Source organism: Somniosus microcephalus, chromosome 19 (assembly GCF_052327205.1).
Source record: "Somniosus microcephalus isolate GS21.2 chromosome 19, FLI_Smic_1.0, whole genome shotgun sequence".
Taxonomy (NCBI): domain Eukaryota; kingdom Metazoa; phylum Chordata; class Chondrichthyes; order Squaliformes; family Somniosidae; genus Somniosus; species Somniosus microcephalus.
Genome location: NC_141005.1, coordinates 39,157,762 through 39,726,233, shown reverse-complemented (window position 1 = coordinate 39,726,233; position 568,472 = coordinate 39,157,762). Strand labels below are relative to the sequence as shown.

The 568,472-nt window shown below is 44.6% G+C and overlaps 9 protein-coding genes and 2 long non-coding RNA genes across 18 annotated transcripts; 5 read left to right on the top strand and 6 right to left on the bottom strand.

Annotated features, from left to right (window-relative positions):
- Window positions 1-12,426: 12,426 nt before the first annotated feature.
- LOC147104365 (uncharacterized) lies at window positions 12,427-14,914 on the top strand (the record flags this gene model as incomplete). The annotated part of the gene is made up of 2 exons (XM_085962180.1): window positions 12,427-12,525; window positions 13,899-14,914. Coding segments are annotated over 2 exons (342 nt in total), but the record flags the coding sequence as incomplete, so codon positions are not given.
- A 37,552-nt stretch (window positions 14,915-52,466) lies between these two features.
- Window positions 52,467-62,394, top strand: LOC147104364 (diablo IAP-binding mitochondrial protein-like). Of its 3 annotated transcripts, none has more exons than XM_085961650.1 (6): window positions 52,468-52,573; window positions 52,768-52,870; window positions 58,018-58,146; window positions 58,928-59,038; window positions 60,018-60,114; window positions 62,062-62,394. In XM_085961650.1, the coding sequence occupies exons 1-6, from the start codon at window positions 52,524-52,526 to the stop codon at window positions 62,262-62,264; spliced, it is 693 nt and encodes a 230-aa protein (XP_085817776.1). In that variant the 5' UTR covers window positions 52,468-52,523; the 3' UTR covers window positions 62,265-62,394. The 3 variants fall into 3 exon arrangements, with proteins under 3 accessions (XP_085817778.1, XP_085817776.1, XP_085817777.1); XM_085961651.1 differs by having other exon boundaries at window positions 52,490-52,573; window positions 52,795-52,870; XM_085961652.1 differs by lacking the exon at window positions 58,928-59,038 and having other exon boundaries at window positions 52,467-52,573.
- An 8,063-nt stretch (window positions 62,395-70,457) lies between these two features.
- Window positions 70,458-76,569, bottom strand: LOC147104363 (N-acetyllactosaminide beta-1,3-N-acetylglucosaminyltransferase 4-like). The gene has a single exon (XM_085961649.1). The coding sequence runs from the start codon at window positions 76,519-76,521 to the stop codon at window positions 75,451-75,453; it is 1,071 nt and encodes a 356-aa protein (XP_085817775.1). The 5' UTR covers window positions 76,522-76,569; the 3' UTR covers window positions 70,458-75,450.
- A 14,894-nt stretch (window positions 76,570-91,463) lies between these two features.
- LOC147104362 (leucine-rich repeat-containing protein 43-like) lies at window positions 91,464-148,917 on the bottom strand. Its single transcript, XM_085961648.1, has 11 exons — window positions 147,752-148,917; window positions 124,878-124,988; window positions 124,556-124,695; window positions 120,848-121,086; window positions 113,913-114,103; window positions 111,097-111,229; window positions 103,505-103,644; window positions 102,776-102,844; window positions 101,670-101,975; window positions 94,470-94,575; window positions 91,464-91,694 (listed from the first exon to the last, which is right to left on the bottom strand). Exons 2-11 carry the CDS (start codon window positions 124,965-124,967, stop codon window positions 91,531-91,533), a joined length of 1,578 nt encoding a protein of 525 aa, XP_085817774.1. The 5' UTR covers window positions 124,968-124,988; window positions 147,752-148,917; the 3' UTR covers window positions 91,464-91,530.
- Window positions 148,918-220,457: 71,540 nt separating this feature from the next.
- Window positions 220,458-342,524, bottom strand: mlxip (MLX interacting protein). 5 transcript variants are annotated; one of them, XR_015072321.1, is made up of 18 exons: window positions 342,220-342,524; window positions 303,890-303,996; window positions 301,720-301,805; window positions 301,278-301,367; window positions 300,723-300,764; window positions 297,366-297,588; window positions 293,410-293,499; window positions 292,162-292,271; window positions 284,779-285,436; window positions 281,343-281,449; window positions 263,921-264,140; window positions 260,200-260,318; window positions 259,078-259,191; window positions 255,231-255,358; window positions 244,330-244,453; window positions 241,332-241,461; window positions 234,459-234,663; window positions 220,458-229,262 (listed from the first exon to the last, which is right to left on the bottom strand). XR_015072321.1 is itself a non-coding variant. In XM_085961639.1 (18 exons), the coding sequence occupies exons 1-18, from the start codon at window positions 342,522-342,524 to the stop codon at window positions 229,204-229,206; spliced, it is 2,811 nt and encodes a 936-aa protein (XP_085817765.1). In that variant the 3' UTR covers window positions 220,458-229,203. The 5 variants fall into 5 exon arrangements, 4 of the variants coding, with proteins under 4 accessions (XP_085817765.1, XP_085817769.1, XP_085817766.1 ...); XM_085961639.1 differs by having other exon boundaries at window positions 234,565-234,663; XM_085961643.1 differs by lacking the exon at window positions 342,220-342,524 and adding an exon at window positions 330,023-331,536 and having other exon boundaries at window positions 234,565-234,663.
- Window positions 342,525-342,745: 221 nt separating this feature from the next.
- Window positions 342,746-348,070, top strand: LOC147104360 (uncharacterized). The gene is made up of 2 exons (XR_015072323.1): window positions 342,746-342,824; window positions 343,338-348,070. It is a non-coding gene; the product is annotated as an uncharacterized LOC147104360 (long non-coding RNA).
- Window positions 347,146-378,694, bottom strand: bcl7a (BAF chromatin remodeling complex subunit BCL7A). 2 transcript variants are annotated; one of them, XM_085961646.1, is made up of 6 exons: window positions 378,401-378,694; window positions 364,570-364,651; window positions 364,154-364,247; window positions 360,331-360,492; window positions 352,967-353,091; window positions 347,146-352,093 (listed from the first exon to the last, which is right to left on the bottom strand). In XM_085961646.1, exons 1-6 carry the CDS (start codon window positions 378,490-378,492, stop codon window positions 352,019-352,021), a joined length of 630 nt encoding a protein of 209 aa, XP_085817772.1. In that variant the 5' UTR covers window positions 378,493-378,694; the 3' UTR covers window positions 347,146-352,018. The 2 variants fall into 2 exon arrangements, with proteins under 2 accessions (XP_085817772.1, XP_085817771.1); XM_085961645.1 differs by having other exon boundaries at window positions 364,154-364,250; window positions 378,401-378,685.
- LOC147104358 (uncharacterized) lies at window positions 378,680-388,580 on the top strand. The gene is made up of 3 exons (XR_015072322.1): window positions 378,680-378,825; window positions 385,933-386,022; window positions 388,383-388,580. It is a non-coding gene; the product is annotated as an uncharacterized LOC147104358 (long non-coding RNA).
- On the bottom strand, window positions 388,229-550,126 carry cfap251 (cilia and flagella associated protein 251). Its single transcript, XM_085961638.1, has 22 exons — window positions 549,958-550,126; window positions 532,838-533,359; window positions 529,428-529,673; window positions 504,753-504,893; window positions 503,758-503,867; window positions 502,053-502,161; window positions 497,792-497,872; window positions 496,691-496,768; window positions 490,775-490,819; window positions 489,787-490,001; window positions 486,450-486,644; window positions 470,973-471,223; window positions 469,559-469,710; window positions 467,602-467,763; window positions 466,594-466,778; window positions 464,805-464,919; window positions 463,805-463,968; window positions 455,756-455,846; window positions 440,881-441,024; window positions 439,591-439,819; window positions 429,169-429,270; window positions 388,229-388,511 (listed from the first exon to the last, which is right to left on the bottom strand). Exons 2-22 carry the CDS (start codon window positions 533,348-533,350, stop codon window positions 388,369-388,371), a joined length of 3,471 nt encoding a protein of 1,156 aa, XP_085817764.1. The 5' UTR covers window positions 533,351-533,359; window positions 549,958-550,126; the 3' UTR covers window positions 388,229-388,368.
- On the top strand, window positions 412,389-422,311 carry LOC147104357 (maestro heat-like repeat-containing protein family member 1). Its single transcript, XM_085962138.1, is given in 4 exon segments — window positions 412,389-416,511; window positions 416,755-417,301; window positions 418,556-418,559; window positions 421,752-422,311. Coding segments are annotated over 4 exon segments (4,923 nt in total). The 3' UTR covers window positions 422,001-422,311.
- A 3,117-nt stretch (window positions 550,127-553,243) lies between the features above and the next one.
- psmd9 (proteasome 26S subunit, non-ATPase 9) lies at window positions 553,244-567,962 on the bottom strand. The gene is made up of 6 exons (XM_085961644.1): window positions 567,756-567,962; window positions 565,158-565,260; window positions 564,249-564,442; window positions 559,805-559,906; window positions 555,823-555,911; window positions 553,244-554,166 (listed from the first exon to the last, which is right to left on the bottom strand). The coding sequence occupies exons 1-6, from the start codon at window positions 567,873-567,875 to the stop codon at window positions 554,139-554,141; spliced, it is 636 nt and encodes a 211-aa protein (XP_085817770.1). The 5' UTR covers window positions 567,876-567,962; the 3' UTR covers window positions 553,244-554,138.
- Between the last annotated feature and the right edge of the window lie 510 nt (window positions 567,963-568,472).

Below are 568,472 nucleotides of genomic sequence, written 5' to 3'. Positions count from 1 at the left end.
AGTACACGACAGTTTTATAGAAACAGTCCACTTGGCCCATTAAGACTATGCCAGGTTTTTTTTCTCCACTTAAGTTACCTAGACTAATTCCACTCTCCTGCTTCCTTCCCATAATCTTCAATGTTCCTCTTTTCAAGCAACGAATTCCCTTTTTAAAGTATTTATGGACTCGACAATAGTTTGTGGCAGAGAATTACGAATTCTAAATGCCCTCAAGAATTTTTTTTCTAACCTGCCTTTTAATTTTTTTTGTGAATTTCTTAAAATCTGTGCCCTCTTATTTCACCAACCAGTGGAAACAATACTTCACTGTTTACCTGATCATAATCTTGAAGACCACTATCTGGTCACCCCTTAACCTTCTGACCTCTAGTGATAAAAGTCCTAACTTCTTGAGTCTCTCCATTACTGTAACCCCTCATCCCCGGTAACATTCTAGTGAATCTACACAGCACCTTTCCATTGTTTTTATATCCTTCCTGTAATGTTTTCCATTTAAAATCTTACCATATAAAGTGTATTTTCTTTTCCTATTCTTACTTCCAAAATGTATTAACATTTCCTACATTTGAGCTGCATCTCCCACCTATCTTCCTGTTCTATGAGCCTATCTATCTCCTTCTGTAGTTTTTCACAATCATCACAATTCGCCATGGCCAATTTGGAGTCATCAGCAAATGTCATTGAGTTTTCAATTCCCTAGTCCAGACCGTTTATGTACATAGTGAAAGAGTAAGCCCAATACAAACCTCTCGTCACCTCTTTCCAGTCTGAGAAAGTAACTTTTACCCCTAACCTTTACTTTCTGCCCTCTAATCATCTCTCTATCCATGAAACCATATTCACTTGAATCCAAGTCATAGCCACATTCACTGCATTTCCTTTATCCTTTTTATTTGTTCTTGGGATGTGGGCAATACGGTATTTATTGCCCATTCCTAGTTGCCCTGAGGGGATAAAGAGTCAACCACATTAATTTGGGACTGGAGTTGCAAGGAGGCCAGAGGTGGCCGGTTCCCTTCCTTGAAGGAGAAACTTTAATGAATCCAGCTACTTTCACGGTCATTTTCTGGTGCCGGCCCGTAAATGACCAGAGTTACAAATTCAATTTCACAGCTTGCCACGGTTGGATTTGAATATTTAACCTCTGGGTTGTTAGTCCAGTACCATAACCACTAGGCTACCGTGTCCTGTTATTTCTTCAAAGAATTATACATGAGTTAATCCGGGCTAGTCAGACCATATTTCTAAACGTTTGGTTAAGCATAACCTGCCTTTAGAAAGCCGTGCTGACTGCTCCTGATTAACTTGTGTTTGTTCAAGTGCTTAATGATTTTTGCGGCATATATGGACTCTAGTAATTTAACAACAACTGAATTAACACTAACAGGCCCATAATTTTCTGGCTGATCACTTACACATTTAGAGGCTTTCCTGAATACTGCCAGGTCATACTATTAATATAGTGATGATCAAACAATAAAAGTAATAACTACTATTGTCTTCCAGCACAGCTTTCCTTTCCACAGAATTTTGGAAAATTGAAGTCTGAGCCCCTGCTATTTTTTTTCTCCCTAGCTTCACTGGGATACAAACCATTGAGTCCTGGTGATTTGTCTCCCTTAAGTAACTTATTTGTACCATTTCTCTTTGAATAATAATGAACAGTTCTACAATCCCAATATACACCACTTCTGTGAAAACCGAGTCAGAGCACTTATTTAGTGTCTCTGCCATTCTCTCACTCTCCACTGCAAGCTTGCCGCCCTCACTTTTTCGCAGCCCATTCTTGATTATTTCATCCTACTTGATGTCTTAATTTTTTTAATTGAGGTTTGGCACTTCAAAATTAAAATTAACTACATTTTGGGACTTATTTTTCCTCGCCACAAACTTTCTTTTAGATTATGGTGCAACTGTAATAACAATGATCACAACAACAATTTGCAATTAAACAGCGCCTTTAACATAGTAAATCATCCCAAAATTTGACATCGAGCCACTTTGGGAGATATTAGGACAGGTGACCAAAAGCTTGGTCAGAGGTAGGTTTTAAGGAGCGCCTTTAAAGGAGGAGAGAGGTGGAGAGGTTTAGGGAGAGAATTTCAGAGCTTAGGGCCTGTAAAAGTCAGATAGAATACTCAAGCCTAGTCTTTAATTACTAAATAGCCTTTATTTACAGAGACACACATTACAAACTGTACACCCCCAAGATCAGCTTGCAACCCTTCCCCAGCCTATTCACATATATAAGAGCAAGAGTCCCCAATTAATTTTCACCACCTGAATACAATTAACACCCAATTGCTAGACATCACTTTAATACAATTAACAGGGCCTAGGCTGCTGAAGGCACAGCCGCCATGATGGCGTGATTTAAAATTGGGGATGCACAAGAGGCCAGAATTGGAAGAGCGCAGAGCTCTCGGGTAGTTGTAGGGCTGGAGGAGGTTGGAGATAGGAAGGGGCATTGGTGGGTATGAGTTAGGATATGGGAAGCAGAGTTCTGGTTGAGCTCAAGTTTCGAGGGTGCAAGGTGGAAGGCCAGCCAGGGGAGCATTGGAACAGTCGAGTCTTGAGGGTTTCAGCAGCAGATGAGCTGAAACTGGCAATGTTACGGAGGTGGAAGTAGGCGGTCTTGGTGATGGAGAGGATATGGGGTTAGAAGCGCCACTCTGGGTCAAATAGGATGCCACGGCTGCAAACTGCCTGGTTCAGCCTCAGACAGTGGCCAGGGAGAGGGATGGAGTCGTTAGCTGGGGAACAGAGTTTGTGCCGAGGACCGAAGACCATGGCTTTGGTCTTCCCAATATTTAAGTGGACAAAATTTCTGCTCATTCAGTACTGGATGTCTGACAACCAGCATAACAAATCCGAAGCAGTGGAAAGAGGATGTGTCGTCGGCGTACACATAGAACCTGACGTGTTTTCAGATCGCTGAGTGGCAGCATGTAGATGAGCAATAGTAGAGGCCCAAGGATGGATTCTTGGGAAACTCCAGAGGTAACGGAGCAGGAAGAAAAGCCATTGCGGGTGATTTTCTGACTACGATTGGATAGCTAGGAATGGAGCCAGGCAAGAGCAGTCCCACCCAGCTGGATGACGGAGAAGAGGCGTTGGAGGAGGGTGGTGTCGTGAACCGTGTCAAAGGCTGCAGACCACTCGAAGGATGTGGAGGGATGGTTTACCACAGTCACATAGGATGTCATTCTTTGATAAGGGCTGTTTCAGTGCTGTGGCAGGGTGGAAACCTGATTGGAGGGGTTCAAACATGGAGTTGCGGGAAAGATGGTCACGAATTTGGGAAGTGACAAAATCACAACAGCTATTGGAGGGGGGGGAAACGATGCCAACAATTCACCGGTTATATCAAATTGCTCAACTCAATTTTTCTAGCGCAATGATGGGAGTTCAGGGTAATGAAAGATGGCTGTCACTAATGCTGTCATGTAATGTGAGCCTCACTGCACCACCAACAGGTGCAATACCACTGGAATGTTGTGGCCATGCACTTTTTAATGGAGATTTAATATAATGGTTATCCATCATCTTTTAATTCAAGCTACTCACTTTCCTGTTCTCTGATTTTAGTAGACTGAGGGGCTCCCTTAATTGTATTCTGGGATTGCAATAATTTTCCACTCCTGTGACACCTCCGCACTTTGATGAAAGATCTCCCAACCACTGATGCCTTCTCCCCAACTTAAATATACATGTAAGGCAAAATTTAAGTTTAAAGCTATGACTATTCAAGATTTATGTTTATTTGGCAAAATTAGAATTAGATGGAAATATTAGAAACCAGGCACATAACACCCAGTGTCAATGGAGACAAACGCTCATGGAACAGAATATTGTATATTATCCTTATCACCTTGCAAGAACAGTGGGAGGAGTTCAAAATGCATTTGGACGCTAAACTGGAAGATTTGGAGAGATAAGGTTTGTTTCCTTGGCCTTGGCTAACTTCTGTAGTATCTGTGTTGTAGAGATATTTTCTGATATTCTGGAAGAACACAAAAGCAAACTTAAGTTGTTTATTATTTCAGCAGCTTTCAAACAAATTATGGAGCTTGGTTTACTATATATTATGGGGGCGGGGGGATCTAGGTCTTCAGTACAAATTGCTAATCTCACTCCGAGCAGCTGTAAGGATGTCTGGTATGGGAAGTGAAAAATTCAGTAGTGCAGTTAGCTGAATCTTTGAGGTTGGGGCTAAGGTACATTGTTGGGATAGAATCTTGGCCAGAAGTGCTTCATACTGATACTGGATGGCTAACATAGAAAAGTTTTTATTTCCCCACTATGGCTGTCACTTGAACACACAAAAATGGAATATATACAGGATTGTATCCAGTATTCCTCAGCCATAATGCATTGCTTTTCCAAAGGAACAGAAGAAAACAATTTCAGCATTGAGATAAAGAGTAGATTGCCTTTCAAAAGCTAGGCTTTATTAACCTTAAAAAATCAGCAAGTACATGTTGAGCACCCAGTCTCAACCAAACTGTAGAAAACTGAATTTAAGATGGCCACCACAGGTCACATGGAATCAACTAACCAATAAGTTTACAGCATATATCTCAAGGCAGGAAAACAGGCAACCAATTACAATGCTTCTTATAAAACAAGAATAATCACCACATTCACCCCTCCTTTTAAAATATACTTCAACCTAGGTAGCCTTTACAGTTTACAATTAGTTATTTATGACTAGAGCAATACATGTATAATGCCTTCAACAATTTTAAAATTTTACTATTAAATTATTAATTATTTAAAAAGTCCATTTTTAATCGGTCGACCGGATATCTTGTTCGTGTCGACCTTCTTAGCCTTGGTGGAGTTCCTTGCCCTCCCACACCAGGAGACACAGAAATATCTTCTGCAGGGAGGCTATCAATATCCCGATTATCAACGGTTTCCCGATTGGAAGCCCCATTAGAAGGTAGACTGGGAGGGTCATGAACATCCATCGGGGGCAGACTAAGAGAATTATAAGTGTCTGCAATAGGATTGGAAATGTTCGTAGTATCTGTGACGACATCAACATTATCTGAATTATGGCTATTGTTATGTCCTCAGGAGAGGGCTGGCCACCACAAGGAGCTAAGTCTTTAACTGAAACCGTACTTTCTTTCCCATCTTGGAATCGAATGTAAGCATATTGGGAATTTGCCTCCAATAGCTCCACCTCCTCCACTAAAGGATCATACTTTGACAGTCTAACATGGCGTCGGAGCAGCACAGGTCCCTGCATAGTAAGCCATGAAGGTACCAAATATCCCGTAGTGGATCTCCGCGGATAGTTGAAGAGCCTTTCATGGGGGGTCACATTAGTAGCCGTTGAAAGCAATGATCTAATGGAATGCAGGGCATCAGGCAGTACCATTTCCCACTGTGTATTCTTAAGGTTCCGGGATGTCAAAGCCAACATAACTGCCTTCCAGATCACCCCATTGTATCGTTCGCACTGTCCATTACCCTGGGGATTATACGGGGTAGTTCTGCTAGTAGAAATTCCCCGACTCTGGAGGTATTCCTTCAACTGGGAAGACATAAAAGAACTTCCCTGATCCGAATGGATATACGCAGGCATCCCAAAGATGACAAAAAGTTGAGTCAGACATTTAATAACTGTAGCAGCTGATACATCTGCACAAGGAAAAGCAAAAGGGAACCTTGAAAACTCATCCACAACAGTAAATATATATCGATTCTGAGTCGTTGAAGGAAGAGGCCCCTTAAAATCAACGCTCAGGCGTTCAAAGGGAGAAGTAGCCTTTATAAGATGAGCTCGTTGAGGCTTAAAGAAATTCGGTTTACACCGGGCGCAGACAGAGCATAACGAAGTCATCCGCTTGACGTCTTCAACTGAAAAGGGCAAATTCTTACTGCGTACGAAGTGTATCATCCTCGTAACACCAGGATGGCACAAAGCATTATGAAGATTAATAGGCGTATCTCCGTGAAGCACAGAACAATAAGCCCTCGACAGCGCATCAGCGGCAACATTATCCTTCCCCGGACGATAGACTATATCGAAATGGTAGCATGCCAACTCGATCCTCCACCTCATTATTTTATCATTCTTAATCTTTCCGAAATGTTTGACATCAAACATGAAGGACACAGATTTTTGGTCAGTTACTAACGTAAAATGTCGCCCAGATAAATAATGTCTCCATTTACGCAGTGCTTCTACTATTGCGTACGCCTCTTTCTCTATTGATGAATGTCTCTGCTCACTATTGCTCAGAGTACGTGAGAAAAAGGCCACAGGTCTTCCATTTTGGTTCAGGGTAGCCCCAATTGCAAAATCGGAAGCGTCCGTCTCAATCACAAAGGGAACCTGCTCATCAATAGAATGCACAACTGCTCCAAGGATATCCTTTTTAAGATTATCAAAACACGTCCTGGCCTCCCATGATAGAGGATATGTCGTAACCCGAATAAGGGGCCGGATCTTCTACGAGAAGTTTGCAATCCAATTAGAATAATAAGAAAACAGTCCAACAACTCGTTGCAAGGCCTTAGAATTAGTAGGGCAAGGTAAATCAATCAGTGGTCGCAGCCATTCTGGATCTGGTTTAATCTTGTTTCCCGAGATAATATACCCCAGTAAATTTACCTCGGTCGAAAAGATACACTTCTCTTTATTGAAAGTTAAGCCAACTTTTTCCACAACTTGAAGGAATCTTTCTAGATTAAAATCGTGCTCCACCCTTGATTTGCCACACACCGTGATGTCATCTAAATATGAGAAGGTGTCAGAGAGAGAGTTATCACTTATAAAAGCATCCATTGCCCGTTGAAAACAGGCGACACCGTTAGTAACACCGAATGGTACTCGGCAAAACTGGTACAGCTTTCCGCCAGCTTCAAAGGCCGTATATGGTTTGTCCCTCTTAGCAATAGGAATCTGATGATAAGCACTCTTTAGGTCAATAGTGCTAAAAACCTTATATTGAGATACTTTATTGATAAGCTCATCAATCTTAGGCAGGGGGTACGCATCTAATTGAGTATACCTGTTAATAGTTTGAGAGTAGTCTATCACCATTCGCTTCTTATGTCTCTCATTAGTGGTGACAACTACCTGTGCCCGCCAGGGCGAAAAACTAGGTTCAATGATTCCTTCCGATAAAAGATGTTGAACTTCAGAATTAATAAATTCTTTATCCTGACTGCTATACCTTCTTGACTTGGTAGCAATTGGCTTACAGTCCGGCATCAAATTGGAAAAAAGTGATAATGGAGAAATGAATAAAGAAGTTAATCCACAAATAGACAAAGGTGGCTTGGTTCCTCCGAAAGAAAGACTGAGGGACTCATGTAATTGAAGCACATCATGACCAATCAAAATGTCTGCACAGAGATTAGGCAGAACGGATAGGCGTATATCAGTATACGTATTACCTAGGAGAATTAATTTCACAAGGCAACAACCAGCTACTTGTGAGGTGAGAGTCGTCTGAGCCATACACACCTGATAGGAAACAGGCAAAATTTTCAAACGCTTCTCCCTCACAAACTGAAGACTTATAAAGCTCTCAGTACTGCCTGTATCTATAAGGGCCTTCACTTCTAACCCATTAACTTGGGCCATAACTATAGCTTTGTTTAGGCCATGGGAAAAGGCGGCAGAAACTGATGCAATAAACGCCCTATCTAGAGGCTGAATGGTCGCAGAGGAGGCAACCGATTTGCAAACACGTGCGTAATGACCTCCCTTGCCGCATTTACTACACACAGCCTCCCGGGCAGGGCATTTCAGATGGGGGTGCCGGGCGTTCCCGCAAAAATAACACTTCTGAATCCTAGAGGCAACAGCTGCCGAAGTAGAAACTGTTTCGGAATCTGGTAAACCACTCCTATTAAATCCACGTAACTCCCTTTCATCCGGAACAGCCGAAACCACGGTCGCAGGCCGATCAAAAAGAGCATAAGAATCTGAACTTCTCTGAGCCAAATCCAATGTAGAGGCTTGCTCAAAAGCACTCTTAAGATCCAAGATCTTATTTTCTAATAACCGCTGATGAATTGATCTAGACAGTAATCCATTAATAAATGCATCCCGTACCGACTCTTCCCTATGTTCTTCTGCAGACACGGCCTTATAATTACAGTTAGCACCAAGGCGCCGGAGTGCTTGTAAATAAGCATCCAAGGATTCTCCCGCCTGCTGCCTACGGGCAGATAAAAGGTGACGTGCAAATACCTCATTTTTGGGTTTAACAAAATTTTTTCCAACGTAGCAATAGCCAATTCATAAGTTTCACAGTCCAAAATATACTTATACACATCTGGAGCAATGTAGTTGATTAGTATATCCAACTTATTTAGAGATTGCTGATCCAACACACCCAAAAAGTTTTTAAATGTACGATACCAATGTTTCCATTGATCATCCACTCCTGCAGAATTAGGGTCAGCATTAAATCGTTCCGGTCGAAGATATCGTTCCATTATAGCAAAAGGTTAATAAATTGAGATAAAGAGTAGATTGCCTTTCTAAAGCTAGGCTTTATTAACCTTAAAAAACCAGTAAGTACATGTTGAGCACCCAGTCTCAACCAAACTGTAGGAAACTGAATTTAAGATGGCCACCACAGGTCACATGGAATCAACTAACCAATAAGTTTACAGCATATATCTCAAGGCAGGAAAACAGGCAACCAATTACAATGCTTCTTATAAAACAAGAATAATCACCACAAGCATGAAGTATCCTGGGCTTCTCTCGTGCACCTCCTGGAGGCTCACTTACCTGGAGATAGGTCGACATATACCATTTACATCATAGAGCATAGCTTTATTTTGTAGGGACCACTGTGTGTTATTCTCTAATTGGGTAGAACCAGTGAAATGACAGGCGATAGCAGAGTTGGGGAACTGAACTGAGTTTCATAGCTGACTGTTCTGCTCCTCAGCTGAGGAGTTGGGCTTTTAACAGTTGTTAACCTGAAAGCTGAACACCCAGACTCCACTTGGCAGGTTCACGTGTGAACATCTTCATACGTCTGCCTGCATGACTAGAACCAATAAGTGTAAAGAATGGGAAGGCTCAAGAAGGATTGGACAGCTATTGCATCTTTGCATTTCAGCCAGAGGGAATGATGAGGCAGTTTGTTGACAAAACGCAACAGCAAAGCAACTAATCAATCCCAAACAAAAACAGAAAATGCAGGTCAGGCAATATCTGTGGAAAGAACAGAGGAGTTCGTGTTTTGGGTACAGACACTTAGTCAAATCACAATCCCAAAAGTTTTTTATTTGTCCCACCTAGGTGGAGTGGTTATAAATTGCAGTCCTCTTTCAACTTGGTCAAAGAAACCACCTGGCTCAATTAAACTTCTATATACACTTCTCACTTATGAGACTAGTTTAGCTCTCTATAAGGAATTCAATATTAAACTGGATATGTGTAATATTAGTTTTCACAGCCCCTGTAGAAAGTAAATTCAATGCCCTAAACAACAATTTATGTAGCATCTTTAATGTAGAAAAACATCCCAGTGCTTCACAGGCTAATCAAAAAAAGTGGATGTTGACCAAAGAAGGAGATAGTAGGATGGGTGACTAAAAGCTTGATCAAAAGTAGGTTTTAAGCAGGATCTTAAAAGGTGAAGAGAGAAGTGGAGGGATTCAGGAAGGGAATTAATTCCAAAGCACACGGCCTAGGCAGTGGAAGGCACATCTGCCAATGGTGGGGTGGTGGAAGGGGAAGAGGAGGAACTCGCAAAAGGTCAGAGTAAGAGGAATAGTAAATTTGGGGGGAGGATGTTTACATAGGACATATGGCACAGAAACAGGCCACTCGGCCCAACCAGTCTATGCTGGCGTTTATGCTCCACCCGCGCCTCCTCCCGTCTTTCCTCATCTAAATCTATCAGCAGAACCCTCTATTCCCTTCTTCCTCATCTGCTTGTCTAGCCTCCCCTTAAATGCATCTATACTATTCGCTTCAACCACTCCCTGTGGTAGTGAGTTCCACATTCTCATCACTCTTTGTAGGTCTGGAGTAAGTTGCAGATAGGGAGGGGAGGGTGTTTGTAGGACTGGAAGCTGTTGCAGAATGGGAGGGATGAGGCATGAATGATGCGAATTTTAAATTTGAAGTGAGGGACCCAGGGTCAATGTGGGTCAGCAAGGACATGAGTGATGGGTGAGCAGGACTTGGTACAGCAGAGTTTTGGATGAGCTGAAGTTTATGAGGGGTAAAGGATGGGAGGATGGCCAGGGGATTATTGGAGTACTCGAATCTGGAGATGGCAATGGCACAGATGAAGACAATTACAGCGGTGGAAGTAGGTGGAGAGGATTTGGGGGCGGAAGCTCAGCTGGGGTTGAATAGGACACCAAAGTTATGGAGAGTCTGGTTCTTCCCGAGACAATGTGCGGGGAGGTGGTGAAATCGATGGCAAGGGTATGAAATTTGTGGCGGGGCTGAAGATGATGGCTTTGGTCTTCCCAATGTTTAACAGGTGAATGCTGCAGCTTATCCCAGACTGCATGTGGATAAATAATCTTGATGCCACAGAGGGATTGAGAGGTAGAGCTGGGTGCCATCAGTGTATGTGTGGAAGCTATCCCTGTGTCTCTGAATGATATTGCCAAGAGGTGGCATGTAAATGAGGAAGAGTGGAGGGCGGGGGGGGGTGGGCCTGGAGGTAATGCTGCAGGGTTGGGGCGAGAAGTCATTGCTGCAGATACTCTGGATACAATTTGATAGCTGAGAGTGGAACCCTGCGACGGCAGTACCATTGAGCTGAACAAAGGGGGAGGAGGTGCAGGAGGAGGGTGGTGTGGTCAACTGTGTCAGAGGCTGTAGAGGAGGAGGGATAATGCACCATGGTTACAGTCACAGAAAATGTAATTTGTGACTTGGGTTCAGCTCGTTCTGGTGCTGCAGCAGGAACGGAAATCAGATTGGAAAAATTCAAACATGGAGTTGCGGAAAAGATGGACACGGATTTGAGAGGCGACAGATTAACTATTGTACAAAATGTATTTTTCTGGCTACATTCCTATTGGCTAGCCAACAGCTTTGGAAAAGGCGGAATGGAGTAGAGAATAAAAAAAATAACAGTGGGATATGAGCTATGTTGACATGGTTTATAGTAGAATACAAGACCTCTTTACATATCAGTCACCTTCACATGATTAGCAATGTTCGAAAGTGATATGACTCGTTCATGGAAAGGGACCATGTTTAGTAATTTCATAGATCTCTAGTGGTAGTTCATTTGCGTTTCCATAATCTGGACATTTCCCGTTTTCCCATCGTCTTGAATAGACTTTTTCATGCCGTAAAGCAGCATAACTTGTTTTTACTAAACAGCAAGAGAGCAGTAAAGCTCGAGTGGACTTTGTCTCCAGAGGAGCAATTACCGCTAATAGCTTTTCCTGATCAGCTCGTTAATGGCCTGTTTCCGTCTGAAGACAGCAGTGGACGAGGCAATGATTTGATAGTGGGGAATCCTGATTGGATTAGAGGCCCATTTGCTGCTGGTTGGCAGGGGATAATGTGCCTGCTGCCAGAGCAGTTTGATCCAGGATTGATGGAAGCAGTTCGTGCCTCACCTTTGTGTTCGCTTGTTTTTCAGGGTATTTTTTTTATACACGGATCACTGAGGGCGCCCGTGCCACACACACTGTGATCACTGGTCATCGATGAGGAAGTCATCGAACACGGGAAGTTAGTAGTTCGAAGTGTTTGGAACACATTAGAAGTTCACATAACGCATTTGTTATGCATTGCCAGTTAATTGCCCAAAATACAACCCAAAACAGTCACATCTGCGAACTTTACAACCCATGTAAACCGATTGCCAGAAAAAAAACATGTTTCAATTATTATTCGAGATAGCTGTGCAAATTCTTCAATATATTCTTTAATATAATGTGTAATCCACGTACTGCCTGAAGTAGTTTGACCATATTGTTTATTTTTCTGCGCAGTGTTGACAGCGCCGGTAGATACCAGGTACTGTCGTTAAGCCCAGGTCTATGTGGAACTGGGAGAGTTTTAGATTCTTAATGCACCACAAACGAATGAGTTAATTTAATAACATTAACATCTTAAGCCGGTATAAGTTATAGCACTTCCTTCGTTTCGATCATTGTTAATCTTGGGTTTCTATGCACAGATTTCCATTTGATTGTTTGATAAATCGGCCCTTGCAGCAGGGAGAAATTCTAGAGCGGTTTAAACAAAATGTAAATGTTCACTCTGTATTGGGGTATTTTTCCGGGCTGCTTCTGAAGAACTCAAGAGTGTATGTGACACGCAATCACTTTAATAGTTCCCCGGCCACACCTATTCCATTAGCTTTGCACAAACAACGCGGTGGACGTGAGCATCGTCATATGATGAGCAACAACACAAGATTTGTTTTCAGAACAGCACATCCTTAAAGCTGATTTGCACCATTTAAAAGTACAGTGTTGGTGCATAGTTGGAGCTTTACGTGTTGGGAGAAAATTTTAAACACAATTTCCTCAAGGCAGGCCCTGAAAAAGGTAAGCACTTCACAGAGTGAATACCTGGACTGATCTTCTGGGGAGGCAGAAACTCTAGACTCGTTGAAGAGGCAGCTGGATTTAGACTTTCATCTTTATTTTTCCAAGGATTTATAAGGTTTAACAGAAATTATTAATGTGGGTGTATTCACGTGTACTGCATTCAACTTATTTGAAGTTTTTCATAGTCAGAAGCAAGGGCACTGTGGAATCCACATAGAAATTGAGTCTCTGAAGCAGACATTTGTAATGAAACATTTTCGTACGGTCTACACCAGAGACAGGGAATGCAGCTATGTTAGGGATTTGACTGCGTGATTGCATTGCTGTCAGAATACATTTCAAAATAAGTGAGTATATGATGAACTAAAGCGGACTTCTCAATGTAGTTAACATCAGAAAACGATGATGTAGTGGACAAGATCTAATATTGCCAAAGTAATAATGAAACTGCATTCAAACAGTTTGGGACATGCTGTAAGTTGATACCTACGGGAACCTAAACTTGTCCAAATCTGCTGTATATGTACACCTAGTAATCGACCTGTTGCAGGTTTGCTTACAGGAAAATAGCCCAGTTCTATCAACATAGGGTTATTAAAGTGGCAAGTACAGTTTTTTTCAAAAAATTGTAATAGTTACAGCGATTCACAGGACAATGCCCTGAGAAAGGAAAACAATGTTTAATTTGTGTCTGCCCTTTCTAAATAGACTCCTCTGTTTGGTGGTTATTGTAGTTTTCATTTTATTTTCATTCCCCTTTCTCGTATTTATCTCGTTCACTTTTTTTGTAAATTGTAAGCAGCCAGTCTCCCCCTTCTCCTAGCCACGATACCGTCGGTGTGACTGCTATCTATCCGTACAAGGTATTGGCGAAAATCGATGTAAATAGGACATTGCAATCTCTCAACAATTCCGACTGATGGTACTGCATCATTGCTCTATATTGTCTTTTACAAAGCTCGAAACTCAGACTAAAACGTAAAGCTCAATTGAAAGCCAATCAATCTAATGTGAAGGAAGCATTTACAGTATTAAATATTTATGTTAAAAGATCCCCGCACCATTTTCAGGACAGTGACTTTATTAATGTACGCCAATGGAAGAAGTAAGCTTGTACAGTAAGTCGCCTTATCTAGTTTCGGTACTTAAATTAAAGCCGGTTTGAACGTGACTGTTATCTCATTAGTGCAAGTCGCATGTTTTGTTATAGCTTCAAAAAAACTTAGTCAGATCTGGGTTTTAATATACTGACACTATCGAATGATATAATCTGACTTTGCCTTCAGTGATAGCTAGGATAATATGCAATCGTCAGGTTACTTCACCTCGCACTCCACTTCTGACCTGTTTCCATGCTTGTTTCCGTACAGAGTTGCCGATTAAGCCTGGAAGAGTCGTGTGCTGGGGCCTGGTTTTCTGCAATTAGCCAACATTCATTTTCTCAAGGTCCAATTCCAACCATGGCTGGGAGAAAGGCGCTGGTGGAGCCGTTCGCTGTCCATTACCTGCGAGTGCTGAAAGAACTCCTCGCCTTCGTCCTTTTCAGTTACACGGTCTTACTGGGAGCGTTGGTGATAGCTGGGTGGACAACTTACTTACTGGTCGTTAAGTGATCTGCTTCTGGTCTATAAGACGGAAGAAATGCTTCCAATAAGATATATGCAACACTTTTAAGTAATGAGCTTAATGTCCAAGAAATAGAAGATTTTTTTGCACTATCCTAGATCACACGAAAACGTAATATAACCAGGTACAAGCATTGTATGTATTTAATTCTCCTTTTGGTAAGTTTATTGAAATAAGTTCATTTTGCTGTTGTATCAAGTATGTAGACGCTATATTGACACGAGGCATACAAAAAGAATAAAAGGAAATAACCAAAGCAAACACGCGGCTATGTAACGTGTATTTGTGGCATAGAATGATGTCTATTTGTACCTATTGTTAGACATTTCAAAACAAAACCCAAAGGCGAGCTGGCTTCAGTGATCGAACCCACGGCATTTTCTCAGATGAGTTTGTGATTTTGATAAGGAAAATGTGTCCAGGAAAAGAAAACTGTTGGTCGAGAAAATTAAAAAAGAGTAAATATGGATCAATGCATAAAATAACGCCAAGGCGGAAGTATGAGGAAAACTCTTAAAATGTCAAAATCCAGAAAAAAGGTTAAATGCGAAAGTGACGTCAGCAAGAGGCTAATAATTTAGAATAACAAGAAACGTTAAACACTAGATGGACGGTTAAGAACAAAAGATCATTTAACATTGTTCTCGTTAAACTTAAAAATAATCACTTAACCAAACTCGCTGCGGTCAGATTCATACACCTTTTGAGGACCAAATATATTTAAAAAACAGACTTACTGGCACGCAATTGTAGGCCTTAAATAATAAATCCAGCAAAACAGAACCGGGTTGAAAATTCATCTTTTAACGAAAAATAGGAGAATACCTTTTTTAAATGTCATTAATTACAGAAAGGAAAAATAAGCATTCTCCACTTTTTTTGTTGAATAATTTTGCCTACATATGTTATAGATACCGTGTACGAAGCTTTCCATTTTTTGCGATCAGACGTTGGTGTGGAGATCCATTTAATAATCTTCCTCTGCCAACTATGCTGAGTCATGGAGTGTTTTTAAAAACCTATCGAGTAAAAAAAGTAGTTTACAGATACTGTGCAATACAATTATTGATCCTCATTATACAGCATGCTAATGAATATATTGTTTATTTTATTGGTTACCATACTTTTCTTCCTTTTCCCAAAGTATTTTCCCTGTAAAGTGAAATTCTTTGGAAAGTTGTATAACAAACCCACAGACTTCACAGGACCTTCCACTCCCCAACTGTAACCGGACCACTTGCTTTCCAACTTTGTCGAGGCTGAAGGAAACATAACTGGCCAGGTTACAACTAACCTCGCTGATTTTTAAATGGTTATTTGTGTTCTGCAGTTGCCTTATGTTTGCAACGTTTAGGGATATTTTACTGTTGAGCACACAGCAGGATATGGAATGTTTATATAGCGCACGTATTAACATAAAAGCAGGTGGTATATAAAGATTAGTGGCTGTCGGCGAGCCTCACAGTTTGCTCTAGCTTCTGGTATTTGTAGGTATTTTGTTGTTTGCTACCCAGGTAGAGAAGGACTTGTTTGGTTCGTCCCTCTTTGTTGTATGTATTTTATTCCTTCCTCTCTTTAGGTTTGTGTTTTAAAACCCGTGCGTTTTCTCTGCTCTGCTTTGTGGGCGAGAGTGAGGTGGCGTGAGTCTATAAAGTGCCAATTGCTTGGCAATGGTCCAGCGACAGAGGTCAGATTTTGAAAAAATTCTTCTGCTTTAGCCTCGGGGGGTGACATCATTTTGCCAGCTGTTCCACAGCACTGCGGAAACCCATTGTTTAGGTAGAGAGGAAGGAAGGGTCTGTCTCCAGCTACTTCAGTGGGCTTTCAATAGGAATGAATCCAAAAGTTTCCCCAACATGCAAAGGGGATCGCTACGGCAAATACCAGGAGCAAAAATCCTAAATTGATGTATTTTTGCATTTTTAATGCATATGGAAATAAAGAATATGCAGCCCTAACCTGTCCAAACTATGACCCGTAGGCCACATACTGGCCCACAAAGACCAGGCAAATTCAACTTACACACATTTCTTACTTGATCGTTTATCCTGTTTGAATTTCATGGGCCCAGAGTTTTGGAAGAGGCTGTTCTTAGTGTCTGATAGCAAAATACTGCTGATGCTGGAAATCCGAAACAACAACAGAAAACGCTGGAAAAACTCAGCAGGCCATGGAACGTTGACTCTGTTTCTCTCTCCATGGATGCTGCCCTGGCCTGTTGAGTCTTTCCAGCATTTTCTGTTGTTCTTAATGTAGTTGCCTAACTGGTGGATTACATCTTAAATCAGAACACCCCCATGTATGCAAATTATTGGGAACATTGATGTAAACTTTACACCAGGTTCTATGACATTCCATGATATACACCTAAATGACCCACAAAGAAAAACAGCTTGGACAATGCTGGTGCAGCCCCACATGGTAGCTGGATTAAAAGTGTAAAATGCGAGTGAAACTTATAACTGGTCAGGGGTTTGTGATTTTTGTCCCAGAGGGACTGGGTAAGGGTGAATGCATCTTTTATTTGCAAGTAGTGGAAGAGATTGTGTTCCCTCAGCTGGTGGTTGGCTTGCTTTTAAACAATTTCAAACAATTCGCTGATGAGCGGAGAGGCTTCTCAGACCCTAAAATGCTATAAATTCAAGTTCTTGCTTGATGCTAGGGGATGTAAAAGGTGAGCGATGCCACTCGTACCTTGCGTGGAATGTGAAATTAGGTGGCGCACAAAAAGTTGACACATAGGAAGATTGCCAGTTTTAGGGAGGGTGACGGCCTCCATCTACAGAAGAGCACCTGCCTAGATCAATATCAAATGCATTTGTGTCTAAAAATAGTAGCAACAATTGAAAAGGTGAAACCTGTGGTGTTTGGGGAACTACAACCTTTTAGAATTTTTCTATTCCAGAGTAATCTGGAAATGTATTTGTGTATGAGTGAAGACAGTGTGGAGGATCATGACTGGGAATATTTGGGACAGAGTATGTGGCCTATTTCTCTTTAGTACACTGATGCTCTCCAGCAAGAATGGGAGGCGGCCAGGTAACCTTGTATGTCTTTAATTGATGCTACGGATTTAGATTTGTATCGGGTTTTTTCTTGCTCTTCACTATTCCCATCTCTACTTTCTTGCTTCATGGTTTTGGGATTAACCAGATGGACTGCAGTGTCTTTTCCACTTTTCTACTTATCCATGGTCCTGATTTCTTTAGGCCTGTTGTAGCTCCTCTCTACCCACCAAATAGTTACATTACCAAAAATATATTCAATTCCTTTTTAGGATTATTTTTCATAAATAAATAGGATCCCATTATAAATGAATTGCTTTGCATCAGCACCGTACTCTGAATTGCATCCGTGGCTGTTGCGTGTTGTTGTTGCTGCTGCACTAACCAGTTTGTAGGTTCAATTCAAATGAAGAGACATTCTTTGACACAGGATTACACAAAGTTAGCTGAAAGAAGTCATACTTTAGTGGCTTTAGCAATAGAACAAAGAGCACTAGAGCAAACCTATGTCTGGATTCTTCAGCTAAATGGTATTGATAGTGAGTCGACAACATCCATTGTGCATGATAATTGAAGTTGATATTAACATGCTTACAGTAAATAGCAACTCCGCATAAAAATCTATAGTGCCTCTTAAATACTGGCAGATGATTGTTACCAGTTTGACCTCTAAATGTCAGAACAAAAGATTATCTGTTTGTCTTTGTTCAGCAGGTTCTTAATAATTCAGATAGCTCTGTATAAAGTGTTTTAGTGCTATAGTATTCAATTGAAGTGGAAACTTCATCAATAAATATCGTCAAACAACAACTTGCATCTATGTTGCACCATTTGTAAGAATCCTCCTTTCTGGGCCCTGTATTATTCCTTTCTCAGCCGATTAGACAAGTCAAGGAAAGAATTAAATCACCTGCTTGTCCACGCCTGCTGCAGTCAACAATTTGTAAGAATCCCCCTTTTTGGGACCTCTATTATTCCAAATGATTCAATGTTGACCAAAATTGGCAGTGGGATTAAAACTTTATTTCTTGATTTTATTCAGTACAAGCAAAGATCAACATCCCTTATGGTGTCTTAAGCAGTGGTAACAAAGCATAATGCAGTGTCAGTCTGTTATGCCTTGGGTAAAAGCCGCGGTAGGAGTTGTCTGCACCCTCTGGCAAGGTCCTCTGGGTCCGCTATTCTCGCCTCTAGGTGTCCCTCACCTTCTGGCACCATCTATCGAGTCCACTATTCTCGCCTCTAGGTGTCCCTCACCTTCTGGCACCATCTATCGAGTCCACTATTCTCGCCTCTAGGTGTCAGGCCCCCAGTCTTTTACAATTAACCTTCCCTGAGATCTCCTTTTTATACCTTTTCTTTCCATTCAAACCAATGGAGTTTTACTGAACCAATTACTGACTTACACTTAACCACCTTCTTTCTTTCCATAGGGTCTCCCGTGTCACCTGACCATACCCAGGTTCATTCTTGTGTGGTTCCCACAGTAACTAAGCTATTTTAAAAACAAAGCATAAAGCATTCATTTTTTAAAGTTCTACGCAGGCCCTTCCTTACCTGTCTGGTTTCTGCTGCTGTACAGAGAGCAGGCCATCTGTGCTTTGTAATTTTCAAACTTCCATAGCTGCGTGATTTCCAAGGTGTCTTTTTTTTAAATTCGATTATGGGATGTGGACGTCGCTGGCAAGGCCAGCATTTATTGTCCATCCTTAATTGCCCTTGAGAAGGTGGTGGTGAGCCGCCTTCTTGAACCGCTGCATTCTGTGTGGTGAAGTTACTCCCACAGTGCTGTTGGGTAGGGAGTTTCAGGATTTTGATCCAGCGACGATGAAGGATCGGTAATATACTTCTAAGTCAGGATGGTGTGTGACTTGGAGGGGAACCTGGAGGTGGTGATGTTCCCATGCGTCTGCTGCCCTTGTCCTTCTAGGTGGAAGAGATCGTGGGTTTGGGAGGTGCTGCCGAAGAAGCCTTGGCGATTTGCTGCAGTGCATCTTGTAGATGGTGCACACTGCAGCCACGTTATGCTGGTGGTGGAGGGAGTGAATGTTTAAGGTGGTGGAAGGGGTGCCAATCAAGTGGGCTGCTTTGTCCTGGATGGTGTCGAGCTCTTGAGTGTTGTTGGAGCCGCACTCATCCAGGTAAGTGGAGAGTATTCCATCACACTCCTTACTTGTGCCTTGTAGATGGTGGAAAGGCTTTGGGAATTCAGGAGGTGAGACACTCGCCGCAGAATACCTAGCCTTTGACCTGCTCTTGTTGGCACAGTATTTATGTGGCTGGTCCAGTTATCTTCTGGTCAATGGTGACCCCCAGGATGTTGATGGGGATTCAGCGATGGTAATGCCGTTGAATGTCATGGGGTGGTAGTTAGGCTCTTGCTTGTTGGAGATAGTCAGTGCCTGGCACTTGTGTGGCACGAATGTTACCTGTCACTTATCAGCCCAAGCCTGAACGTCGTTCAGGTCTTGTTGCATACGGGCATGGACTGCTTCATTATCTGAGGAGTTGAGAATGGCACTGAACACTGTGCAGTCATCAGCGAACATCCCCATTTCTGAACTTATGTTGGAGGGGTCATTGATGAAGCAGCTGATGATAGTTGGTCCTAGGACACTGCCCTGAGAAACTCCTGCAGCGATGTCCTGGGGCTGTGATGATTGACCTTCAACCACCACAACCATCTTCCTTTGTGCTAGGTATGACTCCAGCCAGCGGAGAGCTTTCCCCATGATTCCCATTGACTTCAGTTTTACTAGGACTCCTTGATGCCGCACTCGGTCAAATGCTGCATTGATGTCAAGGGCAATCACTCTCACCTCACCTCTGGAATTCAGCTCCTTTGTCCATGTTTGGACCAAGGCTGTAATGAGGTCAGGAGCCGAGTGGTCTTGGCGGAACCCAAACTGAGCATCAGTGAGCAGGTAACAACAGACCATGCTGGAAACACTCAGCAGGCCAGGCAGCATCTGTGGAGAGAGAAACCGAGTTAATGTTTCAGGTCTGGGACCCTTCATCAGAACTGGAAAAAGTTGGAGATGTAACAGGTTTTAGGTGCAGAGGCAGGGAAAGCAGAGTTGGTGGGACGGGGGGCGGGGGGGGGGAGGAACTAAAGGGACAGTCTGTGCTGGGATTGAACTCAGGAGAGATAAAATGTTGCAAATGGGGATGGCAGAATCATCAACAGCTGCCGCCTGAAAAAATGGCGGGGGGGGTGGTGGTGGTGGTTTATAGTCTGGAATTGTTGAACTCAATGTTACAACCTTCTGGACTCAACATTTTCTCTCTCCTGAGTTCAATCCCAGCACAGACTGACCCGTTAGTTCCTTCCTCCCCATTCCCACCCCCTTTCCCTGTCTCTGCACCTGCTTAAAACCTGTTACATCTCCAACTTTTACCAGTTCTGACAAAGGGTCACAGACTCTCTTTCTCTCTCCACGGATGCTGCATTTTCTATTGTTATTTCAGATTTCCAGTATCCGCAGTACTTTGCTATTGTATCAGTGAGCAGGTTATTGGTGAGTAAGTGCTGCTTGATAGCACTGTTGATGACACCTTCCATCACTTTGCTGATGATTGGGAGTAGACTGATGGGGTGGTAATTGGCCGGATTGGATTTGTCCTGCTTTTTGTGGACAGGACATACCTGGGCAGTTTTCCACATTGTCAGATAGATGCCAGTGTTGTAGCTGTACTAGAACAGCTTGGCTAGAGGCGCAGCTAGTTCTAGAGCACAAGTCTTCAGCATGATAGCCGGGATGTTGTCGGGGCCCATAGCCTTTGCTGTATCCAGTGCGCGCAGCCATTTCTTGATATCACATGGAGTGAATCAAATTGGCTGAAGACTGGCTTCTGTGATGGTGAGGACCTCAGGAGTAGGCCGATATGGATCATCCACTCGACACTTCTGGCTGAAGATGGTTGCAAACGCTTAAGCCTTGTCTTTTGCACTCATGTGCTGGGCTCCACCATCATTGAGGATGGGGATATTCATGGAGCCTCCTCCTCCCGTTAGTTGTTTAATGGTCCACCACCATTCACGAGTGGAGGTGGCAGGACTGCAGAGCTTTGATCTGATCCGTTGATTGTGGGATCGCTTAGCTCTGTCTATAGCATGCTGCTTTTTAGCATGCATGTAGTCCTGTGTTGCAGCTTCCCCAGGTTGGCACCTCATTTTTAGGTACGCCTGGTGCTTTTCCTAGTATGCTCTTCTACACTCCTTATTGAACCATGGTTGGTCCCCTGGCTTGATGGTAATGGTAGAGTGAGGGATATGCTGGGCCATGAGTTTACAGATTGTGGTGGAATACAATTCTGCTGCTGCTGATGACCCACAGCGCCTCATGGATGCCCAGTTTTGAGCTGCTAGATCTGTTCTGAATCTATCCCATTTAGCACGGTGGTAGTGCCACACAACACGATGGAGGGTGTCCTCAGTGTGAAGACGGGACTTCGTCTCCACAATGACTGTGCGGTGGTCACTGCTACCAATACTGTCATGGACAGATGCATCTGCGACAGGTAGATTGGTGAGGACGCGGTCAAGTAGGTTTTTCCCCCGTGTTGGTTCACTCGCCACCTGTCGCAGGCCCAGACTGGCAGCTATATCCATCAGGACTCGGACAGCTCGGTCAGTAGTGGTGCTACCGAGCCACTCTTGGTGATGGGCATTGAAGTCCCCCACCCAGAGTACATTCTGTGCCCTTGCTACTCTCAGTGCTTCTTGCAAGTGGTGTTCAACATGGAGGATTACTGATTCATCAGCTGAGGGAGGGCGGTAGGTGGTAATCAGCAGGAGGTTTCCTTGCCTCTGCTTGACCTGAAGCCATGAGACTTCATGGGATCCGGAGTCAATGTTGAGGACTCCTAGGACCACTCTTTCCTGACTACAGTATACCACTGTGCCGCCACCTCTGGTGGGCCTGTCCTGCCGGTGATGGTGATGGAGGAGTTTGGGACATTGGCTGAAAGGTATGATTCTGTGAGTATGACTATGTCAGGCTGTTGCTTGACTAGTCTGTGGGACAGCCCTCCCAATTTTGGCACAAGTCCCCAGATGTTGGTGATGAGGACTTTGCAGTGTCGAGTGGGTTGGGTGGGACGTTGCCATGTCCATAGCCGGTGCCAAGGTCGATGCGGGGTGGTCCGTCCAGTTTCATTCATTGTGTTTCGTAGCAGTTTGTTACAACTGAGCGACTTGCTAGGCCATTTCAGAGGGCAGTTAAGAGTCAATCACATTGCTGTGGGTTTGGAGTCACATATTGACCAGACCAGGTAAGGACGGCAGATTTCCTTCCCAAAAGGACATTAATGAACTAGATGGGTTTTTACGACAATCCGATAGTTTCATGGTCACCATTACTGATACTAGCTTTTTATTCCAGATTTATTTAATTAACTGAATTTAAATTCCCCAGCTGCCGTGGTGGGATTTGACCTCACGTCTCTGGATCATTAGTCGAAGCCTCTGGATTACTAGCCTAGTGACATTACCACAATGCTACCATTCCCGACATGTATGCCAATGTACTACAACCCCATTACTGTTACATGCTGTCTTACAGCCTGTATGACACTAAATCTATGATGAGGCAGAACATACTTCAGCTCAAGATCAGCAGCGCTGAATCCATTCTGTTCAGCTCCCGTCAGAAACTTCTCACCTTAAGTCACCAATCTCACCTCCTTTCCCAGCAGTATGGTCAGCCTGAACCCAATGGTGCACAATCTTGGTTGACCCTCAGCTGTGAGCTTCAGATTTCAAATCACAGAATGCTAACTTCCAACTCCAGAACATTGCTCATTTAGATTCCTATTAAAGTTCCACATCTCTTAAAAAATAATCCATGCCTTCGTTACATCAAGGTTTGATTTCTGCAATACTCTTTCCAAGCAGCTCCCAAGCTCCACACCACATAAACTACAATTTATCCAGAACTTTGCGACTTGTATGTTATCCTACAAACATATCATCTGTGCCTTCACTGATCTCCCCAACTCCCAGTGGCATTGATTTCAAAATACCTACTTTTGTCTCCATAACCTGACTCCCAGCTGCCGTTGCAATATTTTCCACCCCATGTTCCAAATTGCACCCGCGACTTCCAACTCTAGCTTACTATGTATTCCTACCTCCTCCTGCTCCACCATCTGTGGCAGCCACCAATCCCCTGCATGCTGGAAATCTCTTTCTAAATCTCCCCACCTTTCTACCTCTCACTGCCTTCAAAACCTTCTCAGATAATTTCTTCAAATTTGCCTTTGTTCACCTCCCCTAGTTTTTCTCCTGCTCAATGTCTTTCAATCCTCGTGGGATGTTTCATTATGTGAATGGTGCTATAAATCCAAATTGTTGCAATCCAATAAATATAGTGTTTTTTGAGACTATATGTGTTAGGTATTTAAACTTTTTTTTATAATTTTGTTTTACTTTATGAATTCTTCCTTTTGTATCATCCTGATTTGTGCTGCTTTGGTTGAAGCTGAGTCTGTAGGAATGTCCACAGCCTCAACCTATCTGACACTAGCTAGCACTGAAACCCAGCTAATTATCCTTCTCTCCCACTGATTGTTTGAGGACCAGCAGAAATGAGAAATTCACTGCTTATGGAAAGCCAAGTATGAAATTCTGAGATTTGAAACTGTTTTCCAGTCCAAAGCAATGCATTAACATCATGCATCTGTAGAAGGTTTCCTTCATAAGCTCTCTTAGACAAACATATTGGCCTAGAAATTCAGTTGATAGAGCCAGCCGCTAGTGCCTTAGGAGGAGGAGAAGTGGGGCGCTAAGCGGCTAGCGCCTGGGCGCGGCGCGATCTGCGCCTCTCGCGAACTTCACTCAAGATTTAACGGCGGCGCAAAACCGCAGCGCCCGCTCAGCTGCGCGCGCAGATCATGACGTCATTTCATGGTGCAACGCCCTTGGTGCGCCCCGAACCGGAACTTCAGTGGCGCTGCCCTTCTTTGCGCCTAGCGACCCCAGCGACTGGTAGAGGGGAACAGTTACCAGTCGCTGAGGGGCACGGGGGGGGCGCTATTTAAAGGGGACTCCTCCTGCATTATAAGTGGCAGCCATTTTGTGCCAATCCTTCTGTGTGAGAGACAAAGACAGAGAGCTTTCTGCTTTGACTCAGCGCTCGCACAGGTACTTTAGACTTCAGGCCAGAGCTTTGCACTTGGATTTCACTTTCAGTGCCATAGCCTTGAGTCGCCACATATAATGGGGGCTGCAATGGGTGGAAACATTGGCTTTCTGCATTGCATTCAAAGGGATCAGAGACGCCGTGAGAGAGTGCCAGTCATGGCCAGACGGAGAAGGGCCAACAGGCATCGGCACAGGAGGCCTTACCCACCCAGGGTATACCGCCAGCAGTTCTCATATCTGAACATGTCTGAGGAGCAGTGTGTTTGGAGGCTGCGATTCAGAAGGGAGGTGGTCACGGAGATCTGCCACCTGCTTCGCACAGATCTGCAACCACAGCTGAGGAGCAGGACGTTTCTGTCAGTGGCAGTGAAGGTGATGGTGGCTCTCAACTTCTATGCCACCGGCTCCTTCCAATCCGCTACTGGGGACATTGCCAACATCTGCCAGTTCGCAGTACATTGCTGCATCCGCCAGGTGAACAATGCCCTTTTCAGAAGGAGACGTCAGTACATCTCCTTCCCCATGACCCTGGACAAGCGGCAAGAGCGTGCAATGGGATTTGGAAGAATAGCGGGCTTCCCCATGGTCCAGGGCGTAGAACTGATGAACCAGCAATGGTCAGGCCTTGCTTCAGGGCTGCAGTGTGCAGGGCATGGCAGCCAAACAAGTCGACCCTCTCCCTTTAAGAGCTGACTGGCGCCAGCGTGTCTGCCTTCATTCAGAAACTCGCCGCACCTGCGCTGCGCCCGCCCTCGGTGTTAGCGCCTCGGCACGCCAGCTTAGCGCCTTATGATAGTCATGCATCACCTGCTTTAGTGCAGTAGCAACCTCTTGTGGCGATGCAACTGAATATCAGCGAAGGTGGCGCTAAGTTGCGCCAGGCGCTAAATTTAGCAAACGCCCGGCTGTAGCGCCCCAAACGTGGCTATACTGAATTTCTAGGCCATTATATTTCAAAATGATGTCAAGACAAAATGGATTTCTCCAACATGTCTTCATACTGGAGTAAGGTGGAAAATCCATTAGCAACAAAATTAGAGAACCCCTGCAGTGTGTTCCTCTTGAGAAGCCAGCAGGGGAAATGGGAAAGAACAAAAGTGAACACATCCATTCATATCAAAATCCAGTGATTTCCCCTCCCAAAGGAGTGAGGTGAATGTCCATTACCCCAGTATGAAATGGGTATTGTGTGGCCCGCCAAAGCTGGAAAAATTAAGCAGCTTTGATCTTTACAGATGTCACCATAGTAACCCCATTCTAGAGGTATACAAAGGCATATGAAAGTAACTAAGTACGACAGCTTTCTCGCTCTCCCTCCCCTCAACAGTCTGCATAAGGTCAGTGGGGAGAAAATGACAGTCTCGATTACTGGGCAAAAATCAGGAGAAAGAAAGGGTTGTTCAGTGGAAAAGCCAAGTTTGACTGGCTGCATTATACTGCAGCTGCCCTTCTGTGACTCATTTGATTGGTATCTGATGTAAGTTTAGCGGTACTGCATTTATATGAAACTAGTGTTCAGTAGTACGGTGTTTCATAAGGATAATAGAATATGGAGCGAGATTACCATTGTGTTCAAATAAATAATCTGCTTTTGTTGATGTCTGTACTCTATCTCCATCTATTATTTGAACCTCCGTCTCGCCCCAACCCACTCACTGGCTACACTGCCCAATTGTGTTAACTCCACCAGGGAACTCTTTATTGAATTTTGTTTATGTGTGTGAGAGTGGGAGGAAAATTAAAATAAAAATGGTCTCATGCAAAGGATAATCTATTTACCGTACTGGCTAACTTTAGTTTTTTTAATCCAATGTTGCAATGAAGATCTGAAAAACTGCATCCTGTGCAACTATTGTTAATCCAGGTTGTTAGAAAGAACGAATTTGTATTGTTAGTTTTGTGGTTAGTTCTCTGCTGAGAAGTGATGATGTCATTAAGAACAGGGAAGTTCTTGTTGTAAGAACCAAACAGGAAGTCTACTGACGATGAGTTTGGCCATTGCTTTGTTAATCTTTAGTAAAGGTGCATTGTTGTTAAGATTTCTGTTTGAGAGAACAGAAATAGTGATTAAATACAACACGCAAGTTTATTTTACAAAATGGCAGTGGGCTGTGAGGTTCCTGGGATCTTATCAGTGCTTCTAGATTTCAAAAGTTAAAAAAATGTATGAGTCTATAAATTCTCAGTCACAGTCTAAGGATAAGGGGTAAGCCATTTAGGACAGAGATGAGGAGGAATTTCTTCACCCAGAGAGTGGTGAACCTGTGGAATTCTCTACCACAAAAGGCAGTTGAGGCCAATTCATTAAATATATTCAAGAAGGAGTTAGATATATTTCTTAAGGCTAAAGGGATCAAGGGATATGGGGAGAAAGCAGGGATAGGGTACTGAATTTGGATGATCAGCCATGATCTCATTAAATGGCGGAGCAGGCTCGAGGGGCCGAATGGCCTACTCCTGCACCTATCTTTTATGTTTCTATGTTTAGCAGTTGTTGCACTGGAGAATGCAGCAGCCATCTGTCATCTCTGCCACGGAGATGCGAGACTCTCCGCATCCCCAATGATTGAAGCCTGCAGAACGATTGAACACTTTCCACTTACCTCACATACTCACCTCTCCACACTTGCACCCATCACTTACCTTCACAGCGCACTTTTGCACCCCTCCGACCCCCGCAGATCCACTGCTCGCCTCGGTGACCCTGGCGGGGTTCACAGCCTTCGGGAAGCTCGCACTTGTGTGGGTAAAATGGGGATAATCCTCTTATCTGCCTGTTAACTACCTGTTAATAGGCAGTTAAGTGGCTGTAATCCCCTTCCCGCCTCCAAGGAGACGGGACCTGGCGCGGGTCGGCTACCCGCCTCCTGGCAAGATGGCATGGAGGCGGGTTGGGCACCCGCCCCCAGATTCTGACATTTTCCCGGCAGTCCCGCCTCCATACCCGCCTCCCCAGGGCTGGCAAGATCGCGCCCTGCTCCCTTATTGTTGAGATCGATTGCCATTTGGATAAGGCAATGTGGGGCCCTCATACGGCACTTGTGTAGTAACTATGCTTCAGTCCGTCATACTTACCGCTGGTTGTCAGGGCGGGACTGCCAGGATTTCTAAGGGCATACTGCCAGTCCTGCCTCCAAATTTGATGACACAATGGGGGGAGGGTGTGGGCAGAAGATGCGCTTACAACCCCACACCCCCACCATCTCAGAATTTTTCAGTGAAATCAGCAAGAGGCAGAAATGGGGTCAGCCCAAATTCCTGTCCCCTTTTTCCAGATCACGATATGCTGCACACAAAAACAAGCCAGAATTTCTAGGGTATGATCTCCAAATCTCAAGCAAAGCTTGTTTTTTAATTGAGCTCTGTAAATTTAGCTTAGCCAGCTACTTAACTTGCAAAGAGTGCTTTGGGTCCCAATGCTGATAATAAGGATCTTTATTTCTGGCTGTTCGTATCAGTGCAGTTTTATATTCTACCTCTGTGTGATAAGACCTATGCTTTTACAGTTTTTTGTGTAAATTTTAAATAAAAAAAAATTGCATATTGAATATTCTCAGTCCTTTTAGCCAAGATGTGTAGTTTCAAACAAGCCTGTTCATGTTGTGCACATCAAGGGACTCAATCTCTTGGGTTTCCAGTGCTTACTCACAGGTACTTTCAGATAGCATTATATTGGTATCAATTATCACATAATAAAGGATAGCCTTCACAGGTTAAGGGAGGAAGTTAATGATATAAGGTAAAAGCACATCAATATCTCCTTTAAAAATCAAATGGTTAAATTAATAATGATTAACTTTTGTATTTATTTTCCCTCTCTTGATTTCTAATCGTCTTTTTAATAAAGCTTTGTGTCTTGTATACGTTCATTCATCTATGTCACAACTGGAAAGCCATCATTCAATTTCCTTCTCTCTCATTGTTAAGTCTCTGTATTTTTCTCGCCTCTGTGTTTCTCTCCTTTCTAATTTTGAAGTATCGATATGAAGGCACAGAATTCTAATCGGGCCCAATGGTGAAAGGAGCAGATCTCCCGACAGAGGCTGGAATTTGGGGCAGAACTCGGTTCTACCAGGATTCTGTCCCAATTACACTGGCCAGTAAAATTCCGGGGTGAGTGGGGGAGGTGGAAAAGAGAAGGTCTTCCGCCCATTCCCCACATCAAGAGAGCATATCTGAGAGAATTCCTGAGCTACCCTGTGAAATCTGTTCATTACACTTTTGCTCGCTGAGAGCTGGCGAGAGTTATGGAGGCCCCAAGAAAGATTCTAGACCTTGCATAAACAAAAGTAATTGATCACATCTAAAAGCTCCCAAAAAAACCTCCCCCCTCCTCAGCTAAGCAGCTTTGGACTACTCCACTCTCTGTTGGCTTATCAGAGCAATTGTTCTCTTACATATAAGGGGCACCCACCACAACCATGCAAATTACCCGATCCCATCAATTTGCATTAATATGGTAACTTTAACATAAAAGGTCGGGTATGAGCTAGCAATTAACAAGTAACACCAAATTGTGGTAAATCACTTACTGGAGAATATGCGGGATACCCACCCCAGAAGGTAGAAAAACACCACATCACCAGACCAATTTGTGCAGGCTAAATCTACTTGTCCAGGTTTATTTATAGATCAAATTATTTGCAGAAGCAGATGTTAGGCAAGATACAATTCAGCACAAAAATCAAATTTATACTAATTCAAACTGAGTTGAATGCTTAAACAGATACCAAAGTTCTTACTGCTCCCCTCATCAAATCCATATAAAGACAGTCTTTGATGGTAAAAACATAAGGTTAGTCTCTTACAGATTCCTACAGCTCCAGCACAGAAAACAGAATACTGAAGAATGAAGACCACCGGAGAGCCCTGGATTACGAGGGCGTCTTTTCCTTGAAGATCAAGTACAATTCTGGAGGATGACACTATCAGTCTACTTTGATTAAATTAGCCAGCAATCAAAAATGGTACAAGGAAACTAATTCTAAATCACACTTTACAATGGATTCCTAATTGCTTAGCAATCATGGGGCACAGAACCATCTGCATCCAGCAGTTAATTAACAACTGGCAATGCATCATAGAAATGGCACCTGCCTGTCAAATTGTATACATTAACACTTTTTAAACCTGTTGTCCCGGGGACTATTTTATCAACTGCCTGCTTTCCATTTTTAATTTAGTGGAGAGAGAACAGCTTCCATTTTAGAAAAAATTACATAAAGACATTGATTCCCAATTTGTCACAATTATGTCTGTATCTGGTATTGTGTTGCACCTGATTCCTCCTCTGTATTTGTCCCTACTTAAACAAAGGGACTGGTGTTGAGAAATATAACACTATGAATACTAAAACTGTGTACACACATATACAGCACTGAGATCCAGTTCGTAACAGCAGATTTATTTGTATTTATTAATCAGTCTCTGTAGTCTAAGACACTATAATACAAGGATGGTTTTCTATTCCTCTACTTATTCTTTATGCTTATTACAATGATGTGACTACAGCTGTGTGAGTATCCTGCTATACACTGTGACAAGCCTGCTATTTCTAATTAAGGTAGCTGTGGTGTGCCAGAAACAATAGTAGCGATCCAGGTTTGTATTTAGTTTCTGAGACCCAGGCATAAAGAGGCAGGCCAGTTATTGTACCCTACCTCCTATGAAATTCCATGGGATATCCATCTTACCTGGAGGTACCTTTCAAACTGCACAGTAGTAACATATGGGCCATATAAAATGGTAACTACCCTCAGCTCTATCTGCAATCTCTACCTCCAAGATTTTAGTTGGCGTTACCACGCTCTCAATGTCTGGGCTCTGCAGGATTACAACTCAAGCACTCTGCTGCAAAAAGGTTTTCATCACAAGTAAATGATTTAATAAATTTTATATACATTTGACCGTAGTAAATTATTACAGTTTTCAGGGTCTCCATATATAAGAACATAATAATGCTATGCTCTGGTTTTACTTTATTATTTCGTTACTGTTATGAATACAATGCAAAGCAGCCTTGTATCTAGTTCCCTTTTACTGATTGCTGCTTTAATATTACCTTAGCTCTTACTCTTGTCCTGCACCTTTACTCTATTTACGCTATTCTTTACTAACATTCATGCATCTCTTCTGAAAAATTGTCATCTGTCCGTATATGTCATTATCAAAAAGGCAGTGGTGACACTCCTATCACTGGCAGCTCTAATTATTGGGCTTTTGGGCTGGCTGAATTTTTTCACTAGCTCACTTCTAAGACTACAATAATTGAAATAAATATTTGCATTTATACAGCACCTTATCACATCAAGACATCTCAAAGCACTTCATACTTTTGGAGTCCAGTGACGGTCATGCAGTAAAGTTTGTTACCTCGCAGAAAGCAATGAGATGCATGACCAGTTAATCTGTTTTTTCTTGGTATTGGTTGAGAGAGGAATGTTGGCCAAGGCACTTGGAGAGCTCCTTGCTGTTCTTTGAAAACTGCCCCATCTCCCTCACTGTTGCTACTGTCAAACCTACTCAACAGCAGCCTTGCTTCTGCCTTCATCTCCATCAGGCTACTCGGCCTCCCATCCCCAACATTCCACTACAATTCTAACGCTCGCAGCCTCAGATTTGATGGCTGCAGGCTTGAGCTGGTGCTTATTCATGACCAACCCGGTCATTCATCATCAGATTTGGCTCAACCACCTCAAGCAATATCATCTCTCCCTCTCAGCTGCCAGATCCTCCTACTATTCTAGAGGGCAAGGATAAAAGGATAGACCGAGTAATTACAGGCCAGTTAGCCTAACCTCAGTGGTGGGAAAATTATTGGAAAGAATTCTGCAGGACAGGATAAATCTTCATTTAGAAAGACACAGATTAATCAAGGATGGTCAGCATGGATTTGTTAAGGGAAGGTCGTGTCTGACAAACTTGATTGAATTTTTTTAGGAGGTAACAAGGAGGGTAGGTGAGGGTAGTGCGTTTGATGTAGTGTATATGGACTTTAGCAAGGCTTTTAATAAAGTTCCACATGGCAGACTGGTCATGAAGTTAAAAGCCCATGGGATCCAGGGCAAAGTGTCAAGTTGGATTCAAAACTGGCTCGGAGACAGGAAGCAGAGGGTAATGGTTGATGGGTGTTTTTGTGACTGGAAGTCTGTTTCCAGTGGGGTTCTGCAGGGCTTAGTACTAGGTCCCTTGCTTTTTGTGGTATATATCAATGATCTAGACTTGAATATAGGGGGTATGATTAAGAAGTTTGCAGATGATACTAAAATCGGCTGTGTGGTTGATACTGAAGAAGGAAGCTGTAGATTGCAGGAAGATATCAATAAATTGGTCAGGCGGGCAGAACAGTGGCAAATGGAATTCAATCCGGAGAAGCGTGAGGTAATGCATTTGGGGAGAGCTAACAAGGAAAGGGAATACACATTAAATGGTAGGACACTGAGTAGCGTAGAGGAACAAAGGGACCTTGGAGTGCATGTACACAGATCCCTGAATGTAGCAGGCCAGGTAGATAAGGTGGTTAAGAAGGCATACGGAATGCTTGCCTTTATTAGCTGTGGCACAGAATACAAGAGCAGGGGGGTTATGCTTCAACTGTATAAAACACTAGTTAGGCCTCAGCTAGAGTACTGCGTGCAGTTCTGGTCACCACATTACAGGAAAGAGAATCTTAGCTATGAGGAAAGACTGGATAGGCAGGGTCTGTTTTCCTTGGAACAGAGGAGGCTGAGGGGGGACTTTATTGAGGCGTATAAAATTATGAGGGACCTAGATAAAGTGGATAGAAAGGACCTATTTCCTTTAACAGAGGGGTCAAAAACCAGGGGGCACAGATTTAAAGTAATTGGGGGAAGGTTTTGAGGGGAAATTTCTTCACCCAGAGGGTTGTGGGGGTCTGGAACTCACTGCCTGAAAGGGTGGTAGAGGCAGGAACCCGAACCACATTTAAAAAGTACTTGGATGTGCACTTGGGATGCTCTAACCTGCAGGGCTACGGACCAAGAGCTGGGAAGTGGGATTAGGATGAATAGCTCTTTGTTGGCCGGCGTGGATGCTGTTGCGTCTGTGTATAATAAGACACAGACTGCAGGAGAAACGGTACAACAGGTGTTTACTCAACGTGGCTCACAGTGGAACTGAATGTACAGATTACTACTCACTGCTATATACAGGTGTGGTCACTGCCGGTACTACAGTATACATGAGCTGTAAAAAGTAGTTCCCCCCTTAAAGGTATATACATTACAATTCCTCCCCTTTTAGATTAACAGTACCATAACACTCATTTAACAATTAAATATCAAACTAATTACAATTAACACTTTTAACATGCAACATTAGCTGAAAATAGTCTATTTATATATTCAGTCTTTGGGGAGGCTTCCTGATCCTTTCTGGATAGCGCCTTTCCCGAGTGTCTTGTTCTTGGTGCGGAGGCGATTCTGGCCCCATGTCGTCGGTTGGTTCATCAGCTTCCGATGCTACTGTTTCTGGGGTAGATGCGACATGTACGTCGGGTTCATCACCAGGTACGTATGGGCGAGGCATGGGGTTGACTTGTTCCTGTGACTCTAGGATCTGGTCAGCATGGCATCTCACAATGCTCTCCCCAACGTCCACTGTGTACATTAGTGGGCCCTGCCATGTGCATATCGTTCCTGGCTGCCATTTTTCTGTTCGGTAGTCACGGGCCAAGACTGGTTGCCCTACATTGAAGCTCCTTGTTGGCTTCTCATGGATGTGCTGGAATTGCTTACTCTCAACATCTCTTCGTACGTTTGGTCTGAGCAAATCCAGGCGAGATCTTAACCTTTGGTTAAAGAACATCATGGCTGGGGCCTGGTTGGTGACTGCATATGCCGCATTCCGGTAGGCGAACAGGAAATTGTCCACCTTGTGCTGCAGCGGAATGTTGTCATTGTACATAGCCTTTATTGCCGCCTTAAAGGTTTGTACGAACCTCTCAGCCAATCCATTTGTGGCTGGATGATACGGGGCAGATGTGTAATGCCTTACCCCATTCTTTTTCAAGAACCTCCGGAACTCTTCGGACACAAACTGTGGTCCGTTGTCGGAGCAAATCTGTTCTGGCAAGCCATTCCTGGCAAAAAATGGTCCGTAGGACTGCAATAGTTTTCTCCGTGGTGGTGGAGGACATTTTGATGACCTCAGGCCATTTCGAGTGCGCATCCACGGCTATTAAAAACATTGAGTCCATGAATGGACCAGCAAAATCAATATGCACCCGTTGCCATGGAGCTGAGGGCCACTCCCATGGGTGTAGAGGGGCCTGTGGTGGTGCATTTTGGATTTTCTGGCATCCTGAGCAGCTCTTGGTCGGGTCCTCGATTTGTTTATCGATTCCCGGCCACCACACATAAGCCCTGGCTAGGCTTTTCATTTTTACCCCTCCCAGATGACCCTCATGAAGCTCATTGAGCACGCTATCCCTTAACTTGGGTGGAATTACCACTCGGGATCCACACATCAAGGTCCCCGGCACACTGACAGCTGTTCTCTCCTTGTCGAGAATGCTGGCAACAGTGAGTCGCCATGTGCTGGCCATCCCTTCACCGTCAAATCATATACCCGAGACAGTGTCGGGTCATTTCGGGTTTCCTTTTCGATACAAGCGTTAGTTACCGGTAGGTATTCAACTATAGTCGAATGGAATATTTCGACAGGATCCACTGCTGGTGCTTCCTCCGCAGTAGGCAGTGGCAGGCGTGATAGCCCATCAGCATTTCCATGCTGTTTCGTGCCCTTATATTCAATCTCATAATGGTGCGCCCCTAGAAAAAGTGACCATCTTTGTAGTCGTTGCGCAGTCATCACCGGAACGCCCTTCTTCAGATTAAAAATGGAGACAAGAGGTTGGTGATCAGTCAGCAAGGTGAATTTCTGCCCGTGCAGATAGTGATTGAACTTTTTCGCTCCCCACACTAGGTTGAGGGCCTCCCTGTCAATCTGGGCGTAGTTATGCTCGGCTGAGGTTAGTGATCGTGATGCAAAGGCTATTGGCCTCTCTGAGCTGTCCGAGAATTTGTGCGACAGCACCGCTCCAATGCCGTAGGGTGACGCATCACATGCCAACCGAATTGGTATTGCTGGGTTGTAATGGGCCAATACCTCTTTCGATGTGAGTAGTGTTTTGCTCTTCTGGAAAGCTCGTCTACATTCGTCACTCCACTTCCATGGCACCCCAGTTTGCAGTAGGGTGTTCAGTGGGTGTAGACAAATTTGTATTGTAGACAAATTTGGCAAGAACTTATGGTAGTAGTTTACCAGCCCGAGGAACGACCTCAGTTGTGACACATTTTCCGGTGCTGGAGCCTTGACTACTGCCTCAATCTTCTCTGGGGACTTATGTAACCCCTCTTTATCGATAACGTGGCCACAATACGAGATCTGTTTTCTAAAAAACTCGCATTTGGGGCGGTTAGCTTGGAGCCCATATTCCTGCAATCTAGTGAGCACCTGCTCCAGGTTGGCAAGGTGATCACTGTCATTTTTGCCCGTGACCAGGATGTCGTCCAAATAACACTGGGTCCCTGGGATCCCTTGCAGGACTTGTTCCATTGCCCTCTGCCAAATAGCCGGAGCTGATGCTACCCCGAATACCAGCCGGTTGTATTGGTAGAGACCTTTATGGGTGTTGATTGTGAGGTATTTTTTTGATGCTTCTTCTACCTCCATTTGCAGATACGCCTGGGCCAGATCAATCTTAGTGAAGCGTTTCCCTCCAGATAGCGAGGCGAAAATATCTTCAATCCGCAGAAGTGGATATTGTACAGTGTGAAGGACCGGGTTCACTGTAACCTTAAAGTCCCCAGGCGTACTGCTCAACGACTTTTTCATCACAGGGACGATGGGTGTAGCCCACTCGCTCCAGTCTACCTTGGACAGTACACCTGAACGTTCCAGACTCTCCAGCTCTGCTTCGACAGCTGGGCGGATCGCATAAGGTACCGGTCTGGCCTTAAAAAATTTTGGACTTGCGTTTTCTTCAATTTTAATTGTCGCTGTCATGCCTTTTAGTGTTCCGAGTCCTTGCTGGAACACTTCTTTCGCGTCAGTTAGGATCTTTGACAGTCGCCCAGGTATGACGTTGTCATCCTTTTTGTCAACCACAGTCAGTGCCTGTATGGAATGCCAATCCAGTTGTATTTTCCGGATCCATTCACGTCCCAGTAATGGTGGTCCTCCATCTTGCAATAAATACAGGTCTAGTTTTGGTGTTTCCTTACCGTTATATATAACGGTCACCCTTATTTTTCCTTTGGGTAGACTTTTTGCCCCGTGTACGTCTTCAAAATAATTTTTGTGTCGTTCAAGTGTATGTGTGAGAATAGCCACTCGTAGTCATAAGAACATAAGAACATAAGAAATAGGAGCAGGAGTAGGCCAATCAGCCCCTCAAGCCTGCTCCGCCATTCAATAAGATCATGGCTGATCTGATCCTAACCGCCAATCTACTATCACAGAACCATCTCCTGAATCTAACAGAATTAGACACACGAAATAGGAGCAGGATCAGGCTACACGGCCCCTGGGCCCGCTCCGCTACCCACAGGGCCATGTCCGATCCGAACCTAGACTCATGTCCAAATTCCTGCCCGCTCCCCGTAACCCTTAATTCCCTTTACTTCTAGGAAACTGTCTATTTCTGTTTTAAATTTATGTAATGATGTAGCTTCTACAGCTTTTTGGGGCAGCATATTCCATGGACCTACCACCCTCTGAATGAAGTAGTTCCTCCTCATCTCAGTTTTGAAAGAGCAGCCCCTTATTCTAAGACTATGCCCCCTAGTTCTAGTTTCACCCATCATCGGGAACATCCTCCCCGCATCCACCCGATCCAACCCCTTCACAATCTTATATGTTTCAATAAGATTGCCTCTCATTCTTCTGAACTCCAATGAGTAGAGTCCCAATCTACTCAACCTCTCCTCATATGTCCATCCCCTCATCCCCGGGATTAACCGAGTGAACCTTCTTTGTACTGACTCGAGAGCAAGTATGTCTTTTCTTAAGTATGGACACCAAAACTGTATGCAGTATTCCAGGTGTGGTCTCACCAATACCTTGTACAACTGAAGCAATACCTCCCTATTTTTATATTCTATCCCCCTAGCAATGAAAGCCAACATTCCATTGGCCTTCTTAATCACTTGCTGCACCTACATACTAACCTTTTGAGTTTCGTGCACCAGGACCCCCAGATCCCTTTGTACTTCAGTACTTTCCAGTTTCTTGCCATTAAGATAATAACTTGCTCTACGATTTTTCCTGCCAAAGTGCATAACCTCACACTTTCCAGTATTGTATTCCATCTGCCAAATCTCTGCCCACTTACTTAGCCTGTCTATGTCCCCTTGCAGGTTTTTTATGTCCTCCTCACTCATTACTTTCCCTCCCATCTTAGTATCATCTGCAAACTTTGATATGTTACACTCGGTCCCCTCCTCCAAATCGTTAATATAGATTGTAAAGAGTTAGGGACCCAGCACTGACCCCTGCGGAACACCACTAGTTACTGATTGCCAGTTTGAGAATGAACCATTTATCCCAACTCTCTGCCTTCTGTTAGATAGCCAATCCTCTATCCATGCCAGAATATTACCCCCAATCCCGTGATTTTTTATCTTAAGCAATAATCTTTTGTGTGGCATCTTGTCAAATGCCTTTTGGAAGTCTAAATACACTATGTCCACTGGTTCCCCTTCATCCACCCTATATGTTACTTCCTCAAAGAACTCCAGCAAATTTGTCAAACATGACTTCCCCTTCATAAAACCATGCTGACTTTGTCCTATTAAATTATGATTATCCAAATGTCCTGTTACTGTCTCCTTAATAATGGACTCCAAAATTTTACCTACCACAGATGTTAGGCTAACCGGTCTATAGTTTCCAGCCTTCTGTCTACTGCCCTTTTTAAATAAGGGTGCTACATTAGCAGTTTTCCAGTCTGCTGGGACCTTTGCTGAATCCAGGTAGTTTTGGAAAATTATTACTAATGCATGCACAATCCCTACCGCCACTTCCCTCAAGACCCTAGGATGTAAGCCATCAGGTCTAGGTGATTTATTCGCCTTGAGTCCCATTATTTTACCGAGTACCACTTCCTTAGTGATTTTGATCGTGTTTAGCTCCTCCCCACCTATAGCCCCCTGTTTGTCCAGTGTTAGGATATTCTTAGTGTCCTCTACTGTAAAGACTGATACAAAATATTCATTCAGTGTTTTTGCCATCTCCCTATTTCCCACCATTAATTTCCCGGTCTCATCCTCAAAGGGACCAACATTTACTTTAGCCACCCTTTTTCTTTTTATATAACTATAAAAACTCTTACTATCTGTTTTTATATTTTTTGCTAATTTACTTTCATAATCTATCTTCCCTTTCTTAATCAATCTTTTTGTTATTTTTTGCTGTCTTTTAAAGTTTTCCCAATCCTCTACCCTCCCACTAGATTTGGCTACCTTATATGCCCTTGTTTTTAGTCAAATACTATCCTTAATTTCTTTACTTAGCCACGGATGGCTGTCTTTTCTTTTACACCCTTTTCTTCTCAGTGGAATATATATTTTTTGGAAGTTGTAAAATAACTCCTTAAATGTACACCACTGATCATGTATCGTCTTACCCTTTAATCTATTTTCCCAATCCACTCTACTCAATTCCGCTCTCATACCTTCATAGTCTCCTTTATTCAAGCTTAGCACGCTTGTTTGAGATCCAACCTTCTCACCCTCTAATTGAATATGGAATTCAACCATGTTATGGTCACTCATTCCAAGGGGATCCTTTACTAGGACATTTTCAATTAATCCTGTCTCGTTACACAGGACCAGATCTAAGGTTGCTTGCCCCCTGGTCGGTTCAGTTACATACTGCTCAAGAAACCCATCCCTAATACACTCAATGAACTCATCCTCAAGGCAGCCCTGCCCAATTTGATTTGTCCAATTAATATGATAGTTAAAATCCCCCATAATTATAGATGTTCCCTTATTACAAGCCTCAACTATTTCCTGATTGATACTCCGTCCAACAGTGTTTCAACTGTTCGGAGGCCTATAGACTACACCCACTAGTCTTTTTTTCCCCTTATTATTCCTTATCTCCACCCAAACTGTTTCATTATCCTGATCTTTTGACCCAATATCATTTCTCTGTATTACAGTGATTCCTTCCTTTATTAACATAGCCACCCTACCTCCCCTTCCTTCCTGCCTGTCCTTCCTGATCGTTAAATAACCTGGTATGTTTAATTCCCAGGCATTGTCACCCTGCAGCCACGTTTCTGTAATGGCCACAAGATCATACCCATATGTAGTTATTTGTGCCATTAACTCGTCTATTTTGTTATGAATGTTATGTGCATTCAGATAGAGAACTTTCAAATATGTTTTGTGACACTTAGTTCCTGCTTTTGCCCTTTTTATTACTTTACCTTTTACTCCATACCTTCTGCCCCTTCCTGACACGCTCTGGTTTTTAATTTCCCCACTGCTACCTAAGTCTATGACCTTCTCTGTTGTCATTTTTATTATTTGCTCTCCAGGAACCTCCCCCCCACTAGTTAGTTTAAAGCCCTCTCTACAGCCCTAGTTATATGATCCGCCAGGACTCTAGTCCCAGCACTGGCCAAGTGAAGCCCGTCCCAATGGAACAGCTCCCTCCTGCCCCAGTACTGGTGTCAGTGTCCCAGGAAGCAAAACCCATTTCTCCCACACCAGTCTTTGAGCCACGCATTTAACTCTCTAATTTTATTTGTCCTAGCCAAATTCGCTTGTGGCTCAGGTAATAATCCAGAGATTATTAGCCTTGAGGTTCTGTTTTTTAATTTGACCCCTAGCTGCTTATACTCCTTTAACAGAACCGGCTTCCTAGTCCTATTTACGTCGTTTGTACCAACATGGACCACGACAACTGGATCCACCCCCTCCCACTGCAAGTTTCTTTCCAGCCCAGAGGAGATGTCCTTAACCCTGGCACTGGGTAGGCAACACAGCCTTCGGGACTCTCGCTCTCGGCTGCAGAGAACTCTATCTATCCCCCTAATAATACTATCCCCTACCACTACAACATTTCTATTTACTCCCCACTCTTGAATGGCCCCCTGTTCCATGGTGCTGTGGCCAGGTTGCTCATCCTCCCTGCAGTCCCTGCTCCTGTCCCCACAGGGAGTAAGAACCTCAAACTTGTTGGACAAGAGCAAGGGCTGCGGCTCCTCCAACACTACCTCCTGGATCGCCGTACCTGCCTCACTCATAGTCACACCGTCCTGTCCCTGACCATGGGCTACATCTGAATTAATTAACTTCATAGGTGTGACCACCTCCTGAAACACAGAGTCCAGGTACTTCTCCCCCTCCCTGATGTGTCGCAGTGTCTGAAGCTCAGACTCCAGCTCATCAACGTCGGTTTATGACTGTTAGGGCTGATCCTGTGTCCAATTCCATCTTTACCTGGACTCCTGCTATCTTGAGAGTGACCCAAATGGTTCGGTGATCCTCCATTGTGATCACATTATGTAATTTCAGACAACTCAGTTCCCTGCTTTCGGAGTCGTTATCACTCTTTTGTTCGTCTGAACTATTCTCCTTTGTTATGTATTGTGTGTTCTCCTCCCACCTGTGGTGGCGCTGTCACAGGAGATAAATGGTTGGGTGTTCTCTGTTAAGTTTTAGCTCTCTTTGTTCGGAACTTTCCAGAACTTCCTTTCCTTCCAATAAAGCACTTCATGTTTGAATCTCTGAGTTCTGAGTCCTATGTTGTGTCTAGGTAGAAAGGTACCGACACAACAAGTGGCAACGAGGAGCGGATGAATCTGCGTACGTTACGGGTGCAGTGAGTAAACAGAAAATTTAATTTGAAACGTGAGATGGCTACTATATTAGGAAACATCGGTGATTTTGATGAAAATGTGGAGCAATGGAGCGCATATACGGAACGTTTTGACTATTTTGTATTGGCGAATGCGGTGTCGTGAGTGTAATCGGGCTGAAGACTTTCAATTTACTTCGCAGCCTCGTGCAGCCAGATAAGCCAGGAACTAAAACATATAAGCAACTAGTGGAAATTCTTGGAGCACATTTTTCACCAAAACCTCTGGTTATTGCTGAGAGATTTAGATTTCACAAACGGAATCAAGAGGAGGGGGAATCAGTGACGATGTTTATTGCTGCTTTAAAAAGGTTGTCGGAACACTGCCAGTTCAAGGAGGTGCTGAATGACACCTTTAGAGACAGACTTGTGGGTGGTCTGCAAAATGCAGCCACACAGAAGTGCCTTCTTACTGAGGACAACCTTACTCTTGAAAAGGCCATTGAAGCTAGTGTCTCCATGGAGATGGCAGAAAAGGAGGCTCACCAGTTGAGTTCAACAGGGAGAGTTCACAAGGTGTCGTTTGAGCCTAAAGGTGCGCGGAACGGCACATGTTACCGTTGTGGGAAAACGGGCCATCACGCTAATGAGTGCTGGTGTACGGAGCTGGAATGCTGAAATTGTGGCAAAAAGGGTCACATTGAACGTGCCTGTAGAGGTAAAAAAAGAACAGACAGAGCTGGGAAGCATGGAAGCAAAATGTCTGTATTTGGACAAGAGAGGAAAAAGAGTGTTCATTCAGTGCAGTATGATGGAACAAGCAAAACAGAGGGGAGCGACACCTCTGAGGAGGAAGAGGTGCATATACTGACAGTTGCAGGTGGTTCAAATGGCTACTGGGTGTCACCACTGGTGGAGGGACAATCAGTGCGGATGGAGGTGGACACAGGCGCGGCTGTGTCCCTTGTTTCAGACACTGTCTACAACAAAATGCTAAAGCATCTTACCCTTCAGCCAACAAACATTGTGCTAAAGACGTATACCGGCGAACCTGTGGTCATGAGAGGCGTCATTGAGGTGACAGTTAAATTGAACGGACAGACTGCAAAACTGCCACTATATGTGGTAAAGGGAAATTACCCATCGCTACTGGGACGTGCGTGGCTAGAGAAAATCACGCTGGACTGGCCTGCAGTCCGCATGATGTCAAAAGGGGAGTCAGGTCTGACTGCAGTGTTAAACAAACATGCAGAACTCTTCAATGGGGAACTTGGGAGCATGAAAAAGATCAGCGTGAGACTGGACATTAAACCTGACAGCAAGCCGAAGTTTCACAAAGCCCGACCTGTACCCTATGCAATTAGGCCAAAAGTTGAGGCTAACTTGGAGGCCTTAGTCGAGAATGGAGTCCTGGAGCCTGTGAGCGTGAGCAAATGGGCCACACCCATTGTTCCTGTCCTGAAAAAGGATGGATCTGTTCGAATCTGTGGGGATTTTAAAGTGACTATTAACCCGGTGCTGTCTGTGGAACAGTACCCTCTTCCCCTCATTGATGATCTTTTTACGGGCCTGGCCGGAGGGCAAAAGTTCAGCAAAATAGACTTATGCCAGGCTTATCTACAAATGCATGTCAATGACAAATCAAAGGAGCTGCTGACAATTGTGACACACAAGGGGCTATACAGGTACTGCCGCCTTCTGTTTGGAATTACATCGGCCCCTGCTCTATTCCAAAGGGCAATGGATCAGATTTTGAGTGGACTGCCAGGAGTCCAGTGCTACCTGGACGACATCCTTGTCACTGGGACAAATGAGGAGGATCATCTTCTGAACTTGGATGCGACACTACAACGACTGAAAGAGTACGGACTCAGAGTTCGTAAAGACAAATGTGAATTCTTTCAGTCTTCAGTTGAGTACCTGGGGCATGTGATTGACGCTACTGGCCTGCATAAGGCGCCGCCAAAGGTCAAGGCGATCGTGGAGGCCCCAGCACCCCAGAATGTGAGCCAGTTACGTTCATTTCTGGGGCTACTTAACTACTATGGGAAGTTTATTCCAGACTTAGCAACATTGCTGAAGCCGTTACATCAGTTGCTATGTCAAGGCAAAACATGGAAATGGACTAAACTGTGCAACGAAGCTTTCGCCCAAGCAAAGAAAGCATTGCTGAATTCGGAGGTCCTGACACACTTTGACCCAAAGCTACCCGTGCAGCTAGCATGTGATGCATCACCATATGGTGTGGGAGCAGTCATATCCCACATCATGCCTTCGGGTGAAGAGAAACCTATCGCCTTCGCATCACGCACCTTGAACAAGGCCGAGAGTAACTATGCGCAGATCGAGCGCGAGGCCTTGGGAATCGTTTTTGGAATTCGAAAATTTCATCACTACCTGTTTGGGAGAAGGTTCACACTCCTGACGGACCACCGTCCATTGACTTCAATCTTCGGGCCCCACACCGGAGTTCCGTCTCTCGCTGCAAGCAGGATGCAAAGGTGGGCTTTACTGTTGTCAGGACACACATACGACATCAAATATCGCAAATCAGACTTGCACGGCAACGCAGACGGTCTCTCGAGGCTACCCTTGCCTGTTGCTCCCCCAGAGCCTCGTCAGATAGACATCTTCTACTTTAGACAAGTGGAGGGAGCACCTGTCACTGCAGTTCAGGTGCGAAGGTACACCCGCAACGATCCAGTCCTGTCTGAGGTAATGGACGATGTCATTCGAGGGAGAGCGATAGGAGATTCTCCTAGTTTGAAACCTTACGTTTCAATAAGAAATGAGCTCTCCATCCAGGCAGGTTGCCTTCTTTGGGGACGCCGTGTCATCATTCCACCACCTCTGAGGGAACCTATACTGCAACAACTTCATACAGGCCACAGTGGGATGGTTCGGCTGAAGGAAATGGCAAGAAGCTACTTCTGGTGGCCAGGTCTCGATGGGAATATTGAGGAGAAAGCCAAAACATGTTCCACATGTCAAAGGGTCCAGAATGTTCCACAGCTGGCAACCCTACACCCCTGGGATTGGCCTGCAGAAGTGTGGCAGCGAGTACATGTGGACTTCACCGGTCCTTTCGAAGGGAAGATGTTTATGGTGGTTGTGGACGCTCGTAGCAAGTGGCCGGAGGTCGCTGTGATGAGGTTTACCACGGCAGAGAAAACAATTGAGAAACTTGGTGAGATGTTCAGCTGTTATGGCTCACCAGAACAACTCATAAGTGACAACGGTCCACAATTTGTATCACAGGAGTTTGCAACCTTTCTGCATGTGAATGGTGTCCAACACATCAGGTCTGCGCCCTATCATCCCTCTACTAACGGCCAGGCAGAAAGGTTTGTGCAAACTTTTAAGCACGCCTTGAAGGCATCGCAAGGTCAGGGCTCAATCCACCAATGTCTAAACAGCTTCCTGTTGTCCTACAGGAACAAGCCGCATGCCACAACCAAAACTTCCCCCGCTTCGCTCATGATGAAGAGGCAGTTGCGGACAAGTTTTGACTTACTCAAACCTCCAAGGGCAGAGCAGGTTGTCCATCGTCAACAACAAGCTCAAGTTGAAAAGAGAGAGAAAAGAGCCAAGGAGAGACGGTTTCATCCGGGAGAGCACGTCCTAGCTCGAAACTACAACACTGGACCGAAATGGGTTCCTGCTACGGTGATCGCGCAGACGGGCCCTGTGTCTTACATGGTTGAGACTGCTGAGGACGTCGTCTGGAGAAGACACACAGATCAACTGTTGCTAGGAGCAGAGACAGCCACAGAGGCTCCAACGGCTGGTTGGCCTGAACTGTTTCCAGATGATACCGCAAACCAGCATCCTTTGCCACAGTGCTCTTCTCCAACACAGGAAGTCAAAGAGACTGTTCCACCTGTGCAAACTCCTGACTTTCAACTGACACAGGCACCTTCTCCATCCAGGCCTGTGTCAATGCCTACTGCTGTGGAAGCCAGCGATGACCGCCGGTATCCTGTCAGAGAGCGACGGCCTCCAAGACGCTTGGATCTGTAGGCTTAGTGACTTACCCACAAGACTGGGGCAGAATAAACCCCAGGGTAAAGTCAGGGTTTGAGGCAGTCTACCTCTACCCTAGGTTCGTTGAGTGCATTGAAAGTGAGGAATGATGTGGACCTTCCATTTAAGAGGGGAGGAAATGTTATGTATTGTGTGTTCTCCTCCCACCTGTGGTGGCGCTGTCACAGGAGATAAATGGTTGGGTGTTCTCTGTTAAGTTTTAGCTCTCTTTGTTCGGAACTTTCCAGAACTTCCTTTCCTTCCAATAAAGCACTTCATGTTTGAATCTCTGAGTTCTGAGTCCTAAGTTGTGTCTAGGTAGAAAGGTACCGACACAACATCCGTCATCTTATGTACCTTCTTGTACTTTCCTTTGGTAGGTTTCTTATTGCTGGTTTTCTTTCCCGACCTGCAGACTCGTGCTATGTGTCCTACTTTTCCACACTGTCTGCACACTTTGTCTTTGAACCAGCAATCATTCTGGTCGTGTGTTGTTCTGCCGCAGCGATAGCACTTCTCTGTTCCATATGACATTTCGTTTGTGCCATATTCTTGCGGTCTCTGTTGTATCTCTGCAGCGCCCCGTGCTGCTGCTTCATATGATACCGCAATGCTGAAAGCCTTTTTCAGCGTAAGGTCCTTTTCAGATAAAAGCCGTTTCTGGGTTCCTTCACTTTGAAGCCCACACACAAACTTGTCCCTTAAGGTATCTGCCAGTCCCGCTCCAAACTGGCAGTGTTTCGATAGTTTGCGCAGTTCTGTTAAATAATCAGCATTGCTTTCATCCTTATGCTGGTTCAGTTTGTGAAACTTGAATCTTTCTGCTATCAGCAGCGGTGTGGGGTTTAAATGTCCCTGTAGTATCGTTACTATGTCTTCAAAACTCTTTTCCATTGGCTTCGTTGGGGTTACTAGATTTCGTAATAAACCATACGTCTTTGCACCCATTAAATTTAACAATACCGACACTTTCTTGTCATCTGACACCTCATTTGCCTTGCAGTACACCTCTATTCGTTTGACATATGTAGTCCAATCTTCGACTTCATTGTCAAATGCGGTGATACTGCCACTCTTCGGCATTTTGGGTGTGGTTTAAAATGGCGTCTCCCAATGGCTTAAAATGGCGTCTCCCGCGCTTTCCTTCCTCCCCCCGCTGCTGCCAACGCTGCTCCCGGCGGTTCTTGTGGCAATGGCGGCACCCTGTAGGTTTCGCGCGTTTCTCCTGCGTTGCTGCCAACGCCGCTCTCGGCGGTCCTCATGGCAATGGCGGCACCTCGCGGGTTTCTGCACGTCTCTCTCTCCCTCTCTTCGACGCTGCTCGGCCCCTGAACACCGGCTGCGCCCTGTGCACTCTGCCCTCTCTCTCTCTCCCCCGTTGACGTTGCTCAGCCCTTTGCTGTGCCGCTCGGTCGGGCTCTAGCCCACCGCTGTCCGGGAAGGGTCTGCGCACTACCTGTTGCCAGCCCGTTTCGCTGGACCACCTCGACTGGAAAGCCAAGCCTGGCTCTCAACAGCCTCCCCCGCAATTCTCGAGTCTCTGCTGGATGACTGGGCGGTTGCCCGTGGTCGACGCCCGAGTCTCTGGCCTTGACCTCCAATCCACTGATCTCCAGGAACGAATCCCCGGGAGGTGATGCAGAGTTGCAGGTAGGTTCGAACTTGCCTTGTCGCCAATGTTGCGTCTGTGTATAATAAGACACAGACTGCAGGAGAAACGGTACAACAGGTGTTTACTCAATGTGGCTCACAGTGGAACTGACTGTACAGTTTACTACTCAGTGCTATATACAGGTGTGGTCACTGCCGGTACTACAGTATACATGAGCTGTAAAAAGTAGCTCCCCCTGTAGTGATCAATAGCATGTCATTCTATAGTGGACACTAGGTGGAGCCGTAGAGCTGTATATAGCTGTATGTATAAGACTACACTACCCAGATATATTAAGACTACATTACCCATGAGGCTAGGCTACCCACAAGGCAGCAGTCAAGATGGAAGCCTCTACAAGATGCTGTACAAGTCCACATGTGCTCAATAAAGTAACTAGCAAAAGCTAGCTGTGTTCATAATAAGAATGTCTATTTATTAATGAACATAACATGGTACCAGGGTGGTGAAGATCTGCTGAAAATTGTGAAAAGCGACATGGAGAATTTGAAGACACCAGAGCGTTTGAAACTCACAGAAAAAATCGACTACAATTGGCAGACTTTTAAACAGCAATTCGAACTCTACATTGCAGCCATCGGATTCGGTACGAAGCCAGACGCAAGGAAGATAGCGTTGCTGCTTACGGGTGCAGGCCCACAGGCGATAGAGGTATTTAGTACATTTGTATTTAATCCAGCGGAGAACAGAGACAAATTAGACGATGTGCTACAGAAATTTGATGCACATTGTTCTCCCAAAAAGAATGAGACGTATGAAAGGTACATCTTCCGTTCTCGGACACAGCAACAAAATGAGACTTTTGATAGCTTTATAACTGATCTGAAACTGAAAGCACAGACATGTAATTTCTCTGAGCTCAAAGCATCCATGATTCATGACCAGATTGTGTTTGGTATTCATGATAAAAAAGTCAGGGAATGTCTGTTGAGAGAAACCGAACGAAATTTGGAAAATGCGGTGAAAATATGCCAAGCCAGCGAGCTAGCTCGAAAGCATGCGCAGACTTTCAGTGAAATCAATAATGATGCGATTATAATGAGTGATAATGCTGCTGTCGGTGCTGTGTCCTATAAGGGGAAGAAACATGGGCAGAACAGAAATGAAAAGCAATCGGAGGATGAAATTTTTAATTGTAAATGCTGTGGTTACAAACACCAGTTAAGACAATGCCCAGCGTTTGGAAAAATGTGCACAAAGTGTAATGGAAAGAATCACTTTGCCAAACAATGCTTTTCAAAAGTACAAACTAAGAAAGGGCAACGAGTTAATGTAATTGAGGACACTGATTTAAGTGAGACATTTTTTGTAGGAATGGTGTCATGTGACAATATCAAAAAGGATACAGAAAATGTGCAGACCTCAGAAATGGACAATGCTGAACATAAAGTTAATGCAGTAAAAGAGGACAAATGGATGATCCCACTGCAGGTAAATGAAGCATTAGTTACCTTGAAACTAGACACTGGGGCAAAAACAAACTTAATCAGTATGAGTGACATTAACAATATGAAAGAAAAGCCCAAAATACAGAAAAAGTCAGTACTACTGAAGGACTATAATGGACAGAAAATAGATAGCTTAGGTGTATGCAGACTTAAAGTGACAGTCAAAGACAAAGTGCATCATCTCATGTTTTCTGTTGTGGCTGAAAGGCTTGATTCACTACTGGGTGACAAAGCTTGTGAGGACTTAGAACTGGTCAAAAGAGTCTACCGTATAAACTGTGCCATAAGCAGACCAGATGACTCGGTGGATTCTGTAGTGAATAATTTCCAGGATGTGTTCAAAGGATTTGGAGTTCTACCATTCACTTACAAGATCCAGCTAAAGCAGGATGCTCAGCCAGTGGTACATGCTCCACGAAGAGTTCCAGCACCCCTGTGTGACCGGCTCAAGAATGAACTGGACAGAATGACCACACTAGGAGTCATCAGGAAAGTCAAAGAGCCAACAGACTGGGTTAACTCCATGGTATGTGTAAAGAAAAAGAACAATGATCTTAGAATATGCATGGATCCAAAGGACTTAAATGCAAACATAAAACGTGAACACTACCAGATTCCCAAGCGAGAAGAAATCACCAGTGAAATGTCAGGTGCCAGATACTTCACAAAGCTCGATGCCTCACAAGGATTTTGGCAACTAAAACTGGATGAAGAGAGCACCAAATACTGTACCTTCAACACACCATTTGGCAGGTATTGTTTCCTCAGAATGCCTTTCGGGATAATATCTGCATCTGAAATCTTTCATAGAGCGATGGAACACATAATTGAAGGTCTGGAAGGAGTTCGGGTCTATGTTGATGACATCATCATCTGGGGCTCCACACTGAAAGAACACAATGAGAGACTGACTAAAGTGCTACAGAGCATACGCTGGAATGGACTGAAGCTCAACAAAGCAAAGTGTCAGTTTGGCGTCCAGGAAGTCACTTTCCTAGGAGATAATCTATCTGTTAAAGGAATAGAGCCAGATATGGAAAAAGTAAACGCCATACTCAAAATGCCCCGACCCACTGACAAAAAAGGAGTGCTACGCATCATGGGGATAATAAACTTCATTGGAAAGTTCATTCCTAACTTGTCAGCCAAGACAGCCTGTCTGCGAGACCTGCTACATAAAACAAATGAGTTCGCATGGACAGAAAGACATGAACAAGAGTGGATAAACCTCAAAACAGTGCTGACAACCACACCTGTACTCACCTTCTTTGACCCAACCAAAAGAATCAAAGTGTCAACGGATGCATCAAAAGATGGCCTAGGTGCGGTCTTGCTACAAGCAGAGGGTGAAGATTGGAAGCCTGTTGCCTATGCCTCCAGGTCTATGACTGATACTGAGTGTCGATACGCCCAGATTGAAAAGGAATGTCTAGGCTTGGTAGTTGGACTAGAAAAGTTTCATGGCTACATATATGGACTTCCCACCTTCACAGTTGAGACAGACCGCAGCCCTCTGGTTGCCATCATAAAAAAAAACCTGAATGAGATGTCTCCAAGGGTTCAACGACTCATGATGAAGCTGCAAAGATATGACTTTGAACTGATCTACACACCAGGCAAATACATAGTGTTAGCAGATGCACTATCCCGAGCACCCACAATGAGTCATGTGAGCTCTACTGAAGAAGACGTGGATGTTCATGTGAGTATGGTCACTGCTGCGCTGCCCGTGTCAGACACAAAATCAAAGCAAATAGCAGAAGAAACAGTAAAAGATACAGTGTTACAAACAGTAATAGAGAACATTCATCATGGTTGGCCAAAAGGTTCCTGTCCAAAATATTTTCACATAAGGTCAGAATTGAGTGTCGCAAGTGGACTATTACTAAAACAGAACAGAATAGTCATTCCACAGGCTCTACGTCAAGACATGCTCAAAAGGATTCATGAGGGACACCTCGGAATTGAAAAATGCAAAAGGAGAGCAAGAGACACTGTTTATTGGCCTGGCATAAATAAGGACATTGAGAACATGATAGGAAAATATGAGACATGTCAGAAACACCAAAACAAACAAGCAAAGGAACCAATGATAGTAGCTGACATACCAACAGCAGCATGGCAAAAGGTTGGTATGGACCTTTTTCATTTAAATGGTAAAGACTATCTAATAGTGATTGGCTACTATTCTAACTATCCTGAGATGGCGCTGCTCTCAAGCACCACAGCAAGCAGTGTCATAATGCATGTGAAATCCATATTCGCCAGACATGGAATTCCCAGGATTGCCGTTAGCGACAATGGTCCGTGCTTCAACTGTAAGGAGTGGCAACAGTTTGCAGCACATTATGACTTTCAGCACATCACATCCAGTCCTTTGTATGCTCAGTCAAATGGTAAGGCAGAGAAAGGTGTTCAAGTTCTCAAGCAGCTACTGAAGAAAGCGACAGAAAGCAAGTCTGATCCTTATCTCGTCCTGCTGAGCTACCGAGCCTCACCTTTAGACTGTGGTTCTTCACCTGCTGAACTACTAATGGGTCGCAAGTTGCGCACCACGCTACCATGCTGTGCAAAAGAACAGCAAAGTGAGGAACTGAGACAGAGATTTCAACTGTTAAAGCTGAAACAGAAATCATACTATGACAAGTCATCCAAAACTCTAAAACCATTGACAAAGGATGATGTTGTCAGGATTGAGGATCCAGATGCATGGAACAGGAAAGCTACAGTTCTTGAGGAAGTAGGACCAAGGTCATACACTGTGAGAACTGAGGAAGGACAGACTCTCAGGAGGAACCGCCGTTCTCTCCTAAAAACACAAGAGACTATTCAAGAGCAGATTGATGACAATGCCGCAACTGCATCTTGTCATTCACCGCCAGAACAATCTCATGAAGACACATCAGGCTTACCCGTGTTGAGAAGATCCACACGTGAAGTAAAAGAGCCTGATAGACTTAATCTTTGAGTACAATGTAAAGCTTTGAAAATGTGTTGACTGTTTTGAAAATGTTTATGTTTATAGAGCACTAACAAAAGTGTTACTGATATTATCTTTATTGTTTTCTTGAAAGTTGATTGATATTGATTTTGTTAAACCTCAAAGAAAGGGGGATGTAGTGATCAATAGCATGTCATTCTATAGTGGACACTAGGTGGAGCCGTAGAGCTGTATATAGCTATGTATAAGACTACACTACCCAGCTATATATTATATTAAGACTACATTACCCATGAGGCTAGGCTACCCACAAGGCAGCAGTCAAGATGGAAGCCTCTACAAGATGCTGTACAAGTCCACATGTGCTCAATAAAGTAACTAACAAAAGCTAGCTGTGTTCATAATAAGAATGTCTATTTATTAATGAACATAACACCCCCCTTAAAGGTATATACATTACAGACGCGATGGGCCAAAATGGCCTCCTTCCGTGCTGTAACTTTCTATGATTCTATTGCAAACTCCTGTGGCATGACACTCCACCCCTTCCGTCCTCATGCCAAGTGTGAGGAGCTCATGAATTTGTTCATCTTCAAATCTGAGACGATCTGCTCAGCTGCCTGTTTCCTTTTACCCCACTGAATAGCTTGCTTCAGGCCAGCCCCTTTGAACTCTCATCAGATTCATCTCCTTTATAAGACCCACCACTTGTTTCCTTAACCCCTCTTCTTACTCAACTCTTGATCATTGAACCTTTCCTTGGCCCACTTTTTGCTAACATCATCAATTTCTCGCTCTCCTCTGACATTGTCTCTTCCCTCTTCAAAACTATTGTTATTAAGACCCTCTTTAAAAAGTCCACCCTGATCTCCTCCATCCTCTCTAACTATTCCAAATTCCCCTTCTTTAAAATCTTGAACATGTCATTCAGTATGAAACCCACACCCTCCTCTCTGTGTTTGAATCTTTCAGTCTAGTTTTGATGCTGACCATAGCAATAAGACCTGGTAGGATGGGACTTTCATGCCACCTGAACACTGCTCACTTTGCACCCCAACACTTTTTCCATTAGGCATATTCTTAGGGAAATCTGGGCTTCCCTTTCTCTACCTCTCCTGAGAAAGAAATCAATCATTGTTATTAATATCTCTATAACCTTCATTCCCTTCCTCAACAGATATCGATGTGAGTTCCATTGTAAAGGTGCCAATTGACCCCAGTAACTACCTTCTCTGAGAATCCACGTCTGCTAAACTAAGAAAAATGTTTCTTTAATATTGCTTGATTATAACTAGCACAAAGGCTCATTCATAAAATGTGTTCTCCATATAGAATCAGTAGATAACTATAAATATTTAACACGTTGTACTTTCTTCTTAGGCAGTCCCTCGGAACCGAGGATGACTTGCTTCCACATTAAAAATGAGTTTGCAGGTGACTGATGAGTCCAATGCGGGACCTACAGTCTCTGTCACAGGTGGGGCAGAGCGTCTGAGCTCCCGGGCAACGATAGCAGTACGGCATTCCGGTCTGTCACTGTTGGGGTTGTCCATGAGGGTCCTGACATTCCAGGTCCTGAACTTCATTTTAAAAGGGTGGAAGATGCCTGTGCGTGAATTCTTTTAACGTGGGGTAGCCGTTGCACACCAGCTACCACACGGGCTTGACAGAGCAAGGTTTTGGGTCCAATGGCAAGGGGATCCAAGACGATTGGAGACCAGGCTCTGCTGCAACGGCCTAGCACACACACACAAACATATTCCTACTGTCCTCCTCCCTCCTTCTCGCAGGTCCTCTTTGCTTGGGTTTCGTAGGAAGTCTCAAAAAGCCACATTCAGGAAATAAATGCGTCTTCCAGTCCCATACTTATTGCCCAAATTAAGGCAAAGAAGTTGACAAAACATTATTACCTGTGTCCATTAGATACCAGGCAGGTAAAACATTCTGGAACGTACATGATGCAAGAACAGTGCAACAGCAATACACCAACAAATATGACTGGCAATGTTTATTGTGGGCAGAATGGCCATGTGTGCCTAAATAAGGATTTGACCCGGCGACTGGACATTTTTAAACTGATGAAAGTGATTGTCATTCCACAAGAGTACTTAACAGGCCTGAAGGCCCGATGAGATTTATTTTTTCTACAGACTGAAAGAGTGACATTGCTCAATGTGCAGCTTTGCCACACCGCTGTGCGCAGGCGCAGCTTCACTGGCACACACGGGGGGGGGTCACGCGCTCGTTCCTTAAGGCCAACGTCATGACGTGACGTGAAACTGCTGGATGGAATGTTGATACAATGGCTGCGGCGTTCTACAGGGCGATGTGTCGGTGCAGCCGGCTGTCGCGGTAATGGACATGAAATTGTTACTCCTTGATTCCATATTGTAACATGTCGCTCACGCGTCAGCGCAGAGTTTGCGGTGGACTTGCTCGGACATGTGAAACTGAAAGAAGTGGCACTGTGACGGTGTCGGTGAAACGCTCGGCTCTACCGCCCCACTACCGCGTTTAATGTATGTTTTTGTTCTGTCTTTTAAAAGGACCTTCTCCTTGGCTTTGTCCCACAGCAGGTGCCCCAGTAGAAGGTGGCAGAAAGTGGCGCTGGGGCTGGGAGCAACGCTGGCCGCTATTCCCATTTCACAGGTACAGGGTACAATTAATATAGTTGTTAAAATTGCGCGTTGAAAAATATTGTAGCTGAGAGAAGTAGTTCGTGCATGTGGTTAAGAGCTGTGAGTGCTGATGACTGATGTTGTGGAAGTTGAATATTTGAGAACAGTAATAGTTGGGCATCCAGCCTGATGGTGGCAATCCATATTTTTGTATAATTTTATTTTTGACTATAAAAATCAAAACCCTTTCACACATTTTAGGCCTGATTTGAGTGGCACCAGCAGATGATACAGTCCCATTCTGTTGATGACTTACTTAGTTACTGAAGGATATCGCTGTGACCTGAGTTAGCTGATACATAGTGAAAACTGATAACCAACGCCTGGGCTCTTCAAGTAACTTTGTTCAGCATTGCAATCCAAGGATGCAGTACACGAGTGGATCTTTTGCAGTGTTACAGACACAGATAGGAAAATGACAGGCAGGAAAGTACCATTTGATTCAGCAAACCTGCCCCACACAATGAAGCATCGTGATTAAACACCCTTTACCCACCAGCAACCGTGCATTCATGTACTTCATTGGCTGTAAAATGCTTTGGGATGCCCTGATGTCGTGAAAGGTGCTATATAACACAAGTTCATTCTTTAATCTCCTGGGAGAGGCAAACAAAAACAGATTAAAAACTCAAGGCCATGTAGGGAGAAAAAAATCTGGAAAATTCCTCTCTGACCCCCTTAGGCGATGAGGCGATCAAAACTAGTCCCAGAAAGTGCATTGACCATGATTGTATTGCCTGGTATTTCACCTACCTTTACAGCCATGATCTCTACCCCACCCAGGAACTGGTGCTGCTCTCTTTAAGGTATGGAATTAGTACTCTGCAAACGAGTTGAAAACTTCTTCCATTGTTTTACTATCCTCGGGGGGGGCAAGTAGAACCACCGAACATCTAACCCAGCCTTGCCCTTTCGTAACTTATACAAATGACCCCAGTTTTTCAATAGGAACACAATCTAGCCCTTTACTCTGTCAAATCACCCTAAAGTCTACATGTCTCTAAAGTGAAAAGAACCAGCTTTTTATCCCTATCTGAGTAACTAAGGTTGTTTAAGTTGGGAATCATTCTTGTGACCCTCTTCTGCACCTTCTCCAAAGCCTCTATATCCCACCATAGGAGGGGTCCAAAACTGGACTTGGTATTCTAAATGTGGTCTTGCCTAGGTCTTGTACAAGGACAAACTGATGTGCTTTATTTTATATTGAATAGTCCTGTTGATACAACCTAATGCCCTATTTGCTTTGGTTATGATTTCTCAGCATTGGTCATAAATATTTCAAAAATTATGAACTTTAATGCTAAGGTAAGTGAGGCAAGATATGTTGGTTCCTTCACGTATGTACCCCATTTTTATTTCTTGCCTTTATCAAAGTGCAGGATGCACAAGATGGCAGACAAGATGTACGGTTGGAGCTGTAGTTCTGCTGGTGAAGAATATGTAGCAGAGTTGTCCGGTCTTCCCCAATCTTCCCACTTCAAAGTCTTCCACTGCATCCACTTCTCTATGGGTGGCTATTTGCTCTCCACGTCCCCTCCTATCTTTGCCACTGGAGGAGAGTGGATGCCTGAAGTGAGTGGAGAAATAATGGTGTTGGGGAGCAGTGGAATTGGGCAATTTAAAATAAGTTAAAACTTGGGAAAATACTTCATAACTAATAAGATGTCTTTAGAGGCAAATATTGTATTTAAGCAACAACCATGATTTATTTCTCCATGTAAAGCATAGGTATCCAAACTGTGGTTCGTGGCCCACATATGTTTCCAAAACCCCCACCCCGGAAATCTGATCTTTGAAGCACAGGAAACTGAATCCTATTTATGTTTATTTCTTCTTTGGTTTGTCGTGTATGAATTTTGTGGGTCTGGAGGTTTGTAAAGGTGCTGTTGCCTCATTGGTGACTAAAACCTAAATCAGAACACCAAGCTCTGTTGGTATTGGCAACTTTAGATACATGCAGCCTAATGGGAAAAGCAGCTGCCAAATGTCTGTGGAGTGACCTCTGGCCAAGAGGCAGCATGGAGGCTCCCTGCTATTTTGAAGTCCAATTGTACTTTGGACCAGTATCCTAAGTCACCATGCTGCACTTGAGAAGATAAGTTTGATATTCTCTAAGTTTCTGATGATATCCACAGTACTTTGTAGCTTTAAGTTACTGTTGGATGGCAGAAAAGGAGGCTCGTGCTGCACAAGCTGGATGACATTTGAAGACTGGCAATGCAGTGAATGAGCAAAAGAGGAATCCAGCATTCTTCTGCACCTTGTTGTCCAGGTGCTTCACTCTGGCCTTGCGTAGGTCGGAGATGATTCAGGGCGTCTGATCACATTAAAAACACACAGGAAGTTGCTGCACAGAATGGAAACAACCTTGCCTTTTTTAATTTGACGTCCTGATTTATAAAGGGCATGATCTAATCACTGCCATCCATTGTTTATGCGCAGTAGCTTTCTCTCCTACTTACTGTCACTCTCTCCTTGCTTATCTTGCCACCTCATGTCTCTCTGGGAGAGGCAGGAATATTCTTTCATGAGCCATCCACAACAACTAGACCCAAGGCCCACCGTACCTGCTTTACTACAGATGTTTCACAGTTTGATGTTTCTTCCATTTCCAGCCCCCCCCCCCCCCCCCACACACACACACACACACACCTGTTTGTGGTCTTGAAGTATTTTATGCTAAGCTGTTGAAACAAAGCCATTCTGCTAGAGGTGGGCAGACTTTACACTGGTACCTGCTGAAACCAGCACCGCAACACCATGGCAACATCCGTGTGGGTGGCCTGCCATGTACACTTCCATTACTGTTTTCTTGTACTTGTGCTTGGATACGCTCTTTGTTCTTGAGCACCATAAAGAGAAAAATTGTGCTGTAACCGTGATTTTTTTCCCCTCTTTGCCATCCACCACAGCTTGTAGATTCCATTCCTTTCCTTTGTAGAATCCTACTCGCCACTATATGTTGACACAATGCCATCTCTGAACAAGGTCATGGGCTCACAGTGTCAGCTGTGGCTCAGTTGGGAGCACACTCGCCTCTAATTCAGAAGGTTGTGGGTTCAAGTCCCATTCCAGGGACTTGAGCAAATAAAGCTAGGCTGACACTCCAGTGCAGTGCTGAGGGAGAGCTGCACTGTCAGAGGTGCCGTCTTTTGAATGAGGCGTTAAACTGAGGCCCCGTCTGCGCGCTCAGGTGGACGTAAAAGATCCCATGGCAATATTTCGAAGAAGAGCAGGGAAGTTATCCCCGGTGTCCTGGTCAATATTTATCCCTCAATCAACATAACAAAAACAGATTATCTGGTCATTATCACATTGCTGTTTGTGGGACCTTGCTGTGTGCGAATTGGCTGCCACATTACAACAGTGACTCCACTTCAAAAGTACTTCATTGGCTGTAAAGCGCTTTGAGATGTCTGGTGGTTGTGAAAGGCGCTATATAAATGCAAGTCTGTCTTTCTTTTCATACACACAAACAGGTGCTACTCAGGCAGAAATTTGTTATCCGACATGAGCGTACCCCTTGGGTAATGTCAGTACACCGTTAAGAAGCAATATCTCACCGTGACTTTTTTAAGGGTTTTACCTAGTTAATCAACTTGGGAAAACTTTCCTACACAAATCCAATTTTGCTGTAAAGGATATTTACACTTGTTTGACTATTAAAGACACTTAGATGGGTTTTTTCCTAAGAAAAATTGCACCTATCTTCAAATGTTATCCAGAGCCACATTATGTATAATTCATCCACAGCGTAGCAACATGAATTTTACTGGCAGGATGCGTATACATTGGAATACTAACATTGTTTGTAGGGATTGAATATTTATTGTCCTTTTGCTCTTTTATTATAGTTAAATATTGATAAATGCATCATTGGTTTTCCAACAAATATAAATATACCTGCAGCATTGACTTTTTCTAATTTCCCCTATTTTTTAGTCATTGTTGGGGTAGGCACCTCTCATCTTTCCACACTTTTGACTATTTGCATGTTGTTTTATTGTCTATCCGTTGCCTCACTGATCTTTTATAATATCTAACAATTTCCTATAAAGTGGTTTGCAGGTTATTAAACCCATTGGCACGGATTTTCCGGTCAGTGGCGAAGGAACGGCACTCTCCCTTCGCTACGCTGACAGCTGCCCACAAAGTTTTTGCAGGCTTTTGAGCGGAGACTTGCTCTAATCCAGCGTCTGATCCAATGCAGTGCCCTCTACAGGGCATCTGTGGGCAAGACACAGTGAGGCTCTTCAACCAATCAGATTGAAGAATCTTCACTGAGACATGCAGAGTCTAAACCAGGAAGTATAAATTTAGATTTAAATCACGTACAGAAAGCAAATAAAGATTGTGAAAGACAGATGGAATTAAGAAAGTGAGAGAAAAGACGGTCAGAAAAAGTAAAAATTATTTTAATTTTTTTATTAAATCTCTAACACTAATTAACTTCTGAAGGGATGAGACGCCATACTTCTAAAAATTAAATGTTCAGGGCCAAATAGGTTGTTTGGCACTTATCACACCATTTAAAAATTCACTTACTCCTGAATGCACCAACCCTAACTTTTACCGCTGGCGTGTTTAGTGGGCAAGCACCCCAACTTCACGCCATAGCATGTTTTCCAGTGCCACGTCTATCGGTGAGATACTGTTCTAGCGCAGCCTGTGGAGGAGCAGGGTAACTCGGACCGCAACTCCTGGATTTCCACGTTTAACTGTGCATGTCCGGACTCCGGAAGTTGCTGTCCGATTTAGTCTATAATTTTGTGTTAATAATAATGTTGAGGCTATTAACTCTCTCTTTGTGATTGGAGAATCTGCTGTTTATCTCTTTTTTTCCTTTATTCTCTCTCACTTTTCAACCTTGCTAAAATGCTTGTTTACATTTAAATTTTCAGTTGCGATGAAGTGTCGACACCCAAAACAGTAGCTCGTTCTAATAATTTAATTGAATGGAAAAGGTATATTGAAATAATATGCTTGGATCTGTTCATTGTGTTCATTTGGTCTCGGTTATTAACTGTACTGTTTGTATTGTGTATCTATGGATGCTGCTTATTTCCCTTCCAGATGGAGATATCCATACCTAACCTTTGCATTTATTTTCTCCCACAGTCTCAATCAACATCTCTTACTCATGAAGGTTTAATCAAACGGGCCGTCTCATTGGTAACTGACGGTGCCAGTACCTTTCTGTCACAAACAACACTTGCACTAATTGATGCTTTGACAGAATATACTAAGGTATGTTGGAGCATAATTGCTTTTTGTTTGCTTAAATTTGATGATAGTTCTAAAGTTACAATTTATAAGTTTTTGTTGCCATCACCACACTGCTTCCTTCAGCTGCAGGGCCAGTTTTTGTGCCTGAAGTGAGAATGTGGCGCTTGCTACCACAGGGAGTGGTTGAAGCGAATAGTATAGATGCATTTAAGGGGAGGCTAGACAAGCACATGAGGGAGTTGGGAATAGAGGGTTATGCTGATGAGAGTTAGATTAGAAAAGACGGGAGGAGGCTCGAGTGGAGCATAAACCCCAGCATGGACTGGTTGGGCCGAATGGCCTGTTTCTGTGCTGTATATCCTATGTTTTGGGCCAAAAAATGGTGTTCTATCTGGGCACTTTTCATTCCTAGTGATGGTAAGCAAGTTGACCTCCCCGACCATGTCTACATATGTAGAATCATAGAATAGTACAGCACAGAAGGAGGCCATTCGGCCCATCGAGTCTGCAATGTGGTTGAAAAACATGCTGCATGTTACTTGAATTTTGTTATTTAATTTTTTCTAGTTTGTTTTAAATGAGTAAAGTTACTGTTTAGAGAATTATCAAAGACTGTAATCTTGTGTACTATTTAACTTTTTTTTGAAATTTGTAGAAACGTAAAGAATTCAAAATATGATGGCTCAATAGAGCTGTCCATTAGATTAAAATGCTAGATTAAGGAAACTGACTTTGTCTTTTATTTAATGTCTGCTTTCTAAAATAAATGCTGTCTTGTAATAAATATGTTGGTCTACTCCAGGCAGTCCACACTCTGATCGCACTTCAGCGGCAGTATACTGGCCTAGCTGGCAAGATAAGTGATAAAGAGGAAGATGCTATTTGGCAGGTCATAATTGAGGCTCGTGTAACGGTACATTTCAATGCTTGCTCTCAAATTATATATACTTTAAAGCTATAATGGGCAGAGAACATTTTCCTATTTCAAGCTTCCAATATCAGTAACTGGAACTCCCAAATCACACATACAACAGACTGCTGCAAAGTAAACCTTCCGCTGTTCTGCTACAGCACTGGCCTTTATCCCTAACGTCAGAACAGCATTCCCTACTTCGCCAGTCACTCCATTTCCCACGCTAGCCAGATTGAGTTTGCCAACATAGTTTCAAATTAAAGGCATTTTTGTGTTTGGAGTCCGCATGTGCAAGAAACAAAATTGAGACTGCCCAAACTAATTTCATATAGGGCCTGTATTGCCAGAAAAGAGGGGCCTTCACCCGTCGGGCAAAACTGGATTTAAATCCAGGTCCCAGAGGTAAAAGATGGTATGTTAACCCACTGCAGCACCTCCTGTAAATAAAGAAGGTTGGGAACATGCTGTAAATAAGCACTCAGATGAAATTGCAATGAAATACTGTTTATTATGAAACAACCTTTTCTAGTGCCAATTTTAAGAAGTCACAAGATTGCAAGAAAATTAGACGAGGAAGCCATTCTGCCCGTCCATCCAGACTGACCCTAAAGTACTCCCACTGTAGCATCGAATTGGTTCTTAAATGATTCTAGGTTTTTCACTTCCACTACTCTATTGGGGAGCCCATTCCATGTGTTGATCACTCCTTGTGTGAAGTAAAGCTTCCACATATTGACCCTAAATTTGTCTTTTACTAGTTTGAACCTCTGACCCTTTGTCGTACTCTTCCAGTTTAATTTAAAGTAATTTAATTAAAATTATTATAATTAAGTTTTTTTAAAAAAGCATTATTTTCCAAAGGGAGAGATGTATAAAATGATATTTTAAACAAGAAACATAACTGTTGAAAACCTTGTGTATTATTTCTAGGTAAGCTGTGAGTAATTTATAACTGTTATCTTTTGTAATGTAACTGCAGATGAAAACGAAGCAGGAAACATATATCAGTTTTGAGTCCAAGTGGATGACTGCAGTCAGCCTGTCTGAAATGGCAGCAGAGGCTGCATATCAAGCAGGTATTGTCTATATTGAAGTTACAAAAACATGGTTTAGTTGCATGCTATTTAGTTATGATACAAGAAAAATGCTTTTCAAATGGCGATCCAAATGTCATGAGAAAGGTATGAGTGTGCTGTCAACTGGAAGAGTTGTTTGTGCTCAGTACACAGGAGGGTTTCCCAGCAATACAAATAAGATCTTCTGAGATCAAAGAATGACGCATGTACCATTTAACATCTGATAAATGAGAAAATAATTGCAATTTTTATATGTTCTTATTTGCTAATGTGACTTGCAGAAACCAAAGGCTACTCTGTTAAATATGCAATATAAATACTTGGGCAGCATCATTTTAAATGTTTTTATGTATAGAAAATAATTTGTGAACAATTATGCTGAAGAATTTAAGTTTTGAAACATATTGCCCAGATCGGTAGCCCATTGATGACTCCTGGTCAGTAGAAATCTGACGATGTATGGAGCAACAGCAGCTACTTGCATTTATATAGCACCTTTTAACATAGCAAAACATCCCAAGGCACTTCACAGGACAGTCTATCGAACACAAATTTGACACCAAGCCATATAAAGAGCTATTCGGGCAGGTGACCAAATGCTTGATCAAAGAGGTAGCTTTTAAGGAGTCTTGAAGGAGATAGAGAAGCGGAGAGGTTTACGGAGGGAATTCCAGAACTTGGGGCCTAGGCAGCTGAAGGCATGGCCACCAATGGAGAGGCGATGGAAATTGGGGAAGCGCAACAGGCCCGACTTGGAGGGTGCAGAGGTCTCGGAGGGTTGTAGGGCTGGAATAGGTTACAGAAATAGGGAGAGTCGAGACCATTTTTAAATTTGAGACATTGCTGGACCAGGAGCCAATGTAGTTCAGCGAGTACAGGGGTGATTGAATCGGGAGCAAGAGCTAACTCTGTATGGAGAGGGAGTGCAGGATAGTATTCTATTTGCTCGTTTGATTTCCTCTGAAATGTGGAGTGCTGCTGTGCAGGCACTTATACTGTGATGTTCCAAGTTTTGGGGGAAATCACAGTGCCATTGTTTAAGTGATTGGTGATTTTGCCTCTCTGGGGAGAGGGTTGGTCTCATGCCAGTGAGAGAGCTTCATTACTGACCAGATGAGAGCTTGGGTACTGCTTTCTGGGGTTATGTGTTCGCTCCAGGTGTTATCTTGGAGCTGACAACACTGCTTCAGTATTGAGGAGCTTATTTGGTGTACATCGATGGCAGCATAAGTGTGGTGATTCCAGAGTTGATGGCACGCAACAAGTTTGGTGCCAATTTATGGTGTACCAGCACTGTAAACTCCAACATCAGAAGATGTTGTACCAGCGTGAAGTTTTCCATTTGTGACACCAACCTTCCTTATGATCTCTGAGTGAGATTATTTATTTAGTGCCAAAATATGGGGGAAATTTAAGTTGGGAACTCATGCCATGTAGGGATTGAGTTGAACATAAATATTTCCAATTCTTCTGTCTTCTTGAGACATCCAATACAGTGCTGAATTCTGGATGTCCATTAGAAAGTGTTTTTTGTAGGACCCTTGCAATCGCCAGAAAAGGTTTGCATTCGGTGTTTGCCCTATCAGACCCCAGAAGTGAAAAGACCAAATGCTGCCACATTTGATCAGATCATTTTGTCTCCTTCCCGTTCTCTTCCCCTCCCCCATTGTTAATTTTATTATCATAGGAACAGGATTAGGCCATTCAGCCCCTCGAGACTGTTTTCACCATTCAATTAGATCATGGCTGATCTGTATCTCAGCTCCATTTACCTGCCTCTGCTCTATATCCCTTGCCCAACAAAAATCTATTGATCTCAGTCTTGAAATTTTCAATTGACCCAGCAGCCACAGCCTTTTGTGTGAGAGTTTCCAGATTTTCACTGCCCTTTATGGACAAAGTGTTTCCTAAATGGCCGAGTTCTAATTTTAAGATTCTTTTCCCCAGGTGCAGATCCAGCCTCAATAACTGCGCACACACACATCCAGATGGCACAGAGTCAAGTGGAAGAGATGAAACAACTGGCCCTGAAAGCTGAGGCTAAATTGGCTCAAGTACAGGTAGAAGAAATTCATTTAAAAAGAATAGAAGAGGCTGCAAATCTGCCAGCAGAAGAAGAAATACCCGAACAGTATCTACGGGAAGACTAATCTGTAGAAATAAATGATTCACTGCATTTTAGAATCCGGGGAAATGTAGCAGTTTAGGCTTATGTGAACAGTTTTGCAAATGTTTGTAAATTGTACCAAACAATTTTGTAATAAACACTTATTAATTCTTTTTGTTGAGACCTTAAGAATTAACCATTTTAGGCCCTATAAAATATTCTCTATATAGAATTGCAAACAGCAATGATTCTAGCTGTGTCAGTGCTTTGACTTTTACAAAATTGATATTTATTTTATTGTATGGATGATCTGGACCATCCATCTTGTAGTATGGATGGGTAACCCACAGTGGGAATATGATCGTTATCATCTTTATTGACTGAAAGTTACCCTTTGTTCAGTATGGCCCCAAAATAATGTTCAAACAGCTCTTAAGCATGACTATCACTGAGTTAAACAGAAGGCTGATTGAGCTGGAACGATGAGAAACCCCATGTTTAGGTGAGACCCCTTTCTGATTTTTCATTCCAGCTCTCTTTAGTTTACTTACATTCCTATAATCTTCCCTTAAATATAAAAAAGCATACAACCAAATAAGGTGGTTTGTCCCAGCAAGCTTCTTCCCCAATGGACCAAGCATAACTTAATTTATAATATTACCCCAAGGCAACCAAGAACTGATTATTAAAAGCTCCACAACGATAAAGCCCCGCACTCCAAAAGGTAATGAAGTGAAATTTCAGGATATTATCCGAGCAGAACTCGCACTTTCAACTCTGACCAGTTCCATCCACAGATGGGTCTGTGGTTCCATCGGCATATGTGGCAAATATTCATAGAATATTTAACCAGCTATGTCTTATCCTTACACCCTTTAGATGGATATACATCAAGCTGCTTTTAAAGGAGCTGATTGGCAATAACTGCTTTTTAATGGGTCCACATCTCTGGGAGGGTGGGTGTGAGCCATCTGGTCTCACCTGAAGCTTTGTTCCGCCCCATAGTGTGTTCAAATACATTAGGTGATTTATTTCTGTATTTTTCTACTTGTGTAAAGCTTGACTAAACTGCTCAAAGGTTTTAAATTAAAGAGTGACACATTACCTCTTTGGTAGATACATACCCACTCCAGTATGGTGTCTAGTGAAAATAACTCAGCTTTTGCTCTGGGCATTTACAAATATTTGTTTTGTTTTATTGTTCAAAGTGACTATAGCACGAGATGGATTTTTCAAATCTATTTCCTTTCTACACCTTAGAAGCATTAAAAGGTAGTAGTGGGAGAAATGTTGGTTCTGTTTAGTGTAGCACTAATAATCATGTGAACCATCGAGATTGATTGTGAGATTCTGGAGGTTGCGGGGTGATTAGCAATCATGATGCAGTATGATCTCACTGCTTCTCGAGCACCTAACTGTCACCAAGTTGATATGTCAAAGAGTCGATCACTTTAGCTGTGGGATATGTAAATTTGTGAAACTGCCTGAATGACCAATGCGAAAATCCTTATTTTATCAAGGGGTAGATGGGAGAGAACAACCTCCTATTATGTAGTGCTTACAGCAGAAAGCTACTCTGGTATTCACTTTCACTGCAGTGGTAATGTTTCCAAATTAATACCATTGTTATGCTGACTCATCCAGGCATGAATGGACTTGAATACTCTGCAACTTAATTCTGCTATTGCTGAATGCTCATCACCAATGCCCTTTAACACGCAAAAAATGGACTTGTTACTTTTCACCAACAACAACTTTCATTTATAAAATACCTTTAATGTAGTAAAACATCCCAAGGAGCTTCACAGGACCGTTATTGTAGTGTATGTACCCGTCTACCTTTAAGAGAACTATTGTATGTAACCGTTCACCTTTAAGAGAACTATTTTAGGTGTGGCACTACTTTGTTTGGCTTCTGTATACGGTAATACCGACGGTGACCACACCAGTATATAAGTGTTGTGCCAGGAGTTATTGGGCAGATTCGCCCTGACCTTTGAATAGTAAAGTCCTGTTTTAAGTTACTCTTGGAGTCTGTGCATTAATTAACTAAACAACCCACAGACTTTACAGTGGCGACGAGTCCGATCGTACCCTGCGGCAACAATACGTCCGAAGCAGTTAACGAGCGTCGAGAAGAGGCAACCGCCCTCGTCGTTCTGCTGGGAGAAAACTCGAGGCTGCAGAGCTAGAAAGGAGGAAGAATTTAGAGACACAGACTTCCATCAGCAACAGGCACTGACTGTCCCTTCTGCCACGGTGAGGAGTGAGCCGATCAGCACGAGAAGCAAGGCGGCCACGGTGACTAAGTAAGGGAAAAGTAAAAAGAATAACCGGAGGATAAGGGCGGTGCACTCGACCACGGTCGAGGGGGAAAGGAGCCGGACAGAAGTCAGGCCCAGAGGCGCTGAGATGGGCAGCGTGGAGCAAGGAAGCCGCGGTACTAATAGGCTGGGGGATGCAACGGCGTCATGAGACAGCTAGACCGCGACCGGCGGGAAAAGCCGGGCAGCGACCGAAGCCACGAAGCGCTGCGACCGGGAGCGTAGGCGCGGGAAGAGATAAACGCAGCCGGGGAGGGAAGCACCGGACTGCGAGACGGCTGGGAGGCGTTTGGGAGCCGAGCGAGCGGGAGAGGCAGAGCCGACCAAGGGAGACTGCGCGAGAGCCAGTCCAGCGGCTGAAACTGTTCTCCGTCAACGGGGTGTGCTGAGAGAGCGGGAGAGAGACCGAGCCCGAGCAAGGGGAACTGAGCGAGAGCCAGCCCAGCGGCTGAACCTGTTCGCCGTCAACGGGGTGTACCCAGCGCCGGTTGCCCTGCCGAGAAAAGGGAAAGCCCTGAAGCCGACGCGCAGGCTGTGAACCTGAAAGCCAGCGGTCGTCGCCTGTGGGGGGAAAGTGTACCCTTCCCGCTAGGGAAGAAACGCGGGAAGCCGCCATTAGGCGGGGAAGAAGACAGAAGCGGGAAACCGCCATTGAAGTGGGCGGGGAGAGAAGATAAGCGCGGGAAACCGCCCTTTTCGCGGGAAAACCGCCATTATAGAAAAAAAAAAATAAGTTAAAGAAATAATTCGGGGTGTTATCAGAAAGAGAGGAAGATGCCTAAGCGTGGTAACATCAACGATTTTAATGCCGAGGTAGAAGACTGGGCCACGTACGTGGAACGCATCGAGATCTATTGTGAGGCCAATAAAATAGAAGAAGATGACAAAGCTATAACCTTGCTAAACTCGATGGGCGCGAAGACATACGGGCTCTTGAAGCATCTACTATCACCAGCTAAACTGGCGGATCAGACTTTCGATGATATTGTGGCTGTTCTGAAGGATCACTTGAACCCCACACCGTTGATGTTGGCGGAACGATTCAAATTCTATGCGAGAACGCAACGGAAAGACGAAAGCAACGCAGAATACTTGGTCGAACTGCGTAGACTAGCGAAATACTGCCAGTTTGGAGGGAATCTGACAGAGGCATCGCGAGACAAGTTCGTGTGCGGGTTGGCAAAGGAAGGAACGCAAAAGCGACTACTCGAAGCGAACGACCTTACACTTGACAGGGCTGTCCTTATTGCAGCATCGCACGAAGCCGCAGCGAAGGGAACTGCAGAAATGCAGCTAAAGACAGCAGCACTAAGTGTGGATCAAATTACCTCGACAACAACAAAATGCTATCGTTGTGGGAAGACAACACACAACCAGAACCAATGCTGGTTTAAGAACCAGGAATGTAGGAAATGTGGCAAACTGGGTCACATAGCTAAGGTATGCCGGTCAGGGAAGAAGACCAACAACCAAAGGACCAACAACCAAAGGAAGCCATCACAGGAAAAGTACAACAAGGTGCACAAGGTGGCTGAGAAGAGTTCAGACGAACAGAATTCAGACTCAGACCCAAACGGCCAGGAGCTGGGTAGTCTGAGAATTCACAATGTGAGTAAGGAAGCTGACCTACAAACTATCTGGGTCATGCTAAAAATAGCTGGAATCCAAGTGAAAATGGAGTTGGACACTGGATCAGCTCTATCAGTCATAAATCGAAGGGATTACCACCGGCTATTCTCACATATACCCTTAAGAGATACCAAGTTCGTATTGCAGACATACACGGGGCATAAAGTATACCCCATGGGAAAGATAAGAGTCAAAGTGAGAGATAGGGGTAAAGAACACCCAAGAATGAACTTATACGTACTACATGAGGGAGGACCACCACTTCTAGGATGGGAGTGGATCAAGAAAATAGACATGGAATGGCACTATCTAAAAGCCATAACAAGTGAGGACTCGGTGCAGACAATCAGCTCAGATTCTGAAACGGATGACGATAAGACCAACCCAAATATGAAAGACAAGGCTGAAATGGACTTGCCGACGAAGGTTGGAAAAATGAAGGCATGCATAAAGGCTTATGCTCCAGAGAAGAACAAAGTTTCAGAGCAGAACTCCACCGAACAACGACAACCTAGTTTGACAGAAAATTCTGAGCCTGTTCAAGTTACGGACATATCCATGACTGAAGAACACCGAGCTCGGACTCAAACTTATTTCAAATTACGACAACAATTAGAACAATTGAGTTACCGTCTCGTACAAGAGATGAAAACAATGAAAAAGTTCTATGACACCGAATGGGAGAATCTGGAAAGACAACAGAAGCAGCTAGCTCAAGCAGAGAGCGACCATAGAGCCATCGTGACCAATTACCGATCACATCTCCCTTATGCTGTTCAGGAGTTAGAATATTTGCAGGAAGAAGCAAATGAAGAGGAATCTTCAGGAAGCCAGGATTTTATTCCAGTTCTTCTCTACGACTCCTTACAAGCAGAGTGTGAGAAGTTGAAAGAACAGTATGAACAGGCCCAGGCTACAATTCTGGAAGGGGTTAACTCGGCAACCTCCGAAAAGCTAGTTTCAGTGGAAGCATATGAGCAACTGAAGGTTGAACATGAGCAAGAAGTCCAAAGGCTGCAGGAAATTCTTGATGCGCTCAAGGCCAAGACAGACTCATTGGTAGAAGTTCCATCCATAGATGAGAAATTAGAGGTGAAAGACATGGCAGAACATGAAAGACAAGATGTACAAGAACTCTCAAAAATATTAAAGGAAACCCAAGACAAATATGGGGCGGCAATGACCAAGATTCAACAACTTGAAGAACAGATTCAACTGGGAATCCGTTCAGTGGAAGAAAAGGGAACTGTAAGAAACACAGAGACTGTAAGAATGGCCTCTGAACATGAGCTAGAGAGCATCAAGGCGCAACTTCTCCAAACGCTGGAAGCCAAAGTACAAGAGGAAAAGGTGAAAGCATTGGAGGAAAAGGTGGATGAAATGGAGGAGACTCTGACCCACAGTGTTCCCGTGGAAGAGTTAACGGTCAGCCAACTCCTTCATATGCTGAAGGACAAGACGCTACAATGAGAACAATCTGAACACGAGCTTCAATCTTCAAAGGGAAGGAGTTCGGAGCTCTCAAAAGTTATGGAAATAGCTGAGGTTGCAACACAGATTTTACAGGGATGCCAAAAGTACGCTGAATCACGTCAATGTGAACAGCAGAATGTTGAAACAGCTGCTCCAGTAGAAGGATTGAATAGCCTGATCAATCAATCCCCGAGGGAAGGGGAAGTATTGAAATCACAAACGAGGTCATTAATGAAGGATTTGCAGGAAACCCAGGAAGAGCGGGATGAATATGAACGCATGAAGAAGTCTCTTCAGGAAAGATGTCTAGGGAGGGAACAACAGTCGGCTAACGTCCAGTTGCGTACGGAAGAAGTAGCAGGCCCTCTCGCTAGACTAGCTCAGGACGACACCGAATATTACCATGACCTGTTGAGTGACATGGAATATTACGATGACTTGGTCTGCCCAGCTTGTGATGAAAACTCCCAAAGTGCAGAAATCAGGATGAAGCACTTAAAGTCTAAGGAACATAGGGAGATGGTGGCGCTACAGCTGGCAGTCTCCAAGAAGCAGAAAAGAAAAAGATGAAGCAGAAGACGATAACCATCTAAATCATTATCACTTCTATCAGATCATGCACGTGGGCCCCACGAAGGGGGCCAAATCAGTTGGAAAGTAGGAAAAATTACCAAGGCAGTCCAGCTGTTTGTAAAAGTCAGCACTGCTGGTTCAGCAGGACGGAAGTTCAAGCTGTTAAGCCAAGGGAAAGACTATTGGATGAGTCACGCTAGAAATGTGAACCGGCTACACCACAGAGATGTTGTTCGGACCGAGTCAAGACCAGAGACTGAATCTGTGAACTGTTTCCCGCAGAGACTATATCTGTGAATTGTTTTACATGAAGTTGATTATATGTTATGTTTAATGGGGAATAAGTATGTTGTAAGCTAAAAAGGGAGGATTGTAGTGTATGTACCCGTCTACCTTTAAGAGAACTATTGTATGTAACCGTTCACCTTTAAGAGAACTATTTTAGGTGTGGCACTACTTTGTTTGGCTTCTGTATACGGTAATACCGACGGTGACCACACCAGTATATAAGTGTTGTGCCAGGAGTTATTGGGCAGATTCGCCCTGACCTTCGAATAGTAAAGTCCTGTTTTAAGTTACTCTTGGAGTCTGTGCATTAATTAACTAAACAACCCACAGACTTTACAGTTATCAAATAAAATTTCAGCCCGAGTCACATCATGAGATATTAGGACAGTTGAGGTTGGTTTTAAGGAGTGTCTTAAAGGAGGAGAGAGCCAGAGAGATTTAGGGAGGGAATTCCAGAGCTTAGGACCTCAGCAGCTGACGGCACAGCTGCAAATGGTGGAGCGATTAAAATGGGAGATGCGCAAAAGGCTAGAATTGGGAGGAGCGCAGAAATCTCGAGGGTTGATGGGCTGGAGAAGGTTATAGAGATAGGGAGGGGCAAGGCCTTGGAGGGATTTGAAAACAAGGCTGAGAATTTTAAAACTGAGGTGTTGTCGGACCGTGAGCCAATGCAGGACTGGAGCACGGGGGCGATGGGTGAACGGGACTTTTTAACTCCCCTGTTAGTGGTATGAATAATAAGTGCCAAATACATATGACCTACATTTGTATTTGTACTGTCGCCCAATATTACACCACTTACGACTCGCCTCTACTAAAATTAACACATGCAGGATTTTGGCCTCGATATTTTTTTAAAGATACTGGAGTATTCTTACCAAACCCTATACTGCTACTGCATATAGGCTAAAGTCTGCACTTCTACATCTGTTTATCTTTGTATTTCATATTGGTAGTGAGCTGTTAAATTCGCTTAAGTTTCAAGAGGACAGGACCTGATGGTTAGATGTTATTCCAAATCTTACCTGCTTAATGTTTCAGAAAGTTAATTGCTAGAAAATTGTCATCCATCAACATTGAAGAAGTGGTGCGGCTTGGTTGCAATACTTGCACACTGCATACAAAGATTTTACATTTGTACAGTGCAAAAACAGGCATTAAGTGTCAATCCCTGTGGTTGTGTAACTCTGAAAATCTCAGTCAGAAACTTTCATAGAAAATGTACTGATGCAGTTACTGCACAGAACACGGATATATAAATCTGTTAATAGTCGGCAAAAATAAGGGAGTGGAAAATGAATATAGCACGAGGCAATAATTTTGGTTATAACAACAGAAAATGCTGGAAAAACGCAGCAGGCCAGGCAACATCCGTGGAGAGAAAATAGAGTCAAACGTTTCGGGTCAAGCCCTTTGTCATGAATAATTTTGGTTAACTGTTGAAGAAAACGGGTATGTTTTCTGTTTGATTGCCCCTCTCTGAAGCACCTTGCGACGTTCCTCTACATTAAAGGCGCTGATATAACTGCAAGTTATTATTGGCTGTAAAGCGTCAAGAATCGCCATAGTGGATTCTGGTTGGCTAAAAGAACAATCACCAGAATTAACACACAACGTGGCAACTTCACGGGAAGGGGGAGTTATCTTATATTTGGTAAATTAACTCAACTCAAGAAAGGTCAAATGTAGCCACTGCGAAATAAGAAAAGCATCAAATAAATCGAGCAGCAGTCAACCAATTACTCAGAAGACAGGCATTAAATTATTTTGTCGGAAGCCTAGCTTTGAATTTGGACCTCAGGCATTGCATTAAAACAGGCTACACCGCCATCTAGAGAATGAGAAAACGCCCAGCACTTAAAACCGAGGCAAGCGGGAAGCGGTCTGTTTGTCTGTTCAAATTTGACTGCAGAAAAAAATAGTTTGAATACTTTTTTAAAAAACTTTTATTTATTTAAAACTACAAATCAGCAAAATCAACAATAGTAACATGCAACATGTAAGATCATTGTTCAAATACTGCCGAAACATGAATTGTTTAACACATAACTTCACTCGTCTCTTAAAATTCTGAAAGCAACGTTCAGATAAAGAGCTCGACGGATTGAGGAAGGGAATTTCGCTTGCAGATGAATTGTGGGTGAGTAATATACTGTTACGTACTTGGCAAGTAGAGGGCTTCCTAGAACCAGACCTAAAGACAAGTGGCTCCTGTTATAGTCAATGGAGCAAGAAGGACATACGACGGTCTGTCTCTGGAACACATCCCACCAACACAGTTCTGGAATGCAGTGGAGATGAGTTTTTTTTTCCGGTGGTATAACGAAAGATATTTAGTAGTACTAGCCACTCTCTCGGTATGACAGGAGTGTTATACGCTGTAACGCGCAAATGAATTCAGCCACACTATTTGCGAATTCCATCTGGTTAATATGATTCGGAAAGTTTTTCCACAAAAGGGATGAATGGCTAATATCTAATATGACATGAGAAGCGTGGTGACAACTTCAAATAGGCAGTGCTAATCAATCCATATCCAGTAATGCCAAAACAGCTAATGCAGTCACTGGGCGAATGATTTCATTTCTAATGGTAAGGTCTGTTACTTTAAGGCACATAAATAACCTTTTAAACAATTAAGATCTTTTAATCATTCCTTTGTTGAAATAACCTTGGCAATTTAAAAAAATGCTTGCGTTCACAGCACTACCCCTATTTTACAAATAGAAACACATTGCAAGGAAATCTGAAATAACAACAGAAAACGCTGGAAAAACTCAGCAGGCCAGGGCAGCATCCGTGGAGAGAGAAACAGTGTCAACGTTTCAGGTCGAAGACCCTTCGTCAGAACTGGAAAAAAGCAGGAAATGAAAAGCAGGTTTAGGGGCTGGGAAAAGGGGGAGGGGATGAAAAAACAAAAAGGGAAGGTCAGTGATAGGATAGAAAACAGGAGAGATTAAGAGACATTAAGAGATATTCAAGGCGAGAGGAGGTGGTAATAGGACAGGTTAAGGAACAAAGGATGGCTGTGGATGAAGTGTGAATTTGCGCTGGCAGAATGAAGGACAGCTGCCATATGGGAGGGAAGAAAAAAAGGGGCCAAACAAAAGTTGTGGATAAAAAAAATGTTAGGGGCTGAGGTTATGATCTGAAATTGTTGAACTCTATGTTGAGTCCAGAGGGCTGTAGAGTGCCTAATCAAAAGATGAGGTGCTGTTTCTCGAGCTTACGTTGAGCTTCCGTGGAACAATGCAAGAGGCCGAGGACAGTGAGGTCTGAGTGGGAATGGAGCGGTGAATTAAAGTGACAGGCCACCGGGAGCTTGGGGTCCCCCTTACGGACTGAACGGAGGTGTTCTGAAAAGCGGTCACCCAATCTGCATTTAGTCTCCCCAATGTAGAGGTGACCACATCGTGAGCAGTGAATACAGTATACTAAATTGCAAGAAGTACAAGTAAATCACTGTTTCACCTGGAAGGGGTGTTTGGGGCCCTGGACAGTGGGAAGAGGGACGGTATAAGGGCACGTGTTGCATCTCCTGCACTTGCACAGGAAGGTGCCGGGCAAAGGGGAAGGGGTGCTGGGGGTGATAGAAGAGTGGACTAGGGTGTCGCGGAGGGAGCGGTCCCTACGGAATGCTGAAAGGGGAGGTGAGGGGAAGATGCGTTTGGTGGTGGGATCACGCTGGAGGTGGCGGAAATGGCGGAGGATGATCCGTTGAATGTGGAGACTGGTGGGGTGAAAGGTGAGGTCAAGGGGAACTCTATCGTGGTTCTGGGAGGGAGGGGTAGGGGTGAGGGCAGAAGTGCAGGAGATAGAACAGACACGGTCGAGGGCCGTGTCAACCACAGTAGAGGGGAATCCTCGGTTGAGGAAAAAGGAAGACATGTCGGAAGCACTGGTATGGAAGGTGGCATCGTCGGAGCAGATGCGGTGGAGATGGAGAAACTGGGAGAATGGAATAGAGTCCTTACAGGAGGCGGGGTCGGAGGAAGTGTAGTCCAGGTAGCTGTGGGAGTCAGTGGGCTTGTAGTGAATGTTAGTCAATAACCTATCCCCAGAGATGGAGACGGAGAAGTCAAAGAAGGGAAGGGAAGAGTTGGAGATGGACCATGTGAAGGTGAGGGAAGGGTGGAAATTGGAAGCAAAGTGAATGAAATTTTCTAGTTCAGGGCGAGAGCAGGAAACGGCACCGATACAGTCATCAATGTACCGGAAAAAGAGGTGAGGGAGGGGACCCGAGTAGGACTGGAACAAAGAATGTTCCACATATCCCACAAAAAGGCAGGCATAGCCAGGACCCATGCGGGTACCCATAGCAACACCTTTTGATTTGGAGGAAATGAGTGGAGTCAAAGGAGAAGTTGTTCAATGTGAGAACAAGTTCAGCCAGGCGGAGGAGGGTGGTGGTGGATGGGGACTGGTTGGGCCTCTGTTCAAGGAAGAAGCGGAGCGCCCTCAGGCCATCCTGGTGTGGGATGGAGGTGCAGAGGGATTGTACGTCCATGGTGAAAAGAAGGCAGTTGGGGCCTGGAAACTGTTAAAGTGGCGGAGGGCGTCGGAAGAGTTGCAGATGTAGGGGAAGAGACTGGACAAGGGGAGAAAAAATAGAGTAGAGATAGGAAGAGATAAGTTCCGTGGGGCAAGAACAGGCTGAAATGATGGGTCTACCAGGGCAGTCCTGTTTGTGGATCTTGGGAAGGAGGTAGAAGCGGGCTGTGCGGGGTTGGGGAACTGAGGTTGGCGGCCATGGCGGGGGGGGGAGATCTCCAGAGGAGATGAGGTCAGTGACAGTCTTGGAAATGGTGGCTTGATGTTCAGTAGTGGGGTCATGGTCCAGGTGGAGGTAGGAGGAGGTGTCGGAGAGTTGGCGTTCAGCTTCCGCTAGTTAGAGGTCAGTTTGCCCAACAACAACAGCACCACCCTTGTCAGCAGGTTTAATGACAATGTCGGGGTTGGATCTAAGAGAATGGAGTGCTGCAAGTTCAGAGGGAGGTAGGTTGGAGTGAGTGAAGGGAGCAGAGAAATGGAGATGGCCAATGTCACGGCAGCAATTAGCAATGAAAAGATCTAGAGAGGGTAAGAGGCCAGAGGGAGGGGTCCAGGTAGAATGAGAATTCTGAAAGCGGGAGAAAGGGTCAGCCGTGCGGGGGAAAGACTCCTGGCCAAAGAAGTGGGCACGGAGGTGAAGGTGGCGGAAAAAGAGCTCAACATCCTGCCGAGCTCGAAATTCATTGAGGTGGGGGTGTAAGGGGATGAAGCTCAGGCCTTTGCTGAGGACTGATCGTTCGGGGTCAGAGAGGGTAAGGTCAGAAGGGATAGTGAAAACGTGGCAGGGGGTGAGATTGGGAGAAGGGGGGTCAGAGGAAAGTGAAGGGGAAGAAGGTTCCGGAGGGGCGTTGATGAAGCTTGCGATCCTTGACATCAGAAAGGAAGAAAAAAAGTTTTTTGTTGAAGCGTCGGATGAGTCGAAGGATGAAATGGAACTGTGGACCCGGACAGCTTTGAGATAGAGTGCGTCGGTGCTGCTGAAGAGAGAGGTCGAGAGCGTTCATGTGGCGCCGCATGGCGTTGAGCGTGGATCTCAAGATGTGGCGAGAGCAGTAGTTCGAGGAACAATGAATATCTTGGAGATATTTGTAATCCTGGGTGGATCCGAAACATGAAGGGTGGAAGTTTAGTTGGAATCCACGTGGAATAAGTTAGAACCGGAGACAGTTACTGAGGAAAGAGATGTGGCGTTTTCTGTTGTTGTTTTGGATTTCCAGCATTCACAGTATTTTGCTATCGCAAGGAAATGTGATATTCTTCATGTACAGTTTTATTAAATTATTCCTCTAACATGTAACCACCTCTCTGCTTTTCGTCTCCCTCTGTTTTTGTTTGTTGTCTACTGTTTCCTTCTTTCTCTTTGTGCACCTCATACACTTTTTCTCTCTGTCATCTATCTTTCTCCAACTCTTTCTCATTCTTTCTCTCCCTTTTTGTAAGTCTGGCCTGCTGTCTCCTCTGCTGAATGCCTATATGATTTTGATACATGGTTCTGTACTGCCTTTTTGTCTTAATTTTTGTGGTAAAGCCCAATGTAAACAGCAAGGTCGTGGCCGGGTGGGGATAGGCTGTAAGGTAGTTGGAAGAGAATGCAGAGGTAATCGAGAAACTAGGCATTGGGGTGAAAGCGGCGTTAATGAAATCTGCGTTGGTGATGAGATGAAATGGATGGAATCGACCCCTACTGGAAATGCGGTTATACAGACACCAGGTGAGGTAAGGATCAGACTCCACTCTCATCCTTCACAGTTGGACACCCTGCCAGGACTCATTGTCAAGTCTCACACATGAAGAATAGCCAAGGAAGGTACTGGAGGTTCACTGCAGCCTGTGGAAGTACACACCTGTGAGGGAGTCAATGCCTTCAGATGAAAATTGGCAGGAAAAAAAAGAGGAAAAAGTTGCAGAGAGAAAAATAGTAGAAGCCTGCTAAGCCAGTGTCTGCTGGTGCTCTAATGTTCTCTTCACCTGGGCAATACATAAGTAAAAAAGAACCCACCCCGTTCAAACAATTACTTTAAAGCAAATGGCAAATGCATTTGATCATTGAAAATCTGTTGAATTTTTTGTTCCTGTGTTTGACTGGAAAAGCAGCTAACAGAGTAGAAAGTACAGTACTAAACTTTAGAATGACAGACTGAGTTAGAGCAATTCCATTACCACAAAGTGCACAAAATATGGGAATCATGTCAATATTTGCCATTGTCTTTTTTTACCATAGTCTCCTCCGTGGCCTTGTGCTGCTCCTTGGCCTTATGCTGCTCCATATATGTTACCATCATCATTTTGTATAACACATTTTATAAAGGCATTTTATCGGTCCTCACTTTCTCAGCACCCTGCTCGCTCAGCACTGTTTTCAGAGGTTATATCAATGTGTTGGTGCTCTTCTCATCCTTTCTTAGCACATTTGAAATTTGTATCGTTCACTAGGCTCCACATAATCCACATCTCTGCTGGGTTCAGTTTGTGCACTACTATGAGATCTTTATATAAGCATGGATTGAACATGAATGCATTAGGTATACCAAGTGTCTTGAAGCCAATGTGTGAAATTGGAGTTATCCCCATTCGTAACAAACACATCCCAACAAACACGTCATCTATTGGGAAGAGGTCCACATCTGCTGCAGTCTGATACAGCTGTAATACAGTTCTCCTGGACATTACATAACCACCACCTCCAGCATAAGGAGGATATGGTTTATTTTCATACATGATGTCAGGGATAAAGTACTTCACTTTCTTATTCCTTTTTGGACTAGCATTGTAAATGATATGCCCAGCCAAAAGGTCATGATCTGGATGAAAATCTTTGAGATATTCAATCACATTTATTGTGTTCACAAAGACATCATCATCTCCCTTTAAGACAAATTTTGCTGAGAAGCAATCTGCAGTAAACCATCTGAGGAAATGAATCTCCTTTAAGGTCAAGTTGAAAAAACTGTCCTGGAAGTCCCATTGAAGGATGTCACCAAACTGTCTGTTCTCAATTGCCAACAACTGATGCAGTGGCTGACCATGGAACCTCTCTGTAACACCCAACAGAAACACTAGTTTGACTCCAACTCCATTAATAACTCCTTCTTTTCCCCACGTGTTTCGAATTGTGGCCCGTCTGTCTATGTTGGGAGCTGTCGACTTAATAACTAATAATAGAAACAATTCTTCAGTGCAACCCTTTGGTTTCAGCAAAGCTCGGAAAATCCTGCAGTGTTTATATTCCAAGAAGTTCTGGTATATCTTGGGTAGGTTTGAAGACTGATTGATGTATGCTTTATTTGGTAAACACGGAGTTGTCTCAGTTATATTATTACTTACTCGAGGGACCAAAGCAAGATGTTTTCTTTCATTATTCTTTTCAGTTGCTGTTATTCCAGTTTGCCATTTGAAAACTACCACAAAAACTGATGCGATCAAAGCAAAGCACAATGTTTTTCTTTTTCTCTTTGAAAACATTATGAACAGAGATAATACAGCACCTGTCTCTGTAAGGTATCAAAAGGACACAAAACATGTATGAGAATACTGTACTATTTTTTATATATCATCAATCTTCAAACTCTCTACATCTGCTTTCCCAGCCACCCTTAGTGGTTTAAAAGTTTTATACTAAGCAGGTTAATAAAATGAATTAAAACAGTTTAAAGTCACACAAATTCTTAATTGCATCCCCATAAAGACCCTACCTAATTTATGGATGTGTATCACTGTAATGTCTCAAACATCTACAAGTTTCTTGTTATTTTATTATATAAAAGCTTTGTCACAGCAATTTAAAAACAATAAATATTTAGTATGGTAGTGCATGCAGCTTGTTTTGGCAAACAGAATTACAGCAGCTCCCTTTAGCCATTGGAAAGTAAGTTACCTGCTCTAGTTCTTAGATTGATTACAGGTCCTGCATTTCCCAGTGTGCACACTGTGCCAGAGTCCAAAGACAGTCTGTTGATATTGAGATTCTGAGGTAATTTATTTTCCTATAGAATACTGAAGTAGTTTTACAAATAATTTAAATCTTGAAATGAATGAATTTATTTTTAAATGGAAATACTATTTCTGTGGTCAATCATCTAAAAATCAAATGTTAATGTAATTACAGATGTAGTGTTATGGCACAGGTGGGGGAGGGACTTGCAGGGAGAAACACTAGTCTGGTCATGTACTTCTCCTACTGAACAACTCAGAGCAACGTTGGTGGAGACACTGAGCAAATCATCTCCCTGCCCACTTGGCTGCATGTCTCAGGAAGGCAGGTGTAAAGGGGATCAGAAAATATTGGGAATAAGAGAGACATTTAATAACCTCACAAAAAGAAAATAACGATATTCAGTGTTCTTCTGCTGTAATGTGATGCAAAGCTTAGCCTTTGCTTTACATACTCATTGAGAGTGGGAATCAGATTTTGGAGAGCTAATTCAATTACCATAAACCTGTTCTGATTCAACAAAATGACAGGAACATGGCCGTGCTGGCCAAATGGAGAATAAGCCTGACTGGTGTTATTGCTGCTAATTTTGTACATGCTCCTGGACTAGTGAGCTGAGCTTGTTTTAACAATAGTCTTTATTTTCACTTCGAGCACTCCAGGCTCCAATTAGTACTGAGAAACACAACATCAGGTAGCGAGTTGCCAGCACTGTAACCGATTAACCAAAAAAACCTATACTGCAATTAATAATAACAGGAATTCTAGGAATTTGATATGGCATTACTTGGTTCATTAAAAAGCTGAAAGGATTTGTTATGTTCCAATAGCCCATGCAACAGTATGGTACAAGGTATTTGTTTAATATTTATAATTGTTTAGTATTGAAGGTAATTTTTCCTCAACATATTTGTAGTTGAATTCATTTTCCAGTGTCATTATAGATAAAAGGTTTGACATACACCCCAGAGTGCTTAGCAAATGTAAACATAATGGATGCGAGATCTTTTTCAACATTAAGAAGGTGCTTTGATGGCACTTATTTTTCTACCTGTGTTTGCATTAAAGCATTACTGTTCAGTACATTTCTAAATAGGTGAACTTTGATGGCGCAGTGAACATACAAAATTTCATCTATTCCCCACAGGAACGATTTAAAGCTGCAATCGTGTCTTCCTTTTTCCTATTTAAAAAAAAAAGTATTTTCTTCTCCCTTTCATTGACTTGAGTAAACAAGTGTTCTTGGTTTATTGAGCTGGTTGAGCACTTGACTCCAGGACAGAAGTTCCTGAGTTTGTGAATTCTGCCAATGCCCACTCAGCCTTTCATTGTTCCGAGATGAATGAAATCAATACCATGTCTAAGGACATGGTGAAAGCAGGAAACTGCTCACTGTGCTTACCACACTATTATAATATTCATCCCCAGACACACTTAGTTGTTCAGCAAGGAAACAGGGAACAGCAACAGTGTGCAATGAAGACTGACTTCTGAGGACATTTTCTCGGTCTTGTTTGCTGATCTGATTAAGTTCATAAGTGTGGCCCTGATTCAAAATCATTTCTAATAAAAGCATTTTTCACCCATTGTTGGGATTTTTGAAGATCTCCTGGAATCTACAGAAGTAGGGCAGTGGAAACATGTAATGGCAAAGCCTTTGGAAGGAGGACCCAGATTGACCCAGGGTATATGCTCCTGATCGCAAAGGGGCTGTAAAAGGCCTCAAGTAGAAATGAGCAGAAGTAATGTGCTTCCTACAGAGAGGGAGAGAAAAATACCTTAATAACTGGAGGTGGGGAAGAGAAGACTTTGTTACCTGGAAACAGATATTTGAGCGATAGAGCATAAACATTGTAAGTGATAAATTTCATAGTTTTGTAATTTATCAAGCAAGTATGAAGGTACATTTTCTGATTGGGGGTTAGTTGGGCAGACCACTACTAGAACCCACCCAACCATTAGTGTGCTGACCCTATCTGATTTTGTGGGGTCAGCTTCATTTATATGATGTGGCTGAGCTCTTGTCCCATATTGAGCCTGGAGTTGGAAGCTCATCAAAGGAGGGGAGGAGGGGCAAGTGGAGGTAGTGCATAAGATAAGGGTCATCTTCACAGAGCTTTGATCCATCTTTTTGACTGCTGGGGCAATGCAACAACAGCTAACTTTATGTCCCTGCCACCACCCTCAACTCCATGACTGTTGATATGCTGTCTGATAACTAGTGGTGAATGAGCCAGAGCTCCAGCTAAACATTGGCTGCTTGCTCAAGCTGAATCTGACAATGCACAATTTCAGTGGACTACTCAATCTTGAGCTGCATTTCAAACTCCACATCCAATCTATCACCAAGACTGCCTAATTCTACCTTTGGAACATTATCCTGCTCAATGTCAAATCTGTGAAGTGTGTTGGGACATTTTACTACATTTAAAGGTGCTTTAAGTGTAAGCTGTTGTTTTGACTGTGTGGCCCTCCATTTAATTGCACTGCATTAGTTCTTAGCAATACAAGCCAAGGCACACATTTTAAATATGCCTCTTAAATGGGTTTCCAAAAAGGCTTCCCTGCTGTCCAGATATATCAGTGTTAGGCCAGTAACGGTCCTCTCCCCACCCAACAACCTTCTTGCAACATCAAGTGAACAATTCCTCTGAAAATGTAGAATGCAGCACTGGTTGGTGTTGAGAGGGAAGGCATTAATGTATGGTTAAAATCCACATCCCAGGAGTGGGATCAATTCCTGCAGTTCAGTTATTTTTGACTGCTGGGTATAACGGAAGCCCTGTGTGCTGAGCTGCCAGTCCATGACTGTAACCATTACACTACTATACCCTCTATTACACTACCATATCCTTTATAAACCCATCATACCTGTTGTTCTGTTTCAATCCTCTGATGCTGTGATAGATAAATGGCAACTCTCCTTCCTGATTTCAGTGCTGATTCCCACTGTAGATTTAAACTGAATGTAGCTCAGCAGAACAGATGTTACTCACTTATAAGGCAACTCCCATTGTCCCCTCAAGTGTGCGTGCGCGCACCCACACACACTCTTAGTCCCATAGAGATATAAATTAATCATCTTATGCACAGAAGTATAGGGAAGGGCACAGATGTGTTTTTGCATCGGGAACATAGATAGAAAACCAGATTTAAATGGCACTGACATCCTGCATACTTGAGAAATTGGGCCAGGTATTTAATTTTTGGTGATATTTTCCTTCCTGTGGGATAAAAATCTAATTTCACACTGGAATTAAATTTCCCCACAGGGTGACAAAATACCTCCCTTTCCTCCACACTGTAAGGGAAAACATTGCTAGTGTAAGCACAGCTCAACATCACTACTGAATAATACACTTCCTTGTATATTTATGAATCATTGCTGTATCTACTTTTCAGCATTAATATCAAGTCCAGACCATGATATAAATGCAGATCAGACAGTAAACATTGTTTTGTTTAAACACAAGTAATCAGAATTAACTTATTTTCAAAAGTAAAAATAGATCTCTTAACTTAAATGTTAATATGTCCCAATATATTTTTTTCTAATGGTATATCAATGAATGATTAGAATAACTAAAAGTAATGAGTTTAAGTTTTGGGCTGAAAAATTATTCTTACATTTTAATTGATCCAACAGCCATTAAAGATAGAACAAAGGCTGCAATTAGGCATCTAGTCATCTCAAAAACCACCCACATCTATATTTGCAATTAGGTGTTTAATTTAACGGTGAATTAAATGAGTTAAACATTACCAAAGATGTGTTTAGGTCTTACCTGGTTAATGATTCAGCTTAACTAGGTTTCCAGAACTCTCACTGGAACCTGGTAATTATAAATGAAAATCCTTGAGGTAGGAGGTTCTGGTAGGCTTCACTGCTGTTTACTTGCATACTGCGTGTAAAAGGAGCTTTAACGTCAGTGCATTACAAGGACATGCACTAAGCACCCATTCCTCAGGGATCCTGAGAGTGTGTAACTATGGAGATCTGAGATAAAGATGCGTACACTGAAAATGTCTTGCTGAATTAATGGAGAGGAACAGACACCAGGGAATGGAACATTTTAATCTGGCTAATAATCCACACAAGTGATTGAGCGATTAATACATCATCTGGTTTTTGCATTTTCCATCAGCAATAATATGTTGATGTCAATGTACCAGCTGAAAATTAGCATTTTTGTGCATTTGTTCCTTTTACTGATATTTATTTCCAAAAAATAATTTTCTGAACATATTAAGGAGGTCACACACTCCTTGGAAAATAAGACGAGCAGGGGGATCTGGTGGTACAGATTCACAGTTCATTAAAAGTAACAACGCAGTTTAACAAGGGCATAAAAAAGCAAACAAAGCAAAAGAAATAGGAGCAGGAGTTGGCTATTTGAGCCTGCTCTGCCCATTCAATAAGATCATGGCTGATCTACCTCATTTCCACTTTCCTGCACTATCCCTATATCCCATGATTCCCTTAATATTCAAAAATCTATTGATCTCGGTCCTGAATATACTCAACGACTGAGCCTCCACAGCCCTCCTGGGGTAGAGAATTCCAAAGATTCACCACCCTCTGAGTGAATAAATTTCTCCTCATCTCAGTCCTAAATGGCCGACCGCTTATTCTGAGGCTGTGACCCCTAGTTCTAGACTCCCCAGCCACGAGAAACATCCTCCCTGCACCTACCCTGTCGAGTCCTGTAAACATTTTGTATGTTTCAATGAGATCACCTCTCATTCTTCTAAACTCTAGAGAATATAGGCCTAGTCTGCTCAATCCTCATAGGACAATCCCCCCATCCCAGGAACCAGTCTGGTGAACCTTCTTTGCACTCCCTCTATGGCAAGTATATCCTTCCTTAGGTAAGGAGACCAAAACTGTACACAATACTCCAGGTATGGTCTCACCGGGGCCCTATATAATTGCAGTTAGATGTCTTTATTCTTATACTCAAATCCTCTCATAATAAAGGCCAACATACCATTTTCTTTCCTAATCGCTTGCTGTACCTGCATGTTAACTTTCAGTGATTCTTGTACAAGGACACCTACATTTCCCAATCTCTCACCATTTAAAAAATACTCTGCTTTTCTATTTTTCCTACCAAAGTGAAAATCCAAATACATCACATCCACTGGTTCCCCCTTATCTATTCTGCTAGTTACAACCTCAAAAAACAGATTAGTCAAACATGATTTCCCTTTCATAAATCCGTGTTGACTCTGCCCAATCATCTTCTTATTTTCTAAGTGCCCTGTTACCACGTCCTTAATAATAGATACTAGCATTTTCCCTACTACTGATGTCGGGCTAACTGGTCTGTCGTTTGTCATTTTCTCTCTCCCTCCCTTCTTAAATAGTGGGGTTACATTGGCCACCTTCCAATCTGTGGGAATCGTTCTCGAATCTATGGAATTCTGGAAAATGACAACCAATGCATCCACTATCTCTTTAGCCTCCTCTTTCAAAACCCTAGGATGCAGGCCATCAGGTCCAGGAGGTTTATCGGTTTTCAGTCCCATTAATTTCTCCAGTACTATATTTTTACTAATACTAATTTCTTTCAGTTCCTCAATTGATGCACTGGGGTTGATGGATGGGCTTTGGAGCATTCACGATGCTGAGAGGGTCGTGGATTACACGTTTGATGAGTTGGTCACGCCGCAGGGTAGGGCTGCACAGACAGAAGGGAAATGGGTGACCATCAGGCAGAGCAGTAGAGGCAGGCAGGTAGTGCAGCGGACCCCTGTGGCCATCCCCCTTTCAAACAGGTATACCAATTTGGATACTGTTGAGGGGGATGACTTACCAGAGGAAGGCAGCAGCAGCCAACTTCTTGGCACCAGGAGTGCTTCTGCTGCTCAGGAAGGGAGGAAAAAGAGTGGGAGAGCAATAGTGGTAGGGGATTCTATCGTAAGGGGAACAGATAGGCATTTCTGTGGCCGTAGACGTGACTTCAGGATGGTTTGTTGCCTCCCTGGTGCCAGGGTCAAGGATGTCACTGAACGGCTGCAGGGCATTCTGAAGGGGGAGGGTGAACAGGCAGAGGTCGTGGTTCACATTGGGACCAACGACATAGGTAGGAAGAGGGATGAGGTCCTGCAGCAAGAATTTAGGGAGCTAGGTAGCAGATTAAAGAGTAGGACCTCAAAGGTTGTAATCTCTGGATTACTCCCGCTGCCACGTGCTAGTGAGTATAGGAATAGGAGGATAGAGCACGTGAATATGTGGCTAAAGAGTTGGTGCAGGAGGGAGGGCTTTAGTTTCCTGGAGCACTGGGCCTGCTTCTGGGGAAGGTGGGACTTGTACAAGTCAGACGGGTTGCACCTGAACCAGAGCAGGACAAATATCCTTGCGGGGAGGTTTGCTAGCACTGTTCGGGGGGGTTTAAACTAAAATGGCAGGGGGTTGGGGACCTGAGCAAGGAGACAGAGGAAAGGAAAACAGGGATAAAAGCAAAAGATAGGAAGCAGAAAAACAAAAGTGGCAGTCAGAGAAATCAACGGTTTAAATCAAACGTGGCCACAGTAAATAATAATTCTAATAGGTCTAAGAGCGTTAAAAAAACAAGCCTGAAGGCTTTGTGTCTTAATGCGAGGAGTATTTGTAATAAGGTGGATGAATTGGCTGCGCAAATAGAGGTAAACGAATATGATTTGGTTGGGATTACGGAAACATGGCTCAAGGATGGCCAAGACTGGGAACACAACATCCAGGGGTATTCCATATTCAGGAAAGATAGGCAAAAAGGAATGGGAGGTGGGGTAGCATTACTGGTTAAAGAAGGGATTAATACAATTGTAATGAAGGATATTAGCTCTGAAGATGTGGAATCTGTATGGGTAGAATTGAGAAATACTAAGGGGAAAAAAACATTAGTGGGAGTGGTATATAGACCTCCAAACAGTAAGGTGGAGGTTGGGGATGGCATTAAAAGGGAAATTAAAGAAGCGTGCAATAAGGGCACAGCAGCCATCATGGGTGACTTTAATCTACATATAGATTGGGCCAACCAAATTAGTAACAATACTGTAGAGGAGGAATTCCTGGAGTGTTTACGGGATGGTTTCCTGGACCAATATGTCGAGGAACCAACCAGAGATCAGGCCATCTTAGACTGGGTATTATGTAACGAGAAAGGATTAATTAGCAATCTTGTTGTACGAGGCCCCTTGGGTCGGAGCGATCATAATATGATCGAATTCTTCATTTAAGATGGAGAATGAAGTAGTTGACTCAGAGACAAGGGTCCTCAATTTAAATAAAGGAAACTACGATGGTCTGAGGAGCGAGTTGGGTAGGATTGATTGGGGAATGGCACTCAAAGGGTTGACGGTGGATAGGCAATGGCAAACATTCAAAGACCGAATGGATGAGCTACAGAAATTGTTCATCCCAGTTTGGCATAAAAATAAAACAAAAAAAGGTTACTCAACCGTGGCTAACAAGGGAAATTAGGGATAGCATAAGATCCAAGGAGAGGACATATAAATTGGCTAGAAAAAGCAATAATCCTGAGGATTGGGAGCAGTTTAGGAGTCAACAAAGGAGGACAAAGGGATTAATTAAGAAAGGGAAAATAGAATATGAGAGTAAGCTAACAGGGAACATAAAAACTGACTGTAAAAGCTTTTATAGATATGTGAAGAGAAAATGATTGGTGAAGTCAAGCGTAGGTCCCTTACAATCAGAATCAGGGGAATTTATAATGGGAAACAAGGAAATGGCAGACCAACTAAATACATACTTTGGTTCTGTCTTCACAAAGGAGGACACAAATAACCTCCCAGAGATGCCGGGGAACATAGGATCTGATGAAAGGGAGGAACTGAAAGAAATCAGTATTTGTAGGGAAATGGTGTTAGGAAAATTGATGGGACTGAAGGCCGATAAATCCCCAGGGCCTGATGGTCTACATCCCAGGGTACTTAAGGAAGTGGCCCTAGAGATAGTAGATGCATTGCTGGTCATCTTCCAGAACTCGATAGACTCTGGAACGGTACCCATGGATTGGAGGGTAGCTAATGTTACCCCACTATTCAAAAAAGGTGGTAGAGAAAAAGCAGGGAATTATAGACCGGTAAGCCTGACATCGGTAGTGGGGAAAATGCTGGAGTCCATTATAAAAGATGTAATAGCAGAGCACTTGGAAAGCAGTGACAGGATCGGACAAAGTCAACATGGATTTACAAAAGGTAAATCATGCTTGACTAATCTACTGGAATTTTTTGAGGATGTAACTGGTAAAATAGATAAGGGAGAACCAGTGGATGTGGTGTATTTGGACTTTCAGAAGGCTTTCGATAAGGTCCCACATAAGAGATTAGCGTGCAAAATTAAGGCACATGGGATTGGGGGCAAGGTATTGACTTGGATAGAGAACTGGTTGGCGGACAGAAAGCAAAGAGTTGGAATAAACGGGTCGTTTTCCGAGTGGCAGGCAGTGACTAGTGGGGTACCGCAAGGATCGGTCCTAGGACCCCAGCTGTTCACAATATATATTAATGATCTGGACGAGGGAATTGGATGTAATATCTCCAAATTAGCAGATGACACAAAGCTGGGTGGGAGGGTATGCTGTGAGGAGGATGTCGTGAAACTCCAGTACGATTTGGACAGGTTGGGTGATTGGGCAGAAACATGGCAAATGCACTATAATGTGGATAAATGTGAGGTTATCCACTTTGGTGGCAAAAACAGGAAGGCAGATTATTATTTGAATGGCAATAGATTGAGAGAAGGGGAAGTGCAAAGAGACCTGGGTGTTGTTGTGCACCAGTTGCTGAAGGTAAGCATGCAGGTGCAGCAGGCGGTTAAGAAGGCAAATGGTATGTTGGCCTTCGTAGCAAGAGGGTTCGAGTACAAGAACAAGGCTGTCTTGCTACAGTTGTACAGGGCCTTGGTGAGACCGCACCTTGAGTATTGTGTGCAGTTTTGGTCACCTTACCTGAGGAAGGACATTCTTGCCATGGAGGGAGTGCAGCGAAGATTCACCTGGCTGATACCTGGGATGGCAGGAATGACGTATGAGGAGAGATTGTGTCGATTGGGCTTATACTCACTGGAGTTTAGAAGATTGAGAGGGGATCTCATCGAAACCTATAAAGTTCTGTCAGGTCTGGACAGACTAGATGCAGGAAGGATGTTTCTGATGGCTGGGGAGTCCAGAACCAGGGGTCATAGTCTAAGGATAAGGGGTAAGCCATTTAGGACAGAGATGAGGAATTTCTTCACCCAGAGAGTGGGGAACCTGTGGAATTCTCTGCCACAGAGGGCAGTGGAGGCCAGTTCATTAAATATATTCAAGAAAGAGTTGGATATATTTCTTAAGGCTAAAGGGATCAAGGGATATGGGGAGAAGGCAGGGACAGGGTACTGAAATTGGATGATCAGCCATGATCTCATTGAATGGCGGAACAGGCTCGAAGGGCCGAATGGCCTACTCCTGCTCCTATCTTCTATGTTTCTATGATGCACTGGGATTCGTTTCTAGAGGAATGGAATTGGAAAGCAGAGAAGTTATGTTGAACTTATATAGAACCTTGGTTGGACCACACTTGGAGTACTGTGCACAGTACTGGTCTCCATATTACAAAAAGTATATAGAGGCACTGGAAAAAAGATTTACAAGAATGATACCAGAACTGAGAGGTTTTACCTATCGGGAAAGACTGAACAGGCTGGGCTCTTTTTTTCTAGAATAGAGAATGCTGAGGAGTGATCTAATAGAGGTCCTTAAAATTATGAAGGGGTTTGATAGGGTAGACATAGAGAAGATGTTTGCACTTGTGGGAGAATCTAGAACTAAAGGTCATAAATGTAAACTAAATCCAATAGGAAGTTCAGGATCTTTACCCAGATAGTGGTTAGAATGTGGAACTCACTGACACAAGGAGTAGTTGAGGCAAATAACAAATGCCTTTAAGGGGAAGCTAGATAAGCACGAGGGGAAAAAGGAATCGGATACACTGATAGGGTTAGATGAAGAGGAGGGGGAGGAGGCTCGTGTGGAGCATAAGCACCAGCATAGACCAGTTGAGCCGAATGGCCTGTTTCTGTGCTGTAAATGCTATGTGATATATATAACATGAGTTAAAGTAGAGAGGCATTGATTGATACATTCAGCATTTGTATTTGGTGAAAGGATATCTAATGCATAGTGCTATAAATATTATTGGCAGTGGTGTGGAATTGTTGACTTGTGTTATGTAACACTGTAATAGACAATAGACAGAGTTTGGGTTGATGCAGGTTACATTGACAAGTTAGTGCTGTTGAATTAAGTTGCCCCAATATTTTTTGCTAATGTGAGGACATTCTCCTCTGGTGCTTCGTGATCCAGAACCTTACCTGCAAATCTGTACAAGGCACTCTTTTCATCAGAAGACTCTGCCCTCTTCCAGCTCCCTCCCTCCTTTACCCCCTTTTTTTCCCCTCTGCTTTTATAGAGCAGTGTCACTGTTGTGTTTTGAGATTTGTGGTCATTTGGCCACAGAAGGGGTTTGCTGTAATTTATATAAAGATACTGAATACTAAGTCACATTAAGTTGTCAAGGGGCTAACTTCACTGAACAACAGTGCTGGGAGATGCGGATTAGAATGAAGACAAAGCATCTAACCAGATTGCTTAAGATAATGAAAGTTTCTTTATACATTCCATTGATCATCCACACTTCTTATTGTTGGGATGGTCCCATTGATTTGGGCACAGGAGATTGTTCATAGCGGGGTAGGGGGGCTGCACTACTGGCCAAACTGCTGTCTTCCTGTCCAGCAAGAAGCACACATACTGGTGATGTTGAATCCAAGACAATATCTAGAGCAGACCTGAAATTTGTAACAGCCACTTTTTAAGGAGAAAAATGGGGCAGGGATATCATTACCTCAAACAAAAGGACCATTCTGATTAAATGTCAATCAAGAGAAGACTAAAACCCCAATTTTCTGAGGCTCCCTTGATGTCACAGAGCCTCATTGGTGGCAGGCATGGGTCAGAAAAGAGCAAAGAGTCCGCACTACCAGCAGCTAAAACCCACATTTCTACATGCAAATTATGTGAAAAAATTGGAACGAGGCCAATAACCTCACAGCAGAGAGTATCATAATTGGAGAACCGTCTAATGTAAATGAAATGTGCTTAGATTGGAACAATTTAAATTTGCACTATGTTTTAATTCACTTTCTAATATAAATTGTTAGACACCTTTATTTTCAGAAGTATCTTGAAATATTTTGAAGTATTACATAAGCTCTAAATATATTACTGAGTCCCTGTTCAAACTTCCAAATTCCTAGAGAGATTGTTCACTTGGATGAAGGGCTCAGGTACAGGAAGCACACATTTTAAAAGGAAGCACGAATTTAAAATGAGGAAGTTAGGTGTATGAAGGAATATAAAACGGGTTTTTTTCAGCTAAACATTAATAGAATTGTTGAACAAGTTACCAGGGAAGGCTATTAGAGTGGACAGTGTTTGCAAGAAAATTAAATGCCTTTCTGGAGAGATGAGATTGAGGATATGATGAGAATCCAGATATGTGGGGTTCATCTATGAAAGTAGTTTGGTCTTTTTTGGAACAATTGCCTTTTCCTAAAAAAAAAACCATATATTCCAAAATGTGAAAATGTTACAAGTAGTACACATTTCTGAGTTTTGATAAAAATTGAGAATTTTAAATATTAAATCAAGGGTGTCAGCAGAAATTTTTGTGGCGCCTATTCCACCTTTCAGAAGAATCTCACCAGGTACGTTTGTGATCTGGACAGCTCCTATATGGATGAACCTGGATTTTTTTTTCTGTAGAAGCATAAATTGTTTTGGTTTCTGTAAATTGCAGTCTTGGAAGAAGAGGGCAGACTTTTTTAGTTGTGAAGAGAGGAAATGAAATGAAAATCTGGAGAGATGTATAATGGACAGCTCAATCAATATTGTGCATTTTACACCATCACCCGAAGTCAAAATTACCCCCGCCCCCACCCCCCCGCCCCCTCGAGTCCAGGTAGGTTTGTCCCGGAGTGAACTTAAGTTTGGCAAGATGTCAGATTTGACTGCCCAGACACAAAGGCTTACTGGGCTTGATGGTGGAGAGATTGCTGTCAGCTGTGTTTTATTAGTGAAGCAAACACAATTAAAAAAAAAAACAATATGGCATCCCCAGGGTACAGGGAGTCATCAACTGCTCGTGTCAATTTGTGCATCTGTACAGAATGATACTGCTTTCATAAACAGAAAGGGATATTATGGCGAATGCATCCGCAGTATTTTGCTTTTGTATAAGGGAACTCCCTTAATGTTCAAGCAGTATGAAAGGACAAATAATGACGCACGCATGCACAAGTTTATCGAAGGACTCGAGCAGGCACGATGCTTGAATTTTATGACAATTATGTGTCTTCCCCAGTAATTGACGGTGACAATAGACTTGGCTTGCCTCCTTGAGCTGTGGTTGTTGACACGACATAGAACCTCCTGTACCCTGGAGGAAACTATATAAACAAGGCTCATAGGGACATTTTAGAGCAGACACTTGTGATCTTCAAACAACTGTTCTGATGTTTGGACCACTCTGGTGGGGGGAGGTGGTTAGGACAAGGACTAGTGGCAGCTGCAGGAATTATTAGGGCCCATTTTTCACTCCAAGCTAAGTTCAGGCTTAGCTGTCAGCGCAAAGCTAGCTAATAGCACAGTGAGGTGACTGCCTGCAATTTTCTGTAGTCCGCTCAATTGATTAAATATTTATGGCTGCTTGTGCAGGGAGCTAGCAGATAGGGGATGTGCAAAATTCAGCCAGTAGGTCAGATATAAAGGAATGTGCACATTTAAAGGTAAGAGGCTGGATATGGGGACAAATATTGTTTCAGCTTTTATAAAACTTGAAGATCAATTTTAAATATTTTTCTCCCTTTTCCAAGGCTGGGGGAAGTGCTGAGGAAAAAATGAAGTGCAAGGCAACCCTTGGTGAATGCACAAAACAGACTCTCTGGGCAAGTGATAGAGTGGAACAACAATTCCTAAAATACTACTTCTTGAGTACCACTTGTCAAATTAGTTCCCCATGTACCGCTTGTGACTTCCTCTCATCATATATTGCTTCCCTTTCCATGGGGATGTATAAAGCCTATTTTCCCTTTAGGACTTGTTTACATTTATATTTCAGGGTGTTGAGTCATCTGCAGCAAACTTTCTCTCCAACATAACCACCGAGTCTCTCTTCACTTCTGCAAATTGAGCCTTTTTAAAATTTAGTCCCGGTGAGCTATTATTCTTAAGCTTGCTACTGCCCCATTTTTTAAAATGAATTCATTCTCGGGATGTGGGCATCGCTGGCAAGGCCAGCATTTATTGCCCAGCCCTAGTTGCTCTGAGAAGGTGGTGGTGAGCAATTTTCTGTTTGATACAACTTGGTAGGCCACTTCAGAAGGCAGTTAAGAGTCAACCATGTTGGTTTGTTCAGAGATTTGTAGAAAAATCAGCTCTTAAAGAGTTGAAAGTACTATTTACATACCAGTTCGATATCCTGGAGAGATGTATGTTGGACATCTTGGGGTGTTGAGGGTTAACAGTCAAACTTCTTTGTATCTTGGAACAACAGGCTTTCCAATATAAACAGGATGACTTTGAAGTGTCGTGAAAGGAATGCATAGCTTGTCTTCTGATGCGGAAAGTGTGAGTGTAAGGAAATACATGACAGTAATGACATCAGCCAGGAGTGAATAAAATGCAACTTTGGTTAATAAACATAGCAAGGGTAGGAGGAACCCATTAGCTATAGCATGGAAAGTTAACGGTTGATAAAGCCTATTCTTCAAAGATGTTAGTAACTGTTACGTCAGGAAGTTCTGTTTGGGGAAGTAGCTTTGGGGTAAACAACTATAAACGTTTCCATGAATAGTCTGTTTTCAAAGGATTTTGGAATAAATACGTCATGAAGCCTTATCTATGACATTTTTCTTTGATGTAGTCAAAGTATAAAGGAACATGGTTTTCAGCATTTCTTTGGAGGGCTCGAAAGATACAGAAACCAAAAACCCACTCTCTAGAGTTAGGCTGATCACCTGTACTGTGTATCAAATAAAGTCTGTTCCGTATACTACACTATGAAGTGTCTCGTGCTTACTCGAAACGTGTTGTTGTGAACCACAGAAGAGAGGAGGTTGAATGCTGACAATACCTTGAAATTATTTTCATGCCTGAAAGTTCGCTGCAAGCATAAGTTTTCCAGATTCCAAAGATAACTGGGCCAAGGCAAGCGAATTTCGCCCCTTAGTTCACATATTGGAGCTCAGATTTCCCGAGAGCCCAGCATTCGAGAATAGTCCTTTCCAGGACCTTCGATGAAGTCTTGTGTTTTTAACTATGACAAATGAAAACTTCCACTCGCTGATGTTTAAGTGGCTGAAAACACAAACCTTGAACCTCATAGAATAACTATGAATCTCAAAAGAATAAAGAAATGCAAAGGTAGATTTAAAGTAATGGCCATTATTTTTATTGTTGAATTTCACAATGTAAATAAATTCCAGCAGCCACACATTATCTAAAATTGTACCAACTGACTGGGGAGCTAGTTGAGTTTGCTTCCTGCTGCGCATCTGCCATTGTCAACCACTGCTGTATCTCTAACTTAAACTCGACAAAGAGATGCTTAGGCACAACTTCCTCGGAAACCCCTGAATCTTCTTTTCCTTTTCGTTTCTCTGAAAAAAAACCAGAAGATACAAACTGCACATCATGGATTTACAAAGCATAGTGACCCCAGACTGCAGTGCATGAGTGCTGCCAGCAGACAATCATTAGTTGTTTGTTTTTCTGGAATCATATCTCAATCATGTAAATCCCACTAGTTTGGGCATAATATTCCACTGTTAAGGGAATAGTTGTTATCCTACTTGTGACACACGTAAGGTTGCAGTTTCCAGTTTATGGGATTCTCTGTTGTGAGCACAAGTTAAGTGTTGGAAGAGAGTCAGAACTGTGACTGGGGACTATTGACTTTGCTGAAAAATTATAACACTTTGAAACTCAAATACACATTAACTTGTGACAGATTAATAATTTGTACTTCTTGTTGTAATGGATTAACTTCTCATGGCAAGAAATACAAGTATTGCAATTTTTTTTTTTTGCATTGCAACATTAGACCTTGATGTTGTTATCCGAGAGTTTATTCCTATCCAGTCTGTGCTCGCCACTCTTGTTTGTTTGAAGTTTTGACACTTCATTTATTTTCTTGCCAATATTTTCCCTCTTTTTATTGTTAAAAGTAACGAATGATAATCATGTTATGAGATAAGATGGATATGTATTTTAAATGAGTTAATACCTTCATTAGAATAGGGGAGAAATGTTGGAAGGAAAAGTGAGGAGAGGCAATGGCCCAGAAATTCGGGTCGGGGGCTTCCTGCGGGTGTAAGCCCCCGACCTGCACCCGCGGGTGTAAGCCCCCGACCTGCACTTGCCTTGCGCGCTGACCATTGAGCTGTAGGGCCCCGTGGAATTCCGATCCGGGGCCTGGCCCAGCTGCCGGCGCGCAGTGCTTGCGTGTCCCAGGGGCGCAGTTAGTTCGATGCAGCCCCTGGGATCACGTGGGCCATGGGCAGCCAATCGGAGGAGGGAAAAGCCCATTAAGTCTTGACAAGAAGACCTGTCAAGACTTATAAATACTACGGCCCCAAAATAGCAGTAAACCTTCAAATAATTTTTTTTTTTTTAAATCACACTTTAAATAAACTATTAAATAACTATTTTAAACAATAATTTAAATTTTTGAAAAAAATAATTTTATATTCTAACGGGGCTAAAAATAAACTTACCTTGCTTTAAAATATTTAAAAATAATAAACTTGTGGAAAAAATGTTTTAATTTTAATTAATTGACCATTTCTAAATTCTAAAGACTTACCCTCCCGGAGAAACCTGTAAAAAAAAAAACGTAAGTTTAAAGCACATGCGCAGACTCCCCCGCGCACGCGTTCGACCTCTGAACCCCTTCGTTCAGCGGAACGGAAGTGCCGGTTTCCCGCGCATGCGCAGTGCATGCAGGAAACCGGCACTTCCATCGGGCCCACGTGTGTGTATCCCATGCGTACTCACCCATGGCGACCCGAATTTCTGGGCCAATATAAATGAAATGGTACAATTTTAAAGGGGGTGCAGGAACAAAGAGACCTGGGGGGTCACATACACAAACCTTTGAAGGTGGCAGGACAAGGTGGTAAGGCTGTTAAAATAGCTTATGGGTCCCTTGGCTTTATAAATAAGAGGCATAGAGTACAAAAGCAAGGAAATTATGGTAAACTTTTATAAATCCCTGGTTGGCCTCAGTTAGAGCAGTGTGTCCAATTCTGGGCACCACACTTTAAGAAGGATGTCAAGGAGAGGGTGCAGAGAGGATTTACTCGATTGCTAGAATGGTACCAGGGATGAGGGACTTCAGTTATGTGGAGAGACTAGAGAAGCTGGGATTGTTCTCCTAAGAGCAGAACAGGTAAAGTGGAGATTTAATAGCAGTGTTCAAAATTATGAAGAGTTTTGGGAGAGTAAATAAGGAGAAACTGTTTATACTGGCAAGATGGTTGGTAACCAGAGGACACAGATTTAAGGTAATTGGCAAAAGAACCAGAGGGGAGATGAGAAATTTTTTACGCAGCGAGTTCTTATGATCTGGAATGCACTGCCTGAAAAGGTGGTGGAAGCAGCTTAAAAGTAAAAGTAACTTTTAAAATGGAATTGGATATATATTTAAAAGAGACATTTACAGGGCTATAGGGAAAGAGCAGGGGAGTGAGACTAATTGGATAGCTTTCAAAGAGCCGGCACAGACATGATGGAACGAATGGCCTCCTTCTGTGCTGTATGATATGATTCATCTGCCATGTTGGATGCTTAAAGTCCCGCTTTACGCCTGTAAAATGGGTGCAATGTGATCCGATTTCTAGGTCTAGAACTTTAAAAACTGTTTCTATAAAAATATTACTTTTTATAGCATATTGGTAGACCTCCCATGCGATTGCTCATTGCAGCACCGTCTCTGATGCTCTCTGTAGTCCAATTGGCAGCCTAATGCAACAGTGGTTAACCCATCACATGGTACAGAAGATTTACTGAAGCTGTATATCATGTGATTAACATGCGGTAAAAATATTACATGCCTTATTATTACTGAAAGATACAGGCTTCAAGGATGTAATATTTACCTACGACTTTAGAAAAATTGTTCAATATTTGTGTAATATTATACAATATACATTTTTTGCGCTTTTTTCCATGGTGGATAAGCAGCATTTGCTTACAATGCAAGTGCTTTATTTAGTAACATAATTACTGCAAAGTTATTGAATAACAGGCATTATTCCTAGGAAATAATATGGTCAGTATTCATTGTAGCTGATTAACCTCTGGATACAAAACATCAGACCAAGTGAAGCATAGTATTTTGGTACACGAGTTTCTAAGACCATTACTACACTTACTGTGGTCCTGTTTGTCTTTTGGTTTATTTTCCGGACTTGCCACAGTGCCTTTCTCAGCTTTTGAATTGTCATCTTTTCTCTTTGCATTTTTTCCTTTTCTAGGCTCCTAAGAAGAAATTATGGACAGATGCAGCTTTTTAAAAACCAAATTAGAACATTAATTTTAAGCCATTATAATTGCCACAGTGATTTTTCTATTTGTTGCCTACGGTGATCAACCTTAACAGTATGTTGTTAAAGCTGGTTCTTTCTACCAAAATTATGTTTCTGTCAAGGGTGAACTATGTCCGCCTCATAACACCTTTTTCTAGTTATGTTGGCAAAAAATAAAGCACGGGGAATTAGAGGTAACCTTGTGACATGGGTTGGCAATTGGTTGGGAGGTAGGGGATAGAGAGTAGGAATAAAGGGAATGTTCTCTGATTGGCGGGATGTGACAAGTAGTATTACTCAGGTATCTGTACTGGGGCCTCTGCTTTTCACCATTTTTATGAATGACAGATGAAGGAATAGAGAGTTGTACAGCCAAATTTGCAGAGGACACTAAATTAGGAGGCACAGTAAGTTAGATCACGTATCTCGACTCCATTTACCCTGCCTGTGATCTGTATTTTTTGATACTGTCAGTCATGTAGATGGGAGCAGGAGGTTACAAAGGGACATAGATTGATTAAGTAAGTGAGCAAAACTGTGGCAGATGGAGTTCAATGTGGGGAGGTGTAAGGCCATCCACTTCAGATCCAAGAAAGTCAAATCGGATTATTTTCTTACTGGCCAGAGACTAGGAGCTGTGGAAGAGCAAAGGGATTTGGGCGTCCAAGTACACAAATCAATAAAAGCTAGTGCACAGTTACAAGAAGTAATCAAAAGGGCTAATGCAATGTTGACCTTTATCTCACAGTGGCTGGAGTACAAAGGGGAAGAATTATTCTTCAGTTGTACAGACTCCATCTGGAGTACTGCGTTCAGTTTTGGAGCCCAAACCTCAGGAAAGACATATCGGCCAAGGAAGGGGTACAGCCCAGATTCACCAGAATTATGCCAGGGCTTAAAGGGTTAAATTTTGAGGACAAGGTTGTATAAACTTGGCTTGTACGCCCTTGAGTTTAGAAGGCTGAGGGGTGATCTAATTGATGTGTTTAAAACGATAAAGGGTAGATACCGAGGAACTATTTCCTCTGGTGGAGGAATCCAGAACATAGGGGCACAATCTTAAAATCAGAGCCTGGCCATTCAGAGGTGAAATCAGGAAGCACCTTTCCACACAAAGGGTAGTGGAAATCTGGAGCCCTCTCCTACGAAAGGCTTTGGATGCTGGGTCAATTGAAATTTTCCATACTGAGATTGACATTTTTATTAGGTAAGGGTATCAAAAGATACAGATCAAAGGAAGGGAAAAGAGGGTGGTCAGGAACAATGTGCGACCCTTGAATACTGCTGACGGTGATATTTTAAATGAAAATGAGGAAATAGCAGACATGTTTAATAATTACATTGTCAGTATTTACAGTAAAGGACGAGAATAGCATTCCAGACATCCTAAGGAAACTAATATTGGGACAGGGACTCACCAAAATTAACGTAAGCAAAATAACAGTAATGAAGAAAATAATGGCACCAAAGAGTGCCAAATCCCCAGGACCCTGGGTCAAACATCCATCTGAAACGTTTGCAACCATCTTCAGCCAGAAGTGCCAAGTGGATGATCCATATCGGCCTCCTCCCGAGAAGCCAGTCTTCAGCTAATTTGATTCACTCCACGTGATAGCAAGAAATGGCTGAGCGCACTGGGTACAGCAAAGGCTATGGGCCCCGATAACATCCCGACTATCGTGCTGAAGACTTGTGCTCCAAGACTAGCTGTGCCTCTAGCCAAGCTGTTCCAGTACAGCTACAACACTGGCATCTATCCTACAATGTGGAAAACTGCCCAGGTATGTCCTGTCCACAAAAAGCAGGACAAATCCAATCCGGCCAATTACCGCCCCGTCAGTCTACTGTCAATCATCAGCAAAGTGATGGAAGGTGTCATCGACAATGCTATCAAATGGCACTTACTCACCAATAACCTGCTCACTGATGCCCAGTTTGGGTTCCGCCAGGACCACTCCGCTCCAGACCTTATTGCAGCCTTGGTCCAAACATGGACAAAGGAGCTGAATTCCAGAGGTGATGTGAGAGTGACTGCCCGTGACATCAATGCAGCATTTGACCGAGTGTGGCATCAAGTCACGGGAATCAGGGGATGGGGGATCTCTCCACTGGCTAGAGTCATACCTAGCACAAAGGAAGATAGTTGTGGTGGTTGAAGGTCAATCATCACAGCCCCAGGACATCGCAGCAGGAGCTCCTCAGGGCAGTGTCCTAGGCCCAAACATCTTCAGCTGCTTCATCAATGACCTTCCCTCCATCATAAGGTCAAAAATGGAGATGTTCGCTGATGACTGCGCAATGTTCAATGTCATTCGCAACTCCTTAGATAATGAAGCAGTCCTTGCCTGCATGCAACAAGACCTGGACAACATTCAGGCTTGGGCTGATAAGTGGCAGGTAACATTCGCGCCACACAAGTGCCAGGCAATGACTATCTCCAACAAGCGAGAGTCTAACCACTGCCCCTTGACATTCAACGGCATTACCATCACCGAATCCCCCACCATCAACATCCTGGAGGTCACCATTGACCAGAAACTTAACTGGACCAGCCACATACGTAAATACTGTGGCAACAAGAGCAGGTCAGAGGCTAGGTATTCTGCGGTGAGTATCTCACCTCCTGACTCCCGAAAGCCTTTCCACCATCTACAAGGCACAAGTAAGGAGTGTGATGGAATACTCTCCACTTGCCCGGGTGAGTGCAGTTGCAACAACACTCAAGAAGCTCGACACCATCCAGGACAAAGCAGCCCGCTTGATTGGCACCCCATCCACCACCTTAAAGATTCACTCCCTCCACCACCGGCGTACCGTGGCTGCAGTGTGTACCATCTACAAGATGCACTGCAGAACTCGCCAAGGCTCCTTCGGCAGCACCTCCCAAACACGCAACCTCTACCACCTAGAAGGACAAGGGCAGCAAGCACATGGGAACACCACCACCTCCAAGTCTCACACCATCCTGACTTGGAAATATAATCGCTGTTCCTTCATTGTCGCTGGGTCAAAATCCTGAAACTCCCCCCCTAACAGCACTGTGGGAGTACCTTCACCTCATAGACTGCAGCGGTTCAAGATTACAGCTCACCACCACCTTCTCGAGGGCAATTAGGGATGGGCAATAAATGCTGGCCTTGCCAGCGACGCCCACATCCCATGAACGAATTTTAAAAAAAATGTTGCCTGACCTGCTGAGTATTTCCAACATTTTCTGTTATTATCCCAGGACCTGATGGAGTCCATCCCAGGGTTTTAAAGGAAGTAGGTGAGAATATTGCAGATGCCCTAACTATAATCTTCCAAAGTTCTCTTGATTTAGGAACTGTTCCGTTAGGTTGGAAAATTGCACATCACTCCGCTATTTAAGAAAGGTGAGCGAGGGAAACTGGGGAATTATAAACCAGTTAACCTAACATCTGTTGTTGGGAAATTACTAGAGTCTATAATTAAGGATGGAGTGACTGAACACCGTGAAATTTTTCAGCTGATCAGAGAGCCAGCATGGATTTTGTAAAGGGTAGGTCATGCCTGACTAACCTGATTGAATTTTTTGAAGAGGCGACTAAAGTAGTGGACAGGGGAATGTCTATGGATGTTATTTATATGGACTTCCAGAAGGCATTCGATAAACTCCCTTATAAAAAACTGTTAGCTAAAGTTGAAGCTAATGGAATTGAAGGCAAATTATTGACCTGGTTAGGAGATTGTCTGAGCAGCAGAAGAGTGTGCAGGGATAATGCGCAGTTACACTAATTGGCACAATGTGACCAATGGCATCACACACGCATCTGCATTGGGGCCTCAACTATTCACCATATTTACTGTATTAACAACTTAGATAATGGGATAGAGAGCCACTATTCAAGTTTGCCAGTGACACAAAGATAGGCAGTATTGTAGACCATGTAGATGGAAGCATAAAATTACGAAGATATTAATAGATTAAGTGAATGGGGAAAAACTGTGGCAAATGGATTTCAATATAGTCAAGTATGAGGTCATCCACTTTAGACCTAAAAAGGATAGATCAGAGTACTTTCTAAATGGTGAAAAGCTAGAAACAGTAGAGATCCAAAGTGACTTAGGGGTCCATGTACATAGATCGTTAAAATGTCATAGAAACATAGAAGATAGGACCAGGAGTAGGCCATTCGGCCCCTCGAGCCTGCTCCGCCATTCAATGCGATCATGGCTGATCATCCACATTCAGTACCCTGTCCCTGCTTTCTCTCCATATCCCTTGATCCCTTTAGCCTTAAGAAATATATCCAACTCCTTCTTGAATATATTTAATGAATTGGCCTCTACTGCCTTCTGTGGTAGAGAATTCCACAGGTTCACCACTCTCTGGGTGAAGAAATTCCTCCTCATTTCTGTCCTAAATGGCTTACCCCTTATCCTTAGACTGTGACCCCTGGTTCTGGACTCCCTGACCATCGGGAACATCCTTTCTGCATCTAGTCTGTCCAGTCCTGTCAGAATTTTATAAGTTTCAATGAGATCCCCTCTCTTCTAAACTCCAGTGAGTATAAGCCTAATCGACCCAATCTCTCCTCATATGTCATTCCTGCCATCCCAGGTATCAGTCTGGTGAATCTTCACTGCACTCTCTCCATGGCAAGAACATCCTTCCTCAGATAAGGCGACCAAAACTGCACACAATACTCAAGATGTGGTCTTACCAAGGCCCTGTACAACTGCAGCAAGACATCCTTGTTCCTGTACTCGAACCCTCTCGCTACGAAGGCCAACATACCATTTGCCTTCTTAACCGCCTGCTGCACCTGCATGCTTACCTTCAGCGACTGGTGCACAAGGACGCCCAGGTCTCGTTGCACTTCCCCTTCTCCCAATCTATTGCCATTCAGATAATAATCTGCCTTCCTGTTTTTGACACCAAAGTGGACAACCTCACATTTATCCACGTTATATTGCATCTGCCATGCTTCTGCCCAATCACCCAACCTGTCCAAATCATACTGGAGTTTCTTGGCATCCTCCTCACAGCACACACGCCCACCCAGCTTTGTGTCGTCTGCAAACTTGGAGATATTACATCTAGTTCCCTCGTCTAGATCATTAATATATATTGTGAATAGCTGCGGTACCCCACTAGTCACTGCCTGCCACTCGGAAAAAGACCGAGTGGCAGGCAGTGACTAGTGGGGTACCGCAGGTATGGACAGGTACAGAAAATAATCAAAAAGGCTAATGAAATCTGGCCTTTATATCTAGAGGACTGGAATACAAGGAGTTAGAAGTTATGCTACAGCTATACAAATCCCTAGTTAGACAATATCTGGAGTACTGTGTTCAGTTCTGGATACCTGGAGACCAAGGGTTAAATTACGAGGAGAGATTACACAAACTAGGGTTGTATTCCCTGGAATTTAGAAGGTTGAGATGATTTGAGGTGACGAAGTTTTCAAGCTATTAAGGGGAACTGGTAGGATAGATAGAGAGAAACTATTCCTGCTGGTTGGGGAGTCTAGGACTAGGGGACATAGCATAAAGGTTAGAGCCAGGCCTTTCGGGAGTGAAGTTAGGAAAGAACTTCTACACGCAAAGGGTGGTAGAAATTTGGAACTCTCTTCCGCAAACAGCAGTTGATGCTGGGCCAATTGTTAATATTAAAACTGAGATAGATTTTTGTTAACCAAAGGTATTAAGGGATATGGGTATATGGAGTTATGTCACTGATCAGCCATGATCTCACTGAATGGTGGAACAGTCTCGAGGGGCTAAATGGCCTCCTGTTCCTATGAGGGTAAATGGAGTTGAGGTACAGATCAGCCCTGATCTAATAGAATGACAGAACAGGCTCAAGCGGCTGAATGGCCTACTCCTGTTTCTGTGTACCTATGATTGAAACATTAACCTCTGTTAACGAGCACGAGCCTAGATCTTCTGCGGGTTGATTGCTGCTAGGCAGGACTTTTGCCCATCTGACTAAACTAGTGCTGACCCTGGTGAATTTTCAGGGCATGCCCTTATGGTATTTCCACCTACAATTGGAAGCCTCCCAGTGGGGCAGGAAATGTTGTGCTGCTATAGGATTTAAGTGCAGCTTAAAGAGGCAGGTGTCAACAGGAACAGTTTTTTTTTGTTGGTAAACAGGATTGAGAATTGTGGTGCACTGTCTGCGAGGTCTGCTTCAGATTGCTGAGCCTAGCAGTTTTCAGTGGATTGTTGCTGATTAAGTACACATCGGGAGGGAGATGGAGGGCAGAGGTCCTCTGAGATAATTGCACAGACACAGTGGAAGGAAGTGACCAGGGCAGTAAGTACCACCTCCAACACCCTGCATGGCAACTCAGTGCTGCAAGAAGTTTAATGATCTGATGAGGTCAGGTAAGGTAATGAGAGGGCAGCTACACCTTGGTGACTGGAATCCCGCCAGAAGCCCACGACACACATCAGATGACCCCAGCCTAGGGAAATGGGTCACGGTGGATTCGGAGACGTGGGCAGAAGTTCTGCCTTGCTGGAACATTGTCCCAAAATAGGGAATCAAGCCCATTTATTCTACAAACAGTGGAATGAATAAGCAAACCCATAGAATAAAGTGTCATGTCAATGAACTAATATTAATATTATGCTCATTAAACTTTAACAGACCTTGGAGTTAACCATCATACTATTATGCAACCATCATTATGCCACTCCATGTGCTGTATTTCTAATATCTTTGGTACAGCAGACAGAATGATGAAACCATATCTTGTAGTGATTCTCTAATCTACAGGACAATAAATTGACTTAATCATGCCGCATCAATTGTCTAAAGGCTAGCCGTTTAGCACAGTTCATTTATGAAAACCCCACCTCTTCCTCTACAGTTTAGCAAATGATCACAATTAAAGCACACTTCATAATAAATAATTCAGTACATTGAACAAAATAATTTTTTTATTCTTTTCTGTTAAAAGATTCATGTTAACTAATTCATCTAATATTGGGCTCACACTTTAAATTTTGTAGACATGGTTACAAGATTAATAAGCCATTTAGCTCTTATTTTAAATGTTCGTAGTTGTATATTACCTTGGCCTCTGGTATTGGCGATTCCACTTTTGGCTCAATTTTGGGAACTCCTAAATCACAAACCATTTCGAAGAAGTGATCTCCTTTTACAATGGAGTACAAATCTACATGGCAATTTCCGAGTATTTTCTGAATAGGTGGATTACTTCGAAGTGCAACAGCTAGCTTCTTTTTATCCTTGGCGCTGCCTTTGCCCTTTGTATCCTTGACGCTGCCTTTGCCCTTCGTATCCTTGGCGCTGCCTTTGCCCTTTGTATCCTTGGCACTGCCTTTGCCCTTCGTATCCTTGGCGCTGCCTTTACCTCCCTAATTCCTCCTCAAAAAAATATACATTTTAGCCAAATCAACATTTGCAAACACCAAAAAGCAACAGACATTTTTACATTGTTATTTAATGATTGGCCACTCTAGATTGGCATCCGGGCACGAAAACTGATGAACTAATACCGGGGAGTCTACGGCTGACACTACTGACCATATCCAAGGGGCTTCACCCAACTTGAAATAATGACCCTGAATTTGCGGTTGGAGGCATCTCGTGGGGAAATACCTCCAATCTGCAAAATAAAATGCCCGTGTACCTGGGGCCTCGGGACCCATGGAGACCCGCGGTCCTGGGCCTTCCCGGGTACCCACGGGAAGAGGCCCGCGTATCCCAGGGGCGCAGGCGGTTCGCAAGCACTCCTGGGATCAGGTGGGCCGGACCAACGAATGACAGAAGGGAATCCCCATTATGGGGATTCTGTATGTACACACCTCGTACGTGCCCGTAGGGGCTGCAAATTACGGTCCATTGAGTCCCCATAATTATGCAGCGTGGTATTATGGAGCAATATTTCCCCAACATTTAGGGGATTTTTAATTGAGAAAAAATATGAGCAAAGTGAGTAATAGGGAAATACTTTGCAACATAAGCATTTTACTCCAGATTAACCTTCCCCATTGAGCTACTTTCTTCCCTTTCTGTTTCTTGGCTCTCCCTGGGTCAACCTCGTCTGGTTGAAGGGATGGATGGCCTGCTCCAAGGCCAGTAACAGATATGAGTGAGCCCTCTAATTTTCTCTGCAGTGTATATTTGGCATAGTTTGCAAGTGCATTGTTACCACCTTTGCTTGATCTTTCATGGAAGCTTCTGGAATGTTGTTATCCTCCATCTCGATTGGCCATGAAAGGATCTATTGAAAGAAACAAGAGTTTAGTCTCAAAATAAAATGATCGCTTAACAAATGTACCATCAGAGGAGTTAGAACATACCAACAAGCAAACAATATTTCAAGAGAATAAAACTCAAGTTACAAAATCCTCAAGATAGCATTTCAAATCTTTTAATTTTATTTTAATAACTGCTCAGATTTTAATGATCTATAAAAGTATATTGTGTTCATAAGTATAGCTGATGCCTGAACGAGAGAATGCCACTCAGCCCCATTCGTAAGAAAGAAAATAGAAATTTTAAATGATCTTTGCTGTGAATGGAAAAATGATATTCTCCTAATACTCTTTCTATGTTTGAGCTTTCTACCTACAGTGTTTTTTTTAATAAGACATATAAGGGGCTAAACATCCTCAACCACAGTGGTGGATTCTGAGTGCAAGACTCCAGATCTGGGTCATCAGATATTCATCAGAACTAGAATTGAGTTTTTGATTCTGCTTCAGTGGTGTGCATTAAAAGATTCAGAATATCCAAGGCAACTTCAATCAGCAACGAAACCCGTGGAAAACTCAGGCCATTGATTGTTTGCAGAAACCGAAACAAACTGTTAAACAGGTAAAACAAATCCGATCAGTGAGCATAACAGAATTAGCCGCCAATAACCATAAACAAGGTCTACCTTTTCTTCGACTACAGTTACTGTCAGACCACCTTGCAGCAATTTCTTCAGTGCGTACAACTCTTTCACCAGGTACTCCTTGGTATAGTTATATATAATAGGATCTGCCCATGGTTTTTGAGGTGTCTTGTGAGTAATCACTGAAGGGCAAAATCAAATGTAAAAAGAGTTAAAATTTATTTTGTAGCTTATTTTCCTTTCCATGCAAACCTGTTGCCCATACCCTGGCATGTTTTTATGCCCCCTTTCTCTCCTGCCATTTCCTGAAAATCATGAGCATTATCGTGTTTAACTTGATAAGCGGTATAATGTCAGCCATGCTATATACACCACATGATAGGGATAGTAATTGACCTAATAACATGGAGTTTTATAAGGCAATAAAATACCACATTCCCGACTGTTTTACGCATATTAGTTTCTTATGAAAATATCCCTCTTCCAGTCATGTTCTGCAAACCCACAGATCAATATTTGACAACTATAATAGAAGATTTAGAAAAACTCAAGAGTAGAAAATAGTGTTGGGCATCAGAAATTGGCAGCCGATCCACATCGTTAAGGGTCAGTGAGGAAGGGAAAGTTACAAGCTGAAATATTAAAGCTTATCAACAGAAAATAATGGAGAACTAAAAATGGAGCAAATTTGAATAGAATCGATAAAATAGAGTCAAGAGATGGGATAGAAAGAAGTATGGACAAAATTAATCTCATGGTCTGAGCTGTACTGAGTTTTAGTAAAGTATGTGCCATATTGCTGGAATGTTTAGTTGGACTTGGTTTGGGATCCATTCATCTCTGTTAAAAACAAGAGCTACAGTGAAGCAAACAATAATATTGAATTTTATTTTACTGGGGATAAAACTGAATCTCTGTATTTTCTCTTCTATGTGTAGCTTAAGGCCCTGGTTCAGTTGTTACTCTGACAGCCTTTAAAAATGTAATGAACAGCTCAACTATGTATACACCTTTTGTACTTGACCTGTACTTATTGTAACCTTTATTAAACTGCGAGTGATTGTCTTTTGGGTTGTTGCAAGTTTAGGACCTTATCTACACCACAGAATCAACAGCAGCGGTACTTCTTTCTAGCCCATTCCTTGGCTCCATTTCATTTTATCCATTATGATATTCAAGCTCCAATCCTGAAATTTGATAATCTCTCATCATATCCATGGTTGTCCTGCAGCAAAATCCTCCATCTTTTTAAAAAAAATATCTGCCCATTTACATGGGCTGAAAATCCATGGGCCTTTGATTCCCGGTGTGAGTGCCGAGATGGGCCTGTCGGGAAGCTCCACTCCTGACCCCACAAGGGTGTCACCCCAAACAAAGCCCTGTGGAAGTTGAAGACCAGGTCCCAGTGCAAATGGGTCCCAACCCATCTCCCAGGCCGTTCACTGTACTCCCACCAGACGTATGGCAGGAGTGCGCTGGAAGGCCAGGCAGAAATTCAGTGCCGTTCCGGTGGCCCAGCACATTGGCACTACAATGTACTGGCCATGCTAGTAGGAATTGGGTTTACAGCTACACTGAGTTCCAGTACAATGGTGGGTAGATTTTCAACTTGTCACTTGGGCGTAAAAAAAAGGGGTCGTCAACAATTGTAGAAACTGCCCAATTTGTAATCAGTGAAAATGAAAATTGGGTGGTTTCTATAATGGGCAGCGATCTGCAATGGCAGTGCTACCAAGGGGCAGCAAGTTGAAAATCTACCCTGATGTCTTCTAGTCATGATGTACTCAATAGCTCCTTTTCTACATCATAGCTACTTTATCTCTGCCTCAGCACGGTGCCTAAGAATAGCTTCCAGCCAGTTATGTACTTAACTAATGTATGTGACGGTCTTTCGAACTCCAGCAATTACCAGGAACATAATGATCCCCAAGTCTTTATCAACTCTAATCTGCGCATTATGCAAATACTGTAATTGAGAGAGATCTCACAGGAAAGATGTGAAATTCTGTAAGCAAGTAGCTCTGGGCTGGATTTATACACCTCCTAGGGTTTGACTAAAGATCAAAATTGGCAGAAACCTAAGATCATTTAGCTCCCATCCTAATCAGATAGTGCCTGTTATAGAGGGAACAAAGAGAGGGAAAGAGGGAAGAAAAATATTAAAAGGGGACAAGAGCAGAAGAAAGCTGCCTGAAGATCAATGAGATGTTTACTTAAAGGCAAAGCAACAGTTAGCAAGGCCAGAGCCCCACAAAAGCTTTCCTGTGGGGCTGTGTTTACCTTTCAAATATCTACCAACTAACAGTTGGCACAAGGGTTAAACCTAAGTAACTGCATCTGTAAGGCCTAACTGATATAGAATCTCAAATACCAGAGATTAGATAAAAACAAGCCCAATCGACATAGTATACTTGGATTTTCAAAATGATTTGACAAGGTGCCACACAATAGACTAATTTATAAGGTAGGGTCCTGTGGGATTTGATAAGGAATTGGTTCCATTCTCAGAGACAGTGTTGTTATTAATGGTTGTGGGTCTGTGGGGAGAATGGTGTTAGGACCGTTCTCTTCACCATCTATATTAATGATCTGGATGATGGCATTGGAGGAACTGTTGGGAAGTTTGTGGATGACACTAAGATTTGTACTGGTGTTAGAACATTGGATGAGAAAAAATACCACAATGCGATCGTGATGTGAAGGTGGAATGAGCCTGCATCCAACAGATGGCATGTAATGTACATAAATGTACTGTTTTGCATGTGGGTAGGGCTAACGCCAAGCATGTATGTACCAAGCAGGGCTCTGAACTAAAGTCTGTTGAGCAGAAAGAGACCTTGGTGTTTGAGTCTCAAAGTTCACAATCAGTCCCGCAAGGCTATAGTAAAGGCTGATAAAATATTGGGATTTATTAACAAAAAGCAAAATACTGCAAATGCTGGAAGTCTGAAAACATCCTTGGTGTCGACCTGCTTTTCTTCTTCCACCAGACTCCTGGGCCACTGCAGCCTGCTCCGCCTTGCTGGCCTTTCATGCTTCCCATTCTACCTAACCCCTTTAGCTATTCACACACTCTCTGGGCTGGATTTTCCCTGCGGAGGCGGGATGGCGGTGGGAGAGCTGGTTGGCGGTTTCCGGTCCCGCTCCTGTCTGCAGCCGCAGACAGGAGCGGGACTGGAAGGGACCACGGCCACATTGATTTTGACAGTTGTGTTGTCAGTGTTCTGCAGCATTGAGGTGATACAAACACTGACGAGCACTGCACAAAGGTGCACGTCTGCACCCAGGCTCAACCATGACTCCCTCCATATGCTTATGGAGGGAGTAACAGCACGCAGGGAGATTCTCTACCTTTCCCATGGGTGGAAGAGACCTCCCCAGATCATCAACGCTGTCTGGTTGCACATTGCACAGGAGGACACAAGCAGGGATGTTGTCAGGAGTGCCTGGTTGCAGTGGCGCCAACCTTTCAATGATCTCAGTAGATCACGAAGTGTTACTGCAAAGCCACACTCAGACTCACCTTGCTGTGCCACTCATCGCATCCCCATCACTCTGCCTTCCCTCCCCTACTCCTGCACATCTTTACTCACACCAACTTACCTTGCACCTCCACCCATCCCTCTCTATCTACATTATCACTTCCCCATCTCATTAGCCACCCCTCACACTCACCCTCATCCAACTGCAAGCATATCAACTAACAACACACAAGGGTAGGCACTTGAGAGGTTTAGCAAATGTCCATGTGAAGTTTCTGGTAATGAGTTGTCAGACTGTGCTGCCTTCCTTTAGGAATTTATGTTAGTTTTCCAGTTAATTCAGGGGTTTGAGTAATTTGGGTCGATTTCCATTGTGTGCCACCACCTAGTGGATATTTGGTACCTAGCAAGTGCAGTAAAGCGCAGTAAAGTAAACTACTGTATATCACAGACCTGCAGCCACACATGGTCTGGGAAGTTATTTTCTTGCTATGCTCTGGCCTTGGACACTATGGGCTAGAAATTCAGTAGGCTTTGCGCCCAGTTTTCGCCCAAAGAGGGCTTTTGCGCCACTTGCTGAGCTTTCGCCGATATTCAGCGCTGCAGTAATGGCGGCGTTAGCCAGTAGCGCTGCGCCGCCACCGATGACATCATCGGTGTGCGCAGTGCCCCGCTACCGGCCCGACCGCCATATTGAGTTGCGGCCGCCTCTTCCGCAGCGGCCGCAAACAGCGATCAGAAAACGGGGCCGTCCTGTAGCGTTAGTGGGGCGAGTTAAGGCGGAGGTGCGGTCGGCCGCTTTTTCGGCGGCCGCCTGCCCGCACCTCCTTCCCCGGCCTCCTCCACCCCCCGCCCCCGCGGCATTGCCGGCTGTTTTCCGGGAGCCCGGCACTTCTCCGTGGTGCCGGGCTCATTTGCCGGCACTAGCGAGCGGCGATCTCGCTGTTGCAGGCACCTCCCCCTTAAGAGAGGGAGGAAGGCCTGCAGTACCGCAGCCTGCCGCTCCGCAGCGGGTGGCGCTGCGGCACCTAGCGTGCCGATATTCAGTTTCAGCGCCCCAAGCGGGGGCGCCGAAACCCTTGAATAGCGGCCGCCTTCGAGTTGGGGCGCTGAAACTGAATTTCCGGCGGGCGCAAGTGGCTTGGAATGGCTTGGACATTAAAGGGATGCTTTATGGTGCTGGTGTGGGATGGTGTCAGCCTGGTGCATCATGTGGCATCCAAGGTTTACAGCGTCAAGTGAAGTAAATCTGGCCATGGTGATGCCATTGCTGGCCTCCCGGGCAGCATTGTTGTCAGGGGCTGATGTCCTGTGCAGCATCAGGTGATGGTGGAGAAGGTTGGTGTTGGTGTGCCTGGTGATGTTGGTGTTGGGGCTGCTCATGGAAAGATTCAGAGGACCAAGATGTGATTTTTTTCAAGGGCACTGATGTTGCTGGAATAGCTGACAGCTGCAGGTGAGATGACAGAAGCGATCTGTCAATGGTGCGAGAGGTTGTTCCAATGAGGTGGCACTGGATATACAGTTGGCTCTAAACACTTGCAAGGTAAAGAAACCTCTATATGTCTTAGAAATGTAGTAACCAACAGTTTCTGAGCTCTGAAACTGAACAGCTGCAACATGGCATCCTTTATACCACTTCTGCAGCTGTCAGCTTATCAGATACATCAGAGCAGACTCCATTCACACCAGGGTGAGCTGGCGAGTTCCCTGAGCAGCGGGTAACCCATGGGGAGTACATAAAATTGCAAGGTAGGCTCAAAATACCATTGAATTGGCTGTTAACAAGCCATTTCATTATATAAATTGTCTCCCCCGCCGCTTGGTGTCGGGTCAGTTCTCCGCTGACAGACTCGACACCTGGGAGACTCGTGGAGGCAGGTTGACAGCAGGTTTCCTACCCACTGTCAATCTTTGCTATTTTGACAGCGAACCCGCCTCCAAACCCGCCCTCTGAGCATCGGCAAAATCCAGCCCTCCTATGTTTTTTATTCTCTCATTATGTCTCCTTTCATGTCCTGCTAATATCACTTCTGCCATTTAACCATCAGCTGTTCTCCACCCAAGCACTTTGCAGTCATTCCATTTCTTTTCTTGTGTATGTTTTTTTTTCCCTTCCTCCTTTTCCTTATTTTGTTCCTTTTTAATTATTTTGTTCCTCTGTAATATCATTCAGTACTTAGTAAGGGTCTTAAGACTTGAACCACGACTTCTGTTTCTCCAGGGATGCTGTCTAATCTGATGTATATTTCCAGCTTTTCTGTTTTTGTACTAGTATGTGTTGCTCGGACAATCCCATATAAAACAAAAAGAACCATAATGTCCTGGTACAAGACCTTGGTTAGGCCTCATCCAGAATACTGCATCCAGTTTTGATCCCCTCACACGATAATGGGGCTCTGGAAAAGGTTCTGAGGAGGGCCATTAGAATGATACCAAGCTTAAAAGCCCTTAGTTTCGTACATTACAACAGTGATTGCACTTCAAAAGTACTTCATTGGCTGTAAAGTGTTTTGGGCTGTCCGGGGTTGTGAAAGTCGCTATATAAATGCAAGTATTTCAAGTCTTTAGTTTAGTTATCATAGAGCAGAGTCTTTTTACTCTAAAAAATCTAAAGTCTAGACTGTGTGTGTGTGTGTGTGTGTGTGTGTGTGTGTGGATAGACTCGTTGAGTTAGATAGAGTAGGAAGACCAGGGCACGTGCGCATGTTACATAAGCATAGAGCGAGGTCAGAGGGTTCTTTTTTTCCACAGAGGGTCAGTGTCCTCTGGAACCAGGTGCCAGCTCTTGCCATGGTTGCAGATTCACTTCAAATGTTCAAAAGAAAGCTGGCGAGTTCTTGGCTGAGGCCGATATCGCTGTGTACAAAAGGTGGTGGCATGTTGGGTGAGATGCCTCATGGACGCTGTGCTCTTCTGGATGTCATTTTAATTATGTTCAGGGTTCGGAGAGGAATATCCCAGAATTCCTTTATCCCTAAAAATGTGGGTTTTTTTGCTTCTCCCAGGAGCTTACGTGGCTACTGGTAGGTAGGTGCCTTGGTGGTCATGATGCTTAATTGCAAGAACCACAGTATAGGACCGGCTCAATGCACCAACTAGCCTTCTCCGCCATTTTCATATGTTCGTATTTCAGTGAAAGAAGACCACCATCAACTCTTCTGGATTGGATTGTAACTCAATAACACCCTTAACCTGTGCTCAGTGGTAGCATTCTTGCCTCTGAGTCTAAAGGTAAAGCCCCACTCAAGTCTTGAGCCTATAATCTGGGCTGACACTGCAGTGCAGTAATAAGGGAGTGTTGTAGTGTCGGAGGTGCAGTCTTTTGGATGAGACGTCAAACCGAAGCTGTCTGCCCCCTCAGGCAGATGTAAAAAGTTCCCACCGCACTATTTGAAGAACAACACGGGAGCTCTCCTGGTGTCTTGGACTTTATTTATTCCTCAACCAACACCACCAGAAAGAGACTAACGGGTCACATCTCATTGTGGGGCCTTTGCTGTGTGCAAATTGGCAGCTGTGTTTCTCTACCTTACAAGTGACTACAATTTAAAAGTACTTCATTGGCTGTGAAGCACTTTTGGGACATCCTGAGGTTGTGAAAAGTGCTATATGAATCCAAGATCTTTCTTTATTTTCTTACACAAAACATGCAAATCTTTTGAAGTGCCTTTATGACAATTTATCATGTTTGGTAAACCTTTTTTGTTGCTTGCAGCATATGATGAAATTACAGAAGTCACATCCAAGTGCCTCATTTCACCATTTGCATGTGATGCAACTAGACACTATATTTAAGTTGTGGTCTGGAAGGAGGTACGTAAACAGAAACTTGTGCTTTGCTGACCCTTATTTAATTTTGTTTCCACAATCCTAACCCAAGATCTGTGCATTTGTAGATAAGTGGAGATTCAGTGGCAGCTTGTGAGAGCCTCAAACATTTATAACAAGTCAAAAAAAAGTTCCGCAGCTTTGTAGCAGAGAGTGACAGCAATGTGCCTATTGTAATAAAAATGATGCTCAGCAACGGCCTTTCAAAGTCAGTAACCCCTAAATAACTTTAAGGAAGACATAATTAAATAGGATGACTGCAAAGCTTATATTAAATGTTTCAGGAACTTATATATAGTAAATTGACTAGATTCATTTTACCACAGTAAATTTGCTCATTTCCACCGAGCAGAAGATCAGCGGAGTCACAACCGACAACCGAGCTTGCTTGTGGTGAAGGTGTGTCATTTTTACTTGGCAGGGCACTAGAGGGTTTTGCACTTTGGGTGACTACCTATGGACAAAAGTTTTTTAAAAAGTTAATGTTAATTAAAACATTAAAGGGAGAGGCTGACCATCAAGACCTATTTTAAAAATCAATTACAAAAAATTACAATTATCATTTCAAATATTTTTGTTTGTGTCATAATTCTTTCGGGCTGCCTTTTAAAAGGGATACATACTTATGTGGAGACTCCCTCTTGAAAATTACTTAATACTTAAGCATGGCTTAATTGCAAAATAGAAAGCTGTTGCCTATTAAAGCATTTTTAAACCATCATTTAGTCACAGTTTTAAAGACTATTTAATTTTGTTTCCACAATTTTAATCAAGATCTTTTTATTTTGAAGGTAAGTGGAGATTCAATGGCAGCTTGTGGGAGCTTCATTAGTTTCTCATACCCTGTTCCTGTCTCCATCAAAGTGTTTTGCAAACCTTCTTTTGTTTGAGGAGGAAGAGCTCTGCATCATTTCCATTACAATCGCATCACACATCAATGGCATGATGAGGTGAATCAATAATATTAGTGGAATTTTGTCATGTGTAGAAAAGTTTGACAAACACTTTAATGAAGGAAGTGCTCCTTTTCTATATATCTGTTTTGGCACATTTTCCCCTTTTTAACAAGGCCCACTACAGATTTGAGCAGTACCAAGAGACTGCTGCATGGTAAGAGGTGCCGTCTTTCAGATGAGACATTAAACCAAGGCCCCTTTCTATCTGTTCAGGTGGGTGTAAAAGTATTCCATGGCACCATTCAAAGAAGAGCAGTGAGTTCTCCTGGTGCCCTGGCCAACATTCCTCTTCCAACCAAGACCACCTGATCATTCACCCATTCACATTTGCTGTTCGTGGGACCTGCTGTGTTCAAAATGGCTACCTACAAAACAGTGCCTACACTTCAAAGAGTAAACCATTGATTGTAAGGTCCTTTGGGATGTCATGAGCATGTGATAAAGCACTATATAAATGCAAGTTCTTTCTTTTTAACCTCTCTGCTGTAAATCTTCCTCTTGTTGAGATAGCACGCTGTGAGCTAAACTGCTTTACAGAGTGAGATAAAATTAATACCCTGATTTTACAGTTAATATGTATTAATTGCACTACATGGCTAACTGAGCCATGCAAGTCTCAGGTTCAAACCATGTTCTTTGCTGAGTTAGTGATTCCAGCTGGGCCAGGAGTGGATGTACGACAACTGACCTCAGTATCCCTAGAGTAAGAAGGAGAGGAATAAGCGAGAGTCCCAGCTTCTCTTCGCCATCCCATAACAGCAACAGGAAAATGCAGGTGCATGGTTCTTGGGTGAGGAGTATGCCAGGTATTGCTGTGATGCCCCAAAGTCAACTACCACGCCAACATTCACCTTCCAAGCTCACATTGGTGTGAGAGGGCTAGTATTGTCTGTGGATCCATGAGTCACCATCTTCAAATGAGCATGGGATAAAATTTAAGAGGGGAAATTAGGGTTCGTCAAGGATGATTTCTCAGCTTTGCTTTATAAGCAGTGGCTATTTCCATATAATGTAGCTCCACACATTGGCTCTGAATCCATCCAATGTCAGCTTGGCTCAGAGGTAGCTCTCTGCTGAGTCAGAAGGTCATGAGTTCAAGCCCCACTCCAGAGACTTGAACACACAATCTAGGCTTACACTTCAGTACAGTACTGAGGCAGCGCTGCATTGTCAGAGGTGCCATCGTTCAGATGAGATGTTAAACTGAGGCCTTATCTGCCTGTTCATGTGGACGTAAAAGATCCTATGGCACTATTTGAAGAAGAGATGGGGAGCACTCCTGGTGTCATGGCAAACACTTATACATCAACTGGCCATTTATCTCATTGTTACTTGTGGGTACTTTGCTGTTTGAAAATTGGTTACCAGTCTGCCTACACTTCAAAATTCATTCATTGGCTGTGAAGCGCATTGGGATCTCCCAAAAATCTGAAAGCTGCTACTTAAATGCAGGTTGTTTCCTTCTTTCTTTCCCTCCATCCATCTGTGTGATTGTACAGGAAAGTAAACAACAAACGTGAACAGAGACGACTCATTTGCACCATTTCGCTTGTACCTTAGGTGAACCTTTCTCCTTTATTCTTGGGGAAAAAAAACTATTTTGGGGTTTTAGTTTTAGTAAGAGTTCTGTTCGTTACAATCCCTATTAACATAGCCAATGTGAAGAAAATAATAATCTCTCACTGCAACCAGTCAAGTAGTCAAGCGATTTCCAGTTTTTATACATACCATGTAGATTTTCACAAATTGGCTGCCACATTTCCCTACATTACAACAGTGACTACACCTCAAAAGCATTTAATTGGCTGTGAAGTATTTTGTGATGTCCTAAGGTTGTGAAAGGTCTTATATAATTGCAAGTTCTTTCTTTCTTTCTATTTGTGATTGCATTCCTAGAACAACTGTATTGCTAATTCATGGGAGTGTATGTGTGAACCTTGCCAAGTACAGCAACTGACTGCATCCTAAATCTGACCAGGGTAACATTGGAACAGTTCTTACTGTAATGTATAGTTCCTTGTTCTCAGTTTTGTATGAGACCATTACACCTACACAGTTAATAGTGACAATGGCTGGTAACCAAACCGTCGTTCAGGGAACACCTCATCTAGAATTTTAAGAATAACAAATGAAGATTGAAAGAGATATTTGATACCCCAGAAACAGCAGACTGCCACTCACCGGCTTGTCGTCTTTGGATGATTCACTCGACCTCTTGTAGCTATTGGCATCTTCAAGGAACTCATAGGTCACAAAGTAATTGGTCTTGACAATTGGAAAATCTGGTAACTCCTCCAGAGGGTCGATGGGGTTGGGAATACCCGTAACTTTTCCTATATCTATTGTTACGTGAGTGCTACTAACAACAAGCTCTAGCGTAATACATAAAAAAAGAAGTGAAATAGGATGTACGGATCCAGTTTAGAGACACTTTGTCCTGCTTTATTACATGAACAATAAACAAAAACAAACTGTTAACTAATTTTAATTAGTTTTTCCTAATTCATTCAACATTTAACTAAAATAAAAACAATAAATGCCAGAAATATGAGTATCTGAAGGAAAAAGGTAGATTGATAGTGAATGTAATTGTATTAGAATTTGATCCAAACATTACACAAAGTGTTCATTTGTCTTTTTCAGATGCTAATTGAGCACCTGTGCATTTCAACAACTTACATTTCTGTCTTTAACGCAGGAAAATGTCTCGAGATGCTTTCTAGCAGTTTCTGGTTTTTATATTTTTCTTTTAACCATCACATTTATTTAATTTGTGTGACCATGGCATCCCAATAGTCCCTGTGACCCGGTTATGAATGCAGTGTTCAGATACTGATTTGACAGATTTGTTACTTACAGTAAGCTTCTTCTTTTTCAGTCTCTCCAGAGGACAGCTGCTGAAAAAGCCTTTTAGGCCACCGAATGCCCTCATTGTGGAACTAATGTTAGTATGAGCCCGCTCGCATCTGTGCAGATACCTTGTCTCACTCTGTATCTGACGTTTGTATAATACACCTTACTCTGCATATGACATTCTGTTATACATAGATACATAGAAGATAGGAGCAGGAGTAGGCCATTCGGCCCTTCGTGCCTGCTCCGCCATTTAATGAGATCATGGCTGATCCTTTAATTCAGTATCCCGTCCCCGCCTTCTCTCCGTAACCCTTAACCCCTTTTGCCCGTAGAAATATATCTAATTCCCTCTTAAATATATTTAATGAGCTGGCATACACTGCCCTCTGTGGCAATGAGTTCCACAGGTTCACCACTCTCTGAGTGAAGAAATTCCCCCTCATCTCTGTCCTAAATGGTTTAGCCCTTATCCTTAAATTATGTCCTCTAGTTCTGTTCTCACCCGCCAAGGGAAACATTCCTTCTGCATCCAGTCTGTCTAGACCTGTCAGAATTTTATACACTTCTATGAGGTCCCCTCTCAATCTTCTAAACTCCAGTGTGTACATCCCTAAACTACATAGTCTCTCCTCATAGGTCATTCCCGCCATTCCTGGTATCAGCCTGGTGAATCGCCGCTGCACCCCCTCCATGGCAAGAACATCCTTCCTCAGATGAGGCGACCAAAACTGTACACAGTACTCGAGGTGTGGTCTCACCAGTGCCCTGTACAGCTGCAGCAAGGTATCCCTGTTCCTGTATTCTAACCCTTTTGCTATGAAGGCCAGCATACCGTTTGCCTTCTTGACCGCCTGTTGCACCTGCATGCTCGCCTTCAGTGACTGGTGTACAAGAACACCCAGGTCTCTCTGTACTTCCCCCTCTCCCAATCTATTGCCATTTAAATAATAATTTGCCCTCCCGTTCCTGCACCCAAGGTGGATAACTTCGCACTTGTCCACATTATAGTGCATCTGCCATTTATCCGCCCAATCGCCCAGTCTGTCCAAATCGCTCTGGAGCTTCCTGGTCTCTTCCTCTGAGCCCACCCCCCCTCCTAGTTTAGTGTCGTCTGCAAATTTGGAAATGCTGCATCCGACTCCCTGATCCAGGTCATTAATGTAAATTGTGAACAGCTGGGGGCCCAGGACAGATCCCTGTGGTACCCCACTTGTTACTGCCTGCCATTCAGAAAATGAGCCGTTTATTCCAACTCTCTGTTTTCTATCTGACAGCCAGTTCCCTATCCACGCCAAAACTTTCCCCTTTATCCCATGAGCCTCAATTTTCCATGCTAATCTTTTATGTGGGACCTTATCGAAGGCCTTTTGGAAGTCCAGGTACACCACATCTACTGGCTCTCCCCCATCTATTCTACCAGTTACTCCCTCAAAAAATTCCAATAGATTAGTCAAGCACGATTTACCCTTTGTAAATCCATGTTGACTCTGTCCTATCCTGTCCCCATTTGCTAAGTGCTCCGCTATTTCATCCTTAATGATGGACTCCAGCATTTTGCCCACAACTGATGTAAGGCTTACAGGTCTGTAATTACCTGCTTTTTCCCTACCCCCCTTTTTGAATAGTGGGGTAACGTTAGCTACCCTCCAATCCATCGGCACTGTTCCCGAGTCTAATGAATTCTGAAAAATCATCCTTAGTGCATCCGCTATCTCTAGGGCCACCTCCTTCAGTACCCTAGGATGCATGTTATCAGGCCCTGGGGATTTGTCCACCTTCAATCCCTTTAGCTTCCTTAACACCATATCCTTAGAGATATTGATTTGCGTCAGTTCCTCCTTTGCCAATGTCCCTATTTTTCCCGATATCCCAGGGAGGTTTTTTGTGTCTTCCTTCGTAAAGACTGACCCAAAGTATGCATTTAGTTGATCTGCCATTTCCTTATTTCCCATTATATATTCCCCCGTATCTGACTGCAATGGACCAACTTTGGTTTTCACCAGTCTTTTCCTTTTGATATACTTATAAAAGCTTTTGGAGTTAGTTTTTATATTTTCCGCCAGCTTGTTTTCGTAAGCTATTTTGCCCCTCTTGATTATGCCCTTTGCCCTCCTTTGCTCTATCTTAAACTGTTCCCAATCTTCCGCTCTGGCGCTTTTTTTGGCTATTTTATACGCCCTATCTTTGGATTTTATGCTGTCTCTAATTTCCCCTGTTATCCACGGTTGAGTCACCTTTTTAGATTTCCTTTTATGCCAGATTGGTATAAACAATTTTTGCAATTTTGTCATTCTATCTTTAAATGTTTGCCATTGTTTATCTACCTCCAGTCCTCCCAGGAACGTTGTCCAATCAGACCTACTCAGTTCCCGTCTCATGGCATCATAATTCCCCTTGTTTAAATTCAGGACCTTAGTCTCTGAGTCAATTTCTTCGCTCTCCATTTCGAGTGAGAAATCGATCATGTTATGATCGCTCTGACCCAAGGGTCCCCGTACAACAAGATTACTGATTAGTCCCTTCTCATTGCACAGTACCCAGTCCAATATAGCCTGTTCCCGAGTTGGTTCCTCGACATATTGATCCAGATAACCATCCCTCAAACACTCAAGGAATTCCTCCTCCTCATTATTTTTACTGATTAGGCTAGTCCAATCTATATGTAAGTTAAAGTCACCTATGATGACAGCTGTGCTCTTATTGCACGCTTCTCTAATTTCCCTCGTGATGCCCTCCCTAACCTCTATTTTACTATTTGGAGGCCTATATACCACTCCTATTAATGTTTTTCGCCCCTCGCTATTTCTTAGCTCCACCCATATAGATTCTGTATTAACTTTGTTTTGCTCGTCAATTAACACCTTAAATGAAAAGTTTAAATAAAGAATCCATCCCAGGTCTTTGCACTTGGCTAAGATGTGTCACCTCTGCCAGCAGTGGAGTCTATAGCCCCGATTTTAATCTAACCCACCCAGCGGAAATGACAATAACTTGCATTTATATAGCACCTTTAATGTAGTAAAACATTGCGAGGCACTTCACAGGAGTGTTACCAAACAAAATTTGACAGGGCGAGTTCGAGTCAGAATCCCGTTTTGCACTCCGACTGATTTTACACTCCGACTGATTTTACACTCCATTGACCATTCCCGCCCGGCTGTTGATTCGGATTCCTGCAGACTATAAATTTAAATATTTAAATCAATGGGTTAAACTGTGCAGTGAAAGTGATCCCAGTAAAAATCAATTCATTTTTCTGGGCTGTAAAGCTTTGTGCATATTAATTTTAAATGTGGATGATAATGTAAATTCAAAAAATATAGTCAATTAAAATGTTAAGCAGCAGAAACTTGGTTTCAAGTCAACTGGTGGAATGCAGTGTTTGCTGAGATAGGAAGGCTGTTAGACATGAAAAGAGTTTCACAATTAACAGGTGATAAGGTCCTGCTTACTTAAACACTTACCATTTCGAGAAGTCACACAACACCAGGTTATAGTCCAACAGCTTTATTTGACATCACAAGCTTTCAGAGCGCTGCTCCTTCGTCAGGTGAAGTGAAGAGATGCATAAAGGCACAGCATATATAGTCAGAGAACACTGCCAGATGATTACAGGTAATCTTCCTAACTGCCCTTTATCACACCGCGGCAGAGAGATAATCACAGCAATCAAAGGTGTGAATGGTGTCCAAACAGGTCAGTCAGGAAAACATTACATCAAAGAACAATGAGGTGGGGTCACAAGGGGTCAAATGTTGCAGATGCTGGGGTCTGTATGACAAACAAAAAACAAAATTTTTTTTGCTGGCAATCACAGTGGGTCCGGCCGCATCTGTGTAGAGAGAACAAGCCAATGACGACTCGAGTCTGGATGACTCTATGTCAGGTGGGGTTACATGTAGCATGACATGAACCCAAGATCCCAGTTGAGGCCGTCCTCATGAGTGTGGAACTTGGCTATCAGTTTCTGCTCGACGATTTTGCGTTGTGTGTCTCGAAGGCCGCTTTGGAGAATGCTTACCCGAAGATTGGAGGCTGAATGTCCTTGACTGCTGAAGTGTTCCCCGACTGGGAGGGAACACTCCTGCCTGGCGATTGTTGTGCGGTGTCCGAGGTAGACAACGTTGGCCGAGTCACATGAGTATGTACCATGTACCTGGTGGGTGGTGTCCTCACGTGTGATGATGGTGTCTGTGTTGATGACCTGGCATGTCTTGCAGAGGTTGCCGTGGCAGGGTTGTGTGGTGTCGTGGTCGCTGTTCTCCTGAAAGCTGGGTAATTTGCTGCGAACGATGGTCTGTTTGAGGTTAGGCGGCTGTTTGAAGGAGAGTAGTGGAGGCATGGGGATGGCCTTAGCGAGGTGTTCGTCATCACTGATGACATGTTGAAGGCTGCAAAGAACATGGCGTAGTTTCTCTGCTCCGGGGAAGTACTGGACGACGAAGGGTACTCTGTTGGTTGTGTCCCGTGTTTGTCTTCTGAGGAGGTCTATGCGATTTTTCGCTATGGCCCATTGGAACTGTCGATCGACGAGTCGAGCGTCATATCCCGTTCTTACAAGGGCGTCTTTCAGCGTCTGTAGGTGTCCATCGCGTTCCTCCTCGTCTGAGCAGATCCTGTGTATTCGCAGGGCTTGTCCATAGGGGATGGCTTCTTTAACGTGGTTAGGGTGGAAGCTGGAGAAGTGGAGCATCCTGAGGTTGTCCGTGGGCTTGCGGTAGAGTGAAGTGCTGAGGTGTCCATCTTTGATGGAGATTCGTGTGTCCAAGAATGAAACCGATTCTGAGGAGTAGTCCATGGTGAGTTTGATGGTGGGATGGAACTTGTTGATGTTATCGTGTAGTCTTTTCAGTGATTCTTCGCTGTGGGTCCATAGGAAGAAAACGTCATCGATGTATCTGGTGTATAGCGTTGGTTGGAGGTCCTGTGCAGCGAAGAAGTCTTGCTCGAACTTGTGCATGAAGATGTTGGCGTATTGGGGTGCAAATTTGGTCCCCATGGCTGTTCCGTGTGTTTGGGTAAAGAACTGGTTGTCAAAGGTGAAGACATTGTGGTCAAGGATGAAGCGGATGAGTTGTAGGATGGCGTCTGGAGATTGGCTGTTGTTGGTGTTGAGTACTGAGGCTGTCGCAGCGATGCAGTCATCGTGGGGGATACTGGTGTAGAGTGCCGAGACGTGCCTGGTTCAACTGGTCCGTGGGTGCCGAGTTTCTGTAAGAAGTCTGTAGTGTTGCGACAGAAGCTGGGCGTTCCCTGTATGATGGGTTTCAGGATGCCCTTGACGTATCCAGAGAGGTTCTCGCACAGGGTTCCGTTGCCTGATACGATATGACGTCCGGGTGTGTTGGCTTTGTGTATCTTTGGGAGGCAGTAGAAGTCTCCCACGCGGGGAGTATGTGGGATGAGAGCACGTAGGATGCTTTGAAGGTCTGGATCAAAGGTCTTGATCAGTCTGTTGAGTTGGCGGGTGTGTTCTTTGGTCGGATCTGCGAGTAACTGTCTGTAGTGTTCCTGGTTGTCGGTATGCTTCTTTGCAATAGTCCACTCTGTTCTGTATGACAATGGCTCCTCCTTTGTCTACTGGTTTGATGACGATGTTGCCTCCCAGTCGGGGAACACTTCAGCAGTCAAGGACATTCAGCCTCCGATCTTCGGGTAAGCATTCTCCAAGGCGGCCTTCGAGACACACGACAACGCAAAATCGTCGAGCAGAAACTGATAGCCAAGTTCCACACTCATGAGGACGGCCTCAACCGGGATCTTGGGTTCATGTCATGCTACATGTAACCCCACCTGACAGTCATCCAGACTCGAGTCGTCATTGGCTTGTTCTCTCTACACAGATGTGGCCGGACCTGCTGTGATTTCCAGCAAAAAAATTTTTTTTCTTTTGTTTGTTTTTCATACAGACCCCAGCATCTGTAACATTTGACCCCTTGTGACCCCCACCTCATTGTTCTTTGATGTAATGTTTTCCTGACTGACCTGTTTGGACACCATTCACACCTCTGATTGCTGTGATTATCTCTCTGCCGAGGTGTGATAAAGGGCAGTTAGAAAGATTACCTGTAATCATCTGGCAGTGTTCTCTGACTATATAAGCTGTGCCTTTATGCATCTCTTCACTTCACCTGACGAAGGAGCAGCGCCCCAAAAGCTTGTGATTTCAAATAAAGCTGTTGGACTATAACCTAGTGTTGTGTGACTTCTCACATTTGTCCACCCCAGTCCAACACCGGCATCTCCACATCATGACTTACCATTGCGTTTAGAGAAGTCCTTAAAATGGTGCCATTCAGTTGGGGATATCAACACATCATCCAGCGAAGAAAGGGTCTGCAGAGCATCGATTACAAAGCCACGGTAATTGGGAAGAAAGGCCAGTGGATTGCCCAGGAGAATAAGGTTCTTCAGCTTTGACAGTAAAGAAAGATGGGCCACAATGTCCCGCAAATTTGCAAAATCATTAAAACTCAAATCAAGGGATATTAGATTGGGCCTATTTTACAAATGAAGAAGAAAAAATGATTTTATTATTGAAACATGCTGAAAACACACTTTGATTTCTGCTTTTCAAATTTTGTAGTTCATGAATACTAGGGTGCAGAGTAAACAAGCCTAACACAAATCCTAACAGACAAAACCTTAAACTTTATCAGTGAGCTTTCAAATTATTTCCCGCAGTTCAGATTCAAATAGACTAATGCCAGTACCTCTGTCCATTCAAAGAGAGTTCAGTAATTTGTATTGCAATAGGAAATTCTAGAAGTTTCCCTGTAAAACTAATTGCACCATTAAGAAATCATCAGGTACGGCGGTTTTATAAACTAGTTGTACTGTACAGTTTGTGTTAATATAAAGGTTTTCGGCTTCACATTAATGATAACTCCAGAACTAGCCACGCCTCTAGCCAAGCTGCTCCAGTACAGCTACAACACTGGCATCTATCCGACAGCGTGGAAAACTGCCCAGGTATGTTCTGTCCACAAAAAGCAGGACAAATTCAATCCGGACAATTACCGTCCCATCAGTCTACTCTCAATCATCAGCAAAGTAATGGAAGGTGTCATCGACAGTGCTATCAAGTGGCACGTATTCACTAATAACCTGCTCACTGATGCCCAATTTGGGTTCCGCCAGGACCACTCGGTTCCCGACCTCATTACAGCCTTGGTCCAAACATGGACAAAAGAGCTGAATTCCAGAGGTGAGGTGAGAGTGACTGCCCTTGACATGAAGGCAGCTTTTGACCGAGTGTGGCATCAAGGAGCCCTAGTAAAACTGAAGTCAATGGGAATCGGGGGGGAAAACTCTCCACTGGCTGGAGTTATACCAAGCACAAAGGAAGATGGTTGTGGTGGTTGGCGGTCAATCATCACAGCCCCAGGACATCGCTGCAGGAGCTCCTCAGGGCAGTGTCCTAGGCCCAAACATCTTCAGCTGCTTCATCAATGACCTTCCCTCCAACATAAGGTCAAAAATGGGGATGTTCGCTGATGACTGCACAGTGTTTAGTGCCATTTGCAACTGTTCAGATAATGAAGTAGTCCATGCCCGCATGCAACAAGACCTGGACGACATTCAGGCTTGGGCTGACAAGTGGCAGGTAACATTCGCGCTACAGAAGTGCCAGGCAATGACTATCTCCAACAAGCGAGAGTCTAACCACTGCCCCTTGACATTCAGAAGCATTACCATTGCCAAATCTCCCACCATCAATATCCTGGGGGTCACCATTGACCAGAAACTTAACTAGACCAACCACATAAATACTGTGGCAACAAGAGCAGTGTCTCACCTCCTGACTCCCCAAAGCCTTTCCACCATCTACAAGGCACAAGTCAGGAGTGTGATGGAATACTCTCCACTCGCCTGGATGAGTGCAGCTCCAACAACACTCAGGAAGCGCAACACCATCCAGGTCAAAGCAGACCGATTGATTGGCACCCCATCCACCACCTTAAAGATTCACTCCCTCCACCACCGGCGTACCGTGGCTGCAGTGTGGACCATCTGCAAGATACACTGCAGCAACTCACCAAGGCTCTTTCGACAGCACCTCCCAAACCCGCGACCTCTACCACCTAGAAGGACAAGGGCAGCAGGTGCATGGGAACACCACCACCTCCAAGTTCTCCTCCAAGTCACACACCATCCTGACTTGGAAGTATATTGCCGATCCTTCATCGTCGCTGGGTCAAAATCCTGGGACTCCTCCCCCCTAACAGCACTGTGGCAGTATCTTCACCACATGGACTGCAGCGATTCAAGAAGGTGGCTCACCACCACCTTCTCAAGGGCAATAAATACTGGCCTTGCCAGCGACGCCCAGATCCCATAAATGAATTTTTAAAAAATAACTGTCTAGTGTAACTCAATGTGGAGTCACCCATCTGAGTTATTGTTTCAGGGTCAATTGACACCTTTAAAAGGAAGCTTGTTGGATATCTGTTGAGAAAGAAAACTGAGGGTTATAGAGATATTAGTAGTACTCATTGATTTTTTCCCCCTAAAATCCTGGAACTGCCTCCCTAACAGCACCGTGGGAGTACCTTCACCACACCGACTGCAGCGGTTCAAGAAGGTGGTTCACCACCATCTTCTCCAGGGCAATTAGGGATGGGCAATAAATGCTGGCCTTGCCAGCGATGCCCAGATCCCATGAACGAATAAAAAAAGTGCTAATCAAGAGAAACAGGGCAGTAACAGTATAAATCAAGACTGCCTCACAGCACTCTAGATTGGCACCAGATTGTTGCTGATATCAATAGGATAACAACAACCAGGAAAACTGAATGGTGCAGTGGCCTTTCACCTCTAGGATCTGTTCAAATCCAGCCCAGACTGATGGGATTGAAATCTCCTTTGTGTGATGTCTGTAAGGGTCTATGTGAAATGAGTTTGTGGAGTCTCAATCCAGATCCTAGCAGGCATCGGCCTAAAGCACAAAGCTGTCCTCAATTTGGCATTCATTGGTAATCTCACTTGGAAATGGCTGATACAGAAAATGGGGGAAAAAGTGTTACACCAGTGAAGTGGGGGTTGAAACCCATTGTTGGGGCAGAGTGGAAGATAATGACAACCTAATCCTGTCAAATGATTGGACATTTTAGAAGCTTCTGTTTCTGAATAAGGAGATGCACGTGAACACAAAATGTTCTCGATTAATTCACTCACAATTAAACATGACGCATTGCCACCAAAGTTGCTGATTCTATGAAAATGTAGCAGCAGAGGTCACAATAGTAGCATGCACTAAATTATAATGCACAGAATAACTTAAAATTAACTAGATAATTGATTGCATACTCTCAATTTTGTTTCATATTTAGCGGTTTATGATTCTTTCGTTATTAGTAATGTTTGGATAGTAGAAAAAACCCATTTGCAAGCTGTTTGAAATATACTTTAACTTATCAGCTGTAGTTTCAGTTAGAAAAAATCTTTGGGTGTGCTAATGGTTGGACGTTAATGAGTACAGTAGCTCGGGAACTTAACACAATTACTCCCGGTGCTAACTGAGTAATCATACATGTGCAATCCATGAAAACAGCCAACACGTTAAATAGGAGTAGGCAGTTTACCCAGGAGACCGATGTAGCTATGGTTTAAATGCAGTAGCTGAAGTCAGAAGGTACACATGACACATAACAGAGACATTCAGATTATATTAGGTACTCAGCACCCATCACAATTTAAAGCATAGTACCAGCACATAAAAAATGTATTGTGTTTGAAATGAGTACATTGACGGTATTACAGCAACATCCTAGTTAATCACAGTGCTCTCCAATTTATTGAGCTGTTTCATTGTTACATTTATGGTCTATCTAGGGGCTGGTGCTGGTCCTATGCTTTGCATGAATCATTTACATATTTTTGTTGGATAAGGTATATTTTGTGTAAGCGTTCAATCATATTTAATACATTTATCATAAATTAAACAGTAGCACAGTTAGTGTATTTACCAGAACTCTGCTGAGAGGTATCTGTACTCAGAGTTCAGGGAAAGCTTGTTGTATGACAGCCCCAGGTGCTGCAACTGAGGGGGTGGGCTGAAGCACAGGTCTTTCAAAGAGGAAATCTCATTGGAGCAGAGCTCAAGAACCTGCAACAGGGCCACACAAACAAAATCAGTATTTCAAACTTTGATCTTGCTGCATGTTGAACTTCACTTTCCACAGGTGGTGCAACACAATATTTCATATAACTACTGTTGATAATAGAAAAAGAAAACACCACACACAAAATACATAGAGATTTGAGAATGTTCCCACACTCCTCTTTTACCTTTAGCTTTCTCGGAAGGTTGGTTGAGTTTACTGTAGTGATTCTATTGACACTTAATGTAAGCTCCTCCAGATTGTGAAATTTCAACATGTCCTCATCAATCTTGCAGACCTACAGAAGAGAAATACAAACTAAAAGTATAATTGAATATTGATTCATGATTATCAGGGCTGGGTTGGGGAGGCTATTTTAAAAAAATTATTATTTGCATTCTTACATTTAGCAGCCTGACAGCTTCTGCATTTACAACCAAGCTTGCTGTAAACAATCTAACCCAACCTGGCTTTGGCCAATATTCAGCCTGAGTTGAAACTATTCCACAGGGGTGAGTTATACAAGGCAAGATCTACCTGGCTGTTCCTGTTTGGGCATGTGGGATATGCAACCATTACATCCAATCCAATCCCAAGTCAAAATGGACTCTTTACATCACATTATGTTGCAGCAGTTGCACCCGCAACAAGCAGTACTGCAGGACCAGACTGAAAGATGTTGTGCCGATTTGCATAAGGCATCAGAGGGGGAGGGGTGTGCAAGCAGGGGTATAGGCAGCAAATGATCAATCAGCACATTGGCAGAATTGGCCAGACTTTACAAAGTGGCTAGACATTTTTCCTCGGGAGGGGAGAGGTAGATGAGCCCTTTAAGCTGCTGCAGGCACCCGAATCCTGTAGCAGCTAGTGCCATAGTATGCAGACGACGCTTGCGTCTGCGCACACTTGGAGGTCGAACTCCAAACCATCGTTAACACCTTCACCGAAGCATACGAGAGCATGAGCCTTACACTAAACATCCATAAGACAAAGGTCTTCTACTAACCTGCCCCCGCCACACAGTACTGCCCCCCGATTATCAAAATCCATGACGAGGCCTTGGACAACATGGACCACTTTCCATACCTCGGGAGCCTACTGTCAACAAGGGCAGACGTCGATGACAAAGTCCAACACTGCCTTCAGTGTGCCAGTGCAGCCTTCGGTCACCTGAGGAAGAGTGTGTTTGAAGACCAGGACCTCAAATCCGGCACCAAGCTCATGGTCTACAGAGCAGTAGTAATACCTGCCCTCCTGTATGCCTCAGAGACATGGACCATGTACAGCAGGCACCTCAAAGCACTGGAGAGGTACCACCAACGCTGCCTCCACAAGGTCCTGCAAATCCATTGGCAGGATAGGCGCACCAACGTCAGTGTTCTCACTCAGGCCAAAATCCCCAGCATCGAAGCTTTGACCACGCTCGATCAGCTCCGATGGACGGGTCACATCGTCCGCATGCCCGATACGAGACTCACAAAACAAGCGCTCTACTCGGAGCTCCGACATGGCAAGAGAGCCCCAGGTGGGCAGAGGAAACGCTTCAAGGACATCCTCAAAGCCTCCTTGAAAAAGTGCAACATCCCCTCCGACACCTGGGAATCCCTGGCCCAAGACCGTAAAAAGTGGAGGAGAAGCATCCGGAAAGGCGCCGAATACCTCGAGTCTCTTCGCCGGGAACAAGCGGAAGCCAAGCGTAAACAGCGGAAGGAACGCACATCAACCCAGGCACCCCACCCACCGCCCCCCCTTCAACCACCGTCTGCCCCACCTGTGACAGAGACTGTAGGTCCCGCAATGGACTCATCAGTCACCTGAGAACTCATTTTTAATGTGGAAGCAAGTCGTCTTTGGTTCCGAGGGACTGCCTAAGGAGGAGGAGCAAGCTCCTCCAACACAGGCAGAGATACTGCTGGCAGCTTGCTGAAAATCTTTAAGTTAGGCTGATCCATGGAAATTCGCCAAGGTCAGTGGCACGATTGTCAGGTAGGTGGAATTCTCATCCCGTCACACTTAATCATGGCATAGCCACTGATGAGGAAATTATATGCATGTAATTCTTAAAACGGATTCTTTCTCGAAAGGTCTTGTACACATAATGATTAATCTCTTCAGTTTGAGCTTTTCCTGAATTCCCTGATAAATTTCCAAATTAATTTCCTCCCCCCCCTAATTTATCAGATGTCCAGACTCTGAGGGCTCGATTTTCCCAGCCCCGAGGAGGAGGGTTTGGAGGTGTGCGAGTTGTTAAAATCGCCAAAGCTGGCGGGCGGGCCCGTTCCCGCCTCCATGCAATTTTCCCAAGTGCGTGTTGATGTAAAAAGACTACCGAGCACTTGGTTTGAGTATAAAACAAGGCTTTAATCAACTGTTTCAAAACCATGAGATTTCTAGTTACATCACTAGTTCCTGGTTACAGAAACATCCCGAGCAAGCTGGGCCCACGCCCGAGTATTTATACTCCTTGGATGGCGCCACTAGCTGTCCGCCCAGTGTTACTTCATGAGACATGATAAGATTCATGACATCCTTCCCGCCTGAAAGTTTTGGAAGTCCGACGACTCCCTTCTAGTGGATTAGGCGGACCACGAACAGGCGCAGTCTTTTAGATCTTCGCTTGTGGCTGGAAGGCACGTCTCCTCGGACTGTGTCTTGGTCCCTGGGTCACTTGGTCTGTACGGGTAGATCGACGGGGCCTGTGTCGCCTTGATCGACCTACGGAAGACTGGGGAGATCATGACTCCGGGTGCGGGTCCCCATAGGCTCAGAGCTGGCATCATCTTGGTTGGTAGCCGGGGATTGACCGGCGTCCTGGCTTCGGGTGGCCATCCCATGGGAAGCGCTTGGCTCCCCGAGTTGATCCGGTGGAGTAGCCGGCAGATCCCTTGATGTTCCAGGTAGGGCGGCATCCTCAAAGGAGCGCAGAGTGTCGGCATCATTGTCATGGGTTCCTCTACCAGTTGGGTCCGTGGGACTGGTTGGACAGGGAGCCAGATCTCGGAGTGAAACGGTGGACTCCCGGCCATCAGGGTACCGCACATGCGCGTAAGTGGGATTAACGTCCATTAGTTCCACCTCGTCGACGTGGGGATCGTTTTTGGAAGATCGGACGAATCTTCGGAGCAGCACGGGGCCAGGAGCTGCCAACCATGATGGCAGGGATGTCCCATGAGTGGAGCGACGCTGGAACCTGAAGAATCGTGAGGAGTGACATTGGTGGGTGTAGAACGAAGAGACCTGATGGAATGCAATGCGTCAGGGAGCATAGTTTCCCACTGCTGGTCTGGTAGGTTGCGTGACCTCCGTGCAAGACGAACAGCGTTCCAAATGATAGCGTTGTATCTCTCAACCTGTCCGTTACCAATGGGATGATACGGTGTCATTTTACTTGTGGCGATTCCCCGTTGGGAAAGATAACTTTCGAGTTCGCTTGACATGAAGGAGGGACCCCGATCAGCGTGGATGAAATTGGCCGTACCGCAAAGGGAAAAGACTTGATCGAGGCATTTGATCACTGTGGAAGTAATCACTGGACAGGGGAAAGCAAAGGGAAAGCGTGAATATTCGTCCACCATAGTAAGCAAGTAGGTGTTTCGCGTTGAGGAAGGCAATGGCCCTTTAAAGTCAATGCTGAGTCGCTGCATAGCGTGTATGAGCGAGCCATCCGATGGATGGAAGAATTGCGGTTTTAATTCCGCACAGATTCTACAGGTGGAGCAAGTTCTTTTCACATCTTCCGTAGAAAATGGGAGATTTTTAGATCGCACAAAGTGCAACATACGGGTAACGCCAGGATGGCATATGTCAGTATGAAGATCCGCAAGAGTCGAAGTTGACATAGATGAGCAGAATGCACGCGTGAGGGTATCCGGGGCCACATTCTCTTTGCCGGGTCGATAATATATGGTGTAGCCAAAGCCGGCCAATTCCATCCTCCAGAGTTGTATTTTGTTATCCTTGATCTTAGCGCGTTTCCGGTTATCCAGCATAAAGGCCATGGAGTGCTGATCGGTTATAAGCGTGAAATGGCGACAAGCGAGAAAATGACTCCATTTATGTACTGCTTCGATGATGGCCGTAGCCTCCTTCTCGACAGGAGGATAATGGAGCTCGCTACCCTGCAAAGTTCTGGACAGAAATGCAACGGGTCGACCACCTTGATTCAAGGTAGCCGAGATCGCCACATCCGATGCATCGCACTCGATCACGAAAGGGAGATTTTCATCGATGGAACGAAGCGTGGCTTTTTCCAGTTGTCGCTTGAGGAGGTTGAAAGCTGAAATAGCCGTTGCCTCCAATGGAAATGACTTTGCGTGAAGCAGGGGCCGGATCTTGTCGGAGAAGTGGGGTATCCATTTCGCATAATAGGCAAACATGCCGAGTGCCCGACGAAGAGAGCGGAGATTCATAAGGGGAGGGAGCTCCTGAAGCGGACGAAGTCGCTCCGGATCCAGTTTGATGACACCGTTGCCCACCCAGTAGCCAAGGATGTTGACTGATGGTACTGATTTCACAGATTTGGACTCATTTAAGGTTAAGTTGCGATGACGGAGAACGTCAACAAATTTCTGGAGGATGGCATCATGTTCCTTCTGGTCATGACTAGCAATGGTGATATTATCCAGATATGGAAAAGTGTCCGTTAAGTTCTCCTGTTTGACTAGGCTATCCATTGCCCATTGAAAGACGGCCACCCCATTGGTGACCCCAAATGGAAGGCGACAAAACTGATAAAGCCGACCATTGGCCTCAAAGGCCGTATACTTTTTGTCAGAGTCCTTTAACGGTACTTGATGGTATGCGCTCTTCAAATCAAAAGTTGAAAATACCTTGTAGTTGGCAAGGTTATTGACCATGGCATCGATGCGTGGTAGTGGGTAGGCATCCAGGTCAGTATACTGGTTAATAGTTTGCGAGTAATCAATGCAAAGACGTTTCTTGTGTTGCTTCAGAGGATTTTTAACAACAACGACTTGAGCCCGCCAGGAAGATGAACATGGCTCAATGATACCGTCAGCTAGAAGGAAAGAGATTTCTGCATCGATAAAGGATCGATCATCTTGGCTGAAACATCGTGATTTAGTGACTATGGGCTTACATCAGGGGGAAAGAGTGGCAAACAAGGAGGGCTCGTTGAGCGAAGCCGCCGAAAGCGCACAAAACGGTACATTGGAAATAGTAAGCTCCGGCTTTGACCCTCCAAACTCGAAAGTGAGTCTTTTGTGTTGTTTCTGGAAATCCTGTCCCAGGAGCACATAACTGCATAGGTTTTTGAGCACCCCGAGCCGGGTGGAAAAATAAGTGTGGCCATTGAGAATAAGGTTGACAAGACAAAAGCCGGAAGAATTGGTGGTCAGTGTCATCTGAGCCATTGCAATTTCCCTGTCAGAGGGGTAAATACGCAGTTTTAACTTACTGACAGCCCGCTCACTAATGAAGCTGTCAGAGCTGCATGAGTCGATTAGTGCACTTAAAATGTGTCCATTTACCGAAACCTTCATGGCTGCATGGGACAGACTTTGGGGAAAAACAGCTGTGATGGGAGGAGGGGCAGTTTTACCTTTGACAGCTGTAACCTTAGTAGTGGTTCTTGGGGGAGGAGCAGTTTTATAAATAGTAGCTGCAAAACTAACAGGGGCTCTCGACCGGTATACCTTAGAAAAGTGGCCTTTCTTACTGCAATGATTGCAGGTTGCATTACGAGTAGGACAAAATTTCCTATAGTGGAATGCACCTCCACATAAGAAACACTTCCTTCCAGATTGCCAAGATGCCATTAGGGCAGGGTCATCATCAGTGAAGGCTTCTAGGGTAGGGTTGTCATCCGCTAGGTTAGAGTCATCATCAGTGAGGGCTTCCGCCCGAGACCTATCGAAGAAGTCATTAAAAGTGATAGCAGCAGCCCAAGCACATGGTAAAAGATAGGTATCTGCATTCCTCTTTGCTAAGTCCAGGGAACATGCCTGGTCATAGGCAGCCTGTAACTCGAGGGTTTTATTCTCCCACAGACGCTGGTGTATGAAGGGCGATGTAATTCCGTTAATAAAAGAATCACGAATTAGCTCCTTCTGGTACTGCTCAGCTGTGACAGCTTTAAGATTACAATCCTTGCTGAGCCTGCGAAACTTTTGAAGGAATTCGTCAAGTGATTCCCGGGGTTGTTGTCGAGTAGTGGCCAGTAGATGCCGAGCAAAAATTTTGTTTGGGGCCTTAACATATAGTCGCTGTAATATTAGGATAGCGGAGTCATAGTCTACACAGCCTTCGATATAGTCAAACACATGAGGTGATACATAATTGGCAAGTATCTCTAATTTATCAGGAACATTCTCACCACGCACCCTGAGGAAGTTGCTGAAGGTACAATAGCAGTGTTTCCATACCTTAGCAGGTGAATTCGGGTCCAGGTCAAGAATAGTTTGTCCATGATGGATTGATTACTACGTTGGAGTTCCCTTCTACAGTTGAAGTTGTAGTGGGCTGTTCCCGAAATTACTCAGAGCGTGGAGCCGATACACAGTTGATTAAATTGATGTAAAAAGACTACTGAGCACTTGGATTGAGTATAAAACAAGGTTTTAATCAACTGTTTCACAACCATGAGATTTCTAGTTACATCACTAGTTCCTGGTTACAGAAACATCCTGAGCAAGCTGGGCCCACGCCTGAGTATTTATACTCCTTGGACGGCGCTACCAGCTGGCTGCCCAGTGTTTCTTCATGAGTCATGATAAGATTCATGACACATGTTTTCTGATCTGCTTTCCATCCTGCCTCCAAGAGGCGGGATAGGCCCTTAAGACCCTTAATTGCCTCTATAATCCCATTTTGAGAGGCCTTTCCGATTTTAACACATTTCCCCCATCCCTCACGCCTCCTCTGGAACACGCCAGGTAATGCTGGCGGCCTCACTAGTGGATTGCTTGTGAACAGCTGCAGCTCCACCATTACAAAGGAGTTTTCACCGATGATCATTTGCAGGTGGCAGAACTTTGTTGTTTCAGGTCTGGGGGAACTTTTAGCAGGCATAGTCAGTGTTGTGGAAGTTTGGAACCTGACACCCATCTCCAGTGTGACCTCCTGGGAAACCCCTCTCCCCACCTTGACTAAGCGCTTCCTCAACTGAGGCATATACCAGAAGCATGGCGACCATTTAATTCCTTTCCTCCTGGACATCAGATTCGGATGAAGACCAGCTGCGGCAGCAGCAGAACCATGAGCAACAGCAGCACCAACAGCAGGAACATCAACAGGAGTGCCAAGCTGCTAGTCACCCACCTGAAGATGCACAGGCCAGAAGGGGCCAGAGTGCCACCATATTGCTGCCCGGGATGCAAGGGACGCACTCATCCTGGCCAGATTTTTTTAGCCTGCACAATCAAACACTTTAGTCTCGCTCCTTCTTACCAGATTATCGACAATGGAGAAGAACCTGTGGAATCCTATCACTCTGACCACCATTCTGATAATCGCAAGGCACCCTAAGCCCTCAATGTGAAAGTCTCATTTGCGAAATGACACAGGCCACAACTTCAACAGTTTGCCATCAAAACACTTTATAATACAATCACAATGATGGCTGGTCCAAAAACAAAACAACACAGCACCCAAGTGACTACCCTTGTGACTACTTGTGCTTTATCTTCCTCTTACGCGTGCTCCTACATGGTGCTTCCCCTGTGGCTTCAGCAGATGTGGAGACCCCTTGCTCGCTCTCTTGCTGCTCCTGTCTCGATGCCTTTGGCAGGCATCCTCTGGGGTGGCGAACCTGTGCGGGCTCGCCAACACTCTGTTGCTCCTACGGCTGTGCAGGGGCTGAGATGCCCATCTCATTTGGGTGAGGACTCTGGTGGGGCTCTGACCGATGGCTTTGCTGTGGCATGGTCGTATGAGCACTTGGAGAGGAGCCCCCACTTCCTTGTTGTCTGCCACCAACATCACTCTCATGGGTCAGCCCCACTTCAGAGGTAGCAAGTGACTTGACAACACCTTGCTGCACTGCAGGGGGGCCATGAGGACCCATTTCTGCACTGGAAGTCCTACTCCATATGACTTGCATGAAGGTCTGCTTCATTTGCCCAATAGCTGACCATCACTCCTCAAGAGATGTCATTTTATCCTGAACAATGATCATGTTTTCAATACCCTTGCGTCTAAGCTCCTCCATGGACCATGGAAGGAGTGAGTGTAGTGAATGCATAGCATAGATGCTTAGAAGGATACAAAGGACCCTCCCTGTGTGTTGTAAGTAGTTGTTATCATGGCATCACAGTGATAGGAAGTGTGTGGGCTGCATGGTCGAATAGTTAAGTGAATGTGACCATAGAGAGAGGGAATGGGTAAGGGTGCAGGGATGTAAGTGTCAAGTGGCATGTGGAGGAAGAGGTTGGCAAAGCAGAGTGCTGGTGAGGAGAGGCGATGGGGATCAGATTGAGGGTGATGGGAAAGTCTGATGTGCCAAATAACTGCCCGAATCCGAAGTTAAAACTTAAGACTGAAGCCTTTTATTAAATAAGAATCATGGCAGAGTTAACAGAGTCCATCATCGACCGAGCCCTTGGTAGAACATACCAGAAGAGGGGTGGGGCCAGGGAGGAGCATTAGTGGTTCCCCCTAGTGGAACATTCCAGACATTACAAGTGCAAGTACAAATATCAGAACACAGTTATTTCATCACATTCACCCCCTGCCATAGATTCAGTCTGTCAGGTGGTCTGATAATCCTCTGGGAATGACGTAACTCTTGCTGAGGCTCCTCCCGGAGTACTAACTCCGGTTCATTCGAATTCCCAGAATCATCAGTATTTTCCACACTGAGGGTTTGTGTCTCTGAAGGTCCAATACCACGATTGAAAACTCTACTCTCAGAGTCGAACTCTTTTCGAGCTCCAGCAGGTGCAAGATCTTTAATAGAGACCGTATCCTCTCGCCCATCCGAATATTGAATATACGCATACTGGGGATTAGCATGGAGGAGTTGTACTTCCTCCACCAGTGGATCAGTCTTGTGGCCTCTCACATGTCTGCGCAACAACACAGGGCCCGTGGTCGTCAACCATGTGGGTACCGATACTCCATTAGTAGCTTTCCTTGGAAAACTAAACATCCTTTCATGAGGGGTGGCATTCGTCGCTGTACACAAAAGAGACCTTATGGAATGCAGCACGTCTGGCAGGACATCCTGCCAGCGAGAGGTCGGCAGGCCTCGTGACTTCAGAGACAGTACGGTAGCCTTCCACACTGTCGCATTTTCTTTCTCGACCTGCCCATTACCACGAGGGTTATAGCTGGTAGTTCTACTCATTGCAATCCCCTTCGATAGCAAAAACTGTCGCAATTCTTCGCTCATAAAGGAAGAACCCCTATCACTATGTATATAGTTAGGCATGCCGAACAAGGAAAACAGTTGGCAGAGGCATTTAATTACAACGGCACTAGTCACATCTGGACAGGGGATAACAAAAGGGAACCGAGAATACTCGTCTATAATATTAAGAAAATAGACATTACGGTCGCTCGATGGAAGGGGACCTTTAAAATCGAGACTCAAACGCTCAAATGGTCGAGTTGCTTTAATAAGATGAGCTGGCTCGGACGGCTTATAGAAGCGGGGTTTGCATTCAGCACAAACATGACAGGTTCTGGTCATTGTCCGGACCTCCTCAATAGAGTAGGGTAGATTGTGGGACTTAACGAAGTGGTTCATTCTGGTCACCCCAGGGTGGCAGAGTGCGTCGTGGAGACTTTGAAGCTTATCTGTACCTAGACTAGCACATACTCCTCGTGACAAAGCATCCGATGGCTCATTAAATACTCCAGGCCTGTACTGAATATCATAGTCATATGTTGACAGTTCTATTCGCCATCTTAAAATCTTATCATTTTTGATCTTGCCTCTCTACTTAGTGTTGAACATAAAGGCCACAGATCGCTGGTCAGTAATGAGCGTAAAACGTTGGCCAGCGAGATAATGTCTCCAATACCTGACTGCTTCAATAATTGCCTGTGCCTCCTTTTCCACTGAAGAATGTCGAACTTCTGGTCCTTGCAATGTACGAGAGAAGAAGGCTACTGGTCTACCAGCTTGGTTAAGAGTTGCTGCCAACGCAAAATCAGATGCATCACTTTCCACTTGAAATGGGATCTTCTATTCCACGGCACATACCACTGCCTTCTCAATGTCCCGTTTGATATTAAGGAAAGCCTCCTGAGCTTCCGCCGATAGCGGAAAAAACATCGACTTAATAAGAGGTCAGACTTTATCTGAGTAGCTAGCCACCCACTGGGCATAGTACGAGAAGAATCCCAGACACCTTCTTAAGGCTTTTACAGTGTGAGGTAAAGGTAATTCCTTAAGTGGGCGTAATTTTTCAGGGTCTGGCCTGATTACCCCATTCTCCACAACGCAACCAAGAATACACAAACGTGTAGTATTGAAGGTACACTTGTTTTCGTTGTAGGTCAGGTTTAACCTCTTTGCAGTCTCTAGGAACTTCGTGAGATTTTGATCATGCTCCCGTTGGTCACGCCCACAGATGGTAACATTGTCCAGGTATGGGAATGTTGCTTCCAACGCGTATTCATCCACCATACGATCCATCTCCCATTGGAAGACGGATACCCCATTCGTCACTCCAAAGGGCACCCAAAGGAATTGGAACAGGCGCCCATTAGCTTCGAAGGCCGTATAAGGTCGGTCTTCTATTTTGATGGGGAGTTGATGGTAGGCAGACTTTAAATCAATGGTGGAGAACACGCGGTACTGAGCTATCTGGTTCACCATCTCAGAAATACAAGGCAAAGGATGGGCGTCTAATTGGGTATACAAGTTTATAGTCTGGCTATAATCGACCACAAGTCTTTTCTTCTCATTAGTTTTAACCACCACCACCTGGGCACGCCACGGGCTACCACTGTGTTCGATGATTCCCTCCCGTTGAAGCCTTTCCACTTCCTCTTTTATAAATGTTTTATCTTCTGAACTATACCGTCGACTCTTAGTCGCTATAGGTCTACAATTAGGAGCAAGGTTCGCAACCAAAGAAGGCGGGCTTACGTTTAAAGTAGAAAGGCCGCAGACTGTGAGCGGAGGCTGGGATCCACCATACTTAAGGGTAACGCTCTCATGCTGACACTGGAAGTCCAAGCCTAATATTAAGTTCACACACAACTGAGGTAATATGAGGAGTTTAAAATCCTTATACTCCGTATCCTTAACGGTCAATGTGACTTTACAATATCCAGTTACCTCCGACGTAGGGGTTTTGGACGCCATCACAATTTCACTTCCAGTAGGATACACCTTCAATGAACAGGAGTTAACAAGGTTGGGGTGTATAAAACTTTCAGTACTGCCACAGTCTATCAAACACCCAGTAGGACGACCATTAATCTTAATGTCCATCATAGATTTTGACAAGGAACACGGTATGGTCTGGTCAACCGTAGCCGAGGCTAGAGTAAAACGATAGGCGGCAGCAGAGAAGACATCGGGTACAGGATTACCCTTACACACTTTACTAAAATGTCCCCGTTTCTTACATTTAAAACAGGTAGCCTCTCTGGCTGGGCAACTTTGCCTGGGGTGTTTAGATTGGCCACAAAAATAACACTTAGACCCATGGGGCACAGCCGCAACAATAGGATTAAGTGGGGGCTCCATTGGTGTTATGGATGCCTCCATACTCGGAACACACGAGGCTGAGAGAGATGCATGGGCTGATGCATACACTTCTGAATTCTTCTGGGCTACATCTAATGATCGAGCAGCAGCGACAACCATTTTTAAAACTAACGAGTCGTCTCGAGGAGTCTCTGTCTAATATAATTAGATCGGAGGCCAGATATGAAAGAATCGCGGATGGCTTCTTCCTGATACACTATGGCAGAGACAGCCTTGTAGTTGCAACCTTTAGCCAAAGCCTTAAGGTCCTGCAGGAAATCGTCCAGAGATTCCTCGGGTAATTGCCTGCGAGTAGACAGGAGATACCTGGCGTATACTTCGTTAACCGACTTAAGGTACTGGGCTTTAAGAGCTGCGAGGGCCTCTTCATATGTAGTAATATCTTCAATTATAGAGTAAGTTTGATGACTTACCAAGTTGGTTAGAAGACCCAACTTGTTAACCGTCGGATCGGTCGATGATGCGATGAAGTGTTCAAAACATCGGAGCCAATGCATAAATTTCTTCGACACATCTGCCGAATGGGGATCGATAGCCAGACGCTCTGGTTTCAAAAATCGATCCATCTTCCAAAAGTTGTTATTTAATAAAATTGATGTGCCAAATAACTGCCCGAATCCGAAGTTAAAGCTTAAGACTGAAGCCTTTTATTAAATAAGAATCATGGCAGAGTTAACAGAGTCCATCATCGACCGAGCCCTTGGTAGAACATACCAGAAGAGGGGCGGGGCCAGGGAGGAGCATTAGTGGTTCCCCCTAGTGGAACATTCCAGACATTACAAGTGCAAGTACAAATATCAGAACACAGTTATTTCATCACATTGGAGGAAGAGGTTGGCAAAGCAGGGTGCTGGTGAGGAGAGGCGATGGGGATCAGATTGAGGGTGATGGGAAAGTCATACTCACTTTTCCTGTGCGGAGAAGGTCATGAAACCTCTTCCTGTATTGCAGCCAGGTTCTGCGGCTCAGCGAAATGGAGTTGACCTCCTGGGCCACTTGTAGCCACACAGCTTTTGCCCGCTGGGGTGGCTTTTTTCTCCCTCAGAAAGGGAACAGCACCTCTTTATTACAGCTGGCTCCATACACCAGAGCTTGGAGGGAGGGCTCATCAAACCGAGGAGCACATTTTTGCTTGATCGTTGACATTTTCCACAATTCAACTCCTTCATATAAATTGCAGAGCCTTTGCAGTCTCCAGAAGAACCAAGGCTGCTTGCAGGTCTTAAATCCAACAGCATTGATGACATAATCGGAGGCGACTTTCTGTATGAAAAGACTAATTGGGCCAGTGGTTCCCACATGCAGGAAATCAATTGACCAATTAGGGGAAAATCGCACTTTTTCAACACTTCACTTAGGAGTCGGGGTCCTGACACGATTTCCACCTGACACGCCCCAGCCCGCCCACACTGACAAAATCCAGCCCGAAGTCTAACTGGACTTGGTTGTATACGTCTCTTTCAGCTACACATTGAGGTAGTGCCTGGTCTGGTATCTACTCTTTTCTTTTTCCTGCTCTCCAATAAACCATCAAAAAAAGTCACACGTGATAATTTTAATAATTGTTTGTAATTAGCATCTTTGCTAATTATATGATGGCTGACTGCCAATTTCCCAGTTCTCCTACTGCAATTCCTGATCTGTCTCTGGTCTGTCCACTTTTGAATCTAAGCTGTATTGTGCTCATTCTCAGGTTCACAATGTCTCCAGTGCTAGCTCAGTCTAATTCAGAGCTCGTGATTTTAGACCACAAGGATTCAAATCACCCACATGCCAGTGCAGGATCTTGTTTAAAATAGCCATGTTTAAAACAAAGTTAAGTTGGCAAGAAGATGAATGTCTCTGTGGGGAAAGAGTGAGAAGAATGCCTTATGTCACTGTGACAACTGTAAAAACTATTTAACAATCACTTTAGAGATTACCAATGCACATCAACAATAGTCACATTTTTCTGCATTAAATGAGCGAAAATCCCCACATTTTTTGCCTTAATTCTTTATTGTATAAGTGATAGAATTCTGGGTGTACCAGGGAAAGGGGACCTCCAGTGTTCAGCAACAGTGATGTCATCAAGCAGGGTAAGCAGCCAATCACATTGAAGAATTCTCACAGACAGCAAACCAGGAAGTAAAAAGCACTGATTATCCTTCACTTTGTAATCATTTTATAGAGAGCAAAATAAAGATTGGGACATCCATATGGGATTAAGATAGAAGCTGAAATATCATAAACAAACTTTAAAAAAAGTAATTTTTATTACTTTAAAAATCTATGGGAATTTGCATCATAATGGAGAAATTTGACATTCCACAAATATAAAATTTGTTTCTCAGGGCCACAGAGGTTGTTTGACAGTAATTATGAGTTAATATACCATTAAAAATCCAGTTACGCCTCATTCAACAAGGCTTCACCTTTTTGGGGTTTTTTACAGTGAGATTAGAGCGTAAAAAGTGGAAGTTCACGTCAATTCATGTGATTTGTAAGATTTCCATCTGCGAGAATTTCAACAGCGCACTCTGCGGAGGAGCGGGGAATCACTGACAGCAACATCTGGATTTCCGCGTTTACCCTGCACATGTGCAGATGCCAGAAGTTGCTGTCAGTTTCATAGAGTAATAATGGTGAGCACTGAGTTTCGCCATCATTACAACCGCAAATTCTGGGCCAAAAATTTGGTGTCCATCAGTACTTTTATCATAAGCCTATTTTTAGGGCTGTTTTTAGTTGTCAGGTTTTTTGAAGTTGTTGTTTAGGTAGTTTTCCAGATTAACCTGTATGTTAACACCTTGTTCCGTCAGAGAGACAAGTACAAGGCTTCATGGCAGCACCCTCGCTCCATGCACTGGCATCTGCTGGACTAGGTCATCATCCGAGCGAGGGACCGGAGCTGATGACTGCTGGACCGACCACTGCCTAATTCGCTCTGTCATCTTCATCAATGTAGCCCCAAAACAGCAGTGGCAACAGAAACAATGCCGCAGGAAAATCAACGCTGGAGCACTCAAAGACCCCGCTAAGAAGGCCCTATTCAGCCTGCGCCTCACAAACAACCTTACGACTCCCAGTGATGCAGAGTCACAGACTGCCCACAGCGACTGGTCTGCACTCAAGGCCTCCATAATCAGCACCTGTGAAGAGACGCTCAGTCACTCAACCAGGAAACACCAAGACTGGTTCGATGAGAATGACCAGGAGATCCAGGAGCTAATAAGTCACAAGCACAAGGCATTCCTGATCTGGAAACAGCAACAGAACTCGAGAGCAAGAAAGCAGCTCTACAGACACCTGAAGGCCGAGGTCCAACAACAAACTCGTGACCTAAAGAACAGATGGTGGGTGAAAGCGCAGGAGATCCAGCAGCTAGCCGACAACCACGACGTGCATGAATTCTTTAACACAGTCAAGACCATCTACGGCCCAAGCACCCAAGGTCCTACCCCACTGCGGGTCAAGAACGGAAAGGTACTCATCAAGGACAGAGAGGCAGTCAGTGCCTGCTGGAAGGAGCACTTCGAAGATCTCCTTAACCAAGACTCTGTCTTCGACGCGAGTGTCCTCAACTCCATCCTGCAGCATGCTACCCGCCACCATCTCAGCACAACCCCAGCCCGGTAGGAGGTTGAAAAGGCCATCCGACAACTGAAGAACAACAAGGCCTCAGGAGCAGATGGAATCCCCGCCGAGGCACTAAAGCATGGCGGAGAAGCACTGCTGGCATGAATTCATGAACTCATTTCTCTTATCTGGAAGGAGAGCATGCCAGGGGATCTCAGAGATGCCGTAATTGTGCCCATCTTCAAGAAAGGTGACAAGTCCGATTGCGGTAATTACAGAAAGTTTCCCTGCTGTCTGCCACAGGGAAAGTCATCGCAAGAATCCTCCTCAATCGCCTTCTCCCAGTGGCTGAAGAGCTCCTCCCAGAGTCGCAATGCGGATTCCGCCCACTAAGGGGCACAATGGACATGATCTTCACTGCACGTCAATTACAAGAGAAATGCAGGGAACAGCACCAACCGCTGTACATGGCCTTCTTTGATATCACAAAGGCCTTCGACACGGTCAACCGTGAGGGATTATGGAGTGTCCTCCTCAAATTTGGCTGCCCTCAAATGTTTGTCACCATCTTCCGTCTGCTTCACGACGACATGCAAGCCGTGATCCTGACCAACGGTTCCACCACAGACCCAATTCACGTACGAACTGGGGCCAAGCAGGGCTGTGTCATCGCACCAACGCTCTTCTCGATCTTCCTTGCTGCAATGCTCCATCTCACCCTCAGTAAGCTCCCTGCTGGAGTGGAGCTAATTTACAGAACAAACGGGAAACTGTTCAACCTCCGTCGCCTCCAGTCCAGATCCAAGGTCGTCCCATCCTCTGTCGTTGAATTACAGTATACAGACGACGCTTGCATCTGCGCTCACTCAGAGGTCGAACTCCAAACCATCGTCAACACCTTCACCGAAGCGTACGAGAGCATGGGCCTTACACTAAACATCCATAAGACAAAGGTCCTCTACCAGCCTGCCCCAACACACAGTACTGCCCCCCGATTATCAAAATCCATGACAAGGCCATGGACAACGTGGACCACTTTCCATACCTCGGGAGCCTACTGTCAACAAGGGCAGACGTCGACGACGAAGTCCAACTCCGCCTTCAGTGTGCCAGTGCAGCCTTCGGTCACCTGAGGAAGAGAGTGTTTGAAGACCAGGACCTCAAGCCCAGCACTAAGCTCATGGTCTACAGAGCAGCAGTGATACCCGCCCTGCTGTATGCCTCAGAGACATGGACCATGTACAGCAGGCACCTCAAAGCACTGGAGAGGTACCACCAACGCTGCCTCCGCAAGATCCTGCAAATTCATTGGCAGGATAGGCACACCAACATCAGTGTCCTCGTTCAGGCCAACATCCCCAGCATCGAAGCTTTGACCACGCTCGATCAGCTCCGATGGACGGGTCACATCGTCCGCATGCCTGATACGCGACTCACAAAACAAGCGCTCTACTCGGAGCTCCGGCACGGCAAGAGAGCCCCAGGTGGGCAGAGGAAACGCTTCAAGGACACTCTCAAACCCTCCTTGAAAAAGCGCAACATCCCCACCGACACCTGGGAATCCCTGGCCCAAGACCGCCCAAAGTGGAGGAGAAGCATCCGAGAAGGCGCCGAACACCTCGAGTCTCTTCACCGGGAGCAAGCGGAAGCCAAGCGCAAGTCAACCCAAGCACCCCACCCACCCGCCCCTTTAACCACCGTCTGCCCCACCTGTGACAGAGACTGTAGGTCCTGCATTGGACTCATCAGTCACCTGAGAACTCATTTTTAGTGTGGAAGCAAGTCATCCTCGGTTCCGAGGGACTGTCTAAGAAGAGAAGAAGTAAAAGAAATCTGGGAAAAGACCACGCTCTTCCACTGAAAACAATAGGAATACAATAACATGTAGATCAACCTAGAAAACTAAACATTCTTCACCCCTCAATTCACATGGATACTCTTCTCCCTCTCCCCATTCATTTCACAATAACTCTCTACTTCCATCTCCCAGTTTATGCTGCCATTCTTTTCCAACACCCACCCCCAGTTCATCTGTCATTCATCTCCCCTTTTCCCCTCTCCACCCCGCCCCGCCACACCCTCCCCCTCAGATCATGCTGGTGCTCTCCTCTCCTCTCCCTTAAGTTCATACTGGCACTAGTTCTCCTCTCCTTTCCCTTTACCTCTCAGTTCATGCTTCCCTTTATTCCCCTTGTTCTCACCTTTCACCCCACCAGCCTTCACATTCAACGGATCATCCTCCGCCACTTCTAGCATGATCCCACCACCAAACACATCTTCCCCTCCCCTTTCAGCATTCCAAAGGGACCTCTCCCTCCGCATCACCCTGGTCCACTCCTCAATCACCCCCAACACCCCCTCCCCTTCCCACGGCACCTTCCCGTGCAAGCACAGGAGGGGCAACACCTGTGCTTTTACTTCCCCCTTCCCACTGTCCGGGCCCCCAAACATTCCTTCCAGGTGAAACAGCGATTAATTCTCTGCTCCACTCCCACTCTGACCTCTCTGTCCTCGGCCTCTTACACCGTTCCAATGAAGCTCAACATAAGCTCGAGGAACAGCACCTCATCTTTCTATTAGGCACTTTACAGCCTTCTGGACTCAACATCGCGTTCAACAATTTCAGACCATAACCTCTGCCCCTATTTTTTCACATGGCAGCCGTTGATGATTCTGCCATTTACACCTCTTCTAGACTCATCTTTTGTTTCTTTACTTGTCCCATTACCATCTCCTTTTGCTTTGTACTATCATACCTTTTGTCATTTAATCTCTCTTGCCTTCCACCCTATCACATAACTTCTGTTTTGTTCTTTCCTCCCCTCCCCCTTTCCCTGCCCCTGCACTTGCTTAAAACCTGTTACTTCTCTAACTTTTCCAGTTCTGATGAAAGGTCATCGACCTGAAACGTTAACTCTGTTTCTCTCTCCACAGATGCTGCCTGACCTGCTGAGTATTTCCAGCATTTTCAGTTTTTATCTTAGATTTCTAGCATGCGCAGTATTTTGCTATTGTATTAGTGAATTTCAGGATTTGATCCCCACACGACAATGAAGGAAAGACAATATATGTCCAAGTCAGGATGTGTGAGAGTTGGAGGGGAACTTGGAGGTGATGGTGTTGCCACGATATTCAAGTAAATAGTATTACAGATGGAAAAGGAAATTACTATTGGAAAAAAATCTACAGAAACATTTAAAAATTTGAATAAGCAAAGCAGCTATCTTATAGAATGTTAAAGTTCTGGAGTCTGAGCTTCAGACACTGCGACAGATCAGGGAGGGGGAGAAGTACCTGGACTCTGTGTATCAGGAGGTGGTCACACCTATGAAGTTAATTAATTCAGATGTAGCCCATGGTCAGGGACAGGACGGTATGACTACGAGTGAGGCAGGTACGGGGATCCAGGAGGTAGAGCTGGAGGAGCCGCAGCCCTTGCTCTTGTCCAGCTGGTTCAAGGTTCTTACTCCCTGTGGGGACGGGAGCAGGGACTGCAGGGAGGATGAGCAACCTGGCCACAGCACCGTGGAACGGGGGGGCCATTCAAGAGGGGGGAGTAACTAGAAATGTTGTAGTGGTAGGGGATAGTATTATTAGGGGGATAGATAGAGTTCTATGCAGCCGAGAGCGAGAGTCCCGAAGGCTGTGTTGCCTAGCCGGTGCCAGGGTTGAGGACATCTCCTCTGGGCTGGAAAGAAACTTGCAGTGGGAGGGGGTGGATCCAGTTGTCGTGGTCCATGTTGGTACAAACGAAGTAGATAGGACTAGGAAGCCGGTTCTGTTAAAGGAGTATGAGCAGCTAGGGGTCAAATTAAAAAACAGAACCTCAAGGGTAATAATCTCTGGATTATTACCTGAGCCACGAGCGAATTTGGCTAGGACAAATAAAATTAGAGAGTTAAATGCGTGGCTCAAAGACTGGTGTGGGAGAAATGAGTTTTGCTTCCTGGGACACTGGCACCAGTACTGGGGCAGGAGGGAGCTGTTCCGTTGGGACGGGCTTCACTTGGCCAGTGCTGGGACTAGAGTCCTGGCGGATCATATAACTAGGGCTGTAGAGAGGGCTTTAAACTAACTAGTGAGGGGGGAGGCTCCTAGAGAGCAAATAATAAAAATGACAACAGAGAAGGTCATAGACTTAGGTAGCAGTGGGGAAATTAAAAACCAGAGCGTGTCAGGAAGGGGCAGAAGGTATGGAGTAAAAGGTAAAGTAATAAAAAGGGCAAAAGCAGGAACTAAGTGTCACAAAACATATTTGAAAGTTCTCTATCTGAATGCACGTAGCATTCGTAACAAAATAGACGAGTTAATGGCACAAATAACTACATATGGGTATGATCTTGTGGCCATTACAGAAACATGGCTGCAGGGTGACAATGCCTGGGAATTAAACATACCAGGTTATTTAACGATCAGGAAGGACAGGCAAGAAGGAAGGGGAGGTGGGGTGGCTATGTTAATAAAGGAAGGAATCACTGTAATACAGAGAAATGATATTAGCTCAAAAGATCAGGATAATGAAACAGTTTGGGTGGAGGTAAGGAATAATAAGGGGAAAAAAGCACTAGTGGGTGTAGTCTATAGGCCTCCGAACAGTTGCAACTATGTTGGACGGAGTACCAATCAGGAAATAGTTGAGGCTTGTAATAAGGGAACATCTATAATTATGGGGGATTTTAACTATCATTAATTGGACAAATCAAATTGGGCAGGGCTGCCTTGAGGATGAGTTCATTGAGTGTATTAGGGATGGGTTTCTTGAGCAGTATGTAACTGAACCGACCAGGGGGCAAGCAACCTTAGATCTGGTCCTGTGTAATGAGACAGGATTAATTAAAAATGTCCTAGTAAAGGATCCCCTTGGAATGAGTGACCATAACATGGTTGAATTCCATATTCAATTAGAGGGTGAGAAGGTTGGATCTCAAACAAGCATGCTAAGCTTGAATAAAGGAGACTATGAAGGTATGAGAGCGGAATTGAGTAGAGTGGATTGGGAAAATAGATTAAAGGGTAAGACGATACATGATCAGTGGTGTACATTTAAGGAGTTATTTTACAACTTCCAAAAAATATATATTCCACCGAGAAGAAAAGGATGTAAAAGAAAAGACAGCCATCCGTGGCTAAGTAAAAAAATTAAGGATAGTATTCGACTAAAAACAAGGGCATATAAGGTAGCCAAATCTAGTGGGAGGATAGAGGATTGGGAAAACTTTAAAAGACAGCAAAACATAACAAAAAGATTGATTAAGAAAGGGAAGATAGATTATGAAAGTAAATTAGCAAAAAATATAAAAACAGATAGTAAGAGTTTTTATAGTTATATAAAAAGAAAAAGGGTGGCTAAAGTAAATGTTGGTCCCTTAGAGGATGAGACCGGGAAATTAATGGTGGGAAATATGGAGGTGGCAAAAACACTGAATGAATATTTTGTATCAGTCTTTACAGTAGAGGACACTAAGAATATCCCAACACTGGACAAACAGGGGACTACAGGGGGGGGGAGGAGCTAAACACGATCAAAATCACTAAGGAAGTGGTACTTGGTAAAATAATGGGACTCAAGGTGGATAAATCACCTGGACCTGATGGCTTACATCCTAGGGTCTTGAGGGAAGTGGCGGTAGGGATTGTGGATGCATTGGTAATAATTTTCCAAAACTCCCTGGACTCGGCAAAGGTCCCGGCAGACTGGAAAACTGCTAATGTAACACCCTTATTTAAAAAGGGCAGTAGACAGAAGGCTGGAAACTATAGACCGGTTAGCCTAACATCTGTGGTAGGTAAAATTTTGGAGTCCATTATTAAGGAGACAGTAACAGGACATTTGGATAATCATAATTTAATAGGACAAAGTCAGCATGGTTTTATGAAGGGGAAGTCATGTTTGACAAATTTGCTGGAGTTCTTTGAGGAAGTAACATATAGGGTGGATAAAGGGGAACCAGTGGACGTAGTGTATTTAGACTTCCAAAAGGCATTTGACAAGGTGCCACACAACAGATTATTGCTTAAGATAAAAAATCACGGGATTGGGGGTAATATTCTGGCATGGATAGAGGATTGGCTATCTAACAGAAGGCAGAGAGTTGGGATAAATGGTTCATTCTCAGAATGGCAATCAGTAACTAGTGGTGTTCCGCAGGGGTCGGTGCTGGGTCCCCAACTCTTTACAATCTATATTAACGATTTGGAGGAGGGGACCGAGTGTAACATATCAAAGTTTGCAGATGATACTAAGATGGGAGGGAAAGTAGTGAGTGAGGAGGACATAAAAAACCTGCAAGGGGACATAGACAGGCTAAGTAAGTGGGCAGAGATTTGGCAGATGGAATACAATACTGGAAAGTGAGGTTATGCACTTTGGCAGGAAAAATCGTAGAGCAAGCTATTATCTTAATGGCAAGAAACTGAAAAGTACTGAAGTACAAAGGGATCTGGGGGTCCTGGTTCACGAAACTCAAAAGGTTAGTATGCAGGTGCAGCAAGTGATTAAGAAGGCCAATGGAATGTTGGCTTTCATTGCTAGGGGGATAGAATATAAAAATAGGGAGGTATTGCTTCAGTTGTACAAGGTATTGGTGAGACCGCACCTGGAATACTGCGTACAGTTTTGGTGTCCATACTTAGAAAGGACATACTTGCTCTCGAGTCAGTACAAAGAAGGTTCACTCGGTTAATCCCGGGGATGAGGGGATGGACATATGAGGAGAGGTTGAGTAGATTGGGACTCTACTCATTGGAGTTCAGAAGAATGAGAGGCGATCTTATTGAAACATATAAGATTGTGAAGGGGTTGGATCGGGTGGATGCGGGGAGGATGTTCCCGATGATGGGTGAAACTAGAACTAGGGGGCATAGTCTTAGAATAAGGGGCTGCTCTTTCAAAACTGAGATGAGGAGGAACTACTTCACTCAGAGGGTGGTAGGTCCATGGAATATGCTGCCCCAAAAAGCTGTAGAAGCTACATCATTACATAAATTTAAAACAGAAATAGACAGTTTCCTAGAAGTAAAGGGAATTAAGGGTTACGGGGAGCCGGCAGGAATTTGGACATGAGTCTAGGTTCGGATCGGACATGGCCCTGTGGGTAGCGGAGCGGGCCCAGGGGCCGTGTAGCCTGATCCTGCTCCTATTTCGTGTGTCTAATTCTGTTAGATTCAGATGGTTCTGTGATAGTAGATTGGCGGTTAGGATCAGATCAGCCATGATCTTATTAAATGGCGGAGCAGGCTCGAGGGGCTGATTGGCCTACTCCTGCTCCTATTTCTTATGTTCTTATGTTTGTGCACATTGAAGTGTGCCACCAGCAGTTAAGGCTAGTATCAAATACAAAAGCAAAATATTGCAGATGCCGGAAATCTGAAATAGTATGAAGATGATAATTTAACAGTACTGAATTCTAACAATTCTCACTAGTTACGATTCTCTCACAGAAAGGTAATCTCATTGGTTAGAAACCAATGGAGAAGTGGGAACATTACTGAAGGCCCTGAAAAAGCCCACACTGAAAGAAAAGCATAGATGTCAAAAGCTGTGGAAGTTATGAAGAATTACCATACTGTTCCACACACGTTAGGCAACATCAACTAACAGTGATGCCTCATACAGAGTGGTGGCTTTGATCATGATAATTGGATATTCTCATTCGTTGAAATGCCCTGCACTTTCTATAGCTACAGTGATTACCATCATCTGGTGTCTTCTCTGGAGTAGTGACTGCAGTGGAATGTTAATTACATCTTGAACTATTTATTAAAGGTAAAGCAAACATTCCCAGTCCTCTTTTCCTACAACAACAAAATAACTTGCTCACCTGTTTACCAACAATTCTTAAGGATTTTAAATGGGAACAAAGGAAGTGTTGCTTCACAAGGGATGGTGAAGTGATTGCCAGCTCCCTCAGATGCTGGGTCTCTGGGCTCAAGTCTTCTGTTTTCCAAGGTGACTGCTCGCAAGTTAGGTATTCTTTCAAGGCCTCAATCTCTTCCTCATTTATGTCTTTATCCTTTTCCTTTTCATTCTCTCCATGATATTTCAGTAATTTGAAATGTTTGGCCCCCTTTGTTGAATACTCTGATCTGTTCTATAAATGAAAAACAAGCAAAGATCTGTAATGTGGTGTTTCCTATGTTGACCTTTATGTCATTGTTACAATGAATGTTTAGGATGTTATACATTTGTAAGGACATGGAACTGAGTTGGTATGTATTAAAAAGTAGATAGACCTTTCAGACATTTAATTAATAAATTTAATCTTTATCAGCAGTATGATTAAAATCTCTTGAGACTTTCCCTTCTTTGCTATAACAGTGATCCTAATGTAGATATAACGTGCGTTTTTTTAGTTTAGCACCATTGATAAAATGAAAATAATTTATGATGATAAAGCACACAACAAAATACAAATACTACTGTCTCATGAAATCTTCATAACTCTGTTTCTCTCTCCACAGATGCTGCCTGACCTGCTGAGTATTTCCAGCATTTTCTGGATTATGAAATCTTGTGAGATTACCCTTTTAAGGTGATTACTGCAGATGTTGCTTGTCTGAGTGGGGAGAATTCACATGACTGGCTAGAGTTTAAAGACAGTTTCAGATATCTCATCATCTATTGTGAAAGTTGTCAGGTCTGCAACCCATCTCTCTATCCATGTGGTCATGTTCCTCTTAATTCTATGTGCTATTATCTTTGCCATAAATCTGTGTTACCTTGTCAAAGGCTTTTTGAAAATCCATATAAACCACCACCTCTGCATTTCATTTATCTAGCATCCATTATTTCACATCTGTCAATATCTCAAACTGTTTTGTATCACAAGTTTAAATACATATGCTTTATTTTCATCCACTGAGGATAAAACTAACAAGATCGGTTATTTTAAATGACACATTCATACTGTGCTGAGAATAATCGAATCGTACTTTAGCTGTAATCAAAGCCTGTGAAGAAATGACTGTATCTAAGAAAATCTGTTAGGAATTTTCATTTCTTTTAGTTAAATTTCAGACCAGTTTTTCCAGAGGCCCAGTCATAGTTTCATCATCTGTTCTTTTGCCCGAGAACTTTCAACTGAGTTTTCAAACCCTTTGACTGGAATAGGCTGTTCGTTCCTTACCCAGCTCCCAGTACCACAAGGAAAGTCATTCAGGCACATAGTCTTCATCTGTTGCTGGAAAGCTGTGAAAGCAGAAACACCGGCCATTTCGAAACATTCAAGAAGGCTAACAACATATGTAGTTTGATCACCCAGGTGCTGCTGATACACCATGCATTGTCCATTTGATCTCAAGTATATGGCTCCAGGTATGGTTGATACACATACATGTAAATATATATAGTTCCGAGAGATGTTTGAAAAAAAAAAAATCCCTAATTTAAGGTTTTGTTTTCCCAATGTACAGTAAGCCACATTGTTTACGAATGTAGTTTAGTGACAGTCCATTTACGGAGCTTGATATCGGAGTTGCTAGGATAGAAGTGAATGGATGTCATTTAAATGTTCCATTTCCCTGTCCTAGCTCTGCGATCATATATTTGATAGTTTTCCCATCAATGTGAACAGCTTTAATTATAACGGCTGTAATTAAAAGCAAAAGAAACTTTTAGGGATAATACCCAGCAGGAGGTTGAATTGTTCATGAAAAATCCAACTATATTTAAGTGTTGTAGTGATCTGGATTTTATATAGGGATAACAGGCCAGAGCATTTGAGAAATATTAGTGCTAAATCATTTTATGGCCATTTAATCTACCGTGGGCACCGTAAATGCTCATTCATATCTAACACCTTCAGTTAGTCACAAATGGATTACCACAGAAAAGTAAATAATTAGCAATTAAATCAAATAATTAAGAAGCAGCACAAAAAACATTGTTACTATTTTGCATCATTTTCTAAGCACTAACCATGGTGTCATTAAAGAGCATTTGAAATAGGATCTAACACAGCTCCCTCTGTACTGGACCTTTGGGGTCTGAGCACAGAGGAGGCCATTTGACCCATCATGTCTATGCCATCTTTTTGCTAGAGCTTTTGCTAATCTAAAGTTAATCCCACTGCCTTGCTCCTCCCATAGCCCTGTAGCTTCCTCGTCTACAAATATTTATCCAATCTTCCCTTAAAAGTTTCTCCTAACCTTTCTCCTTACTCTGACAATTATAATTGATGGCCCCTCATAACTGACTCTTCAGGTAAAGGGAATAGTTTTCCCTTATTGACTCCATCAAAACCCTTCATAATTTTAAATACCTCTAAAAAAAAAAAACTGTTCTTACCCTTCTCTGCTCCAGTGGAGATAGTTCTAGTACCTCAATTTTCTTCTCATTACTTGAGTTTCTCACCTTTAGCATCAACCTGCTGAATCTATGTTCTACACTCTCTGTGGCTTTAATGTCCTTTCCATAATGGGCCACCTAAAACTGCACACACTGCTTTAACTGTGGCCTAACCAATGCTTTGTGTAATTCATCATTACTTCTTTATTCTTGTACTCGTGCCACTATTTATAAAACTCAAAATTCTATTTGCCTCTTTTATCACTTTATAAAAACACTAGCAGGGGAGCCCCGCATTGCAGGGCAACTTTGGGCCGGGTGGATGTGTGGGCCGGGAGCCTGGGACTGGATTTGGGCTGTCAGCAGTTGGAGAAGCCTAGGCCCGTTTTGCACTGTTTTTTAACCTAAACATTTCTAGCTTTTAATACCTTCAAAGATGAAAGCTAAAATACTTATAAAACATTTTTGGTAAATCTTATTATTTTTAAAAAAAGAAACTGACCTAGATTACCAAAGTTTTTAGCTGCCCTGGCTGCTGTATAATGGCTGACAGATCCCTGAGATGAAAACGATTAGTCCCGCCCACACACACACCGATTGGTCAACCATCAGGTGACTGAACTGTAGGATTGGTCAATCATGACGGCACAGGATTGGTCGACCTTGACGTCAGTCAATGCTAATGAGTGGATAATGAGTGGAATTTTGAAGGTTTTTTGTATAATGTGCGAACAATTTTTGTCCGACCAAAAAGTAAATACACCTACAAGAGTCTCCTAATGATGAGCTTTCTTTTGATATAACACATGTGTAGGTACACTCTATAACTTTTGATTGTATAGCCGGTCAGACAGACAGACATACTGTTTTATATATATATAGATAGATAAGAACATAAGAAATAGGAGCGGGAGTAGGCCATTTGGCCCTTCGAGCCTGCTCCGCCATTCATTAAGATCATAGCTGATCTTCTACCTCATCACCACTTTCCTGCACTATCCCCATATCCCTTGATTCCTTTAATATTCAAAAATCTATCGATCTCTGTCTTGAATATACTCAACGATCGAGCCTCCACAGCCGTCTGGGGTAGAGAATTCTAAAGATTCTTCACCCTCAGTGAAGAAATTTCTCCTCATCTCAGTCCTCAATGGCCGACCCCTTATTCTGAGACTGTGGCCCCTGGTTCTAGACTCCCCAGCCAGGGGAAACATCCTCCCTGCATCTACCCTGTCAAGTCCTGTAAGAATTTTGTATGTTTCAATGAGATCACCTCTCATTCTTCTAAACTCTAGAGAATATAGGTCTAGTCTGCTCAATCTCTCCTCATAGGACAATCCCCCCCCATCCCAGGAACCAGTCTGGTGAACCTTCGTTGCACTCCCTCTATGGCAAGTATATCCTTCCTTAGGTAAGGAGACCAAAACTGTACACAATACTCCAGGAATGGTCTCATCAGGGCCCTATATAATTGCAGTAAGACGTCTTTACTCTTATACTCAAATCCTCTTGTAATAAAGGCCAACATATCATTTGCTTTCCTAATTGCATTCTGTACCTGCACGTTAATGTGGTGTATGTAACCGTTCCACCTTTAAGAGAACTATTTTAAGAGTGGCACTACTTTATCTTGGCTGCTGTATACTGTAATACCGGTGGTGACCACACCGGTATATAAGTGCTGTGTAATGATTTATTGGGCAGTTCCGCCCTGACCTTCGACTAGTAAAGACCTGTTAAAAGTTACTCTTGTGGTCTGTGTAGTAATTCTCATTATAACACACAGACTTAACAGTGGCGACGAGTACGATCTTACCCTGCGGCAGAGATACATCCAAGGCAGTTTAACGGGCGTCGAGAGGAGGCATCCGCCCTCATCATTCTGCTGAGAGAAGACTCGGGTCTGCAGAGCAAAGGAAGAATTCTGACACGAAGCCTTCCATCAGCAACAGGCAGTGATCATCCCTTCTATCACGGTGGTGGGTAAGCCGATCAGCGACGAGCAGCAAGTCGGCCACGGTGGCTGTGAAGTAGGGGAGGGAAAAACAGAGGATATAAGGGCGGAGAACTCGACCACGGCCGGGGAAAAGAGCTGGACAGAAGTCGGGGCCAGAGGCGCTGAGACTGGGGCAGCGTAAGGCACGGGAGCCGCGGTGAATGCAAACGCAGCCGGTGCGAAAGACCGGGCTGCAAGCGGGCTGGGAGACGCAACAGCGTCGAGAGAGAGCTCGACCGCGACCGGTGAAAAAGGCCGGGCAGCTACCGAGGCCGCGAGGCGCAGCGACCGGGTCAGCGTAAGGCGCGGGAGAAAATTAAAAAAAAAACCGCGGAGAACTCAGCCGCAGCCGGGGGAAAGGACCGGACTGCAAGAGGGGCTGGGAGGCACGATTTGAAAACCGCTGGGGAGGGCGAACGCAGCAATTCAGCAATCGCCATTACAGCCAGTGGGGGAGAAAGGCAAAACGCGGGAAGCCGCCATTTTCGTAGGCGGGGGAAGAAGACAAGCGCGGGAAACCGCCATTTTGAAAAAAAAATAAAAGATAAATTTCTTTGTGTTTCTCAAGAAGGTTGCGAAGATGCCTAAGCGTGGTAACATCAACGATTTCGATCCCGATGTTGAAGATTGGGCCACGTGTGTAGAACGCATAGAGATATATTGTAAGGCAAATAAAATATCAGATGAAGATAAAGCACTAACCTTACTAAACTCAATGGGTGCGAAGACATACGGGCTATTGAAGCATCTTCTATCACCAGCTAAACCGGCGGATCAGACTTTCGCTAATATTGTTGCTGTCCTGAAGAATCATTTGAACCCCACACCGCTGATGTTAGCGGAACGATTTAAATTTTATGCGAGAACGCAACTGAAAGAGGAAAGCAACGCGGAGTATTTAATTGAACTGCGTAAGCTAGCGAAATACTGCCAGTTTGGGGAAAGCCTGACAGAGGCACTGAGAGACAAATTCGTGTGTGGATTGTTGAAAGAAGGAACACAAAAGCGGCTGCTTGAAGAGAATGATCTTACACTTGATAAGGCTGTCTCTATTGCAGCATCGCATGAAGCCGCAGCGAGAGGCACTGCGGAAATGCAGTTGAAGGCAGCGGTACTCAGCGTAGATCAAATGGCTTCGGGTACAACGAAATGTTATCGTTGTGGGAAGGCAACACACGATCAGAACCAATGCTGGTTTAAAAACCAGGAATGTAGGAAATGTGGCAAGCTTGGTCACATAGCTAAAGTATGCCGGTCAGGAAAGAAGACCAGCAACAAAAAGTCACCGCAGGAAAAGTGCAGAAAGGTACATAAGGTGGCTGAGAAAAGAAGGATGAACAGAATTCGGATTCAGACTCCAACAGCAAGGAACTGGGTAGTCTGAGAATTCACAATGTGAGTAAGGAAGCTGACCGACAAACTATCTGGGTCACACTGCAGATAGCAGGAGTCCAAATGAAGATGGAATTGGACACCGGATCGGCGTTGACGGTCATGAATAAGCAAGATTACAAAAGGTTATTCAAACATATTCCCCTACGGGATACGAAGATAGTATTGCAGACATACACGGGGCAAAGAGTATACCCCATCGGAAAGATAAAAGTCAAGGTGGTACACAAGGGCAAAGAACGCCAAGGAATGGACTTATATGTACTACCTGAGGGAGGTCCACCACTTCTGGGATGGGAGTGGATCAGGAAAATAAATATGGACTGGCACTCCCTAAACGCAATAACGGTAGATTCCGGGAAAAAAGATGTCAAACCTGAACGATTGTCCAGAATATTGGATGAGGCTAAAGAGGTGTTCCAACAGGGACTGGGAACACAGAGGAATTAAGGCAAAAATCAAGATTGCAGAACATGCAAACCCAAAATTTTTCAAAGCCAGACCGGTACCTTATGCGATACAACCTGCTATGGAAGCTGAGCTGGAAGGGCTAGAACGTTCAGGAGTACTGTCTAAGGTGGACTGGAGTGAGTGGGCCACGCCCATTGTTCCCGTCATGAAGCGTTCATCGAGTAACAAGCCAGGGGAACCGGGGAAGGTCCGCATCTGTGGAGATTTCAAGATCACAGTTAATCCGGTGCTTCACACGGTGCAATATCCGCTTCCGCGGATTGAGGATATCTTTGCTTCATTGTCTGGTGGGAAACGCTTCACCAAGATAGACCTGGCGCAAGCGTACTTACAGATGGAAGTTGAGGAAGAGTCACGCCAGTATCTCACAATCAACACGCACAGAGGCTTGTATCGATATAATAGACTGGTTTTTGGAGTGGCTTCGGCTCCAGCAATTTGGCAGAGGGCCATGGAGTAGGTATTACAGGGAATTCCAAGCACTCAATGTTACTTGGACGATATCCTGATTACAGGAGATGACGATGAGGAACACCTTGCAAATTTGAAACTGGTGCTCACCAGGTTGAAGGAATATGGCCTTCGAGTTAATCGCCAGAAATGGGAGTTCTTTCAGAAACGGATCTCGTACTGTGGTCATGTCATTGACCAGGAGGGGCTGCACAAGTCACCTGACAAGATCGAAGCTGTTGTGAAGGCTCCCGCTCCGGAAAATGTATCCCAGTTGAGGTCGTTCCTAGGGTTGATTAACTATTACCATAAATTTCTGCCAAATCTATCCACGGTGCTGCACCCGCTGAATGCTCTTTTGCAGAAAGAAGTACCATGGAAGTGGAGCGAGGACTGTAAGAAGGCCTTTCGCAAAAGCAAGGCATTCATCACCTCAGAGGAAGTGTTGGCTCACTTCAACCCAACACTACCTATTCGTTTAGCTTGTGATGCTTCTCCTTATGGTATTGGAGCAGTACTCTCACACAAGTGGCCAAATGGCTCGGAAAGGCCAGTCGCATTTGCATCCAGATCATTGACCTCCGCTGAGCGCAACTATGCTCAGATAGATAGGGAGGCTCTCAGCCTGGTGTGGGGAGTAAAGAAGTTTAATCATTACCTGCAGGGCCAGAAGTTTACACTGCTGACAGACCACCAGCCGTTGGTATCCATATTCAACCCTAAAAAGGGTGTTTCCATTATGACAGCGCAAAGGCTACAGAGGTGGTCCCTTTTCCTAGGGGCACACCAATATGACATAGAATACAAAGGATCAAAACAGCATGGGAATGCTGACGGGTTATCGCGCCTACCGTTGCCAACGGTAGAAGAGGCGCCTACAGTGGACCCAGTGGAGATGTTCCACTCAACCATAGTGGAATGTCTACCAGTAACAAATTCTACGATCGAAAAGGAAACAAGAAATGACCCGACTCTCTCACGAGTCTACGATTTAACGGTGAAGGGATGGCCAGCACATGGCGAACCACTGTTGCCAGCATTCTCACAAAGAAGAGAACAGCTGTCAGTGTGCCGAGGAACTTTGATGTGTGGATCCAGAGTGGTGATTCCACCCAAACTCCAGCATAAAGTGCTAAAGGAGCTTCACGAGAGGCATCTGGGTGGAGTGAAAATGAAGAACCTAGCCAGAGCGTTTGTGTGGTGGCCAGGTATCGATGGAGACATCGAAGAAATGACCAAGAGCTGTCTAGGATGCCAGAAGGTCCAAAACGCCCCACCACAAGCTCCTCTACATCCATGGGAGTGGCCCTCATCTCCATGGCAAAGGGTACATATCGACTTTGCTGGTCCATTTATGGACTCAATGTTCTTAATCGCGGTGGATGCACACTCCAAGTGGCCGGAGGTAATAAAGATGTCCTCCACCACCACGAAAAAAACCATCACAGTATTAAGGACCATATTTGCCAGGAACGGGCTGCCGGAACAGATCTGTTCTGATAATGGACCGCAATTTGTGTCCGAAGAATTCAGGAAGTTCTTAAAAAACAATGGGGTTAAACACTACACGTCTGCCCCATACCATCCCGCCACCAATGGATTAGCTGAAAGGTTTGTACAGACCTTCAAGAAGGCCATAAAGGCCATGGGTAAGGAAGACATAAATCTACAACATAAGGTAGATAACTTCTTGTTGGCGTACAGGAATGCAACACATGCGGTTACAAACCAAACTCCCGCCATGATGTTTTTCAATAGAAGACTAAGATGCCGGCTGGATTTGATCAAGCCAAACATCAGAAGGGACGTAGAGAACCGGCAATTTCAAGGCATGAATGAAAGGCCAACTAGAACCTTCCAGATAGGTCAACAAGTTTTGGCCCGGGACTACCGTACCGAGAAATGGCAGCCTGGAACTATTTGCACACGACTAGGACCGCTGATGTATACCGTGGACATTGGTGAAAGCATAATAAGGCGCCATGTTGACCAGATCATAGAGTCATCCGAAAAGGGACAACCTACTCCACAACTCTATACGCCTAATGATGAAGCAGAGATACCCATAGGATCTACCTCCGATCCGGTGATACTGGAATCAGATGAACCCGACACTGGCATTCAAGCCGAATTGACCTTGCCAACAGAACCTACTACACCACCGAAAACTACTACACCACCGAGGCGTTATCCGGACCGAGTCAGGAAGCCTCCAGAGAGACTGAATCTGTGAACTGTTGTACATGAAGTTGTGTATATATGTTATGATGTTATGTTAATGGGGAATATATATACTGTTAAGCTAAAAAGGGAGGATTGCGGTGTATGTAACCGTTCCACCTTTAAGAGAACTATTTTAAGAGTGGCACTACTTTATCTTGGCTGCTGTATACTGTAATACCGGTGGTGACCACACCGGTATATAAGTGCTGTGTAATGATTTATTGGGCAATTCCGCCCTGACCTTCGACTAGTAAAGACCTGTTAAAAGTTACTCTTGTGGTCTGTGTAGTAATTCTCATTATAACACACAGACTTAACAGTTAACTTTCAGTGTTTCTTGTACAAGGACACCCAGGTCCCTCTGAACACCAACGTTTCCCAATCTCTCACCATTTAAAAAATACTCTGCTTTTCTATTTTTCCTACCAAAGTGGATAACTTCACATTTCTCCACATTATATTCCATTTGCCATGTTCTTGCCCTTAGCCTGTCTATATCCCCTTGAAGCTTCCTTGCATCCTCCTCACAACTTACATTCCCACTCAGCTTTGTATCAGCAGCAAATTTGGATATATTACATTTGGTCCCCTCATCCAAATCATTGATGTAAATTGTGAATAGCTGAGGCCCAAGCACTGATCTTTGCGGTACCCCACTAATTACAGCCTGCCAACCCGAAAATAACCCATTTATTCCTACACTCTTGTCTGTCCGTCAACCAATCCACAATCCATGCTAGTATATTACCCCCAATCCCATGAGCCCTAATTTTGTTTAATAACCTCTTGTGTGGCACCTTATCAAATGCCTTCTGATAATCCAAATACACCACATCCATTGGTTCCCCCTTATCTATTCTGCTAGTTGCTACCTCAAAAAATAACAGATTTGTCAAACACGATTTCCCTTTCATAAATCCGTGTTGACTCTGCCCAATCCTATTATTATTTTCTAAGTGCCCAGTTACCACATCCTTAATAATAGATTCCATCATTTTCCCTACTACTGATGTCAGGCTAACTGGTCTGTAGTTCCCCGTTTTCTCTCTCCCTCCTTTCTTAAATAGTGGTGTTACATTTGCCACTTTCTAATCCGCAGGAACAGTTCTAGAATCTATGGAATTTTGGAAAATGACAACCAATGCATCCACTATCTCTATAACCACCTCTTTCAAAACCCTAGGATGCAGGCCACCAGGTCCAGGAGATTTATCGGCTTTTAGTCCCATTCATTTCTCCAGTGCTATTTTTTTACAAATAATAATTTCTTTCAGTTCCTCATTCTCGCTAGAGCCTTGGTTCTCCACTATTTCTGGGAAGTTTTTTGCGTCTTCTTCCATGAAGACAGACACAAAGGGCTGGATTTTGTCAATGGGGACGCGTTGGGGGAGAGACTGCTGGTTGTCGGGTTTCAGTCCCGCCCCCAATGACATCTGGCCAACCCACGCTATTTTCCCTTGATTGACCTTGTTAAGCTTGCCCTGCGGGCTTAGCCGGCCAATTAAGGGAAAGCCAGTGACAGAGGACGTCAGCGTATGACGTTTCATCTGATGAACTGTGTGGAGTTTGCACATTCTCCCCGTGTTTGCGTGGGTTTCCTCCGGGTGCTCCGGTTTCCTCCCACAGTCCAAAGGTGTGCAGGTTAGGTTGATTGGCTATGATAAATTGACCCTTAGTGTTAGGGGGATTAAAATATGTGTGGGGTTACGGAGATAGGGTGGGATATGTGTTGGTGTAGGGGTTACGGGGATCGGGTGGGATATGTGTCGGTGCAGGCTCGATGGGCCGAAATGGCCTCTATCTGCACTGTGGGGTTTCTGTGATTCTGTGAATTGTCAGCGTTTGACAGCTTTGAGAAGCTGTCAAACACTGACACTCAATTCTAAGGTGAGCCCTTGTACTGAAGACACGTACGACGACGACCAAACCTCTTTCCTTAGCAGAAAGCAGATGGCTGCTGCATCTGAGAATGCAGCAGCCATTCTGTCATCTCTGCCGTTGAGATGAGGCACATCTGGACCCCCAAGGGTTGAAGCCTGCAGGAAGAAGCAAAGGTAAGTAAACTTTTTCTAACACTTTATACTCACCGCTCATACTTACCTCTCCACACTTGCACCCATCACTCACCTCCACAGCGGACTTTTCGATCCCTCTCACCCCCGCAGACCCACTGCTCGCCTCGCTGACCCTGGCGAGGTTCGCAGCCGTCGGGAAACCCGCACTTGTGTGGGTAAAATGGGGAAAAGACTCTTAACTGCCTGTTAACTACCTGTTAACAGACAGTTAATTGGCTGTAATCCCCTTCCCGCCTCGAGGAGACGGGTCCCTGCGCGAATCGGGGACCCGCCTCCTGGGAAGATGGCACGGAGGGGAGTTGGGAGCGGGTTCGGTACCCGCTCCCAGTTTCTGCCATTTTCCCGGTAGTCCCGCCTCCCCAAGGCTGGCAAAATTCCCCCCAAAGTATTTGTTTAATTTCCCTGCCATTTCCTTATTCCCCATTATAATTTCTCCTGTCTCAACCTGTAAGGGATCCACATATACTTTTGCTAATCTTTTCCTTTTTACATACCTATAGAAGCTTTTACAGTCTGTTTGTATGTCTCTCACTAGTTTACTCTCCTATTCTATTTTCCCTTTCTTTATCAATTTCTTGGTCCTCCATTGCTGAATTCTAAAATCCTCCCAATCCTCAGGCTTACTACTCTTTTTTGGCAACTTTATATGCCTCTTCCTTTGATCTAATACTATCTTTAACTTCTCTTGTTAGCCACGGTTGGACCAATTTTCCTGTGGGGTTTTTGTGCCTTAAAGGAATGTATATTTGTTATAAATTATGTATTAATTCCACCTGCACACGCACATTTAGGGAATTACATATTGGAACTCCTATGTCTGTCTGTTCATTCAACGTCTTTCCATTGAGTGTATACTCCCAGTCCTTGGTTTTTTCTCCCAAAGTTTATTACCTCACCCTTATCCATATTAAATTGTACCTGCCACCAATCAGCTCATTCCACTAACCTGCCTGTATCTTCATTATTGTGTTTTCCAGCGCTCCTCACTGTTTGCCAAACCTCCTACTTTTGTGTCATCGGCAAAATTGAGATCGTGTTCCCTATAACCATGTCCAATTCTTCTATATATTTGCCGAGAAGAAAAGTGGATCCAGCACAGACTACCGGATACACCATTTCCAATCTTTTTCCAGTCGGAGCAACACCTATTTATCCTAACTCTTTAGCCCCGATTTTAACATGGAGCGGGATTTGGGCGGGCGGTGGGGCGAGCACCAAACCTCCTGGCCTTCAGTGTTGGGCCTGGACGATTTTAATGCCTAATCTGCATGCCACCGGCCATCTGGCTGGTGGGAAGGAGCAGAAGTTCGGGTGGCAGGAGGTTGCCGGCTGGCAACAAAGGAAGTCTCAATGGCAAAAAGGAACTCCTGCACCTCCTGGTCCCACAATGAAAGTAAAAAAACGTACTTGTGTGGCGGAACCACCAGAGGATTACGGACAATTGTATATAATTCCTTTTACAGCAATGTAGTACAGCTGGGGGCTGCACCTTTAATGTATCTGTTAACTGTACTAGGGCTTCTTTCCTGTACTCCGCGTGATGACGTCATGCCGTCCGTCACGTGATCTCTCAACGGCGGGAAGAACGTGATGATGTCATGATGTCAGAGCTCGGAACCTTCTAGCAGTAGAGCTTGGAACCTTCTAGCAGTTTCCAGAGAGGCTTTCAAGCAGACCAGACCTATTTGCATTGTATCCTACAGTTTCCTGTACAGCTTCGTTTGTTCATTAAATTTTATTGGTTTTGATTTTCTGAGTCGATCTCAATTCTTCGGCTAGGAACCCCAGTTCCTACATTGGTGACCCCGATTTCTTCGAACAATTTTCATTGAAGTTACATCTTGGACACGAACGCCGTCACCCTCAAACTGCCGCAATTTTGGGAGCAACAACCAGCCGCGTGGTTTTTCCAGGCGGAAGCCCAATTTGCAATCCGGGGAGTAGCAGCGGATTCGACCCGTTATTATTACGTGGTCTCCGCCCTCGACAGTGCCATGGCCTCGTGGGTCGTCAGCCTCCTCGAGAGTCCACCGAACGATGGCAAGTACGAAGCTTTAAAAGCACGTTTACTGCAGATTTTCGGTCTGTCCAAGTCGGAGCGCGCTCACAGACTTATCTCCATGCCCGGCCTCGGGGACTCAAATCCTCAGAGCTCATGAGCCAAATGCTCACGCTTTTGGGCTCGGAATCGCAATGTTTTCTGTTCCGCGAGCTGTTTCTCTGTCAACTACCAGAGCCAGTACAGACGGCCTTGGCCAATTCCGCGATCACGGATTGTGCTGAACTCGCCGCGGAAGCGGATAAAATATTCACCGTCTCACAACAATCTTATGCAGCCACGAGGCGCCCATCCCCCACAAGAGCGAATCAGACGACTTCTCCTGCAGGCTGGCGTGCATACCACGCTCGTTTCGGCGTAAAGGCCAGAAATTGCCGTCCGCCCTGCAGTTTCTCACCAAAAAAAAAACCTACCTCAAACCAGCGGTTTCTGAGAAGATCAATAAGGTCTAAGGGTTGCGATGGCCGTTGGCCATTGGGTCTGCAGGGAAACTCCTATACATTACAGATTCTCTGTCAGGGCGACGTTTTCTCTCTGATACTGGCTCCCAGTGCAGTATCCTACCAGCGTCGAAGCTAGATCTTCAATCCGGCGGTCAAGCTCCCCCCCTCGAGGCAGCCAATGGTGCGGCCATTCGCACGTTCGGAAAGCGTAGGGTCCAGTTGAGTTTTGGCGGCCAACGTTTTGTTTGGGAGTTCATCACGGCGAAAGTCTCACAGGCCATCCTGGAGGCAGATTTCTTCTGCGCAAACGGGTTTCTCGTCGACGTCCGACACTGCCGGCTAATCAGTGCCTCCACTTTTCACTCGGTCCCCTGCCACCGAAGCACCGCGATGTCTTGGTCAGTTGCCTGTGCAGTCCCATCTCCAAATGAGTTCTCTCGTCTTCTCAGTGAGCTCCCTGAGCTCAGCAGGCCCACATTTTCTTCTTCAGTCGCGAGGCACGGTGTGGCGCACCACATTACCATGACAGGATCCCCCGTTTATGCAAGAGCTCGAAGGCTGGAACCCGGTAAACTCGCGACCGCCAAGGCGGTGTTCCATACAATGGAATGCCTGGGTATTATTCGACGTTTGAATAGTCCTTGGTCCTCGCCATTACACATTGTTCCTAAGCCAGGCGGCGGATGGCGACCATGCGGTGACTACAGACGCCTGAATGAGGCTACCACACCGGATCGGTACCCAATTCCTCACATTCAGGATTTTTCGGCCCATCTGGCAGGGAATTCCATCTTTTCCAAAGTAGACCTCATCCGAGGCTATCATAAAGTGCCCGTGCATCCTCAGGACGTCCCCAAAACTGCCGTCATCACACCTTTCGGGCTCTGAGTTCCTTCGTATGCCATTTGGGCTGAAGAATGCAGCACAAGCCTTCCAACGTCTCATGGATTCCGTGTTGCGCGATCTGCCGTTCATCTTCGTCTACCTAGATGACATCCTTATTGCCAGTAACAGCACGAAAGAACACATTACGCACTTGCGTACCCTTTTTTCTCGTCTCCGCCAACATGGCCTTATCATCAACCCGGCCAAGTGCCAGTTTGGGTTGCACAGCATTGATTTCCTGGGACACAGAATCACCTCAGAAGGCGCCGTCCCGCTGGCCACGAAGGTGGAAGCAGTCACCTCGTTCCCTCTTCCTCAGACCGTCAGGGCCCTCCAGGAATTTCTGGGAATGGTCAATTTTTATCATCGGTTCGTCCCCAAGGCGGCATTGTTGATGCAACCTTTGTACGAGACCCTCAGGAGGTAAATCGCGCAAAGACCTGATCGATTGGAAACCCCAGATGGACCAGGCTTTCCTCGACACTAAGAACGCTTTGGCTGCTGCGACCATGTTGGCACATTCCCTTCCGGGTGCAACCATTGCCCTTACCACCGACGCATCTGATTATGCCATCGGTACAGGAGCAGTGGGTCGACGGCACATGGCAACCACTAGCTTTCTTCAGCCGCCAATTGCGGAAGAACGAACGCAAGTATAGTACTTTTGATAGGGAGTTGTTGGCATTGTTTCTGGCCATCCGCCATTTTCGCTTCCTACTGGAAGGACGCCCATTCACGGCTTTTGTAGACCACAAGCTACTTACTTTTGCAATGGCCAAGACAGCGGAACCATGGTCAGCACGGCAACAACGTCATCTTATGTACATATCTGAATTTACAACCGACATACAACATGTCTCGGGCAAAGACAACCTGGTGGCGGATTGTTTCTCCCGCGCCCAGCTCCACGCAGTACACCTGGGAGTCGACTATGTTGGTTTGGCAAAAGAACAGAAGGCAGACCCTGAAGTGCAGGCATACCGGACCGCACCTTCCAGCTTACAAGTGGCTGATGTCAGTTTCCAGGCCGCAGGGACCACACTCCTGTGTGACATCTCGATGGGCGTCCCACGTCCAATCGTTCCAGTCGAATGGCGCAGGAGAATTTTCGACACTATCCACGGGTTGTCACACCCTGGCATGAGAGCGTCACAACGACTCATGGCAAAGAAATTCGTCTGGAAGGGCATGCATCTCGACGTCCATGACTGGACCAATACCTGCGTGAGTTGCCAGAAGTCCAAGATATGACGCCATGTTAAGGCCCCAGTCGCCACTTTTCCAGTTCCGGAGCGTCGATTCGACCATGTGCATGTGGACCTGGTTGGTCCTCACCGTGGTAGACCGCACCACCAGGTGGCCAGAGGCAATTCCTTTGGTTGCCACCACAGCGGCAGACGTCTCCAGAGCCTTCATCTCGTTGTGGGTAGCTCGGTTCGGGGTACCGGCTGACATCTCCTCCGACCGGGGGCCTCAATTTACCTCTGAGCTTTGGAATGCCGTAGCTCAAGGTTTGGGCACCAAGCTTCATCGTACCACCGCCTACCATCCACAGGCAAACGGTCTGTGTGAAAGATTCCACAGGTCCCTTAAAGCCGCACTGCGTGCTAGTCTCCGTGGGCCTAGTTGGGTGGACAGGCTCCCTTGGGTGCCGCTAGGTCTTCGCACGGCGCCTAAGGACGACCTGCATTCTTCTTCAGCAGAGCTGGTTTACGGCCAACCACTCAGAGTGCCTGGCGATTTTCTTCCTCCTCACACGGAACCCTGGTCCCCAGCTCAGCAGCTCGTCAGCCACCAGGAAGCAGCTAGGAATTTCATCCCAGTGCCTACGTCGCATCATGACCTGCAGCGCTCCCGTGTCCCGGTGGCTCTTAAGAGCGCAGAATACGTGTTCATTCGGCAGGATGCTCGCAAAAACCCGCTCAAACCACCTTACACAGGTCCGTTCCGCGTCATCTCGTCAGGTGACAAGTCCTTCACAGTCGACGTCGGCGGTAAGCCTGACCACATCTCCATCGACCAGTTGAAACCGGTGCATCTGGATCTGAGCAAACTAGTCATCACCGCTCAGCCACCTCGTCGTGGTCGTCCACCGTCGACTGCCGGTCCAGTACAGCCACAGTCATCCGCCGAGTCGCCAGTGCCCGCCTCACCGGGTCGACCACAACCGGCCTCTTCTTCTCCTCCGCCTGCGGCGTCATCCCAACCACAGCCAACAGCCAGTTCGTCTTCTAGCGCTCCGTTCCAGCTGCCGGGGTATCGCAGTCGGTCGGACAGACTCATCGGACCCCCTTCTCGCCTTACCTTCTCTGTTAAAAGCAATTCTGGGGGGGGCGCATGTGGCGGAACCACCAGAGGATTATGGACAATTGTATACAATTCCTTTTACAGCAATGTAGTACAGCTGGGGGCTGCACCTTTAATGTAGCTGTTAATTGTACTAGGGCTTCTTTCCTGCACTCCGCGTGATGACGTCATGCCGTCCATCACGTGATCTCTCAATGGCGGGAGGAACGTGATGACGTCATGACATCAGAGCTCGGAACCTTCCAGCAGCAGAGCTCGGAACCTTCTAGCAGTTGAGCTCGGAACCTGCTAGCAGTTTCCAGAGAGGCTTTCCAGCAGACCAGACCTATTTGCATTGTATCTTACAGTTTCCTGTACAGCTTCGTTTGTTCATTAAATTTTATTGTTTTTGATTTTCTGAGTCGATCTCAATTCTTCGGCTAGGAACCCCAGTTCCTACACTTGTTTGGTTCTCTTCTGGTCCCGGATCCTCTTCCCGCTGTCTTCACCTGGCAGGAAAGTCGCAATGGCTTTCCCGCTCAGGCCACAGTTAAAGTTGCCATCGACCCCCGATGATGTACAGGAAACTTTGTGATATCCGGCACCGACCCGATCTATCAAAACTGCCGGACATACAAAGTTAATGTTGAAGCATACGGAGGTTTTCATCTCCGTATCTGACAACAAACACTTGCTTAGCAACAGCTTCTAAAGAGTCGGCTGCAGCTGCAAGCATCTCTAGCTGAAGCTGTTGCTATAGCTACAGACCTTGCAGTGCCTGACTGGGAAAAAAAAAAAGAACGAGAACTAAAAAAACGTATAGAAAACGGCTCCTGATTTTTGCCGTTAGATCAAGTATTCCGGACATACAACCTCTGGATAAACCAAAGTTTCCTGTAATCGGACCAAGTATTGTGACACAAGAAGTTTAAACATTAATAACTGTCTCTAGGGTGAGATACTTCAGACCACCTGGCACCTGTTGTACCCCTGCAAGAAGTCAACAGTCCCGGTTTTAACCTGGGGCGAGAGTGTGGCATGCGGGGGCCAGGGCGGGACGGAAGCACCCATGACAACGCCAGTATGAGGCCGGGGCCATTTTAACCCCTGGGCCTCACTTCAATGAGAAAAATAGGATTCCTGCCCGAAGTCGGCAGCGATGACGTGGAGGACGGCAAGCAGGAGTAGGATGTCGGGTGGTTGGAGGTCGATGCTGGGGACCCGAAGAAATGGTCCCCAAATTAAGTTGTTGGAGGTGGGGCGGTCTAATGAGAATTGCAGTTGGTGGATGGGCGGAAGCCCAGGCAGGGAAGGCCCAAGGGGAAGAACACTCTTGGCCCACAAGGAAACCTTTAAAAAAAAAATTAAATCACTTACCCCAGCCTCTTCTGGCCTTGGATCCTTTCTGCCGCCAGCTTTCCCTGGCAGCTCCAACATTGGGTGTCGCTGCCTCAATTCTCAGCTAAAATTGTGCAGGGTCTGAATGACGTCAATGGACCCCAACATTTCAATATTCACAAGGCCCCAGCCTGTCTGCAGCAGGCGGCCTCGACACTCCTGAAAACCTAGGAGCTAAAATAGCAGCAAGTGCAAACATGGTGGGAACGCAGTGGGTATTGCCTGATCGCCATTTTAGCCTCCCCCCCCCCACCCCACTCGCACTGTTCCCGCCAAGCGGGTAGCGTTAAAATCATGGCCAATGCCTCAAGAAGAGGAGAAAATGAGTGACTTCCCACACCAATTGGAAAGAGGAAAGACTCTTCATTACCCAATTGGATGATGCTTAACTGTCTGTCAAACAGCCTTTTTCCCAGTTCCAATATTTTTTATAGCTAATAAACAGAATTGCTCAAAGAAAATGAAAAATGCCCCAAAGATTTTCTCCCGGGTTGTTCGCAGCAGTGCCCTGGAGATTAATCTTCAATTCCTGAAGACTCCAGCCCAATCCTGGAGCGTTGGCAACACTAGGCCTAACCAATGATTTATAAAGATTCCACACAATAAGTTGCCCAGTTTCTTGGATGATAGGATGAAGGAAAGACTGCTCAGCCAATGCAGGTCACTCTGTCATTCAGAGCCGTGTTCCGAACGCTCTTACACCTAAACTCACTTGTGTTGTGACATAACCCATTAGCTCTCATGTTGAACACCAGAGGGCGAAGCTGTTACCACTCGTGTATTTCAGATCACAAGGTCAGGATTTACTCTTCACTGTTAATTTTAGTTTTGTCATTTTATATTAGTGCCCCCCCCTTCTGTGTACAACTTTGTAGATAGTACCAACATTAAAAACAATTTTGTTCTTCAAAATAATTGAAGAAAGAGCTTGAATTTACATAGGCAAACACACCAGCAAATTTTCACTCAGCAAGGTCCCACAAACGAGTAAGTGACCAGATAATCTATTTTTGGTGGTGTTGTTGGTTGAGGGATAAATATTGGCCAGGAGACTGGGAGAACTCCCCGATCTTCTTCGATTACTGCCATGGGACCTTTTACATCTGCCCAAGAAGTCACAGGGAGCCTTGGTTTAACATCTCATCTGAAAGACAGTGCAGCATTCCCTCAGTACTTTGGCGGGGCAGAAGTATGGCGTTGGCTGCCGGTATACAGCCCACAAGATTTTCCTTCCCATTGAGTGTATAATAGGCGGCCAACCCCATACTGCCAGTTTCCCACCCTTGTCGAAGTGAAAGTTACCTCTTTATCCCAATATTCTGCCTTGAAACTCCCAACCACTTTCCTATCCGTGCTTTGAGGTTGCCCCTAATTATATGCACCTCAGTTTTAGCTAACAATGCTGAACCTTGTCAAATGTATACAATCATGGCAAATCAGAAACCTGTCCTGTTTAATATCACAGGAATGTCTGTGTTATGTATTTTTGGTCGATATAAACGACTGTCCATTTTAAATGTGAACATTTTAAATGGTGGGGATTGTATATCATTTCCTTCAGTAACAACTAAATAGCACAAACGAATAAAATAATTTCTCACAGATCATGTGGATACATCCTGATAAGTCCACATCCATATCAATATCATAAATTATTTTATATCACAAATGGAAAGATTCTCATCCATTGAAGATAAAACCAACAAATCCAGTTACTTTAGATCACACATTCATAATGTGCTGAGAATAATCTAATTATGGTTTAACTGTAATCAAAATATTTGAAGAAATTACAGTATGTATGTAAGAAAATCTGTTAGGAATTTTAAATTTCAGACCAGTTTTTTTTTAATAAAAGAGGCCCAGTAATAGTTTCATCATCTGTTCTTCTGCCTGGGACTCATTCAGTTGTGTTTTCAAACCCTTTGACTGGAATAGGCTGTTTGTTCCTTACCCAGCTCCCGGTACCACAAGGAAAGTCATTCAGGCACATAGTCTTCATCTGTTGCTGGAAAGCTGTGAAAGCAGAAACACCGGCCATTTTGAAACATTCAAGAAGTTTAACAACATATGTAGTTATATATGTAGCTACGTATGTAGTTTGATCCCCCAGGTGCTGATATCATGCAGTGTCCATTTGATCTCAAGTATATGGCTCCAGGTACTGTATATATATATAAGATAGATATATTAGGTAGATAGCTTGGAAACTTAACAGAAAAAAAGGCAATCCCTAAAGCAAGGTTTAGTTCCTCCAACGTACAGGGAGCCACAGAATTCACAAATGATCTTTAGTGAAACTCAAGTGTTTGTAGTTTGACATCATAGTTGCTAGGAGCTTAATTTCCAGTTGCTGAGCAACAGTGATTCTAAAATCGAGAGGTATGGATATAATTTAAAGGAACATTGCTCCTTTTCTGTCCTGACTTTACTATCATACTTATTTATTATAACATCTTTTCCCCAGATACAACCAAGACAATCTTTTGTGAGCTCAACCTGTGGTGAATCTTGTACCTGAGAATATCATTTTCCAGCTTTTGCTATTGTTTCTGTCATGTCGCTGGGATTGCAGCAGTGTGCACCGGGGGCACCCCCCACCATTGCTCTACTTCTTTATCTTCATCCTGCTTCTCAGACGTATGTGAGGGTTTTTTTTTTTTTAAAGAGAGATACCAGACCAGACATGCGTTTTAAATCTGGCTGATTTATCTCCGATTAGATATGAAAGCTTGATGTAAGACATTGAACTCAGCATCATCACATGCATTGAATTGTGTTTTCTGCATCGACTGTATTTTGTCCTGCCATAAATGGGCAATATTTAAAGTGAGGGTGGTTGTGATAATGTGAATCTTAACAAAATGACCACTTGCCAAAAACAGAGTGGTTGTGTTGAGCCCACTCATCCTGTGGAATACAACGACACTTTCCTTTCAGTCACTGAAGGTAGAGTCATAGAGTTATACAGCACAGAAAGAGACCCTTCGGCCCATCGTGTCTGCGCCGTCCATCAAGCCCTGTCCAATCTAATCCCATTTTCCAGCATTTGGTCCATAGCCTTGTATGCAATGGCATTTCAAGTGCTCATCCAAATGCTTCTTGAATGTTGAGGGTTCCTGCCTCTACCACCCTTTCAGGCAGTGAGTTCCAGACTCCAACCACCCTCTGGGTGAAAAAGTTCCTCCTCAAATCCCCTCTAAACCTCCTGCCCCTTACCTTGAATCTATGCCCCCTTGTTATTGACCCCCCTACTAAGGGGAAAAGTTCCTCTTTATCTACCCTATCTATGCCCCTCATCATTTTGTACACCTCAATCAGGTCCCCCCTCAGCCTTCTTTGCTCCAAGGAAAACAACCCCAGCCTGTTTAGTCTTCATAGCTGAGGCGCTCCATCCCAGGTAACATCCTGGTGAATCTTCTCTGCACCCTCTCCAAAGCAATCACATCCTTCCTATAGTGAGGCGACCAGAACTGCACACAGTACTCCAGCTGTGGCCTTACCAGCGTTTTGTACAGCTCCATCATAACCTCCCTGCTCTTATATTCTATGCCTCGGCTAATGAAGGCAAGTATCCCATATGCCTTTTTAACCACTCTTTATCTACCTGTTCCGCTGCCTTCAGGGATCTATGTACATGTACACCAAGGTCCCTCTGAGCTTCCTAGGGCCCTACCACTCATTGTGTATTCCCTTGCCTTATTTGTCCGTCCAAAATGCATCACCTCGCACTTTTCAGGGTTAAATTCCATTTGCCACTTTTCCGCCCATCTGACCAACCCGTTTATATCGTCCTGTAGCCTGAGGCTTTCCTCCTCGCAATTTACCACCCCACCAATTTTCGTGTCATCTGCGAACTTACTGATCATATCTTTTACATTCTCATCCAAATCATTTATGTAGATCACAAACAGCAAGGGACCCAGCACCGATCCCTGAGGTACCCCACTGGACACAGGCTTCCAGTCACAAAAGCAACCTTCGACCATCACCCTCTGCCTCCTGCCACTCAGCCAGTTTAGGATCCAACGTGCCAAGGCACCCTGGATCCCATGGGCTCTTACCTTCTTGACCAGTCTCCTATGCGGGACTTTGTCAAAAGCCTTACTGAAGTCCATGTATACCACATCCACAGCATTTCCCTCATCCACACACCTTGTCACCCCCTCGAAAAATTCAATCAGATTGGTCAGACATGATTTACCCTTGACAAAGCCATGCTGACTATCCCCGATTAATCCTTGCCTCTCCAAGTGGAGACTAATTTTGTCCCTCAGAATTTTTTCCAATAATTTCCCTACCACAGATGTTAGGCTCACTGGCCTGTAATTCCCTGGCCTGTAATTCCCTGGTTTATCCCTGCTACCCTTCTTGAATAATGGTACTACATTAGCTGTTCTCCAGTCCTCTGGTACATCCCCTGTGGCCAGAGAGGTTCTGAAAATTTGTGTCAGAGCCCCTGCAATCTCCTCCTTTGCCTCACACAGCAGCCTGGGATACATCTCGTCCGGGCCTGGGGATTTATCCACTTTTTGGCCTGCTAAAACCGCTAGTACCTCCTCCCTCTTGATGCTAATATGTTCAAGTACATCACAGTCCCCTTGCCCGATTTCTATGTCTACATCGTCTTCCTCCATAGTGAACACAGATGCAAAAAATTCATTTAAAACCCCGCCTACATCATCTGGCTCTACACACAGATTGCCACTTTGGTCCCTAATGGGCCCTACCCTTTCCCTGGTTATCCTCTTGCCCTTAATATACTTATAAAACATCTTAGGATTTTCCTTTATTTTGCTCGCCAGTGTTATTTCATGGCCCCTCCTCGCTCTCCTAATTTCTTTTTTAAGTATGCCCCTGCACTTTTTATACTCCTCTAGGGCTTCCTCCGTCTTTAGTCTTTTGTAACTGCCAAAAGCCCCCCTTTTTTCCCTAATGCATTTTTGTATATCCCTTGTCATCCAGGGTTCCCTTTGCTTGTTGGTACCACCCTTGACCTTTACAGGAACATGTTGGCGTTGTACTCTCTCTATTTCCCTTCTGAAAGTCTCCCACTGCTTTGATGTGGATTTTCCTATAAGTAGCTGCTCCCAGTCCACTTTGGCCAGATCCTGCCTTATCATATTAAAATCAGCCTTCCCCCAATTTAGAACCCTTATTTCCGGGCCGTCTTTGTCTTTTTCCATGACCACCTTAAATCTCACCGAATTATGGTCACTGCCGCCAAAATGCTCTCCTACTGACACTTCCACCACTTGCCCGGCTACATTCCCTAGAATTAGGTCCAGTACCGCCCCCTCTCTTGTAGGACTTTCTACACGCTGGCTCAAAAAGCTCTCCTGGATGCACTTTAAGAATTCTGCACCCTCTAAGCCTTTCACACTCTGACTATCCCAATTAATATTGGGGAAGTTGAAATCCCCCACTATTATTACCCTATTATTTTCGCACTTCTCTGAGATTTGCCTACATATCTGTTCCTCTGTCTCCCCCTGACTGTTTGGGGGCCTATAGTACACTCCCAGCAAAGTGCTTGCCCCCTTTTTGTTTTTAAGTTCTACCCATATGGCCTCATTAGAGGAACCCGCTAATATATCATCCCTCCTTACAGCAGTAATTGACTCCTTAATTAATATTGCAACACCCCCTCCCCTTTTACACCCCCCTCTGTCTCGCCTGAAGATTCTATACCCCGGAATATTGAGCTGCCAGTCCTGACCCTCCCTCAACCATGTCTCCGTGATAGCAACAATATCGTACTCCCATGTGTTCAACAACAACTTCAGGTCATCTACCTTATTTGCAAGACTCCTTGCATTAAAATAAATGCCTTCCAGCCTTGCCATATTCCCTTTTGCCTTCACATATTTGCTCTGCCTTCCCAGCTGACTTGTTTTTTCCTCCGTATTTGGCTGTAATTCACCCCCTACTATAGCTCCACTCTGTATCCCATCCCCCTGCCAAGTTAGTTTAAACCCCCCCCAACAGTGCTAGCAAACCTCCCCGCAAGGATATTGGTCCCCCTCTGGTTCAGGTGTAAACCGTCCGACTTGTACAAGTCCCACCTTTCCCAGAAGCAGACCCAGTGATCCAGGAAACTAAAGCCCTCCCTCCTGCACCAACTCTTTAGCCACGCATTCATCTGTTCTATCTTCCTATTCCCATACTCACTGGCACGTGGCACCGGGAGTAATCCAGAGATTACAACCTTTGAGGTCCTGCTCTTTAATCTTCTACCTAGCTCCCTAAATTCTTGCTGCAGGACCTCATCCCTCTTTTTACCTATGTCGTTGGTACCAATGTGGACCACGACCTCTGGCTGTTCGCCCTCCCCCTCCAGAATGCCCTGCAGCCGCTCAGTGACATCCTTGACCCTGGCACCAGGGAGGCAACAAACCATCCTGGATTCACGTCTACGGCCACAGAAACGCCTATCTGTTCCCCTTACTATAGAATCCCCTACCACTATTGCTCTCCCACTCTTTTTCCTCCCTTCCTGGGCAGCAGGAGCACCCCCAGTGCCAGGAAGTTGGCTGCTGCTGCCTTCCTCTGGTAAGTCATCCCCCTCAACAGTATCCAAAGCGGTATACCTGGTTGAAAGGGGGATGGTGGTTCTTGGGTGACACAGCTCCGTCTTTACCCTTGCTTCTAGATTTCATTTGTAACCTACTTTCTTGTATTCCACCATCCCTGCAGTTCTCTGGGTCCATTCTGATCAATTTTCTCATGGGAGAGGTCATTTGGATCAGGCAGTTCAACATGCAGTTATTGTAGACACATGGCTTTTCAAAGGAGGGAGGGCTTTAGTTTCCTGGATCACTGGGTCTGCTTCTGGAGAAGGTGGGACCTGTACAAGTCAGACGGGTTGCACCTGAACCGGAACGGGACCAACATCCTTGCGGGGAGGTTTGCTAGTGCTGTTCGGGGGGGCTGGTTTAAACTAACTTGGCAGGGGGATGGGATACGGAGTGGAGCTATAGTAGGGGGTGATGCACAGCCAAATATAGAGGAAAAAACAAGTCAGCCTGGAAGGCAGAGCAAATATGTAATGGCACAAGGGAGTATGGCAAGACTGGATGGCATTTATTTTAATGCAAGGAGTCCTGCGAATAAGGCAGATGAATTGAAGGTGTTGATGAACACTTGGGAGTATGATATTGTTGCTATCAGAGAGACATGGTTGAGGGAGGGGCAGGACTGGCAGCTCAATATTCCGGGGTATAGAATCTTCAGGCGAGATAGAGGGGGGTGTAAAAGAGGAGGGGGTGTCGCAATATTAATCAAGGAGTCAATTACTGCTGTAAGGAGGGATGATATCTTAGCAGGTTCCTCTAATGAGGCCATATGGGTAGAACTTAAAAACAAAAAGTGGGCAAGCACTTTGCTGGGAGTGTACTATAGGCCCCCAAACAGTCAGGGGGAGTTAGAGGAACAGATATGTAGGCAAATCTCAGAGAAGTGTAGAAATAATAGGGTAATAATAGTAGGGGATTTCAATTTCCCCAATATTAACTGGGATAGTCAGAGTGTGAAAGGCTTAGAGGGTGAGAAATTCTTAAAGTGCATCCAGGAGAGCTTTTTGAGCTAGCATGTAGAAAGTCCTACAAGAGAGGGGGCAGTACTGGACCTAATTCTAGGGAATGTAGCCGGGCAAGTGGTAGAAGTATCAGTAGGAGAGCATTTTGGTGACAGTGACCATAATTCGGTGAGATTTAAGGTAGTCATGGAAAAGGACAAAGATGGACCGGAAATAAAGGTTCTAAATTGGGGGAAGGCCGATTTTAATATGATAAGGCAGGATCTGGCCAAAATGGACTGGGATCAGCTACTTGTAGGAAAATCCACATCAAAGCAGTGGGAGTCTTTCAGAAAGGAAATAGAGAGAGTACAACTCAAACATGTTCCCGTAAAGGTCAAGGGTGGGACCAACAAGCCCAGGGAACCCTGGATGTCAAGGGATATATAAGAATGGATTAGGAAAGAAAGGGAGGCTTTTGGCAGATACAAAGGACTAAAAACAGTGGAAGCCCTAGAGGAGTATAGAAAGTGCAGGGGGGTACTTAAAAAAGAAATTAGGAGAGCGAAGCGGGGCATGAAAAAACACTGGCGGGCAAAATAAAGGAAAAATCCAAGGTGTTTTATAAGTATATTAAGGGCAAGAGGATAACCAGGGAAAGAGTAGGGCCCATTAGGGACCAAAGTGGCAATCTGTGTGTAGAGCCGGAAGATGTGGGTGAGGTTTTAAATGAATATTTTGCATGTGTTCACTATGGAGAAGGACGATGTAGGCATAGAAATCAGGCAGGGGGATTGTGATATAGTTGAACAAATTAGTATTGAGAGGGAGGAGGTACTAGCGGTTTTAGCGGGCTTAAAAGTGGATAAATCCCCAGGCCCAGACGAGATGTATCCCAGGCTGCTGTGTGAGGCAAGGGAGGAGATTGCAGGGGCTCTGACACAAATTTTCAGATCCTCTCTGGCCACAGGGGAGGTGCCAGAGGACTGGAGGACAGCTAACGGAATACCATTATTCAAGAAGGGTAGTAGGGATAAACCAGGGAATTACAGGCCAGTGAGCCTAACATCAGTGGTAGGGAAATTATTGGAAAAAATTCTGAGGGACAGAATTAGTCTCCACTTGGAGAGGCAAGGATTAATCAAGGATAGTCAGCATGGCTTTGTCAGGGGGAGATCATGTCTAACCAATTTGATTGAATTTTTCAAGGGGGTGACTAGGTGCGTGGATGAAGGTAGTGCAGTTGATGTAGCCTACATGGACTTCAGTAAGGCTTTTGACAAAGTCCCGCATGGGAGATTTGTCAAGAAGGTAAGAGCCCATGGGATCCAGGGCAATTTGGCACATTGGATCCAAAATTGACTTAGTGGCAAGAGGCAGAGGGTGATGGTCGAAGGTTGTTTTTGTGACTGGAAGCCTGTGTCCAGTGGTGTACTGCAGGGATCAGTGCTGGGTCCTTTGCTGTTTGTAGTGTACATTAATGATTTATATATGAATGTAGGAGGTATGATCAGTAAGTTCGCAGATGACACGAAAATTGGTGGAGTGGTAAATAGCGAGGAGGGAAGCCTTAGGCTACAGGACAATATAGACGGGTTGGTCAAATGGGCAGAACAGTGGCAAATGGAATTTAACCCTGAGAAGTGTGAGGTGATGCATTTTGGGAGGACTAACAAGGCAAGGGAATACACAATGAATGGTAGGACTCTAGGAAGGACAGAGGATCAGAGGGACCTTGGTGTGCATGTACATAGATCCGTGAAGGCAGCAGGACAGGTAGATAAGGTGGTTAAAAAGGCATATGGGATACTTGCCTTCATTAGCCGAGGCATAGAATATAAGAGCAGGGAGGTTATGATGGAGCTGTACAAGGCGCTAGTTAGGCCACAGCTGAAATACTGTGTGCAGTTCTGGTCGCCACACTATAGGAAGGATGTGATTGCATTGGAGAGGGTGCAGAGGAGATTCACCAGGATGCTACCTGAGCTGGAGCGCTTCAGCTATGAAGAGAGACTGGACAGGCTGGGGTTGTTTTCCTTAGAACAGAGAAGGCTGAGGGGGGACCTGATTGAGGTGTACAAAATTATGAGGGGCATAGATAGGGCAGATAGAAAGGAGCTTTTCCCCTTCATAGAGGAGTCAATAACCAGGGGGCATAGTTTCAAGGTAAGGGGCAGGAGGTTTAGAGGTGATTTGAGGAAAAACCTTTCCAACCAGAGTAGTTGGAATCTGGAACTCACTGCCTGAAAGGGTGGTAGAGGCAGGAACCCTCACAACATTCAAGAAGCATTTAGATGAGCACTTGAAACGCCACAGCATACCAGGCTACAGACCAAGTGCTGGAAAATGGGATTAGAATAGAGCGGGCTTGATGGCCGGCGTGGACACGATGGGCCAAAGGGCCTCTTTCTGTGCTGTATAACTCTATTCACAATGGCCCCATCCCATCCCAACAAACTATCTCATCAAAAACATCAGGCTCATGCTCCCCAACAAGGAAGTCACATCTCTGCTTTACGAATCATGATTCCTGTGAAATCTGACTCGTGGACAAAGGTGAGGCATTTTATTTTGTGCTACTTAACTGAGAAAATTTCCATGATTGCATTTATCGAATTTTTTTAATTCATTCTTAGGATGTGGGCAGCACTGCCAAAACCACATTACTTAGTATAATGTCCAATTCTAGGTGCCGGGCTGCCTGCTCAGAGACTGTGGGCTGGATTTTGTCAGTGTGGGCGGGCTGGGGCGTGTCAGGTGGAAATCATAGAAACATAGAAGATAGGAGCAGGAGTAGGCCATTCGGCCCCTCTAGCCTGCTCCGCCATTCAATGCGATCATGGCTGATCATCCAAGTTCAGTACCCGGTCCCTGCTTTCTCCCCATACCCCTTGATCCCTTTAGCCTTAAGAAATATATCCAACTCCTTCTTGAATATATTTAATGAATTGGCCTCTGCTGCCTTCTGTGGTAGAGAATTCCACAGGTTCACCACTCTCTGGGTGAAGAAATTCCTCCTCATTTCTGTCCTAAAAGGCCTACCCCTTATCCTTAGACTGTGACCCCTGGTTCTGGATTCCCTGACCATCAGGAACATCCTCCCTGCATCTAGTCTGTCCAGTCCTGCCAGAATTTTATAAGTTTCAATGAGATCCCCTCTCATTCTTCTAAACTCCAGTGAGTACAAGCCCAATCGTCCCAATCTCTCCTCATATGTCATTCCTGCCATCCCAGGTATCAGCCTGGTGAATCTTCGCTGAACTCCTTCCATGGCAAGAATATCCTTCCTCAGATAAGGCGACCAAAACTGCACACAATACTCAAGATGTGGTCTCACCAAGGCCCTGTACAACTGCAGCAAGACATCCTCGTTCCTGTACTCAAACCCTCTTGCTACGAAGGCCAACATACCATTTGCCTTCTTAACCGCCTGCTGCACCTGCATGCTTACCTTCAGTGACTGGTGCACAAGGACACCCGGTCTCGTTGCACTTCCCCTTCTCCCAATCTATTGCCATTCAGATAATAATCTGCCTTCCTGTTTTTGACACCAAAGTGGATAACCTCGCATTTATCCACGTTATATTGCATCTGCCATGCTTCTGCCCAATCACCCAACCTGTCCAAATCATCCTGTAGTTTCTCGGCACCCTCCTCACAGCACACACGCCCACCCAGCTTTGTGTCGTCTGCAAATTTTGAGATATTACATCTAGTTCCCTTGTCTAGACCATTAATATATATTGTGAATAGCTGGGGTCCTAGGACCGATCCCTGCGGTACCCCACTAGTCACTGCTCGCCACTTGGAAAAAGACCTGTTTATTCCAACTCTTTGCTTTCTATCTGCCAACCAGTTCTCTATCCAAGTCAATACCTAGCCCTCAATCCCATGTGCCTTAACTTTACACGTGTCAGGACCCCGACTCCTAATTGAAGTATGGAAAAAGTGGGATTTTCCCCTAATTGGGCAATTGAATTCCTGCGTGTGGGAACACCTGGCCCAATTAGTCTTTTCATACAGAAAGTCGCCTCCGATGACGTCACCAATGCTGCTGAATTTAAGCCCTGCAAGCAGCCTTGCTTCCTCTGGAGACGGCAAAGGTTCTGCAAATTGTATGAATGTGTTTATTTCCCGACAATGTCCACGATCAAGCAAAAATGTGCACCTCGGTTTGATGAGCCCTCCCTCCAAGCTCTGGTGCACGGAGCCAGCTGTAATAAGGAGGTGCTGTTCCATTCCTCAGGGAGAAAAAAGCCACCCCAGCAGACTAAAGCTGTGTGGCTGCAAGTGGCCCAGGAGGTCAACTCCATTTTGCTGAGCCGCAGAACCTGGCTGCAATGCAGGAAGAGGTTTCATGATCTTCTCCGCACAGGAAAAGTGAGTATGACTTTCCCATCACCCTCAAGCTGACCCCCATCGCCTCTCCTCACCAGCACTCTGCTTTGCCAACCTCTTCTTCCACATCCCACTTGACACTTACATCCCTGCACCCTTACCCATTCCCTCTCTCTCAAAGGTCATATTCACTTAACTATTCGATCATGCAGCCCTCACACTCCCTATCACTGTGATGCCATGAGAACAACAACTTTCAACACACAGGGAGGGTCCTTTGTATCCTTCTAAGCATCTATGCTATGGATTATCTACACTCACTGCTTCATTCTCACTCAAACTCCACTTGTGTCCCTCATTGCAGGAAAAGAGAGCCCACAATAAGAGGGAAAGAGCCATGACAGGAGGAGGGCCACCCTCAGTAGCCCAGCTCACCGCCTGGGAGGAGGCAGCCCTGGAAATTGCCAGGATTGAGGAGGATTCCCAAGTGGGGCCGGACAGATGGGCACATCGCAGCAAGCTGGTGACAGAATAGTTTGGCATCTCATTGACATTGCATGAGTCACTGATAATGAATCTGATGCTCTAACAGATTGACTTATGATCATCTGCACAATTCAATGTGTATATAACTTTGGCCTCACATCTCTAACTCTTTCCTTTGCTCCCCCACAGGACCATCAAAAGCCCCCATCCCCACTGTCCAGGAGAAACAACCTGAGCTTCCAGACTCCTCAGAGGTTGCAGCTTCCTCTGAGGGTGCAACATCAGCAGAATTCAGCGCACCCAGCACCAGCGCAGACACTCACACATCAGTGGGACCTTCGCAAGATAGAGTAGTGTTGGCACCTGGTGTATCACAGCTCACAAGTGAGCATCAGCAGATGGTGGAGACAGGAACAGCAGTGGAGAATCTTAGTCGGAGGGCGCAGGACTCTGCCAGCTCGGCTCCGCTGCATGTCGACCCTGTGCCTCCGGGTCCATCCAGAACGAGAGCGGTGCTGGAACTCCAGGAACAGGTGCAGGAGTCTCTGGCAGGTTTTGTCTCCAGGGTCGCTGCGAGTGTCGAGCGAATGGAGGAGTCCATCGCGAACATGAGCAGCGCCTTTGTGGAGGCATTGGCGCATGAACGCATCACCACGGAAAGGATGGCAACCTCCGTGGAAAGGATGGCTACGGTAGAGGAGAGGATGGCTATGGCCATGGAGGAGCTAAGTCACCAGAGTGTAGAAAATATGGTCATTGTTCAGAATAGACTGGCATCTCTTGAGGAGCGATGGTCAGCTACTGAGCATAGAAACCAGACCTTCATGGAAGTCCTCTGGAGTAGGGCTACCAGTGCAGAAACGGGTCCTCATGGCCTCCCCTGAAGTGCAGCAAGGTGCTGTCAAGCCACTTGCTAGCTCTGAAGTGGGGCTGACCCATGAGAGGGATGTTGGTGGCAGACAACAAGGAAGTGGGGGCTCCTCTCCAAGTGCTCAAACGATCATGCCACTGCAAAGCCCTTGGTCAGAGCCCCACCAGAGTCCTCACCCAACTGAGATGGGCGTCTCATCCCCTGCACAGCCACAGGAGCAGCAGACTGTTGCCGAGCCCTCACAGGTTCGCAACCCCAGAGGACGGCCGCCAAAGCTGTTGAGACAGGAGCAGCAAGAAAGTGAGCAAGGGGCCTCCACATCTGCTGAAGCCACAGGGGAAGCACCACGTAGGAGCACACGTAAGAGGAAGATAATGCACAAGTAGTCACAAGGGTAGTCACTTGGGTGTTACGTTGTGTTCATTTTTGAAATGCCACCAGTTGCTTGTAGTGATAAAAAATTCTGATGGCAAACTGTTGAAGTTGTGGCCTGTGTCATTTCGCAAATGGGACTTCCACATTGAGGGCTTAGAGCGACTTGCAATTGTCAGTATGGTGGTCAGAGTGATAGGAATCCGCAGGTTCTTGTCCATTGTCGATGCTCTGGTAAGAAGGTGCGAGGCAAAAGTGTTTGATTGCACAGGCTAAGCAAATGTGACCAACATGAGTGCGTCCCTTGCATCAATATGGTCGCGCACTGGTGACTTCTGACCTGTGCATCTTCAGGTGGGTGACCAGCAGCTTGGCGCTCCTGTTGATGCTCCTGCTGTTGGTGCTGCTGTTGCTCATGGTTCTGCTGCTGCCGCGGCTGGTCTTCATCTGAATCTGATGTCCAGGAGGAAAGGAATTAAATGGTCACCATGCTTCTGATATATGCTTCAGTTGAGGAAGCGCTTAGTCAAGGTGGGGAGAGGGGTTTCCCAGGAGGTCACACTGGAGATGGGTGTCAGGCTCCAAACTTCCACAACACTGACTATGCCTGCTAAAAGTTCCCCCAGACCTGAAACAACAAAGTTCTGCCACCTGCAAATGATCATTAGTGAAAACTCCTTTGTAATGGTGGAGCTGCAGCTGTTCATAAGCAATCCACTTGTGAGGCCGCCAGCATTACCTGGCATGTTCCAGAGGAGGCGTGAGGGATGGGGGGAATGACTAAAAATCGGAAAGGCCTCTCAAAATGGGATTATAGAGGCTATTAAGTGGTTGTTAAGGGCCTTAAGGGCCTATCCCGCCTCTTGGAGGCGGGATGGAAAGCGGGTCAGAAAACACGCTTTTGGGAAAATTGCTCGAAGGCGGGATCGGGCCCGCCCGCCATTTTTGGTGATTTTAACAACTCACACGCCTTCAATCCCGCCTCCTCGGGCCTGGCAAAATCAAGCCCTGTATGTGTGCTAGGCCACTTCAGAGCGCATTAAGATTCAACCATGTCTTGTGGGTCTGGAGTCTCATGTAGGCCAGATCAGGTAGGGGGTGGTAGGTTCCCTTCCCTGAAGGACAGTGGTGAACCAGTTGGACTTTTAGAACAATCGGCAGGTTTCATGGTTATTTGTTTCTGGTACCAGCGCACAAACGATCAGATTTATTGAATTAAATTTCACAGCTTACCATGTTGAAATTCGATCCTCTGGATTACTTCTTCTTAGGCAGTCCCTCGGAACCGAGGATGACTTGCTTTCACATTAAAAATGAGTTCTCAGGTGACTGATGAGTCCAATGCAGGACCGACAGTCTCTGTCACAGGTGGGGCAGACGGTGGTTGAAGGGGTGGGTGGGTGGGGTGCTTGGGTTGACGTGGGCTCCTTCTGCTCCTTGCGCTTGGCTTCTGCTTGCTCTCGGCGAAGAGACTCGCGGTGTTCAGCACCTTCCCGTATGCTTCTCCTCCACTTTGTGCGGTCTTGGGCCAGGGATTCACAGGTGTTGGTGGGGATGTTGCACTTTTTCCAAGGAGGCTTTGGAGGGTGTCCTTGAAGCGTTTTCTCTGCCCACCTGTGGCTCTCTTGCCGTGTCGGAGCTCCAAGTAGAGTGCTTGTTTTGGGAGTCTTGTATCGGGCATGCGGACGATGTGACCCGTCCATCGGAGATGATCGAGCGTGGTCAAAGCTTCGATGCTGAGGATGTTGGCCTGAGCAAGAACACCGACGTTGGTGCGCCTATCCTGTCAATGGATTTGCAGGATCTTGCAGAGGCAGCGTTGGTGGTACCTCTCCAGTGCTTTGAGGTGCCTGCTGTACATGGTCCATTTCTCTGAGGCATGAGGCACAAATGATCAGATTTATTGAATTCAATTTCACAGCTTGCCATGTTGAAATTCGATTCTCTGGGTTACTAGTCCAGTACCAATACCCACCATATGCTTATTATGTCTGATCACATGACTTAAACACAATGTCAACAGTAAATCAAGCGAAAAAAAGTTTCAGAGAAATTGCTGGAAAACTTAAAAATATAGAACCTTGGTTTGACCACACTTGGACTACTGTGCACAGTTCTGTTCTCCATACTACAAAAAGGATGTTGAAGCAATGGAGAAAGTGCAGAAAATATTTACAAGGATGTTAGCAGAACTGAGTGGATGCAACTATCAGGAATGATTGAGCAGGCTAAGAGGAGGCCAGAGGTCTTTTACATTATGAAGGGATTTGATCGGGTTGATGTTTCCTGTTTCCACTTATGGGTAACTCCAGAACAAGGGGGCATAAATATAAGATAGCCGCGAACAGATCAAATAAAGAAATTAGGAGGAATTTCTTTACACTGAGAGTGATGAAAATGTGGGACTCACTGCCACATGGAGTGGTTGCAGCAGATAGCATTGATGCAATTAAGGAGATGCTTGATGCATACATGAGGGAAAATCGTACAGAGGGATGCAGGGGAGGGTGGGAAGAAGTGATTAGAGTGGGAGGAGTCTCCTGTGGAATATAAACATCTGCATAGACCAGATGGGTTGAATAGCCTGTTTCTGTGTTGTAGATTCTATGTAATTAAAAAAAAATACATGCTTCACTGGGTTTCCTCCTTTAAGCCACTCCTTAAAACCTACCTCTTTGACCAAGCTTTTGGTCATCTGCCCTAATATCTCCTTATGCGTGTGACTCGGTGTCAAATTTTGTTTGCGATAACACTCCTCTGAAACCCCTTGGGATGTTTTACTATGTTAAAGGCACTATATAAATGCAAGTTGTTGCTGGGGAAAATTAATGAAATAAAGGAGCTGGTGTAAAAGACCAAAAGGGGAGATGGAGAGTAACGCACAGCATATATAACAGGTCAGCAAATCATCCAAAAACTGAGCAGAGGGCAATGGGAGCATTAGCAGTGGCGGCTGTTCAGAACCATCAGTGCTTGAAGAACCTGCAGGACGGGAAGAGAGGGTCACGGGAGGAGAGTGTGGGGCAGCCAATCAGCCAGTGGAGTTAGGTAAGAGGCCGCGGATCAAACTGGGTGGGCAGCTGTAGACCACAGCTGGCTAGAGGGCAACGAGAGCCAGTCCTCAATGAGTTGAAGGAGGGAAGCAGACCACGCCCGGACCTGGAGCTTCTGCAGTCAGTACAGACAGCTGTGGGTGTGTGATTATTTTCAGCGGGGGATGAAGGGATGAGTCAGCTTCAGGCAGGAGAGCCTTTAAGCACGCAATGTGGTTGCAGTACATTAGTGCATAGATCACTGAACGGCTGGAGAGAACTTTAATTTACAGTTTGTAAAAATGTTACTAAGGAGCAATTTTCCTTTTAGAATGAGTTTTAGACGTTCTGGAGATCAGAATTAAGTTCAATTAAGTTGGCGCTCTGATGATTGTCAGTTCAACTAATAGACGAGAAAGGGTATCCTGTAGCTGGTGTCTGGAGCTGGAGAGTACTTTACAAATTATTTCATTTTTTGAGATAGCTCCACCGACTAGAGACAGAATTAAGATTTGGAACACCTACCAATACAATCACTTCTTCTGTGTGGGATGCCAGGCTGGGTGAGTGTGTGACCAGCAAGTTGTGACACCGTCAACATTGAAAACTTCCATCACAGTTCCATCTACAGGCGTAACTACTACTGTAAGCAATATAATGATTTGTCCATGGGGCAAGGTGACCATTAAAGCCTTCAAAGAAATATGCACCCCACATACTGAATTTAATGTAAAATAGATACTCTCAGTGCAAACTTGGATCCTAGCGTTCATTTCAGCACAACTACAAACAGCAGAGGCATTGGTCAGAATTGACAAAAAACCATGGCTTCCACTAGTATAAGTGACTAAAGCCATCCCACAGGTTTTGTGCTGTGATGTAAAGGTGGTCGAAGGTTGCAGGAGTGGGGAAGAGCAAGACGATAGCGGGGTTTGTGAAAGAAGATCTGAAAAGCGATGCACTGAGCCACCAATGGAGGTCAGTGGGTATGGAAGAAATGGGAGTGAAAGCAGATAAATCTGGTGATGACCTGGATATGGGGTTTAGAGCTTAGTAGATACCAAGATCACACGCCATTGGACTCAGCCTGAGCAAGTAGCTGGGAAATGGGATTAAAAATGACACCTGAGGTGATAAGTTTCTGCTGGCATCCCAAACAGGATGGTTTCATTCTTGTTCATTTTAAGCTGGAGAAAGTTTGTGCTTCATCCATGACTTGATGTCAAACAGGCAGATAATAGTGACAGTCATAGAGTCGAGGCTGCCGTCGAGGGAGTCATGGGCACACATCTGGAAACGGACCACATGTTTGGAACAGATGCATTGACTACATTAGAATAGATGGAAATGAAACAACGATTGAGCTGTACCAAGGTGTTGGATCACAGAAGACATTTGTGGCATGCAAATAATGGAAATGTAGGGGGCCAAAGATGAAGCCTAAGGCATTCTGGGGATGATTGTATAAGTGCAGAAAGTGAAAGAAATAAACTGCAGAGGCACCCAAGCATAGAGACTCGGGGCTGGATTTTGTCAATGGAGGCGGAACTGCTGCTTGTCGTGTCAATGTCCCGCCTCCATCCTCGCCTGACCATTCAGAGGGATTTTCCCCTGGTTGAGCTTGTTAAGCCCGCCCGGCGGGCTCAGCAGGCCAATTAGGGAAGAAGTCACTGACAGCACGTCTGACGTTGACGTGATCTCTGTCAAGACTTCTTGAAAGAAGAAATTACAGCGTTTGGCAGCTCTATGAAGCTGTCAAACACTGACACTCTCTTGAGTTTGATTCGTTTTTGTGGTGAGGACTGAAAAAACATTGTAAAAAAGTAAATTTCAGATGTCTGATGGATCGGCGGGTCCATCAGCCATTACCTGAAATTGACAAGGTGGATGTCCGCTCTCCCGATCCAGCATGGCTAAAGGCTACAGAAGTAAAAAAAGGTAAGTGAACACTTTTTTAAACTTATCACTCAACTTGCATAATTACCACTCCACACTTGCACCCGTCACTCACCGCTACATTTTACTTTCAGGTGCCTCTGACCGCCGCAGACCTCCTCCACGTCTTCTCCGACCCAGCGGGGTTCTGAGAGGTCGGGAAGCCTTCACCTGTGAAGGTAAAATGGCACTAATCCCTTTTTCTGCCTGTTAACTACCTGTTAACAGGCAGTTAAAAGGATTAAAAGCCTTTCCCGCCTCCAGGACACAGGACCCGAAGCTGCACATCTTCCTGCCTCCTGGCAAAAGGGCACGGAGGCGGGATGGGGGTGGGTCTGCCACCCACCCCCAATTTCTCCGATTTTGTGTGCTGTCCCGCCTCCATGCCCGCCTCCTCGGGGCTTGGAAAATCGAGCCCTTAATTTTGGATGTAAAGAAATTCATGAGCTCCACATTCCCGGTATCAAATATGAAAATGGATCAAATTGGGAGTGAGCAGAAGAAAACAGTCAATGAAGAGGAGTTGGGGGGTTGACCCTGGTCTTGGTGTGAACTTGCAATAACAAGAGGATTTGGCTATAGAGAGGGAGGGCCAAGTTGTTTGAGGTGGTCAAGTTAGATCAGGTGGTGGATGACCAGGTCATTGCACCAGATGCACTGAAGCATCATTCTCTTTGAAGTTGCAGAGTTGGTTGTTGTATCAGTGGGGGACTGAGCAGGACCTAGAGAGGATGAGAGTCAAAAGGAGATGCAAGGCAGACTAATCAGTTTAAAGGCACTGCATAGCTGTTAAATGCCACAATTTTTTCATTAATGGGGCAACAAGGAGGCTGAATGAAGGAAGCTGTGAATTCACTCTTCATTTTTTTTGTACAAGCACCACTCAATGGCTCTGATGATTTATGCATGATCAAAGAAAGAAAAGGCAAAGAACATTAATGGATTGACAGGTTTCTTAATGATGGAGACAGGAAAGCCAGGAAAATCACACCTAGATAAGAGTTCCCATTCCGTTAACACAAATCCATGAACTCAAGCAATGGGAAATGCATGTTTTACAGAACAAGGCAGTGTTCTGCTTTGCATAGACCAATGATGGGTAGCACTGGGCAAGGCCCAATACCACCAAAACATCAAGCACCCAGGAAATGAAAGACAGCATTAATAAAACAAAACAGGCAGCCTGGCCAAACTAAAGTCAACATCAAGTTATTTTCAACTTGAGGCAGATAATCCACTCAATTCCTTGCATGCCCACTGGAGGACACAAATAACCTCCCAGAGATGTCGGGGAACATAGGGTCTAATGAAAGGGAGGAACTGATAGAAATCAGTATTTGTAGGGAAATGGTGTTAGGGAAATTGATGGGATTGAGGGCCGATAATTCCCCAGGGCCTGATAATCTACATCCTAGGGTACTTAAGGAAGTGGCCCTAGAAATAGTAGATGCATTGCTGGTCATCTTCCAAAATTTGATAGACTCTGGAACAGTACCCATGGATTGGTGGGTAGCTAATGTTACCCCACTGTTCAAAAGGGGTGGTAAAGAGAAAACGGGGAATTACAGACTGGTAAGCCTGACATCGGTAGTGGGGAAAATGCTAGAGTCCATTATAAAGGATAGCAGAGCACTTGGAAAAAAGCGACCAGATCGGACCCCTCTACCGTGGTTGACACTGCCCTCGACCGTGTCAGTTCTATCTCCCGCACTTCTGCCCTCACCCCTGCCCCTCCCTCCTGGAACCACGATAGGGTTCCCCTTGTCCTCACCTTTCACACCACCAGCCTCCACATTCAACGGATCATCCTCCGGCATTTCCGCTACCTCCAAAGTGATCCCACCACCAAACGTATCTTCCCCTCCCCTCCCCTTTCAGCATTCCACAGGGACCGCTCCCTCCGAGACACCCTAGTCCACTCCTCTATCACCCCAAACAGCCCTTCCCCTTCGCCTGGCACCTTCCCGTGCAAGCGCAGGAGATGTAACACCTGCCCCTATACCTCCCCCCTTCCCAGGGCCCCAAACACCCCTTCCAGGTGAAACAGCGATTTACTTGTACTTCTCGCAATCTAGTATACTGTATTCGCTGCTCACGATGCGGTCTCCTCTACATTGGGGAGACCAAACGCAGATTGGGTGACCGCTTTGCGGAACACCTCCGTTCAGTCCGTAAGGGTGACCCCGAGCTTCCGGTCGCCTGTCATTTTAATTCACCGCTCCACTCCCACTCAGACCTCACCGTCCTTGGCCTCTTGTATTGTTCCACGGAAGCTCAACGTAAACTCGAGGAACAGCACCTCATCTTCCGATTAGGCACTCTGCAGCCTTCCAGACTCAATATCGAGTTCAACAATTTCAAATCACAACCTTGGCACCTATTACATTTTTTCTTGTAATTTGTTCACTCCTTTCCCCCCCCACTTTCCTTTTGTTTCTCTCTCACACCTGGCAGCTATCTCTTGCCCTGCCAGTACACTTTACACCTAATCTCAGCCTATTACCATCTCGTCTAGCTTCGTATACCTTTTATTGTCTCTTTTACTTCTTTTGTCTCTTTCACTTCTTTTGTCGGATCGCAGCCCTGCCTTCGATCTATTTTCTTTTCTTTCCAGTTTTGAAGAAGGGTTCAACCCGAAACGTCAACTCAAATTTCTCTCCACGGATGTTGCCTGACCTGCTGAGTTTTTCCAGCATTTTCTGTTGTTATTTTGGACAAAGTCAACATGGATTTACAAAAGGTAAATCATGCTTGACTAATCTACTGGAATGTTTTGAGGATGTAACTGGTAAAATAGATAAGAGAGAACCAGTAGATGTGGTGTATTTGGATTTTCAAAAGGCTTTCAATAAGATCCCGCATAAGAGATTAGCGTGTAAAATTAAGGCACATGGGATTGGGGGCAAGGTATTGACTTAGATAGAGAACTGGTTGGCAGACAGGAAGCAAAGAGTTGGAATAAACGGCTCTTTTTCCGAGTGGCCGGCAGTGACTAGTGGGGTACTGCAGGGATCGGTCCTTGGACCCCAGCTATTCACAATATATATTAATGATCTGGACGAGGGAACTAGATGTAATATCACCAAGTTTGCAGACGACACAAAGCTGGGTGGGCATGTGTGCTGTGAGGAGGATGCCGAGAAACTCCAGTATGATTTGGACAGGTTGGGTGATTGGGCAGAAGCATGGCAGATGCAATATAACGTGGATAAATGCGAGGTTATCCACTTTGGTGTCAAAAACAGGAAGGCAGATTATTATCTGAATGGCAATAGATTGGGAGAAGGGGAAGTGCAACGAGACCTGGACGTCCTTGTGCACCAGTCGCTGAAAGTAAGCATACAGGTGCAGCAGGTGGTTAAGGCGGCAAATGGTATGTTGGCCTTCGTAGCGAGAGGGTTTGAGTACAGGAACAAGGATGTCTTGCTGCAGTTGTACAGGGCCTTGGTGAGACCACATCTTGAGTATTGTGTGCAGTTTTGGTCGCCTTATCTGAGGAAGGATGTTCTTGCCATGGAAGGAGTGCAGCGAAGATTCACCAGGCTGATACCTGGGATGGCAGGAATGATGTATGAGGAGAGATTGGGTTGATTGGGCTTGTACTCGCTGGAGTTTAGAAGAATGAGGGGATCTCATCAAAACTTATAAAATTCTAACAGGACTAGACAGACTAGATGCTGGAAGGATGTTCCTGATGGTCGGGGAGTCCAGAACCAGGAGTCACAGTCTAAGGATAAGGGGTAAGCCATTTAGGACAGAGATGAGGAGGAATTTCTTCACCCAGAGAGTGGTGAACCTGTGGAATTCTCTGCCAAAGAAGGCAGTAGAGGCCAATTCATTAAATATATTCAAGAAGGAGTTGGATATATTTCTTAAGGCTAAAGGGATCAAGGGATATGGAGAGAAGGCAGGAACAGGGTACTGAATTTGGATGATCAGCCATGATCTCATTGAATGGCGGAGCAGGCTCGAGGGGCCGAATGGCCTACTCCTGCTCCTATCTTCTATGTTTCTATGTGCCGAAAGCTTCCAGTGAATCAGTGGACATCGCATTGTCATATTCGATAATCACCTGGGTGCATTGTAAACTTAGGCAAGTAGTTGGAGAGATCCTGCCTAGTGATGCTTTGAACACTAGACTTGCATTTGGTTGACTTAGCCAAGGTGATTATAAGTTAATATCAATCTTTTCCACAAATTAGAAATCTCCACTTAGATAGACCATAGTTGGAATGCTGAGTGACGATGCAGCTTTCTCCAGTGACCAACCACAAGGCTGATTGGCATATTTGACTCATTAAACTGTAAAGGAAAAATGGAATATTGTTTTTCTTTAAAAAAAAATGTTAATATACTCCCCATTCGAGGGAGGTGGGGAACGTCTGGAATTGGGAGTAAATAACTTTGCTATGTAAATACTACAAAAATCTAAATACATTCTAATGTTACATTCTGATGTTACACCTTTAAATGATATTGGTCTTGATATATGGATAATATAAATCAATTTCTGAACAATTAGTAAAGCTAAACAGATTATATTTTTGTAGAAACTAAGACTACTTTTCTCAGTTAACTGAAGGGAGGTTTTTGAAAAAAAATGCAAGAAAATAAAGACACTTGGGGCTTGATTTTAACTCAGCCATCAGGCGGGCTTTGAGGCGTGTGGGGGGTTAAAATCGCAAAACCTGAGGGTCGGGACCCCCCCCCCCGGCCTGGTTCCCGACACCTAGCCATTTTAACCCAGGTGTGTCTGATGGTCCCGAATCAGTCCCGCCTGCAACAGGCGGGACTGGTCTTTAGGGCCCTTAAACAGCACTCATTGGCCTTTATAATCCCATTTTAACAAGCCCTTGCCTGTTTAACCCTTTTACCACGTAAAACACGCCTGGTGGGGCTCACACCTGTGAAACCTGGCGTGAGCACTATTGGCTTGCTGACTATCAGCTGCAGGTCAACCATTAAAGAGGAGATTTGATCAGCCATCATTTGCAGGTGGCAGGACTTTGTTGTTTCAGGCCTGGGGCAACTTTTACCAGGCTTAACCACACCTGTGGAAGGTTGTAGCCTCACACACTTCTCCAGTGTGACCTCCTGCGAAACCCCACTCGCCAGCCTCACTCAGCGCTTCCTCAACTGAAGCATCTACCAGAAGCATGGGAGGCCTTTTTTTCCTTCCCTTCTTGGCATTAGAGGACCTCCAGCCCCATTCGTGAAATGACACACGCCACAACTGCAGAAGTTGCCATCAGAATTTTTATGCAAAACAAACAACTGATGGCATTTTTACAGAATACACAACATTTCACCCAAGTGACTACCCTTGTGACTATTTGTGCTTTATTTTCCTCTTACGCGTGCTCCTACGTAGTGGTTCCCTTGCTCACTTTCCTGCTGCTTCTGTCTCGACATGTTTGGCGGGCGTCCTCTGGGGTGGCGAGCCTGTGAGGGCTCGTCAGCAGTCTGCTGCTCCTGCGGCTCTGCAGGAGTTGAGACGTCTATCTCAGTTGGGTGTGGACTCCGGCGGGGCTCTGACCGAGGGCTCTGCAGTGGCATGGAAGTGTGAGCGCTTGGAGAGGAGCCCCCACTTCCTTCAGGTCTGCCACCAACCTCCCTCTCATGGGTCAGGTCCCCCTCAGTGCCTGCAAGTGGCTTGAGAGCACCTTGCTGCACATCAGGGGGGCCATGGGGACCCATATCTGCAATGGCAGTCCTACTCAGAAGGACTTTCATGAAGGTCTGGTTTCTCTGTTCAATAGATGCCCATCGCTCCTCAAGAGATGTCATTCTATTCTGAACACTCACCATGTTTTCCATACCCTGGCGACTAACCTCCTCCATGGCCGTAGCCCTCCTCTCCTCTACCGTAGCCAGCCTTACCATGGAGGCAGCAATCATTTCTACGTAGGTAGCCATCCTTTCCATGTTGATGCGTTCATGTGCCAATGACTCCACAAAGGCTCTGCTCATGTTCGCTATGGACTCCTCCATTCGCTCCACACTCGCAGCGACCCTAGAAACAAAACCTGCCAGATACTCCTGCATCTGTGCATAGAGTTCCATCACCTCTGATCTTATGGATGAACCCAGAGGCAGAGGGTCGACATGCAGCTGAGCCGAACTGGCAGAGTCCTGCGCTCTCAGACTAGGACTCTCCACTGCTGTCCCTGTCTCCACAATCTGCTGATGCTCACTTGTGAGCTGTGATACACCAGGTGACAACTCTATGTCCCGAAGGTCCCACCGAGGTGTGAGTGTCTGCGCTGGTGCTGGGTGCACTTATTTCTGCTGACGCTGCGCCCTCAGAGGTTGCAGATTCCTCTGAGGAGTCTGCCATCTCAGGCTCTTCCTCCTGCACACTGGGGACAGGGGCTCTCGATGGTCCTGTGGGGGAGTCAAGGAAAAAGTTACAGATGTGATGCCAAGGTTACATGAACATTGCATATGATCATAAGTCCATATGATGTAGCTTCAGAATCATTATCAGCGACTCATGCAATGCCAATGAGAGAGATGGAAAACTATTCTGTCACCAGCTTGCAGGGATGCACCTGTCTCTCCTTCCCTAACTTCCGCATCTATGTCAGCCCCGACAATCTCCAGGACGCCTTCCTCCCAGGGGGTGAGCTGGGCTAATGAGGGTGGCCCTACTCCTGTCCTGGCTCGCTCTCTCCTGTTGTGAGCTCTCTTTTCCTGCAATGAGGGAAACAAGTGCAGGTTGAGTGAGAATGAAGGAGTGAGTGCAGAGATTGCATAGCATAGATACTTAGAAGGAGACAAAGATGGAGTGAGGTTGCAAGACCAAGGGCCCTCCCTGTGTGTTGTCAGTTGTGTTCAAAGCATCAGAGTGAGAGGGAGTGTGAGGGCTGCATGGTGGCATAGTTATGTGAATGTGAGCATAGAGAGAGAGGGAATGGGTAAGGGTGCATGGATGTGAGTGTCTAGTGGGATGTGGAGGAAGAGATTGCTAAAGCTGAGTGATGGTGAGGAAAGGCAATGGGGATCAGATTGAGGGTGATGGAAACTTCATACAGTACTTACTTTTCCAGTGCGATGAAGGTCATGGAATCTTTTCCTGCACTGCATCCAGGTGCACCATGTGAGCCCCAAGGAGCTGACTTCACCAGCCACCTGTAGCCACACAGCCTTGGTCTGACTGGGAGGCCTCTTCCTCCCTGAAGGAGGGAACAGGACCTCCCTGTGGGCCCTAGCATCATCCAGCAATGCCTGGAGTGAAGCCTCATCAAATTTGGGGGCAGCTCTTGCCCTCCCGCTGGCCATTGCTCCTGCACCATCTCAATGGTGAAGTTTGGAAGCCTGAAGAAGCAAGGCTTGCTGTGGGCCCTAAAAGCAGCAGCAATGATGACATCATATTCTGCGACTTTCTGACTGGAAATACTCAATTGCCAAGGCTTCCCACATGTTGGAAATCAATTGGCCAATTGAGTTAAAATTGCATCAATCTCACAGACCCAGTTAGATTCGTGTGGGAAACACCAAATTCGGGGAACCTGACAATTCCCCGCACCGGAGTTTAAATCAACCCCTTGATCTCTGCCCTGGGTTGAGTTAACCAATCTCAATCAAGGTGATAGTAGGTACACTATAGTTGGTCTCAGCACCACTAAGTTAGGTAACAGTCAGTAAATGGATGCCAGTGAACCCACTCCTAATCATTACCCAGTAAACCTTACTGGAAGTGAGCTTGTGACTTGCATTTATATAGCACCTTTTACTATTTCACAACGGCCCAAAGCGCTTTACAACCAATGAAATACTTTTGAAATGTAGTCACTATTGTAATGTAGGAAACTAAGCAGCTAATTTGTGCGCAACAAGCTCCCACGAACAGCAATGAAATAAATGAGCTGATCATCTGTTTTAGGCGTTGGGTGAATGATAAATGTTGGCCAGGGCACTAAGAACTCCCCTGCTCCTCTTGAAATACTGCTGTGGGATCTTTTATGTCCACCTGAGAGGGCAGACGGGCCTTCATTTAAGGTCAAGGCTCACACATAAATAATGACCACCCGAATGAAGGACTGGATGGTGTCTAGGGAATCATCTCAGCCTCGAGTCAACACCTTCAGGGTAGCCTGGGAGCAAAATTGATAAAACAAACACTGACAAATCTAACTAATTCTTGAGTAGCTGACCTCACGCAATCAAATGAATTTTATTACAGGAAAGACGTAAAAAGTTGAACTCCACAGGTGACTCGGCCATTTTAGCTAATGAGCAACAGAGCCAGACAGATGAGCAATATTGCAGGCCTGATCCAAATCTATGCCAAGTTGATCTCAGCAGGTGGTAGGTGTTCTCTAGTTGGCCTTTGGATCCTCAGTTGGGGAGAAGAAATCATCTCCTGGTCATTATCCAAGAGCTCCTGCCTGAAGTACCTTTGTGATAGGATGTGACTAGTCGTGTCCCCCAGGGATCTGTACTGGGCCTCAGCTTTTCACTATATATTTATATAAATGACTTGGATGAAGAAATAGAAAGCTGTATATCTAAGTTTGCTGACAACACTAAGTTAGGTGGCACAGTAATTAGTGTGGGTGGGAGCAGAAAGTTCCAAAAGGACATTAGATTAAGTGAGTGGGCAAAACTGTGACAAATGGAGTTCAAAGTAGGAAAGTATGAGGACCTAAGAAAGATAGATCAGAGTATTTTCCAAATGGCGAGAAGCTAGAAACTATGGATGAGCAGAGAAATTTAGGGATCCAAGTACAGAAGTCACTAAAAGCTAGTGGACAGGTACAAAAAATAATGAAAAAGGCTAACAGAATGTTGGCCTTTATCTTAAGGGGGCTAGAATATAAAGTTATGTTACAGCTGTCCCCTATCTGGTGAAATGCATTTAGTTCTGGGCACTGCATAGAACAGGAAGAATATATTGGCCTTGGAGGGGGTGCAGTGCAGATTCACCAGAATGATACCGGGGCTAAAAGGATTAAATTATGAGGACAGCTTGGACAGACTAGGCTTATAATCCCTTGAATATAGAATATTAAGGAGTGATCTAATTGAGGTGTTTAAGATGATTAAAGGATTTGATTGGGTAGAGAGAGAGAGAGAAACTATTTCTTCTGGTGGGAGAGTCCAGAACAAGGAGGCACAACCTTAAAATTAAAGCTAGGCCAGTTAGGGGTGATGTCAGGATGCTCTTCTTCAAAGGATAGTGGAAATCTGGAACTCTCTCCCCCAAAAAGCTGTTGAGCCGAGGTCAATTGAAAATTTCAAAACGGAGATGGATAGATTTTTGTTGGGCAAGGGTATTAAGGGTTACAGAACCAAGGCAGGTAGATGGAGTTAAGATACAAATTAGCCATGATCTAACTGATTGGCGGAACGGACTCGAGGAACTGAATGGCCTAATCCTCTTCCTATGTTCCTTTCCTATGCAGGAAACTTTCGTTTAAGTGGCACCTAAATATCCGGAATTCTCTATTAACCGGCAAAATTCACACTCCGAAAACACCTCAACAACCGGAAATGTTGCCAAGTCCAAGTCCGAGTCCGAGTCCGAGTCTCCCGCGGTGGCCGAGTCAGTCAGTGGGGGTAATTCTCCAAACTGCCACTACTCGGCTTCTTGGCACTGTCAGAAGTCCGAACACCTCAATAACAGGAGTCTGACTCTTTGTTTGTTAAAAATAGCCTCGGTAGATAACCCTCTCTGTCATCCGGAAATTTTAATCAACCAGCACCATCCCGGTCCTGTCGGTGCTGGATACCAGAGAGTTTGAGAGAGAACAGGATGGAGCTTGACAGTGATCACCCACATGGGAAGAGGGGCACACTAAAAGCATGCTCACATTTACTCTCAAGGCTTGAACATGAATGACTGCCTCTCGGGTGAGATAATGCTGGCCACCTGGCACCTGTTGGACTGTAACACCATCAGCAGTCAGTGGGTTGCAACTCTTCCTGGGTGGTAGTGCATTGGCAGCCTGGTTTACAGTCTTCCCTACTTGAAAATTGGGCAGAGTGTAAAACGGGTGGGGCTGTGGATGCACTCTCACCCATTTTACACTACCGCCTTAGTTAAATTTCACTCTATGTCTTGAGAAAAGGAGGAGAAAATGAGAGAGAAAATTAGCTATATTTCAGAATCAAAATTTGTTCTTAAATGTACACAGTTAATCACCGTCAGAAGGTGGAGTTTGAATGAGTGACATCATATCAGATCAAGGTCAATGTATCTGGTGATTGATTCCATTTTCAATCATCAAAAATTCCAATAAATGATTCAAAGATATAAATATGGATGTTGTGCTGCTGTCAGACATTCGAAAAGAAATCTACTGAAGAAGGGTTCAGGTCTGCAATCACTGATTAAAGCCAATATTTCACAATGAACTTCACAGCAGGTAAAAAAAACTCTTCAAAACTTAATTTAATATTATTTTAGTTACATTTAATGTTTAATGCTATAAGTTATTTGTAATATTTCATTTCTTTAACACATATTTCAGGTGTCATTCCAGGGATCAGAGAACTCTGCTTTATTTTACTGTTTAATGCAGTTCATTGCGTTTCACTGCCCTTGATGAAACATTCGTGCAGAGTGGCCAACCTGCTAGAACCTCAGACACAACTCTTACAACCCTATGTGAGTATATTTTAAGGTGTCATCCTGTCCGAGTACGTTTCTTGTATATTTTTTCTAATAATTTTCTATGAGACTTAAAACCAGCAATATGAGGCCAACAAATTGTTGATCTGTGGTTATTTTAAATGACATTTCTAATACAGAGCAACTGCAGACTGAATGTCCTTCTAACATTATTGTAATAATGTCACTTTTTGTAAAAGGCCATTGTTCCTTATTTCTGTATTATTTTCACTTAAAACTGTTTAGTTTCTACCAGTAATGCAGAATAGACATTACCATCAATGAGAATAGATATTGAATTCATTCACTGATAAGCTACATGCATACATATGCTACACCAACACATATGAGTTAGGCATAAATGTATTTCCAACATGCATTTTATTAGTTTACACTGTCTTGTTTGGGATCAATATTTACATTTATAACATTTTATGAAGTGTATAGATTAACTACCACTTTTCAGTCTATTGTTGTGTGTCCCAAGTTTAATGTTACTTTTGAATAATTAATTGTGTTAAATTCTGCCAACTTATTTTAATAGTGAACTATTCTTTGTTCTCTCCATTTTATGTAGATAAAGTATCAAGGATTCACTTCCAAAATTTTGGTTTTAATGGACCGAACATTGACCGTTGAAGGTATTCCAAAATTAATTGACATGGAATCAATGGATAAAACTGAGTGTCTCCAACAGTTCTACAAAGCCTTCCAAGGTTTTACATTGCACCTTTCCAAGATGCATACAAACAGTCTTCAAAGTCTGAAGAGACACCTGAAATTTCATGAACGCCAGATGAACGCAATTACCACCGAGTTCGCGAATGAATTGAATGTGGGTACAAGAACTCCTGTTGCATACCCAGTCTCCATCCCAAGTAAACTAATAGAATCGGATTTTGATAAGAAGCAATCTGGCTACAAAGTACTTGCGCTGTATGTAAAGTGGTTAGATGCATTGAAGGAACAGTTTTGTTCGTAAGACGTTGAATGGCATATTTTGATTTGAAGATCAGATTTTTAAACTTATTTTATATTTATAGCTGATCTCTCACGGAGTTGCTCAAGTAAGTTGGAAGATTTGCCGTTTTATGAGCAGGAGCGATGTACCATGTATTATGCTGTTGCTGAAGTGCAACCATGTTTAAACTAGCCTGACTTTGTAAGGCCTTAAAGTCCAATTGCTGTAAATAGGCACCTCATGAGGTCATTTAGAGACTAATTTCAGTTGATGTGGAGAATGTGTTACTTGGTAGCTGCTTGTAAATCCCAACCCCAGGTCAGAATATGCTCATTGATACTGTTCAGTTGTAATTTGTTGTTGTTTTAAGTCAACTAAGTACACAGATGTGGTCAGAATTTGAGCTTATGTTGGTATTTCAATCATACCTTGAGAAAAATTGAGTGTGATGTGTGGGGACCTACACATAATGACGATATATTCAATTCTGCCAACTGTATGACAGACACACTAAACACAAGGCTATTTTCACTCACACGACACGCAATCATTTTATTTACATATATATTTATATATATCTACACACATACATATTTATTTATTTATGTTTTATTCCTGCTGCTCCATTACTGCCCAGCAGTGGGCAATGGGGGTCACGAGGTGAACTATTCCATGTCCATTTTCCCCTCCATCTTCAGATGGAGAACCTCAAGCCTATTGACCTAGCCCAGAACTGACAAAATGCTGCATTGTGAGGCAAAGGAAATGTATTTATTGTACTTCTGCTACTCAATTTACTGGGCTCCATCAACAATTACTTTACATATGCCCGTAACTTATATATTAAAAATTGGTTTGTAGATAAAATGTCTATTAAAATCTTATTAAAACATATTTATTAAATATTTATTTGTTATGACATGTATCACAGCACCTCAATTGTCAGACTTTAATTTTACAGATTATCTTTGTTGAATTCTACGCTCTTAACAATTGCAAATATCAACATTTGTGGTTGTTACCACATATATGTTCAGTTTTGAAGATTGAACCCAATTGTTTGTCATATTTTCAAGCGATGTGGTCAGAATTTGAGCTTATGTTGGTATTTCAGTCATACCTTGAGAAAAATTGAGAGTGGTGTGTGGTGATCTACACTTAATTACGATATATTCAATTCTGCCAACTATATGTTTTATTTGAAAAAATCTAACCTCAAAAGTATCTATTTTTGCACTGAAACATTTTCTTAATAAAAATCTAATACATTTTCAATATGACTATGGGTCCTATTTTACATTGTTTACATTGCAGCTAAATGGCAACTGGAAAATAAATTCTACTTTAGACACTGGCTGATTTCTGTGTAGTGTGATGTGCAGTTGGCAAACCCAATTCAACAGATGGGCCGATCGTTTCTCTCAACATTAAAGCGTTCATACCAAGTTCAATAAATCCCAACAGCCCCAATAGTGGAAGAGTACCTACTTGAGATGGGTTCACGCCTCCTTTCGTCAGTACCTTCAAGTGTAGGACCAGATCCCTGAGGTATACTAATGTTTTTACATTGATGCACATCGGAATGGTTTTGCCCACCTGTGAGAGTGCCAGTTTAGTCATTTGCGACACTGGTGAGAAACTCAAATTAAAAAATACCTAGAAGGACTCTCAGCACTATTGAGTCCTTCTCTTGCTCCCTTTCTTTCCCCAAGCTTGCTCTTCCTTTTTTCTGTGAATTCAACTTATCCCCTTACACGTAACAACTCCTATAGTTGTTTTCGTACTGTGCTGGCGGTTTCTGTGCTCCAGTTTCCGGTAAAGGTTCTCGTATGCGAAGTGGATAAGTTTGTAAGTACAAATACGCCAGTTCAAAGCAAAGCTTTAGAATAAAAGTTTGCGTGTAATGGAACACTGAAATGTGATTAACCACAGATAAGCAGTTTCCTTTCTGTTGAGCCTTTTCTTGTAGTTGCACTGGTGCCGTTGAATAATGGGGATTGCTTTTAGTTTTAAAAACTTAATAAATTAAATCTTTTCTTAATATTTTCATTTGATACAGTGCTTGGATCTAATGTTACCTTATTTATCATTTAAATTCTTCAGATTTACTATTTCTACATTTGTATTTAAAACTTCAAATCCTACTGATGTGAGTCTACATTCGGCCTCATTTAAAATGTCGACATACCATTGGTTTCATTTATTTACTTGGAAGTAAGTCTAAGCAGTACTTGCCTGGCAATTGAAATTGGGATGGCTGGCGGAGCTCTTGCTAGCGGTGAGTGACATGGTGTATCCTGCAATTGGGGCACAAACCAATAACCCCTACCCCTGAAACAAACAGGTAGACAAAACATTTATGGTATATTTCACAATCAGAGTGAAGCACTAGAGCTGACAAAGCACCCTTTCTCCTATAACTTACCACAAAACCCTTCACAACTAAGACCCGATAACCACCTGATGAACAGGAAGCTCCTGGTTGCAATTTCAGATTTACAAGCTCAAATGCAGTTGGTGGAATCCTACCTCAGCATCAGTATAACTTCTCCAAATATGCTAGCCAGGTCACACACCTATAACCATGGAGTCCTGAGACTAGCATAGTGGCGTAAGAAGCACAGTCCTCACAAATAAGGCATTAAGACATTCATCGGAGGGACATTTTTGCAGGGAGAGGGAAAGTTATGTGACAAAAAATCAAGTGTCAGATTATCTGATGGATCCTTTGTTAGCCATAATACATGTCAACGTTAAGGTCGGTTATTGCTAGCTGCTTTCGGAAAGCTGAATACAACCAGCACACACCTCTTCTGATCTCTGCCATGCCAATGTAACCCAAATTTCCTTTGTGCCGTTCGCATGCACATTTTGGCTGCTGCTCTGAACCCAAGCCCATTACTTCTATCAACCTTATTTTTCTCTTGGCCCCTCTCTTCTGTCTCCTCTTGCTGTTGCCCAGTCTTGCCACATTTCATTTCTCCTGTCTTGGGTATATTGACACCTCCGCTCTTCCCCCCCCCCCCCCACCCCCAACCGCCTTTCCTAGCCCCGACCCAACACTCTACCTATCTTTCGGATGAGACTTTAAACCAAGGCCCCGTCTGCCCTCTCAGGTGGATGTAAAAGATCCTATGGCACTATTTAGAAGAGGAGCAGGGGCATTATCCCCGCTGCCCTGGCCAATATTTATCCCTCAATCAACATCACTAAAAAGAAAAGATGATCTTCTCATTATCACATTGCTGTTTGTGGGCAAATTGGCTGCCGCGTTTCCTACATTACAACAGTGACTACACTTCAAAAGTACTTCATTGGCTGTAAACGCTTTGGGACGTCCCAAGGTCATGAATGGTGCTGTATAAATGCAAGTCTTTCTTCTAAGCCATACTGATCAGAATGACCCAGATTCATTTTGGAGTTCGCTGATTTCAGCTAGGATGGCAGTAGGGTGCAACAATTGGCCAACTCCATTACCAGAGCCAATTGCTTTTCCTCACTGGAAAGTGCAAATTCATGGATTTTGGGTGGAAAAAATATTGGCCCAAGTAATGATACCGTCTAAAAGTGTAGCCTCCTGATAGACACTGCATAAGCTCGTGAAGAATGGCCACATGAGTCTGGTGTTGGATAGCTGCCAGCACTCGTAGAACCATATTTTTATTTATTTATTTATTTTTTATTCATTGATGGGATGCGGGCGTCGCTGGCTAGGCCTGCATTTAGTGCCCATCCCTAATTGCCCTTGAGAAGATGGTGGCGAGCCACCTTCTTGAACCGCTGCAGTCCATATGGTGTAGGTACACCCACAATGCTGTTAGGAAGGGAGTTCCAGGATTTTGGCCCAGCGACAGTGAAGGAACGGCGATACAGGTCCAAGTCAGGATGGTGTGTGGCTTGGAGGGGAACTTGTAGGTGGTGATGTTCCCATGCGTCTGCTGCCCTTGTCCTTCTAAGTGGTAGAGGTCGCGGGTTTGGAAGGTGCTGTTGAAGGAGCTTTGGCGAGTTGCTGCAGTGCATCTTGTAGATGGTACACACTGCAGCCACAGTGCGCCAGTGGTGGAGGGAGTGAATGTTGAAGGTGGTGGATGGAGTGCCAATCAAGCGGGCTGCTTTATCCTGAATGGTGTCGAGCTTCTTGAGTGTTGTTGGAGCTGCACTCATCCAGGCAAGTGGAGAGTATTCCATCACACTCCTGACTTGTGCCTTGTAGATGGTGGAAAGGCTTTGGGGAATCAGGTGGTGAGACACTCACCGCAGAATTCCCAGCCTCTGGCCTACTCTTGTAGCCACAGTATTTATATGGCTGGTCCAGTTCAGTTTCTGATCAACATACATGGCAACAGTCAGCGTTTCTAAGCTGACAATCAGCCTTTCAACCCATGTGTCATCTTGCTAGTGTTCCACAAGGATAGTCACATTGTTTCCCCTGAGATTGGAGGATGTCAGCATCAAATCGATCAGATTGGTTGGAGGGCAGAACTGGAGTTTCTCAGATCATCCTGGGATTTTCAATCTTTTCTTTGTTAGGGTGCCTTCTGTAAAGTTTGACACACAGAGAATTCCTCATCATAATTTCCAAAGGACGGCGTCAGCTACCCAAAGGAAAATACAGAAAATATTTTTTGTTCGCATACAACAGAAATAACATGCCAGTAAGTGAACAAATATGAAAAATGCTGAATCCTCAAGAACTTAGTTGGAAAATCAATGCTGTATTCCAGCAAAATTTTGAGTACAAGCAAAAAATGGAAGAAAAAAAATATTACACATCAAATATATGAAACCTTATGCTTATCCAGGATCGCTTTCCAGCAACAGTGATCCATTGGAAAATGTCAGAATCAGTCTCCTGCCCCTTTCCCATACCCCATACTTTTCCCCAGATGCACTAGACCAATTCGAAGTGAACAGATTTAATCTTTTAGTTCTCTATGCCCATTTTAGATTTAAATGCAACGTCTTGAAAACCCTCAATGGTTGCCACCTCACTAAACCACAGCTTTGTCTGGTCTGTTTCCTTCTAGCAACAAAACATACATTTTCTTGCCACCAACAAAACTAGTCTTACAATTTGCCCTATTCCCTACAAGGCAGGTCATAATGATATCAAATCTTTACTGTTTCCTGGAGAAACAATCACCTCACATTTAAGTTACTGACTTTAAATCATTGGCAAAACAAATGGATAACATCCACTCAGTTTTCTTTTCCCTCACAATACACCTATGGTGAGCAATTCATTCCCATTCCATCACTTGGAGTTATGCACTATATTCACATTCTCTAGTTGGAAGGGAAGCTGGCATGTGCCACAGGAAACCTCTTAGAAGGTGCATGGTTACCTCTATTGTCCACATTGAACTTACTCTCAGGAAAAAAGTCCATGTTATCATAGAGGTGCTAGAAATTAGTTTACACAATATAGGACAGTACAGGAAAAGACTATAGTCCATCTGGTCACCACTCAATTGGCTACCCCTCAAATATACATAGTTCAATCAAAACCACGCACCCTCCCTATTTTAAGCATGAACCCATATTCCTGGATTCTAGATTTTGTGGCAACCGTATGTATTTCCTTGAAGTTCAATTAGCCAAGGCATAGAATATAAGAGCAGGGAGGTTATGATGGAGCTGTACAAACACTAGTTAGGCCACAGCTGGAATATTGTGTGCAGTTCTGGTCGCCACACTATAGGAGGGATGTGATTGCATTGGAGAGGGTGCAGAGGAGATTCACCAGGATGTTAGCTGGGCTGGAGCGATTCAGCTATGAAGAGAGACTGGACAGGCTGGGGTTGTTTTCCTTAGAGCAGAGAAGGCTGAGGGGGCACCTGATTGAGGTGTACAAAATTATGAGGGGCATAGATAGGGCAGATATAAAGGAACTTTTCCCCTTAGTAGAGGGGTCAATAACCAGGGGGCACAGTTTCAAGGTAAGGGGCAGGAGGTTTAGAGGGAATTTGAGGTAAAACTTTTTCACCCAGAGGGTAGTTGGAATCTAGAACTCACTGCCTGAAAGGGTGGTAGAGGCAGGAATCCTCACAACATTCAATAAACATTTAGATGAGCACTTGAAACGTCATAGCATAGAAGGCTACAGACCAAGTGCTGGAAAATGGGATTAGAATAGACAGGGCTTGATGGCTGGCGTGGACACGATGGGCTAAAGGGCCTCTTTCTGTGCTGTATAACTCTATGACTCTATGTACCTGTTCCCTTAAGATTTTTGAATACTTAATATCTTCCCTAAGCCATCTCTTTTCCAGAGTAAACAATTCCCGGCGCTTCAATTACTTCTCATAGCTTAGATACCTTAAGTTATCAGTTTGAAACAAAAATTTTAAAGGGTATAGGAAAAAGGCAAATGAATGAAACTAAGTAGATAGCTCATTGAGAAAGCCAGCACAAGTCTGATGGGCTGAATGGCCACCTTCTCTACTGTAATATTTGGCGATTTTATGTTGTAACTAGCCACGTGTCTGAGGGCAAGGCCAGGTTATTCAATTCAAATGCAAGCATCGTGTGGGATTTACTTGTTTGGTAGTTCTTTGAGTTTAAAAGACACATATTAAATTCCCGCATCTTCAGTATTTTGCTCCTAAATTTTGTTTGTCCCAGTCATTTTTTGAAAATAATTTCTCAGCATGTCTTAGATAGTCCATCTGAAGCAGAGAGAGATAGGTCATGGAGACTCCCTGGATGGTCAACAACAAACTGCTATATAAAGGTCAATATTCAAGGAACTTGTGTCCAATTCAGTTTACACTGCAGTGTAGTACAGCAGACGCAACTGGTATTGTTCTATCTTCCAAGATATGTTGATAAATCAGCTCCGATGGACGGGCCACATCGTTCACATGCCTGATACGAGACTCCCAAAACAAGTGCTCTACTTGGAGCTCCGATATGGCAAGAGAGCCCCAGGTCAGTAATTACAGGCCAGTCAGCCTAACCTCGGTGGTGGGAAAATTATTGGAAAGTATTCTGAAGGACAGGATAAATCTTCATTTAGAAAGACACAGATTAATCAAGGATAGTCAGCACGGATTTGTTAAGGGAAGGTCGTGGCTGACAAACTTGATTGAATTTTTTGAGGAGGTAACAAGGAGGGTAGATGAGGGTAGTGCATTTGATGTAGTGTATATGGACTTTAGCAAGGCTTTTGATAAGGTTCCACATGGCAGACTGGTCACGACGTTAAAAGCCCATGGGATCCAGGCAAAGTGTCTAGTTGGATTCAAAACTGGCTCGGAGACAGGAAGCAGAGGGTAATGGTTGATGGGTGTTTTTGTGACTGGAAGGCTGTTTCCAGTGGGGTTCCGCAGGGCTCAGTACTAGGTCCCTTGCTTTTTGTGGTATATATCAACAATCTTGACTTGAATATAGGGGGTATGATTAAGAAGTTTGCAGAGGATACTAAAATCGGCTGTGTGGTTGATACTGAAGAAGGGAGCTGTAGACTGCAGGAAGACATCAATAAATTGGTCAGGTAGGTAGAACCGTGGCAAATGGAATTCAATCCAGAGAAGTGTGAGGTAATGCATTTGGGGAGGGCTAACAAGGAAAGGGAATAAACTTTAAATGGTAGGACACTGAGTAGTGTAGAGGCACAACAGGACCTTGGAGTGCATGTCCACAGATCCCCGAAGGTAGCAGGCCAAGTAGATAAGGTGGTTAAGAAGGCATGCGGAATGCTTGCCTTTATTAGCCGTGGCATAGAATACAAGAGCAGGGGGGTTAATCTTCAACTGTATAAAACACTAGTTAGGCCTCAGCTAGAGTACTGCGCGCAGTTCTGGTCACATTACAGGAAAGATGTGATTGCACTAGAGAGGGTACAGAGGAGATTTATAAGGATGTTGCAGGGAGTAGAGAATCTTAGCTATGAGGAAAGACTGGATAGGCTGGGTCTGTTTTCCTTGGAACAGAGGAGGCTGAGGATAGACCTTATTGAGGTGTATAAAATGATGAGGGGCATAGATAAAGTGGATAGAAATGACCTATTTCCCTTAGCAGAGGGGTCAAAAACCAGGGGGCACAGATTTAAAGTAATTGGGGGAAGGTTTAGAGGGGACTTGAGGGGACATTTCTTCACCCAGAGAGTTGTGGGGGTCTGGAACTCACTGCCTGAAAAGGTGGTAGAAGCAGGAACCCTAACCACATTTAAAAAGTACTTGGATGTGCATTTGGGATGCTCTAACCTGCAGGGCTACGGACCAAGAGCTGGGAAGTGGAATTGGCTGGCTAGCTCTTTGTTGGCCAGTGTGGACACGATGGGCCGAAATGGCCTCCATCCGTGCTGTAACTTTCTATGATTCTAGGTGGGCAGAGGAAACGCTTCAAGGACACCCTCAAAGCCTCCTTGAAAAAGTGCAACATCCCCACTGACACCTGGGAATCCCTGGCCCAAGACCGCACAAAGTGGAGGAGAAGCATCCGGGAAGGCGCCGAACACCTTGAGTCTCTTCACCAGGAGCAAGCGGAAGCCAAGCGCAAACAGCGGAAGGTGCACACGTCAACCCAAGCACCTCACCCACCCACCCCTTCAACCACTGTCTGCCCCACCTGTGACAGAGACAGTAGGTCCCGCATTGGACTCATCAGTCACCTGAGAACTCATTTTTAGTGTGGAAGCAAGTCATCCTCGGTTCCGAGGGGCTGCCTAAGAAGAAGATGATGATCTTCCAAGAAGGGATAGATAAGCCTGTAACTACAATTAATATAGTCTATTAATCCACTTATCCATTTATGAGTTAATAAATCTATTTAAAGTCTATGACCTCACCTGACCTATTTATTTTACAACTTTCGAAGTCAAGGAGAATCACATGACAGCATGTGATAACACTAGTAGTCAAAATACAGTAGAGAGAGTTTTATGTTTGATTTCTGAGTTCGCTGCAAATCCCCTGGATTTTGGCGGTAAAGGCACATTGTGGGTCATTGGGAGTGAACAAGTGCTCAAATGGAGTGCCAGACTATGGTAGGACACAACATGTTTTGGGGGGGGGGGGGGGGGCGGTGGAGACAGGGAAGAAGCAGCTGCCAAACCTACCCCCTTCTATAAGTACATCTATTACTGACCGAACAAAAAGTCACTCTCTTCAAGGCATTTTGGGGGCTTGGGGACATTAATGTAAAAGAGCTCAAATGGTAATTATTTTAATAAATTAATTTGTAACCCTGTCCTTTTTGGTTCTAGGACTTCGAAATAAAAACTATGTGGATTGTTTCAATAAACAGTGTTTGCCTTCTTTTAATCAGTTGCTGCCAACCTCACATCCTTTTCCTCCCTTCATTTGCACATTACTGTTATCATCACCACACATCTTAGAGTGCTTGATGAACCCACAAGTAGAAAGCATAGAGCCAGTATAGATGCCACTTCCACTTGTGAATGTGCTAATTTTACAAAATGATTTCCAAGGGCTGATTTCTACAGGCTGATGCCCCAGGCATGGAACGGTCTCACAGGGAGCACTGACCAGGAAACCTGCAGACACGCACTGCCAGATACATTTAAATGAATGGACATAAAATCAGGCCACGATTCCCTGGCCACTGCTCACTACAAGCGCCAGGCCGTGGGATCTGCTCTCCTCTGTACGCCATGCAAGGCAAGATCCATCAAAGGTTCAATGACAAAAGGTTGCCTGGTATGAGTTGCACCTCATTGAGAGGGCTCAGACTTAAAAAAAAAATTCTTGTAGTTTTATTCTGCCTATCCCTCGATGAGTGCTACCCCCAATATATCTCTTTCCATAACCTGCTTCCATGGCCTGCCAGTGCAACACTAGCATGCATGAGTTGGCTCAGGTTGACTCACTGTGCACTTCTCTCCTTTCAAGTGGGGAAAGTACCTAGTCTCCACTCAGCACCACGTGGGAAATGGTGACACAACCCATATTCTACTTCTCTGCAGCATGTCAGTATCACTGACATTTTAAACTGCAATATTACATGGCAAACCCAGTGCTTACATGGCTGACTTGATATCCCGACTGCATAATTTTCTAACAGACCTTCCGCTAATTCAAATTGGCAAGGGTAGCCTTGAGGACAAGTTCATAGAATGTATTCGGGATGGTTTCTTAGAACAATACGTTGTGCAACCAACCAGGGAGCAGGCTATTTTAGGAGGCAGGATTAATTAATTATCTCATTGTAAAGGATCCTCTAGGGAAGAGTGATCATAGCATGATTGAATTTCAAATTCAGTTTAAGGGTGAGAAACATGTGTCTGAAACTAGTGTCCCAAACTTAAATAAAGGCAATTACAAAGGACAGAGTTGGCTAAAGTGGACTGGGAAAATAGATTAAAAGGATAAGACAGTAGATTAGTAGTGGCAGACATTTAAGGAGATATTTCATAACTCTCAGCAAAGGTTTATTCCAGTGAGAAAGAAAGACTATGAGAAGGATGAATCATCTGTGGCTAACTAAGGAAGTTAAGGATGGTATCAAATTAAAGGAAAAGGCATAGGTCAGAGGATTGGGAATTTTTTTAGAAACCAGCAAAGGATGACTAAAAAAAATAAGAGGGAGAAGATAATGAGAGTAAACTAGCAAAAAATATTAAAACAGACAGTAAGAGCTTCTACAGGTATATAAAAAGGAAGAAAGTAGCTAAAGTAAACATTGGTCCCTGAGAAGATGAGACTGGGGAATTACTAACGGGAAACAGGGAAATGGCAGAGACTTTGAACAAATATTTTGTATCGGTCTTCACGGTAGACTAAAAGCATCCAATAATAATTGATAATCAAGGGGCTATAGGGAGGTAGGAAGTTAAAACAATCACCATCACTAGAGAAAAAGTACTAGGCAAACTAATGGGACTAAAGGCTGACAAGTCCCCTGGACCTGCATTCTAGGGCTTTAAAAGAAGTGGCTGCAGAGATAGTGGCTGCGTTGGTTGTAAGCTACCAAAATTCCCTGGATTCTGGAGAGGTCCCAGCGGATTGGAAAACCGCAAATGTAACTCCCCTATTCAAGAAAGGAGGGAGACAGAAAGCAGGAAACTATAGGCCAGTTAGCCTAACATCTGTCATTGGGAAAATGCTGGAATCCATTTTTAAGGAAGTAATAGCAGGACATTTAGAAAATCATAATAAAACCATGTTGACTCTGTTTGATTGTATGAAAAGGAAATCATGTTTGACAAATTTACTAGAGTTCTTTGAGGATGTAACGAACAGGGTGGATAAAGGGGAACCAGTAGATGTAGAGTATTTGAATTTCCAGAAGGCATTCGATAAGGTGCCGCATAAAAGGTTACTGCACAAGAGATCATGGCGTTGGGGGTAATATATTAGATTGGACAGAGGATTGGCTAACTAACAGAAAACAGAGAGTTGGAATAAATGGGTCATTTTCAGGTTGGCAAACTGTAACTAGTGGGGTGCCACAGGGATCAGTGCTGGGGCCTCAACAATTTAGAATCTATATTAATGACTTGGATGATGGGACCGAGTGTATGGTTGTCAAATTTGCTGACGATACAAAGATAGGTGGGGAAGCAAGTTGGGGAAGCAAGTTGTGAGGAGTACACAGAGTCTACAAAGGGATATAGATAGGTTAAGTGAGTGGGCAAAAATTTGGCAATTGGAGTAAAATGTGGGAAAATATGAAGTTATCCACTTTGGTAGGAAGAATAAAAAAGCCAATTATTATTTAAATGGAGACTACAGAATGCTGCAAAGGGATCTGGGTGTCCTCGTACATGAAACACAAAAAGTTAGCATGCAGGTACAGCAAGTAATTAGGAAGGCAAATGGAATATTGGCCTTTATTGCAAGGGGGATGGAGGATAAAAGTAGGGAAGTCTTGCTACAACTGTACAGGGCATTGGCGAGACCACACCTGGAGTGCTGCGTACAGTTTTGGTCTCCTTATTTAAGGAAGGATATACTTGCATTGGAGGCAGTTCAGAGAAGGTTCACTAGGCTGATTCCTGAGTTGAAGGGGTTGTCTTATGAGGAAAGGTTGAGCAGGTTGGGCCTATACTCATTGGAGTTTAGAAGAATGAGAGCTGATCCTATTGAAACATAAGATTCTGAGAGGGCATGACAGGGTTAATGCAGGGAGGATGTTTCCCCTCATAAGGGAATCTAGAACTAGGGGGCATAGTTTCAGATTAAGGGGGTCGCCCATTTAAAACAGAGATGAGGATGAATTTTTTCTCTGAGAGGGTCATGAATCTTTGGAATCCTCTACCCCAGAGAGCTGTGGAGGCTGGGTCACTGAATATATTCAAGGTGGAGATAGACAGATTTTTGAAAAACAGGGGAATCAAGGGTTATGGGGAGCGGGCAGGAAAGTGGAGTTGAGGTCAAGATCAAGATCAGATCAGCAATGATCTTATTGAATGGCGGAGCAGGCTCGAGGGGCCAAATGACCTACTCCTGCTCCTATTTCTTATGTTTCATTGTGGTGGCAATAGTATTACCAAGCCATCTGGCCTACTTGGTATTTATAGGATCAAGCTTTAGTAGTACCAGCTCTTTGGATGGCTTTTTGTCTGTCTAGCTAACCTAGTCAGGTTGTCATCCAATGCTTGTTTTTGACCCAAGGACCTGTATCTAAAAAGCCAGAGCTGTAACAACACAGTCTGCACAATAAAGTGTAGAGAGTAGGTATCTCAACAGTTATCAGGGCAGCCTATGATGCCAAATGTCCTCTTTGCAATCCATCATACTGGTAGCCATATGATGTTGTCCTGCTACAGATGTTTTCTCGTCAATTGACGATTTAGCCAAGTTTTCCTCAAATAACCAGCTTGGTATTAATTGAACTAGTGAATGACAATAGCCAATCAAGCTAGCCTATTTAAAGACAATACATTTTATGGAATTTTTGTAACCTGTGATTTCCCTTTCATTGAAAATTCAAGAAAATTCCAAAACGTAATTTTATCATCAGAGTCATATACAAAAAAATCAAGTTCAAACCCAGTATTCATGGGAAAGGCTGAGACCTTCAAGTAAAGCTTTTATAAAGGCATTTAAGGTCATAAAAATAATCCAATGGATACATTTAATCATGTTATTGTAAAATATGTATTTTTAAAATTTTATTTAAAACCTGATTTTGAACACAAGAAATTTCAATTACGGAGACAAAAATGGCAGATTATTTTTTTCAAAAAGCATTTTGAGAGATTTGTGGGGAAAAGTTAGATATGAACACTCTACAGAAGACTAACTGATGTGACAGGCAAGATGCAACTTCTGGACTCACCATTTAACATTAAAACATCCAACACAACTTGACTTAGTGTCATCATAGCACTGTAGACATTTTAATTTGGAATTTATCCATAGGAAACACTGACATTTTGATGGAATATGTGACACATATAATGAAATTAACTTATTTTACACATATAAAGGCCACTCATTTACTGTTCTCACTGACCCCCAAAGTACAGGTGAAAATCCCCAAATACCATTTAAAAGAAAAATCACATTTGACTTTATATCAATGGTCTTGATATTATCCTCCATGTGGCGTAAACACTCCCATTACTATAAAAGAGCTCATTTTCTGACTGTGAGCAATACTACAGGATTCCTGCTGGTGATAACTTGTAACCACAAGATGAGATGATACTGCATCTTTAATGTAATGGTTTCTGTTGTTGGTGCTTATCATTGTACAGAAATTCATCAGAATTTGTGTTATCTACATGTCTGTTTCTTGGAAAATTGAAGTTTTGATCAAAGAAGTATGAAGCAGTGGAAAGAAGGAGTAATGTTACAGCATGTTAGGTTACTGATGTGCTATGGAATTCTAGCACATGGGGTCTCCCCCACTAATTTTTAAAAATGGCAAGTTTCTAATCTCAGACAGAATAATTAGGAAGGGACTAGAGGTCTGGAGTTTCCCCCGAGACATGGAAAATCAAGTAGTAAGTCATAGAATCATACAGCACAGGAGGCCATTCGGACCATTGTACTTGTGCAGCTCTTTGAAAGAGCTATCCAATTAGTCCCATTCCCCTGCTCTTTCCCCATAGCTCGGCAAATTTTTCCTTTTCAAGTATATATTCAATTCCCTTTTGAAAGTTACTAATGAACCTGCTCCCACCACCCTTCCAGGTAGTGCATTCTAGATCATAACTCGTGTAAAAGAAATTCTCATCTCCCCTCTGGTTCTTTTGCCAATGATCTTAAATCTATGTCCTCTGGTTACTGACCCTCCTGCCAGTTTCTCCTTATTTACTCTATCAAACCCCTCATAATTTTGAGCACCTCTCTTAAATCTCCCTTCGAAAACAGCCCCAGCCACATAACTGAAGTCCTGCATCCCTAGTACCATTCTATTAAATCCTTGTACCCTCTCCAAGGACTTGACATCCTTCCTAAAGTGTGGCTCCCAGAATTAGACACAATGGGGGTGATTTTCATTCAGAAGTCGGGAAGGAGGCGGGACTACAACTTTCGGAGTTGTAGACCTGCCTCCATCGAGATGCGGCCAATCCACGCGATTTTAACTTGGTTGACCTTGTTGAGCCCGCCCAGCGGGCTCAGCAGGCCAATTAAGGGCCACCCGGCAACAGGTGACGTCACAGACTGAAATTTCATCTGTCAAGACGTTTTGACAGATGAAATATCAGTGTTTCACAGCTGTTTGAAGCTGTCAAACATTGAGTCTTACTTCTAACCCGAGTCCTTCTACACAGACTCAGTTAGAAATCTCACCGGCACAGAAAGCTGCAGGCTGTCACTTTTGACAGTTTGCAGTCATTCTGCTTTCTGTGCCGGTTAGATGATGGACTCCCGAAACCTAGAGGGAGGAAGGCTGAAAAGGTAAGTACAGGTAATTTAAACTTCTTTAGACACGCCAAACATACTTACCTCTGCACTCATGCACCCATCACTCACCTGAACACCGACATCTCGACCCCCTCCAAGTCCTTCAACCCAACGGCCCGACGACTCTAACGTGGCGTGGTTTGGAGCCATCGGAAATCCCACACTTCAAGCTTAAAAATAGGGATTAGGCTAAAAACTGCCTGTTAACAGGCAGTTAAATGGCACTAATCCCTTCCCGCCTCAGGTAGGCGGGTTCCAGTGTGGGGCGGGTACCCGCCTCCTTTTGAAACTTGCATGGAGGCGGGTTGGTGTTGGGACCCCCGAATTCGGGACTTTAACCCCCCGCACGCCTCCAATCCCAACTTCACGGGTCAATGAAAATCAACCCCAATACTCCAGCTGAGGCCTAACCAGTGATTTATAAAAGGTTTATCACAAGTTCCTTGCTTTTGTACTCTATGCCTCCTATTTATAAAACCAAAGATCCTGTATGCCTTTTTAAACAGCTTGTCTTGTCACTTTCATAGGTTTGTGTATGTGAACCCCTATGCCTCTCTCTTCCTGCACCCCCTTTAAAATTGTATCATTTCGTTTGTACTGCCTCTCCTAATTTTTCCTTCCAAAATGCATCAACACACTTCTCTGCATTAAATATCATCTGCCAATGGTCTTCCCATTTTACCAGCCTGTCTCTGTCCTCCTGAAGTCTGCTACTATCCTCGTCACTGTTTACTACATTTCCAAGTTTGGAAACCGTGACTGAAAACATAACCATGGGAAAAGGGCAGGGGAATGGTACTAAGTGTATAGCTCTTTCCGAGAGCTAGCACAGGTGCAATGGGCTGAATGGCCACATGTGCTGCAAAATTTTATACTTCATGCGCGAGTCCCAACTTCTCGTACCTTCAAAAATTCATGCCATGAGACTAGATAAGATTTCGGTAACACGGCTTGGAAACAAACAGCATATCCTGTTCAATAATGGCTTTTAGGTACTAACCTATCTGATCCCTCCATAAGATCCCATTTCAGACTTCAAAAGTATCAGGAGATTCTACTTAAATGAATTTATTATAGAAACAAATGAATAATTGTAAAAATTAATAGAACATTTTTATTTGAGTAGACAAAATAAGATCCCAACTCTAAGAGCAAAAATAATCATTTGTAGATATAATTTAAATGTTTCCCTTCCTTATCAGAAATAACAACCCGTCAGTTCTTTCAAGTTGCCGCTTGTTGCTTTTGTAACATGTGTAGAGTGTTTTTCAACTACCCTTGTTGACCAGGAAAATTCTAAAAAAGATGTTTTCTCACCAGGTCTCTCTCTCTGGTGAGACCTCTCTCTCTTTTGCACAGTAATTTACCGAGTGGTTCGACCCACTCACCCCTTAGGTTCTGTACACTGGACTTTGAGGCAGGAACTACAATACAGAGAATACTCTGCAGACCAAGTTTAATGAAACGAAGTGAAATTTTATTGCATAAAGGAAAAATTGAATGTAAGCCAATAAAGGTACATGGGAGGGAAAAACAAATCATAATATAGTACTAACCAATATATCCACAGGCATATTATACTTTACACGGTTCACCATGAAATAGGGAAACACATGGAACATCAAGGGACAACTCATTGTTAATTATCCCCTAAAATGCCCACCCCCTAAACCTAGCTAGATTAGATTATGAGGGGCCAGAAACATGCTCACCAGTCCCAGTTAAAAAACAGAGGTTTTGAAGTCTGCGTTTTGGTCCTCTCAGGCATCCTGTCTTCACGTGGTCAGCGGAATGCAGCGGGCTGTGACACACTCTTTTCTCCCTCGAGGTGATGGACTCGGACAGACTGGATGTTAGCAGGCCTGGACGTCGGCGTGGAGAGAGACCAACTGTTTGACCATTTTCATATAGGTTTCTTCTTGGAGGGTCGCCGTCTTTTCGTCTCGTCAAATGGCCCGGGGTTTGTCGCTGATCTCCCGATAGCTACCCCGGGTCTGGGCGCTGACTCGATCTTCCCTCTCGAACCTCTCTCTCCAACCTCCCTCTCGAACATCCAACTCGATCATCTCCCGATAGCTACCCCGGGTCTCCAGTTATACTTCTCAGATGCCCTTATCTCCCGCCATATCAAGGTTAGTCTTTGTTTAACTTTTGGTGGGCTTGTAGCACAGAGGGGTAGTCATTGTGTTTAAAGTACTTTCGGGATGGCCGGTAACTGCCATCTCTGGTCTGGAATGACCTTGTATTGTCTTTAATGGGTCTTGATGTTCCCCTTTGGATAAACATTTTGATGGCCTTTATCTACAGGCCTATCTGATTGGATCTGCATCCAATCCATATGTATGGGGTTCTGTCTGGTTTCACATTCTCCAAAATTGCATTCCAGAACTTACTGTGGGCTGAATCCACAAAAGCTGTCTGTGGACTGCAGGAACCATTTTAAAATGTCCCAAAAAGCTGGTCACGGGGTCTGGTGTGCCCCTTTTTCTGGGTTTCTTTTAAAACAGTCTTTAAAATTAAGGCCTTTTCTGCCAATAGACCCTTATAGGACAATGTTCAATTTTGCGAATCCTACACTAAGCATAATGAGTTTTAAATAGACAACCAATAAATCAAAAAAAATCCTCTCTACAACCTACCCCTGCCTCCCCCCCACCCCCACAGTGACCTGTGGCAAGCAATCACTGGGTGGCGGATGCAAAGGAGCGGAAGCAGCTGGTTTCTTCATTCTCACTGCTGTCTTCCATGGCAGTGGTGTTTGGCCTTTGGACAAAAACATCCTTGAGAATGAAAAGGAAACTTTCTTTTTGAGCCATGAATGGAGGCAGAGTACTAACTTCACCTTGGCTGAGCTTTGTCATACCCACAATTGCATGGATGCATTGTTGAACTTAGAAAATAAAAAAAAAAATCTTGCAATTGTAGCTTTGACTTTTCCTCAACAGGTTCCTGCATAGTGTCATTTTGATTATCAGTTAAAAAGATTCTGTGTCTATTTCTTCAGTGACTCCATTCTGAAATTAATCACCAAGCTAAATTGGAAATCCAACTGAAATACAACATTGTGTTCATGGTGAAAAAAGAGTTTCCATAAGCAGCCTCAGCCTCCTTATACTTGCTGTGTCCAAGATAGGGGCCTACACGTTAACCCTAGACACACTGATTGTTGCATCAACCACTGGAGATCATTCATGGAGGCATGCCCACCTTCCCCTTACACTCTTGAAATTTAAGAAATACCATGGTATCAGACAAATGTGTCGAGGCTAAAACCAAAATTTATTTACAGGTTGAATAATACATAGCAGCAAGACACAGCAAGGTACTGAGTACAGTACTTAAAAATAAATAAAATTTCCCCTTTCAGAACAGAGTTTGATAGGGAAAGGGCTTTTGAATGAGCTTTTCCTAGTATTTCATGAAGTAATGTTGCACATTAAGGGCATGCATTACTAATACACAAGATCGAATCTCCAGCCAGAACTAAAGCCGAGTAACCTAAGTTGTGATTTTCAGGTTAGGCTTTTCTTTGAAGTCAACAATCAGAGGAAAGCACACAACAGATCGCAAAACTTGTAAGTAAGATGTTAGTGTCTGGAAGTTGCCATCGTCCCCCAAAGATTTCCAATAATGGTTCAGCAATAGTGGGATTAAATTTGTCTATTCCACTGTATATCAATCTATGCAAGTTAACATTTCAGTCTGCCCCAGCCACCAAACAATATTTCTGAATTAAAAAACCCCTCCAAGACAGACAATTTCCACTGAATATGCAGATAGGTCTGGCCAGTTATGAGTACTGGCCATTAATGCCACAGAAACAGTGGGGTGCCCTTAAAGATACAGGAGGCTTAAGATATTTTTTACAACGGATTAATCTTGTCCATCCAGAATCAAACAACAGAAAATACAGAAATCTCTCTACCTCTTGCTGTAAATCATGAATGAACAGCTCCTTGGCCAAGCATTCAATTTTTCTTCTACCGTGTTCCATTGGTCTTGGTAGTTCAAGGGGAGTCAGTCAATCTTCTCTGGAAAGTTGTTCATAAATACTGGCAAACAAAGGAATCCTAGGACTGTTTCTGTACTAGAAATAAGTTTTATCAAAAAGTTTATTGGAGACTAGTGCATAAAGATTGAAGCGTTTTTTGAAGTCCCTTGTATGTGCTGAAGTGAACGTGCAATTCATTGCTACTTACAGTTAAAAAATAATTAGCACCAGCAGGCTACAGGGATCGATGGCTTGCCTGCTGGTGTTCCAAACGATTTTTCCAACACGTTTTGTGTTCACTATGGAACCAAAATTCCTCTGAAAATGTGGGAGAATGCCTCAATTTCTCAACTATTAATGAAGTAACAAAATTGCAGGAACGTACAGTTGAGTATTAATTATGCACAAAAAAGGCACCCTCCCTTTTTGGGGATGAGGAGGAAATTCCACACCCCAGGTGAAATACAACTTAATTACAATCATCACCGGTCCACTTGTTATGTTATACACTACAAATTGTATTGCTTAACTGTGGTGTATGTGCCTTTAAGAGCCCCTGTGTACTGTAATGCCGGTAGTGGCCACTCGGGCTATGTAAGCCTGTATAGTGTCTTGTATCTTTTAGTTCACCTCCAGACTTTGTTCAGTAAACACCTGTTAAACCAACTCCTGCATTCCGTGTCTCCATTAACACACGGATACAACAGTGGCGACGAATTGGAAACGGACTTCCCTGCAATTCGGCAGCACCTCAAGGAGATCGATTCCTCAGACGAAGGTCGAAGAAAAAAAAGAAAAAAACTGTGGTTTCACCAGCTAGCCGGGCTGGTGGCAGGTACTGCAATAATCCTTCCTGTGCGGCGGGCTGGGGCTCGATCGGCTGGCTCTGCAGCGGGGCCGAGCAGCGGAGGCAAACAGAGACGGAGGGTGGAGCACTCGGGAGACGGCCAGCGCTGCAAAGCAGGTCGGCGTTCGGACCAAGCAGAGGGAGGGAAAAGTCCGAGAGTCCGGTGGGAACGAGTCTCCAACTATTAAAAATATCAGTATAAATAAAAACCGCGGAGAACAGCGTTGTCAGCAGCGGCAGTGGCGGGAAAGCGCGGGAGGCGCCATTTTTTCTCGGCAGGGAAGAAAGCGCGGGAGGCGCCATTTTTTTTTCAGGTTGCCTAAAACTGGCAATATTACTGCTTTCGATAGTGATGTAGAGGATTGGACCACATATGTGGAAAGAGTGGAGGTATATTGCACAGCGAATGAAATAGAGGATGATAAAAAGGCATCGGTACTTCTAAATCTAATGGGCGCAAGGACATACGGGCTGTTATGAAACTTAATCACTCCAGCCAAACCGATGGACAAGAATTTTAAGGAGATTGTTGATACCCTACAGGAGCACTTAAACCCAACACCGCTGCTGATAGCGGAACGATTCAAATTTTTCAGGAGGAATCAGCACAAGAATGAAAGTAACGCTGATTACCTCACCGAATTAAGGAAGCTGTCAAAGCACTGCCAATTCGGGGCAGGACTGGCAGATAATCTTCGAGACAAATTCGTCTGCGGTCTCCTAGGTGAAGGAACACAGAAAAGACTACTTTCTGAGAAAGATTTAACACTGGACAAGGCTTTCAGTGTGGCTGTATCATACGAAGCAGCAGCAAAAGGAGCTGCAGAGATACAGCAAAAGCCACAGGACTTTGGCACCCATGAAATGACACAGGGTTGAGAGAGATGTTATCGCTGCGGCAGATCCACCCATGACCAGAGGGACTGCTGGTTCAAGGACAAAGCATGCAGGCAATGCGGAAAGACGGGACCCATTGCACGTGTATGCCGATCTGGAAACAAAAAATCCACTGACAGAAAAAAAATCAATAAGGAAAAGTCCAGAAAGGTACAAATGATGACGGACAGTAGCTCCGAAGACCAGAAGAGCGATAGCGACTCCGGAAACAAGAGACTAAGCTGTCTCAAATTACATAATGTAATTGCCAAAGAAGATTACCAGACCATTTCGGTTACCCTCACGATAGCGGGGTCCCCAGTTAAAATGGAGCTAGATACAGGATCAGCTCTGACCGTCATAAGTCGACGGGATTACGAGCGGCTATTAACGCATATACCTTTGAAAGACACATCCATTATCTTGAAGACATATACGGGGCAGAAAGTATACCCCAGAGGGAAAATAAGGGTGCCTGTTGTATACAACGGCAAGGAAATACAGAAGTTGTATTTATACGTTCTGCAAGATGGTGGTCCACCGCTGTTGGGACGTAAATGGATCAGGAAGATACGTTTAGACTGGCGCTCCATTCAGACACCGACGGTGACCAGTAAGAAAAAAAATGATGATGACGTCATACCTGAACGATTAAGAGACATCTTGGCCAACGCCAAAGAAGTGTTTCAACAGGAACTAGGAACCTTGAAAGGCGTCACCGCCTCAATAAAAGTGGAAGATGCGGCAATTCCCAAGTTTTTTAAGGCAAGGCCGGTGCCATACGCAATTCGTCCAGCAGTCGAGGCAGAGCTGGAGAATTTGGAAAAGGCAGGCGTGTTATCCAAGATAGATTGGAGCGAGTGGGCAACACCCATCATCCCGGTCATGAAGAAAACGTTGAATAATGATAAATCTGAAGAACAGAGAAAAATTCGCATCTGTGGGGGCTTCAAGGTGACTGTAAACCCGGTCCTTCACACGGTACAGTATCCACTTCCAAGGATAGAAGATATTTTTGCCTCACTATCCGGAGGGAAACGTTTCACCAAAATTGACTTGGCACAGGCATATCTACAGATGGAGGTTGAGGAGGCCTCTAAAAACGATCTCACGATAAACACACACAAAGGCCTGTACCAGAACAATCGACTGGTTTTCGGAGTAGCATCAGCTCCAGCTATCTGGCAAAGAGCTATGGAACAAGTCCTGCAAGGGATTCCGGGGACTCAATGCTACCTAGACGACATCCTTGTAACAGGAGAAAACGACAACGAGCACCTTGCCAATTTGGAGCAGGTGCTCACTAGGCTGAGAGAACGGGGCCTATGAGCAAATCGCCCCAAGTGTGAATTTTTCCAGAAACAAATATCATATTGTGGCCACATAATTAACGAAGAAGGGTTGCATAAGTCACCTGAAAAAATTGAAGCGGTCATAAAAGCCCCAGCACCTGAAAATGTCTCACAATTAAGGTCGTTCCTGGGATTGATAAATTACTATCATAAATTTTTACCGAACTTATCAACTGTCCTGCACCCTGTTAACGCACTGCTACAAACGGGAGTAATTTGGAAATGGAGCGAAGACTGTAAACGTGCCTTCCATAAATGCAAAGGCTTGATCACGTCCAAGGAAGTTTTGGCTCATTACAACCCATCACTGCCAATCAGACTGGCGTGCGATGCATCCCCTTACGGCTTAGGAGCGGTATTATCGCATAGATTCCCTGATGGCTCGGAGCGGCCGATAGCTTTTGCGTCACGCTCATTGAACTCAGCTGAGCGTAACTATGCCCAGATCGACAGGGAAGCACTCAGCCTGGTATGGGGAAGTGAAGAAATTCAACCATTACCTACACGGACAAAAATTTACCTTGTTGACTGACCATCAACTCCTCGTCTCCATAATCAACCCTAAAAAGGGCGTTCCCATTATGACAGCGCAAGGCTACAGAGGTGGTCCCTTTTCCTAGGGGCACACCAATATGACATAGAATACAAAGGATCAAAACAGCATGGAAATGCTGACGGTTTATCGCGTCTACCGTTGCCAACGGTAGAAGAGGCACCTACAGTGGACCCAGTGGAGATGTTCCACTCAACCATAGTGGAATGTCTACCAGTAACAAATTCTACCATTGAAAAGGAAACGAGAAATGACCCGACTCTCTCACGAGTCTACGATTTAACGGTGAAGGGATGGTCAGCACATGGCGAACCACTGTTGCCAGCATTCTCGCAAAGAAGAGAACAACTGTCAGTGTGCCGAGGAACCTTGATGTGTGGATCCAGAGTGGTGATTCCACCCAAACTCCAGGATAAAGTGCTAAAGGAGCTTCACGAGGGGCATCGGGGTGGAGTGAAAATGAAGAACCTAGCCAGAGCGTTTGTGGTGGCCAGGTATCGATGGAGACATCGAAGAAATGACCAAGGGCCGTTTAGGATGCCAGAAGGTCCAAAACGCCCCACCACAAGCCCCTCTACATCCATGGGAGTGGCCCTCATCTCCCTGGCAAAGGGTACACATCGACTTTGCTGGTCCATTTATGGACTCAATGTTCTTAATCGCGGTTGATGCACACTCCAAGTGGCCGGAGGTAATAAAGATGTCCTCCACCACCACGGAAAAAACCATCACAGTATTAAGGACCATATTTGCCAGGAATGGGCTGCCTGAACAGATCTGTTCTGATAATGGACCGCAATTTGTGTCCGAAGAATTCAGGAAGTTCTTAAAAAACAATGGGGTTAAACACTACACGTCCGCCCCATACCATCCCGCCACCAATGGATTGGCTGAAAGGTTTGTCCAGACCTTCAAGAAGGCCATAAAGGCCATGGGTAATGAAGACATAAATCTACAGCATAAGGTAGATAACTTCTTGTTTGCATACAGGAATGCAACACAGGAATGCAACACATGTGGTTACAAACCAAACTCCCGCCATGATGTTTTTCAATAGAAGACTAAGATGCCGGCTGGATTTGATCAAGCCAAACATCAGAAGGGACGTAGAGAACCGGCAATTTCAAGGCATGAATGAAAGGCCAACTAGAACCTTCCAGATAGGTCAACAAGTTTTGGCCCGGGACTACCGTACCGATAAATGGCAGCCTGGAACTATTTGCACACGACTAGGACCGCTGATGTATACCGTGGACATTGGAGAAAGCATAATAAGGCGCCATGCTGACCAGATCATAGAGTCATCCGAAAAGGGACAACCTACACCACAACTCTATACATCTAACGATGAAGTAGAGATACCCATAGTATCTACCTCCGATCCAGTGATACTGGAACCAGATGAACCCGACACTGGCATTCAAGCCGAATCGACCTTGCCAAAAGAACCTACTACACCACCGAAAACTACTACACCACCGAGGCGTTATCCGGACCGAGTCAGGAAGCCTCCAGAGAGACTGACTTATAATTGATTAACTGCAGCAAATGTGTAGATTATTGTTCTTGTACACATGTTAATAACAATTACTTAAAATATTATGTACTGGTTGTCTAAAAGGGGAGGAATTGTGGTGTATGTGCCTTTAAGAGCCCCTGTGTACTGTAATGCCGGTAGTGGCCACTCGGGCTATATAAGCCTGTATAGTGTCTTGTATCTTTTAGTTCACCTCCAGACTTTGTTCAGTAAACACCTGTTAAACCAACTCCTGCATTCCGTGTCTCCATTAACACACGGATACAACATTAACCAAATAGTCTTGGGTAGCATCCATGAAGAATGTGGATAATGGACGCTTGTTTATTCAGAAATAAATTCATGCTGTTATGAAATGCACAAGTTATCTCTCATCATATTGCATTACATCATTAGCCAGATGAATCTGTAGTAATTCAACTAATGAAACTGGATTGATAAACTTAGAAATACAAAACAGATGAATAAGAGCTTTATTGGGACGACTGAAAATTTAACATTGCTTGCCATTTGTTGTTCAATACAGCTTTTGCATTTTCAATATTCTCTTGCATCAAAATAAGATCAAAAACATATAATAGAACTGCGTATTTTTTTGATCAGCACCACACGTTTTTGGTTTATTAAAGATGCAGCTACAAAAAGGAGAAAAATCTGCAATTCACACTTAAAATACAAACGATTCTGCTGAAACAGGCACTGTTTGTTAAAATACAATTAACTATAAAATGCACTTTGCAAACATACAGTACCCACTCAGTATCAATTTCACATGATCGTTTAGCAAGTATTCAGTTGAAGTATTATATGCAATGTTGATCAATTGGAAAATTATTTATTTAGGGATGGGCAATAAATGCTGGCTTTGCCAGCGACGCCCACATCCCAGGAAAGAATATTGAAAAAAGTTGGAAAATAATTACACTAAAAAATTATAGTTGAAGTTTAATTCAGGTTATAGGAAGAGGTATGCTGTCCTTGTTTAACAAGTGTGATAGTATGCAAGACTGCTCTATGGATGTAAACCATTATTACAATTAAAATCACACTGCACATTTAAGTCATTAAAAACATACAAAAACCAAACCAAAAACTAATATTTCAGCTAACCAGCAAATGCTATTAAGAGGACTAATTCACTGATGTAAATTAAGCTGCATTGTGAAAAAGTTGTGAAAAAGTACAAACACCTCAGGCCTACCTCCTAACAGCGACTGCAGAATCTTGACATTAACTCCAAATATTAACATTTTCTTCTGCTCCAAGGGAATTAATCTGTTTTGAAAATGACCACAGAAGCAAATGGACAATAAAATACAGAGCGCACATATCCAAGCAAAAGTCTCTTAAGTATTTCAGAAAAAAAGTGTTAAGCCAAATTGAGCAAGATTGTTAAAAGTGGCAAAGCAGACCACACAGAATGAAAACAGGTCATGTTTCCTCATTATCTACAGTATTTTAAATATTTGACATTTTAGACTTTTGTAGTAAGTCAGGTACTTTAGTCACATGGGTCCGAATTCAGATTTGCTTCCTATTTAGTAATTATCACGACGCAATCTTTTTTTAAGAAAACATGTTTTAAATTTATTGCTGCCAATAAAGAAATTGCATTTATCTAGTGCCTTTCACAATCTCAGGATGTGTCAAAGCGTTTCAGTCAATGATGCACTTCTAAAAGATAGTCACTGTTGTAATGTAGAGAAATGCAAAGAAGACTGTTCACTGGAACATGTACAAGTGCAGAAAATGAACCTTCCCTGTAAATTCCAATGTTCTGATCATTATTTTCCCCAGAAATAGTGACCATGGGTGAGGGAGCACATTACAGGCTTGGTAATTTAATGGAACGTATCAGGAATTCCTGCTATTTTCCAGAATTTCATTTTCATTTTCTTATAAAAATGTAATTCCCTCCCAAAGAATACATCCAATTATGTCATACAAGTCATCTCTATGAAACTTGAAAAATATCCTTGATAGAGATTACAATCGTTATAATTAAGTCTCACTCTCAAATATGACACCATTTTTCAAGTTTTAGGCAGACTTGGACTTGAGATGAAAGTTTTTGAGAAGAATTGGCAATGGAGGAGCTATTTGAGATCAGAAGAAACTGTGAGGCAAAGAATGTCAAGAGATGAAAAGCTAAGAATGGAACCTTCAAAAGCAAGAGATGGTCACTTTGTTGAACTTGCAAGAGACTCGAAGAAACTGTGCCTTTAAAGAATCAAAAAAAAGATTCTCATTGGCCCATTCAAGGTGGCGTGGTTGAGATTAAGGGTGATTCAGCCACTGCACTGCAAGAGGAATGGGAGTAGTGTGCAATGGGGATTTAACATGTAAATTAACAGAAGTTCAACGAGTGACTTTAGCAGCAAAAGTGGGTAGAGTTTAACAACAAGGAGGAGGTAGATGATACAGAGAAGAAACTGAGTGGGCAAGAGAACCCTCAAGCTGATGGGGGGAAAAGTCTGAGGATGAGTCATTAACTACAACGCAGATAGAGTGATTTGACAGAAAATTAAACAGCCAAAGACAGTGTTAATGGAACACCAAATGGTGGAACACCTGATGTTAGCTGTTCAGAAATGCAGAGTGCGAGACTTTCAAGAGATCCAAGGCTATGACAAACGAATCACCAAAGTTCAAGAGCAGTTTCAGAGGTGTGGAATTTAGGCAAAAAATATCAAAATAATTTAATCTGGGACATTCTAGTCTATTTGGTGTGGCTACTCACTGGATATACTTTATTAAGTTATCTAAGATTCCCAGATAGCTTAATAGTCAACGGAAGCTTCCATAACTTTAGAAGATCAAATCAAATCAACTTTTATTGTCATTGTTAATGCACAAGTGCAGTACAACGAAATGTAGGCTTGCGGCTCCCGAGAGTGTACATTTGGATTAAGACATTTAAACATTCAACATACATTTGGCTTGTAGTATATTAACATAAATATGACCATAATAAAGTGCATTGGCAGATGTGCAGGCTTTAGAGTTTATTTGTGGAGTTCAGTAGGATGACAGCCCTGGGAAAGAAGCTGTTCCTAAATCTGGTCGTACGGGTGTGAATGCATCTGTAGCGTCTCCCAGATGGTAGGAGGGCGAACAGACTGTGGCTGGGGTGGGTAGGGTCTTTGATGATGGACCGTGACCTCCGTAGACAGCGTTTCTGGTATATGTGCTCTATGGTCGGTAGCCGGGTGCTGGTAATGCGTTGGGCAGTTTTGACTACCCGCTGCAGGGATTTCCGGTCATAGTAGCTACAGCTGCCATACCATACTGTGATACAGTTTGTCAGGATGCTCTCTATAGTGCAGCGGTAAAAGTTAGAGAGGATCAGGGGTCACAGATTACATCCCTTCAGCCTCCTTAAGAAATATAGGCGCTGCTGGGCCTTCTTCACCAGAGAGGAGGTGTTGAGGGACCAGGAGAGGTCTTCCGTGATGTGGACTCCGAGGAACTTAAAGCTGCCCACCCTTTCCACCACAGCCCCATTGATGTGGATGGGGGTGTGACTTCCACCTTTGGACTTCCTGAAGTCCACAATGATTTCTTTTGTTTTCTTGGTGTTAAGGGCCAGGTTGTTTTGCTGGAGCAAAGTCTTGAGAACAGTAGTTTTATAAACAATTCCCAGAGATTATTCTTCAAACATTATACAGACGTGTTTAAACATTGCCCCAACACTGCAACCTGCCCTCCTTTGTATAAATTGGGGCCCAAGAGTCAACCACATAATGTAGGACTAGTGTCAAGTATAGGTCACACTGGGTTGGGGTGAGGAACCTAATGAACCAGTTCGGTTTTAACGATAATCTAGCAATTTGCATGGTCACTTTTCTAGTGTTATTCAAATTCATAACATGGTGAAATTTGAATTAATTATCTCTGGTTGCTAGTCCACTGACATACCCATGTAACAAAAGATTTAGAATTAAAAAAAATACAATCAATAGTAATACTTGAAATAATATCCAATACCTTAATGAAACTAAAAACATGCAAATAGATTCCCATAGGCCATGCAACACTAGCATAGAGCACACCAAGAATAGGAAGAACAAGCGTGCACTTATATAGTGGCTTTCATGTCCGCGAGATATCCCAAACATCTATTATTTTTGTAAGCATACGAGGTAGCCAATTTGTGCACAGCAAGCTCCCACACAATGACATAAATAACAAGTTAATCTGCTTCTAGATGTGTTTATTGAAGGATAAATGTTGGCCAGGACACCAGGATAACTCCCCTACTCTTTGAATAGTGCCATGGGTTCTTTTACATCTAGCTGAACAGGCGGACAGGGCCTTGGTTTAATGTCTCCTCTGAAAAACAGCATCTCAGACAATGCAGCGCTCCCTCAGTACTGCACTTAAGTATCAGCCTAGGTTATGTGCTCTAATCCCGGATTGGGGCGTGAACTCGGGACCTTCTGATTTAGAGGTGAGCATGCTACCACCAGGCTAAACTGACACCATCACTAGGTGATTACCAAAAAGTTATCTGACTATGAATACTCAAATATGGATATGTGTGGATGACTTGGAGAAAGGAGAATTAGTTATGGCGATCATTGTTCCTGTTGTCTTCAGATCAAATCTTCCAGATTTAGGAGTAAACTTTTAAAATAGAGGTATAAAGGAGGCTTGGTATAAAGGACACACAAACAGGTGGAAAACAATTTCTACTCAAACATAAAAATGAAAGATAACAGTTCCAAAAATTATTTCCTAGCAGCCATCACAATATTGCCTTTGCTCAACATGACCTTACTGTAACAAGACTGAGAACTGAGTCTCACCATGAATAATGTATATTTTGTCTCCTGATGCAGTAGAGAATATCACAAAGTAGGAGCCCACTCTCTTTTGTCTCTTTGTTCTTGTGTTTAGATCTGGATCAAGCCGGAGATGGGGTATAAACCCAGTGTGCAGAAGGAATGGAGTTCATAAATGTCAGAGCAGAGTAGAAAGTCCTGCATTATGATAAGTGTCCTTTAGAATTTTGCAGTTATTACCAAGTCTTTTGTTAACTTGCAAATAACTCAAAAGGTGTTGAAATATATTAGAGTGCACATTCCCCTACTGATCCTGTGGCAGGAGTTTCAGATGCTACATTGACAAAGATGTCACTCTCTCTGCTAAGGTTCCATTCCTGCCAAGAAGAATCAACAGTAAAAAAAACCTCTACTACATCAGAAGGCAAGACCCCATTCTTTACTCAGAGTGGTGAGAATATGGAACTCAGTAGCACATGGCGTGGTTGAGGCGAATAGCATAGATGCATTTAAGGGGAAGCTAGATAAGTAGATGATGGAGAAAGGAATAGAAGGATATATTGATAGGGTGCGATGAAGTAAGGTGGGAGGTGGCGTGTGTGGAGCATAAACACCGGCATAGACCTGTTGGGCCGAATGGTCTGCTTCTGTGCTGTAAAATTCTATGTTACTCCATGACTGAAACCATGAGCAGTGTTGCACTTACTCTACTACTGCACAGCTCCAAGGAGCACATCCTACTATTAGTGCAAGTGAACACAATCATTTTATTCTAAAAATTGAAACTGCAAAAGTGATGGAGAAAGAGTAGACGACACATGTCCACCACCTTTTTACATTATAGGAACAGTTTGGACGAGGTAGTTCAAGTACTTTACAGTAGCAAACGGACAGTTCAATGTCATGTCAAAAAGATGCAAGTGGTCAGTGAAATTACTGGAACAATGCAATTAAACAATTTCTTAGCAAGGTGGTAGGTAGATACCCACTGCAGCAAGGTTTACAGACGGTGGGTGTCAACACACAGGAATCATTAAATTTTATTATCTTCCAGTCAGCTACATGTGTACAGAGATAACCATAAAAGTGTTTGTGGGGAAACCCAATCTGATGCAGCTTTTTCAGTTACCTCAAAAGTAAAATAAGAGTGTTGCGTTACCTTGAAACTAACCTGGCAGTAAAGAAACCCCAATTTTATATTAAGTGCATTAACATTAAAAAAATAACCAAGTCTCAACTATCCAATTACATTTTGCAGTTACTGACATTAGATGTCTCCATATCATTCCTCATTCACAAATATACCATAAGCTTCTCACCAGGGGGATTATTTAGTGGAAAAAATTACTATGTCCCAATATCCTTAGCACTGATGTGCCGAAAGAACTCTGCATCGTTTCGAGAAATCTTTTAAGAAATTTAATACTCAAACAGGACAACTGTCAAAGCTCTAATAAACAAACAAAACTCACCAGGAAGTGACAGCAGGCAAACAGAACAGAACAGTATCCATTACCAGCAGGCAAACCGAACAGTATCCATTACCAGCAGGCAAACCGAACAGTATCCATTACCAGCAGGCAAACCGAACAGTATCCATTACCAGCAGGCAAACAGAACAGTATCCATTACCAGCAGGCAAACCGAACAGTATCCATTACCAGCAGGCAAACCGAACAGGATCCATTACCATCAGTGCCAAAAGCTGCATACAGTCCCCAGATTTCCTTAATCCCAGCCACTCAGGGAAACTCACTTCTATTACTTATCAAAGCATTTCATATCAATACAGTCTAATTCAAACCCCTCCCTGTGGGGTGTGGGGAGAGAAGGAAGTTAGGGGAAAGGTTCCATTTTTCTCTCGTAGTGAAACAACTCCTCGCTGGAAATAACTATCTCGCATCCATCATTAACAAAAGATCGATAGGTTTGTGCATTTCAATCTTTGAACATCTCTACTTACCTAAATAGCCAGACAATGAACACGTTCTTTCTTTGAGTGTCACCCTCATGTCAGAGGTTTAGGCAGCCATTTGTAGGATCCTGCATCAATGTTAACCAAAACTCTTCCTCTTGATCTTTTTTGGCCTTGCATTTCTCCCAACATGATTATCTTTCCCAGGCAGTCTCTTGCCCCTCTATATGTTCAAAATATTGGGGTTCCCTTTCTTCATCTTGGCGAACATTGTTTTCAGTTCTCAGCTTTCCAAACGCCCATTCACAATTTAATTTTGACGTCAATTTCATTTCCTCGCTAGGTCTACAAGGCTTGCAGTGTTTTCTGTGTTTATTGCAGACATTAGCAAACTTATCCCAAAGCTTTGTTTTCATATAAGTTTTCTGCTGACCTTTGCTCAAGGTGCTAAGTAATGTTAGTGTACAGTTAGAGTGGTAGTAAGAGACCTGTAGTACCTCAATCAAACATCTGCTCTTCATACGTGAGCCCAGTGAGTTATTTAGTCGTGAGCATCATCACACGCAAGCTCACTCCTGTACTCGCCGGATGTCAATACATATAGGGAGGAACTTTCAAGTTCCACGGGGGCGTAAAACAGAAGGTAGTGGATCAGCCACTGGCTATACACCCTGCCCAATTTTCCATTCCTTCGACTTCAATGGAAAAGAAAATCGGGCAGGGTTTAGAACAGGTGGCTGGTCTGCTACCCCTGGTTTCATGCCCCGAAGTCGAAAGTCCCGTCCTTACATCACTGGAAACCTCGATCTAATTTTCCCCTTGCTAACCCAGAGAAGCGAAGGTCTTATTTCTGCACCAGATTAAACCAGTTAATTTAGCAGGAACAAACCAGAAACCCTTCCTAATCTGTATGGTTCTGTGGTACATCGCAGTGCATGTATCCACTTATTCATCAGGGCAAGCTCTGCCAATTTGTGCAATTTGACTTGCCTTAAGTTTTGGCTCAGAGTCGAGGCATACCCCAATCTGGTTCAAGCTTGAGCCAGTGGTGACCTGTATATTATGTTAATTTACCTTTACATCACAGCGCCAGGGACCCGGGTTCGAATCCGGCCTCGGGCGACTGTCTGTGTGGAGTTTGCACATTCTCCCCGTGTTTGCGTGGGTTTACTCCGGGTGCTCCGGTTTCCTCCCACAGTCCAAAGATGTGCAGGTTAGGTTGATTGGCTATGATAAATTGACCCTTAGTGTTAGGGGGATTAAATACGTGGGGTTACGGGGATAGGGTGGGATATGTGTTGGTGTAGGGGTTATGGGGATCGGGTGGTATATGTGTCGGTGCAGGCTCGATGGGCCGAAATGGCCTCTATCTGTACTGTGGGGTTTCTGTGATTTCTGTGATTCTGTGATTATATAGAAGCTCTCACTTCTGCAGTCATGTTACAGCCAATGAAATAATTTTTCAAAATACTGAAATTATAGAAAAGTCAAAACAACTGTATTTCATACAAATAGGTTCATTAATCAAAATAGTTTCAAATATTACGATCAAGAACCTGTACATTTAATGATCCTGGGCTGCATTTAAAACTTTAAAAGAGAACAAAGGGCACTTTTTACAGATTGTGTACAATATAGTTAGAGAAAGAGGCATACTAAATATACAGTAATAGCATTACATTTCTAAGCACTTCAAGTTCATGCAAATAAAGTACAAATAAAATAGTTACAACAGATAATGACATCAGGATTATAATCCATGTGACCAACACTTGTAACAATAGCAAATTAAAATTACACCAGTATATTATCAGATTTCTGACATGCTGTGACCAAGACAACAAATAAGGACATCGCCTGCACAGTCTATTTGGGACGGATGTCTGAAGGAACTCAACTTGGACAGAAGCAGCAAAGCAGATGTTATGTCCATTAATGCTACAAGTGACTCTGCCATGTAAGTGTTCCTCACTTTTATAATCTAAACTCAGCATGGGTACCTCACATAAAGGAACTTCCTGACACAAAGGAAGTTATTGAGTGTTCTTTAAAAGATTTATTTTAAAAAATACATTCAATGAATGGTAATCATAAAGTTGTTGCATAGTAGGTTGCAATTGAGAGCAGCAGTTTGATGGATTCAACTTGCATTCCCATCCATCAGTCAAGTTCCTTCTGCAAAGGTTTGAGGGTGCCAATTATTGCTTAATTTAGTCATAACTGAGTGAACCGAAGACCACATATTCCAAAGTCTTGCTCACTCAGTATGGTAAAAGATCATGGGATATTCAAAATGCCATGTATTTTTAAAAAAAAGTACACTTGTGGAGAAATACCAGTCAAGATTTATATAAAAAAAATTCTACACTTGGATTTTATACCATATCATTTCATTATCTCCCCCATGATCTGTCAGTTTTGGTTATTACCATGACTTTTCAACTAGAGAACAATGGGTTTGATTCCCAGGACCAACATTCTCTATGATCTGCCTACTGCAGTCAGACTAAATTCCTCTCCCCACCCCCAGTTCTCTGTTGTGCGACCAGAAATGCCTTGCAGTTCCTGGAAAATAGAAAAAGAAAATTTCATTTAATTCATCCAGCAAGCAATTGTTTGCCTTATTGTTTTTCCTTTGGGGGAGAAAAGAAATGCAGAAAATGGCACAAGAGCCATTAATGCACCTATGACATCCAGAAAAACAAAAACTTCTAAATTTATAACTGAGGTAGTATATTTCCGATCACTGTATTTGAAACTAACTAGAACAGAGGAAATAATTTGAATTTGAATTTGTGAAAGTCACACCAATATTTACATGAACACATGAATATAGATAAGTGTGAGGTGCTACATTTTGGTAAGAAGAATAAGGAGGTCACATACTGCTTGGGTAATACGAGTCTAAATGGGGTAGAGGAGCAAAGGTATCTAGGGGTACAGATACACAAATCACTAAAAGTAGCAACACAGGTTAATAGAGCCAATAAAAAAAGCAAACAAAGCATTGGTGTTCATTTCTAGAGAGACAGAATTTAAAAGCAGAGAAGATAATGTTAAACTTGTTTAGAAACTTGGTTAGACCTCATTTAGAATACTGTGCACAATTCTGGTCACCATATTATAAAAAGGATATAGAGGCACCAGAGAAGGTGCAAAAAAGATTCACAAGGATGTTGCCAGAACTGGGGATTTACTTATCAGGAAAGGCTGAACAAGCTGGGGCTCTTTCCTCTAGAAAAGAGAAGGCTGAGGGGTGACCTAATAGAGGTCTTTAAAATTATGAAAGGGTTTGATAGAGTGGACAGAGAAGATGCTTCCACTTGTGGGGGAGATCAAAACTAGAGGTCATAAATATAAGATAGTTACCAGTACATCGAATGGGGAATTCAGGAGAAACTTACTTACCCAAAGAGTGGTAGGAATATGGAACTCACTACCACAAGGAGTAGTTGAAATAAATAGCATAGATGCATTTAAAGCACGTGAGGCAGAAAGGAATAGAAGGATATGCTGATAAGGTTAGATGAAAAGGGTAGGGAGGAGGCTTGTGTGGAACATAAACGCCGGCATAGACCAGTTAGCCCAAATGGCTTGTTTCTATGCTGTAGATTCTATCGAACACTGTAACTTCGATTTATAAAAGTGTTGTACAGAAGCAAAACAGAATACAAGTACTGTCAAATCAAGAGGACACCTAATTAACCACCATGAACAATGGACGATCTTTCAAATGTTACATTTCTGAGCTTGGACAGTTTTTCACATAAGTACGAGAATGGCTGGAATTCATCATAAACAGCAAGGCATTCTGTTTATCAAGGCCACTCCTTTCCTCATAGAATCTTAATAAATATTAAAATTACTTTTATAAGTTACTTGTTGGAAATTTCACTTTTACTTGTTTTAACTAAACTATTGGACAGTAATGAATACTTGTGCCTCTGAAGAGTCACCATCAATTTAAGTAGTTTGCTACTGGCTAGTTAGCTGAGTGTTGTAGACTAGTGTGAATTTTCTAAATGCTGTCATTCCATGTAGTCTTCTTACACTGATCAAAGCTTTAAATGTTTTTATGCGTCCTTGAAGCCCATGGGGCTTAAAGAGGCGCTGGGTGCATTGATACGAAATTGGCGAAGGGACAGAATGCAGAGAGAAATGGTGAATGGTTGTTTTTCAGACTGGAAGGAAGTTTGCAGTGGTGTCCCCCAGTGGTCGGTGTCGATATATATTAATGACCTGGACTTGGGTATACAGGGCATAATTTCGAAGTTTGCAGATGACACGAAACTCGGAAATGTAGTAAACAGCGGGAGGGTAATAACAGACTTCAGGAGGACATAGACAGACTGGTGAAATAGGCAGACACATGACAGATGAAATTTAACGCAGCTAAGTGTGTAGTGATTAATTTTGGTAGGAAGAATGAGGAGAGGCAAGGAGAGAGAGAGACCTGGGGGTGTACCTACACAAATCTTTGAAGGTGGCAGGACAAGTTGAGAAGGCTGTTAAAAAGGCATATGGGATCCATGGCTTTATAACAGAAGCATGGAGTACAAAAGCAAGGAAGTTATGCTAAGCCTTTATAAAACACTAGTTAGGCTCCAGCTGGACTATTGTGTCCAATCCTAGGTACCACACTTTGGGAAGGATGTCAAGGAGAGAGTGCACAGGAGATTTACTAGAATGGTACCAGGGATGAAAGACTATAGTTATGTGGAGAGACTAGAAAAACTAGGGTTGCTCTCCTTAGGGTTGATCTCTGCGCTCCTTCAACTCTGACCTCTTGCGAATCCCCTATTTTAATCGCTCCACCATTGGTGGCTATGCTTTCAACTGCCTAACCCCTAAACTCTGGAATTCCCTCCCTAAACCTCTTCGCCTCTCTCCTCCTTTAAGACGCTCCTTAAAACCTACTACTGTCACCTGTCCTAATATCTCCTTACGTGGCTCGGTGTCAAATTTTGTTTTATAATGTTCCTGTGAAGCGCCTTGTGGCGTTTTACTACATTAAAGGCGCCATATAAATGCAAGTTGCTGTTGTTGTTATTGTAGAGCAGAGAAGGTTAAGGGGAAATATGATAGCAGTGTTCAAAATCATGAAGGGTTTTGACAGAGTAAATAAGGAGAAACTGTTTCCAGTGGCAGAAGGGTCGGTAACCAGAGAACACAGAATTAAGATAATTGGCAAAAGAACCAGAGGCAACATGAGGAAAAACCATTTTATGCAGCGAATTGTTGTGATCGGGAATGCACTGCCTGAAAGGGCGGTGGAAGCAGATTCAATAATAACTTTCAAAAGGGAATTGGATAAATACTTGAAGGGGAAAAAAATTGCAGGGCTCTGGGGAAAGAGCGGGGGAGTGGGACTAATTGTACATCTCTTTCAAAGCGCCAGCACAGGCACAATGGGCTGAATAGCCTCCTTCTATGCACTACCCATCATTTCATGGCCAAATTTAACATTCCCACCTCCCCATAAGGTACTAGGTCATCCCTGCCCCCATTTTTCATGCAGTATGATTTTTGCCATTCCCATTTGCAACATTTTATCTTTCCTGCCTCTTACAAAAGTACAGGATGTTCTTTCTATTTCTTCCTCCCCTCCTAACCACCACCCCCCATCTCTGCACCTGCTTAATATCAGTTACATCTCCAGCTTTTTCCAGTTTTGATGAAGGGTCCCAGACCTGAAACGTTAACTCTGTTTCTCTCTCCATGGATGCTGCCTGGCCTGCTGAGTATTTCCAGCATTTTCTGTTGTTATTTCAGATTTCCAGCATCCGCAGTATTTTGCAATTATATTAGGTACTAGGTCATGCTGGGGTACAGTTCCACAGGCGCCGTTAACCCTTTGGCACCTTCTCCAAGTGTCTATTCTTCATGTATGAGCCGAGGCACTGAGTACTGGCAGACCAGTCCACCATGGTGCCATCAGAACCAAGCATAATCTTGATCCTCACTCAACATTCACACTTTCCAGGAGTAGGCACTGGATAGTGATCAGCGACAGGAACTTTGGGTGATTTTTCCTGTCCCTAACCCATGATTATTAAAGCCCACTGCAGCAAACCTACTATTGCCTTGGCTGATATTAACGACCTCAGTAACACAAAGGACCTTCCTAGTCTGTAGGGCTCAGTACCACAACAAATGCATTTACCCAACAAGCCATCAGAGGAGTGCACTGAGAAACTTTTTAAAGCATGAACGTTGTATGAATAACCCACTGCCTTCTGTAAATTTATGTAGACTTAATCAGATGACCACCAAAATGAAAAGGTCAAAAGTAAGAGTCAGCTTCTATTTTATTTAATAAAATATAAATGAAGCTTTAATACATAATGGTTCTAAATAGAAAAATGTGTAGATAGGACTGGAACCCTAAAACAATTATGTACACCAATCAGGTCTCAGATGTTGCACAAACTGCATACAGAGTCTAGTTTAAACATGTGACCATTGCTTGGTTTTCCATTGCCCAATACAACCACAACACAATTAATGTTTTCTGCCACATCATTACAAAACATAATTTATTATTCTTCAAAAGGGCGAGATTTTTTCTTTCGGCAACATTTCAAATGATCCAATAAATGTACTTTGCTTTTCCCTTCCAATGAACACAAGGAAGGTGAATCCATGCACTGATCTGAGACAAATGAGCACCTTTTGTCTAGTAACACATTATCGGGTTAACATTATTCATACCTGTGCACTGGCGAAATTGAAGAGAGGATTAATGCAAAAACACCTGCCTTTGCATCAGTTAAGTATTTTCTTTGGTTCTTAACATACAATCTGCACTTTTTTCAAAAAGCTTACCGGGGGGGAAAGCAAATCAAGAGGGTAGTATTGAGGCATTGGAGTTTCAAAAAAGGAGTTAAACAAACATTGTTGCAAGTATCCAAAAACGTATTTCCTTTGAGGTGACTTCCCTTAAATACGTCACACTTTGATTTTAATAGTAATTTACAAAAACCTACACAGACTGTTTGTATAACTGAGGCTTTCATAAGCCACAGACAACAATGTTTTATTGCTGTCCATAGGACTTGCAGCTTATGTATACCTGAGCTTAACTTTTTTCTTGATCATCAGAGCAATGCACTGAAAAGGGATGTTGAATTACTAATGGATAAACCTTCTGATTTCTCTTTGAGGATGCGTCCCTCTCCGCACATTATTAAAAGTACAAGTGAAATCAACTGTGAGGAAATGTAGCATTTTGGGGTTGAAATTATAACTAAAATATTTATACTCAAAACTTTGGATGTAATCAAAAATTTTGGAACAAATAAAATACCTTGAGTAAATAATAAATGCTTACGCTTAAACAATCTTCACAAAAAATACTAAAATGAGTTGGCACACATCATTAGCATTATCTCTTCTCTCTCTTCCCTTTCCCTGGGTTATAGATGACACAGACTGAAGTTGTGCACTACAGTGATGCTGCCTGTTAAGAGCAGAAAAAAGGCAAACTATTGCTTGTGCCAAAAGGAGCTGTAATGCATCACATCAGAAATATAGCATGCACACATTGATATTTACAGGTGCTATTGGTTTTCCCTAATTTTGGAATTTATCTTTTGGGGTTAATTATTGGGTTTAACCTTAAAATCAGAAGGCTTATTGAAGGACAAGCATTTAAGACCCAGCAGTTCACTTTAGGTTGCCCAACTATCTAGATCACAGCTTTCAGATTTGTTTAAAGTGCAAAAGTCACAGAGAGGAAGAGAGGGGGAAAAAAAAGCATACTCATGCTTTTCCACCAGAAGGGCAATCTCCAACCATGAGACTCTCGCATTTCACAGGAAATGCCACTGCCACAGAAGTTGACGCTATGATTCCCCACTGCTCTTACTGATTCGGTTTACAGCTTGCGTTGCTTGCTCAGGCATCAGTGACGGATCAGACAAAATGGACGTGGTAGTACTAAGTTGACGAAGTGTGTTCAGTACCACTAAAACAAACAAAAAGAAAATTGAATTCGATTTTTGATTTATCAAACGTGTAACAATCAATCAATCATTCAGTTGGATATGAAAATATTGATTCAATTTAAGATTTCCTATGCTGCATGAGAAGAGATTATAGATTGCCCAAAAACAAATGTAGACAGGGATGAAAAGTGGAGAAAACCACTCATTTTCTGACAACATTCTCCATTAGATGAATTGCTGCGTCGCTTCGGAGGTGTACAACCTACTGGGGCAGCTAACAGTAGTCATGTTTCTACTAACACCAATGTGCGTTTAAACGGGAAAGTAAAACATGCTAAATTGAATCACCGAAGCTTCCATAGTGTGCCATCTTATTGGAAATTGAAGTTCTAAATTTGTCATTATGGTTTTGTGATTGACATGTCAGCGTTTCCCATCCTGCTCATATACCACCAAAACTACAGTGGTGCATCAGTTAAGAGGGCAGCTCACAAATTTTTTTTATTTTTTACTCTGACTCCTACCTATATTTCAAAAGAATCAAACCAAAAAGTCTCAACTTCTCAAACATTTATCAGACTAATTTTTCTATCAGCCCACAAAAACAAAATTTGAATACTGTTGGAGCCTTTACAATATTTGCTTAGTTTATTCCTCCCACTACCTTGTGCCTTTGTAAAGATTTCCCTATAGCTGTGTCAGACCATCCCCACAGCCTACGTAATAGTTAGGATATACCATATCAATCTAGTAGGCTGAACAGCTTCAATAATTCCAAAGGAACTTTCAGAAATTATGTTTAATATAAAACTATACATCACCAGGTGTACAAGATTATGACGGGTTTGGATAGGCTAGACGGGGTAAGGCTGTTCCCACTAGTTGATGGTACAAGGACTAGGGGACACAGATTTAAGGTTTTGGGCAAGAGATACAGGGGTGATGTGAGGACAAACTTTTACACAGCGAGTGGTGAGGACCTGGAATTTGCTGCCGACGGAAGTGATGGAAGCGGAGACACTCAAAATTTTCAAGGGGAGACTGGATAGGCACTTGAGGGAAATAAACTTGCAGGTCTACGTGGGTAGAGCGGGGGAATGGGACTGACTGGATTGCTCGACAGAGAGCCGGCGTGAACTCAATGGGCCGAATGGTCTCCTTCTGTGCCGTTATGACTATGACCAGCGGCGAGAGTGGGTCCAGGAGAGGAGCGGCGAACATAAAAGCAGCTAGCTGGGAGCGGGAGTGGACAGATCTGTGGGGGGAGGGGGGGGAAATCAAAGTGTGACATCACAGGAAAGCAGGTAAGTGATTGGTTGGTGAGTATTTCTCTTTTTCTCTTGTATTCTTTTTCTCTAAACTAGGGCATTGGTTTAAATTAAGAGCTGTGATTATAGATTAAAAACTATACTTAGATAATTGAGTGATATTTCAAAACTTAGCTAAATAAAATACAATAAAGATGGCAGGGCAAGTGATGTGTTGCAGCTGTGGCATGTGGGAGCTGGTGGACACCAGTGTGAAAAATAGTAAAAAGACAGCATTAAAGGCTTTTTATCTGAATGCACACATCATTTGTAACAAGATAGATGAATTGACAGCACAAATAGATATAAATGGGTATGATCTGCTAGCCATTACAGAGACTTGGTTGCAAGGTGACCAAAACTGGGAACTGAATATTATGGGGTATTTAACATTTTGGAAGGGTAGGCAGAAAGGAAAAGGAGGTGGGGTAGCTCTGTTAATAAAGGATGAGATCAGTACAGTAGTGAGAAATGATATTGGCTCGGAAGATCAAGATGGAGAATCAGTTTGGGTGGAGATAAGAAATAGTAAGAGAAAAAAGGGGGAGTACTCTATAGGCCCCCGAACAGTAGTTACACAGTAGGACAAAGAATAAATCAAGGAATAATGGGGCTTGTAAGAAAGGTACTGCAATAATTATGTGCGATTTTAATCTTCATATAGATTGGACAAATCAAATTGGCAAAGGTAGCCTTGAGGATGAGTTCATAGAGTGTATTTGGGATGGTTTTTTAGAATACATTGTGGAACCAACCAGGGAGCAGGCTATTTTAGATCTGGTAATGTGTAATGAGGCAGGATTCATTAATGATCTCATAGTAAAGGGTCCTCTAGGGAAGAGTAATCATAGCATGACAGAATTTCACATTCAGTTTGAGGGTGAGAAACTTGGGTCTGAAACTGGTGTCTTAAACGTAAATAAAGGCAATTAAAAAGGTATGAAGACAGAGTTGGCTAAAGTGAAGTGGGAAAATAGGTTAAAGGGTAAGACGGTAGATTAAGCAGTGGCAGACATTTAAGGAGATATTTCATAACTCTCAGCAAAGGTATATTCCAGTGAGAAGGAAAGACTCTACGAGAAGGATGAACCAACTGTGGCTAACTAAGGAAGTTAAGGATGGTATTAAATTGAAAGAAAAGGCATACAATGTTGCGAAGATTATTGGTAGACCAGAGGATTGGGAAATTTTTAGAAACCAGCAAAGGATGACTAAAAAAATAAAGAGGGAGAAGATAGATTGAGAGAGTAAACTAGCAGGAAATATTAAAAAAGACAGTAAGAGCTTCTACAGGTATATAAAAAGGAAGAGAGTAGCTAAAGTAAATGCTGGTCCTTTAGAGGATGGGAAACAGGTAAATGGCAGAGACTTTGAACAAATATGTTGTATCTGTCTTCACGTTAAAAGGCACTAAAAGCATCCCAATAATAGTAGATAATCATGGGACTATAGGGAGGGAGGAACTTAAAACAATCACCATCACTAGAGAAAAAGTACTATGTAAACTAATGGGACTAAAGGCTGACAAGTCCCCTGGACCTGATGGCCTGCATCCTAGGGTCTTAAAAGAAGTGACTGCAGAGATAGTGGATGCATTGGTTGCAATCTACCAAAATTCCCTGGATTCTGGAATGGTCCCAGCGGATTGGAAAACCGCAAATGTAATGCCCCAATTCAAGAAAGGAGGGAGACAGAAAGCAGGAAACTATTGGCCAGTTAGCCTAACATCTGTCATTGGGAAAATGCTGGATTCCATTATTAAGGAAGTAGTAGCAGTACATTTAGAAAATCATAATACAATCAAGCAGAATCAACATGGTTTTATGAAAGGCAAGTCGTGATTGACAAATTTATAAGAGTTCTTTGAGGATGCAACGAGCAGGGTGGATCAAGGGGAACCAGTAGATGTAGTGTATTTGGATTTCAAGACGGCATTCGATAAGATGCCACATAAAAGGTTACTGCACAAGATAAGAGCTCACGATGTTGGGGGTAATATATTAGATTGAATAAAGGATTGGCTAACTAACAGAAAAGAGAGAGTCGGGATAAATGGGTCATTTTCAGGATGGCAAACTGTAACTAGTGGGGTGCCACAGGGATCAGTGCTGGGGCCTCAACTATTTACAATCTATATTAATGACTTGGATGAAGGGACCGAGTGTACTGTTGCCAAATTTGCTGATGATACAAAGATAGGAGGACACAAAGAGTCTGCAAAGGGATATAGATAGGTTAAGTGAGTGGGCAAAAATTTGGCAGATGGGAGTATAATGTGGGAAAATGTGAGGCTATCCACTTTGGTAGGAAGAATAAAAAAGCAAAATATTATTTAAATGGAGAGAGATTACAGAATGCTGCGGTACAGAGGGATCTGGGTGTCCTTGTACATGAAATACAAAAGGTTAGCATGCAGGTACAGCAAGTAATTAGGAAGGCAAATGGAATATTGGCTTTTATTCTTTTATTGCAAGGGGGTGGAATATAAAAGTAGGGAAGTCTTGTTACAACTGTACACGGCGTTGGTGAGACCACACCTGGAGTACTGCGTACAGTTTTTGTCTCCTTATTTAAGGAAGGATATACTTGCATTGGAGGCAGTTCAGAGAAGGTTCACTAGGCTGATTCCTGAGTTGAAGGGGTTGTCTTACGAGGCAAGGTTGAGCAGGTTGGGCCTATACTCATTGGAGTTTAGAAGAATGAGATGTGATCTTATTGAAACATATAAGATTCTGAGGGGACTTGACGGGGTAGATGCTGAGAGGATGTTTCCCCTCGTGGGGGAATCTAGAACTAGGGGGCATAGTTTCAGAATAAGGGGTCGCCAATTTAAAAGGGAGATGAGGAGGAACTTCTTCTCTCAGAGGGTCATGAATCTTTGGAATTCTCTACCTCAGAGAGCTGTGGAGGCGGAGTCATTGAATATATTCAAGGCGGAGATAGACAGATTTTTGAAAAACAGGGGAGTCAAGGGTTATGGGGAATGGGCAGGAAAGTAGAGTTGAGGCCAAGATCAGATCAGCAATGATCTCATTAAATGGCGGAGCAGGCTCGAGGGGCCTGGCTCCTATTTCTCCTATTCCTGGCTCCTATTTCTTATGTTCTTACTAATTAATATTCATTTTGATATATAATACAAACACAGATTATTTGATTTCTTACCTAAAACTACTCAATACTTCTTGAAACCTGGATTTTTCTTCAAATTCAAAGCTAATCTCTTGTGCTGAACCTTATCAAATGCCTTCTGGAAATCCATACAGACAACAGCCATGTCCACCATGTTAATGACTGCCTCAAAAAATTCAACTAGATTATCAGACATGACCTACCCGTCCCAAACTCATGCTGACTCTTTGATCAGCTCATACTTGTTCAACTACTCAGTTGTTCTGTCCCTGATGATAGATTCCAGCAACTTCCCCACAACAGACATTAAACTGACAGTTCTGTAGTTACCTGGTTTTTCCCTCCCTCCTGTCTTAAATAATGGAATTTTCCAATTCAAAAGGCACAATTCCCAAATCTAGAAAGCTTTGAAAAATTATGACTAACACATCTGCAATTTCCCCACCTATTCTTTGTTAATACTCTAGGGTGGAAACCATCAGGTCCTGAATATTTGTCTATCTTATTTGTCCCATTATTTTCTCAATGTTCTTCCCTTACGGTGAAAAAGTATTCATTTAACAAGTTTGCCATTTCTTTATTATCCATTATAGTATCACCTGCATCTGTCTTTAATGGGCCCACATTCCCCCCACAACACAATATATTTATAAAAACTTTTATTGGTAACTTTCATATCTCTTGCATGTTTTTGTTCATATTCCCTTTCTGCTCCGCTTATTACTTTCTTTGTATCACTTGTTTTTTTTTTTAATGGCTCTCCCAGTCTGCTGGATTTCCACCTTCCCATGCATTTGTACAAGTCTTTTTTCTTTTAGTTTAATACTGTCTTTTGCCTTGTCTGTTGACCATAGTTGCTTAAATGCACAAGTGGAGATTTTGCCTTTTGGGGGCATGTACTGCTTTTGTATTGTATCAAAAACCTCCTTGAACCGAATATTAAATTCAGACATATTATGGTCACTATTCACAAGATGTTTCCTTACGGTCAGATTGTTAACTAATCCTGGTTCGTTACTCATCACTATATCTAGTATGGCCTTATCCCTCGTCCGTTCTAAAACATATTGCTGCAGGAAACTGTCCTGAATACATTTTAGAAATTCATTGCCTTTTCTACTTGAGCTATTCTGCTTCTCCCAGTCTATGAAAATTAAAATCTCCCATTATAACCACGTTGTTTCTGCGACATGCTTCCCTGATTTCCATATTTATACAACCCCCATCACTACTGACAGGAGGTCTGTAGACAACTCCCACCAGAGTCTCGCATCCTTTACTGTCCCTTAGTTCTACCCATACCGTTTCCATTGCCAGGTCACTCTTACTGATGTCCTTTCTTTCCACTACTGTATGTCCTTTTTCAATATCACTAGTCCTCCTTACACAATTTTCCTATCCTTTCCCTATTCTTATTTGGGTAACAGCCCCCACCCAGCCTATATGTCCTGATGGTGTATTTCCTACATTTTTGTTGATGCGTTGTACACATTGCTGTAGACAATTTAATGTTTTTATTTTCCATCATTCCTGCTATATTTTTAACAGGTATTTTATTGTTACTTCCGATAACCTTTTCTGTTCCCAAAGTATTTAGAATGGCCCGTAATTTCCGATAGGAGGCTTCCTGCGTGCGGATAACTCCTATCGGGAAAAAATCTACGCCCTTACATGAGGGTTCCCGACGTGCGGCCATTTCCGATCCTGGGTCTCTCCACAGTCGAAATGTGCAGGGCCCAGGTTTCTCAGGGGCGCATGCGGTTCGCAAGCGTCCCTGGGATCACGTGGGCCAGGCGAGCCAATGGGAGAAGGGAATCCCCCTTCATACTTTTGACAGATAGACCTGTCAAAAGTACGAATGGGGGTCACTGAAAAAAGACATCAAAACATTAAATAAATTTTTTTTTTTTTAAATCACTTTAAAATGAGTTAAAATTACATTAAATTAAATATTCTAAACAAAAATTAAATTTTTTGAAAAAAATTGGAAGTTTTTTTTTTACAGGGCTAAAAGTAAACGTATTTTTTTTAAAAGTATTTAAAAATTATAAATGAGTGAAATTAAAAAAACACTTTTTTAAAGTTTCCGATGTCCCTACGGATGTGTACACAGCACGTACACACCCGTAGGGATCGGAAAATACGGGCCATTACCTTTATCTCTTTTTGTGCTCTGACCAGGAAGAATTAAAACTATCTGAAATTAAGAGGTGGTTTACTTCAATTGTATTTATCTCTCACTGTTGACTTACTTGGTCGAAGAACTGGTAGAGAACAATGTTGATCCAACCAGGACAGTGTTGTCTTGCATAAATCATCTAGACTTGTGGTCGTAACCATGGCATTGAAAGATTCAAACAAAGGTTTTATGATTACGCTAAACTGATTATCGAGTCAAGGATAGTCAAATGTATTTGGTTATAAAACACAGTGAAAACCATAACATCATTCAAGAAATTAAATATTACTATATAGTAGTATTCTGAAGATTCTTGTATTCAGCCACACATAATAGCAAATTGTAAATACTACATTTAAAACCAACAGGGTACAAATTTTGGGGGATTTTGATCATTGAGTGTTAGTCACAACCATCAATAGCCCTTCTTAAAAAAAAGTTATTTTATTTTTGTTCAAACGCTGAATGCTGATAGCATCAGGGTGGTGTAAGCCAAGTTGGATAACTTACTATGCCCAAGAGCATGAGGAGACTGAAATAGCTTCAGATTGTTTTTAACCTGGAATGGCCCTCCCATACATCATTATAGGAAATATGTGGGCCATGACCTCTTGCACACAAGAATGATGGCATCATAGACATCTTGTGTACCAGCTCTCAAGGTTAAAATATGGAATGATTAATCAAGAACTACTCAGAGTTGCTTATTGCCTCCTCAAACCCATCTAGCTATTCAGTAAAAGCTCATTAGAAAAAAAAAACCAGCCACGTTGTATGATAAATACAGTTATCAGATGGTTAGGAAAGTACTTGGCGGATGAACGTAACGGCCCAGAAATTTGGGTCCGCACGGGTGAGTACGCGCTGGGTACTCACGCGTAGGCCCAATGAAAGTGCCGGTTTCGTGCATGCACTGCGCATGTGCGGGAAACCGAAACTTCCATTCCCTTAAAAGAGGTTCACAGGTCGAACGCATGCACCGGAGGGGCAGCGCGTACGCCTGGAACTTCCGTTTTTTTCCAGGTTTTTCCGGGAGGGTAAGTCTCCAGCAGCTACGCTTATAAAAAGCAGTCGCAAGGCCTGCTTTTAACACGTGGTGAATTAAGTAAAATTAAAACATTTTTTCCACAGGTTTATTATTTTTAAATACAGGAAACTTTCTGGTATCCGGCACGGACGGGACTGACGTGGTGCCGGTTCATCAAAAATTCCGGATAACCGAACGCTATCGTAAAAGATAGCTGAGAGCTCCGTATAAAGCAACAAACCCTGTTGCTTAGCAACAGCTTCAGAACAATGTCCACAAGTTGCAAGCGTCTCTGTAGCTTAGCAACAGCTGCAGCCACACCCTTGCCTTCCTCCATTTGTTGCTGTGCAAGTAATAAAAGTTACCTGAACCGACTCCTGAATTTTGCCGATTAACTGACATTTCTGGTTATTTAGGTGCCGATAAATCGAAAGTTTCCTGTACTTTAAAGAAAGGCAAATTTATTTTTAGCCCCGTTAGAAACGTAATTAATTTTTTCAAAAATTTAAATTATTGTTTAAAATAGTTATTTAATGTAATTTATAGTTATTTTAAAAATGTGATTTAAAAAAAAATTATTTGAAGTTTTAGTGATGTTTTGGGCTGAATTGTATTCATAGATTTGACAGGTCTTCCTGTCAAATCTATGAACACTGATTCCCTGCTACCATTGGCTCTCCATGGCCCACGTGATCCCAGGGGACGCTTCGAACTAACTGCGCCCCTGGGATATGCAAGCACTGCGCGCCGGCAGTTGGAGCAGACCCAGGATCGGAATCCCACGCGGGCCCACAGCACAACAGCCGGTGCGCTAGCTAAGTGCAGGTCGGAGGCTTGCACCCGCGGGAAGCCTCCGACCAAAATTTCTGGGCCAATGTTTTAATATGATCTTCCATGTTGTGTGACAGGACACCCTATCAGATTGTTAAAGTATTTAGTGCATTAACACAATACTAAAGATAGCAAAAGTGTAAATTCAATGTAACATTCATTTTCCACTAAAGTAAATATTAATTCTAAGTTAATTGTTGGACTTTAAAAAAAAAAATAAGTTCCTCAATGGCTAATGACTAAATACATTAGAGATCAGCCAGAGTTCCCACCCCTGATCACTGTTCACAGTCAATTACCAAGTCAGCATTTCCTATCTATGTTCACATGAAGAATGTCCATTTGAACAATGCCCCACAGTTACCACCTTCAGTAGCAAAAAGGAAAAAACATGAGAAATTGGGAAGAAAGAAAAATCAAATGTATATGGGGGGTGGGGTGAGAGTTTCAGCTTTGGGCGCAATCTGGGCGTAAATGGCGCTCAAAATTGCTCTAGTTTTCCCAAAGTGAAGTTATGGTTTAAGTTGCTGCTCAAGCTCATTTGCATAATCACAACCGTACAATCTTCCATGAGCTAGGGCAATCGGACCAGCATTTTAGAAGGTCATTGTTTATTTTTTTCCCTTGCATTAAAAAATATTGCTCGATGTATTTAAGAGTGGTAACCTGGTGCATTTTTATTAATACAACCGAAATTGGGTATATTACAAAAAATAAGCATTTTTAATAAGTATCTAGTCCACCATCCGTGAGTAACCCGATTTAAAAAAAACCTGAAAATGACACTATACAGAACCATTTACTAGTTTCATTGATGTACACTAGTCAGTTTCTTAGTAAATTAACTTTTTTAAATATTTAAACGATTTAAAAAGGTGCCTGCTAGTGCCTTTGCACCTAAAAGAAAACTTAATTTGAAGAGCCTCCTCTTAGGGCCACAAACATGTGCAGTTGGCAGAGACTTGCCATGCTCGTTTATTTGATGAGGGTGTGGCTAGTTGTGTGGGTGGGGCCAGCTTCCAGCAGGAAGCTTTTTTTAAACCAGCTTAAATTTTTTTTGTTGCAGAAACTCGATTTGCGCCGGATGTAACTTGCGCTTGAAATTCTCGATCTTTTACGCTGGTTTGGTTGATTTTGGGCAAATTACGCTTTTGTGAAAAGTCTACCCCATGGAACCCAACATTATCCAGCTTTGCTGCATTAAAAAGGATACAATCCAGAACTTCCAGTTCTGAAGTGTTCTCGATTTGACGTACTCATCGAACATTTCCCGCATATGATCAAATCGTTGCCGTGTTATTGGGACACCAGTGGCAGGAAGCTGCTGTTGGCAGGTACTGAAATTTGGAAGCAAAACGTTACAAGTTGCTACTAATTATTAGGTCAAATAATTTGATGAGCACAACCAACTTCTAGAACAAAACCAAGTACAATACAATTTAACTACCCTATGACTCAGTAAGTTTATCCAGTGAGTAACTGAGTCATACAAACCAGCAAAGTCCCAGGCTCGATCTCCAGTCTGTGCAGAGTTGGCCAGGATGGAGTAAGGGTGAGATACTAGGGGCTGGATTTTGATACTGGGGCGGGCTGGGGTCGTGTAATCCGCATTTCGTGTTAGCCACCAGATTCTAAATCGATGTGGGAAAATGATGCAAATTTAACTTAATGGGCCAATTGAGTTCCAACGTGTGGGAACCCATGGCCAATGAGTTTTTCCAGTCTGAAAGTCGCCTCCGATGACATCATCATTGCTGCTGCATTTAAGGTCTGCAACAAGCCTTGCTTCTTCTGCAGGCTGCCAACCTTTTGGCCTTTGCAGTGAGAGGCACCTGCAGGAAGAATGGCCAGCCAGAGGCCTAGGTCTGCACCCCGCTTCGATGACGTTACCCTGCAGGCTTTAGTTGAGGGAGCAAGAGCACATAAAAAGGTGCTCTTCCCTTCTTCAGGGAGGAAGAAGCCTCCCCAGCAAACCAAGGCTGTGTGGATCCAGGTGGCTGAGGAGGTCAACTCATTGTCAGTAACCCACAGAACCTGGCTTCAGTGCAGGAAGAGATTTCATGACCTTCTGCATACTGGAAAAGTGAGTATGAATTTCCCATCACCCTCAATCTGATCTCCACTGCCTCTCCTTACCAACACTCAGCTTTAGCAATCTCTTCCTCCACATCCCACTTGACACGGACATCTATGCACCCTTACCCATTCCCTCTCTCTCTATGGTCATATTCACCTAACTATTCGACTTTGCAGCCCTCACGCTCCCCATCACGGTGATGCTATGAAAACAACTGACAACACACAGGGAGGGCCCTTGGTCTTGCCACCTCACTCCATCTTTGTCTCCTTCTAAGCATCTATGCTATGGATTCTCTACACTCACTCCTTCATTCTCACTCAACCTCCACTTGTCTCCCTCATTGCAGGAAAAGAGAGCTCACAATGAGAGAGAAAGAGCGAGAAGAGGAGAGTCACCCTCAGTAGCCCACCTCACCCCCTGGGAGGATGTGGTCCTGGAGATCGTGGGAGTGGAGGAAGATGCGCAAGTGGGGGACGGACAGACGGGTGCATCACAGCAAGCTGGTGACAGAATAGTTTTCCATCTCTCTCATTGACATTGCATGAGTCGCTGATAATGATTCTGAAGCTCTAACCGATGGACTTATGATCATCTGCAATATGCAATGTGCATGTAACCTTGGCCTCACATCTCTGACTCTTTCCTTTACTCCCCCACAGGACCATCGCAAGCACCCGTCCCCACTAGCCAGGAGGAAGAGCCTGAGCCTCAAGACTCCTCAGAGGAAGCTGCAACAGAGCATCGGACCTGTGAAGGGGCAGTGACCGGCGGCAGTTAAAAGCGGCGGCAGATTCAAATCGGCGGCAGTTGCGAGGTGAGGCCCGATCAGAGCATCGGACCTGTGAAGGGGCAGTGACCGGCGGCAGTTAAAAGCGGCGGCAGATTCAAATCGGCAGCAGTTGCGAGGTGAGGCCCGATCAGAGCATCGGACCTGTGAAGGGGCAGTGACCGGCGGCAGTTAAAAGCGGCGGCAGATTCAAATCGGCGGCAGTTGCGAGGTGAGGCACACCAAATCAACAGCAGAGGAGAGAGGTAAAAAGTAATCAGAGTGTGACGTCACCAGGGAGCAGGTAAGTGATTGGTTGGTGAGTATTTCTCTTTTTTAAACTTTAACTCTGTAGTTTATAGTTACTAGGGTCTTTTCTGGTGTAGCAGGGACTGTTGGTAGACTATACAAGCGCCTTAGAGATATTTTTAATTGGTGGTAGTAAATTAATTTAAATTAAGTAAAGGGAAGGTCATGCCAGGTGAGCCCAGCCCCGTGATATGCTCCTCTTGCTCTATGTGGGAATTCAGGGACCCCGGTGCCCCTGATGACCACGTGTGCCAGAGATGCATCCATCTGCAGCTACTAGCAGACCGCATTGAGGCGCTGGAGCTGCGGGTGGATGGGTTGTTGAGCATTCACGATGCTGAGAGGGTCGTGGATAGCACGTTTAGTGAGTTGGTCACACCGCAGGGAAGGGCTGCACAGGAAGACAGGAAATGGGTGACCACCAGGCGGAGCAATAGAAGCAGGCAGGTAGTGCAGGAGACCCCTGTGACCATTCCCCTCTCAAACAAGTATACCGCTTTGGATACTGTTAGGGGGGATGACTCACCAGGGGAAGACAGCAGCAGCCAACTTCCTGGCACTGGGGGTGCTCCTGCTGCCCAGGAAGGGGGGAAAAAGAGTGGGAGAGCAATAGTGGTAGGGGATTCTATAGTAAGGGGAACAGATAGGCGTTTCTGTGGCCGTAGACGTGAATCCAGGATGGTTTGTTGCCTCCCTGGTGCCAGGGTCAAGGATATCACTGAGCGGCTGCAGGGCATTCTGGAGGGGGAGGGTGAACACCCAGAGGTCGTGGTCCACATTGGTACCAACGACAGAGGTAAAAAGAGGGATGAGGTCCTGCAGCAAGAATTTAAGGAGCTAGGTGAAGGATTAAAGAGCAGGACCTCAAAGGTTGTAATCTCTGGATTACTCCCCGTGCCACGTGCTAGTGGGTATAGGAATAGGAAGATAGAACAGATGAATGCGTGGCTAAAGGGATGGTGCAGGGGGGAGGGCTTTAGTTTCCTGGATCACTGGGTCTGCTTCTGGGAAAGGTGGGACTTGTACAAGTCGGACGGTTTACACCTGAACCAGAGGGGAACCAATATCCTTGCGGGGAGGTTTGCTAGCACTGCTGGGGGGGGTTTAAACTAACTTGGCAGGGGGATGGGGTACAGAGTGGAGCTATAGTAGGGGGTGATTTACAGCCAAATACAGAGGAAAAAACAAGTCAGCTGGGAAGGCAGAGCAAATATGTAAAGGCAAAAGGGAATATGGCAGGGCTGGAAGGCATTTATTTTAATGCAAGGAGTCTTGCAAATAAGGTGGATGAACTGAAGTTGTTGTTGAACACATGGGAGTACGATATTGTTGCTATCACGGAGACATGGTTGAGGGAGGGTCAGGACTGGCAGCTCAATATTCCGGGGTATAGAATCTTCAGGCGAGACAGAGGGGGGTGTAAAAGGGGAGGGGGTGTTGCAATATTAATTAAGGAGTCAATTACTGCTGTAAGGAGGGACGATATATTAGCGGGTTCCTCTAATGAGGCCATATGGGTAGAACTTAAAAACAAAAAGGGGGCAAGCACTTTGCTGGGAGTGTACTATAGGCCCCCAAACAGTCAGGGGGAGATAGAGGAACAGATATGTAGGCAAATCTCAGAGAAGTGCGAAAATAATAGGGTAATAATAATGGGGGATTTCAACTTCCCCAATATTAATTGGGATAGTCAGAGTGTGAAAGGCTTAGAGGGTGCAGAATTCTTAAAGTGCATCCAGGAGAGCTTTTTGAGCCAACATGTAGAAAGTCCTACAAGAGAGGGGGCGGTACTGGACCTAATTCTGGGGAATGTAGCCGGGCAAGTGGTGGAAGTATCAGTAGGAGAGCATTTTGGCGACAGTGACCATAATTCGGTGAGATTTAAGGTGGTCATGGAAAAAGACAAAGACGGCCCGGAAATAAGGGTTCTAAATTGGGGGAAGGCCGATTTTAATATGATAAGGCAGGATCTGGCCAAAGTGGACTGGGAGCAGCTACTTATAGGAAAATCCACATCAAAACAGTGGGAGACTTTCAGAAGGGAAATAGAGAGAGTACAGCGCCAACATGTTCCTGTAAAGGTCAAGGGTGGGACCAACAAGCAAAGGGAACCTTGGATGACAAGGGATATACAAAAATGCATTAGAAATAAAAGGGGGGCTTTTGGCAGTTACAAAAGACTAAAGACGAAAGAAGCCCTAGAGGAGTATAAAAAGTGCAGGGGCATACTTAAAAAAGAAATTAGGAGGGCGAGGAGGGGCCATGAAATAACACTGGCGAGCAAAATAAAGGAAAATCCTAAGATGTTTTATAAGTATATTAAGGGCAAGAGGATAACCAGGGAAAGGGTAGGGCCCATTAGGGACCAAAGTGGCAATCTGTGTGTAGAGCCAGATGATGTAGGCGGGGTTTTAAATGAATTTTTTGCATCTGTGTTCACTATGGAGAAAGACGATGCAGACATAGAAATCGGGCAAGGGGACTGTGACATACTTGAACATATTAGCATCGAGAGGGAGGAGGTGCTAGCGGTTTTAGCAGGCCAAAAAGTGGATAAATCCCCAGGCCCGGACGAGATGTATCCCAGGCTGCTGTGGGAGGCAAAGGAGGAGATTGCAGGGGCTCTGACACAAATTTTCAGAACCTCTCTGGCCACAGGGGATGTACCAGAGGACTGGAGAACAGCTAATGTAGTACCATTATACAAGAAGGGTAGCAGGGATAAACCAGGGAATTACAGGCCAGTGAGCCTAACATCTGTGGTAGGGAAATTATTGGAAAAAATTCTGAGGGACAAAATTAGTCTCCACTTGGAGAGGCAAGGATTAATCGGGGATAGTCAGCATGGCTTTGTCAAGGGTAAATCATGTCTGACAAATCTGATTGAATTTTTCGAGGGGGTGACTAGGGGGGTGGATGAGGGAAATGCTGTGGATGTGGTTTACATGGACTTCAGTAAAGCTTTTGACAAAGTCCCGCATAGGAGACTGGTCAAGAAGGTAAGAGCCCATGGGATCCAGGGTGCCTTGGCGCGTTGGATCCTAAACTGGCTGAGTGGCAGGAGGCAGAGGGTGATGGTCGAAGGTTGCTTTTGTGACTGGAAGCCTGTGTCCAGTGGGGTACCTCAGGGATCGGTGCTGGGTCCCTTGTTGTTTGTGATCTACATAAATGATTTGGATGAGAATGTAAAAGGTATGATCAGCAAGTTCGCAGATGACACGAAAATTGGTGGGGTGGTCAATTGCGAGGAGGAAAGCCTTAGGCTACAGGACGATATAAACGGGTTGGTCAGATGGGCGGAAAAGTGGCAAATGGAATTTAACCCTGAAAAGTGCGAGGTGATGCATTTTGGACGGACAAATAAGGCAAGGGAATACACAATGAGTGGTAGGACCCTAGGAAGTACAGAGGGACCTTGGTGTACATGTACATAGATCCCTGAAGGCAGCGGAACAGGTAGATAAGGTGGTTAAAAAGGCATATGGGATACTTATATTCTATGCCTCGGCTAATGAAGGCAAGAGCAGGGAGGTTATGATGGAGCTGTACAAAACGCTGGTGAGGCCACAGCTGGAGTACTGTGTGCAGTTCTGGTCGCCTCACTATAGGAAGGATGTGATTGCTTTGGAGAGGGTGCAGAGAAGATTCACCAGGATGTTACCTGGGATGGAGCGCCTCAGCTATGAAGAAAGACTAAACAGGCTGGGGTTGTTTTCCTTGGAGCAAAGAAGGCTGAGGGGGGACCTGATTGAGGTATACAAAATGATGAGGGGCATAGATAGGGTAGACAAAGAGGAACTTTTCCCCTTAGTAGGGGGGTCAATAACAAGGGGGCATAGATTCAGGGTAAGGGGCAGGAGATTTAGAGGGGATTTGAGGAGGAACTTTTTCACCCAGAGGGTGGTTGGAATGTGGAACTCAATGCCCAAAAGGGTGGTAGAGGCAGGAACCCTCACAACATTCAAGAAGCATTTGGATGAGCACTTGGAATGCCATTGCATACAAGGCTATGGACCAAATGCTGGAAAATGGGATTAGACTGGACAGGGATGGATGGGCGGCGCAGACACGATGGGCCGAAGGGCCTCTTTCTCTGCTGTAAAACTCTATGACTATGACTTCTGAGGGCGCAGCGTCAGCAGAATTCACCACACCCATCACCAGCGCAGACACTCACACCTCGGTGGGACCTTCGGGACATAGAGTAGTGTTGTCACCTGGTGTATCACAGCTCACAAGTGAGCATCAGCAGATTGTGGAGACAGGGACAGCAGTGGAGAGTCTTAGTCGGAGGGCGCAGGACTCTACCAGCTTGGCTCAGCTGCACGTCGACCCTCTGCCTCTGGGTCCATCCATAAGATCAGCGGTGCTGGAACTCCAGGAACAGATGCAGGAGTCTCTGGCAGGTTTTGTCTCCAGGGTCGCTGCGAGTGTGGAGCGAATGGAGGAGTCCATTGCGAACATAAGCAGAGCCTTTGTGGAGTCATTGGCACATGAACGCATCACCATGGAAAGGATGGCAACCTCCATGGAGGTGATAAGTCGCCAGAGTGCAGAAAACATGGTGAGTGTTCTGAATAGAATGACATCTCTGGAGGAGCGATGGGCATCTATTTGAACAGAGAAACCAGATCTTCATGGAAGTCCTTCTGAGTAGGACTGCCAGTGCAGATACGGGTCCCCATGGCCCACCTGATGCAAGGTGCTCTCAAGCCACTTGCAAGCGCTGAGGAGGACCTGACCCATGAGAGGGAAGTTGGTGGCAGACATCAAGGAAGTGGGGGCTCCTCTCCAAGTGCTCACACTTCCATGCCAGTGCAGAGCCCTCGGTCAGAGCCCCACCAGAGTCCACACTCAACCGAGATCGGCGTCTCAACCCCTGCACAGCCGCAGGAGCAGCAGACTGTTGGTGAACCCTCACAGGCTCGCAACCCCAGAGGACGCCCGCCAAAGGCGTCGAGACAGGAGCAGCAAGAAAGTGAGCAAGGGGCCTCCACATCTGCTGAAGACACAGGGGAAGCACCACGTCGGAGCACGCGTAAGAGAAAGATACTGCACAAATAGGCACAAGGGTAGTCACTTGGGTGAAATTTGATGTTTTATGTTAAAAAGCCATCAGGTGATTCCTGTAAATAAAAAATGGCTACTGCTGTAGTTGTGGCATGTGTCATTTCGCAAATGGGACTTCCACATTGAGGGCTTAGGATTACTTGCAATTGTCAGTATGGTGGTCAAATTGCTAGGAATCCGCTGGTTCTTGGCCATTGTCGATGCTTAGGTAAGAAGCTGCGAGGCAAAAGTGCTCGAGTGGCTAGGCTAAGCAAATCTGGCCAAGATGAGTGCGTTCCTTGCATCCCGGGCAGCAATGTTCTCAAGTACTGCTGCCGCTGGTTGATGGGCCTCTGCAAGGTGTGCGTTTTTGCTCTCCTCCTCCTCATCCTCATCTGAGGAGGATATGTGAGGAGCCACTTGGTCCTCAGGAATCTGCAAGCCACGACGCTGTGCCATGTTGTGAAGTGCACAGCAAACCACGACGATTCAGGAGACCCTGACTGCAGGGCTCCACCTGATCTATCCAGGCATCTTAAGCGCATCTTCAGCAAACCGATGGTTTGCTCGATTATGGATCTGGTGGAAATGTGGCTGTAGTTGTAGCTTCAGCCTCAGCTTCGTTGGATGGGCTCCTCAACAGCATCATTAGCCACGTCTTCAGGAGATAGCCCTCGTCTCCAAGTAGCCATCCGTTAAGTTGGTCTGGCAGACTGAATAGCGGAGGCACACTAGACTGGCACAGTATGAAGGAGTCATGGCAACTACCAGGGTACTTGGCACAAACATGCAAAATTTCCTTCTTGTGGTCACACACCAGCTGAACGCTAAGGGAGTGGAAGCTCTTGCAGTTGACAAAAATACCTGGATTGCGATGGGGTGCCTTAAGGGCCACATGTGTGCAGTCAACAACGCCCTGCACCCTTGGAAAGCCTGCCAGATTAGCTAATCCAACCGCACGCGCAGTGGCACTTGCTTGATCCTTGGTGAAATGGATGTGATTGTGCGCGATGGCAAAGAGGGCATCAGTTACCTGCGTGATGCAAGTTTGTGCGGCCGCCTGGGAGATGCCGCTGATGTCTGCAGCTGAACCCTGGAATGAGCCTGAGGCAAAAAAGTCGAGTGCGGTGGTGACTTTGATGGCCACTGGTAAGGGTTGTCCACCTGGTCCTCTGGGCTCCAGGTCTTGTTGCAGCATTGCGCAGATGTCACCCACTACCTCTCGCGAAAGTCGGAGCCGCCTTTGGCACTGCTGCTCAGACATGTTGAGGTAGCTGACCCTGTGTCTGTAGACCCTGTTTGGGGGGTATCTCCTGCACCGACAGGCTTCCATGTGCTGGCCCCTTCTGGCCTGCGCAGCTTCAGGTGGGCGAGCAGCAGCTTGGCGATCCTGTTGTTGGTGCTGCTGCTGTTCATGGTTCTGCTGGTGTGCGGCTGGTCTTCGTCCTCATCTAATGTCCAGAAGGGAAGGAAATAAATGGCTCCCATGCTTCTGGTATATGCCTCAGTTGAGGAAGCGCTCAGTCAAGGTGGCGATAGGGGTTTCCCAGGAGGTCACACTGGAGATGGGTGTCAGGCTCCAAACTTCCACAGCTGTGGTTATGCCTTCTAAAAGTTCCCCCAGACCTGAGACAACAAAGTCTTGCCACCTGCAAATGATGGCTGATCAAATCTCCTATTTAATGGTTGAGCTGCAACTGATAGTCAGCAATCCAATTGTGCTACTGCCAGGTTTCACCGTCGTGTTTCAGAACAGGCATGCTTCACGTGGGAAAAGGGTTAAAATCGCAAAGGCCTTTCAAAATGGCATTATAGAGGCAATTTAGTGCTTGTTAAGGGCTTTAATGGCCTATCCCGCCCGGAGACGGGACCATTAGACACGATTTAATGAAAATTGCTTGGAGGCGGGGTCAGGCCCGCCCACCAGTTTTTGCAATTTTAACCCCCCCACACGCCTCCAATCCCGCCTCAACAGCCCCATGAAAATCAAGTCCTAGGTCTTCACCTCTGGGTTATGAATCGGCAAAATTAGCCTGGGATCCACTTCCTACTTATTATCCAATGCCTCCTTTTAGAAGTGCATCTGTACACATCAGATGAGGACTGGGCTTGATTGCCGACAGTCACTTAGATGAGGTACCAGGAGTCAACAGATTCAGGAGAAGACAGGACAGAAAACTGACAACTACCAGTACACAGAACATGCATCAGTGAGGTTAGGCTAGTTGTACACAATGGGAACTGCTGCTTCCTGCACTGTACAAGAACACATGTACAGCAGAGCTTATAGTTTCAAAGAAAGCTTAGTGTACGGAGACAATGTAATTTGGCCAATATGGTCAAATGCATCTCAGGAGGTCAGCCTTAAATCAGCTCAAGCTTAACAACATAAATTGAATACAAACAAAGAATATTGATACTGCAAACTTTTTCTATTGCGGAGGTCAACAGCATATTAATACTATCCGATAGATTTATAAAGTATACTAGACACACCAAAAATATGTTAAAGTAGGTACTACAAAAATATTGTAAGAGGCAACAGCAATTAGAGGAATCCTGCAATCCATCATCTAAACCAGGGGTTCTCAACCTTTTTTGCTTCTGAGGCCTCCCTCCAGTGTTATAAAAATTCCACGAACCCCCTGTAAAACAACACAACTAATTTTTCTGTATAAAAATTCTCTCAGTGCCACTCCGACTCACCATGTTGCTGCTGCTACTGCTATCCCAGAACTGTAGAAAATCACCTGACCCCCCAGTCTCCCTCTTCTCCCCATAACCCCTGCCTCCCTCACCGACAGTTCCCAACACATCAACCAGTCCCGGTTCTCTGCTTGATTGTCAGTCAAACAGCCTTTTTCCCCTATCTCCAATATTTTTATTAACTAATAAACAAAGGTGCACAATGAAAATGAAAAAAAAAAAATCACAAGTTTGTTAAGGCCAGTTATGATTTTTCTCCCAAATTGCTGGCAGCAGTGTCCAGATTAATGTTTTATTCCTGGTGACACCAGGACAATCCTGGAAGGTTGAAATCCTAACTGGAGGGCCACACTGGGTGTGAACAATCAGGTCTGCCTGTGATGCCCTCTATGGTAGAGCAAGATTGCTAACACAAGGTATAGGCTCGTAGGTGAAGAATGAATGAGGTTAGACACCAAAGGGCAGCCAGTACCCTTGTAACTATACTACAGGGTGAGTCAACACTCTTGCTAAAATCTATTGGCTAACACGGAGTTTCCGATATTACGCAGAATAAGTTAAGATTGCAGTTGGACGCTTTTGGTTGCAAGTCTAGAGTCGAATCGGTTGGGCACGCAGGTGGTTCCGGCGGCGCTCTGCCAGTTCCACTGCAACTGTTCGGCCAGCAGGCCAGTCTGCCTGTAAATACAGCGGGACCTGGCGAGGAGACGGAGAGCTCCAGCTGGGGGATCTGCACTCAGCGACTGCCATCTCTCTCCCTTCTCAGCGAGCGGGGGCCTGGGCCCAGCAGCAGCTGCTGCCGTCATCGCAGAGACGTTTGGGAGGGAGGACTAGAGGTTAGTGTTGGGGACAGAGCCGCCAGTTTGCTCAGCTGGATATGACCTTTGCGCAACAGTGTATTTTTCTTTTTTTTTAAAGAAAATCCTGGAGGTTATTTATGGCGGACTCCTGAAACCCTCTCGCGGACCCCCGAAACCCTCTCGCGGACCCCCAGTTGAGAACCCCTGATGTAAACTACATTTTAACCCGACACTTGAAATAAAGCAGTTGGGGAACTGGCATAAAGCTCTGTCATATTATAACCATTTTCGGTGTGTTAGTAATTGCAAAAAAAATTAAAACTTTATTCAAAGCCATAGTATAGAATTGCACAAGGACAATGTTGGAATTTGTTTTAAACATCCAGCAAAATATGTTTACCCACTTGATTGATGCATTAAGCTCCTCAATTTCTTCCCTGAGACGTTTTGCTTCATCCTGCATCTGTGTCCTCTCCTGCTGTAGTTTTGCTATGTATTCCACAGTTTTCTGCAGTGTGGCTGCGTTGCTAATCTACAGAAAGGATTTTAAAGCATCTGGTTAAAATACAAGCTAGATTACCAGTCTTGAGAACTATCTGTAGGTTATAATTGTTTTTTTATCCGATCAGAATCTCCTTTTTCCTCAAGTCTTCTCCCCCTTCCCGTTTCATTTTCTCAGTTTAACATATTTCCCTGAGCTCTCCCCATTTGATTGCATTTCCTTTGTTTCGACATCATTACTCTTTATCTTTATCCTGATATCAACGGTTTTGTTCATTCGCCAACAGATTCTGTCCCATAATCACTTGGTTTCTTGATCACTTTCCAGTTACATTTCCATACTGGGTGAGGTGAAAGACATTGCCTGTGGACCAAATCCAGCCTGCAGTTCCTTTCTTCTGTATGCATATGGAGCAGATCAAACTCCCAGACTTCATGGGTTAGAAAAGACCCTTCCCAATTTGTACAGCTAGACCTAGGAGGGAACAGCATTTTTGCACTAATCAGGAAGCAGTTTCCAGGCCCCGAGACATTTAAAGAGGCTGAAAGGGCTTCCACCTTCAGAACTGTGGGTAAACAAAAAAAAGCAGCAAGGAGTAGGTGTTGATAGGCCAGATCATAACATAAGAACATAAGAAATAGGAGCAGGAGTAGGCCAATCGGCCCCTCGAGCCTGCTTCGCCATTCAATAAGATCATGGCTGATCTGATCCTAACCGCCAATCCACTAACACAGAACCATCTCCTGAATCTAACAGAATTAGACACACGAAATAGGAGCAGGATCAGGCTACACGGCCCCTGGGCCCGCTCCGCTACCCACAGGGCCATGACCGATCCGAACCTAGACTCATGTCCAAATTCCTGCCCGCCCCCCGTAACCCTTAATTCCCTTTACTTCTAGGAAACTGTCTATTTCTGTTTTAAATTTATGTAATGATGTAGCTTCTACAGCTTTTTGGGGCAGCATATTCCATGGGCCTACCACCCTTTGAGTGAAGTAGTTCCTCCTCATCTCAGTTTTGAAAGAGCAGCCCCTTATTCTAAGACTATGCCCCCTAGTTCTAGTTTCACCCATCATCAGGAACATCTTCCCCGCATCCACCCGGTCCAACCCCTTCACAATCTTATATGTTTCAATAAGATCGCCTCTCATTCTTCTGAACTCCAATGAGTAGAGTCCCAATCTACTCAACCTCTCCTCATATGTCCATCCCCTCATCCCCGGGATTAACCGAGTGAACCTTCTTTGTACTGACTCGAGAGCAAGTATGTCCTTTCTTAAGTATGGACACCAAAACTGTACGCAGTATTCCAGGTGCGGCCTCACCAATACCTTGTACAACTGAAGCAATACCTCCCTATTTTTTATATTCTATCCCCCTAGCAATGAAAGCCAACATTCCATTGGCCTTCTTAATCACTTGCTGCACCTGCATACTAACCTTTTGAGTTTCGTGCACCAGGACCCCCAGATCCCTTTGTACTTCAGTACTTTCCAGTTTCTTGCCATTAAGATAATAACTTGCTCTACGATTTTTCCTGCCAAAGTGCATAACCTCACACTTTCCAGTATTGTATTCCATCTGCCAAATCTCTGCCCACTGCCTGTCGATGTCCCCTTGCAGGTTTTTTATGTCCTCCTCACTCACTACTTTCCCTCCCATCTTAGTATCATCTGCAAACTTTGATATGTTACACTCGGTCCCCTCCTCCAAATCGTTAATATAGATTGTAAAGAGTTGGGGACCCAGCACTGACCCCTGCGGAACACCACTAGTTACTGATTGCCAGTCTGAGAATGAACCATTTATCCCAACTCTCTGCCTTCTGTTAGATAGCCAATCCTCTATCCATGCCAGAATATTACCCCCAATCCCGTGATTTTTTATCTTAAGCAATAATCTTTTGTGTGGCACCTTGTCAAATGCCTTTTGGAAATCTAAATACACTACGTCCACTGGTTCCCCTTTATCCACCCTATATGTTACTTCCTCAAAGAACGCCAGCAAATTTGTCAAACATGACTTCCCCTTCATAAAACCATGCTGACTTTGTCCTATTAAATTATGATTATCCAAATGTCCTGTTACTGTCTCCTTAATAATGGACTCCAAAATTTTACCTACCACAGATGTTAGGCTAACCGGTCTATAGTTTCCAGCCTTCTGTCTACTGCCCTTTTTAAATAAGGGTGTTACATTAGCAGTTTTCCAGTCTGTCGGGACCTTTGCCGAGTCCAGGGAGTTTTGGAAAATGATTACCAATGCATCCACAATCCCTACCGCCACTTCCCTCAAGACCCTAGGATGTAAGCCATCAGGTCCAGGTGATTTATCCGCCTTGAGTCCCATTATTTTACCAAGTACCACTTCCTTAGTGATTTTGATCCTGTTTAGCTCCTCCCCCCCTTTAGCCCCCTGTTTGTCCAGTGTTGGGATATTCTTAGTGTCTTCTACTGTAAAGACTGATACAAAATATTCATTCAGTGTTTTTGCCATCTCCATATTTCCCACCATTAATTTCCCGGTCTCATCCTCTAAGGGACCAACATTTACTTTAGCCACCCTTTTTTTTTTATATAACTATAAAAACTCTTACTATCTGTCTTTATATTTTTTGCTAATTTACTTTCATAATCTATCTTCCCTTTCTTAATCAATCTTTTTGTTATGTTTTGCTGTCTTTTAAAGTTTTCCCAATCCTCTATCCTCCCACTAGATTTGGCTACCTTATATGCCCTTGTTTTTAGTCGAATACTATCCTTAATTTCTTTACTTAGCCACGGATGGCTGTCTTTTCTTTTACACCCTTTTCTTCTCAGTGGAATATATATTTTTTGGAAGTTGTAAAATAACTCCTTAAATGTACACCACTGATCATGTATCGTCTTACCCTTTAATCTATTTTCCCAATCCACTCTACTCAATTCTGCTCTCATACCTTCAGTCTCCTTTATTCAAGCTTAGCACGCTTGTTTGAGATGCAACCTTCTCACCCTCTAATTGAATATGGAATTCAACCATGTTATGGTCACTTATTCCAAGGGGATCCTTTACTAGGACATTTTTAATTAATCCTGTCTCGTTACACAGGACCAGATCTAAGGTTGCTTGCCCCCTGGTCGGTTCAGTTACATACTGCTCAAGAAACCCATCCCTAATACACTCAATGAACTCATCCTCAAGGCAGCCCTGCCCAATTTGATTTGTCTAATTAATATGATAGTTAAAATCCCCCATAATTATAGATGTTCCCTTATTACAAGCCTCAACTATTTCCTGATTGATACTCCGTCCAACAGAGTTGCCACTGGAAGACCAAAGTAGTAAGTGGGATAGTGTGTCTTGGGATGAGTGGGTAGACTTTTACTGCATAGCCGGGCTTGGAGTTTCTTTTTTCATACAAACAGTTGGATTCTTGGAAATGAGGGGGAAGGAGCTGGGATTCCTAGCGTGGAAGGGAGAAAAGGAGGAGAGTTCAACGCCTGGGACTCTTATATGGGGACTCAATGATTGTGCCATGTGGATCTGGCACCCTGCTCCAAAAAAGGTTGTACACCTCTGCCATAATCCAAAAACAGGATCAACAGGCAGAAATTTGCAGATTCTGTGTGACTGTAATAGTTACAATCCAGATTTAATCAGTTACTGAAACATTTACTATACACAAACCGGCTTTCAAACCATCATGTCTTATCTATAAACAGGCACCTGATGAAGTGTGGTATGAAATTAGTCAATCAACCTACCGGTTTTACATTAGACTGGGATTTTAAAGTGGTCAGATTGTGAAGAGTGTCAAAACCCATTCTGATGTTAAATCGCCTCTTCTGTTCTGCTGAAATATGGGTCATTCGCCGACTCTGTTGTAAAATGTAAAAAAAGATTATTTACTACAACCATATTATAATACCTAATGGTCATTAGGCAAAAAATAAACAGCTAGGGTTCTACTCCAGATCACTAGACCTACGTACTGCACACATATGGACATTGTAGGACAGGATCGGGCTCACCTGTGATGTCCTAAAACTTGGCAAGAAAAGAGGAGTAAAAAGGTTCTAGTAACATAATACATCAATTTGAGAACACAGTACAATGGAGTAGTAGGATGGAATTTCTTATCCTTTCAGATTCTAACTTTTGTGAATAATTCCAAGTTTTTGCCTTCACTACCCAGAAACCTATGTGGACATCTGTCCTGAACTTAACTCTTAAGTTTATATGTATGTCTCCTTGCTCTACCATCACAATGTAACTTTATAATCTGGACTTTCCAACAAATATTCAGGCAGGCACAGGAAAAGGACAATCCTGCCCTGCTAGAACTCTGTCCACTTTGTGCCCGGTACATTTTCTGGTGTGTAGGACCATTAATTTGGGACTTTTAGTCTTGTATACCATTTCTCACTGTTCAGGCATGCAAAACATCCAATGTAAGAGAGGAGGGGGCAAGAGTAAAATCAGTGACAATCAGAAATTTGCTGTATTTTTAAATAGTTTACTTCTAATAGTGCACCAATATGACAGAAATAAGTTCATATAAACCCTTCTGTGGGTACAAACAAGTTCATTTCAATTAAGTAACAATTAAATTCCAATGCAAGTATGCAGATGATTTCCCAAACATGAGTTTTCCAAAATAGTACTGCACTTGTGCACAGACGGTGAGCAGAGGCCACGTACACTCATACAGGGAGAAGGATAAAGCAGCAGTTGTAATACATTGCTCTCGTGCACCTCCTAGTAACCCATTTACAGAGCAGCTTCATAGAGGTTTGGAGGCAGCTCTGTAAACTATCCCCCAAACTAAGTTAAAGAGGAGAGACTTTTGACTGAGGCGAAAGAAAAAAAAGAAAATCTGTTGTTACCTTAAATGCCACTGGTTGCTCTGGTTTAGTTTTTGTAGAATTGTTTATGGGAGACTGTGGGCTTGGGATTCTCTCCGAAGTTGCTGGCGATCCTTGACCTGAATTCTGTCGTGCCCGGCCTGAAGAAAAATAAATTAAAACTAACTGTGTGTATATTCATTTGATTTATTTTGACAAATTACTCAAGTTAACATATTAAGCACTATGCCCTTAAAGAGGTGAGGTGAGAGTGACTGCCCTTGACATCAAGGCAGCATTTGATCGAGTGTGGCATCAAGGAGCCCTAGCAAAACTGAAGTCAATGGGAATCAAGGGGAAAACTCTCCATTGGTTGGAATCATACCTAGCACAAAGGAAGTTGGCTGTGGTTGTTGGAGGTCATTCATCTCAATCACATGACATCACTGCAGGAGTTCCTCAGGGCAGTGTCCTAGGCCCAACCATCTTCAGCTGTTTCATCAATGACCTTCCCTCCATCATAAAGTCAGAAGTGGGGATGTTCGCTGATGATTGCACACTGTTCAGCACCATTCGAGACTCGTCAGATACTGATGCAGTTCGTGTCCATATGCAGCAAGACCCGGACAACATTCAGACTTGGGCTGACAAGTGGCAAGTAACATTCGCACCACACAAGTGCCAGGCAATGGCCATCTCCAACAAGCGAGACTCTAACCATCTCCCCTTGACATTCAATGGCATTACCATCACTGAATCCCCCACTATCAATATCCTGGGGGTTACCACTGATCAGAAACTGAACTGGACCAGCCATATAAATACTGTGGCTACAAGAGCAGGCCAGAGGCTGGGAATTCTGCGGCGAGTGTCTCACCTCCTGACTCCCCAAAGCCTTTCCACCATCTACAAGGCACAAGTCAGGAGTGTGATGGAATACTCTCCACTTGCCTGGATGAGTGCAGCTCCAACAACACTCAAGAAGCTCGACACCATTCAGGATAAAGCAGCCCGCTTGATTGGCACTCCATCCACCACCTTCAACATTCACTCCCTCCACCACCGGCGCACTGTGGCTGCAGTGTGTACCATCTACAAGATGCACTGCAGCAACTCGCCAAAGCTCCTTTAACAGCACTTTCCAAACCCGCGACCTCTACCACTTAGGACAAGGGCAGCAGACGCATGGGAACATCACCACCTACAAGTTACCCTCCAAGCCACACACCATCCTGACTTGGACCTGTATCGCCGTTCCTTCACTGTCGCTGGGCCAAAATCCTGGAACTCCCTTCCTAACAGCATTGTGGGTGTACCTACACCATATGGACTGCAGCGGTTCAAGGCGGCGGCTCACCACCATCTTCTCAAGGGCAATTAGGGATGGGTACTCAATGCAGGCCTAGCCAGCGACGCCCACATCCCATCAATGAATAAAAAAATATATATACATCAGTTAATGAGAACATACAACAGTAATAATTGCTCAGCTAGCAATACATTCTAAGTGCTAGGATAAAATAAATAATTCAAGAAAGGGAACACATTACTAAGGCTCTAACATAAGATGGGCTTGAATTTGCTTCCCATGGGCAGATACCTCCGACCGGCAAAAACTCTATGAACTTACCTTCTGCCTCGGGATCCACGGAGACTCGTGCTCCTGGGCCTCAATGCATAGACATGTGTAGAGGCCTACAGATCCCAGGGGCGCAGGCGGTTCGCAAGCGCCCCTGGGATCACGTGGGCCGGCCCAACCAATGACAGAAGGGGGCTCCCCATTCATTCTCATGGAGGTTCCACATATACGGAATACCCATAAGTATGAATGGGAATACCCAAAAAAATATCTCTACACTTCAAATACATTTAAAAAAAATCACATTTTAAATTAAAATGGCATTTAATTCAATATTTAAAACAAAAAATTAATTTTGAAAAATAAATTTACATGTTTTAAAGGGGCTAAAAATAAACTTACCTTATTTCACAGGTTTTTAAATGTATAAATTATTGAAAATATTTTATTTTTCTGTTTTTCAAAACTCTTACGCTGGTAAAAGCAGCTTTTACCGGGCGTAAGAATTTCATGGGCATTCGCTGGGCAGAAGTTCGCCCGCGGATGCCTTTCTCCTGGGAATGCGGAGGAGCTGTCAAGAGAATTCTTGACAAATCGCAAGTTCTGGGTTTTAGCGCATGCCTGACGGCACTTATGAGGCCCTTACGGACGCATGCGCACCCATAGGGGTCGCAAATTACGGGCTATTAACTTATGGCCGAATGTAGCCAATAATAAGTGTAAATATTTTAAGACGGTGTTTGTATGACACAGGACGCTCCTATAGCTGGAAGCGCATGCTTGGATTTATTTGCAGCAGCTTCTTGCAAACTGCATAACTCCTTGAAAGGAAGGAGAGAACCTGCATTTATATAGTACCTTTCATAACCTCAGGACGCCCCAAAACGCTCAACAACCAAAGCATTTTTCGAAGTGTAGTCACTGTGGTAAAGCAGGGAAAAGCAGCAGCCAATTTGCACACAGCAAGCTCCCACAAACAGCAATGAGACAAATAACTTAATAATCTCTTTTATTGATGTTGGTTGAGGGATAAATATTGGACGAGACACTGGGGAGAGTGCCCCTGCTCATCTTTGAATGGTGCCATGGGATCTTTAATGTCCATCTGAGGGGGCCAATGGGGCTTTGGTTTAACTTCTCAACCGCGATGATGGCACCTCCAACAATGCGGCACTCCCTCAGCACTGGACTGAAGTATCACACTAGATTATTTGCTCGAGCCTCTGAAGTTGGACTTGAACCCATGACCAGCCGAGGTGAGAATGTGCTACCACTGAGCCACAGTTAACATTAGAAAAAACATCCTTTATGCACATTAACAATAGTTACAATTTGGGGGTAATCAGCTCTTAGTCTCAGCAGCCATATTAAAAATATAACCATATATCATCTTATTTCCCCCACTCTCTCCCCCCCGCCAAACCAGGTGGCAATTCATGTTGCAGTAGGGCTCCGTGAAAGCCAGCACCCCTTACATACATTGCATAAAGGCAACTTTTCATGCACAAGACTAAAACCATGTCAGGAGGCTACTTTGCCATAGGGATGGGAAAGTGGGGATGGATTGCAGCCATGCCTGATCTTGTCTTCAATCAAAATTCACAAATGTGCCTCATTGTGGATGTCCATGCATTGTAATCTGGAACAGGAACCCTGGTAATATGACAAGTGAGGGATTTCTCCCCCCCACACCACCGTCCCCATGGACATTGAGACTAATTGTAGCATCCCCACTGAGATCTGCTAACTCAACCTGGCCAGGGTTCAAACTTGGGAACCTCTTGGTCTGTAATGCTTATTATCACACTGGGCAATTGATTTAGTCAGTCAGTGAGTTATGAGTGCTCGCAATCAGCTTGGTTTAATATAGATCATAGATGAATATAGGAGTGTGCATGATTGGAAAAAAAAAACCCAGATGGACAACAAATGGTCTTCTCTAGTCCTGAAAATTGTATAGGGAAAAGTAAACAGACCATTAGAAAAAAATACATGGAGACTGCAAAATTCTATTGGGGGTAAACATTCATCTGTGATGTTCAATGTATAAATGTAGAATGAAATATTCCCTAAAATTTTGCTGACTGACCAACATTTTCTGTAAATGCCTAATCTCTCTTCAGAATAAATCACAGAAATAACTGAAAAATTCAAAACCCAATTTAACTTCAGATGGCCGCTTACTTGTTGGTGTGGGTGACGGTGCCTGCTTGCTTGAGGTTGAAGGTGTGATCTGTTCAGCTTTGGGCTGTAACCGGACTGTACTCTGGACTGCATTTGAAGCAAACAACTGCGTTATGGCTGACTTAGCAGGTTGTGAGGGTTGCCGTGATGTACTCATCACTCCTGGCTGTTGCGCTGGGCCAACTAAAATACTGCCATGGAAATCTGTGCGACCTGTGGCCTAGAAGAAAAGATATTAAACAATGTTAAATTTTAACATATATATTGGTGAATTTCAATAATATTCCCATAAAATCTGAAAACTTGAAACAGGCCAAGTTAAAGCCAAATGTTCTGTAAAGCAGATGTCTGATCTGTATCCATAACGACCAGACAGGCTGACACTAAAACAAGCCTCTGGCCAAGTGTTAAAAATATCCTATTGCAATTTTTAAATTGGTCATAAATATTGACAAGTTATACACATAGTCCAAATACTACTACGACCACTACCTAATCGATAGTTCTTCTGGATTAAATGATTAGCATCCATCAGTAAATCTTGCACTACAGGATACATCTTTCTGTTTTGATGTATAAAAACAGAGCGACATGGTCCCATGTCAATTAGCACATCTTTGCCCTTTGATTGGAGCTTGTTTTTAAACTAAAAAAGGAAAACCTTCACAAAAGGTACTTGTGCCTTCATTAAGTGTGGGACAGAAACAGGAGGAAAGCCGGTAAGTATTACAAAGTACAGAAACAGGCCATTTGGCCCAATAAAGCCATGCCAGTGTTCAAACATATTTATTCAAAAAAAATGTAAATGTTTATTTTTGAAATTTAGGGTCAATATTCTAATAATAAAGCTAGTTCTGGCATTTCAGTGATTAGTGTCTATTTTGGCATCATGGCATGTAAGCTGGCAACTTACAAAACTGTCCATCCCAGCAGGATAGTTATTTCTCTTGCACTAGAACACTTCCATTTTAACATAAATCCAAAAGATATGAGAATTCTTGTTGTCCATAGAGACGCGGGGCAGGGTGGAACCTTGGGCAAGAGGAAGCAGCAGAGGAACATAAAACAGTAGGCCAATCAGCCCCTCAAGTCTATTTTGTCATTCAATTAGATCATGGCTAATCTGTATCTCAACTTCATTTACCCACCCTTGATTTATCCCTTGATAGCCTGAATGGTTGGTCTCAGTCTTAGTAAGAAAGAAGTTCATGAGTTCCTCTTACTTGTTAGAGGTGAAGGTGGAGGGGGCAGGGGCGAGGGATTTAAGGAGATGGTTCTTAGTGGAGAAAAGAAGCTTTTCTCTACAGGATGCTCTTGGCATAGTGGGCAATTTTGTCAAAGTGTGAGTCACAATAGTGCTTATTGTGGTCCAGCCAGATCTGGAGTTACGTGGCTAAACAAGATGTACACCAGGTACATTCAAGTGTTTGCCCCTTGGACTTGAGGGGGCAGTCAGAGGCCATACAGGGGAGGGGTGGTGGGGGGGGGGGGGGGGGGGGGGAGTGGCGGGCGGGGGGAAAAGAGTTGGGGAGGACCAGAATGTACAAAGTTTTTCTGAACAGGGCATCAAAAGGTGGAGGTGAAGAAATGGTGGAGCAAAATGATGGTTGCAGAAGAAATGTGATGAATGGAGGGCCAAAGGCTAGGCAGTTAGGAGTATGAAAGTGCAGTTGGAAGTGACTGGGAAACAGTTTTTTTCCAGGGGTGAATACATAAGCAAGTGGGGTTGCAAGGGAATAGAGGTATGTGGATGACGAAGGATATAAGAAAGTGGTTAGAGATAGCTGTGTCTGTGATAGAGACCATGGGAGTAGAGAGGCTACAGGAGATGGCAAAGTTGAAGGGGTGGCTATGACTATTTAGGGAAATTTACAGGGAGAAGTTTAGGGATGATAGTGAATTCTGAGGAAGGAGGGCAAGAGAAGCCGAGATGGAGACTGAAATCACTGGGATGAGGAGTTACTCAGTGCAGAGGCTTAGGGAGGAAAGGAGGGAGAATGTCTTGGGGAGAAACTCAGGGTGGGGTAGACAACGAGGATTTTAAAGGATTACAATTACCATAAAGTAGAATATTTTTCTTTAGCTTCGAACACTTTTCTGTTCAGCAGCTTTTTTCAAATAATATTCAAGAACAAGAGCTTTATTACAGTGAGGCTACATGTGTGTGATTTCACACTTCTTGTAGTTTTGATAATGGCCTGGATTTGAAAGGGCCTATGACCTCATATGCACAGCGTACGTGGTTGTAAGTGCCCTGCAAGTTCCAGGTTTCCGTGTGCGAAACCCGGAACTGGCGATCTGTGAAATTTCAGCTTGTCAGATTGTCCGCATGCACAGGAAATGGACATTCGCTGGCGGAGAGCTGGGCTATTTGCCCAACTGCTGCCCAGCGAATGCTCATGAAACTCTTACGCCTGGTACAAGTAGACGTAGGGCCTTCTTTTACCAGCGCAAGGGTTTAAATAAATATCAAAATACATTTTTTAAAATCATTTAAACATTAAAAAATCTTTAAAATTAGTTTAGGTTATTTTTGGCCCCTTTAAACATTTTAAAATTTATTTTTCAAAAAATAAAATTTTTGTTTTACATGTTTAATTAAATTGTGGTGATTTATTTTTATTTAGGTTGTGTGAAAGTGTTTTTTATGTCATTTCTATTAAGCTTATGGGGATTTTGTATGTAAATGGAAGCCCCACAAGCATAATGGGGATCCCCCTTTGTGATTGGTTGGGCCGGCCCACATGATCCCAGGGACGTTTGCGAACCGCCTGCGCCCCTGGGATACATGAGCCTTTACACAGGGGTACGCTTGCAGGCCCAGGACTGCAAGAGTCTGAAGATACAGAAGCACCAAGTAGGTGCGTACTTTTCTTGCGGATCGCAGGCATTCGCCCGCGGGATGCCTCCGACCACAATTTCAGGTCCAATGTCTTTTATAAACTAGAAAGTATATTAAGCTTGGAGCGGGGGGGGGGGGGGGGCGGGGGGCGGGGGAAAGGTGTGAAGAAAAGACAAAGGCGAAAAACGAGAAAGAGAGAGAAAAATATTAAGATAACAGAGGCAGATAAGAGAGAAGTCATATTCTTCTGCTTACCATGTGGAGCACCATGGGTACTCGACTAACATTAAATCATGTCTGCATGCACTTCCATTTTAACACCCGTTATTCTTTCTTGCTCCAGAGGTGCTACTATAACCTCTCAGCCTATTACAACAAACATAGCTAAACGTCATATAATTTCCTCCAACTAACCATGAACAAGCCCATAGGAGATTCACCAGCAATATATTAAAATCCTTGACTTTGTAATGCTTCAACACCCCCAGTGATTTGAAATTAATGGGCAATTGTTACAAATTCCAAGTCTGCTGTCGATACCTTCAGTGGCATCAGTCACTCCTTGAAGCAGTCTGAGCATCCAACTTTTATGGAAATTGACTCACATTATCATATATCTACTTGCACAATAGTGTAACTTGGGTATGTGACAGTATCATTCTTGTGATCTAGACGGGATAGCTTATATCTTTCGCATATGCATTTATTCCAATCGACCCAATGGAGGCCTGAGTTACCACAAGGTAAGTTGAGGCTTGACACAAATCAGTAAGCTGCTTTATTCCACAGTAAGGTGAAGATACAGAAGTTGCAATCAGTTTCACTTCATTCCATCATCACAACTTCATGTAATAATTTACAAATACACTGCCACCCCAGCTTAGTGGGTGGTCTTGCCTGACCTTGAGCTAATTTCCTAACTCCTTTCTTGCCTCCTCGGAGTACTTTATAATGTGACTAACCCCAGCCATCACAGCACTCCTTTGCTTTTTTTTTTTTAAAAAAAAAGCCTCATTCCACCGTCAGTTTTTAGTGAAAGTGACTACCCTCCCCTCCAACCCAACCAGAACAGAATCCACCAGTCTAACTTGATAATGATATTATAGCAAAATACTGCGGATGCTGGAAACCTCTGTCTCTGGTGAATGAGTTCTGCTGCACAGGACTCGGATGAGGGCCTCGACATCCTGGCCATAAATACGCAAGCCTTGAGCATGCACACTGAGCTGATGGGTGCAATGGCAAGGGTGCCCGAAAGCATGATGCACTGGCTAGGAGCGTGGAGGAGTCCGCCACTAGCACAGCTGTCATCTGTGTGCAAACCCTTGAACCCATCCTTGCCTCGTTGCAGAGGATGGTTGAATTGCAGGGAGACCCAGAGCCCATGCCGCGTGTAATGGATGAGGTGGCAGGATCTATTGCAGCACAGGCTGACGCAACGCAACGGCTTAGTGCTGCAATCGAGTCATTGGTTGGTGCCATCCAGTCTCAGACCGCTCTCATGCCATCTCAGATTGATGTCTCACAAGCACCGACTGCTGCCATCCTCGCTGGGTCGCCCACAGTCCACAGGGGATCCGACTGTATCGCAGCCGTGCTCGAGCAGAGTGCTCTGGGTGCTGAGGTTCTGCCCCGTGGGAGTGGCAGTGTGTCGGTCGAGCAGGAAGGTGCTGTCCTCTCTCAGGGTGACAGCATTCCTGCTCCCACCACTGCCACTTCCCCACTACACTTGCCACGGCCTGCAACACAGCCAGCCCAGACTGCTGCCGCCCATGCAGAGTTGGTGCAGTCTGCAGCCGGGCCCTCCAGGCCCAGAGCTGGTCAAGGGCGTCCTTCAAGGCCATCTCCAGTCTCTGGATCCAACATTCAGCAGCCTTCCACCAGCCTTGCTGCAGCCACATTACGGAGGAGCAGTAGGGTGGGAAGGGGGGGGGAAGTGTGCAGGGGATGGAGAATAATAAAGGGGGGGAATGTTTGTAGGAAAGTTTGATGTTCATCTTAATATATTTGTTTACTGTTTTGACGCTTATCTCGATGTTGTGAGAATGAGTTTTGTTAGTTTATGAATTGTTGGGTTTGTTTCTAATTGTTTGTCCTGAATAAATAAGACAGAGTTTGTAATATAAATAAAAATGTTTATTGTTACTTTACATCATTGCTGATTTGACTCACTGGAGCTTTGCCCGGCAATAGGGGCTGCGGGATGCTTGTGATGATGTGCTTCTTCATCCCAGAAGCCATCTTCTCTGTAATTCATTAGAAGCAGTGTCTTATCAGCCGTTCACGGATGGCCCTTGCAGTGGCATCATAGTGCGCCTCACTCCCATGCTGATCCACCTCTTCATCCTCCTCCTCCTCTCCCTCTTCCACCTCTTGAGGTGGTGCACCAATCCCTGGTGGCAATGGTTGGGCCCTCAGAATTGCGAGGTTGTGAAGCATGCAGCACACAAGGAAAAGCGAGGCTCGCTCGGGAGATTACTGCAGGGCTCCTCCAAAGTGGTCAAGACACCGGAACCGTTGTTTCAAGACGCCGATCGTCTGCTCAATGAGGTTCCTGGTGGCGCTATGGCTCTCATTGTATTGCAGCTCAGCGAGAGTGTTGGGGTTACGGAGCGGTGTCATCAGCCAGGTGCAGAGTGGATAACTCTTATCCCCAAGGAGCCAGGTTGACGCGGTGGTTGGAAGAGGTCTGGGACACCAATCTAGCGCAGGATAAAAGCATCATGGCTGCTGCCAGGATAGTGGGCATTGACGGTGAGTATGAGCTGTCTGTGGTCACAGACAAACTGTACATTAGAAGAGTCGAAGCCCTAGCGGTTTTGGAACACCTCTGCATTATCATGAGGTGCCTGCAATGCCACATACGTGCAGTCAATGGCGCCCTGAACCATGGGGAAGCCTGCTATCCTAGCAAAGCCACATGCGCGTTCACGCTGTTTGTCCCGGGTCATGGGGAAAGACATATACTGCCTTCTCCTTTTGTACAGAGCATTTGTCACCTCCTGGATACAACAATGGACAGCAAACTGCGAGATATTTGCTATGTCCCCAGTTAAAGCCTGGAAGGAGCCACTAGCATAGAAATTCAGAGCCACCGTCACCTTCACTGCCACCGACAGAGACGTCCTGGTCCTGAGCTCAGGCTGCAGATCTGGTTACAGGAGGTGGCAGAGCTCAGTGACCACTTCCTTGCTGAAGCGCAGCCTTCGGAAACACTGCTCCTCAGACAAATGGATATAGAAGAATTGCTCCCGGAATACCCTGGGAGGGGAAGGTCTCCTGTGCAGAGGCCTGTTGGCCCCCCTCCCTCTGGCCACGTGTGCCACTCTCTCTCTCTCCGAAGGTGAAGCTGGAGGACAACGCCCCGAGTTAGTACAGCCCCCATAAAAGCTTCTAAATATGGTAAATATGAAGCTCGGATAAATAGGAACTTCAAAAGTGGTGCTGAGTTCCAAAACTCCTTAGGACAGCGTTAAATCTCTCCAGATGTGTCTCTCCCTCTCAACCTGCATTCACCAAAAATTTTGCCGACAAGAAAAAGCAGAAAGCGCACACTTTTAAATAGCGCTCCCCCCAGCCCCTTCCCGACTTGAAAACATTCCCCTCTTCCGGTCGTTCCTAGCGCCTGGCGCTAAGGCAGGGGGCGCAAACCAATTTCCGGTTCGGGGCGCTACACGCTTGCATGACGTCATGATCTGCGGGCGGAGGAGATTGTGGCGGTAGTGTTTAGCGCCACCGTAAAACAACAGTTCAATTTCACGAGCGGTACTAAAATCGCCACGCTTGGTCGCTAAGTTGCTAGTGCTCCCCGGAGACGCTAACGGGAGGCGCTAACCAATCGAATTTTCCCCCCACTATATCTGAATGCGCGAAGCATTCGCAACAAAATAGATGAATTAATAGTGCAGATAGAAATTAACAATCTTCTAATAGCCATAACGGAGACGTGGTTGCAAAGTGGCCACGGTTGGGAACTCAATGTTCCAGCATACATAACTTTTAGAAGAGATAGGCAAAATGGAAAAGGAGGAGGGGTAGCCCTGATAATAAAGGATGGGATAAAGACAGTAGAGAGAAAGGATCTTAGCTCTGAAAATCAAGAAATACAATCGGTTTGGGTGGAGCTAAGAAACAGCAAGGGGCAGAAAACATTGGTAGGAGTTGTTTATAGGCCCCCAAACAGTAGTTGTAATGTAGGGCAGAGTATAAATCAAGAAATGAGAGGCGCATGTAACAAGGGTAATACAGTAATCATGGGGGACTTTAATCTACATAGAGACTGGGCAAACCCAATTTGCAGTAATAGTGTGGAGGACGAATTCATGGAATGAATGCAAGATAGTTATCCAAATCAATATGTTGAGGAACCAACTAGGGAACAGGCTATTTTAGATCTCGTATTTGTTGTGTCCGTGTGTTAATGGAGACACGGAATGCAGGAGTTGGTTTAACAGGTGTTTACTGAACAAAGCCTGGAGGTGAACTAAAAGATACAAGACACTATACAGGCTTATATAGCCCGAGTGGCCACTACCGGCATTACAGTACACAGGGGCTCTTAAAGGCACATACACCACAGTATTGTGTAATGAGAAAGGGTTAATTAATAACCTTGTAGTAAAGAGACCTTTATGGAAGAGTGACCATAATATGATAGAATTTTATATTGAGTTTGAAAGTGATTTAGTTAAATCTAAAACTAGGGTCTTGAATCTAAACAAATAAAACTACGTAGGTATTTCCACCTCCATAACATTGCCCATCTCCACCCTTGCCTCAGCTCATCCGCTGCTGAAACCCTCATCCAGGACTTTGTTACCTCTAGACTTGACTATTCCAATGCATTCCTGGCTGGCCTCCCATATTCTACCCTACGTAAACTTGAGGTCATCCAAAACTCTGCTGCCGATGTCCTAACTCGCACCAAGTCCTGTTCACCCATCACCCCTGTGCTCACTGACCTACATTGGCTCCCGGTTAAGCAACACTCGATTTCAAAATTCTCATCCTTGTTTTCAAATCCGTCCATGGCCTCGCCCCTTCCTATCTCTGCAATCTCCTTCAGCAACCCCCCCCACCAAAGAGATAGCTGCGCTCCTCTAATTCTGCCCTCTTGAGCATCCCTGATTATAATCGCTCAACCATTGGTGGCCCTGCCTTCTGTTGCCTAGGTCCTAAGCGCTGGAATTCCCTGCCTAAACCTCTCTTTCCTCCTTGACCAAGCTTTTTGTCACCTGCCCTAATTTCTCCTTATGTGACTCGGTGTCAACGTTTTTTTTGTCTTCTAATACTCCGGTGCAGCGCCTTGGGACGTTTAATGTTAAAGGCGCTATATAAATACAAGTTGTTGTTGTTGTTGTATGAGGGGTGAGTTGGCTAAGGTAGATTGGGAAACTACATTAAAAGGTATGACAGTAGATAAGCAAATGGCTAGCATTTAAAGAATACATAATTTACAACAAATATACATTCCTTTAAGGTACAAAAACCCCACAGGAAAAGTAGTCCAACCGTGGCTAACAAGAAGTTAAAGATAGTATTAGAACAAAGGAAGCGGCTTATACTGTAATGTTGCCAAAAGAGTAGTAAGCCTGAGGATTGGGAGGATTTTATAATTCAGCAAAGGAGGACCAAGACATTGATAAAGGGAAAATAGAATGAGAGTAAACTAGCGAGAGACATAAAAACAGACTGTAAAAGCTTCTATAGCTATGTAAAAAGGAAAAGATTAGCGAAAGTAAATGTGGGTCCCTTACAGGCTGAGACAGGAGAAATTATAATGGTGAATAAGGAAATGGCTGATAAATTAAATAAATACTTTGTGTCTGCCTTCACAGAAGAAGACGCAAAAAACTTCCCAGAAATAGTGGAGAACCAAGGGTCTAGCGAGAATGAAGAACGGAAAGAAATTAGTATTAGTAAAAAAATAGTACTGGAGAAATGATTGGGACTGAAAGCCAATAACTCTCCTGGACTTGATGGCCTACATACTAGAGTTTTGAAAGAGATGGCTATAGAGATAGTGAATGCATTGGTTGTCATTTTCCAAAATTCCATAGATTCTAGAACGGTTCCCGCAGATTGGAAGGTAACAGATGTAACCCCACTATTTAAGAAAGGAGAGAAAACGAGGAACTACAGACCAGTTGGCCTGACATCAGTAGTAGGGAAAATGCTAGAATCTATTATTAAGCACGTGGTAACAGGGCACTTAGAAAATAATAATAGGATTGGGCAGAGTCAACATGGATTTATGAAAGGGAAATCGTGTTTGACAAATCTGTTGGGAGTTTTTATTGAGGTTGTAACTAGCAGCATAGATAAGGGGGATCCAGTGGATGTGGTGTATTTGGATTTTCAGAAGGCATTTGATAAGGTGCCACACAAGAGGTTACAGGAAACTTGGTTTATCCAGAGATTAACTGTCCGAAATGCTTGAGCCACCGGCAAAAATCAGGAGCCGTTTCGTTAGGTTTTTTTTCTTTTCGTTGCTTTTTTTTTTCCACCAGTCAGGCTCTGCAAGGTCTCGCTGAAACTGTTGCTAAGCTACAGAGACGCTTGCAAGGTACGGCCGACTGTTTAGAAGCTGTTGCAAGCAACAGGGTTTGTTGCCAGATACGGAGCTCAAAATCTCCGTATGTTTCAACATTAGCGCTGGTTTGTCCGGTAGTTTTGGTCCTGGATAGCACAAAGTTTCCTGTATTAAACAAAATTAGGGCTCATGGGATTGGGGCTAATATACTAGCATGGGCTGAGGATTGGTTAACGGACAGAAAACAGAGTAGGAATAAACGGGTCATTTTCAGGTTGGCAGGCTGTAACTAGTGGGGTGCCGCAAGGATCAGTGCTTGGGCCTCAGCTATTCACAATCTATATCAATGATTTGGATGAGGGGACCAAAAGTAATATATCCAAGTTTGCTAATGATACAAAGCTGGATGGGAATGTAAGTTGTGAGGAGGATGCAAGGAGGCTTCATGGGGATATAGACAGGCTAAGTGAGTGGGCAAGAACATGGCAAATGGAATATAATGTGGAGAAATGTGAAGTTATCCACTTTGGTAGGAAAAATAGAAAAGCAGAGTATTTTTAAAATGGAGAGAGATTGGGAAATGTTGGTGTCAGCTGCACTGTGATCAGCTAATTCAGTACAATCAGGAATCAAACTTGTGATCTTCTGGCCTATATGGATCAGTTATATGTTGCCTTCAGCAAGGATAACTGCATCAAGGGACCTGGGTGCTCTTGTACACGAATCACTGAAAGTTAACATGCAGGTACAGCAAGCAATTAGGAAAGCAAATGGTATGTTGGCCTTTATTACAAGAGGATTTGAGTATAAGAGTAAAGACGTCTTACTGCAATTATATAGGGCCCTGGTGAGACCACACCTGGAGTATTGTGTACAGTTTTGGTCTCCTTACCTAAGGAAGGATATACTTGCCATAGAGGGAGTGCAACGAAGGTTCACCAGACTGGTTCCTGGGATGGGGGGATTGTCCAGAGGAGAGATTGAGTAGACTAGGCCTATATTCTCTAGAGTTTAGAAGAATGAGAGGTGATCGCATTGAAACATACAACATTCTTACAGGGCTTGACAGGGTAGATGCAAGGAAGTTGTTTCCCCTGACTGGGGAGTCTAAAACCAGGGGTCACAGTCTCAGAATAAGGGGTCAGCCATTTAGGACTGAGATGAGGAGAAATTTCTTCACTCAGAGGACTGTGGAGGCTCAGTCGTTGAGTATATTCAAGACAGAGATCGATAGATTTTTAAATATTAAGGGAATCAAGGGATATTGGGGATAGTGCAGGAAATTGGAGATAAGGTACAAGATCAACATGATCTCATTGAATGGTGGAGCAGGCTCGAAGGGCCAAATGGCCTACGTAGTCCTGCCCCTATTTCTTATGTTTTTACAAACCATTTCCTCTGAGAAAGGCTAGGGGACATTTATTAAGCTATTTTTAACAAATCATGTGGTTCATTTGGTTTCATTAGAAACTGAAAGTCTGCAAATTCCCCCACCTACTTGCACACAAACAACCACTGCTAAAGGGGTCAGTTTTTACGGTATTTTAGCCTTGGATTTCAGGGAAAGCATTACGGTTACAACCTCCTCAAGGTGTTTTGGGAAATCTCCCCATAACTTATTTAAAATCTTGTCATTTCAAACATATATGAAACCACATGTTTCAAAGTAGATACAATTACCAACTGTTACACAATAGCTTTTGTTTGATATGCATATGTAGCTGCGATGATCCCACCTATGTGGTGAAAGATCAGCTAATGTAGTAAAACTGTTCGCAAGGTTCATTTTAAGGTAACCATATTTCAGGAAACTGACAAATGTTAGTTTTGTTAGTAACAGATTGGAGTGGAATGGAAACATTTATTAATGCTATCTCAAAAGGCATTACTACAAAATACTTCAAAAAAATCACTAATCTTTCACCAACTAAAAAAAATATTTCTAACACTTGAACAACATCTGGATATTGTTTCTAGATTTAAAATTTTTTCCTGGCAAGTATATCCATTGTATTCAAAATAGTTTTAACATAACCAAGCATTGAAATCCTAGTGAACGATGATGCAATAGAACTCATCAACCCAACCTGTCATAGAGTCATAGTCATAGAGTTATACAGCACAGAAAGAGGCCCTTCAGCCCATCGTGTCCGCGCCGGCCATCAAGCCGTCTATTCTAATCCCATTTTCCAGCACTTGGTCTGTAGCCTTGTATGTTATGGCGTTTCAAGTGCTCATCTAAATGCTTCTTGAATGTTGTGAGGGTTCCTGCCTCTACCACCCTTTCAGGCAGTGAGTTCCAGATTCCAACCACCCTCTGGGTGAAAAAGATTTTCCTCAAATCCCCTCTAAACCTCCTGCCCTTTACCTTGAAACTATGCCCCCTGATTATTGACCCCTCTACTAAGGGGAAAAGTTCCTTTCTATCTACCCTATCTATGCCCCTCATAATTTTGTACACCTCAATCAGGTCCCCCCTCAACCTTCTCTGCTCTAAGGAAAATAACCCCAGCCTGTCCAGTCTCTCTTCATAGCTGAAGTGTTCCAGCCCAGGTAACATCCTGGTGAATCTCCTCTGCACCCTCTCCAATGCAATCACATCCTTCCTATAGTGTGGCGACCAGAACTGCACACAGTATTCCAGCTGTGGCCTAACTAGCATCATAGCGCATTGATGTCCTTTTGTAAATTTCACCGAGAATGTGAGAAGCCTGCAATTCTAGAGACAACAGTCCACCAGAAACAAAATCACGCTTCTTTACGTCCTTGTATTTTAACAAGTTAAAAGCTCTAATCAGCCTAGATGATGGTTGAAGAATAAGAGGCAATATAAACTAAATGGTACAATTTTAAAGGGGGTGCAGGAATAGAGAGACCTGGGGGTGTACGTACATAAATTTCTGAAGGTGGTAGGACAAGTTGAGAAGGCTGTTAAAAAAAGCATATGGGATCTTTGGCTTTATATATAGAGGCATAGAGTACAAAAGCAAGGAAGTTATGCTAAACCTTTATAAAATACTGGTTAGGCCCCAGCTGTACCGTGTCCAATTCTGAGCACTACACTTTAGGAAGGATGTCAAGGCCTTAGTGAGGGTGCAGAGGAGATTTACTAGAATGGTACCAGGGATGAGGAACTGCCGTTACGTGGAGAGACTGGAGAAACTGGGTTCTCCTTAGATCAGAGAAGGTTAAGGGGAGATTTATTAGAGTTGTTCAAAATCATGAAGGGTTTTGATAGAGTAAATAGAGGCAAGCAACAAACACATTGTAGGGTATTTGTTTTTACTCTCTTAACTCTTTCGGGTCGAGGCAAGATCAACCATGATAAGAAGCACGATGGGCCAAATGGCTGTATGATTCTACAAAATAAGGAGAAACTGTTTCGAGTGGCAGGTGGTCACTAACCAGAGGACACAGACTGAAGGTAATTGGCAAAAGAACAAGAGGCAAGATGAAAAGAAAATTAAAAAAAAAAATACTTTACCTACCTAATGTGCCATTGATGATAATCTCACAAAAGGCCTCAAAATTGTTAGTATGGGAACTGGTGTCGTTGGGCTGTTCTTCTGTGATTGAATTCACTGGAGAAAGCTTTACTGTTCATCTAACCACACATCTAGGCCGCTATTTTGCCGGCACTCAGAGGGCGGGTTTGGAGGCGGGTCAGGAGTTAAATCCAAAATGATTGACGGCGGGTTGCGAACCCGCCTCCATGCAACTTTCCAAAGTGTCAGGTCTGCGACTCCTGATCAGACCAGACACCAAGCGGCGGGAGAGGCACTTAAGGCTCGTTAACTACCTGTTTAATGCTATTTTGAGAGGGTTTTTCAATTTTGCCACATTTTCACCATGTTCCATGGTGTTCGACAAATACGCCAGCTGATTGTGTCGGGTTTTCCAACAAGCTGAATAGTTCACAGCTGCAGCTGCAGCATAAAAGCTAACCTGCCACATCAGTTCAATTTCAAACACCAGAACTGTGATTTCAGGATTTGGAAGACATTTTGCAGGTGTATGGAGGTTGTAAGTGTGTGTTGTGAGATCTGTATGCACTGTGACCTCCTTGGAATAACCTCTTTCCACATTGACTGAGCTCTTATAACATTTCATCCTCAAGTGACATATATACCAGCAGAATGGGAACCATTTATACTCTCTCATCCTGGTCCTCAGATTCAGGGGACGAGCAGCCGCAGCAGCAGCAGAACCAGGCACACCAGCAGCACAGACAACAAGAGCGCCAACCTTCTCCTGAGCCACCTGATGCTGTACAGGGCAGAGGCCGTCAGCGCAGGGCTGCACCGCACCGCAGGAGATACCCCTAACACAGGGTTTACAGGCCGAGGATGAGCTTCCTCAACATGACCGAGCAGCAGTGCCAGAGGAGGCTGAGACTTTTGCGAGAGGTAGTTGCAGACATCTACATAATTCTGCGCCAAGACCTGCAGCCCAGAGGAGCGGGTGGACACTCCTTACCAGTGGCTGTCAAAAGTCACCACCGCCCTCAGCTTCTTTGCGTCCGGGTCCTTCCAGGGATCAGCAGCATCTCCCAGTCGGCCGTACACAGTTGCACAATGCAGGTCAACGATGCCCTGTTTGGCAAGTCGGCCAATTACATCCACTTCTCCACGGATGATGGAAGTGTAACCGCGCGGGCGGTTGGGTTTGCCAATATGGCAGGCTTCCAAAGCGTGCAGGGCGTCATCGACTGCCCACGTGGTCATCAGGGCACCCCATCACAACCCAGCTATATTTGTGAACTGCAAGGGCTTCCACTCCCTTAATGTGTAGCTGGTGTGTAACCATAGGAAGAACATTATGCATGTGTGCGCAAAGTTCTCTGGCAGCTGCCATGACTCGTACGTCCTGCGGCAGTCCACTGTGTCTCAGCTCTTCAATCCGCCAACCCAACTTTCCGGATTGCTACTTGAAGACAAGGGCTATCCTCTGGAGAGGTGGCTAATGACACCGATGAGGAAGCCATCAAACGAAGCTGAGGAGCGGTACAATGAGAGCCACATTTCCACCAGAAGCATCATAGAGCAAACCATAGGCTTGCTCAAAATGCGCTTCAGATGCCTGCACAGATCTGATGTAGCCCTACAGTACACACCAGCCAGGGTGTCCAGAATCATCGTGGTCTGCTGTGTCCTGCACAACATCGCACTGCAGCGTGGCTTACCGCTGCCTGAGGAACAAGTGGCACAGTGCACAACCTCCTCACAGGAGGAGGAGGAAGAGCCAAATGAGGCTGCAGATGAGGGACACCTGGTGGAGGCGGCTGTCCCAGTGCTACCATCTTGCAAGTTCATTGCTGGCTGTGAGGCAAGGGATGGACTAATCCATGCCAGATTTGCGTAACTTTACGCAGCACTTACATGTGGTTGGCACATGCACATGAGGGTTGGCAGGACCTCCATTCCACACCATACAGCATCTGTACAATGAACTGTGCATTCCTATCACTCTCCCCACCATCACTGCAGATGAAAGGTGCCCTCACCCCTCACTGTGCCACTTCCTATTCTGAGCACACATAGGGCAATGCATTAAATCACTGACATTGCATTACTTTAATACAATAGAAATAAAGATCACAAATGTAAATTGGTATAACATGAAAACACCCAAGTGACTACCCGTGTGACTATTTGTGTTTTAGCTTTCTCTTACACATACTTCTACGTGGTGCTTCCCCTGTGGCTTCAGCAGATGTAGAGGCAGCGTGCTCACTTCTCTGCTGTGCCTGCTTAGATGCCTTTGGCGGTCGTCCTCTGGGTTTGGGAGCCTTGGAGGGCTCCGTCAAAGTCTGCTCCTCCTGCGGCTGTGCAGGGGCAGAGACGGCCATCTCTGTTGAGTGAGGCATCTGGGGCTCCAGCAGTGGCATGGGAGTCCGAGTGCTTGGAGAGGAGCCCCCCACTTCCTTGTTTGCGACCGCCACCATCCCTCTCATGGGTCACTCGCATTTCACTGCTAGCAAGTAGCTGGGAAGCACCTTGCTGCACATGAGTGGGACCATGTGGAGCCGTCTCTGTAATGACAGTCCTCATAGCGGGGACGTCCATGTACCTCTGGCACCTCTCCAGAATAGATGCCCATCTGTCCTCCATAGCTGACCATCTATCTAGAAGAGTCACCATGTTGGTTTGTGTCTGGCGATTTGTCCTCCATGGAGATTGCCATCCTTTCCATGGCGGCACCTACATTCGCCAATGCGTGCACCATGGCAATGCTCATGTTTGACATGGGCTCCTCCATTCTCTCTACACTCGCAGTTACCATGGTTGCAAACCCAGTCAGAGCCTCCTGCACTTGTTCCTGGAGTTCCAGCACCGCTCTCTTTCTGGATGGCCCCAGAGGCACAGCGTCTACATGCAGCTGAGCAGAGCTAGGAGCGTCCTGCTACCTCCGACAAGGACTCTGCACTGCTGTCGCTCTCCACCATCTGGTCCTGCTCACTTGTGAGCTGTGATACACCAGGTGACAACACTACTCTATGTCACGAAGGCCCCGCCAAGGCATGTGTCTCTCTGCGCTGGTGCTGGCTGCGCTCATTTCTGCTGACGCTGCTCCCTCAGAGGCTGGAGGTTCCTCCGAGGAGTCCTCCAGCTCTTCCTCCTAGACAGTGGGGAGGGGGGCTCGCGATAGTCCTGTGGGGGAGTAAAGGCATGCGATATGTAGTTTGCAGACACATCCCATTGTGCAGATGATCAGAACTCAATTTCTATGAACATCAGATCCCATATGAGTCACTCATGAATGGAAAATCAGAGGGTTGGAAATCAATTCTGTCACCAGCTGCGCCCGTCTCTCCATCCCCCACTTCCAGCTCTTCTGCACCTCCAACGATCTCCAGAGCTGCCTCCTCAGCGTTCGTTAGATGCGCCATGGATGGTGGGTCACCTCCTGTCCTCCCCCTCTTTTAGTGGGCTCTCTTTTCTTGCAATGAGGGACACAAGTGGAGTTTCAGAGAGATTGATGGAATAAGTATAAAAAATGGATAACATAGATGCTTAGAGGGAGACAATGATGGAGTGAGGTGCCAATGCCAAGATCCCTCCCTGTGCATTGTTAGTTGTTGTCATTGCATAACAGTGAGAGCGAGTGTGAGGGGTGCATAGTAAGATGTTGAAGTGATTCTGTATATAGAGAGAGGGGGGATGGGTGAGGGTGCAAAGGATTTTAGGGTGAGTTGGGATGTGCAGGAGTAGGTTGCCAATGCAGAGTGATGGGAATGAGAAGAGATGGGAAGCAGATTGAAGGTAAGTGTGATGTTATACTCACTTTTGCTGAGCGCAGATGATCATTAAACCTTTTCCTACACTGAATCCAGGTGCGTGTACAGACCGACCTTGCACTGACCTCCTCAGCAATTTGAGGCCAGGCTGCCTTTGTGTGCTGAGGAGGCCTCCCCCTTCCATCTAAAGGGAAGAGGACCTCCTTGTGTCCTCTTACTCCCTCCACAAGAGTATGGCGTGAGTCCTCATCGAAGCGGGGAGCAGCCTTTATTCCATTGTGCTGCCATGCCTACAGCAACCAGCATTTGGGTGCAAAAAAAAAAAGTCATGATCAAAGGGGACATGGCCCCCTTAAATATAGAGGCTCCCAGCGAGTCATCAAGCACGATCACCCAACCCGCACCCATCGACTAGGCCGCGTCCTTAATGAGGGCAATCAGGGGAAAATCATTATTGCAGGGCGGCTGCAACCGGCAGCGGGACCGGAACCCGCAAAACAATGGAGCTGCCACCATCCCGCCTCCGGGCGAAAAATCCAGCCCCTAGTATGGGTTGATACAGCGTGAAGCTCCCTCTACTGACCTGGAATTGTTTGATGGGCAACTATTCACCTTCATCGGCGCAAATATATATATATTTTTTTTATAAAGTGCTTGGACAAAAGTAAATTAAGCCTATGGTAAAAGCAGTTTATAGAATCAGGTCACTAATTATTTTTCTATATATATTCAACAGATCCAACTTAACTTTTTCAAAGCTCTTAATCTCAGAGAATGCAACAAATCTTGCCCTAAACAAAGGACGGCTTACCGTGGCAATGGCAGCTGGTGTGATAACAACACTGGGCTGAGTAACCGCACAAGCCAGTACTCCTTCAGGTTTTAAAGGAGTAGAGGTTACAAGAACAGCACTGGAGCCTGCAAAAGGAAACAAGATTTAGCATTATGCCTATGTTATGCAACATCTAGAAGAGCTTCAGTCAACACTCTGAGCACTACTACTATTTTTGCACCATTATTATAAAAATTTTAAAGAGGACGACTTGTAAACTCTTTGTAGGGCATTTGTTTTTACTCTCTTAACTCTAGGGTAATCTGCGGTGAGATTAACCAAGGTGTTAAACTTTTCTAAGCTTACATTTTCATTGTGTTGCTGCTCAGTCAAATACTAAAACATTTCCATCGGACTGTTAAGACTTTTATCAAAATACCAGAAAATGCAGAAAAGTACTCAAAATGTGATTTAGTACTCAAGTTAATTGAAGTCTGCAAAAATGTAAAGATATTTTATTGTAATACTCCACATAAATTTTGCAGGTCATAAACAGTACACTCTAGATTGAAAGGAAGAATGTTGTGGGTGTTATAATGAAGTGAGTTTTATAGAAAGTAAATCAGAAAATGGATTTGAGGGGTTAGGAAACACAAATATTCGTAGCTCACAAGGAGACGGTGTATACTAGCATTTATACTAAATGCTGAATTCTTTATGTTGGGTGCTCAAACAGGCTGAACAATCTTTACAGAAATATTTTTGGTTCTGTTTTCCTAGAATCCATTGAATATTTAAAATAAAAGCAATTTTTTCCATGTCTATGCACTGCACGTTAGAAGAGTGTTCCTTTAGGTACATAGCCGATGAAGGGACTAAAGACTATAATCAAAATAAACCCTTTAAAAAAGTCCTTGTAATTACTGTCTGGAATTTGTACAAAGATAAAGAATACAACTCATGCATCAACTTTTTTGATATATTTCCAAAATATCATATCCGCTGATGTGCATCAGATTACATGTACCAGACGGAGTTTCATTATGATAGTCGTTTCTGAAAAGGATAAAGTGAAACTCAACTGTGGAGAAGAGGAATTCATGAACAAAAAACTCACGTACCACCCCTCTGTGTGGTCATGTTACAACTACACCACAATGACCTCAATTTTTAACTTGCTCTCAATTAAAATTCATTATGCCATAGGTATAAACTAAAATAAACTGATAATATATAGGGAGCGCATAAGTAACAAGCCTCAACTAAATGGCAGGCTCACATTATTGCACAAATATATTATCCAGCCATCAGTTAGTCATATCCTGGTATAAAACACTGGTTAGGCCTCAGCTGGAATAGTGTGTCCAATTCTGGGCACCACACTTTAGGAAGGATGTCAAGTCCTTGGAGAGGGTGCAGAGGAGGTTTACTGGAATGGTACCAGGGATGCAGGACTTCAGTTATGTGGAGAAACAGGAGAAGCTGGGGTTGTTCTCCACAGAGCAGAGAAGGTGAAAGGGAGATTTGATAAAGGTGTTCAAAATGATGAGGGGTTTTGATAGGGTACATAGGGAGATACTGTTTCCACTGGCATGCAGGTCCTTAACTAGAAGACACAGATTTATGGAAATTGCCAAAAGAACCAGAGGGGAGATGAGAATTTTTTTTACACGAGTTATGATGATCTCGAATGCGCTGGTTGAAAGGGCGGAGGAAGCAGATACAATAGTAACTTTCAAAAGGAAATTGGATAAATACCTGAAAAGGAAAAAATTGCAGAGCTATGGGGAAAGAGCAGTGGAGTGGGAGTACAGGTAGACTATCCTTTATCCGAAAACCTTGGGACCAGCCGTGTTTCGGTTTTCGGAGAATTTCGGATTTCGGAAGGTGGGTCGGCAGGGGTCCGCGGGGGGTCGTGCGCACGACCCCCCGCCGGCCCCGACCCCCGCCGACCCCCCCGCGGACCCCCGCTGGCCCCGACCCCCCCGCGGACCCCCACCCCCGCCGACCCCCCCGCCGACTTACGGTCGGGGTCGGCGGGGGGGGGGGTTGTGTGCACGACTTGCGCTGACGCTCAGCGTAAGTCGGCGGGGGTCGGGGTCGGCGGGGGGGGGGTCGTGTGCACGACTTACGCTGGACTTACACTGACCGAAAAAACCTTCGGTTTTTAGAGGTTTTCGGTTTTCGGAAGTCCGGATAAAGGGTAGTCTACCTGTAATTGGAAAGCTCTTTCAAAGAGCTGGCACAGGTACGATGGACCAAATGGCCTCTTTCTGTATGCTGTACCATTCCATTTCACTTAAGAATATAATTTTGTCAGTACACCCAAAGCATGATAGTACCAAATAACAATAGTATAGTAAAACCCAGGCCATATAACATGAAAACTGTCACTAATAAATTCAATAGGAAGTATATAAACTACAAAAAAAATATTTGTGGGGGGGGGAAATTAGCATAACTCCTTTACTTCACTTGGGCACAGAATCTATTAAAAAAAAATCCAAAAGTAAAAATCCTGATATTCACTGCCTTGATGAACAAACTGAAGAACCCTTTGGCTGCGATTTTGCAAATGGATGCGGCTTGGGAGCGGGTCAGCTGGTTTCCGGGTTCCAGTCCGGCCAATGGACATGATTTTACGTCGATTGGCCTTAAGCCCCGCCCTGCGGGCTTGCCGGCCAATTAAGACGAAGCCGGTCAGATGACATCATTTGATGACGTGTCATCTGCCGGTTTTCTTAGAGACCACGCACAATTTTTCTTTGACAGCTCATTTCTCAGTGTTTGACAGCACTGAGATGCTGCAAACACAATGACTATTCACAGGTGAGCTCTTGCACCCAGGCTCTCCAGTGACTCCCTCCTTAGGCTAGAACAGATGGCAGCTGCAGGTGAAGTTACAGAAGTGATCTGTCACTGGTGAGAGAGGTTCTCCCAATGAGGTGGGACTAGACAGCCAATTCAAAACTTGTTACCTACAGAAAAGTGTAAAATTAAAAATGATTTTCCAAACATTTCCTTACCTCTGAAACTCACCAGTGCACCATTGGATCCTTCACACTACTTCTGCAGCTGTCAATGTAGAAACATTACAGCAGACTCACAACACGCCACACTTACCTGGCGTGGTATCCGGACGTCGGGGAACCCGAGGCAGAAGTGGCAAAATTGAAAAAGAGCCTGTTAACAAGTATCAAGTACCTGTTAACAGCCAGGCAAGTGGCTATAATCCTCTTCCTGCTGCTAGGTGTCAGGTCCATGCACAAATCGGGGACCCGACACTTGGGAAGATTGACTGGGGGTGGGCTGACAGTGGGCTGCTTGCCCGCTGTCAATCTTTCCCATTTTGACAGCGGTCCCACCTCCAATCCCACACTCGGAGGACCGGCAAAATTCCGGCCGTTACCTTACATAAAGTACAAATTGTATAATTACAAAGTAGATATCAAATCCAAGATCAAAGTTTCCTTACCTGTTGCCAAAAATTGTGCTAAGAAGGCATTTGGTGAAGGAGCAAGTGCTATTTGAACTAGGTCTGACTTTAATTGAGTCACAAACTTCTGCTGCTGCCTACTTCCAAGCCCTGCAGGAGGGCCAGCTTTTGGTACAGCAAAAGGTGTCGGACTTTTTGGTGGCTGCATAGTAAAATTACAAGGCACTCCTTGTTGTTTTGTGGCAAGATGAAGATTCTGGTTTTGGGTGAATGTAGTAGCAGCAGGAATTTGTGTAAACGTAGATGAGGCAGTATGAGTAATCGCTGGTGGTGGTGGTGGTGAAGGTGAAGCAGAAAAAGTAAACTTCTGATCCCCTGGCCTTACAAATGACGGGGTATTCAGAGACATGCTGGGAGGCACTTCAGACTTGACTGTTTCTTGCTGCTGGGTTTGGGGAGTCGGAGATGACGGCACACCAGGTGAATATAGTGGTAAAAATGTCTGCTGGTTGCCAAGTGCTGTCTGTGGACGAAACTCTTGATTCTGGACAAAAGCTGTGAATTTTGAATTACTCTCGTCATTGCTGGTATCAACACGATCTATCACTGAAGGAGGACCAGGAGATGGAATTAATTCCTCCTCAATGTTAATTGACGAGATCGTACCAGTTAGATTGCTAGCCGGCAGGATGGCTTCCTTTAAAAAAAACATAATTATACAATAAATGACAAAACATCTTGATCTAGAGTAGGTGCTCATCTGAATATGAATTGAATTATTTCAACTATGTAATCCAATTCAGACAAGGCATTCTTCCACTTCAAAAATTGGCAGAAGTAAAATTGGATAGAGAACATAGTTCTTACAAATGTAGAAATTGCCATCAGCAAGGTTATATGAACCTTTAATGTGTTCGCACTCGTCTCCATTATTCTAAATGGAGACACCAGCTTGGTTCAGTCTGTCTGCCTAAAAATAAAATATCTAGAATAATTATTTTCTCTTCCCTCTATTACAACACACCGCTTGCAAGCTACGATAGCAAAATACTGCAGATGTTGGAAATCCGAAATAACAACAGAATATGCTGGAAAAACTCAGCAAGTCAGGCAACATCCGTGGAGAGAAATTTGAGTTGACGTTTCGGGTTTGACCCTTCTTCAAAACTGGAGAGAAAAGGAACTAGATCGAAGGCAGGGCTGCGATCGGACAAAAGAATAAAAGAACCAAAAGAAGTAAAAGAGATTAGAAGCTAGACGAGATGGTAATAGGCTGTGATTGGGTGTAAAGTGTACTGGCAGGGCAAAAGATAGCTGCCAGGTGTGAGAGAGAAACAAAAGGAAAGGGGGGGTGGGAAAGGAAAGGAGTGGAAAAATATAAGTGAAAATGAAATAGGGGCCGATGTTATGATCTGAAATTGTTGAACTCGATATTGAGACCGGAAGGCTGCAGACTGCCTAATCGGAAGATGAGGTGCTGTTCCTCGAGTTTACGTTGAGCTTCCGTGGAACAGTACAAGAGGCCAAGGACGGTGAGGTCCGAGTGGGAATGGAGCGGTGAATTGAAATGACAGGCGACCGGAAGCTCGGGGTCACCCTTACGGACTGAACGGAGGTGTTCCGCAAAGCGGTCACCCAATCTGCGTTTGGTCTCCCCAATGTAGAGGAGACCGCATCGTGAGCAGCGAATACAGTATACTAGATTGCGAGAAGTACAAGTAAATCGCTGTTTCACCTGGAAGGGGTGTTTGGGGCCCTGGACAGTGGGGAGGGGGGAGGTATAGGGGCAGGTGTTACATCTCCTCCGCTTGCACGGGAAGGTGCCAGGCGAAGGGGAAGGGCTGTTTGGGGTGATAGAGGAGTGGACTAGGGTGTCTCGGAGAGAGCGGTCCCTGCGGAATGCTGAAAGGGGAGGGGAGGGGAAGATACGTTTGGTGGTGGGATCACTTTGGAGGTAGCGGAAATGCCGGAGGATGATCCGTTGAATGTGGAGGCTGGTGGGGTGAAAGGTGAGGACAAGGGGAACCCTATCGTGGTTCCGGGAGGGAGGGGCAGGGTGAGGGCAGAGGTGCGGGAGATAGAACTGACACGGTCGAGGGCAGTGTCAACCACGGTAGAGGGGAATCCTCGGTTGCGGAAAAAGGAAGACATGTCTGAAGCACTGGTGTGGAAGGTGGCATCGTCGGAGCAGATACGGCGGAGGCGGAGAAACTGGGAGAATGGAATAGAGTCCTTACAGGAAGCGGGGTGGGAGGAAGTGTAGTCCAGGTAGCTGTGGGAGTCAGTGGGCTTGTAGTAAATATTGGTCGATAACCTATCCCCAGAGATGGAGACGGAGAAGTCGAGGAAGGGAAGGGAAGAGTCAGAGATGGACCATGTGAAGGTGAGGAAAGGGTGGAAATTGGAGGCAAAGTGAATGAAATTGTCAAGTTCGGGGCGAGAGCAGGAAACGGCACCGATACAGTCATCAATGTATCGGAAAAAGAGGTGAGGGAGGGGACCCGAGTAGGACTGGAACAAAGATTGTTCCACATAGCCCACGAAAAGGCAGGCATAGCTAGGACCCATGCGGGTACCCATGGCAACACCTTTGATTTGGAGGAAATGAGTGGAGTTAAAGGAGAAGTTGTTCAATGTGAGAACAAGTTCAGCCAGGCGGAGGAGGGTCGTGGTGGGTGGGGACTGGTCGGGCCTCTGTTCGAGGAAGAAGCGGAGTGCCCTCAGGCCATCCGGGTGGGGGATGGAGGTGTAGAGGGATTGTACGTCCATGGTGAAAAGGAAGCGGTTGGGGCCAGGAAACTGGAAACTGTTAAAGTGGCGGAGGGCGTCCGAAGAGTCGCGGATGTAGGTGGGAAGAGACTGGACAAGGGGAGAAAAGATAGAGTCAAGATAGGAAGAGATAAGTTCCGTAGGGCAAGAACAGGCTGAAACGATGGGTCTACCAGGGCAGTCCTGTTTGTGGATCTTGGGAAGGAGGTAGAAGCGGGCTGTGCGGGGTTGGGGAACTATGAGGTTGGTGGCAGCGGGGGGGAAGATCTCCAGAGGAGATGAGGTCAGTGACAGTCTTGGAAACGGTGGTTTGATGTTCGGTAGTGGGGTCATGGTCCAGGTGGAGGTAGGAGCAGGTGTCGGAGAGTTGGCGTTCAGCTTCCGCTAGGTAGAGGTCAGTACGCCAAACAACAACAGCACCACCCTTGTCAGCGGGTTTAATGACGTCAGGGTTGGATCTAAGAGAATGGAGTGCTGCAAGTTCAGAGGGAGGTAGGTTGGAGTGAGTGAGGGGAGCAGAGAAATGGAGACGGCCGATGTCACGGCGGCAGTTAGCGATGAAAAGATCTAGAGAGGGTAAGAGGCCAGGGGGGGGGGGTCCAGGTAGAATGGGAATTCTGCAAGCGGGAGAAAGGGTCAGTTGTGCGGGGGGAGGACTCCTGGCCAAAGAAGTGGGCACGGAGACGAAGGCGGCGGAAAAAGAGCTCAGCATCGTGCCGAGCTTGCAAGCTAGCTAGGTAATGGGTTATAAAGAGGGAGCATTACAGACTGGTCAGGGAAGTCTGCCAGGAAAAAACTTAAAAATAGCCAGCAGAGGTCAATAAAATTAACCAGTCCAAGGTCCATTACTCTCAGATCAGGATCATACTTTTCCTGTGGACAGGACAGCTTTCCTTCTATTTTTGCTTTAAATCTTCAATAATGTTCCTGAGTATTTTCTAGTATATATAAACATCATATTAATCAAGTGGCTAAGCTATTTTGCTAAATGAATACAGAATTACAGTCCATTAAGTATGTCTGAAACCCATCTATCAGTGATATTATTTGAATGTCCTATGTAACCCCTAGCACCATTTTAGATTTTAAAACTACAATGCAACTATTTTATTCATAAGAATAAAACAACCGAGTTCAAAACCTTGCTGATGCAATGCTTCGATGCTTTCCTTCCTGCTCCTCAGACCCCCCCTGTAAAATACAGGAATCCCCAGTAATATGAGAAGAGGTGGGGCCTACTCAGATACAATCAGAAGCTTTAAATTGCCACAGCATGTTCTGCCTCTGGGTGGTGCTGTAATTAACTACCAACTGATTCCAGCCACCTAGCACTGGGAGCAAATGTATATAACTAATATTACTCTTTCTGTAAAGTATCACCAAGTGACTGAATCAGGTACTAAAATAATGTACAGAATATATTTAATTAAAGCTCTAACTAATGGCAACACCTGTTATTAGAAAGATTTAAGCAGCAAATTAGTACTGCTGTAAATGATTTTCTGTTACTGTCCAGGACTAAAGAAGACATTGGTATTAAAGTTTATAGGGCCTTGCCTTAGATATTCTCTCAAAGTTCTCATATTTAGGTATTGCCATACTGCCCAATAAATGACAATACAATAGAATAACCAGGGATCAAACAATAGCAGCCCGGCAGTCTGAATTGGATATTCGAGTCTTTCACATGTGTGCACCTTCAATGTTTTGAAGGTGGAACACTTGGTAAGTTGAAACCACATACTGTTAAACTGTTTATTTCACAGCAAGTGAACATACATAGCAAATAGTTATGATCAGACTCACTTAGTTCAACTTGTCTACTCATAATAGAGTAATGAACATGCCATGCTTTCCCCAGCTTACTGACGATCAAAATAACTCCTAATTAACCTCCTTTATTCTCCTTCTGAACCTGGTCCAAGCTTCATGTTGCAGTTTTGTTTTAAAGCCCTGACCAACTTCACAACTGTTGCTGGACCCGACTGACTGCCTGTGTCCCTGTCCCTGCTGATCATTTTCCTCTTCACAGCCAGAAAAGAGAGACTTTCCAACACAAAGATGCTGATCAAATTACTGAGACAGGCTAACAAATTGATTATTTATAGACTATGGGGAAAACACAACCTATTTTCTCAAGACCTTTAAAAAAAAATGTTTGAAAACATTTTGTACAACCTAACATTTAAAAATTAAAATTTCCCCCCTCTCCAATTCTTTGTGGGGGAAAATGGTAAAACAAACTGAAATATGACAGCCAAACTTTGGAAAAGAAAAGAGGAAAATGGAGAGAACAAAACTGATTTAAATCTGATGTACTTCTATTAACAGTTTTTAAAAAAAAATTAATTTCTTCTACAAAGATGCAAAGGCCAATCAGGCAAGGTCTCCTGGATGGAAAGAGCCTGTTCAGATAACATTTGCTGTGCATCCATCTTCATTCAGTTCTCATTACACAGAATGGGAACTGGTATCTCTCCCAGATCTGGATGCCAATCAAACCATCCCAAATGCAACTTTAAAAATGTTTGGTGCCAGCTGGTGAAGGATACCAATCCCAACTCAAAATGAGAGCCAGATAAACACAAACTTACCACATAAGTTATGTGTCTGTGTAATTTCAATTTAGGAAGCCTAACAAGGTATGCATCTTTGTGATAAAAGGTAAATAAAAACAGTACTAAAGAGCAAGAGGAGGAAAGAAAAGTAGAAATAATAATTTCAAAAAAATCATGGAAGCGAATAAAACAAAACTGTAAAACGCTATATAGCCACTCAAAATATATTCACCTCTTCAAAAATTGCTGTTGTGCTGGGCGATAGGAATTTGCCTTTTTTATAGCCCACACTATACAGTCTAAACTGCCTTTCTGAATTTATTTACCAACAAAATGATGCACAGAAGTAAAACTTTGGCAACATACTACAGCCTACTTCAATTTGAATTATGTTAGTTGAAATTCTCCCAACCCTCCCAAGCAACAATCGACTTTGAAACTTGCAGCGCAAAAAAAACTGGGCTGACTGTTTAAAAGCCAGAAGAGAGAGAGAGAGTCCATGCTCCTCCGGTTTCTTCTGGCAAGCTGCACGTTGGCCCTGAATTTGCCTCTCCGGGTACCCGTATCCCGGGGCACATGTGGTTCGCAAGTGCCCCTGGGATCCCGTGGGCCGGCCCAACCAATGACAGAAGGGAATCCCCATTCATGCTTATGGGGATTCTGTATGTAGGGAAACCCCATAAGTATGAATGGAAATACCCCCCAAAATACCTCTACACTTCAAATAAATAAATTTTAAAAATCACATTTAAAATGGCATTTAATTAAATATTTAAAACAAAAATTTAATTTTTTGAAAAAGACACATGTTTTAAATGGGCTAAAAATAAACTGACCTTATGTCACAGGCTTTAAATGTATAAATTATTGATAACATTTTATTTTTCTGTTTTTTTAAAACTCTTATGCTGGTAAAGGCGGGCCTTGCCAGGCGTAAGAATTTCACGGACATTCGTCGGGTCCGCCCGCGGATGCCTTTTTCCCGGGCATTGATGCAGCTCATGCCTAAACCCGGAACTTGTGCGGCCCTTGTGGGCGCGCGCGCACCTCGTACGCACCCATAGAGGCCACAAATTATGGCCCATTAAAAATAGCATTGTGCATCTCTGGAACAACTGCATGAAATTTCCTTCATTGGAAGTTATTTATGGATAGCTGCAACACAAATAGTCTAGTTTCTGTTGGATTATTTCATGTGGAGTCCAACTGAAATATATTATTATTGGTTACTTCATATCCATGTCTGACAGGGGTTTTTTGTGTCAATTTAATTGGAATTTAGAATTTAATTTTTAACTGTTTGTCAGATGTTAAAAAACAAACAGTAAAGTTAAATGTGCTAACACCACCAAGAAAAGAGAGAAATCCCAGCCTGATTCTGTTTGTTAAACAATCTTCAAAGTATAGAAACAATGTATAAAGTCAGGCCTTGCAGCTATTCATTGCAACTTTACAGACAAGACTGGATAGAGTCCATAAGCAGCACGTACCTACATATCACCTGAAACTGTGGAGAGACTCTTTTTTTGTACGTGCTGTGAGCGGTTGATGGTGCTATAGAACACCTTGCCCAAGTTTTTAAATTTGGGTATCATTTTGTTAGTAAATAAATCCAGTATAAAATGGTGTAATATTTTCTGCTGTCCAAATTGTTGAGACGTAATGGACATCCTACAGTAAATAATTTTCCACAATAAATGTCAATTGTTACAATAGGGCTACGGTAACAGCGTGGTATAAAGTAAAAGTTGCAGATTTCAATTTATAAAGGCTGCAGCCTGCTTGTGAAAAGGATCAACCCGCTTGCATGGGAAGAGGTGCTAAACAAAGCCGAAGCTGTAGCATGCAACTTTGCACAGTCTGTGGAGCACAGAAGTTGGACATTTACCACCTATTATGCAGACCCATTTTTCCATCCCAAGATTCCCTTTTCACTAGCCTAAAAAATTACATTGAAAATGCAGCTCAGTACCACCACTACTTTCATTTTGAAAAGCTGCTCTGGTAGTTTGTAGACGTACATGGGGAGAAGGCGAAAAAGAGAAAGCAAAAGCTTCAATATTACACCTCTGTTAGGATCAAACAAACATCTTACCTGTGTTGGTGAGCTGCTGGTGCCTAGAGAAGTGACAGAAGGGACAGAAGGAGCGGGAGGTGAGAAGAGGCTGCCAGACAAAGACTGGAAGCGGGCTGTCGGAAACAATTCTGAAATTAAACAAGTTCATTTTTAGTACCATTCATTTCCTGCAATGTCCCGTGCTTGAAAGATTGAACTGTAGACATTTTTCCATACAAATAGTTTAGGTGCAATGTGGCTATAGATAACAGTTATACAAATCTTGCACTATGCTAGGAAAAACCTGCAGCCATGAAAACCTCTCCAATTAGACAGTGTATATCTTCATTGAGAAGGAAGGAGAGAAGAAACTTGAAAAACAAATTCTTCAACAAGAGCTTGCAATTTAGGGAGCCAGCACTTTCAGCTAAAGAAAATTGTTGAAAGCAAATAAAACAAAATAAAAGAAAGATAGGTAAAAGCAACAATAAACAAAAAGCTGTGGAGTATCAGCTGGGCAGGATTAAGAACACAAGAAATAAGAGCAGGAGCAGGCCATACGGCCCCTCGAGCCTGCTCCGCCATTCATTAAGATCATGGCTGATCATCGACCTCAACTCCACTTTCCTGCCCAATCTCCATATCCCCCGATTCCTCTAGAGTCCAGAAATCTATCGCTCTCAGCCTTGAATATACTCAAAGACTCAGCATGCACAGCCCTCTGGGGCAGAGAATGCCAAAGATTCACAACCCTCAGTGAAGAAATTCCTCCTCATCTCAGTCTTAAATGGCCTACCCCTTATCCTGAGACTATGTCCTCTAGTTCTAGACACTCCAGCCAGGGGAAACAACCTCTCAGCATCCACTCTGTCAATCCCCCTCAGAATCTTAGATGTTTCAATGAGATCACTTCTCATTCTTCTAAACTCCAGAGAATATTTAGTATTAGGTCTAAAGTATCTGGACAGTTTGTAACCCCATTACTGAAGCTAAGACAGTAAGGCAAAATCCAATCTGTTTTTCAAAGTGGGAAAAATGTACAGCTCACAAAATTGAAATATCAACAAACAGTATTGTAACAAGAAGCCAATGTACTGCAGCAAGCTCTGGTATATAAAGGCGTGAAAATGATCAACAAGACACCATGCAAGTGGCGATGTTTCTCCATTAATACCATTTTTTCCATCATCATGAATATATTCAGCACAAATAAGTGAATTTCCATTTACTTAACTCAGTACATAAACCTACCACTTTTTAAATTCAAAATACTTGTGCAAATCTTACCTTGGAAAGGTTCAAATGTGTCCATGAAGTCCAGATTGGGTTGTAGAGGGATCAATCCAGGCTGAATCATATCTGCATTTCCTGCATGTGCTGTTGGAAGCATTAAAAGAGTTTCAAGTATACAGTACTTAGAGCACACCTTTTGCTAATTGACACTATTTCCATATTAAATATTTAGCATTAAGGGCCTGTTTTCCCAATATTAAGTTTGTACAACTTGGGTGAGGATGTATCATAAAAGGTAATTACTCACTATAAGAACATAAGAAACAGGAGCAGGAGTAGGTCATTTGGCCCCTCGAGCCTGCGCCGCCATTCAATGAGATCATGGCTGATCTGATCTTGGTCTCAACTCCACTTTCCTGCCCGCTCCCCATACCCCTTGACTCCCTTATCGTTCAAAAATCTGTCTATCTCCACCTTAAATATATTCAATGACTCCGCCTCCACAGCTCTCTGGGGTAGAGAATTCCAAAGATTCACGACCCTCAGAGAAGAAATTCCTCCTCATCTCCATTTAAAATGGGTGACACCTTATCCTGAAACTATGCCCCCTAGTTCTAGATTCCCCCCATGAGGGGAAACATCCTCTCTGCATCTACCCTGTCAAGTCCCCTCAGAATCGTATACGTTTCAATAAGATCACCTCTCATTCTTCTAAACTCCCAATGAGTACAGGCCCAACCTGCTCAACCTTTCTTCAGAAGACAACCCCTTCATTTCAGGAATCAACCTAGTGAACCTTCTCTGAACTGCCTCCAATGCAAGTATATCCCTCCTTAAATAAGGAGGCAAAAACTGTACGCAGTACTCCAGGTGTGGTCTCACCAACGCCCTGTACAGTTGCAGCAAGACTTCCCTACTTTTATACTCCATCCCCCTTGCAATAAAGGCCAACATTCCATTTGCCTTCCTAATTCCTTGCTGCACCTGCATGCTAACTTTGTGTTTCACGTACGAGGACCCCCAGATCCCTCTGTACCGCAGCATTCTGTAGTCTCTCTCCATTTAAATAATAATTTGCTTTTTTATTTTTCCTACCAAAGTGGATAGCCTCACATTTTCCCACATTATACTCTATCTGCCAAATTTTTGCCAACTCACTTAACCTATCTATATATCCCTTTGCAGATTCTGTGTGTCCTTTTCATAACTTGCTTTGCCCCATCTTTGTATCAGCAGCAAATTTGGCTACATTACACTCAGTCCCTTCATCCAAGTCATTAATATAGTTTATAAACAGCTGAGGCCCCAGCATTGGCACCCCACTAGTTACAACCTGAAAATGACCCATTTATCCCAACTCTCTGTTTCCTGTTAGTTAGCCAATCCTCTATCCAGTCTAATATATTACCCCCAGCCCCGTGAGCTCTTATCTTGTGTAGTAACCTTTTATGCGGCACCTTATCGAATGCCTTCTGAAAATCCAAATACACTACATTTACTGGTTCCCCTTTATCCACCTGCTTGTTACATCCTCAAAGAACTCCAGCAAATTTGTCAAACATGATTTACCTTTCATAAAACCATGCTGACTCTGCTTGACTGTATTATGATTTTCTAAATGTCCTGCTACTACAGGAAACCTTTTTTTAATCCGGCACCGATGGGACCGGCGTGGTGCCGGTTGATCAAAAAGTCCGGATTACAGAGATATATACTTACCAAGGTACGAGAGCCCCGTACACGGCCACAGGTGCAGGAGCCCGGGTTACATGGCCACAGATCCAGGAGTCCCGGTTACACGGCCACTAATATAGTAAAACTTACCTGAACCTATTCCTGAATTTTGCCGGTTGAGAGAGATAGTTAGGTGCCAGTTAAAAGAGAATTTCCTGTACTTCCTTAATAATGGACTCCAGCATTTTCCGAATGACAGATGTTAGGCTAACTGGTCTATAGTTTCCTGCTTTCTGTCTCCCTCCTTTCTCGAATAGGGGTGTTACATTTGCGATTTTCCAATCCGCTGGGAGCTCTCCAGAATCTAGAGAATTTTGGTAGATTACAACCAATGCATCCACTATCTCTGCAGCCACTTCAAGACCCTAGGATGCAGGCCATCAGGTCCAGGGGACTTGTCCACCTTTAGTCCCATAAATTTGCCTAGTACTTTTTCTCTAGTGATAGAGATAATGTTTGAAGTTCCTCCCTCCCTATAGCCCCTTGATTATCTATTATTATTGGGATACTTTTAGTGTCTTCTACCATGAAAACCGATACAAAATATTTGTTCAAAGTCTCTGCCATTTCCTTGTTTACCATTATTAATTCCCGAGTCTCATCCTCTAAGGAACCAATGTTTACTTTAGTTACTCTCTTTCTTTTTATATACCTGTAGAAGCTCTTACTGTCAGTTTTTATATTTCTTGCTAGTTTACTCTCATAATCTATCTTCTCTCTCTCTCTATTATTTCTTTAGTTGTCCTTTGCTGGTTGCTAAAAAATTTCCTAATCCTCTGGCCTACCACTAATCTTCGCATCATTGTATGCCTTGGTTTTCAATTTGATACCATCCTTAACTTCCTTAGTGAGCCATGGATGGTTCATTCTTCTCTTAGATTATTTTTCTCACTGGAATATATCTTTGCTGAGAGTTTTGAAATAGCTCCTTAAATGTCTGCCACTGCTTATCTACTGTCTTACCCTTTAATCTATTTTCCCAGTCCACTTTAGCCAACTCTGTCTTCATACCTTTGTAATTGCCTTTATTTAAGTTCAGGACATTAGTCTGAGACCAAGTTTCTCACCCTCAAACTGAATTTGAAATTCTAACATGCTATGATCACTCTTCCCTGGAGGATCCTTTACTATGAGATCATTAATTAATCATCTTTCATTATACATTACCAGATCTAAAATAGCCTGCTCCCTGGTTGGTTCCACAATGTATTGTTCGAAGAAACCATCCTGAATATACTCTATGAACTCTTCTCCTCAAGCCTACTTTTGCCAATTTGATTTGTCCAATCTATATGAAGATTAAAATCGCCCATGATTATTGCCATGCCTTTCTTACAAGCCTCCATTATTTCTTGATTTATACTCTGTCCTACAGTGTAGCTACTGTTAGGGGGCCTGTAGACTACTCCCACCAGTGACTTCTTTCCCTTATTATTTCTTATCTCCACCCAAACTGATTCTACATCTTGATCTTCTGAGCCAATATAATTTCTCACCACTGCACTGATCTCATCCTTTATTAACAGAGCTACCGCACCTCCTTTTCCTTTCTGCCTATCCTTCCGAAATGTCAAGTACCCCTGAACATTCAGTTCCCAGTCTTGGTCACCTTGCAACCACGTCTCTGTAATGGCTATCAGACCATAGCCATTTATTTCTATTTGCGCACAATACACAAAGTCCATGTGAGTTTCCTTCAACATTCATTGTCATTTTAACATGCAAGATGTTGAAGCTGGGAGATGATTTACTCTCTACTTGCTCTTCCCCCCACTCCATCCCCAAACACTGGTCTACTGTCATCCCGGTTCTGACATTGGTGGCAAGTACTGATGAGCAGTCTGATCTTGCAATTGAACTTCCTTTCAGCTTGTGCTTACTCGGTCTAGGTGTGCCAAAAACCAAGACACATGTCCCAGAGTACACTCCCAGTGCTTGTGAAACTTGTCACCATGCACATGAAAGTAAGAGGAAAACACACACAATTACCGTCAGCAGATTATCATCTACTATTGGACACAACTGCCAGTTTCTTTCAATGGAAGTTTGCATAGAAAGTACAGGAACAGTAATGATCAAAAACAATTTTGATTAATCTAAAACAAATAAAACTTCCCACAGATTGCAAATAAACAGATGCATTTCACACAATTATTACAGGACATTTTAAACAAAAAAAAATGCGACAGTTGAGCAGATACATCAAAACTTTTATAAAACATAACACTTGAAAATGTTTGCAATGTAACAACGTGTGCCTTGAAATTGTCACTAACCAATCTCTCTCGGGTTGGGCCAGGCAACTGGATGATGAGAGGACAAAGTTGAAAACAGCGTGTCAGAGAATTCAGACATTAACATGTCCATATCCAAGAGCTGGTCCTCCTCCATAGGAACCGGTGTATCACTTCCTTTTCTCTTGGCGCGCCATACTGCCAAGTCATCATCTTGAAATGAAATACAGCAGGCTTCGGGACAGCCATCATCAAACCCAGAAAGCTGTACATCGTTACCCAATGTGATAGAAAGAATAATTAGTGTGACTAGAATACAAGCAACTTCTATCAACTGCTTTATGATTTATGGGACCATTCTTTCAACCAGGACACGGTTGATCAAATGCTTTACAGTTAGCAAATGTTAAATATCCGGTGAGGAAATAACCGGTGAAATTCACACTTTCTTTTTGTTGTTAAGAAACCAAGAGCATTCCCAGTGGTAACTTACAAATTCGAAACTTGTATTTTAAAAAAGTTCTTCCCCACTCCCCCCCACGAAAAAACACCCTTCAGCTGATAAGCGGAAGAAAAGCTGAGCGGAGATTGCCGCAGACATCACTAAGACTAGCCTTAGTTGGCCTACCAAGAAGCATGTGTGAACAATGTGGGAAAGATCCCCTCTGGCCACCTGTCCAAAATCAGAAAACATGGGAAGCTAAAAAAATGTTTGTCAAAACCAGAACACTATGTATAAATGAATTAAGCAGCCTTGCATGGTTCTGTATATTTTCTAATATTAAAAGGTATAATAATCATTAGAAATACATTTATGCAGCTATTACATTATTTAATGTGTTTTAAAAACTGCAAAAGTGCTCAAGCACGAACCACGTCTCAAGATAATCACAAGTTCAAATCCGAAGCCTAATGATCATTCAAGCTCATCTCCATTTGTTGGGATCAAACTTCATTAGTTCTTGACTGGCCTCAGAGCATCGTGCTAGAATACTCCAATAACTAATCAGTAAGGGTAAGATGCCCAGAGCATCTTGCACAGGGTTTATAGTGGCTCCTGCAGGATGACATGGGGGATGAAAAATAAAAAGTTATTTTCCATTAGTCTTGAAGACAGGTTACAAATACTTTGTTAGGAGTTTGTGGCCTTGTAGTTCAGTTTAGAAGTGGTCTTAAAAATACTTCAAAACTGATTTAACTATTTATGAAATGCAGCACAAAATAATTAGTCCAATTTTAGTGGGTGGGGGACAGGGATTGGTTATATTTTACCGCTACAACAGAAGCAGCAGAAGTATTATTTTAATGAGGTACATCAGAGGCAAACAGGTAGATGAAGGGAGCTGATCAGACACATTGCAGAACTGGAGAGAAAGCTACAGTAGTAGGATTTTTTCCACAGCAAATTAAATTAAAATAAAGATTCAAATGCTTCCTCCCATTACTGTGGCCCTGAGACAGCTCAGGGTACAGATAATACAATCCATATCGGAAACCACATCAGAATGCTGGAATTTAAAAAGATAAAAATAAATGGATGTTTCTAAAGCAGAAATACTCAAAGGTTTTTTTTAAACAAGACTCTGAATTAAGTTTAGAAAGTAATTCAATTTCATATCCAGCAGATGGCAGTGTTTATCTTTTACTGTCCAATACTGCAGCCAGCTTTTAAGAAACAGCCTAAACAATTTGCATAACACCTTTAATGTAGTAAAACTTCATAACAGGGTTTTATTGGGGGGGTGGGGGGTTAAAAGATATAGGATTCAGGCACTAAGCAGGAAGTGGAGGAGCAGTAAATCAACAAAGTTGAGAGCAAAGAGGCAAATCTTAAGGAGGCTTTTGAAGGCAAGGAGGATTCTAGCAAGGCATAGGGGTTTAGAAAGAAAGAATTCTAAACAACAGGGCCATAATGGCTAAATGCCAGGCAAACAAAGGTAGAATGGGGAGTTGATGGGGAGAAAAAACACACAACGGTCCAGGTTCAGAAAAACAATGAAATGCAGACAGTTGGTAGGGTGCAATTTGGCCATGGATAGAGGTAAGTTAACATGCAGGTACAGCAAGCAATTAGGAAAGCAAATGGTATGTTGGCCTTTATTACAAGAGGATGAGTACAAGAGTAAAGACGTCTTACTGCCATTATATAGGGCCCTGGCGAGACCACACCTGGAGTATTGTGTAGAGTTTTGGTCTCCTTACCTAAGGAAGGATATACTTGCCATAGAGGGAGTGCAACGAAGGTTCACTAGGCTGGTTCCTGGGATGGGGGGATTGTCCTATGAGGACAGATTGAGTAGACTAGGCCTATATTCTCTAGCGTTTATAAGAATGAGAGGTGATCTCACTGGAACATACAAAATTCTTACAGGGCTTGACAGGGTAGATGCAGAGAGGATGTTTCCCCTGGCTGGGGAGTCTAGAATCAGGGGTCACAGTCTCAGAATAAGGGGGGACAGTCTCAGAATACGGAGTCGGCCATTTAGGACTGAGATGAGGAGAAATTTCTTCACTCAGAGGGTGGTGAATCTTTGGAATTCTCTACCCCAGAGGGCTGTGGAGGCTCAGTCGTTGAATATATTCAAGACAGAGATCGATAGATTTTTGGATATTAAGGGAATCAAGGGATATGGGGATAGGGCAGGAAAGTGGAGTTGAGGTAGAAGATCAGCCATGATCTTACTGAATGGCGGAGCAGGCTCGAGGGGCCGGTTGGCCTACTCCTGCTCCTTTTTCTTACGTTCTTATATACTTGTGGACGAGGACTATGAAATCAATGTGTTGGCAGGATGAGGAGCCAGAAATGGTCTGCAAGGAGGTGGGCAATTTAGCCCTCTTGGCAAAGAAGCAGTGCTTGTCCTTACAGCTCAGCCAAGTTCAAGAACTTGCTGAGTAAGGAGTCTTAGACCCCCTAGCAAGCCATGCTGCAGCACATGGGCACAGCGTGTACCCATCACAAGCTTGTGCTAACATGCAAATCTCAGGGCATGAACAAGCATATCTGATATCACCTTTTACAGGACCTGTTAAAAAGTATATATAGAAGAATCTGTACTGAATATTAACAATAATCACACTTACACAATGCAAATGTGAAAGTAATTAAAATCACTCACCCCATAACCTATGTCCAAAGGCAATCATTATAGTTACCTTCAACTCGAGGACAAAATTATACTAGAAGCTTAAGTTAAATATTGCATGTGTAATCTACGAGTGTTGTTCAGAAATATTCTACACTTCCAACAGAACATATGGCGATTTGTTGCAATCACCCCCTTTGAACAAAGTCCATGCTTGGTATCAGATCACACTGTTGACATTTCAAGCACAAACAGGTGACATATTTAAAAAGAGCTCATCTTCAGTGAATGAGCTTGTTTTTCATTTTAAACTTACTTTAATCAAACTTGAAAGGTCTTCATCTTTGTGCTTTTGCAACTGGAAAATAAAAAAAACCAGCTAGAAACATATCAAAGAAAGAACACTGAAATGTTCATTGCAGAAAGCTCCAAGAAATTATCCTTCCATTCGAATAGTAAATTGACTTTTCAATTCTTTTAAAATGTGTCAGAAGAACTCAAACATATTTTCAGGGCACAAAATGCTATGCAACTTAGAAACAGCAGAATCATAGAATGATTACAGCACGTAAGGCGGCCATTCGGCCCATCGAGCCCGTGCCAACTCTCAGCTAGTACCACTCCCCTGCCCTTTCCTCGTAGCCCTGCAATTTTTTTCCCCCCCTTCAGAAAATTATCCAACTCCATCAAGTTGGTTAATCACGATTTGCCTTTAACAAATCCATGCTGGCTTTCCTTAATTAATCCACCCCTATCCAAGTGACTGTTGATTTTGTCCCGGATTACTGTTTCTAAAAGCTTCCCCACTACCGAGGTTAAACAGACTGGCTAATCTCATCTAATATTAAACACCAGAATTTAAACAACATACCCTTTTTTTGAAGTAAGTGCGCCATTTGTGATACTCTCTTATTACTATCTCAATTCTTCTTTTCCAGAATTTCCCTTCTGTTACAGCTGCCTGAGAAAAGAACAGGATTCATTCAAAATCTCACAACTCTGTACAACATTTAATAACTTGTACAACAAACCCCAAATAATCACATTAAAATGATTATAAAAACTATGTACATCCTGCTCACTAGAAAATGAAAATTTACATTTTTCTTCTCAGTCACGGGGGTAAGTGGAAATCGTGCTGATGCCGAGAACAGAAGAAAAATAACAGAAAAGTTGTGCCAGGAAGCACAGAAAGGAAGAAAGAAATTGTATGCACAAACTGGAACATTTGAGTATTTCAAGAGCTAAGAAACTTCCTATAATTTATCAGTCTCTACATCACCCAGTTATATGGGACTTTCACATCTACTTACTTCAGGTCTTCGCGGTTCATCAAACTCAATAGTTCCATCTAGTGGAGTAACAAAATGACAAACTGGGTTGTCGCGTTTTTCTACATCTGAGAGAAAACAAAATCTTGTTACATAATCTTATTTGCTTAACATTTTACAACATTAGCAATTCAAAAAAAAAAATATCAGTCTTTCCCACAGTTGCCAAAGTTAGCTGGGGAGGGGCAGGGAAGAGAGAGGAAAAAATGGTCAGACTTTCTGCTCCCAAACAATATCCAGCAACCTCTGCTGGAAGTGCACATGTGGGCTTCAGTGAGGACAGTATCAGGCTCAAACATCATGGTTGCCACAGTCAAATAGCCCGCTTACATTGTCAAAACATAAATAAACTATTTGGGCACAAGTGGCATCAAGGAATCAATGCTTTCAATGGGAGAGGTGCAAGGGGACCACACAAATAATCAGAGATGGACAGGAATACATTGTGTAAACTAAATTATATGGGATGAGAGTTTAGAAGATATGCTGAAAGCAACCTACATAGAACTTCATGCAAAAAGGCTATCTGTGTTGTGATTTTAGTTGAAATGTTTGTGAACTTTTAGTCAGTAGTTTTCTATTGGCATCCCCGTACAACTTTCCACTCTGCCCAAGGGTCTGGGGATCCTAGTTTGAAAACTAATGACCTAGGCTCGTGAAAAGAATGGCCTTGTAGGTGAAATATCAGCGAGCTGCTTGTGCTCGTGGAATTGTATTCCCAACTTAAGTCACAGTCTTCAGGAGAAGAGATAATGGGGAAGCAAACCGAGGAGAAAGAAGCTGTGGAACCTCAGGAATAGAAACTATTTACAGGAAACTTTCGTTTAAACGGAGGTTAAATATCCGGAATGCTCTATCCACCGGCAAATTTCAGGAGTCGGTTCAGATAACTTTTTTTTAAACTTTTAGTTGCTTTTTTTTTACTTTTAGTTGCTTTTTTTCTCCATTTGTGGCTCTGCGAGCGTCTAGCTGAAGCTGTTGCTTAGCTACAGAGACGCTTGCAAGCTGCGCCGACTGTTTTGAAGCTGTTGCTAAGCAACAGGGTTTGTTGCTTCAGACGGAGCTCTGAGCTCCGTATGTTTTAACATTAGCGCTCGTTTCTCCAGCAGTGTTGATCGACCGGCACCAGCTCGGTCCCATCAGTGCCGGATACCAGAAAGTTTCCTGTACTCTACTGGATGGTATTGGCAGACGTATACTTAGGAAGCGCCTGATATAAGCCATATCATCTGACAGGGGTAATACCAGGCACTGCTCGACAAAAAAAGTGAATAGTCAACTTAAGCATTTTTGTACAGCAATAGCAGAGGCAGGAGAGCAAGTCTTCTTGATTGAAATAGTGTATGCATTTATGGTACATGCAATTGTGCTGGGAAGTGGAGCTGGGGAGACGAGGAATCAACTTTGAAAATAATTTGATAACCTGTATTGTTCTTATGTGCTTATTTTAAAGTAGTCATAAGCAAAGAGTGGCAACAGAGCCCTCCCTCCGCCAGGATGTGACACCAAGAAGCTGTGGATATCCATTTCTCTCTTACGGATTCTCTACATACATGCACTAGAGATTATTATATGTACATGTTGATGAACAAAAATTAAAAATCAGATTGTTTCTAGTACTGTTTCCCAAAAATACTACTACATTTACTAACTAATAACTGCTAGTTCTTTATTCTGATGTTGGGTTTAGGAGTCCGCAAAATAGCAAAAGCAATTGAGGAGCGCCATCAATCATTAAAAAATATATATTTTTGGGGGACTCTAAAAAAAAAAAGTCAAACCTGTAAGGATCACAATTTTCAAACGGTCAAATTAATCTGTTCTTGGTTATGTCCAACATTGAAAAACTTGCTCAGACACGAGAACATTTCATAGCGATCATCCTGGTTGGCAATAAAAAGAAATTTGACTTCCAATTCCCAGTCAGGTAAGCAGTCAGCAAGAAACTGACTTGATGGGGCACCTGACTTGACTTTGTATTCAAGGAGGTTGGAGAAGAAGGGAGATGGAGTACCCTTGATAAGATACCAACATTAGGTGATGACATGAACTAATACTGGAAACATCGGAATCACAGTGTACTTCATAAAAAACTACAAAACATAAACATTTGGGTGAGAAAAAAAACAAGAGGTAAAGACATTTTACTTACACTGCATGTACCATGCCCTCCAGATAGCGTTGTTCAGTCGAATCTTGTCTCTCCATAGGAGTTTTAATCCTTTAAAATTTTTCCATTTAGGGGAAACCAATTTTCCGCTAGAAACAAATGTATTGAGTATCAATATATTACTGTTTCAACAGATTAAATAACTCAAGGGGTTAGTAATATTTGAAGTGCATAAACTACAATAATTCTTGTGTAAAACAGCAAGTTATCTGACTACAAACTAGAGTGTTTGCTTGGAGATGCAGGTGTTAATTTGGGCTCAGAGACTTGCCGACCATTGATATTTTTAAAGAGTTAGGATCCACCAAGCAACACAAAAATCAAAGGATCTGTTCAAAAGCAACAAAAAGGAATGCAGATGGACATGAAAGGCAGCACATATGATATAAAGTTTGCTCACGGAAAGGAAGTGTGGAGGGCACACTTGACAGGGAGGGCTGGAGTAGGAACGACTAAATACGAAGGAGAGTCAGAAGTGTGAAAGAGAGTACAGCATTGAAGACATACATGAAGGCCAGGTTAATAACAACAATTTGTATTTATATAGTGCCGTTAACATAGCAAAACGTCCCAATGTGCTTCACAGGAGTATTGTTTGACAAAAAATGACAATGAGTCATATAAAGAGAAATTAGGGCAGATGACCAAAAGCTTGGTCAAAGAGGTAGGTTTTAAGAAGCGTCTTAAAGGAAGAAAGAGGTGTAGTGAGGCGGAGAGGTTTAGGCCAGGAATTCCAGAGCTTGGGGCCTAGACAACAGAAGGCATGGCCACCAATGGTTGAGCGAGTATAATCAGGGATGCTCAAGAGGGCAGAATTAGAGGCGTGCAGATATCCTGGGGGGGGGGGGGGGGGGGGTTGTGGGGCTGGAGGAGTCATAACGGCACAGAAGGAGGCCATTCGGCCCAGCGAGTCGATGTCGGCTCGCTGTAGAGCGATCCAGTCAGTCCCATTCCCCTGCTCTATCCCCGTAGCCCTGCAAGTTTATTTCCCCTCAAGTGCCTATCCAGTCTCCCCTTGAAAACATTGAGTGTCTCCGTTTCCACCACTTCCGTCGGCAGCGAGTTCCAGGTCATCGTTGCGCAAAAAAGTTTTTCCTCACATCCCCCTTGTATCTCTTGCCCAAAACCTTAAATCTGTGTCCCTTAGTCCTTGTACCATCAACTAGTGGGAACAGCCTTTCCCCGTCTAGCCTATCCAAACCAGTCATAATCTTGTACACCTCTATCAAATCACCCCTCAACCTCCTTTGCGCTAATGAAAACAAATCCAGCTTCTCCAACCTGTCCTTGTAGCTAAGATCTCCTCATCCCTGGAACCATTCTGGTAAATCTCCTCTGCACCCTCTCAAGGGCCTTCACATCCTTCCTAAAGTGTGGTGACCAGAACTGGACGCAATACTCCAGTTGTGGCCTAACCAGCGCTTTATAAAAGGTTCAGCATAACTTCTCTACTTTTGTACACAATACCTCTATTTATGAAGCCCAAAATTCCATTTGCTTTGCTAACCACTCTCTCAATATGTCCCGCCTCCTTCAGGGAGCTATGCACATTAACTCCCAGGTCCCTCTGTCCCTGCACACTCTTTACAACTGTGTCATTAAGTGTAATTGCCTCTCCCTGTTCCTTCTGCCAAAATGTATCACCTCACACTTCTCTATTAAATTCCATCTGCCACTTGTCTGCCCATGCTGCTAGCCTTTATATGTCCTGTTGCAGTCGATTGGTATCATCATCACTGTTTGCCATACCCCCAAATTTGGTGTCATCGGCAAATTTAGAAATTCTACTCTATTCCAATATCCAGGTCATTTATATACATCACAAAAAGCACTGACCCTTGGGGAACACCACCGTCTACCATCCTCCAGTCTGAAAAACAGCCATTTACCACAACTCGCTGTTTTCTGTCCTTAAGCCAGTTCCTTATCCAAGCTGCCACTGACCCACCTATTCCATGAGCCTCAATTCTGTTAACCAGCCTTCTATGTGGTACTTTGTCAAACGCCTTCCGAAAATCCATGTAGACAACATCCATTGCATTCCCTTCATCGATCCTCCCCGTTACTTCATCAAAAAATTCAATTAGAATAGTCAAACATGATCTGCCTTTTACAAATCCGTGTTGGCTCTCCTTAATTAAGTTTAAACCTCTCCAAGTGCCCGTTAATTTTTTCCTTGATTATTGTTTCTAAAACTTTACCCACCACTGATGTTAAACTGACCAACCTGTAGTTACTAGGATTGTCCTTACACCCTTTCTTGAACAATGGTGTCACATTTGCTACTTTCCAATATTCAGGCACCTCCCCCTCATTTAGGGAAGATTGGAAAATGATGGCAAGCCCTTCCACTATCTCCTCCCTCAATTCCCTTAGCAACCTGGGATGCAAGCCAACTGGACCAGGAGACTTGTACACTCCAAGCATACCCAGCCTTTCTGGTACATCCTGTTTATCAATTTTCACCCCTTCCATTGCTTCTACCTTTTCCACTTCTGCCGATATTTTGTCAGTATCCACCTCCTTAGTAAACACCGATACAAAGTACAGTACTCATTGAGTATTCTAGCCTTGCCCTGTGCCTCCAAGCATATATCACCTTCTTCATCTCTAATAGGCCCCACCCCGCCTCTTACTACATGCTTACTGTTTATATGCCGGTAGAAGATTTTTGTGTTCCCTTTTATGTTAACCGCCATTCTACTCTCATATTCTCTCTTTGCCAATCTTATTTTCATCTTCACTTCCCCTCTCAACTTACTGTATTTAGTTTGGTTCCCCCTTGAAGAATTCACCTGACATGCATCATACACCCTCTTTTTTTGTTTTATCATCCAAATTACAGATTACAGAGATAGGGAGGGGCGAGGCCATGGAGGGATTTGAAAACAAGGATGAGAATTTTGAAATTGAAGTGTTGCTTAACCGGGAGCCAGTGTAGGTCAGCGAGCACAGGGGTGATGGGTGAACGGGACTTGGTGCGAGTTAGGACACGGGCAGCCGAGTTTTGGAGGATCTCAAGTTTACGTAGGGTAGAATGTGGGAGGCCAGCCAGGAGTGCGTTGGAATAGTCAAATCTAGAGGTAACAAAGGCATGGATGAGGGTTTCAGCAGCGGATGAGCTGAGGCAAGGGCACAGATGAGCGATGTTATGGAGGTGGAAATAAGCGGTCTTAGTTAGGCCGCGGTTATGTAGTCAGAAGCTCATTTCCGGGTCAAATATGACACCAAGCTTGCAGCAGTGTGGTTCAGCCTCAGACAGACATTAGGGAGAGGAATAGAGTCAGTGGCTAGGGAACAGTTTGTGGTAGGGACTGAAAATAATGGTTTCGGTCTTCCCAATATTTAATTGTAGAAAATTTTTGCTCATCCAGAACTGGATGTCGGACAAGCAGGCTGGCAATTTAGAGACTGTGTAGGGGTCGGGTGAAGTGGTGATGAGGTAGAGCTGGGTGTCGTGAGCGTACATGTGGAAACTGACGCTGTGTTTTCCGATGATGTCGCTGAGGGGCAGCATGTAGATGAGAAATAGGAGGGGCCAAGGATAGATCCTTGGGGGACACCAGAGGTAACAATGTGGGAGCGGGAAGAGAAGTCGTTGCAGGTGATTCTCTGGCTACGATTAGATAGAGAAGAATGGAACCAGGCAAGTGCAGTCCCACTCAGCTGGATGACAGTGGAGAGGCGTTGAAGAAGGATGGAGTGGTCAACCGTGTCAAAGGCTGCAGACAAGTCAAGAAGGACGAGGAGGGATAGTTTACCTATGTCACATTCACAAAGGATGTCCTTTGTGACTTTGATGAGAGCCGTTTCGGTACTGTGGCAAGGGCGGAAACCTGATTAGAGGGATTCAAACATGGAATTGTGGGAAAGATGGGCATGGATTTGGGAGGTGACAACACGTTCAAGGACTTGAGAGGAAAGGGAAGTTGGAGGTGGGGCGGTAGTTTGCAAGGACGGAGGGGGTCAGTGGTTGGTTTTTTGAGAGGGGTGATGATGGCAGATCTGAGGGAGAGGGGGACAGTACCCGAGGAGAGAGAACCATTAACAATGTCAGCTAACATGGGAGCCAGAAAAGGAAGTTGGGTGATCAGCAGTTTGGTGGGAATAGGGTCAAGGGAAGCAGGATGTGGGTCTCATGGACAAGGTGAGCACGGAGAAGGCGCTAACTGCGCAAAACAACTAGTGCCCGGGTGCAGCACCGCTAACGCCTCCCACGAAATTCAGCGTGAGGTTAGCGGCGACGGTAGCCCCCCGTGGCGCTGCACCTCCAGCGAAAATGGCATCACCATGCACAGCGCCCTGCTCGCACCCCGGCCGCAAACTTCGGTTGTGCCCCCTGACTTACCGCCAGACGCCATGTCTGACAGGGTCAGGGGGGCCTATGTACAGTGATAATTAAAGGGGAGGTGCCGGGCGGCCATTGTTTTGCTGCCCCCTCTGCCGTCCCCTGCCCACTCTGCTATCTCCCCACGGGGTGCCAGCCACGATCAATCAGCCCAGCACTCTTTTGCCAGCACCCCGATCCCTAGTGGCCCAGCTGGGCCCCGGGTCATGCTGCGCTAGGCCCCTCCCCTTTAATAAGTGGAGGAAGGCCTGCAGTACCGCAGCGCGACGTGCCGGCGATATTCCCTGGGAGCGCCCCAAGAGGCAGGGGGAGCGCTTCCAGTAGTGCCCCGCCTCCTCCTTGGGGCGCTACCACTCAATTTCGGCCGCGGAGGTGCTAATTTTTTTGGGGCGCTGCGGCGAAGTTAGTGCCCCAAAGGGGGTGCGACCAAATTTTTGCTCCTTGGGATTTCGTAAGTACAGGTGTAAGACAGTTGGGGGGGGTGGGGGGAAAGAGTTTTTTTCCAGGGGTGGACACTGAAGGAAGTAGGGTTGGGGGGGGGGGGGGGGCGGATGGATGTGGGTGGAGAGCGATACGAGGAAATGGTCAGAGATGGCCTTATCTGTGATAGACACAATAGGAGTAACGAGGCCATGAGAGATGGCAAGGTCGAGTGGGTGGCCGTGAATATAGGATGGGGAGTTTACATGTAGGCAGAGATTAAGGGAGGATAGGAGGCTAGTGAACTCCGAGGAGAGAGTATAATGAATTGAGATTCAATAACAGCCATGTTGGAGGGGAGTAGAATATTGAAAGTGCGCATGAGGTGACTTCAGGGAGACACAACGGCCAGGTATATTGAGGGTACATGTGGGGGTGTGGGGCAGGTCGGAGGGGATCTGGTATGGAATGTGTATGTGCATGAGGTCACGAGGCTGAAGGGAGCGTTGGCATGAAGGTAATGCAATGTTCCGCTTTATTTTCCATCACAATACATCAGAGATGCAAGATTCAGCACGCTGTCTCTTAGGCTTTTATTTAAATAAGCATTAGCTGTATACCAGGGGAAAAGAAAATCACACTTAAAAACCAATAAACATTTTGAGTGATACTCTTAATTCATCCCTCAAATTTCTATCATAGTCACCACCAGTACACCAAACTGATTTCATCGTCTCAGCAGACACAAAAATAATTTGGAAGTATGAAATCTGTATTTTAACCTGCACTGCCAGCTGTTTCCACAGTTTAATTGAACGCAACCCGAAGAACTTTGCATGTCTGCAAATACTCTTTCACTAAATCCTAGTGACAATACTGCTCTGAGATGACTGGAGTGTCCAGGGAACTGCAGCTTGCTGCTGTTTCATTAGATCAATACAAATGGCTCCCAGCAATGGGGCTGGTGTGTGCGACCCAACACTCACACTTTTGGTGTGATATTCTGAATACAGTTTTACATTGAAGGCGTGCCCCATCATAATCCTGCAGTCTTGCTCGCACTCCAATACAAGAAACCCAATCTCCTGAGACCCAGAAGCGCTAAGGGCCCAATTTAGCATGACATGTGGAAGCTTCAGGATGACTAAGTGATAGCAATATTGGAGATGGATTCAATCTAGTCAGAAGTGGAATTTAAGGAATTAATGGAAAATACGCTAATGGGATTGTAAATTGATTTAGCAGTGAGAAGCAGACGGTGATGAAAAATAGAAAAGGCTGTGTTTGTGGGGGCAGTAACTGGTGCAGTTCAATGGAGGTCTATTTGAGCCATTGCTATTCATACAACTCAAATGATTTGCAAGACAATATTTATTGGAATATTAAATTTGCTGATGAAACCAAGCTGTGTGATCAGGTGATAAACGTGCAGAGTGATTAGAACCACTTAAGCAGATGGACTAGAACATTACCAGTGATGCCAAGTCCCAATGATGCCAAGTTATAGTTACGAAGATAGACATTTTTCCACGATAGCTCAAAGTTGTCCAATCCATTAGCCAGATTGTGTACTTTAACATTTTTGTGCATTTGTTGGTTAAAAAAAGCAAGACGAAAAGCAGAGTCTGCAAATGTTTTTTGATTGTTGTGCATGTTTTACTTCCTCAGTTACTGCTTATTGGTTATCTGCTAAAATGGTGTATAACACGGGTGAAAACCCTAGCAACATTGTATGGAGAGCAGAACAGTCATCATGATCACCAATTGGAAACACCACTCCAGGCCAGCAGAAGGAAGCAAAGCCCAACAAACAAAGTTATTAAGGGCATGGTTAGAAAAATGCCCTAATATGGAGGGTGCTTAGATTGTGGAATTCACTGCTACAAACCATTGTTGAAGCAAAACCCACAAGTTCTTTTAAAAGGGAATTAGATAGTTGCTCCAAAGAGGAACATGGATACGGGCAGTCTGGAGGAGGGCAGGATTAGACTAACTGGCTGGTGTGGGAAACAACGCCAATGCATGCTTTAAGGGCCCAGCAGCCTGTTTTTGTGCTGTAACATTCTGAGTGTCTGATAGACACAAGATCAAGCAGTGCTGCCTGGTTGAACATGCCAGATACTAATTAAGGAAACAACACTCGATTTATTCTAGAAAACTCCCATTTCAAGCACAAACTTTTGCCTCATCACCAAATACCTTAGAATAGTTAAATGATGGGGTACGGTAGTGCAGTGGTTATGTTACTGGACTAGTAATCCAGAAAACCCACTAATCCCCCAATTCCTCTCCCTTTTATTTTCCTCTGACCCTATCTCTCCAAATATCATTCCTTAACAGGTTTTGACCTGCCCTCTGACCGTCACCCTTTTGATCTTGAACAATTTGTCCTCAGCAATGGCCTTAATTGCAACTTCCTATGTTTTTTATTCGTTCCTGGGATGTGGGCGTCGCTGGCAAGACCAGCATTTATTGCCCTTGAGAAGGTGATAGTGAGACGTCGTCTTGAACCGCTGAAGTCCGTGTGGTGAAGGTACTCCCACAGTGCTGTTAGGAAGGGAGTTCCTTGATTTTGACCCAGTGACCATGAAGGAACAGCAAAATATTTCCAAGTTAGGGTGGTGTGTGGCTTGGAGAGGAACTTGGAGGTGGTGGTGTTCTCATGCACCTGCTGCCTATGTCCTTCTAGGTGGTAGAGGTCGCAGGTTTGGGAGTTGAAGTAGCCTTGGCGAGTTGCTTCAGTGCATCTTGTAGATAGTACACACTGCAGCCACGGTGCGCCGGTGGTGGAGGGAGTGAATGTTTAAGGTGGTGGATGTGGTGCCAATAAGCAGGTTGCTTTGTCCTGGATGGTGTCAAACTTCTTGAGTGTTATTGGTGCTGCACTCATCCAGGCAAGTGGAGAGTATTCCAGCACACTCCTTACTTGTGCCTTGTAGGTGGTGGAAAGGCTTTGGGGAGTCAGGAGGTGAGTTGCTCACTGCAGAATACCCAGCCTCTTGAGCTGCTCTTGTAGCCACAGTATTTATGTGGCTGATCCAGTTAAATTTCTGGTCAATGGTAACCCCCCCGGATGTTGATGGTGGGGGATTCGGTGATGGTAATGCCATTAAATGTCAAGGAGCGATGGTTAGACTCTCTCTTGTTGGAGATAGTATGTACCCACCGCAACAATTCCAAACACAACAAAATGTTGAGCTCTCCTTCCACTGCCTCCTTAGCTCTTTGGCCAGGAGGTTTCCCCTCCCCTGTGAATCTGACACCCTTCTCCTATTTCCAACCTTCTTGATCCCTCTGAAATCTTCTCTCTGGCCTCTTGCCTTCTCAGTTTTTACACCAAGAACTGCCACCGTGACACTGGCCATCCAAGTTTCTCTACTCACGTTACCCATTCAACCTATCTCTCTGAACTTGCAACTCTGTTTATCTTGATGTCAAACCTATTGACAAAAGGATTATTATCATATGACTGAAGGACCGCTGCCTGTTTTAAGCTGAGCGCGCACTAGCTGGCAGCTCCTCCCATCTTGCTTGTGGACTATGGTTATACTACCGAACACCAACTCGTCAATATTTTTGTTTTCATTTATTCTTGGCGGATGGACAACGCTAGCAAGGCAGCATTTATTGCCCATCTCTAATTGCCCCACTTTGTAACCTTGTACACATGGGCAATTTGCCATTTTTCTGCAGAGTTTAGATTTTAATGGTAACAGAATTATATTTTAGTTTACAATGTTCTCGTTTTGTGAACGCTTTCCATTTCAGAGACTCGGTTTGAGTGACTTGCCGACTTACATTGGCCCCCGGTTAAGGAGCTCGATTTTAAAATTCTTATCCTTGTTTTCAAATACCTCCATGGCCTCGCCCCTCCCTATCTCTAATCTCAAGCCCTACAACCCACCAAGATCTCTGTGCTCCGCCAATTCGGACCTCGTGAACGTCCCCGATTTTAATTGCTCCACCACTGGTGGCCGTGCCTTCAGCTGCCATGGCCTTAAGCTCGGGAATTCCTTCCGTAAACCTCTCCACCTCTATTTCCTCGTTTAAGACACTCTTTAAAACCTACCTCTTTGACCAAGCTTTTGGTCATCTTCCCTAATAGCTCCTGTGAAGCACCTCGGGGCATTTCACTACGTTAAAGACACAGTATAAATACAAGTTGTTGTTGCTGAATCCAATTGAATGGATTTCATCAGAGCAAAAAAATTCAATTGGCCTGACTTAATCTTAGATTTTTTTTCTGTTTCAGAAGCTAGCAATATCTGGGCATACTCTTTCTCAGCGGATAACAAGGTTATTAGTTCCACCACCAACCATGCTGGTTTTGTTTTAAATGACCCATCATAAATTAACTGGGTCATTCATGGCATGATCAAGAGAGTGGGAGCCAATAGAGAGAGAGGAAAAACAAGTAGAAGTTTTTTTTTTAATTGAAAAGTCATGAATAGAAGTTAGTCTATGCATGGAAAAAATGAAATTATAGGCCAGAAAAAGAATGGAGGGAAAGAAAAGGGTTTGCAGAATTCAAGTCTTTAACATCTGTCTTGAATTTTAAAACAAAATTTAGTTCTACAGAATTACTCCTGACACTTGAGTGGCTCTATTACTGTAATTCATATTTGTTTCAATTTCACAATCCACAAGCCCAAAACCTTGCACCGCTGGCTGTCCTCGGGGGACGGCCATTTAGCTGGTCCTGTCAGAAGCCCCAGGGCCAAAACACTTCCAATGTCAAATTGATGGCTGTACATGTACATTTGGAAAGTCAGTGGCAGAAACATTTACAATGAAGGACTTCCAAAAGAAAATTCTTCATCTCCACACTAGTTTAGCATCTGCTATTTAGAAATCAGTCAAAAATATCAAGTATAAACTAGAAAATGAGAAGTGTTGCCAAACAAACACTGTTTCTATATATTGCACAGAATAGAAGGTTATTCAATAACTCAACCAATTACTGTGAATTTACCTGCAACAGTGTTCCTTCCCACCACGGATACATTATTTAAGAGGTGTACAGAAAGCACATTTACAAGCAGCCAGCAAGTTTATTGAACACAGAGACACGCAACATTTAGCTAGGAGCAACATAATCTTTTCAGGTAACAAGAGTAAGCAACACCAAAATAGTTTGACATTTCATCACATCAAGCTGTGTTACAGCTATTGACTGCTTTACAGATGGTGTTTACTAAAAACAGCCAACATTGCTTCCCCTCTCAACTCAGAAATGGGTTGAGATTCAGTATGAACTGCATGTCTGGCAGTGCGAATACCAGTATCAGTTGTTTTGCACTCCCAATGGGAAGCGACAGGAAATTCTAAACTACATAGCTAGGCTCAATTTAGACTACACCAGCGCCGCCACATAAACAGATGACTTGCAGACCAAAACAGAAAAGAGAAATTAAATTGGCCAGTAAAAAGCCATAAATAAGATTAGTTTACACTGTACATGAAGTGGTTTATTATGAACATTTACATGCCTCTACAGTCAACTCTAGACATCAACAAAAACGTAACTTGAAACCTACTCGACTAGTGCCAGGCCACAGCAAGAGCGTTCCCTGTGGGTCCTATTTAAACTCAATTACCTCTCTTCTCTCTTGCATTCCATTATTTAAACTATTCAAATTCTCCATTCTTTACTTTACTGTCTCATCTTTACTTTTGTTTAATAAAGTCCTTTTTATAACTCAAATTTTTCATTCCAGTTTGCACATGTAACCTGGATAAAATCCCGCAAGAATGTCTTCATTTTTCCCATCACTTCTTTTTCCTCTCTTCGTTGTTTCTTTTTCATTGGTGTTTACTTTTCTACACTTCATTTTTTCCCAATTTCCTCTTGTTCAATCTTTTGTCATTCGTTTCTCCAACTCTATTTTGCTATTGTTTTTGTACCCCTTTCTACCCAGACTTCTATTTCTTTTGATACCCTCAAACATCGTGTATTTTGCGAGAATGTGGACAGTAGCAATACACAGTAGGAAGGAATGGAGAGATGTGCCAACATTACCTAATGTGAAAGACTTTACAGAGTCCCTTCAGAGTAGCAAGTACCAGCTCAATAGCAGCATTGAATAATGGAGGAAAAAGGTAGTGGTTAAAACTGGATACTGTTTTAGTCAGAAAGCATCTGGCCAAGGACTACTGGCTCACAAGAAAAAGGAAAAAATAGGTATGACTACGACCATGCTCACAACTGCAGCCACATCAAACCTACTTTGTCCTCTTCTTCTTCTCCTTTGGACTTAACTCAAAAGAAATTAAATCAACTCAGTCCTGAGAATGTTTCAGCTCTAAACATGGTTTTCACAATTTTAGTTCACGGGAGAGGGGAGGGGAAGAGTGAAGAGAGTGGATTTTGTTTTGCATCAAATGGTATTCACGGAAAATGCTCTGCCCCAAGCTTGCATGCTAGGACATGTGTGGGAAAATAAGAGAAGCTATGCTGCAGCCACTATTATCACAAACACGGCAGCTGCTTCTACTCTTATTACAGTGATGGCTGTAAGGATGAATTTTGTTTGTAAGAAAATTTAAGCTTTCCCATCTGCTAGTTGTTATTTCTTACTGGCTCAATCTGCATCAAACGTATAAAAACAGACATGTTTTCAAGCAGCTGAAGGTTTCGCTTGCCATGGCGGGAATATTTTCAATAGTTTCCAACAGCAAGTCTCAACAACCTGGTTTCTATCTGCCTGGAGCGGTTTGTGTGATTAAAAGTTTTTCAGCAGCAAACACACCCATGTTTCACACGATCCATGCTTGCCTACTGACCAATCTCTTAATCTCTCTCTGTATTCGCTGCTCACGATGCGGTCTGCTGTCTCCTCTACAATGGGGAAAACAAACGCAGATTGGGTGATCGCTTTGTGGAACACCTCCACTTATTCCTGTACTGTAGCCAAATTTGCTGATGATACAAAGATAGGTGGAAAGCAAGTTGTGAGGAGGACACAAAGGGCAGGATTTTCATTGAGCCGTGGAGGCAGGATTGGAGACGTGTGGGGGGTTAAAATCCCGAAATAGGGGGGCACGAACCCATCCCGCCCCCAACCTGCCTCCATGCCAGTTTCAAAGGACCCGCCTCCCCGAGGCAGGAAGGGGATTAGTGCCAATTAACTGCCTGTTAACAGGTAGTTAACAGGCAGTTTTTAGCCTAATCCCTATTTTCATAGCTGAAGTGTGGGATTCCCGACGGCTCCAAACTACGCCAAGTTAGCAAGGCGGGCCGTTGGGCTGATGGGGTCGAGATGTCCGGTGTTCAGGTGAGTGATGGGTGCATGAGTGCAGAGGTAAGTGTGTTTGGTGCGTTTAAAGAAGTTTTACATACCTTTACAGCCTTCCTTCCATCAGGTCTCGGGAGTCCCTCAGCTCAACGGCACAGAAAGCAGAATGGCCGCGATCTGTCAAAAATTGCAGCATTCAGCTTTCTGTTCCAGGGAGATCTCTAAATCATCCTGAGAGGAAGGAATTTAACTGGAGTACAGATTGTCAGTGTTTGACAGCTTCAAACAGCTGTGAAACACTGATATTTCATTTATCAAAAGGTCTTGACAGATGAAATGTCAATCTGTGACATCACCTGTTGCCGGGTGGCCCTTAATTGGCCTGCTGAGCAGGCTCAACAAGGTCGATCAAATCAAAATTGCGTGGGTTGGCTAGAACTTGATGGGGGCGGGACTACAACCCTGAAAGTTGTAGTCCCGCCTCCTCAATGAAAATCCAGCCCAAAGAGTCTGCAAAGGGATATAGAGAGGTTAAGTGAGTTGGCAAAAATTTGGCAGATGGAGTATAATGTGGGGAAATGTGAGGTTATCCAGTTTGGTAGGAAGAATTTAAAAAAAAAATTTTAAATGGAGCGAGACTACAGAATGCTGCGGTACAGAGTGATCTGGGGGTCCTCGTACGTGAAACACAAAGTTAGCATACAGGTACAGCAAGTAATTAGGAAGGCAAATGGAATGTTGGCCCTTATTGCAAGGGGGATGGAATATAAAAGTAGGGAAGTTTTGCTACAACTGTACCAGGGTGCTGGTGAGACTACATCTGGAGTACTGCGTACAGTTTTGGTCTCCTTATTTAAAAGGAGGGATATACTTGCATTGGAGGCAGTTAAGAGAAAGTTCACTAGGCTGATTCCTGAGATGAAGGGGTTGACTCATGAAGAAAGGTTGAGCAGGTTAGACTATACTCATTGGCGTTTAGAAGAATGAGAGGTGATCTTATTGAAACATGCAAGATTCTGAGGGGGCTTGACAGGGTAGATGCAGGGAGGATGTTTCCCCTCGTGGGGGAATCTAGAACTAGGGGGCATAGTTTCAGAATAAGGGGTCGCCCATTTAAAACTGAGATGAGGAGGAATTTCTTCTGAGGATCTTGAATCTTTGGAATTCTCTACCCCAGAGAGCTCTGGAGGTGGAGTCATTGAACATATTCAAGGCAAATATAGACAAATATTTGAGCTACAGGGGAGTCCAGGGATTTGGGGAGCGAGCGGGAAAGTGGAGTTGAGGCCAAGATCAGATCAGCCATGATCTTATTGAATGGCGGAGCAGGCTCAAGGGGCTGAACGGCCTACTCCTGCTCCTATTTCTTATGTTCCCCACTCCCACCTCTCTGTCTTCGGCCTCCTACACTGTTCCAATGAAGCTCAACGTAAGCTCGAGGAACACATCATCTTTCGATTAGGCACTTTACAGCCTTTTGGACTCAACATCGAGTTCAACAATTTCAGACCATAACCTCGGCCCCCATTTTGTAAGATGGCAGCTGTTGATTCTGCTATTCTCATTTACACCTCTTCTAGACCCATCTTTTGTTCCTTTACTTGTCCCATTACCACCTTCTTGTGCCTTGCACCATCATCCCTTGTCTTTTAATCACTCCTTGAACCCCATCATAGACCTTCCCTTTTGTTCTTTCCTCCCCTCTTTCCCTGCCTCTGTACGTCTTAAAACCTGTTCTATCTCTAACTTTTACCAGTTCTGACGAAAGGTCATCGACCTGGAACGTGAACTCGGTTTCTTTCTCTCTCCACAGATGCTGCCTGACCTGCTGAGTATTTCCAGCATTTTCTGGTTTTATTTCAGATTTCCAGAATCCGCAGCATTTTGTTTTTAGACCAATCTCTTGTTTCTCTGCATTCATCTCAAAGGGATACAAGCAAACTGCTTGCACAACATTAAATACTAAAGGGTTACTTCGAGTCCAACTCAGGAATTTGCTTTTAGCTTTAGCATCTTCAGCCGAAATTTGTATTTCAGTGTAGGGTTTTCAAATGTGTGTGTGGAAGTTCCCTTACAAATTATGACACACTCCATCCCAATTTCCAGAAAATAGTTTCAGTTACTCAAAAGGAAGAGTGTGCTATTCTTGCAGAAAACATTGGCTGAAACCTTCATGCATAGCTTTGTAACCTCCAGCCTTGAATACGCCAGTGTTTTCCTGGTCCACTTTCCATCATTCCCCCTCCGTAAGCTTCAGCTCACGTCTTTCTATTCCCTTTTCTCTCCTGTATTCGCCTAGTTTCCTTTTGAAAGCATCCAAGCTATTTGCCTCAACCAGTTCCTGTGGTAGCAAGTTCCACATTCTAACCACTCTCTGAGTAAAGAAATTTCTCCTACTTCCCTATTGTATTGATTAGTAACTATCTTGTATTTATGGCCCCTAGTTTTGGATTCTCCCACAAGTGGAAACATTCTCTCCACGTATACCTTGTACAATCCATTAAAAATCTCTCGGGTCTCCTCCAAGTCTTCTCTTTTCTAAAGAAAAAAGCTCAACCTGTTCAATCTTTCCCGATAGCTGTAGTCTCTCAGTTCTGGTACCATCCTTGTAAATCTTTTTTGCACGTTCTCCAGTGCTTCTATGTCCTTTTTATAGTATGGAGACCATAATTTTGCACAGTACTCCAAGTCTGGCCTGACCAGGGTCCTAAACTAGTTTAACATAACTTCACTTCTTTTAAATTCTGTATCCCTAGAAATAAATCCCAGTGCTTTGAGAGCATTTTTAAAAATCGCTTTGCTGACTGCGATGCTGCTTTTAATGATTTGTTCACCTGTATCACTAGGCTGGACTGTCAGGTGGGCAGAAAAGTGGCAAATAGAATTTAATCTGGAGAAGTGCGAGGTAATGCATTTGGGAGAGCTAACAAGGCAAGGGAATCTTCTCCTTCTTAGGCAGTCCCTCGGAACCGAGGATGCCGAATCTACAGTCTCCGTCACAGGTGGGGCAGATGGTGATTGAAGGGGCGGGTGGGTGGGGTGTTTGGGTTGACGTGCGCTCCTTCCGTTGCTTGCGCTTGGCTTCCGCTTGCCCCCGGCGAAGAGACTCGAGGTGTTCGGCGCTTTCCCGGATGCTTCTCCTCCACTTTGTCCGATCTTGGGCCAGGGATTCCCAGGTGTCGGTGGGGATGTTGCACTTTTTCAAGGAGGCTTTGAGGGTATCCTTGAAGCGTTTCCTCTGCCCACCTGGGGCTCTCTTGCCGTGTCGGAGCGCCAAGTAGAGCGCTTGTTTTGGGAGTCTCGTATCGGGCATGCGGACGGTGTGGCCCATCCATCGGAGCTGATCGAGTGTGATCAAAGCTTCAATACTGGGGACGTTGGCCTGAGCGAGAACACGGACGTTGGTGCGCCTATCCTGCCGATGGATTTGCAGGACCTTGTGGAGGCAGCATTGGTGGTACCTCTCCAGTGTGTTGAGGTGCCTGGTGTACATGGTCCATGTCTCGGAGGCATACAGCAGAGCGGGTATCACTGCTGCTCTGTAGACCATCAGCTTAGTGCCGGGTTTGAGGTCCTGGTCTTCAAACATTCTCTTCCTCAGGCGACCGAAGGCTGCACTGGCACACTGAAGGCAGTGTTGGACTTCGTCATCGATGTCTGCCCTTGTTGACAGTAGGCTCCCAAGGTATGGAAAGTGGTCCACATTGTCCAAGGCCTTGTCATGGATTTTGATAATCGGGGGGCAGTACTGTGTGGCGGGGGCAGGTTGGTAGAGGACCTTTGTCTTAGATGTTTAGTGTAAGGCTTATGCTCTCGTACGCTTTGGTGAAGGTGCTGACGATGGTTTGGAGTTCGACCTCCGAGTGAGCTCAGACGCAAGCGTCGTCTGCATACTGTAATTCGACAACATTGCATCTGGGCTGGAGGCGACGGAGGTTGAACAGTTTCCTGTTTGTTCTGTAAATTAGCTCCACTCCAGCGGGGAGCTTATTGAGGGCGAGATGGAGCATTGCAGCAGGGAAGATCGAGAAGAGCGTTGGTGCGATGACGCAGCCTTGCTTGATCCCAGTCCATACTTGAATTGGGCCTGTGGTGGAACCGTTGGTCAGGATCACAGCTTGCATGTTGTCGTGAAGCAAGCGGAGGATGGTGACAAACGTTTGAGGGCAGCCGAATTTGAGGAGGACACTCCATAATCCCTCATGGTTGACAGTGTCGAAGGCCTTTGTGAGATCAAAGGCAGCCATGTAGAGCGGTTGGTGCTGTTCCCTGCATTTCTCTTGTAATTGACGCATGGTGAAGATCATGTCCATTGTCCCCCAATACACAATAAATGGATAGTGGAACAGAGGGACCTTGGAGTGCATGTCCACAGATCCCTGAAGGTAGCAGGATAGGTAGATAAGCTGGTTAAGGAGATATACGGATATTTTCTTTATTAGCCGAGGCACAGAATATAAGAGCAGGGAGGTTATGCTTGAACTATATAAAACACTAGGGAAGATCGAGAAGAGCTAGAGTACTGCATACAGTTCTGGTCACCACATTACAGGAAAGATGTGATTGCACCAGAGAGGGTACAGAGGAGATTTACAAGGATGTTGCCAGGACTGGAGAATTTTAGCTAGGAGGGAAGATTGGATAGGCTGAGGCTGTTTTCTTTGGAACAGAGGAGGTGGAGGGAAGATTTAAATGAGGTGTATAAAATTATGAGGGACCTAGATAGAGCGAATAGGAAGGACCCATTAACCTTAGTAGAAAGGCCAAAAACCAGGGGGGAATAGATTTAAAGTAATTGATAGAAGGATTAGAGGGGAGTTGAGGAGGACTTTTTTCACCCAGAGGGTGGTGGGGGGGGGGGGGGGGGGTCTGGAACTCACTGCCTGAAAGATAAAAGGAACCCATATCACATTTAAAAAGTTCTTGGATATGCACTTGAAGTGCTGTAACCTACAGGGCTACAGGCCAAAAGTTGGAAAGTGGGATCAGGCTGGATAGCTTTCGGCCGGCACAGACACGATGGGCCAAATGGCCTCCTTCTGTGCTGTAAATTTCTATGAGATCCCTTTGCTCATCTACCCCATTCAGTTTCTTATTTTCTAAGGTGCAGGTGATGTTTCTATTTTTCCTACCAAAGTGCATCACCTCACATTTATCTATGTTAAAGTTCATTTGCCACTTAACTTCCTACTCTGTTTTCTCATGTCTTCTTGTAATATGTTGCATTTTCCCCTCAGTGTTAGCTTGACTGCACCACCTCTCCCACCCCCACCCCAGTTTGGCATCATCTGCACATTTTGATATGGAGTTACTTGATCCCAAGTCCTTGGTAAAAATAGCCATTTCATTTTGATATTTTCTAGAACAGCTTGCAAATGGCAAGTTGGCTAGCGCCCAGTTTCTGAGTGAAGGTGAAAAGTTAGTTTTACATCGATATCAGTGGAAGAGGAACAAATTTCCATGAAGAATAGTTCCTAGAATAGCCTGTTCAACAAAGCAATACAGTCACCACCACTTAAAGGGGGAGAAATTGAGCCACGCCCCCTTTGGGGCGCTAACTTCGCCGGGGGGGCGGGGGGCTACTTTTAGTGCTCCGGAAAAATTAGCACCCCCCCCCCGCAGCCGAAATTGAGTGGTAGCGCCCCAAGAGGGAAGCGGGGCGCGATTGGAAGCGCCGCGGTATTGCAGGCCTTCTTCCCCTTCTTGGAGGGGCCTTGCGCAGCACGACCCAGGGCCCAGCCAGGCCCCCGGGGATCAGAGTGCCGGCAAAAGAGCCCGGCACCGAGAGAAGCGCCTGACTCATGGAGCGGAGGCGGCACTCCGCCAAGGGGGGGGGGGGGGAATCAGGAGGCCGGGGATGGGAGCGGAGGCGGCCAGCAACAAAAATGGCCGCCTGGCACCACGCCTTTAAATAGCGCCGCCCCGGCCGCAGGTAGGCCCCCCTGACTCTGTTGGACATAGCGTCCGGCGGTAAGTCAGGGGGCGCTACCGAAGATCGCGGCCGGGGCACTGCGATGACATCATCGCCGACAGCGCAGCGGGACGCTAGCGGTTAGCGCCGCCACTAACCTCCCGCTGAATATCACGGGAGGTGTTGGCGGTGCCGCGCCCGGGTGCTAGTTGCTTTGCGCCCCATTAACGCCCTCTTAAGGCGCTAATGGGAGGCGCAAAGCAACAAATTTCCCCCCCAAAATGTGTAAAAAGGGCAGTCACTTACACCGGCCAAAATGCGATAACCAATTGCATTAACGTCAATTTCAAAGTTGCCAGTTAAAGTGTCTTATGTGCTCCGTTTATTTTGAGCCAGAGCAGCTGTGCTTACTCATTCACACCTCGTTAAGGAGCACTGAATGCAGGAACAAACATAAATCTGTAAAAAAACATAAATCCGTAAAAAAAAGTAACCAATACCTCATTCATGTTCAATTATCTTTTGTATACTTAATTGCTTCTAATCCCCTCTAAATGTGGGGTTGCAGTTTGTACTAAGCACTGATTGCAGTTTGGTCAGTGTGGAGCTGGAAATAACTGGGGAAAAGGTCACACACATAGGCGGAACATTCTTGTTATGTAGTAATAGCGCTACCACATTATACCAGCCATCCCGTATAGCAGCAAAACCACATTCACATGAGCACACCCACTATAATTGGTGCAGGCTGTAATACTCCGAATCACAAATTGGCTATCGCGTTTCCTATATTACAAGTGACTACACTTGTGCTTAATGTAAAGTGCTTTGGGAGATCCAGAGATTGTGAAAGGCACTATATAAATGTAAATTCTCTCTTTTAGGCATCAGAATTGTTAAGAAACTACATTTTGTGCATGGAAGAACACTTGTTTTGATAAGGGACTGTGTTTTTGTAAAGTGGAGATAAACTTTAGCATGTGAAAAGTTTATTCTAAAAAGGTGAAGACAAAAAAAAAAATTGGGCCTGAATTTGCTGGAACAGCACATCGTTATTTGGTCTTTTCAGCTCCCCGTTCATATCGACTTATATTTACAGCATAATTTGCTGGAACATCGATCCATCTATGGCGTGGCGAGGTCGATGGCGAATCAAGGACCTCATGGATGGCGATCGACTTACCCCACAGACCAACTACATGGTGCTATAATAGCTGGGAACAGACGCCATAAGACAAACTGAGGTATAGCACTGGAAGGTAAGTGAGCTGGAACTTCTGAAATCAACTTTAATAAATTAATTAGTTATAAAAATCCTTTTAAAAAGCTGTAAGAAGTAATCTCAAGTGGCTGCATATGCCCGTTGTGAGTGCTTCACTGATGCTCCGAGTTTACATGCAGAATCAATCCTCAATTGGGCATTGCAGACAATTAGCAGATGTAGCGAGTGATAACCCTTCCTGTTGATAAAAGGTGATGGGTTCCTCAAATGGAGCCTTCAGCAGCATTTGGGTCCCATTTATAACCCTCTACACCTTGGGGAAGCCAGCAATCCTGTGGAAGTTGATGGATCTGGCTCTTGGCTGTGCAGAGGACACATTGGCCCCGATTTTCGGCTTGTGTGGGGAATGGTCGGATTTCCCCGAATGTGGGGTTTCTGACACACAAAAAAGTGTCAGTCAGCTCCACGCAATTTTCCCTCAAGTGGTCAATTAATTCCCAGCATGTGGGAAGCCTTGCTAATTGTCCAATTCGAGTCAGAAATCCCCACACTATGATGTCATCATTCGTGGTGCTTTCAAAGTGTCCAGCAAGCTTCTCCACCTCTGCAGGCTTCTCAACCACTCTTGCACAATGGCAGAGGAGCCTGCACCAGCTGCTGCCAGCGGCAGAGGCCGAGCTGCCTTCAAATTCGACGAGGCTTCACTGCAGGCATTATTGGATGGGGTTAGGGCCCACAGGGAGGTCTTCTTCCCTAGGTCAGGGAGGAAGAGGCCTCCCACTGAGACCAATGCTGCATGGATGCAGATGTCAGCAGATGCCAACTCGCTGGGAGTCACCAGAAGAACCTTGGCATTACATCTCTAACTCCTTCCTTTACTCCCCCACAGTACCATCCAGAGCCCCCGTCCTCACAGTGGAGGAAGAGGCTGTGCAGCCAGACTCCTCAGAGGAAGCTCCAACCTCTGAGGGCGCAGCGTCAGCAGAAGTAAGCGCACCCAGCACCAGCGCAGACACTCACACCTCGGGGGGACCTTCGGGACATGAGTAGTGTTGTCACCTGGTGTTTCACATCTCACAAGTGAGCCTCAGCAGATTCTGGAGACAGGGGCAGCAGTGGAGAGTCCTTGTCGGAGGGCGCAGGACTGTGCCAGCTCAGCTCAGCTGTGCTGCATGACGACCCTCTGCCTCTGTGTCCATCCGCAAGAGAAGAGGTGATGGATCTCCATGCACAGATGCAGGGGTCTCTGGCAGGTTTTGTCTCCAGGGTCGCTGCGAGTGTGGAGCGAATGGAGGAGTCCATAGCAACCATGAGCAGAGCCTTTGTGGAGTCATTGGTGCATGAACGCAGCACCATGGAAAGGTTGGTGGAAAGGTTGGCAACCTCCATGGAGGAGATAACTCGCCAGCATACGGAAAACATGGTGAGTGCTCAAAAGAGAATGACATCTCGAGGAGCGTTGGCCATCTGTTGAACAGAGAAACCAGATCTTCATGGAAGTCCTCGAGTAGGACTGCCAGTGCAGAAACGGGTCCCACTGGCCCCCTAAAGCGCAGCAAGGTGCTCTCAAGCCACTTTCAAGCGCTGGCCCCTTCTGGCTTGTGCAGGTAAGTGAGCAGCAGCCTGGTGCTCCTGGTAATCATCCTGCTGTTCCTGGTTCTGCTGCTGTCACCTCTGCTGTTGGAGATCCTCTAATGCCAGGAAGGGAAGGTGCCAAAGGCCTCCCATGCTTCTAGCAGATGCCTCGGTTGAGGAGGTCCTGAGTTAGGGTGGTGAGAGGGGCTTCCCAGGAGCTCACACTGAAGAAGTGTGTGAGGCTCCAACCTTCTGCAGCTGTTCCTAAGGCTTCAAATAGTTCCCCCAAGCCTTGATCAACAAGGTCCTGCAGCCTGCAAATGCTGCCTCTTTAAATATCTTCAGCCCTCAGCGACCTGCTGCTGCAAGCCAGCTGTTTTCACGCCAGCTCTCATCGGCGGGGTTCCCCGCAGGTGGGTTTCAGGTGGGGAAAGCCCCAAAGTCGCAACGGCACGGGAAAATCGTCCTTAACAAGGTGATCATTGGTGATTAGTGCTCCGACGAGCAGTCCCGCCAGCGGCGGGCGGGACTGAAGCAGGGCGCGTGGAAACGGCGGTCCGAAAGTCGGACAGGGCGGGGAATCAGGCGGGGGGGGGGGGGGGTCCCCGACCCGCTTTTTCTGCGATTTTCGGACCACGGCCGCATGAAAAGCTGCCCGACAGCTGCCCGAAAATCGGGGCCATTGTATTTAATAAAGTCGGATGCCACGCAGAAGATAGCATCTGTCACCTGTTGAATGCAGGTCCTGACAGCTCCTTGGCTGATTTTAAAGACTCCAGTGCCTAACTGCAAGGAATCAATGCCATAGAAATTTAGGGACGTGGTCACCTTCATTACCACTGACAAGGCCCTGCAGGAGGTGGATCTCAGATTTAGGTCTTCATGGAGCATCTCACATAGGTGGCCAATTGCTTCCTTGCTGAAGTGCAGTCTGCGCACGCAGAGCCCCTCTGACAGTGCCTTCAATGATATCCGTTCCCTGTACACCCTCTGTGGGGGGTTGTAGCTGAATTGGTACAGTCTCTGTCTACGGTGCCTTAAGCGATGCAGGTGCTCCCTCTGCTCCTCCTCTAGGTTGTCCATAATAATTAGAAATAGTGGAATGCCCAGTGGATAGGCCATTACAATGCTTTCAACTTCCTTACACATAGAAATAGGTAAGGGCCCTGAAAGTAATTGCCTTCAGACACTAACAGGATTCTGAATGGCTTAGCTGGCAAGAATAACCTGCTACAAATGAGAGATTTAGGGAAAAAAACTCTTACAACAATTTCCAGACTGCTGGGGTGAGGCTCCACAGCTTTAATGGTCCCTTTGTTATCCTCCCAGGCTCGAGTCACGTGTTGGCCATAAATCACATTATTACCAGGTCACCTATGCCTATACGTTTCAATCTAGCTGGCTGCGTTGTGAATAGGCGTAAATCCAGGAAATTGGCGATCACCATTGACTGCACTGGAGGGTTGAGCGGCGAGAGCAGACATCTGGCAGCATTGGCAAGGCTAACGGCAGAGCGGGGTAAATGTGCCAGTGAACTATGGTGCGACGCAACTCACGGCGTAACTCAATTACTCCATTATTTCCTGGAACTTTTACGTATTAACAATTGCACACACAGTTAATAAGTCATTATGATGATGCATGTTTGCAGCAATTTATGTTTATGAGTACGTAACTGAGAGTGAATGTTCCACATATTGTGTGAACTTACAGTTTCTTTACGCAAATTTCAAAGTTTATAGGAGTACATGTATTCCACATCAGTACTGTCCAAACTTCTTGTCTTAATATACCATGCTGTATGAGTATATGGAACCCCATATAAAACAATTCCAATATAAAACACCAAATTCAAGGAATCCTTCACAATATAAAACTTTTAATCATAAGAAAACGGATTTAAAAATGTAGAAGCATTTTACATCAATTCTACCAGCGGGCTCAGCAGGCCAATTAAGGGCCACCCGACAACAGGCGACGTCACAGACTGCAATTTCATCTGTCAAGAGTTCTTGACAGATGAAGTATCAGTGTTTCACAGCTGTTTGAAGCTGCCAAACACTGACAGTCTGAGTTCTAACATGAGTCCTTCTGCACAGACTCAGTTAGAGCTCTCAGCAGCACTCAAAGCTGAAGGCTGTCACTTTTCACAGATCGCAGCCATTCAGCTTTACGTGTCGGCTGAGTGATGCGCTCCCGACGCCTACAGGAAGAAAGGCTGTTGAGGTAAGTACAGGTAAGTAAAAGTTCTTTACACACTTTAGACACACCAAACACACTTACCTTTGCACTCATGCACCCATCACTCACCTGAACACCGACATCGCGACCCCTCCAACTCCTTCAACCCGACAGCCCGCCTGCTCTAACCTGGCGTTGTTTGGAGCCATCGGGAATCCCACACGACACCCCTCAAAATAGGGATTAGGCTAAAAACTGCCTGTTAACAGGCAGTTAATTGGCACTAATCCCTTCCCGCCTGGGGTCGGCGGGTCCCAGTGCGGGGCGGGTACCCGCCGCCTCTGAAACTTGCGTGGAGCGGGGTTTTGGGCGGGATGGTGTCGGGACCCCCGAATTCAGGATTTCCCCCCCCCCCCCCCACACCTGAAACCCCGCCTGACGGCTCCAGGAAAATCGACCCCATCCTCTCAGCATCTACCCTGTCAAGCCCCCTCAGAATCTTATGATCACCTCTCATTCTTCTAAACTCCAATGAGTATAAGCCCAACCTGCTCAACTTTTCCTCATAGGACAACCCCTTTATTCTGCCCTTGCAGCGCATTCCTATGCAGAGCTAGACAGGTAGCTAACAACTTGATATCTTCCCATAAAAATCACAAGGCTTGACTTTTCTTGTAAACTTTACTGAAAGATTCTTATTGTGAAACTGAAATACAATACAGAAATGGAAGCACACATTAGTATACAAGCACATAACTGATATGCATACACAAATTTAGGTACGCCTGAGCAACACAGTACATTTGGCATGTAACTTACCAAAACATGTGGAAACACAGCTTACTGTGAATATACATTTAGCAAACTGAAAGGCATTCTCTTTAAATTAGCCCTGTACATAGTGCATCAAAATACAGCTACAAGTTAACCAGCTAGACAGAGAGCGAGCACTTCACGGCTAGCTGTGTAAGTTTGCTTACAAAGGTTACAAACTAAACATTTTCTGCAAAATATAGTGTACACTAATCATCTATAACATTCTCAAGTACTTACAGACAAATAGTGTCCAAGGCTGGAGCGTGACAAGAATATAACTTCCCAGACCATGTGTGGCTGCAGGTCTGTGATATACAGTAGTTTACTTTACTGCAGTTGCTAGGTACCAAATATCCACTAGGTGGCGGCACACAATGGAAATCGACCCAAATTACTCAAACCCCTGAATTAACTGGAAAACTAAACAAATTCCTAAAGAAAGGCAGCACACCCTTCAACTCAGGATTCAATCTAGTGAACCTTCTCTGAACTGCCTCCAATGCAAGTATATCCCTCCTTAACTACCTTTAGACTTGACTATTCCAACGCACTACCGGCTGGCCTCCCACATTCTACACTGCGTAAACTTGAGATCATCCAAAACTCGGCTGCCCATGTCTTAACTTGCACCAAGTCCTGTTGACCCATCACCCCTGTGCTCACTGAACTACACTGGCTCCAGGTTAAGCAACGCCTTGATTTCAAAATTCTCATCTTTGTTTTAAAACCCTCCATGGCCTCGGCCCTCTCTACCTCTGTAATCTCCTTCAGCCCCACAACCCCCCTCCACTGCCCCGAGATAGCTGCGCTCCTCAAATTCTGCCCCCTTGAGCATCCCTGATTATAATCGCTCAACCATCAGTGGCCGTGCTTTCAGCTGCCTAGGCCCTAAGCTCTGGAACGCCCTCCCTAAACCTCCCCGCCTCTCTCTCCTCCTTTAAGAAGCTCCTTAAAACCTACCTCTTTGACCAAGCCCTAATTTCTTATGTGGCTTGGTGTCAATTTTTTGTCTTATAACACTCCTGTGAAGCACCTTGGGACGTTTTACTACGTTAAAGTGCCCCGTTACCACTTTTCTTTTTAAACAATGATTTCCAGCATTTTCCCGATGACTGATGTCAGGCTAACTGGCCTGTAGTTCTTGGTTTTCTCTCTCCCTCCTTTCTTGAATAGTGGAGTTACATTTGCTACCTTCCAAACCGCTGGGACCGTTCTAGAATCTAGGGAATTTTTGAAGTTCACAACCAATGCAGCCACCTCTTTTAGAACCCTAGGATGTAGGCCATCAGGTCCAGGGGATTTGTCGGCTTTTAGTCCCATTAGTTTCTCAAGTACTTTTTCTCTACTGATATTAATTACTTTAAAATTCCTCAATCTCATCAGCCCCTTGGTTTCCCACTATTTTTGGTATGCTTTGTGTCTCTTCTACAGTGAAGACAGATACAAAATATTTGTTTAAAGTCTCTGCCATTTCCTTATTCCTCATTATAATTTCTCCTATCTCAGCCTCTAAGGGACCAATGTTTACTTTTGCTGCTCTCTTCCTTTTTACATACTTGTAGAAGCTGTTACAATCTGTTTTTATATTTCCTGCTAGTTTACGCTCTTTCTATTTTCTCCCCTTTTAATCAAATTTTTGGTCATCCTTTGCTGGTTTCCCAATCCTCAGGCTTACTGCTATTCTTCGCAACATAAGAAGGGAGGCCTCAGGATAGAGTTTAGAGGTAGTAAACAAGAAGTATTTTAAAAGGAGAGGCAAGAGGGGTAGAACCTCAAAAGGGCCAGATTCAAATATGCAGAATGCAAAATCAACAGTCCAGATGATAACCAGTAAATATAACTGGCCAGTGACAACAACTTACAATGCACCCTCATCAATAATAGGCCAGTATGAGCTTTAAAAAAAAACCTAGAAACACTTGAGTGTAAGGAACAGCAAGTAATTGTTTTCATATTCAGTAGCTGAGCATTTCTTTTTAGTAACTGCATTTCTCACAAGCTTTATGGTCGACTTAATTTCTCATGACATCATCTACTTTATACAAGTGGAGCAAAGACACCAAGATCTATTTAGCAAACATTTTTTACGTAAGTACGGTGACATTTGGTGTGTATGATGCAACTTTATGGTTTTTGTCTCATTAGTCATCTTTGTAATAACAGCCCCATGAGTCATACAAGATCATATTCCAACAGACACAAGATCCAGGCAATCCTTATGGTACAATAATAATGAAATCTACTTAGAAAAGCATCTATTGTATGCACAGTCTGCCAGACAATGTCTTGAAATAATGTTCTAACAGTCTTCACGATTTAAGCAGATTCTCCACTTCCCTTAACACATGTTCCTTTAACACATTAGAACATGCATTTAAGTATTCTGCAAGTGCTCTCAGGTACTCACTATACATCCTGGTAGCCAGCTCACAAACATTATTGACAGAATAAGCACAAACAGCTGTCCACTTTTTAACTTGCTGTGTCCCGCAAGACCCGAGGGAAGGAGGGAGGTTGGGAAAAGATATTCCTACTTCTCATCTACGTGCTGCTCTCAGCAAATGGGGTCATTTTCCACATGTATACTAAGGAGTAAGCACACCCAGGTTTAGCTTAACTTCAGTTCCAGCTGCCTGTCTGACATTGATTTGTACAGAAGCCAGAAGTTTCTTCACTGGCAAGACCAAAGCCACACCGTTCAGCTCTAACCAGTAACTCCATACCTTCGCCCCTGATTCCATTCCATTTTCTGGCAGTCTGCTCAGATGGAAGCTAATGGTACACAGCCTCTGTATCCTGTTCAACCCTGAGCGGAGCAGAGCTTCAAATGCCATAACCAGCCCACAGTGAAGACTGCCTACTGCTACCTTTGAAATATTGCACACCTTCATCACTCCAGGTTTGATTTCAACAAATTCCATACAGTGGTCCCCAGCACCACCTGACACAAACTAACTTACCCAGCACTCCACGACCCACATCTTTCCCTGTACTAGGTCGAGCTCACCCACCACTTGTATTGCCAGTCCCAACTAACTCCCTTTCCCCTAGTGTATGGAATTTCAAATCTTGCTCTTTGTTTACAAGTCCCTCAGCTACCATGCACCCTGCAACCTTCAATGTGATGACATCCCAGCTGGCTACTTTCCAACTCTGGTCAACTATATCAGTCTTCCCCACCAGAAGTTCGGAGCCCTCAGCCATCATGTCCTTGTATTCTGGAATTCCTTTTCTAAACCCTTTCAACTTGCAACATTTTGCCCCATATTCAAAAGCTTTTAGTTACTTCCACTGTCTCGAATAAAGCGCTTTGGGATGTCCCGAGGTCCAGAAAGGAGCTATGTAAATGCAAGTTCTTTCTTCCTTTATGCCAGAAAAGGCTTTCCTCTTCCTTATTAACACTGCAGAAATCTCTCAGGAATATTTGAGCTGATCTGTAAGGTTACTTTTTTTTTTTTTAAAGCTATTTAATTTGGCAGATTACTTCCAAGAATGCAAATAAATTAGGAGCAGAGGAGATAAATGGAAATTAGTGAAAAGTAAATTTAGAACAGACTGTTATGCACCCCAGCCTTGGATATTAAGGCCAGAGTAACCCTACATTCATCCAAATCACGTAAATAACTCTCAGACTATCCCAATTACAAATCAATAAATAGCTGTATCAACCAAAATGAGTAGAGAGGCTGGACAGAACTTCACGTCCCCATCTCCTAAATGATTGAAGTAAACATTATGGCCATGTTTCCTTTTTGTAACAGAAGTAGTGAATGTATTTTTTTTTTTTTTTACATAGCCAAGCTTCAAAGCTTGTTCTATCATTTCCTGTAGCAGTCACTTACACCAGTTGTTACAACACCAGCACCATACAAGCATTTGACCGAGTGTGGCATCAAGGAGCCCTGGTAAAACTGAAGTCAATGGGAATCGGGGGGGGGGGGGGGGGGGGGGGAAGAAACGCTCCACTGGCTGGAGTCATACCTAGCACAAAGAAAGATGGTTGTGGTGGTTGAAGGTCAATCATCACAGCTACAGGACATCCTCAGGGCAGTGTCCTAGGCCCAACCATCTTCAGCTGCTTCATCAATTGCCTTCCCTCCAACATAAGGTCAGAAATGGGGATGTTCGCTGATGACTGCACAGTGTTCAGCGCCATTCACAACTCCTCAGATAATGAATCAGTCCATGCCCGCATGCAACAAGACCTGGACGACGTTCAGGCTTGGGCTGATAAGTGGCAGGTAACATTCGCGCCACAGAAGTGCCAGGCAATGACCATCTTCAACAAACGAGAGTCTAACCACCTCCACTTGACATTCAACGGTATTACAATTACCGAATCTCCCACCATCATCCTGGGGGTCACCATTGACCAGAAACTTAACTGGACCAGCCACATAAATACTGTGGCAACAAGAGCAGGTCAGAGGCTAGGTATTCTGCGGCGAGTGTTTCACTTCCTGACTCCCCAAAGCCTTTCCACCATCTACAAGGCACAAGTCAGGAGTGTGATGGAATAATCTCCACTTAGCTGGATGAGTGCAGCTCCAACAACACTCAAGAAGCTCGACACCATCCAGGACAAAGCAGCCTGCTTGATTGGCACCCCATCCACCACCTTAAACATTCACTCCCTCCACCACCAGCGTACCGTGGCTGCAGTGTGTACCATCTACAAGATGCACTGCAGCAACTCACCACGGCTTCTTCGGCAGCACTTCCCAAACCCGCGACCTCTTCCACCTACAAGGACAAGGGCAGCAGGTGCATGGGAACACCACCACCTCCAAGTTCCCCTCCAAGTCACACACCATCCTGACTGAGAAGTATATCACCAATCTTTCATAGTCGCTGGATCAAAATCCTGGAACTCTCTCTCTAATAGCACTGTGGGAGTACCTTCACTACATGGACTGCAGCGGTTCAAGACGGTGGCTCACCACCACCTTCTCAAGGGCAATTAGGGATGGGCAATAAATGCTGGCCTTGCCAGCGACGCCCAGATCCCATAAACAAATTTTAAAAAAAACAAATATTATGGCAGATACATCTACTTAAATATGGTTTTCTTTCTGTTTCAGATGCAAACCATCAGTAGGCTCAAGTTTCATAATATGTCCCCAAAAGGTTAATAACCGAGATGCAATCACTGCAAATTTTTACACTGATACAGTGAATTAACATGATTTAAAAACATCAGTTAATACCAAAGCTTTGCAAGCTTCATATGTTGAGCAAGCACGGTCCTACACAGCTTGTCTGAGCATACTGACACTCATTAGAAATCGGCTGAACAAAATATCAGACATTACACCACTGATGAAAACAGCTTTATAAAAGCCTAGAACTTCGGATTTGAACTCCAATTGTTCACTCTTCACACCTTTTTTTGCAACTATTTGTCTTCCGTGTCAGCAGTTGGTAGCACACTCGCCTCTGAGCCAGAAGGTTGTGGATTCAAGTTCCACTCCAGAGACTTGAGCACATAATCTAAGTTGACACTTCAGTGCAGTGCTGAGGGAGTGCTGAACTGTCGGAGGTGCCGTCTTCCAGAGATGTTAAACCGAGGCCCCGTCTGCCCTCGCAGGTGGCTGTAAAAGATCCCGAGAGCAAGGGAGTTATCCCCAGTGTCCTGGCCAATATTTATCCCTCAAATCAATATCACAAAAACAGATTATCTGGTCATTATCACATTGCTGTGTGTGTGCAAATTGGCTGCCGCATTTCCTACATTACAACAGTGACTACACTTCAAATGGTACCTCACTGGCTGTAAAGTGCTTTGGGACGTCCTGAGGTCGTGAAAGGTGCTATATAAATGCAAATCTTTTTCTTTTTTCAATACTTTTTACTAACATCATAAAGTACCATCCTCACAAGTCTTTTCATATGTTCATAATAAATTCTAAATCTTATGCTTATCAGAAATGTTTCAAGGCCGGGACAGTATTTTAGCACTCAGCTGTGCCCTGTGCCAAAACAATCCGTGCTAAGGGAAAATCATAAGAACATAAGATGTAGGAGCAGGAGTAGGTCATTCGGCCCCTCGAGCCTGCTCCGCCATTCAATAAGATCATGGCTGATCTGATCTTGGCCTCAACTCCACTTCCCTGCCCGCTCCCATAACCCTTGACTCCCTTATCGTTCAAAAATCTGTCTATCTCCACCTTAAATATATTCAATGACCCCGCCTCCACAGCTCTCTGGGGAAGAGAATTCCAAAGATTCATAACCCTCAGAAGAAATTCCTCCCCATTTCCGATTTAAGTGGGTGCCCCCTTATTCTGAAATGATGCCCCTAGTTCTAGATTCCCCCACTAGGGGAAACATCCTCTCTGCATCTACCGTCAAACCCTTCAGAATCTTATATGTTTCAATGAGATCCCCTCTCATTCTTCTCCGGATTAATGAGGTGTATGCTTATTCATGCTGGGACAGAACCCAAAGAAACACAGATTCAGTTCCACCACAGCTTTAGCATCTACCTGTGCAGGTGGACACGGAAGATCTCATGGTGCTATTGGACGAAGAGCAATGTCCTAGTTAACATTTATCCTTCAACTAAAACCATCACCAAACCAGATGAACTGGTCATTTACCGCACTGCTGTTTATGGGACTTTGCTGATGCAAGCTGGTTGTCACGTTTGCCAGCATAACAATATGGATAATACTTCAAAATTAATTTACTAGCTGTGAAGCTTTTTGGGGTGTATGGAGGATGTGAAAGATGCTGTGCAAGTACGTTCTTTCTTTTATACGCTGCCTATTAACAAACCTGCAGTAATGAATATATGTACAGAGCCTTGGTGAGACCACATCTTGAGTATTGTGTGCAGTTTTGGTCACCTTATCTGAGGAAGGATGTTCTTGCCATGGAAGGAGTGCAGCGAAGATTCACCAGGCTGATACCTGGGATGGCAGGAATGACGTATGAGGAGAGATTGGGTCGATTGGGCTTGTACTCGCTGGAGTTTAGAAGAATGAGAGGGGATCTCATCGAAACTTATAAAATTCTAACAGGACTAGACAGACTAGATGCTGGAAGGATGTTCCCGATGGTCGGGGAGTCCAGAACCAGGGGTCACAGTCTAAGGATAAGGGGTAAGCCATTTAGGACAGAGATGAGGAGGAATTTCTTCACCTAGAGAGTGGTGAACCTGTGGAATTCTCTACCAAAGAAGGCAGCAGAGGCCAATTCATTAAATATATTCAAGAAGGAGTTGGATATATTTCTTAAGGCTAAAGGGATCAAGGGATATGGGGAGAAAGCAGGAACAGGATACTGAATTTGGATGATCAGCCATGATCTCATTGAATGGCGGAGCAGGCTTGAGGGGCCGAATGGCCTACTCCTGCTCCTATCTTCTATGTTTCTATTTACAATCCAGTAGGCCCTCTGCAGTTGGATGTGGAGCACGTTCCAATTTTCTATTGGCCCTTGCAATGCAGACTAATCCACTAGTATGGACTACCATTTCCTTATCCTTATTTCTCAATTCACACTATGGCAGCCTCAATTCACCTAGTGATAGTGGCTACACTTTTTTTTTTTAAAGTAATTAATTATATGGAAAAATCTTTGGGATGTCTTTGAAAAATGTAAAATAATTCTTTTCTTTAAAAATCCACAAATGTAAGCATAATGTATGGTTTGAAATAACATGAAGGCTTAATGTAATTTTACATAGGATTCCATATACGGCCCAGAAACAGGCCATTCGGCCCAACCAGTCCCTGCCGGCGTTTATACTCCACTCGAGCCTCCTCCGTCTTTCCTCATCTAAATCTATCAGCAGAACCCTCTATTCCCTTTTCCCTCATGTGCTTGTCTAGCCTCCACTTAAATGCATCTATACTATTCACTTCAACCACTCCCTGTGGTAGCGAGTTCCACATTCTCACCACTCTTTGGGTAAAGAAGTTTCTTCTGAATTCCCTATTGGATTTCTTGGTGACTATCTTATGTTGATGACCTCTAGTTATGCTCTTCCCCACAAGTGGAAACATTCTCTCTCTATCCACTCTATCAACATTTTTCATAATTTTATAGACCTCTATTAAGTCACCTTCTCTTTTCCAAGAGAGTAAAGAGACCCAGCCTGTTCATCCTTTCCCGATATGTATACCCTCGCATTTCTGGTATCATCCTTGTAAATCTTCTCTGCACCCTCTCCAGTGCCTCTATATCCTTTTTATAATATGGCAACCAGAACTGTACGCAGTACTCCAAGTGTGGTCTAACCAAGGTTCGATACAGGTTTAGCAAAATTTCCACTTTTCAATTCTGTACCTCTAGAAATAAACCCTAGTGCTTGGTTTGCTTTTTTTATGGCCTTGCTAACCTGTGTTTCAGCTTTTAGTGATTTGTGTATTTATACTCCTAGATCCCTTTGTTCCTCTACCCCACCTAGTCTCGCATCCTCTAAGTAATAAGTCTTCCTACCAAAATGTAATACCTCACATTTATCTGTGTTGAACTTCATTTGCCAATTATATGCCCATTCTACAAGTTTATTAATATCCTCCTGTAATTTGTTGCAGTCCTCCTCAGTATTGACTATCCCACCCCCAATTTGGTATCATCCACAAATTTAGAAATTGTGTTTTTGATTCCAAAGTCTAAATCGTTAATATAAATTGTGAACAACAGTGGTCCCAGCACTGGTCCTTGTGGAACACCACTACCCACCTTCTGCCACTGTGAATAGCTACCCTTTACCCCTACTCTCTGCTTTCTGTCCTGAAGCCAGCCAGCAATCCATTCTGCTACTTGTCCCCTGACTCCACATTCTCTGACCTTGTTCATCAGTCTATTATGGGGAACCTTATCGAAGGCCTTTTCAAAATCCAGATAAATTACACCTACTGCATTACCATGGTCTACTCTCTCTGTTACCTCTTCAAAAAATTCAATAAGGCTGGTCATGCAAGACTTACCCTTTTGAAATCCATGCTGACTATTCATCATATTATTTTTGGTTTCTAGATGTTCTATTTTCTCCTTTAGTAGGGATTCCATTATTTTAAGTAACAACATGGTGGTTCCCAACTAAAATGCAGTCTGACCATAAAAGTATAATCATCAGTGGAAAAAAAACAAGGTTTAGGTGGCCAATTTTCTAGTATCAGTCAAAAGTTAGTTGTTCTGTAAAGCAGCACTTTGCTCCAAACATTTTTGAAGCCAAGATTTTAAAATAAAAAGTTGGTGCCAAGGTACACACTGAATCTCATTAGGTAACTCGAAGTCACAAGGGGCCTGCAATAACTGGATAAAAATCAGCACGCATCAGCAAATATTTAGGCACATTCGCTGTCAAAACAACAAGTAAATTGGGGCCATCAAATTTCAGCACACAGCCAAACAAGTTGTGTCTGATGCCTACATTAGCCCTGAAGAAACAGTTTTCCAATACCACTTTGTTTAAATGTTTCTTTCCTTCTATATAATTTAATTTGCCCTCATGATTGAAGTCTCCTCTCATGTAAAGTCTCCTCTCATGTCAATTCCTTATCGAATAAGGAGGCTCTGAACTCCCCCCCACCTCCTCCCCCCAGCCAATGCCACCTTGGGGCTGGCCAAATAGGAGATGTGCAGGAATGGCTTTGGGTGACTAGCCCTTCAATTTTTACACAACATGGGGACGATGACCAGCGTCCAATTGACAGAGTCGAGATCAAGAGCACACTCTGTGGGGGAAAGAAATGACAGACCAGACCCCATGTTCCATCATTCCATAACACAGTACATCAGAGCTTCAATGTGCTACTTCAACTGTTTTTAATTTCAATTTTTTCTATTACTCTGGTTCTCCATTTCTGTTTCGTCATTAGCTGTTTTGCTATTTCCATGAGTTTATGTAACAACGCTCCTGCCTCTATTTACTTTACAGTGGAATCTGAAAGCACTACATTTATAAAAAGTTTTGAAACTTTCCCTCCTGAGCCAAATCACAAGCTAAGAATCAAACCACAATCCAAAATCAACAAAAAAATACAGCTGACAAAAATACACCTACTAAATTGACAGAAAAAGGAAGTGGTCCTGTTCCTAGTTAAAGTATACAGCAGTCAGCATTCTGGTTTTGAAGGTTACTTCCATTTCCCAACATTGAAGCAGAAACACTTATAACAAACAACTTAATCCAAAAGCAACCGAGCCCAAGATGAAGTGGAGGCAGAAAAAATTGTAGGCAAGCCCATTCAAAAAGAACTGAACCAAGAGGGCTTAAATAAAACCTGGGGTAAGGAGTGGACACACAAGAGAAAAGACCGAGATATCAAGCCTTCAATCTCAGAGAGAAATCTTGTTTGGTTTGAGAAAGGTTAATGGCACAAATTTTTAAGTAAAACACCCCAATGGCTCAATTGTGCAAAGCCAACATATCGCTTTGCCACACAGACCAGAAGGCCCCAGGTTCTGTTTTGAGTGTACTGATTTAGCTGATGTTAGTTAGGGTGACAACTGGGGTTCTAAAATTGGCCTCAGCGTCCCTGGGACTAGGGAATTTCAGCTAATGCCCCGCTTCTGATCTCTATTCAGTGACTCTTGCATGTGTAGATGTTAGGAGAGGGCAGGATCTAGCTCATCTGTAAAGTCCCACCTTCATTTCTTTCAATATTCACTATCTAGGCTGCCAAGAAGAATGGCCACCTGGTAAGGTACAACAATTGTCACCTATGGAAACGTAACCTAACGAATGTCCTGCGGGAAAGGAGAGAAAACAGAAAAGGGTAATCAGACAATTACTAAGTGAAACCCATAGTGAAGATATTCAGCTGGGTACCTCGAACCCTCATCAAATCAAGCAAGGTTTCTGCTTTGGACTTTTCAGTTCTTTCGATTATCTATTTTTGTCAAATGTACACATAATTTTCACTACAAAAATACTGCAGTTTTCACACAATGGGCAATCATCCCTCACCTGTATTTGAAACTTCTTATATATGCATACACTTGGTTTCAGGTCCAGTTTCTTTCTTACTGAACAATGCACATTGTAAACAAACTGATCATATTTTTGTAATAATGTTTGCTGGCACACACTGTGCATGTTATTCTTGTTCAACATTTACAGTTTTCTTTTTAAATGTATAATTTATGTATATATACATCGACCCAGTTGGTTCAAAGGGGCTCAGTCTTGTGATATACACACACATCAGTTATATATACTGAGTTATTAATATCAATGGCAGTATCGTTCAAGATAACTGCACAATCGTTCAAGATAACTGCACAATCAACAAGGTCACCCTGGATAACCAATGAGGAGACCAGCAGGGTGGGTTGTTGGGCGAGGCAGGGTATCGGATTCGTTGCGATCATGAATGGTAGTGCTCCTGTAGGTAGCCTTTCTAGAAGTCAGTATCAGAGTCATCTCTCTTTCTTGCCTACGCCTTATATTACGTTTGTCTTATTTTATTGAGACACCCAGGTGAAGGCCCAAGTCTGATAATACAGGGCACCATCAAGCATGGAAAAAGTACAAGAGAAGTAATTACGAAGTGCTGATAAAGTAATGCCAAACTTAGGCTTTAAAATCCTAAAGGTTGTAAAAGGAGGGGGAAAAAAAGCTAGGCTCAAAACAGAATCAGGAATTAGGACGGGTCTGGTCTTATTTTCCAAATGATAGATGGTGGGTATTGGCTGCAAATGGCATTTTCGTTTATTTGGATATTTAAAATAGTTTGCATTAACCACAAATTACCTTTTGTCACACAGCCCACATTTTAACAAATTTGTATCAGTCTAATACTAAACACCCCCACTTACCTGATGTAGCCATTAAAGTGTACAATTTCTCTTATCCACAAGTCAAATATGTTTGGCCTTAGCTGTTACATAGCCTTTTGCTGTCATACACTTTTGCTTTCATTGCCTAATCCTAATACTGATTTGCTTCAGTGAGCTGTGAGACAAAAGGTCATCTTAACCTCTTCCTCACATAGAAACTTCACATCTTTTGAGTACGAGCAAGTGTAATTTTTCATCAGCCTAGCATTGAACCACTTAACATGCAGAGATGTTCAGCAATTTTTATTCCAGGGATACTAAATTTATTCCACTCACTACTGGTACCAAACCTTTCCTTACAGAATGTTTCTTCCTCCTTCTCGAAACTGATTTTAGAAATTCTATGAAACAAAGTATTGGATTGCCTTACAACGTAAAATATACAGGCACTACAACATTCATTAGTAAAATAAGTCACAGTAACAGCCTGTAGAGTCATGCAGCACAATATGTGACTTTGTCACTGTCCATCATCGCACACCCACTAGTGAACAAAAAATATCCGTACTTTGCAGAACCTCAACTGATGTTAGTTGAGTTTGTCTGTGTGGAGTTTGCACATTCTCCCCGTGTTTGCGTGGGTTTCCTCCGGGTGCTCCAGTTTCCTCCCACAGTCCAAAGATGTGCGGGTTAGGATGATTTGGCTATGATAAATTGACCCTTAGTGTTAGGGGGATTAAATACGCGGGGATAGGGTGGGATATGTGTTGGTGTTGGTGTAGGGGTTACAGGGATCGGGTGGGATATGTGTCGGTGCAGGCTCAATGGGCCGAAATGGCCTCTATCTGCACTGTGGGGTTTCTGTGATTCTGTGAATGTTAATTGAGGCTGAAATTTTAACTTGGGCTCTATAAAAGCAAATTCTATTTTCTGTTGCCGTCACCACATTAAAATGCTTGTGGTTTTTGCCTCCATTAAGGAAAAAGCTCCATCAAGTGTCCTTGCAATATTCCATAGCCAACAGAATAGTTTGAGTTTGTTCCAACATAGTATATCTCTCTCATGTAGCCTTTCTTGTCTATCTTACTGATACTGCTGCAGTTAGTATCCAGATAAGCAACGCCTCGATTTTAAAATTCTCATCCTTGTTTTCAAATCCTCCGCGGCCTCACCCCACCCTATCTCTGTAACTTCCTCCAGCCCTCCCCCCATATATCTGCGTTCCTCTAATTCTGGCCTCTTGAGCATCTCTGATTTTAAACCGTTCAACCAATGGTGGCCGTGACTTCATATGCCTAGGCCCTAAGCTCTGGAATTCCCTCCCTAAACCTCTCTTTCCTCCTTTAAGATTCTCCTTAAAACCTACCTCTTTGACCAAGCATCTGCCCTAATTTCTCCTTATATGGCTCGGTGTCAAATGTTGTTTTACGGTACTCCTGTGAATCACCTTGGGACGTTTTACTACATTAAAAGGCGCTATATAAATGCAAGTTTTTGTTGTTGTAGTATTTCCAGGAGCACTAAACCGTGGAAATCCGCACCACCCCCGTCACCCCTCCTACAATCTTCAGGCTTTTAAACCCCAAGCTTGTATCATTGATTATTCACTTTTCCAAATTTGCCTCACTAATTGTTGCTATTCAATCCTGGAAAAGCCCTGGACTTTGGTGTTTACTTTGACTTCTCAATTAAAAATGTCAAAATTGGAAGACATCAATAACTCTAGCTTCACTCCTACAATTTCTAAGATAATCTCAACCAGTCAGTGCTGCATACTGCATTGTAACACACAGAGAACTACATGTTATCTGATATAATAAATTTAACAGTGCAAGGTATAGATTTAAACAGTAAAATTCTCAGAAGGCTTAGTTGAAAGGAAATCAAATAAAACTTTTTTAAAGTGATTGAGAAATCTCAGAAGAATTTACATCCAAATATCCAGTTCCAAATCCCTAGTCTTAGCACTTCCTTGTGGTCAGATTTTTATTTAAAAAATAGGATAGGAGGGCAAATCTTGTGGCTCACTTAGCAGCTGCCTTAGGAGTTGCACACCAGACCCAACTATTATGTTGGCTATGGAATATTGCAGAGACACTTGAAGGAGTTTTTCCTTAAGTGGGGCAAAAACCTCAAGATGACAGCAACCGGAAATTGGATCCCCCTTTATAGAGCCCAAGTACAAATTTCAGTTTCAACTAATATTCAAACTCGAGTTACTTCGCCAGCTGTTTCAAAGAGCTCGCACAGGCACGATGGGCCGAATGGCTTCCTTCTGTGATTCTATAAAACCTGTATACAAAAGGCAAACTTTGCATGGTAATTTTAAGTGACAGAATACTGTCAGTGCATTAGTTATACTTCCAAGTAATGTTTTAAACGTAGGGGCAATGAAGTCTCGAACAAGACCTGTAACTTCTCTGCTTTAACATTCGCCCATCAACACAGAAGAGTTCATGTGATGTCTTTTGGAAAAAAAATCAGTTTCAGAATTACAAGTTCAGCCACATTAAAACTATGATTGTTTTTTTAAATAGAATTTCCCTCTCCTCCCCACTCATCAACTTGAAATAAACCCGATTCAAAGCCTCCAGTGAGATCAGGGAGAGATCGGGCGGTGAGAAAGCCATCCTGCAGCTTTATTTTTGTGTTAATTCAGCTTGATCGGGCCTAGGAAAAGGAACGGGCTCAGGAAAAGGAACGGGCTCTCGCCAAAGCGTCTAAAAATAGCTTGTGACGCCCAAACCTCCGTGGGTGTTGAAAGAAAAACAAAAGACGAGCATCGAGTTTCTTGCGCCCCTTCCCCCCACACTCGGAAAACAAAGGAAGGCTCTAAAATTACACTTCTTCCGTGCGGCCTCTGCTCACCTGTACGCCAGGGTCATGCACTCGAACAGCTTGGTGAGGGAGGCGTCGATGGAAAGATGGGACGTGCTGTACGGTCCGAAGCAGTAGGTCTGACATGTCTGCTTGTTGACGGTGTCGAAATCGTAGCCTTTCTTGGGAGGGTGCTCGCGGTGCGGAGACGACACCATGAAATGCCCGCTGTGGATGATCTGAAGCTCGTCCGACTTCTTCAGATTGGGTTCGTCGGCGTCCGAGTCGTCGTCGGGCTCCTGCTTAATAATTACCGGAGCCCTGGCCGAGCGCAGCAAGAACACGTCCTTGGCCATCTTATTGATCGAATTCGATACCGCTGCTGTGAAACGAGCTGAACAGACGGCGACTTTCTTCCCGCAGCCACATTCCCTCCTTTCATTCGGCAATTCGCCGCTGACTAAAAGGGCCGTGGCGTCAAGAGTCGGGAGGAGGGGGAGAGGCAGGGCCAGCCCGGCCCAATCACAGGCCGGGCTTCCTTAAAGGCGCATGGCAACTGGCAGGCAGCCGCTCGGAATTGGTCGGATCAATGACAACGCCCACTCGCGGCGATTGCAGCAACAGGGAGTACTGGAGCAGGCCTACAATTTACCATTGTGAGGAAATCCTTTTTTTAAAGATCGTTGGTGAGGTAGCAAAAAAAAATCTACCTCACTCTGTACATTGAGTATATTCAAGGTTGAGATCGATAGATTTTTGGACTCTTAAGAGAATCAAAGGTTATGGGGTTGGGACAGGAAAGTGGAGTTGAGGTCGAAGATCAGTCAGGATCTTACTGAATAGCAGAACAGGCTCGTGGGGCCGGATGGCCTACTCCGGCTCCTATTTTTATTTGTACGATAGAAAGTAGGGAGTCATTTTGAGATTTGACTTTTTTTGTACTTCCAAATGTAAAAACTATTTAATTAATCCCTTAATCCGTGAAGATCAAGATTAGAGGCATAGATTTTTTTGCGAGGAATTTAAAATACGTATTATCAGGAGTTAACAGATTATAGAGAATCAACAATAAAAAAACATTGAGACTGTTTAAAACCGCTCTAATCAGATATGCTTTGAATCTTGAGCTATAGATCAAGTAACAGGACATCCAAATCTTTTTTTGACAGCACCTGGCAAACCCACGACCTCTACCACCTAGGTGGTCAAGGGCAGTAGGCGCATGGTAACACCACCACCTCCAAGTCACACAATATCCAGACTTGGAAATATATCGTGGTTGCTTCCTCGTTCGTTGCTGCTTCATCGTCGCTAGGTCAAAATCCTGGAACTCCCTAACAGCACTGTGGGAGTACCTTCACCACAGACTGCAGCGGTTCAAGAAGGCAGCTCACCACCACCTTCTCGAGGGCAATTAGGGATGGGCAATGAATGCTGGCCTTGCCTGCAATTCCCAGATCCCATGAACGAATAAAAAAATTAAAAAGCATAAATGTATTTCCTGCCGTCACTCTTATCTAGGCTCTCATTTGAAGATTAGCCATTTAGGGAAGGTACAGGAGAGCAACTGTGGACGAGTACACCAGCTCAAGTCAACAACTTCAGTAGAGGGAGAAAGTAGAAAAATAATTGTACATGTACAAATGTGAGAAAGAAACTTCCATATGCATAATTATTTGCAATTTAAATGCAACTTGTTGATTTGTTCATGTGGTGTTAAAGTATTGATGATTTAGAAAGGTACTTAAAATATAATTTTAGTAAATGAGTAAAAGCACTTCCCTGCCAATATTAAGATGGTGTGTCATCAAGCAATTAACTAGCTGGATTGTGCAATTGTGTCTTATAAAGTAACTTACTTTGGTCAAGGCAATATATGTTATATCCTCCCTGCTTCTTCCACAGAAGCTGATTAACATTTGTAGATTCTACTGTACATTTTTCTGCTATCTTTCATTAAGCAGATATTTTTTGCGAGTGGCACTTTCTTTTGAAGATCTACCACCTCTCATATGTACACATTAAGGGAAAAAATTACAGGGCTATGGGGAACAAGGTTAGCTTTCTTAGAGCCAGCACAGGCACGATGGGCTGAATGGCCTCCTCTTATGCTATATTTAATGATTCTATATTGAAATCATTTTTTAACACCAGCTGTACTAGAATTGTTACATCTTGATACTACAGCATTTTTGAGCTACATTAGATACATCGGGGTCGATTTTGTCTAACCTGTCGGGAAGGCGGCGGGACTTCCCCTTTCGGGTTTCTGACCCGCCTACTTCGACGTTCGGCCAATCTGCGCGACTTTCCCTTGATTGACCTCGTTAAGCCCGCCCAGCGGGTTCAGCAGGCCAATTAAGGGCCACCTGGCAACAGGTGACGTCACAGACTGCAATTTCATCTGTCAAGATTTCTGACAGATGAAATATCAGTGTTTCACAGCTGTTTGAAGCTGTGAAACACTGACAGTCTGATTTCTAAGCCGAGTCCTTCTACGCAGACTCAGTTAGAAATCTCAGCAGCACTAAAAGCTGCAGGCTGTCACTTTTGACAGATCGCAGCCATTCAGCTTTAAGTTCCGGCTGACTGATGCGCTCCCGACGCCTACAGGAAGAAAGGCTGTTAGGTAAGTAAAGGTAAGTAAAAGTTCTTTACACACTTTAGACACACCAAACACACTTACCTTTACACTCATGCACCCATCACTCACCTGAGCGCCGACATCGCGACCCCTTCAACTCATTCAACCCGACGTTCCAACCTGGCGTGGTTTGGAGCCGTCGGGAAACCCACACGAAACCCCTCAAAATGGGGAATTAGGCTAAAAACTGCCTGTTAACAGGTAGTTCATTGGCACTAATCCCTTCCCGCCTGGTTTCGACAGGTCCCAGTGCAGGGCGGGTACCCGCCGCCCCTGAAACATACGTGGGGCAGGGTTTTGGGCGGGACCCCCAAAGTCGGGATTTTCCCCCCCACGCGCCTGAAACTCCGCCTGACGGCTCCCTGAAAATCTAGCCCTTCACGTGAGTATTGGCTTGGAAGATAAATTGACAAATTGCAAGCCTATGCTATATAACTATTGCTGCACATCTTACTTTTCCACTCAGTATATTTACCATCCTGTGCCCCTAAAATGTGTATGTTTCTATTTGAAGTCTGGTCAGTTAAATTTCAAGAAATGGGATTGTCATGTTGGTATCAAAATTAGAGCTTTTGCTTTATTTGGGTTCAAGTCAATATTACCCAATCACACCTCCTCCAATAAAATTAGGTCTTGGGTCTTCTGCTTCGCCGCCCCATAGCTCAGTTTGTAAATACGCAACCGAGTGTGGAATTGAGCTATGCAGATCATCGAGGTTCTATACTTGATCTTTTGTTTGTGCTGAATTATCTGATGTCAGCATGTGTATAAAAGAAAAATCAGCCCGGGTCTGGCTGCTCAGCATCATTAAGTAAGCCTTGCTGCAAAATGGGTTTATGTAGATACCAGCTCAGGAGAGTATGCTCCTAACAGTCTCAGAGCCATACCCCAGCATGAGACAAAGATGGAACAAAGTTGGAAGGAAGAGCAGGAAATAGTATCCAGCCTTACAACCTCACACTGAATTTCAGACAGAAGTAGAGTTGATATCTTTGCCATCACCAATTATCCAACAATACTTGCAATTAAGTACACTGATACAAGTTAAAACAGCAATCCTAGCTGATGTTATCCATCCATATAATCTCAATTAGGTTTAATACATTTTAAGGAAATAAAAGGAAGATTCAACAAAATCTGTGTTGAATAATGTCCTACTTACCAGAAAAACTTAAAGGAAAGTTTAAGTTTCCTCGATCAAAAATATATACATTTGGACATCAGGCACCTTCAGCTCTAGGGTCAACTGCTATTTTAAAAATGTTATGCAAAATTTTAAACCGATAACTGCATTGATGGGAATAGGTTATATAAACAACTAGTTGGGGGGCCCGGCGTTGCCAAGGCTTTTTTGTAAAACGGCAGTTTGAAGGATTAGGCCCCGCCCACCCCGTAGGATTGGTCAACCATCAAGTCAATCAACGCTAATGAGCGGATTCCCCATAGGATTGGTCAACATTTTGTGTATACTGTCCGAACAACTTTTGTCTGACCAAAAAGTAAATACGCCTGTGACACTCCCCTAATCATAAGCTTTCTTTTGATATAACATGTGCAGGTACGCTCTATAACTTTTGGGTGTATAGCAGACATACACACAGACAGACGGACGGATCGTTTTATCTATCTATATATATACTAGCTGGGGAGCCCTGCGTTGCGAGGGCAATTTTGGGGCGCTTGGTCTCCCTGCCCCTATGACTGAATAGCAATACTACACAAAGTACAATCTTCATTTTAAGAATGATTAGTACTTTTAAAGGAAACAAATGGATCTGGTTTCATTTTTATATTCCACATACTCTGCATATCAGTGCATTGAAAATAGTAATTAGGATCCATCCAAGATTGAAAGAGGAGTTGAGTACAGGGTTCTTCCCCCATGCCACGCCCCGACCTAGTTAAGTCAAGGCATGTAGCTGCCTTGAAAGTGCACTCTGCCTAATTTTATTATCTTATTTCCAGACTCTCATGTAATCTAAATAGCAGCACTGTGCATCCATTTAAATGATTATCTCCAAATTTAAGACGTTTTCCCAGAATGAAGCGTCCGTTTTGAAAACAGAATCTGATTATATAAAATGCAAGGTAACAAATCTTATGTAAATGCTGAAATCATTTAATTTTTGGATGCATCTGGAGAAAAATGTTAGCAGGTAGAAATGTGTGGATCTTGCTATTAATTTATGATCAATTAATAACCATTAAAGAATGCCATGTGTTCCTGTAAACAGTTTAATTTGGGGTCAGGTTTCAGATCATCTGCATTTATAACCTTTCATTATAATCAGGAAATAAAATGACAATAGATAACTGAATAAAAACACAACCTGTGTTATACAATATTTTATTCATGAAAACAGAGCCATTGTACATGGTACAAACCATACTTAGGAGAATAAATAAGAAGAAAAAAACATACTGCTGTACAACACGTTGCATTTCAGTTGGAAAGTGTTAAGTTTTTTCATGATAGCTTCGGTTTCTAGAAATCATAATAGGTTGATAAAAGATGGGTAATCTGATCAGATAAATGTATTCATGTTGACACCTGGACAGTATTCGCATAGCTTTCTGTAGTTAATTGAGTGTAGCTTAGCATGGATTCCAAGTCCTAAAATTACAAGAGTGTGAGCTGCCGTGTTCATTTATTAGTAAATAAGCGCCAGCACTTCTACAAAAAATTTGGAATGTAGTTCAATTTCTTTCAACATAAAAATAAAGTTAAAACACTCATTCTGGCCATAGCAATATTACAGTCCAGCAATATAACAGCTTAGAGTTTACACATCCAAGATGGGATTCGTTTTAAAGCATTCCTCAGATGGAGGGAGGAACTAAAATGTAACAGAAGCTCCAACATTACTTTTTTTTTTTTTTTTTTAAGTATACAAGAGGAAAACTTGCACTACCCCCTGGTTTCTTTTAAATAAAATTACATCAAATTTTCTTGCTACAGCCGTGATGCTGGTTTCATGATAGAATGAAAACCGTTTTATCTACTTTTCTTTTGCCAGAAGCTTTCCTGAACATACAACTGTACAAGTTTCAAATGGAAAAACAGACAATACCCAAATTACATTGTACAGAAATTCTATTAGCAGAAGCCAAATTTAGTTATGGAAAGGTAAGACTACATCCGACTTTATAAAAAAAAATTCACACCACACCTACAAAGTTCATTAGTGTTGCTAATAGCTTTAAAAAATTATACTGTTGAGCCCCTTCATGACACGAGGTATACAACTTTAGCTTTCACTGCAGCAGTCTTGAAACTGACATACCTACATAAAAGTCACTCAATTTTTTTTATTTGGGTTATTATACACCTCACCACATTTAGTAAATCCACCTTTAAAACTTTAACTGCTTTTTGGTTTATGTATCCATCATGTACAAAACCAAAACAAAATGTGAAGAGTTAAAACAGCAGTAATACTGTGGAACCTAGTTAAGAGTTTTGTCGGTCCCCAGTAGTTTATAACAAGGTCCCAAAGTAAACCGGAATGGAACCACAATTAGTTACTTGAAGGAAAGCAGGATGTTAACTTTATATCTATCTAGAGTTACTTTTGAAAGTCCTGCAAGGAAAAACAAAAAATTGTTCCCTTTAGAGTTTTCATAATAAATGGAACATTCCCTATGGACTTCGTACCTAAAACCTGCTGAAGTAAAAAAAAAACTAAGTACAAACTTGTGACTCAAATATCTATGTCAATTATTATACAGGAATTTTCAAACAGTATTAAGAAGCACCCTGTTTCTCCCGTCACTATTCAATATTATTCTATTTGGGGATTTGCAAGTCTTTTGATATTTGGTTCAGTTGTACCAACTGCAAATTGATCCTACTCTACTCAGCCAGTTGCCAATGAAAAAACACAGCCATAGCACATAGGCTTATTTGTATATAAGCAACAGTAGAACAGGTTCAATTTGGTTTAGGAGACAACTCGGCTTCAGCAAGTCCCCATTATAAAAGGAATCCTTCAACCTTATATGAAACTAATGCAGTTAAAAAGTGGCCAAGTATTGGCACTTAGAGCATTTTACTAAAATGCTGCACATGAAAAACTCAAATTGTAAATTAATTGGAACACATTTTGAGACCACTTTATACAACGGCTTGGGTCTCTACTCACTGGATACATTTTTTGCCAGCACTATTTTCAACTTTAAACTTTTGAGCATGTGATCATAAATGAAACCAGATATACTATTCAGTTCCTGAGTCACTCCAACCTAGTATAGCGCACAAACTAGTTCTACTACCATGACAAATAGTATTCCTGCACACACAATGCTGACATTCCACCTCTACAGTTCCTGTAACACACATAAGCTAGCGACAGATTCAAAACCAACTCCCTCACCCTCCAAAAAAAGTATAAAACAAAAGCCAAAAAAGTCATTCACCAGACCAGACATACTTGTTAACCGACAGGTATGGGACAAACAGTTGAGAAATTCAGCTTGCACCCAAAGTAAGAGCGAGGCCAGTCTGTGCCAGCCTGAGGCCCAAGCTAAATTCAGTTTTGAGCTTCACTTAAATGCTGCTGGTGAGCTACAAGCACCAAATGGATGCCCTGCTGTGGCCTGTTCTTTGGGAAGGGTGGGAAATTAGCCAGCTCCTAGGCTGGTAGGTTGAGTATGGGGAGGGATGGGGCCTCAAATGTGCCAGCAGCAGCGGGCTGGAGTTTTGTGGGCCCAAAAAATAAAAACTCAAAACATTTCCTGGGCCTTTTTTCAGTAGCCTCGAGCAGTTCATTTAAGGATGGGGTGCTCAAAGCCTGGTACAACTAGGCAGACCATACACGTTGCAATCTCCACCCATTTGTACCTGAATTCTGCACTCGGGGGCCTTACAACCAACGTAGGACCCTGATTTGCATATCGGGGCTGAATGCCAGTTTCAGGCAGGCGACTTGTACGAACTAATATGGCACCACCCAGTGCAATTCAGGTGCGGCAGATCACGATGCAAAATTTGGAGGTCTAATGCCAATTTTACGCTGAATAAACAGGTAGCTAAGAGTTGAATTTCTCCCCCAAAATGCCTTCAGATTCAGTAATCAAATTCTATAAATGGCCTGAGTTATAGAAATTCAAACATTTATAATGGCAATGCTATATACTGTTGGAGCTTAATTTTTATATAAAGGTATCAGGTATTCGATTCACTTTAAACAAAATTATAAAGTCATTCAAAAGACAACATTTAAGATGGAAAAACTCAGGCATGTCGATGTGCGCAAGAGTGATAACCTTGAGCAAAACAATCGCCAGAATCTTACGCATCTCATTTTTAGTAAATAAGCACTTATTACATATGAAGAATGCAATTGCAATACAGTGCAGGTATATACACATTTACTTTATTTCCTTGAATACAACCGTGGTCCTGAACAACTTTGATGTTCAATTCCATAAATTAATGCTGGAACCATGGGTCTCAAAAAATAACATTTCAAGTCTCAAATAAATACAAGCAAGTGATGCTTTTACCAGTTTTATCAGTTATTTAATCCAAAGAAGCAACACACACACACCTTCACAGGGAAATGTAACCATCAACATTTTAAATTATTAAATAGTACAGGTTTTCATTCAAATGAGAATGAATGAGGTATGGAAGGCTACCAATATTTCGGAATTGGAATTTAAGTGCATCTGGTGGCGATATTAAAACATTACCCCGTTATAAAATAAAACAAGCACGAGTCCCAGAAGAGGATCTCACAGTTCATACGTGAATCCACATTTTTAGTGCCACAGCTTTCAAAGCCTTATACTGTATAGGGGTTTCAAGGGTTTAATCCACAGAAGCCTTGGGATTTCACTTGTATTGTACTACATAAAGTGATGTCATAAGAAATTGTCCCACTTGTAAATGATTGTGGAAGTTTTTTTAAATTTAGAAAAAGTAACATTTAAGTTTATATAATTCCCACATCACATTAGTTCAAAAATTTTCTTCAGCATTGAAGCAGAAATTCAGTGACAATATCTAACATGGGATGTTAGCTTGCATTAGCTGACAAAACAGAAACTTGATGTACGGGAATATTTCAACTATTAATTTTTTTGGAAGATGAGAACTTCTAAGGTACAGTATTTACATTTTCTTCCATTTCTATTGGTCTCCCCACAAAACACGGCATCCACAACAAAGACTGTCCTGCTCTCAGGCCTGCATAAGTATCACTAAAATCTGCTGCAAACTCTAAGAGGAACTACCTCATCTTCCCTACACAGCAGCACAGATTCAGTTGGGTACTCTTGGAAATCACAGACACAAACTTGGATCTCCACTTAATGGCTCACCAGGTCAGTGCTCCAAAGCAATGTGACAGTCGATTAAATATTTTTAAATCTTGTGCTTTATACTATTCACTACTTAAAATTTTCATTTTACATTCAGATGTTTGATTGGCCCACAAGATCATCTATAGATATCATTTATGTAGAAATTTATTTTTTAACAACCCATAGAAATCTATTGTATCTAGAAATCCATACTATGTTCACACCTTAGTAAATGAATAGAACAATCTATATACATGGTTGTATTCAAGGAAATAGATCTCTGCATTATAGATACTTGTAGGGTGTTTTTAAGTTACAAAGCTAAATGTGAAAAGGACCAAATAGTTCAGACTTTGTTACACTGGTTAACATGATCACGAACAGAATCTTACTACTTTCAAGGCATTATGCAAACATAGGGCACTTTCTGTAAGATAGTGGTCATTTTTTAAAAAAAAGAGGCACAAAAATGGAATTAAATGGCATGAATAATGGATTTCACACGTATGCTAATTCTGACCTGTACCATCATTAAATATTTTACAACATAAATAAAAGAAATGAAAATACAGCAGCAAAAACATGTGATCTTGACAAGTTTTATAAACTACCAGTGCGTAAACCCTCCTGAGTCCATTTCTTCCACCCCCCCACCCAACTTTAACAGTGAAAGTAATTTAAATATATAAATCACTAGAATGTGTATTTCACAGGAGAAATTAGTCAGCGTCATATCTGTCCAGTCTTCCCAAATTTTCTTGGATTATGACCCAACATTCGTTCGTGGTCAGTGGTTCCTCCATGTTCAGTAATATGTGAAAGTTTCCAGAAAGTTGGTCTGAAATGAGGCCTGTTGATGTACCTTTACGTGGAAAGTGACCCCAGAGTTTTCTGGACAGCCTAACTCTCCTCAACACTCTGCTGAGAGGTCTCTGTTCTGATCTTTTTTGGAAGTGGCTCCCCATCTTCAGATTCCTAGAAAAAAGAATTAAGTTTGACCATCAAACTAACATTCTCCTCCCTAGGATGTTATTACTAAGGTTCATGGTAGCATTTTATGAAAGAAAAGTTGTGCAAAGTTCAGTCACGAACAAAAAAACACTTTTATAAAGTTCACACATGGACAAGGACCACCTTCTTCTACTCCGAAAAAGAAGTGTGGTACAAAATTGATTTGCAAGGAAACTTTGGTGAAAAGCACTGTACATTATATTTTCATTGGAATTCATAATAAATATCCATCCAATGCTTTAACTTTAAAAAAGGTAATGAGTGCAGAACACTCCATGTGCAATTGTTCAGTGAAGTTCATCAGACAAAAGAGCATATATCCCAGCCAATGCTATGTCTAGGCATAGCTTGACCAGAGAGAGATTAAAGAGAATAAAGGAAACAATCTGACCATATTTATATGGTCATGAATATAAACTCTAGCCTAGTCATGAAATGATTATCAGGAGTCAAGTATTGTTTAAGTAATTTAACCACAACAGACTTCATTAGGCATGAGTATACTTCCCACTTTCATAAGACTGCTTACTCATGGACCCCAACTGGTTTTCAGTTCACAGCTTAAGCTATTTTATGTCAAAGTAAATAGAAGTTGAAGCATCTGTGAATCAATCAACTGCTCAGAAATGCTTTTCATGACATACTGCTTTGTCTCACTTCCTTAAAAGTGCATTCTCAAACTCTATACAAGTAATAATTTTTTTAATTTAATATTCAAAAAGCTACCTCTTCCAGCTTAACATCTTGGATAATTTATCTTTTCGAAAAGGAATTCTGCACTGTGTATAACAAATGCGTTTGGAATCTGTTGCACTGTTACGGTTTTCTAATTTGTACCTGAGTATCTTTGGTAGTCTCTGTGTTCTCTTTCACTCCTGAAGGTTGCACATCTGATTTCTCTAAATCAGTCGGAGATGATTCTGGAGGAGTTTGTGAATTTGGCTCTGCTGGTGGCGATGTGTCTACAATTAAAAAAAAGGAGCAAATGCAAGATTTATCAGGTTCTCTTCCTTTTACACATGTAACACTATGACTAGGATTTCACATCAGAGGATTGGTGTCCTTAAAAGATAGACAATATCTTAAGATACACAGATTGTGTAAAGATGGTAAATGATCAATAATCTGACAAAGGCAAGCTGCTAGAAACATGGCATAAGAGAACAATGAACACTCAGCTGAGACCCTCTAGAGGAAAACCAACCAAGGATTTTTTCCTGGAAATTTGATACTTCAACCAAATGTTTATCAATAAAATGCATAAGCTGTCTTCAATGATGTCGTTTTGGGTCACATTACTGGGCACAGAATCTGGGAGATTTTCAGGTTAATAGTTTTACTTCTTTAGCAGAAGCAGCTTAAAGATCTTTTCAAAATACATTTTACAAACTTTAAACTGTTAAAACAAGTTCTAATTCTATCATTCTGCAAACAAGACGTAAAGATTATTGGCACACCAGACCTGTGAGGTCAATGCACTGCACCACAGTTTGGCAGTCACATGGTCACATCCATGATTTCACAAATTTCCATTCTTAGCCATTTGGGGCAAAACAATACACATCGCCTAATGCCTCACTCATGCACTTCCTAGCAAGGGGTTACAAAGCAGCACCAGCAGATAGATGGGCAGCCAGCAGGTTGCCTGCCCTCCCAGCTGTTAAGTGACATATGAATGACCTAAAAAGAGATGGGTTTATAAAAGTTGAAATAAAAATTCTCTACACATTCCAGTGGAATATTTTGGCAAAATTGTTTTAAAGCATGGAAAAATATTGCTGCCAAGTCATTTTTATATGCAGGTGTAAAATATAAAATTCCCAAATTTACTTATTGAATATCTCTCAAATGGATGCACACTCTTCCCCCTTCCTCCAATAAAATAAGCCAATTCTATAGCTTTCAATTTTAAAAACACTAAGTTATTGTTCTTTTGGTCTATATATGTTGACCTTTTCAATTCAGCATGAATATATTCACATTCAGATAACTGTAACCAATCCACAACAAGAACTCCTTATCAAATGTGATAAATCTGAAACTATTTCTAATGCTTTTCAAAAAGTCAGCATTTATAAATGCAATACTAGTTTCTAACATGGTCATTTTCAATGCAGTTCAGAATCGAGTTTGATAAGGGGAGTCACATTGCCCTTGGGGAAAGAATTTGAAGATGCACAGTTCTATAAACACAAATTGAATACTTTTTTTTTTTTAAATTTAAAAATGTATTCAATATAAATTTCAAAAAAATTGAACTTCCAACAGCTGAATGGTCTCTCCCCACCCCCCCAACACAACAGAAACCTGGAATATATGAACTGTACAAATATTAACATTTTGTTTTTGAGAAATAATTGTTTTGATTGTCTGATGTGCATTGAAAACAATTAAACTGGAGAGAGTAGATGGAAAATTAAAATGAGTTCAGCCTAGTTACTTTTACATTTTAATGCAATATCTCAATTATAGATTTAACATCAGGAAATGCTGTGACTGTGCAGCTTTTAAGTTATTGAGGTAAGTCAGTAACTAGTTAAAAGCATATATGCTGTCAAAAGGAACCTAGGTGTTAATCAGAAACCAGTTTAGGTTTGTGAAATTCTAAAATTAAGGTTACAAATTAATACTCCAGACTGACTGCTAAAACATAAATCCACAATTTCTAGTGACATGGAAAGATCATAAAAGCTTTAACTATACACTTTATACACAAATAGCTTGTGCCATCTTAATGGGCATCTTGCAGATTAGTACCTTTAAATTATAGTCTAACCACTTTACAGTTCATCAATAGGTTACTCAACTAATTGTGTTTTTCATATCAATTATGGGGCGTAGGATTAATTGGATAGCTCTAACAAAGAGCCAACACAGGCACGATGGGCCAAATGGCCTCCGGTGCTGTATCATTCTATAATTATTAATACAAGTCTTGAGTACCAGAGACTTCAATCAAGTCTTAAGGAAAACGAACAGATTTTTAAAATAAAAGCATAAAAGGAAATGGGGTTTGTAATTCTTCAGGGGAGGGGAAGCAATTAATGCAATGTCAGGACTTTCTGCATAAACTGGAAAACCATGGGGCTTTTATAGATCAGTACCATACGAAATGCTGCAGCACAAATACACTAGTAAGCCAATTATCTTATGAGTAACTGTAAAGAAAGGGATTTGTCTATGTAATAGTCAAAATACTCCAAAAAGTAATTATTGTGAAGCACTTGGAGATGTTTCAATAAGCAACAAGGAAAGTGTTTAACTGTAAAATACGTAACTAGAGATGGACAATAAATACAGCATTGTCCATATCCCAAGAACAAGCTAAACATGTTCTAAATATAAAATTCATCCATATAAAAATTTCCACTCAATATTTGTCTTACTGTTACTTATAAACTGACAAAAATAGATAAAGCCTTGCTGCAATAGCTGAAATGTGAAGTCTAATGAGCCTGGTGCACCCTTTTAATTTTCTTTTTTTTAAATTTAAATTTAATATTTTAAGATTCATTATTAACTGTGAATCAAATTAAATCAATATAGTTACACTGACCAGACTTTAAAGAGCTATTAAATGAGAAAGTATTCCTACAATGCTACAAACCTGTGGCTGCCTTTACATTTTTTTCTAGACCTGCCAGTAATGCATACTTAGTAAAGTATTTAGTTTTCTCTTTTGGAAAAAAGCACCGCTGGTAAGATTACTGAATTATAAATTGATAAGATCATAAAGGGTCATGCTGATATAAGCACACATCTTTGAACATTAAAAATATATTTTAAGGATTTGCTCATAGATTACCATTTCCTTATTTGTTCCCTAATGTAATCAATGTAATATTTATGCATAAAGCTTATGTTGCAATGGAAACAAATTTTGGGTTTTGTATTGCTAGATACATTTTTGAAGGTTAATAAGCTGGACAGTCTCATTTTTGCTGCAAATTCAATGGGCCATTTACACAAGAATTTATGTAGAAATAGAAGTCTTTCCACGGTTGCCCGCATTTGAGGGGGGGGGGGGGGGGGAATGCATAGTAATTTTCACCAAATGGTACAGGTAGAAAAACACAGCTTGTACTGTACAGGGTGCAGGTGACAAAATTGGAAATGAACTGGAAAATGCTTCACCGGGTTAATGTACCCATTAGTAATTAAATTTGATTCATGGATCTCTATACAAAATGTCAAATATTAAATATAGAGCACGGTTATCATGTTTGTGGGTAAATTGAATCCAAAAATATGAATAACTTGATCCAAGCACAAAATATGAATTAGACATTAAGGGTCCAAACATATATATAATTTTATAGTTAATACATAATTTTAAGAAAATCAGATTTTAACTTAGCTATGGACCACCCACAAGACATTTGGTGAAGAACTATTTAAAATCACTAAGCCCCCTCCCCTGAAAGTCAGCGAATTTATCCAGCAAGTAGCTGAACCATATAGGCCAGGATGGACTTGGTTTGATCCTTGCTCTGTTAGCCAGTTTCAGCAGGCCTGCAGTTAGCACTAGAGTTAGTTTCAGCACCCCTGGGTTAAAGAGAGGAAAATCAGTCTGGGTTCCCACTTCTGATCATTACCAGTTACCCCTGGTGAAAGTAAACATGTGTCGGCATTGGACAGAGACAGGATGGGCTGAAGCTGCAATGCTCCTCCATAGTCAAATAGCCTGCGGACACTTACTAGCCAAGTTCATATGTGAATAATGAACACTTGGATGAGGTAGCAAAGGGCATCTGATATCATTGTAACTGAACTCCAGCAAGGAGACAATGCCTGCAGGAGAGGCAGGAAGAGGAGAAGATTGGCATTGGAAAATAAATTATTGAAATGTAGTTCATTCAAAAGAGCACTGTAGATTAAAAAATAAAATCAGATTACTACCACTTGATCTTAGTTATGGTTGAATTTTGAGAAATGTAAATATGAAGAGTATTTAGAATTAAGTATTTGGGGGCATACTTAAACTGAACACATTGCTGAATTGTTGGAAAGTCACCAAATTGAAATTAGAGCAATTAGTCTCAAATAATCCCAGAATACATGCTAATATTTTTATTAAGCTTTTTAATGTTAACCTTATAAAAGGCAGCTTGTAGCTTTAATGTGGGACTTGCATTCAGAGGGAGCAAGTTTAAAATCAAATTCCAATCAATCATTCAAATATTTGCTACTGCTAAAGTTGCGTTTTCCCCAATTCTCAGCTATGCAGTTAGATAGCCTTGTGGTTAAAAAAAAAACACAAGCACACATACATGTATACACATACACAGAAACCTATCCCGCCCCACAAAGCACACCTCTTATTGGTAGACATGGAGGAGCTTCCATGGTGCCTCTGAAGAAGTCTGCTACCCAGACGGTCCCGTCCTCCCAGATGAAGGACAGCTTGGAGGCAGGAAGGCATAGAAAAGGAGATTTCAAATTAAAACAATTACAGGAAAAGTTATTTGTTTAGCTATCTAGTTTAAATTAACACACGTGTTTCCCTTGGTTACTTGGCTCGAAGAATTCAAATTGAAATTTCATTGAAAAAAATTAAAATGTAAGCCATTTAAAAAACTGTGCAGCTTCCCCACCATCCTTGTGTCACAAATTTTCTGCCAATCAGGAGACAAAGCAGGCAAGCTGTTCATGACCCATGACCAGAAGGGACTTCCCAATTTTTTAAACCAGTGTAGTAACTAACCAAAGTCTACCTATGTGTGTTTCCATTGATTTTTTATTAAACAGCCATTAGTAAGTACCTCAAATAGCTCAAATTCATTGCAGAAGCAAGATTTTCAGCCTGTGGTCCCATTCCCCATACTCCCAAAAAGCAAAGTAAACCCATCAAGACTGGTAATTAATCCAAGCATATATTGAACTAGATAGAAACTGTTGAATTTAAGCCAATTCGCAAATGTATTTTTATGTAGTGCACAAGCTCACGAATGCAATGTAAGAAAGTATAAACAACGGAATAAATACCCTTTTATTCCCTTCCACCTTGCCTGTTAGCAGTATAGCATTGCGAGAGGTGGATACCAAAGTGCCAAATTTTGTGGGAGTAAAGAAGGGATAACTGTAAAGGGTACTGTAGCCCCAGGTTACTTATATAAATATTAATTATTTTCAGCTAAACAGTGGGACTGAAAGTACTAAATCAGGAGAGCAGCATAAAAGTCTAATGCAAGGTTGAATAGTTGAAAAGAAGAATGATCACCTGCAAGGCCACGTGATATTCTGAGACTGAGGTTTGGACCTTTCCAGAGAGGTCACTTTGCAAACTCCATGTACTGCCAATTAGAGAGTAGACTGATGACCTCCCCAGAGAACAGGTCACATGGATTCCTTTTGTGTATTATCAATTCAAAATCCATCCTGATCGCCTCCTAGAGATCACTCCACTGACAAGACAGGAAATGAACTGTACAAAAGGGACATAAAAAGATCTCCAGCAGCAGTAATAATAAAAGCTTCTGAAGAGGATAAACAGAGGAAAGGTTTTCTTTACCCAGGCCTTTGATCGCAACAGTTTCTACAAATGCATTTTACTTGTTGCTCGTTATACACTTGATCCCTAGTAAGAGCTGAATTACGAATTGATAAAGTTGCTCCATAATCATTTATCTTCCACTGTGGACACCACACATAAGCAACACAGCAGAAAGGCCACGAGCACATGCCCTGACACCTGCTGTGTAAAAAAAAAAAAAAAGTACTACCTATGAACTCTACAGTACACATTACAGAAAATAATGGATATCCAGCAGTGATAACAATGCTATCTGGTCATCTTAGGCCTCAGATGAACTACCCGAAACAATCCTTGAAACTACTACCTGGCAATTTTTCATAGGAATCCATTACTCTCTCTAGAGTTTTGGTACTCAATTTTAAGTCAAAACAAAAAACTTCTTTAAAACCATCTTTTAAAGTTCCAATAAACCGGTCTACAAGACTCCAGGTTCAATGCCCATTTGTTTGAAGTTAACTAATCACAGCTGGGCAGCAACAGGCCACAGCAATTGGTTTCAGCACCCCTGTGGTAGGGAGCCAGAAATTTAAAAAAATTACCAGGCAGGGTTCCTACTAATGACTGCTATGAAGTGAAGTGACTTCTGCTGGAAAATGCACGTAGATAATAGGTGGGCTTGGTGGTGATGTCTCACTACCCAGACTTGGTGGTGATGTCTCACTACCCAGACTTTCACAAAGAATGACCACTTGGGTGGGATACTGAAGGGTTGCAGATTCCTGTGGAACTACAAGCAATAGAACCACAATAGTCAGCATTTTCAGTAGAGAAAAGTTACAATTTTGAGGGTGCAAACTATTTTATAAATGTCTTTTAGATAAAAGTTTGACATTTACGAAAACTACACTAAACTTTAAAAAACTGTTTATACAGGTGCATTGCATATTACAGGCACCATTAGACTACAGCATAATGCTGAGGTACCAATGAATTATTCAAATATTTTGGGTGGATAATTTTAAGATATGATCCTCCATATTGTTCAAATGAAACAAATTGTATTAAAATCTTGCAACTACATAATTTTAAGTGTTGTCAAACAGTTTACATGGATCCAAAAAAAACCTGAAAGTGAAACAAAAAAGTAACCATAAGAAACATCTGTAAAATCCAGTGTAAAGTAAAAACTACTGTAAAAATCCAGTGTAAAGTCATATCCCTATTACCGATCATCTGTTTAACAACACCGTGTATATCTCTTGTATTCACATGGAGACAATGTTCATATTTTTGAGTATTTGCCTTATGGAGGATTATCCCACTAGCTTTATTTTCCCAAAAGCACATCCCCACATTCTAAGCTTACTTGTCATCTCTTCCCTATCCTCAGTAATTTTCTGTGGGACGTACTTTTGTCACCTTTCCATTCTGATAAAATCTCCCTCCAAGAAAAATCTGTAAAATGCAATACAGTCCACTCTTTCTTTCATCAATATATTTTAAAAAATCAGATGATAAATGTCATGCTCACAATGTTTACATTTTCATAAATATAATAATTTGTTTTTCCACCCAAGCATCAATGGGTTCAATCAGCAAGCTGGTTGTGGCAGTCTCTTCCACTCCCATGATAAAATATCATGAATATGTGTGCAACAACTGGATTTTGAGCCTAGGACTCTTCAAAGTCCTGATTTCCTATCTATAAATCTGTTTGAAGCCTTACCCTCAGAGCTGGGTTGTTCTTTGGGCTGAACTTCCTCAGTCCTAGTCTCAGTGCCCTCTGCTTGGGTTACTAAGTTCTGCTCTGGTGCAGGACTTGGGTTGCTGCTGTTCTCCTGCTTCATTGGAGAGGCATCTGCTATGGAACTCTGATTACTGTTCTCATCTAATTTACAAACACCAAAAACATTCAATTAGACAAGATTAATTTTACATAATTGACAAAATGCTGCAGGAATGAAAGGGGGGGGTGGGGAAGAGCACTTCCAGGTGAACACAGCTTTGGACTTTAAAAAAAAAATAAAAGCAACAGATTTTTCAAACTATTGTTGAAGTGTAAGTGATTGAAATCCATTAATGTAATTTTGCTGAAAGCCCATAGTCAGAACTTAGAGATTCCCGACAAAATCTTGCTAGTTACTTGCTGCATTTAAAGATCTTTTTACATTTTATTTTGTTAGTGCGTGACCAACACCATCAATAACTTGTGTGCTGCTCGCCCATATTTGTCTTTTTATAATCTTTGCATTGCAAAAGGTCAGCTCTCCATGCTCTAAATCAGCCTTCAAAGGGCCTACAGGAGTATGGAAGGAAAAGATACATGATCCCTCCTCTTCTAATTTTTTTTTTGGTTAGTTGGGAGGACTGGGAAAAGGTGCTGAGCTGGCACAGTGAGCCACATGTGCTTGTAATATCCAATTTTAAGTCATAATGCAAACATACTAATTGGCTGAACTGACTCAGGACATTCAAATGATCAATGAAATGACCATAATTCTGATAGCATATAAAAAACAAAAAAGTTGTGAAGGTCAGTAACTTTATATTTTCTAGTATCATAAACTGCCCAAGGCTTGCGCACCGGAAGCAATAGTGTTGGAGTAAATGTGTCTAAATTTTGATTAGAAGCTACTTGTGTCTGTAATAATCTATGCTTAGTATTCCACTACACTGTTCCTTTGGCATGCCATGTTAAGCAATTAATGTGTGGCGTATAAATCAAAAACATCCCAACATAAATTCATTCATAAATACTCCCCCTCCATAGACCATCCCTGGTTCCTGAAGGCTCCAAACTGGAATATTTGTAGCTGTGCAATGATGTGGGCTGTAAATGGTCACAGCACAGTGAAGAAGACGTTTGTGTCTTTATTATTCTCTTTTTTACCTACTATGGCTGATCTTTCTCGGTCACTAGATATCCCTTCAACTATATTTTTTGTTTCAATGTTCAACAATCTTTCAACTCTGCCCTTTTCCCATTTCTGTCTCCACGATTGTGTGCGTCTTAGGTTAACTCAACATTAGCACATATTACTAATGATAAAGTAACAGCTATTTTGCCCCTATGCCGTTAAAGATTTTATATATGGGGGGGGGTGAGTGAGGAGCAAATTATAAAGGAATCACATAAAATGTATCATAATAGTAAAGTATTTCTGATACTCAGTAAAAACATGAAACATATTTTGATAAAGTCTGCAACTCAGTCCATAACTTATTAGCTGCGGAGATCAGAGTCAAGCTCAACACTGTCATGCAGATAATAATTAAACTCCATGATCTACAGCATAGGAATTATACCCATGGAGTTTGCCAGATGATCTATGCTGATAGCATTCTCCATCCACCCAATCCCCACAAAAAGACTAAAAGTCATATAGAACCATTATCTCATGAATCACATTGTAGTACAGTAGTATCTTTGTTAGCAGTTCTTTCACAAAGATTATAAAGAATTGGAAATTAAGCAAGAGACAGTTTCGTTTTAGCAGGAAAGAAATGTGCAAAGGAATAAGAACTGCATCATAAATTTTAAGAAAATGATGAACAGAGGGAAAGACAAGAGATATGAAGAGAGTTTGTAGAAAAGACAGCTTACTAGGAATCTACTTGTAACAAGAAACAGTAAGAGCTGATTGTGAATTAATAAAATGGACAAAGATCAGAAGAGAAATGAGAGAAGTATGTGTTACATCATCTATGGTGTGGAGATGCCGGAGTTGGACTGGGGTGGACAAATGTAAGAAGTCACACAACACCAGGTTATAGTCCAACAGCTTTATTTGAAATCACAAGCTTTCGGAGCGCTGCTCCTTCTTCAGGTGAAGTGGAGAAATGCCACCTGAAGAAGGAGCAGCGCTCCGAAAGCTTGTGATTTCAAATAAAGCTGTTGGACTATAACCTGGTGTTGTGTGACTTCTTACATTACATCACCTAATAAGTCTAACATATGCAGATCTCCTGCAATATTCCTCACTACAAGTCAGAGAATATGGTAGAACTTTGAGAGAGATGTGCTGAGACAGTAGAGAAAAGTGAAACATTTGAGTGGTTCTTGGAAAATTTGAGCCAATAGGAAAAGCAGTGTTTTTCTGTGCACTAGATTGAAGTATGACAAGCTCTATTTACAAGGCTTAATAACTTAATTACCAATCTCCCGTGGCAATGCTGACAGGTAGTCTGGGGTCTGAAGCAGTTGTGACGTTTAGTTGCTAAGATGAATCGTGTTTAACCTGGCTTGTCTGTTTAGGCCACCGCTCAGGTATTCCTTATGAGCAAGTTGTCTAAATGAGCACACTCAAGGTGAACTCTTGAAGTTTCGTGGGCTGAACCAACCGTATAAAATCTCAAGTGTCCTGTTTAATCTCGAGCTACAATTCAACCCCACATCTTAGCCATCACAGACAACCTGTATTAACAGTCTGCCCTTACATAACCCAAAATGCCATAATTACCGTCGGGCTCAATTCTCAAACTCAGTCCTTGCCTGCCTCCACAGCTCCACCCTACATAAATTCCAACTCATGGAAATCTCGGCTGTAAGCGTTCTATCCTGTACCAAGTTCCGCTTACCTATCACCACAGTTCTTCCTGTCCTTCAATGGCTCCCCATTCCCCAAGCCACTGAATTCAAAATTCTTATCTTTGTTTACAAATCTCCCTGACATTGCATCACCCTATCTCCACTGTTACAATTATGGCTTTCCCTGCACCACCTTCAGTGGCAAAGCCTTCAGCCATCTAGGCCCAACACTCTGAACTCCCTAGCTAAACCCCTCTGCCTTGCTACCTCTGGGCTAAGGCGGTGGAGCAAAGACGGAGGGGCGGAAGAGAGTGCGACAAAGTGAGGGCGTAAGAGTCAGACAGATAAAGCAGGGGAGAGGGGGGAAAAGAGACGAGCAAGAGAGAATGAGACCTGTCTCTACCACAACTATCACATGAATTAAAAATAGTATTAAAAGCACAAACGTCAACATTCTAATGACCATTTTTTTTTTTTTTTTTTAAAAAGATGCCTTCTTCTCACTTATAAAGAGTTCTTTCACATGCATAAAAGATTAGGATTTTTTGAGATTCAAAATTGGGTTGTAACAGAAGACAGGTGACTTTTTTTGCCCAGCAAGATTATCCTAGCTAGCAGGACAAACTACTAAATGGCTAGAGATGCCATCCAGTGCCAATCTAAAGCAGAAACAAGCTTTCTTAAATGTAAAGTTACAAAGTAACTCAAATATCTTTAGTATTTTAAGTAAGGTGCGAACAACTGTTTTGTTTAGGAACGGTTCTAAACCTAAAAAGGAAGAGATTCTTTTAACTACATGAACCACCAAAATTTATAACTGAACACTGTATGTGCTCAATTCAGTTCAGTACTTAATATTCTAACAGATCACAATAGCTAGATAGTGCACCTTAATAATAAGGCCGTAACCAGCTAAATAAAAATCTTAGAAAATTAATTAGAAGTAACAGCTGAAACAAAATATGCCATTATGAAAATCATCTACAATCTACCAAAAACACACAAGAAATTCATAAAACACCTTGAATATCCATCATGCCTGGTGAGGAGCTGTTTTCTGGAGTCGTCACTTCAGAGCCACACTTGTCATCTTTCCCCTTTTTTTTATTCTTGTTCTTCTGGACCAAACAAAATAAATATGCTGAGAATCGCATCTAAATTGCATATCATTTCTGCAAGTTAAACCTTGCTTATGGTGTACACTTGTCCACAAACCTTCCTACTGCCATGATTTTTGTGCAATACTTTTTATACCAACATTTATGATGGAAATTCCATATATAAACATTTACAGTATAATGCAAAAAAAGCTATGAAAAATATGGCAACAATTTAACATGTGAAAACTTTACTTGTCGGTGGGTTTAAAAGCCAATTTTGGGGGGTTTTGATGCTCCCTTACACCCCAATACACCTGACTACAGAACAGCAACTTACATCATCAACTTTAGGTTCCGTTACAGGTACCCATTTGTAGATCCTGAGCGATGTATCACCAACAGTTACCCATTTTTTCTCCCTGTGTTTCAGCAAATGAACAGTTAAAACGCAAAAAGGGACACATTTTCACTTGTATTGTTTTACAGTACTTTATATTTTAATTGCTATGTGCATAAACAATTACAGCAATTCAATCTGGGTTATCTTTTGCGCCACTAAAAAATCTAAAATGTGTTCTGATGGTGTTGCACACAAGTGTTGATACAGAAGAGGGATAGGGTTAACCACATTCCTAGACCGCTACACCACACCCATTGACAGAGTGTCCAGTTATTGATCTTTACCACTTGATTTCTTTGGATGTGTATAGACACAGACACACATATTTTTAAAGTAAATTTTACCCAGTGAATTAAACAGTGCAAAAAAAATTGGGAAGCTTTATAAAGCTAAGCTTATCAGGGCTGAGCAACTTATGTACTGAAGCATTTGAGATAAGAATCGGTGTCCCTTTACCCTACCTAAGTCTTTATGTCCCCGCAGTCATACGAGCAACAGATTTGTTCCCAATAACCTGTAGTTCATTCCCAGTAAAATAGTCACATTTAATTCAAGCGCTAGTTTAGATAAAAGTATCAGGGATGGGGAGAACAGGGAAGAAAGGCAACGAGAGGGTGATGGAGAGCACCCTACACTGTATACTGTACTGTCCCATTCACCCACTCTGCGGGAATATTGGTAGCAATTCAGTTTGGATGAAACATCCCATCTGACCAGCTTCCCCCACCCCAGAACTTATCCCAATGTCGTAGGAATCTAAAACTCTCCCCTTCTACACAATCTCTCTAGCAACAAGCTGACATATTTAATCTGTCTGACTACCTGGCCAGTGCATGGCATGGATAAGGATCCTGAGATTACTACCCTCAAGTTCTTGCACATCATTATAGATCCGAACTGTTCAGATTCCGTCTGCAAGACCTCCATCCTACCACACTGGCTCCTAGGTAACCAGTGACCCTGGTTGGATTGCCTCCCTTTCCAAAAGTATTCCCACCTGCTCCGCTATGTCCATTACCCAGACAGTAGGGAGGCAACACGCAAATCAGGACACCTAGTGATGGCCGCAAATCAGTTTGTCTGTCCCCCAAATTTTGTAATTCCCCACTACCAACATGGCCCTATTTTCATAGATTGAGTCCCTTTTCCCACTTTCTCAGTGCCCTGGTTTTAATCACGAATATCATCCCCATTGTATCCCATCCTTATCACGAGTGTCAAGAACTCGTTATCTATTGGTTCACATCCACAGGGCTTTCCTGCTCTGGTTCCTCCAGTCTCCTTTTGATCATCTTGCAAACAGTCACCCCCTTCCCCCTCTGATTCCCTTTGCCTGTGGAGTGATCACTTCTGGAACACATCTGCCAGAAATAATTCTTCCCTGCATATAAGGAATGTGGCAGGCTGGTCCTCAAGGTCATCATAGCTCTGCTCGAACAACACAATCCTTTGACATTATTATGTACATATATTCCTGGATACCTTGTAGATCAAGGACACCCAACAGCATGCATTTTGCATTCATCACAAGTCTACCTCCTGATCTTGCTATTTCTATACTCCCAGTTACTGTGCTATTCACAAGTACCAACTCCAAAACTTTTTTTTTTTTTAAACTTATGTACTGGTCCACGTATCATAGATTTGGGCACACTGATTTTTAGCACTAAACTGTCAGTCGCACACAGCTGAAATACCCTCTAGCTTGCAAAGACAGACTCCTAATCCACCCGTACCTTCAACTTTCAGCGACTTCTGTAACTACTACTGAATTAACCTGCAAATTGAGTAACAGGAGTGTTAGGAAGAAATCCCAGCATATATCCACTCATCAATCCTATAAAGTAAAGCACATGCTTCTTGTAATTGCAATACAATACACTTATGCTATTTCTGTAATGCTTAAAGTTCCTATTTGTGAACTCTCTTGTTCAGGAGGTCTGCTCTATCCATCTCCCAGCTCTTGGTGGTGCTGTTCTCAAGAGCTGAACACGCCTCTTGCCTAACCAAATCTCCGACACTTTTCCCTGCACCCAACCGAAGAGTCGCTGCACTGCACATTCTTGCCGCTTCTGCCCCAAGCAAAGTCAGATGCAGAGATTAGAGCTACAACCCAGGAAGTAGCTTTAACTTCTTTAAAGTGCTTACTGTGCTATTACTATAATAACAAAATAGCAGTAAGTGCTTTGAAGAGTTCAACACCTCTTCCCAGACCTTTGCCTGGAATGTGGTTTTCTGGGAGCAGGACAGGGTGTCCACAAACACCTTGCCTGGCACCGAACCAGGAGTATATCTTAGTTGCTTGAAGCGCATTCTGCACTTATACTGCATTTGCCAACACATACACATCAAACACAGTATAAGCATACCTATAAGCAACTGAGACCTGGGAAAATGGTTTTCAACTTGTCAAAAATTTCAAGATGGGAGGATTGGAGGAAGGATTACATGTCTGTTCTCCTGCACCTACACCCTCAAAAATACTTTCAAACTGCAACAAAAGTTCAAAATCACTCAATATATTTTTGAAAATTCTTTCTTCTGCTATCTTGCTTTCTCTACTAAACTGAATGGTTACTACTGGAAATAAGGTTGGAACAGAATAAAGACAATTAAAATTTACAAGAAAATGATCAAACATATGTAACAGTATTTTCTGTTATGTTTTTGTGTTTATTTCGCCTTGGATATTTTGCTCACATTCAGCGCCTATAAACGAGCCTTTGTCTTCTATGAATCAGTGTACCATTATACAACAAGTATTTATACAGCGTCTTTAACATAGTAAAACATCCCAAGGCACTTCACAGGAGCGTTATAAAACAAAATTTGACACCGAGCCACATGAGGTGGTATTAGGACAGATGACCAAAAGCTTGGGCAAAGAGGTAGGTTTTAAGGAGCGTTTTAAAGGACGAAAGAGGGGTAGAGAAGCGGAGAAGTTTAGGGCCTTGGCAGCTGAAGGCACAGCCACCAATGGTTGAGCGATTAAAATCAGGGATGCTCCAGGGGCCAGAATTAGAGGAGCGCAGATATCTCAGGGGGTTGTGGGGCTGGAGGAGATTCCAGAGATAGGGAGGGGCAAAGCTATGGAGGGATTTGAAAACAAGAATGAGAATTTCAAAATCGAGGTGTTGTTTAATCGGGAGTCAATGTAGGTTAGCGCGCACAGTGGGGATGGGTGAACGGGACAAAGTTGGTTAGGACTCAATTTAGCCAGAACAGCTGAGTAAGAACAAAAGGAATCTCTTACTGAAAGAGCCGAAACTAGATAATCCAACAGAAAATCAAGCTGTTTTAGTATTCAGTTGAATCCTTTCTGGCTTTATAAAATGAAGTTGACAAAAAGGGAAAAATTATGTTCGAGATCCAAGCTAAACTGGGAAATGCCAATACAGCTCTGGAAATAGTTAACTGAAGTGGCTCTGAGATTGATGTTATGGGTACATTTACACAAGTAGTTTTGCTACACAGCAACACCACAGTTATCATGTAAATACAGTCTGAATGCAGAGTCACCACCCAGACCGAGACGAGGAGGAATTTCTTCACTCAGAGGGTTGTGATTTTATTGAATTCTCTGCCCTAGACGGTTGTGGATGCTGAGTCTTTGAGTATATTCAAGGCTCTGAGGCATACAGCAGGGCGGGTATCACTGCTGCTCTGTAGACCATGAGCTTGGTGCCGGGTTTGAGGTCCTGGTCTTCAAACACTCTCTTCCTCAGGCGACAGAAGGCTGCACTGGCACACTGAAGGCGGTGTTGGACTTAGTCATCGACGTCTGCCCTTGTTGACAGTAGGCTCCCGAGGTATGGAAAGTGGTCCACGTTGTCCAAGGCCTTGTCGTGGATTTTGATAATCGGGGGGGCAGGTTGATAGAGGACCTTTGTCTTACAGATGTTTAGTGTAAGGCCCGTGCTCTCGTACACTTCGGTGAAGGTGTTGACAATGGTTTGGAGTTCGGCCTCAGTGAGCGCAGACGCAAGCGTCGTCTGCATACTGTAATTCAACGAGAGGATGGGACGACCTTGGATCTGGACTGGAGGTGATGGAGGTTGAGCAGTTTCCCGGTGTATTCTGTAAATTAGCTCCATTCCAGCGGGGAGCTTACTGAGGGCGAGATGGAGCATTGCAGCAAGGAAGATCGAGAAGGCCCTGCTGTATGCCTCAGAGACATGGACCATGTACAGCAGGCACCTCAAAGCACTGGAGAGGTACCACAAACGCTGCCTCCGCAAGATCCTGCAAATTCATTGGCAGGATAGGCGCACAAACGTCCGTGTTCTCGCTCAGGCCAACATCCCCAGCATCGAAGCTTTGACCACGCTCGATCAGCTCCGATGGATGGGTCACATTGTCCGCATGCCAGATACGAGACTCCCAAAACAAGCGCTCTACTCGGAGCTCCGGCACGGTAAGAGAGTCCCAGGTGGGCAGAAGAAATGCTTCAAGGACACACTCAAAGCTTCCTTGAAAAAGTGCAACATCCCCACCGACACCTGGGAATCCCTGGCCCAAGACTGCACAAAGTGCAGGAGAAGCATCCGGGAAGGCGCAGAACACTGAGTCTCTTCGCCGGGAGCAAGCGGAAGCCAAGCGCAGGCAGCACAAGCACCCCACCCACCTGCCCTTCAACCACTGTCTGCCCCACCTGTGACAGAGACTGTAGGTCCCGCATTGGACTCATCAGTCACCTGAGAACTCATTTTTAATGCGGAAGCAAGTCATCCTCGGTTCCGAGGGACTGCCTAAGAAGATGAGTCAAGGCTGAGCTGGATAGATTTTTGGACTCTAGGGGAATCAAGGGATATGGAGATCAGGCTGGAAAGGAGTTGAGGTTGATGATCAGCCATGGCATGAGCTTATTGAATGGCAGAGCAGGCTCGAGGAGCTGTATGGCCTACTCCTGCTCCTATTTCTTATGTTCTGATATCAGAACAAAAAGTGAAGCTCTGTGCAGGAGGAAGTTTTCATCTCATTGCAGTCTGTTCAGGCCTCGACACCGATTTACACTCCACAGGTTTAGCATCACACCAATGCCAAAATTGTGGCATTGCACTACAAGTGATAATGTGGCTGTAACAGATCTACCTGGCTTACAGGTTTATTAGTCCCAACCTGCTCAGCCATTTCCTGGAGGGGACAATGTACCATTGAAAGGATTTTGATCCACCAATGGATCAAGAATGAATAACCATTATTATGATTCAAGCAGTCTCCACTCATTTTATATGCTCAGTGTCAACCACTGCTACCACAAGCATGTGGCACACTTCCTACAAAACATGATCTTACACAAGTTACCTTCATCCAAGCTGTAGCACAGCAAGAGGAAAAAAAGTGGTATTTATATAGTGCTTTTCATGACTCAAGGACAGTCCAAAGCACTTCACAGCCAATGAAGTTTCAAGCCCTGACTTATTCCCAGGGCAATGTCAAGCTATATGTCTGATAACCAAGGCCCCCTGTTGAGACAGCCATTATAGCTAGTGGCCCTGGAGAAGCTTGGTACAACAGTACTGTAAATCTGGGAAGATCAGAGCCTCAGTGATCAATATTCATTACTTCTATCACCTGGGTAAATTGAGTCTTCTTGCAATTGCTAAAACTCCCATTCTACCCGTCTGATACCCATCTATAAATTTCCTCACGCATAATTGACAACACAAGAGAAAAAAGAAACTCAAAGGCATCATATTTACATCGTTATGAGCCAGGAAAGAGTATGTTACAAATGGTCAACCTGCTTTCAGTCAGAACAGTAATCAAATTCTAAAATCTGAGGACAGCATGCATGTAACAAAGGAGAAAAAAAGTTTTGGGATAGCACCTACCCATCCGCTCAAAATAAATTAATCTCCTACTTCAATCCGATGTTTCTTTATTTCAGGAGGACTGATATAATGCCCGAAGGACTGAAAGGTGGAGTCACAACCAAGTAACTAGCTTCTGTGCAAGGAGAACTGAAGATTACATAATACAGCACAGATTGGGGGAGACTAGCATCAGACGGAACTGTAATGCCACACAAAGTGGAATAGCCTGCCAGATCTCTTGGAACTGAACCCCAGCACAAGCCAGTGCATTTAGGAGGGGGACGAAAAATATCTGTCTGCCACGCTGCATTACATTCTACATCATACTTGACTATAGGAACTAAATTATTTTCCATTTGCAGATAAAGCTTTGGCGCCTCTGAAAATTCAGCCTCCTGATGATAAAGTAGATTTCTTAACTACCAAACATCAATATAGCACCACAATCAAATAAATTCGGGCTAATACCAGCATCCAACCTTTTTTCTCTTCCCCCGCCCCCAAAAAATGCATTAATAGGTTAATTAAAATCATCCTATGCAATTATATTGGCTTGAGTACAGAAGGAGCTCTTGAAGACATTTTAAATCCTACACTAGTTGTCATTGTTGAGAAAACAAGGCAAAGGGCCAAAACCTCCAATGCAGGACATAACTTAATGAAGAGAGTAAAAGAGAAGGCAAAGTAAATCAGGAGGCAGTGACTTGGTGACACCATCCCTGGGTTTTAAAAGTCCAAAAGAATTTAGGAGGGAGAAAAGACTCCTCTTCTTTCATATGGTAGTAGCAAAGCAAATCAAATGTGCTTCCGGTAACAGGCTGCCTGCAAATTTCCTGAGGGCAGTGCGCAATGATGTGCTCCAGGGTCTGATTAGGAGTTCCACAGTCACATGATGGAGATGCTTTAATCTTCCATCTATGGAGAAGGTGGCAGCATCTACCATGACCGGTTAAGGTGGTTGATGGTTGTCAATTATTTGCGAGGAAGGTTTGATATTTCAGGTTGTACTGTGGGGTCCGCTATAAGGAATCCATTCCGTATGTCGTAGCTCTTCCAAGCATTTCGCCATCGGTCAGCAAGGCTGAAGGGAGATAACTGAAGGCCTTTGGCAACGGTCCAAAATGGCCTTCTAGTTTTGCGACGGGTTGGTGGTAGGTTGTTCAAGTTGGCCTGGATTTGCAGGTCTTTGCTGGGGTAGCGGTTGTATTCTCTGGAGACTGAATATTCGCGGCGTAGGTGTGACGGTGCGATGTTTGCAAGCACAGGCAGCCAAGGTGTTGGTGTTCAACACAAGTGGATGTATCACAGGTTTTGACCTAATCGCTTTCAATAACCATCCCAAATATGGCCTGGTGTGCCATGTCAAACAAGGCACTGAACTCGAGCATACCAGTATTGCTGGAGTTTTCAATATGCGGAGGAGAGCTAAAAATCTCCAATGTCTACAAACCACCACTCGTACAATGGCCTGACCCACCACTCATCCTAGTCAACATCCATCCATTCATCTTGGACTTTAACAGCCACCACACAATGTGGGGCTATGCAGGCGTCAACTATAACGGAGAAGCAATTACACAGTGGGCTTCACTAGAGAATAAATTCCTCCTTTTGACGCCAAAGATCGAGGTACGTTTCATTCGTCAAGGTGGCAGAGAATATATAACCCAGACCTATGTTTCCTCTCTAAAGACAGCAAAGGAAACCCAATCATCACCTCCAGAACCGATCTTGACGACTTCCCCAACAGTCAACACAGGCCCTCAATCATCAATGCTGGCATTGAAATTCCTGTCATTACATCAACCACGATGGAACTTCAAAAAAGCAGACTGGGAAACCTTCCAAAGGTCAGTTGGCTCCAACATCAGGTAGGTTCCACCAACGCCTTCAACAGATTTATAGGAATTATTAAAGCTGCCGCAAAACGCAGAATGCCACGGGGATTTAGAAAGACATATATTCCTTGTTGGACGGAAGTGTGGCTGTCTACCAAGAGTATTCGCTGAACAAAAACCCAGCCACAGCAATGCTGGAGCCCTTGAACTCGAATGGACGTGAAAGGTAGAGGAGCCTTGAGGAGAAGACTAACTTCACTCACTCCAGCAGGAAAGCATGGGCCCTGCTCAGCTTGGCAGGGCAAGCCCCGCCTATAAACACAGGGCAACCATCAGAGCGGACGCCATTGCATCCCACTTGATACAAACATCAAAGTGGACAAAGACAGGTGAAACGGCAGCTTTCGACAAATTTGATGGCGGCACCACGATCGTCGACTACGTCTGATCCATTCACCTTGGACGAACTAAACACAACCCTGTCGACAACCAAATCTGGAGAAAAGACTGAGGGAAGGAGTTCCACTGTTTGAGATCCTGGGAAAGAATAAGAGTAGGAAAGCATGCAATGAGAGGAAAGTTCAGCACAGCATTGACCACAGTAGTATCACCGAGTAAAGGAAATGGGAAAGTTTCACTTGAGATCAGAGGAGATAGAGGTCAAGAATGTTGCTAGGCAGAGGAATAAGTTGGAGCCAGAGATGAAGAAACTGTCTCAAGATTAGAGAGAAACTAGATTTTCACTGATCCACTGAAGAGCATTAAAGAGATCACGTTGTAGTGATTGCATTGAGAAATTGCGGTTAAGTGCATTCAGGATGTGCAATCTGAAGAAAGTTAATAAATGTAGAATAGAATTACCGACAAGATGGATAGGGACAGATGAGTATAAGTCAGTGATTTGAAGAAGGAACACAATGGGTCAAAGGACAGCGTGGTAGGAACCCCGGCATTAATGGAAGAAAAGTCAGAGTATAGCTTAGAAAGACCAATTTAAAAGGAAAATAGAAAGAGTATAGTTTTGTTGGGAAGCCATATGAAGGTAACTTGCTTTTGAGTACATGGTATCAAATGCTGTCAAAGGCTTAGAAGATGTTCAAAGCAATAACAAATGATTCACCATGCTCAAGAGGCATTCCAGATGTGCATGACAACAAGATTGCAAACTGATAGTCATGAAGTAAGGGTTGAGACTTTATTTTGGATGATCACTCGAGAAACCACCATTTCACAAGGCTATCCATGACCCGAGATTAAAAGCAATCTCGTTACTTTGCCTGATCATTTCTTAAGGTGACCATTAAGACTTTGGGCTTTTTGGTCACAATGACTACCCAGTCAAATATCTAAACAAAAAGGAGCATATATAAAACAAACATCAGCAATTACAGCTAATACAGAATCAGCCCTTGCCCTGGTTTTGTGAATTTCATCAAGTTTCATTAACTATGCTGCAAATTTCCACCCATCTGCACCTTTACATGGTCCAGCTCTGACTCGTCCCTTCTTGGACTGCTGCATCTCTGGCGATGTGCTTTCCAGAGGCATCTAGTACAAGTCCACTCCAAAAACTACATGGATTATACTTCTTACCACCCTACTTCCTGTCAGGCCTCAATTCCACTCTCCCAGTTTATCCATCCATCTCACATACACATTCGCTCCGATGACTCCACCTTCCACACCAGAACTTCTGAAATTTCCTTTCACCTCAGCCATGGTGAATAGTGCATTCTATCACCTCCATCCTACTTTCCATGCTTCTGCATTCTTCCTCATTTCCCCCTCACAATAATAGGGTCCCCTTTGTCCTCACTTTTCATCTTCCGCCATTTCCGACACCCAAGGTGATTTTACCACCAAATACATCTTCCTTTCCACTCCACTCTGCTTTCAGAAGGGATCCCCACCACTAGCTGCCATTCCCTGACACATTCTCATGCATGTCTTGTTAACCTTGACAGGATATGCCATAATCACCTGCATAAATTTATTAATTTTAATGTAATTTAATATATTCTACATTTTCAAACTTAAATTAATTGACAGCATAAGCAGGCTCTCCCCACAAGTAAACATATACATCACAAGTGAACAATTACTGGAACAGCATCAGAATGGTTCAGTTTTCTGTTACGCTACCAATTTCAGGACTCTTCAGATCAATTTAACTGTATAGAAATGGGAAAGTGATTTGGAAAGGCTGGAGGAACATCTGGAAGTATGCTCATATGCTTTGATGGTTTGTATCAGATTGAAATTTAATGGGAAGTAACTCAAAAGATGACATTTTGGAGGTGTGGAAATGAGGGGTCGGAGTGGTTAATATGTTCTGGCATTCCCCAATACTCAAAACTGTTTTGGAAGGAAGTCATAGAAACCAGAGAACAAAATTACCAAAAGGCAAAAGGTGGAATACCTCATAAATTGTACTGCTCAGGAGCAAGAAATTAAACCCAAGGTTAACACAAATCAAAAGTAATCTACAAATACTCACCCTTGTATTCAATTACTCAAATGGACATTTTCTTGCATGGTCAGACAAATGGGGTACTATTTTACTCAGTAAAAGTTGCAACCCTGTCTAAAACCGTTCCTAATTCACATAATTGGAAACCCTGAAGATAGCGAAATTGGAATGATCTGCTTACCTAAACCAAAAAAAAGGTAATATCCACAAAAATTGTGCCTAATGTGGAAGGTAGTGGAGCAGAGCATCAATACATGAGTCTTAAGTAAATGTTTAAGTATAGATGGCAATGGTAGGGTGAATTGCTTTACTTGAATAATGGAAAGGAGCGGAATGTAAAATAGGGTAAAGCAGGTTACATCTGTCGCAGTAATGAATTAAAAAATGTCAAGCTGCTTAATATTAAAAAAAACAAGTGGGTGTTAGATATCCTTGGTTTTCAGAGCTGAATATTGAAAAAGATGAGTCGCACATAGAGAGTCAAGACCAAGTTCAGTGTTCAGGTGAAGTGGGGTTAGAGGGGAGGGAATAATTTAACCAGAGTCTGCAGGCATAAATTAGTCCCCATTTTAAAGTCATACAAGCTATCCTTATTTTATATTAATTATACTCAAACACCAAAATTTAAAGCAATTTGGCAAGCAGAGAAGTAGAGTTGGTTGTAGGAGTTGCTCAGTAGTACAGGTTGAGGAGCGAGGAAATTCAAAACTGAAGTGCTACAGCACTGCCACTGGCAGAAGGGTGTCAATACAGCATGACTCATTTACACGAGCACTTTTCATTACAAATGTGGAAGTAGTAATCTGTAATGAAAAAGTTGACAAAAGTGTGACAAGTAAGCTAGCTTTAGGGGACAGGAAGTGCATGCAAATGCAAGATTTTACTATATTATAAATAGCATTGGCATATTGATATCCAAGTTTAAAAACTGAAAATATAACTTACAAAGATATCCTACAATTGTCGCTAAAGTGGGAAGCGTATGGAGCCCAACGTGCTATAGGCAACATTACCTGCCACTCAAAACAAATCATCAGTTGCAAGTGGAATGCACATCACTGGCCAAAAATCCATTCATAAGATTTTGAGATAGGTGGAACGACATAACATAGCACTTCCAAAAAAGGGTTTTTAGTAACTAACCAACATGGTGGTTACATAATTAGATTGTAAAAAAAATACCATGCATGGTTGCAGTTTGAACCAGGGAACGTGGAGAGGGCAGGAATGGGACAACATGCTATTTAATTGGAGCGGTTACAGAATATGGGAGCTCATTCCATTTTAAAATCCAGGCAATTCTGCTGGTGCCCGTTTGGATTCACATCCAAGTTGCACAATAATTTTACATGCTAAGCAGAAGTGAGCTCCCACAATGGCTTAATGTATTGTCCAGTATGGTACTGAACCACAGAGACCTGAAACATTCCAGGTTCAATCCCTGGTTTGTGCTATTATCTGATCTCAGCCAGGGCAGTAGCAAGTACTATTGCTGGTCCCTCTGCCCCAATCCACAGGAGGGAAAAAAAACCTTTTCCCATTCCTGTTTGCTATTCAGTGACCCACTACTGAAAACAGCCTGTGCGACGCTATACAGGATAGAATTGAGCTTGGCGGTGATGTCTTTCATCCATGATCAGCCTATCAACACACTGTTTAGTTTCACATACAAACAATGACAAAATACTGCAGAGTAGCTTGAGTAAAATCTTTTCAGAGCAGGAAGAGGGAAGAAAACATGAACAAACTTCTCTTCATATGAATAATGACACCATAATGAATTGGATCATAGCAATCTTTAACACCATGATAAAACTACACTTAGTGTCAACCGTAGCTGAGTTGGTAGCACTCTCTCCTCTGAGTCAGCAGGTTGTGGGTTCAAATCCCACTCCAGAGACTTGAACACAAAAATCTAGGCTGACACTCCAGCTCAGTACTGAGGGAGTGCTGCACTGTCGGAGGTGCCGTCTTTCAGATGAGACATTAAACTGAGGCCCCATCTGCTCGCTCAGGTGACGGAAAAGAACCCATGGCACTATTTTGAAGCCATGATGTGGAGATGCCGGTGTTGGACTGGGGTGGACAAATGTAAGAAGTCACACAACACCAGGTTATAGTCCAACAGCTTTATTTGAAATCACAAGCTTTCGGAACACTGCTCCTTCGTCAGGTGAAGTGACCTGACGAAGGAGCAGCGCTCCGAAAGCTTGTGATTTCAAATAAAGCTGTTGGACTATAACCTGGTGTTGTGTGACTTCTTACTATTCTGAAGAGCAGCAGGGGAGTGCTCCCAGTGTCCGGGCCAGTATTTATCCCTCAATCAACATCACTAAAATGCAGATTATCTGGTCATTATCATATTGCTGTTTGTGGGAGCTTGCTGTGTGCAAATTGGCTGCCACATTTCCTAATTACAGCCCATGACTACAGTCAAAAGCACTTCATTGGCTATAAAGCGCTTTGGGGCATCCCGAGGTCGTGAAAGGTTCGTTCTATATAAATGCAAGTCTTTTTTCTTACACCCAGCTCTTCCTCTCCTGGAATTAAAACATCTACAGTATTTAAAATAAAATCCTAACCGTCAACAACGCAATGTACATAATGTCTCTAACGTCAAGAGAGGGATTTACAAACTGTGATTCTAATCAGCGGCAAAAATTAAATCTGGGTAAGAGGTCACATCAGGACACAAAGATAGCAGCAATGTGAACAGAACACGTGGATTTTGGTTACAATGTTTACAAGTAACTGAAAATAATGCGACGCGGCGTTATTGTTTGTACTCAACAGATTGCGAAGTGCTTACAACATTAAAATTTGTAATACCCTGTGCCAAATTTTAACTTTGCTGAAAATTAAATAGAAATAATATGCAGAACAAAAAGTCATACACGAAAAACATTTTTATTCATGCGTTTAATTCGTGATTAAAAATGTATATTTCTCAATTAATGCAAATATTTGTATTGTCCAGATTATACAAGTTAAAATTGGCAGTGTAAAAATATATATTTTTCTCATTACTAGATTTGCTAAATATATTTAGTTTTGCATTCGTCCGATTGTGACCTAGCTCCAGTTGCCATCCCCCCCACTTCCTCCTTTCCTGCCCTCGCCCTCTAATAAAGTGCGATCCAAAGCGCTAAATTTAAAAACCCCTCAACAACAATAATTAAAATAATTTTTAAAAAAGGGACTCTAGAGCGCCCTGCCTCGAGTAAAGTGTCGAGCGGCGGAGCCGAGCGGGGCTCGCCAGCCGGCACAAAGGACGCTCAGCGCCCGCAGCCGCCAGCCGGCACCGACTCGCACACAAAGCAACGGTCGAAGCTTCCTTCATGTGACTGCAGCGAAATGGATTCTGGGTTCAGCCCTCATTGCAATCGCTGTGGGCTTTTATTAAAAAAAACATTTTTTGAAAATTAAAATAAATCTCAAAGGAACCCGCCGTCCGGGCTCCCCGCACGCCGAAAGCGCCGGGAACGGGGCTGGAATTTCGCCCTTTAAATCTGGATTCCGCTCCGACCCAAGTCATCTTCACAACTCCCTCCCCCCTCTCTCCTGCTCCACTGATACATAAAGACCGAGGGAAAAGCCGGCCTTTTAGATCTATTTTTTTGTTGTGGTTTTCTTTTCCCCCTTACCATTTCCGTACTTTTTCGATAGCTGCCATAACCCGTTTGATGTCATCCTTCGCCCTGCTCCTGGTCTCGGCCCGCACCGACCTGCCAGACATGCTGAATTGTTGAGAGCAGAAAGCCCGAGAAGCGGTGGCACAAAGCGACTGAACAAAACCTCTGCCCGCCCGAGCCCCGCAGCGCGCCTGCGCACCCGCCCGAGCCCCGCAGCGCGCCTGCGCACCAACCAGCGTCCGCTCGCGCGCGCGCACACTGCCCTCTTTGTCAGCGGTGGAGGAAGGCGAGCCCCGTGAACAAAGGCAGCACTTATCGCGAGATCCCGGCCCCACACTCCTTGGCCAAACATTTGCTACATGACAAAAAAAAACTTTTGGAAAAACTTTTTCTTCCCACTCTTCCGACTACACAGCACGTGTTTCTCTTCTCGACACGTCAGTATTTCAAATTATTCTTTGTAGTTTTTTTTAAATGTACCCATAGCGTTATTCACGTAATGCTAAGTGCAGACCAATCGAAGCAGTGGGATTTCCGGAGAGAAAAAAACAGCGACTTATGTTGCAAACTCATTTAAAGTTATGGAACTAGGATTTTTTTTAAATAATGAGACACTATTTAAGCGATTAGAGTTCTGAAAATTTACTGGACGCGATCCTTACTGACGCTGCCGGAGATTGCAGGGGCAGTTGGAGGGCATCTGATTTGCACAGGTTGCACCTGTCTGCCCCTCGCAACCATAAAAACTCGCACCCAACAAGACTCCAGCCATGGAGTATAAGGAAGCCCTTCTTGCTGTCTATATTATTTGCCTGGTCTGCGCGAGGTCCAATTACACCCATCTGGCACAATATGGTTTTAAGTCGGTTCACGGACTCCCAAGCCGCCTGCCTTTTCTGCGGCCTGGAGGAGTCCATGTTCCACGTATATATAGAATGTGAGAGGTTGCAGCCCCTCTTCCATTATTTGAAGGGGCTGCTCCTCGATTTTTGGCTGCACTTCAGTCCTACGCTCCTGATCTTTGGTCACGCGGTGCGGAGGGGAGTGGGCAAATCGGAGGAGCTCCTCGTTGGACTGCTCCTGGGCTTGGCCAAAGTTGCCATTAACTGGTCCAGGCAGCGGGCGGTCGAGGGAGTCATTTGGCCCGATTGCCTGCCTCTCTTCCGCGGCCATGCTTGCGCCCGGGTGGCCCTGGAGATGGAGCACGCGATGTCCGTCCGCCCGCTCAAGACATTGCACGACCGGTGGGCGCCGCGGGTACTGGAGTGCATAATCACACCAGCCACTACAATTTTAATTTAATTTGTTAAGTTTTATTTAGAGTTATTTTAGTTACAGTCTATTTGTTTATGTACCTATCAAAAGAGTACACCCATCTGGCCACCGCCGGGACTGGAATGCATCATCACGCCCGGGAATACAATGTGGTAATTTAATTTGTTAAGTTTAATTTATTGTTTTAACCAGAAGAGTACACCCATCTCGCAGCCAGTACACCTCATCTCACTGGCCATTCCTGTTAGATCCGTGTGTTAATGGAGACACGGAATGCAAGAGTTGATTTAACAAGTGTTTACTGAACAAAGTCTGGAGGTGAACTAACAACACAAGACGCTACACAGGCTTATATACCCGAGTGGTCACTACTGGTACTACAGTATACAAGGGCTTCAAAAACATAGTTCCTCTTAAGGTACATACACTACAATTCCAACCTTCAGCACGGCAATGAGTTCCGAATTATTATCCCTATATAGCGAGTCTCCGCTTTGGCCCCACACCCTGGCGACATTTGCCAGGTAAGTGTAATGATCAGTAACATGTCATTCTAGAATGGTACACTAGGTGGAGTTGTATGTTTAGTAGAGGCCTACCCACAAGGCAGTAGTCAAGATGGATGCCTGTATACTAGTCCACATGGCTGAATAAATGTCTAGCACAAGCTAGCTGTTCATAATGAAAACGTCTGTTTATTTATGAACATAACATGGTACCAGGATTGGTAATATCTGCTGAATATTGTGAAACACGACATGGAGAATTTGAAGCCACCGAAGGGTTTGAAACTCACAGGGAATGTCGACTGCAACTGGCGGACTTTCAAACAACAATTCGAACTTTACATAAGAACATAAGTAGGAGCAGGAGTAGGCCATACGGCCCCTCGGGCCTGCTCCGCCATTCAATAGGATCATGGCTGATCCGAATCTAGACTCACGTCCAGTTCCCTGCTCTCTCCCCGTAACCCCTAATTCCCTTATCTGCTAGGAAACATTGCTGCCATCGGGTTCGGTACGAAGCCAGACGCAAAGAAAATAGCGTTACTGCTCACGGTTGCAGGCCCGCAGGCGATAGAGGTATTTAATACGTTTGTATTTGATCAAGAGGAGGACAGAGAAAAAATGGACGATGTGCTAAAGAAGTTTGATACACATAGGTCTCGTTCTTTTTGGGAGAACAATGAGAGGTACGTGTTCCGTTCACGGACACAGCAGCAAAATGAGACTTTTGATAGCTTTGTGACCGATCTGAAACTGCAAGCACAGACATGTAATTTCTCTGAACTGAAATCATCCATGATTCGTGACCAGATTGTGTTTGGTATTCATGATAAAAAGGTCAGGGAACGTTTGTTGAGAGAAACTGAACTAACATTGGAGGATGCTGTGAAAATATGCCATGCCAGTGAGCTAGCTCAACAGCACGCAAAGACTTTCAGTGAAATTAATAATAATGCGACTGTAGTGAATGACAGTGCTGCTGTCGGTGCTGTGTCCTACGAGGGGAAGAAACTTGGGCAGAACAGAAATGCAAAGCAATCGGAGGATGGAACTTTTAATTGTAAATGCTGTGGTTACCAGCACCAGTCAAGGCAATGCCCAGCGTTTGGGAAAATGTGCACAAAATGTAATGGAAAGAATCACTTTGCCAAACAATGCTTTTCAAAAGTAAAAACAAAGAAAAGGCAACAAGTCAATGTGATTGAGGACACTGATTTAAGTAAGACATTTTTTGTAAGAATGTGTCATGTGACAATATAGAAAAGGATACAGAAAATGTGCAGCCCTCAGGAATGGACAATGCTGAACATAAAGTTAATGCAGTAAAAGAGGACAAATGGATGATGCCACTACAGGTAAATGGAGCATTAGTTACATTGAAACTAGACACTGGGGCAAAAGCAAACTTAATCAGTATGAGTGACATTAAAAATATGAAAGAAAAGCCCAAAATACAGAAAAAGTCAGTACTACTGAAGAACTATAATGGACAGAAAATAGATAGCTTAGGTGTATGCAAACTTAAAGTGACAGTCAAAGCCAAAGTGCATCATCTCGTGTTTTCTGTTGTGGCTGAAGGACTTGATTCACTATTAGGTGACAAAGCTTGTGAGGACTTAGAACTGGTCAAGAGAGTCTACCGTATAAACTGTGCCATAAGCAGACCAGATGACTCGGTGGATTCTGTAGTGAGTAATTTCCAGGATGTGTTCAAAGGATTTGGAGTTCTACCATTCACTTACAAGATCCAGCTAAAGGAGGATGCTCAGCTAGTGGTACATGCTCCACGGAGTGTTCCAGCACCCCTGCGTGACCAGCTCAAGAAAGAACTGGACAGAATGACCACACTAGGAGTCATCAGGAAAGTCGAAGAGCCAACAGACTGGGTTGACTCCATGGTATGTGTAAAGAAAAAGAACAATGATCTAAGAGTATGCATGGATCCAAAGGACTTAAATGCAAACATAAAACGTGAACACTACCAGATTCCCAAGCGAGAAGAAATCACCAGTGAAATGTCAGGTGCCAGATACTTCACAAAGCTCGATGCCTCACAAGGATTTTGGCAACTAAAACTGGATGAAGAGAGCACCAAATACTGTACCTTCAACACACCATTTGGCAGGTATTGTTTCCTCAGAATGCCTTTCAGGATAATATCTGCATCTGAAATCTTTCATAGAGTGATGGAACACATAATTGAAGGTCTGGAAGGAGTTCAGGTCTATGTTGATGACATCATCATCTGGGGCTCCACACTGAAAGAACACAATGAGAGACTGACTAAAGTGCTACAGAGCATACGCCGGAATGGACTGAAGCTCAACAAAGCCAAGTGTCAGTTTGGCGTCCAGGAAGTCACTTTCCTAGGAGATAATCTATCTGGTAAACGAATAGAGACAGATATGGAAAAAGTAAACGCCATACTCAAAATGCCCCGACCCACTGACAAAAAAGGAGTGCTACGCATCATGGGGATGATAAACTTCATTGGAAAGTTCATTCCTAACTTGTCAGCCAAGACAGCCTGTCTGCGAGACCTGCTACATAAAACAAATGAGTTCGCATAAACAGAAAGACATGAACAAGAGTGGATGAACCTCAAAACAGTGCTGACAACCACACCTGTACTCACCTTCTTTGACCCAACAAAGAGAATCAAAGTCAAATCAAATCAAATCAACTTTTGTCATTGTTAGTGCACAAGTGCAGTACAACGAAATGTAGGCTTGCGGCTCCCGAGAGTGTACATTTGGATTAAGACATTTAAACATTCAACATACATTTGGCTTGTAGTATATTAACATAAATATGACCATAATAAAGTGCATTGGCAGATGTGCAGGCTTTAGAGTTTATTTGTGGAGTTCAGTAGGATGACAGCCCTGGGAAAGAAGCTGTTCCTAAATCTGGTCGTACGGGTGCGAATGCATCTGTAGCATCTCCCAGATGGTAGGAGGGCGAACAGACTGTGGCTGGGGTGGGTAGGGTCTTTGATGATGGACCGTGACCTCCGTAGACAGCGTTTCTGGTATATGTGCTCTATGGTCGGTAGCCGGGTGCCGGTAATGCGTTGGGCAGTTTTGACTACCCGCTGCAGGGCTTTCCGGTCATAGTAGCTACAGCTGCCATACCATACTGTGATACAGTTTGTCAGGATGCTCTCTATAGTGCAGCGGTAAAAGTTAGAGAGGATCAGGGGTGACAGATTACATCCCTTCAGCCTCCTTAAGAAATGGATGCATCAAAAGATGGCCTAGGCGCGGTCTTGCTACAAGCAGAGGGTGAAGATTGGAAGCCTGTTGCCTATGCCTCCAGGTCTATGACTGACTCTGAGTGTCGATACGCCCAGATTGAAAAGGAATGTCTAGGCTTGGTAGTTGTACTAGAAAAGTTCCATGGCTACATATATGGACTTCCCACCTTCACAGTTGAGACAGACCACAGCCCTCTGGTTGCCATCATAAAAAAAAACCTGAATGTGATGTCTCCAAGGATTCAACGACTCATGATGAAGCTGCAAAGATATGACTTTGAACTGATCTACACACCAGGCAAACACACAGTGTTAGCAGATGCACTATCCCGAGCACCCACAATGAGTCATGTGAGCTCTACTGAGGAAGACGTGGATGTTCATGCGAGTATGGTCACTGCTGCGCTGCCCGTGTCAGACACAAAATCAAAGCAAATAGCAGAAGAAACAGTAAAAGATACAGTGTTACAAACAGTAATAGAGAACATTCATCATGGTTGGCCAAAAGGTTCCTGTCCAAAGTACTATCACATCAGGTCAGAGCTAAGTGTCGCAAGTGGACTATTACTAAAACAGAACAGAATAGTCATTCCACAGGCTCTACATCAAGACATGCTCAAAAGGATTCATGAGAGACACCTCGGAATTGAAAAATGCAAAAGGAGAGCAAGAGACACTGTTTATTGGCCTGGCATAAATAAGGACATTGAGAACATGATAGGCATATGTGAGACATGTCAGAAACACCAAAACAAACAAGCAAAGAAACCAATGATAGTAGCTGACTTACCAACAGCACCATGGCAAAAGGTTGGTATGGACCGCTTTCATTTGAATGGTAAAGACTATCTAATAGTGATTGACTACTATTCTAACTATCCTGAGATGGCGCTGCTCTCAAGCACATCAGCAAGCAGAGTCATAATGCATGTTAAATCCATCTTCGCCAGACATGGAATTCCCAGGATTGCCGTTAGCGACAATGGTCCGTGCTTCAACTGTAAGGAGTGGCAACAGTTTGCAGCACATTATGACTTTCAACACATCACATCCAGTCCTCTGTATGCTCAGTCGAATGGTAAGGCAGAGAAAGGTGTTCAAGTTCTCAAACAGCTACTGAAGAAAGCAACAGAAAGCAAGTCTGATCCTTATCTCGCCCTGCTGAGCTACCGAGCCTCCCCTTTAGACTGTGGTTCTTCACCTGCTGAACTCCTAATGGGTCGTAAGTTGCGCACCACGCTACCCTGCTGTGCAAAAGAAAAGCAGAGTAAGGAACTGAGACAAAGACTTCAACTGTTAAAGCTGAAACAGAAATCACACTATGACAAGTCATCCAAAACTCTGAAACCATTGACAAGGGATGATGTTGTCAGGATTGAGGATCCAGATGCATGGAACAGGAAAGCTACAGTTCTTGAGGAAGTAGGACCAAGGTCATACACTGTTAGAACTGAGGAAGGACAGATTCTCAGGAGGAACCGCCGTTCCCTCCTGAAAATACAAGAAACTATCCAAGAGCAAATCGATGACAATGCCACAACTGAATCTTGTCACTCACCACCAGAACAATCTAACACAAACACACATACAGGCTCTCATGAAAACACATCAGACTTACCTGTGCTGAGAAGATCCACACGTGAAGTAAAACAGCCTGATAGACTTAATCTGAGTACAAAGAAAACTATAATAAAAGAATGAAAAGCTTAGAGTTCATAAAGTAAAGCTTTGAAAATGTGTTGACTGTTGTGAAGATGTTTATGTCGTTATGATTGATTGATATTGATTTTGTTTAACCTCTAAGGAAGGGGGATGTAATGATCAGTAACATGTCATTCTAGAATGGTACACTAGGTGGAGCTGTATGTTTAGTAGAGGCCTACCCATAAGGCAGTAGTCAAGATGGATGCCTGTATACTAGTCCACATGGCTGAATAAATGTCTAGCACAAGCTAGCTGTTCATAATGAAAACGTCTATTTATTTATGAACATAACAGGGTAGGCTGAGGTTTCAAAATCCTGCAAATGGCAGAGAGCACAAACAGGCCCCTACCTCTTCCCAATGGATTCCGCAGAACCTCTAAGGAAATTTGGGGCCTACAATTTTTCCAGAAACCAGTAACTCATTAAAAAAAATCTCCAAAGTGCACCTGCGTTTTCCTCTTTGAGGTTTGACAGGAATATTTTGGGAATAGGAAAAAATTGAAATATCTCTTAGCACGTAGAAAGCCAGAGTCGTAATACTTTTCCATTCAATGAGACCCATTCAATCTGTGAATAGATTCATAATCAGAGGACCAAACACTTCTACAAGTCCAAGTGCTCCCCTGGACATGACAATTTCAAAGCTTTGAGCACTGAGACACAGCAAAAAAAACTATACATCTCCCTACTCTGGAAAATGCATTTAAACCATTGAAGATAGCTCTCCAATCTGTATGGTTTTACCCCTCAATTCTATAAGCTAATAACCCAACTGTTGACTTTTGTCTTTGGGTCAACCCAGGTATGAGAATGGAGAGTAGTACCAACAACAAGGAAGCCACATGATTTCAACTTTATGTCAGGCAAAGAAGGATCCATTATCAAGTCAAAGGTAGAGTTTAATAAATGTGAACCAGGAATTTGAACAAAATAGTGGTCAAAGGTCTGTGGAAAGTAGTATCCACCTCAATTCATAGGTTTCATGAAAGCTAGTTTGCAACTGTTTATAAAAAAGATAAAACTGTGATCCAAAATCTCTCCCCAATTTGGGAATATCCCACAGGATATTTAATGGTATTAGCATTCAATAAGCATTTCCTACTTTATTTTGCTTTTGATGCTGCCCATGAATTAGTTTACAGGCTAGAAGTACTCAGGCTGGAAACACAGATAATGGAAATCTAAGTTTATGTTATACAAGCATAAAGTTTGTGACTGTGTTCTTTCATCAGTGAATGGGTATATCTAACCTTAAATTAAACATTTAAAAATCAGAAATGATGCACATACAATTTAAATTAGTTAGTTAATGCAAATATTGGCCCGGATTAAGATGTTTAAAATTATCAAAAAATTAAATTTTTATTGAGGTTGGTGCAATGAAGGGACTTATGAATAAAATTGAAATTTAGTACATTTATATTTATTAGAATTATGTACATTGTATAATTATTTGGGGATTCCATTGCATATCATTAGGGAATTCCCTTCGTAAATGATTGCAATGGAATCCTCCTTTGTGATCGGAGAACCGGGCCCAAGTGATCCCAGGGACACTTCCAAACTGCCTGCATCCCTGGGCCTTTATGCTGCCATATGCTTGGAAGCCCGAGGCTGGAACTTTACGCAGCCTGGGCGCCTGGAGGTAGGTTTGTAAAGGTTTTGCGGGTCAGGGGGCATACTCTGGAGGCAAGCCTCCGACCGCAATTTCTAGTCCCATATTGTACCACCTAGTGGTGTGACAGGTAATCATTACAAGTCAGTATGGTCATTCAATATTAGCATTCACAGTACAGTAATTAGTGATGTGACAGGTAATAGTTACAGGTATTTATTGACATTGGAACTCCCATGGCTGGTTTCAATGGAGTGCGTGACCTAAATAAGAATTTTAATATATTACAAATAGATATATTCAGAGACCATACAACTCCAATGTAAATAAATTACTCCCAATAAATTAAAGTCTAATAAAAGACTGTTATAGCTTACTCATCATTGTATCCTTCATCATTATAGTTAACCAAATCAAATTTAAAAACTGTTACCTGACTGAATAAAAAAGTCAGTTGAGATTTTTCACACATATCACATAATTAAGAATGGCATAAATTGTTAATTTTCTGACAGTAGTAGCTATTCTGCTTTGGACATGGTATAAACACAGAATGCTTCTGAGGAAGAAGCACATAGTGTTGCCTGTTCATTGTCCAGCCGCAGTATGGGGACTACTTTGAGGCTCCAAACAAACAATCATCATTCACAGATCAAGTTCATACTTTACCTCTACATTTCACAACTGCTGTATTTTTCTTGTAGGTCTTTTACATATTCCCTATATTGTTACCCGCTCATTCTTAAAAGATTCAGTCCTTTGCATTACTTACTGCTTGCTGTCCACGCACTATATTTTTATGAATAAGTACTATTTTTTAAAACCACATTTCATCAATCTTCTGTAAATGCAATGGTTGAAAAGATGTAACATAACTTCCAAAAATGCAATTTTATAGATTGCTAAACATTTAAACTTAGAAATTACACTGTGAAACATTATCATCTGAACATTTAATGCTTTACCATCAATTCCTTTGTCTGTTATTTTAAAAAACCACATTAACCAGTTTATAATAAATGGGCTAATATTTCCACTGAAACAGTAGATGATGGAATTCAATAGGAACACATGAAACAGCCATATGATAATAATAGTGTAATTTCCAGGCTATATAGTGAATAAAAGTCTTAATCAGAAGATAAACTGTCATAAAGGCAAGAAAAGCATACTCAAGGATTTATATGTTTTTTCAGGACAAGCCAATATACATGGTAAAGTAAAAAATGTCAAATTAATGCCATTCTAGAGTATTCCTTTATTTAACCTTCTCTGGAGGTACTGATGAAATGAGTACCAATAGTACAATTTTAATTATTTTGTCCTTCATTTGGATCCATTTCACCACATATTATAATTCTAATCATTCTATGCCTTCTCAACATCCTATGTAGATCATCTCACCTCAGATATCTCAACTCAAATGAAATTACAAAGGCCCAAGTACTTTACACACCTATAAGAATAGTCATCACAAACAGAATCATTTCTTATATTTTTAATTTTAAAATAAAGTATCAAAACAGTCCACTCTGGACAATTAGCAATTGTGTATATTTATGAGGGCTAAAATCGATGAAGAAATACAAATTATTTGAAAGAAAATATACATTAATCTTTTATTTATGTTGATGCAGCTTCAGGAATAGTCATCTCTTCGACACAAGGGGATTCCGATAAATTGCGGGGGAACCCCAATATTTCATTTACAAACAGTTCACTTGTAATCTCCTGGGGAAGATGCTGTTCAAGCAATGCTGATGCATCTGTCAAACCCAAAACAAAAGAAGCAAAATGAATTTTACAATTAAACAGGACATCATTTTTCTTTACAATTCTTTCTCTTGCTTTAAATTTTTAGTTTGTGATTTTCTGAATAAAGTTTGTAGATTCACCTACAAATTACAGAAATAAACATTCAATAGTATATAGTACACTACTAGCTCAAAGATGTAACATCATAAAACAGAATATAAGTATTCCAATAACAACAACAACTTGTATTTATATAGTACCTTTAAATTAGTAAAACATCCCAAGGCGCCGCACAGGAGTATTGTAAGACACAAAATTTGACACTCAGCCACATAAGGAGAAATTAGGGCAGGTGACCAAAAGCTTGGTCAAAGAGGTAGGTTTTAAGGAGCGTCTTAAAAGGAGGAAAGAGAGGTAGTGAGGCAGAGAGGTTTAGGCAGGGAATTCCAGAGCTTAGGGCCTAGGCAACAGAAGGCACGGACACCAAAGGGCAGAATTAGAGGAACGCAGATATCTTGGGGGGTTGTGGGGCTGAAGGAGATTACAGAGATAGGAAGGGGCAAAACCATGGAGGAATTTGAAAACAAGGATGAGAATTTTGAAATCAAGGCGCTGCTTAACCGGGAGCCAATGTAGGTCAGCAAGCACAGGGGAGATGGGCGAATGGGACTTGGTGCGAGTTAGGACAGGGGCAGCCGAGTTTTGGAGGACCTTAAGTTTACGTAGGCCAGCCAGGAGTGCGTTGGAATAGTCAAGTCTAGAGGTAACAAAGGCATGGATGAGGGTTTCAGCAGCGGATGAGCTGAGGCAAGGGCAGAGATGGGTGATGTTACGGAGGTGTAAGTAGGCGGTCTTTGTTATGCTGCGGCTATGTGGTCGGAAGCTCATTTCAGGTCAAATATGACACCAAGGTTGCGAACAGTGTGGTTCAGCCTCAGATAGATGTTAGGGAGAGGGATGGAGTCAGTGGCTAGGGAATGGAGTTTCTGGCAGGGACCGAAAACAATTACTTCGGTCTTCTCAATATTTAATTGGAGAAAATTTTTGCTCATCCAGAACTATATGTCAGACAAGCAGCCTGCCAATTTAGACACCGTGGAGGGTCGAGAGAAGAGGTAGTGAGGTAGAGCTGGGTATCGTCAGCGTATATGTGGAAACTGACACTGTGTTTCCGGATGATGTCGCCAAGAGGCAACATGTAGATGAGAAATAGGAGGGGGGCAAGGATAGATCCTTGGGGGACGCCAGAGGTAATGATGCGGGACCGGAAAGAGAAGCCGTTGCAGGTGATTCTCTGGCTACAATTAGATAGATAAGAATGGAACCAGGCAAGTGCAGTCCCACCCAGCTGGATGACGGTGGAGAGGCGTTGAAGAAGGATGGATTGGTCAACTGTGTCAAAGGCTGCAGACAAGTCAAGAAGGACGAGGAAGGATAGTTTACCTTTGTCACAGTCACAAAGGATGTCATTTGTGACTTTGATGAGAGTCGTTTCGGTACTGTGGCAAGGACGGAAACCTGATTGGAGGGATTCAAACATGGAATTGCGGGGAAAATGGGCACGGATTTGGGAGGCGACAACACGTTCAAGGACTTTGGCGAGGAAAGGGAGGTTGGAGAGGGGGCAATAGTTTGAAAAGACGTTGGGATCAAGGTTTGGTTTTTTGAGGAGAGGGGTGATGAAGGCAGATTTGAGGGAGAGGGGGACAGTACCTGAGGAGAGAGAACCATTAACAATATCAGCTAACATGGGAGCCAGAAAAGGAAGTTGGGTGGTCAGCAGTTTGGTAGGAATAGGGTCGAGGGAGCAGGAGGTGGGTCTCATGGATAAAATGAGCGCAGAGAGGTCATGAGGGGAGATCAGAGAGAAACTGGAGAAAGATGTGAGTTCAGGGCGAGGGTAGGGGGTAACCTTAGAGGAAGCTTGGCCCAGTGGGCTCGGGGAAGGAAGGGAAATGGCAAAGGCAGCTGAGTGGATGGTCTCAATCTTAGAGACAAAGAAGTTCATGAGCTCCTCACACTTGTTATCAGAGTTGAGGGTGGAGGAGACAGGGGAGAGGAGTTTAAGAAGACAGTTAGCAATAGAGAATAGGAGCCAGGGTTTATCTTTGCATTCCAGAATGATTCTGGAATAACATTCCAATACCCCTGCATCTCTCCTTCCAAGAAACACAATAAACAAATCAAAATAAACAAATCAAAAGCAAAACTGTAGTAACCTGGGAGGTTATGAGTAACCTGATCCACCAGGTGGTGCTGTGGCAATTGCTCTCCTGAGTTAAGTCTGATCTGTACTGGTTGTACTCTTTGTTTTTGCTGCCTCATAGCAGAAGCTTTTATGTGCAAGTGTTGATTAAACCATGTTAAGGAGTTAACCTGTGTCTGTCTCCATCTATGGCCACCTCAAGATACCACATATGGCGACGAGAATAAAGGACGGAAGAGTTTTGGAGTATTCGGAAGAGGTGCTCGGGTTGGTTAGCAAACTAGTCGGAAAAGCACGAGGCTAGGCCGCGGGAGTCGAAACGGAGTTTGATTTTTTGGCTGAAGTGACCGGACTCCAAGGATGGCAGGAACAGTAGGCTCCGTGGCACCTTTTGACAGCAAGTCGCAGTCTTGGGAGGAGTACTGTAAAATACTGGGCCATTTCTTTATGGCAAACGAGGTGGACAGTGCGGAAAAGAAAAGGGCCATTTTACTGAGTTGTGTGGGAGCGCAAACCTATACACGGATGAGGAATCTGATGAGCCCGGAGCGGCCAGGAGAAAAATCTTTTGACGAGTTGGTGAGTCTACTAAAGAATCATTTCAATCCGAAACCTAGTGAAATAGTACAGAGATGGAAATTCAATTCGAGGATTAGGAGGCCAGAAGAAAGCGTTACTGAGTATGTGGAGGAGCTTCGGAAGCTCGCACAGGACCGTAATTTTGGAAATGCGCTCACAGTCATGTTAAGGGACAGACTAGTATGCGGAGTTAATGACGACAGTGTGATGAAATATTTCCATTCATCACTGCCTGTGACTGAGATCGGTTTCAGTGTCATTTCCCTTCCCCCAGACCTCATTGTATTGTGTACTGGAATGTGCTGTATTGTATACTGGAATGTGCTGGAATGTGCTGTGTGTAGGGCCCCGCCCATACCTGGCCCAGTTTGTAAGCTAGCTTCAGTCTAGCCCCAATCTCCAGAAGGACGACATCTCTCTCGCTTACGTGTTTCGTTCTAAGTTAATAAAAGCCTTGTTTTGTTCTGCTACCTTCGAGTCTCGGAATTATTGAGGCACATCAATTTTATTAACTTAATTTTTCAACACTATGGATCAACTCCTGAAACCCGAACGTTTGGATTTGCATCAGCACGCTTCGGACACTGGTTTGAGTGTATGGAATTCTTCCTGGACAATTCCGCAGCCGTCAAAGACGCTACGGATGCTGCAAGGATGAGACTCGGAATTGGGTAAGCCACCGGGTTTACCCCCTCATCCAAGACGCCGAGACGTACCTGGCTGCCTGCGACATCTTAAAGGTGCATTACCAGCAGCCTACGAATGAGGTGTATGCTAGGCACCTGCTCGCCACCCGCGCACAGCGACCTGGGGAATCGGTGGAGGAGTTCCTAAGCACACTGAAAATGCTTGGCAAAGACTGCAAGTGCCGAGATGTAAAAGCCGCGGTGTACACTGACGAGCTTGTTCGCGATGCCTTCATCACAGGCCTCAGCTCCACTTACATCCGGCAAAGACTGCTGGAAAAAATGGGGTTGGACCTGAAACAGGCTGCGGACACCGCGCGATCCCTGGATGTGGCCCAGAGAAACTCGGACGCCTACTCTTCAGCCCGCGCCGTCCACGCCGCCACGTGTGCACCGAGGGCGCCGCCATCTTGGAAGGCATCTTCCCCGCCCGACAGCCCGACACCGGCTGGGCCCCGCTCTCCCCCCAGAAGCCCTACGACAGCCGCGACGCGTCAGGGACCCAACTGCTACTTCTGCGGGCAGCCAAAGCACACCAGAAACCTGTGCCCGGCGAAAGGCACCACCTGCTTTAAGTGCGGTAAGAAGGGGCACTTCGGGAAGGTGTGCAGAGGGAACCCCGCCGGAAAACCCGCCACCGCCGCGTGTGCGCCGTGGGAGCGGCCATCTTGGACGCCATCTTGCCCGACCTCGTGGGGTCCGCCATCTTGTGAGCAGACAGTGTGGACGCCATCTTGTATCGATCAGGGCCCTACAGTGGCATCGGTCACAGTGGACCAGACCAGGCCGCACCCGCTATCCAGATCAATGGTGGACATCGAGGTAAACGGGTGCCGGGTTAAATGCTTAATTGACAGTGGAAGCACGGAGAGCTTTATCCACCCAGAACTGGCACAACAACTCTCCCTAAAGGTGGTCCCTACTCAGGGTACCATCTCTATGGCTGACAAAACCCAGACATCGACCATTCTGGGTTACTGCACGGTACAATTGTGCGTTAACGGAACTGTATATGATCATTTTAAAGTATTAATCATGAAGAACCTATGTGCGAGCGTGATCTTGGGCCTGGATTTCCAGTGCAACCACCAAAGCATCACGCTCAAGTACGGTGGGTCCCAGCCGCCCCTCAGAGTGTGCGGTCTGGCTACCCTGAACGTAAAGCCGCCTTCGCTATTCGCGAACCTTACCCCTAACTGCCGGCCAATAGCGACCAAAAGCAGGAGGTACAGCTGGGAGGACAGGCGGTTTATCGCGACCGAGGTAGACAGGCTCCTGAAAGAGCGCATTATTGAATGCAGCAACAGCCCGTGGCGCGCCCAAGTGGTAGTGGTAAGGGGTAGCGAGAAGAAACGGATGGTGATCGACTATAGTCAAATGATCAACAGGTACACCCTACTAGACGCCTACCCGCTACCCCGCATATCAGAAATGGTGAACCAAATCGCCCAATACCGGGTGTTCTCCACCATCGACCTCAAGTCAGCGTACCACCAGCTCCCTATCAGACCAGAGGACCACCCGTACACCGCCTTCGAGGCGAACGGACGCCTTTACCAATTCCTCAGAGTCCCCTTTGGGGTGACGAATGGGGTCTCGGTCTTCCAGAGGGAGATGGACCGCATGGTCGATGACCACCACTTGCAGGCAACCTTCCCCTACCTCGACAACGTCACCATCTGCGGTCACAACCAGCAGGATCACGACTCGAACCTCGAGAGGTTCCTGAAAACCGCACAAAAACTCAACCTCACATACAACGAGGACAAGTGCGTTTACAACACCACGCGCCTCTGCATACTAGGCAGCGTGGTGGAGAATGGGGAAATCGGACCAGACCCCGACCGATTGCGCCCCCTACGGGAGCTGCCCCTGCCCAACACTCCCAAAGCCCTGAAAAGATGCCTGGGGTTATTTTCTTATTATTCCCAATGGGTCCCCAACTACTCCGACAAAGCCCGCCCCCTCTTGAAGGCATCCTCTTTCCCGCTCTCTGCTGAGGCCCACGCCGCCTTCAAAAGCATTAAGCAGGATATTGAGCGGGCCACGCTACAGGCAGTGGACGAGAACACTCCATTTCAAGTGGAAAGTGATGCGTCTGACTTCGCCTTGGCGGCCACCCTCAACCAGGCGGGGCGGCCCGTAGCTTTCTTCTCGAGGACCCTCCAAGGGCCCGAGATCAGACACTCCTCCGTGGAAAAGGAGGCCCAAGCCATCGTGGAGGCAGTGCGCCACTGGCGCCACTACCTAGCCGGCAAACGCTTCACCCTACTTACCGACCAGCGGTCGGTAGCGTTTATGTTCAATAATAAACAGAGGGGGAAGATTAAAAATGATAAGATTCTTAGGTGGCGGATCGAGCTCTCCACCTTCGAGTACGACATCATTTACCGGCCAGGGGCCCTTAACGAATCCCCTGACGCCCTCTCACGAGGGATGTGTGCCAGCGCCACCGGGGATCGGCTACAGACCCTCCACAACGACCTCTGCCACCCAGGGGTCACGCGGCTGTTCCACTTCATAAAGTCCCGTAACTTACCTTACTCGATTGAGGAAGTTCGGTCCCTGACCAGGAACTGCCGCACTTGCGCTGAGTGCAAGCCTCGGTTCTACCGCCCAGATAGAGCCCACTTAATCAAAGCTACACGGCCCTTTGAGCGGCTCAGCTTAGATTTCAAGGGCCCCCTCCCGTCCGTCGACCGCAATGTTTACTTCCTGAACGTTGTGGACGAATACTCCCGGTTCCCATTCGCCTTCCCCTGCCCAGACATGACCAGCGCCACGGTCATTAAATGCCTCAACAGCCTGTTCTGCCTGTTCGGTATGCCGAGCTACATCCATACGGATAGGGGGGCGTCCTTCATGAGTGAAGAGCTACGCCAGTACATGCTGTCCAGGGGGATCGCCACGAGCCGTACCACCAGCTACAACCCCCGGGGTAACGGCCAAGTGGAGCGAGAGAACAGGACAGTATGGAAAGCAGTCACTCTAGCTCTAAGGACCAAGGGCCTCCCTATCTCCCGCTGGCAGGAAGTCCTCTCGGATGTGCTCCATTCGATACGGTCGCTATTGTGTACGGCCACTAATACCACGCCTCATGAACGAATGTTTGTCTTTCCCCGGAAATCCACCTCAGGCGTATCCATGCCGTCATGGCTCTCCACCCCAGGTCCGGTACTCGTGCGAAGGCATGTGAGGGGCCACAAGACGGACCCTCTCGTGGAGCCAGTACACCTACTCCACGCCAACCCCCAATACACATATGTCCGGCACGCCGACGGAAGGGAGGACACCGTGTCCATAAAAGACGTCGCCCCAGCCGGCATCGACAACAACCACGGCAATAGCGGCAACGACGATCACAGCAACTCTTACCCACCCACTACTCTTTCATCACCCCCGGAAGAACACCGACCAACGGCACCCCCACCAACTACCCCTTCAACAACCCTAGCAGCACCCCCGGCAGAGACCCAGGAGGCTACCGGGGACACCCAGCCGACACCCGCGGCACCGCAACAGCCACGTCGGTCGCAGAGGACTATCAAACCCCCGAACAGACTAAATCTATAGAAGGGGTGAATGTGATGAAATATTTCCATTCATCACTGCCTGTGACTGAGATCGGCTTCAGTGTCATTTCCCTTCCCCCAGACCTCATTGTATTGTGTACTGGAATGTGCTGTATTGTATACTGGAATGTGCTGGAATGTGCTGTGTGTAGGGCTCCGCCCATACCTGGCCCCGTTTGTAAGCTAGCTTCAGTCTAGCCCCAATCTCCAGAAGGACGACATCTCTCTCGCTTACGTGTTTCGTTCTAAGTTAATAAAAGCCTTGTTTTGTTCTGCTACCTTCGAGTCTCGAAATTATTGAGGCACATCAATCAGTATACAGCAAAGGTTGCTGTCAGAAGAAGGATTAACGTTTGAGACGGCACTTAAAAAAGCACAAGCCATGAAGATGGCTAACAAGGACATTAAGGACTTAAACAGTATGAGCAAGGAGAAATGGAGTAAACCAGTGGGAGGAGCTGTTTTCAAGATGGAAGCTGGCGCGAAAAGTCCACCAGTCGGGGTTGGGGATTGCTACCGATGTGGCGGGACGAGCCATTATGCAAAGGACTGCAGGTTTGCAAAGACAGTGCCACAATTGTGGAAAAATAGGGCACTTAAAGAAAGTCTGTAAAAGGGCAGTGAGTGAGAGAAGCAGTGCTAAAGGGGCAAAGCATGCTAAGGGGGGAGGGAGAAGTACACAAAGCGGGCAAATTACATACAAGAGGAAGAGTCTAGTGCGGAGGTTTTCACTATATACAGTATAGACACTTCAAGGCCCAACGTACCCCCTCTCACTCAGTATTTGATAGTGAACGGAGGTCAAGTAAAGTTTGAGATTGACACCGGATGTAGTGTAACCATAATGTCGCAGACTGAGTACGCCAAGCTATGGGGGGAAGCAAAAGTACCAGAGCTAGGTACATGCCCCATTAGTCTCAAAACCTACACAGGACAGAAGGTGGACATTTTGGGGGCAGCCGAAGTACAAGTGGAACACAAAGGAGTCACCAAAGAGCTTACGGTGGTCGTGGTAGCAGGGTCAGGGCCAAACCTGTTAGGGCGAGGGTGGATCAGTGAGTTGAGTGTGGACTGGCAGGCAATGAATAAAATGGAGGACAGTACAGAGGCACTGCAAGAAGTGCTGATGAAGCATGAGTTAGTGTTCAAGGACGAACTGGGCACCTTAAGGGGAGCCACAGCCAAGATTCATGTAGCCAGTGATGCCACGCCTCATTTCTTTAAACCAAGGTCGGTACCTTTTGCAATGAAAACCAAGGTTGAGGCGGAACTAGATCGCCTGCTAAAGGACAAAGTAACAGCACGGTGGCATAGTGGTTAGCACTGTTGCCTCACAGTGCCAGGGACCCGGGTTCGAATCTGGCCTCGGGTGACTGTCTGTGTGGAGTTTGCACATTCTCCCCGTGTTTGCGTGGGTTTCCTCCGGGTGCTCCGGTTTCCTCCCACAGTCCAAAGATGTGCGGGTTAGGTTGATTGGCTATGATAAATTGACCCTTAGTGTTAGGGGGATTAAATACGTGGGGTTACGGGGATAGGGTGGGATATGTGTTGGTGTAGGGGTTACGGGGATCGGGTGGGATATGTGTCGGTGCAGGCTCGATGGGCCGAAATGGCCTCTATCTGCATTGTGGGGTTTCTGTGATTCTGAACCAGTGAAATTTTCAGACTGGGCGGCACCAATAGTCCCGGTATTGAAGCCCGACGGTAACATAAGGGTGTGTGGTGACTATAAGTTAACAGTGAACAGAGTATCATCACTGGAACAGTACCCCATTCCGAGAATGGAGGACATGTTAACATCGCTCGCTGGGGGAGAGAGATTCAGCAAACTGGACATGAGTCATGCGTATCAGCAGATATTGCTAGATGAAGAATCAAAAAAGTTTGTCATGGTGAACACGCACAAGGGGCTGTTCATGTATGCCAGGTTACCATTTGGTGTCAGTTCTAGCCCAGCAATATTCCAACGGACTATGGAGGGCATTCTGCAGGGCATTCCAAAGGTGGCCGTGTACTTAGATGATATTCTGCTAACAGGAAGTGATGATCAGGATCACTTAAAAACACTGGACAAAGTGCTACAGTGGCTGGAAGAGGCGGGGCTATGCCTGAAACGGAGTAAGTGTAGTTTCATGGAGAAGGAAGTTACATTCCTGGGACATCGGGTGGATGCCACAGGCCTCCATCCATTACCGGAGAAAGTTGCGGTGCACGTTAGACCTGATACACCCAGATCTCAAAAGCAAGGTTGAGACAAAACAAACAAACCAAAAAGCGTACCATGACAAACATACTAAAGCTCGCCATTTCGCCATAGGGGACTCTGTGTACACCCGGAACTTCGGTTATGGACCTAAATGGATACCAGGACTAATCCAGGACATTACAGGACCTGTGTCGTACTCCGTGTTACTAGGGGATGGTCGAGGGGTTTGTCGGCATGTGGATCAGCTTTTCAGCCGGCAGCAGGGGGAACTGCCTCAGATGGAACAAAGGGCAGTAGAGGAGGCTGTTCCAGGACCCAGCATGGCTTATAAGGTGCCAGTGGACACTGGTACTGCCAGGCCACAGCGGGACAGAGTAAAACCAACATCAGAGACTACTCCAATCTCAAGTGCGAATGAATCTGAGAATCCACCACAAGTGGAATTAAGACGTTCACAAAGGATTCGCAAGCAACCAGAAAGACTTATACAAACCTGTTAAATTAGTCAGGGGTTAACCATGGTTAGAGCATACTGGTTAATTAAAACGTAGTACCTAGTAAGGGTTATTGTTTAAGAATTGCATACGGCAATCTTAAGGGGGGAGGAGTGTAGTAACCTGGGAGGTTATGAGTAACCTGATCCACCAGGTGGTGCTGTGGCAATTGCTCTCCTGAGTTAAGTCTGATCTGTACTGGTTGTACTCTTTGTTTTTGCTGCCTCATGGCAGAAGCTTTTATGTGCAAGTGTTGATTAAACCATGTTAAGGAGTTAACCTGTGTCTGTCTCCATCTATGGCCACCTCAAGATACCACAAAAACCTAACACTTGAACACTCTCAGTCACCCTAGCATAGCTGCCCAAGTTCCCTGTCCACTGGAAGGGGGTCAGACATGAACAAAATATACAGGAGGAGGTCTCTTCCACCCAGTGGAGGGTCAGCAAATTGCAGCCCTGATTTCCAAAGGTCTTTCTCATCCCTTCCAAAATTTAATGGTAGAGTTCTACCTTCCCTGGACTATCTCTCCAGATTCACATTCTCAAAAATTACATTCACCCACCTCTGACGAATCTCCCAATCAGGATATTCTATCCAGAGTTTAGAACAGAATTTGTGAAGGATTTTTGATTCGTACACTATCCTCTTTGTTTAAATAGAACTGATTCATGCAATGATTTCAAATGGTATTTGGTCTTCATCTGCTAAATATTAGTAAGCATGACAGTTCTATTATACAATCACTAGCTGAAGTGCCCGGCGGTGCCGAGGCTTTTTCGAGGGCATGTTGTTGTTGGAAGAGAGAGAGAGAGAGCGCGAATGGGGGGGGAAGAGAGAGAGCGACTGGGGGGTAGAGAGAGAGCGACTGGGGGGTAGAGAGAGAGGGCGGGGGGGGAAGAGGAGGGCGGGGGGGAGGGAAGGGAGGGCGGTGGGGGGGAAGGGGGAAGGAAGGGGGGGAAGGGGAGGGGAGGGGAAGGGGAAGGGGGGGAAGGGAGGGAGGGGAAGGGAGGGGGGGGAAAGGGGGAGAGTCCCCGAGCCCCCTGATCCCCGTCCCCCCAAACTCCCGAGCCCCCTGGTTGGCCCCCCCGAGGCTCGCCCCCCCCCCCCCGCAGAGGCTCGCCCCCCCCACCCCAGAGGCTCGCCCACCCCCCCACCAACCAAGCACCGAACTCCGGAGGCGCGATCTTCCGAGCACCGGCCTCCTGAGCTGGCTTCAAGATTGCGGCTGTGTGAGACGGCCGGCGGGCCCGGTTGCCAGGGTAACGCTTGACGCTCACCAAGCCCCGCCCCCCGGCCGAGCCAGAGAGAGAGACGCCGTGTCTCAGCTGCTCCTGCTGCGCGCGCACCCTTTAGTAAGGTAGCGGCGCTGGGCTGAGGCCCGCCCCTCCAGCCTTCGAGTGGGGCCGGGAGGTGCCTAGCTCAGGCGTGGGTGCGGAGGAGAGGCCGAGGCTTCGAGGCCTACCTGGAAAAATGGGGAAAGGTAGGAAAATTAATGAGATTAGATAAGTTAATGACTTTCTAAATCATTTTTTTTTAAAAACAATATGTGTTTTAAAAGCAACGTTTTTTTTAAAGACGCAGAAAGCGGGAAAAAGAAAGGAAAAGTTTGGAATCAAGATGGCGGCGACTCACCTTGGTTCAGAACGATAAGGCCCGCCCACACATACACCGATTGGCCTGGCGGCACACGCCAGCAACCCGGCGTACGATTGGTCGAGCTCGAGGTCACTCTGTCGCTAATGAGCGGATAATGAGATGCTAATGAGCGGAATGTTGAAGGTTTTTCGGATACCGCGGGCGCGATTTTAGCCCGGCCGAAACGTAAATACGCTTAAAACCATCTCGGAAGCGTAAGCTTTCTTTGGAGGTAACGCGTGCGTAGGTACGCCCTGTAACTTTCGAGCGCATAGCCCGCCAGACGCACACGCGATGACAGACAGAAGGACAGATGTACCGATTTATACCGATTTATATATATAGACTAGCTGGAGTGCCCGGCGGTGCCGAGGCTTTTTCAAGGGCATGTTGTTCTTGGAAGAGAGAGAGAGCGACTGGGGGGGTAAGAGAGAGAGCGACTGGGGGGGTAAGAGAGAGAGCGACTGGGGGGGTAAGAGAGAGAGCGACTGGGGGGGTAAGAGAGAGAGCGACTGGGGGGTAAGAGAGAGAGCGACTGGGGGGTAAGAGAGAGAGCGACTGGGGGGTAAGAGAGAGAGCGACTGGGGGGTAAGAGAGAGAGCGACTGGGGGGTAAGAGAGAGAGCGACTGGGGGGTAAGAGAGAGAGCGACTGGGGGGTAAGAGAGAGAGCGACTGGGGGGGGTAAGAGAGAGAGCGACTGGGGGGTAAGAGAGAGAGCGACTGGGGGTAAGAGAGAGAGCGACTGGGGGTAAGAGAGAGAGCGACTGGGGGTAAGAGAGAGAGCGACTGGGGGTAAGAGAGAGAGCGACTGGGGGTAAGAGAGAGAGCGACTGGGGGTAAGAGAGAGAGCGACTGGGGGTAAGAGAGAGAGCGACTGGGGGTAAGAGAGAGAGCGACTGGGGGTAAGAGAGAGAGCGACTGGGGGTAAGAGAGAGAGCGACTGGGGGTAAGAGAGAGAGCGACTGGGGGTAAGAGAGAGAGCGACTGGGGGTAAGAGAGAGAGCGACTGGGGGGTAAGGGGGAGAGGGGAGGGGGGGAGAGGGGGGAGGGGGGAGAGGGGAGAGGGGAGGGAAGGGGGGGAGAGGGGAGGGGGGGAGAGGGGGAGAGGGGAGGGAAGGGGGGAGAGGGAAGGGGGGAGAGGGGAGGGGGAGAGGGGGGAGAGTAGGAGGGGGAGAGGAGTCCCCGAGCCCTGCCCTCCGATCTCCCGACGTCCCGCCCCCCGATCTCCCGACGTCCCGCCCCCCGATCTCCCGACGTCCCGCCCCCCGATGTCCCGATGTCCCGCCTCCCGATGTCCCGATGTCCCGATGTCCCCCGATCTCCCGCCCCCCGATCTCCCGATGTCCCGCCCCCCGATCTCCCGCCCCCCGATCTCCCCCTGTCCCGCCCCCCGATCTCCCGCCCCCCGATGTCCCGCCCCCTGATCCCAGCCGGCACATCGAACTAACTACGCCGCTGGATCAGGCAAGCACAGCACGCCGACAGCTGAACCGGGCCAGTGACAGGAATTCCAAGCAGGCCCAGGCTTCAGCTGTCGGCGCGCCGGGTAAGTGCACATCAGGGGCTTGCAACTGAATTAGGAAATGTTGTTGATCTGTTTGTGCACTTAGGAACAGGAGTAGGCCAGTCAGCCCCTCAAGCTTGTTCCTACATTCATCGATATCATGTTTGATCTGTATCTTAACTCCATCTATCCGCCTTGGCTCCATATCCCATAATATTCTTGACTAGCAAAAATCTATCAATCTCAGATTTAAAATTATTAATTGAGCTAGCATCCACTGCTTTTTGTGGGACAGAGTTCTAAATTTCTACCACCCTTTTGTGTGAAGAAGTGTTTCCTTGACTGGACTGGCTCTGATTTTAAAGTTATATCCTCTTGTCCTAGACTCCTCTTGTTCCTGTCTATCTACCCTATCAATTCCTTTCAAAATCCTAAAAACCTCAATCAACTCACCCCTGAACCTTCTGTATTCCAGGGATACAAGCCTAGTTTATGTAATTGCTCCTCATAATTTAATTCTTGGGACCCTGGTAACTTTCTGGTAAATCTGTGCTGCACTCCTTCCAAGGCCAATATATCCTTTTCTAAGGTGCAATACCCAGAACTGTACACAGTACTCCAGATTTGCCTTCAATTCCATAAGCTTTAATTTTAGCTAACAGTCTCTTATGTGGAACCCTATCACATGCCTTCTGGAAGTCCATATAAACTACATCTATAGACATTCCCCTGTCTACTACTTTAGTTACTTCCTCAAAATTCAATTGGCTCATTGGACATGGCCTACCCTTCACAAATCCATGTTGGCTTTCTCTAAGTACTCAGTCACTTTCCTTAATTATAGATTCCAATAACTTCCCCACAACAGATGTTAGACTAACAGGTCTATAATTTCCTGGTTTCTCTCACTCACCATTTCTTAAATAATGGAGTTAAATTTGCAAGTTTTCAAACAAAGGGACAATTCCTGAATCGAGAGCGCTTTGGAAGATTATGGCTTAAAGCATGTGCAATTTCCTCACCTATTTCCTTTAAAACCCTGGGGTGGCAACCATTAGGTCCTGGGGATTTGTCAGTCTTTAGTACCATTATTTTTCTGAGATTGTTTTCTTGCTTACGTTAACTTTAGTGAGTTCCAGTCCTTGATTCATTATTAGTTTGCCTGACATGTCGGGTATATTATCCTCTTTCTTTACCGTGAAGACTGAGACAAAGTAATTATTCAACAAGTCTGCCATTTCCTTCTTTTCATTCGCAGTATTGCCCATATTAGTTTTAAATGGGCCCACATTACCCTTGACTACCCTTTGTCTTCTATTATAATTGTAAAAACTTTGCGTTAATCCTGAGGTATCTCAAGTTTCTTTTTGTATTCCCTTTTTGCAGCTCTTAGTATATTTTTTGTCTTCCTTTGCTGCTCTTTATATCTCTCCCAGTCCCCTGGATTTACATTATTCTTTGCTTCTTTATATGCTCTTTCCTTTAGTTTTATGTTCTCTCGGACCACTTTTGCCGACCATGGCTGTTTTAGTTGTTAGGCTGTAACTATTTGCAACGGCAAATTTCTGATTGGTCCCATTGGAGGACAAGACACACCCAACAGTTTGTCTGGATTGTGTAATTAGATCCTGTCTGCCTGAGTAATCAATATCTTTGCAATGTGCGATTTGATCCATTCATTGTGACAGCCAGGCTCTCGAGCTCACAGTGCTAACACTACTGCTTTAAGAGAACAGATAGGGCTCACCCTCCTGGGTTAGGACCTTCTCTCTCTCCCATTCACCGCCCCCAACAAGTTCCTGACCCCTCCTTACCCTTCCGCCTCCCCCCCACCAAAGTTCCTGATCTTCCCGCCGCCGCCCCCCCCCCCACCTCTACAAGTTCATGACATTCTCTTCTCCTCACTCCCCCTCCCCCAAACAAGTTCCTGACTCTGGGCCTACAGGAAACCTGGGCACATGCACGATTGGAGCAATGGGTGCGCATGCATGGCTCCAGTGGTTGGCGGGGGGTGGGGGGAGGGGGGGGGAGGGGAGGACGGTCTTTAGGCTCCGCCCCCATATGGTGTACATACACAGAACGACTCAAATTTGTTTGTGCAAATAATCACTCTGTATTTAAGTAGTGCTCTTGCACCTTGTGGATATATACTGGTCCTGTATTAGCTAAATTCTTTGCACACCTCCTATAGTACATCTGTAGTTTTACTCAGTAACAGTTTTGACCTGATCGCCTTATCTGAGGAAGGATGTTCTTGCCATGGAGGGAGTGCAGCGAAGATTCACCAGACTGATACCTGGGATGGCAGGAATGACGTATGAGGAGAGATTGGGTCGATTAGGCTTATATTCGCTAGAGTTTAGAAGAATGAGAGGGGATCTCATTGAAACTTATAAAACTCTAACAGGACTAGACAGACTAGATGCAGGAAGGCTGTTCCCGATGGCAGGGGCATCCAGAACCAGGGGTCACAGTCTAAGGATAAGGGGTAAGCCATTTAGGACTGAGATGAGGAGGAATTTTTTCACCCAAAGAGTGGTGAAACTGTGGAATTCTCTGCCACAGAAGACAGTTGAGGCCAATTCATTAAATATATTCAAGAAGGAGTTAGATATATTTCTTACGGCTAAGGGGATCAAGGGATATGGGGAGAAGGCAGGGACAGGGTACTGAATTTGGATGGTCAGCCATGATCGCATTGAATGGTGGAGCAGGCTCGAGGGGCCGAATGGCCTCCTCCAGCTCCTATCTTCTATGTTTCTATGTAAGCCCAAAGCCGTTGTCTTCGGTACCGGCCCCAAACTCCGTTCCTTAGCCACTGACTCCATTGCTCTCCTTGGCCACTGTCTGGGCCTGAACCAGACTGTTCACAACCTTGGTGTCGTATTCGACCCTGTGATGAGCTTCAGACCACATAACTGCTCCATCACCAAGCCCACCTGCTTCCACCTCCGTAACTTTGCCCCATCTCTGCCCCTGCCTCAGCTTATCTGCTGCTGAAACCCTCATCCATGTCTTTTTTATCTCTAGATTTGACCATTCCAATGCGCTCCAGGCCGGCCTCCCACCTACCACCCTCCAAAACTCTACCCGTATCCTAACTCGCACCAAAACCCGCTCACCCATCACCCCTGATCTACATTGGCTTGGTCCGGCAATGCCTCAATTTTAAAATTCTCACCCTTGTTTTCAAATCCCTCCATGGCCTCGCCCCTCCCTATTACTGTAACCTCCTCCAGCCCTACAACCCTCTGAGATCTCTGCGCTCCTCCAGTCCTGGCCTCCTGCTCTACCCTGATTTTAATCGCTCCACCATTGGTGGCCATGTCTTCAGTTGCCAAGGCCCTAAGCTCTGGAATTCCCTATACCTCTCCGCCTCTCTACCTCCTCCCTTAAGATGCTCCTTAAAACCTACCTCTTTGACCAAGCTTTTTGCCAACTGTCCTAATATCTTGTGGCTCGGTGTCAAATTTTGTTGGGTAGTGCTCCTGTGAGGTGCCTTGGGACCTTTCACTACATTAAAGGAGCTATATAAATACAAGTTGTTAGATTAACTAAACCTGGTCCATTGCTCATTGACTAAGTCTAGTATGGCCTTCTCTCTTGTTGGTTCTAGAACATGTTGATCTAGAAACCTATTTTGAATGCACTCAAATTCACTACCTTTCTGACTTGAGCTACTCTGCTCATCCCAATGTATGAATTTTAAAGTCGCCCAGTACAGGAAACTTTCGATTAACCGGCCACTAAATAACCGGAACGCTCTATCCACCGGCAAAATTCAGGAGTCGGTTCAGATAACTTTTTTTACTTTTAGTTACTTTGTTTACTCATTTGTGGCTGTGCAAGCGTGTAGCTGAAGCTGTTGCTAAGCTACAGAGACGCTTGCAAGTTGTGCCGATTGTTTTGAAGCTGAAGCAACAGGGTTTGTTGCTTTAGACGGAGCTCTGAGCTCCATATGTTTTAACTATAGTGTTCGGTTATCCGGCATTGTTGATGGACCGGCACCAGGTCGGTCCCGTCCGTGCCGGATACCAGAAAGTTTCCTGTAAAACAACTCTACTTTTGCTACAAGCCTCTCTAATCTGGATTAATACATTCTGCCTCTTCATTGCTGCTATCAGGAGACCTGTAGACATTTCCCATTATTCCCCAATTCTAACCATAGAGTCTCCAATGATTGCTTTCTCTTATTAATGTGTAATAGTATCTTTAATCAGTAATGCTACCCCTCCAGTTTCCCTATCCTTTCGAAAGACCTTATAACTTGGAATATTTATCTACCAATCATGACCAGCTTGCAGCCATGTCTCAGTAATGGCCACCGTGTCATACCCTCTAAGCAAAATTGAGCCTCTAATTCACTCAATTTATTTCTTATACTCCGTGCGTTAGTATATAAAACTCTTATTTGAGCAAGCAACCCTAACCTGTCCTTCTGCCTTGTCTTTCTCGCACCGTTTAACTTAATACACTTCTTAGTTGTCATTTCTGCTGTAACCACTTTAGTTATTTTAGTATTCCCACAACCTGGAGTATCCATCATTGCTTGTGACCTACACTCTGCTCTTATCCCTTTTCATTTTTTTTAAACAATCACTTTTGCTATTGTTTCTGACTGCCACCCCCATTGATTATTTTAAGTTTTTTTTACTACCCTATTTATCCTTTTCGCTAGGACCTTGGGCTCAACCTGCTTCAGATGCAGCCTGTCCCAGTGGTACAGCTCCTTCCTGTCCCAGTGCTGGTGCCAGTGACCCATGAAATGGAGCCTCTCCTTCCCCCACCACTCCTTTAGCCATGTGTTCACCTCCCTGATCTGTTTGTCCCTATGCCAATTAGCACGTGGCTCAGGTAATAATATTGAGCTTACCGCCCTTGGGGTCCTGTTTTTTAATTTAGTTCCTAACTCATGATACTCCCTTAGCAGGACCTCCTCCCTTTTCTTTCCTATGTCATTGGTCCCGACATGGACCACGACAACTGGATCTACTCCCTCCTTTTCCAAATTTCTTTCCAGCCGCACCCTTTGGGACTCTCTAACGTGGCTGCAGAGGATGCTATCTATCCCCCCATATTATTGAATCACCTATAACTACTGCGTTTCTATTCTGCTCCTCCACCCCTCTTTGGGCAACCCTCTGCTCATGGTGCCTAGGTCAGCATTGTGGCTGTTCTCCCCTCAGTCTGACCTTCCCTAGGTTCCTTCTGCCCTTCCTGCACCAGTGCTTTCCTCTGAGGTGTGAATGTACTCTGGAGTAAACTGTCCAGAAATTCCTTCCCACCCCTGTATGTCGGACTGTTGCTAACTCACACTCCAACTTAACAACTCTGAGCTGAAGTGACTCAAGGCAGAGACATTTCCTGCAGATATGGCAGTCCGGGACAGTCTCGCTGTCAAATTCCCAGATACTACCTCGTAGAGTTTTTTTTTAATGCTTTAATCAAGCTTGCTGCTTGCTTAATTCAAAATTGCCACAATTCATCCTTGGAATCTATTCAGAGAATACATTAGGCTGGAGGAATGATTGAAAAATGCAATTGACAAGCCTTCCAAAGCCCAAGGTTTAAAAGGATTAGTGTGTTCAAATTTTCATCACTAAGCAAAGTCCATGTTTTTAATGTGGAGTTGAAATTGTACTCTTGTGTTGTAAAGTTGGTATATTTGAATTTATCTAGGTATCATAGGTGCATTATTAGATCAGTTAAACTTTTTTAGTGAATTAGTTCGCTTGCTATCATTATGTGTAATGGAAAACTTGTCGGTTCTGCGCAACTCTTTGCTATGTATCTGAATAATCCTATGGAAACACTGCTATATATTTGGAGTTATGTAATTGCATTTGAAGTGCATGGTCTTTTTGTTTAAGAAATTGCTTTGAGTGAAGCAGTACAGGAAACTTTGGTTTATTCGGAGGTCAGCTGTCTGGAATGCTCGATCCACCGGCAAAAATCAGGAGTCGGTTCAGTAAGTTTTTTTTCTTTTTGTTGCTTTTTTTTCCACCAGTCAGGCTCTGCAAGGTCTAGCTAAAGCTGTTGCTTAGCTACAGAGACGCTTGCAAGCTACGGCCGACTGTTTAGAAGCTGTTGCTAAGCAACAGGGTTTGTTGCTAGATACGGAGCTCAAAAGCTCCGTATGTTTTAACATTAGCGCTGGTTTGTCCGGCAGTTTTGATGGGACGGCAACAGCTCAGTCCCATCGGTGCCGGATATCACAAAGTTTCCTGTACTTCTCATCAAATTGGAAGGTGTGCGAATAGGGAGAAACTTCAGGTGCTGCAGTACATGTAAAGTTCGGGACCCTAAGTGACAGCTATTGTAGGGAACTCTGTTCTGTCCCTCTGTTAGTTGAAGATTTTCTCCCCTTATCTGATCCAACCATATACAGGAAACTCTCATTTACCGGCACCTATATAACTGGAAATCCCTGTTAACCAGCAAAATTCAGGAGTAGGTTCAGGTAAGTTTTACTTCATATTACAGGAAACTTCGCGATATCCGGCACTGACGGGACCGGCGTGATGCCGATTTATGAAAACTTCCGGACAGACCAGTGCTAATGTTGAAGGATACGGAGGTTTTCATCTCCATATCGGACAACAAACACTGTTGCTTAGCAACAGCTTGTAAACAGTCGGCCTGTACCTTGGAAGCGTCTCTGTAGCTTAACAACAGCTTCAGAGAGGCTTTCCAGAGACTGTTCAAAAAAAAAATGCTAGGAGAAGAAAAAAAAAGAAAAAAAACCTAACAAAATGGCTGCTGATTTCTGCCATTAGATCGAGGTTTCCGGCCATACAACCTCCGGATAAACCAAAGTTTCCTGTAGTGGCCGTTCCTGCATGTGTGGCTGTGCAACTGGGGTTCCTGCACCTGTTGCTAAGCAACAGGGAAGCCTGGATTTGTTGCTGTGTAGGGGCTCTCGTACCTTTTACTATACCTCTCTGTAATCCGGACTTTTTGATAAACCGGCACCACGCCCGTCCCGTCGGTGCTGGATAAAAAAGAGTTTCCTGTACAATGAGAAACAAGGGTATACACTTGTGTAGCACATTATGACATGTCTGCTTTGGAGTGCAGTGAAAGTTATGTAGGCAAACTTGGCAGCCAATATTTGTGCAGTAAGACCTCACAAACAGCAATGAGTTGAATGACCAGCTAATCTGTTGTTGGTAGTGTCTGAAAGATGAACATTAGTCAGTCCACCAGGAGAACTCGCTGCTGTTGAATAGTGTCAGTCAATTTGTGTGCGTACTTCCATATTTAATTCACCTGTGACTTTATAAAAGTTGATTTCTTCTGGATAAATAGAGTTTGCCTGATTTAATCTGTTCTGAGATCCAATCTAAGGAGGAAAACATTAAAATAACTCTAAATGGCATGGTCTTCATTTGTTTGTTCTGGTCATTGGTTGTCCTTCCCTCACCTGTTTGGTTCTCCAGAGATAGGGACCACTCGACAGCCAACTCTCACATTAGGGTCAGTTTGTCCCTTGGCGATTTGCCGCAATCTTTCCTTCCTTTAGCCGGATGGAATGACTGAGATCAGTGCAGGTAGAGGCTGGTGTGAATACACTTCCTATTACACTAAGGGTGCAGTTATCCTGCCACTTTTGTGCTGATGCCACGTGACTTTGGGTACGCATCAACTCAAAAGTGGCAGTATAACACACGAGACTGGTGAGCACATTAAAGCCTTGAGGTGCGAGACCCCCTTCAGCTTGCACAGAGTACAGTATAACTCCAGTTTAATACACAACATGCTGTACCACAGCACAAGAGAGTGTCAAGGTGCAACAGGTTGTGTTAGGACATAGCACTTTGAGCTGTACAACCCTAGGGTGGTTAACTGAATATTATGGTGACCTGAGTTACTGTTCTCTGGATGTGGCCATCGCTGGTAAGGCTGGCATTTATTGCCCATCCTTAGTTGCCCTGAGAAGGTGGTGGTGGGCCGCCTTCTTGAACCACTGCAGTCCGTGTGGTGAAGGTAGAGAAATAAAATCTGGTATCAGTAAAGTGACCGTGAAGCTATCGGATTGTTGTAAAAAAAAAAGGAAACCTGTTGCCCTTACCCGGTCTGGCCGATATGTGACTCCAGTCCCGCGCCAACGTGGTTTACTCTTAAATGAAGTGGCCTAGCAAGCCACACAGTTGTATCAAACAACTTTCAAGAAGAAGGTCCACCACTACCTTCTCGGGACAACTAGAGATGGGCAATAAATGCCCAGCGATGACCAAGAAACAATGGCCAAGCCAGGGTGTTGTGTTGGCTGGGAGCAGGTGGTACTCCCATGACCTTGCAGCTCTGGTAGATAGTGTGGTGCTCTGTCCCAGCAGCAAGCAGGAACCTCTGCAGGGGGGGGGTCATTTAAATCTTGCTTCCTAGTGCCATCTATTTTGAAGCTTTTTGCATTGAAGGAATAATCAATGTATTGAAAGGACCATGTAGGCAGTGTATTGGCATAGCAGCCAAAGCATTTAGGGTAAAATATTGATTGGGTCAAGTATTGGTCCCAATGTGGTAAATAAGTCCGACGAACAGGAGTAGGCCATTCGGCCCCTCGAGCCTGTTCCGTTCAATTGGTTCTGCATCTCAACTCCATTTACTCGCCTTTGCTCCATATCCCTTGATACCCTTGCCCAACAAAAATGTCTATCGACCTCAGTCTTGAAAGCTCCAATTGTTTGATAAAAAGGATATAGAGGCACTGGAGAGGGTGCAGAGAAGATTTACAAGGATGTTACCAGAAATGCGAGGGTATACATATCAGGAAAGGATGGACAGGCTGGGCCTCTTCTCTTGGAAAAAGAGAAGGCTGAGGGGTGACCTATTAGAGATAATTAAAATTATGAAAAATGTTGATAAAGTGGTTACAGAGAGAATGTTTCTGCTTGTGGGGAAGAGCATAACTAGAAGCCATCAATATGAGATAGTCACTAAGAAATCAAATAGGGAATTCAGAAGAAACTTCTTTACCCAGAGTGGTGAGAATGTGGAACTCGCTACCACAGGGAGTGGTTGAAGCAAATAGTATAGATGCATTTAAGGGGAGGCTAGACAAGCATATGAAGGAGAAGGGAATAGATAGATTTAGATGAGGAAAGACGGGAGGAGGCTCGTGTGGAGCATAAACGCCCGCATGGACTGGTTGGGCCGAATGGCCTGTTTCTGTGCCATATATCCTATGTAATCCTATTAGATAGAATTTTAGGGTATCGAGAGATGGAGAGCAAAGGCGGGTAAATGGAGTTGAGGTGCAGATCAGCCATGATCTAAGTTAATGCCAGGGCAAGCCTTAGGGGCTGTATGTTGTCCTCCTGTTCCTGTGAGAGAGAGTTGTTTTGTTGGGGTGGATGCAGAAGGAAGTAGGGTTGGAAAGAGGTAGAGGGTTGTGGGTGATACAACGCATTGGCCAGAGATGGCCTTGTCAGTGATTGAAACCATGGAAGTATGAAGCCAGTGGAGATGGCAAAGTTGAGGGGGTAGTCGTGAATATGGGTAGGAGAGTTTAAAGGCTGACAGGAGAGCAGTAAAATCAGATGAAGAGAGGGCAAGGGAAGTTGAAATGGAGATTGAAATGACCAAGGATGAGGAGTCACTGAGTCCAGAGGTTGAAGGAGGAAATCAGGGGGGATATGTGGGTGAGAAACCAGGGTGGTAGACACTAGAGAACAAGGATTTTAAAGGAGTGAAGACTGGAACAAGTGCTCTGATGTCACAACAACTTCATGACCTCATGAAGCAGCTTCAATCCTTTTAGAGTTTACTTCCTGTCGAGGCACAACAACAACTTGCATTTATATAGCGCCTTTAACGTAGTAAAACGTCCCAAGGTGCTTCACAGGAGCGTTATAAAACAACATTTATCATTGAGCCACATGAGATATGAGGGCAGATGACCAAAAGCTTGGTCAAAGAGGTAGGTTTTAAGGAGCGCCTTAAAGAAGGAAAGAGACGTAGCGAAGTGGAGAGGTTTAGGGAGGGAATTCCAGAGCTTAGGGCCTTGGCAGCTAAAGGCACAGCCACCAACGGTGGAGCGATTAAAATCGGGGATGCTCAAGAGGCCAGAATTAGAGGAGCACAGATAAAGTGGAATCATTTGTTTAGAGAGTGATGAATGTACAAACATACAACTGTGTTTACTCATCCTTTCTAGTCAAATACAAATATCATCTGACCCATTCCATATTATTTGAGAATATCCTACTGGAGTGAAGGAGTCTTACTGTTCTCCCGTATTACCTGGGCTGGAAATGCTTTCCCATTCCAAATGCGGAATGATCTCATGAGTTCAGATCTTTTATTTCTAGTGTATTTAAAATTGATTTGAGTCATATGAACATCCCAATTTGGGGGCAATTCTGCTAGAAATGTCTGTCCTACACTCCAATTTTTAAATCTTTTGTCACAAGTACTTTGAATGTCTGTGGTGCAGTGGGTTCTTTTATTAGGAACAAACAGCTGCTCAATCCAATATGGCTGCCAAGGGTTGCAAATGTTGCCTTGTCCAAATGGCCTATCTCAGGTCTGGGCCTTAACCACCGCCCCCCCCCCACCCACCCACCTTAATCTGCCATAAACAGCTGACAAGACTTATATGGGCACATAACCCAGGACGACATCACAACTGAGGGGTCATGTAACATGGCCTCACAATGAAAACCATGACAACCCAGAAACCACAGGTGGACAAGACACAACAAAGTGGTTCAAACTGTGCATTTGTGCATGAGAGAGCAAAGAGGAGAGAGCTTAAAGACAAGTGCGTTCATCAAATCTATCCAAATTTTGGAAGATCACCAAGAACAAATTTGAAACACTGTGGAAAGGAACAGTGTTAATTATTGGAGAGAAAGAAGTCAGGGAACAACATCCGAGCAGAGATCTGATTTCATACTGAGAGTTAGTGAACAAAGACCATCTTTAATTGATCATTACTCACAGAAATTATTTGGTTGAAACCTTTCTTCATATTGAAGAGTTGTAGAATTTGACTGCTGAAATGTCCCTCAATGTGGAAACATTCTCAGTTGCCCTCGTGAAGATGATAGCCGAGGAAGATGAAAGTTGTCATCAGAGAATATCAAAGACCCTCCAGACATTGGGGCGTCAGCACCCAGAAATAGTATTAATGAGCTGCCATGACTATCTGTGCCATCACACCATGCGGACAGCTCCATACGGTGTTGTAGTATTGGAGAGCATGGCGGTAGTATTGGAGAGTATGGCGATGATTATCAAGGACACCCTTGATCAAATCAGCCAAGCACTTGCTGAGAAAGTTATCTCTTTGGCTGCAATGTGGATGACGATGTTAACAGGAGCACAAGCTGCCAGCCAGGAAGCAGCCAGCAATCTCCTGGTTGCCATGAGCTTCAGGTTCAGAAATGAAGTTGTCCAGTTGACGACAAAGAGTTTCAAACAAGGGCACCTTCCGCATGTGTACATGGTCAAGACCTTAACAAAAATGTCAATGGAAAATGTGTACAGCATGGTTCCTTTACTAAAATCTATCTTGGGGATCATGATTCCAGTATTCGTTGGCGTTAAACAGGCTGAGCTGAAGACTGCATTTGCCTCAGCGGTAGGAAGTTTTAGCAAGAGCATCCTGATCTATCTGGGAAATATGGAGAAAACCTCAGACCCTAACGTGACTAAAGATTCTTTCTCCACCGAAATCAACGCTGTCTATAGTCTGTTATTCAAGGTGTGGTTCAAGAAGGAGTCCTCTGAATTGAAGATCCCAACAGTAGAAGCTCTAGGCTATGTCATTTCCCTGCTGCCCAAGGACGCACTGGAAGAAGAGCTGCCCAGGATAATTCCAGGCATCCTGTCTCTCTACAAGAAGCAACCAGGGCATTTTTCCATCACAGAGTGTCTGTGCCGGGTGCTGGATGTTGCCATAGAGATGAGGTATCTGGGGCTGAAAACACAGATGGACAATCTGCTTAAAAGTCTCCACCAGCAGGTGTGTGTTTCGGCAGGGTATACTAACCATTTTGCTGCGAAGAAATGCAATAAGATCCTTTGCTGTTTTAGAGTTCTGGTCCCAGCTTATGCAGACACAATAGTCGAATTTCTCCTCTCACAGTTGGAGAACGCTGACCAAAAAATGAGAGTAGGAACACTCAATGTACTGAGGCAACTCATCATATCGGTCTCCTCACATTTTGAGAGGAAGAAGGCTCAGATTGTGGCTGCCATAAAACCACTGCTCCTGGACAAGCGCAGCAATCGGGAGAAGAAACTGATTGGCCAGGTAATATGTGTCATGGCCCAGCAAGGTTACCTTGAGCTAGAGGGAGGAAAGGCAATGGTGGAATTTGTCATCCAACAGTGTGCTGCATCTGTTGATTCAGGGACCCTGGAACCATCCAATCATCAGCCAGACCAGGTAACAACTGAGGAATTAGTCACAGTATGTGAAACAGTGATGTATGTGATCACAACTGCAGTGAAGATGGAGGATGTCCTTTGGCCATTCTTACTGGAGTTTGTCACCATGACCCAGTACACCAAGGCTTTAACAACAATCTGTAATTGTTCAGCACATCTTGGAAAAAAGAAACTGCAAGCCGGCAGTGAGAGGTTTTTCCTCACTTACAATGAAGATGCCAATCTCCCTAAAGCCCAGGCACTGCTGACCCGGCTCCTCGTCGTTTCTTGTTGCCCATATCAGGGAGGAAGCCGAGGAGCTGCGGCACTGAGGCTAATGCAAGTCCTGAGCCTCAATATTCACCCAGCAACTGAGAGAGGGTGGGAAGAGGAGCTTCCATCATTGGTTGAACAATTACTAAAGAATTCAAAGGAGTCTCTGGCCCAAAGGGAATGGGAGGAGAAATTATTGCTGTTCTTGTCCAGAACACTCAATGCCATTGATGACGAGGAATGGACATGCCAGCTCGCTAATGAAATACATAGAGAGATTAACACCAACCACCTTTCCCCACAAGAGAAAGGCTTTCTCTATAAATCATTTGGGACAGTGCTTCGTCAGACCCGCACAACAAAAATAAAGGAGGAGCTTTACAAAATGCTACTGAGTGTGCAGCACAGTGAGAGTGCGGAGAGAGAGGGTGCAGCTCTCGCCATTGGTTTCTGTGCCATGACACACTTTCATGATACCCTCAGTAGCCTGGAGGAGTTTACTAACTCCAACAGATTTAAGAAAACTGAAAGTTTCCTGAATATTCTTGGGGTCAAGCCTGATGTGGATTTGGCTAAAGCCAGGAGCACACTGGTTCTGTGCTATGGGAACTTGGCATTCTACGCACCTGAGGAACTAATGCTGTCCACAATCGAGACCCACATTCTGCCAGCTGTGATCAACCAATACATTACAAGTGGACAGGAGAACAAGACTGAATCCAGGGAGCTCGCACTAAAGCTCAGCCTAATACAGACCGTGACTCTGATAGCCAGATCCCTACATTCAAATCGCCAGAGAGCTCCCTTCAACTTTATCAGAAACAGGGAGCTGCTGACATGCATGCTGGATCTTATCGAGGCCGAGCCACCAGAGCTGCTGCAGAGCCCTGTTCGACAGTTAGCCATGAATGCCTGCAAACATCTGATACAACTACACATTGAGCCAAACCGAGCTGACACCTGCAAATTGATTCAAACCTGCCTGACCAGTACTTTCAGCTTGTTACCTTCAGAACTGGACAAAGACATGAATAGTAACAGAAAAGAAATGGGAACACTTTATACCCAAACTGTGAGTTCCCTGCAAGAGCTCTTGAAGCAATTATTGCTTCAGGACCTGTCCCCTGAAGGATTTGTGGTCATTTTCAATCAGGTAGAAGTCTGGATCATTTCAGCAAAACCTCATGAATGAGAGAGAGCCATGGACACGACCATACAGCTTCTGAAATTTTACTGGGAGAAGCTCAATGTTCAGAATGTAACGCCTGGAAATAACATGGGGACTCTGATTGGACGACTGATGCCGCGTTGTGCAGACCCATCGCTTCCCGTTCGACAGATGGCTCTGGACACCTTGTGCATCATCCTGTCGATTCAGTTGCCGTATGAAGGCAGCAATCTGGATCAGCAAAAGGAGCAGTTGGAGGTTCTGAAAGAAGTCAGGGAACAGTTAGTTAACCCTGATGCTTCAATCCTCTTTCAAGCATGCTGCCAGATCACAGAGGTAATTTCCAAGTGTTTGCCCCATGACCAGTTGGGCAACTTGCTCTCTGTGGCCCTCAAAGGACTGTCCAACCAGCACCCCAGCTGTTCCAGTGCAGCCGCTGTGCTCCTGCAAAACATCATTAAAAAACGTGGCAGTGAACTTGGGGATCAGGTCTCGGAGATACTTCACGTGCTGAGCGTTGAATTGCAGTCAGTTCCTTATGAGAGCGAGAGACTTTCAGTTCTACGGAGTATCGCCATACTGGCCTCACACAATAGAGCAACAGTTGTGTCCTGTCTCCTCACCTACCCTGTCCCTTTGGACAAGTACATCAGTGATGTGTGGCGATCACTGGCGAAGGACACAGAATGTGCCACGAGTACAATGGAAGAGCTGCTGGACAGACTGAACAAACAATTAGAATTTGCGATAAGCAGAACCTATCCCATCAGAAATAACGCAATCCAGTGTTCAAGCCTTGAATCCCTGGCTGCCATCTGTGGGCTGCACGAAATAATAACTAAGCCTGAGTCGGCAAAGGCAGTGGCTATGTTATTCCCGCAGATATTTAGTGTCCTACTCATTTATCTTAGCTCGTGTGCTAATGTTTGTCTGGTCAGTGACTTTGTTCCTGATGGTCAACTGCAGCAAAGTGAATTCTCAGTTGAGCCTCTAACATCTGAAAGCAGCAATGTGTGTGTGAACTGTGTGGAGACACTGAAGGACCTGCTAGCTCAAACAAATAATGAAGCAGTGCTTAATGATATGGTGCAAAGTGGAGGATGGGACCAGATGATGGATCTCTGCAAGTCTGACAAGGGGGTTGTCCTGCTGGCCAGAGCAATGGTGAGATATGCTGGCCCCAGTCTGACTGGCATTGTGAAACAGCTGGCAACTCAATTCCATACTGTTCAAGACTGTCAGTCAGTCACCTTGGCTTCCTTCTTTGCAGAGCTGTTAAAATCTCCACTGGTTTCTGTAAAGTCTGTGGGTTGTATAGCGAAGTAATACACAGACTACAAGAGTAACTTAAACAGGACTTTACTATTCGAAGGTCAGGGCGAATCTGCCCAATAAATTCTGCCACAGCACTTATATACCGGTGTGGTCACCGTCGGTATTACAGTATACAGCAGCCAGGATAAAGTAGTGCCACACCTAAAATAGTTCTCTTAAAGGTGGACGGTTACATACAATAGTTCTCTTAAAGGTAGAACAGTTACATACACTACAGTTTCACAGCTGCATCTCACAGGCATTCTGGCAAATAGATTGCTAAGATATTTGCTCTATGCTTCTCCAGTTGCCCGGTTGCTGTGTGTCAGAGGCCTGTACAACATTAGAGCACACCCCAAGAATAAAAGATTGCGTCTGAAAGTGATGTGCACAATGATTACTCTGTTGGGGGACATGAAGAACCAGAAGGAGGTGCTAATCTTTGAGGTGCTGTCGTGCCTCTCAAAGAACTTAATTCAGTTGCAAGCAAACACCATCCAACCTTATGTAGAGAAAATCCTCGTCAGGATTCAACCACACTTTGAGGCAGAGTCTGATAGAGTGCGGGCTGAAGCGTTCAAAGTGTTGGGAATCTTGGCCAAGTGTGGAATCGGAGGTTCCAGATCCTTCTTCTGCCGACTGGTCCATTCCAACCTGGTGCGTTTGTTGTTACACCTGAATGGAAAGAGTGAGGAGGTCACTAGGTCTTGTTTATCAACACTATGGTTGCTCTTCCCACTCATTGGATCTGTTGAGGCTTCCTTGTTGATTGACAAGTATGAGGAGTGATGTGCCTCAATAATCCCGAGACTCGATGTTAGCGGAACAAAACAAGGCTTTTATTAACTTAGAAGATAACACGCAGTGGAGAGAGGTATCTTCCATCTGGAGCTCTGCAGTACTGGATATGAGGCCAGACTGAGCTGGCTTACATAGAGGCCAGGTATGGGCGGAGCCCTACACACAACACATTCCATACATTCCAATATACAATACAATGGTGAGGAGAAACCTGAAACCAACCACAGTCACAGGCAATACAATGGTGAGGGGAAACCTGAAACCAACCACAGTCACAGGCAGTGATGAATGGAATATTTCATCACATTCACCCCTTCTATAGATTTAGTCTGTTCAGGGGTTTGGTAGTCCTCTGCGACCGACGTGGCTGTTGTGGTGTCGCGGGTGTCGGCTGGGTGTTCCCGGTGGCCTCCTGGGTCTCTGCCGGGGGTGCCGCCAGGGTTGTTGAAGGGGTAGTTGGTGGGGGTGCCGTTGGTCGATGTTCTTCCGGGGGTGATGAAAGAGTAGTGGGTGGGTAAGAGTTGCTGTGGTCGTTGTTGCTGCTATTGCCGTGGTTGTTGTCGTTACCGGCTGGGGCGACGTCTTTTATTGACACGGTGTCCTCCCTTCCGTCGGCGTGCCGGACATACGCGTATTGGGGGTTGGCGTGGAGTAGGTGCACTGGCTCCACGAGAGGGTCCGTCTTATGGCCCCTCACATGCCTTCACACGAATACCGGACCTGGGGTGGAGAGCCATGACGGCATGGATACGCCTGAGGTGGATTTCCGGGGAAAGCTAAACATTCGTTCATGAGGCGTGGCATTAGTGGCAGTACACAATAGCGACCGTATCGAATGGAGCACATCTGAGAGGACTTCCTGCCAGCGGGAGATAGGGAGGCCCTTGGTCCTTAGAGCTAGAGTGACTGCTTTCCATACTGTCCCGTTCTCTCGCTCCACTTGACCGTTACCCCGGGGGTTGTAGCTGGTGGTACGGCTCGTGGCGATACCCCTGGACAGCATGTACTGGCGTAGCTCTTCACTCATGAAGGACGCCCCCCTATCCGTGTGGATGTAGCTCGGCATACCGAACAGGCAGAACAGGCTGTTGAGGCATTTAATGACCGTGGCGCTGGTCATGTCTGGGCAGGGGAAGGCGAATGGGAACCGGGAGTATTCGTCCACAACATTCAGGAAGTAAACATTGCGGTCGACGGACGGGAGGGGGCCCTTGAAATCTAAGCTGAGCCGCTCAAAGGGCCGTGTAGCTTTGATTAAGTGGGCTCTATCAGGGTGGTAGAACCGAGGCTTGCACTCAGCGCAAGTGCGGCAGTTCCTGGTCAGAGACCGAACTTCCTCAATCGAGTAGGGTAAGTTGCGGGACTTTATGAAGTGGAACAGCCGCGTGACCCCTGGGTGGCAGAGGTCGTTGTGGAGGGTCTGTAGCCGATCCCCGGTGGCGCTGGCACACATCCCTCGTGAGAGGGCATCTGGGGATTCGTTAAGGGCCCCTGGCCGGTAAATGATGTCATACTCGAAGGTGGAGAGCTCGATCCGCCACGTAAGAATCTTATCATTTTTAATCTTCCCCCTCTGTTTATTATTGAACATAAACGCTACCGACCGCTGGTCGGTAAGTAGGGTGAAGCGTTTGCCGGCTAGGTAGTGGCGCCAGTGGCGCACTGCCTCCACGATGGCTTGGGCCTCCTTTTCCACGGAGGAGTGTCTGATCTCGGGCCCTTGGAGGGTCCTCGAGAAGAAAGCTACGGGCCGCCCCGCCTGGTTGAGGGTGGCCGCCAAGGCAAAGTCAGACGCATCACTTTCCACTTGAAATGGAGTGTTCTCGTCCACTGCCTGTAGCGTGGCCCGCTCAATATCCTGCTTAATGCTTTTGAAGGCGGCGTGGGCCTCAGCAGAGAGCGGAAAAGAGGATGCTTTCAAGAGGGGGCGGGCTTTGTCGGAGTAGTTGGGGACCCATTGGGAATAATAAGAAAATAACCCCAGGCACCTTTTCAGGGCTTTGGGAGTGTTGGGCAGGGGCAGCTCCCGTAGGGGGCGCAATCGGTCGGGGTCTGGTCCAATTTCCCCATTCTCCACCACGCTGCCTAGTATGCAGAGGCGCGTGGTGTTGAAAACGCACTTGTCCTCGTTGTAGGTGAGGTTGAGTTTTTGTGCGGTTTTCAGGAACCTCTCGAGGTTCGAGTCGTGATCCTGCTGGTTGTGACCGCAGATGGTGACGTTGTCGAGGTAGGGGAAGGTTGCCTGCAAGTGGTGGTCATCGACCATGCGATCCATCTCCCTCTGGAAGACCGAGACCCCATTCGTCACCCCAAAGGGGACTCTGAGGAATTGGTAGAGGCGTCCGTTCGCCTCGAAGGCGGTGTACGGGCGGTCCTCTGGTCTGATAGGGAGCTGGTGGTACGCTGACTTGAGGTCGATGGTGGAGAACACCCGGTATTGGGCGATTTGGTTCACCATTTCTGATATGCGGGGTAGCGGGTAGGCGTCTAGTTGGGTGTACCTGTTGATCGTTTGGCTATAGTCGATCACCATCCGTTTCTTCTCGCTACCCCTTACCACCACCACTTGGGCGCGCCACGGGCTATTGCTGCATTCAATAATGCGCTCTTTCAGGAGCCTGTCTACCTCGGTCGCGATAAACCGCCTGTCCTCCCAGCTGTACCTCCTGCTTTTGGTCGCTATTGGCCGGCAGTTAGGGGTAAGGTTCGCGAATAGCGAAGGCGGCTTTACCTTCAGGGTAGCCAGGCCGCACACTGTGAGGGGCGGCTGGGACCCACCGTACTTGAGCGTGATGCTTTGGTGGTTGCACTGGAAATCCAGGCCCAAGATCACGCTCGCGCATAGATTCTTCATGATTAATACTTTAAAATTATCGTATACAGTCCCATTAACGGACAATTGTACCGTGCAGTAACCCAGAATGGTCGATGTCTGGGTTTTATCAGCCATAGAGATGGTACCCCGAGTAGGGACCACCTTTAGGGAGAGTTGTTGTGCCAGTTCAGGGTGGATAAAACTCTCCGTGCTTCCGCTGTCAATTAAACATTTAACCCGGCACCCGTTTACCTCGATGTCCACCATTGATTTGGATAGCGGGTGGGGCCTGGTCTGGTCCACTGTGACCGATGCCACTGTAGGGCCCTGATCGAGACAAGATGGCGTCCACGCTGTCTGCTCACAAGATGGCGGATCCCACGAGGTCGGGCAAGATGGCGTCCAAGATGGCCGCTCCCACAGCGCACACGCGGCGGTGGCGGGTTTTGGTTTTCCGGCGGGGTTCCCTCTGCACACCTTCCCGAAGTGCCCCTTCTTACCGCACTTAAAGCAGGTGGTGCCTTTCGCCGGGCACAGGTTTCTGGTGTGCTTTGGCTGCCCGCAGAAGTAGCAGTTGGGTCCCCGACGCGTCGCGGCTGTCGTAGGGCTTCTGGGGGGAGAGCGGGGCCCCGACGGTGTCGGGCTGCCGGGCGGGGAAGATGCCTTCCAAGATGGCGGCGCCCTTGGTGCACACGTGGCGGCGTGGACGGCGCGGGCTGAAGAGTAGGCGTCCGAGTTTCTCTGGGCCACATCCAGGGATCGCGCGGTGTCCGCAGCCTGTTTCAGGTCCAATCCCGTTTTTTCCAGCAGTCTTTGCCGGATGTAAGTGGAGCTGAGGCCTGTGATAAAGGCATCGCGAACAAGCTCGTCGGTGTACACTGCGGCTTTTACATCTCGGCACTTGCAGTCTTTGCCAAGCATTTTCAGGGTGCCTAGGAACTCCTCCACCGATTCCCCAGGTCGCTGTGCGCGAGTGGCGAGCAGATGCCTAGCATACACCTCATTCATAGGCTGCTGGTAATGCGCCTTTAAGATGTCGCAGGCGGCCAGGTACGTGTCGGCGTCTTGGAGGAGGGGGTAAACTCGGTGGCTTACCCAATTCCGCAGAATTCCGAGTTTCATACTCGCAGCGTCCGTAGCGTCTTTGACGGCTGCGGAATTGTCCAGGAAGAATTCCATACACATAAACCAGTGTCCGAAGCGTGCTGATGCGTCCGGAGCATGCTGATCCAAATCCAAACGTTCGGGTTTCAGGAGTTGATCCATTGTGTTGAAAAAATAAGTTAATAAAATTGATGCCTCAATAATCCCGAGACTCGATGTTAGCGGAACAAAACAAGGTTTTATTAACTTAGAAGCTAACACGCAGTGGAGAGAGGTATCTTCCATCTGGAGCTCTGCAGTACTGGATATGAGGCCGGACTGAGCTGGCTTACATAGAGGCCAGGTATGGGCGGAGCCCTACACACAACACATTCCATACATTCCAATATACAATACAATGGTGAGGAGAAACCTGAAACCAACCACAGTCACAGGCAATACAATGGTGAGGGGAAACCTGAAACCAACCACAGTCACAGGCAGTGATGAATGGAATATTTCATCACAAGGAGGAGCCCACCAGGAACTACATGAACCTCCTAAGAGACCTTTCACAACAGTTGGTCCAAGATATCCCCAAACAGATCTCCTCATATGCCGCGGATTGCGAGTCCTTCTTCCAGAACCCCCAGGAACAACTGCAAGCACATGCAGTGGCCTTTGCATCTTTACTTCACCAACAGTCAGAACGTGTCCAACCCGCCCGGAGGGCCACCTGGTGGAACATCTGCACAATGAACTGCTGCTGTTCGCCATCAGACTGAAGACTCAACGCTCAGGCCACCAACCTTCTCCACCTCCTCTTAGCAGCAAAGTGATCATTCATTCAACTTGATTTGTAAATATTTAATTTTATGGTTTGTAAATAAATCAATATCCTGTTGTTCCATTGTAACTATTGGTGCGTCTTCAAATGGTGCAGGTCCCACTGCTACGTGACTGGGAGTGACCGCTCCTGATTCTCTCTCTCTCTCTCACACACTGGACATTAGACACAGATTCTACTCCTCCTCACTGGATCATCATGCTAGTTTATTTATAGACTAGCTGGAGTGCCCGGCGGTGCCGAGGCTTTTTCGAGGGCATGTTGTTGTTGGAAGAGAGAGAGAGAGCGACTGGGGGGAAGAGAGAGAGAGAGCGACTGGGGGGGTGAAGAGAGAGAGAGAGAGAGTGACTGGGGGGAAGAGAGAGCGCGTCTGGGGGGAAGGGGGGAGAGGAGGGGGGAGAGGAGGAGGGGGGAAGAGGAGGGGGGAAGAGGAGGGAGGGGAGAAGGGGAAGGGGAGGGGGAAGGAGGGGGAAGGGGGAGAAGGGGAGGGGGAGAAGGGGGGAGAAGGGGAGGGGGAGAAGGGGGGAGGAAGGGGAGAGGGGGAAGGGAGGGGGGGGAAGGGAGGGGGAAGGGAGGGGGGGGGAAGGGAGGGGGGGAAGGGGAGGGGGGAAGGGGGGAAGGGGAGGGGGGGAAGGGGAGGAGGGGGAAGAGGGGGAAGGGGAGGGGAAGGGGAGGGGAGGGGGAAGGGGAGGGGAGGAGGGGGGAAGGGGAGGGAAGGAGGGGGGAAGGAGAGGGGGAGGGGGGAGGAGGGGGAAGGGGAGGGGAGGAGAGGGGGAGGGGGGAGGAGGGGGAATGGGAGGAGGGGGAATGGGAGGGGAGGGGGGGAGGGGGGGGAAGAGGGGGAGGGGGGGAAGAGGGGGGGTGAGGGGGAGGAGGGGGGAAGGGTGAACGGGAGGGGGGAAGGGGAGGGGGTGGAAGGGGGGGTGGGAAGGGGGGCAAGTGGGTGTGGGGGGAAGGGGGGCAAGTGGGTGTGGGGGGAAGGGTGTGTGGGGGGGGAGGGGGAAGGTGGTGAGGGGGGCGAGGGGGGTGGGGGGTGTGGGGCGAGGGGGGTGGGGGGTGTGGGGGGAAGGGGGGTTGGGTGGGGGAAGGGGGTGTGAGGGGGGAGTGGGGGGTGGAAAGGGAGGGGGGAGATAAACTTAAAGTACAGGAAACTTTGTGCTATCCGGCACCCACTCTTCAGAGTTAATGTTGAGAGATACGGAGATTCTTATCTCTGTATTTAACAACAAACACTGTTGCTTAGCAACAGCTTCTAAACACTCAGGTGTGGCCCTGAAGCTCTGTAGCTAAAGCTGTTGCTATAGCTATAGACCTTGCACAGCTACACAGTCGATTGTCTGTCACAGACACAGATTTGGAGCACAGAAGCCCCACCCACTCTATGTTCCTGTACTAAGATGGCCACACATGCACTCTGTACACACTGAATCAAAATGGCGTCGCACTGAAACTTTTTGCCCTCCTTGACAAAGATGACTGCCGTTAACCGGGCGGGCTGTCTGCAGAAGAAATTTCCTCAGCTGCAAACACAGGATCTTCAGATTATTATTTGGGGCTTGCAACCTACCCCAGTTGCTTATGAAGCCTCCCCACCTACTGACCCCGGGAATGGAGCTGAGGCAGCACACCCTCTGCCAGTGTTTGTCTCTGTCTAGGCCGGGAGCCTGGGTCTAGAGTTGCACTGCTGGCAGTTGGAGAAGCCTAGGCCCCGGGCCTGGAAAAACGGTGAAAGGTAGGAGAATTATAGAGGTTAGAGAAAAGATTTACAAATTAATTAACTTTTATTTACAAATGAGTGATTTATTTTAAAAGAATTTAATAAATTGAATTTTATTTTGCTGGAAATGTATATTTGAAAAGAAAGACGCAGAAAGCAGGAAAAAGAATGGAAGCAAGATGGCGGCTACTCACCTCGGTTCAGAACGATAAGGCCCGGCCACACACGCACCGATTGGCCCGGCGGCACACGCCAGCAACCCGGCGTACGATTGGTCGAGCTCAAGGTCACTCTGTCGCTAATGAGCGGATAATGAGATGCTAATGAGCGGAATGTTGAAGGTTTTTGGGATACCGCGGGCGCGGTTTTAGCCCGGCCGAAACGTAAATACGCTTAAAACCGTCTCGGAAGCGTAAGCTTTCTTTGGAGGTAACGCGCGCGTAGGTACGCCCTGTAACTTTCGAGCGCATAGCCCGACAGACGCACACGCGATGACAGACAGAATGACAGACAGAAGTACCGATTTATATATATACATATAGGCCTAGAAATTCACTTGGGCGCGGGCAGCTCGCTCGCGCCCAAAAGTTAGCGCTGGGCGGGGAGGCATTAGCGCACGCCGTATATTCGTCTTCTGCGCCCCAATTCGGAAGCGGGCGCTATACCAGGGTGTGCCCGCCTCCGTTTGGGGCGCTGCAACTGAATATCGGCGCGCTAGTTGCCGCAGCGCCACCCGATGCGGTGCGGCAGGCTGCGGTACTGCAGGCCTCCTCCTTCTCTTAAGGGGGAGGTGCCTGCAACGGCCGGAGCCCCGATCACGAGTGCCGGCAAAAGAGCCCGGCACAACGGAGAAGTGCCGGGCTCCACGGAAACCAGCCGGCAATGCCGCGGGGGGGGGGCGGGGTGGAGGAGGCCAGGGAAGGAGGTGCGGGCAGGCGGCCGCCGAAAAAGCGGCCAGCCGCACCTTCAGCTTTAAAGCGCCCCACTATGGCAGCAGGACGGCCCCGTTTTCTGTTCGCTGTTTGCGCCCGCTTCGGAGGAGGCGGGCGCAAATAAATATGGGGATCGGCGCGGTTTCGCGGCGTTACGGGCCACCGCGCACACCGATGACGTCATCGGTCCCGGCGCAGCGCTAACGGCTAACGCCGCCAATACCGCTACACTCAATTTCCGCGCTACCACCCCGCCGGCGCAAAAGACCTCTTTAGGCGCTAAGTGGGCGCAAGGCCCACTGAATTTCTAGGCCATAGATTTTACACTTTATGCGACACAGAGTAATGCCATTAAAGGACAAAAAGACACAAACTCTTTGATTCAGTTTATCCATTTGCAAGGATTAAATTGAAAGTGAAAATGGTGTTATATTGGTGCTGCTAAATACCTGATTCAAATCTACACAGACTAAAAATAGCACCTTTTTTATTTAATGTGGTTGACATTGGTTCAGTGTTTATTTAACTAGTGCCACTGCAACTCATTCACAACACTTAACCTGATCTATCCACTGCTAGGTGCTAAGTGTGTGTTTTACCACACTTTACCATGCCTCAATATTAATATTCTCATCCTCGTTTTCAAATCCCTCCATGGCCTCGCCCCTCCCTATCTCTATAGCCCTACAGCCCTCCGAGATATCTGCGCTCCTCCAATTCTAGCCTCGAGCATCCTCGATTTTAATCGCTCTATCATTGGCGGCTATGTCTTCAGCTGCCAAGGCCCTAAGCTCTGTAATTCCCTCCATAAACCTCTTCGCCTCTCTTTGCTCCTTTAAGACGCTCCTTAAAACCTACCTCTTTGACCAAGCTTTTGGTCATCTGCCCTAATATCTCCTTATGTGGCTCAGTGTCAAATTTTGTTTTAGAACGCTCCTGTGAAGCACCTTGGAACATTTTACTACGTTAAAGGCGCTATATAAATGGATGTTGTTGTGGACTAATTTAAATGCATTAGTTTAATCAAGATTCTTCTCACAGATTTTATGACTTTGTAAATTGTACAGCATACTAAAAACAGTTAAATATAACTAAATTAAACTGAATTATGATTGCTAGCATTCAGAATAGTTTTATCAAAAAAAGTGAGTGTAATAATTACAGATTAAATTTAGTTTTCCCTATGCATTTAAGATAAATTGACCATCACAGTAGGTGCAAAATTTCAAATAGCATTAAACGTGAAGCATCCATATTTTTGGTAGTGGGCGTAATAACATAGAAACATAGAAGATAGGAGCAGGAGTAGGCCATTCGGCCCCTCGAGCCTGCTCCGCCATTCAATGAGATCATGGCTGATCATCCAAACTCAGTACCCTGTCCCTGCCTTCTCCCCATATCCCTTTAGCCTTAAGAAATATATCTAACTCCTTCTTGAATATATTTAATGAATTGGCCTCAACTGCCTTCTGTGGTAAAGAATTCCACAGGTTCACCACTCTCTGAGTGAAGAAATTCCTCCTCATCTCTGTCCTAAATGGCTTACCCCTTATCCTTAGACTGTGACCCCTGGTTCTGGACTCCCCCGCCATCGGGAACATCCTTCCTGCATCTAGTCTGTCTAGTCCTGTTAGAATTTTATAACTTTCAATGAGATCCCCTCTCATTCTTCTAAACTCCAGCAAGTATAAGCCCAATCTGTGGCTACAAGAGCAGGCCAGAGACTGGGAATTCTGCGGCGAGTGTCTCACCTCCTGACTCCCCAAAGCCTTTTCACCATCTACAAGGCACAAGTCAGGAGTGTGATGGAATACTCTCCACTTGCCTGGATAAGTGCAGCTCCAACAACACTCAAGAAGCTCGACACCATTCAGGATAAAGCAGCCCGCTTGATTGGCACTCCATCCACCACCTTCAACATTCACTCCCTCCACCACCGGCGCACTGTGGCTGCAGTGTGTACCATCTACAAGATGCACTGCAGCAACTCGCCAAAGCTCCTTCAACAGCACCTTCCAAACCCGCGACCTCTACCACTTAGAAGGACAAGGGCAGCAGACGCATGGGAACAGTACCACCTACAAGTTCCCCTCCAAGCCACACACCATCCTGACTTGGACCTGTATCGCTGTTCCTTCACTGTCGCTGGGCCAAAATCCTGGAACTCCCTTCCTAACAGCATTGTGGGTGTACCTACACCATATGGACTGCAGCGGTTCAAGAAGGCGGCTCACCACCATCTTCTCAAGGGCAATTAGGGATGGGCACTAAATGCAGGCCTAGCCAGCCAGCGACGCCCACATCCCATCAATGAATAACATTTTTTTTTTAATCGACCCAATCTCTCCTAATACGTCATTCCTGCCATCCCAGGTATCAGTCTGGTGAATCTTCGCTGCACTCCCTCCATGGCAAGAACATCCTCAGATAAGGCAACCAAAACTACACACAATACTCGAGGTGTGGTCTCACCAAGGCCCTGTACAACTGCAGCAAGACATCCTTGTTCCTGTACTCGAACCCTCTCGCTACGAAGGCCAACATACCATTTTCCTTCTTAACCGCCTGCTGCACCTGCATGCTTACCTTCAGCGACTGGTGCACAAGGACACCCAGGTCTCGTTGCACTTCCCCTTCTCCCAAACTATTACCGTTCAGCTAATAATCTGCCTTCCTTATATTGCATCTGCCCAATCACCCAACCCGTCCAAATCATACTGGAATTTCTCGGCATCCTCCTCACAGCACACCCAGCTTTGTGTCGTCTGCAAATTTGGAGATATTACATCTAGTTCCCTCGTCTAGATCATTAATATATATTGTGAATAGCTGGGGTCCTAGCACCAATCCCTGCGGTACCCCACTAGTCACTGCCTGCCACTCAGAAAAAGACCCGTTTATTCCAACTCTTTGCTTCCTGTCTGCCAACCAGTTCTCTATCCAAGTCAGTACCTTGCCCCAATCCCATGTGCCTTAACTTTACATGCTAATCTCTTATGCGGGACCTCATCAAAAGCCTTCTGAAAGTCCAAATACACCACATCCACTGGTTCTCCCTTATCTATTCTACCAGTTATATCCTCAAAAAAATTCCAGTAGATTAGTCAAGCATGATAAAGAAGAGCAGCTTTTATTTATATAGCACTTTTCATGTTCTCAGGAAGTCCTAAAGCACTTCACAATCAATGAAGTACTTAAAAAAAAATGTAGTCACGGTTGTAAGACAACAACATTGTCTCAAACTCTGGTAAAGGATTAAATTGTTCTGATTCGAAGTGGATGATTAGCAGAACCTCCTCTGGAGAAAGTGAAGAGACAGTTCCCCAAAAGTCATTTATTGTGCAGACATAACCCAGGTATCAGAACACTCTGTAGACTCATTTCAACATATGGAGGAAGAGTGCATTTTGCACTTAGTGACATTAGGATAAACCAAAATAACATTTCAGTTTTACTTTGGGGCATCGGGAACTGTCCTGAAATAAGTTTAAGTGAATTCCAGATATTGATGGAACTGAGAAAATCGTTAAAGACTTTCAGATATCTGTAGAAGTAGAGCACTCCCAAAATAAGTATTACATGGTTTAGATATAAAGTGGAGTTCCCATAGTGCACCAATATGTATGTCACTGCTAGCCAATGTGGTATCTGCAGTTTCCTTTTTTTGCATTTTCCCCAATTTCCTCTCAAGTTTTCCTGTGCCTTGTAGCTCCCTGCTTCGACCCAGCCAAAAAGACAAGCTAATGCTTGTTCCCAGGCTTTTGCTGATGCCACTCCGTCCAGGTGTCCCTGAAAATTGCTAACTACATCATAGGACCCCAATTTGCATAATCAAAAGGCCTACTGTCTGAAACAGGCAGGCGCTCCAGTCGCCCAAGGGAAGACCCCTTTCACAATGGCGTCGGCCGAAGTGTCAGTCTACCGACCCCATTTTGAGGCTGTTACTGCCCTGTTGACCAATTTGGCCAAGTAAAAATCAACCCCACAATGCGGATGTCTGTATATGCGATCGCACATCTTAATACTTCCTGGCACAATACATTGGAACTACCACACACTGCACCTTTAACCTTTTTAAGCAAATGATCAAACTATAGCTTTGTGTTGTAGATACATGTCCACTGAAAACTAAACTAAAGGAACTAAAGTGACACTGCCAGAATACACTTAAACTCATGACTCTTGATAGACAGAGAGAGCGAGAGGAGAATGCATTGCTCTTTGCTTTGGATGAATTCAAACCAAGATTCTGATAAAAGATAATTATGTTTCCCAATTCAATGACATAATTTCAAATGATCCTTGCCAACATTACCTCAGAACACAACACTTATCAAATAGTACTGAACATTTTACTGAATAGAAAATCTATAGCAAAAATTCTTGCAATTGAACTATCTAAATTTATTTCAGGACAAAGGAGAAGTGTAAATGATCTAAACATGTGTATATGGTACCTGTGGCATCAAAGGTGATCAATTCACAACTTCCTCCCTCTGGATTCAAGCCTAGTAGTGTGGAGAGGCTCTCTGCTACTTCACCCTCAGCCATACATTCACCTAGAAAGAGACAAAAAGGGTGGGCAGCATTTTATAGTGGGTCTGTGCTCTGAAAATGCACAGTGTGTGTGTCAGGAGCAAAACCAAATCAACAACAGGTACTTAAAATACACATCTATTTTCTTATAATGCCATTGTAATTATTTTGGAAAGCTTTGGAATGGAAAATTCCATCTTTGCATTTTCAACACATTTAATTAATCTATATATATATAAATCGGTACTTCTGTCTGTCTGTCATTCTGTCTGTCATCGCCTGTGTGTCTGTCGGGCTATGCGCTCGAAAGTTACAGGGCGTACCTACGCGCGCGTTACCTCCAAAGAAAACTTACGCTTCCGAGACGGTTTTAAGCGTATTTACGTTTCGGCCGGGCTAAAATTGCGCCCGCGGTATCCCAAAAACCTTCAACGTTCCGCTCATTAGCATCTCATTATCCGCTCATTAGCGACAGAGTGACCTCGAGCTCGACCAATCGTATGCCGGGTTGCTGGCGTGTGCCGCCGGCGGCCAATCGGTGTGTGTGTGGCCGGGCCTTATCGTTCTGAACCGAGGTGAGTCGCCGCCATCTTGATTCCAAACATTTCCTTTCTTTTCCCCGCTTTCTGCGTCTTAAAAAAAAACGTTGCTATTAAAACACATAGGGCTAGATTTTCAGTATAGGCAGTTTTGGGGCGCTAACCTTAGCGCCCGCCCGAAGTTAGCGCCCGCCCCAAAGTAGCGCCCCGTTGCCGGGAATTCAGTGGCTTCGCCCTAAGAGGTTGGTGGAGCGCTAAAAGAGGCGTTCCACTACTCTCTTTAGGCGCTAAGCCGGCGGTCCAGAGGGATAGCGCCCAGGCGGGGCGCAGCACGGGTGCGGTCATTTTTGCACTGACAGCAGACCCCGTGGTGCCGACCAGCTCTTAAAGGGGGAAGGGACGAATTGGTCTGCTGCCACGCCCTGCACACTGCAGCCTTGCAAAGAGGCCTCAACACTACTGCTCAGCCCCAGGGAGTCATGGCAACGCCAGAGAAGGCCCGTCAGCGTGCCCTGCGCTTCTCAGAGGGTGATCTGGACATAATGGTCACAGCTCTGGAGGTGAGGCGCAAGATCTTGTTTCCAGAGAGTGGGAGGAATCCAACCCACCACGACTACACCAAAGCCTGGAAGCAGATCGCCCAGAGGGTGACGTTCACCGGCGAGGCCCCCAGGACCCACACACAATGCCGTAAGAAATACAACGATCTGACCAGGATTGTGAGGGTGAGTAGCCTTTCCAGTCTCCTCCTCATTCTTGCATGTACACCTGACATGATGGGCAAAGGGACCTGAAAGTCCTTTTGGCCAGCCCTCAGCCAGCAGCATTGGGACAGTCATGAGCATCAAATGGCCATTCGGCACTCTACACTTTGGCCCAGCTATTCCACCATGGGAGGCAGTGGACAGTACATCAGGGCTTCACTCTGTCCAAGCTATTCCACCATGGGAGGCAGTGCACACTACATCAGGGCTTCACTGCGCACTTACAGCCCGTCCTTTCTCTTGCAGGCTAAAGTAGCGTTTAATCGCCAGGCCCGTGCCAGGGGTGGCCGCGCCAAGCTGCAGAAGCTCACTCGGCTGGAGGAGCGCGTGTGTGTGCTCATGGGAGCCCGTGTGATTGTCCCCACAGCGTGCGGTGTATCCGACCCTCCACTGCCCGGCAATGGTAAGGACCTCGCCTTTTGGCCCTCTCGCGTCGCACTGGCCCATCCGAGCTACCTCCTTTGCCACTGTCCCACCAATGCGCTGAATCCCACCAGTCCTAACTCCCTCGCTGACGCCGTCTCCTCACTCTGAAGCTACTCTTGTGCATTCCTGCTTTCAGCTGGTGACGACCAGGACCCTGAGGCTGCCAGTGACAGCACCTCCAACCAGGAGGAGGAGGAGGAGCAAGCCGGACCTTCGGGGGAACAGTCACGTCCCGCAGGAGAGGAGGAAATGCTCGACACCTCCTCACTGGACGAGTGCCTGGAGGAACTGTCGCAGGGCAATGCAGCTTCTGGGACCAGTGGCGTCCAGCCACCCAGCAGCCGTGCGCGTGGCCCGCGGCCTTCCCCCCAAAGGGGGGAAGGATCAGAGGGGAGTGCTGCTGCTCGGCACACTCGCCGTCACCAACGCGGCAAGGGTCCCCTAGTTCGGCCCCCTCCTCCCCAGCGGGAGAGTCGCGACTCCACTCCTCCCCAGCGGGAGAGTCGCGACTCCAGTCCGGACACCTTCACTTCGGAGGAGGTGCGGAAGCTCGATCAGATGGCCGACGACTCGGACCGGCGCCACACGGAGCTCATGAGCGTGGTGGGGCGCATGCCTGAGGCCATCGAGTCGCTGGCGACCAGTGTGCGCGAGTTCGGGGCAGCAACTGCCGCGACTGGCCGCATGCTAACTGATGCCATCAAGACCCTGGCGGATGTGATGCGCGCGCACACCAGGACCACAGGGCCACTCACTGCTGCCACACGCGCTGTCTCAGGCAGGCATCGCCAGGGCAGGCGCCGCGCTGGACCATCCCAGCAAGCCGGCCGTCGGCTGATTGCTGCGGATCCTGCAGTGCGGGCCCGGCCGAGTGCCACCGCGCCACAGCACCAGCCAGCGCATCCCAGACGCCAGCTGGCCCACATTGCGCCATCCGTCGCCGCCATTCCCCCTCTGGGGCGTCAAGGGCAAGCGGCTGCAGCTGATGGTGGCCAGGCTCAGGTGCGCCACTCAGGAGACGGCCCCTCGAGGCCCAAACGCCGTGTAGGCCGCCCCCCAGCGGCATCTGGCGGAAGGGCATCTGAGCCTCAGGCGCCTTCCCCCAGCCTCGCAGCAGCCACTGGGCAGAGCTTGCGAAGGAGCAGCAGGCAGGGCAGGGGAGGCAAAATGCTGGCCAAGGTCTCGCCCTCGCGGGCCACTCAGTAGAGGGTGTGGCCAGCTTTCCTTTAATATGGCGGTGGCCATCTTTATTTTGCCCATGGTTGTGCTTTTGGAGGGCTTTTTTTTTGCGTTAGGCCGACGTTGAGGCCCGGTTTCAATAAAGGTGGAGTGGCTCCTCCCCAGTTTGTGGGAGTGAGTCGTTTGTTGGGCTTTTTGTGGGGCCCGTTTATTGTTTTTGGGGATTCATGTGGGAAGGGCTTTTCATTTTTGTTTAATAAAAAATTATCTTTATTCATGCAGTCTCCATGGTTGTTCTTCTTAGTGTTTGTTGGCTTCGCCGGCTGAGGGCTTGCGGAGCGGCTGCATTCATCTTCCCTCATGGCCCCTGGCCATTCCCTGACAGGGGGCTTAGAAGTACCGTGTAATAAGGTGGCGTCGTGCGGCCCTTGGCCCTGGTCGCTCCCTCCTGGGAACGTACTCCTGCTCCTCCTCCTCCTCCTCCTCATGCTCCTCCTGCTCCTCCGCCTGAGGTGCTGGTCCAACGTCAGGTGGCAGTGCCTGAGTCCTGCGGATAGCCAGGTTGTGTAGCATGCAGCAAACCACCACAAATTGGGAGACCCGGTCCGGCGAATACTGGAGAGCTCCTCCGGAGCGATCAAGGCAGCGGAACCGCTGCTTGAGGACCCCAATAGTTAGCTCGATGATGTTGCGGGTGGTTTGATGGCTCTCGTTGTAGGCCTCTTCAGCAGCGGTCCTGGGCGCGCGGAGCGGGGTCATGAGCCAGGTGCACAAAGGATAGCCTTTGTCCCCGAGTAGCCATCCTCTTGGGGGAGGCTGTGCCTGGAACATGTCATGCACAGTACTCTGCCGCAGGATAAAGGCATCGTGGCTGCTGCCTGGGAAGCTGGCATTGACTGCCATGATGCGCTGCTTGTGGTCACAGACCAGCTGCACATTCAGAGAATGGTAGCCCTTCCTGTTGCGATACTGCTCGCCATGCTCCAGAGGGGCCCGCAAAGCCACATGCGTACAGTCAATGGCGCCCTGCACCAAGGGGAATTCCCCGAGTCTGGAAAATCCCAATGCGCGCTGATGCTGGCTCTCCAGGGCCATGGGGAAGGAGATGAATTGGCTTCTCCTTCTGAACAGTGCTTCGGTCACCTGGCGGATGCAGCGATGCGCGCCGTACTGGGAGATGTTTGCTATGTCCCCAGCAGCGTATTGGAAGGAGCCGGTGGCATAGAAGTTCAATGCCACCGTCACCTTCACTTCCACCGACAGAGACGTCCTGCACCTGAGCTTTGGCCGCAGATCTCGGCGAAGCAGGTGGCAGATCTCTGCAATCACCCCCTTTCGGAATCGGAGCCTTTTAACACATCGCGCGGCACTCATGTTTAGGTAGGAGCGCTGCTGGCGGTATAGCCTGACTGGGTAAGGCCTACGTGGCCGACGCCTGTAGCCCCCTCTGCCTCTAGCCAGGGCTGCCCCTCTCACAATGCGTCTGCGAGCCCTACGGACATGGAGCTGCAGCTCCGCGTTGGCACCCCATGCAACCCCCATCAAATCCTGGCAAACACTCTAATTTCCAAATGGCCACTTGCAGCGCTGTTGCCTGAGTCCAAAAATACCTGGCTCTTGCTGCTTGAAACCAGTTAGCTATCCTCCTTGTTGTGTCTCCAGAAATGCGTTGCACAAGACTGTTTTCTGAAAAAAGGATGGCCTTTATACTGGAGAGGACGTTCCCTTTAATTAGCGCCCCCCGGGGCCCGCGCTGGTTGTGTTGCGTTCCTTTTTCCAAACGCTCCGGCCGCCCGCCGCACAATGGGGCGGTCCGACTGAAGTTTGCAATCGGGGCGGCCAAAGGGCGTTGCACGAGGATGTGACGTCATTTTCTGCGCGCGCATCCGGGCGGGCGCTAAACTTTGCGCCGGCGCTAACGGGCAACTTAATTTGGGGCGGGGCGCAAACTGCGCTGCGCCCGGGCGCTACACGCATAGCGCCCGGAAATCACTTCTCTTAAGGCGCTAACTGCTGGCGCAAGCAACTGAAAATCTAGCCCATATTGTTTTAAAAAAAAATGATTTAGGAAGTAATTAACTTATCTAATCTCATTAATTTTCCTACCTTTCCCCGTTTCTCCAGGTAGGCCTAGAAGCTTCGGCGTCTCCTCTGCACCCATGCCCGAGCAAGGCACCTCCCGGCCCCACTCGAAGGCTGGAGTGCCGAGCCTCAGCCCAGCGCCGCTAGGGTGCGCGCGCAGCAGGAGCCGAGATGCGGCGTCTCTCTCTGGCTCGGCCGGGGGGCGGGGCTTGCTGAGCGTCCAGCGTTACCCTGGCAACGGCCCCGCCGGCCGTCTCGCACAGCCGCAATCGGCGGTCTTCACCTCGGGGGGGGGGGGCCGCGACCCTCGGGGGGGGGGGGGGGGCCGCGACCCTCCCGGGGGGGGGGGGGCCGCGACCCTCCGGGGGGGGGGGCGCGAGACCCTCGGGGGGGGCCGCGACCCTCGGGGGGGGGGGGGGCCGTGACCCTCGGGGGGGGCCGCGACCCTCCGGGGGGGGGGCGCGAGACCCTCGGGGGGGGCCGCGACCCTCGGGGGGGCCGCGACCCTCGGGGGGGGGGGGGGCGCCGCGACCCTCGGGGGGGGGGGGCGACCCTCGGGGGGGGGCCGCGACCCTCGGGGGGGGCCACGACCCTGGGGGGGGCCACGACCCTCGGGGGGGGGGGCCACGACCCTCGGGGCGGGGGCCGCGACCCTCGGGGGGGGCCGCGACCCTCGGGGGGGGGCCGCGCGCGCAGTAGGAGCAGCTGAGACGCGGCGTCTCTCTGGCTCGGCCGGGGGGCGGGGCTTGGTCAGCGTCACGGTTACCCTGGCAACCGGGCCCGCCGGCCGAGCCAGAGAGAGACGCCGCGTCTCAGCTCCTGCTGCGCGCGCAATCGGCGGTCTTCACCTCGGGGGGCCCTCCCTTCCCCCCCGCCCCTTCCCCGCCCTTCCCCGCCCTCCCCCCTTCCCCCTCCCGCCCTCCCCCCCCCTTCCCCGCCCTCCCCCTCCCCCCCCCCTCCCCGCCCTCCACCTTCCCCTCCGCCCCCTCTCCCCCCGTCGCTCTCTCTCTTCCCCCCCAGTCGCTCTCTCTCTTCCCCCCAGTCGCTCTCTCTCTTCCAACAACAACATTCCCTCGAAAAAGCCTCGGCACCGCCGGGCACTTCAGCTAGTCTATCTATATATATAAATCGGTACTTCTGTCATTCTGTCTGTCATTCTGTCTGTCATCACCTGTGCGTCTGACGGGCTATGCGCTCGAAAGTTACAGGGCGTACCTACGCGCGCGTTACCTCCAAAGAAAGCTTACGCTTCTGAGACGGTTTTAAGCGTATTTACGTTTCGGCCGGGCTAAAATCGCGCCCGCGGTATTCCAAAAACCTTCAACATTCCGCTCATTAGCATCTCATTATCCGCTCATTAGCGACAGAGTGACCTCGAGGTCGACCAATCGTACGGCGGCTTGCTGCCGCGTGCGGCCAGGCCCTCCTACGGTCGAGTGACGGGACGATTGACCAATCCTACGCTTTGATGACCTGACGGTCGACCAATCGGTGCGTGTGTGGGCGGGCCTTATCGTTCTGAACCGAGGTGAGTCGCCGCCATCTTGCTTCCATTCTTTTTCCTGCTTTCTGCGTCTTTCTTTCCAAATATACATTTCCAGCAAAATAAAATTCAATTTATTAAATTCTTTTAAAATAAATCACCCATTTGTAAATATTTTATCTAACCTGAACATTCTTTTTCCTACCTTTGCCCGTTTTTTTTCTTAGGCCTGAAAGCCTGGGCCTTTCTTGCCCAGCCAGGCCCGAGCTAGGTAACTGGGCTGCTGCTAAGCTCCTCACCACCCCCCCCCCCCCCCGTGTCACGTTACCCGGGGCAACGGCGTCAGCCACGAGGGTCAGGGTGCGCGCGCAGCAGGAGCAGGTGAGACTCTGTTCCGCGCTCGGCTCGGGCGGGGGGGGGGGGCGGGGCTCTCGAGAGTGCGGATCGGGTTACCCCGGCAACGGGAGTGCGGGCCGGCTGGGACTTGGAGAGCGCGGCTCTCGGCTGGGGGGGGGCGGGGCTTGGAGAGCGCGGCTCTCGGCCAGGGCGGCGGGGGCTTGGAGAGCACGGCTCTCGGCCGGGGGGGGGGCGGGGCTTGGAGAGCGCGGCTCTCGGCCGGGGGGGCGGGGCTTGGAGAGCGCGGCTCTCGGCTGGGGGGCGGGGCTTGGAGAGCGCGGCTCTCGGCCGGGGGGGCGGGGCTCGGAGAGCGCGGCTCTCAGCCGGGGGGGGGCGGGGCTCGGAGAGCGCGGCTCTCGGCCGGGGGGGGCGGGGCTCGGAGAGCTGGGCTCTCGGCAGTGCAGGGCGGCGCGGCAGGGTTACCACGGCAACCGGGCGTGGCCCTGCCTGTCTCTCAGCCTCAAGCCCTCCCTCCCCCCCTCCCTTCCCCCCGCCCCCCCCCCCCCCCCTTCCCCCCCCGCCCTCCCTTCCACCCCGCCCCCCCTTCCCCCCCCGCCCTCCCTTCCCCCCACCCGCGCTCTCTCTCTACCCCCCAGTCGCTCTCTCTCTTCCCCCCCCAGTCGCGCTCTCTCTCTCTCTCCCTCTCCCCCCCCCCCCCCCCAGTCGCTCTCTCTCTCTCTCTTCCAACAACAACATGCCCTCGAAAAAGCCTCGGCACCGCCGGGCACTTCAGCTAGTAATTATATGGAGGCGATGGGACTCCATGCACTTATTATGCTTTTAATAATTACAATAATTGCCAAATGTTGAATAATTAAACCATTTCTACTAGTTGCTGTGACGATAAGAGGCAAGCAGTAATAACAGAGTTGGAGCTGCAGTCATAACTAAAAAAAGACTATTGCTTACATTATGCATGTAAAATAAATGTAAACTAATAACAATTCAGTGTTGTGTATGACTTTTTCATTTCTTTGGCCACAACTGGCTGACTTTGCGACCCAGCTACTACAATGAGTAACCATTGCGTGTCACTAATTTTGAACTGAATTGCTGTGTAAGGCCCTGACTCTTTATTCTAGTTTTTGCACTTTCCAACAACTTACTGTTCTTTTGTTACAATCACCAAAAAAATCAAGGAGTGATAATAAAAGGGAAATAAAAATAAAGATAAAGTTGGGAAAGGCAGTCCTTTACTGAATCTTTGTACCATTTCATGCTGAACCCAAGTGACCTAACCTGTCATATCTATGTTCAAGGACAGTGCTGAGCTTCACCATTGGCATTGTTGCCTTTAAGCAGGGTATGCAGCTGTACTTTTATTTAATATATGTGTGCATCCAAATCTACACATTTATGAAAATGTTTTTAACTATTTACTTAGTTTATACATCTGGCACAATGGTGAATTTATACTTTTGTCTTTTTGTGTGTGTGCACAGAGGAGCCTGTTTTTTTTGTGCAATAGGTGTCTGTCTATTTTCTAACTTTCTATTCTCCTGCACAAAACCAAAAATCTCAGCAGTGACCAGGCTCTTCCCTCCTCCCACAAAAAAAAAACCAAACCTGAAAAATCTATGCACACACAGCGCCATCTAATGGATCACCACAGAAATTCAGATTATTAACTCATCAGCCTAATTTTCCATGCAAAACATAAGAAAAAACTTACTGTACTTGCATCATATTACACTTTAGAATCAAATTACCTGCATCTTAATATCTTCAAGAAATTTGGGGTTCTCCTGCTAATCTGTTTTTGTACTACCATGTTGATAAGATGTAGCCTACCCTTGTATAAACGAAGCTCACTTGTAAGAGTATTTTTGTAAACTTTCAACAGTCACAGATGTATTGGACAACATTAGATGTAGGTTCATGCCCATGATTCCTCATCTTTCTAATATTGTGCGGGCAGTCTTGGTAGGTGCCGAGCAGAAAAAGCTAGGTACTTCTCTATAGCAAACAAGTCACCCCTAGCCTCTCTTAAGTCCCTCATATTGCTAGGTACAGAGTAGTATTGTGCCCAGCTTGTTTTCAGTGTCTCCGGTCAGGAATGGAATGTAGTGTAGAATTAAAAACAGATGAAAGCTCCCCTGATAGTTCCATGGGTAAGTGCACTGTCCAGTTTACTACTCAGTCATGCAGACTGGGAAAGAAAGAAAGGTGTGCATTTATATAGCACCTTTTCATGTCACTCAGAAAAGTCTCAAAGCGCTTCACATACAATTAATTTCTTTGAAGTGCACTGCTGCTTTGCTGATATGCTTATAAAATATAGTGAACAGTTAGGTTAGATGTTAGGAAGCATTTATTTTCACAGAGAGTCATATTCTAGGACAGAATACCAAAGTGTGCGGTGTCTAGAGGATGGGTTGATAGTGTATGTGGCTGCACCATGTCTAGGTAGGGTGGGCTTGATAGTCCAGATAGTCATTTTCTGTCCTTCCTTTAGTATGTAAGTAAATATGACAATCATTATGCACATACAAAATCTCAAACAGCAATGAGATGAATGCTCGATAATTTAGTTTTTAGTTCTGTTGGTTGAAGGAGGAACATTGGCCAGGATGCCAGGAGAATATTCTGCTCTTCTTCACAAAGTACCACGGGATCGTGAATGCTTAGCTCAACCTCAACAGCAGGCAGATGGGGCCTCTTTTGAAGGACAGCACATCCAACAATGTAGCAGCAGTCCCTCACTACTGTAGTGAAGCGTCACCCTAAATTATGTGCTCAACCCCTGGAGTGGGGCTTGAACCCAAAACTTGCTGATAGAATCAAGAGTGCTACCACTGAGCCAAGCTGACACTCAAATGAAATTCTTGTTGGACCCCCGGCCTGTCCCGAGTCAGCTAATCCCAGCTGGGATGGTGGGTCACTACAAATGGCCCAGCATCTCTGGATGAGGGAAAGTGGAAAAATCAGCAGGGGCACCTGCTCCTGTTCATTATCTAGCAACCCTTCTGGAATTGCCCAAGGAACAGCTGGTGAGGAAAGGATTAGGCTTGCCACTTGATATCTCTCATGCTTAAAGCACAGGACAAGACTCAAAGCTGGGTTTGATGCCACCCTCAGTATCTGCAGAAGTGCATTTTTTCAGCTGGAAAATTGCACTGGTGTGGACGTTGAGTAAGGGCAGGATTGAGGTGCTCCATGAGAGAATAGCCTGCCAATACTCCCTTTTTAGATTCAAATGTGAACAATGGCTGCTTGGATGAGGTACCATTGGGCTCCCACAACTGTGAAACTGCATCTCAGCTTAAGTCATTGTCTTCAGGAGAGATGGGGAGAAAGTTAAAAGGAAAAATAATGGGGAAAAGTCATTACCATGTGGTTTTACATGGTGCCTTAAGTACTCAGTTTAAATACTAAACAGACTTATTGCTGTATACTTCCACATCTATTCTCTATATTTGTATGAATATATTTATTTCTACACTCACTGTAGTTATTCTTTAGCATTTGACTCACCTCCATTTTGCAATAGTTGCAGTAATTCTCCTAAGTTGACTGCTTTTTCTCCATTCTCATTTTCATAGCCAAGAACATCAAATGTATGCTGCAGCTCAGAAGCAGTCATGCCAAAAGTAGGTCGATGGTTTATATACAGTTTAATGAAGTCGCCTAAATCAATATCTGTCACATATTTTCCCGTATCCACATATTTACTGAACTTCACCTCATTCAGCATGTCCTCAATCTGGAGATAAAAGCAATAAAAATTACCAATTGATATAATCTATCTAATGGAAACTTACTCCCAATATACTTGCTCCTTTTCTGTGATATTGCATACAGGTGCGAGTCCTTGGGCAGGATCTGGTCCAGCCATTAGTGGGGTCAGGTTCTCAGCCTTAAAGCCAGCGTCTTGCATGAATGAAGCGTCCAGGGTGAGGGAATAAATTTATCAGTGCCTTACCTAGGGGTGTTGAGGCCCTTCATCACTTCTTTGCCTTGACCTCTAACCCTGCTCTACCTTCTACACCCCAAGCCTCTAACCCTGCTCTACCTTCTACACCCCAAGCCTCTTATCCTGCTCTACCTTCACAGAAATCACAGAAACCCCACAGTGCAGATAGAGGCCATTTCGGCCCATCGAGCCTGCACCGACACATATCCCACCCGATCCCCGTAACCCCTACACCAACACATATCCCACCCTATCCCCGTAACCCCACGTATTTAATCCCCCTAACACTAAGGGTCAATTTATCATAGCCAATCAACCTAACCCGCACATCTTTGGACTGTGGGAGGAAACCGGAGCACCCGGAGGAAACCCACGTAAACACGGGGAGAATGTGCAAACTCCACACAGACAGTCGCCCGAGGCCGGATTCGAACCCGGGTCCCTGGCGCTGTGAGGCAACAGTGCTAACCACTATGCCACCGTGCATTCTCAACTTTTAATTGTTCCCCACCTTCCACCTTACCTCTCGAACTGTAACCATCTTTTGCCTTCCGCTGCATCCTCTCTAATCCCGTTCTGGCTTCCCCCTCCAGCACCAAGCTGTGCCTTCCCCCAGCCTCAAGCATCGGAGTTCTCTCTTGGCCGCATCCAATTATCTTTCACCCTCCAATGCTGCTTGACTCGAGGGCTTCACTTAGTCTCAACTCTACCTGTATAGCGCCATGGAAGATAGGCTAGTGTATATTTTGTACATGTGTGCTTTCAATGCCATATTTATTAGGGAATTATATACCAACACAGATTAGTAGAAGTGCAAGTTATTTTTGTGGATGTGAACATATACAATGTACCTCTTTCTCTGTAGGGTAGAATCCCAGTGCTCTCATCACAAATGGAATTTCCTGCAGTGGAATATGAGTCGACACCTCCCTGGTCTCCATTGTACTGACATGCTGGTAACGCAGCTGTGAATAGTAGAAATAGTTCTCCATCTCCTTTGTGGGACATCCAAAAACACAAAATATTGACAGATTGGAACCAAAAGAAAATCTGACAGAAGAGCAGTAAAGTCTTTATGCGCAAATACATTTTCTTGATACTTTCTGATCTAAAAAGTCCATTGAATTGCAGTTGACACCCATTGCTGAATAAGAGTTTACTATATTCCTTTCCTGGGTGATATCTATAAATGATACCATGATGAAGTGGCAGAGATAGGAGTTATGGCAATATCATGGCACAAATACATATACACTACTCTATGGCAGCATCTACTGGATCGCCAACAGATTGTGCCACAACACAATTTTCTTTCTCATTCTAGTGAAGAAGGCAACTGATCATAATGCCCCGGGGCCCATTTATTTTCCCTCATGGTCTAGTACCAACATACTGTGGCTGTGTCTACCTCCAAACTTTGTCAATTTAGAGCTAAGCAGTCAACTAGTTAACCGTTGTCCCTATTGCTTTGGGGGAGTGGGGTTGGGGGGAGGGGATATGTGCCTAAGCCAGAATTCAAATTGGACCTTAAGGTACTTATACATGAATGCTTCTGTAGTTTGAATCACAGGACACCGAGGTCTGTATGCCAGCTCCCTGCATTTACATCTCTAAAATGGAGTCTCTTATCCTGATGGTGGAAGTGTCATCCCACAAAAATGTGGAACTACAATACTGCTGTTGGGATAAGGGAATCAGTTTTATCAGTGAAAGTCAGTCTCCCGCAACCCAAACTACAAGAGCACATCACGTTTCAGGATTCTGCCTGTTCAGGTGGACATAAAATAACTCATGATAGTATTTAAAGTTTTTTTTTTAAAACAGTGACCTGGCTAACATTTATCCCTCAAACATCACCACGAAAAAAACACAAATGAACTGGTTATTTATCTTTTTATTATTATTTGTTTATAGGATGAGGGCGTCGCTGGCAAGGCCAGCATTTATTGCTCATCCCTAATTGCCCTCGAGAAGGTGGTGGTGAGCCGTCTTCTTGAACCGCTGCAGTCTGTGTGGTGAAGGTACTCCCACAGTGCTGTTAGGTAGGGAGTTCCAGGATCTTGACCCAGCGACGATGAAGGATCGGTGATATACTTCTATGTCAGGATGGTGTGTGACTTGGAGGGGAACTTGGAGGTGGTGGTGCTCCCATGCGCCTGCTGCCCTTGTCCTTCTAGGTGGAAGAGGTCGCGGGTTTGGGAAGTGCTGCCAAAGAAGCCTTGGCGAGTTGCTGCAGTGTATCTTGTAGATGGTACACACTGCAGCCACAGTACGCCGATGGTGGAGGGAGTGAATCTTTAAGGTGGTGGATGGGGTGCCAATGAAGCGGGCTGCTTTGTGTTGGATGGTGTCGAGATTCTTGAGCATTGTTGGAGCTGCACTCAACCAGGCAAGTGGGGAGTATTCCATCACACTCCTTACTTGTGCCTTGTAGATGGTGGAAAGGCTTTGGGGAGTCAGGAGGTAAGACACTTGCCGCAGAATACCTAGTCTCTGACCTGCTCTTGTTGCCACAGTATTTATGTGGCTGGTCCAGTTAAGTTTCTGGTGAATGGTAACCCCCAGGATGTTGATGGTGGGGGATTCGGCGATGGTAATGCCATTGAATGTCAAGGGGCAGTGGTTAGACTCTCGTTTGTTGGACATAGTCATTGCCTGGCACTTCTGTGGCGCGAATGTTACCTGCCACTTCTCAGCCCAAGCCTGAACGTCATTCAGGTCTTGTTGCATGCGGGCATGGACTGATTCATTATCTGAGGAGTTGTGAATGGCACTGAACCTTCTCCTTCTTAGGCAGTCCCTCGGAACCAAGGATGACTTGCTTCCACATTAAAAATGAGTTCTCAGGTGACTGATGAGTCCAGTGCAGGACCTACAGTCTCTGTCACAGGTGGGGCAGACGGTGGTTGAAGGGGCGGGTGGGTGGGGTGCTTGGGTTGACGTGCGCTCCTTGCGCTTGGCTTCCGCTTGCTCTCGAAGAGACTCGAGGTGTTCGGCGCCTTCCCGGATGCTTCTCCACTTTGTGCGATCTTGGGCCAGGGATTCCCAGGTGTCGGTGGGGATGTTACACTTTTTCAAGGAGGCTTTGAGGGTGTCCTTGAAGCGTTTCCTCTGCCCACCTGGGGCTGTCTTGCCGTGCCGGACCGCCGAGTAGAGTGCTTGTTTTGGGAGCCTCGTATCAGACATGTGGACAATGTGACCCGTCCATCGGAGCTGATCGAGCGCGATCAAAGCTTTGATGCTGGGAATGTTGGCCTGAGCAATAACACTGACGTTGGTGTGTCTATCCTGCCAATAGATTTGCAGGATCTTGCGGAGGCAGCGTTGGTGGTACCTCTCCAGTACTTTGAGGTGCCTGCTGTACATGGTCCATGTTTCTGAGGCATACAGCAGGGCGGGTATCACTGCTGCTCTGTAGACCATCAGCTTAGTGCCGGGTTTGAGGTCCTGGTCTTCAAACACTCTCTTCCTCAGGCGACCGAAGGCTGCACTGGCACACTGAAGGCGGTGTTAGACTTCGTCGTCTGCCCTTGTGGACAGTAGGCTCCCAAGGTATGGAAAGTGGTCCACGTTGTCCAAGGCCTTGTTGTGGATATTGATAATCGGGGGGGGGGGGTGCAGTACTGTGTGGCGGGGGCAGGTTGGTAGAGGACCTTTGTCTTACGGATGTTTCGTGTAAGGCCCATGCTCTCGTATGCTTTGGTGAAGGTGTTGACGATGGTTTGGAGTTCGACCTCTGAGTGAGTGCAGACGCAAGCGTCGTCTGCATACTGTAATTCAACGACAGAGGATGGGACGACCTTGGATCTGGACTGGAGGCGACGGAGGTTGAACAGTTTCCCGTTTGTTCTATAAATTAGCTCCACTCCAGTGGGGAGCTTACTGAGGGTGAGATGGAGCATTGCAGCAAGGAAGATCGAGAAGAGCGTTGGTGCGATGACACAGCTTTACTTGACCCCGGTTCGTACGTGAATTGGGTCTGTGGTGGAACCGTTGGTTAGGATCACGGCTTGCATGTCGTCGTGAAGCAGGCGGAGGATGGTGACAAACTTTTGAGGGCAGCCGAATTTGAGGAGGACACTCCATAATCCCTCACGGTTGACAGATCGAAGGCCTTTGTGATATCAAAGAAGGCCATGTACAGCAGTTGGTGCTGTTCCCTGCATTTCTCTTGTAATTGACGTGCGGTGAAGATCGTGTTCATTGTGCCCCTTAGTGGGCGGAATCCGCATTGCGACTCTGGGAGGAGCTCTTCGGCCACTGGGAGAAGGCGATTGAGGAGGATTCTTGCGATGACTTTCCCTGTGGCAGACAGCAGGGAAATTCCTCTGTAATTACCGCAATCGGACTTGTCACCTTTCTTGAAGATGGTCACAATTACGGCATCTCTGAGATCCCTTGGCATGCTCTCCTCCTTCCAGATAAGAAATGAGTTCATGAATTCACGCCAGTAGTGCTTCTCCGCTATGCTTTAGTGTCTCGGCGGGGATTCCATCTGCCCCTGAGGCCTTGTTGTTCTTCAGTTGTCGGATGGCCTTTTCAACCTCATGCCGGGCTGGGGTTGTGCTGAGATGGTGGCGGGTAGCATGCTGCGGGATGGAGTTGAGGACACTCGTGTCGAAGACAGAGTCACGGTTAAGGAAATCTTCGAAGTGCTCCTTCCAGCAGACACTGACTGCCTCTCTGTCCTTGATGAGTACCTCTCCGTTCTTGGCCCGCAGTGGGGTAGGGCCTTGGGGGCCGTAGATGGTCTTGACTGCGCTAAAGAATCCACGCACGTCGTGGTTGTCGGCTAGCTGCTGGATCTCCTGCGCTTTCTCCACCCACCATCTGTTCTTTAGGTCGTGAGTTTTTTGTTGGGCCTCAGCCTTCAGGCATCTGTAGAGCTGCTTTCTTGCTCTCGAGTTCTGTTGCTGTTTCCAGATCAGGAATGCCTTGCGCTTGCAGCTTATTAGCTCCTGGATTTCCTGGTCGTTCTTGTCGAACCAGTCTTGGTGTTTCCTGGTCAAGTGACCGAGTGTCTCTTCACAGGTGCTGATTATGGAGGTCTTGAGTGCAGACCAGGCGCTGTGGGCACTCTGTCTCTGCAGCACTGGGAGGAGTCAGGTTGTTTGTGAGGCACAGGCTGAATAGGGCTTTCTTAGCGGGGTCTTTGAGTGCTCCAGCGTTAATTTTCCTGTGGAATTGTTTCTGTTGCCGCCGCTGTTTTGGGGCTACATTGATGGAGATGACAGAGTGGATTAGGCGGTGGTCTGTCCAACAGTCATCAGCTCCTGTCATGGCGCGGGTGATGCGGACATCCTTGTGGTCCCTCGCTCGAACGATGACATAGTCCAGCAGGTGCCAGTGCTTGGAGCGAGGGTGCTGCCATGAAGCCTTGTACTTGTCTCTCTGACAGAACAAGGTGTTGGTTATGACAAGGCCATGTTCTAAGCATTTCGACAGGAGGAGGGTACCGTTGGAGTTGGCTTTCCCTACCCCCTCTCTGCTGATCAGTGTCCTTTCCAACTCTGGCGTTAAAGTCTCCAAGGAGGATCAGCTTGTCACCCGTTGGGACTCGGGACAGGGATTGTTCAAGGCTAGAGTAAAATTCCTCTTTGGTCTCGTCTGTGGCTTCCAGTGTTGGGGCGTACACACTGATGACCGTAGTGCACTGGTTCCGGGTTAGGGTGAGCCATGAAGCACTCGTTTATACTGCTAGGAGAGTCTGAGACGCTCAACTAGTTCATTTTTTATGGCGAAGCCTACCCCATGGAGGCAGCATTTTTCTTCAAGTTCGCCTTTCCAGAAGGTGGTGTAGCCACCCGCCTTGCTCCTTGAGCTGGCCTTCCCCTGCCTGCCGGGTCTCACTTAGGGCAGCGATGTCAATGTCGAAACGTCTGAGCTCCCGGGCAACGATAGCAGTACGGCATTCCAGTCTGTCACTGTCGGGGTTGTCCATGAGGGTCCTGACATTCCAGGTCCCGAACTTCATTTTAAAGGGTAGAAGATGCCTGTGCGTGAATTCTTTTAACGTGGGGTGGCCGTTGCACACCAGCTACCACACGGGCTTGACAGAGCAAGGTCTTGGTCCAATGGCAAGGGGATCCAAGACGATTGGAGACCTTGCTGCTGGGCTCGTCCTCGCTCCTGGGTCCCGGCCTCGGACATGAATGGTGTTGTCTCTCACAGGATCAAATTAGCACTGATATTCTTGTGATCCCTGGCCCCAAACTCCACTCGCAATCCACTCGTCACTAGATCACTAGTCTAGTGGAGAAGCATAGTCTTGGCGGCAGAGAGGTCTAGGAATTTGGGAGCTAAGTTTAAGTGAAGAGCCAGTGCTCACTGAGAGCAAAGAACAGGCATGGTCGGGGGATGGGCTCAGGTAACTTTAACCTTGCAGCTTGAACTTGCAGTTAACAGCACTGAACACTGTGCAGTCATCAGCGAACATCCCGATTTCTGACATAACGTTGGAGGGAAGGTCATTGATGAAGCAGCTGAAGATGGTTGGGCCTAGGACACTGCCCTGAGGAACTCCTGCAGCGATGTCCTGGGACTGTGATGATTGACTTTCAATCACCACAACCATCTTCCTTTGTTCTAGGTATAATTCCAGCCAGTGGAGAGTTTTCCCCCCCATTCCCATTGACACCAGTTTTACTAGGGCTCCTTGATGCCACACTCATGCTGCCTTGATGTCAAGGGCAGTTACTCTCACTTCTCCTCTGAAATTCAGCTCCTTTGTCCATGTTTGGACCAAGGCTGTAATGAGGTCGGGAGCCGAGTGGTCTTGGTGGAACCCAAACTAGGCATCAGTGAGCAGGTTAATGGTGAGTAAGTGCCGCTTGAGAGCACAGTCGAGGACACCTTCCATCACTTTGCTGATGATTGAGAATAGACTGATGGGGCGTTAATTGACCGGATTGGATTTGTCCTTTTTGTGGACAGGACATACTTGGGCAGTTTTCCACATTGTCGGATAGATGCCAGTGTTGTAGCTGTACTGGAACAGCTTGGCTAGAGGCGTGGCTAGTTCTGGAGCACAAGTCTTCAGCATGATAGCCGGGATGTTGTCGGGGCCCATAGCCTTTGTTGTATCCAGTGCGCGCAGCCATTTCTTGATATCACGTGGAGTGAATCGAATTGGCTGAAGACTGGCTTCTGCGATGGTGGGGACCTCAGGAGGAATCCAATATAGATCATCCACTCGGCACTTCTGGCTGAAGATGGTTGCAAACGCTTCAGCCTTGTCTTTTGCACTCACGTGCTGGGCTCCACCATCATTGAGGATGGGGATATTCATGGAGCCTCCTCCTCCCGTTAGTTGTTTAATGGTCCATCACCATTCACGACTGGATGTGGCAGGACTGCAGAGCTTTGATCTGATCCGTTGATTGTGGCATCACTTAGCCCTGTCTATAGCATGCTGCTTCTGCTTTTTAGCATGCATGTAATCCTGTGTTGCAGCTTCCCCAGGTTGGCACCTCATTTTTAGGTATGCCTGGTGCTGCTCCTGGCATGCTCTTCTACACTCCCTATTGAACCAGGGTTGATCCCCTGGCTTGATGGTAATGGTAAAGTCAGGGATATGCTGGGTCATGAGGTTACAGGTTGTGGTGGAATACAATTCTGCTGCTGCTGAGGGCCCACAGCACCTCATGGATGCCCAGTTTTGAGCTGCTAGATCTGTTCTGAATCTATCCCATTTAGCACAGTGACAGTGCCACACAACAGGATGGAGGGTGTCCTCAGTGTGAAGACGGGACTTCGTCTCCACAATGACTGTGCGGTGGTCACTGCTACCAATACTGTCATGGACAGAAGCATCTGCGACAGGTAAATTGGTGAGGATGAGGTCAAGTAGGTTTTTCCCACGTGTTGGTTCTCTCACCACCTGTCGCAGGCCCAGACTAGCAGCTATGTCCTCCAGGACTTGGCCAGCTCGGTCAGTAGTGGGATAGCAAAATACTGCAGATGCTGGAAATCCGAAATAACAGAAAATGCTGGAAAAACTCAGCAGGCCAGGCAACATCCGTGGAGAGAAAATAGAGTCAACGTTTCGGGTGAAAACCCCTTTGCCAAGACTATAGAAGCACAGGAAATGAAATGGATTAAGAGGCCAGGCTGGGAGAGAACCCGTTCTGGCCTCTTAATCCATTTCATTTCCTGTGCTTCTTTAGTCTTGACAAAGGGGTTTTCACCCGAAACGTTGACTCTATTTTCTCTCCACAGATGTTGCCTGGCCTGCTGAGTTTTTCCAGCATTTTCTGTTGTTATTTCGGTCAGTAGTGGTGCTACCTGGCCACTCTTGGTGATGGACATTGAAGTCCCCCACCCAGAATATATTATGTGCTACTCTCAGTGCTTCTTGCAAGTGGTGTTCAACATGGAGGAGTACTGATTCTTCAGCTGAGGGAGGGCGGTCAGTGGTAATCAGCAGGAGGTTTCCTTACCCATGCTTGACCTGAAGCCATGAGACTTCATGGGGTCCGGAGTCAATGTTGAGGACTACCAGGGCCACTCCTTCCCAACTGTATACCACTGTGCTGCCACCCCTGTTGGGTCTGCCCTGCCGGTGGGACAGGACATACCCAGGGATGGAGGAGTTTGGGACATTGGCTGAAAGATATGATTCTGTGAGTATGACTATGTCAGGCTGTTGCTTGACTAGTCTGTGGGACAGCTCTCCCAATTTTGGCACAAGTCCCCAGATCAAATCAAATCAAATCAACTTTTATTGTCATTGTTAGTGCACAAGTGCAGTACAACGAAATGTAGGCTTGCGGCTCCCGAGAGTGTACAATTTGGATTAGGACACTTAAACATTTCAACATACATTTGTACATATATATTAGCATAAATATGACCATAATAAAGTGCATCGGCAGATGTGCAGGCTTTAGTGTTTATTTGTGGAGTTCAGTAGGATGACAGCCCTGGGAAAGAAGCTGTTCCTAAATCTGGTCGTACGGGTGCGAATGCATCTGTAGCGTCTTCCAGATGGTAGGAGGGCGAACAGACTGTGGCTGGGGTGGGTAGGGTCTTTGATGATGGACCGTGCCCTCCGTAGGCAGCGTTTCTGATATATATGTTCTATGGTCGGTAGCCGGGTGCCGGTAATGCGTTGGGCAGTTTTGACTACCCACTGCAGGGCTTTCCAGTCATGGGAGCTACAGCTGCCGTACCATACCGTGATACAGTTTGTCAGGATGCTCTCTATAGTGCAGCGGTAGAAGTTAGAGAGGATCGGGGGTGACAGATTACATCCCTTCAGCCTCCTCAAGAAATATTGGCGCTGCTGGGCCTTCTTCACCAGAGAGGAGGTGTTGAGGGACCAGGAGAGGTCTTCCGTGATGTGGACTCCAATGTTGGTGATGAGGACTTTGCAGTGTCGACTGGGTTGGGTGGGACGTTGCCGTGTCCATAGCCAGTGCCGAGGTCGATGCGGGGTGGTCCGTCCAGTTTCATTCATTGTGTTTCGTAGCGGTTTGTTACAACTGAGTGGCTCGCTAGGCCATTTTAGAGGGCAATTAAGAGTCAACCACATTGCTGTGGGTCTGCAGTCACATATCGACCAGACCAGGTAAGGACGGCAGATTTCCTTCCCTAAAGGACATTAGTGAACCAGATGAGTTTTTACGACAATCCGATAGTTTCATGGTCACCATTACTGATACTAGCTTTTTATTCCAGATTTATTTAATTAACTGAATTTAAATTCCCCAGCTGCTGTGGTGGGATTTGAACTCACGTCTCAGATCATTAGTCCAGGCCTCTGGATTACTAGCCCAGTGACATTACCACTATGCTGTCGTTCCCGGTATTATTGCTGTTTGTGGGGCCTTGCTGTATACAAAGTGGCTGCTGCATTCACCTATATAAAAGTGACTATATTTCATCATAATTCAGTGGCTGTGAAGTGCCTTGGGATGTCTTGATGATGTGAAAGGTGCTATATAAATGCAAGTTCTATTTGACTATTATTTGACCCAGGAGGGACGTTTGGTTTAAGCTATGTTTTTGATATAGTCAGATTCTGGATTTAACTGTCTGCAAGCACAGCAGAGGTTGTCTTGTAGAAATCTACTTTTGAGAGGGCATTGTTGGCAGCACCACTGGCCAACCCCCAGACAGGGAGGGAGTCAGAGGTCAAGCTGCCAACTTCCTGCCCAGAAAAATTAGAGAGAAACACATATTCTTACCAGCCTTCCACAGCTGACCCCAGAATAAGAGAGGGGACAGATTACCCCAAGTTTAAGATAAAGCTGGTCAGATTCAGTGAAAAGACTTGCCAGATTTACTGCTCTGTTAAGGCAAAATGAACCATTTTATCATTGGCCTCATTTTACCAGAGTGCTCATCAGTTCTGCCTCTCAGAAGATAGGAGAAACACACATTGTTGCACGTAGAAGATTACTGCATTGAGTACACACTGTTACTGTTATGGTCCTGGGTCACACTATTGTATGACTAGGTTTTGTTTGAGTTAAGGTAATCTCCATATCATAATGGATGCAGGATCTGCTTATGGAAGAAACCAGTGAAGCTGAGTCCAAGGAAATATCTAGAGCAGACCCAAATTTGTAATATTGCCTTTAGAAACTGTGATGAAATATATGTCTTCATCAGCCCGTGTTTTACCTGCATTGTATTGTGTGTACCGCCCCCTTTTCCCCTATTGTGTGTATTGGCTCCGCCCCTGTCTTTTGTCATATAAAGGTCTCAAGAGCTGTATGAGTCATTCTGCCAGACGAATCCGATGTGGAATGGCGTGCAATGTTCTTAGCGATTAAAAGCCTTCAGTTGAATCCTTTAACTTCTTGTCTTTGAGTTATTGATGGCACATCAATTTTAATCGCTAAAACACCAAGATGGATCGACTCCTGAAACCAGAGCGCTTGGATCTGGACCCCCATGCCACAGACGCAGCCACACAGTTCGGACACTGGTTCCAATGCTTCGAATTTTTCATCGAAACCTCAGCCACCGCCATAGCAGCCGCGACCGCCACCGGAGACGTGAAACTGGGAATCCTGCGAAACCGGGTGAGTCATCGGGTCTCCCCTCTCATCCGAGATGCCACCAGCTACGAGGATGCCTGCACCATTCTGAAGGCCCACTACATGCAGCCAATAAACGAGGTGTACGCCAGGCATCTTCTGACTACTCGCACGCAGTGGCATGGTGAGTCACTAGAGGACTTCATGCTAAGCCTAAAACTACTGGGCAGAGACTGTAACTGTAAGGCCGTGTCTGCCACCGTGTACACGGAGGAGCTGATCCGAGACTCCTTTATTGCGGGCCTCAGTTCAAATTACATTCGGCAGAAACTGTTTGAAAAGGAGGGACTGGACTTAAAACAGGCTATGGGCATAGCGCGATCGCTGGATATGGCCCAGAGGAACTCTGAATCCTGTTCCTCAGGCCACGCGGCCCACTCCGCCTCGTGCGCGCCGTGGGGGCCGCCGTCTTGGAAGCCATCTTCACCTTCCAGGTCTCAGGCCAGCCCAGCACCGTCGGAGCCCCAGCCTCCACCCAGGAGCCCCACTACTGCCGCGATGCATCGGGGCCCGAAATGCTACTTCTGCGGCCAGGACAAACACTCCAGGCATCTGTGCCCAGCGAAGGGCACCACCTGTTTTAAATGCGGGAAGAAAGGACATTTCAGTAAAGTCTGCAGAGGGAACTCCAACTCCGCCACCGCCGCGTGCGCGCCGTGGGGGCGGCCATCTTGGATGCCATCTTGTCCACCCTCATGGAGTCCACCATCTTGTCCCGACTACACGGACCCCCAGGACTCACTGGTGGCCTCAATCACAGTGGATCAATCCAGGCCGCATCCGTTGTCTAGATCGATGATGGACATAGAGGTAAACGGGAACAAGGTTAAATGCTTGATTGACTGTGGGAGCACCGAAAGCTTTATTCATCCTAGCCTGGTAAAACGACTTTCACTAACGATAGTCCCTACACAGGGCAAAATCGCCATGGCTGATAAGACTCATACCTCAAAAATTACAGGTTTCTGCGCGGTTATGTTGTCGGTAAAAGGCACTGATTACAGAGATTTTAAACTGTTGATAATGCCAGATCTCTGTGTGAGCGTGATCTTGGGTCTGGACTTCCAGTGCCACCACCAAAGTATCACGCTTACCTACGGTGGGTCCCAGCCGCCCCTCACAGTGTGCGGTCTGGCTACCCTGAAGGTCAAGCCGCCCTCTCTGTTCGCCAACCTCGCACCCAACTGTCGACCCATAGCGACCAAGAGTAGGCGGTACAGCTGGGAGGACAGACGGTTCATTGCGTCTGAAGTAGAAAGACTCAAGCGGGAGGGTATCATCGAATGCAGTACCAGCCCGTGGCGCGCCCAGGTACTGGTAGTTAAGGGTAGCGAAAAGAAGCGGATGGTGATAGATTATAGCCAGACGGTTAATCTATACACCCAGCTAGACGCCTACCCTCTGCCCCGCATAGCGGATATGGTTAACCAAATTGCGCAATACCGGGTGTTTTCCACCATCGACCTAAAATCGGCATACCACCAGCTCCCCATTAGGCCGGAGGACCGTCCATACACCGCCTTCGAGGCGAACGGACGCCTCTACCACTTCCTCAGAGTCCCCTTTGGGGTAACGAATGGGGCCTCGGTCTTCCAGCGGGAGATGGACCGCATGGTCGATGAGAACCAGTTAACAGCCACCTATCCATACCTAAACAACGTCACCATCTGTGGCCACGACCAGCAAGACCACGACTCGAACCTCGCGAGATTTCTGAAAACCGCCCTCAGACTCAATCTCACCTACAACGAGGATAAGTGTGTCTTTAGCACCACACGCCTCTGTACCCTGGGCTGCGTGGTGGAAAACGGGGAAATCGGTCCAGACCCCGACCGATTGCGCCCCCTACGGGAGCTACCCCTACCAAACACTCCCAAGGCCCTGAAAAGGTGCCTGGGGTTTTTCTCCTATTACGCCCAATGGGTCCCCAATTATTCCGACAAGGCCCGTCCCCTCCTGAAATCAACGTCCTTCCCACTCACGGCCGAGGTCCACGCCGCCTTCAACAGCATTAAACACGACATTGAGAAGGCCGCGCTGCGGGCAGTGGACGAAAACATCCCTTTCCAGGTCGAAAGCGATGCGTCCGACTTCGCTTTAGCAGCCACCCTCAACCAGGATGGGCGGCCCGTAGCCTTTTTCTCAAGAACCCTCCAAGGGCCCGAGATCAGGCACTCCTCGGTAGAGAAGGAGGCCCAGGCCATAGTGGAGGCAGTGCGGCACTGGAGGCACTACCTAGCCGGCAAACGCTTCACCCTGCTTACCGACCAGCGGTCGGTAGCCTTCATGTTTAACAACAAACAGAGGGGGAAGATCAAGAACAACAAAATTCTCAGGTGACGGATCGAACTCTCCACGTTCGAGTACGACATAATATATAGGCCGGGGGCCCTCAACGAATCCCCCGATGCCCTATCACGAGGGATGTGTGCCAGCATCCAGGGGGACAGGCTACAGGGCCTCCACAATGGCCTCTGCCACCCGGGGGTCACCCGGCTATTTCACTTTATAAAATCCCGTAACCTGCCCTATTCCATCGAGGAGGTCCGGTCTATGACCAGGGACTGCCGCACCTGTGCGGAATGCAAGCCCCGTTTTTACAGGCCCGACCGAGCCCACCTGATCAAAGCTACACGGCCATTCGAGCGCCTGAGCTTAGATTTCAAGGGACCACTCCCCTCCACCGACCGCAATGTGTACTTTCTCAACATTGTGGACGAGTACTCCTGCTTCCCATTCGCCTACCCCTGCCCAGACATGACCAGTGCCACGGTCATCAAGTGCCTCGGCAGCCTGTTTTGCATGTTCGGCATGCCGAACTACATCCACACTGACAGGGGGGCGTCGTTCATGAGCGACGAACTGCGCCAATACCTGCTGTCAAAGGGGATAGCCACGAGTCGGACCACTAGTTATAACCCCCGGGGTAATGGGCAAGTGGAGAGGGAGAACGCGACGGTGTGGAAGGCGGTCACCTTAGCACTAAGGTCTAAAGGCCTCCCTACCTCCCGCTGGCAAGAGGTCCTCCCAGACGTACTCCACTCGATAAGGTCGCTACTGTGTACTGCTACTAACGCCACTCCTCACGAGAAGATGTTTGTTTTTCCCCGCAAATCAACCTCGGGAGTGTCCCTACCTTCGTGGCTCTCCACCCCAGGGACAGTCCTATTACGGAAGCATGTGAGGGGCCACAAAACGGATCCCCTTGTGGAGGCAGTACACCTACTCCACGCAAACGCACAGTACGCGTACGTCAAGCACGCCGACGGGCGTGAGGACACCGTGTCCATAAAGGACCTCGCCTCGGCAGGAAGCGACAATGACCCATCCTCACCACCCCCAGAAGAACCTCCACCATCCCCAGAGGTATCCTCACCACCCCCAAAAGTACCTGCAACACCCCCAGCACATGGGTATGCCCAGGAGGGTACCACGGACTCCCAGTCGGAACCCGAGGTACTGTTGCGACGTTCAGGAAGGACTATCACACCCCCGGACAGACTAAATCTGTAGAAGGGGTGAATGTGATGAAATATATGTCTTCATCAGCCCCTGTGTTTTACCTGCATTGTATTGTGTGTACCGCCCCCTTTTCCCCTATTGTGTGTATTGGCTCCGCCCCGGTCTTTTGTCATATAAAGGTCTCAAGAGCTGTACGAGTCATTCTACCAGACGAATCCGATGTGGAATGACGTGCAATGTCCTTAGCGATTAAAAGCCTTCAGTTGAATCCTTTAACTTCTTGTCTTTGAGTTATTGATGGCACATCAGAAACAACTACATTTTAGGATCAGCAAAGCCAACACCAAATCATTTCTAAGCTTATTGAATGTGAACTGCATTTTTCAAGTTAGCCTGCCACAAAATCCCAACAATCAGAAGAAAGTGAATACTAGAAGTACTTTTGCTGAGCCCAATTAAATTTCTCTTCGGTTTCTTTTGGGGGGGGGGGGGGGGGGGTAAGCATAGCAATTTTGACAGAATTTTCAACTCATTGTCCTTTCCACTTCATTCTGTGTGAGATAGTCTATATACAACAAGCCTCCATTATCAGTTCCAAGTGATGGAATCACTGAGGTGGCTGTCTTTTATATGTTCATAATATGCAGGTACCTGCAACCTTTTAATATGCGAAAGAAGCAGAACTATTCATTAGTTATGAAGGATGAATCTTTTGGAAGGACCCTGTAGGTTCAAAATACAGTCAGTGAAACATGTCAGTACCATACGTCCCAACAGCAAAACAATGGAAGCCATGTTTTCAATGAAGCAACAAGGATACAACAGGGTAGAAGTGCAACCACAGATTTTGGTAAACAAGCAGAGAGAACCAGATTTGATTTAAAAAAAATTAAAACCAACATGGGAATTTTAAAAACATGATAGGATAAAACAGTTTTAAAATTAAAAAAATACAATGGTTTCTACAATTGTGCGTGTGTGTGGATGCATTGACTTGTATGTATGTATGTATGTAAAGATTTGTAAAGAAGATGAGTAACACAGATTTCCCTTTTCAGAATACAGAATGATTTCATGATTCAAATATGATAGAAATGTAAAATTCTTAGTTTGAACATCAGTATACAGAACAATTAAAATGACAAGCAGAATAGTATATGGTGTAAATTGTCCATTACAATGGTTAAAAAAATCAAAAGAAATCCAGAAAAATCATTACCCTAAACAATTCTCCATCTCTTCCACCTTCCAATAAACCATAGAATGGGATCAAATCTTCTCCTCCAAGTGCGGTTACTGCCTCATGAGCCCTTTAATATCACAAAATAACAGTTACTCCTTACTTAACTCTACTTTTACCATTCTAATGAGACAGATTATAAATTACAGCAGCACTGAAACATTCAGTCACAGTAAAGGTAGTTAGTGGCCCCAAAAATAAAAGTTCTGGTGGCTTTTGGCCCCCTTATGGGTAAAAGCACCTTATGATGTGTTACTGAGCCATACAGACCAGGAAGGACTCAGATTTGTTATACGGGCAGCGTGGAGTTTAGCAGTCTCACCAAAGGAGGTCAATGAGGGTTCTACATTTAGTCTAACAGCACTTTTCCATATATGTGCACTTTCTAATAAGGGTCACTAGATAGCAATCAGGAGTGGGAACTCTGGCTGATTTTATCCCTCTAAGGTCAATAGTAGTACTGCAACTGTTGCACTAGCTGATGTCAACTATATCAGCACAGATTGGGTGTTGAACCTGGGACCTGGGACCTTCCATGTCAGTGTAAATCAGTACCCACAAGACCATAGGAGGATCTGCATCGCTTCCTTTTTTCATTGTAGTAGCGTTTTTGTTGTTGTTTTTTTTGAGTCAAACATATTTATTTAAAAATGATAACACCTGTTACAACCCATCAATTACATAATAAATCCATTACATTCATTAGCTGCAATAAAACAAAGCCTTAAGAACAGCTTTAGGGTTAACAGTATAAATGCAGTAGTAAATTTTACAGATAAATCAATAATATTAACAGTCCAGGTACCCTTAGTAAAAAACAATTTTACGCCAGTCCTATAGTGTAATAGCACTCTTGTTGATGCAGTAAATATTCTAAAAAAAACCTTTTAGAAAAATATTTTTCAGCTTTCTTTTCTTTGGTCTGGTACTCCCCTTCCTTCTCGCTCCAAAAAGTGCCGAGCAACCCCTCCCAGGTATCAAATTAGGATTTTAACTGTTGGCATTGCAACCTATACAACTTATAAGAAGCCATTAAGTTGTGACTTTCCTACATATAGAGCAAATGATGAATATAAACCACAAAGCTGTAGTATTTGAATCATTTCACTAAACTTGCCAACTGTTAGCATTTTATGCTCACAGTCAGCGTTTCCTGACAAAGATCAGGGAAGAGATGGTGGCAATGAAAGGGAAAATGGATGGTAATAAAAGGAGTTAGGGAACAAGGAATCTGGGAAGGTGCTTTCAGATGAGAGATGAAGGCGAGTGCTGCCATTAACTGGGATGAGGAAAAAGGAGAGCCACTTAGAACTGGAGGGGGGAGAAAGAGTGTCAACATGAGCTGAGAGAGTTGGAGGGGTAAAGGAGTACCAGTTTGAATAGGTGGGTGATGGAAGCAGATTACCTTGAATAAGGTCGACAAAGGAGTATCGTGTTGATTTGAGGGAGCAGAGAGAGAAGTGTTAATTGGAATGAGAGTGCCAGGTTCAATTGAGGAAAGAGGAGAACAATGCCAGGCTGAAGAGGGGAGGAAAGTGGAGAACAGTACCAGTATAAACTAGGAGGCTTATAGGAAGAGAGTATGTGCACGCGTGGGAAGTTTGATGGAGTACAGGGTTTGTGAACTGAGTCCAGTGGAAGTAGTGCCTCAGTGGGGGTGGGCTAAATGTTAAATAGTGACTGTGAGGTAACTGTTGAGGACCTTTGACAGCTGGGGCACTGCTATACAGGTCTACCCAAGCTAGCTTGTTACCATGACAATGGCCCCTTCTCACATGCGCAATGCGGTTTAATTTTTTGTCCATTGTGATCTTTCATTACAAGAAGAATGCAAGGTCAAAGAAAAAAGAAAGATGGGAACCAATCATAAATGGGAACAGAGGAAGCAAATAATTTTTCAATCACTTTTCTGGAACTCATTCTTTCCGATATTGCCCTAAAGGCGGCCCTGGTCACTATAAACGCACTTAGTGAGGCAGCTTTTCAATAATGTAACAAAATAGCGGATCTTCTGATGCGAACACTAACCGAATTCACCAAGTAAACAGAAAATAACTATTCCAGCAAGCATACCTGGGTCAAATCATTAGGAAAGTCACACACAATCTCTCCACTAATAATTCTAAGTGCCTCACCTTACAAGCTGCTTCTGCTACTTGATCTGTTAAAAATCCAAATGTGACTGTTTTTTTAGTTTAAAAATCTATTAACGATGAAGTAGAAAAGTGCTTAAATAAACCAAAATACATGTAATACTTTTTCCAGGGTAACAAACCTCAGACCCCAGTTCTCCCCAGAAATGCATCAATGATATGCCTCCCTGTTACATTGTTATAGTATCACATCGTTAAATGGAACTACTTTGGTATGGAACTACTTTGGTATGGTGTAGTTATATTGCTATGTGGCACACCGTGCACGGGCAGTGCACAGTGCAGCATCGGACATCTTGTATCACTCCGCACCATGCGGCAGCACTGTAACAAAAGCAAGAATACAGCCAAGTAAAAAGCACTAACTAAAATGAACGAAAAGTGTCTGTAATATATATAGTTGATGTGCCTCAATAATTCCGAGACTCGATGTTAGCGAAACAAAACAAGGCTTTTATTAACTTAGAACGTAACACGTAAGAGAGAGAGATATCTTCCTTCTGGAGACTGAGGCCAGACTGAGCTAGCTTACAAAAGGGGCCAGGTATGGGCGGAGCCCTACACACACAGCACATTCCAGCACATTCCAATGAACAATACAATGAGGACTGGGGGAAGGGAAATGACACTGAAACCGACCACAGTCACAGGCAGTGATGAATGGAATATTTCATCACATTCACCCCTTCTATAGATTTAGTCTGTTCGGGGGTTTGATAGTCCTCTGCGACCGACGTGGCTGTTGTGGTGCCGCGGGTGTCGGCTGGGTGTCCCCGGTAGTCTCCTGGGTCTCTGCCGGGGGTGCCGCCAGGGTTGTTGAAGGGGTAGTTGGTGGGGGTGCCGTTGGTCGATGTTCTTCCGGGGGTGATGAAAGAGTAGTGGGTGGGTAAGAGTTGCTGTGATCGTTGTTGCTGCTATTGCCGTGGTTGTTGTCGATGCCGGCTGGGGCGACGTCTTTTATGGACACGGTGTCCTCCCTTCCGTCGGCGTGCCGGACATATGCGTATTAGGGGTTGGCGTGGAGTAGGTGTACTGGCTCCACGAGAGGGTCCGTCTTGTGGCCCCTCACATGCCTTCGCACGAGTACCGGACCTGGGGTGGAGAGCCATGACGGCATGGATACGCCGGAGGTGGATTTCCGGGGAAAGACAAACATTCGTTCATGAGGCGTGGCATTAGTGGCCGTACACAATAGCGACCGTATCGAATGGAGCACATCCGAGAGGACTTCCTGCCAGCGGGAGATAGGAAGGCCCTTGGTCCTTAGAGCTAGAGTGACTGCTTTCCATACTGTCCCGTTCTCTCGCTCCACTTGGCCGTTACCCCGGGGGTTGTAGCTGGTGGTACGGCTCGTGGCGATCCCCTTGGACAGCATGTACTGGCGTAGCTCTTCACTCATGAAGGACGCCCCCCTATCCGTATGGATGTAGCTCGGCATACCGAACAGGCAGAACAGGCTGTTGAGGCATTTAATGACCGTGGCGCTGGTCATGTCTGGGCAGGGGAAGGCGAATGGGAACCGGGAGTATTCGTCCACAATGTTCAGGAAGTAAACATTGCGGTCGACGGATGGGAGGGGGCCCTTGAAATCTAAGCTGAGCCGCTCAAAGGGCCGTGTAGCTTTGATTAAGTGGGCTCTATCTGGGCGGTAGAACCGAGGCTTGCACTCAGCGCAAGTGCGGCAGTTCCTGGTCAGAGACCGAACTTCCTCAATCGAGTAGGGTAAGTTACGGGACTTTATGAAGTGGAACAGCCGCGTGACCCCTGGGTGGCAGAGGTCGTTGTGGAGGGTCTGTAGCCAATCCCCGGTGGCGCTGGCACACATCCCTCGTGAGAGGGCGTCAGGGGATTCGTTAAGGGCCCCTGGCCGGTAAATGATGTCGTACTCGAAGGTGGAGAGCTCGATCCGCCACCTAAGAATCTTATCATTTTTAATCTTCCCCCTCTGTTTATTATTGAACATAAACGCTACCGACCGCTGGTCGGTAAGTAGGGTGAAGCGTTTGCCGGCTAGGTAGTGGCGCCAGTGGCGCACTGCCTCCACGATGGCTTGGGCCTCCTTTTCCACGGAGGAGTGTCTGATCTCGGGCCCTTGGAGGGTCCTCGAGAAGAAAGCTACGGGCCGCCCCACCTGGTTGAGGGTGGCCGCCAAGGCGAAGTCAGACGCATCACTTTCCACTTGAAATGGAGTGTTCTCGTCCACTGCCTGTAGCGTGGCCCGCTCAATATCCTGCTTAATGCTTTTGAAGGCGGCGTGGGCCTCAGCAGAGAGCGGAAAAGAGGATGCTTTCAAGAGGGGGCGGGCTTTGTCGGAGTAGTTGGGGACCCATTGGGAATAATAAGAAAATAACCCCAGGCATCTTTTCAGGGCTTTGGGAGTGTTGGGCAGGGGCAGCTCCCGTAGGGGGCGCAATCGGTCGGGGTCTGGTCCGATTTCCCCATTCTCCACCACGCTGCCTAGTATGCAGAGGCGCATGGTGTTGAAAACGCACTTGTCCTCGTTGTAGGTGAGGTTGAGTTTTTGTGCGGTTTCCAGGAACCTCTCGAGGTTCGAGTCGTGATCCTGCTGATTGTGGCCGCAGATGGTGACGTTGTCGAGGTAGGGGAAGGTTGCCTGCAAGTGGTGGTCATCGACCATGCGGTCCATCTCCCTCTGGAAGACCGAGACCCCATTCGTCACCCCAAAGGGGACTCTGAGGAATTGGTAGAGGCGTCCGTTCGCCTCGAAGGCGGTGTACGGGCGGTCCTCTGGTCTGATAGGGAGCTGGTGGTACGCTGACTTGAGGTCGATGGTGGAGAACACCCGGTATTGGGCGATTTGGTTCACCATTTCTGATATGCGGGGTAGCGGGTAGGCATCTAGTTGGGTGTACCTGTTGATCGTTTGACTATAGTCGATCACCATCCGTTTCTTCTCGCTACCCCTTACCACTACCACTTGGGCGCGCCACGGGCTGTTGCTGCGTTCAATAATGCGCTCTTTCAGGAGCCTGTCTACCTCGGTCACGATAAACCGCCTGTCCTCCCAGCTGTACCTCCTGCTTTTGGTCGCTATTGGCCGGCAGTTAGGGGTAAGGTTCGCGAATAGCGAAGGCGGCTTTACCTTCAGGGTAGCCAGACCGCACACTGTGAGGGGCGGCTGGGACCCACCGTACTTGAGCGTGATGCTTTGGTGGTTGCACTGGAAATCCAGGCCCAAGATCACGCTCGCACATAGGTTCTTCATGACTAATACTTTAAAATTATCGTATACAGTTCCGCTAATGCCCAATTGTACCGTGCAGTAACCCAGAATGGTCGATGTCTGGGTTTTATCAGCCATAGAGATGGTACCCTGAGCAGGGACCACCTTTAGGGAGAGTTGCTGTGCCAGTTCAGGGTGGATAAAACTCTCCGTGCTTCCACTGTCAATTAAACATTTAACCCGGCACCCGTTTACCTCGATGTCCACCATTGATTTGGATAGCGGGTGCGGCCTGGTCTGGTCCACTGTGACCGATGCCACTGTAGGGCTCTGATCGATACAAGATGGCGTCCACGCTGTCTGCTCATAAGATGGCGGACCCCACGAGGTCGGGCAAGATGGCGTCCAAGATGGCCGCTCCCACGGCGCAGGCGGGTTTTCCGGCGGTTGGTTTTCCGGCGGGGTTCCCTCTGCACACCTTCCCGAAGTGCCCCTTCTTACCACACTTAAAGCAGGTGGTGCCTTTCGCCGGGCACAGGTTTCTGGTGTGTTTTGGCTGCCCGCAGAAGTAGCAGTTGGGTCCCTGACGCGTCGCGGCTGTCGTAGGGCTTCTGGGGGGAGAGCGGGGCCCCGCCGGTGTCGGGCTGGGAAGATGCCTTCCAAGATGGCGGCGCCCTCGGTGCACACGTGGCGGCGTGGACGGCGCGGGCTGAAGAGTAGGCGTCCGAGTTTCTCTGGGCCACATCCAGGGATCGCGCGGTGTCCGCAGCCTGTTTCAGGTCCAACCCCGTTTTTTCCAGCAGTCTTTGCCGGATGTAAGTGGAGCTGAGGCCTGTGATAAAGGCATCGCGAACAAGCTCGTCAGTGTACACTGCGGCTTTTACATCTCAGCACTTGCAGTCATTGCCAAGCATTTTCAGGGTGCTTAGGAACTCCTCCACCAATTCCCCAGGTCGCTGTGCGCGAGTAGCGAGCAGATGCCTAGCATACACCTCATTCGTAGGCTGCTGGTAATGCGCCTTTAAGATGTCGCAGGCGGCCAGGTACGTATCGGCGTCTTGGATGAGGGGGTAAACCCGGTGGCTTACCCAATTCCGCAGAATTCCGAGTCTCATCCTCGCAGCGTCCGTAGCGTCTTTGACGGCTGCGGAATTGTCCAGGAAGAATTCCATACACTCAAACCAGTGTCCGAAGCGTGCTGATGCGTCCGGAGCATGTTGATCCAAATCCAAACGTTCGGGTTTCAGGAGTTGATCCATAGTGTTGAAAAATAAGTTAATAAAATTGATGTGCCTCAATAATTCCGAGACTCGATGTTAGCGAAACAAAACAAGGCTTTTATTAACTTAGAACGTAACACGTAAGAGAGAGAGATATCTTCCTTCTGGAGACTGAGGCCAGACTGAGCTAGCTTACAAAAGGGGCCAGGTATGGGCGGAGCCCTACACACACACAGCACATTCCAGCACATTCCAATGAACAATACAATGAGGACTGGGGGAAGGGAAATGACACTGAAACTGACCACAGTCACAGGCAGTGATGAATGGAATATTTCATCACAATAGTAATAAGAACACAAGGAGACACAACACTCCCCTTCAGGCTTTCATGTACTAATGGCCCAGATTTTGTTGCAGTGGGGCCCATTAGTTAGACTTTACCCCCACCCTTCAGCTCGAAATGTTTTTGCTCTGTAAGTTACTAGAAGCGAGAGCTGATTAATGGCGCAGTGAGGGCAATGCAGCATCTGAGACCTCGGTGAACGGCAAGACCACAGTCTACCTCCTCAACCAATGAGATTTAAGGATTGAAAAAGAAACAGAGGAATGACCGAGAAGAAAATAGGGTGAATTAGTGTCAAATCAGGTACAGAAAGTGAAATAAAGAGAGGGAAATAAAGATTGGATTAAGAGAGAGAAAAAAAAGACAGAAAGGAAACACAAGAAAAATAATTTAAAATGTAAAATTTTAAAATTTTACAAATCTCTTAACAATTTACTCCTGTAGGAATGATACACCACAGTTTAAAGTGTTTCCTTTCTGGGCCAGAGAGGTTGATTAGCATTGCAGGAACATCAATCTCCTCATTAAAAAGGTACATATGCTGGTAATAGCGGCCCTAACTTTCAACGGCAAGTTTAATTGGCAATGCAGCAATTTCATGCAACTCACGGGGAAGTTGAGGGTGAGCTGCCGATTTTGCGAGGCTAACAGCAAATTGTTCAGCAACTTGTGGCGAATCGCAATTCACAGGTTATCTCTTCCTCGCCACAAGTCACTGGACGATTTACACATTAATAGCGGTGTGTACATTAAACTTGCCGTTGTTTTGGCAGCAAAATCTGGCATATTGTGTTTCTCCTTCAATACAGATGAAGGAACATTGTATGTACCTATAGCTTAAGTTACAAAGCCTGTGTAACTACTTATTTTCATGTCAAAGTTATAATCAGGGCTGTTCTTGAGTTGTTAGAATTTTGGGGGCAATGTCATCTTTCTTGAAGCTGTTAGCCATCTTTTGCTAGCTTTTCTAGACAAGTATGCTTCACAAAGATGTTCATGTAGCAAAAGAATTCCACAAATAACAATTTTGAGTTTTTACAAAAAAATATGCAACACAAGTGCAAGTCGCCCAAGTGCTACATTTGAGAACAATTTTCCTTAGAAGCAATTCAACAATGTACTTACGTCAGGTCAACTTTCCACATATGTACAGTACAATCATCACTTCCTGCAGTGAAAATATAACAACCATCATATGAACAGGCAATATTGGACACCATGTTTCCATGGCAGATTAATGCACAAGACTTGTGGGGGTTTCCATCCAGTGGCAGAGTTTGTAAACCCACCTAGGTAACAGGAGGCAAGACAATACATTTTTAGAATTCATAGGCACAAATGCTCATCGTACTAATCAGCGGAGCAACACACTAGTACATCAAGCCACTACAGCACCAAACTCGCGTTTCAAAAATAAATTCTATGTCATTTGTTCTCTTAAAAACATCGGTCCCTGAATTTTTGCAGGATTCTCCCAATCTCTTGCCATAACGTTGGTGGGAGATCAGCAGACCCTCAGAGAAAGAGCATAAATGGCCATTTTTAGCTGCTTAAGCCATTTATCCGGGGGTGCCACCAATCTCCCACTGGAAAACTCCAGTGCAAATGCCAGGCAATTATTTTTAATAGTAAAATGATTAAATCAGCAAGTTTTGCCACTGTGAATTAATACAGATATATCCTAGTCCAAGGAAACTGAACCATCAGGATGTTTATTAAACATCGGTGTTTCAGCCATCGGGTCATTTCAATTATTCTGTTAAATCTAGCTGCCTTTCATTGTTAGGCTTATTTCCCTATATGTTTTTAATCAGCATTTAAAAACATATAGGGAAATAAGCCTAGCCCCGGGATACTAAGATCGATAGTACGGCCTCCTTGCGGTTTACTCTCTACAAACAAAGGAATAAACCTGGAATGGGATCTTCCTCATCTGGAAGACTCAATACCCAATTTCCAATTAGCACATTTACCCACTGAGCCATCATGAAAGTCTTTGAAGAATCATTTTCAGAAACAGACAGTTAAACACAGAAGAATATTACAAATAGTTTTCACTATTTTTGAGAGAAACTGAGAACCACATCACTGCATTATATTAACATTTTTCTGGATGAATGTGTACCTTGTCATCTGTGATGTAGGCTAAATAACCCATGTTAAGTTCACTGTCACTTGAGAAAGGGAGAATTTCCATCTTCCTAACAGGAGATCCATAAGTTGGGCTTAATACTGTCTTCCTAGAGAGAAAAGAAACAACTTAAACATACAACAGTAAAAGGAATTGCAGGATATCAACACAATCAAGAGTTCAAATGCCATCAAAATCTTTTAATCAGTTTGTAATCAAGCTCAGACTAAACAGGTGTGACATTAATTGGATTAACAAACAAATCACAAGTGAACTAAAGATAAAAGTTGACCACTTTAGATCCTGCAGGAACAAAGGGGGGAAGTTCATTCGGATTAATATAAGAATGTGCATAAGCATTGTTTAAAGGGAGGAGCAAAGAGAGATCTAAAAATAAAGGCACAGCTGCAGATGCAAAAGAAGTAATAACTGGAGCAAAGCAGAGCCACAAGGCGAATCCCTAGTGTTAGAGGTCTGAGTTATGAGGAAAGACTGGGGACACTTGGGTTTTTCAATCTGGAAAGGAGGCATTTGACAGGTGATCATACAAAAGTATACAAGATAGTAAATGGTATGGAAAAAGTAAATTCAGAAAATTAATTTAGAAATTGAGAGAAGAATAAGGGGCCACAGATTCAAACTAGTTAAGGCAAATTTAGGACCAATATCAGCAAAAACCCTGGAAGTATTTAAGCACCAATTGGATGCTCCAATGGGGGGGGATTTAGAGTTTTTATGGACTGATGAAGAGGGACCTTGAAATGCATGCCCACAGATACCTGAAGGTAGCAGGACAGGTAGATAAGGCAGTTAAGGTGGCATACAAGATACTTTCCTTTATTAGCCGAGGCACAGAATATAAGAGCAGGAAGGTTATGCCTGAACTGTATAAAACACTAGTTAGGCCACAGCTAGAGTACTGCGTACAGTTCTGGTCACCACATTACAGGAATAATGGAGTGGGGGCGGAGTGGCATAGGGTATCAGGGATTGTGGGAGTGGGGTCGGCATCAGGAATTGCGGGAGGGGGTTTCAGGGAGTTGGCCTTCGGCATCGGGAATCGCAGGGGGGTCGATATTCAGCATTGGGGATCGCGGCGGGGTCGTCCAGGGATCAGGGTTGGTGGGGGGGTGGTTGGCCAGGGATCAGGGGGTTGGAAGATCGGCGGGGGTGGGGAGGATCGGCTGGATCATCAGCAGGGGGGTGGGGGGAGAGAAGATTAAGGCTGGCCACCAGAGGATTGTGGCTGGCCTCAGCATCATGGGTGGGGTTGGGGGGGAGGCCTCATTGTGGGGATCGGGGGCCGGGGTGGGTGGTGAACAGGGGGTCTTCGATCACAGGGGGTGGGTTAGGCAAGAACCCTGGATCCAGGAGGTAGGTATAAAGCCACTTACCTCCTGGATGCAGCAGTGCCCGCCATGGTTTAACTGCCAGGTTTTACGAATTGTGCAAAACCCGTCCACAGACAGTTAAATTCAAAATGAAGTGGGGGGGAAAAAAGAGGCTTCCGGCCTCATTACTTAAACACTCCCTGGCAGCGGGGTGGCTGCCCGCACCCCCCGTCCTGCCTCCAGCAAAACCGGAAGAGGGCGAGGTGGAGGCAGGATCAGGTTGGGAATCCCATTTAAAATAATTTAACTGCCCCCACGCTCCAAACCCACCCGTTTTTTTTAGGGGTAAATTCCAGCCAATTAAATAGTTATTCCTTTATTAGACTGATTAAAAAGATTTGTTTTTTAAAGCAAAATGTTATGCCTTTTCTGAATAAATGAGTTTCACATACCTGCACATTTTGGTAGTGGCATTGTAGAGCTTTAGTTTATACTGGTTGTTGGCTGTGATAATGAAGCTCTCTTTAGTGATTGATGGATACCAAGCCATGCACATAGGTATAGCACTCTGTTCGATTCTATCACTACTCAATATCCGCAGATCATCCTCAGTATTAATAGCCAGATCGTACTCTACCTGAAGAATAAAAAAATGGAATTTATTAACTTGCATGGCAAGATTTGCATGACAGCTACCACTTAAACCATCGTACCTTTATTTTTTTAAACTAGAAGAAATTTTGTACGGTCAGTGGCAAATACAACAGTAAACATGAAGCAAGGAAAATTACTGAAATAGGTAAAACTCAATAACAAGTGCATAGCAAACAATCATGAAAAGACTAGAATATATTGTAAAGAATAATCAATAAATAATGCAAAGTAAATAGTACCAGAGGAAAACATCTAACGAATCAAAATAAGAGCTAAGGAGTTCCCATGTACAAAGAATCCTTACCATTGATGATGCCGTATCTGGAAAAAGATCAGGCTGAGATGAACTCTAAAGAGTCCAACCCAAGTCAGAGGGGCCTGAGGTGGGCATCCACCACTAAATGAACCAAGAAGGGAAGCATACCTCTATATTAATTTGAAAGGTGTGTCAGTATCAGTGTCCTTCTTAAAAAGATGAAACGGTTGCACAGAATTACAATTAACACTTTTCTCTCTCTCTCTTTCTTTTTATAGTTTGCTTAAATAGTGAAAAGCTAATTCCATCAAATGGGGGGGGGTGCAGATTATATTTGAGGTTAGTGAATCTAGCAGTGCAATCACAATATTTCTTGTTTGCTTTATTACTTGCTAATCAATAACAGATGATTACTTTCAGCCAAATCATCTTGAGGGTTTGATCGAATATTTAACAGTTTTGCTTGTATCATTCTGAACTATGTCAAAGGAATGAATTTTTAGTGAATAAAAGGAGCCTGGCCAAGTTAAAGCATTAAACAGTTACTTACCAGAACCCTGTCCTCTCCAAGAGACAATAGTCTGGGTTGGTTGCTGTCCAAATATACCCCAAACATGAGAGTTTGAATGGGTTTAAAGTGTGCATTTTGCCTTCCTAAATACATCCAATTCTTCTGCCATAACATAAACACTGTTACTGTGGTTTTACTATCCTGCAACAAAAAGAATACATAATGACGAGAGCCACTGTACAAACCAAGAATTATTAGTTAGCTGGAATAAACTGCTCATTGGACAGTATAACCTATATTTATTCTTAGACAATTAATGTAATTAATCTAGTGCAAGTCTTTTTATGCAGCAGTGTTGAAAAAAGTGAATTACATTTTAAAACTGTAAACCAGTAATATCAGCATTCATCATCTCAGTATAGCATTTTATACAAATGTTTGACCATATAAAACCAGGACTTCACACAGTTGGTTGAGCAATTATCCTAGCTCCACATCACCTAGTCTTTGTAACATCTACCACTTTATACTTTCCCTGCTAAGCACGATCTGTGGCGTCTCTCTGAAAAACTGGAATTAGCAAATAAGAGTTGCTCTTCTCAAGTATTTTAATTACAAGTAAGATGGTGTGGAACTCCAGTATAATGACAGGTTGTGGTGTGCAAATAAGGGCAGGTGCCGAGTTGAAGCGTGGCACTCGTTATGGTATGAATTCCCCAGCTGGGACATAGTTCCAAAAGTGCTGGTCACCCCAATATTTTATTGAAGTGGCCATTCTTTATGTGTGAGTTTACACAATGAATGTTGGCAGGATCTTCTACACTAGTGGTATCATAGCTGAGCCCAATCCTTGTCCTTACCCAACATCCACACAAGCACTTTCCAGAAGGGGTCACTGGATAGTGATCACTGTAATGCCCTTTCTGCCATCCCTCCTGAGATTAGCTAGCTCAAAACTGACTAGAAATTCAACCTGTGAACTGTTGGTCTATATGGCTCAGCTAAATGCTACCTTTACCAAATGAGGCATGGGGGAAGTTCTCAGAACTGTTCTGAGAAATTTCCCCATGGCTTATTTGGTAAGGAAGTTCTCCACAAGGATGGAGGAGAAATTAGAGGAATAGTATCCATAAGACACTTCCAAGCACATCCTTGTGTTTACAGAGGGGCAGAGGCCTGGAAGTATTTCATCTTCCTGCCTCTTCATGAGGGTTATGGGATTTGATAGAGGAATAGAAAATTAAAATAAAAAGAACTTAAAATTACATTAAGCCAAATTTATATACAGTATGGTCAATAGCATTTAGATTGTTTCTGCATCCATTGCCTTTTAAACATTTTTAAGTGATCCCCATTCATACTTCTGGGAGTTCCATATGTACAGAACTCCCATAAGTATGAATAGGGATTCCCTTCTTTTATTGGTTGGGCCGGCCCACATGATCCCAGGGGCGCTTGCAAACTGCATGCGCCCCTGGGATACGTGGGCCTCTGCCCGCGCCTACCTGTAGAGGCCCAGGATTGCAAGTCTCCATACATCCCGGACCACCAGGTAAATTCGTAGATTTTTTTACAGGTCGGAGGCATCCGCCCGTGTAAAGCCTCCGATCGCAAATTTTGGGCCTAGGTCTTTCACTTAATCCCATGTGTATGACCCAATCTTTATTTCGCTTCCTGTACAATGATTTAAATGCAATTTATATTTCCTGTGTTTTACTTCCTGCTTTGCCATCTGTGAAGATACTTCAGTCTGATTGGTTGAACAGCTTCTCTGCTGGTTGTCCTGCTCACAGATGCCACAGATCCCCTGTCGAGGATGCCGAATTCAAACTAACGGCAGAAGACTGGATCTGCGCTGACAAGCCTGCTAAAAGTCTGTGGGCAACTGTACGCGAGGTGAATGGCGAAAGCCGTTCCTTCACCTCTCACAGCAAAATCCAGGCCAATATATGTATATATCAAGTTTAAGCGAGCATTAAATATTTGAAGAACTCACTACTGTTGCTAGATAACTAGATTCATGCGAGAAGGTGATCTGAGTAATAGCATCTTTGGCATACTGGAAAGGTTCTGGGCACTCATCATTGAGAGAAAGTGCGTCAAGGATGTAAACACATCCGTCAGTAAGTCCAACTCCCAACAGTGAACCTATGGGAGTAAGAAAGTGGTATTTAGCCAATGAAAAAGTCTAGAAAGAAAATACAGAACAAGGTTACTTTTTCCATCAAATATTCATTTATTTCTGAGGTCAATGGAAAAGGAAATAGGGTGCGGTGTAAAACGGGCTGCCGATTCGCTATGAGCCCATTTTGTGCTACTGGCGTAGACCAATTTCAACACCCAAGATTTTCTGATTGGCATCATTTTAATGCTGGTGGTATCCCATTTGTGTTATCGTTGGCATTAAAATAACGGCAATCGGAAAATCATAGAAACATAGAAGATAGGAGTAGGCCATTTGGCCCCTCGAGCCTGCTCCACCATTCAATGCGATCATGGCTGATCATCCAATTTCAGTACCCGGTCCCTGCTTTCTCCCCATACCCCTTGATCCCTTTAGCCTTAAGAAATATATCTAACTCCTTCTTAAATATATTTAATGAATTGGCCTCTACTGCCTTCTGTGGTAGAGAATTCCACAGGTTCACCACTCTCTGGGTGAAGAAATTCCTCCTCATCTCTGTCCTAAATGGCCTGCCCCTTATCCTTAGACTGTGACCCCTGGTTCTGGACTCCCCCACCATCGGGAACATCCTTCCTGCATCTAGTCTGTCCAGTCCTGTCAGAATTTTATAAGTTTCAATAAGATCCCCTCTCATTCTTCTAAACTCCAGCGAGTACAAGCCCAATCGACCCAATCTCTCCTCATACGTCATTCCTGCCATCCCAGGTATCAGCCTGGTGAATTCTCAATGTAGCATTGTATTCAGCGGTGTATATATTTTAATCTGAGGTTCCTTTAAGATAATGATTTGAGTCACTAAATGGTACACTGAGTTACATGTTGGTCTTTAACATCTAGGACTTGGGTGGGAAAGTAGCTCAGAATAATGGTATCAAAGTCTCCTCTATCCACTGAGTTCAATCCAGTTCCTAATAAACATGAACCCTAACATCAAATTGCTGCTATTTCAATACTAATTAGTAGTCTTACTGAGAGGGGCTAGCAGATGGTTGGTGTTGGAAATAGAAAAATATCACACTGGTGCAGTAAGGGAGACTGTTCTGAGGCTTATTGTTGGGGTAGAATGGAGGGAGCTTTACTCTTGCACCTAATATCTGACCTCAGAGTGCTTGATGCTGACTATGGGTGCCTGAAATGGAAAGTGTGACATTCATCAGCACGAACATCCCTTGCCTCGATAAATATGAAAAAAAAATTACATATTAAAAAATTGTTAATTTAATACCTGCTTTATTATAAGTCACACATTGAATATAGTTCCCTGTTCCAAAGAGCCTACTGCAGATAGGTTTCTTCTTCTCATAGTTCCAGACCTTCAGGAGTCCACAATAGCTTCCCATACAGACGAGAGGCTGAGCAGGGTGACATGCTATGGCATATAATGCTGCACTGTGCTCCTGCAATAATATTTGAAGCTTGCACCCATCTCCAGTTACATGAGCCACTGTAGCATCAACAGTTGCAACAACAAAGTTTCTACATGCAACAAACACACAAAAATATATAAATTAAGAATACATTTTTATTACTTATGTAGTAATAAGTGAAATTCTGCTTTTAAAATTTTAATGACTTGCGACACCTTGAAGAGATACAAACAGGTTGGAAACATTGGTAAATGTTAAAAAAACTGATGCAATAGTTTAAACTAGTCGGAAACAATACATATCTCCCAATTTATACGACTAATCCTGTAACATCAGGAGGGAGTAACAGTGACAAATAGAAGAGCTGGCCAACAGTGAGTTCCAAATTAAGTCATTGGCTAAAGGAAGGGGAAATATATACTGAACCAAAAGTACTTAAAATTTTAATCTTTTGTTTCAACAACAATTTGCATTTATAGAGCATCGTTATGTAGATAAATGTCCCAAAGTGGTTTACAATGGCATAAAAAAATTGAATCATGAAAGCAATTTGTTCATGGGTGACTGCACTATAATTAATCATCAGAGAGAGAGATTTTCACTCCATCTGTATTGGCTAAATTCAAAATCAGGTCCCAGAAATTAAAGAGCATATTGTTAGCCACTTTTCCAGCAATTAATGCAGGTAATATATCTTTTAAGTCAAGTAAAATAAATGCTACAAAATAATATTAACAGTTTACAGGATGCAATGGATACAGTCCAGCATAGGCAGGGCTGGAATAATGGCAGCGATGCTCTAGGCTCACCAATTAAATTGTGTCTTTTGATAAGTGCATTTTTTCTTGTACATGATGCCTCCATGAAGATGGGTCCTTGGCTGCAGCCTAAGTAGGTAGTACACGGTACTGACTATTTAGTTATTTATTCCCACAGAAAAGATTTCTCTCTCTTCAATTAGTTATTTTGCACATTATGTGGAAAGGTCAAGCATCGTGAAAAGAAAAAGACACCGATGAGCTTATTCTTTAAGAATTTTTTGTCTGCAACATTCAGAGTCCTTATCCTTTGCTCCATATATTGCACTTATTGGCAGTCTTCCATTATTTTCAACAAGATAGTATGAGATTAGACATGAAACCAAAATACTTCATGATTTAAAATTATGAAACATTTTCAGTGACAAAAGCCTTTCATATGAAAATATTTAAAATGCATCATTCACCTACTTTTGTTCAACCGATTGGACTCAGACCATGTTACAACATTCAAAAAAGACATAATTACACCTAAAAGTATTTCTCCCTATCCTTCTAAACTTCATGTCAATTTTTTCATTTCAAAGTGAATATATTAGCTTTAAATAATACTTTTTAAATAATTCTTCATCCATCCTCGGTATATATTGTAGATATTTTGAGAGTTATTATTTTGCAATAAAATTGAGTTGTTTGTTTCTGTATAAAAATAAAGTAAAAAAATAATTAATTTATAACAAAATAATGACAGAACATTACAGCACAGGAACAGGCCATTCAGCTCATCAAGTCTGCATCAGTGGTTTTCTCCACATGAGCCATCTAATGTAATCCAATTTCCTGTTCTTTCCCCATACCCGTTCATTTTCTTATTGAAGCAACTAGTTCATTCCTTTAAAATAAAGTAACAATGTAAACATTGATTTCTGAAATGTATTGTAGGAACAAATACAGGATTGACAAGGTATGTTTAAAATTAATATTTTTGCTTTGAATTATTTCCAGTGTCGGGAGCAGCCAGTGAGTATTTATACTCAGTTTCGCGGCTTTTTTCAGAGGCCCAGTGTCGGGAGCAGCCGGTGGGTACTTATACTCAGTTTTGCGGGTTTTTTCAGAGGCTTGCCAATCTCTCAGACTGGCGGTGGCGTTCCAGAGCCACGTCACGATTCAGAAAGTGACGCAGGCAAGAGGAAGCAGCTGATTGGGTGAGTACGGCCAGGTGAGTATTTATACTACTCTATAGTTTGACAGTTAAGGTTAATAGTGTATAAGGTTTAGAAGGTCTTAATTTTGTGGTTTATAGTTTCTAAAGTCTTTGTTGTGTAGCGGGGAGTGCTAGTAAACAAGGGCCCTTGAGTAATTAATATCATTTAATTGTAGTGTAATTAGTGGTCTTTGATTTGATGTAATTTAATTTAAGTTAATTAAAGTGTAAGTCATGGCAACACAGCTCAGCCCCGTGGCATGCTCCTCCTGCGCTATGTGGGAAATCAGGAACACTTCCTGTGTCCCTGACGACCATGTGTGCGGGAAGTGTATCCAGATGCAGCTACTGGCAGACTACATTGTGGCGCTGGAGCTGCGAATGGATATACACTGGAGCATCCGCGAAGCTGAGAACGTCGAGGATAGCACGTTTAGTGAGTTGGTCACACTGCAGGTAAAGGCTGCACAGGCAGGAAGGGAATGGGTGACCGTCAGGCAGAGTAGTAGGCGCAGGCAGGTAGTGCAGGAGTCCCCTGTGGACATCCCCCTCTCAAACAGATATACCGCTTTGGATATTGTTGGGGGGGATGGCTTATCGGGGGAAGGCAGCAGCAGCCAAGTTCATGGCACTGTGGGTGGCTCTGCTGCACAGGACAGGATGAAAAAGAGCAGGAGAGCTATAATGATAGGGGATTCTATTGTATGGGGAATAGACAGGCGTTTCTGCGACCACAAACGAGACTCCAGGATGGTATGTTGCCTCCCTGGTGCAAGGGTCAAGGATGTCTCAGAGTGGCTGCAGGACATTCTGGAGGAGGAGGGTGAACAGCCAGTTGTTGTGGTGCATATAGGTACCAACGATATAGGTAAAAAATGGGATGAGGTCCTAAAAGCTGAATATAGGGAGTTAGAAGGTAAATTAAAAAATAGGACCTCAAAGGTAGTAATCTCAGGATTGCTACCAGTGCCACGTGCTAGTCAGTGTAGAAATAACAGGATATTTCAGCTGAATACATGGCTAGAGGAATGGGGCATGGGGGAGGGATTCAAATTCTTGGGACATTGGAACCGGTTCTAGGGGAGGTAGGACCAGTACAAACTGGACAGGGGTTGGGAACCTGTGCAGGGAGACAGAGAAATTGGAAACAAGGATAGAAGCAAAAGATAGGAAGGAGAAAAGCAAAAGTGGAAGGCAGAGAAATCAAGGGTGTAAATCAAACAGGGCCACAGTTAAAAATAATTCTAAAAGGACTAAGAGTGTTAAAAAAAACAAGCCTGAAGGCTTTGTGTCTTAATGCGAGGAGCATTCGTAATAAGGTAGATGAATTAGCTGCGCAAATAGATGTAAATGGATACGATATAATTTGGATTACGGAGACATGGCTCCAGGGTGACCAAGGCTAGGAACTCAACATCCAGGGGTATTCAATATTCAGGAAGGACAGGCAAAAAGGAAAAGGAGGTGGGGTAGCGTTGCTGGTTAAAGAGGAGATTAACACAATAGTAAGGAAGGATATTAGCTCGGATGATGTGGAATCTGTATGGGTAGGGATGCAGAAAATGTTAGTGGGAGTTGTATACAGACCCCCAAACAGTAGTGCTGAGGTTGGGGATGGCATTAAACAGGGAATTAGAGACGCATGCAATAAGAGCACAGCAATTATCATGGGTGACTTTAATCTGCATATAGATTGGGCTAACCAAATTAGTAACAATACTGTGAAGGAGGAATTCCTAGAGTGTATATGGGATGGTTTCCTGGACCAATATGTCGAGGAACCAACTAGAGATCAGGCCATCTTAGACTGGGTATTATGTAATGAGAAAGGATTAATTAGCAATCTTGTTGTGCAAGGTCCCTTGGGGAAGAGCGATCATAATGATAGAATTCTACATTAAGATGGAGAGTGACGTAGTTGACTCAAAGACTAGGGTCCTGAATTTAAATAAAGGAAACTATGATGGTATGAGGCACGAGTTGGCTAGGATGGATTGGGGAACGTTACTTAAAGGGTTGACGGTGGATAGGCAATGGCAAACATTTAAAGATCATTTGGATGAACTACAGAATTTGTTCATCCCTGTCTGGCATAAAAATAAAACAGGAAAGGTGGCTCAACCGTGGCTAACAAGGGAAATTAGAGATAGCATAAGACCCAAGGAGCAGACATATAAATTGGCCAGAAAAAGCAGCAAACCTGAGGATTGGGAGCAGTTTAGGATTCAGCAAAGGAGGACAAAAGGATTAATTAAGAGGGGGGAAATAGAGTATGAGAGTAAGCTTGCAGGGAACATAAAAACTGACTAAAAGCTTCTATAGATATGTGAACAGAAAAAGATTAGTGAAGTCAAGCGTAGGTCCCTTGCAATCAGAATCAGGGGAATTTATAATGGGGAACAAAGAAATGGCAGACCAATTAAATACATACTTTGGTTCTGTCTTCACAAAAGACCTCCTAGAGAGGTCGGGGAACATGGGTTCTAATGAGAGGGAGGAACTGAATGAAATCAGTATTTGTAGGGAAATGGTGTTAGGGAAATTGACGGGATTGAAGGCCGATAAATCTCTAGGGCCTGATAATCTCCATCTCAGGGTACTTAAGGAAGTGGCCCTAGAAATAGTAGATGCATTGCTGATCATCTTCCAAAATTCTATAGACTCTGGAACAGTTCCCATGGATTGGAGGGTAGCTAATGTAACCCCACTATTTAAAAAAGGTGGTAGAGAGAAAACGGGGAATTATAGACCGGTTAGCCTGACATCGGTAGTGGGGAAAATGCTAGAGTCCATTATAAAAGATGTAATAGCAGAGCACTTAGAAAACAGTGACAGGATCGGACAAAGTCAACATGGATTTACAAAAGGTAAATCATGCTTGACAAATCTACTGGAATTTTTTGAGGATGCAACTGGTAGAATTGATAAGGGAGAACCAGTGGATGTGGTGTATTTGGACTTTCAGAAGACTTTTGACAAGGTCCAGCATAAGAGATTAGCATGCAAAGTTAAAGCACATGGGATTGGGGGTAAGGTACTGACTTGGATAGAGAACTCGTTGGCAGACAGGAAGCAAAGAGTTGGAATAAACGGGTCTTTTTCCGAGTGGCAGGCAGTGACTAGTGGGGTACCGCAGGGATCGGTGCTAGGACCCCAGCTATTCACTATATATTAATGATTTAGACGAGGGAACTAGATGTAATATCTCCAAGTTTGCAGACAACACAAAGCTGGGTGGACGAGTGTGCTGTGAGGAGGATGCAGAGAAACTCCAGTTTGGACAGGTTGGGTGAGTTGGCAAATGCATGGCAGATGCAGTATAATGTGGATAAATGTGAGGTTATCCACTTTGGTGGCAAAAACAGGAAGGCAGATTATTATCTGAACGGCAATAGATTGGGAAAAGGGGAGGTGCAACGAGACCTGGGTGTCCTTGTGCACCAGTCGCTGAAGGTAAGCATGCAGGTGCAGCAGGCAGTTAAGAAGGCAAATGGTATGTTGGCCTTCATAGTGAGAGGATTTGAGTACAGGAGCAGGGATGTCTTGCTGCAGTTGTACAGGGCCTTGTTGAGACCACACCTTGAGTATTGTGTGCAGTTTTGGTCGCCTTATCTGAGGAAGGATGTTCTTGCCATGGAGGGAGTTCAGCGAAGATTCACCAGACTGATACCTGGGATGGCAGGAATGACATATGAAGAGAGATTGGGTCGATTAGGCTTATACTCGCTAGAGTTTAGAAGAATGAGAGGAGATCTCATTGAAACTTATAAAATTCTAACAGGACTAGACAGACTAGATGCAGGAAGGATGTTCCCGATGGCGGGTGAGTCCAGAACCAGGGGTCACAGTCTAAGGATAAGGGGTAAGCCATTTAGGACTGAGATGAGGAGGAATTTCTTCACCCAGAGAGTGGTGAACCTGTGGAATTCTCTACCACAGAAGGCAGTTGAGGCCAAATCATTAAATATATTCAAGAAGGAGTTAGATATAGTTCTTAAGGCTAAAGGGATCAAGGGATATGGGGAGAAAGCAGGGACAGGGTACTGAATTTGGATGATCAGCCATGATCTCATTGAATGGCGGAGCAGGCTTGGAGGGCCGAATGGCCTACTCCTGCTCCTATCTTCTGTTTCTATGTTTCTATATTTATCAGGGGGGCTAACATGGCGGACATGACATTAGAAGAAGAGAACAGTAAAGATATAAAGACATTTAAGATAGAAAGGGGAGAGATAATTGATAAACTAAATCAAACTTAGAGAGGATAAAACCCCATGTCTGGATGGATTGCATCCACGCATATTAAAAGAAGTTAGGGAACAGATAGCAGGGGCACTATTACATTGATATAGAAATTCATTTGAAAAGGGAATAGTGCCAGGGGACTGGCAGATGCTAATGTGATTGCTATATATAAAAAGGGAGATAGAACAAGTCTAGGGAGCTATAGATGAATTAGCTTAACGCTGGTGGTAGGAAAGATAATGGAATCTTTACTCAAAGATTTAATAGAAAAACATTTAGAAACTGAAAATATAATAGAGTAGTCAGCACTGATTCAAAAAAGAAAAGTCATGTTTGATCACCCTTGTTGAATTCTTTGAAGAAGTAACAGAAAGGGTAGATAAGGGTAATGCAGTCGACGTAATATATTTGGATTTCCAAAATGCCTTTGATAAGGCACTGCATAGGAGACTCATGAATAAGGTCAGAGCATGTGGAGTCAGAGAAAAATAGTAGAATGGATAGCAAGCTGGCTCCAAAATAGAAAAAAGAGAGTAGCGGTTAAAGGTAGTTATTCATATTGGCAAATGGTGGGAAATGATGTTCCACAAGGATCAGTGCTCGGCCACTGTTGTTCACCATTTATATAAACAATTTGGACTTGGGAATCGGAAGTACAATTTCAAAATTTGCAGCTGACACCAAATTGGGTGCAGTTATTACAGAGGAGGACTGCAACAAAATACAGAAAGACATTAATAAACTTGCAGAATGGATGTGTAACTGGCAAACAAACTTCAATATAGACAAGTGTGAGGTAGTACATTTTGGTAGGAAGAATAAGGAAGTCACATACTCCTTAGAAAATAAGTGTCTAAATGGGGTTCAGGAACAGAGGGTCTGGGGGTACAGATACACAAATCACTAAAAGTAGCGATGCAGGTTACTAAGGCCATAATAAAAGCAAACAAAGCAATGGGGTTCATTTCTAGAGGAATAGAATTGAAAAGCAGAAAAATTATGTTAAACTTGTATAAAACCTTCGTTAGACCATACTTGGAGTACTGCGAGCAGTTTTAGTCTCCATATTATAAAAAGAACATAGAGGCACTGGAGAAGGTGCTAAAAAGATTTACTAGAATGATACCAGAATTGAGAGGTGATAACTATCAGGGAAAATTGAACAGGCTGGGTCTCTTTTCTCTAGAAAAGAGAAGACTGAGGGGTGACCTGATAAAGGTCTTTAAGATTATAAAAGAGTTTGATAGGGTAGATGTAGAGAAGATGTTTCCACTTGCAGGCGAGACCAGAACTAGGGGCCATAAATATAAGTTGTCACTAATAAATTTAATAGGGAATTCAGGAGATACTTCTTTTCCCAGAAAGTGGAACTCGCTAGCACAAGGAGTAGTTGAGGTGAATAGCATTAGATGCATTGAAAGGGAAGCTAGATAAGCACGAGGGTAAAAGGAAGAGAAGGATATAATGATGGGGTTAGATGAAGAAGGGTGGAGGAGGCTCGTGTGGTGCATAAACACCGGCATAAACCTGTTGGGCCAAATGGCCTGTTCCTGTGCAGTAAATACTTTGCAATTTTGTAATATATTGGAAAGAGGCCATAGAAAGGAAAGAAATACTCCTTCTTCAATGGTCTCTCCAGGCAACGTATCTCTGGTGATTGATTTGTACAATTTATCAAACTGCTTATAAGATTCATGTAAGGATAGGAGCTTGGGTATTCTTATATTTGTGAAAGGCCATTAAGGAGCAGTGGTATTGATTTAAAAAAAAAAATTGTTTATGGAATCAGGGCGTCGCTGGCAATGCCAGCATTTATTGCCCATTCCTACTTGCCCTTGAGAAGGTGATGGTGACCGCCCGATTCCCATTGACTTCAGTTTTGCTAGGGTTCCTTGATGCCAGACTCGGTCAAATGCTGCCTTGATATCAAGGGCAGTCACTCTCACCTCACCTCTGGAATTCAGCTCCTTTGTCCATGTTTGGACCAAGGCTGTAATGAGGTGGGGAGCCAAGTGGTCTTGGCGGAACCCAAAACTGGGCATCAGTGAGCAGGTTAATGGTGAGTAAGTGCCGCTTGATAGCACTGCCGATGACACCTTCCATTACTTTGCTGATGATTGAGAGTAGACTGATGGGGCAGTAATTGGCCGGGTTGGATTTGTCCTGCTTTTTGTGGACAGGACATACCTGGGCAGTTTTCCACATTGTCGGATAGATGCCAGTGTTGTAACTGTACTGGAACAGCTTGGCTAGAGGTGCGGCTAGTTCTGGAGCACAAATCTTCAGCACGATAGCCGGGATGTTGTCGGGGCCCATAGCCTTTGCTGTATCCAGTGCGCTCAGCCGTTTCTTGATATCACATGGAGAGAATCAAATTGACTGAAGAATGGCTTCTGTGATGGTGGGGACCTCGGAAATAGGCCGATATAGATCATCCACTCGGCACTTCTGGCTGAAGTTGGTTGCAAACGCTTCAGCCTTGTCTTTTGCACTCACGTGCTGGGCTCCACCATCATTGAGGATGGGGATGTTCTTAGAGCCTCCTCCTCTCGTTAGTTGTTTAATGGTCCACCACCATTCACGACTGGATGTGGCAGGACTGCAGAGCTTTGATCTGATCCATTGATTGTGGAATCGCTTAGCCCTGTCTATAGCATGCTGCTTCTGCTTTTTTTTTAAAGCATGCATGTAGTCCTGTGTTGCAGTTTCCCCAGGTTGGCACCTCATTTTTAGGTACGCCTGGTGCTGCTCCTGGCATGCTCTTCTACACTTCTTGTTGAACCAGGGTTGGTCCCCTGGCTTGGTGGTAATGGTAGAGTGAGGGATATGCTGGGCCATGAGGTTACAGATTGTGGTGGAATACAATTCTGCTGCTGCTGATGGCCCACAGCGCCTCATGGATGCCCAGTTTTGAGCTGCTAGATCTGTTCTGAATCTATCCCATTTAGCACGGTGGCAGTGCCACACAACACAATGGAGGGTGTTCTCAGTGTGAAGACGGGACTTCGTCTCCACAATGACTGTGCAGTGGTCACTGCTACCAATGCTGTCATGGACAGATGTATCTGCGACAGGTAGATTGGTGAGGACGAGGTCAAGTAGGTTTTTCCCTCTTGTTGATTCACTCACCACCTGTCGCTGGCCCAGACTTTCAGTTATGTACTTCAGGACTCGGCCAGCTCAGATTGTATAAAACATTTTCATGACTATCTTATTGGCTTAGGTTAAAGTGTTGGAGTGATCTAGGCACATTCTGCAGCTTACAGCAGCCAGTTTTTGGAATATCTGCTAATGTGCTTTACCAGTTCTTGTTAAACACAGCCACACCTCTGCCAGCGATGGCAAAGGAGCCACCGTCTGAGCTCAGATACGAAGAATAAGAAGAATAGCCATTTGAGTAAGGTACCAGAGAGTGACTAGTGCCCATGAAACTGAACCCACCTTCAGGAAAGGGCAGCACGGTGGCATAGTGGTTAGCACTGTTGCCTCACAGCGCCAGGGACCCGGGTTCGAATCCGGCCTCGGGCGACTGTCTGTGTGGAGTTTGCACATTCTCCCCGTGTTTGCGTGGGTTTTCTCCGGGTGCTCCGGTTTCCTCCCACAGTCCAAAGATGTGCGGGTTAGGTTGATTTGGCTATGATAAATTGACCCTTAGTGTTAGGGGATTAAATACGTGGGGTTACGGGGATAGGGTGGGATATGTGTCGGTGCAGGCTTGATGGGCCGAAATGGCCTCTATCTGCACTGTGGGGATTCTGTGTGATTCTGTGTGTGTATGTGTTAGTGTAGGGGTTACGGGGATCGGGTGGGATATGTGTCGGTGCAGGCTCGATGGGCCGAAATGGCCTCTATCTGCACTGTGGGGTTTCTGTGATTCTGTGATTTTCTGTGATTCTGTGAAAGTTGGCAGAAAAAGGTGGGGTAAAACCTAGGTGGAGCTTTCCAAAAGGTTGGATATACCCAAAGGTTCATCATTATACTGGCATAACATTAGTTTACAGGCAGCACTTCATCCCAAATATCTAAAAATTCTTATGTAGAACTAATATGGTTTGTACAAAGTATTTATATAAATTACAAATTTCCAGTAGTGTATATAGTTAAGAGTTGATTTGTTGTATCCGTGTGTTAATGGAGACACGGAATGCAGGAGTTGGTTTAACAGGTGTTTACTGAACAAAGTCTGGAGGTGGACTAAAAGATACAAGACGCTATACAGGCTTATATACCCGAGTGGTCACTACCGGTATTACAGTACACGGGGGCTCTTAAAGGTACATACACTACAATTCCTCCCCTTTTAGATAATTAGTACATAACATTTTAAGTAATCATTAATTAACATGTTTACAAGAACAATAATCTACATATTTGCTGCAGTTAATCAATTATAAGTCAGTCTCTCTGGAGGCTTCCTGACTCGGTCCGGATAACGCCTCGTTGGTGTAGTAGTTTTCGGTGGTGTAGTAGGTTCTTTTGGCAAGGTCGATTCGGCTTGAATGCCAGTGTCGGGTTCATCTGGTTCCAGTATCACCGGATCGGAGGTAGATACTATGGGTATCTCTGCTTCATCATTAGGCGTATAGAGTTGTGGTGTAGGTTGTCCCTTTTCGGATGACTCTATGATCTGGTCAGCATGGCGCCTTATTATGCTTTCTCCAATGTCCACGGTATACATCAGCGGTCCTAGTCGTGTGCAAATAGTTCCAAGCTGCCATTTCTTGGTACGGTAGTCCCGGGCCAAAACTGGTTGACCTATCTGGAAGGTTCTAGTTGGCCTTTCATTCATGCCTTGAAATTGCCGGTTCTCTACGTCCCTTCTGATGTTTGGCTTGATCAAATCCAGCCGGCATCTTAGTCTTCTATTGAAAAACATCATGGCAGGAGTTTGGTTTGTAACCACATGTGTTGCATTCCTGTACGCAAACAAGAAGTTATCTACCTTATGTTGTAGATTTATGTCTTCATTACCCATGGCCTTTATGGCCTTCTTGAAGGTCTGGACAAACCTTTCGGCTAATCCATTGGTGGCGGGATGGTATGGGGCGGACGTGTAGTGCTTAACCCCATTGATTTTTAAGAACTTCCTGAATTCTTCGGACACAAATTGCGGTCCATTATCAGAACAGATCTGTTCAGGCAGCCCATTCCTGGCAAATATGGTCCTTAATACTGTGATGGTTATTTCCGTGGTGGTGGAGGACATCTTTATTACCTCCGGCCACTTGGAGTGTGCATCCACCGCGATTAAGAACATTGAGTCCATAAATGGACCAGCAAAGTCGATATGTACCCTTTGCCATGGAGATGAGGGCCACTCCCATGGATGTAGAGGGGCTTGTGGTGGGGCGTTTTGGACCTTCTGGCATCCTAGGCAGCTCTTGGTCATTTCTTCGATGTCTCCATCGATACCTGGCCACCACACAAACGCTCTGGCTAGGTTCTTCATTTTCACTCCACCCAGATGCCCCTCGTGAAGCTCCTTCAGCACTTTATCCTGGAGTTTGGGTGGAATCACCACTCTGGATCCACACATCAAGGTTCCTCGGCACACTGACAGCTGTTCTCTTCTTTGCGAGAATGCTGGCAACAGTGGTTCGCCATGTGCTGACCATCCCTTCACCGTTAAATCGTAGACTCGTGAGAGAGTCGGGTCATTTCTCGTTTCCTTTTCAATGGTAGAATTTGTTACTGGTAGACATTCCACTGTGGTTGAGTGGAACATCTCCACTGGGTCCACTGTAGGTGCCTCTTCTACCATTGGCAACGGTAGGCGCGATAAACCGTCAGCATTCCCATGCTGTTTTGATCCTTTGTATTCCATGTCATATTGGTGTGCCCCTAGGAAAAGGGACCACCTCTGTAGCCTTTGCGCTGTCATAATGGGAACGCCCTTTTTAGGGTTGAATATGGAGACGAGGGGTTGATGGTCAGTCAACAAGGTAAATTTTTGTCCATGTAGGTAATGGTTGAATTTCTTCACTCCCCACACCAGGTTGAGTGCTTCCCTGTCGATCTGGGCATAGTTGCACTCAGCTGAGTTCAATGAGCGTGACGCAAAAGCTATCGGCCGCTCCAAGCCATCAGGGAATCTATGCGATAATACCGCTCCTACGCCGTAAGGGGATGCATCGCACGCCAGTCTGATTGGCAGTGATGGGTTGTAATGAGCCAACACTTCCTTGGACGTGATCAAGCCTTTGCATTTATGGAAGGCACGTTTACAGTCTTCGCTCCAATTCCAAATTACTCCCGTTTGTAGCAGTGCGTTAAGAGGGTGCAGAACAGTTGACAAGTTCGGTAAAAATTTATGATAGTAATTTATCAATCCCAGGAACGACCTTAATTGTGAGACATTTTCAGGTGCTGGGGCTTGTATGACCGCTTCAATTTTTTCAGGTGACTTATGCAACCCTTCTTCGTTAATTATATGGCCACAATATATTTGTTTCTGGAAAAATTCGCACTTGGGGCGATTTGCTCGTAGGCCCCGTTCTCTCAGCCTAGTGAGCACCTGCTCCAAATTGGCAAGGTGCTCGTTGTCGTTTTCTCCTGTTACAAGGATGTCGTCTAGGCAGCATTGAGTCCCCGGAATCCCTTGCAGGACTTGCTCCATAGCTCTTTGCCAGATAGCTGGAGCTGATGCTACTCCGAAAACCAGTCGATTGTACTGGTACAGGCCTTTGTGTGTGTTTATCATGAGATACTTTTTAGAGGCCTCCTCAACCTCCATCTGTAGATATGCCTGTGCCAAGTCAATTTTGGTGAAACGTTTCCCTCCGGATAGTGAGGCGAAAATATCTTCTATCCTCGGAAGAGGATACTGTACCATGTGAAGGATCGGGTTTACAGTCACCTTGAAGTCCCCACAGATGCGAATTTTTCTCTGTTCTTCAGATTTATCATTATTCAACGTTTTCTTCATGACCGGGACGATGGGTGTTGCCCACTCGCTCCAATCTACCTTGGATAACATGCCTGCCTTTTCCAAATTCTCCAGCTCTGCCTCGACTGCTGGACAAATTGCGTATGGCACTGGCCTTGCCTTAAAAAACTTGGGAATTGCCGCATCTTCCACTTTTATTGAGGCGGTGACGCCTTTCAAGGTTCCTAGTTCCTGTTGAAACACTTCTTTGGCATTGGCCAAGATGTCTTTTAATCGTTCAGGTATGACGTCATCATCATTTTTTTTCTTACTGGTCACCATCAGTGCCTGAATGGAGTGCCAGTCTAAACGTATCTTCCTGATCCATTCACGTCCCAACAGCGGTGGACCACCATCTTGCAGAACGTATAAATACAACTTCTGTATTTCCTTGCCGTTGTATACAACAGGCACCCTTATTTTCCCTCTGGGGTATACTTTCTGCCCCGTATATGTCTTCAAGATAATGGATGTGTCTTTCAAAGGTATATGCGGAAATAGCCGCTCGTAATCCCGTCGACTTATGACGGTCAGAGCTGATCCCGTATCTGGCTCCATTTTAACTGGGGACCCCGCTATCGTGAGGGTAACCCAAATGGTCTGGTAATCTTCTTTGGCAATTACATTATGTAATTTGAGACAGCTTAGTCTCTTGTTTCCGGAGTCGCTATTCGCTCTTCTGGTCTTCGGAGCTACTGTCCGTCATCATTTGTACCTTTCTGTACTTTTCCTTATTGATTTTTTTTCTGTCAGTGGATTTTTTGTTTCCAGATCGGCATACACGTGCAATGTGTCCCATCTTTCCGCATTGCCCGCATGCTTTGTCCTTGAACCAGCAGTCCCTCTGGTCATGGGTGGATCTGCCGCAGCGATAACATCTCTCGAAACCCCGTGTCATTTCATGGGTGCCAAAGTCCTGTGGCTTTTGCTGTATCTCTGCAGCTCCTCTTGCTGCTGCTTCGTATGATACAGCCACACTGAAAGCCTTGTCCAGTGTCAAATCTTTCTCAGAAAGTAGCCTTTTTTGTGTTCCTTCACTTAGGAGACCGCAGACGAATTTGTCTCGTAGAGAATCTGCCAGTCCTGCCCCGAATTGGCAGTGCTTTGACAGCTTTCTTAATTCGGTGAGGTAATCAGCGTTACTTTCATTCTTGTGCTGATTCCTCCTGAAGAATTTGAATCGTTCCGCTATCAGCAGCGGTGTTGGGTTTAAGTGCTCCTGTAGGGTATCAACAATCTCCTTAAAATTCTTGTCCATTGGTTTGGCTGGAGTGATTAAGTTTCGTAACAGCCCGTATGTCCTTGCGCCCATCAGATTTAGAAGTACCGATGCCTTTTTATCATCCTCTACTTCATTCGCTGTGCAATATACCTCCACTCTTTCCACATATGTGGTCCAATCCTCTATATTACTATCGAAAGCAGTAATATTGCCAGTCTTAGGCATCCTGAAAATCAAAAATGGCGCCTCCTGCGCATTCCTTTCTTCCCTGCCGAGAAAAAATGGCGCCTCCCGCGCTTTCCCGCCGCTGCCGCTGCTGACAACGCTGTTCTCCGCGGTTTTTATTTATACAGATATTTTTAATAGTTGGAGACTCGTTCCCGCCGGACTCTCTGGGACTTTTCCCTCCCTCTGCTTGGTCCGAACGCCGACCTGCTTTGCAGCGCCGGCCGTCTCCCGAGTGCTCCACCCTCCGTCTCTGTTTGCCTCTGCCTTCCGACTCGCTGCTCGGCCCCGCTGCAGAGCCACCCGATCGAGCCCCAGCCCGCCACCCAGGAAGGATTAGTGCAGTACCTGTCACCAGCCCGGCTAGCTGGTGAAACCACAGTTTTTTTTTTGTTTTTTTTTCTTCGACCTTCGTCTGAGGAATCGATCTCCTTGAGGTGCTGCCGAATTGCAGGTAAGTCCGTTTCCAATTCGTCGCCACTGTTGTATACGTGTGTTAATGGAGACACGGAATGCAGGAGTTGGTTTAACAGGTGTTTACTGAACAAAGTCTGGAGGTGAACTAAAAGATACAAGACGCTATACAGGCTTATATACCCGAGTGGTCACTACCGGTATTACAGTACACAGGGGCTCTTAAAGGTACATACACTACATGATTACATTTTTAACAGTATCTGGATATTATTTCAAGTAATATTGTTTAACCATGTGTAGTGAGAAGTATCATTTAAGTAAAGTATGGAGATTACTAACCTGACAACAAATTGCTGAGCATTGATGGTCGACTCTGATGGGTAAGAGGTTTTCTCACTGGCTTTGGGAGCTGGTTGACTGGAGAAGGAAATTGAACTGATGGGTCCCAGATTGAAGTTACTATACCAATTAAGTAAGCAAAGCTCCTCATCATAAAACTTGATGCAACCTTTGACATCACAAGTCACTATGTACCTGTAATGGCCATTAAAAATGCAGTTATTATTATCTGAACAAATACAGACAATTGAATCCTATTGCACGGACACTAACTTACACTTGGCTTAAATAATATTTCAACACCATTGCAATCACAATAATACAAAGATGAATATTTAGATTAAACCTTATATTTCAGGATGTTTGAGCTGCCTTTAATTTCCCATTCCAAATTGATAACAACAAATACCTTTCCAGTTATTAAAGTCACCACTCAGCTCCTTCTATCACTTGCACTATTCGAAAAAGACATCGGGCTGGAAATTCCAATGGCTGGGGCGGAGTGGGACTTCTATCCACTGAGCTCACCATAAATGACCAATTTACGGAAATAGATGTATGCATGCCTTCAACACCACAGATACACATGGGGTGAAGATCATGAAGGGGCAAGAGTAAGACCCCAAATGGGCCTTGAATGGCTAAAAAAAAAAAAGTGGACCTGGAAATTACCTAGGAAGGAGCGGGAGAATGGTGGGGGAGGGAATGGTGAGGAGGGAGAGGGGATGTGGTGGCCAGAAAATACCCAGAGGAGAGGCAGAGACCTGGATCAAGATATAAAAACCTGCTGCTGCTTAAAAGGACTAAGGCAGGACAGGAAGAAGCAGGCAAACTGGGCGACAAGGATGGTAGCTAGAGTAAAGAAACAAATATTAAATTTAAAGGACTTGGACATGCATGTCCTCCTAATGGAGATACGGACCAGAAGGGATGCACTGGGGTTGTAGGCAGGAGACCCTAAAATATGATGTGCAATTTGTGGAGAGAGTTGACTGTGGCAGCAAGTGCCACCTCCTTGAATCTCAGAACTATTTTGTGGTGCAGGAAGAAGGATAAAGACCTCACCAGAGCAGCCAGGTAAGCTATCTACTTCCCCTGGCCCTTCTTCACAGTTTCTTTATAGGTATGGTCAGTGGCGGAGCCACTGGCCACACATCATTTAGTGGTTGGTCAAATCATCTTTGGAAGACTGCCTCCATTTTGTTCCCAGGAACCTCTGTCACTGGTTTTCAGCCTCCTGGCTCGGCTTTCAGACTAGGTAACTCAGCATTCTTTAGTTCTCAGCTCTGTCCCCTTCTTGCCATGTCAACCAAATCTCGAGTTCGACCCCTCCATCCCCCGCAGTCGGCTAAACCCAGCTCCACCTGCATTCATTATTCTCATGGTGCCAAAGCAGTCAGAGGTGAAAGTGTGATTTGACAGTAGGGTGCAGAGGCTCCACAGAAGTCAGCCCTGACTCCTGAGCTTGAGCCCTCGGGTCTCTGGGGTTCTGCTTTGAAAAGAGGGATGCTCGATGAGCATCACACTCACATGGAGATACTGGGCCAGCTCAGAGGAATGAAGCAGATGGCAGAGATCATGGTGGAGTCCAAAGCCACCCTTAGTGCTAATATCCAAGAAAAATTAAACACAGTGCAGCACTACCTGGAGAAGGTGATGGCATCACAAACATCTGCATTCATTCCTCCGACAGAGAGGCCTCCAGATCAGTCTGTGCATCCACTTTGGAGCACCTTCAGGCCTTGGGAGACCGCCTGGAAAGAATGATGAAAAGTGGCTTCCGAGAGCTTCAGGGCCCACTAATCAGATCAAGGATCCAGAATAGGGATGTGGCTCGAATCAGCCTTCATGATGCCATCCTCTCTCGTGTGACCTTTCTAGCCAAGCCCCTCAGATGGCTGCTCATGCAGATGTCAGGATACGGGACCAGGCTGTCCATGCACCTGCAGTAGTGACACAGCCTGAAGAGTTCTCTCAGGACTCAGGAGCTTGAGACAAGGGTTACTTCAGTCCCGAGGCTCCTGATACCACAGCACAGCCAATGCACTACTGGTGCCCCTAGCTCTCAGGTATCACATCGACACGGCGCCAGCATAGGTTAAAAAACAGCAGAGAGAGGCACCAGGGGTTGGCATGGTGGTAATAAGGGTAACTATTCTACAAGCTTAACTTAAATTAGGTGCATTTCTGGTGTAAATGGCAAAATTTCTGGGACAGCAACATTGGCCCTCATTATCCTGTCATTTGCAAACATGTAAAAATTGTGTGTGCAGGTGCATGTTCTGCCAGCAGTCAATTCTACCAGAATTTAGCATGTATTTTGGAACGGCGTAGCTGCCATATCTGACTTAACGCTTCAAATTCCAGTCTCCTATTACAGAACACCACCACTTTTGCACCAAAAAGAATCTCGGTATTTTGGGTCCATAATATTTCAGAATTTTTGTGTCAGATATTTGACTTGTCACTCTGCAGCCACCATTTGTGAACCCGATATAAATAATTATATGAAATAAGATTTGAATGCTGGATACATTGTGCAATAATTGTCACAGCTGTCAGTCTTATGATTACCCTCCAGATTTTTGACAGTTGATGTCAGCACTGCCAACACACAAATTATCCCAAAACAAAATAAAATCTTCACATAGGTATAAAACATTATACAATGCAAAATAACGACAGATGCAAGGGAAAATATTTAGCATTCAGTTTATAAATAGTGGCATAATTAAGGTCTCAAATTGGCATCATAGTATTCAAATAGCTCGGTTGGAAATAACCACATTGCAAGATAACTTTTTTTAAACTGCATATTTATCAAAAAAAACAATAGTTGATTATTGGAAAAAAGTCACTCTATAGCACAATTATTGCTTCATTCATACTATTCTCTGAAAAGATGAAAATATAGGGAAGACTTCCTCTGTTCACTATTTGGAATAAAATTATAAACATCTGTGTTTATAATTTCACTAGTAAAACAAAATGATGCATAGACATATTAAGAATTAATTTTGAAAATTCTTAGTTGGACCAAAAAGATCCCACTAATTCATATGTGTTTTAGGACACCTGCAGGGAATAAATTCCTCCTAACACAAAATGAGAGAATGCTTGTTTTTTCCACCATTAATGACACACTAATAAAATGTTTGGAATGCACAGCTTTGAAATGTGTAATTTCTGAGAAACCAATTTTGTTACAGGACCAGTAATTAAAGAAAAATAGGCATTTTCCCATTCTGGAGTGTCATTTTGAGTGATTACAATGAAAGTTAAATACACATCTGAGTTCTATAAATAATTCACTGATGATAGCCTGCCTCTCCCTTACCTGTCAGACACAGTGACCACTGTAATACTATCGTTCTGTAGATTCAGCAGTTTTAGAGCTTTCTTTTTGTATGATTTCACTGCATCAGATTGAATTTGTGGTGTGCGCATGGTGTCCCAGATAACCAAATTCCCTGCAGAAGTAGCAGTGAGCACTTGTGAAGGGATAAGATGGAAAACTGATTGACTGTAGAGTCCCACAATCTTGTTAAATGTCTGTGGAAGAAAAGATCAGAGGGGTAAAGTTTAGACAGTTAACCATTAGTAAGCAGGCAAATGCCAATCTCCTTGCTGCAATAGTAACAACTGAAGAGGCATCATTTATTTTCAGCGAGTAGGAGGTTATAAATGTTGAGAACCGCTGGTTAATAGTTATTCATATAGCCTCTGTTATTCTGTTTTTTTGTACTTTTAACCCCTTCAACCTTCTGGCTGAATGCCTGTTCCAAGGCAGTATCATGCTTCTGCAGCCACTATCAGGATGCGTTACAGATTGCTCATCTGACTCTCTCCTCTGATTTTCCCTCCCACTGCAGGGAGAGGTCAGATCTTTTGTCATGCACCTTGCTCAGATCAGGGACTAACCAAGCATGACTTGAACTTCTGCCTGTCCCCTCCATGCCACACAGTAGTCATATGCTGACATTCAGCACCAACACCATCCTTCAACCCTGTTCTTAAGAAGATATTTATTCAGCTCTGTATTGAAAAAAAGTTAACTGACACATCATTAAATGCTTTTGTTAAGTGTCTGTTCCCCATATCTGCTACTCTGTAGAAAAAAGAAAATCTTCTAATCTCTAAGGCTTGTTAATTTTAAAATTATGAACAATTTTCCAAAATGCTACACAGAATGCGGAAAATATTATGGAGCAATTTTTTCTTCCGAAATACTCAAAACTATGAAATTAATTTTTGTCCTACTTTCTTACATAATGTTTCAGGTTTCAATGTAGCACTTTAAATAATAAAATGTTCTTAATACTTACTTGATCTGTAAGGATTGGTGATGCAAATTCCAACTGGTTCTCTTTCTAAAGGCATTCAATGGAGACATAGATTAATAAAATGAGTTACGATTAAAATTACAACAGATTCACATATTAACAAACATTCAGTTTCTCTTAAAAATTTGCATAACTTTCCCATAAAATTAAATGCCAATTACAATTGCTTCTCAGTTTGCCTTTCTACTGTTGTTTTTTTCAAAATATTGGTACATGAGGCAAATTGCATTTATGTCAATGTTGAGTTTCTGATTGCTGGTCATTAGGGATTTTAATGGAGGAACTGTTCAGTCAGGTCCACTGATCAACAAGCAGGACAGACCTTTGAGTAACTCCTTTTCCCTACTTGTTTCCCGTTCCCAATGATGGGGTTTATAGTAATCTGGGATGTTATGATTAAGGTTATCCACCAGGTGGTGCTGTAGCCAATGCTGCTGCTAAGGTCAGAGGTTTGCTTCCTGTCAAGGTCAGCAAAGGTGCAATTCCTGGAAGCAGGCCTGCCTGGTTGTCTCGCAGTCATTCAATAAAGTACTCGTCTTAATCCTCATACCTCGCCTCTTCGAGTTCCTTGTCTCACTACATGGATTTATCACATTTGGCAACGAGGTAAAACAGGACCCTGAATAAGAGAAGTCTGCCAGGACATTTAAACAACAAAATCACGAGCTGCAGTTAGCTACCAGTTGGAAGAGAGCATGGCTGCCACGGTAGGAATGGTTTCCGCTTTTGATATTCAAGCACAAACTTGGGAGGAATACTGTGAAGTGTTGGGTTATTTTTTCGAAGCAAATGAAATAAATGATGCCGGAAAAAGGAAAGCCATTCTGCTTAGTTCAGTGGGAAGCCAAACCTACAGTTTGATGAAGAACCTGCTCAGTCCTGAAAAGCCTGGAGACAAATCATTTGTTGAATTAGTGGCTGTGCTAAAAGAACATTTCAACCCTAAGCCTAGTGAGATTGTACAGCGGTTCAAGTTTAATTCAAGGAACAGGAAAGAGGAAGAGAGTGTAATGGACCATGTAGCGGTGTTGTGTAAATTGGCACAAAATTGCAATTATGGGAACAACCTGAAGGAAATGCTGAGAGATAGGCTAGTTTGCGGAATAATGGACAACTGAATGCAGCGCAGATTATTATCCGAGACTGGGCTTACTTATGAAAAAGCATTGGAACTTGCTCAAGCCATAGAGACAGCGAACCGAGATGTAAAAGAAATACAGGGTTCAGATAGGGCTAATGCTACGCAAGTTGCAGGTCAGGTTGTTGTGCACAAGTTGAACATGCATCAGAAACCACAACGTGAGCATGTGAAGGCATGTTATAGATGCAAGGGCGATCACCTGGCGAGTGAATGCCGGTTTCTGGAGGAGAAGTGCTACAAGTGTGGGAAACAAGGACACATAAAACGAGCTTACAGGGCAAAATCACCTGTGGAGGAGTCCAAACCAAAAGGGGGAGGACAGCAAAACCAAGGGAGAGAAGTGAAAAAACATGGAGCACACCACATCAGCGGGGAAGCTGAGGAAGAAGAGGACATGTTCATAATGTATGGCATGTTAGAGAACATTCCAAAAGTGGCTCCTATCACATTGCAACTGACAGTAAATGACTCTAAGGTGAACTTTGAAGTGGATACAGGGTGAGGCGTGACCATAATGAACAAGGCAGAGTACTCAAAATTGTGGAACCGTGCAAAAGTTCCAGAGTTAAAGCCTTGCTCCCTGCATCTTAAAACATATACAGGTGAACGAGTAGCGACATTAGATACAGCTAAGGTAACTGTGCAACACAGGGACACAGTGGAACAGCTACCTGTAGTTATAGTATCGGGTACCGGACCAAACCTGTTAGGTCGGGGCTGGATAAAAGAACTTAACTTAGACTGGGGAGCAGTACATCAAATAGATGCGGGCAAACAGTTGACTTTGCAAGAAGTGTTGAGTGAACATGAGAATGTGTTCAAGGAGGAACTTGGCACATTTAATGGCCCCCCAGCTAAGATTTATGTAGACAAGGAGGCACCGCCAAGGTTTTTTAAACAACGACCTGTGCCTTATGCCATGAAGCCAAAGGTAGAGGCTGAGCTTGACCGTCTATTGAGAGAGAACATACTGGAGCCAGTGAAATGTTCGGAATGGGCAGCTCCCATAGTATCTGTTTTAAAACCGGACAATTCAGTAAGGCTCTGTGGAGACTATAAATTGACAGTCAATCGGGTGTCCAAACTAGAGCAGTATCCTATTCCCAAAACAGAGGATCTCTTTGCAAACCTGGCTGGAGGAAAGAAATTCACAAAGTTGGATATGAGTCATGCCTACTTGCAGATTACACTGGATGACGAATCAAAGAAGTATGTCACCATAAATACACACAAGGGCTTGTTTACATATAACCGCTTACCGTTTGGTGTCTCATCTAGTCCAGCTATCTTCCAGAGGACAATCGAAGGTGTACTGCAAGGGATTCCACATGTTTCCATCTATCTGGATGACATTCTGGTGACGGGAAGAACCGACCAGGAGCATCTGAGCACTCTGAGAGAGGTACTACAGAGATTGGAGAGGGCAGGGTTCCAGCTCAAGAGGAGTAAGTGCACTTTCCTGGGGAATGAGGCAGTGTTCCTGGGACACAGAGTGGATGCCACCGGGCTCCATCCACTCAAGGAGAAGGTACAAGCACTGTAGGACGCCCCTGCTCCTACCAATGTGGCTGAGTTAAAAGCTTACCTGGGACTGCTGAACTATTATAACAGGTTTTTACCAAACTTGTCAACTGTGTTAGCACCTCTTCACAAACTACTGCGCAAGGAGACACAGTGGCAGTGGGGAGAGGAGCAAGGGGTTTCATTTGAACAGTCTAAGAAACTGATGCTGTCGTCGGATGTGCTGGTTCACTACAATGCAGAGAAAGACATCATTCTCTCTTGTGACGCTTCACCTTACGGGGTGGGGGCAGTTCTTTCACACTGCATGGAAGATGGAACTGAAAGACCAATAGGGTTTATGTCCCGAACTCTAACACCAGCGGAAAAAAACTATTCCCAGTTAGACAAAGAGGGGTTAACAGTAATGTTTGGGTTACAGAGGCTCCACAAGTACATATATGGCAGGAAGTTCACCATATGCACCGATCATAAACCTCTTATCTCTCTTTTCAATTAAATGAAAGCAGTTCCACAGAGGGTGTCACCCCGGATCCAGAGGTGGGCAGTGACGTTGAGGGCATATGAGTATGTCATCGTCTACAAGGCGGGCAAGTACCATAGGAACGCAGATGCCTTGAGCCGTCTTCCACTGCCAGGCACACCTATCCGTGCAGCTCCAGAGGACAGAGTGTTGATGTTGGAGGACACTGACACGGCATTTGTGACTGCAGAGCAAGTAAGAACATGGACAGGTAAAGATCAAGTACTGTCTAGTGTTCGAGAATATGTGGTGAGGGGATGGCCACAGTATCCGGAAGGGGCTGACTTCACACCCTACAGTGTCAGGAAAACAGAGCCGAGTGTGCAGGATGGTTGCGTGTTGTGGGGAGCACGAGTGATTATTCCACAGCCAGCACGACAGTCTATCCTAGAGCAACTACATCAGTGACATCCTGGGGTCTCGCGTATGAAAGCCTTGGCTAGGAGTTACTTGTGGTGGCCAAAGCTAGATGAGGAGATAGAAAATTTAGTCAAGACATGCAGCACTTGTCAGGAACACCGGAAGGCACCAGCAGTGGCTCCTCTCCACCCCTGGGAGTGGCCGGATAAACCATGGAGAAGATTGCACTTAGATTATGCGGGTCCATTCATGGGGAAGATGTTCCTCATAATCATTGATGCACATTCCAAATGGATGGATGTTTATCCTGTAAATTCTGCTTCCGCCACTACTACTATAGACTGCCTGCGTCGGAGCTTCAGTAATCAAGGGCTACCGGAGATCGTGGTGAGTGACAATGCCACTTGTTTTGTGAGTACAGAGACAAAAGAGTTCTTGAGAAAAAATGGCATAGTGCAGGTGACCTCGGCTCCATATCATCTGTCCTCGAATGGACTTGCGGAGAGAGCCGTACAAACATTTAAGGAGATGATGAAAAAAAGTGCAGAAGGGAGTTTAGCAGCCAAAGTGTCACGGGTTCTGTTCAGCTACAGAATAACACCTCAATCCACCACAGGACTCTCTCCTGCTGAGATGTTATTAGGTCGTAGACTACGCTCCACTCTTGACCTTGTCCACCCAGACCTAAAATGGAAAATGGAAAACAGACAAAACAAACAAAAAGAGAACCATGACAAAAGAACAAAGAGCCAAAGCTTTGGAGAAGGAGATGCGGTCCTTACCAGGAATTTCAGTTATGGACCAAAGTGGATTCCTGGCTTCATAGACTCAATGACAGGTCCAGTATCATACAAGGTCATGTTGGGAGATGGTAGGGTAGTACGCAGACATGTAGATCAGATACTTCCCAGACAAGGGGAAATTGAAATGAAGGTTCCAGATGCAATGACTGAAGACAGGGTTGCCCCCAGTTATCCAAGTGCATCTGTGGTGCCACCACCAGGGACAGAGCTAATTCCACAGGAACCTATTCGTCAAGAGGAAACCATCGTTGCAGAGTCAGATACTCTGAGCACTGCTCAGGAGCAGCTGGTGGCTTCACCACAAACAAGCAGGGACTTTACTGTTAGATGCTCACAAAGGCCTCGCAAGCCACCAGAGAGATTGATACTGAACTGTTAGATTCGTCAAGTATGGAACATGATGAATGGAGACTCCTTATGTGACCCTCAGGAATGGTTGGTTGTTAAGAAATTCATACTGAAATCTTAAGGGGGGAGGGATATAGTAATCTGGGATGTTATGATTAAGGTTATCCACCAGGTGGTGCTGTAGCTAATGCTGCTGCTAAGGTCAGAGGTTTGCTTCCTGTCAAGGCCAGCAAAGGTGCAATGCCTGGAAGCAGGCCTGCCTGGTTGTCTCGCAGTCGTTCAATAAAGTACTCGTCTTAATTCTCATACCTCGCCTCTTCGAGTTCCTTGTCTCACTACATGGATTTATCACAGGGTTTAATATTACAGTGTAACAAGTTGACATAGGCAGCTTCCATTTTAAACGTGAACATAGAAATGTATATAATACAACTATAAAATTAAGGACAGAATGTATTATTTTAAATGGGGACTAAATTATGCCTGCAGGCTCTGTTCCAATTATCCCTTGGTCTCTAATCCTGCTTCAATTGAAGACTACACTTGGTCTTGACTCCCCATATGTAATGGAGATCAAATAGTGTTTTTTTAAAAAAAGAAAGTCATTTCATTCAGCGTTCTCTGACCTGGAGCTGGAACTTACAAAAAGTTACAAATGCCCTTGATTAACCTCAGGAGTTTGTAAGCAGCTACAGTTACCTGGATTTGCCTATTTAGAGCTCTTGTTCACAGGGAGTACTTGAGTAATGATCTTAAAGAGACAGGCAATATTAGCAGCAAAACATAACAGCTGTGATCCATACATCAGATTACCTGTGAGCAACACTACATGAGATCCATTTGAATGTATAAAAATAAAAATTATACAGGAAAAAACCCAGAAAGGATGTCAAAGTTAATCATACTTATTTCAACTGCTTGATAAATCCTTTAATAAATAAGTCACTTTTTACAGAAATGAAATTACAGTGTTGTATATTACTGTATATAAAATTATATATGTCAGTAAATTAGACAAATAAGTTACCCAAGTTTCAAGCTTAGGATGAAACTGTAAACCACAAGACATCATCTGAAGCCTTTCTGTAAATGTCTTATCACTTATTTCTAGCCATCGTCTATTGTATACCAAACAAAATAAAGTAAAAAGTGCTTGAAGTAAATGGCTGGGTCAAACACTACTAATATTCAATAACACTCACCCAACTATAGAATACAACTTCAGTTTTATTGTTGCTGAGCAGCTCAGTATTATCTTCAGGATTAAATAGTACACAAGTCTAGAAAGAACAACAGTGTAACTTAAAAAAAATACCATCAAGCTACTTTTCAACCTGTTACAAAGTCAACTCCACTTAAGTGACTATCTGACAAATGACCTTAAATTAAAATAAATTAAAAATCCAAAGCCATTTCCAATCTAGATCTATTAGATTCATTCCGGATAACTGAATAATTATGATTATAAACTACTGTTAAGCAAAAATGCTTTTTTTGAACACATTACAGATTTTAGAGCCTGAGTTACACAATCACTTTCTGACAAACGTCTTTACAATAAAAAAGGTCAATGCAAGAACAAGCATTTTGCATTTTAGAAAATGTTTCCATTACAATTAATTTTAGATCAGGAATTACATAACACAAAAGCTGTACTTAATAATACTAATAAAGCTGTGAAGTATTGGCAAGTGAATATTGATCACTTTATGACTAACTGGTCACTTTCTCAAAATAAATGAAGTATATTATAACAACACAACATTAGAATGAGTTTTGATGCAAGGTAAATATGCTCTATCAAAGTAACCGAGAACAGAACTAAGGCTTTTAAACATTTAATTATGGGACAAATAATGTTTGTACATCGAAATCTTTTTATTATTTTGGTTTCTTAAGGGCCAAAATAACACAAAATATAAAATTACGATAAATAATTTTTGAAGCAAAGTATATTTATAATATGTAAAAAAAATATTACTTCTGCTCAAGCTTCCTGTCAACTTTTTTCCATTATAAATTCCTATGTCTACATTTATAATGGAAACTGCCTATGTAAACTTGTCACACTGTAATTACACCCGTCCCTGAATAAAAGCACAGTGGGAGAGTCTAATTAAATTGGGACAAGTTTATGTAGACCGTTTCCATTACAAATGTGGGCATAGGAGTTTTTAATGGAAATATAAAAATAAGAACAGAATATATGTATACCATGCATATGCTATTCGACTTATTTATTTTAATGTAACTTAACTGATGCAAAAAAAATTGTAATGTATGATAATTCTTCAAAAATGTACCTGAGGGCCAAAAGCAGGACTCAGGTCGACAGAACAAAGTGGTCCTTTATTTTCTGAAGTCCAGTCCCAGATAGACACATGCTTAAAAAAAAAGTATAAAATACATAGTTTCAGCCGCAATGAAATGAACATTGAATGAGATATAAATACTTATGACAAAATACCATGGCACTAAAATTTTAAATCTTTGTTTGAATCTCTCCAATCAGATGTGCACCCCCAAAGCATAGAAACATCCCTAACCAAAATTACAAACTATATTCTATGTGACTGTGGTGCATTATCCCTCCTCACCCTTCTCAGCATCTCTGTAGCCTATGACATGATCGACAACACAATCCTCCTCCATTATCCAGCTCAATGGAATAGTCCTCACTTGGTTCCATTCATAACTATCCAATCATAGCCACAGTATCTCCTACTTCTATTCCCACTCTTGTACTGCTACCACTGGAGATTCACAAGGATTTCTTTTTGGCCCCCTCTTTCTTATACACATGCTTCCCCTTGGCGACATCATCCACAGACATGGGGTCAGTTTCTACATGTAAACTGATGACACCCAGTCCTAACTCTCCACTACCACTTTCAACCCCTCCACAGTGCTTGTCCAGCATCCAGTCTTGGATGAGCCGCAATTTCCTCCAGTTAAACATTGGGAAGGCCAAAACCATCGTTACAACCTCAGTATCCTTGCCAACAGCTCCATCCCCCTCATGGACGACTGCCCAGTAAAATTGCACCTGGGTAATTGGGTTTTGAGGCAGTAAAATTTTCAACCTTGGCATCCTATTTGACCTTGAGCTGAGCTTCCAACCAATAACCTCTCCATCACAAATATTGCTTACTTCCACCTCCATAACATCGGCCACTTCCATCCCTACCTCAGCCCATCTGCTACGGAAAGCCCCATTCACACCTTTGTCATCTGCAGACTCGACTATTCCAATGCATTTCTCCCCTAGCTCCTATCTTCCACCCTCCATAAAGTTCTGCTCAAAGAAAACTCTGCTGCCCGTATTCTATCCTACACCTTGTTTTGCTCGCCATCACACCTATGCTCGCTGACCATATTGGCTCTTGGTTGTCCATACATGTGTTTAAATTCTTTCATGGCCTCACCTTTCCCTATCTCTGTAACCTCCTCCAGCCCTACAACCCCCCTGCCCCAAATGCTTCCTGCCTCGGACTCTGGCCTCTGGTGCATCCCCACCTCCTTTGCCCCACCAATGGTGGCCATTCCTCCAGCTGCCCAGGCCCCATGCTGTGAAATTCCCTCCCTAAACTCTCCACCTCCTTTAAGACCCTCCTTAAAACACATCTCTGTGAACAAGCTTTTACTTTTTTTTCCTGTGAAGTGCCTTGGGATGTTTTACTACATTAAGGCGCTATATAAATGCAAGTTGTTGTGGTTGATTACTATTATTATCCAAATCTATTACATAAAAAATAATAATTGGCAGGAAATGTGTTGCAAGGTTGTAAAACAGACTCTAGAAACTTGGATAAAACAATGAAAACAACTTACAAACAACATTGGAAAACAAGAGTTTATTTCAAATTACAAATGCATCTAAACACTCTAGGGTTGATTTTCAAAACCCTGGACCCTATGGAACACCCAATTACCCAGGCGCAAAGGTCAGAAAAAAGGGGTGAAGACCTGTTTTGCCAAGTTTCCATCCCTGTAATGTTGCCATGGGACTTCTGGGGCTTCTCTGGGGATGGAATTGGGCCTGCACCTACAGCGGGGCAGGCCCATCACAGCAATGTCAGTGAGCTGGGAGGGAGTGTCCCTGGCATCCTATCTTATTTTCCTTGAGCAACGCTCGCTGAGCACTCCAGCACAGGGGATCCCAGTGAAACATTGCATTGTGGGCTGACCTTTGACCTCCACCAATGGGAGGGCCTGCAGGGTACCCAGTTGGCATGCTGAAAATATAAAGGTAAGTATTCTTATTAGGGCCTCCTGTCCCCACCCTCCCAGGATGCTTACAGGTAATTGCATCCAGAAGGCTCCAATCTTGGTGTCCCAACACGCAGCAGCGAGCCTTAGAGGCCAGTCCCTGACAGGGAAAGCCTGACATTGGGGATGTCTGGGCTATGTTAATTCCATGGGAAACTCTTCAGGTGTGCTGCTTTCGGCTAGTACTGGAGCAGAGATGGAGCCAGGAAAATCAGCTCTACCTATTCTGTCTTGTATTATATTTTCCTTCCAGTTTTCTCCCCTTCTCTCACTCCCTGAAGGCACAGTGCTTCTGGGCTACAGCTCTACACGTACCAGCAGCCCTTCAATACCTCGTCTAAGTAGCCAACCTTATATAAGGTTAAATATTCAGTACTAATAGGCTATTCAAACAAAGAGACATAAAAGGGATCACATCTAGGTGAACCAGTTTATACCCCTAAGGAGCAAGAGCTCTACTTGCCCAAAAAAACCAGCCATGGATAACTAGAGATAAGGGGGACAACATAAAACTAAAAGAAAAAACATACAAGAATGCAAAAAATAGCACAGATTCTGGCGAATGGGAGAGATACAAAGGGTAACAACACAGATGATAAGAGCTACAAAAAGGGAGCATGAAAAGAAACTTGCAAGAGATATCAAAATCAACACAAAAAACTATTAAAATTGTATTAGAAAAAAGAGGATGGCTAAGAGCAATGTGGGCCCCTTAAAAACTGATAATGGTGATATTATAAATGAAAATAAGGAAATGGCAGACATGTTAAATAATTACTTTATGTCAGTATTTACAGTAGAGGAAGAGGATAGCATGCCGGTCATCCCAAGGAAACTAATATTGACTCAGGGATGGGACTCAGCAAAATGAACATAAACAAATTAACAGTAATGAAGAAAATAATGGCACTAAAGAGTAACAAATTCCCAGGACCAGATGGTTTTTATCCCAGGGTTTTAAAGGAAGTAGGTGAGAACGTTGCAGATGCCCTAACTATGATCTTCCAAAGTTCTCTCAATTCAGGAACCACTGCTTTAGATTGGAAAATTGCATATGTCACTCCACTATTTAAAAAAAGTGAGAGAGGAAAACCAGGGAATTACGGACCGGTTAGCCTAACATCTGTTGTCGGGAAAGTAGTTGTTTATATAATTATGGATGGATGGAGTGACTGAACACCTTGAAAATTTTCAGCTGATCAGAGAGAGCCAGCATGGATTTGTGAAGTGCATGCCTGACGAGCCTGAATGAATTTTTTGAAGAGGTGACTGAAGTAGTGGACAGGGAATGTCTATGGATGTTATTTATATGGACTTCCAGAAGGCATTCGCTAAAGAGATTGTTAGTTAAAGTTGAAGCTCATAGAATTGAGGGCAAATTATTGACCTGGTTAGGAGATTGGCTGAGCAGCAGGAGACAGAGGGTAGGATAATGGCCATCTAATTGGCAGGATGTGATATGAAGGGGAACTGATAGGGTAGATAGAGAGAAACTATTTCCGCTGGTTGGGGAATCTAGGATTAGGTGACATAGCCTAAAGATTGGAGCCAGGCCTTTCAGGAGTGAAGTTAGGAAACACTTCTACATGCAAAGGGTGGTAGTTTGGAACTCTCTTAGGTAAACGGCAGTTGATGCTGGATCAATTGTTAATCTTAAATCTGAGATTGATAGATATCTGTTAACCAAAGGTATTAAGGGATATGGGGCAAAGGCGGGTATGCAGAGTTAGTTCACAGATCAGCCATGATCTCATTGAATAGCGGAAGGGGCTAAATGGCCTATACCTTTTCCTATGTTCCTATGCAAACTGTCCTCATCCAACATTCAAAGGTGTACTTTCTGGCAGAAGTCACTAGATAACAAACATAAGCAGGAACCCAGGCTGATTTTTACCCTCTGTAGCCCAGGTATTTTAAGGCCCCTATTGCTGCCCTGGCTGTAACATTCTGTTTTCCTTTTTTTTGCATTAATGAGCTTTTACATTCTAGCTTTACTATTGGAGTTCATGATTTCCATTACTATTTAACACCAGCTGTTAGTTTTACTGTGTCTCTTTGATAAATATGACTAAAAGGGGGAAGGGGTTGAAAAATGATAATACAAGACAAGGATTTTTTAAAAACTGGACAATAAAATGCCTCATCTTCTCACAGGACAGATAATTCTTTATCGAAAACTGATATTCTTACTTCCTGGGGTAAAATACTCCTGTATATATTGTATTAGAGTTAATTATTGAAAATATAGTCAAAGGAAGTAAAGCTAATTGAAAATCATAATTCTTTGTTGTGCACCTGAACTGATCCAATGCCAACTGTTGCAAGGTACTTGGCATCTTGAGTCATAGCCATGGCACCAACTCCACCCTCTGGATGACAGTCAAAAAGTGTTTGTATAGGTATACTGGAAGCCAAAATAGCAAATACATAGTGGTTACAAAGTATCTAAGTTCAACATCACATTTACAAAAACAATTAACATTACATTAATGGTTCAAATGCAGTAACTAATTTACATGCAAGGTGACATGAATCAGTCATTCATGAAAGAAAGACTTATGAAATAATACTGAGCGGCCTGAGGGCGGCGCTGTCCAGGGAGAGTATAAATACTCGGGCACGGGCCCAGCTTGCGCAGGACATTCTTAACAGGAACTAGTGAATGACACAACTAGACCTCCATGTTGTAAAACAGTTGATTAAAGCTTTGTTTAACACTTAGACCAAGTGCCTAGTCGTTTACTTACGTCACAAGGTACCATCTCTCTTTCTGAATATGCAAAAAATATATATTTTTAAAACAAATATTGGCTCATTATTGCTGGGAATGGAATGCTTTCCATTTGGGCTACCCAGCATTAGCATCAAGCACTCCCTAGTCAGGTAAAAATAGTTAGATACAGAGTAAAGCTCCTGCTTCTCTGCCTCAAAAGGCCTCGGGCACAAACTCAAAAGAGCATCACTTACTGTCCCAGTGTGATTTTTTTTCCATTTCTCACACCAGCTATCTTGTGGCCTCTCTGAGTGAGACTGCCAAACTAGGGGGAGTACTGTGCTCAATCTAGTTCCTTGTGGGCTGTGGGTAAATGCCGACAAAGAACTAGATTTAGACTACCCAAATTAATTTCTCATAGGACCTTAATGGTCAGCAGAAAGAGAAAAATTCTATCCCATCAGTCTGTGCCAAATTTTAACTTACTGCACCACCTGGTGCTCTGCCCCCACCCCAAAATCCATTTTTATCATTAATGTGAACATATTATTTGAAAATTCAGCATTTTGCCTGATAAACTGCTGTACTTTTACCTGGTTCGAGGACACTCAGGCTTCGTTAAAGATTTCCTGATGTGATGCTCTGGTATATAATGGAGTATTAACCAATCATGTCATTCAGCATGTTATCAACTACAATGAAATGTTTTCTGCTACTGGCCAACAGCTTTTGAAAGCTGCAAAGGACTAAAAAATAACACATAGCACCAGAAATTGTATGGCACTGCTATCTAATATTGGCAATTCACTTATCTATTCACTATCATTTTTGTAACTAGAAGAATTATGCAACAATTTTTTGAGCTCAACATAACTTTTTAAATGTTGTCTTGAATACAAACTACTTGATCCCCAGAGTCCCAGTCTGCAGTGCTACAAGGTGGTGGAATACTGCATCATCCATGCCCCTGCAGTGCAGCGCAGTGCCAAATGAAGACCATAAGCTCCCCCAAAGGGAGGAAAAATGGAAGGAGAATTACCCTGAGGTACTCTCAGAAATCTTCTAGCAATCCAGTTACAGTGCAGCATTATTAGAGGCTTGGAAAGAGGTTTCCTGTCCTCTTGAACACAGAGGATGTGTGGAGACCAACAGTAATGAGAAGGGAAGAAAAATTACAATATTTTAAATCTAATTTAAAACAACAACAAAAAAGTTAACAATACACCTGTATCACAGAGACAGAAAAAATTAATTCAGTGATACTGATTATCATCCACTCAAACTTACCCTGAGAACGTGTCCCATATAATAACTAGACTCTCTGGGCTTCGGTCTGCTGTTGCCACCCATCTCCTGTTCCCACTCACAGCTATACATGAAAGGGGACTACAGTGACCCTAGAGAACAAATTACATTTTGTTACACAAGAGGTAAAGAACTGGGTTTTAAAAATAAATAAATAAAGTGCAGTGCTTTAGGCGTACTATCCAACCAATACTGTAGTTGAAATTACCTAAGCATTCAATGCTATTACCATTTTAACTTTGCATAATAAAAAATGATTCTAAAAAATAGTTAGAGAGGGTAGGATCACTTATGCATAAAAGGAGTCTAATTGTGGAGGATGAAGGTAAGGCAGAGATATTAAATAAATATTTTGCATGGATTTTTACAAATGACAATTGAAATGAGAATGTAGATGTACTAGAGGAGGAACAACTGAGAACTAGCTATAGAAAAGGATTTTTTCCCTGAAAATTTTAGCAGAACTTATGGTGGTTAAGTCATTGGGCCCAATTAGCAATTACCCTAGGCTGTTGAAAGAAGGCAGAGAAGAGATAGCAGAGGCTCTGGCCACCTTTTAAAAAATCCTCTAAATATGCAAATTGTGCGGTGGGGCTGGAGAATAGCTGATGTGGTACCCTTGTCGAAGAAGGGGGAGAAGGACAAACTGGGTAACTATAGACCAATTCATCTAAAATCAGTTGTGGGCAAACTCTTAGAATCCATAATTCGATATAAAATTAATTTAAAAATGTACGGCTTAATCAAGGACAGTCAGCATGGATTTGTTAAAGGCTAATCATGTTTGACAAATTTTAAAACTTTTTTTTGAAGAATTATATAGAATTACATAGAATTTTACAACACAGTAACAGCCTATGCGGCCCAACAAGTCTATGCCGGTGTTTATGCTCCACATGAGCCTCCTCCCACCTTCATAACATCCTATCAACATAGTTGATCAAAAAGAAACAAAACTATACCGAATGTTACCTTACCTGTAAAAGGTGCTGACGAGCAATTGAAAAGTTGTTCATAACTGCAGTGTGTGAAGAAGCATAAAGGATCAGCCTCCGGTTATCAATATGTAGAGCATACACTGGAGTATCTCGGTTTATTCCAAATGACCACACTAAGTTCTGTTAAAAGAAAGCAAAACTGTTCCATCTTTAGACTGTAAATGATCTGTATTCCTTCCAGGTATTAAATAATTATGTAGTACAACAGTTAACACAATGTTGAAGTCACGGTGTGTAAATAACTATTATAAGCTCATACACATATACCTCTAATGCAAACATAAATTTCCAGTTGCACATTTTCAATACTGCCTCCTGCAACAATGATTTACCAAAAGAAGTGAATTTGAACTGTTTTTAATATAATTCATTTGTTTATCAATACTAAAGTAATGAGGTTAGATGTTCGGAAGCTGAGATTGTGGCTGGCACAGTGCACTGGAGTGCCAACATGGGTTTATAACCATGATTTCCCATTTGATGAATTCCCCATCTCAGCTGGGCTATATCCAAAAGGAAATTGACCTAAAACAATCTCACATACCTTTCAGTGGCTTACATAGAATTACATAGGATATAAGGCACAGAAACAGGCCATTCGGCCCAACCAGTCCATGCCGGCATTTATGCTCCACTCGAGCCTCCTCTGTCTTTCCTCATCTAAATCTTTCAGCATAACCCTCTATTCCCTTCTCCCTCATGTGCTTGTCTAGCCTCCCCTTAAATGCATCCATACTATTCACTTCAACCACTCCCTGTGGTAGCGAGTTCCACATTCTCACCACTCTTTGGGTAAAGAAGTTTCTTCTGAATTCCCTATTGGATTTCTTGGTGACTATCTTATATTGATAGCCTCCAGTTATGCTCTTCCCCACAAGTGGAAACATTCTCTCTGTATCCACTCTAACAAAATCTTTCATAATTTTAAAGACCTCTATTAGGTCACCGCTCAGCCTTTTTTCAAGAGAAAAGAGACCCAGCCTGTTCATCCTTTCCTGATATGTATACCCTTGCATTTCTAGTGTCATCTTTGTAAATCTTCTCTGCGCCCTCTCCAATACCTCTATATCCTTTTTATAATATGGCGGTCAGAACTGTACGCAGTACTCGAAGTGTGCTCTAACCAAGGTTCGATACAGGTTTAGCATAACTTCCCTACTTTTCAATTCTACACCTCAAGAAATAAACCCTAGTGCTTGGTTTGCTTTTTTTTATGGCATTGTTAATCTGTGTTGCAACTTTTAGTGATTTGTGTATTTGTACTCCGAGATCCCTTTATTCCTCTACCCCACCTAGTCTCGCACCCTCCAGGTGATAAGAGACCTCCCTATTCTTCCTACCAAAAAGTAATACCTCACATTTATCTGTGTTGAACTTCATTTGCCAATTATATGCCCATTCTGCAAGTTTATTAATGTCCTTCTGTAACTTGTTACAGTCCTCCTCAGTATTGACTATCCCCCGCAATTTGGTATCATCCGCAAATTTAGAAATTGTGTTTTTGATTCCAAAGTCTAAATCGTTAATGTAAATTATGAACAGCAGTGGTCCCAGCACTGATCCTTGTGGAACACCACTACCCACCTTCTGCCACTGTGAATAGTTACCCTTCACACCTACTCTCTGCTTTCTGTCCTGAAGCCAGCCAGCAATCCATTCTGCTACTTGTCCCCCGACTCCGCATTCTCTGACCTTGTTCATCAGTCTATTATGGGGTACCTTATCAAAGGTCTTTTGAAAATCCAGATAAATTACATCTACTGCATTACTATTGTCTATTCTCTCTGTTACCTCTTCAAAAAATGTAATAAGGTTAATCAAGCAAGACTTTCCCTTTTGAAATCCATGCTGACTATTCATTATTATATTTTTGGTTTCTAGATGTTCTTCAATTTACATAGAAACATAGAAGATAGGAGCAGGAGTAGGCCATTCGGCCCCTCGAGCCTGCTCCGCCATTCAATGCGATCATGGCTGATCATCCAAATTCAATACCCGGTCCCTGCTTTCTCCCCATACCCCTTGATCCCTTTAGCCTTAAGAAATATATCCAACTCCTTTCTTGAATATATTTAATGTATTGGCCTCTACTAACTTCTGTGGTAGAGAATTCCACAGGTTCACCACTCTCTGGGTGAAGAAATTCCTCCTCATTTCTGTCCTAAATGGCCAACCCCTTATCCTTTGACTGTGACCCCTGGTTCTGGACTCCGCGACCATCGGGAACATCCTTCCTGCATCTAGTCTGTCCAGTCCTGTCAGAATTTTATAAGTTTCAATGAGATCCCCTCTCATTCTTCTAAACTCCAGCGAGTACAAGCCCAATTGACCCAATCTCTCCTCATACGTCATTCCTGCCATCCCAGGTATCAGCCTGGTGAATCTTCGCTGAACTCCTTCCATGGCAAGAACATCCTTCCTCAGATAAGGCGACCAAAACTGCACACAATACTCAAGATGTGGTCTCACCAAGGCCCTGTACAACTGCAGCAAGACATCCTTGTTCCTGTACTCAAACCCTCTCGCTATGAAGGCCAACATACCATTTGCCTTCTTAACCGCCTGCTGCACCTGCATGCTTACCTTCAGCAACTGGTGCACAAGGACACCCAGGTCTCGTTGCACTTCCCCTTCTCCCAATCTATTGCCATTCAGATAATAATCTGTCTTCCTGTTTTTGCCACCAAAGTGGATAACCTCGCATTTATCCATGTTATATTGCATCTGCCATGCTTCTGCCCAATCACCCAACCTGTCCAAATCATCCTGTAGTTTATCAGCATCCTCCTCACAGCACACACGCCCACCCAGCTTTGTGTCGTCTGCAAATTTGGAGATGTTACATCTAGTTCCCTTGTCTAGATCATTAATATATATTGTGAATAGCTGGGGTCCAAGGACAGATCCCTGCGGTACCCCACTAGTCACTGCCTGCCACTCGGAAAACGAGCCGTTTATTCCAACTCTTTGCTTTCTGTCTGCCAACCAGTTCTCTATCCAAGTCAATACCTTGCCCCCAATCCTATGTGCCTTAACTTTACATGCTAATCTCTTATGTGGGACCTTATCGAAAGCCTTCTGAAAGTCCAAATAGACCACATCCACTGGTTCTCCCTTATCTATTTTACCAGTTACATCCTCAAAAAATTCCAGTAGATTAGTCAAGCACGATTTACCTTTTGTAAATCCATGTTGACTTTGTCCGATCCTGTCACTGTTTTCCAAGTGCTCTGCTATTACATCTTTTATAATGGACTCTAGCACTTTCCCCACTACCGATGTCAGGCTTACCGGTCTGTAATTCCCCGTTTTCACTTTACCACCTTTTTTGAATAGTGGGGTAACATTAAGCTACCCTCCAATCCATGGGTACTGTTCCAGATTCCATTGAATGTTGGAAGATGATCAGCAATGCATCTACTATTTCTAGGGCCACTTCCTTAAGAACCCTAGGATGTAGATTATCAGGCCCTGGGGATTTATCGGCCTTCAATCCCATCAATTTCCCTAACACCATTTCCCTACAAATACTGATTTCTTTCAGTTCCTCCCTTTCATCAGACCCTATGTCCCCCGACATCTCTGGGAGGTTCTTTGTGTCCTCCTTTGTGAAGACAGAACCAAAATATGTATTTAATTGGTCAGCCATTTCTTTGTTCCCCATTATTAATTCCCCTGATTCTGACTGCAAGGGACCTGCGCTTGACTTCACCAATCTTTTTCTCTTCACATATCTATAAAAGCTTTTAGAGTCAGTTTTTATGTCCCCTGCAAGCTTACTCTGATATTCTATTTTCCCTTTCTTAATTAATCCCTTTGTCCTCCTTTGTTGAATCCTAAACTGCTCCCAATCCTCAGGTTTACTGCTTTTTCTGGTCAATTTATATGTCCTCTCCTTGGATCTTATGCTATCCCTAATTTCCCTTGTTAGCCACGGTTGAGTCACCTTTTTTGTTTTATTTTTATGCCAAACTGGGATGAACAAATTCTGTAGTTCATCCATGCGATCTTTGAATGTTTGCCATTGCCTATCCACCGTCAACCCTTTGAGTGACATTCCCCAATCAATCCTACCCAACTCGCGCCTCAGACCATCGTAGTTTCCTTTATTTAAATTCAGGACCCTAGTCTCTGAGTCAACTATTTCATTCTCCATCTTAATGAAGAATTCGATCATATTATGATCGCTCCGACCCAAGGGGCCTCATACAACAAGATTGCTAATTAATCCTTTCTCGTTACATAATACCCAGTCTAAGATGGCCTGATCTCTAGTTGGTTCCTATGTCGATATTGGTCCAGGAAACCATCCCGTAAACACTCCAGGAATTCCTCCGCCACAGTATTGTTACTAATTTGGTTAGCCCAATCTATATGTAGATTAAAGTCATCCATGATGACTGCTGTGCCCTTATTGCACGCTTCTCTAATTTCCCTTTTAATGCCATCCCCAACCTCCGCATTACTGTTTGGAGGTCTATAAACCACTCCCACTAACGTTTTCTGCCCCTTGGTATTTCTCAGTTCTACCCATACAGATTCCACATCATCAGAGCTAATATCCTTCCTTACAATTGTGTTAATCCCTTCTTTAACCAGCAATGCTACCCCAGCTCCCTTTCCTTTTTGCCTATCTTTCCTGAATATTGAATACCCTTGGATGTTGAGTTCCCAGCCTTGGCCACCCTGGAGCCATGTTTCCGTAATCCCAATCAAATCATATTCGCTTACCTCTATTTGCGCAGCTAATTCATCCACCTTATTACGAATGCTCCTTGCATTAAGACACAAAGCCTTCAGGCTTGTTTTTTTAACGCTCTTAGACCTATTAGAATTATTATTTACTGTGGCCATGTTTGATTTAAACTGTTGATTTCTCTGACTGCCACTTTTGTTTTTCTCCTCTGGAACTACACTTTTTTCTAACGAATTATTAAATACTAGCAAGGGGGGCCCGGCGTTGCCAGAGCAGTTTAGAGGGCCGCGCGGTTGATGGCCGGCCACTGCCGCTCCCCCGCTCTGTGTCTCGGGCCGCGCGGTTGACGGCCGCCCGCTGCCGCTCCCCCGCTCTGTGTCTCGGGCCGAGTGGTTGTGAGGCCCGGACCGAGTGACCCCAACTCACCTCCCGCTCCGGCGGGCCGACGCAGCTGCCCCGCTTGCTGTTGAGGAAAAGGAGGGGAAAAAATGGCGGCGACGTTTCCGGAGGCTGCAGGATTAGGTCCCGCCCGTGACGCACCGATTGGTCAACCATCAGGTCACTGAACTGTAGGATTGGTCAACCATCACATCACTCAACGCTAATGAGCGGTAGGATTGGTCAACCGCTAATGAGCGGATTTTTGAACTTTTTTGTATGCTGTCGGAACAAATTTTTGTCTGACCAAAAAGTAAATACATCTATGACACTCCCCTGATCATCAGCTTTCTTTTGATATAACATATGTGTAGGTACGCTCTATAACTTTTGAGTGTATAGCGGACAGACAGACAGACATCGGACAGACAGACAGACAGACATACAGACAGACAAACGAACCGCTTTATATACATAATAACTAGCTGAAGTGCCCGGCAGTGCCGAGGCTTTTTTGAGGGCATGTTGTTGTTGGAAGAGAGAGAGAGAGCGACTGGGGGGGAAGAGAGAGCGCGACTGGGGGGAAGAGAGAGAGAGCGACTGGGGGGAAGAGAGAGAGCGACTGGGGGGGAAGAGAGAGAGCGACGGGGGGAAGAGAGAGAGCGACTGGGGGGGAAGAGAGAGAGCGACTGGGGGGGAAGAGAGAGAGCGACTGGGGGGAAGAGAGAGAGCGACTGGGGGGGGGAAGAGAGAGAGCGACGGGGGGAAGAGAGAGCGACTGGGGGAAGAGAGAGAGCGACTGGGGGGAAGAGAGAGAGCGACTGGGGGGAAGAGAGAGAGCGACTGGGGGGGAAGAGAGAGAGCGACTGGGGGGGGAAGAGAGAGAGCGACTGGGGGGGAAGAGAGAGAGCGACTGGGGGGAAGAGAGAGTGCGACTGGGGGGGAAGAGAGAGAGCGACTGGGGGGGAAGAGAGAGAGCGACTGGGGGGAAGAGAGAGAGAGCGACTGGGGGGGAAGAGAGAGAGCGACTGGGGGGGAAGAGAGAGAGCGACGGGGGGGAAGAGAGAGAGCGACTGGGGGGAAGAGAGAGAGCGACTGGGGGGAAGAGAGAGAGCGACTGGGGGGAAGAGAGAGAGCGACTGGGGGGAAGAGAGAGAGCGACTGGGGGGAAGAGAGAGCGCGACTGGGGGGGAAGAGAGAGAGCGACTGGGGGGAAGAGAGAGAGCGACTGGGGGTAAGAGAGAGAGCGACTGGGGGTAAGAGAGAGAGCGACGGGGGGAAGAGAGAGAGCGACTGGGGGGAAGAGAGAGAGCGACTGGGGGGAAGAGAGAGAGCGACTGGGGGGAGGAGAGTGAGCGAGTGGGGGGAAGAGAGAGAGCGAGTGGGGCGAAGAGTGAGAGCGAGTGGGGGGAAGAGTGAGAGCGAGTGGGGGGAAGAGAGAGAGCAAATGGGGGAAGAGAGAGCGAGTGGGGGGAAGAGAGAAAGAGAGAGAGAGACGGGGAGAGAGAGAGAGACTGGGGGGAGAGAGACAGAGAGAATCTGGGGGGGAAGAGAGACAGAGAGAGAGGGAGAGAGACAGAGAGAGAGGGAGAGAGAGACAGAGACAGAGGGAAGGAGAGAGAGAGGGAAGGAGAGAAAGGGGAAAGGGGTGGAGGGGAAAGGGGTGGGGGGGAAAGGGGTGGGGGGGAAAGGGGTGGGTGGGAATGGGGGGAAAGGGTGGGGGTAAAGGGGGAAGGGGGAGGGGGTGGGGGAAAGGGGTGGGGGAAGGGAGGGGTGGGGGGAAGGGGGAAGGGGAGGTGGGGGGGAAGGGGGAGGGAAGGAGGTGTGTGGGAGGGGGAAAGGGGGGTGGGGAGGGGGTGAAGGGTGGGGGTAGGGGGGAACGAGGGGGAGGGGGGAAGGAGGGGGGAGGGGGGAAGGGGGGGAGAAAGGGAGGGGGGAGCCAGCAGACCCTCTCCCCTCTGCCAGTGTTGAGAGTTGCGCTGCCGGCGGCGGTTGGAGAAGGCTAGGCCCCGGGGCCTTGGGCACCCGCACTCATAGAGTCATAGAGTTTTACAGCACAGAAAGAGGCCCTTCGGCCCATCGTGTCTGCGCCGCCCATCCATCCCTGTCCAGCCTAATCCCATTTTCCAGCATTTGGTCCATAGCCTTGTATGCAATGGCATTTCAAGTGCTCATCCAAATGCTTCTTGAATGTTGTGAGGGTTCCTGCCTCTACCACCCTTTCAGGCATTGAGTTCCACATTCCAACCACCCTCTGGGTGAAGAAGTTCCTCCTCAAATCCCCTCTAAATCTCCTGCCCCTTACCCTGAATCTATGCCCCCTTGTTATTGACCCCCCTACTAAGGGGAAAAGTTCCTCTTTATCTACCCTATCTATGCCCCTCATCATTTTGTACACCTCAATCAGGTCGCCCCTCAGCCTTCTTTGCTCCAAGGAAAACAACCCCAGCCTGTCCAGCCTCTCTTCATAGCTGAGGTGCTCCATCCCAGGTAACATCCTGGTGAATCTTCTCTGCACCCTCTCCAAAGCAATCACATCCTTCCTATAGTGAGGCGACCAGAACTGCACACAGTACTCCAGCTGTGGCCTCACCAGCGTTTTGTACAGCTCCATCATAACCTCCCTGCTCTTATATTCTATGCCTCGGCTAATGAAGGCAAGTATCCCATATGCCTTTTTAACCACCTTATCTACCTGTTCCGCTGCCTTCAGGGATCTATGTACATGTACACCAAGGTCCCTCTGACCCTCTGTACTTCCTAGGGTCCTACCACTCATTGTGTATTCCCTTGCCTTATTTGTCCGTCCAAAATGCATCACCTCGCACTTTTCAGGGTTAAATTCCATTTGCCACTTTTCCGCCCATCTGACCAACCCGTTTATATCGTCCTGTAGCCTGAGGCTTTCCTCCTCGCAATTTACCACCCCACCAATTTTCGTGTCATCTGCGAACTTACTGATCATACCTTTTACATTCTCATCCAAATCATTTATGTAGATCACAAACAACAAGGGACCCAGCACCGATCCCTGAGGTACCCCACTGGACACAGGCTTCCAGTCACAAAAGCAACCTTCGACCATCACCCTCTGCCTCCTGCCACTCAGCCAGTTTAGGATCCAACGCGCCAAGGCACCCTGGATCCCATGGGCTCTTACCTTCTTGACCAGTCTCCTATGCGGGACTTTGTCAAAAGCTTTACTGAAGTCCATGTAAACCACATCCACAGCATTTCCCTCATCCACCCCCCTAGTCACCCCCTCGAAAAATTCAATCAGATTTGTCAGACATGATTTACCCTTGACAAAGCCATGCTGACTATCCCCGATTAATCCTTGCCTCTCCAAGTGGAGACTAATTTTGTCCCTCAGAATTTTTTCCAATAATTTCCCTACCACAGATGTTAGGCTCACTGGCCTGTAATTCCCTGGTTTATCCCTGCTACCCTTCTTGAATAATGGTACTACGTTAGCTGTTCTCCAGTCCTCTGGTACATCCCCTGTGGCCAGAGAGGTTCTGAAAATTTGTGTCAGAGCCCCTGCAATCTCCTCCTTTGCCTCCCACAGCAGCCTGGGATACATCTCGTCCGGGCCTGGGGATTTATCCACTTTTTGGCCTGCTAAAACCGCTAGCACCTCCTCCCTCTCGATGCTAATATGTTCAAGTATGTCACAGTCCCCTTGCCCGATTTCTATGTCTGCATCGTCTTTCTCCATAGTGAACACAGATGCAAAAAATTCATTTAAAACCCCGCCTACCTCATCTGGCTCTACACACAGATTGCCACTTTGGTCCCTAATGGGCCCTACCCTTTCCCTGGTTATCCTCTTGCCCTTAATATACTTATAAAACATCTTAGGATTTTCCTTTATTTTGCTCGCCAGTGTTATTTCATGGCCCCTCCTCGCCCTCCTAATTTCTTTTTTAAGTACGCCCCTGCACTTTTTATACTCCTCTCGGGCTTCTTCCGTCTTTAGTCTTTTGTAACTGCCAAAAGCCCCCCTTTTATTCCTAATGCATTTTTGTATATCCCTTGTCATCCAAGGTTCCCTTTGCTTGTTGGTCCCACCCTTGACCTTTACAGGAACATGTTGGCGTTGTACTCTCTCTATTTCCCTTCTGAAAGTCTCCCACTGTTTTGATGTGGATTTTCCTATAAGTAGCTGCTCCCAGTCCACTTTGGCCAGATCCTGCCTTATCATATTAAAATCGGCCTTCCCCCAATTTAGAACCCTTATTTCCGGGCCGTCTTTGTCCTTTTCCATGACCACCTTAAATCTCACCGAATTATGGTCACTGTCGCCAAAATGCTCTCCTACTGACTCTTCCACCACTTGCCCGGCTACATTCCCTAGAATTAGGTCCAGTACCGCCCCCTCTCTTGTAGGACTTTCTACATGTTGGCTCAAAAAGCTCTCCTGGATGCACTTTAAGAATTCTGCACCCTCTAAGCCTTTCACACTCTGACTATCCCAATTTATATTGGGGAAGTTGAAATCCCCCACTATTATTACCCTATTATTTTCGCACTTTTCTGAGATTTGCCTACATATCTGTTCCTCTATCTCCCCCTGACTGTTTGGGGGCCTATAGTACACTCCCAGCAAAGTGCTTGCTCCCTTTTTGTTTTTAAGTTCTACCCATATGGCCTCATTAGAGGAACCCGCTAATATATCATCCCTCCTTACAGCAGTAACTGACATGGCCCAGCCGAGCGCAGCACCCCGGTCAGGCCGAGCTCCGCAGCCGCCGTTCGGCCGCAGGCCACAAAGCACCCGAGCCCAGCGCCGGCGATGGCTCCGCGGAGCTCCGTACCGCCCCGCCCCACCAGCCTTTACAAAGATGGCGGCGGTGGCTACGCTCGGCTCATTCCCGCCCCGCCAGCCTTTGCAAAGATGGCGGCGATCGCGGGCTGCTTTTTGAGCGGGACGGGAGGTGCCTAGCTCGAGCGTGGCTGGGCAGGAGACGCCGAGGCTTCGAGGCCTGCAGTCGGGGTATCCCTGGAAGGTTGCGGCGCCCGGCGGAGGTAGCGAGTCAACAGGAAAAAAAGAGGGTGAAAGGTAGGAAAATGAATCAGCTTAGAAAAAAATTAACAAATTAATTTACTTTTTTAAAAAACAATTTCAAAATAAACACGCAGAAAGTGGGAAAAAGAAATGAAGAGTTAGCAATCAAGATGGCGGCCACTCACCTCAGCTCAGAAGGATTAGGCACGCCCACACACGCACCGATTGGTCAACCATCAGGTCACTGAACTGTAGGATTGGTCAATCATCACATCACTCAACTGTAGGATGGCCCGCCCGCGCACGCAATGAACCCGCCCCCGTGACGCAGCGATTGGTCAACCGTCAGGTTGCTCGACTGTACGATTGGTCAACCTTCACATCACTCAATGCTAATAAGCGGATAATGAGCGGAATTTTGAGCGTTTTTTGTATACCGTCGGCACAATTTTTGTCTGACCAAAAAGTAAATACGCTTATGACCATTCCGGAATCGTAAGCTTTCTTGTGATGTAACACATGTGTAGGTATGCTCTATAACTTTTTGTTACGTCCGTGTATAATCAGACACAGACTGCGGAGAACGGTACAAACGGTGTTTACTCAACGTGGCTCAGACTGCAACTGATCTGTATCGATTACTACTCAACGTTATATACAGGTGTGGTCACTGCTGGTACTACAGTATACATGACCTGTAAAAAGTAGTTCCCCCCCTTAAAGGTACATACATTACAATTCCTCCCCTATTAGATTAACAGTACCATAACACTCATTTAACAATTAAATATCAAACTAATTACAATTAACACTTTTAACATGCAACATTAGCTGAAAATAGTCTATTTATAAATTCAGTCTTTGGGGAGGCTTCCTGATCCTTTCTGGATAGCGCCTTTCCCGAGTGTCTTGCTCTTGGTGCGGAGGCGATTCTGGCCCCCTGTCGTCGGTTGGTTCATCAGCTTCCGATGCTACTGTTTCTGGGGTAGATGCTACCTGTACGTCGGGTTCATCACCAGGTACGTATGGGTGAGGCATGGGTTGACTTGTTCCTGTGACTCTAGGATCTGGTCAGCATGGCGTCTCACGATGCTCTCCCCAATGTCCACTGTGTACATTAGTGGGCCCTGCCGTGTGCATATCGTTCCTGGCTGCCATTTTTCTGTTCGGTAGTCGCGGGCCAAGACTGGTTGCCCTACATTGAAGCTCCTTGTTGGCTTCTCATGGATGTGCTGGAATTGCTTACTCTCAACATCTCTTCGTACGTTTGGTCTGAGCAAATCCAGGCGAGATCTTAACCTTCGGTTAAAGAACATCATGGCTGGGGCCTGGTTGGTGGCTGCATGTGTCGCATTCCGGTAGGCGAACAGGAAATTGTCCACCTTGTGCTGCAGCGGAATGTTGTCATTGTACATAGCCTTTATTGCCTTCTTAAAGGTTTGTACGAACCTCTCAGCCAATCCATTTGTGGCTGGATGATACGGGGCGGATGTGTAATGCCTTACCCCATTCTTTTTCAAGAACCTCCGGAACTCTTCGGACACAAACTGTGGTCCATTGTCGGAGCAAATCTGTTCTGGCCAGCCATTCCTGGCAAAAATGGTCCGTAGAACTGCAATAGTTTTCTCCGTGGTGGTGGAGGACATTTTGATGACCTCAGGCCATTTCGAGTGCGCATCCACGACTATTAAAAACATTGAGTCCATGAATGGACCAGCAAAATCAATATGCACCCGTTGCCATGGAGATGAGGGCCACTCCCATGGGTGTAGAGGGGCCTGTGGTGGTGCATTTTGGACTTTCTCGCATCCTGAGCAACTCTTGGTCAGGTCCTCGATTTGTTTATCGATTCCCGGCCACCACACATAAGCCCTGGCTAGGCTTTTCATTTTTACCCCTCCCAGATGACCCTCATGAAGCTCATTGAGCACTCTATCCCTTAACTTGGGTGGAATTACCACTCGGGATCCACACATCAAGGTCCCCCGGCACACTGACAGCTGTTCTCTCCTTGTCGAGAATGCTGGTAACAGTGAGTCGCCATGTGCTGGCCATCCCTTCACCGTCAAATCATATACCCGAGACAGTGTCGGGTCATTTCGGGTTTCCTTTTCGATACAAGCGTTAGTTACCGGTAGGTATTCAACTATAGTCAAATGGAATATTTCGACAGGATCCACTGCTGGTGCTTCCTCCGCAGTAGGCAGTGGCAGGCGTGATAGCCCATCAGCATTTCCATGCTGTTTCGTGCCCTTATATTCAACCTCATAGTGGTGCGCCCCTAGAAAAAGTGACCATCTTTGTAGTCGTTGCGCAGTCATCACCGGAACGCCCTTCTTCGGATTAAAAATGGAGACAAGAGGCTGGTGATCAGTCAGCAAGGTGAATTTCTGCCCGTGCAGATAGTGATTGAACTTTTTCACTCCCCACACTAGGCTGAGGGCCTCCCTGTCAATCTGGGCGTAGTTACGCTCGGCTGAGGTTAGTGATCGTGACGCAAAGGCTATTGGCCTCTCTGAGCCATCCGAGAATTTGTGCGACAGCACCGCTCCAATGCCGTAGGGTGACGCATCACATGCTAACTGAATTGGTAATGCTGGGTTGTAATGGGCCAATACCTCTTTCGATGTGATTAGTGTTTTGCTCTTCTGGAAAGCTCGTCTACATTCGTCACTCCACTTCCATGGCACCCCAGTTTGCAGTAGGGTGTTCAGTGGGTGTAGTATTGTAGACAAATTTGGCAAGAACTTATGGTAGTAGTTTACCAGCCTGAGGAACGACCTCAGTTGTGACACATTTTCCGGTGCTGGAGCCTTGACTACTGCCTCAATCTTCTCTGGGGACTTATGTAACCCCTCTTTATCGATAACGTGGCCACAATACGAGATCTGTTTTCTAAAAAAACTCGCATTTGGGGCGGTTAGCTCGGAGCCCATATTCCTGCAATCTAGTGAGCACCTGCTTCAGGTTGGCAAGGTGATCACTGTCATTTTCGCCCGTGACCAGGATGTCGTCCAAATAACACTGGGTCCCTGGGATCCCTTGCAGGACTTGTTCCATTGCCCTCTGCCAAATAGCCGGAGCTGATGCTACCCCGAATACTAGCCGGTTGTATTGGTAGAGACCTTTATGGGTGTTGATTGTGAGGTATTTTTTTGATGCTTCTTCTACCTCCATTTGCAGATACGCCTGGGCCAGATCAATCTTAGTAAAGCGTTTCCCTCCAGATAGCGAGGCGAAAATATCTTCAATCCGCGGAAGTGGATATTGTACGGTGTGAAGGACCAGGTTCACTGTTACCTTAAAGTCCCCACAGATGCGAACCTTCCTTGGTTCCCCAGGCGTGCTGCTCAACGACTTTTTCATCACAGGGACGATGGGTGTAGCCCACTCGCTCCAGTCTACCTTGGACAGTTCACCTGAACGTTCCAGACTCTCCAGCTCTGCTTTGACGGCTTAAGGTCTGGCCTTAAAAAATTTTGGACTTGCGTTTTCTTCAATTTTAATCGTCGCTGTCATGCCTTTTAGTGTTCCGAGTCCTTGCTGGAACACTTCTTTCGTGTCAGTTAGGATCTTTGACAGTCGCCCAGGTGTGACGTTGTCATCCTTTTTGTCAGCCACAGTCAGTGCATGTATGGAATGCCAATCCAGTTGTATTTTCCGGATCCATTCACGTCCCAGTAATGGTGGTCCTCCATCTTGCAATACATACAGGTCTAGTTTTGGTGTTTCCTTACCGTTATATATAACGGTCACCCTTATTTTTCCTTTGGGGTAGACTTTTTGCCCCGTGTACGTCTTCAAAATAATTTTTGTGTCTCAAGGGTATGTGTGAGAATAGCCGCTCGTAGTCCCGTCGGTTTATGACTGTTAGGGCTGATCCTATGTCCAATTCCATCTTTACCTGGGCTCCTGCTATCTTGAGAGTGACCCAAATGGTTCGGTGATCCTCTGTTGTGATCACATTATGTAGTTTCAGACAACTCAGTTCCCTGCTTTCGGAGTCGTTATCACTCTTTTGTTCGTCTGAACTATTCTCCGTTATCTTATGTACCTTCTTGTACTTTCCTTTGGTCAGTTTCTTATTGCTGGTTTTCTTTCCCGACCTGCAGACTTGTGCTATGTGTCCTACTTTTCCACACTGTCTGCACACTTTGTCTTTGAACCAGCAATCATTCTGGTCGTGTGTTGTTCTGCCGCAGCGATAGCACTTCTCTGTTCCATATGACATTTCGTTTGTGCCATATTCTTGCGGTCTCTGTTGTATCTCTGCAGCGCCCCGTGCTGCTGCTTCATATGATACCGCAATGCTGAAAGCCTTTTTCAGCGTAAGGTCCTTTTCAGATAAAAGCCGTTTCTGGGTTCCTTCACTTTGAAGCCCACACACAAACTTGTCCCTTAAGGTATCTGCCAGTCCCGCTCCAAACTGGCAGTGTTTCGATAGTTTGCGCAGTTCTGTTAAATAATCAGCATTGCTTTCATCCTTATGCTGGTTCCGTTTGTAAAGCTTGAATCTTTCTGCTATCAGCAGCGGTGTGGGGTTTAAATGTTCCTTTAGTATCGTTACTATGTCTTCAAAACTCTTTTCCATTGGCTTCGTTGGGGTTACTAGATTTCGCAATAATCCATACGTCTTTGCACCCATTAAATTCAACAATACCGACGCTTTCTTGTCATCTGACACCCCATTTGCCTTGCAGTACACCTCTATTCGTTCGACATATGTCGTCCAATCTTCGACTTCATTGTCAAATGCGGTGATACTGCCACTCTTCGGCATTTTGGGTGTGGTTTAAAATGGCGTCTCCCAATGGCGTCTCCTGCGCTTTCCTTCCTCCCCCGCTGCTGCCGGTTCTCGTGGCAATGGCGGCGCCCTGTAGGTTTCGCGCGCTTCTCCTGCGCTGCTGCCAACGCCGCTCTCGGCGGTCCTCGTGGCAATGGCGGCGCCCTGTAGGTTTCGCGCGCTTCTCTCTCCCTCTCTCCGACGCTGCTCGGCCCCTGAACACCGGCTGCGCCCTGTGCACTCTGCCCTCTCTCTCTCTCCCCCGTCGACGCTGCTCGGCCCTTTGCTGTGCCGCTTGGTCGGGCTCTAGCCCGTCGCTGTCCGGGAAGGGTCTGCGCACTACCTGTTGCCAGCCCGTTTCGCTGGACCACCTCAACTGGAAGGCCAAGCCTGGCTCTCGACAGCCTCCCCCGCAATTCTCGAGTCTCTGCTGGATGACTGGGCGGTTGCCCGTGGTCGACGCCCGAGTCTTTGGCCTTGACCTCCAATCCACTGATCTCCAGGAACGAATCCCCGGGAGGTGATGCAGAGTTGCAGGTAGGTTCGAACCTGCCTCATCGCCAATGTTGCGTCCGTGTATAATCAGACACAGACTGCGGAGAACGGTACAAACGGTGTTTACTCAACGTGGCTCAGACTGCAACTGATCTGTACAGATTACTACTCAACGTTATATACAGGTGTGGTCACTGCCGGTACTACAGTATACATGAGCTGTAAAAAGTAGTTCCCCCCCTTAAAGGTACATACATTACACTTTTGAGTGTATAGAGGACAGACAGACAGAAGAGCTATTTTATATATATATAGATGCACTTATCTCATTACTAATCTCATCATCTCACGTCATGTCCACCTGTTCTATCTCCCTGGTAAATACTGAAGCAAAATAATTATTCAATATTTCTGCCATCTCTCTATCATTTCCTGTGGTATTATCCTGTCTATCCCTTAATGGCCCTATTCCCATCCCAACCTTCCCTTATTTTATTGATGTCCCTGTAAAATATTTTACTATTTTGTTTTATGTTCCTTGATAATTTAATTTCATTGTTCCGCTTTGCCTCCCTAATTGAATGGTGAGAGATAATGGTACGCCTGCAATGGTCATGAGTGTGAAAGGAATGGTTTGGGCATGGTAGGGCTGCTTTATGGTGTTGGTGTGGGGTGGTGCCAACCAGGGTGGCAGCCAGGGTGTACAGCGTCAAGTGAAGTAAATCTGGCCACGGTAAGGCCATCCTTGGCCTCCCGGGCCGCAGTGGTCGGGTGCTGATGTCCTGTGCAGGATCAGTTGAGTGCAGAGAAGGTTGGTGTTGTTGTTGGTGCTGCTGGTGTGCCTGGTGATGCTGGTGTTGGGGCTGATTGTGGTGGAATTCTGAGGACCAAAGTGAGAGAGTATAAAGGGCGCCCATGTTGATGGAATAGATGGCAAGTGAAGTAGAGGTGACAGAAGCGATCTTTCAATGGTGAGAGAGGTAATGAGGTCAGACTGGATGGAGACTTGTGTAAAGACTTTCAGCATGGTGAATCTGTTGTGGAAATGTAGTGAAGAAGAGCTTGTGGCTGAGGGAAGATATCTCTGTAAGGTGGGAGCTTTTACTTTACATTTGAAGCTGTCAACTCATCAGCTGATTTAATGACCACTGAACTCTCGCCTCAGCTTGACAGTACGACCAGCGTGGACCCTGTGGACGAGCTGTCAAATGCAAAGGGTACAACAACAACTTGTATTTATATAGCGCCTTTAACGTAGTAAAACGTCCCAAGGCACTTCACAGGAGTATTAATAGACAAAAAAATTGACACCGAGCCACATAAGGAGAAATTAGGGCAGGTGACCAACCAAAGCTTGGTCAAAGAGGTAGGTTTTAAGGAATGTCTTGAAGGAGGAAAGAGAGGTAGTGAGGTGGAGAGGTTTAGGGCAGGGAATTCCAGAGCTTAGGTAAGCTGAAAATCATTCGTAAGAGGCTCTAAACAAGCCACTAATTACCTGAATCAGCGCTGACAGACCCAACATCTGGAAAGACACGTGGGAGCGAGTTGACAGCAGGTTCCCGACGCGGCGTCAAAAATATCAAATTTCCCACCAGACCCACCACCAATTCCGCCCGCTGAACCGCTGGAAAATTCCGGCCTTAGATTGAGACCATCCGTTCAGCTGCCTCTGCCACTTCCTTCCCTTCCCCTAACCCACCGGGCCAAACTTCCTCTAAGGTTTCCCCCTGCCCTAGCCCTGAACTCACATCTTTCTCCAGTTTCTCTCCAATCTCCCCTCATGACATCTCCGCGTTCATTTTGTCCATGAAACCCACTTCCTGCTCCCTCAACCCTATTCCCACCAAACTGCTGACCACCCAATTTCATTTTCTGACTCCTATGTTAGATGATATTGTTAACGGTTCTCTCTCCTCAGGTACTGTCCCCCTCTCCCTCAAATCTGCCGTCATCACCCCATCCTCAAAAAACCATCCCTTGACCCACTCTGTCCTTGCAAACTACCGCCCCATCTCCAACCTCCCTTTCCTCTCCAAAGTCCTTGAACATGTTGTCGCCTCCCAAATAAAGGGTGAAAGACATCTCCTCACGGCTGGAGGAGAACCTGGAGTGGGAGGGGGAGGATACAGTTGTCGTGATCCACATAGGATCCAACGACAAAGGTAGAACTAGGAATCAGGATCTGCTGAGGGAGTTTGAGGAGCTAGGATCCAAATTAAAAAGCAGAACCTCAAAAGGTAATAATCTCTGGATTGTTACCTGAGCCACGCGCAAATTGGCATAGGGACAAACAGATTAGAGGTTTAAATGCGTGGCTCAAAGAGTGGTGTGGGAGGAAGGGGTTTCAGTATATGGGAACAGTAGCGTAGTGGTAATGCCACTGGGCTAGTAATCCAGAGACGTGAGTTCAAATCCCACCATGGCAGCTGGGGAATTTAAATTCAGTTACTTAAATAAATCTGGAATAATTACTAGTATCAGTATCGTAAAAACCCATCTGGCTCACTAATGTCCTTTAGGGAAGGAAATCTACCGTCCTTACCTGGTCTGGTCTATATGTGACTCCAGACCCACAGCAATGTGATTGACTCTTAACTGCCCTCTGAAATGGCCTAGCAAGCCACTCAGCTGTAACAAACCGCTACGAAAAACAGTAAAAAGAATGAAACTGGACGGACCACCCGGCATCAAGCTCGGCACCGGCTACAGACACGGCAACGTCACACCCAGCCCAATCGACACTGCAGAGTCCTCCTCACCAACATCTGGGGACTTGTGCCAAAATTGGGAGAGCTGTCCCACAGACTAGTCAAGCAACAGCCTGACATAGTCATACTCAAAGAATTATACCTTTCAGCCAATGTCCCAAACTCCTCCATCACCATCACCGGCAGGACAGGCCCACCAGAGGTGGCGGCACAGTGGTACACAGTCGGGAAGGAGTGGCCCTGGTAGTCCTCAACATTGACTCCGGACCCCATGAAGTCTCATGGCTTCAGGTCAAGCATGGGCAAGGAAACCTCCTGCTGATTACCACCGACCGCCCTCCCTCAGCTGATGAAGCAGTACTCCTTCATGTTGAACACCACTTCGAAGAAGCACTGAGAGCAGTAAGGGCACAGAATGTACTTTGGGTGGGGGACTTCAATGTCCAACACCAAGAGTGGCTCGGTAGCACCACTACTGGCCGAGTCCTGAAGGACATAGCTGCCAGTCAGGGCCTGCAACAGGTAGTGAGAGAACCAACACGAGGGAAAACCTACTTGACCTCGTCCTCACCAATCTACCTGTCACAGATGCATTGGTCCATGAGAGTATTGGTAGCAGTGACCAGTGCACAGTGACTGTGGAGACGAAGTCCCGTCTTCACACTGAGGACACCCTCCATCGTGTTGTGTGGCACTACCACCGTGCTAAATGGGATAGATTCAGAACAGATCTAGCAGCTCAAAACTGGGCATCTATGAGGCGCTGTGGGCCATCAGCAGCAGCAGAATTGTATTCCACCACAATCTGTAACCTCATGGCCCAGCATATCCCTCACTCTACCATTACCATCAAGCCACAGGACCAACCCTGGTTCAATATGGAGTGTAGAAGAGCATGCCAGGAGCAGCACCAGGCGTACCTAAACATGAGGTGCCACACTGGGGAAGCTGCAACACAGGACTACATGCATGCTAAAAAGCAGAAGCAGCATGCTATACACAGAGCTAAGTGATCCCACAATCAACGGATCAGATCAAAGCTCTGCAGTCCTGCCACATCCAGTTGTGAATGGTGGTGGACCATTAAACAACTATCGGGAGGAGGAGGAGGCTTCATGAACATCCTCAATGATGGTGGAGCCCAGCACATGAGTGCAAAAGACAAGGCTGAAGCGTTTACAACCATCTTCAGCCAGAAGTGCCGAGTGGATGATCCATATCGGCCTCCTCCTGAGGTCCCCACCATCACAGAATCCAGTCTTCAGCCAATTCGATTCACGCCACGTGACAACAAGAAACAGCTCAGCGCACTGGATACAGCAAAGGCTATGGGCCCTGACAACATCCCGGCTATCGTGTTGAAGACTTGTTCTCCAGAACTAGCCGTGCCTCTAGCCAAGCTGTTCCAGTACAGCTACAACACTGGCATCTATCCGACAATGTGGAAAACTGCCCAGGTATGTCCTGTCCACAAAAAGCAGGACAAATCCAACTGGGCCAATTACCACCCCATCAGTCTACTCTCAATCATCAGCAAAGTGATGGAAGGTGTCATCGACAGTGCTATCAAGCAGCACTTCCTCACCAATAACCTGCTCACTGATGCCCAGTTTGGGTTCCGCCAAGACCACTCAGCTCCCGACCTCATTACAGCCTTGGTCCAAACATGGACAAAGGAGCTGAATTCCAGAGGTGAGGTGAGAGTGACATCAAGGCAGCATTTGACTGAGTGTGGCATGAAGTCGCCCTAGTAAAACTGAAGTCAATGGGAATCGGGGGGGGGGAAACTCTCCACTGGCTGGAGTCGTAGCATAAAGGAAGACGGTTGTTTCGGATGAAGGTTGTGGTGATTGAAGGTCTCTGGGAGTACCTTCACCACAAGGACTGCAGCGGCTCAAGGCGGCGGCTCACCACCACCTTCTCAAGGGCAATTAGTGATGGGCAATAAATGCTGGCCTTGCCAGCGATGCCCAAATCCCATAAACTAATTTTTAAAAAGTTCATGGGGCACTGGCACCAGTACTGGGGAAAGAGGGAGCTGTTCCGTTGGGACAGGCTCTACTTAAACCGGGCTGGGACCAGTGTCCTGGTGAACCAACTAACTAGGGCAGTAGACAGGGCTTTAAACTAATGAAGGTGGGGTGGGAGGATTCAGGAAAGAGTAAATTTAAAAGCAGCGAGAGAAATGTCAAGGCTCTAGTGCAGAGTAGAGTTTTGGGTAAAAATAAGCAGAGTGGGTCAGGAAGGGACAGAGAGAGTAACAAAGGTAATAAGGCATCAGTGATTTAGGTGATATCAGGGAAAAATAGAAATAAGTCAAAGGTAAAGGCACTCTATCTGAATGTGCAAAACATTCGCAACAAAATAGATGAATTAATAGCGCAGATAGAAATTATTAGGTTTGATCTAATAGCCATTATGTAGACGTGGTTGCAATGTGGCCAAGGTTGGGAACTAAATATTCCAGGATACTTAACTTTTTAGAGATAGGCAAAATGGAAAAGGAGGAGGGGTAGCCCTGATAATAAAGGATGGGATAAAGACAGCGGAGAGAAAGGATCTTAGCTCTGAAAATCAAGAGGTAGAATCAGTTTGGGTGGAGCTAAGAAACAGCAAGGGGCAGAAAACATTGGTGGTAGTAGTTTACAGGCCCCCAAACAGTAGTTGTAATGTAGGGCAGAGTATAAATCAGGAAATTAGAGGTGCATGTAACAAGGGTAATACAATAATCATGGGGGACTTTAATCTACATATAGACTGGGCAAACCAAATTTGCAGTAATAGTGTGGAAGATGAATTCATGGAATGAATGCAAGATAGTTTTCTAGATCAATATGTTGAGGAACCAACTAGGGAACAGGTTATTTTAGATCTTGTATTGTGCAATGAGAAAAGGTTAATTAATAACCTTGTACTAAAGAGACCTTTAGGGAAGAGTGACCATAATATGATAGAATTTTATATTGAGTTTGAAACTGATTTAGTTAAATCCGAAACTAGAGTCATACATCTAAACAAAACAAACTACGTAGGTATGAAGGGTGAGTTGGCTAAGGTAGATTGGGAAACTACATTAAAAGGTATGGCAGTAGATAAGCAATGGCTAGCATTTAAAGAATTAATATTTAATTTACAACAAATATACAAAAACCCCACAGGAAAAGTGGTCCAAGCGTGGCTAACAAGAGAAGTTAAAGATAGTATTAGATCAAAGGAAGAAGCTTATAATGTTGCCAAAAATAGTAAGCCCAAGGATTGGAAGGATTTTGGAATTCAGCAAAGGAGGACCAAGAAATTGATAAAGAAAGGGAAAATAGAATAGGAGAGTAAACTAGCGAGAGACATACAGAATGTAAAAGCTTCTATAGGTATGTAAAAAGGAAAAGATTAGTGAAAGTAAATGTGGGTCCCTTACAGGCTGAGACAGGTGGAATTATAATGGAGAATAAGGAAATGGCAGAGAAATTAAACAAATACTTTGTGTTTGTCTTCACGGAAATAGTGGAGAACCAAGGGTTTCGCGAGAATGAGGAACTGAAAGAAACTGGTATTAGTAAAAAAAAATTACTGGAGAAATTAATGGGACTGAAAGCCGATAAATCCCCTGGACTTGATAGCCAACATCCTAGGGTTTTGAAAGAGTTGGCTATAGAGATAGTGGATGCATTGGTTGTCATTTTCCAAAATTCCATAGATTCTAGAACGGTTCCCACAGATTGGAAGGTAGCAAATGTAACCCCACTATTTAAGAAAGGAGGGAGAGAGAAAACGGGGAACTACAGACCAGTTAGCCTGACATCAGTAGTAGGGAAAATGCTAGAATCTATTATTAAGGACGTGGTAACAGGGCACTTAGAAAATAATAATAGGATTGGGCAGAGTCAACACGGATTTATGAAAGGGAAATCGTGTTTGACAAATCTGTTAGAGTTTTTTGAGGTTGTAACTAGCAGAATAAATAAGGGGAACCAGTGGATGTGGTGTATTTGGATTTTCAGAAGGCATTCGATAAGGTGCCACACAAGAGGTTATTAAAGAAACTTAGGCTCATGGGATTGGGGGTAATATACTAGCATGGACTGAGGATTGGTTAACGGACAGAAAACAGAGAGTAGGAACAAACGGGTCATTTTCGGGTTGGCAGGTTGTAAATAGTGGGGTACCGCAAGGATTAGTGCTTGGGCCTCCGCTATTCACCATCCATATCAATGATTTGGATGAGGAGACCAAATGTAATATATCCAAGTTTGCTGATGATACAAAGCTGTGTGGGAATGTAAGTTGTGAGGAGGATGCAAAGAGGCTTCAAGGAGATATAGACAAGCTAAGTCAGTGGGCAAGAACATGGCAAATGGAATATAATGTGGAGAAATGTGAAGTTATCCACTTTGGTAGGAAAAATAGAAAAGCAGAGTATTTTTTAAATAGTGAGAGATTGGGAAATGTTGGTGTTCAGAGGGACCTGGGTGTCCTTGTACACGAATCACTGAAAGTTAACATGCAGGTACAGCAAGCAATTAGGAAAGCAAATGGTATGTTGGCCTTTATTACAAGAGGGTTTGAGTATAAGAGTAAAGACATCTTACTGCAATTATATAGGGCCCTGGTGAGACCACACCTGGAGTATTGTGTACAGTTTTGGTCTCCTTTACCTAAGGAAGGATATACTTGCCATAGAGGGAGTGCAACGAAGGTTCACCAGACTGATTCCTGGGATGGGGGGATTGTCCTATGAGGAGAGATTGAGTAGACTAGGCCTATAGGGGGAAAAATTCGGTATCGCCCCGTTTGGGGCGCAATCATCGGCCGGGCGCAAAGTTTAGTGCCTGGTGCTAATTATCGCCTCCGACTGCAAACTTGGCCTCTCTCGCCCCTGGAAGTGATTTGAGCACTAAATCAGGCGCTACACACCTCTCTTAAGGCGCTAACGCCGAGGAGCAAGGCGCTACCTCAGAGCGCTGGTGAAGCTCAGGTGATGTCAGACAGCCGGCCAGTTCTTAAAGGGGAGGGTCGATCTTGCTCTCCAGCCACACCCTGCTCATTGCAGCCTTGAATCTCGGCCTGGACAGACCTGTACATCAATTCTGCTGGAAAGAACAATGGAGAGGCCCAGGGAAAGAGCTCAGAGTGCAGCCCCCACAGTCTCTTCTAAATCGATGCAAGGGAGGTCAAATCAAAATGAACCTGCAAAGTGCTGCTCAGTATCCAAAACTCCTTCACACAGCGTTGAATCTCTCCAGAAGTCTCTCTCTCTCTCTCTCTCTCTCTCAGAATGCATGGTGTAAAAATGTCGCCGACAAAAAAAGGCAGGAAGCGGTCGCCTTTAAATAGCGCTCCCCCAGTCCCTTCCTGACTGCAAAACGTTCCCCTCTACCTGTCGTTGCTAGTGGCAGGCAGAAAGGCAGGGGGCGCCACTCAATATCCAATCTGCGGCTGCAGGAGATCATGGCAGTAGTGTTTAGCGTCGCCGCAAAATGTCTAGTCAATTTCGTGAGTGGCGCAAACATCGCCGCGCCCGGGCGCTAGTTGCTTTGCTAATCAGCTGAATTTTTCCCCCATATTCTCTAGAGTTTAGAAGAATGAGAGGTTATCTCATTGAAACATACAAAATTCTTAAAGGGCTTGACAGGGTAGATGCAGGGAGGATGTTTCCCCTGGCTGCGGAGTCTGTCTGAGGCTGAACCACACTGTTCGCAACCTTGGCGTCATATTTGACCCTGAAATGAGCTTCTGACCACATATCCGCAGCATAACTAAGATCACCTATTTCCACCTGTGTAACATCGCCCGTCTCTGCCCCTGCCTCAGCTCATCCGCTGCTGAAACCCTCATCTATTCCTTTGTTACCTCTAGACTTGACTATTCCAACGCACTCCTGGCTGGCCTCCCACATTCTACCCTACGTAAACTTGAGGTCATCCAAAACTCGCCCTAACTCGCACCAAGTCCCGTTCGTCCATCACCCCTGTGTTCGCTGGATTACTTTGGCTCCCAAGTTAAGCAATGCCTCGATTTCAAAATTCTCATCCTTGTTTTTAAAGCCCTCCATGGCCTTGCTTTCCCAATCTTTGTAATCTCCTCCAGCCCCATAATCACCTCCCCCCCCCCGAGATATCTGCGCTCCTCTAATTCTGCTCTCTTGAGCATCGCTGATTATAATCGCTCAACCATTGGTGGCTGTGCCTTCTGTTGTCTCAGCCCTAAGCTCTGGAATTTCCTCCCTAAAGCTCTCCGCTTCTCTACCTCTCTTTCCTCCTTTAGGACACTCCTTAAAACCTACCTCTTTAACCAAGTTTTTGGTCATCTGCCCTAATTTTTCCTTATGTGGCTCGGTGTCAAAATTTTGTCTTGCAATACTCCTGGTGAAGCGCCTTGGGATGTTTTACGATGTTAAAGGTGTTATATAAATACAAATTGTTGTTGTTGTGCTGTCTGCCCTCTTGACTGAGGAATCGTGCATGGTATGGCAGGGAACATTTAACAGGGGAAAGAAAAAAATTAGAGAAAGAGAGGATAGGTACAGTAATATTTTTTCCTGTTGAACAAATCAATTTCAGATGGTGGTAGTAACAAAAGCATTTCTTACCAGAGAATTTTGTTTAATGTAGGAGTTTTCTTCAAACACAGTGTCACAGACAGCAGTATCAACCAAAGAGGTCTCTGTTGCACATTCTGCCATAGGATCATCTGCTCCAATTGCTAATGCACCACAGCATATATCCTGAAGAAATGAGGCATCGTCGCAAAACGCATCATCAGGGCCTAACTTTGCAGGGGCTGAGGCCACGCGCTTTTGTTCATCTTTTTCAAGACTAACCATTCCTAGGCCATCCTTTGTTAGATATAAAACAAAATAGAATTAATGGTCTTCACTCAAACTGTTTTGTACAGGTAATCTTGATCTGTTCCAGCTATTAGAGTGTGTGTGTGGAGGCGAGAGACGTCGGTAGGGTTCTTAATGAATACTTTGCGTCTGTTTTCACAAAGGAGAGGGGCGAAGCAGACATTGCTATCAGGGGGGAGGAGTGTGAAATATTAGATGAAATAAACCTAGTGAGAGAGGAAGTATTCAGGGGTTTAGCAACTTTAAAAGTGGATAAATCCCCAGGCCCGGATGAAATGTATCCCAGGCTGTTAAGCGAAGCAAAAGAGGAAATAGCAGAGACCCTGACCATCATTTTCCAATCCTCTCTGGCTTCAGGTGTGGTGCCGGAGGACTGGAGGACTGCTAATGTGGTACCCTTGTTTAAAAAGGGAGAAAAGGATAGACCGAGTAATTACAGACCAGTCAGCCTAACCTCGGTGGTGGGAAAATTATTGGAAAGAATTCTGAAGGACAGGATAAATCTTCATTTAGAAAGACACGGATTAATCAAGGATAGTCAGCACGGATTTGTTAAGGGAAGGTCGTGTCTGACAAAATTGATTGAATTATTTGAGGAGATAACAAGGAGGGTAGATGAGGGTAGTGCATTTGATGTAGTGTATATGGACTTTAGCAAGGCTTTTGATAAGGTTACGCATGGCAGACTGGTCATGAAGTCCATGGGATCCAGGGCAAAGTGTCAAGTTGGATTCAAAACTGGCTCGGACACAGGAAGCAGAGGGTAATGGTTGATGGGTGTTTTTGTGACTGGAAGGCTGTTTCCAGTGGGGTTCCGCAGGGCTCAGTACTAGGTCCCTTGCTTTTTGTGGTATATATCAATGATATCGACTTGAATATCGGGGGTATGATTAAGAAGTTTGCAGATGATACTAAAATCGACTGTGTGGTTGATACTGAAGAAGGAAGCTGTAGACTGCAGGAAGATATCAATAAATTGGTCAGGTGGGCAGAACAGTGGCAAATGGAATTCAATCCAGAGAAGTGTGAGGTAATGCATTTTGGGAGGGCTAACAAGGAAAGGGAATACACATTAAATGGTAGGACACTGAGTAGTATAGAGGAACAAAGGGACCTTGGAGTGCATGTCCACAGATCCTTGAAGGTAGCAGGCCAGGTAGATAAGGTGGTTAAGAAGGCATACGGAATGCTTGCCTTTGTTAGCCGTGGCATAGAATACAAGAACAGGGGGTTATGCTTTAACTGTATAAAACACTAGTTAGGCCTCAGCTAGAGTACTGTGTGCACTTCTGGTCACCACATTACAGGAAAGATGTGATTGCACTAGAGAGGGTACAGAGGAGATTTACAAGGATGTTGCCGGGAGTAGAGAATCTTAGCTATGAGGAAAGACTGGATAGGCTGGGTCTGTTTTCCTTGGAACAGAGGAGGTTGAGAGGAGACCTTATTGAGGTGTATAAAATTATGAGGGGCATAGATAAAGTGGATAGAAAGGACCTATTTCCCTTAGCAGAGGGGTCAAAAACCAGGAGGCACAGATTTAAAGTAATTGGTGGAAGGTTTAGAGAGGATTTGAGGGGAAATTTCTTCACCCAGAGGGTTGTGGGGGTCTGGAACTCACTGCCTGAAAGGGTGGTAGAGGCAGGAACCCTAACCACATTTAAACAGTACTTGGATGTGCACTTGGGATGCTGTAACCTGCAGGGCTACGGACCAAGAGCTGGGAAGTGGGATTAGGCTGGATAGCTCTTTGTTGGCCGGCGCGGACACGATGGGCCAAAATGGTCTCCTTCCGTGCAGTAACTTTCTTTCTATGATTAAAGTTTTCTATAGAATAGATAATTTTTAAACCATATAAATGTTTGAAAACAATTATGAGTCAGACTCAAACACCATCATAAATTTCAAGTACAGTATTATAGATATGATTTTTCAAAATCAAAAATAATTTCAGATTTTATTAGGTTACAATATTAAACTTTAATTTGAATAAACTTCAACTTATAATTGAAAATGCAGTATCAAATAAAACAGTGTATACAAACACCCTGTATGATTAGAAGAGAGTATTACATCTATTACCAGCTGGCAGGGTTTGAAGTATTGCTCTGATGTAGTTCAAATGCCTATTCAAGCATTAATTTGCAGAATCTATTACCTCACACCAACCCCAATCCTGTACTGAGAAACCAGCTCACTATGGTGATTTGCTAAACTAATTGGAAATGAGAAATGTGAAATAAATTTAATGGTTTCAATACCTAGCCACTTAGTCCACCAAATAAAACTACCAATAATTTACCCCAACCTGGAAATTTTTCTTCGACTACACAAATGGGTTGGCATGGGAATGTAAAATACTTCACTGGTACAGTAGAAGGTTCATTTTTTGATTTTTCACATTGCATGCAGAAAATATCCATAAGCTATATTGCAGTATGAAGTGTAAGTGTTATCAGATGAATGCAACTTATACCAGCGTTTAGACAGCTTTCTTTGTTTTTGAGCTAATACAGTAACAGCAACAGATCTTAACAAAAAAATGGTTGGACAACGCATTTATCTACATCCCTGGGAACAGAAGTATATGCCAATTTATAGCAGTGCTTTATGCTTCCACTGAGCTAGCACTGGAACTTTTTTCAGATTGTCACAAATGAACATGCGTCAATTGTATTGCCACAAGCGCCAATTCTTTATGCTGAACAGTGCTTAATTACAATTTGAAGCAGAGCAGGATACAATGGTAGGGGAGAGCGCAGGACAGTGGAAGTAGTTTTGGTTTGCTCTGGCAAAGAGATGGCATAGACACAGCGGGTCAAATGGCCTCCTTCTGTGCTGTAAACTTCGATGGTTCGATGTTCTTACTGGATTTAGGTTAACTTTAAATATGAAACCTCCCATAAAAATTGTAAAGATAAAAGCATTAATGCCAAAGTTTAGGAAACTTTCTAAATGACCGTACACTTTAGCTGCAAACTGGCAAAATAACAGCACCTTCAGAAATGCACAGTAGCACAACATGAGTCATTGACATGCATGTCTCTCTGTGGCCTCCAACTATACATGCAGTATTAAGCATTACTTAAAAAAAAAATTAAACAAAGTTAAAAAAAGCAAATAACATTTGTAATATCATTATCAGTATCTACCTGTCCTGTGCTCGGAGAAGTTGAGACACGGCCCATTTTTGGAGCAGATGCAAGCTGAACATTGGTTGAGGTTGGAGCTGAAACTTCTGGTTGCTCTTGATTGAATTGTTCTTCAACTTTCAACTCTTCACCAAAATCATTATCATGTGTGTTTTCTTCATATTCAACTGAATGAGTTTCACCATCAGCTGATGGAAATGGTGATTGTTCTGCAGCGCTGATTGATTCTAGACCTTCAAAGCCCAGGTCAGTACTGTGACTGGCCTGGTTTACTATGCCTTGAGTAGTTAGCTGTCCTGTGTCCTCAGGAACTGAAGTACTGTCTTTCTCGATAACATTTTCAGGGTCAGAGGAAAGCTGAATTTCATCTGGAGCTGAACTTTCTGGTTGCATCTTTTCCTCCTGATCAAAATGTTCTTCAACATTCTTAAGTAATTCTTGAGGATCTTCAGACAGTACCTCTGCATCTCCACCTGGTGCATCTTCAGTTGGATCCTGCTCACTTTCAGCCATGTTTAATCACTAAATAAAATAAATGTTTCATGAATTACTCTACAATACCCCACATGATAAACCACCAACCTCAGCTGTGCCATTGTGAGCAGCTGATTGGAGGCCAGCAAGTATGACATAGAAGGGGGAGGAGAACTAAAAGGGCAAAAAAAGAGGGCAATTCACCCAATGGCTTGTGCACCTCATTGTGGCTAGTTTTGGTTACTTGTCAGGTCACTTGCCTGGGACAATGGACCTCAAGAGGGTGAGGAAAAGCAAATTAAAAACTGGGGAGGTGGGGGGGAGAAAATACTATTCTTGAGAAACATTTCAGAAAAAAAAATAAAGAAATATTATAGAGGGAGCGGTGTGGGAGTACAGGGAAGGAGTGCCGCAGGCTGGAACCATTCGGAGATCATAGGATGTGGGAACGGGAACAGATGGTGTGAACGGACTAGGAGAAGAGTGTGAGGGTCTGGGACAATTGGGGGTTCAGGAGGATTAGGGGGCTGGAGCCAATGTTCCCTGTAAGCTGCGCTTTGTTCTGCGCGACCCATTTCTTTTAATGCGCAGTCCCTTTAAATTTCTGCACATGCACGGTATTTACAATGTAAAAGCCAGTGAGCAGCCTGCCCGGGACCTTTCAGATTACTGCGTGGCTGCACGCACCTTAGCTGGAACGTGGTAATGTTGATCACACTATTGCCATCACACCTGGATATAATGCTTGTAATTTTAAACTGTAAAGTTTGTGTATGCCTTGATACCATTACACAGAGGAAAACTGTTAGATAAATAATGATTTTGCCAAGTAATTTTATTCGCTTAACCATTGCATTCTTTTATCGTTTTAACTGCTGCATCAAGTTTGGCAAGAAGCTAACAATGGAATGCAAACTGAATCACAATTGCAGTACTGTAAGAACGGTCACACAGTTGCTATGGGTAATGTAATTTGCTTCATTATATTGGCCCAAAATTTGCAGTCGGAGGATTCCCGCGGGCGGATGCTTCCGACCTGCAAAAAATCTATGAATTTACCTGGTGGTCCGGGAGGTACGGAGATTCGCACTCCTGGGCCTCTCCAGGTACCCGCGGGCCGAGGCTCACGTACCTCAGGGGCACATGCGGTTCATGTGGGCCAGCCCAACCAATGAAAGAAGGGGAATCCCCATTCATACTTTATGGGGATTCCGTATGTACGGAACTCCCATAAGTATGAATGGGGATCACTTAAAAAATACATGAACACATTAAATTAAAAAAAAAATTAAATTATATATTTAAAATTAATTAAAATGCCATTTAATTAAATATTTTAAACAAATACATTTTTTGAAAAAAAATTATATGTTTTAACAGGGCTAAAAATAAACTTACCTTATTGGACAGGGTTTTTAATGTATAAATGAGTGAGAACATTTTATTTTTTATTTTTCTGCTTTTACCAGGTGTAAGAATTTCAAGGGCATTCGCTGGGCAGAAGTTGGGCAAATAGCACAACTCTCCGCCCGCGGAGGCCCTTCTCCTGGGGATGCGGATGATCTGTCAAGACTTGACAGATCGCAAGTTCCGGGTTTTTGTGCAGGCGCTTCGCATGCCTAAACACGGAACCTGCGCGGCCCCTACGGGCACGTGCGCACCTCGTACGCACCCGTAGGGGTTGCAAATTACGGCCCAATATATGCTTTACAGTCCAGTACAAATCTTTCCAAAAAAAGGCTGAGATACACCAAACTTTTCAGCGATTTCACTTTGGGAATCTGGAAAACTTTCAGCCCATTCAGATTAGCAATTACTTTCACCATATCAGCGATAGAAAGAACCTTCTTCTTTGGAGGTGACATTTCCAATATTCACAGATAATAATTCTGAAGCGCATTTGGAGCAAAGGGGAGTGCGATATTAGGTGGGAAACCCGGAAGAACTTTCAGTGTCAGCCATGGCTCAGTGGGTACCACTCTTGCCTGAGTCAGAAGGTTGTGGGTTCAAGTCCCACTCCAGAAACTTGAGCACAAAAATCTAGGCTGACACTCCAGTGCAGGGCTGAGGGAGTGCTGCACTGTTGGAGGTGTCGTCTTTCAGATGAGATGTTAAACTGAGCCCCCATCTCTTAATCCCTTAATCAACATAACAAAAACAGATTATCTGGTCATTATCACATTGCTGTTTGTTGGAGCTTGCTGTGCACAAATTAGCTGCCGCGATTCCTACATTACAACAGTGACAGCACTTCAAAAGTACTTCATTGGCTGTAAAGCGCTTTGGGACGTCCGGTGATCGTGAAAGGCGCTATATAAATGCAAGTCTTTCTTTTAGTGCATTGCTCTGTGGTATTTTTATGCAGCCACTTAATTATAACATTACTTCCAGGTTTGGCGTTAAATGCACAGCAGCGGATGAAGTGCGGACCCGCATAACAGAATATTTAAAGGGCCAAACCAAAGATGGAATTTGGAGGAGCTAAGAGTTTGCACAAAGAGAGGGAGATGTTTCATGATGATTCAGGACGATCAAGGGCTGTGTCTCAATTTAATGAGGCATCACTTGATGCACTGCTGGTTGCAGTGAGGAGCAGGAGAGAGATCTGCTTCCCTAGCAATGGAAGAAAGAAACCTGCTGCTGCAATAAAGAAGGTGTGGCTGAGGAGGTCAGCAGCAGGAGCGTAGTGCCATGCTCCTGGATTCAGTGCAGGAAGCAGTTAATGACCTACCCAGGTCAGGAAGGGTGACCTACATCCTGTTGTGCACATCAACTCCCCCATAGCCTGCCTTGTCAAGCCTACTCCATCACATCATTCCTCACACCCACTTACCTTGCAAGTGCACCCATCATTCTCTTTCTATGCACATCCTCACATCCCCATCTATCCATCCACCACTGTCACTCACCCTGATCATTATGCAATTTGATGCCTCTCCCTAATAGTCACTCTCACCAAATACACTGCATCCATCAGGTGAACACGTGCCATTACAGTCACTCGTAGGTCGGCTCTTTCCCTGCAGAAGAGAGCGCAAAACAGAAGGGAGAAGGAGAGGATTACAGATTTTGCAGTTGACAGCTGCAGAGGAGGAAGCGCTGGAGATCATTGGAGAAATTGGGACCTCCTAGCTACCTGCTGACAGAATTAAATATCAGAGATCCAAGTCATACAACATGTTGACTTGATTTCAGCAGCGAGTGAAATATGAACATCTTCATAATGCTATAGAATCATAGAATGGTTACAGCACAGAAGGAGGCCATTCGGCCCATCGAGCCCATGCTGGCTCTCTGCAAGAGCACTTCAACTAGTCTCACTCCCCCCGCCCTTTCCCCGTAGCCCTGCAAATTTTTTTCCTTCAGGTACTTATCCAATTCCCTTTTTAAAGCCACGATTGAATCTGCCTCCACCACCTTTTCAGGTAGTGCATTCCAGATCATAACCACTCGCTGCGTAAACAAGTTTTTCTTCATGTCGCCTTTGGTTCTTCTGCCAATCACCTTACACCTGTGTCCTCTGGTTCTCAACCCTTCCACCAATGGGAACAGTTTCTCTCTATCTACTCTGTTTAGACCCCTCATGATTTTGAACGCCTCTATCATATCTCCTCTCAACCTTCTCTGCTAAGTTGCAACATTCTTACCTTGCTGGTACATTCATATCTTTTCTCTCCACCAGGGCCTTCATGCATACAGCAGCAGTTGGTGGAGCTCCAGGACGATGAATCCTCAGAGGAGCCGATTCCTTCTGAAGGCGCACCATCACAGGACACATGCTTACCAGACACCAGCGCAGATATTCGCACTCAGGTGGGTCCATTTAGGCAGTTAGTTGGGATTTCACCTGGTGACTCAGTTCACAAGTGAGCATGAACAGACAGTGGTGGCAGGGACAGGTGTGGAGAGTCCACGTTGGAGGGCGCAGCCCTCTCTATGTTCTGCTCAGCTGGACACAGATGCTGTACCCTGGGGGGTCATCGATGAAAAGGATAATCAGTGAGGAGCAGCAGAAAATCTGCAACGTACTGGCAGGCCTTCCATGAGAAAATGGAGGAGAACAGCTTAAACATGAGTGGGTTGACGTTGCAGGGCATTACGAGGATGCCTTCTTCAATGGATGGAGTGGCCAATTCTGTGGAACATCAATCATGGCAATCAAATGAGTCCATGCAAGTCTTGACCATGGCCGTGCAGACTCTGGATGCCAACATGTGTGGCGCCTTAAATAGGATGACAGACACCTTGGCCTACAGCACATCACTGATCTGCACCAAGCTGCTGTCCAGCAGATTGTTAGGAGTGAATGGCGGCTGGCCCATGAGAGGGATGATGGTGAAAGGGGACATGGAAGTGGGAACTCCACTCAAAGCGCTCCCAATTCTCACCTGATAGCAAAATACTGCAGATGCTGGAAATCCGAAATAACAACAGAAAATGCTGGAAAAACTCAGCAGGCCAGGCAACATCCGTGGAGAGAGAAACAGAGTTAATGTTTCAGGTCGAAGACCCTTCGTCAGAACTGAGAAAAAAGCAGGAAATGAAACAGATTAAAAAGCAAGTTTGGGGGCTGAGAAATGGGGGAGGGGATGAAAGAACAAAAGGGAAGGTCTGTGGGGGGTGAAGAGACATTAAGAGATATTCAAGGCGAGACGAGATGGTAATAGGGCAGGTAAAGAAACAAAGGATGGCTCTAGATGAAGTGTGAAATGCGCTGGCAGAGTGAGAGACAGCTGCCATGTGGGAGAGAAAAAAAAGGAAAAGGCACAAACCAAAGGTGTGGATAAAAAATATATAAAAACATGATAGGGGCCAAGGTTATGATCTGAAATTGTTGAACTCGATATTGAGTCCGGAAGGCTGTAAAGTGCCTAATCGGATGATGAGGTGCTGTTCCTCGAGCTTACGCTGAGCTTCCGTGGAACAATGCAAGAGGCCGAGGATGGTGAGGTCTGAGTGGGAATGGAGTGGTGAATTGAAATGACAGGCGACTGGAAGCTCAGGGTCACCCTTATGGACTGAACGGAGGTGTTCCGCAAAGCGGTCACCCAATCTGCGTTTGGTTTCCCCAATGTAGAGGAGACCACATCGTGAGCAGCGAATACAGTATACTAGATTGCAAGAAGTACAAGTAAATTGCTGTTTCACCTGGAAGGGGTGTTTGGGGCCCTGGACAGTGGGAAAGGGGGAGGTATAAGGGCAGGTGTTGCATCTCCTGCGCTTGCACGGGAAGGTGCCAGGCGAAGGGGAAGAGGTGCTGGGGGTGATAGAGGAGTGGACTAGGGTGTCTTCAGCCTTCCCTCATCTTAACATGGTCCATCTCCGACTCGTCCCTTCCCTTCCTCGACTTCTCTGTCTCCATCTCTGGGGATAGGTTATTGACCAACATTCACTACAAGCCCACTGACTCCCACCCCGCCTCCTGTAAGGACTCTATTCCATTCTCCCAGTTTCTCCGTCTCCGCCGCATCTGTTCTGACGATGCCACCTTCCATACCAGTACTTCCGACATGTCTTCCTTTTTCCTCAACCGAGGATTCCCCTCTACCGTGGTTGACATGGCCCTCGATTGTGTCCGTTCTATCTCCCGCACTTCTGCCCTCACCACTGCCCCTCCCTCCCAGAACCACGATAGGGTTCCCCTTGTCCTCACCTTTCATCCCACCAGCCTCCACATTCAACAGATCATCCTCTGCCATTTCCGCCACCTCCAACGTGATCCCACCACCAAACGCATCTTCCCCTCCCCTTTCAGCATTCCGTAGGGACCACTCCCTCCGAGACACCCTAGTCCACTCCTCTATCACCCCCAGCACCCCTTCCTCTTTGCCCGGCACCTTCCCGTGCAAGTGCAGGAGATGCAACACCTGCCCTTATACTTCCCCCCTTCCCACTGTCCAGGGCCCCAAACACCCCTTCCAGGGAAAACAGCGATTTATTTGTACTTCTTGCAATCTAGTATACTGTATTCACTGCTCACGATGTGGTCTCCTCTACATTGGGGAGACCAAACGCATTTTACCTGCCACTTATCAGCCCAAGCCTGAATGTCATCCAGGTCTTGTTGCATGCTTCATTATCTGAGGAGTTGTGAATGGCACTGAACACTGTGCAGTCATCAGCGAACATCCCAATTTCTGACCTTATGTTGGAGGGAAGGTCATTGATGAAGCAGCAGAAGACGGTTGGGCCTAGGACACTGCCCTACGGCGATGTCCTGCGGCTGTGATGATTGACCTCCAACCACCACAACCATCTTTCTTGGTGCTAGGTATGACTCCAGCCAGTGGAGAGTTTCCCCCTGATTCCCATTGACTTCCATTTTACTAGGGCTCCTTGATGCCACACTCAGTCAAATGCTGCCTTGATGTCAAGGGCAGTCACTCTCACCTCACCTCTGGAATTCAGCTCCTTTGTCCATGTTTAGACCAAGGCTGTAATGAGGTCGGGAGCCGAGTGGTCTTGGCGGAACCCAAACTGGGCATCAGTGAGCAGGTTATTGGTGAGTAAGTGCCGCTTGATAGCACTGTTGATGACACCTTCCATCACTTTGCTGATGATTGAGAGTAGACTGATGGGGCAGTAATTGGCCGGATTGGATTTGTCCTGCTTTTGTGGACAGGAAATACCTGGGCAGTTTTCCACATTGTCGGATAGATGCCAGTGTTGTAGCTGTACTGGAACAGCTTGGCTAGAGGCGCGGCTAGTTCTGGAGCACAAGTCTTCAGCACGACAGCCGGGATGTTGTCGGGGCCTTTGTTGTATCCAGTGCGCGCAGCCAGTTCTTGATATCATGTGGAGTGAATCGAATTGGCTGAAGACTGGCTTCTGTGATTGTGGGGACCTCAGGAGGAATCCAATATAGATCATCCACTCGGCCCTTCTGCCTGAATATGGTTGCAAATGCTTCAGCCTTGTCTTTTGCACTCACGTGCTGGGCTCCACCATCATTGAGGATGGGGAATTCATGGAGCCTCCTCCTCCCGTTAGTTGTTTAATGGTCCACCACCATTCACGACTGGATGTGGCAGAACTGCAGTGCTTTGATCTGGACCATTGATTGTGGGATCGCTTAGCCCTGTCAATAGCATGCTGTTTCTGCTTTTTAGCATGCATGTGGTCCTGTGTTGCAGCTTCCCCAGGTTAGCACCTCATTTTTAGGTACGCCTGGTGCTACTCCTGGCATGTGCTTCTGCACTCCTCATTGAACCAGGGTTGGTCCCGTGGCTTGATGGTAATGGTAAGGTGAGGGATATGCCGGGCCATGAGATTACAGATTGTGGTGGAATACAATTCTGCTGCTGCTGATAGCCCACAGCGCCTCATGGATGCTCAGTTTTAAGCTGCTAGATCTGTTCTGAATCTATCCCATTTAGCACAGTGGTAGTGCCATATAACACAATGGAGGGTGTCCTCAGTGTGAAGATGGGACTTCGTCTTGTAGGGATTTCGCAATAATTTTGAGATTTCCTACAGTTCTGAAGATTAATTTTGATTAAAAGAATACCTGGGTAATATACCTTTAAAAATCTAGGGATCAAAATGGCCGTCAGACCGCATGGCAGAAGGCAAAAGGACTTGAAAAGGCAGCCTGCTGTGTCTGTGAGAAAGGTTCAATGGAGCAGTCAATCTGCCAATCAAAGAGGAGTTCCCCTCCCTGCAGAGACAATCGATGTGTTTACAGAAACTGCTACACAAAGGATTACTGCGGTTTCAGTCTGACCACAAGGAGAATGACTTTTGTTTACACTACTCAAGCAATCAAGGAAATAGACATGCTTTTTTTCAAACCACGGCAGCTTTATTCAAAAGCCCATCACAGACAACGAGGACACATTGAAACTGAAAAAAAAACAGTTTAAATGAATGGGTGATTCATCCAAACCCATTACAAGACAATGGGGACAGTTGGATCCCTTTTGTTTAGCCCAGATACATCCGGATTTGGGCAGGCCCCAAATGGGGTATAAAAGATAGCTTCCCAGAAGCCTCTCTCTCTCTGTGGCCTCGCCTCCGTGCTCTCTACAACGTGGGAGCCTGCCTAAAGGAGTGGAACACCAGCAGTTTACTTTTAAAATACTGGGGTGTTTTTACTTCGGGGCAGTGAAGATCAAAGATCACAGGGCACGAAGCAGGCATTCTTCATTGGTGAGCATATATTTTTCTGGCCCATTACAAGGCAACTTAGAATAGGTATAGGGGTGGGAATTAAGTGGGAATTTTGTTAGAACTGTGATTTTAGTCGATTTTCCCTCATTGTGCCCATTCTCTCCTCCCCTATTTATGTAACAGTGTTGCACTAGTAGATAAGGCTGCAGTGAACACTGAGTGTAGCTGTATTAAAGTGCTGTTTTTTTTAAGTAAAAGCCACTAAGCAAAGGTGCTGTAGTGAGCAAGGTGTTTCTATATTAAAAGTGCTATTAAAAAGGGTCTTGCGCTAAGCAGAGAAGTGCTACAGTGGACACTAAGGGTTCTGTATTAAAGTGCTGTTTTTAAGTAAAAGCCACTAAGCAAAGGTGCTGTAGTGAGCAAGGTGTAGCTGTATTTAAAAGTGCTGTATTTAAATAAAGGAGTGTTGCACTGAGCATAGAGCGCTCTAGTGAACACTAAGTGTACTGCGTTGAGTAAAAGTGCTGTATCGAGCATAGGAGTGTTGTATTGTTTATTTTTAAGTTGTTTCTTTCTTTTTGTTTCAATAAATACTGGTCTGTTTTGCACCCAAACCACGAGTCACATTTTCTGTCTACATCGCTACTGAATAAGTCCGGCGGTCAGAACCAGGAATAGGGGAGCGCTTTGAAACTGCACGGGGGTCCCTGGAGCAGCTCAGAGGCTTTTGACTGGCCAGAGACAATAACCCCAATCCCGCTAGTGTTTAATTCCTACAGTCTCCACAATGACTTGCGGTGGTCACTGCTACCAATACTGTCATGGACAGATGCATCTGCGACAGGTAGATTGGCAAGGACGAGGTCAAGTAGGTTTTTCCCCTCGTGTTGGTTCTCTCTCCACCTATCGCAGGCCCAGACTGGCAGCTATGTCCTTCAGGACTTGGCCAGCTTGGTCAGTAGTGGTGCTACCGAGCTACTCTTGGTGATGGGCATTGAAGTCCCCCACCCAAAATACATTCTGTGCCCTTGCTACTCTCAGTGCTTCTTCCAAGTGGTGTTCAACATGGAAGAGTACTGATTCATCAGCTGAGGGAGGGCGGTAGGTGGTAATCAGCAGGTTTCCTTGCCCATGCTTGACGTGAAGCCATGAGGCTTCATGGGGTCCCAAGTCAATGTTGAGGACTCCCAGGGCCACTCCTTCCCGACTGTATACCACAGTGCCGCCACCCCTGGTGGGTCTGTCCTGCCGGTGGGACGGGACATACCCAGGGATGGTGATGGAGGAGTTTGGGTCATTGGCTGAAAGGTATGAATCTGTGAGTATGACTATGTCTGGTGGTCATATGGCTGTCGTTGTACAGCTCTTGGGCTTCATTGGTGGGGTTTCTCATGAGTGTCATCAGCCAAGTTTAAAGGGGTATCCTTTGTCTTCCAGCAACCACCCCTTAAGTTTGCTTGCAGGTCCAAAGAGGTCGAGGAGCTTGGACTGTCGCAGAATGAAAGCATCACGGCTGCTCCCCAGGAATCTTGCACACACCTGCATAAACCTTGCCTTGTGGTTTCACATCAGCTGAACATTAATAAAATGGAATCCCTTGTGGTTTACGAATACTCCTGGTTGATCTGGGGGTGCGCAGATTGCCACGTGTGTACAGTCGATGATGCCCTGCACCTATGGGAAGCCAGCCAGAAATGCAAACCCGAGCGCCGTGGCGTCATCACAGGCAAAGTTGGCATCATTGCCGGCCCTGGGAAACAATCCAACACTGACCTGCCTTATGCATTTATGTGAAGCTGACTGGGAGATCTTGGATATGTCTCTGGTAGTGCCCTGGAAGGATCCGGAGGCAGAAAAGTTGAGGGCAGTGGTCATTTTCACAGCCATTGGTTATGCGTAGCCACCAGGTTCAACTGGGAGCAGGTCTTCTGCGCCTCCGGAAGTACTGCTCTTCTGAGAGGTGAAGGAAGCTGAGCCTCTGCCTGTACACCTTGGTACACAAGTAGTGCCTCCTGAGAGCTCGACCCCTCTGCTGCTCCTCTCTCTGCTGACCACCTACAGGTCTCTCCGCACCAGGCTGTTGCTGCTGCTGATGGTCATCTTGCTGTGTGTCCGAGGTCCAATCTAAGGCAGCCATGGCACCACCCATCCTGATCTGGAGTCTCAGTACTTCCAAAGTGCACAAATTAGCCTCTCAATACTAGTACTCTCAACAAATCCTTTCCCAGTGGAAGGTAAGAAAGCAGCTGTGAGCACTGTATTTATTGATGTTCTATGCCTGACTTTTATTGAGCCCCATGAATGACCTTTCAGTCTGTATTCATTTAATCACTCCTACTATCCACCTATCACAGACCTTCCCTTTTGTTCTTTCCTCCCCTCTCCCTGCCTCTGTACTTGCTTAAGCGTTTTCCAGTTCTGATGAAAGGTCATCGACCTGAAACGTTAACTCTGTTTCTCTCTCCACAGATTCTGCCTGACCTGCTGAGTACTTCCAGCATTTTCTGTTTTAATTTCAGATTTCCAGCATCTGCAGTATTTTGCTGTTGCATTTCAGTCTTCTCGCCTTGGTTTCAATGGTGAGTTTCAAGAAGCCCGGGAAACCCGAGCATGTGCTAATAAATTTAAATACTGGTTAAAATATCACTGGAATACATTCTTTTAAATATTGAAATTGTTAGCTCACCTCTCCGGAGGGGGTTATGCACACTCTGAGGTCGAACTCCAAACCATCATCAACACCTTCACTGAAGCATACGAGAGCATGGGCCTTACACTAAACATCTATAAGACAAAGGTCCTCTACCAACCTGCCCCCGCCACACAGTACTGCTCCACGATTATCAAAATCCATGATGAGGCCTTGGACAACGTGGACCACTTTCTATACCTCGGGAGCCTACTGTCAACAAGGGCAGATGTCGATGACGAAGTCCAACACTGCCTTCAGTGTGCCAGTGCAGCCTTCGGTCGCCTGAGGAAGAGACTGTTTGAAGACCAGGACCTCAAACCCAGCACCAAGCTCATGGTCTACAGAGCAGTTGTGATACCCGCCCTGCTGTATGCTTCAGAGATATAGACCATGTACAGCAGGCACCTCAAAGCACTGGAGACGTACCACCAACGCTGCCTCCGCAAGATCCTGCAAATCCATTGGCAGGATAGGCGCACCAACATCAGTGTTCTCGCTCAGGCCAACATCCCCAGCATCGAAGCTTTGACCATGCTTGATCAGCTCCGATGGACGGGCCACATTGTCCGCATGCCCGATACGAGACTCCCAAAGCAAGCGCTCTACTCGAAGCTCCGACACGGCAAGAGAGCCCCAGGTGGGCAGAGGAAACGCTTCAAGGACACCCTCAAAGCCTCCTTGAAAAAGTCCCCACCGACACCTGGGAATCGCTGGCCCAAGACCGCAAAAAGTGGAGGAGAAGCATCCGGGAAGGCGCCGAACACCTCGAGTCTCTTCGCCGGGAGCAAGCGGAAGCCAAGCGCAAGCAACGGAAGGAGCGCACGACAACCCAAGCATCCCACACACTCGCCCCTTCAACCACCGCCTGCCCCACCTGTGACAGAGCTTTAGGTCCTGCATTGGACTCATCAGTCACCTGAGAACTCATTTCTATTGTGGAAGCAAGTCATCCTTGGTTCCAAGGGACTGCCTAAGAAGTAAGGAGATGAAAATTGGGTTGCAAAAAAGAAAGCAGCAGCTGTGGAAGCTCTCCAATTACAACTGGTAGAAGCACCATTAGATAGAATATGGCCTGCGTCCATTCTGTGGTGAGGTTGTTCATGGCTCAAACCCACCTTTGTCTAAAGACCAACCAGTGACTACCTTCCCCAGCGGAGCACAAGCAGGGACTCTTAGATGAGTTGGGTACCTAATCTCTCTGAGCATTATCGTGTGTATGCTATGAGGGAGGAACTTGCACTCCACATTGGGTAAACACAAACTCTACCTGTGTAGATGTTTCAGTAACTTTGTTTAGAGACTGTTGAGCATGACGATAACTGCCCAAGCATATAGGGCAGCCAGCTGACCAAGCAAAGCCTCTTGACCCCTGAGGCTTTGGAATGGCCTGTTGTTACTTTTATCTTGTTAGTGGGTTTGTGTTGGTAATTAATGGACCTGAGAGTACGTGTGCATTATACACAATGATGGACCTGAGAGTACGTGTGCATTATACACAATGATGGACGTGAGAGTATGTGTGCACTGTACACAATGGCCCGGAATTTCCGGTCCTGATGATGGCTAACTGGCAGCGTTCGCCGTCATTTCGCCTTTGAAACTGACCGCAACTTCAGGATTTAGTGCATGTGCAGCCTAATGCAGAAGTCCTGAAGTTGCGGTTTGCAGTCTGTCATTCCATTCACTGCTCCTTCACAGGCTGCGCTGTGCAACCACCCCCGCTACAGAGCCGACAATCAGTGAAATCTCTCAAATCAGGGAAACGAATGAAAACTTCGGCAGTAATACGGCTGTTAAATTCCCCACTAAAATTTAGACCCAAAAGGATTAGGTGTAACTGGGATTTTAACAGGGTATTGATTGCTAAGCAAAGGTTATGGGCCTGAAGAACTAACTTTAATTTTGTGCAGTGTCAAATTTATCCATTTTAATAAAAAACATTTTAAGAAACTTAAAAAAAAATTTAAGTTTGTTCATCTTTATTTCAGGTTTGCCTTTTCCCCCAAGTGAGAGCCCCAATCTTTGTTTTGCTCTCTAACATTTTTTAAAAGTTAGAATTTTAAGAGCTTACTCAATTCAATTCAATTCAAATGCTTTATTGGCATGAAAGTTTACAGAGAACCATATTACTCACTTCCTTGTTCGCTGTCTGTGAGAATCCTGCGTTTTGATTAGTTGCTTCGACAGCTTGTTGACGCCACAGCAGCTTGTACTATGGAATTCCCATCATACTCCGTTCATTTGAATTACACGTTGCAAAACCCGAACTTCTCGACACAGAGTTCGCAAGGTCTTTGTGTGAAGCTTACTTCGGGGCCAGCAGCGAATGTCTTTGCTTCGCCGCTGACCGCAAATTCCGGGTCATTGATGGACCGGAGAGTACGTGCGCACTACATAACGATCAATCTTTGCAGATGTGCACTGTACAAAATGATAAATGAAAGCAGTGTACACACAGCGCAAGTATTTTCATTCACGGTCTTCACATCACACACAGTGTTACATTTTTATCTTTTCAATAGAACTGCATTTAAAGGGAAGCTAGATAAACACACGAGGGAGAAAGGGTTAGATGAAGTGTTGGGAGGTGGCTTGTGTGGAGCATAAACACTGGCATGGTCTATTTCAGTGCTGTACATTCTATCTTTATTTTTTATCTATATATATAAATTGGTCCTTCTGTCTGTCCTTCTGTCTGTCTGTCCTTCTGTCTGTCATCGCGTGTGCGTCTGGCGGGCTATGCGCTCAAAAGTTACAGGGCGTACCTACGCGCGCGTTACCTCCAAAGAAAGCTTACGCTTCCGAGACGGTTTTAAGCGTATTTACGTTTCGGCCGGGCTAAAATCGCGCCCGCGGTATCCCAAAAACCTTCAACATTCCGCTCATTAGCATCTCATTATCCGCTCATTAGCGACAGAGTGACCTCGAGGTCGACCAATCGTACGGCGGCTTGCTGCCGCGTGCGGCCGGGCCCTCCTACGGTCGAGTGATGGGACGATTGACCAATCCTACGCTTTGGTGACCTGACGGTCGACCAATCGGTGCGTGTGTGGGCGGGCCTTATCGTTCTGAACCGAGGTGAGTAGCCGCCATCTTGCTTCCATTCTTTTTCCTGCTTTCTGCGTCTTTCTATTCAAATATACATTTCCAGCAAAATAAAATTGAATTTATTACATTCTTTTAAAATAAGTCACTCATTTGTAAATATTTTATCTAACCTGAACATTCTTTTTCCTACCTTTGCCCGTTTTTTTCTTAGGCCTGAAAGCCTGGGCCTTTCTTGCCCAGCCAGGCCCGAGCTAGGTAATTGGGCTGCTGCTAAGCTCCTCACCCCCCCGCCCCCCCCCCCCCGGTGTCACGTTACCCGGGGCAACGGCGTCAGCCACGAGGGTCAGGGTGCGCGCGCAGCAGGAGCAGGTGAGACTCTGTTCCGCGCTCGGTTCGGGGGGGGGGCGGGGCTCTCGAGAGTGCAGATCTCGGCCTTGGTGAGCGGGAACGGTTACCCCGGCAACGGGAGTGCGGGCCGGCTGGGGCTTGGAGAGCGGGGCTCTCGGGAGTGCGGGGCGGGGCGGGGCGGCTGGGGCTTCGAGAGCGGGGCTCTCGGGAGTGCGGGGCGGGGCGGCGTGGCAGGGTTACCCCGGCAACCGGGCGTGGCCGTGGCCATGGCCGTCTCTCAGCCTCAAGCCCTCCCTTCCTCCCTCCCTCTCTCCCTTCCCCCCTCCCTTCCTCCCCTCCCCCCCTCCCCCTCCCCCCTTCCCCTTCCCCCCCGCCCTCCCTTCCCCCCTTCCCCCCCGCCCTCCCTTCCCCCCAGTCTCTCTCTCCCCCCCAGTCGCTCTCTCTCTTCCCCCCCAGTCGCGCTCTCTCTCTCCCCCCCACCCCCCCCCAGTCGCTCTCTCTCTCTCTCTTCCAACAACAAGATGCCCTCGAAAAAGCCTCGGCACCGCCGGGCACTTCAGCTAGTTATATATATAAATGAGTTTGTCTGTCTGTGTGTATGTGTGCGATAAACTCAAAAGTTATAGAGCGTACCTACTCATATGTTATATCAAAAGAAAGCTTATGATTAGGGGAGCGTCACAGGTGTGTTTAGTTTTTGGTCAGAGAAAAATTGTTCGGACAGTTTACAAAAAAAGGGCAAAATCCGCTCATTTCAGCTCATTAGCGTTGAGTGACGTGATGGTTGACCAATCCTACGGGGGAACCGCGGTATGATGCGTCACAGGGGGCGTTTCATGGCATGTGTGGGCGGGGCCTAAGCCTGCGGCCTGCCGTGAGTGCGGGACCGGGAAAAGAGATACAGAGACAGAGACAGAGAGAACCACGTGGCCCGAGAGACAGCGAGCAGGGGAGCGGCGGCCCGGAGTGGGAGCTGAGCTGAGGTGCGTCGGGCCGGGCCTGAGGTGCTAGGCCGCGCACGGGTGCTCCGGGTCACCACAGCCGGGCTCTGAGTACCCAGCGTTGCCGAGGGAACTGAAGAACCCTCTGCCATGGAGCGGCGGCGGGCCGGAGCGGGAGCTGAGCTGAGGTGAGTCGGGCCGGGCCTGAGGCGCTAGGCCGCGCACGGGGGCTCCGGGTCACTGCGGCCGGGCTCTGAGTCCAACCCCTTCCCCGGGGTGTCTTCCTCTCTTCTCTATCTCCTTCCCTCACTCTCTCCTTCCCTCTCTCTCTCTCTCCTTCCCTCTCTCTTTATCTCTCCTTCCCCCTCTCTCTCTCTCGCTCTCTTTTTCTCTCTCTCTCCTTCACTCTCTCTCTCCTTCCCTCTCCTTCCTTCCCTCTCTCTGTCTCCTTCCCTCTCCCTCTCTCTCCTTCCCCCCTCTCTCTCTCCTTCCCCCCTCTCTCTCTCCTTCCCCCCTCTCTCTCCTTCCCCTCCTCTCTCTCTCTCTCCTTCCCCCCTCTCTCTCTCTCTCTCTCCCTCTCTCTCCTTCCCCCCTCTCTCTCTCTCTCCTTCCCCCCTCTCTCTCCTTCCCCTCCTCTCTCTCTCTCCTTCCCCTCCTCTCTCTCTCTCCTTCCCCCCTCTCTCTCTCTCTCCTTCCCCCCTCTCTCTCTCATTAATGTCAATGATAACATTGCAAAATTATAATTCTGCTTGCTACCTCCAAATTCACATAGAAGGAAAACTGTAAAACCTGGAGTATATGGCTACTGTCGATCCCCATTAACAAAAAACTAAGTTAAAGAACCACCTCCTGGGTACTTAGCAAGAGTTCTTCAATCCCAACAGTTTTATAAACATGGCAGAGGGTTCTTCAGTTCCCTCGGCAACGCCGGGTACTCCAGGCTAGTAATTCTATGTAATACACCTCCCTGGATCCCACTAATTTTTATTCCCCAGCTTGGAATGAAACTATGCCAACATCACACCCGTGCTCCAGATCTCATACTACCCATAAACAACACTACTGGAGAATGTAATTATTTGATTTTATGTTTCCTTTGTTTTATGGTTTAATTCCTTATTAGTTGTGCCCCTCTAAAAAGGGGGCACTTTTTGGTTGTTGTTTGATGACACTGAGGCAGCAATTCATAAATGTCTCCTTAGAAAAGGTAAATATAGAAAAGAACAAAAATAAAATGTTGCACTACCCCAAACGGTAAGCAGCCCATATGCCTGTACATGTTTCCGAAGATTACGTTTAATTTCCCTATATGAGAGATTGAAAGGGCCTCTCTCTCCAACTGGGTATATTTGCTGAGCAGGAGGCCCTCTCTCCGCTGAAGCCTGCCGCTCTCCTCTCGTCTCCCACACTCTCTGCACGTCTCGACTGGTAGTTAGTGACACGGGGAATGATTTAATTAGACAATAATATCACCAATACCGTCCCTCTTTAGAATAATCACCACTTACCCGCCGGGTTCTGTGGTTAAAAGACAGCCTGTCTCAACAAGGCCTCGGCTCGCTTGTATGTTCATTGCTGTTGCTAGGATACATGTAACAACGAACTAATTGCCATGGAGACGGGTCGAACAGCGTTCTCACGATTTCGACGTCGCTGCTTGGACCGCAAATATTGTGACGATTTGAATGTTGCTCTCATTCCAGGTTCACTGTATAGATCAGTGCGTCGTCTCATTGCTGTTTAAATTCTTTGAGCAATTTCATTAACTTTATACATAAACACTTCTGTCTATCTTTATTAAAACGGCAATGGACAATAAAAGAGACACAGAACAATCAGAAAATATTTGAATAAATGTTCAGTTTGTTTACTACCCAGCTATCCAAGTTTGGAGCGAACTTTAACTGCACAGGCATATTGCAGTCAGTTGTATTAAAATAACATTGTCTTCATATTTGGTAAATCATTGTGGTTTGGAGAAGAGCCAAAAGAGGCTTTCGTCACGGTGACATCAGGTGTAAGGATGTTTCAATACAGCTTACATCTCAGAGTTGATTGTAAATAAAAAAATGTTTTCTACTTTTTCATAAAGTGTAAGAATTTTAATGGCATGTCTTCCAGCTATTTTCTTGAAGCTGGGTTGTCCTTTCACTGCAGTATAAGAAGCTAAGAATTTGATCATCCTTCTTACGTGCAAATGATAAAGCGCACCATATAGACATAAAAAGATTATGCAATTAACTCGGAAATTTAACCAAACAATATAATGACTAAAGTGAACAATTTCTCAATATTAAGTATGAGTACAAAGAATTGAAGCACAGATTACGTGTAAATTAATCAGTTAATAGGTTGCATGCATACAAATATCCTTCTGTAATTAAGAGGACACTCTTTCAAGTCTCTGCAAAAGTGTGAGGTCAAGATTGCTTATTCCTTATTTACTTCTTGCATTTTCATTTTGACTATGTTGAGCATTAAATATTGACATATTTTACTGGCAAGGTACAAATTTTGCATCTTATGCACAGTTCTCACCATGGTAGTTTAAAAAATAGCCACAGATGAGTAATCAAGTTTGTTTAAAATTAATATTAAAATGAGATCTTTAAGTTATTTAGGTCAAAATTAACAGCATTTATACAGTGCCTTATCACATTGTTGAACACCTCAAAGCACTTCACACAATTATTTTTGGAACACACAGTGACTTATGTACGCAAATCCAACATGTACAGGCTCTGGGTACTGTTTCCAGTTCAGCTATGCTCACATGTCTCATGATACAGCATAAAGTACCTGAATATGTCAGCATGGTTCAGTGGTAGCACTCTCACCTTGGTCAAATGGCTTAAACCCCACTCCAGGACTTCAACATATCTAGGCTGACATTTCAGTGTTGTACTGAGGGAGTGCTGCATCTTCAGAAATGCAATCTTTTGGAGGAGAGGTTAAACGGAGGCCCTGTCTGCCTACTCAATTGGATGTAAAAGATCCTAAGACAACTATTCAAATGGCAGGAGATCTCTTGTGGTGTTCTTGGCTAACATTTATCCCACAATTAACTCCCCCAAAACAGATTAACTGGTCATTTATAACATTGTCATTTGTGGGACTTTCTAGAATCATGGATGGTTCCTAGTATGTTATCTTTTGAAAATAAAGATTTTTAAATAAAATTTGGTGGAAAATGTAAAATTAGTTACTGTTTGAAGTAATGCCACAACATTAAGGGATTGTTCTCCTTAAGGTTAAGGGGAGACCTAATAGAGGTATTCAAAATTTTATAGGGTTTTGATAGAGCAAGTAGGGAGAAACTGTTTCCTTTGGAAGGGGATAGGTAACCAGAGGTCATGGATTTAAAATAATTGGTAAAAGAACTAGAGGGGAAATGAGGAGAATTTTTTTCTCAGAGGGTTAAGATCTGGAATGCACTACTTGAAAGGTTGGTGGAAGCAGATTCCATAAGAACTTTCAAAAGGCAGTGTATTTGAAGAGGACTAATTTTCAGGGTTATGGGGAAAAGCTGGGGTGTGGGACTAAATTTGGTAATACTTTCAAAGAGCTGGCACAGGCACAATGGGCCGAATGGCCTCCTTTTGTGCTGTAAGATTCTATAAGACATGTGGTAATTCTGAGCAACTCCAATTTTGAAATGGAGACACTTAAATTAGGCTAAAATGGGTGGAATGGGCAGCCACATGGCAGATGAAATTCAACGTAGAAAAGTGAGGTGATACATTTTGGTGGGAAGAGGAGAGACTATACATACTAAATGGTACAATTTTAACAGGGGTGCAAGAACAAAGATTGTGCACAAATCTTTGAAGGTGGCAGGACAGGTTAAAAAAGCAGTTAATAAAGCATAGGGGATCTATTTATAAATAGAGGCAGAGTACAAAAGTCAGGAAGTTATACTAAACCTATATAAAACACTAGTTCGGCTCCAGCTGGAGAATTGTGTCCAATTCTGGGCACCACACTTTAGGTAGGACATGAAGGCTTGGGAGAGGGTACAGAAGAGATTTACTAGAATGGTTCCAGGGATGAGGGACTTCAGTTACGTGGATAGACTGGAGAAGCTAGGGTCGTTCTCCTTAGAGCAGAGAAGGCTAAGAGATTTGATAGAGGTGTTTAAAATCATGAAGGGTTTAGATAGAGTAAATAAAGAGAAACTGTTTCCAGTGGCTGAAGGGTCGATAACCAGAGGGCACAGATTTAAGGTGATTGGCAAAAGAACTAGAGGCGACATGAGGAAAACTTTTTTTACGCAAGGAGTGGTTAGGATTTGGAATGCACTGCCTGATAGGGTGGTGGATACAGATTCAATAGTAGCCTTCAAAAGGGAATTGGATAAATACTTGAAGGAGAAAAAATTGCAGGGATATGGGGAAAGAGCGGGGAAGTGGGACTAACTAGATTGCTCTTTGAAAGAGCCGGCACAGAATCAATGGGCTGAATGGCCTCCTTCTGTGCTGTACTGTTCTATGATTCACAGAGGTAGCATTTTGTAAATAAACAGCAAATGCTCAAATTATGTTTTGCTTTCTCAAGCATTAGTTTGATGGATTTATTCCGTAGAAGACCTGTTAAACCCAGATTAGATGTTTAATGGTTCACGGCGATGGTGCAGTAGGTTAACTACAGTTTTGGGAGCTGGATTTGAATCTGGCCCAAATGGATGCAACACAAAAGTCCTTCCCTACCCCACCACAACTATCAATAATTGTAAAAACTTGAAAACACTATTTTTTCCTTTAAGGGAAAGAAATGATCAGCACATAACCTGTCAGATGATTTGGCGATCAGCAGCATCATCTTTAATTCTATCAAATATGTGATTTCTGTACACTTCAAAACAAAACAATTATGGCAGACACTACCATATTTCTCACGCATGGAATTTCAATTTTTATTCATAAGCTGCTCCTATATTTACATGAAATACAAATGAATATTCAGCATTTTGAAAGTGTAAAGATCCCCCCAAAAATTAACCAGTTTCAATAAACTGGTCACTTCAAACAATTGTGATGCTTAACACATTTTGAAGTCCAATAACTACGTATTTCCATTTTTCTTTCTTTTAAAAACACAGCATTTTATTTTTGAAGATCAAAGTGTTTGATAAGTATACTGAAAACACTCAACTATGCACTTGACCAATTCCCGAAGCAGGTATTACACCAACAACACTAATAAACTGTCAAAATGCTTTAACTCTGAAGTCCATAATGGCCGGAATTTGAAATCCACCCTTGACTGAGATCAGAAATTTACTACTCGTTATGTGGGGTGGGGAAAGAGTGGAAATAAACAACAAGAGAATTCAATTCAACCTTTCACCCATTCTTTTATCAGCTAATATAGTGAAGTGAGGTAACAGCTGTGAAAACTTAGTCTCAATGCCCTCTCGGTTGAAGAATGACACGGTGACAGAAAACTACGAAAGGGTTTAAAATTAAATCTGAAAAGAAAAGTAACAATGTACAGAAAAAACTTTGTACAGAATCTAAAAAATCCCAGAATCAAATAAAAATAGTCTGCTTTAAATTCAAATTAGATGTATTCAAAACCTACGACTGAAATAGTTAATGTTCCTATGTCCAGATTTGCTCTTATTTTCACATTACTGTACTGCAAGCATTTTGCAGTAGGTGAAGATTTTCTCAAGCTGAATCAATGATGTTTAGTTCTGTAAAGGTACAATATTGCATCTGGAAAAAGAGAAATCAATTATGTGAATTATTGTCTGCTCCAATATTAAATGCTCTTCTGTAACAGATCTTGCATTAAATATTACACTACCAAATATTTTGGAAGCAAAGTATATCAAAACATTTGAAAATTTGTCTAGTGATTTCAGACATGCAAATACTATGTGCTACTGAGGGGTTGAAGACACAGTAACCAGCTTGGAGTGTGCTGCCAACCCAAAAAACCCAACTCACCCAGCAGCCATGAGGGAACACCAGCGGCAGGAGGCCGCAGCCAGCGACCCTTGGAGACAGTCCCTGGCAATCGGGGCAGGGGGGGAGGTCACTGATCTGGGCTGTGGAGGTCAGCAAACGGGTGGGGAGAAGAAAAAGAGAGGCCACAATCGGGGCGGGGAGGGAAAGAGGGGCCATGATCAACATGGGGGAGGCTGAAGGCTTCCTGGAGAGGCCGGGGGAGCACTCCTGTTCCTCCTGGTCCACAAGAAGTGCTGAAGGCGGCATTTGTGGAGCCGGTAGCCCCCCGCCTCCCTCTCACAATGGTTTTTCAGACCCCTGGGAAACCTGCACAGCAGCAGTGAATTTTAAATCGGGCTCCCAATTGCACTAAAGAGTCCGATTTAATTATGTTAATTAAGTGTCCCACCGTCAGGCGCCCCAATATCCACCATTGTAAAAAAAAAGGCGGCAGGTGCGTTGGGGGGGTGTTCTCCATATTTAACTCATTTACCCCCCCCCCCCCCAATCATGGGGTGGTTAATATGCTATTGTATAGTTAGGTATTGGGCAGTACGGACACATCAAGATACTCAGATAGGACTGACTAGCACCACTGTACCCAAGAAACCATCATAGCTTGTAACACAGAATGTTTGTAATTGAAAAAAGAAGTAATTGTGCTTTGAAAGTTATCAATGAATCGTTAAATATTTAAAAGAAAAAATATACTTCAGAGTTGGTCAACTCCTACTACTACAGATTTCAGATACTTATTTGATAACATTGCTGCTTTTATAAAAAACTCAAACTGAATTGATGGATTACTTAAGAATTTAGCTTTTTATTACTTCTAAACAAATCTTCTAATTATCTCAATCTTAGAAAAAGGTAATATTTTTTTTTAAAAGCCATCAAGCTCTACAAAAAGACCAAAATGTCTTTATGAACATATTAGATAGTATATTAAACAAACACACAGATAACCAATTTGTCTTAAAAGATAGGAATAAGTATGAACAGTTGCCCTTTCCTGATAAGAGTTTTTGAAGGTTCTGATTTAAGAGGGATTATCAACATGCATCCAATTTTCTTTCATGATTCAGTGATGCTGAAAGCGGTCACTACATTACAAAAACACCGTCATCTCCATGTGATGGCACTACAAGAAAGCACAAATGTTCTGGGTTTTCTCCCTCTTTAGCAATAAAACTGCCTCTTTAACATCACAGATTTAGAACAGGAAACAGCTCTTTTTACCAAAGGTGACAAGATGTTCTCCAGTGAGGTTAAGAGGCAGTTAGCTTATATATATTTTTTAATATGTCGAATTAATGTATTGTTAAATATATATAGGGGTAATCCTCACCAGGATTAAATCAATGATTTGTGCCCTGTTCACTGAAAGTTTCTACTCAATTATCTTAATGCAATGAAACATACCCCAACAATCCTCTTCCACTCCATCGCTGAGGTGTGAGACCAATGTGAACATTCTGTCCATTTCGAATAATTGTTATGCTTAGAGGTTTCTGTAAGGAAATATATTACTACAGTAAGCCAAAAGAGGTAAAGCAGCTTATATTCCCCATCAGTGTGATAACATATTCACCTGGTAAACCTAGAGTCTGATATTGCATTTTCCATCTTATAAATGTGAAATCAGTGCAATGTGCGAAGTTAATTATTTTCATACTTTAACATGAAGAAATTAGTAATTTTTGGCCTTCAAGGGAATAAATATCGCACTACCTTAATATCTCTCAAAAAAATCAGTCACTTTTATTTGACAAAATTTAATGTTTTGCAAAAATCAAAATAGCTTTGAAACTAGGAATAGAGAAAATGACTTGCATTTATATAGTGCTTTATTGCATCTTCCAGAAATATTTCAAAGCATTTCACATATGATGAATTACTTTGAAATGCACTGATTATTATGTAAGCATACACTGCAACCATTTTGTAAACAGCAAGATCCCACACATGGCAGTAACTTAAATCTGGCGTTGGCTGAGGGAGGAATGCTGGCCAGGACACTGTGACACCCTGCTCTTTTTCGAAGTGGCAAATAGGACCTCAGTTTATTGCCTATCATAAAATCAGCACCTCCAACAATGCAGTGCATTCACAGTGCTGTGCTGGAGTGTCATCTTAACTCAGCAATGTCAAACCTATACCACTGGCAATTTGTCCATGAAGCCCAGGTAACTTTGCATTTCTCACCTCTGAATCAGAAGGTTGTAGGTTCAAGCCTCACTCTAGCAACTTGAGCGCATAATCTCGGCTGACATTTCATGTGGAGTGAGGGAGTGATGCACTGTCAGAGGTGCTGTCTTTTGGATGAGATGTTAAACCAAGGTTTCGTCTGCCTGTGCAGGTGGACGTAAAAGATGCCATAACAATATTCAAATAAAGAGCAAGGGGTTCTCCCGGTGTCCAGCCAACATTTATTCCTCCACCAACACTACTAAAATAGATTAACATTTATCTCCTTGCTGTTTGTGGGATATTGATGTGTGCAAATTGGCTGATGCATTTTCCTATCCATCAACAAAAGTACTTAATTGGCTGTCAAGCACTTCAGAACGTCCTGAGGCTCTGCTGTATAAATACAAATTCTCTCTTTCCTTTTGCATTTATATTTATTACTCACTAGTTTGTCCCATTTGAATTTTATGGACCTGGGGGGTTACAATCCTCGTTGCAAAAAAGATTTCCTGCTCTCTATCCTAACTCTCTGTGTTTAATCATATCTATGTGTCCTCATTCTAGACCTTTCAATCACCGGAAGTAGTCTCTATCTACTCTGTCTCATCCTTTCATAATTTTAAACACCTTGGTCTGCAACCAAGTTTCTCTTTGACAAGTTCTTAGCATGGTGACTAAATCAGCATACCAAGGTCCATTAGTGTCCGCAATTTAAGATATATGTAAATTAATGTAACACAAAATTAAACTTTACAGGTGATCGAAAGGCTCCATGAAGACAAAAAGCTTGGATACTCCTGGCCCAGTTTAGGTAGTCAGGTTCTGGGATGGATTTGAACCCAGAGTCTGATTTAGAGGAGAGAATACTACCAATTGAGCTAAACTGATATCATAAAGTGGACAGTAAAATCAACAGTGCTCAAAAATAATAACCGTTTCTATCCTCGTCCATTTCCCCTGTTCTGAATGGTAGAGACAGTTTTGGAAATGAAAAAAATTAATCTAAATGTGATAAGTGTGCAACAATGCACAGGTGCCACTGTGCATTGAAAAATCTGTGTGTTCAATTTATTCTTATGCTTTGCTCTATTTACTATTACTTTTGCTCTTGCTTCTGTAAATTAACTTTTTCAGATCACTTTTGAAAATAGTAATAGATTTCTTGCCAGTACTTTTAGATCTGATGCAACAGAATGGTGACAGAATTTATTGCTGAGAAAATATATAGGAATAAAAGTGTAAGATCTCTAGTAAATTTATCTACTGCTTCTGCTTCCAAGTGGCACTCAGTAGGGGCATAGAATTACATAGAAATTACAAAAGGGAAGCGGGCTGTTCGGCACAACCATACGAGCAATAGCGCTAACCCCATGTGTCCACCCGGTTCCCATATCCCTTTACTTCAATCACCTATCTAACCTAATCTTAAATGTTGACATGGTCTTTGCTTCAATCACCAACTCCACTGCACAGCCTCACAATCCTCGTTGCAAAAAAGATTTCCTGCTCTCTATCCTAACTCTCTTGTGTTTAATCATATCTATGTGTCCTCATTCTAGACCTTTCAATCACCGGAAGTAGTCTCTCTCTACTCTGTCTCATCCTTTCATAATTTTAAACACCTTGGTCTGCAACCAAGTTTCTCTTTGACAAGTTTCTAATCTTGCCCGGCTATTTGGAGGGTGGGGGTGAGGGTCGGGGGCAGAAAGAGGAGCAGCAGATGCCAAAATGAGCACCTTGCATTAGCGCAGGATACGAGAGAATTAGAGATCAAATCAATATATACTGAAAGCACTTTCTAGCAGCAGGCTACAGAGAGGTGCTGGCGGAAGATAGAAAGCAGGTCACGTGCCTGTCCCCTTCCTGCAACCTAGGTAATGATGCAGGCTCAGCCAGAAGTTGAGAGAAAATAATTTTCAAAAGGATTATACTTGGAATAATTTTGTGACAGGCCAGATTTACATAATCTTTGAAAAAATATAACTAAGGACACTAAAGGTATAACAGCCATGCTGCAATCAGAAGCTTCTTATTAAACCTGAATCAGGTCCTGCTCTTGTCTGTCTAAATTGATCACTATTCCAGAATCATTCTGGAATGCAAAGATAAACCCCAGCTTCTGGTCTATACTGCTAACCGTCTTCTTAAACCCCTCTCCCCTGTCTACTCTACCCTCACCTCCGACAACAAATGTGAGGAGCTCATGAACTTCTTTGTCTCTAAGACTGAGACCATCCGTTCAGCTGCCTCTGCCACTTCCCTTCCTTCTCCTAGCCCACCGGGCCAAACTTCCTCTGAGGTTCCCTCCTGCCCTAGCCCTGAACTCACATCTTTCTCCAGTTTCTCTCCGATCTCCCCTCATGACCTCTCTGCGCTCATCTTGTCCATGAGACCCACTTCCTGCTCCCTTGACCCTTTTCCCACCAAACTGCTGACCACCCAACTACCTTTTCTGGCTCCCATGTTAGCTGACATTGTTAATGGTTCTCTCTCCTCAGGTACTGTCCCCCTCTACCTCAAATCTGCCGTCATCACTCCTCTCCTCAAAAAACCAACCCTTGATCCCTCCGTCCTTGCAAACTACCACCCCATCTCCAACCTCCCTTTCCTCTCCAAAGTCCTTGAATGTGTTGTCGCCTCCCAAATCCGTGCCCAACTTTCCCGCAACTCCATGTATGAATCCCTCCAATCAGTTTTCCGCCCCTGCTACAGTACCGAAACGGCTCTCATCAAAGTCACAAATGACATCCCTTGTGACTGTGACAAAGGTAAACTACCCCTCCTCGAAATTCTTGACTTGTCTGCAGCCTTTGACACGGATGACCACGCCATCCTTCTCCAACGCCCCTCCACTGTCGTCCAGCTGGCCTGGTTCCATTTTTATCCATCTAATCGTAGCCAGAGAATCACCTGCAATGGCTTCTCTTCCCGCTCCCGCATCGTTACTTCTGGTGTCCCCCAAGGATCAATCCTTGGCCCCCTTCTATTTCTCATTTACATGCTGCCCCTTGGTGACATAAATTGAAAACACAGCATCAGTTTCCACATGTACACTGACGACACCAAGCTCTACCTCACCACTTCTCTCGAACCCTCCACTGTCTCTAAACTGTCAGATTGCTTGTCTGACATCCAGTTTTTAATTTTTTCAGAATACAATCAAATGTGATGAAAGAAGCAAAGTGTTTTCCACCAGTATGATACAGGCACTCACCCCTTCACTATGCTGGACCACCATGGCAATATTTTGCAAGTTTTGGAAGTTCTGTGTATTTACAGAGCCAAATTCGATAATTTCATCACCAACCTGCAAACCCTAGAAGACAAGAGAAAGAGACTGCATGTATAAAATTGCCTTCTACTCCAAACACCATTGTAACTTATTTTCCAATTACAGGAAACTCTTTTTTATCCGGCACCGACGGGACCGGCGTGGTGCCAGTTTATCAAAAAGTCCGGATTACAGAGAGGTATACTTACCAAGCTATGAGAACCCCGTACACGGCCACAGGTGCAGGAGTCCCGGTTACACGGCCACAGATCCAGGAACCCCGGTTACACGGCCACTAATATATAGTAAAACTTACCTGAACCTACTCCTGAATTTTGCCGGTTAAGAGAGATTTCCAGATAAAAATAAAAAAATAAAAAAGACTGCTGGTAAAAAGAGTGTTTCCTGGTAGTATTTGTTCCCTAAACAAAATATTTGTGTAGTGATGTACTTGGAAATGGAGTTTAACTCTGTGGCCCTCAACCTCATTCACCACCACACATCTACTTCAATATAACAAATGTAAGAAGTCACACAACACCAGGTTATAGTCCAACAGCTTTATTTGCAATCACAAGCTTTCGGAGCGCTGCTCCTTCGTCAGGTGAAGTGGAGAAATGCATAAAGACACAGCTTATATAGTCAGAGAATAATGTCAGATGTTTACAGGTAATCTTTCTAACTGCCATTTATCACACCTCGGCAGAGAGATAATCACAGCAATCAAAGGTGTGAATGGTGTCCAAACAGGTCAGTCAGGAAAACATTACATCAAAGAATGAAGAGATAACTGCTGTGGTGTAAAACCTATTTTCTGTTCCAGTCACACAAGGCACTGGATAACTGAACCATAGGATCTAGCCAGGGTAAAATGGAACCAAAGACTGACAGGAAAAACTGTAATGGAACAATGGGTGATCTTTAAAGAGGAGATGTTCCAAGTACAGGCTAGGTAAATTCCAACAAGAGGGAAGGGTAAGGGAACCAAAGCAAGGGCTCCTCGGATGACGAGGGAGATAGAGAAGTTGATGAAACAAAAAAAAGAGGGTGTATGATGCATGTCAGGTGAATTCTTCAAGGGAGAACCAGACCAAATACAATAGGTTGAGAGGGGATGTGAAGATGAAAATAAGATTGACAAAGAGAGAATGAGAGTAGAATGGCGGTTAACATAAAAGGGAACTCAAAAATCTTACTACCCACTTACTGTTTACATGCCGGTAGAAGAGGCGGGGTGGGGCATATTAGGGACAAAGAAGGTGATATATGCTTAGAGGCACAGGGCAAGGCCAGAATACTCAATGAGTACTTTGTATTGGTGTTTACTAAGGAGGTGGATGCTGACAAAATATCGGCAGAAGTGGAAAAGGTATAAGCAATGGAAGGAGTGAAAATTGATAAACAGGATGTACTAGAAAGGCTGGGTATGCTTAGAGTGGATAAGTCGCCTGGTCCAGCTGGCTTGCATCCCAGGTTGCTAAGGGAATTGGGGGAGGAGATAGCAGAAGGGATTGCCATAATTTTCCAATCTTCCCTAGATGCGGGGGAGGTGCCCGAGGATTGGAAAGTGGCAAATGTGACACCATTGTTCAAGAAAGGGTGTAAGGACAATCCTAGTTAAACTGACTGGCCTGAGTTACATCAGTGGTGGGTAAAGTTTTAGAAACAATAATCAAGGAAAAATTAACAGGTACTTGGAGAGGTTTAAGCTAATTAAGGAGAGCCAACACAGATTTGTAAAAGGCAGATCGTGTTTGACTAATCTAATTGAATGTTTTGATGAAGTAACAGGGAGGATTGATGAAGGGAATGCAATGGATGTTGTCTACATGGATTTTAGGAAGGCATTTGACAAAAGTACCACATAGAAGGCTGCTTAACAAAATTGAGGCTCATGGAATAGTTGGGTCAGTGGCAGCTTGGATAAGCAATTGGCTTAAGGACAGAACACAGCGAGTTGTGGTAAATGGCTGTTTTTCAGACTGGAGGATGGTAGACAGTTATGTTCCCCAAGGGTCAGTGCTGGGGCCACTGCTTTTTTGATATATATAAATGACCTGGATATTGGAATACAGAGTAGAATTTCTAAATTTGCCAATGACACCAAACTTGGGGGTGTGGCAAACAGTGAGGATGATACCAATCGACTGCAGCAGGACATCGAAAGGCTAGCAGAATGGGCAGACAAGTGGCAGATGGAATTTAATACAGAGAAGTGCGAGGTGATGCATTTTGGCATTACAAACAGGAAGAGGCAATATACACTTAATGGCACAGTTTTACAGAGTGTGCAGGGACAGAGGGACCTGGGAGTTAATGTGCACAGGTCCCTGAAGGTGGCAGGACATATTGAGAGAGTGGTTAGCAAAGCATATGGGATCTTGGGCTTCATAAATAGAGGTATTGAGTACAAAAGTAGGGAAGTTATGCTGAACCTTTATAAAGCGCTTGTTAGGCCACAACTGGAGTATTGCATCCAGTTCTGGTCACCACACTTTAAGAAGAAAGTGAAGGCACTTGAGAGGGTGCAGAGGGGATTTACCAGAATGGTTCCAGGGATGGGGGATCTTAGCTTTGACGACAAGTTGGAGAAGTTGGATTTGTTTTCATTAGAACAAAGGAGGTTGAGGGGTGATTTGATAGAGGTGTACAAGATTATGACGGGTTTGGATAGGCTAGATGAGGAAAGGCTGTTCCCACTAATTGATGGTACAAGGACTAGGGGAATGCAGATTTAAGGTTTTGGGCAAGAGATACAGGGGGTTGTGAGGAAAAACTTTTTTATGCAGCGAATGGCGAGGACCTGGAACTCGCTGCCGACGGAAGTGGTGGAAGCGGGGACACACAATGTTTTCAAGGGGAGACTGAATAGGCACTTGAGGGAAATAAATTTGCAGGGCTACGGGAATAGAGCGGGGGAATGGGACTGACTGGATCGCTCCACAGGGAGCCAGCACGGACTCGATGGGCCGAATGGCCTCTTTCTGTGCCGTTATGACTCTATATGGTATACTACCATTTAATTTCCTTCCAATCTCTAATCTCCCTTTCTTCTCCAAAGATCTTAAATCTGTTGTCACCTCCCAAATCTGTATCATTTTCCCCAACTCCATATCTGAATCTCTCCAATCATGTTTCCGCCCAACACGCCACTGAAACAGCCCTAATTAAAGTCACAAATGACATCCTCGGTGGCTCTAGTGCATTATTTCTTCTCATCCTCGCTACAACCACACCATCTTACTCCAACACCTCTCTTCCATTGTCCAGCTCAGTTAAATTGCCTTTAATTGGTTCCACTCTTACCTTTCCAATCATAGTCAGAGCGTCTCCAGCAATGGCTTTTCTTCCTGCCCAGCATCATTACTTCTGGCGTTCCCCAAGGATTTATCCTTGGCCCCTGCTATTTCTCATCTTATATGTTCCCCCTTGACAACATCATCTGAAGACATAGGGTCAGCTTCCACATGTACGTTGGTGACATCCAGGTCTAATCTCTCCACCACCTCTTTCAACCCTTCCACTGCCTCCATGCTGTCAGATTGCTTTTCCAACATCCAGTCTTGAATGAGCCGCAATTTCCACCACTGGCAACATTAGCAGACCGAAGTCATTGTCTACAGCTCCAATCACAAGCTCTGTTCCTTTACCACCAATTCCATCCCCTTCCCCAGCCACTATCTCAGGTTGAACCAGACAACTCACAGGTTTGGCATCCTACTCAACTTCAAGCTGAGCTTCTGACCCTATATCCTCTCCATCACCAAGATCGCCTACTTCCACCTCTGTAATATCACCCATCACCGCTCCACCTTAACCAATCTGCTGCTGAATCTCTCATCCATGCCTTTGTCATCTCCAGATTTCACTATTCCAATGCTCTTCTGGCCAGCCTCCCATCCTCCACACTGTAAACTTCAACTCATGCAAAATTCTGCTGCCTGTATTCTATCCCGCACCAGTCCCGCTATACTGGCTCCCAGTCCCTCAATACCTGCAATTTAAAATCCTGTTTTGGCCTTAAACCTCCTTAAGGACCCAAGGACAACTTGATTATGAATGGTCTGTTTATGGCTCCTAGAACAGCCCTGCACATAATTATAAGAAAGCACTCTAATCTTAGTGCAAAATACAGATTGTCTCAACTGAAATGATGGGATATCATTGTATGAAAGCTGCACAAAGAATACTATGCAGTGCTTAATGGAAAACAAATATGCCAGTAACTTCTTTAAACATTTCAGATATAATAAGCAACATTATTTGACATTTGTTTGCCATTATGAAAAAGTTCCTTGTGGAAAATAATTTAGTTTAAGATATTGGATTTATTATACTGTACATTTTAAAACTAATCTTGGGTACGTGAAGCTTTTTCTATACTTACTGCAATACTGGCAGGTGAGCCTGGACTAACGGCATCTATTTTGGCAAAAGCAGGTCGTATACTATTCTCCTGTTCCATTGCTTCTTGATGTACTTCTGTATCATCCAGTCTATGCTTTTCCCTGTCATGTGCATGCAGCTGGTGTAGTCCTTCCTCAATCTGTTTCATCAAGGCTTTATGATCATTTTGTAGACCTTATAAACAGAAAACATCCACAACATATTTACATAAGACTAGAGAAATGTTTGGGCACAGCAATACCTGCCATACCTGCCCTGAGTGCCAGAGTTGTAGGCTTGCCTGCTATTTCCGGTGTACCATCAATGGGAGGCAAAAAAAGATAGGGACCAGGAACTTCGACACAAGGTGCGACGATCAGCTACAGATTCCTCTTTGATGCTCAGGCAGTTTCAAAAATGTTCCACTGTTAAACAGTTATCCCTCACATTGATAAACACAAAAATATGCCAAAATATACATTTTAAAATTCTTTAATTTTAGCCCCTTTCGCTGCCTACTAAACCTCCTCTCTTGCAAAGAGACAGAGATGACCATGGCTTTTTCACAGGTGCTATCAATTCATTGCGTATTATCTTCCGAGAGAAAAAATACTTTGTGGGAAGGACAGGTCATTTCATTTTTACCCAAGACAAAGCACTCAACCATCTTAAGGGACTCATTTACAAGCCCCAGTCAAGAACCAACAAAACTCACCTACATCAGGTAGACAAATGTAAATGACAACCATAGTTATAATTTGAATGTGAAGAACCTAATAGTCTACTCATAGAATTATCAGGCTTCAGATACTTCTTTTTTGTACAGCACTTAAAACTGTTAACATTCATTGATAGCTAAAAGCAACATAACTACATCACAAGATTTTTCAAATATATCAACAATACTTACAAATGATATTATGTCGGGCTGTTCGAACTTCATAAACATTAATATCTGTTCGTGGATATCCTTCAATATCAACTAAAGGTTCATCCATTCCAGCTTTGTTTTGCTGAAAGTCACAGGTTCAACAGTTACTATTAGTGTTAAATGCAAATGAAACATTTGAAAACCATATCTTTTGGCTGGTTTTGTTCCTTTTCCATGCCTACATGTGTCATTTATTATCGGATTTAAAGGTGATTGGCAAAAGAACCAGAGGCAATATAAGGACATTTTTTCCCCCACAGCGAGTTGTTGTGATCTGGAATCCAGTGCCTGAAAGGATGGTGGATGCAGATTCAAAAGTAACAGTCAAGTGATTTGGATATATATTTGAAGAGAAAAAATCTACAGGGCTATGGGGAAAGAGCAGGGGAGTGAGACTAATTGGATAGCTCTATCAAAGAGCCGGCACAGGCATGATGAGCCGAATGGCCTCCTTCTGTGCTGTATCATTCTATGATTGTATGATTTAATTCTAATATATCCCAGTGCAAGATACTCATGAAACAGACCGTCATGGCTTTATCAATATTTATTCATCATCATTAAGCACTTTGTGCCACTGAATAAAATAGATAATTCAATGATCTGAACAACAAATGTCACATCAATGTACTGCTACACTATAAAATGCAACCCTATGTATTTAAATCGCGTGCCTGGATCAGGAATTTACATAGTGGAAGTAAATTAGCAAGTTTGGTAGTTTGGAAATTGGATGCATTCTGTTTGTCCATGTTTGATTATGTAGTCACACTAGATAAATGTAAGCACTGCATTCTAATGCATCAAAAACACATCCTATTTACAGAGTTTGACAGGCTTCATAACCTCTTAGTCTGGGTCTGGAACTTAAATGTCCACTTGTTCATCTAATTATGGTTTGTACAGCGAGGGGCTGGAAAGCTTTCTGCCCTGTCAGCCAGTGGCTCAGTTGGTAGCACTCTCACCTGAGTCAGAAGGTTGTGGGTTCAAGTCCGACTCCAGAAACTTGAGCACAAAAATCTAGGCTGGCACTCCATTGCGGTACTGAGGGAGTGCTGCACTGTCAGAGGTGCCATCTTTCGGATGAGATGTTAAACCAAGATCCCGTCTACTCTCAAGTGGACGCAAAAGATCCCATGGCACTATTTCGAAGAAGAGTAGGGGAGTTATCCCCGGTGCCCTGGTCAATATTTATGCCTCAGTCAACATCACTTAAACAGATTATCTGGTCATCATCACATTACTGTTTGTGGGAGCTTGCTGTGCGCAAATTGGCAGCCACGTTTCCTACATTACAACAGTGACTACACTTCAAAAAGTACTTCATTGGCTGTAAAGCGCTTTGGGACGTCCGGTGGTCGTGAAAGGTGCTATATAAATGTAAGTCTTTCTTTAAATCTTCATTTCAGAATGGGAACTGCGTCTCAATATGTAAATAAGGAACTTAATTTTTCAAAACTCTATAAAAAGGTCTATTAAGAAATGTCATTGAGACAGATGCTAATCGTTCACTTTTGGAGAGGACAATCATATTTCCAAACCCCATTCGTGCTGCTGCGAAAATAGAGGATTGTGGGACCACTTAAATAGCCAGTAGTTCACTCGCTTGCACGTTGTTGCCGTTTTGTTTTTACTTCTAACCAGACTGTGTGCGAGAGAAAATGACAGCCTCACATGCCCCTCCTCGCACAGCAACCATCCGCATAAGAGCACGGAACCAGCTAGATAACAAAATAATAAATACAAGCTAACTAGACACATTTAAACATAAACTGAAGAATTTGAATTAGTAATTTTACTGTTGCGCTCGCCCAGTGACCTCAACCCTTACAAAGTTGGCCGAGTACATCTAGACTGCATATGCCGACTCAACAGAGCTATTTATTTCAGGCATGCCCTGTGATCCCGTGGCACCTGCATTGTGCTGGAAAGTACCATGGCTCTGTGCCTGAGAGTTGACACAGCGTTGCCCTGACGCTGTGCAAATGAGTGAAAGGCAGCACTATCATGGGAAGATGTCAGATATTTGTTTTCCCCCTACACGGGGACACAGTCACACGACGCACACACCCTTGTCCGCCCACAGGAAGGGTGCAAGCCCATCCTGTGCTCTCTCACAAAAGGCAAGGGGGCGGAGATGGATGGTGGCCCAGCTAGAAGCAAAAACAAATCAGGAAACTTGAAAGAGAATGAGCCACTGAGGATTTATAGTCCCTAAATCATCTGGTTTCCAAACTCCTCTATGAACATGGGTCGGAAAAGAACATGTCCTCCCCCAAAAGCAGAGGATTGGCACGACTAAACAAACCCTGAAATCCAATGTAATAAAAGAAGCATTTAACTTCAGTTGCATTGAATCAGTGGCCTTAGTGAGGGCTGTTCTTCAGTTACAGGTTGTTGTTTTTTTGAGTTGTCAGCTTTCCGAGTTTGCTGGGTTGAAGCACACGAGAAGTGTGCATGTTTGAGTGCCAGACAAACAGTGCCCGTATACCACTGCTGACAACAGCCTCCAGCACTGGCGCTGCTCGCTCAATCCCCGTGGGCACTGTGCAACCGAGACATCCTTTAACCACTCACCGCCTCTAAAATGTCATAGTAAGCTTTGATCTGCGCCTCGATGGTATCTTTCTTTTTCACCATTTGCTGCATGTCGGCCACCATCACTGATGCGCTCGGCGACTCCTCGTCCGACATCATCCCGCTGACTGTGGACGGCTCTCGACAGCGGCCAAGCCGTTGCTGGTATCAGCGCGTCAAAACGCAACCGCATCGTTCAAAATACAAGTGGCCATAGGTGGATGGGATCTTGGCAGCCTCATTGATTGTGGCTATCTGTGCAAATCCGGGAAAGAGTCTGGCTCAATTGTATAATTTAAATATTACTCGTTATGTCCATTTTAACGAGTTGCAAATCAGCTTAACAAACTGAAAATGAGAAATCTGTAACAGTAGGACTTTACCACTGTGATCCTTTGATGTCAACTAAATACTCTTGCTTTTCACCTATTAGTTTAAACCCTCCCCTATAGCTCCAGTTTATTTCCACATGAAGATATTGGTCGCAGCTCTGTTCAGTTGTTAACGTCCCCATCGTTACACTTCACTGCTGCCCCAGAACGGATCCCAATGCCATAGGAAACTGAACCCTTCCCTCTCGAAGCACATTTACCTCCCTAATTTAACTGTTCCTGCACTGACGAGTTTGTGGCAGGTGTCAAATTGCACAGATGATCACCCGAGGTCCTGTTACTTAATCTTTGACCTAACTCTTGGAATAGGACCTGAATATATTGG

What these genes read in the sequence shown, in the direction of transcription:
- LOC147104364 (XM_085961650.1), top strand. Translation starts at nt 52,524, where the DNA reads ATGGCTGCGGCGTTCTACAGGGCGATGTGTCGGTGCAGCCGGCTGTCG. An exon ending in CCGCTATTCCCATTTCACAG is followed by an intron (nt 52,871 to 58,017) that starts GTACAGGGTACA and finishes TTTCTCCCACAG; the next exon opens with TCTCAATCAACATCTCTTAC. An exon ending in AGAGGCTGCATATCAAGCAG is followed by an intron (nt 60,115 to 62,061) that starts GTATTGTCTATA and finishes TCTTTTCCCCAG; the next exon opens with GTGCAGATCCAGCCTCAATA.
- LOC147104363 (XM_085961649.1), bottom strand. Translation starts at nt 76,521, where the DNA reads ATGTTTTCAAAGAGAAAAAGAAAAACATTGTGCTTTGCTTTGATCGCA.
- LOC147104362 (XM_085961648.1), bottom strand. Translation starts at nt 124,967, where the DNA reads ATGTTGAAATTTCACAATCTGGAGGAGCTTACATTAAGTGTCAATAGA. An exon ending in CATCCAAAGACGACAAGCCG is followed by an intron (nt 111,230 to 113,912) that starts GTGAGTGGCAGT and finishes TTTTGTCCATAG; the next exon opens with GTAGTCACCCAAAGTGCAAA. An exon ending in TAACTGTAGTCGAAGAAAAG is followed by an intron (nt 102,845 to 103,504) that starts GTAGACCTTGTT and finishes TTCTTTCAATAG; the next exon opens with ATCCTTTCATGGCCAATCGA.
- mlxip (XM_085961639.1), bottom strand. Translation starts at nt 342,524, where the DNA reads ATGGCCAAGGACGTGTTCTTGCTGCGCTCGGCCAGGGCTCCGGTAATT. An exon ending in ATGAACCGCGAAGACCTGAA is followed by an intron (nt 301,368 to 301,719) that starts GTAAGTAGATGT and finishes TTCTTTTCTCAG; the next exon opens with GCAGCTGTAACAGAAGGGAA. An exon ending in CCAGCAGCTCACCAACACAG is followed by an intron (nt 285,437 to 292,161) that starts GTAAGATGTTTG and finishes TTTTTTTTAAAG; the next exon opens with GAAGCCATCCTGCCGGCTAG.
- bcl7a (XM_085961645.1), bottom strand. Translation starts at nt 378,492, where the DNA reads ATGTCTGGCAGGTCGGTGCGGGCCGAGACCAGGAGCAGGGCGAAGGAT. An exon ending in CGGAACCTAAAGTTGATGAT is followed by an intron (nt 364,251 to 364,569) that starts GTAAGTTGCTGT and finishes TGTTTGGTCCAG; the next exon opens with AAGAACAAGAATAAAAAAAA. An exon ending in AGACTACCAAAGATACTCAG is followed by an intron (nt 352,094 to 352,966) that starts GTACAAATTAGA and finishes TCTTTTTTCTAG; the next exon opens with GAATCTGAAGATGGGGAGCC.
- cfap251 (XM_085961638.1), bottom strand. Translation starts at nt 533,350, where the DNA reads ATGGCTGAAAGTGAGCAGGATCCAACTGAAGATGCACCAGGTGGAGAT. An exon ending in CTCGTCAGCACCTTTTACAG is followed by an intron (nt 503,868 to 504,752) that starts GTAAGGTAACAT and finishes TTTGTTCTCTAG; the next exon opens with GGTCACTGTAGTCCCCTTTC. An exon ending in TTGGCATTGGATCAGTTCAG is followed by an intron (nt 497,873 to 502,052) that starts GTGCACAACAAA and finishes TTTTTTTTTAAG; the next exon opens with CATGTGTCTATCTGGGACTG.
- psmd9 (XM_085961644.1), bottom strand. Translation starts at nt 567,875, where the DNA reads ATGATGTCGGACGAGGAGTCGCCGAGCGCATCAGTGATGGTGGCCGAC. An exon ending in AGCCCGACATAATATCATTT is followed by an intron (nt 564,443 to 565,157) that starts GTAAGTATTGTT and finishes TCTGTTTATAAG; the next exon opens with GTCTACAAAATGATCATAAA. An exon ending in GCTCACCTGCCAGTATTGCA is followed by an intron (nt 559,907 to 564,248) that starts GTAAGTATAGAA and finishes CTTGTCTTCTAG; the next exon opens with GGTTTGCAGGTTGGTGATGA.